This window comes from Oryctolagus cuniculus, chromosome 5, assembly GCF_051225735.1.
Source record: "Oryctolagus cuniculus isolate XC-2025 breed Fujian yellow rabbit chromosome 5, ASM5122573v1, whole genome shotgun sequence".
In the NCBI taxonomy this organism is placed as follows: Eukaryota; Metazoa; Chordata; class Mammalia; order Lagomorpha; family Leporidae; genus Oryctolagus; species Oryctolagus cuniculus.
Genome location: NC_142871.1, coordinates 88,663,996 through 89,154,329, shown reverse-complemented (window position 1 = coordinate 89,154,329; position 490,334 = coordinate 88,663,996). Strand labels below are relative to the sequence as shown.

Below are 490,334 nucleotides of genomic sequence, written 5' to 3'. Positions count from 1 at the left end.
GAGAGAAAGTTCTTCCTTCCGTTGATTCACTCCCCAAATGGCTGCCATGGCCAGCGCTGCGCCGATTTCAAGCCAGGAGCCAGGTGCTTCTTCCTGGTCTCCCACGTGGGTGCAGGGGCCCAAGTACTTGGGCCATCCTCCACTGCCTTCCTGGGGCCACAGCAGAGAGCGGGACTGGAAAAGGAGCAACCGGGACTAGAACCGGTGCCCACATGGGATGCCAGCTCCGCAGGTGGAGGATTAACCTAGTGCGCCACAGCGCCAGTCCCCCTATATTTTTAAATTCCATTTCCATGAACTTTTTGGAGTACTTCATATAACTTTTGTAAATAAGAAAGATGAGAATGATCCCATATGTAAATTTCCACTACTTTCTTTTGCAGAAACTCACTCGGAAAAACGGTAGCTTCATTGCTACTGCAAGATCATTTTGGAAAGTTTGATACAGCAAATAAAAGGATCTGGTTTAGTGTGAATACTTACAATGGAGAAGTAATACAATTTAAGGCCACATTAGAATTAAAACAGGAATTTTTTTAAAAAAGAAACACCGCTTTTACAAAAATGAAAACAATGACAACTTGTATACAGAAAATCCTATGTTTAATGTTCTACTTTATCATTTCAAAGCCATAATTACTTCACATGAAATCTATTAATCAGAAGCATTTCTAAATATGTAATACCTAAATCAATGCTAGATACATAAATCCTGTAGTATCCCTAAAGATACTAATTTAAAGTAATTTTTCTGGGGCCAGCTCCATGGCTCATTTGATTAATCTTCTGCCTGCAATGCCGGCATCCCATATGGGTGCGGGGTCCTAGTCCTGGTTGCTCCTCTTCCAGTTCAGCTCTCTGCTGTGGCCCAGGAAGGCAGTGGAGGATGGCCCAAGTGCCTGGGCCCCTGCACCTGCATGGGAGACCAGGAAGAAGCACCTAGCTCCTGGCTTCAGATGGACGTAGCGCTGGCCGTAGCAGCCATTTGGGGAGTGAATGAATGGAAGAAAAACTTTTCTCTCTGTCTCTCTGTCTACAACTCTACCTGTCATATTAAAAAATAATAGTAATTTTTTGGAAATCTATATTTGGGGCTTTTTAAGATTATCGTGTTGCAGTACAAATTCTTATATGATCACAATAATTCATGATCATTGAAATAACAATTCAGTTAAAAAATAAAGGTTACTGCTACTTTCAGTCTCAAATAATTCTGTTTGAAGGGTGAAGATTTAAACTCCTGACATAACCTCTCACCCTTACACCGCGAAGATATTAAATGTATCCCATTCTTAATCATTCATGCTCTTCATAACTGGTGTTTTATTAGTCTAAAAGATTTCTATTCCTTGGGCCCCTGCACCCACGTGGGAAACCTGGAAGAAGCTCCTGGCTTCTGGCTTCGGATCTGGGCAGCTCCAGCCAATGTGGCCAATTAGGGAGTGAACCAGTGCATGGAAGACCTCTCTCTCTCTCTCTCTCTCTCTGCCTGTCCTTCTCTCTCTGTGTAACTCTTTCAAATATATAAATAAATCTTTTTTAAAAACTGCTATATTTCATACATAGTCATGAACTCATAAAACCTTTATTTTATTTTTTGCCATTTGGACTGGATATAATGGCACAATCTTCCTTGGAGTAACTTGTTATTACTGAAAGAACTGTGGACTCAATATTATCTGAAATTTGATATCAATTATTTGTCTCTTAGCCTTGCAAGTCTAACTATTCTAAGCCTCAGGTTACTCATACAAGATATTATAGGATTACTTAAATAATATTTAAATAATTATTTCAAAGCTGTTTTCAATTCCTATTAGACCTTCAAATTCTCCATCAAGATGGAGCTTTGGTAAATTTAAAACACCTGCTATTAAAAAAAAAACCTCTCTGGCCCATTCCAGCCATTGGTTCTGTGGCCGCTTCCGCGGAGAGTCCACTTGAGGGCGCTGTGGCGACAGTTTAGCACCGGGAGGAAAGGAGCGCACCGGGGGCGGAGACCCAAGGCCGTCGACGTCGACGTGAGCGCGACGCGGTGCACGCTGGGAGCTGTCACTAGGCCCTTCGGCCCCGGCCTCCGTGTCGCCGCCTCGGTTGCCAGGAGAGCGGCGCCGGCGGGGAGCGGCCGAGCCCACGGCAGGTAACAGCGTCCCCGCCCCCAGCGCGGTCGCGAGGCTGGCCGCCGGCCCCGTACAGCCTCCGCCGCCGGCTTGCTCCGGAGCCGCGGGGACGCTCCGCGGGGCTGGCTGCTGTGGCGTCGGGGGTGTTGCCGCCCCGGCCCGTCTGGAGCCTCTGTGCCCGCCAGCGGCTCTGCGGTTTCCCCGGAGTTGGGACCTGAGTGGGGACGGGAGGGCCGGGGCCTGGCGGGGGCGCGAGGGCGGCCCAGGCTGGGTCGTCGGAGGCGGGGCCGGGCGGCTGGCGGTGGCGGTGGCGGGTCCCGAGCCTCCCGCGCTGGGGCCGAGCCGGGCACAGGGCTGGGGCAGCGCTCGCACCTGTGTGGCCAGGGCGCGTGGACTGAGCTCTTTGTTGGAAGAATCTGGGCGTCGGGCTCTCATTCATCTGGTGGGTTCTTTTATGATTGAGACACGGTTGCCGGCTGTGGTCAGTGTTCCCATGGACAGGTTAGAGAGGAGTGCCGAAATAAATTAGGCGGAAGTCAGGGTAGCCACAAGGAAGTTGTTAACAATTATCACCTTTGATTCCCAGGCTTTTGAAGTTGTAACATAACAGTAGTTACTTGTCCAGGCTCCTCTTCCTTCTCCCCTACCCTGAAGGAGCAGAAATGGCACACAACTGTAGTTTTTTAAAGCTAGGCAAATCGTATTTTGATTATTCTTATAGTACCTTAGAGTTCCGTGGAGTTTGAGAAATCTAAAGATTGGAAAAGACCTGAGCGATACTATAGTTATAACAATCACAAATTTCCACACTTAAAAAACATGTAAGAAACTGCCTAATAAGCCCTGAACAGTAGAGCCAAAGTCTTTCAGTTTCGATATTTAGGAAGAGATACATTCTTGCATTTTTTTTTGGTAGATATCATATGACCTGTGAACAACATGTTAGCTAAGTGACTCAACTGACAACACAGTGATTTAGTTCAGCTGACAAGGTTGAGCAAATTAAAACCACAGGTAATCCAAATGCTTTATTTCAGTAATTACTTTGAGCCACCACTCTCAACGCACTCATTCCCTGTATCGGTCAACACTAGGAAGTCTGCAGGTGAACTTGATTTTTTTAGGGGGTCCAAGTGGACAAAGAATGTATGATAACTAATTTAATATACAAAGGAGAAAATGTAGCACCATATCCAAACTGTTAGGTTAAATGTAAATGTTGTCAATCAAGCTTTGAACCTGTGTGCCTGGATAGTGAGAGGAGTTCAGTAAAGTGGCAGAAATATCTCTAGTCGGGAAATGAAGAGATTACATTCAAGCCTCCTGCTGCTGCTGACCAGGTGTCAACACTTTAAGCCTCAGTTTTGACCTCTGTTGAAGGGAATTCGAAAATACCAGGGTTTTCCCTGAACATTATACTAAAGTCATTTAAGAGGCTTACCACCCTGAAAGTGTCCCCTGGCAAATAATTTGAGAACACACTGAGTTAAATCAGGCTTACTTTTTGATTTCTTCATAAAAATCAAGCATTAATGGCTATTAATGCTTCAAAATCTTTTACCACTATGCTTCTATGTACTAATTCTTTACATGGGAAGGTTATTATTGCATTTCCTAAACTTAAGAAGCAGGTCAGAGAACCCATTTTTCCATAGCCAACCTGTTAGCATCTCTTAAATAGAATCACTTGGAATACCAATTTGAAAATTGGCTGTACTTTAGTTGAGTCCTCGTTAGGCTGTAAGATCTTTACATGAAGCTTTTTTTTTTTTTTTCTTTTTTGCTGCGTGATTAAGCTTTCTGGAACTCAAAGATCTGGTATAACAGAAGTATATTTTCCTTAGTGAAATATTAAGTATGCACATAGATCTCTGTAAGTCTTAATGGTTTAATGTTTTTATTTATGGCAGAATAGAATCTTCCTTTTTCTGGTTTCTTGATGCTTTTCTTTTGGGTTTGGTTTGATTTTATGATGATTATTGATTTCATTCAAAATGGCATTTTAAAGTTTCAGCCAGTAAAAGACTTGTTGATTAATGGCATTAGTTTTGCTAAGAGGATTTTCCCTTCTTGTCATGAATCCTTGAAACTATGAAATGTAACAGGAGCCCCCTGAAATGTACTGAATATTTAGGAACTACAGAACTGTAAGAACTTGGATCTTCAAAGAGAGCTCAAAGTTAAAACATAAATTCTGAGACATTATTTCTAAATTGTTTACAAATAGGATTAAATTGTTGAATGCAATCTTAAATTCCTTTGCTAAATTCTTGTAGGCTTCACTAGCATACAACCAATGTGGATATCCTATCTTTGTTACTTTGTTAGGGGTGAGTGCTGTTAATGTATAATTTTATTTCTGGGGAGAGATGGAAACACATCATTTAATTCTAATAAATAAGACTTAATTCAGATAAGTTCTCTCCTTGAAGTAAAACTAGTAAGTGGAATTATTAAGCTTGTATTTTTGTCTAATAGCTTATAATTTTCACTGAGAATTTAAATACTTTTGCTCCCCTAGTCTTTCAATTATGATTTCCCTTTTCTACTTCTTGTATTTAACTCCTCAACCTATTTAAGCCTAAAACCTCTATGAGATTTCTTTAGGTGGGTCAGAGATACGATATCATATTTATTAAGGAAAAATTTACATACAATAATGTGTTTCCATTTTATGGTACATTTCAGTGAATTTTAACAGACTACCACCACAGTGAAGATTTGGGCCGTCCACTGTGCAGGCATGTAATATGCTTCTACTCTCTTAGAATTCTCTCCCTGTCTCTACATATATAAATTATATCTATCATTCAAGTCCTCCCTTATATGCCACCTTGTCTGTGAGTCCTTTATTACCTCATTTTGAATTAATTTCCTTTGACAGTTCTGAGACTATCCTTCTCTGTCCTTCATGATGGCTAAACAAATGGCATGCACATAGAAGGAATTTATATTTACTTATTTATTTGAATTTTATTTATTTAATGGATTAATATAGGGTTTTCCAAACTTGCGTCATTCTTTGATCTTCATCAAGATTTAGGTTGTATCTGCATGCTTCCTGTATACTTATTTTATTACTATTTATGCCAAAAATGTTAGAATCATTCTTAAAGGAAGCTTGAAATAACCATCAATCAAAAACAAGTAGCAGTGCCATAAACTGAAGGTAGACAGGTAGATAAAAATAATGAAAGCAAAACAGTGTTATTAATTCTTAGCTACAAACTGATGCCTGAACCCTGAGATTTGGTTCTCCTTGTTTAAAGGGAGATTAGCCAAAATTCTGTTGGTTTTACTACCTTAACAGCAAACTACGACTTAGTTCTTCATACAGTCAGAGGAATGGAAACTGTCACTTAGCCCTATCCAGAGATCTCATAAAATCATTATCTCTAGTTGATAACCCAAATTTTGGAAGATACTGAATTAATCTGGACTTTAAAATGTCTTAGACTTCTATCTGTACAAGAATTTGGAAATAAAGTCTTCATTATAAATTAGAAAGTATACTAAACTTTTGAAATTGAAAGACAAAAACCTAATTTGTCTCATTATTGAATGAGACAAAAGTGTTTTTTCAAAAATGTTCTTAGTGGTACTTTTATAATTGAAACACTACCTTCTTATTGTTATTAGAATACATTCGGGCCAGAGCCCTGGCTCACTAGGCTAATCCTCCGCCTTGCGGCGCCGGCACACCAGGTTCTAGTCCCAGTCGGAGCGCCGGATTCTGTCCCGGTAGCCTCTCTTCCAGGCCAGCTCTCTGTGGCCCGGGAGTGCAGTGGAGGATGGCCCAAGTCCTTGGGCCCTGCACCCTATGGGAGACCAGGATAAGTACCTGGCGCCTGCCGTGGCAGCCATTGGAGGGTGAACCAACAGCAAAAGGAAGACCTTTCTCTCTGTCTCTCTCTCAAACTATCCACTCTGCCTGTCAAAAAAAAAAAAAAAAAATACATTAAGATAAAGCTTTGAATCCAAAGAAAAAAACCTGAAACACTGAGAGCCTTTTATGTGACAAACCAATGACTACATGTTGATTTGATAGCCGAAAAAAATGTTAAGAGAATGTTTATCTGGCAAAGGTTCCTGTAACAGTAGATGAGATAATAAAATAATCTCATATCTCTTTTACTTCTTTTTCTTATTAGTTGAGTTTAATACAGTTATATTTTCATCCTGCCAAAGACAGTTCCAGCCTCTTTTTCTTCTGAGATAATGACAAAATCTGTTCTCCTGGGAATGAACTTTATATGTACAAGCAGGAAAACTAAATTTCCTGCTTTTGTTTTGTAAAATGCATCTTTGTTTCAAGTTGCTATGATTGTTAACAGACTTTTATCTGCATAATGAGTCTAAAGTTTGCTATTGTGTTGATAAACAAAAAGCTCAGGTACATAATTAGATGTTAACTGTTTTATTATTTAACCTGAGTAATGATAAGTTTATCAATACACACATAATGTGCTATTCAGCTAGAGTTCAGATTGCTTGTTCATCTAAAGTTCTGGGATGGAATTGAAGTAAGAAAGGATCTGTTTTGATTGCCTAGTCTTTTTCATAAGACAGCCTTCACCCATACAGCCAGTTTCTTGTGTCTCTACTGGCAAATAAAGAGCAATACAGAAACAATGCAATGAAACTGTGATCATTTAGAACTGAGAGCAGACACTAATCAGAACAACTAGATCAGCTCAGTAATCTTAGTTCTTCGAATGAAATGGGTAAATAGCCCCACATTTTTTGATTGTTTTGGATTGTGCTAACATTTTATGAAAAAGTACTATAAAATATCAGGTACCTGAAATCCTTAGAATGTTATTTTGAAAGAAACTTCCAGATAGCTAGGATATCTTATATACCACAAATGCTGTCTGAGAGGCTGACATGGAACACACCACACGCTAGGTTAAAAGCAAAGCATTATTGTCAGAAAGGATCCCACAGGCTGCCTCTCCAAATGCAAGAGAGAGCAGCAGCCACAAGTTGAAACTGGAGGTCTAGTTATAGTTTAGTCAATGAGGAAATGCAGGAGGGAGCAGAGCGGGAAAGCTCCCTATGAGTGGAGTTGACATTTGTGGTTGGAGACAATTGTTGGGCCACGTGGGCACCCTCTGGTTGGGGGAAGCTAAGTTTTGGTTTCTCAGAATCGAAATTTACCTTGGCAACATGGCACCTGAGACAGTATGGTGATGGTGTTGCCGATACTGTCCCAGATGACTGACTGTCCTTTTTGCTTGTCTGGAGCCTGATGCAACTAGCCTAGTGGCTTTTCCATACCACACTTAGTCTCATTTTACAATGTATCTGAATTTTAATTTTCAGTGGAGAAAAGTTTTTCTGAGGAAAAGAGTAGGATAATTGTTTTGGTGTGTGGAAAGAAAGATGTATTTTGAATAACTACCATAGTAAGTACAGGTGTTACCACCACTTATTCACCTTTGAGCCTGAATGAGGAATTTCAACAACATAATTAGTTTTATGGCATCTGACATTTTATTGACTATCTTCAAATCATAGTGCTCTACTGTAAGTTACATAAAATCATCAAATCTGAATGTTAGTTTTATGTAACCTGATAAGTATTGTTTACATTTTGTTCTGTAAATTATAGAGACTGAGGTTAAAGAAAAAGGTTATTTGAGAATAAACTTTCAGTCACTGCTTTATGACAAATTATCTTGAAATGTAATTATTTAAAACAATGGCGTGTTTCTGTGAGAAGAGATATGGGAGTTGTTTGGCTATATAGTTCTGGCTTGAATTACTTGTGAGGTTGCAGTCTGAAGTCTGCTAGGCAGCAGTCATCTGAATGGTTGACTTGTGGTTATAGAACCCACTTCCAACATAGGTCATTCACATGACTCACCAGTTGTTTGGGGCTGTTGGAAGGAAGTTTCAGTTCCTCCCTAAATGGGCCTCTCCACCTAGCTGCTTAAGTGTGCTTAGGATGCAGAAGCTGGCATTCCCCAGAATGAGTGATCTAAGCCCAAGTACCTGGGCCATCCTCCACTGCACTCCCTGGCCACAGCAGAGAGCTGGCCTGGAAGAGGGGCTACCGGGACAGAATCCGGCGCCCCGACTGGGACTAGAACCCGGTGTGCCGGCACCACAAGGCAGAGGATTAGCCTACTGAGCCATGGCGCCGACCGAAATGGTCTTCAGTAAGGGTACCAAGACCACGCAATCAGAAAAGGGCAGATTCTTCAATAGGTTTGGAAAACTGGATATCCACATGCAAAATAATGAAATCAGGCCTTACCTTATATTGTGTGTAAAAATTAACTCAAGTGGATTAATAACCAAAATGTTAAACCGAAAACTATAAAATACCTAGAAAAAAAAGCTTCATGACATTGAGTTTGACAGTAATTTCTTGGATATAACAGTCAAAGCACAGGCAATGAAAGCAAATATTTATATACATATATATAAAATACTGTCTCAAACTTTTTTTGCATCAAAGGATGCAGTCAACATAATGAAAAGGCACCATATGAAATGGGAGAAAATACAATATTTGCTAAAAATGTATATTTGCTAAGAATGTATAAAGAACTATACCCCAACAACAGAATAACTCCAAATGAAAAAATGGTCTGAGGCCTTGATGAGCCATTTCTCCAGAGATGATATATGAATGTCCAACAAACTTGAAAGAATGCTCAAGATCGCTAATCATTAGAGAAATGCAAATCAAGGCCATTGTGAGATCCCACTTCATGCCCATTAGGATGCCTACTATCAAACGACAACAAAATAGCAAGTGTTTTCAAGGATCTGGAGAAATGAGAACCCTGTGCACTGTTGGTAGGAATGCTAAAGGGTGTACTCCTTACAAAAAAGTAATGATGGTTCCTCAAAAAAATTAAAATTATCCTATGAGCTAGAGATATCTTGGATATTTGTATCTAAAATAGTAGAAGGCAGGATCTCAAAAAGATAACTGCACACTTAATAGTCATAGCCTATTCATGGTAATTAAGAGATTGAAGCAATCTGTGTATTGATGGAAGAATGGATCAGCATACATAGAATTAAATATTACTCAACCTTAAAAAGAAGGAAACTATGACACATGATACAACATAGTGAATTTTGAGGACATTATTCTAATATTACCAGTAATAACAAAAAAGATGAATGCCATATGATTTCACTTACATGAGATATCTAAAGTAGTCAAATTCAAAGAAATAGAAGGAATGATTGTTGTCAGGAATTGGGAGAAGGGACAATGGGGAATTGTTTAATGGGTAAGAGTTTCAGTTTTACAAAGTGAAAAACTTTTGGAGGTTGGTTGCACGACATTGTGAATAGATTGAATACTACTGAACCATTTACTCAGTGAATCGGATTATAAATTTTATGTTTACAACTAAGAAAATGACTTTAAACTATCGGAAACATGAAGCATAGGTGCATTTTTAAATTTTTAACTGTAATATAACATGTTTCTAGAGACTGAAGAAGGTACCTATTAAAAAATAAAGTCACTGAGTAACAAGGTATCATCATGTAGAGGCATCATATTTTAATTTTTTTTACCTTTTCATTTTTGCTTTTTTTTAGTATAATTTAATAAACATCTTCTATGTGAAAACAAAGAGCGGAGGCCATTTCCAGGAAAGGAATAGCATATGTAAGGGTACTGAAGTGGGCGGGAGGAAGTCTGAATAATGGGTAGTTGCCTAGATTTTGCATAGCTGAGACAGAAATGTAAATGAAAAAATTGAATAGGTCCAGCTCATAAAAAAAAGGGTTTAATCATATAAATAAGAAAATGGATTTCATTTGTAAATAATTGAATGTCACAATTACAGCATAGATAAGAGCGCTTATTATGTGCTAAGTAAACACTGTGCTAAAGTGCTTTTCATGTATTGTATACACTCGTCTGAGCTTCTAGCAAGAAATAATATGCTTAGATTTTATTGTGTCATATTGTTTAGAAAAGGTGATGACAGTGGAAATACAAGTCTACTGCGATAGTCCAGGTATAAAACTTTCAGGAGCCGTAGAGAAAAGACATTCTGAAAGATCCATACATTTGTGTGCTATCTAAATTATTCCCAAAGTAAATCTTCTCAGTTACACAAGACTGATAGTAATGATGTTCTTGACAGTAATGAAGTGAAAAATGCAAATTCAGAGAATAATAATAGTGCTTGACAGATTATATTTCTTATATGGAGCTTTAAAGAAACTTTGGAAAACCAAGGGACTATGAAACAAGTAGAAAGTTGAGGTATATCATGGCTTATCAATGTTTTGGAGAGTGACCATTATTTATAAATGGACTCTGAATAAAGATTGCTCAACAATCAAGCAAAACATTATTGTGGTTATAACTTTATTAGGTACTTCAGAATCTATCAGAAGATCTATTTCTCTCTTGAAGAGTAACACCTCAGCAAGCTTTGTTTGCTCTGTCATGATGGGTGTTAATACTGTTCTGTTTTCATTCCCTCTCATGATTTAAATTTAAGGTAAACATTAAAGAGCTGGAGAAACAGAGGCAGGTCTGCTATAGGTAATAGCCTGTTTTTCAGTGTAAAGTACCTTGATAGTCTTAAAATTCATTCTGGTTTCTTTGTCCATCTACAGAGTTAACCTTGTGCAAGGTGCTTTGAGTTAACTAATGTGCATAGTTTATGTCCAGTGGGAATCTTTTCGTTTTAAATCTCTTTATTAATCAGTTAAATAATAATAAAAATTAATCGGTTAAATAATTAGCACCTTCCTTGAAGTTTGTTTACAAATATTCCACTGAATTTGAAGACACCCGGAAGTACAGACAAATAGCTGGTATACACAATACAGTATTTCAGTGTTCATTTATGGGAAAAACCAGTCTTCGTTTTTAAATTCAATAGTATAGGGGCCTGCACTGTGGCTCAGCAGGTTAACGCCCTGGCCTGAAGCACCTGCATCCCATTTAGTCACCCAGTTCAAGACCCAGCTGCTCCACTTCCTACCCAGCTCTCTGCAATAGCCTGGGAAAGCAATAGAAGATGGCCCAAGTCCTTGGACCCCTGCACCCGCGTGGGAAACCCAGAAGAGGCTCCTGGCTCCTGGATTCAGATCAGCCCAGCTCTGGCAGTTGGGGCCAATTGGGGAGTGTACCAGCAGATGGAAGAACTCTCTCTCTTTCTCTGCCTCTCCTCTCTGTGTAACTGACTTTCAAATAAATAAATAAATCTTTAAGAAGATAAAAAAACACATTGAATAGTATCCTACTTATTTTAAAACTGAGAATGTTAAGATCTAATTTTTTAAAATATTGGCTAAATTTTATGCTTTAAAATGATGTGACTTACTATAACAGATGTAATTTTACTATAAAGATTATTATGGATTTCATTTTATTTCTAGTAATGTATTTTAGAATATTTTTTTAAAACTTCAAGCAAATAATTACAAAGGAACATCAAGATTTCATGGAAAATGAAATTAGGGCCGGTGCCACGGCTCACTAGGCTAATCCTCCGCCTTGCGGCGCCGGCACACCGGGTTCTAGTCCTGGTCCGGGCGCCGGATTCTGTCCCCGTTGCCCCTCTTCCAGGCCAGCTCTCTGATGTGGCCAAGGAGTGCAGTGGAGGATGGCCCGAGTACTTGGGCCCTGCACCCCATGGGAGACCAGGAGAAGCACCTGGCTCCTGGCTTCGGATCAGCGCGGTGCGCCGGCCGCAGCGCGGCGGCCACTGGAGGGTGAACCAACAGCAAAGGAAGACCTTTCTCTGTCTCTCTCTTTCACTGTCCACTCTGCCTGTCAAAAAAAAAAAAAAAAAAAAAAAAAAAAAATCCGCATGGAGGGAAGGCCTACACTTCCAGGAATGGAGAGGCCTACTTCTGGGGAAGAAAGTCCTTGTCAAGGTCCCTGCTGGTGCCTAAAGGTCAACCAATGAGGATCAGACCTTCCTCAACCTTTAACCCCCATGCCCCGAATCTATAAAAGGAGCTCTCCCAATCTCTGACGTGCAACTTCCCCAGCCCCCGCTCTGTTGCTCTGTTGGGACCGGGGAACCTCGCCCAGGAGCGGAACCCCAATAAAAGAATGTGAATTAAAAAAAAGTAAGTAAGTTTATTTTGGTGTAAAAAGTTTTTAAATGTGTGCATACCGGATGTCTTCATGACATTCATGGAAATGCATGTAATGAACAATTATGCATGTAATTCAAAACTTTTTGCAATAAAGTGTTTATCTTCTACTTCCATTTTTCCATGAACATTTTGAAGTAACCTTGATAATTTGTTACTGGCAATTGAAGAATAATACTATCTACAAATAAGCATATTTATTTTGAGAAAGATATTTTCTGAAAGATTATTTTTAACCTAAAAACCTTTTATTTAAGGTATACAAACTTCATGCATTTCAAACATATAATTTTAGGAACATAGTGATACTTCCCACCTTACCCTCCCTGGCGCCCGCACTCCCACCCTTCTTCCTCCTCACTCTTCTATTCCCATTCTTATTGTTTACAAAGATCTATTTTCAGTTAACTTTATACACAGAAAATTAATCCTACACTAAGTAAAAAGTTCAACAAACAGTATGAAAAACAAATCAAAAACTGTCCCTCAACAGTAAAGACAAGGGCTGTTCAAAATCAATGCATCTCAGAATGTTAATTTCATTTCTGTAGATTTCCTTTTAGATACTCTATTATTTACCACAGGTCAGGAATATCATATGGTATTTGTCCTTCTGGGACTGGCTTATTTCACTAAGTATAATGTTTTCCAGTTGCATCTACTTTGTTGCAGACAACAGAATTTTTTTTCCCCCACTGGTGTGTAAAAAAAAAAGTCTGTACATATACCATTATGTCTTTATCCTGTCTTCAATTGACAGGTATCTGGGTTACAGATATCTGGGTTGATTCCATGTTTTAACTGTTGTGAATTTAGCTGCAGTAAACATGGGAGTACAGATAACTCATTCGTATGCTGATTCCATTTCTTTTTGGTAAATTCCCAAGAGTGGAATGGCTAGGTCATATGGTACGTCTATATTCAGAGTTCTGAGGAATCTCCATACTGTCTTCCACAGTGACTGTACCAGTTTACATTCCCACCAACAGTGGATTAGGGTATGTTTATCCCCACATCCTCGCCAGTATTTGTCGATTTCTGTATGAGAGCCATTCTAACTGGGGTGAGGTGAAACTTCATTGTGGTTTTAATTTGCATTTCCCTGAAGGCTAGTGATCCTGAGCATTTTTTCATGTATCTGTTGGCTATTTGGATTTCCTCTTTTGAAAAATGCCTGTTAAGTCTTTAGCCCATTTCTTAATTATGTTGTTTGTTTTGTTGTTGAGTTTCTTAATCTGTTTATTCTGGTTATTAATCCTTTATCAGTTGCATAGTTTACAAATAATTTCTCCCATTCTGTCAATTGTCTGTTCACTTTGCTGAGTGTTTTCTTTTTGCAGTCTCTCAATTTAATGGAATCTTGTTTGTCAGTTTTGACTTTGATTGTACTTCTGGGGTCTTTTCCAAGAAGTCTTTGTCTATACCAATGTCTTGCAGGGTTTCCCCAATGTTCTCTAATAATTTAAATCAGTTCATAGACTTGGGACTTCGATCCATTTTTGAGTGGATTTTTGTGTAAGGTGTAAGATAGATTTCTTGCTTCATGATTCTGTACGCAGAGATCTAGTTTTCCCAGAACTGTTTGTTGAAGAGACTGTCCTTGCTCCAGGGATTGATTTTGGCACCTTTGTCAAAGTTAACTTGGATGTAGACATGTGGGTTGATTTCTGGAGTTTCTATTCTGTTCCATTTGTCTACCCATTTGTTTTTTTTTTTGCTAGTATCAGGCTGTTTTGATTGTAACTGCTCTGTATTGTGTCTTGAAACGTGGATTTTTGATGCCTGTGGCTTTGTTTTTGCTGTATAAGATGGCTTTAAATAATCAGGGTCCCTTTGTTTCCATATGAATTTCAGTATCATTTTTTCTACATCTGAGAAGAATGTCCTTGGTATTTTGATTGGAATTGTATTAAATCTGTAAATTTCTTTTGATAGTATGGACATTTTGATTATATTGATTCTTCCATTCTATGAACAAAGAAGATTTTTTTCATTTTTTCTATCCTCTGTTTAACATTTTTTATTTTAATCATAGAGATTTTTGACTTCCTAAGTTAAATTTATTCCAAGTTACTGAATTTTTTGGACCTATTGTGAATGAGATTAATGTTAGAAATTCTTTCTCAGCCATGGCATTGTCTGTGTATACAAAGGCTATGGATTTTTATGTGTTGATCTTACATCCTGCCATTTTACCAAACTTGTCTATGAATTCCAATAGTACCTTAGTGGAGTCCTTGGATCCTATATGTATAGAATCATGTCATCTGCAAATCAGGATAGTTTGACTTCCTTCTTTCCAATTTATATCCCTTTGATTTCTTTTTCTTGCCTAATGGCTCTGGCTAAAACTTCCAGGACTAAATTGAATAGTAATGATGAGAGTGGGCATCCTTGTCTGGTTCCAGATTTTAGTGGAAGTGCTTCCAACTTTTCCCCATTCAATAGAATGCTGGCTGTGGGTTTTTCATAAATTGCTTTGATTGTGTTGAGGTATTTTCCCTCTATACCCAGTTTGCTTAAGGTTTTTATCATGAAAGGATGTTATATTTGATAAAATAAAATTTTCTCTTCTATTGAGATAACCATGTGTTTTTTTTCTTCAATTTGTTAATGTGATGTATCACATTGATTGATTTGCAAATATTGTACCATCCCTACATACCAGGGATAAATCCCATTTGGTCCACGAGAAAGAGCTTTCTGATATATTGTTAGATAGGTTTTTTTGTTGTTGTTGAAGATTTTTCCATCTGTGTTCTTCAGAGTTATTACTTTGGTTTTCATCTTGATTATTAGTCTGTTTAGGTTTCCTGTGGCTTCATGGCTCAATTTTGTAGGTTGTACGTATCCTGGAATCTATGCATTTTTTTCTAAGAGTCCCAATTTATTGATAAACAACTTTTTGTAGTAATACTTGGTGATTATTTTTATTTCTGTGGTATCTCTTATTATATAACCTTTTTTTAAAGATTTATTTTATTTATTTGAAAGAGTTACAGAGAGAGGTCTTCCATCTGCTAGTTTACTCCCCAGATGGCTGCAGTGGCTGGAACTGTACCGATCTGAAGCCAGGAGCCAGGAGCTTCTTCCAGCCAGGGTCTCCCGAGTGGGTGAGGGAGCCCAAGGATTTGGTTCATCTTCTGCTTTCTCAGGCCATAGCAGAGAGCTGGATCAGAAGAGGAGCAGCCAGGACTAGAACCAGCGCCATATGGGATGCCGGTGCTTCAGGCCAGGGCTTTAACCCACTGTGCCATAGTGCTGACCCCCTTTATATCCTTTTCATCTCTGATTTACTGATTTGGGTCTTCTCCCTGGTTTTTTGTTGTTGCTGTTGTTAGTTGGGCCAATGGTATGTCAATTTTTTTTTAAACCCAGCTCTTTGTTTCCCTGATGTTTTGTATTTTTTTTGGTTTCAGTTTTGTTTATTTCTTTAATTTTAATTATTTCTTTTCTCCTACTAGCTTTGGATTTGGTTTGCCATTGTTTTTCTAGGTCCTTGAGGTGCATTGGTAACAGTTTTATTTAGTGCCTTTCAAATTTCTTGATGTAAGCACCAATTGCTATAAACTTTTCTCTTAACACTGCTTTTGCTGTATCCCATAAGTTTTGATATATTGTATTGTCTTCTTTTGTTTCCAGAAATTTTTTTGATTTTTTTTTTTTTGATTTGTTATATGACTGTTCATTCAGGAGCATGTTGTTCAGTCTCCATGTGTTTGCAAATGTTTTAAAGATTCTTGAGTTGTTAATTTCCTGTTTCATTCCATTGTGGTCAGAGAAGATTCATGGATCTCCATTTTTTTGCTTTAGCTGAGACTTGCTTTATGGTCCAGCATGTGGTGTATCCTAAAGAAAGTTCCACGCAGTGATGAGAATGACTGTTCTGCAACTGTGGGATGAAAAGTTCTGTAGATACCGGTTAGGTCCTTTTGGTCCATCACATCAATTAGTTCTATTATTTCTTTGTTGATTTTCTGTGTAGTTTATCAGTCCATTGATGAAAGTAGGGTGTTAAAGTCCCTCATTACTTTTGTATTGAAGTTGATGTCTCTCTTTAGAATAACTTTTCTTTTAAATAGCCAGGCATCCTGGAATTGGGTGCATATATATATCTTCCTGTTGAATTGACCCCTTTATCATTCCGTAGTACCCTTGTCTCTAACAGTTTTGTGTAAAAGTGTATTTTGTCTTGTATTAGGACGCCTACAGCTGCCCTTTTTTGCTTTTCATTAGTATGGAATATCTTTTTCCATCCTCTCACTTTCAGTCTGCATTTATCTTTGTTGGTGAAGTGTGTTTCTTGTAGGCACCAAATTGATCAGTTTTGTATTTTAATCCATTCAGCCAGTCTGTATCTTTTAACTGGAGAGTTGAGGCCATTTAAATTCAAGGTTACTATTGGTAAGTAACTACTTGGCCCAGCAATTTTTCCATAAATATTTTATAAATATTTTATTTTCCATAAATATTCCTATTGTTTTATTTGAAAGGAAGAGTTACAGGTTGAGGCAGAGAGAGAGGTCTTCCATCTGCTGGTTCACTCCCCAGTTGGCTGCAATGGCTGGAGCTGCACCAATCCGAAGCCAGGAGCCAGGAGCTTCCTCTGGATCTCCAATGTGGGTGCAGGACCCAAAGACTTGGGTCAACTTCCACTGCCTTCCCTAGCCATTGCAGAGAGCTGGATCAGAAGTGGAGGAGCCGGGACTTGAACCAATGCCCATATGGAATGCTGACAGTGCAATCAGTGGTTTTACCCACTAAAAGCATAGCATGTAAACATCCTGTGAGTAGCATATCCTTGGGCATCTTTTGTAAGGTTGGATGAGTGGTGACAAATTATTTCAATTTTTGTTTCTTATTGAAGGCCTTCATTTAGCTTTTCATAAATGAAAGCTTTGCAGGTTACAATATTCTGGATTGACAGTTTTTTGTTTTTTTTTTTCTTAAGACTCGGACTATGTCTTTCCATTCTTTCCTGGCCTGTAGAGTTTCTGATAAGTCTGTTCTAATTGGAGATCCTCTGAAAGTAATGTTTTGTTTCTTGTGCATACTTTAGAATGTTTCTTTGCTTTATTGTTGAAAGTTTCACTACAATATGTCATAGTGAAGAGCTTTTCTGTTCATGTCTATTAGGTGTTCTGTATACTTCCTGTACTTGGACATCCCTTTCTTTCTCCAAATTAAGGAAGTTTTCTGTAGTTATTTCACTAAATAGGCCGTCTGTCTTTTTCAGAGCTTCAGGAACTCCTAAGACCCATATGTTGGGTCGTTTACAGTATCCCATAAATTTCCACCACTGTTTTTAATTTTTCTAATTTTTTTTGGTTTGCCTGAAAAATTTCCAAAGATTTGTCTTGTAGCTCATATGTTCTTTGTTCTGCTTCACAAGTCTGTTCTCAAGGCTTTCCACTGTATTTTTTATTTGACCTAATTCTTTATTTCTTTTTTTTTTTTTTTTTTTTTGACAGGCAGAGTGGAGAGTGAGAGAGAGAGACAGAGAGAAAGGTCTTCCTTTGCCGTTGGTTCACCCTCCAATGGCCGCCGCGGCCGGCGCACCGCACTGATCCGATGGCAGGAGCCAGGAGCCAGGTGCTTTTCCTGGTCTCCCATGGGGTGCAGGGCCCAAGCACCTGGGCCATCCTCCACTGCACTCCCTGGCCACAGCAGAGAGCTGGCCTGGAAGAGGGGCAACCGGGACAGAATCCGGCGCCCCGACCGGGACTAGAACCTGGTGTGCCGGCGCCGCTAGGTGGAGGATTAGCCTAGTGAGCCGCGGCGCCGGCCGACCTAATTCTTTATTTCTAATATTTCATTGGAAGAATTTTCATTCATGTTGGGTATGGATTTCTTTAATTTGTGGATCTGCTCTCATTACTTCTGAGTAATCTTATTAATTTTTTGAATCCCATTTCAGGCGTTTCATCAATCTCTTCATCTTCACATTCTAATATTGAAGTGTGTTGTGTTCTTTTGGGTTGGTCAGGTTGTCTTCCTTAATCTTTTTTCTTGAATCTACATTTATTTTTAGGCATCTGTGTAGGTACTTGTTAGTTTTTTCCTCTGATGGCTTTTTTTTTTTTTTTTAAGATTTTATTTAGTTGAGAGAGTTAAAGACAGAGAGAGAGACAGAGAAAATTCTTCCATCCGCTGGTTCACTCACCAGTTGGCTGCAAGAGCTGCACAGATCTGAAGCCAGGAGCCAGGAGCTTCTTCCCGGTCTCCCATGCAGGTACAGGGGCCCAAGTGTCTGGGCCGTCTTCTACTGCATTCCCAGGCCATAGCAGAGAGCTAGATCAGAAGAAGAGCAGCTGAGACTAGAACCAGTGCCTAAACGGGATGCTGATGCCATAGGCCGAGGATTAACCTGCTGGGTCAGAGCACCGGCCCCCCCTCTGATGGCTTCTATCTTTGAACTATGCCTTTGAGATTTAGTGGAATATCTGCACTTTCACTTATTACCCAGAAGTGTATTTTGGGTGTTGCCACAGAGCTCTGTTCAGTGCTGTATGTTGTGGTATCCAGGGTAACACCCAAGTTGTGCTTGGTAGACCTCTTGTTAGCAATAAGAAGGGTATGGTCACCAATTGGCATAATCACACCCTCACCTCCTGTCTCCCAAGGTGATCTGTACCTGGAAGATAATACTCAGTGTGTTTAATACTCATCCATGCTTCTGCATGAACTGCACAAAGGATCTGTGCAGTTTCAGTGTACGCCCAGATTCCCATAATGATCCACTCTAGTCATTCAGGGAACTCTGAGTGTGTGGAGCTGCACACAGGATTGCCCGGAGACCTGGCTACACCCTATACCCTCTCATGTGGTCACAGAGTTCCCATAGTCTCAGCACACAGGGCTCCCACAGTCATGGGGTGCAGAGGATTCACTCCACCCTGCTTCTAGCCTTTGCCATCAACCAAGAGGCTGAGACATGCTGAGAGGTTGCTGCCTGTGGGTGCTTCACCTAGGAGGTTTGAACCCTGGAAGCTATGATATGTTGAGAGGCTGGGAACACCTCAGAATTGTATGTGGGTGCCCTGCTCCCTGTCAGTCCTCCCAGCCAAACTCAAAATCAATGAGGAAAACAGCTATTTCCCTCTGGTAAAATTGCTGGCTCACAGGTGTGCACAATAGCTGACAGCTGCAGCCTTACTTGTTTCACCATCTTGCCTTCTGCCCGCTGGTTGCTGGGCACATTCGAGAGTCTCTGCAGCTGGTAATGATAGCAGAATGGCTCTTTCTCCCTACCTGTTGTAGAGTGCATACAGCCAAGGTGCTGTAGTTGCCTCTGCTAGCGCCTTTCTCTGCTAGTTGCTGGGTGTGTGCACAAGAACTGCCGAAGTTGCTACCTACTTATGTCCAAAATGGTGCCCACCCTCTTTCAGCTAGTTGCTGGGCACCATTGTAGGGGGAAGATGGGGAAAGAGAAATGTTTCCCTTTTTTCCTCTGGGTGGCAGAGAAAAAACAACATCATCCTCCCTTTTTCCTATATAAAAAATTGTCCTCTTAATGACTTAATCTAGTTAAACTGTCATAACAGATATATGTAAAATGTGTTTTCTCCCATTCTGTTAATCATCTTTTTACTTTCTTGATGGTATCTTTGGTAGCACAGAAGTTTGTTTTGATGACATCTACTTTTGTCTTTTAGTGTTACTTCTAAAAAGATAGCCTAGAGGTCTTGGGAGATTTATTCCTTGTTCTTCTAAGTGTTTTATAGTTCTAGCTCTGAGGTTTATAGTTGTGATCCATTTTTAGCTAAGTATTGTATAGATGTAAGGAAGGGGAGTCTACTTCATTTATTTTTTTTATTATTTGGATATTCAGTTATCCCAAACTATTTGTTGAAAAGACTGATCTTATACTGAATTGTGTAGGTATCCTCTGAGGTATTTCCTTAGACCTTTTAGCAGATTCATGAACCCGGTCCTAGTGTAGTTAGTGAGAAGTAAAGTGGAAAAGCCACATTTTTTTTTAAGTTTTGTTTATTTTAATTTTATATGAAAGGCAGAGACACAAAGATACAGAAAGAAAGATCTTCTATCCTCCCTAAATGCCTGCAACAGGCAGGGCTTAGCAAGGCCAAAACCAGGAGTCCAGAACTCCATCTGGGCCTCCCATGTTGTTGGCAGAGACTCAAGTACTTGAGCCATTGTGCTGCCTCCAGGATGTGCATTAGCAGGAAGCTGGCTGCAAAGTAGAAGAGCTGGGACTTGAACCAGGTACTCCATCTGATTTGAGATGCAGGTGTCCTTACGTGGTGACTTGCCACTGTACCAAATGCCTCTGCCCCACATTGTATTTTAAGTTGAGTGCCTATTAAAATCCCTTTTTACTATTCCCTGTTACTTGTTTATTGCTGTGTACGAATTACCCATGGACTCAGTGACCTAAACCAGAAACTCTAGGGCATGAATTTGAGAGACTGAACTACGATATTCTGTCTTGGGACCCTTAATGAAATTAGTTAAGTCATGCTTTATAAAAAACAAAAGGGGGGAATGTTAATAAAATGATGTAGTCTTATCTGTGGCGCAGTCTACACCCGGACACCATCCTAGGCTCTAGCCCCTGCCGCCATTGTTGGAAGCCGGAAGCCAGGTGACCACCTGGCCCAACCACCAGTGTCAAACACCACCTAATGGGATTCTCTGCTCCTACTTCCCCATCCACCCCCCACCCCCACTCCCACCCCCACCCCCCGCAGCAAAGTGTTAAAAAACCTGTTCCTGAACACCTGGCTCTCTTTCTCTCCATCTCCTGATCTCTCTCTCTCTCTCTCTCTGGATCTCTGGATCTCTGGATCTCTGGATCTTTTTCTTACCCTCTCCTTCTCCTTCTTGTCCTTCTTTGCCCCTTCCCTCAAGTATGTCAGATTTACCCCAATAAATTGTTTCCATTAAAAAAAATGAAATTAGTTAAGGTATTGGTTTAGGCAACAGGCAATATGGCTAGTGATGGAGGATCTGCTTCTAAGGTAGCCCACTCATATGACTGTGACAGAAAGCTTCATTTCCTCAGCACAAGAACCTCTAGAAAGGGCTCCTTAAAGTGTCCCCCAGGTATAGCAGTTTGTTTGCCCCAGAAATCATGGTATAAGAGAGTGAAGAGGAAGCTGAAGTACTTTAATGACCTGCTGGCCATTACACATTGACTCATGTCTAGACATATTTTAAACCACCACATATTCTTGTTAGTTTTATTTTAAACTCTAATTACAAAAAATGAAAAAAAAATCTAATTGCAAGTGGCTGATATTTTATTTTCATATTGGGTGCCCACTTACTACTGAATAAAAGGAAATTATCTTTGAAATAATTTCTCTTCTCTTTCCTTTTTTTAAGTCCCTTGTCATCGGTATTTCTGATCTAACCAGTCTTGCCATATACTAGGTTCAGTAAAAAGGTAGAGGGAGGACTATGTGAATCAAAAATGTTGTATCAACAAATATGACAAATAACATGATTTTTATAACATGATTTCTAAAGTGAAATAAGTATGAGAAAATTGTCTACTCTTTTGTATTTCTAAATTCTCACTACTATTTTTCCAGTTTTTAAGAAGAAACTCACAAGTAGTTATCTTGGAGGCTATCCTTGAATATGTGACCTATATACTAGCTAACCAGAATTTTGACCCTTTCTAATTTAAGAAACATTTTAAAGGTAGCTGTTACATTTGTAGCAAGATCATATGAATCCATTTCAATATTTTACTTTGTAATCTGGTTCTTCCTACAAACTCTTTTGTAGGTAATGATTTTGCAGGATTTTGGAACTGGTCTCTAGTGGGACCCTGTGGGAGGATGAACACAGAAGAGCTGGAGCTATTGAGTGACTCCAAATACAGGAACTATGTAGCTGCAATTGACAAAGCACTAAAGAATTTCGAATACTCTAGTGAATGGGCAGATTTGATATCAGCACTTGGAAAACTTAACAAGGTATGTTTGTCTTATTTAATAAAACAAGAAATATCAGAAATCTGTCTTTATGTTTAATGTGTTTCTCTAAACCTTGGAGTAAAGAGTTTAAGAGTATAATTAAACCATAGATTATTTTTGGTGGTACAATTTGAACTCATGAATTGTATACCTACCTAGTAAGGCATGTTGTGGTTTTAGAAGTTGTAAAGAAAAAAATATATGAAAAATGTAATCCTTAAATATAAAAACAGGATATTAGGAACCAAATATGCTAACTCTCAGACTAGTAAGTTTCTATAATTAAGCATCAGTTACTGTTATGGAGTTCCTGGCATCAAAAAGAAAAACTGCAAGTGGATAGCAGTTAACTGCTGTGTCTTTTCCAAAGAGTATGTAGCAGAAAGAGAACATCGTATTTCCAGGAAAGCTTTTCTAATTCAATGCATTGTACAAAGGCAGCTCTGTATATGAGTATAAGCAGTCATTTAAATGACTTGGAGCTTGGCTTTGAGTGATCGTTGTTTTTTTTAAGCCTTGAATAAAAAGTGTTTTTTATTATTTCCCTATAATTGCAGACTTTACAGGGAGAAGTAGAGACAGAGAGAGGTCTTCCATCCACTCGTTCACTCTCCAAATGGCCACAATGGCTGGAGCCAGGAACTTCTCCCGGGTCTCCCAAGTGGGTGCAGAGGCCCAAGGACTTGGGCCAACCTCTGCTGCTTTCCCAGGCACATTAGCAGAGAGCTGGATCGGAAGTGGAGCAGACAGGACTTGAACCAGTACCCATATTGGAGTGTGGGCACTGCAGGTCAGGGCTTTAATTTGCTGCACCACTGTGTCAGCCCCACAGACTTCTTGACATGGTTGATTTATCCATGGATACTATAGTAGCATCACAAATCAACTCATAGTTTTTGACTTTGACCCTATTTTTATTTTTATTCTTTTGGCTGTAGATGAGATTTTGCTCACTTCACCCATAGTTTTGAAGAGTTTTGTTGTTATCGACTAGAAAGCTTCTCAATATTAGAGACTATATAGGAAAGCATTGCTCTTCCAAAACCTGTTTTAACAAATAGCCAGATGCCTACAGATCCACAGAGGAACAATAAAGCTATTTGAGACACACACACACACACACAAAATCATCAAATAGCTTAGCATTAAACAACAATTATTAGAACAGAAATCTGTCTTAAGATACATACCAAAGACATTCGTTTTTAACGTGATACCACAGATATAACCTTATCTTGAAAACCTTAACTTTTCAATGTGTCAGTGATTTATGTTAAAATTAGATGCACAAACATCTATTTTACATGTTAACTTCAAACATTTATGATATGAGGTTTGAAAATTTTGATTTCTTAACAGCCACAAAAAGTTGTAACCGAAAGTATGAGTTTGCTTAAGGTTAGATTCTTTGTTTTTGAAAACTTCTGAGGGTTTCTTCCTGAAGACTTAACTGAGAGCTACTTTCAAAGACAATTCATTAAATTATGGAAATTTTTCTAATTAATTGCATCATTAGTTTTTATAGATTATCCAATATTCACGAAAGCAGATGTCATTGTATCCAGATAACATAAAATAGAATACTCAAGTTATTAATGAAATGATTTAAAATCATGGTAGAACAATACAAGAATTTCATATATATGTATATATTGAAGATAGTTTAAATATATGTGTTAGTATAAATGTAATGAACTGGGAAATTCTCTGGTGGACTGCTTTTTGTGATTATTTTATAGAGTTCCATTTCAGTTTTTTCTTATCTAAAATAAAGGACTTTTTGTGTATTTCTTTCAAGTTCCAGTACCAGCGTATTATTCTGTATTCATTCTGAGTGTTTGTGGCACTATATTAATCCTTTAAAATTGTCTTCTTTGTTCATATTGAAGGACCATGTTTTGAGATTTTTTTGTTGCCTAAATAACTAATCTACTTTGGGTGGTTTTCAAGATAGGATCTCCTTAAACCTTTGCCTGACTGTTATCTCTAAAGAAGTTGAGTAAATAAGCAAATTTTCTTGTCCAATGGGAAAATTAAGTTTGTAAAAACAAATGGGCAATTACCTTATTTGAATTTTTTTTGTTGATTTTTGAAAAAAATTATTTGAAAGGCAGAAAGACAGAGATCTCCCATCTGGTGATTTGCTCCCCAAATGCCTGCAATAGTAGACAGTAGGCCAGACACAGCCAAGAACTGGGAACTCAATTCAGTTCTCCCATATGGGTGACAAGGTCTTTTCTATCACTTGCTGCCTCAGAGGGTACACATCAGGAAGCTGGAGTCAAGAGCCAGATCAGGGACTCAAACTGATATTTTGGGATATAGGTGTCCCAAGTAGCATCTACTAACCCCTCAACTGAATAAATACCTACCCTAGATGTTCTTATATGAATCAGAATTACTTGCTAAAATATAACATATTAGACCTGGAACATTGGTTTTTTTCTCTCTTCCAACAGAATTATCTATGATAAGGTTAGATTTTCCTTGATTTCAAACAAAGCTAATGATTTTCCAACTGTCATCTTTTTATATTAGATATTAAAGATTGAAAAATTTTTAAAAAGTTCCATTCCTAATAAATTTGTTTTGGAGAATATTATTTTTCATTAAAAATATAATGTCTGTTAACATGTAATGGATTTATTTTTAAATTTTCCTGTTTTAATTTCAAGTATATTTTTAAGCATAGTATATATAAGCAGATATGACAAAAGCAAAAACCTACAATAATTTTTGCTAATGTTATATATGCTAGAAAATGGAAATAAAGGATAATATTTTTGTTTTTCTCAACTTCATTAAAATGCTTTCTTCAAGGTCTTACAAAATAATGCAAAGTACCAGGTAGTACCTAAAAAGCTGACCATAGGCAAACGCCTGGCTCAGTGTCTACATCCAGCATTACCAGGTGGAGTTCATCGGAAGGCACTTGAAACATATGAAATTATCTTCAAAATCATTGGACCTAAGCGACTTGCCAAAGATCTTTTTTTATATAGGTAAGAATAATTGTACTATTTATACATAATTAAATAAAATTTATTGTTAAAGTATTTTATGCTTCCTATACTAAGAATGAAAAATTTGAAATCATTTTAATGTTTCAGATATATTTCTTACATAGTTAATTCACAAAAATTTTTAAACTTTGACTTTTTTGTATTCTTAGCTGTTATTTATGAGAAGTTTCACTTAAAATTGTTGAACCTCGTATATTTTACCCTTTTAAGCTTGAAAACTAGCTCCAAGAAAACAAAATAAGATACCTCGATCTCTTAAAAGATTTAAATATTGTTGACTTTTCTCTAGTTGAACTAGTCTTTAGAATTGGTTGCCATGATAACACATTTTCCTGTTTAGTTACTATTTCTCAATCTCCATTATTTTTTCCTCTTAAGGCTCACTTAATCCTGTGCCTTTCTTTTGTCTTTATGTTTTTCCCTTGAGCAAGCTTATCTACACTAATGATTTATCTTTTTTAAAAATAATTTTACTGTGTACATTTCAGGTGTATAGCTTAATGTTATAAGACAGTAAAATTGTTACTATACTAAAGCAAATTAACATATCCATCACCTCAGATATCCTTTTTTGGTGGCAAGGGCAGCTAAAATCCACTCATTTAATAAAAATCCTAAATGTATGATTATAATATTTTTAATTATAGTCATCATATTTATTTGAGAAACAGTACTCCCATCTGGTGGTTCACTCCCCAAATGCCTATACCCGTTGGGGCTGAGCCAGGGCCGAAACTGGGAATCAACAGCTCAATACAAGTTTCCCGTATGAATGTCAAGAACACAATTACTTGGGCCATCACAGATGCTTCTCAGGGTATATATTAATAGCAAATTGGATTCAGGAGCTAGAGCCAGGAATTGAACCCAGGTACTCTGATGTGAGGCACGAATGTCCTAACAACTAGGCTGAATGTCCATTCTTTAGTGCATCTTTGCTGACTAGACAGTGGATTTGATTTTACATTCACATATGATTTTGGTGCCTAGATTAAGCTAACTTCATAACACAGGTTTGGAATTGTCCCTCTTTTCTGTTCCAGAATTTTCATAGTATTGGTATAATTAAATATTTGTAAGATTTCATCTAAAGCTTACGGGCAGATTTGTAATTACAGATTTATTCCATTAGTATATGTAGAACTGTTATCATTGTTTTTGTCTTCTATCAGTTTTATTAAGTTGCTTTTCTGGAAATTTGCCCATTTTATCTAAATTTTCGTATGTATCAGCCCAAAATTTTTCATAATATATTTTTATCATCTTTGTAACAGGATTCATAGTAATGTTTGTTTTTTCATTGTTAATATTGGTGATTCAAACCACCCTTGACAAGATCAGTGTTATCAGAAGTATATCAATTTTGCCAGTCTTTTAAAATCCAATTTACAGCTTTTTGATGAATTGTATTATGTATGTATTTTCGTTTTAGTTTTGCTCAGATAAGCTTTCTCTGCCCTATTTGAAGCTGTCCTATTTCATTCTCCCTATTCTAGTGCTATACCTTTTTCCCACCCCCATCACTTGCCACCATTGGTGGGGGAGGGGGAGAATGGTAGGAAAACATATGAGGATACTTCATAAAAGTTCAGAGAAAAATTGAATCGAAAAATTATTTTGGAGAGCAGATGTCATGTCTCAGTGGGTTAAGTAGCCCTTTGGAATCCTTCATCCCATATTGAAGTGCTGGTTCAGGTTCTGGGACTTGAACCAGCCTATGCTTTTTTTTTTTTTTTTTTTTTAATTTTTTGACAGGCAGAGTGGACAGTGAGAGAGACAGAGAGAAAGGTCTTCCTTTTGCCATTGGTTCACCCTCCAATGGCCGCCGCAGCAGGCACGCTGCGGCCGGTGCACCGCGCTGATCCGATGGCAGGAGCCAGGAGCCAGGTGCTTTTCCTGGTCTTCCATGGGGTGCAGGGCCCAAGCACCTGGGCCATCCTCCACTGCACTCCCTGGCCACAGCAGAGAGCTGGCCTGGAAGAGGGGCAACCGGGACAGAATCCGGCGCCCCACCCGGGACTAGAACCCGGTGTGCCGGCGCCGCAAGGTGGAGGATTAGCCTAGTGAGCCGCGGCGCCGGCCAGCCTATGCTTCTGATCTAGCTTGCTGCTAATGTGATCCTCAAAGAATGGGACATGATGATGGCTCAAGTGCTTGGGCTCCTGACACTGTCAGAGTCCTGGATGGAGTTCCCGAATCCTAGCTTCAGCCTGGACCAGCCTCAACTGTTGTGAGCATTTGGGAAGTGAACCAGTAGATGGAAGATCTACTGATCTCTGTCGCTGTTACTCTACCTTTCAAGTAGATAAAAAAATATTTAAAAGATTTTTTTGGTGCAGAAAATTTTGAAATCATCTTTTTTTTCTAGCTTTTATTTAATAAATATAAATTTCCAAAGTACAGTTTATGGATTACAATGGCTTCCCCCCCATAACTTCCCTCCCACCTGCAACCCTCCCATCTCCCGCTCCCTCCCCCATTCCATTTGCATCAACATTCATTTTCAGTTTACATTAAAACTAGAGTTTATGGCCAGCATCATGGCTCAATAGGCTAATCCTCCACCTGTGGCGCCGGCACACAGGATTCTAGTCCCGGTTGGGGCACCAGATTCTGTCCCGGTTGCCCCTCTTCCAGGCCAGCTCTCTGCTGTGGCCCAGGAGTGCAGTGGAAGATGGCTCAAGTGCTTGGGCCCTGCACCCCATGGGAGACCAGGATAAGTACCTGGCTCCTGCCTTCAGATCAGCGCGGTGCACCAGCTGCAGTGCGTCAGCCACAGTGGCCATTGGAGGGTGAACCAACGGCAAAGGAAGACCTTTCTCTCTCAATGTCCACTCTGCCTGTCAAAAAAAAACACAAAAACCTAGAGTTTATTTGTATTTATGTTTTTAAATTTTTATTGAATAATGATTCATTTGATCCCAATATTTATGGTATAACCAATACATTTATTTTTAAAGGTCTGTAATTTTATGATAAAATGGCATATCTCTCTTCAAGCTTTTTTTTTTTTTCCAATATTTATTTATTTATTTGAAAGAGGGAGAGAGAGATCTTCCATCTGCTGCTGGTTTATTCCCCAGATGTCCGCAATAGCAGGGGCTGGGCCAAGCTGAAACTGGAAGCCAGGAGATTCAGCCAGGTCTTCTACATGGATTGCAGAGGCCCAAACATTGGGTCATCTTCTGCTGGTTTTCCCAGGCCACTATCAGGGAGCTGGATTGGAAGTAGAGCAGGTGGGACATGAACCAGTACCCATATTGTATGCTGGCATCAATGGCAGTGGTTATACCACAATGTCAGCCTTTAAACTTTTTTTGATTTGCTGCAGTGTACAAAGTTGTTAAGAAAGCTAGTGCAGCTTGAGTACCTTAATATTTAAATGAGTATGAAAAGTAAACTTTGGGTAGTACATATCTGGATCTCAGATTTAGAGCAGTCAGCGTTAAAGTTGCAAAGTGTTATACAGTAACTAAATTTTGAGGGATGTTAAAAGCCACATTGGCAACAGAAAACCAATTAGAGGTTTTGATGAGAAAAACCACCTTAGAACACTGCTAAAGCAATGCCAGTTAGGTTGTGTTCAAGATAGGATGATGGTCTCTTCTAAGTAAATGCCTGGTGAAAGTAGAATTTACTATTTTCAAAACATATCCAGAGAAGTGGCTTGGAGAGAAAACTTAATGACTGAGGGTTATAATAAAAATCACTTTTTCAGCCGAGGATCATGCCTAGATTTATGGCTTTTGGTTAGCCAGATTGGCCATTTTGAAGTGATAATTATGAGTTAAACAACAGGTTTGCAGGCAAGAGGAGATTCCGTTTTGGAACTGTGAAATAGGAAGACATTGTGAAACAACTTAGGGAGCTACTGGGTTTATGGTTATGAAACTCAGGTGAGAATACTGGGTTGGGTTAATTGATGTAGAAATTATCATCAAATAGATAAAATTTTAAGCCAATCTGTATACTTATAAAATCGCAAAGATTTATATACAGATAGAATTACATTTGAATTAATATTTTATAGTTATTTTTCTCTTCCTTCTCTTTTTAATTTTTTTAAATAGTTCTGGATTATTTCCTCTTCTCGCAAATGCTGCCATGTCTGTGAAACCAACATTGCTCAGTTTGTATGAGATATATTACCTGCCTTTGGGGAAAACCCTGAAACCTGGTCTACAAGGATTGCTAACTGGTATTCTTCCTGGCTTAGAAGAAGGATCAGAGTACTATGAGAGGTAAAATGGTATTTGGTGTACTTCTATAATTGAAATTGTGGATTAGTTAGCAAGCATCCTCAGATCAGATATCACAAAAATGAATGATTCTAGACATTTCAGTGTATCACCTGAAGATTTTTTTATCAATAAAATATTATTAGATGTATCTGGTCTGTATATCATGGGTGGTAAGAGCACAGATTTGGGAGGAGAATGTATTGATTCAGATTCTACCTCAGTAGACTCTTGAGATTAGGAACACTTTAATTTTTTCAATTTTTTTCAGTTGAATATAAACAATAACTATTTCAATATTATAAAAATGAAATCAGGTGGTCCAGTGTCTTGCACATATAATGTTATTTTTTTGCCAAAGACTTTTTCTTTAAGGAATACAAACTTTATGCTTTTCATAAACACAACCTTAGGAGTATAGTGACTTTTCCCACTGTACTACCCTCCCACCCCTCTTCCTCCTCCTCCTCTAATTCCCATTCTTAGTTTTTACTAAGATCTATTTTCGGTTAACTTTATACGTATATTGTTAACTCTGCACTAAGTAGAGTTCAACAAATCGTATGGGGGGGAATAACTGTTTCTCGACAGTTGAGACAAGGGCAGTTCAAAGTCATCGCATCTTGAAGTGTTAATTTCACTTCTATAGATTGCCTTTTAGGTACTCAATTAGTTATCACAGATTAGGGAGAACATATGGTATTTGCCCTTTGGGGACTGGCTTATTTCATTAAGTATGATGTTCTCCAGTTTCCTCCATTTTGTTGCAAACAAAAGGATTTCATTTTTTTTTTAACTACTGTGAAGTATTCCATGGGGTATATATCCCATGATTTCTTTATCTAGTCTTCAGTTGACAGACATTTGGGTTGATTCCATATCTTAGTTATTGTGAATTGAGCTACAGTAAACATGGGTGTACAGATAACTCTTTCATATGCTGATTTAATTTTCCCTGGGTAAATTCCCAGGAATAAGATGGCTGGGTCATATGGTAGGTCTATATTCAGATTTCTGAGGAATCTCTGTACTGTCTTACACAGTGGCTGTACCAGTTTACATTCTCACTAAGAGTGGATTGGGGTACCCTTTTCCCCACATCCTCACCAGCATTTATGGTTTGATTTCTGTGTGAAAGCCATTCTAACAGGGGTGAAGTGAAACCTCATTGTGGTTTTAATTTGCATTTCCCTGATGGCTAGTGATCCTGAGCATTTTTTCACATGTCGGACATTTTAACATCCTCTTTTGAAAAATAATATGTCCTTAGCTCATTTCTTAACTGTGTTGTTTGTCTTGCTGTTGTTGAATTTCTTAATATCTTTATATATTCTAGTTATTAATCCTTTATCAATTGCATAGTTCACAAATATTTGCTCCCATTCTGTCACTTGCCTCTTCACTTAGCTGAGTGTTTCTTTGGCAGCTAAGAAGCTTCTCAGCTTGATATAATCATTCCATTTGTCAATTTTGGCTTTGATTGCCTCTGTCTCTGGGTTCTTTTGTAAGAACTCTTTGCCTATGCCAATGTCTTACAGGGTTTCCCCAATTTTCTCTAATTTTATGGTGTTGGGTCATAGATTTTGATCTAATCCATGTTGAGTGGCTTTTTGTGTAAGGTAAGGGTCTTATTTCATAATTCTGCATGCAAAGATCCAGTTTTCCCAGCACCATTTGTTGAAGGGATTGTCCTTGTTCCACGGATTGATTTTAGCTCCTTATCTTTGGATAAGTTCATTGTAGATGTGTGGGTTGATTTCTGGCTTTTCTATTCTGTTCCATTTTTTTGTACCAGTACCAGGCTGTTTTGATTGTAACTGCCCTGTAATATGTCTTGAAATCTGGTATTGTGATGCCTCCAGCTTTGTTTTTGTTGTATAAGATTTCTTTAGCTATTCGATGTCTCCTGTGTTTCCATATGAATTTCAGCATTGTTTTTTCTAGATCTGAGGTGAATGTCATTGGTATTTTTATTGGTATCACATTGAATCTGTAAATTGCTTTTGGTAGTATGGACATTTTAATGATAATGATTCTTCCAATCCATGAACATGGAAGATTTTTGTTGTGTGTGTGTGTGTGTGTGTCTTCTGTTTCTTTCTTTAATGTCTTGTGATTCTATTCATAAAGATATTTGATGTCCTTGGTTAAATTTATTACAAAGTATCTTTTTTTGTAGTTACAGTGAATGGGATTTATTTTAGAAGTTGTTTCTCATCCATGGCATTGTCTGTGTATACAAAGCTACTGATTTTAGTGTGTTGACTTTATATCCTGCCACTTTGCCAAACTCTAGAATGAATTTCAGTAGTCTCTTAGTGAAGTCTTTTGGATCCCCTATATATAGAATCATGTCATGTGCAAATAGGGGTACTTTGACTTCCTCCTTCCAAATTTGATTTCTTTTTCTTGCCTGATGGCTCTGGCTAAAACTTCGAGGTCTAAACTGAATAGTAATGGTGAGAGTGGGCATCCTTGACTGGTTCCAGATCTCCGTGGGAATGCTCCCAACTTTTCCCCATTCAGTTAATTGGATACTGACCCTGGGTTAGTCATGAGTTGCCTTGATCATGTTAAGAAATGTTCCTTCTGTACCCAGTTAGCTTAAAGATTGTTTTTTCAAGTGCTTTCTCTGCATCAATTGAAATATGTGTTCTTCAGTTTGTTAATGTGATGTATCACATTGATGTGGGAATGTTGAACCATCCCTGCACACCAGGGATACATCCCACATAGTCTGGGTGAATGATCTTTCTGATGTGTTGTTGGATTTGATTAGCTAGTATTTTGTTGAGAATTTTTGCATCTATGTTCATCAGGGAAATTGGTCTATAGTTCTCTTACTCTGTTATATCTTTTTCAGATTTAGGAATTAAGGTTTTGCTGGCTTCACAGGAGTATGGGAGGACTCCCTCCCTTTCATTTGTTTTGAATAGTTTGAGAAGAATGGGAATTAGTTCTTTAAATGTCTGGTAGAATTCAGCAGTGAAGCCATCCGACCCTGAGCTTTTCTTTGCTGGGATGGTCTTTATTACTGATTCAGTTTCCATCTTGGTTATTGCTCTGTTTAACTTTTCTGTGTCTTCGTGGCTTAGTTTAGGTAGGATGTATGTGTTCAGGAATCTATCGATTTCTTACAGGTGTCCTGAATTGTTGGCATACATCTTTGTAGTAATTTCCCATGCATCTTTTTATTTCTCTAGTGTCTGTTACATTTCCTTTTTAATCTCTAATTTTTTTGATTTGGGTCTTCTCCCTCTATTTTATTTTTTTGCTTAGTTGAGCCAATGGTGTGTCATTTTTATTTTTTAAAAAAAAACAGCTTTTCATTTCACTGATCTTTTGTTTCTTTGTTTTGTTTATTTCTTTTCAATTTTAATTATCTATTTTCTCCTACTAGTTTTTGGGTTTGGTTTGCTGTTTCTAGGTCCTTGAGGTGCATTGACATCTCATTGATTTGGTGCCTTTCCAATTTCTTCATGTAGGCACCAATTGCTATAAACTTTCCTCTTAACACTGCTTTTGCTATAGCCCACTGTTCATTCAGCAGCATAATGTTCAGTCTCCACGTGTTTAATTTGTTCTAGAGATTCCTGAGTTGGTGATTTCCAGCTTCATTGCATTGTGGTCTGAGAAGATGCATGGAATGATTTCGATTTTTTTTGAATTTGCTGAGACTTACTTTATGGCTTAGCGTGTGGTATATCCTGTAGAAAGTTCCATGCACTGGTGAGAAGAATGTGTATTCTGCATTTGTATGATGAGAAGTTCTGTAGATAATCTATTAAGTCCATTTGGTCCATAGTAACATTTAACTCTGTTGTTTCCTTGCTGTTTTTTTTTTTTTTTTTTGCTTGTTTGTTTGTTTTTTGAACTGGTTTATCTGTCCATTGCATTGAAGCCTATGTCTCCCTTTATATCCCTTAACATTTCTTCCTTTCCTTTCCTTTCCTTTCCTTTCCTTTTCTCTCTTTTCTCTCTTTTCTCTCTTCTCTTTTCTCTTTTCTCTTTCTTTTCTTTCTCTTTTCCCTTTTCCCTTTTCTCTCCTCTCCTCTCCATTCCTCTCCTCTCCTCTCCTCTCCTCTCCTCTCCTCTCCTCTCCATTCCTCTCCTCTCCTCTCCTCTCCTCTCCTCTCCTCTCCTCTCCCCTCCCCTCCCCTCCCCTCCCCTCCCCTCCCCTCCCCTCCCCTCTCCTCTCCTCTCCTCTTCTTTCCTCTTCTTTCCTTTTCTTTCCTTTTCTTTTTGACAGGCAGAGTTAGAGAGAGAGAGAGAGAAAGGTCTTCCTTTTTCTGTTGGTTCACCCCCCAAGTGGCTGCTACGGATGGCACCTTGTGGCCAGCACGCTGTGCAGATCCGAAGCCAGGAGCTTCCTCATGCAGGTGCAGGGCTCAAGCACTTGGGCCATCCTCCACTGCACTCCTGGGCCACAGCAGAGAGCTGGACTGGAAGAGGAGCAACTGGGACAGAATCCGGCACCCCAACCGGGACTAGAACCCGGAGTGCCAGCGCCGCAGGCGGAGGATTAGCCTAGTGAGCCGCAGCGCCAGCCAACATTTCTTTTAAATAGCCAGGTGCCCTCTAATTAGGTGTATATACATTCATAATAGTCACATCTTCGTTTTGAATTGATCCCTTAATTATTACATAGTGTCTTTCTTCATCTCTTTTAACAGTTTTTGTTTTAGTCTATTTTCTCTGATATTAGGATGGCTACACCAGTTCTATTTTATTTCTGTTAGCATAGAATATCTTTTTCCATCCTTTGACTTTCAGATTGTGTTTATCTTTATTGGTGAGATGTTTCTTGTAGGCAGCAACTAGATGGGTTTTGTTTTTTAATCCATTTATCCAGTCTGTGTATGTTGTAAGTGGAGAGTTGAGGCCATTTAGATTCAAGGTTACTATTGGTATGTAACAGCTTGGTCCATCAATTTTTCCATAAATATTCTTATTGTTTACTTGGGATTTCCTTGGTACTTTTACTAGGATATTTTCTGCCTTCACTTTCTAGTGATTACCTTGTTTTTGTGTTTCTGTGTGTAGCACATCCTTGTGCATCTTTTGTAAAACTGGATGAGTACTAACAAATTCTTTCAATTTCTCTTTGTTATTGAATGTCTTTATTTCACCTTCTTTCATAAATGAAAGCTTTGCATGGTTCAGTATTCTGAGTTGACTATTTTTTTTCTCTTGACTTGGAATATATCTTGTCATTCTCTCCTAGCCACTAGGGTTTCCAATAAGAAATCTGCTGTGAGTCTAATTGGAGATTCTCTGAAAGTAATCTGGTGTTTCTCTCATGTACATTTTAGAATCTTTTCTTTATGTTTTATTGTGGAGAGTTTGACTACAGTGTATTGTGAAGATCTTTTCTAGTCATGTGTATTAAGAGTTCTATATGCTTCCTTTACTTGGACATCCCTTTCTTTATACAAATTAGGAAAGTTTCCTCTAGTTATTACACTAAAAAGGTCTCTAATCCATACTTTTTTCACACCTTCAGAAACTCATAAGAGATTTATGTTGGGTTGTTTGATAGTGTCCCTTTAATCTCCAACACTGTTTTTTAGTTTTCCTATTTCTTCTTTTTTTGCCCTGACCATAAAATTCCCAGAGGTTCGTCTTCTATCTCGGCTATTCTTGTTATGGTTTTCCACCATATTTTTTATTTTACCCACTGATTTCTTCATTTCTCTTTTAAATCTCAATTTTGTGGGAAAAATTTTAATTCATCTCATGTATGGATTTAGTTCTTGAATTTGCTTTGTATTATTTCTAAGTAATCCTATGATCAGTTTTTGGAATTCCATTTCTGGCATTTCATTAGTCTCTTCATCTTCACATTCTAGTGTTGAAGTGTTGTATTCTTTTTGGGGTGTCATGTTGTCTTCCTTACCCTTTTTTTCTTGAATTGCTATGTTTATTAGTTATTTGTGGTGAAATTTTTTGTGTTTTTTTCTCCCCCTGTGATGGTTTTTAATCTTTGAACTATACCTCTGTGGCTTAGTAGAGTGTCCACTCATTCAATGAATACCCAGAGGCATGTGCTGGGTGTGGTCAGGGAGCTCTGTTCAGTGCTCCAGTGTGAGGAGAGTGTCTAGGGTGACACCCAACTTGGGCATGGTAAGTCTTTTTTTCTTTAAATCAGAGGGGACATTTATTCAGCACCAATGGCATAGTCTCACATTCACCTTCTTTCTTCAAAAGACTAATGCCTGGGCACTAGTCCCAGCAGATATAGTTTTCATCCAAGCTGCCACAAGAACCACAGAAAGGATCCAGGAGTCCTTGGTATGAACATGGCTCCTGCAGCATTGACACTCACCAGGTTATTAGGGAGCCCCAAGCATATGGAATCCCCCATAGTGACTGCCTAAAGTCCCAGCCACACCTTGCACCTCCCATGCAGCCACTATTTTCATAGTCTTTGCCCCACAAGGCTCCCACATTCATGAGCTCCCAACTCCCTGTCAGTTCTCTCAGCCAAACTCGGGCATCTCCTCTTGGCTCATTGCTGGGCATATGGGCATGAACTGGTGCAGCTGTTGCATATGTCTAAAATGGTGCCTACCCGCTCTTGGCTAGTTACAGGATGCCATTGCCAGATGGTCATGGAGAGAGAAATGTGCCCCCCTTTTTTTCCTCTCTAGGTTGGCAGGTACGCTGTCCTCCACAGCGCTCCAAGCCAGACTCCCATCAGACTCTTCCTTCAACTTTATTGCTAGTGGCTTGGGCTGCTGCAGTCTGGTATCACCTCACTCCAAAGCTGGTGCTGAGGCTCTCAGCTGCTGGGGTCCTGAGTTGTACACATCCACAGTGTCCCTCTAATTTGTAGAAAATCAACAGAAAATGTGTTCTACTCTAGAATTACTAGTAAGTAAAATGTGTACAGTGTTTTATGGCTTAGAATGGTTCAACAATCCAGTGAAGTAGGTAAGTCTGTGGTAGTGCTTCTATTGTTCTTTCCCTTTTGCAGATGAGAAGACTGAAGTGAGGAAAGATTATGTGATTTCCTCCAAAGTATACAGCTAAAAATTGTGGAGCCAGGACTTAAATCCCATCCTCTACCTCTAGGTGTATTCTTCTATTCTGTCATACTTGTGTCTAAGGCAAAGCATATGACAACATGCATGCTCCTGTACATTTTTGGAAGAGAATGATTTATCTTTTTAATGAGACCTTTTTCCCTTCTTATGCCACTTTATTTTATACCTCAGAACAAACACGTTGTTGGAAAAGGTTGCTGCTGCAGTGGACCAATCAGCATTCTATAGTGCCCTTTGGGGTAGTCTTCTCACTAGTCCTGCTGTGCGTCTACCTGGAATTACATATGTTCTCGCCCATTTGAACAGGAAGCTCTCCATGGAAGATCAACTTTATATAATTGGTAGTGATATTGAACTAATGGTAAGTGTAGAATCTTGGTGTATCACTTTACAAATCTTTCTTGGGAATCAACCACTATTTCAGACAGGTACTGAGGGTTGTGCTATAACAAATTTCTATTTTCATCGTTTCTTGAAGATCACATTTTTTCATCAAGGAAAATTATAGGCCAAAATAATCAGTAGTTACTGTTTTTCGAAGCTTAACTGTTTTAATGAAAGGGTATTTATATTGTTATCCTTTTAATGTATAGATAAATTGAAATCAGAAAATTATAGTGTTAATAAAGAGTAGAAATCATCAGATTCTCTTGAATTGGAATTTGGACTCTGCTATGCTATTATGTAATAGACTTTAGTTTTTATTTTACATTGGTCATGTCTTCATTATTACCATCTTACTGACTGACAGAACCATTCTTAATATAGCCACATCCATTATGGACCAAAGTGGGCCTTTTTGGTCATAGCTTTCTTTATGTGAAGGATTTTATACAAAGTGATAATAGCCAGATTCTGTATGGAATTTGTGTGAAAGGATATACTACTAAAGCAGAGAGTAAAAGAGAATATAAAGAAATCACATTGCTCACTTATACTTTTTAATTTCAAAATTAAAAACAGAAGGAAATTTTTATTTTTGTGGAGCACTGCTCTAAAATGATTTTTGAGGGAAAACAAAGAAACCCTCAGGATCATTTTAAAAGTTTTTGAGAAAACATTTTGGTTAACCATTCTAACCCTATACCCATTAATCACACCACATTTCACTCTCACTCCTGTCACTGGCAACTACTAATCTTTAAGATTCTATGGATTTGTGTATTCTGAATAATTTACATAAATCTAATCATACAATGTGTGGTTCTTTGCAAATAGCTTATTTCACTTACCATAATATATAGCATATGAGAATACATTTATTGTTATCAGCAAATACGTAGCATATGAGAATACATTTATTATTATCAGCAAATAATATTCCATAATATAGTTATACACATCACACATTTTATTCTTCCATTCATTACTTGAAGCACACTTGGGTTGCTTATTTTTTGGTCATTATAAATAATGCTATGTTGAACATTTATGTATAAGTTTTTGTATGAACATGTCTTTTCGTTTCTTTTTGATATATACCTAGAAGTAGAATTGCTAGGTCTTGTGGTAACTCTGTGTTTAACTTTTTGAAGAACTGGCAAGCCATTGTCCAAAGTGTGGCTGCATGAGTTGTAATTCCCACCAGCAATATATGAGGGTTTCAGTTGCTCCACAGCATTTTAAATACTTGTTACTGTCTTTTTTTATTATACCTATGCTAGTGAGTATGAAGTACTATCCCTTTGTGGGTTTGATTTGCATTTCTCTAATGACTAATGATGTTAATTAACATCTTCTGGTTGGTTATTGGCTGTTTGTATAAATTCTTTTGATAAATATATGTCAATTCTTTCCCATTTTAAAAATTGCTTTGTCTTTTTTTAATTGTAGGAGTTTTTTGTATATTCTGGATTTTTTAAAAATTATTTATTTGAAAGGCAGAGTGCCAGAGAGAAAGGGAAAGAGAAAGAGACCTTCCATCTGCTGGTTCACTCCCCATATGGCCGCAGTGGTCAGGGATAGGTCAGGCTGAAGCCAAGAGCCCAGAACTCAATCCATATGTCCCACATGGGTGTCAGAGGCCCAAGCAATTGGGCCACCTTTCACTGTTTTGCCACAGTCATTAGCATGAGCTGGATCGAAAGCTGAGCAGCTGAATCAGTGGGTTAACCCTCCACTTGGGGTTCTTGCATCTTCTTCTTATATCAGAGTGCTGGTCCAAGTCCCAGCTGTTCTACTTCCAATCCAGCTTCCTGCTAATGCACCCAAGGAGTCAGGGGATGTTGACTCCTAAGTGAGTTCCTGCTGCCTACTGGAAGACCCTATTGGAGTTGCAGGCTCCTGGGTTTGGCACCAACATTTGGAAAGTAAACCAGTGGATGGAAGATCCCTCTTTGTCATCTGTGTGTATCTCTCTCTCCCTTCTTCCCTCTCTCTCTTTCTCTCTCTCTCTCTGTCACTATGTCTTTAAAGTAGATGAAAACAAATAAAACATTTAATAAATAAAGTTTAACAAGTAGATAATTGATTTGAACAAATGAAATAAAAATAATTCAAATTAGAAAAAATGTTCAGTGTTCTTTATAATACAAATAAAAATTTAAACTACACCAAACCAGTTTTCATGTATCAAATTGGCAAAAAGTTAAAAAATGTATTGTTGAACATGCAGAGAAGCAGAAATTGTTATGTGTAGCTGGTGGGAATATAACATGATAGAACCTTAATAGAAGGCATTAAAGTATTTAAGTTGCAAATGCACATACCCCAAGACCTAGCAATTTTACCTTGAGAGATTTGTCTTTTGTGTAATTTGTACATCACATAAGTATATTGCAACACTCTTGACAATAGTTACAGAAATCATATAAATGGCCTTTATGAACATGGTTAAATAGGGTTCACCCATGAAATAAAACAGTACTTTGGACATTTTTTTAAAAATGAAGCAAACGTCATAATAAGGAAAGATCTTCAAAATATGTTGGTGTTATGTATCCCTGATTCAAAATGTTTGTCACCAAAACTGTTTCAGATTTCAGATTTTGGCATTTTTGTAATATATACAATGAAAAATCCTGGGGATAATACCTAAGTGTAAACACAAAAATCACTTATGCTTCACATACACCTTGTACACACTGTCAATATTTATATAATATTTTAAATACTTTTGATGATGAAACAAAGTTTTATGATGTGAAATTATCTACTTGTAACATCATGTAAGCGCCCAAAAGGTTTTGGATTTTGGGACATTTCATATTCTCAGAGTAGGGATGCTCAACTCTACTTAAATTAGAAAGGTGGAGCTTGAGGTGTATGTGGGTGTATTTTTTTCCTAATAATACTGTTTATGTGAATTAAAATTCTAGTGAACAATGAATTCTCGGTTGCAAAAGATTTAGTTTTTGCTTCTATCTTTAAGAGTCTTTTTCCATAAGTTAAACAAAAATACAAGTGGATACATGGATATGTTTGTTCACATATATTCACAGAAAATATATTGTGGTAATACTGGTTGTCTGCAAAGGGAAATGGGGTGGCTGGAAGACGTTTTACTATATATTGCTTGTACTCATTTTTTAAACCATCATGATATATGAAGGTAATTCAAAAACGTTCATAAAAAATGGAATTAAAAAGTTTATTTTGAGGGGGCTGGTGCTGTGGCATAGTAGGCTAAACCTCTACTTGCAGTTCTGGAATCGTATATGGACACCAGTTCGTGTCCTGACTGCTCCTCTTCCAATCCATCTCTCTGCTATGACGTGAGAAAGCAGTAGAAGATGACCCAAGTGCTTGGGCCCTTGCACCTGCATGGGAGACCCAGAAGCAGCTCCTTGCTTTGGATCGGCTCAGCTCCAGCTGTTGTGGCTATCTGGGGAGTGAATCAGTAGATGGAAGACCTTTATATCTCTCCCTGTCTCTAACTCTACCTCTCAAATAAATAAAATACATTTTTAGAAGTTTATTTTGGTAAAAAAAATTTTTGAAATCCATGTATTTCAGGAATCTTACAGTTCAAGGAAAATATGAAATTTGTCAAACTTTTATACCAGGATAAGCATTATGGCATAGTGGGTAAAAGCAACTACCTGCTACGCTGGCATCCCTTATGGGCGCTGGTTTATGGTTCAGCTGCTCCATTGAGAATCCAGCTTCCTGATGATGCCCTGTGAAAAGCAGCATAAGATAGCCCAAGTGCTTGGTCCCCTGCTACCCACCTAGGAGACCCAGATGAAACTCATAACTTCAGTCTGGCCCAGTCTTGGCCATTGCAGCCACTTGGAGAGTGAACCAGTAGATGGAAGACCTCTCTGTCCCCATCTCTCTAACTCTTGCAAACAAATCTTAAAAAAAATAAAAATAAAAAATAAAAACTTTACACCAAAATAAACATTTTAAAAACATTTGGTTATTTTAATTTTTAAATTTAAAATGTAAATAAGGGGAACAAATTTCATGTTTTTTATATATGCAGTTTTAAGAGTATAATGTTCCCACCCTACTCTTCCCTCCCTCTTGTATCCTACCCACCCTCTGTCCTTTCTTATTTTTCTTTTAATTTGTACAATGCAATGCTTTTTAAAAAAATTTTTTTTTATTTATTTGAAAGGCACAGTTAGAGCAAGAGATATCTTCCATTCTCTGGTTCACTCCACAAATGGCAGTAACAGCGAGGGCTGGGCCAGACTGAAGCCATGAGCTTCTTCCAGGTCTTCCATGTGCATGTCAGGGGCCCAAACACTTGGGCTATGCCATCTTCAACTGCTTTTCCAGGCACTTTACCAGAGAGCTGGGTGGGAAGCAGGGAATCTGGGATTCAAACTGGCACCCATATGGGATATACTACAATGCTGGCCCCTGCAATATATATTTTAAATTTACTTTGTAATCACAAGCTTAACCCCTCCATTAAATAAAGAATTCAAGAGGTAGAAGTAGGAAAACCAGTATTTCTCAACAGTGGACGCAATAGCTATGTGGTAATCAATTCTCAGAATGTCAGTTATGCTCATATATGTTACATTTTTTTGTACTCTGTGTATTAGGTACCACAAATCAGGGAAAACATTTGTGCAATAATTCATTCACTTGAAAAGAAGAGCAACAGGAAGAGGGAGAGAACTTCTATTCTCTGGTTCAGTCAGCAAATGACCGCTAACTGCAAGGTCTGGGCTGGGCCAGGCTAGAGCCAATAACTGCATTCAGGAGTCTCATGTGGGTGGCAGGAACCCAAGCACTTGAACCATCCTTTGTTGCCTTCCCAGGTACATTAGTAGGAAGATAGATTCAAAGCAGAGCAGCCAGAACTTGAACCCACACTCTGATATGGGATGCCTGTGTCTTAAGTGGGGGCTTAATCCACTGCACCACAACACTGGCATCCAAAATAAACTTGTAATTGCAGTTTTCTACAAACTTTTTGAAGTATCCTTATTTTTACCTATTCAAAATAATATAGACATGTAACCATTGATAAGATCCACAGAAGCCTATTTGAGAACTTTGAGAAATTGAAAAATCGTTATATTTTCGTTTCAGAAAAAATTCTCAGCGCAATAGACAACAGGTATTAATTTAAAAACTCTTATTTCAGGTAGAAGCAGTAAGCACCTCAGTTCAGGACTCAAGCGTTCTTGTACAGAGAAGCACACTGGATCTCATACTCTTCTGTTTTCCTTTCCACATGAGTCAGGTAAGACATTAATGCTGGTATTAATACAATATATTCCTGGTGTCTACTTTTTTATTGATATCATTTTTTTTAAGAGTTATTTATTGGATTGAGAAGAAGAGATTGAGGCAGAGATGGAGAGAAGTCTTCCACCCTCTGATTTACTCCCCAAATGGCTGCCAAGGCCAGGGCTGAGCCAGACTGAAACCAGGAGCCAGGAACTTCATCCTGGTCTCCCACATGAGTACAGGGACTCAAGCACTTGGGCCATTTTCGTAGGCACATTAGCAGAGAGCCGGATTGAAAGTAGAGCAGCCTGAACTCAAACCAGTGCTTAACTGGCTATGCCACAGTGCTGCCCCCCTCACACACCTCCCCCATTTTAAAGACATGTGTGTTGGATTATTTCATTTCATAAATCAGCAGTTATATAGAAAACATTCCTTTTTAAGGAATGGAATTTGTGAAAAATTTGAAAAAGATTTCACCGACTTGGCGCCACAGCTCACTAGGCTAATCCTCCACCTTGCGGCGCTGGCACACCAGGTTCTAGTCCTGGTCAGGGCACCGGATTCTGTCCTGGTTGCCCCTCTTCCAGGCCAGCTCTCTGCTGTGGTCCGGGAGTACAGTGGAGGATGGCCCAAGTCCTTGGGCCCTGCACCCCATGGGAGACCAGGAGAAGCGCCTGGCTCCTGCCTTCGGATCAGCGCGGTACGCCGGCCGCAGCGCGCCATCCGCGGTGGCCATTGGAGGGTGAACCAACGGCAAAGGAAGACCTTTCTTTCTGTCTCTCTCTCACTGTCCACTCTGCCTGTAAAAAAAAAAAAAAAAAAAATTTCATCGACTTGATACTGTGTATGGTAATTGAAAGTAAGTTATTTTCAGACTCTCAAACTCTAAACTAAGAAGAAATCTTCATCGCTAATTGTGAAAAAGCCAGGACTCTGTGTCCCAGGCCTTCTTTACAGCCATCATCAATCTGCCCTGATGTTACCTTATCATCCTTGAGTAATTTTGGAAAGCATGCCAGGCACTCAGCAGCACTGGTTGTAGTTTGAGAGCCAAATATTCAATCACGGCAACATTTTTGAGTACTTTTATTATGAATAAGAGCAACTAAGTTGACAAGTCTTGAATGAAGCATTTCATTCCTGGAATTTAATTTTATCAATGTCATTGTTTTAAAAGAAGTGATCAAAATCTTTTATAATCTAAACCTTGGTGAAGAGTGACTCAGTATGTATATTAGGTGTTCAGATTGGTGGAGCTGCATGCTACATCATCCCCTTATTTCTTAAGAATAGTCTGCATCCTAAAATAAAATCAAGAGACATTTGTACTTTATGACTTAGTGAAAATGTATTATTACTTGTATAATAAGAGAATTTTACATTAGAAAATAAATTGGAGCCAGTGCTGTGGCGTAGCAGGTAAAACTGTCACCTGCAGTGCTGGCATCCCATATGAGCACCAGTTCGAGACCCAGCTGCTCCACTTCCTTTCCAGTTCACTGCTATGGCCTGAGAAAGCAATTGAAAATGGCCCATGTTCTTGGGTCCCTGCACATGCATGAGAGACCTGGAGGAACCTCCTGGCTCCAGGCTTCAGAACAGCCCAGCTCTGACCATAGTAGCCATTGGGGGAGTGAACCACCTGATGGAAAACCTCTTTGTCTCTCTGCCTCTGCCTCTCTGTAACTCTGCCTTTCGAATAAACTAAATCTTTAAAAAAGAAAAAGAAAAGTAAATTTATTTCCAAAAAGTCATTAACAGCAAAGAATGTTATTTGTGATTTTCATAGTAACTGGTTTCCTTATTACTTTAGTCAGTTTTTCTTCCTTTATTCTAATTTGGTACTTCATCCAATTTGAGATTAAATTATTAATACTTGAACAATTTTGTACTTGATGTCCTGTACTATCACTAATTGGGACAAACTACCACCGCTTTCTATTTTGAGGCAAGGGTCTTTGTTCTGCCCTCTGGTTTTTCACAAAATAAAACACTACTAGAATACATCAATATGTTTGAACTTAGGAATGCACTAATATAAGGATGGCCAGATAGCTTACAAGGCAAGAGTGATTTTTACTTTTTAAAAAACTTATAAAAGAAAACAATATGCCAAGAAATACATGTGGTCCACAAGCCTAAAATATGTTGTATGTTTCTGTTTATCAGAAGTGTATCAGGGCCAGCATTGTTGTGTAGTGGGTATAGCCGCCTGGAATGCTGGTATCCTAAATGGGTGCCAATTCAGGTCACCACTGCTCCACTTCCAATCCAGCTCCCTGCTAATGTGCCTGGGAAAACAGCAGAAAATGGCCTAAGTTCTCGGGCTCTCAGCACCCACATGGGATACCCAGATGAAGCTCCTGGCTTCAACCTGGCCCAGCCCTGGCCATTGCTGCCATCTGGGAAGTGAACCAGAGAATAGAAGATCTCTCGCTTGCTCGATCTCACTTTAGCGCTCTCGCACACACACACTCTCTCTCTCAACTCTACCTTTCAAAAAAATAAAATCTTTAAAAAAATAAAATAAATGTCTTGGCTTTCCATGCCTGAAATACTCTCATGGGCTTTTCAGCCAGATCCGAATGCCTTTAGGGCTGATTCTGAGGCCAGAGTGCTATTTAGGACATCTGCCATTCTATGAGTCTGCTGAGTATCTCACTTCCCATGTTGGATCACTCTCCCCTTTATTTATTCCATCGGTTAGTGTTAGCAGGTACTAGACTTGTTTATGTGCTCCCTTTGACTCTTAGTCCTTTCATTATGATCAATTGTGAACTGAAATTGATCACTTGGAATAGTGAGATGGCATTGGTACATGCCACCTTGATGGGATTGAATTGGAATCCCCAGGTCTTCAAAGAAGGAGGTACCTTTCTCTGAAGGGAGGAGAGAACCTCCACTTTGACTATGAGCTTGTCTAAACAAGATAAGAATCGGAGAACTCAGAGGGCTTCCATAGCCTTGGAAACTCATGACCGGAGCATAGGGAGACTACTGATGCCATAGCAGGAGTGTCAATTTGTAAAGTCAACAACAGGAGTCACTGTGCACTTACTCCTCATGTAGGATCTCTGTCCTTAATGTGCTGTACATTGAGGCTTAATGCTATAACGAGTACTCAAACAATATATTTCACTTTGTGTTTTTATGGGGGTGCAAACTGTTGAAATCTTTACTTAATGTATACTAAACTGATCCTCTGTAAAAAAAAAAAAAAAAAAAAGAAATTATCAACTCCCAACTTGACTCTCACTGGGATTAAACATGACAATAGGTCTGATCTGATTTCATCATCATTTAAAAAAAATCATCTATTTTTCACTTTATGTTTCTGTGTGGGAGCAAACTGTTGAAATCCTTACTTAATGTATACTAAGCTGATCTTCTGTATATTAAGATAATCGAAAATGAATCTTGATGTGAATGGAAGGGGAGAGGGAGTGGGAAAGGGGAGGGTAGTGGGTGGGAGGGACGGTATGTGGGGGAAGCCATTGTAATCCATAAATCGTACTTTGGAAATTTATATTCATTAAATAAAAGTTAAAAAAAATAAAAAAAATGAAATAAATGTATTGAACTATGTTCTTAAGTTTTCCTATAGCTTTCCTCCATTTCCAGCATTCAACATTAATAGGCCTTCTTCTGATAGATTCTTCAACAAGATCTGAGGAATTATGTAATAGACTTAAATCAAGAAGAACTTGATTTGTAACCTCACTAGATGAAGTTTTTTCCAACATTTTTTCATCTTGTATTTCCTTCAATACTTTATTACTCCATCTTCTCTTTATTCCTTCCAGCCAAGGTTTTCTCAAGCCTTATTTTCTATAATTTGCATTATGAAAAAATACCTACATTGAATTTAATTAACAGTTCCAGTACCCTTCTAATTCTAATTCTCTTCTTCCCATTACTTCACTAGATAAGTAAGGATTTCCTGAGAATAAGGATTATGACATAGCATCTTAGTTCTCTACTTCCTCTCCTTCCAAGTCATGTGTGTAATATACTATCAACAGTTCTAAGTGAACAAAGTCTTCATGCCCTTGTGCCAAAAGCATGATCACTATTACATCATAGGTGAACAATTATTAGATATCTTCTTATTTGATGCAAAGCATATGTAATCTCTAATACTTAAGCCTTTCTAAAATTTTTACATATTTACTTGAAACACAGAGTTAGAGTTGGAGACTGAGAGAAAAATATTCCATCCCCAAATTACTTCTGTGGACAGAACTGCGATAGGCCAAAGCCAGGAGCCAGGAGCTCCATCCAGATCTCCCATATGGGTGGCAGGCACCAAGTATTAGAGCCATCTACTGCCTTCCCAATCACATCAGCAGGGAGCAGGATAGGAAGAGGAGCAGCCGGAACTCGAAATAGAACCTGTATGGGATACAGGACTCGAACTGGTACCCATATGGGATGCAGACACTGCAGGCAACAGCTTAACCTACTGTACCACAATGCTGGCCCCATACCTTTATTGAGATACACAAAAGTAGTTTACATATCAAAAATATGTGGTGGTATCAGTAGTAACCAAGAAGTAACTTCATGCCTTTTTTTTTTTTTAAAGATTTATTTTATCTGAAAGGCAGAGTTACAGAAAGGCAGAGAGAGGGAGAGGGGTCTTCCATCCTCAGGTTCACTCCCCAAATGGCCACAAGGGCCAGAACTGCACCAATCCGAAGCCAGGAGCTTTTTCCAGGTTTCCTAAGCGGGTGCAGGGACCCAAGGGCGTGGGCCATCTTACACTGCTTTCCCAGGCCATAGTAGAGAGCTGAATCGGAAGTGAAGCAGCTGGGACTTGAACCAGCGCCCATATGGAATGCCAGCACTGCAGGTAGCAGCTTTACCCACGTTGCCACAGTGCTGGCCCCGACTTCATGCCCTTTTTTTTTTTTTTTTTTTTTTTTTAAATTTTTTGACAGGCAGAGTGGATAGTGAGAGAGAGAGACAGAGAGAAAGGTCTTCCTTTTGCCATTGGTTCACCCTCCAATGGCCATCGCGGCTGGCGCGTTGCATATCGTGCTGATCCGAAGCCAGGAGCCAGGTTCTTCTCCTGGTCTCCCATGCAGGTGCAGGGCCCAAGGATTTGGGCTGTCCTCCACTGCACTCCTGGGCCACAGCAAAGAGCTGGCCTAGAAGAGGGGCAACTGGGACAGAATCCGGCGCCCCGACCGGGACTAGAATCCTGTGTGCCGACGCCGCAGGCAGAGAATTAGCCTATTGAGCCGCAGCACCCGCCCATGCCTTTTAATGTTTATATTTTTCTATGATGGAGTTGTATATACAACTTTGTATGTACAACATGGTTTGAAATATGTAGACATTGTAGATGGTCAAGGAAATTAGCAAGTTCTTTATCTCAGATAATTATTTTCTGCACTAGAATGTCTTAGCAATTTTCAAAAATACATTGTTATTAACTATAGTTATTGTTATCATGTAATAGATCTTTTGAACTTATTTCTGTAATCTAACTGAAGCTTTGTAACCTTTTACTAACATTTTCCACTTTCTTAAGAATTTTCTTCACCAAATAAGACTGGGAGACATCATTTTTTAAGATTTGGTGACTATAATCTACATATTTGATATTGAATAGGTAGATAAGCACTTCCCAGATATTTTGGTTGCAGAACCCAATTCAATTCCTAAAAACTGCTGAGGATCCTAAAACTATTTCATTTATACTTATCTATATTTAAAATAATTCAGTTATCATTTCAGCTGTGCAACTAGACAGTCATATAACCTTTCTTCTTGTTTCTTCATCTATGAAGTAAATGTAATAATCCCTTTGATTTAAAGAACAAATGAAATAATGATTTATGAAAGTACCATATATACCCTAATAATCTGAATAGTTATAAGGCATTATTTTTTTTTAAAGAGGACAAAAAGTAATATAGTTTTGTATAATTAAGCATAGTCACACTCCTAATTTTGCAGGCCACTCGACCAGATATGATCAGGATCTTGTCAGCAGCCCTTCATGTAGTATTAAGGAGGGATATGTCCTTGAATCGGAGACTTTATGCATGGCTTCTTGGTAGGTATTTGATGTGTGTGGTCGTAATTGGGAAAAAAATGGAGTAAGATTGCCATATGTAACTATCACCAAGTTGTGTGCATGTTCTAAATGAAAAAACTGAAACATTTTTGTGTGAATAGACAATAAAAAATATGAAGAGTAAATTGTGTATTTTATGAAGAAGCTTCAGAAACTATTTGAAGCCATAAGACCATGTTCACTGTGGCAAGACTTTTTCCACATATAAATAGAGGTTGTTAAACCATAAATTAGACAAAGAAGGATAAATTAATAATCAAAATAATGGCAGAACTTGGCAAAACATTGAAATCATCTGGTAACTCAGGACTAGTACTTCTACAAACATGATACTAGTGTTCCACACAGGCAGTAAAGCATGTGTACACTTTGATCTTCGATACCTTTGTGAGTATATTTGGTCTGTCTTCACAAGTCCTTACTGCCTAGAGTAAGAGGATGGAATATGACTTAACTATAATGTTCTGAGTCTTCAGTTATTTCACTGTTAGTAAGAGTGGGGGAAAAAACAGGATAATTCTAGAAGAATACTATACTTATGTATTGAAATGGTTTTCCTTTATTAAACTATCTAAAATGATCTCTCTTGCTGACATTGATTGGGCTACTAATTGGTAAGTGTTTAGTACTGTTTTGAGATATTTGCTGTTTTGGTATTTATTGAACAATGCTTTTGAGAATTGCATTTTAATTCATTTTGCAATTTGTTTCCATGGAGGTTTTGATAACAATGGTGCTATCATAGGACCCAGAAGCACAAGACACAGTAATCCTGAAGAACATGCCACTTACTATTTCACTACCTTTTCAAAAGAATTGTTGGTGCAGGTAATGAATGCTTTCATTATTGGTTATTAATGACCACTAGAATTACTAAAAGTATAAGACAACGTCCTGCCTTAATTGAATTCACGGTTGAAAAGGTGGAGACAAAATTCCCAGACTTCCTAAAATTGACTCCCATAGGCAAACAGCTGTAATAAAATGATAAGTAATCATAAGTTAAACTCCTTTATAAGACATAGATTTTTTTCTTCACTCTTTTCATAACTTTATTAAAATATAGTTGCAGGTTCTCAATTGCAAGTGAGAGCTTTTGCAAGATTGGGTTAGGACCTGAATTATTTTCCATGAAACCTCAGGAAAATTTGCTGCAACAGTAATCTAAATGTGATAAAACTGCTTATGTAATGGAGATGTTAAAATGATCCATAGGTTAACTTCACATTTTTACTTCAATTATATTTACTAAAGATATTTCAAAATGAGAAAAGGTGTATATCTAGAATATTTTTAAGTGAGTGAATTTAGAGGAATATAATTGTGAGTCGCTAATGAGAAAATAATTGCAGTTTGGGGTTCATGACCTTAAATACAAAAATTTTCATTTTAGAACTAACAGTCAACTGATGAATATATTTTTCTAGATTTCATTTGACTCTTCCGCAGAGTTACAGAGAGGGAAAGACAGAGAGGCCTTCCATCCTCTGGTTCACTCCCCAAATGACTGCAAGGGCCAGAGCTGGGCTGATCCGAAGCCAGGAGCCAGGAGCTTCTTCTGGGTCTCCCACATGGGTGCAGGGGTCCAAGCACTTGGGCCATCCTCCACTGCTTTCCCAGGCCATAGCAGAGAGCTGGATCAGAAGAGGAGCAGCTGGGACTCAGTGCCCATATGGGATGCAGACACCGCAGGCGGCTGCTTATCCTACTATACTACAGTGCTGGCCTTTCTTCCATTTTTTTTGAGAGAAAATTTGAACACTGTTTTCTTCTCTCAAAACAGAAATATATTCATAAACTTTTTTTTTGGTCTAGCTATGGAAGAAGACCAACCTTAGTGAAAGGGCTTCAGAAAACAATTGGGGATATAAATGTTTATTATATATAGTTATGTTTAAAAAGTATTTTTTCATAAGAAACAAACCTTTGAATATGTTTACTTAAATGACTAGTGTACTTTTCTATTTTAAAGGCAATGGTGGGAATCTTGCAAGTGAATGGATTTGGAGAAGAGAGCACCCTCATGCAGGATCTAAAACCTTTTCGTATTTTAATCAGTTTACTGGACAAACCTGAGCTAGGTAATATATATTGTTCTAAAGCATGAGGTCACATGTGGGTTTTTTTATTGTTTCATAATAAAAATAAGGAAAATTGCTATATAAGAATATTTCAAAAATTTTGTGGAAAATGGAAGTAAAAAATAAGTTTGTTTTGGTGTAAAAATTTTTGAAATCTCTGCATACCTGAATGCTTTTAAATACAGACTCTCAAAACTATCTTTTTTAAAGTTTACAGAGTTACAAGTGCGCATTCAAGCTGTTTGTTTTCGTCTTTCTACCTTGTAATGTGTAGGTTGTGGAGGTCATTTTAATGATATCTAAACTCTTCTTAATCCTGATTGTTACTGAAATTAAACATCTGTCATATACTACCTTATACTACCTTATAGTTCACAGAATTCCAGGACTTGAGCAAAATAATACTTAGAATCTATCCCTCAATTTTCTTCCCCATGTTTACTTTTCATGTATATTCCCTTTCTTCATTGTATATTTATTAGACTTGTTGGAAAACTAATTATGGTAAATGAGAGAGAAAATAAGAAAAAACATAAATATGAAATGGAATCACAAACTGTAATTCCTTCAAATTATATGTAGGTTTTTAGCAAATACCTAAAATTCTTAAGATTTAAATTAAAATTTTAATATATAAAAATAATAAGTTGTATCATTTCTTTGAGAATTTTCTAAGTAATTAAGGTTATAGATGAAGTTCAAGAATTTTTTAAAAGAAATTTATATCTGTTATTGTAATAAAATATAGCCATATGTGTTTCAATATATATCTATACTACTAGTAAAAATAGCATTTATTGAATACTCATTATATTCTAGAAATTATGCTATCTACCTTATAAATATTTTTCTTAATCCTAGATTAGTCCTGTAGGCTTGGTATTATCATCCTCATTCTGGATGGGGAAACTGAAGCCTAAAGAAGTTAAATAATTTGTCTAAGATAACAGCTGTTAACTGACAAGACAAATTCTCTGATTTTGGATGTTCCATTGTATTAACTTACATATTAAGTAAATATTTTTTCAGTTATTTATTACTTTACGTTTAGCCTCTCAAAATGTGAAGTTTAGTTTAGCTTCTGAAAAAAATACTATTTTTTAAAAAACACCTAATGCATCCTTTAATTAGGCCAATTTTCTGGTAACCATTATTTGCCAATAATTATCATTGCCTTTAATTTGTATATCAATTTTAGGACCTGTAATTCTGGAAGATGTCCTGATTGAAGTGTTTAGAACATTATATTCTCAATGCAAAGCAGAACTGGGTCTTCAGATGGAACCACCCTTCAGCAAGGATCATGCTCAGTTAAGCAGGTGGATTACCAAAAATTAAGCATGATGTACAATGTCCTCATTTATTAATCTTCATAAAGTCAAGACTACTTGTTCACTAAATATAACTTAACTCTTAGTAATAGCTGGGGATCTTTATAAAGTTTGTGTTCTGATGAGTAAGATTGATTTAAAATATCACTGTATCTCGGATGTATAAAGTATTGTAATTAACTGCACTGATCATTCAAACACACATTTTAAACATGGAAGAACCACCACATTCTAATGTTCTTAATATTTAGCAATTTAGAAAGTTTAATTTTTTAGCAGTTAATGTGAAGATATAGGTTCCAGGGACTTTATATACATTTACCTAACATACTTGGATACCTGGGTCAAATCATATAACATTAGCATGTCCTGTCTAGGTAAGTGTTTCAATCATAATGACTACTTATAGTCTTTTGTTGTTTTTTAAGCTTAGGAATAATAATTTGATTGAAATTGGTCAATATAAACTTAGTATTTCTTAATATCTGAAAGAGCTCCAAGAAACAGATGAAGTTCTTTACAATCAAGACTGTCAAAATCAAATATTCAGTTTATGTATGCTGAGAGAACCAAGAATTTGATGCAAATGAAGTCTCACAGTTAAAAAATAGTTTAAAAAGAACTTCCTGTTCCCTTATATTTTTATTCATAAGTTATCCAAGCCTAATTTCTGAACTTGAATATATATTAGAGTTATAAGTCATTTGAAAGTCAGTATATAGAGTTATAAGTCATTTGAAAAAGCAGCTACACATAAAGTAATAGGAAACTAGTAGTAAAGATTATTTATTACAGTCTTCTTGTTAACACATTTTCTACCTAGGAATATGTACTGTCCTAAAATTGCATTCAAATTTAAATTTCAAAACCTAAGTGTTAATAATTTATTTTGTTTTCTTTCTTTAGTAAATTAAGGGAAAATAAGAAAACAGCAGAGCTGATTAAAACTGCAAACCTTCTCTTTAATTCCTTTGAGCCTTTTTATATGTGGGATTACGTTGCACGTTGGTTTGAAGAATGTTGTAGGTATGTCAAACTGTTTCATTCACTTTAATCATATTCAAACATTGCTTTTTAAAATTATTTAATAAATCTTATTTTATGCATTCTGCTGACAATTATTGTTTCCTAGCCATAATCTGTACCTTGTCACTTCAGTATATAATATTATTAATCATAAAATCTTAGATTTGGAAAAGAGTTTAGAGATTATACATTCCCAGCATAGATGAAAAATTTTCCCTCTTCATTCCAAAATAATCCAGGTTTTCTTTATTGTAGAGAAGATGGCAAATTTGTGGCTATTGCCTCTGCATACATCCCCCAAAATATTCCCACTTTGGTTAGCAAAAAAACTCTGTGGTCACTTATATTTTTAAGAACATGAATCCACTTAGATTGTCACTGATGAGTGAGAATGCCTAAACCATGGTCTGAAAACCCAAGGGCACTAGTGAACCCAAGTGGAATTCTCTGGATTCTAGACCAAATCCTCTCAGAACCACATTAACATCTCAAACCTCAGAAGCATGTAGTCAGAAAATAAGCTTGTACAACCTCAGGTTTAAAAGTTTTACAAAAATGTTGTTGCTATACATCAGTTCCTTTAATGATTTAGAAGGTTATTTGTTACTCATGCAGTAGATGTTGAGCGCCCAGGTGAAAACACTATGTATACATATAGTCTGTTTTTGAAGACCTTAGAATGGAAACAAGAAAGGCATGCAGATATATATTTCTGCTATTAAATTTAAAATTACAAATGCCTTATTAGATTAAAATGTCAGAAAGCACAGGAATTACAAGTATTTTCTCACCACATAGTCCGACTCTGAGCGTGTCCACAACCAACCTTTCTGTGTTCATTTCTACATTCACAAACACACATATCCATGACCTGAACTATTCTCAGAACACAAATTAACTTTCTTACTGCCAAGCCTTCTGTTCCTTCTAAAATACTCTTTCCGCTCGTCCTTCTGGTGAGGCCCTGTGCTGAGGTCACCCAGTTTTCAGTAGCCTTTCTTAATTCCCTCAGATGTCCCATAGAATCAACTCCTCTGGCACTGGCACTTTGTTGTATTTTATTTGTCTACATCCTTATACTTCCTGCTTGTCAGGGAAAGTATCATATTTTACTTTGTGTCTTCAGAGTAGGATAATGCATAGTTATATACCATTAATGTGACTTAATATGAGCGATTTGTTGGAGGAATGAGCTCTACTATGTAGATCAGGATAGGTTTCTTCAGGAGGTAACATTCAATCTCAGACCATGAAAGACAGATGGATTCTGAATGTGAAAGAATGAGGTTGGGGGGTGGGCGGGAAGGAAAGTAGTCCAGTAGGATAAACGAAAAGCCTAAGCTTAGGAATGAGATAGCAAACAATCCATTTTAAATAGGAAATCACATATATCATAGGAACAATGGAAACTAAATCTGAAAAACTAGACTTAGCCTAGAACACTTGGAAGTGCAAGAAAGCAATTACAGGCATAGATTATGTCGAGGAATCTTGCTTTCAGAATTTTCCACAAAGTTACACTAGTATCATGGGGAAAGGAAGTGTTACCATAAGAACATCATTGTGTATGATCCAGTTAACTTGGCCAGCATTAGAAAGACAATGATGTTGTCACAGGTACTCATATTATTTGATAGAATACTTGATAAAGTGAATTTTGTCCTTTTAGGAGGACACTGCATGCCAGACTTCAGACTGGGCCTGGAGATAGTAGTGAGTCCTCTGAGTTACAGCTGACCAATTTCTGCTTATTGGTGGATTTTTTGTTGGATATAGTTTCTTTGGTAAGACCACTTTGGTTAAAAAAAAAAATCAAGGAAATATAATGTGGTTCAGATATTTCATGTCAGAGACAAATCTTAGTTTCAACTAAATTTCATCTTTAAATTGATTTTTCCCTTTGGTATAGCTTCATAAAATTTTCCAAGTGTTTTGTCCTTTAAAATATATCTTATATATATAAAATATATATAATTTATATAATTGCATGTTATAAAACCTAACTGTATAATGTATAGTGGTTTAATGATATATTTATATTTAATGATTCGTTCTATTAAATGAAGACTTTTGGAAATCTTTTCCCCTTATGTTTTCTCTCCTCAATCTTTTGCTTTCTCATTTTGAAGCCTACTAGAAGTATGAGGGTGCTGTGTCAGGTATGACATTCAGCCTGTTTTGTTTTTAACTGATTCTTTGCACTTTTTTTATAATTTCAGTAATGTGGCAGATAAAACTGGGGTTGTTTTATAATGTATGCTTTGAAGTACTTAATTCGAGAGTTTGGGAATAGAAATTTTATAAGTCATCAATCATAAAATGACTATACAATGTTAATTAAGAGCATGGCACCTATAAAATGTTACAGATGAGTAAATTACTGCCTTATTTATATAGATTAAAAATAAATGAAATCATATGACTTTTGGGTAATGCATTGTTTAAATTCTTTTCATTTTACTACTTTTGTTTTCAGGAGACATACATTGAAATCCAGACAGAACACTTGCCACAGTTGCTGCTCAGGATGATTTCTGCCCTGACAAGCCATCTCCAGACTTTGCGCTTATCTGAGCTCACAGATTCCCTTAGACTGTGCTCAAAGATACTTAGCAAGGTTCAACCTCCACTGTTATCTGCTGGCAGTGGAGGTGTGGTGCAGTTTCCGAGTGGGCAGAACAACTCAATTAAAGATTGGGAAGACAAAAAGGTAATTTTAGCTATTATTTTTGGCATTTGACCAGTTATATTTGTTGGATACAGAATAATTTGAGTGGGCCAGCGTCGTGGCTCACTTGCTTAATCCTCTGCCTGCGGCACCGGCATCCCATATGGGCATCGGGTTCTAGTCCCAGTTGCTCCCCTTCCAGTCCAGCTCTCTGCTGTGGCCCGGGGGGGCAGTGAAGGATGGCCCAAATGCTTGAGCCCCTGCACCTGCATGGAAGACCAGGAGGAAGCACCTAGATCCTGGCTTCGGATCGGCATAGCTCTGGCTGGAGTGGCCATTTGGGGGGTGAACCAATGGAAGGAAGACCTTTCTCTCTGTCTCTCTCACTGTCTTAACTCTGTCAAATAAAAATTTTTTTAAAAAATCACTAAGAATATTTTCTGAGTAAGACTGCTTATACATGGGCATGGAAATATTAGTGAATCACTCTTAGATCTAAGTGCTGTGGCAGTAGAGCATCATGTAGACTTTTTAAAATTTATTTTTAAGTGTTTATTTTTTTAATTATTTGAAAAGCAGAATGACAGAGAGAGAGATAGAGAGATAGACATCTTCCATCTACAGGTTCACTCCCTGCATGGCTACAATGGCCGGGGGTGGACCCTGCCAAAGCCAAGAACCTGGAATTCCATCTGGATCTCCCACATAAGTGCAGGGACCCAAGGATTTGGGCCATCTTCCTCTGCTTTCCCAGGCACATTAGCAGAGAGCTGGATCAGAAGTGGAGCAGCTAGTACTCAAACCAGCACTGATATGGGATGCTGGCACTGCAGGCAGTGGCTTAACCTGCTATACCACAACACTAGCTTCATCATGTACATTTTTACTATACTCCAGCTTAACTGTCATGTCAGCACTTGCCAATAGACGTATAATGTGAGAGACATGTGATTTTAAATTTTCTAGAAACCACATTAAAGTAAAAAGGAAGCAGTTGACATTAATTTTATACTTTAGCCAGGTATAGCCAATATATTTTCATTTCTGCCTGTAATCTATATAAAATTAAAGCCCTAAAAATATATTACACTACTTTTGTATGTTTTCAAAATCTAGTGTGTATTTTACACTTAAAATATATCTTCGTTCAAATGCTAAATTTTCATCAAAAATAGTTGATCTATGTTTAATCTCATAAAAACATCTATCTTTTTTTATTTCCACACAAGCAGGATATTTAATCAGGATGATCTCATACAGTCTGTCACATCAGATAGTAATACTGACTTTTCTTGGTCCATCTTAATATCATTGTTCTTCATACATGAAATGAAATGACTCACCCTCAATCAATTTAAATATGCCCAAGGGCTATTCTACATTAATTAAAACTTCAATTTCTTATTATCCTTCAAATTTGTTAATTACTTATTTTGGTGTAAAAAATTTTGAAATCCAGGCAGAGATTTTTCATAACTTTTATGAGCTTTCTGAAGAATTGCCACATGCATCAGAATTAATTTATCCTTTAATTCTGTTTATACATAAGCTCTTTGAAATACCCCAGTATTGAATCTCCTTTTCCTGGAAAATTCATTGTATTGTACTGTTTTTCTTTAAATTATGTTCCTAGGATTTTCCTAGAAGTAAAGCTAGGATAGGTATAATGTTTACTGAAGCTTTGTTTTTTATTTGGTTGACATCAATAGGAGAAGGAAGGGCCATAGCATTTTTCAATAGGATATTCAAATATTTGAAGATTTGCTACTTAGGAAACACAGGGGTGGGGTGGAGGAGAGGAGCCTGTGTTGTGGCTCAGCAGGATAAGCTGACACTGTGAAACAGGCATCCCATAATAGAGCATCCCTTTGGGTCAAGCTACCCTGCTTCTAATCCAGCTCCTTGCTGATATGCATGAGAAAGCAGCAGCAGATGGCCTAAGTCCCTGCCACCCACATGGGAGACGTGGATGGAGTTCTAAGCTCCTGGCTTCATCTTGGAGCAGCCCCAGCCATTGTAGCCATTTGGGGAGTGAACCAATGAATAGAAGGTTCTCTGTGTATGTGCCTCTCTTTGCATGTCTCCCTGTCTGAATCACTCTACCTTTTAAATAAATATATCCATCTTTTTAAAAAAAAATGAAATGACATGCAAAGATAGTACCTGGAGGCCCTGGTAAATGGTTACAGGTAAGATAAATGGGAATATCCATATATTATATATAATAGATATTAAATTATTATATAATACTTTTCATGTAATGTTTCATTAACCTTTGAGTATGACTTTTCCCTTCTCTGATTTTCTTGTATTCCCAGGTTGTATATTTTTCCCTATATTTTTATTGAAGTACAATGTATGATCTTCAGTTTAGATTCCTGAAATTTGATCATATTTAAAAGTTGAAGGGGCCAGTGCTGTGGTATAGTGGGCTAGGTCTCCACTTCCAGTGCCAGCAGCACATATGGGTGCCAGTTCATGTACAGGCTATGCCTCTTCTAGTCCAGCTCTCTCCTATGGCCTGGGAAGGTGGTGGAGATTGGTCCTAGGGCTTTGGCTCCTGCAGCTGTGTGGGAGACCCAGAAGAGGTTCCTGGTCCCTAGCTTCAGATCGACCCAGCTCCAGCCATTGTAGCTGTCTAGGGAGTGAACCAGCGATGGAAAACCTCTCTCTTTGCCTCTGTCTCTCTGTGACTCTGCCTTTCAAATAAATAAATAAAATCATATAAAAGTTGAAAAGGTTTTCTGCATTCTGTTTTTTAGTGAAGGAATAATTCTTTACAAGATAAATCTAATTTGTACATTAGTATGTTTTTGTAAAATCAGTGTATTAGATATCTGTACTCTATATCCAAAACATGTCTTCCTATTTCAGTAAGATTTTATTATAAAATAATCTGGAACAGTTACATAGTCCATATAACTAAATATTATAAATATATACAAGATAAACAGTGTATAGCTTGAATTAATCCAATATCCATTTTTATGATCATTATGTAAAGAAAAATTAATACAAAAATAATTTCATAGTAATAAGATAATGCCAATTTCCCATTTGAATAACTCTTCTTTTAAAAAATATACATGAATTTAGATGGTTTGCTAACCTTTGAAAGGAGAAAACTTGACAAGTTCAATTCTTATAGCCACCTTTATTTGAACTTTGATACTGTAATAGAAAGAGTTCTCCTACCATTGTTCCATAGTGATATACTATGTATGCTCATTTCATGTGAGCTTTTCTACTACTAAGCTTATCTACTGGAATCTTGGACAGGGTTTTTTTTTTTTTAACCTCCCTGAGCCTCAATTTTTGGTTTTTGTTCGTTTGTTTGTTTGCCTTTGAAATAGAGAAAACAACCTCTCTTCATTTGCCAACTTAATGCGGGGCTTTAGCCAACCAGTAGTGAACTATCTACTACTACCAGTAGTTTCTTATATGCCCTTCTCAATCCTGTTTCTCATTCAAAGAACACAACAAGCAAGTAGTTGTACATTTAGTTTCAATAAGTATATGAAGGAAAATAGTGTTGAATATGTGGAAAATGAGGTAGCCTGACCTCAGCTGGAGGCCAGTAGAGCCTTTCTTGAAAGAAAGAAGACCCAGAGGAACTTGGAGGGTGGAAGTAAAGTAGTAAGAAGAGAGCACTGCACAGAGAAAGACGAATTGGCAAAGGTTCCTTGGCAGAAAGGAGCCCTATTCCCAATGGAAAATGCAGCTATGAGGTAGGCAGGGGCCAGCTCTTACAGAGCCTTGTTCATTATTCTATGGCTTTTATTCTTTATCTTAGGAGCAATGGGAAGACACTGAAGGGAAAAAGGCAAGTGCCATAATCAGATTTGTGTATTAGAAAAATTACTCTGGCTGCAGTGTGGAGTATGGATCAGAGAAACAAAAATGGATGTGGGGAGACCTGCTATAGTGCAGGTGAGAGGTGGTGGTTACTTGTGCTAACAGGATGGGGGGAGTGAAGAAAGAGAAATGAGTGGATTAGCAGTATATTAAGGAGGACAGATCAAAAAGGCTTAGTACTAGATTAGTAAATGCTAAGCATTATGCAAGTACTTTATATATATATTGTATTTTCATCCTCATAACTATAAAATGTAGGAATTACTGTTATCTCAATTACAGTAGTTCCCCCTTACCCATATTTCCCTTCCCATGATTTCAGTTATTGAGGTCAACTGTGGTCTGAAATATTAAATGGATAAACCCAGAATTAAAGAATTTGTAATATTCAATTGTGCCCCGTTCTGACTAGCAAAGAAATCCATCCTGCCTGGAATGTAAATCATCCCTTTGTCCAGTGTACCAATACTATTTTTGTTATCCACCAGTAGTCAGATACAGATGGACTGTATTGCAGTGCTTGTGTTCAGGTAACTCCTACATAGTATGCTAACAGTACATTACAGAGCCTGTGTTCATCTCACTTGATTTCATCATGCAGGCGTTGTATTACCTTATGTCATCACAAAATGAGTTAAGTACAATAAATTATTTTGAGAGAAAGGCCATATAATATAACTTTTATTACAATGTATCGTAGATATTGTTCTATAATTATTACTGCTAATCTATTGTGCCCAGTTTATAAATTAAACTTTGTCATTAGTATATTAAAAAAATACGTAGTATACATGGGTTTCAGTGATATCTGTAGTTTCAGACCTTTTCTGAGGGGTCTTGGGATATCCCCTGTGGATAAGGGATGAGAAGGAACTGCCAGATACAGGTGAGGAACATGAGATTTAAAGAGTTAAATAAATAGCATCACCTATTTAGTGAGTGGTAGAGACTTAGCTGACTAAGGGCCCACACCCTTAACTATTATACTGAATGTGGGGGAATTGGGGAAGGGAAGGAGAAGTGAAGGTACCAAGAATGACCCCTAAGCATCTGTCTTCCTGACTTTGATGAATTGTGGTGTTATGTACCAAAGCAAGGAATACTGGTTGAGGCCCAGCTTTGGGCAGCCAAGTATTTTGTTCATTTATTAATATGGTCACTTTTTATGATCTTACTAAAATTCAAATTATACCCTGGCACAATCACCCCCAGAAATTCATGATGTGTACAGCCTTGTTTATTTAAAGTAATCCAAGAAATGTTCTTGATGATTGTACTTTTCATGTCCTTATAGGAAGAGAAAGGTTAATACATTCCAGCTATACTATAGGAGTTTTTCTTTATATTATAATTAACTTTCTAGATTATAAACTACTTCTTTTATTCTTTCCATCTAATACAATGTCTGGCACATGAGTAGAATAACTATTCACTGAAAGAAAATAAAATTAATACCAAATATTCTTTACACATTTGAACAAAAATTTCAATTCATATGGTTTTGAACAGATTACCTATTAGATTTTATTTGCAGTTCTAAAAATTTTAATTTTACATATCTCAATCTTTGCAGTTGTAAAAGTGATTTCATGAAGTAGATTATTTTAAATAGTCACTTTCTTGAAAGCAAGAATCCTAAAAACTTGTACATGCATGTATTTTTCCCTCAAGTACCTAAGACTATGCATGCAATAAATAATAAATACTTGGTGAATGAATAGGTACTAATCTATTAGGATCATGTCAATATTTTTTGTTGATTATCATAAACATTTAAATCACTGTAAGAACTTTTTTGACTCAGTAGAATATATAGAATAAGTTGTGATCACTTCTCGACCATTTGGGTAAGATCAAGTATAGATTAAATTATGAATAATTTAAACTTATCTCAAAAGGTCACCATTTCTAATTCCTAAAATACACATTTCTCCACCCAAACTTTTTTTTTTAAATCTCTACCAGGTATCTTCAGTTTCTCTTGAAAATCCTACAGAAGTATTTGAAGATGGCGAAAATCCCCCAAGTAGTCGATCGTCAGAGAGTGGATTTACTGAGTTTATACAATATCAAGCAGACCGAACTGATGACATTGACAGAGAACTTAGTGACGGGCAAGGGGCAGCTCCCATCCCAATTTGTAGCACATCCTCCGAGACAGAAACAGCTTCCACTGTGGGATCTGAAGAAACCGTCATCCATCCCCGTTCCATAGTCACTCAGGGAACAGCAACACGAAGTGGGAAGACAGCCCAAAAGACTGCTATGCAGTGCTGTCTGGAGTATGTCCAACAGTTTTTAACCAGACTTATCAACCTCTACATCATTCAGAATAACTATTTTCCTCAGGCATTAGCTACCGAACGTCAAGGGGATCTCAGTAGAGAGCAGGAAGAGACTTCAAAATGGGACAGGGATTCACAAGGAGATGTAAAAGAGAGAAACATAAGTAAACAAAAAACTGCAAAAGAATACCTCTCCGCTTTCCTTGCTGCCTGTCAGCTCTTCCTAGAGTGCTCAAGTTTTCCAGTGTACATTGCTGAGGGGAACCATACATCAGAGCTGTGTTCTGAAAAGTTAGAGACCGGTAAGGTTATCTCTGCTTTATTTACATTTCAGTATTTTCTGGAGCATTCTGTTACTTATATTCAGCTCTTAAAACTGTGATTTTTTTTTTGGCTAGTTAATTATTGTTAATGTATCATTTTAACATTACTTTTTAAAAGTAAAATACTCTTATAGGCAAATTGGTATGTGGAAAGATTTTGTGATTTTTGTGTCATTCACTTGCAAGTGAGTAGAAGCAAAAAAGGAAATTTGTAGAGAAAACTATTTTAACAGATCCACAGGTCAAAGCCTAAAGGTATTAAATAGAGTTTTGTTTTTTGAAACTTAGAGTCTATGTAAAATGTTTAGTGTGCTGACCTCTGATTGCTGCTGTCTTTTGTTTCAGACTGTGAGCACGTGCAGCCTCCACAGTGGCTCCAGACTCTGATGAATGCTTGTAGCCAAGCAAGTGATTTCAGTGTGCAGAGTGTTGCTGTTTCACTAGTCATGGACCTAGTAGGACTGACTCAGTCTGTGGCCATGGTCACTGGGGAAAACATCAACAGTGTGGAGACTGCGCAACCCTTAAGTCCAAACCAGGGAAGAGTAGCTGTGGTTATTAGACCTCCCCTCACCCAGGGAAATTTGAGGTACATAGCTGAGAAGACTGGATTTTTCAAGGTAAATTCTAAGACATACATACATGACTAAGATCATCACTACATGTATGATATTTGACCTAGCTTACTGAAAAGTTGTTTTAAAGATGGTAACTGGGCTTAGTTAAACACTTCTAATATCATACCATATAAAAATGATGCCACATGTGGTATGTACTGTTTTCTCCATCTTGTCCCCAGATTTTGTGTGTTGCAGGGGGGAATGGAAGATAAGGATAAAGGAGAATATTAGGGTAAATGAAGACAAGTATTAGAGTACTGAAGCCATAGAAAATAATTTTAGATGCAAAAAAGGAATATGCATTTATGCAGCAGAACTTCTTTCCAGATTATAGTGGCACTTTTGCCTTACATAAAGTAAAACTTCAGCTCTTAAAACCCCCCATGAAAAGTTTTTCTGAGTCTCCATCTTATCTGATAGTCATCTGTAATATATCTTTCATCAAAAAAATAGTCTTTAATTTCTACCACAACAGTATAGATGTATAGATTTCTTCCTCAAAGAAAGAATGTCAGGTTTATTTGGATCATATTATAGCTTAAGCAGGTAAATTCTTTATATGTAAAAAAAAAATTTAATCTGATGTCAAGTCATTATGCCCACCCAAATATTTCCTTCTGGTCGATTAGAGTTGGGTTCTACAACATTGTGATGATGAATCCTGAAGATGCTTACATTTTAATTAAAGCTGCCATTGATCAAGTGCTATGTTAACACATGTAGCTCCAAAATGCATATGAAATAGTTGATGAAAGTCCTAAATAGTTTGTATATTTGGACTATAAATTGATTTCATTCTGTAACATACAACCATGAATATGATTTTCTGACAGAGACCAAATATTAGTGTGTAATCTAATAGATAATATTTGTTAAGTGTTTTTGTTTGTAAGTTTGTGACAATCACTTTTATATCTTTTTCTGTAGCATGTAGCTTTAATACTGTGGGACCAGCTGGGAGACGGGACACCTCAGCACCACCAGAAGAGTGTGGAACTATTTTATCAACTACATAACCTGGTCCCTTCTTCTAGCATCTGTGAGGATGTTATAAGTCAGCAGTTAACCCATAAAGATAAGGTAAATTCTTCTCCTCTTAAAATGTGCAACACATACACACACCCTTTAAGACAAAAGGTAATTAAAAGTAACTCTAGGAAAATTATTGTAGCTAGCATTTGAATAAGAGATAACAGAGCCTTGTTCAAAGTGATCTTAATATCTTTAAAATAGATGTTTTCTCCTTATAAAGCAAATTTCTTTCCAAAATTGTCAGTAATGTGAATAAATATATATTCAGTATCAAATGCCAGCTTTATTTCTTGGTTCAGATACCAGTATGGGTAATAGTGATTAAAGTTATCACTAGTCTAGGTTCTTGGGTCATTTAAAAAAGACTCAGTGGCCTCAGTTATAGAACTGATACATGTGAAATGGAATAATGTATAAATTAAATTTATAAGCTATAGGATGCAAAATTGTGAGATATTACATGCATTATGATAACTACTTAATTTTGTATCCTAATGTATTTGAAGTGATACATAAGTCATTTACAATAGATGAATTGAGTGGGCTTGAAAAGAAACTGAAACAATCATTTCAATTGACCTATAAATTTAATTTTATTAAAGCGCTTTTAGAAGTAGATTGCCCTGGTTTTTTATTTTTTATTATGAATTATGAAAATATTAAATTTTTTTATTTGGTTTCTTCCTTTAAGAGTTAAAATTTCAGTATAATTTTAGAGAGCAACCAAATTTTTACAAATACTAGTTAAATGTTTTGCTGAATTTGTTTTGTTTCCATATTGGATACAATTTTAGAAAGATTATTCTTTTTTTTTTTTTTTTGACAGGCAAAGTTAGACAGTGAGAGAGACAGAGAGAAAGGTCTTCCTTCCATTGGTTCACCCCCCAAATGGCCACTCCAGCTGGCGTGCTGCGCCAATCCGAAGCCAGGAGCCAGGTGCTTCCTCCTGGTCTCCCATGTGGGTGCAGGGCCCAAGCACTAGGCCATCCTCCACTGCCTTCCCAGGCCACAGCAGAGAGCTAGACTGGAAGAGGAACAACCGGGACAGAACCAGCGCCCCAACCGGGACTAAACCCAGAGTACCTGCGCTGCAGGCGGATTAGCCTAGTGAGCCGCAGCGCTGGCCAGAAAGATTATTCTTAACATTGTTTACAATTTATCTTTAAAATATGCCCAACCAGTTTGTGGGTAAAATTAGGCTGAGGTATTTTGTGGTATCCCATGTATCTTTGACAAGATGTTTAGATTTTTCTTTAAGAGAATTTTATATGACAGTACATCATACGTTTCTTGATATTAAATATTGCTTACATTTGTACCAAAGTTTACAGATCCTTTTTTTTTTCCCCAAAGAAACCTTTTATTTAAGGAGTACAAATTTCATAAGTACAACTTTAGGAATATAGTGATTCTTCCCACCATACCTGCCCTCCCACAGTCCCACCCTTCCTTCTCCTCCCCCATTCCCAGTCCCATTCTCCATTAAGATTCATTTTCAATTACCTTTATATACAGAAAACCAACTGTATACTAAGTAAAGACTTCAACAATTTACACACACACACCCCCCCACACACACAAACTTTGAGAACAAGTTTTAGTTAATTCTCATATTACAGCTCATTGAGGACAGAGGTCCTACTTGACAAGTAAGTACACAGTGACTCCTGTTGTTAATTTAACAATTAACACTCTCATGTATAGCATCAGTGACTTCCTGAGGCTCTTGACATGAACTGCCTAGGCTATGGAAGCCTTTTGAGTGCACAAACCCTGTCAGTATTTGGACAAAGCCATAAGCAAAGTAGTTCTCTCCTCCCTTCAGAGAAAAGTATATCCTTTTATGGCCATTTCTTTTCACTGAGGTCTCACTCATAAAGATCCTTCATGTAAGACATTTTTTTTTTTTTTTTTTTTTTTTTTTTTTTTTTGCCACAGTGGCTTAGCTTTCCATGCCTGAAATTCTCTCATGGGCTTCTCAGCCAGACCAGAAGGCCTTAACGGCTAACTCTGAGATCAGAGTGCTGTTTAAAGAGATTGTCATTCTATGAGTCAGCTGTGTGGACTGCTTCCCATGTTGGAACATTCTCTCCTTTTTAATTCTATTATTGCCAGATACTTGATCTCATTTATATGATCACTTTAGCATTTAATATGATCATTTTAACACTTAAGATGGCATTTTTACCACCCAGCTTAATGGATTTGGGGTACTATGACAAGTTTTTAAACTGTATCCTAGAAATGAGTCCATAGGAATGTATGTAGAACCATATAGCTTTACAGTTAAAAACTTCCTCTTCCCTTTCTTATTCACACTTTTTTTAATGAGATCAATTTTAATTGACTTTATTAAAATATGATTAACTCTGTTAAGTAACGAGTTCAAAAATTGTATGAATAAGAAAAAAATAAACTTTCTCTACAGTTGAGACAAGGGCTGTTCAAGTCTTAGCTTCTCAAAGTGTCAATTTCACTTCTACAGAATTTCTTTTAGGTACTCTATTAGTTATCACAGATCAGGGAGAACATATGGTATTTGTCCCTTTGAGACTGGCTTATTTCACTAAGTATGATGTTTTCCAGATGTATCCATTTTGTTGCAAATGACTGGATTTCATTTTTTTACCACTGTGTAGTATTCCATACTGTACATATCCATTGTATTTTAATCCAGTCTTCGGCTGATGGACATTTAGGTTGATTCCATATCCTAGATATTCTGAATTGAGCTGTGATAAACATGTGGGTGCAGATAACTCTTATTTGCTGATTTCATTTCCCTTGGGTAAATTCCCAGGAGTGGGATGGCTGAATAATATATTCAGATATATTCAGATTGCTGAAGTATCTCCATAATGTGTTCCATACTAGTTTTACCAGTTTACAGTCCCACCAACAGTGGATTAGGGTACATCCTCAGGAGCATTTGTTGTTTGTTGATTTCTATATAAAAGTCATTCTAACTGGGGTGAGGTGAAACCTCATTGTGTTTTGATTTGCATTTCCCTGATGGCTAGTGATCCTGAACATTTTTTTCATGTGTCTGTTGGCCATTTAGATTTCCTCTTTTGAAAAATGCCAATTTAAGTCCTTTGCTCATTTCTTAACTGCATTTTTGTTTTGTTGTTGTTGAGTTTTTGATCTCTTTGTCGATTCTGGTTATTAATCCTTTATCAGTTGCATAGTTTGCAAATAATTTCTCCCATTCTGTCAGTTGCCTCTTCACTTTCTTGAAAGTTTCTTTGCAGTATAGAAGCTTCTCAATTTGTACCCCACTTGTTAATTTTGGCATCTATTGACAGTGCCTCTGGTGTCTTTTCCAAGAACTCTTTCCCTGTGCCAATGTCTTGCAGGGTTTCCCCAATGTGCTGTAACAATTTGATAGTATCAGGTCATAGATTTAGGTCTTAAATCCATGTTGAATGGATTTTTGTGTAAGGTGTAAGGTAGGGGTCCAGCTTCATACTTATGCATGTGGAAATCCAGTTTTCCTAGCACCATTTGTTGAAGAGACTAACCTTGCTCCAGGGATTGGTTTTAGCTCCTTGGTCAAATGTAAGTTACTTATAGATGCTTTGATTGATTTCTGGCGTTTCCATTCTGTTCCATTGATCTAACCATCTGTTTTTGTACCAGTATTAGGCTGTTTTGATTGTAACTGCCTTGTAGTATGTCTTGAACTCTGGTATTGTGATGCCTAAGCTTTTTGTTGTATAAGATTGCTTTAGCTATTCAAGGTCTCCTATGTTTCCATACAAATTTCAGCATCATTATCTCATTTTTCATCTCTAATTTTATTGATTTGGGTTTTCGCTCTCCTTTTATTGGTTAGTTGGGCCAATGGTGTGTCAATTTTGTTTATTTTTTTTTTTTTAAACAGCTCTTCGTTTTGGTTATCATTTGCATTTTTGGTTTCGATTTTGTTAATTTCTTTAATTTTAATTATTTCTCCTATTTTTGGGTTTGGTTTGCTGTTACTTTTCTAGATCCTTGAGATTATAGCCCATTTATTTTTTGCCTTTCCAATCTCTTGATGTAAGCACCAATTGCTGTAAACTTTCCTCTTAACACTGCTTTTGCTGTATTTCATAAGTTTTTGTTTGTTTGTTTTTTAGATTTATTTATTTACTTGAAAGTCAGAGTTACACAGAGAGAGAAGGAGAAGCAGAGAGAGAGGTCTTCCATCCACTGGTTCACTCCCCAGTTGGCTGCAACGGCCAGAGCTGCACCATTCGAAAGCCAGGAGCCGGAAGCTTCTTCCAGGTCTCCCACGTGGGTGCAGGGGCCCAAGGACTTGGGCCATCTTCCACTACTTTCCCAGGCAACAGCAGAGAGCTGGATCTGAAGTGGAGCAGCTAGGCCTGGAACCAGCGCCCATTTGGGATGCTGACACTGCCGGCACTGGCTTTACCAACTATGCCACAGTGCTGGCCCCTCCCATAAGTTTTGATATGTTCTATTGTTGTCTTCATTTGTTTCCAAAATTTTTTGGTTTCTTTTTTGATTCTTCTATGATCCATTTTTCATTCAGGAGCATGTTGTTCAGTCTCCATGTGTTCGCATATGTTCTAAAAATTCCCGAGTTGGTGATTTCCAGCTTCATTGTATTGTGTTCCGAGAAGATGCATGGTATGATTTAGATTTTTTTTAATTTGCTGAGACTTGCTTTATGGCCTAGCATGTGATCAAACCTAGAGAAAGTTCCATGCACTGGTTGATTTGTCCATTGCTGAAAGTGGGGTGTTGAAATCCCCCATTACTATTGGATTGGAGTCTGTGTTTCCTTTTAGATCCCTTAACATTTCTTTTTAATAGCCAGGTGCCCTGTAATTGGGTGCATTTACATTTATAATAGTTAAATCTTCTTGTTGAATTGATCCCCTAATCATTACATAGTGCCCTTCTTTGCCTCTTTTAACAGTTTTTGTGGTAAAGTCTATTTTGTCTGATATTAGGATGGCTAAACCAGCTCTTTTTTTGGTTTCTATTAACCTGGAATATCTTTTTCCATCCTTTCACTTTCAGTCTCAGTGCATCTTTGTTGGTGAAATATGTTACTTGTTGGGAGCAAATAGATGGATTTTGTTTTTCAATCCATTCAGTCAGTCTGTTTCTTTTAACTGGAGATTTGAGGCCATTTACATTCAAGGTGACTGTTGATAAGTAACAACTTTGCCCTGCAGTTTTTGCATATGTATTTCTATTCGTTTACTTTAGATTTCCTTTGTAGTTTTTCTTAAAGATTTATTTATTTATTTGAAAGTCAGAGTTACACAGAGAGAGGAGAGGCTGAGAGAGAGTGATCTTGCATCTGATGGTTCACTCTCTAATTGGCCACAGTGGTCAGAGCTGTGCCGATCCTAAGCCAGGAGCTGCTTCCAGGTCTCCCTTGCGGGTGCAGGGGCTCAAGGACTTTGGCCATCTTCTTCTGCTTTCTCAGGCCATAGCAGCCAGGTCTCAAACCAGTGCCCATATGGGATGCTGGCACTTCAAGTCAGGGCATTAACCCACTGCGCCACAGTGCGAGCCCCTCCTTTGTACTTTTACTGGGAGATTTTCTTCCTTTACTTTTTTTTTGTAATTATGTATTCAATTTTAATTCGCCCATTTTTAATTAGCCCTTGGTAGAAAACCACCCACGTTCCCTATAACCAGCGGGCACTGCCTTAGCGTCTCGATTATAATTCTCTAAACATGAGCCTGACGTGTGGTGTCATTTCTTTTTTTTATTATTTTTTTATTTAATAAATGTAAATTTACAAGGTACAACTTTTGTATTGCTATGGCTTTTTCCCCTATAACCTCCCTTCCACCCACAGCCATCCCATTTCCCACTCCCTCTCCCATCCCACTCTTCATCAAGATTCATTTTCAACTATCTTTATATACAGAAGATCAACTTAGTATATACTAAGCAAAGATTTCAACAGACTGCACCCACACAACCGCAGAAGATATAGAGTACTGTTCGACTAGTAGTTTTACCGTTAATTCTCATAGTACAACACATTAAGGACAGAGATCCTATGTGGGGAGCAGGTGCACAGTGACTTCCGTTGTTGATTTAACAATTGACACTCTTATTGACGTCAGTAATCACCCAAGGCACTTGCCATGAGCTGTCAAGGCTATGGAAGCCTCTTGAGTTCACAAACCCGATCTTATTTAGACAAAGCCATATCACAGTGGTGGTTCCTTCTTCCCTTCAGAGAAAGGTGCCTCCCTCTTTGATGGCCTATTCTTTCTGCTGGGATCTCATTCACCAAGATCTTTCATTCAGGTCGCTTTTTGCCACAGTGTCTTGGCTTTCGATGCCTGCAAGACTCTCAAGGGCCTTTTAGCCAGATCCGAATGCCCCAAGGGTTGATTCTGAGGCCAGAGTGCTGTTTAGGGCATTTGCCATTGTATGAGTCTGCTGTGTATCCTGCTTCCCCCGCAGGATAATTCTCTCCCTTTTAATTCTATCCTTCATTATTTGCAGACACTGGTCTTATTTGTGAAATCTCTTCGACACTTAACCTATCTTTTTGATCAATTATTTACTTAAACTTATCACTTTAACAAGTGAGATGGCATTGGTACATGCCTCCTTGATGAGATTGAATTGGAATCCCCTGGCACATTTCTAGCTCTACCATTGGAGGTAAGTCCGAGTGAGCATGTGCCGACCTGTATAGCTCCTCCCTCTCTTATTCCCATTCTTATATTTAACAAAGATCACTTTTCCCTTAATTTTAAATGCCTAAGAATAACTGTGTATTAATTACAGAGTTCAACCAGTGGTATTAAGTAGAACAAACAACAAACAAAATACTAAAAGGAATAAAATAGTAAGTTGTTCCTAAATAGTCAAGACAAGGGCTGGTCTAATCATTGTTTCTCATAGTGTCCGTTTCACTTCAACAGGTTTCCTTTTAGGTGCTCGGTTAGTTGTCATTGATCAGGGAGAACATACGATATTTGTCCCTTTTGGACTGGCTTATTTCACTCAGCATGATATTTTCCAGATTTCTCCATTTTGTTGCAAAGGACCGGATTTCATTGTTTTTTACTACTGTATAGTATTCTCTAGAGTACATATCCCATAATTTCTTTATCCAGTCATCTGTTGATGGGCATTTAGGTTGATTCCATGTCTTAGCTGTTGTGAAATTAAGCTGCAGTAAACATTGAGGTGCAGACAGCTCTTTTTTTTTTTTTTTTTTTTTTTTCCAGTTCAATTCCCTTTGGGTAAATTCCAAGGAGTGGGATGGCTGGGTCATGTGGTAGGGCTATCTTCAGGTTTCTGAGGACTCTCCAAACTGTCTTCCATAGTGGTTTTACCAGTTTGCATTGCCACCAACAGTGGATTAGTGCCCTTTTTCCCCACATCCTCGCCAGCATCTGTTGTTGGTAGATTTCTGTATGTAAGCCATTCTAATTGCGGTGAGGTGAAACCTCATTGTGGTTTTGATTTGCATTTCCCTGATGGCTAGAGATCCTGAGCATTTTTTCATGTGTCTGTTGGCCATTTGGATTTCTTCTTTTGAAAAATGTCTCTTAAGGTCCTTGGCCCGTCTTTTTATTGGGTTCTTTGTTTTGTTGCTGTGGAGTTTCTTGATCTTACATAGTAATGACTATGTTTCTGTGTTTCTGTGTGCAGCACATGCTTAAGCATCTTTTTTGGGGCTGGATGAGTGGTGACAAATTCTTTCAATTTCTGTTTGTTATGAAAGGTGTTTATTTCACCTTCATTTATAAAAGAGAGCTTTGCAGGGTATAGTATTCTGGGTTGACAGTTCTTTTCTCTTAAGACTTGGAATATATCTCACAGTTCTCTCCTAGCCTGTAGGGTTTCTGATGAGAAGTTTGTTGTGAGTCTAATTGGAGATCCTCTGAAAGTAATCTGGCATTTATCTTGTGCACATTTTATAATCTTTTATTTATGTTTTAATATGGAGAGTTTGATTACAGTGTGTGTGGTGAAGTTGTTTTCTGGTCCTGTCTATTCAGAGTTCTATGTTCTTCCTGTACTCGGATGTCTCTTTCCTTCTCCAAATTGGAGAAATTTTCTGTTATTATTTCACTAAAAAGGCCTTCAAATCCTTTCTCTCTTTCTATGTCTTCCAGAATTCCCAGAACCCATATGTTGGGTTGTTTGATAGTATCCTGTTGACTACCAACAGTATTTTTTAATTTTCTAATTTCTTCTTATGTTTGGTCTGACTGTAATATTTCCTTTGCTTTGTCTTCTCAGTTGGATATTCTTTCTTCTGCTTTCCACTGCATTTTTTATTTGTTCTATTGAATTCTTCATTTCCAATATTTCCTTTTGATTTATCCTTAAGATCTCAATTTTTGGGGAGAAATTTTCTTTCATTTCCTGTATGGATTTCATTACTTCATGCATTTGCTTCTGATTACTTCTAAATAGTCCTATGATCAATTTTTTGATTTCCATTTCTGGCTTTTCTTCAATCTCATCATCTTCACAATCTATAGTATTGAACTTTCTGTTCTTTCGGGGCCGTCATTCTGTTTTCCTTTTTTTTTTTTCTTTTTTTTAATTGGTGCATTTGTTATTCAGCATTTGTGGAGATACTTGTTGGTTTCTTCCTTGTTTTTTCACTGTGGCAGCTTTTATCTTTTTACTATACCTCTGCAGATTAATGGAGTGTCTGCTTTCAGTGATAACTTAGGGGCATGTGATGGGTGTGGCCATGGAGCTCTGTTCAGTGCTTCTGCATGAAGGGTATATCTGAAATGACACACCCAGGTTTTTTGTGGTAAATCTTTTTTTTTAAACCAGAAGGGATGTTTGTTCTTGTCTGTTGGGGTAGACTCAGCTAGTTCCTCTCCTCAAAGGAGGCCAGTGGCTGGGCGCAAGCCCCAGTGGGTATATTATTCGTCTTCCCTGCCACAAGGACCACACAAAGGATCTGTGCAGTCTTCAGTGTAAGCTCAGATTCCCCAGCAGGTAACCAGGGAGCCCTGAGCACATGGAGCCTCTCACAGTGACTACCCAAAGTCCCAGCCACACCCTGAGTCCTCCCACACAGCCTCAGTGTTTTCACAGTCCTGGCACATAAACTTTGCATAATCACGAGCACCCAGCCCCATCTGTTCTCCCCAACAGACTGGGGAGTCTACACTAGGCTGGTTGCTAGGCAGAGACACAAGTTGGCGCAGCTGTTAAGTATGTCCAAAATGGCACCCGCTCTCATTGGCTAGTTACAGGACACCATTGCAGGGTGATCAGGGAGAGAGAAATGTGGCCCTCCTTTTTTTTTTCTCCTCTAGTTTGGCAGGTACACTATCCCCCACGTGGCTCCAAGTTGGATTCCCTCTAGGCTCTTCCTGCAGCTTTTTCACCAGTGGCTTGGGCTGCTGCAGCCTGATCTCACCTCAGTCTCCAACACTGGTACAGATGCTCTTGGATGCTGGGGTCCTGACTTGTGCGCGCCCACGCCCTCCGCAGACTTCCACTGTGTCCCTATAATTTGCATAGAGTTTCCTCTGCTCTTTTCTCCCTAACTCTTCCCTGAGACTGTACTCTTTCCACTTTTTTTAAACTATCGCCTGTTTTTTTTTGTTTTTGTTTTTGTTTTGTTTTGTTTTGTTTTTTTGTTTTTTTTTTACAGGCAGAGTGGACAGTGAGAGAGAGAGACAGAAAGGTCTTCCTTTGCCGTTGGTTCACCCTCCAATGGCCGCCGCGGCCGGCGCATTGCACTGATCCGAAGGCAGGAGCCAGGTGCTTCTCCTGGTCTCCATGCGGGTGCAGGGCCCAAGCACTTGGGCCATCCTCCACTGCACTCCCGGGCCATCCTCCACTGCACTCCCGGGCCATAGCAGGGAGCTGGCCTGGAAGAGGGGCAACCAGGACAGAATCCGGTTCCCCGACCGGGACTAGAACCTGTGTGCCGGCGCCGCCAGGCGGAGGATTAGCCTGTTGAGCCGTGGCGCCGGCCCTTATCACCTGTTTTTTAAAAATTGAAAATGCTAGTGAGTTTGAATAGGTCATATTCAGAAAGGTGTTGTGTTGAGTAACTGAAGAATTTAGCGGAGAGGGAAGGAGTACATGAGAGAAATGAGAAGTTTATTCCAAGAAAAATGTTAAATTAATACTTTTTTAGAAATTGATCAAATAAAATTTAAAGTCTTACATTTTAATAATTTGTTTTGCATGAGATATAAAAGGGCAAATTATATACATGTTTTTACTTGTAGAACTTTTGATTCAAAGAAATACTTCCATATGCTCAATAAAGATACATATCCATGAAAAAAATTCAGACATGTAGAACAATACTTGTTGATGTGCAAACACAGACTTCATAAGAAAAGCATGTGTATGCCCACAGAAAAATCAGACATAATTCTAGCCTGTGACAAGCAGTTTAGACAGTTGCAGTGTTGTTTCTAAGGGCTTTTTCTTGAAGGATTCCATAGTGTTAAAGGAAGACTATAACATTTTTCATAAGTCATAATATCTACTAAACTTATATATTAATGTTTATTGTATAATACCAAACATTTCTAAGTAACTTTTTTTTGCATTGTCATAGCCATTTTATTTTAATCTCAAAAGTAGTTTAATATTTTCTGTTAGAAATTTAAATGTTTAAATTTTGAGTCTAATAAACAAACTTTGAATGTGACGAAAAATTCATTTGAGATTAATGTATAACTTCTGGGGGAAAATAATTTTGAGACTAAATGTTTATATTAAAGTAGAAGTGGGGTTGGCATGGCAGACCTTGGGACATCTACTTCTCCTACTAGAGTACCTGGTTTCAAGCCCAAACCCACTTCTGATTCCAGCTTCAGTTAATGTGCACCCTGGACAGCAGCCAGTTATGGCTCAAGTAAGTGGGTCCTCCCCACTCAGATGGGAGATCTGGATTGAGTTCTGGGACCTCTGGCTTCAGCCTGGCCCAGCCCTTCCTATTAAAGGCATTTTGGGAGTGAGCCAGCAGATGAAAGATTCTGCTAAGTCTCTTTCTGTGTTGCTGTGACCTTCAAATAAAATGAGATGGGAAAATACTTCCTCGATTCAAGGTATCACAACATATCCATTATTTTATTAGCTTTTCCTTCCACTTTTATACAGTAATCTATGAACCTAATTATCTAAAGTCTAAGTAATAATTATGAGGCAGAGTGAGATGACCCTTTAAGGTTTTTTTTTTAATATTTATTTATTTGAAAGAATTAAACAGAGAGAAGGAGAGGCAGAGAGAAAGAGAGAGAAATAGAGAAAGGAGAAATGTCTATCTATTGGTTCATTCCCCAGTTGGCTGCAACAGCTAGAGCTGTGCGAATCTGAAGCCAGGAGCCAGGAGCTTCTTCCGGGTCTCCCACATGGGTGCAGGGGCCCAAGGACTTGGGCCATCCTCCACTGCTTTCCCAGGCCATACCAGAGAGCTGGATTGGAAGTGGAGCAGCCAGGTCTTGAACCAGTGCTCATATGGATGCCAGGCACTGCAGGCAGGCCCTTTACCCGCTATGCCACAGTGCCAACCCTGACCCATTAGGTTTAATAATTATGTATATATTTAAGTATTTTCTGTTTCTGTTTCCATTAAAAATGTAAAAAACATTTAGTGCAGTGTGTTTTTAATATTGTGGACATTGAATATAATACTCATCTAAGTTATTTTGATTTTACTAAAACCACTTAGTATCTTCAAGAGAGAATAATAACTTATCCTCCCATATTTTCCTCAGAAAATAAGGATGGAAGCACATGCAAAGTTTGCTGTTCTTTGGCATCTAACAAGAGATCTCCATATAAATAAATCTTCATCTTTTGCACGTTCATTTGACAGGTTGGTTACATTTTATGTTCAGATTTTATAGTCAGGTATATTAATCTTAACTCTTTTAATGATCTGTTTAGCTTGTCAAGAATCAGAGATAGCAATTTACAAATATTATGAAGAGAAATTATTTTGAAAAATATGTAAGCGATATTAAAATGTGTGACATTCTCACTTATTACCAGACTTTCCCTTTCTGGTTATGGAGTATCCACCTGGTGCTCCTTTCTTTCATTGGATGACTATTCATCAAGTCCCTACTATGCCAGGCACCATTCTTGCTACCAGAGATACAGCAGTGGCTACAACCTTTATAATTCTGTATTCACATTTGATGAAACAGCATTTAAATAGTAGATTATAAAAGTGTTTCTTGATTAATTTTCAGTCTTCTGTCTGAAATGAATTTATTAAAGTCCATAATTGAAAATACTGACAAAGTCCTTCCTTATAGTCAAAGAACCTGTATCTTTCTAAGAGAGGTTTTGCTTTTTGTTTAGAGTATTTAAGTGGCTCATACCTCACTTATCAGATTTTTAACTGCCAAGGAAATCTATCTATCTAGATTCATATACTGCCATAAGATAGCAGTTTCCCAGTAGATCTTACAGAGGTAGCCATATAGTCTAACTGTTCTTAAAGTTCAACTTTAGATTATATATGTGCTCCATTGTCCATTATTTCAGCTGGTGCTTTTTCAAAAAGCATCACCATTTTTAAGTCATCTGCTGTTGAACCCTGACAGTAAATAAGGTCCTGGACAGGGCATTTCCCAAATAGTTATCTTTAACTTGACAACCACCTTTGTCTGTCCTTCATGCGAGGCAGCAGAGTCTCAAAGAGTTAAGATACTTGGCTTAGGATCAGGCAAGATTGAATCTTGGAGTTTTTTTCATTCCAAAGCATTCCTCCATACCTTTAATAGCCAATGTTTCCATGAATTAAGCACTTAACTTTGACTCATGAAGAGAATGGGAAAAAAGGAGCATGGACCAGCATGGAAGCATAGAAGTGGCATTCACATGTAAAAAGTTGATGATGGTGAATATGTTGTTGAAACAAGACTAATTAAATAAATTTCTTTCTATTCTTTAATATTTATCTTATAAAATTAATATTTGAACTTTCAGAAACACAAGTATGTATTTTTTAAAAGGACAAAAAAATTTATTCCTTTTCTTTTATCTCCTAAGACTAATTGTAACAATGCTGTGATCAAAATTTATCCAAAAATGTTAACTACTTAAAATCATTCAAAATAAGAAACAAAACTTAACATAATGTTAGTTGTGGGAAAAATAGTGATAGTTAAAGTAGGTGTTCTTTATTTAATTATTGATATTTATTTTAGGTCACTGTTCATCATGTTAGATAGCCTTACCAGCCTCGATGGTTCTACTAGCTCTGTGGGACAAGCCTGGTTAAACCAAGTCCTGCAAAGACACGATATTGCCAGAGTTTTGGAACCATTGCTCTTGCTCCTGCTTCATCCAAAAACCCAGAGGGTTTCAGTCCAACGTGTACAAGCAGAACGTTACTGGAATAAGACTCCCTGTTATCCAGGAGAGGAGAATGACAAGCATTTCATGCAAAAATTTGCCTGCAATAATGGTGAATATCATATGAAAATAGAATACCTTTATTTAGAACTAAAATGAGAAGTGAACACAGCAGAGATTGGTGAGAGAATTGCATGAGAGATTTTTTCCATTGACTTATTTCCTCCCCATATCATGCCTTAGCAGTGCCACACAGCTATATCAGTATGTACTTGATCAATGACAGTCTTGGAGCACTTGGATCTCTTTTATCAGTCGACCACAGGTCTGGTAGATAGACATTCTTCAATTGTGATGGAAATATGTTTAGAGCTTATTTTGTAATCCTGGTCCTGCCAAGGCTCTGTAGATAATTGACTATGAATGTATAGTAAGCCTGTAAGCTACATTTTACATTTCATGAGTCATTTTCTTCATCTATAAGGGGATAATATATATCTCTCAGTCTTTGTTATAAATATCAGATGTAGTCATATTTTATGACATGCTTAGTACACAGACTTGTATGTTATAAGTGTTTGATTAATATTCACCGTTCTTACCACAAAGTCCACATTTCACAAACTGTCATGTAATGCTCTTTATACAGTTATAATGGTCACTTAGATTAATTGATGTTACTTTAGGGACAGAGAGTCTCACATTCCTCATTTATAACTCTTGACAAGTAACCCTGTGAGATCAGTGATAAGTAAGGAGCAGGCTGGTGATGCTTGGAAGACTGGCTTTCTCCAAGTTCTATGATAAATGATGAAGCTTCAACTACACTGCTATCCTCCTAGTCCATTCTAGAGAACCTTAGTTTATCTTTTAGGCTTCCTATACACTGCTTACTTTGAATTTTCTGAGAACTTCCTCTACTCTGCTTCTTGCCAGAACATCTTTGTGGTAGTGCTTTACCTGTCGCAGTCTCTTCCTGCCTACTGAATTCTTACCTCCCTTCTTAGATAGTCCTGAGACCTTACCTGGGGTATCATGATGTTTTCCTAGACTTTGAGAACATTTGGTTAATACTGCTTCTATGGTACTAAGCTTTCTAACTTTTTTGTTAACACTTATTTATTTAAAAGGCAGAGTTACAGAGAGGCAGAATCAGAGAGATCGTTCATCTGCTGGTTCACTCTCCAAATGGCTGCAGTGGCTTCCATGTGGATGCAGGCTCTCCCATGCGAGTTCAGGGGCCCAAGGACTTGGGACATCTTCTTCTGCTTTCCCAGGCCATGGCAAAGAGCTGGATCGGAGGGAAAACAGCCAGGACTCAATCTGGTGCCCATATGGGATGCTAGCACTGCAGGCGGTGGCTTTAACATTATGCCACAGCACTGGCCCCCTCAACCTTTTCTAAAAAAAAGCTTTGTCAACATGGTATGTCTCTAAAAAAAGGACAGAGTTGTAGCACTTATACCTATTTTAAACTACTAATAGAGGAGCAATGATGGCTGTTCCTTCTCCCTCTTGTCTCCATGTTGAGGGCCATACATATATTAGATAATTCAAAGCATTTATTGAGTGTTACTAAAATCAAAGACATTATGTATTTGTGCATTTGAATCCATGCAACAGTTCTTCAAGGGGCTGGCATTGTGCTATAACAAGTTAAGCTGCCACCTGTGATGCCAGTATCCCAGATGGATGCCTGTTTGAGTCTCAGCTGCTCCAGTGTTAGTCCAGCTCTCTGCTAACGTGCCTGGGAAAGCAGTAGAAGATGACCCAAGTCCTTGGGCCCCTGCAGCCATATGGGAGACATGGGTGAAACTCCTGGGTTCAGCCTGTTCCAGCCTTAGTCATTGTGGCTATTTGGGGAATAAATCAGTGGATGGATCTCTCTCTCTCCCCCTCTCCCCCCTCCCTCCCTTCTCTCTCTCTCTCTCTGCCTCTCCCTCTCCCTCCCCCTCCCTCCCTCCCTTCTGCCCCCTCCCTATAACTATGCCTGTCAAATATGTAAATAAATAAATCTTTCTAAAAAGAGTACTTCCAAAAGTTTATGGAAAATGAAATCAAAAGACAAGTTTATCTTGGTCAAGAATGTATTGAAAGTCCATGCATATTTTTTGTATAATATGCCCTTCCATATCCTGTATGTATTCCATAATTTTATACCAAAGCACTATCTTTTAATTCCATTTCTTTAAACACGTTGAAGTTCCCTTGTACTAAACTATTTGAAATCTTGAAATTAGCATAACCAAAAGAAAGTATCACACAGGGAGGAAAAATATAATTTTAACTTGAAGTAAAAAGGATGTATATTTTGAGAAAAGAAAGCAAAGTTTCATATTTAATTTATGTTACATGTTGTTTTGTTTAATTAAGTCATAAAGCCTCCTATTGAATTATTAAACTACTAAATTCTGATTTTTAGTCATCATTATTTTCTGACTTAAGAGATCTAAAATAGTGATAAATTATCAGGTACTTTTAATAGGAAAAATATAAATAGAGGTTAATCATTAAAAGTCTTAAATTTAGTCTGTGTTGCTGAATTTCAATTATTTTAATACATTTTGTATTTTTCCTCTTTTACTGTTTTTCTCATGTGCCAGTAAGTCAAGTACAACTCATGACATCAAGGGGAAATGGTGAAAAGCCACTTACCATGGACGAAATAGAGAATTTCAGTCTTACTGTTAATCCATTGAGTGACCGACTTTCCCTCCTAAGTACTAGCAGTGAGACAATTCCAATGGTTGTGTCTGATTTTGATCTTCCTGACCAACAGATAGAAATACTTCAGAGTTCTGACTCTGGATGTTCACAGTCCTCTGCTGGGGACAACTTGAGTTATGAAGCTGATCCTGAAAATGTGAATGCCCAAGAGGATTCTCAGATGCCAAAGGCTGGCTCGCCTGATGATGATGTTCAGCAGGTAGTGTTTGACTTGATATGTAAAGTTGTAAGTGGCCTTGAAGCAGAATCTGCATCAGTTACACCTGAGTTAGAAAGTGAAGCTCTGCCCTCAAAGGACAGTGATGTAGAGCCGGAAGAGGAGGCTATTAAAAATGAAGATCAGTCCACTCAGCAGAGTGAGAGTGCCTTGCTGAGTAATGGAAGTCCTCAGTTTCTGTCCATCTCTGTAGAGGGAGGCCGTGAGTGTGTGGCAAATGGAATCTCCAGGAATAGCTCCTCACCTTGTATATCAGGAAGCACACAGACTCTCCAAGATGCTGCTTTTGCTTCCACAGAGACCAAATCTAGACAGAGGAGTCACAGCAGTATTCAATTCAGCTTCAAAGAAAAAGTGTCAGAAAAAGTCTCAGAGAAAGAAACGATTGTTAAGGAGTCAGGTAAACAACCAGGAGCAAAACCCAAAGTAAAACTTGCCAGAAAGAAAGAAGATGATAAGAAAAAAACTTCAAATGAAAAACTCAAACAAACCAGTATATTCTTTAGTGATGGTCTGGATTTAGAGAACTGGTATAGCTGTGGAGAGGGAGAAATTTCTGAAATTGAAAGTGATATGGGTTCTCCAGGGTCTCGGAAGTCTCCCAATTTCAACATCCATCCTCTCTATCAACATGTGCTCCTATATCTCCAATTGTATGATTCATCCAGAACTCTATATGCTTTATCTGCCATCAAAGCCATCTTGAAAACCAACCCGATTGCTTTTGTAAATGCCATTTCAACCACTAGTGTAAATAACGCATATACTCCTCAGTTGTCACTGCTTCAGAATCTATTGGCCAGACACCGGATTTCTGTTATGGGCAAAGATTTTTATAGTCACATTCCAGTGGACTCAAATCACAGCTTCCGGAGTTCAATGTATATAGAAATTCTTATTTCCCTCTGTTTATATTACATGCGTAGCCATTACCCAACTCATGTGAAGGTTACTGCACAAGATTTAATAGGCAATCGAAACATGCAGATGATGAGCATAGAAATTTTGACTCTTCTCTTTACTGAGCTGGCAAAAGTAATAGAAAGTTCAGCAAAAGGTTTCCCTAGTTTTATCTCTGATATGTTATCAAAGTGCAAAGTTCAAAAAGTGATTCTTCATTGTTTGCTGTCATCTATCTTTAGTGCACAAAAATGGCATAGTGAAAAAATGGCAGGTAAGAATATAGTTGCTGTAGAAGAAGGTTTCTCAGAGGATAGCCTTATCAATTTCTCAGAGGATGAATTTGACAATGGCAGCACACTCCAGTCACAACTTCTTAGAGTGCTTCAGAAGTTGATTGTTCTGGAACACCGGGTAATGACTATTCCTGAAGAAAATGAAACAGGTTTTGATTTTGTGGTATCTGACCTGGAACACATCAATCCCCATCAGCCCATGACTTCTCTTCAGTATTTGCATGCTCAACCCATCACATGTCAAGGAATGTTCCTTTGTGCAGTAATACGAGCTTTGCATCAACACTGTGCATGTAAGATGCACCCACAGTGGATTGGTTTAATCACATCTACTCTGCCTTACATGGGAAAAGTTCTACAGAGAGTGGTTGTTTCTGTAACACTTCAGCTGTGCAGAAATTTGGATAATCTAATTCAGCAGTACAAATATGAAACAGGATTATCTGATAGTAGGTAAGAGTTAACTTTACTTTTGTTATTTTTTCACACCTGACATGTCCAGAAAGTCACAGTTTGAATAAATCAGCAGTTTTCAGTAGATGACAAATATACTAGTTATTTTCACAAAGAAGAAAATTCAGCATGAGGTAAAATATTAAAGGAATCTAGAAAAGAAAAGGGGAGGGCTGCTTAAACAGGTCTTTTTTTTCTCTCAAGGGCTGAAATTAATTTTGATGGTTACCTTGACTGGTCTGGCAAAAGTAATAGAACAGTCAGCAAAGGGTTTTATCTGATAGTTTATCTCAGTGCAAATTAATTTCAGACAAATTTATGATTCTTTCCCATGTAGTTTTATTTTATGTCGTGGTGTTCCATGGTTTGGTGGCAAGTTTTATGTCTCCAGGCCATGTTCAAAATTAGTCTGTGGAAAAATCAGCCAAATGTTTAGTAGACTAGTGTCCTTTTTTGCTTGTATAATCTCAGCTACTACATGTAAAATAATAAGAAAACCTCCTGTATCACTTAATATTGATAAGCCTACCATTCTCCATAAGCTAGGGATTGATTGACTATATCTGCCCATTTTGTATAGAAATCTTTAGCCAAAAAGAGCTCTAGCATATTTAGAATAACTCCCTTATTTTGTGTATTAGAAAAAATAAAAGCCCTTGATATATTTTTTTAAAGATTTATTTTATTTATTTGAAAGAGAGTTAGAGAGAGATGTAGAGACAGAGAGTGGTCTTCCATCCGCTGGTTCACTCTCCAGATGGCCGCAATGACCAGAGCTGCGCTGATCTGAAGCCAGGAGCTTTTTCTGGGTCTCCCATATGGGTGCAGGGGCCCAAGGACTTGGGCCACCTTCTACTGCTTTCCCAGGCCATAGCAGAGAACTGGGTCAGAAGGAGAAGCCAGGACTAGAACCAATGCCCAAATGGGATGCCGATGCTTCAGGCTTTAACCTGCTGCACCACAGCACCTGCCCCAATCTATTCTTTTAGTCATTTTATTAATATTTACTGAGTATACTCCTATGTACATACTGGATGTGTACCATTGATAAAATATGAACCTTGCTTTTACAGAATTTCTATTCAAGTGAGTGCATTTTATTTCAGGCCCCTGTGGATGGCATCAATTATCCCACCAGATTTGATTCTTACTCTTTTGGAAGGGATCACAGCCATTATCCATTACTGTTTGTTGGATCCAACTACCCAGTATCACCAGGTAAGAATGTACAGGTACTTGACTCCTTTATAGAGACTATTATATCTAATAAGTCTCCATTTGTAAGCCTCAGAAAGTAACATTGTGTTTTTCCCTCTATTTCAATAGCTTTTGGTCAGTGTAGATCAAAAACACTTGTTTGAAGCACGCAGTGGAATCCTCTCCATCCTTCACATGATCATGTCCTCTGTGACATTGCTATGGAGCATACTGCATCAGGCTGATGCTTCAGAAAAGATGACTGTTGCTGCATCTGCATCTGTTACCACTATTAATCTTGGAGCCACAAAGGTTGGACAATTCATACTTAATCCGTAGAGTTCAAGAGTCTGTTTGAGGATTTTGCCAAAGATTATTTTCAGAGTATGTGAATACCTCGAGTAGTCTTTTTGGCATTCTACATAGATTGACTTGTTATCAAATGATTTAAATAGTTTTTTTGAGATACAATCATCATTATAAAAGTTGCTCATTTTTAAATATACAGTCCAGGTTTATTTTTAGTAAATTAATAGAGTTATGAACTGTCACAATAGTCCCATTTTCAAACATGTCCCTCATCTCAAAAAGATTTTTCAGGCCGGCGCCGTGGCTCACTTGGTTAATCCTCCGCCTGCGGCACTGGCATCCCATATGGGCGCTGGGTTCTAGTCCTGGATGCTCCTCTTCCAATGCAGCTCTCTGCTGTGGCCCGGGAGGGCAGTGGAGGATGGCCCAAGTGCTTGGGCCCTGCACCCCATTGGAGACCAGGAGAAGCACCTGGCTCCTGGCTTCGGATCGGCGCAGCGTTGGCCGTAGCAGCCATTTGGGGGGTGAACCAACGGAAGGAAGACCTTTCTGTCTGTCTCTCTCTCTCTCACTGTCTAAAACTCTACCTTTCAAATAGAAGAAAAAAAAAAGATTCTTCATGCCTATTTGCCCTCAATCCCTGTTCCTTTCCCTAACCCAAGTCAATTGCTAATCTATTTTCTCTATAAATTTGTTGTTTCTGTATGTCACATAAATGGAATAAAACCATTTTCATTTTTGTGTCTACCTTTATGAGATTTATTCATGGATACTTCAATTTTGTTTTCTTCAGAGGATTTTAATTTGCTATTTTAACATGCAGAGTCCTACTGGAAAAATTTATATTTAATAATTATTAAATTATTAATAATAGATTTTAAAGTTTCACAGTTTTTGAGCTAGTAAACTCTAAGGTAATCAAAGTTACGTAAAGATGTATATACAAAGTGTTCATTACAGCAAAAAGGAGATAACCTAAACAATAAATAAGGGGGCCGGCACTATGGGGTAAAGCCGCCGCTTGCAGTGCCTGCATCCCATTTGGGTGCCAGTTTGCATCCCGGCTGCTCCACTTTTTATCCAGCTCGCTGCTATGGCCTGAGAAATCAGTGGAAGATGGCCCAAATCCTTGGGCCCCTGAACCCACATTGGAGACCTAGAAGAAGCTCCTGGCACATGGTTTCGTATCGGTGCAGCTCTGGCCGTTGTGGCCATCTTGGGAGTGAACCAGTGGATGGAAGACCTCTCTCCATCTTTCTCTCTGCCTCTGCCTCTCTGTAACTCTGCCTTCCAAATAAATAAATCTTTAAAAAAAATACAAATAAAAAATAAATGAAGTAGTTAAACAAATTATCCTTTCAGCATTGTGATATATAGCCAATAATTATTCATGTCTTTGAAGAATTTTTACTACATGGAAAGTTTAAAAATGTGCTTAAAAATTCAATGAAACAGAGATGTTATGTGATTATACAAATACTGTATTTTCAATTATGTAAAATAATTTTTTATCTGCAGAAAAAGAATAAAGAGTTCATATATTAATAGTGACTATCCAAGGATAATAGAATTAATGGTTGATTAAACTTTTTTCTTCCTTGTACTTGTTGGTATTTTTCAAATTTTCTACTTTATATTTTAAACATTATATGAATAGTTGAAAGCATACTTTAAGTCAAGCAGTCAGACTGACAGCCTTCAATAACCTAATCTTATTCGTAGACCTGACTGTGATATCTAATAAGTCTCCATTTGTAAACTCTGGGATTCAAGGGAACACGTGGAATTAGGGGAACCAGTTCTAATTATCATTAGAACTCCATTAGAGATTTGGATTAAATGTACTTTTAATGTGTCATTTCATTTAAATATAATGTATAATAATATACACCTATTTTTTAATGAGTACATCAAATAGTCAATTGGATTTCACGTATTTTGTCACACAGAGTAGATTTGCATTTGGAAGTTTTCATTTTATAGGGTTTCTTTTTCTTTTAGAATTGTAGTTGATATGGTTGCAGCTCCAATACTATATATAGATTTTTCTGTTAAGTAGTGAAATAGAAATATTAAACAAGTATTCCAGAAAAATCTAAAGTGCATCCTAGTTATCAATGTTTTCATATTTTTTAATTTTGTCATTTGCTTTAATTGTTTTAGAACTTGAGACAGCAGATCCTTGAATTATTGGGCCCCATTTCAATGAACCATGGTGTACACTTTATGGCTGCCATTGCATTTGTGTGGAATGAAAGAAGACAGAGCAAAACCACTACTCGGACCAAGGTATGTGTTTAGCCATTTGAGTGTTTTTTCTTCTGATTGGTACATACTCATTTTCAATTCTCTTTGGGTTAGAGTGGGGCTGGGATAGGTGGGGAGTAAAAGAGCAAGTTTGTCTTACTCAAAATGGTAAGACTTGTCAACAGAGCACTAGAAATTTTGATGAGAAAGAAGTCCTACCCAATAGTTCTATATCCAGCTAACTTGCTCAAAGCATTTTCAGCTGTGCAATGCCTTAAAAAAAAGTCACTTATCTTTGGAATATGTAGTTCCACAAAGGAGTAATATACCAAAGAGGAAGAAGTTGGGGGATCCAATAAATTGGGATTCTAACACAGGTGATCTCTGGGATGATAGTGATAAAGGGGAGTCATCAATATGGCATTGAGAAGCCAGTGTAGTGAGGACCAATCCATCTAACACCATTGCCTAAAGTAAAAGAAACAGAAGAGAAGAGGAAAGGGTAAAGATAAATTATATTAAGGATTTGATTATAATATTAGAGGAAATTTATTACTGTTGGAGCACTTAGGGATGAAGTTTTTTGGTTTTTGGGTTTTTCTTCCTAGCTTTCATTTATCTGTTTGAAAGTCAGAGTTACAGAGGGCAAAACAGAGGCAGAGAGATAGATCTTCCAACTGCTGGCTCACACCCCCAGTGGCCACAACAGCCAGGACTGGGCCAGGGCAGAGCCAGGAGCCAGGAACTTCTTACAGGTCTCCTACATGGGTGCAGAGGCCCAAGGACTTGGGATGTTTTATGCTGCTTTCCCAGGCACCCCAGCAGGGTGCTGGATCAGAAGAGGAGCAGCTGGAACTTGAACCAGTGCCCATGTGGGATGTCAGTGCTACAGGCAGCAGCTTTACCCACTATGCCACAGCACCAGCCCCCTTGGGATGAAGTTTTTAAATTTTTTTTTTTATTTGACAGGTAGAGTTATAGACAGAGAGAGAGAGACAGAGAGAAAGGTCTTCCTTCTGTTGGTTCACTCCCCAAATGGCCGCTACAGCTGGCGCTGCACCAATCTGAAGCCAGGAGCCAGGTGCTTCCTCTTGGTCTCCCACGTGGATGCAGGGGCCCAAGCACTTGGGCCATCCTCCACTGCCCTCCCAGGCCACAGCAGAGAGCTGGACTGGAAGAGGAGCAACCAGGACTAGAATCTGGCTCCCATATGGGATGCCAGTGCTGCAGGTGGAGGATTAACCAAGTGAGCCACAGCACCGGCCCCCAGGGATGAAGTTTTAATAAAGAGAAAATGCAACAACAACAACAACCAAAAGTTTATTAACTCTAGGAGGAACACAAAGTTGTATTAGGAAAGAACTGCAGCATCTAACATTGTGTTGAAACAGGTTAAGCTGCTGCTTGCTATGCTGCCTTCCCATGTTGGAGTGCCAGTTAGAGTCCTGCCTACTTTTCTGATCCAGTTCCTTTCTAATAACTCCTGGGAAGGCACCAGAAGGTGGCCCAACTACTTGGGCATTGGTTACCCATGAGGGAGACCTGGTTGGAGTTCCAGATTCCTGGCTTCATCCTGGACCAGCCCCAGCCAGTGAGGCCATTTAGGGAATTAACAGCAAATACTTCCTTCTGTGTCTCTCCCTGTCTCTTTACATCACTCTACCTTTGAAATAAATAAATGAATTTTTAAAAAAGAAATAATAGCACAATATATAGCACAGTCACAAATCATGTGAACTTCAGATGCTACTTTAAATAAAATTACAATACAACCATGACTTCAGGATATGGGGAAAAACTATAAGATGGCTAAGTCTTTTTCTTGTAAAATAGGAAATCAGTAGATATTTTTTTTAAAATTGAAGAATCATGAAACAAGAGAATATTTGCAAATAATAAGAACTAAAAAATGCTGGAATATGGGTGTTTTTGATCAGGAGAGAGGGCAACATACTAATATATTTTCTTGTAAAGTTGATTGTCCTATTTGAGTTTTTGAAATGCTGCATATGTATTATATTGATAAAAATGTAAACTTTGCCTAAAGAACTTATTTTAAGAAGAGGCCTTAAAATAGTATCTTAAGTCTGTGACTTCTCAAAAAAAATTATATGCACACATACATACGTAGATAAAATAATATGTGTTACTCAGGTTATTCCTGCAGCAAATGAGGAACAGCTTTTGCTGGTAGAACTAGTTCGTTCCATCAGTGTCATGCGAGCAGAAACTGTTATCCAGACTGTGAAAGAAGTTTTAAAGCAGCCTCCAGCTATAGTCAAGGACAAGGTAAGAAAAAGCTTTACTTTCCCTTGTTTATAAATCCGTTTCAGATATGATGCTGATAGGTTAAGATCTTTTTTGTTTAGTATTGTAGTGTCCTTTTAACTATAGTGCATATTGTAGCAGTGACTGCCTGCAGCCCTTACATTGCCTTAACAAAAAGAGCTGTCAATATCTACATTGAATTGCTATGCTGCTCATTCCTGTAACTAGGGAAGAATAACAGTTCATTACTCTTATTCCCATAGGTACATCAAAGGCAGTCAGGAACTGTGTGACCAAATAGAAATTTTTCTCATCAGTTAAAGGGAAAACAAAGAAGTCCCAGGCCAAGATCTGCTTACCTTAGTTGTTGCTGTTTTTCAAAACTTTCATATTACTTTTTTTTATCCTGAATCGTTCAGTTCTATAGACCTCTCAGGTTTTGCCACAACCTTGCTTATAGTGAATGTCTTTTTCTTTTTTTTTTTTACCGTATACAATGCTGTGCTTTGAGGGCTACAGAATATGAGCAATATAGTCTCTGCATTCACATTGTTTGTCCTTAATTAGGCCAACATAAAAGTTTACAAATCAAAGAAATTGTGTACCTCTGGTTTCCTGCACGTTGCTTCAACAGTCCCAAGAGGCAATTTTTCTTAGAAAATATTTTCCAACTACAAACTTTACCAGCTATAACAATAGATGTAATCACATCACTTAAAGAATTATTAAATGTGCCTGAAAATATTGAATTCTTTTTTCTTTTCCTTGAATTGCCTAAGTGAAAAGAGTGTTCATGTTGGTGAATAGCCACTACTCTTATTACCTTTTTAATACTTTGGCTGCCTGTTCTAAAAGCCCCCTGGATACATTTGTCACAGGATGTTAAATTTGCACATAAAAGCTCAGTTAACATGGTGTTTTGAGTATCCATTTGTGCCACACATTAGGCTGTACATGAGATCTCAGAAAATAAGTAAAAGCCAAATGCACCCCTGCACCAACTGGTAACCCCTTAGTTAAGTTCTGATTTTTCTTTGTGTAGTAAAAGAAGAACCATTCCTAGGAATAGCAGGTACAAAACATAAATTAGTGTCGGTGGACATCAATATTATTTTATTACTAAATTGCAAGGATATATGTTTTTTTTTGTCTTTTACACTACACTGAGTTCTCTCCTTAACTTAATAGCCACATTTTAAACCACCAATAATTGATCTCAGATTTGAACTAACTATACTAATTTACCAGCTATATTTAGTAAAGTAGACTTATGTATACATTTAATAAAAAAGAACTCAACATGAGCACCAAGCACTTAAGAGGCTTAAAATAAAAGTAACTATTTCCAGAATAAATGGATCATTTAAAAGAGACTGTTGCAGTATCAACTTTGATATGTGGAAGAAAAATTGATAACCTTTGTATTCCTTCCATCTGTTTTCAGTTTTTAGATAGCCTTGTGTGAGTTTTCTCTAGTACATAGAAGAGGGAGATACATGTTTTGTGGTTTTTTTTAATAACTATTATTTCATTTTGGATATTTTTTAATTTCCTTATTAAAAATTGGCAGTAAGATACAGAGTAGTTGCAGCAATGAAAAAACAAAGGAAGCTTTTTTTTCACTATAAAATTGATGTCTTTTGTTTATAGAAACATCTTTCTTTGGAAGTCTGCATGCTTCAGTTTTTCTATGCTTATATTCAAAGGTAAGATTACTACTCTAGATCTCTCTTTACTGCATTAGCAATGAATAAAAGTTAGGAAATACAGGAGGAAAAGTAGCTGAATTCTTTCAAGAAGTCAATATAGACTTTTTTCCTCCATAAAACTGAAATCCTAGAAACAGAGAAACAATATTTATGACTATGTTAATACAAATGATGAGTGTACTAATGACCAAGCCTGACAAATCAGACATTCCTAAAGACCCAACAGTGTAGAAGCTACCTGGGTATTAAAATACTGAGATATAAGCAAATAATTTACTTAAATATAAATGAAAATACCTAATCTTGAAACCACGTTTAATGCCACTGAATCCATTACTATTTTTATATAAGTGAAAACGTAGCACTCCAGTTTGTTTTTTTTGTTTGTTTTAAGAATGACAATATAAAATGATTTTTGGTATTCTGTTTTGCATCTAGCTGACCCCTAGTCTGTTGGAGTTTTTGATAAACTTCTTACTTGAGAACATGAATCCTTAATCCTCCTATAAAGGGATAATTTAATTTTAATCACTATATTTGGCATCCATTTGTGATCTATGCCACATTTACAGAGTTGTTATTTAGTATGAGTATGTGAACCGCTTGTGACTTATAGCACCAGCTGCCTAGGATCGCAGTTTAGATATACAGAAGTGTTAGGATTGAAACAAAGATAATCTTAATTTCATTTCAGAAGAAAGACTGGTGTTCAGGATAGAAGCCCTCTCTGTCACGAGGCAGAGACTTATAGGTGAAAGAAAAAACACTAATATAAGAAGTTATTGGAGAGATAGGGAAGGGAGTAACAGACTATGATGTCAGTAATTCAGCTGGGAATAATTTCACTTTTGAGAATCTGTGTGATAAATGGGCTTTTTATAGGAAGATTTCTAAATTAATAAATTACATTGGGTATTTAAATATGTATAGTTTCCTTCTAATATATTAGTAGAAAATGTAAATCTTTTAGGATTTTCTATCATATCCTATAAACATTTTGAGGATGTTTCAGAGAAAATAACAGAAAAATATGTTAAAGACTGGGAGAATATAAAGAAAATTGAAGTTTTCTGTGGCTTTTATATATACAGACTACATTTATTTTACAGAATTCCAGTGCCAAATTTAGTGGATAGCTGGACATCATTGTTGATACTTCTGAAAGACTCTATACAACTGAGTCTTCCAGCCCCAGGGCAGTTTCTTATACTTGGGTAAGCAATTTCATTTAAAAAATATTATTTTGAATAAAAAGATAGTGCTACATGTTCTAATTGCTGAATTAGAGATGTTTTCAATGACCCTGTGATCTCCATCTTTTCATAGGGTTCTCAAGGTACAGAACTAGCTGTGTAAGGCCTGTGAAAAAGGAAGGGGAAGTAAGGGAAGAGAATAATGTATTTTTTAATATATAAACAAAATGTAAATGTGGTAACCTAAAACTTATAAAAGTAGTTACTTTTTTTTTTTTTAAAGATTTATTTATTTGAAAGTCAGAGTTACACAGAGAGAGGAAAGGCAGAGAGAGAGAGAGAGAGAGAGAGAGAGAAAGAATATTCTATCTGCTGGTTCACTCCCTAGATGGCCACAATGGCCAGCGCTGTGCCTATCCAAAGCCTGGAGCCAGGAGCTTCCTCCAGGTCTCCCACATGGGTGCAGGGGCCCAAGGACTTAGGCTATTCTCCACTGCTTTCCCAGGCCATAGCAGAGAGTTGGATCAGAAGTGGAGCAGCCGGGTCTCAAACTGGTGCCTATATGGGATGCCAGTGCTTCAGGCCAGGGAATTAGCCCACTCTGCCACAGCACTGGCCCTAAAAGTAGTTATTTTTGGGGAGGGGGTTACTGAAGAATCGAAAGGGGAAGGGTAGAGTAGCATGGTTACAGGTGAACTTCTTAGAGGCCAGGTATCTGAGCTAGACCTTGAACATAAGCAGGCTTGGAAAAGTAATTTTCTATGTCTTAGAGTTTCCTGATCTATGTTAATAATTTGTATAATTATTGAATAAATGCAGGTCACCCTTACTTACCTCCAATCACAGTGGTGTCATAGACATCATTTGTCTTTTGCTCACCATTACTCTTGGTTCATAATGAGTCCCTGATAAATACTATCTTGGGCAGAAATGGTAGGAACAGAAAGCCCTTGGGGAGACAGGCAGGGGAAAGATGTATTGTGACAAAGTACATTGTCTTGTTTGATGGTAAAGTAGGGCACAGGCTGTACAACCGTGAGGAATAAGCGTGGGTGAAAAGGGAGCTAGGTGGGGAAGGAACTTAAATATTATTTTGAGGAATGATTGCAGTTTTTGAGGACATGACTCTGGCACATTAGTAGGATAGGTCAGAGGGGACGGAAGCTGAGCTGGGAGTGCTATTTTAAGGGAAAGGTATGAAGAGTTTAAACTAGTGAAATAACAGGATGAAGAAGAAAAAAGGGGCCATCAAAATAGTTAGAAAAAGACACAGCTGAAAATAAGAATGGTAGATATATTATTCGGTGTTCTAGATATATTATTCAGTGTTCTAGAAGAGATGGATGTTTGACACCTTTGTAGCAGTTAAAGAAAATGAAAAACAATATATGAGGCTATGTTTGTTGAACACTTGTAGAGGCACTGGTGATTTAGGAGAGAAGAGTTTGGCAAAATAATAGGCAGAGATGTTAACAGGAAAGGGTTAGAGTGAAAAGGTAAGGATGGATTTTTCTTTGAAGATGTTTGATCATGAAAAAAATTACTAGATAACAGGAGAAAATATGGTTTAGAAGTTGTCATTGTAATGGTAAAGGCAGCTTGAGAATATTGAGTAGTAACAGCAAAGACTCTGAAGTTGAACCCTGCTCTGGTTCAAACCCCAGCCACTTTACTTATTGAATAGATTAGCCTCTGCAATAAGAGAAGTTATAATGATGTCTACCTTATAAATCTATGAAGATTAAGTAAGTTAATGGTTGTTGCATTCTTATAACAGTACTTGCCCATTAGTAAATTATCTAAATGAAGAATGATAGAAGATTCTAGAAAGGAGGAGACTTATTGATGGCAACAAATTCCAGAGACAACTGGGAGGGTGTGGAGCACAGGAAACTGCTAGAAAGGATTCATTGTCTTAAGATTTTAGTACTCAAAGATTGGTCTTTGAACCAGCAGTGTTGGAATCACCTAGGATCTTAAAAAAAAATGTAGAATCTCAGTCTTCACCCTAGATCACCCAGTAAGAATCTTTTATTAAGATTCCCAAGTGACTTGTGTATACACTAAAGTTTTAAAACTTTATTTGAAGATGTAAAGAAAGAGTGTAAACTTTTCTCAACCGTTTCACTTCAGATATTGAAGTGATCTTATTAATATTCAACAACACTCAACATGTTATCTGACTGAATATATATAAAATTGCCTAACTGCAGATAACTTTGACCTTTTAGTCAACTTCTATAGGTCTGACAGTGATTTTGTGTATGTAGCTGTTATTCTGTATACGTAACTTCTGTGATTAGCATTCTTAAGGAACTAACAGTTTTAGTTTGGCAACCAGTGGTCTAGAAAACTTTAAAGCCAAGGAGAGGGAGGGAAGGTGAGGGTTCCTCACTAAGATGGCTTCAATTTGCTGGTAAATGTGGAAATCTAATATTGATCCAAGAAGCAGAGAAGAAGTAGTGAGACAGTTGTGAGAGGGTGAGGAGAGTGGATTGGCATGTAGTAGCTGAGAGATACTCAAGACCCACACTAAACAAAGGGAGCTAGAGATCCTGCCCAACAATTTTAGAAATCATAATGAACCCGGGACCCTGTCTGTTTTGAAATGATCTAAATCAAAAAGCTGAGAGAGTTTTAAACACTGAAGATATAATGAAAAGAATAGGAGACTCAGTGCCTGTAATTCCTAGATCAGACACTCTTGTGGTCATTAATGTGCATGAGTTTCAGTGATGAGACAAATGTAACCACTGGAATCAAACAACATTCTAGAGAAAATTTCTGATTCTTCTGTTTGCAAATTCCATCCCTCGCCCCTATGACCTTGGGCATGCCAATAAACCTCTCCAAGGCAAGAATAACATCTACTGTACCTAATTCTGAGTTGTGAAGTTCCTTGTATATCACCAGATAGAATGCTGACTAATTTTACTTGAAAATTAAAACCATTTATTGTCTTTATATGTATATATTTATAGCTTCTCCCCCACAAGAGTCCTGTTTCATCACCTTCCTTAGTTATGTTTCCTTTCTCCATTCTCAGTTAATTAAGGATCCTATCTCTTTCTTAACGTGTGTATTAAGATTACATATTAAAACAACAAGTTGTACATTTTGAGATATATTGGAAACAAAAATCAGTTTTTAAGTTTCTGATTATTTACTTTTCTTGCCAGCAATTCTATTGATCCTCTAAAATTTTCCAATTACAAAATTAAAATTGATATAAAGGTTCCTCTTCAGTAATAATTATGCATATCATTTATCTTTAAAAAAAAAAAGTCAAAATAATGTTGAGGGGCCCGCGCTGTGGCGCAGTGGGTTAGCACCCTGACCTGAGGCGCTGACATCCCATCTGGGCACCAGTTCTAGTTCTAGTCCCGGCTGCTCCATGTCTGATCCAGCTCTCTGCTATGGTCTGGGAAAGCAGTAGAGGATGGCCCAAGTCCTTGGACCCCTGCACCCACGTGGGAGACCCGGAGGAGGCTTCTGGCTCCTGACTTCAGATCGGCACAGCTCTGGCCGTTGCAGCCAATTGTGGAGTGAACCAGCAGATCCAAGACATCTCTCTCTCTCTCCTTCCCTCCCTCCCTCCCTCTCTCCCTCCCTCCCTCCCTCCCTCTCTCCCTCTCCCTCTCCCTCTCTCTCTCTTTCAAATAAATAAATAAATCTTTAAAAAAAATGTTCAGTAGAATCTTAGCAAATGATGTAAATAGGCTTTTTTTCTTTATGAAATATTTTTAATCCATGTTATATATCTGGCAGCAAATCATTTGTTTAATTTTAAAACTGATTTTTAAACTTATTTGTTGATACATGAAACACATATAGAAAAATGCAGTACAGAGCTCCACAAGTATAAAGAATGTAACGTGAACATGCCCAGTATACAGTGACAAACACAAATTAAGAAATAAAATACCAGTGTCCTCTCTGGACCCTCCCCAATACCATACTTTTATCTTCCCAAAACAGTCCCTCTCTAACCATTGATGGATTTTGCCTTGTTTTTGAACTATGTTGCATATAGTATTTTTGTGTGACTTCATTTGTTCAACATGTTCATGAGATTTATCTCTATAATTTATTTACATAGCTATAATTAATTCATTTTTATTGCTATGTGGTATTTCACATTAGTAACATGCCACAATTTGTTTTCTTCTGCCTCTGGACATTTATCTTCCTTCTAGTTTTTGGCTCTTAGAAATAATGTTGCTATGAACATCTTTGTACATGTCATTTCATGCTTGTTGTGTTGATGGTTTTCAGTTGAATCATAGAATGTGTACCTGTACTTACATATGAAAAATAGAAATTGAGGCCACAAAGCCACTTACTGTGAGAATTTAGATTGTATCATTTTCTTTAGACTAATACCCAATTTCTTTTTTTCCTGTGGTTCTTTTAGGGTTCTGAATGAGTTTATTATGAAAAACCCTACTTTGGAGAATAAAAAAGACCAAAGAGACCTTCAGGTAGAGTAATCCAGATGGAGCGCTATTCCCTGAACTGTGTTTCTCAGAAGTGCCCCAGACTAGAAAATAGAAGGGTCAAATTCAATAATCTGTTTTTTCCAACTTTAAACATTCTGTGAAAATCAGCCATGTCTATAGTAAAATATCTATTGTTAGAAATACAAACTGCAAAAGTTCATATCTAGTATATGTATGTGTGTATGTGTAAACAATTCTTTGTCTCTTTAGGATGTAACTCATAAAATAGTAGATGCAATTGGTGCAATTGCTGGTTCTTCTCTGGAACAGACAACATGGCTGCGACGAAATCTTGAGGTTAAGCCTTCTCCAAAAATAATAGTAGATGGAACCAATTTGGAATCTGATGTTGAAGGTATTGCCCTCAAACATTTTGGTTTATTATCTGAGACATATATTCACTAAGAAGTCATTGCAACAAGTATTGTAAAACTCACCCCTTTCCTCATGTTTATCAAGTAGCTTTTTTCAGTGGAAAGCTGCCTACCTGTATTTTTACTTGACCTGTCTTTTCTCTTATTTAGATATGTTATCACCTGCAATGGAAACCTCAAATATAACTCCCTCTGTATATAGTGTCCATGCATTGACATTACTCTCAGAGGTAAATAATATAGTTTTTTCACATGAACTTTCAATAAACAGTTTTAGAACTAGATATTGTCAAGTGATTCATACAGAGGTTTTTTTTTTTTTTTTTTTTTTTTTTTTTTTTTTTTTGACAGGCAGAGTGGACAGTGAGAGAGAGAGAGAGACAGAGAGAAAGGTCTTCCTTTTGCCGTTGGTTCACCCTCCAATGGCCGCCGCGGCCGGTGCACCGCGCTGATCCGATGGCAGGAGCCAGGTGCTTCTCCTGGTCTCCCATGGGGTGCAGGGCCCAAGTACCTGGGCCATCCTCCACTGCACTCCCTGGCCACAGCAGAGAGCTGGCCTGGAAGAGGGGCAACCGGGACAGAATCCGGCGCCCCTGCTGGGACTAGAACCTGGTGTGCCGGCGCCGCAAGGCGGAGAGTTAGCCTATTGAGCCGCGGCGGCAGCCAGAGGGGTTTTTAATTTATAAAACCATTATGTACTTTTGGAACTCACTATATAAAGTTTTGACCTTTGGATTATTTAGTTTGCTAAACGTTAATGATAATATCTTTAAATATTGCTCTTCCTCCTCTCGCACTATTTTCTACAAGTGTATTTTTAAAAAAGAAAAGTGCTTTTATATCCCACTATGGTGAGAAGAAATGTAGATGGTATAATGATGCCTGATATTATAAAGAAGAAGATTAGAAGATTCTTGAGCTCTTTTTTATACTCTTCTCAGTTAAAAGTGGTATACTTTGTCCATGTTTATATTTTATAACAAACATAAAGGCAGATTGTGGCAAAAACCACTAATGTAAAAATTATTTTAAAAATTATTTAAAGAGATCTAAATTTAGATTTTTCTGATTTTAGGATATTCTAGTTTTTCTTCTAAGCTGAAAATCAGTACCTCTAGATTATGTCAGTTTCAGATCCAAGATTATTCCGTTTCATTTCTTTTATAGGTTTTGGCTCATCTTTTAGATATGGTTTTCTATAGTGATGAAAAGGAGCGAGTTATTCCTTTGCTTGTAAATATTATGCATTATGTTGTTCCCTACCTCCGAAATCACAGGTACAGTTGTTAGTCAAATAGATTTAAGTGAATACATGCCTATTAAAGATAAATGGTATTACCTTATTGTTTTTGGAATCAACCAAAAACAGCAATATTTTTATCTTGCATTATAATGGTTTTAAAAAACCTTACATGGGGGCCAGCGTTGTGGCACAGTTAGTTGAGAATCCACTTAAAATGGTTGCATCTCGTATCAGAGCTCTGGTTCGAGTTCCAACTACTTCACTTTCAATACAGCTTCTTGCTAATGTGCCTGGTAATAGAAGATTGCCCAAGTACCTGGGCCCCTACCACCACATGGGAAACCTGGATGGGGTTCTTGGCTCCTGGCTTCAGGAGGCAAGCTCAGCCCTGGCTGTTGTGGTCATTAATGGGGAGGGGAAATAAACCAGTGGTTGAAAGATCTCTTTCTCTGGCACTACCATTCAAATAAATAAATAAGCAAATATATTTTTCAAAATTGTTATATATTGTTTCTCCTATGGCATTTTGTATTCCATATCTTCATGTCATTGTCTTGAACTTTTACATATAACTTAACATGGTTAAATTTAGAACAGATAAGTTAAGGTGGTTTTTCTTCTTAATAGTGCACATAATGCACCTAGTTATCGAGCCTGTGTCCAGCTGCTCAGCAGTCTCAGTGGGTATCAGTACACACGGAGAGCTTGGAAAAAAGAAGCATTTGACCTCTTTATGGATGCCAGTTTCTTTCAGATGGATGCCACTTGTGTTAATCAGTAAGTCATCCTGTTGGTTTTATTTCACATGATAATGCATCTCATAGTCTGCTGAGGTCAGCTTCTGTCCTACAGAGTAGACCACTGTTCCTTAACAATAACGACTGCAACAAAATCTTAATCACATATCATATCCCTTATCTTTTTCAGTTGGAGAGCAATTATGGACAATCTGATGACACATGATAAGACAACATTTAGAGATTTGATGAGTGAGTATTGTGGAATGATAATCCAAGCAATATCCTGTTGTGATTAATTCTTTTTATTTTTTTAAGATTTATTTTATTTATTTGAGATATAGAGTTACAGATAGTGAGAGGGACAGACAGAAAGGTCCTCCATCCACTGGTTCACTCTCCAAATGGCTGCAATGGCCAGAGCCAAGCCAAATCCGAAGCCAGGAGCCAGGATCCTTGGCCAGGTCTCATGTGGGTGCAGGGGCCCAGGCACCTGGGTAATCCTCTACTACTTTCCCAGGCCATTGCAGAGAGCTGGGTTGGAAGTGGAGCAGCTGGGACTAGAACCAGCAGCCATAAGGGATGCTGGTACTGCAGGTGGAGGATTAACCCATTCACAACAGTGCTGGCTCCCATGATTCATTCTTATTATTTACGTTGCTCTTTTCTGGAAACTACTGAGTTTGCTTTTGTCGAGTTATCCTTAATATCCTATGGATATATAATGTTAAAATTTACAGAGTATAACTTCAGTGATAAATAATAGCTAAAACTATTTGTCCTTTGGGGACAACTAGTGAAAGGAAGGGTCCATGTCTAATTTGACTCTAAATTGTTGTCCAGCACACAGCCTGTAATAAGCACTCAATGAATAATTACTGAATGAATGATAGACTGACAGGTGGTGAGGCAGACTCAGTTGAATCCAAACTATTATACAAGCCATTCTAAATCTGTGGGCCTCTGTTTATCTCCCATCAAGGAAGAAAAGGGGCCAGTCTCTATTGATCAATCTCTATTAGTCCTTTACTCAATTTTGATAGTTTCACTCAATATTTTATCTGAAAAAAAGGTTTTCTTAATTTTTAAAACAGTATGAAAGTTACTAAAATTAAACAAACAGTAAAATTAGGTGAATCTGTAATATTTTCTATAAAATCTTTAGCTATAGTCTTCTGATGTGGAGAAAAGGCAGCATATTTTCTGTCCTCTTAGGGTTATTTTAAGGTTCAAATTTATTCAAATATTTCTTAAAAGATAACATTAAAGCTATTATCATAACTTTAATCAAGCTTTAAAAATTATTTCAGGAAGTTCGAAGTAAAGGGAATAGGCGTGTGTGTGATAGATTTTAAATAATTACTGAAGAGCATATATTTCCTTTGAAACTAAAGCTGCCATGAAAAGGCCTGGGGACAGAATACTCAATGCATAGGAAACAAAAATTACAAAGGTCTTGGGGTTGGAGCAAATGAATTTATCTAACAGCAGAAAAAAATAATGTCACTGCAGCAGAGTGAATTGGAGATAAAGAACAAGATATAAGGAAGGAGAAGTAGGTAGGCCAGGCCACATTGGAAATTATTTTTTAACGTAACATGAAGGATCTAAGCAGATGACGTAAAATATTAAAGGACTTTATATATTGATAGTGATTTTTGCCTTCTAAACCCAGAGTTCTAAAGTTTCCTGCCTCAACATCATAGTTCTTACCATTTGCTCTACTGGCATGTAGATCTGGCATGCTAGATCTGTTTCTCATTACTTCTGCACCAGATAGCAGTCCCAAGTCCTCTAGCCCATGCTTCTCTCACTTCTGGATATTATAGGACATTTAGCCATTTAAAAATGTATTTATTTATTTGAATGCAAGAGGCAGAGACAGATCTCATCTACTCACTGCCTTACTACCCAAATGCCTTTAAGAGCTGAGACTGGGCCAGGCTGAATCCAAGGAGCTGGGAATTCAGTCCAAATCTCCCATGCGGGTGGGAGGGACCCAACCATCTGATCCATAACCTGCAGCCTCCCAGATTGCATATTAGCCAGTGGAATCATAAGTAGAGTCAGGACTGTAATCCAAGCACTCTATATGAGATGCAGGTGTTCCAAGTGGCATCTTAATTGCAGTACCAAATGCCAGCCTCTAACCATTTTTAAAGGCAAACAGCAGAATAATCTTTTATTAAATGACTAGATGACTGTATAACAGTCTCTCACTTGCTTTTCTTTTTCCAGCTCGTGTAGCTGTGGCTCAAAGCAGTTCACTTAACCTCTTTGCAAACCGAGATGTGGAGCTAGAACAGAGAGCCATGCTTCTCAAAAGATTAGCATTTGCTATTTTTAGCAGTGAAGTTGACCAGTACCAGAAATATCTTCCAGATATACAAGGTAAATAGTGAAAACTAGTTTTACTTTCAGTCTTCCAAGTGCAGTTGTTTTTTTTTTTTTTTTCCTGTTTTCCTAATTTTAAGTTGGGATGAAATACACCTAGTATCAGTAGATGAGGAATATTTTATAGTTAGAAATATATCTACTAAAACAACAAAAGTTATCATCTCCAGTATCTAAGAATAATCAACACTGTGTTTGTAGTCTTGATTTTATTGTTTGATTCAAGTTTCCTAGGAATTCATGTTTGAGGATGAGATGTAAGATCAACTTGTTGCAGGCAAGTTGAGGATGAGATATTAGACTGACTTGCTGCAGGCAGGCCTATTAGAGTTTTACATTGTGAAAAAGAAGTTGCATCCCATAAGGAAAGAACCAAATTATTTGCCGTACCAGGAAGTTGTGGCTAGCAGTAACATATAGAGGTCTGTAATTTAGGGATATTGTAGGAGGGCTGTGTAAGGTATCAACTGGGTTTGGTGGCTGTCTATGTCCAGCGGATACTGGTACACTCATCACTCATGCCACCAAACAGTTCCACAGCTAAATTATGTGCTGGCCTCGCCATTGTGCTGTATGGCCTCAAGCCTCAGGAACTGACATGGAACCATTACAGTTGTCTCTATGAGATTTTTCTTTTCTCCCAGAAGAGAAATGGCTCCTTCTTTCTTAACCATTTATACCTAATTTCAGGTATATGCAGGCACTTCAAAAACTTTATGAAATTAAAAGCTGTTTATTTTGATGCAAAAAACTTGAAAATAATGCAGTTTTAGATCCCTCAGATGCATTGATCAATCTACAACAGATTGGAATACCTTTTAAAGTTAAATCACTTTTCGGCCTTTTAGCAAAGATCAAGTGTAAAGTTGATCCTTCACCACAAATAATGTGAAAAGTACTGGACTAGATGGTACAATTTTATGTGTAACTCAAATATTTAGTTATTGAAGATACTGCTTTTCTTTCAGAGAGATTGGTTGAGAGTCTTCGTTTGCCCCAAGTTCCAACTCTTCACTCTCAAGTGTTCCTGTTTTTCAGAGTGTTACTTTTAAGAATGTCTCCACAACATCTTACCTCACTCTGGCCTACCATGATCACAGAACTTGTGAGTTAATTTTAATTCGTTCAGATTATAAATCTAAACCATAAACAAAATGTCATTTGTTTCCATGTGTTTACTGGATAAAAATTAATCTTGGAAGAGATTATTTAAACCAGTTAATGACAATTTTTACAATTCAGAACAATGAAACACATCAAATTTTATCTCCATACAGGTTAATGTTTCATATATGCAATGTAAGTGGCAGCTCCTTGTGAATCATCATTTTATCTCATCTAGTTTAATGAGCAGGCTTTTATAAGCCACATTTTTCACTTTATCATAGACAACAAGCCAGCTCCCATCTGTGGCAGGACCTCTCATGATAGAGATGGTTGAGCTATATTTAAATGGAGTGACATAAGGCATCAACTCACTCTTGAAGTTTAACAGGGGCAGGTATTTAGCCTAGTGGTTAATACTATGGTTAAGACATCAGCTTCCCATATCAGAGTGCCTGGGTACAGTTCCCAGCTCCTGACTCCAGCTTCCTGCTGCAGACCCTGGGAGGCAACAGGTGATGGCTCATGTAATTGAGTTCCTACCACCCACATGGGATACCTGGATTGAGTTGCTTGCTGGCCCTCAGCTTCAGCCTACCTCCACCTATCACTGGCTTTTGCGAAGTGAACCAGCAGATTGGAGAGAGTCATTAGCTCACTCACTTGTGCTCTCTCTCTTTCCCCCTCTCAAATCAATAAATTTTAAAAAGAATTTTTATTTTATTTTATTTATATTTATTTATTATGCTTGCTTCAGAGAGACTTTACTGTAAACAACGAAAACCTTCCCAAGTCCCACTTATGTAATTTTGTTCTCCCTCCCTCCCTAAACCATAGCCAGTCATTTTCACAGGAAGGATTTGGGGAGTTGGGAAAGGGAAACAAGTAAAGAATGAGAAAGGAATTTCTATCTCTGAAAACCCAGTTTTATAGTTTTTTCCATGAATTTAAAATTATTATATATATATAAAAATAAATTTGCTTTAAAATTTCTTTAACTTATTTTTTATTTATTTATTTTAGTAACTGTGACTCTGTTCCTTAAAGACCTAAAACAAAAGCCTGTTTTCATCTCACTGGATTCTGCCAAATGATCAAGGCTCTATGCTGCTAAATTTACTCTTTTATTTTCAGGAACTATGTATAATTTAAAGGATTCTGAATTTTTTTTACATTGATAAAAATATAGCCTAAATATAACATGAAAGAATTAAGTGGCCAGTTTAAATAAATGCTTAATATTTATTTCATGGTCTTCAGGTACAAGTATTTTTACTGATGGAGCAAGAACTCACTGCTGATGAAGATATTTCACGGTAATGTGATTTATTTCAATGCATTCTCGTCAGTTCTTAACAAAAATTATTCAGAAAGTTCCTTAGCACCTAATAGCATATAGATACTATTTATCTGAATCCTTCATATATTTAATACATTATCTAACTCATCATGTTTGGATACAATATTCCTTAAGCATTTAAGACTAGATTAAACTATCTGCATTCATGACCTTTGTGTGCTAGACATAAATTTACTTTAAAGCAGTGCAGTATTTGTACTACATGAGCCATATTGGTTTTGGTAGGTCAGATCTGTCCCTGAAACCTTGTACCATAATGAAACTCATTATGGTAGATACCCCTATTACCAAAGTATCTAGATCTTCCAGAATGGCTCCAACTTAACATGCTATAATTTTATTCTTTTTAGTAGAAATAGTTTAGTAATGTATAATATACATTATACATTAATATAATTTTAAAAGTTTTATACAGATTTAGAAATTGAAATTTTTCTTTAAAACGTGTCATGAATATATTTTATCATTTTTGAGCACTAGATTTATTGAGTCCCCTGTACTAGTAACTGATTTTTATTATTATAGAAAGCTTCCTCCCATGTTTGCGGAAAGAAGTTGGTTAGTAGTAAAGTTTCTTGGATTTACATTTTTTATTTTAATATTTGAGTCTGATTTTTTTATTTGGGAACAAAATTAATTTAGTTATGACCTTGCTTAGCAATTACTGGTACGCTTGTATCAGGATGATTATGAAAAGTATTAGTTGGTACCATTAGATCCGCCAGGAACTCCTTGTGGGAAAATGAGTGCAGCTGCTGACAGTACTCTCTCCTGCCTGCAGGGCTTCCGGCCCCTCTGTGGCTGGCCTGGAGACCACCTACACAGGGGGTAATGGCTTTTCTACTTCCTATAACAGCCAGCGCTGGCTAAACCTCTATCTTTCTGCTTGCAAATTTTTGGATTTGGCTCTGGCATTGCCCTCTGAAAATCTTCCTCAGTTCCAAATGTAAGTAAAAGCAATGATATTAAGTGGATATTTTTGAAAATACATTTTCTTTGGCCACTAACATCTGAGACTATTTAAATATTCTTTGTACAAGTTAAAATAGTCATAATTTTTACTAAAGTAATTTTTGCAAGAAATATGGCAGCACAGTTATTGGAATAAATGGTGTAATTTTTTTTTCTTTTTTAGTTTTTCATTTATTTGAAAGGCAGAGCCACAAATAGAAAGGGAGAGACAGTCACGGAGAGATCTTCCATGCACTGGTTCTCTTTCCAGATGGCTGCAATGGCTGGGGCTGGGCCAGCGCAGAGCCTCCTCCTGGTCTCCTACTGGGATACAGGGGCCCAAGTACTTGAGCCATCCTCCACTGCCTTCCAAGGCCATTAGCAGGGAGCTGGATTGGAAGTGGAGCAGCTAGGATGCCAGCATAGCAGGCAGCAGTGTTACCCAGTATGCAAATGCCAGCCCCAAGAGGCTTATTTTTGTACTGTGGAAAGACTGGAAGTGGGCCATACTTAAAATCAAGGAAGCTGGGTTTTTTTGTCTGTTTTTTTAAGATGACAGTAAGCTGAACGAAAAGGAATGGAGGAAAACTGATTAAATTCTCAAAATGCCTTATTCATAAGTGCTCAAAAATAATTTTTCATGTCTGAATTTTAAAAATTGGCAAAGTGTATGAGTTGTCTTATTAAAATGTATTTAAGGTAGGGGCTGGCACTGTGGCATAGCCAGTAAAGCTGTCGCCTACCACGCCGGCATCCCATATGGGCTCTGGTTCAAGTCCCGGCTGCTCCACTTCCAATCCAGCTCACTGCTATTGTCTGGGAAAGCAATGGAAGATGGCCCAAATCCTTGGGCCCTTGCACCCACATGGTGCATAGGTCACATGGGAGACCTAGAAGAAGCTCCTGGCTCCTGAATTTGGATCAGCCCAGCTCTGGCTATTGCAGCCATCTGGAGAGTGAACCAACTGATGGAAGACTTTCTCTTCTCTCTGTCTTTGCCTTTGCCTCTCTGTAACTCTTCCTTTTAAATAAATAAATCTTTTGTTTAAAAAAATGTGTCTAAGAGAATTTATCCACAGTATCATATGTGTATTTGTGTATTATTATACTATGTTGTATTATTCAGAAATAGAATATTCATGATAAAGAGTAAGATCTCAAAATATTTATTCTCTTTTTTTTAATTTGGATATGCATAAATCTCCAAAAGTTGCTGTTTCACAAGCTTTCTTTCAATTTAATGGTAGGAATCGGAAATTATTTCTACATTATTCAGTGCGATTTTTCTTTCATTTGAAAATCATATTTTTTTAAGATTTATTTATTTATTTCAAAGGAAGAGTTAAAGAGAGGCAGATGCTGAGAGAGAGAAAGAGGTCTTCCATCCGCTGGTTCACTTCCCAGATGGCCACAATGGCTGAAACTGTGCTGATCCAAAGCTAGGAGCTAAGAGCGTCTTCCAGGTCTCCCACATGGGTGCAGGGACTCAAGGACTTGGGCCATCTTCCACTGCTGTCCCAGGCCACAGCAGAGAGCTGGATCTGAAGTAGAGCAGCTAGGACTTGAACTGGTGCCCATATGGGATGCCAGCACTGCAGACGGCAGCCTTACCCACCACACCACAGTGCCAGCCCCAAAAAACATATACTTCTGTTTTTGATAAATTTCAGTGGTTGAGTGTCTGTCAAATTGATGCTACTCCTAGAGGAGTTAAGAAAGGGTATAAGCAGAATTGTAGGGAAGTGACCAAAATTAACCAGAATACTTAAATTTCACAAAAATGATAGAAATGATGCCCTTCAGTGGTCTGCGATGAACATTAAGTAGTGTGTTTAATTGCACAGAACTCTGATTCTACGTGACAAAGACCAAAATTAGTTCATAAATTTTACTAATCAAGATATACTTACTACAAAAGGAAGAGAAACATGCTATAATAAAAATGACAAGTTTTTAAAAACTAATGTTTTTAAAATTAATTTTTTAATTATAGAGTAGGAGAAAAGATGGAGAATTTCATAATCTCTAGTATCTGTCTAGGCATGATCTACATTTCTTTTTTTTTTTTTTAAGCTTTATTTATTTATTTGAAAGATTTACAGAGAGAGATCTTTCATCCACTGGTTCACTCCCCACATGGCCACAACAGCCAGTGCTGGGCCAGGCCAAAGCCAGGAGAGCCTCCATGTGGGTGTTAGGCACCCAGGCACTTGGGCTGTCTTCTACTGCTTTTCCCAGGCCATTAGTAAGGAGCTGGATCAGGAGTGGAGCAGCCAGGACAGGAATTGGCACCCATATGGGATGCTGGTGTCACAGGCAGTAGCTTTACCTACTATGCCTCAATGCTGGTCCCACAAAAAATTATTTTTAAAATCCATGCAGGTTTTTTTTCCATAGTACCCATTTTCCATGACTCCTTGAAGACCCTTGGTAAATGATAAAAGTCTAACATGCTTTAATGCTTAATAGAAAAATGAGACAATAAATAACAAAAATAATAGTTTATAGAAAACAAAAGGCTTTTAAGCAAGGAAAGATGCTGATCTGTATTCACAAGAGAAATTACCATTAAAATGATAAATAATCAGCATGGTAAAGATGTGAAAGCTGCTTTCCATTTTTACTCAACAATAGAAGCATTCTTATGCTTGTTGGAAATGTACATTGATTGATGTTGTCTAGTTCTTCAAAGATGGCATTTACCAAAATGTAAAATATACGTGCATTTTAAGCCCATAATTCTGCTGTTTCCAAGGATTCTTCCTATCAGTTTAGTTTGGTATGTTCACAAAAATATGTGTTATATAAGGGTAACCACTGTGGCACTTTTGTAATATTAAACAGACAGTCTAGGAAACTGGTTAATCAGTATCTTCTAACATTGGAGTTCTATAGCTATTAGAGAATGGGGTTTTATATGATGAGGAATGATAGCCAAGAAATGTAATGAAAGCCAAACAAGCAGCAATCATTTGTTTTCTTTTAAAGCGGGGAGGTTTGGTCATGTGAATCTGTACTCTTATATGCATAAATTCTCTTTGGTATGAAACGAGCAACACTGATGGATCTTAATATGAGAGAGAGAGACTAGCTTTCTTTGGTGTGTCCTTTAATACTATTTACATGTTTTCCATAGTCAGACAACAGTTACTTGTTAAAGACTAAACTAAGGTGCAAGCATTTGGCGCAGCATTTGGATGCCCTTGGGATGCCCACATTCCACGTGGGAGTCTCTAGATGTGGGTCTCAGCTCTACCTCTGATTCCAGCTTCTGCTAAAGTCACTCTAGGAGGCAGGTGATGGCTCCAGTAGCTGGGTCCCTGCCACTCATGTGGGAGACCTGAATGGAGTTTGGGGAGCCTGACTTTGGCCTGGCTCAGAGCCACTTTTTTCAGGCATTTGCAAAGAGAACCAACAGATGGAAGATCTCTCCCTCTCTGCCTTTCAAACAAATAAAAAATATTTTTTAAAAAAAGAAAAACAAATACAAGGGAAGTGTGAAAGAAGTCCTACTTAATTTTTTTCTTTAATTTTCTCAGTTCTTGGCCCCTTTACCATGTACTTAGGGAACATTTGGTCAGATACATTGGGAAATCATCTGAGTGTTAGAGTATGAAGAGAAAACAAAATAAATGCAATTTTCCTCTTAAGTTTTAGATTATTAACCTACATGGAAGAAAATGTTTGAGTACTTTGTGCTCATGAAAAAATTAGTGATGCGCACTTGACAAGTTGATATATAATCTGCCCTTTATAGCCCTCTGAAATTTTACTGAAGAAAGGCTCAGCGGTTAAGAAACACATCAGGCTGACAGGGCTGCAGGTGGCACAGCTGACATTTGAACCTTTATATAGTGAGGTGATGATCATTTTACTATTTTACATGGCCATTTCCTTGTACGTACAGGTACCGATGGGCTTTTATTCCAGAAGCCTCAGATGATTCAGGTTTGGAAGTCAGAAGGCAGGGCATACATCAACGAGAATTTAAGCCTTATGTGGTACGACTAGCAAAACTTCTTCGGAAAAGGGCAAAGGTATTGTATATTTTTTATTCATTTCTGTTTTCCTTTGTGTAAATGTTGCATTAGTGAGGCATTTATTAACTACTTCCTGGAAAATAGGTCATTATGTTGAGATAGTTTTAAAACAAGTCTCTAGTTCCTAGAATTAATGTCTATGAGCCTAATATTACCAGACATTTAAAAAATACATTGTAAAAAGTAAATTTTTTTTTTGACAGACAGAGTGGACAGTGAGAGAGAGACAGAGAGAAAGGTCTTCCTTTGCTGTTGGTTCATCCTCCAATGGCCGCCACGGCTGGCGCGCTGCGGCCGGCGCACCGCACTGATCCGAAGGCAGGAGCCAGGTGCTTCTCCTGGTCTCCCATGGGGTGCAGGGCCCAAGCACTTGGGCCATCCTCCACTGCACTCCCTGGCCACAGCAGAGAGCTGGCCTGGAAGAGGGGCAACCAGGACAGAATCCGGCGCCCCGACCGGGACTAGAACCCGGTGTGCTGGCGCCGCAAGGCGGAAGATTAGCCTATTGAGCCGCGGTGCCGGCCTAAAAAAAGTAGATATTTTAAATGAATATTGGTTACCATACTAATGTTTTAAAGAGAAGAAAAGGGAAGGCTTTTATACATTAATAAATCTACTTTAAAATATTTCCCTCTCAAAAAAAGAATGAAAACTTTGGAACATTGCATGTAAGTACTTAACACTCTAGCCCTAAATAGTTTTCACATCAAAACTAAAGAATTTAATACACCCACAATATTTGTCCTGATGATATAATATGAAACAAGATATGAATTGAGAAAAATGCAAAGGGATTGTCAGATTTATTCCAATAGAACTAATCAGTGGGTAAGTAGAAAATACTTTAAATTTTTAAAAATTGATTTCTTTAAAATGGGTAAACTTCAGTCAAAATAATAAAGGGGCTAGCCATTAACATTGATTCAGCTTACCCATGTGAAGTAAAATCTGTTAAAGTTCGTTTTCACTCAGTGGTTTTCCCTGTTTAAGTTATGGCTTACACTAAGAGAACCTGACCCTATACAGCAGGGGTGGGAACATCTAGCCTGCAGGCCTGTATAAGCCTTGTGCAGTTGTTCAGTCTGGTCCTGCCAAGGCAACCACAGGTGGGATTCAAAATTCAATAAATGTATGGCAGGCTAATTTTTAAGATGATAATTTCATATGGCCCGTGAATGATGTTATAAATATCCAAATGGTCCTTGGCAGAAAAAAGGTTCCCTACCCCTGCTGTACAGCTATGTAACAGAACCTAATTTTCTCATAAAGCTCGCCCTTAATTTTATTTTGTAGTTCCCATTGCTGATGCTGATTATGTCCCATTATAATAGATTTCAAGACCCTCCCCACCAGGTTTTTAAAGCACTGCTCAAAATTAAACTGTCTCTCTTAGAAAGAAGGGACTCAAAAATACAAAGCATTTACTTAGACAAGTGTCTCAAGGAAAAAGTGGGAATTTGCTTTGTATTTAAAGCATACACCATAAATTAAATGTAGGAAGATATAATTGGTAAAATATATCATGTCTCCTACCTTTGTATCTTTCAGTATGCATCAGGCTAAGTGATTAGAGGCTTTTGCACAACAACAGAACAATAATGAAACTGGCATGCTCACCTTGGGGCCTGTATTCCTTTTTGTCTTTTTTTTTTTTTTTTTTTTCATTTAAAAAATTTAAAACCAAATTGTTCAGTTTGGGGATGAGCTGTTTTGTGAGGCCTAGTTTACAGTATATGCTTTGAGTGCTCAAAAATTCCCCCATCTTCTGGAGTTCCCTAATCAGGTAGCAACTCTTAAACTGAATTTCACAAACTATACAATGTGGAATGGAGGTTTTATTTGAGGACTTGAGGACCTTGATTGAGAATCCCAGTTGTTTTAAGGGTGAGATAAAAGGACAGAGATAAGGATGAAAGTTGGGTTCAGAGGTTACGATAGGACTTGAGTACTTCACTTTGATCCTCTAGGGTTTAGAATAATATAAAAAATCCAGAAGCAATATGATTAAATAATTGCCCATGCACATACCATTTATCCCTGCATCTTGTTAGAAACAGGAATTTTAATAAGACCCTTGCTTATCCAAAGGATATATAATGCCAGTCTTTGGCCCAAAACTTGACCCACAGAATCAGAAAGACAAGATTTTTATTTGAAAACTTCTTCCCATCCAAATCACTTTAAACAAGGTCTTCATGGCCAAGCATACTTCTACTGCAACAAAGGCTATGAGTTCTCCTCTTTCCTTCCACAGGACAAGGAGGAGGACTTTAAGACAGTGATTTTGGAGGGATTGGAGATGGCCAAGTATCAGGTGAGGGTGGCTGTTTGATGCTTGTGATATGGCAGAAAAAGCTGCCACATCTGGACCAAGTACTGAGACACAAACCCAGGTCTGGATTTCAACAAGTCCCAGAGGTAAACAGGAAGGAAGTCTTCCTTCAAGTGTAGACTAGGGAAGTCAAAGGAGAGATCATTTATATGAATATATGTCTAAGTTACCATTGAAGAGGAGGTATTCTGATTAAGGACAGTGAAAATACTAAAACAGGTGCCCTCTTCTTGGTCAAGAGCTTAGTAAAAGTCCCTTTCTTAAAAGCATACCTTGATAGGAATATAAGCAGAAGGTTACACCATAGTTCTTAGAATTGGAAATAAAGTATTTAGAGTATAAGCATATTATTCCTTTTGTCAGTATAAATTCATTTCTGCATACCTTTTGATTACTACTAAAGTGTAGTTTGATTTAGGGAACTACAAGTGGAATGATCAGCCAGTATTTGAACAATGGTAGTCAATAATGTAAAAGCCAGTCAGTGTCATAATTAAGAGAAAGGAAGATGATTTTGTGTATCCTGTAACCTAGATCAGAAGTTAAATAATTGCTAAAAAATAGAGAATTGGTTTTTGCTCTTTGGTTTTTTGTTTTTCTGTTTCCAATAAAGAGCAAGGTGATCTTGGGTGATCTTGTTTGCTCCTGGAGTCTTCTTAAGTTATGTTGTTCTTTTTTTTTTTTTTTTTTTTTTTTTTTTAATGTATCTATTTTGCTTGAAAGTCAGTTAGAGAGGCAGAGAGAGAGAATCTTCCATCCACTGGTTTACTCAGAGATGCCTTCAATGGCCGGAGCTATGCCAATCTGAAATCAGGAGCCAGGAGCCTCTTCCATGTCTCCCACGTGGGTGCAGGGGCTTTGGGCCATCCTCCAATGCCTTACCAGGCCATAGCAGAGAGCTGGACTGGAAGTGGAGCAGCTAGGTCTCGAACCAGTGTCCACATGGGATGCCAGCACCACAGGTGGCAGCTTTATGCGCTATGGCCCCCAGCTATATTTTTCTTATGACTTGACTTTAAGCAAACCAACCTTGAGAGAACAAACAAGAAAATAAACTGGACTTTGTTTCTGCCTTCTCCCCTAGGAATTTAGTGATAAAACATTAGGTGGGGCAAGCATTTGGCATAGCAGTAAAGAAGCCACTGTGATGCCTGTATCCCATATGGGTGTTTCTTAGATTTGAGTCCCAGCTGCTTTCAAGTCCAGCTGCCTGCTAATGTGCACTCTTGAGAGGCAGCAGATGATGGCTCAGGTATTTGGGCCTGTACCATTCACATGGGGAACCTAAATTGAGTTCCAGGTTTCTGGCTTTGACTTACATGAGCCCTGGCCATTGCAGCCATTTGGGGAGTGAACCAACATATGAAAGATATCTCTTCCTCTCTTTCAAATAAAAATTTTTAAAAATATATCAGAAAAACAATGAAATTTTCTCAGCAACATCTGATTAGAAGGCAAATTCCCTTTATTAATGAATATGACAGAGGGTAATTCTACTTCCTAGGTCCCACATAATCAGGTCCTTTTTCTATCCAGTTTATCTCTGCTTAGTGGTTCTTATATTCATCTTATATCCAGTCAGACATCTTCAGTTCTTTCATATCTTTACCTGGATAAACTGATACATGTGTCATTTACCTGGCTGCTGCTTTTTTTTTTTTTTTTTTTTTTTTGAGAGGCAGAGCTAGAGACAGTGAGAGAGAGACAGAGAGAAAGGTCTTCCCTCCATTGGTTCACTCCCCAAATGGCCGCCACGGCCAGCGCTGCAGCAATTCGAAGCCGGGAGCCAGCCAGGTGCTTCTTCCTGATCTCCCATGTGGGTGCAGAGACCCAAGCACTTGGGCCATCCTCCACTGCCTTCCCGGGCCACAGCAGAGAGCTGGACTGGAAGAGGAACAACTGGGACTAGAACCTGGTGCCCATATGGGATGCCTGTGCCACAGGCGGAGGATTAACCTAGTGAGCCATGGTGCCGGCCCCTACCTGGCTTCTTAAACTGGTCTCAATACACAAATTATTTGTTTGTACTGAGTTGACAATTTTCACATTCTCATTTGACTTAACTACAATATAGAGATTAAATTTTCCCATTTTATAAGTGTTGAATCTGTAGGCTGCCCAAGGATACCACACAGTAAACAAACAGCAGAGGAAAGACAAAACTCTGATTTTGACTCCAGGCCCAGCTTTCTTCTCTGGTTGTTGAGCACAAACCAGGAGGTGGCAGTGTCTCTCCAGAGGGATCCCTTCCTTTGTACTGCAGTATGGACATTCTGCTCACTTTGGATCCTTATGCCAAGTTTAGGGCATTTGATTAAAAGGGAAGTAACTGCTTTACTAATGGTGAATATGAAAGCTCTTTGTCCCTTCCTAATTTTCTTCTGTTGTCATTTTGTGAACTAATCCTCAGTGTAGACTTCAGAGTCCAGCAATCTGGGAGCTTTTTGAGTATAAGCAAAGCACAATATTAAACTTTTACATATGACTCTCTGTCCAAAATGCCATGTCTGCTGAGCTTGCCTGTGCATTCTGATTGGAAAATGTAACTGCAATGTCAGAGCCCTCCATATAAAATTAGTAAGTGGCACTGAAAGGTCTCAAAAGCAAGGGGTTTTAATCAAATCTAGACTGGAGACAAAGTTATGGTTTGTATTTGTTTCTTAACTCTAATTGCAGATGTTCACATGCTTTTTAATTTTTCTAACATACTACATCTGTCGCTAACATTTCCCTTTTCGTTTTCTGCAGAAAAATCCAGAGGAAGACGCCTCAGGGAGAACACTGGGCTGGGAGCCAGGGCACCTGCTGCTCACCGTCTGCACCGTGCGCAGCATGGAGCAGCTCCTGCCCTTCTTCCATGTGCTCAGCCAAGTCTTCAACAGCAAAGTCACAAGCCGATGTGGAGGACACTCAGGGAGTCCCGTCCTCCACTCGAACACCTTCCCTAATAAGGACATGAAACTGGAGAACCACAAACCATTTTCCAGCAAAGCCAGGCAAAAAATCGAAGAGATGGTAGAAAAGGATTTTCTGGAAGGAGTGATGAAAACTTGAGCATCATGAGTGGTTCTGTTTAGCTGATGTGGAAATGTAATTACTTAAAACACTGCTCTGAGTTGTATAGTTTCTTTTTTGTTTTGTATGTAACAAAACACACTTCAGGTTGTATTTAATTTAAATACTTGTAAATAAGAGCAAATGTCTGAATGTGGCCTGAATCAAGTATAAATAGTACTGGCTCATATTGATTATGGTGCCTAAGAGAGATCTATATATATATATAAATGATTCACTGTTTTATTGTCCTGAGTTATCTTAAATCTACAAAATACACAATGCACATTTTTTTTCTATTGGTTTCAGGCTTGGATTACTATAGATCGGTTGGGAATTTGTTCTTTTAGTTATTAACCATGTTCTGGTATCAGAATGGTATCACTTGTCTGCCAGAGGCTCAGTAAAGGATTATAATTAGTTTTTCTTTCACTACCTTCACTAAGACAGTGAAGTAACTGAAGCCTGGACCATGCAGCCCTCCCAAGTGTAGCATCCCCCACTAGGCACAGAGGAGAGTGGGACCCCTCCCCCCTACTCCGTTGACACCTCTGAATTCTGATGTGAAGCAGACAGGTAAGTCTTCTAATGATTCTGAAAACTTATTTGTATCGAGGGGAGTGCTGCAAAACAACGTTGTGGTTAAGTGATGGCAATGGCAGACACACACAAGGATGTGGCAACAGATTTAATTTTCCAACAGCCAGCATGAATTGTCCCCTGCATCCATTGTCAAGTTAATGACCAAATGACATATTTAAATCCCAGTATTTCACCTTAGTGAAAGTGAAGTTAAGTTTAATTAAGAATAAGGCTTACCTATTCTAAAGGATTATTCTTGTAGTGTTTAAGAAAAACAGGGAGATCTAGAAATAAGCCAGTAAGGTGCATTGTAAACCGTATGATTATACATGTCTTTGTGACAGTTTTATAAAAACTTGTAAAAATCCAGTTTCTCAGGAATATAAAAATTATCTTCAAAAACGTGGTTGGGGTTCTTCTCCAATGCCTCCAGCCAGCTTAAACACTGCCAGGCTCACTTCCTGTGCAAGGCTATCTGCATTTGCCTGCAAATGACATTAAAGGAGATTACATGAGAAAGCAGCATCTACCACACATTACTTGTGGCTCTTGGAAAGGGGAGAGTACTTCCTAATTCTTTTTCACTATTACATTTAAGTAAGAACTTTCTTTCACCTTTCAGTAACCAATTCCAAGGCCCTTAAATAAGGGGAGAACAAGTGAAATTCTTCAAAAAAAAAAAAAAGGTAAGTTTATAGTTATTAGTTTTGGAAATAATGCTTTTTATAAACACTAAGTACATTCAGTTAAACCTGGTCCCTTATACAAGGCAAGAAGGCCACAGGTGGCCTAAGAGTAAGTAAACTTCTATGGCTCCACCACCCTCTCCTTGTCCACAAAGAATAAGCAGCCATTGTATTGGGGTGGTCTAGGCTTCTGCTAAAACCTGCCAGGCCTTAAATGAATTCACTGGGAATTTCCCCTTCTGAGTCCCTAGCTAAGCCACTGTACTTTGCCCTGGCTGTGCAAACACTTCTCACAAGTGCTTCAGGTGACAAACAAGAGGAAGTATGTGAAGAGTACAAATCCTGGCCCTACCAAGAAAAAGAGGCATAGAGCAAGGGTGGTCACTTACAGGAAATGTTTTGAAAACTCAAGCCAAAGACAAATAATTATGAAATTAACTAAAGTCACAAGATTAAGAGAGAGAATCCACTTCACAGTGCATAAGACTATTCCTCTCACAGAAATCTGACTTTGAAGAAGCCTAGAATAAGTGAAAATATCTGGGGACATAAACTGAGTGGTTCTGATTTTGTTCAAGTATGTAACTACTGATGTAAGTTATTTTGTAGTCTTCATATGACCTTAAAAGGCTCTGAACAAATCTGACAAAAACCCACAATTGTAGTGAGGCTCCCAACACTACGGAAACAGTCTGTCTCCCCGAGGTTGTTCGCCTGTGCACAGTTTTTCAGTAGAACTCTGCCAGCTTACTTGTGAGTCTGCTTCTGCATATACTCGGACCACATCTTCAGTGCCAGAGGGCCGGACAAAAGCCCGCGAGAGCTTGTACTTCTTCACCAAGGCATCGATGGCCTCCTGTAGTCCTGGGGGCGTGACTGCTCGTCTTTCAGCATCCGTGGTGCTAATAACTCTTCGGTCTGCAACCTGAGCACAAGCAGTTCATGTTTGTTGCTACATTATATTCCCTTTCAGAAGTTAACCCACCCTGCATCACTTCTACCAAAGGATTATAACAGACCTATATTTCAGCTTAAGCACAACACTGATAGAATGAAACTAAAAGTTTCTAAGTTCCATTTCTCCAGGGGCAAGGTTATTAATTTCAACAACTAGTTTTTCTTCAGTTTATAAAGAATTACCTGTAGCCAAAAAAAAAAAAAAAAATTCCAATGACAGTTACAGTATACTATTTTAGTGGTAACTATGAATGTTTTTAAAAATTCTGAATCAAATAACTTCCAAGTATTCAAAAAAACAGGCCAAGTGGCAACCTATTTTTTTAAGAAGGAGAGAGAGAGATCCTCCATCTGCTGGTTTCACTCCCCAAATTGCTACAGCGGCCAGGTCAAGCGACAAGGCGGGAGCTTCCTCTGGATCTCTCACATGAGCACTTGAACCATCGTCTGCTGTTTTCTCAGGCCCGTTAGCAGGGAACTGGGTTGGAAGTGGAGCAGCTGGAACTCTAACACCCATTTGGGATGCACAGGTGGCAGCTTAATGACATCACAGCACAGGCCCAGTGGCAAACTATTATGAGGGCTGTAACAAGAATCTCCCAACTGTGCCAAAAACTACTCTCAACAACCAGTAGCCATTTCTCTGCACCTGGCTTTAAGTGTCTTTCACAAAATCTGCAGGTAAATGTGTAGAAATTGGTATGGAAATCAATTACCAATTTATCTGAAATGCCTTTAAAATAATTCTCTCTTTAAGCCTACAGATTCTACTTCTCAGCATGTAGCATCAGGAAGTACTCTGAATCCAAAAATACTTTAGGGGAAGTATTTTCAATTGAAATGATAGACTGTCTAATCTGCAGGTATGGAAAATGTATAGAGTGATGGCTGAAATCTATTCTATTGAAACTGGCAGATGGGTTCACTGTTTTGTTCTTTTAAATTCTCCATAATAAAATAAACCATTTTATAGTATTCTCTATGGCCTTATTTTCTGTGTAATGGGTGTGTCCTTGTATATATAGAATGCAAAAATTATATTCTGCAAGAAATACTTTGTAATATTTAGGATAATAGGTTAAGTTAATATTCACAAATGAAGTTACTCTCACACCTTAACCTTGAGTTGTCTGTTTGGAAGATCTGTATATAGTGCATCCCACTGTTGTACAGTCAGGCCCTTCAGCACCAAGATGGCTTCAATCACCAACATGTCAGAAATAGCATCACCTGCTGCCTGCAGGATGGGGAAGCAAAATGAAAGGAACCACTCTTAACACAAGCAAACTTTGCAGGTTAATGTTCTGACTTAGAAAACCAACCACAGTATCCTGTGCTGCTTCCTTCCCCTGTCCCGTGCCAAGCAGAATAAACTGGAAGACCTTCAATGTGTGGATCAGCAGATATGAAAAGTGAGGTGAAGATGTATACAAAGAATATTGAAAGCAGCTCTTAAGGAACTTCTCTTTAATCCTTCTCCTTACATATGAATTGAGGTTAGATTAAGCAAATTCCCACGTAACATTCTATGACTCAGATGTTTCTTTATAACGATCTCTTTTGAGGGAAATATTAGCTTTGGTGTAAGATGCACCTGAAGTTTGATCCATTCTGTCAATTAAAACTGAAATTAGACTAACTCCGCTCCCTGTGTTACAAAATAGCTATGTACAAGACACTTAAACATTATTAGTTCCATCACTTTTCCCTGTCTGGAGTAGTGCTCTTCCACAGTCATAATCTATATTCCAATCCCAACTATCTGACCCACATACAAAGAGTCTTCAAAAATTCATGGGAAATGCTTGTTACAAAAAATGTATCCCTAGATTTTGAATTTTTTGGTATCAAAATAAGCTTATGTTATTTTTATTTTCCATGAATTTTCTGAACTATCCTTATATATGAATGTGGGGTACAGTGAATAATGTAAACATAACCAAGGATGTGGCACCCCATCCATTCTGACCTGGTTAAACAAGTCGATAATGTTTTCAAGCATCTTAGCAGCTTTTTGTTTCTTATTGTCCAGTTCCTTTGCTAGTTGTTTTATCTTCATTTCCACAGCTTTTTTAAACAGGGCCTGCAGTGAAAACATAACACCAGTTACACAAAGCTATCCCAACCCACCTTGAGTATTATCACTCGAGCTCAAACTGATGCTGAGAAGCCAAGAGGGCAAATAATGGCAGCCTTACAATTTATGAAATTAATGAGATCACTGAAGTTACATGTAACTGGGGGAGAAAAAGTTTCTTATGGATTACAAAAGTGGTTGTGAAATTATAACATTACAGAGAAAAGGTCACCTGGACAAAATGTGACTACGCATGAGTTCTTCATGCCTTTCCCTTCAGCTAGCAAAATCAGCTCTGTGTAGCAGGTTACATAAGCCTTTGTATGCCTTCTTATTTTGAAAGATATAATTCATTGCAGCCAACAGTTTTATGAGCTAAGTAACACCAGAAAGGTTTGTCATTTTTGTCACAATATGGTAAAGATTATCAAAGATTTATTGCCCCTTATGACAGGCTTCTCAAGATTCCTGCCATACTTCCCTCATCTTTTTATTACCTTCAAGAGGCCCTAAACCAAGAAGGAGTGGCACACTATGCTCAGCTATCTAATGAAGTACATGTCCATTGATAAAATAAGGTACGGGCCGATTGCCACTTCTGTAAATAGACTTCCAGTGGAACGTGGCCATACCCACTCCCTTCCATTGTACCAGCAGAGCTGAGCAGCTGCAACCGAAGCTTCAGGACCTACAATGCCTAAAATATAACTCACCCTTTAAAAACTCATTTATCAATCCCTGCATTAGGTCATTCACTGTAGTTATACTGTAATTCCATTTTATAGACACTTAGTATTTTTCCCTTGTATTTATGCCCTCCAGAAACCAATTTTGAGTTAATAAGGAAAATGATTTATCCTGGATTTTAATCTTCTGTTGGCTTTCTCAAATTGATTAATTAAATGAGGTGAAGTATAAAAACATTGTTTTAAACATTCTGAACCTTAATCTACTAAAATTACACACTTTAAAAAGATGAATTTTGGAAGCTGGTGCAGTGGATTAAGCCCACCTCTTAACAATGGTGGCATCCAATATGGAGCACCACTTCTCTGCCTATGTGCCTGGGAAATCAGCAGCAGCAGATGGTGCAAGTGCTTGGGCCCCTGCCACCCACCGGGAAACCAGGATGGAGTTCCTGCTTCCTGGCCAGCCCTGGCTATTGCAGGCATGTGGGGAGTGAACCAGGAGAGTGAAGATCTCTGTGTGTATCTCCCCCTCTTTCAAATAAATAAAACTTTATGTGAATTGTCTCAAACAATGTTTAAAATATTGTCTGAGAAAGCCATAAAAAATTTTCTATACTTAACACTAATTATTTTAAACTTATTTCCAGTTGTTTCTTAATTCTCAACTTTCCACCACTTCTCAATTCATAACAGCTACTGACCTTTTCCTATCTATGGCCAGTTGAAGGAAAATATACAGACCATTTTCTTATTAAAGGATTAAAAACTATAGTTTTTAAAATGTATGCAAAAGGCAGAGGCACAGACCACTGCCATATACTGCTTCACTCCCCAAATGCCTGCAATAGGTCTCCCTCATGAGGGGCAGAGACACAGTACTTGAGCTATCAACTTGCTGCTTCCCAGTCTGCACAGGAAAAAGGAGGAATTGGGAGCAAAGCCAAGACTCAAACTCAGGCAGAACAATATGGGATGCAGGCCAAAGTAGCAAGGTCAAGTGCAAGCCACCTGCATTTTTTAAAAAAGCTAAATATTAGGGGCAAGTATTTAGCCTAGCAGTTAAGACATACATCCCTTGTCAGAATGCCTGGATTTCATACTGGAATTTGTTCCTTACTTCAGCTTCCTGTTAATGCATACCCTGTGAGGCAGCAGCATGTGAGATGGCTCAAATAATTGAGTCCCTGCCACACACACAGGAGACCAAGACTGAGTTTCCAACTCCCAGCACTGGCCCCACCAGAGGTCCTTGCAGGCATCTGGCTAGTGAGCCAGTGGATGGAAGCTCACTTACTTTCTCTGTCCCCTAATTAAAATAATTACCATTTAAAAAGCAGCACAACATTCAAAGAAAATAACTGAGAAAGAACCACTTTCACAATACATGAAAATGTGAGTTAACCTAGTACTCATATTTACCACCATACAACCATTTCAACAAAGTAGAATATTATCTTTTACTAGCCAGCTACAGGATTCCCATCATAAAGAAAAGTGTTGGCCAAAGCCAGTAGCAATTGTTCACAAGAACTTACTGTGCCATGCCCATTTGCTTCAAAATAAACTCCAATGTCAAACTCTTGAGCCTTGTGATGCAAGTGTTTTACACCCGTTTTAGTGCAGTAGACAGGTACCTATAACACAAATTTACAAAATATTCGATCTGCAACAGTTTACTCTATGCCGACTGTCCTAGTGATACAAAGGGAACATACTGGAGCTAAGTCTAGTGAGGAAAACAAACATTAAATTACAAAGTGATAAGTATTCCTCAAGGGGAGAGAAGGCACCCTGGAAGCACACAGCCAAGGGAAAAGCCAGATAAGAAAGAGGAGGGTCTCTTACGAAAGATGACAGGTGGGCGCGTGACATGATCTAACTGCTCTGACAAGCTGAGTTCACGCCTCATGTGGAGACTGGCTTAGAGCTGCAGTCTGCAGACTTTTCCATAAAGCACCAGAAAGTAAATATTTTGGACCTTTTAGGTCTTATGTTCTCTGTCGCTTTTACTCAACTGAGTCACTGCAGTGAGAGCCCCGCAGACCATAGATAAACATATGCATGAATCTGATACAGTGTATATTTATAAACAATGACAGGCTGGATTTGAACCTCAGGACATTTTCTTGGCAACTCCTGGCTCAAGGTTAGGGAAGGAGATCAGTCTGGTGGTTTCTAAGACTAATCCCAGTAAGAAATTCCAGTGGCTGAACCAGCAGCAGTGGCAGGGAAGTCATGGATTTCTGAGAGAGATTCAAGAAAGATGAAGGAAAGACTGACTAGAAGAAAAACGAGAGAGAGAGAGACTGGCATGTGACTTTAAGAGACCTCAGGAATGACGAGGGTTATAAATATTTAACCCAAAAGAAGAGTGGGTTGAAAAGAAACAGCTTCTGATATATTCAGTTTCTTAAAGAGTATCCTTCATATAACAGATCTTTAAGGCAGAAACAAAGAATTAGGTTACTAAAACAGTAACCCAGGTAGTGGGAATCCCTGTGAAAAGCAGGCCACCGGGCCCACATGGTACCCCTCCAATAAGTTGACTGTAATCATATATTTACATTCAGTCACAAGCAGCCTCCAAACAGGTTTTGTTTTTCCCGCCCATCATTTGTTTCAAAATGCAGGAAATTCAGGGACTGCGTGGTGGCAGATAAAGCTGCCACCTGCAGTGCTGGCATCCCATATGGGCGCCGGTTCGAGTCCCCTACACTCTACTTCCAATCCAGCTCCTTGCTAATGCACCTGGGAAAGCAGCAGAGGATGGCCCAAGTCCTTAGGCCCCTGCACCCACATGGGAGATCCAGAAGAAAAAAGCTCCTGGCTTTCAGTCAGCCCACTCCAGCCATTGTAGCCATTTGGGGAAGTGAACCAGCAGATGAAGACCTCTCTCTGTCTGTATATGTGTATGTGTGTATGTGTGTGTCTCTACCTCTCTCTGTAACTCAAATTAATAAAATAAATCTTTAATAAAAAAAGTAGGAAATTCTTATTAAAATTCAGATTTCCAATTCTCTGGAAGACTCTGACTAAAGCTGACGTGATTAGCCCAGACAACCTTCCCAGTCCTAAGCTACCTGGGTACTCACTCACTCTGCTCCCATTTCTTGCAATAATCTGACTCTGCAAAGCCTGCTGCATAGAGAGTGGAAGACTATTCTAGTAAAATGCAGGACTTTGAAACAGGATACATAGAAGCTGGAGAAATATTACACCAGCTAGTAAGAAAAAGGACAAGGGCTTTCAAGGTTGTCTGCGAACCCAAACTCAGAGCAGGCAGATTGGTAGGGGGTGGTCATCTAGTATATGTTGAGATAATTAAAAACAAAATCTCCTACCAACACAGCAAACCTCTCCATGAAAGAAGAGTAAGAAATCAGTTCTGAAACTGAGTAAGGATTAAGCCCGACTGTAATGTGCATCATGGGCAATCTGCTAGGAACACTGTGAAGACAAATCTCACCCCTTAATATACCCACACAGATACACACCATTGCACAGATGTTCTCAAGTTCAAAGATAACTGGTGACAAGGAGTCTCTCCTTGACCACACTCTAGTCATGCTCATCTGGGCTGTCTAGATGCCATCCTTGGACATGGCCTCCGGAGCCCAGTGCTGGCAAGAAGCCTCTCAAATCAGTATAGCCAGAGTCCCTCACCCTGACAGATGATCACCCTTCAAATCTTCTCAAAGTCCTCACCCTCCACCATCTTCTAGGTAACATCTGGTCACACTGGCGGTCTTCAGGAACCGCGCTTGGTCAGTTTAGTAAGACTGTCCCCTTCACCCTTGCTGTTTTTCCTCAGTAATTTTTCATCTTCTGACCACCAAGTTCAGTTGACACACTGCAGCATGTACACATTTATAAGGATATCACCTAGATTTTGCTTGCAGAACTGGCTTACAATTATTAAACCATCATAAAAGGAAAATGGTCCAGTACCTTCATAACTTCTTCAAGATAACGTGTTGAACTTCCATTTGCATACGCGGTCTGTACAACACCAATATTCAAATTTTCTCCAATCTAGCCAAAAAACAATGACACTTAGTTTGCCACCAAAAGTGCAGTCCACAAAAGCAAGCATAATGAGAATTCTTCAGGACAAAATCATGAGCCAGCTCAGCTGTGCCTTAATTTAATGCCAAAGCTGACTTAGTGAATTTTACATGTATACTGGAAAAACGCTTTCAGAGCTCTGTTTAAAGCTATTCTAGGAGAAATCCTCTTTAAAGAAGACTGTGATCGCCTGATCTTTAGTTACATAATAAAAGTACGGAATTCTTACAGTAAATCATTTCCAGATCATTGTGACTTCCCATGACACCCTGTGCTTCAAGCTGGCCTGGGAGAGATTCCCAAGAGAGCAAACACATCTCTCTTAACATTTCTAAGCTCACCATATGCATAATGAGTAAGTCTCTCAAATATTTTCTCTTGAATTTGGGGCTTCAGAGAGTGACAGAGAAATTTTCATTAAGGTGCCGGTTATGGAGAAACCAACACTTCATAGAGCTTCAAACCCTACAGCTTAGCCAGGGTAAGGAGAGGATCAACAGGTTCTAAAACCAAAGCCCCAGTGTCAACAAAATGAGTAAGGGGCCAGCATTTTGGCGTAGCAGGTAAAGCCACCACCTGCGAGGCCAGAATCCCATATGGGCCCCAGTCTGTGCCCTGGCTGCTTTTCCTAACAATACAGCTCCCTGTTGAGGGCCTGGGAAAGCAGCAGATGTGTTTGGGGCCCAAGTATTTGGGGCCCTGCAACCCACATGGGAGATTCGGATGGAGCTTCATGGCTCCTGGCTTTGCCTGGCCCAGCTCTGACCACTGCAGCCATCTGGGGAGTGGCCAGTGGATAGAAGATGTCTCTCTCTCTCTCCCTCTTTCTAACTCTTTGAAATATTTTTTTTTAAAATGACTAGAATGACTATACCTCTTTTAGTATTTTCTGCCATAAATTAAGGGACTTCCCATAAATCGTGACTTGGTGACTTGGAGACATTCAAATGACTGTCTGATATGGAATTATTTCACTATTAAAAAGTCTTATCGCATAGGATAGCCAATCCCCCATCATCATACCTCCAACAGGAGCTCTTTAAGAAAAGTGCTAATTAACGTGGCTATCTTATCGCCATCTATGAGATGGAAGTGACCTTCTGCGCCAAGGTAGTAATAAACAATTCTGTCTGCGTCTCCATCAAAGGAACAGCATCTCTCATCGGGCTTCATTTCCATTCCTAGCACAGAGGATAATTGAGAAACACATTTCAGTCTAAGAAATGGGAATAAATTCCAAAATTTTTAGATTTCTCTCTTCCATTAGCAACTAGAGAAAATATTTTCACTAAATCATGAGCAGAATCGGCCTTATTTGACAAACATACTATTGGAAATGTGAGTGGTTGGGGAAATGGTGCATGCGATGCAGAGAAGGTGAAAGATAACTCTACCTTGTGATTCTCAAACTGAGGTCATCACACCAGCACCATCAACAAAGCCTGGTAACGTGACAGAAATGCAACTTTCCATCCTACCCCAGGCCCAGGAATCTGGACCCCAGGAATCCCTGCATGCACAAAGGATTCTGGATTCGGATGCATGCTGGGATTTGAGAACCACTGCTTACCCCACTGGCTTCCCTCCAGCCCAGGAGAAGTGGAGGGTCTTATGGGCAGACAGAGCAGCCCCTGCTTTGCATAGCACTGGCAAGAGGATAGATTCCTAGATGTGTATGAGCAGCAGAGCCAGGAGGACTAGCTGTGAGCCTCTTACTCCCATCACCACCTCACAGTGTGAAGGACACTGGCTCCAGAGTCCCAGGCCATTGGGCAGTGCTGGTGGGACATACCGTGTGGAGGTTTCTGATGGCTTTTCACAAAGTCAGCCCCGCACAGATGGTTGAGCTTCCCTTTGGTCCCGTCATTGAACAGCTGAACCGACAGCCCCTGCGCGAGGTAGTGCTGCATTTCTTTTAGCTTCAGGGCCCCAATGCCATTTGCACAGTCGACCTTCAGTGATCTGTAATCCTCTCCGCTGCAGGAAGCCTCCAAGCAAAAAGACATGTGGAAGGAAAATGTTATATTCATAAGCAGGAGTGAAAGGCAAAGCCTATGTGCGGGACAGATAAACATCTTCAGTGTCTCAGTTAACTTAGCTATTTGAACCCAGGGGTGGGGAGGTACATGTACACATATTCAGATGAAAGCTGTAAAATATGGAATAAAAATGAAAAACACCTTAGACCCGGGCACAGTTGCACTAAGTAACATACAAATGGAGCTTTATTGGTAGCAGTTATCCTCAATTAAGCAGGTCCCTTAAAAACAGTACCATGGGGCAGGCATTTGGCACAGTTAAGTGGTCAGGACACAGTGCCTGGGTCTGAGTCCCAGCTCTGCCTCCCCTTCTGGATTCCTGCTTCTTGAGACAGCAGAAGACGACTCAAACAGTTGCGTCCTGTCACACACATGGGAGATCCAGATTGAGTTCTGGGCTCCTGGCTTCCAGCTGGCCCAGCCCCGCCTTTTGTGGGCATTTGGAGAATAAAACAGGATGCAAGATCTCTGTCTTTCAAATTTTTTAAAACAAAAGTTGTTTACAAAGTGATATTACAGCCTACATGACAGCCACTCAAATTTGGAGGAAATATATAAATGAATGAGCAGTAACACCTATCATCTTTGGGTTTTCTTTTTAACTGTCAGTCTCTTCTCCCACCCAACCTTAGCCCAAAATATAAGTGTGTCTTACAATAGCATATGCTCATTATATATTTATCAACTAAATGTTATCTCTCAAATCTATTCCAGTTTAACAACCCAGTGTACCTAGGAGAGAATCTGAGGTGCTAAGCAAACAGCAGCCACATAAACTTAGACCAAATTCATCTGAACGAATATTTAGAATGACTCTAAGCAAGGCCACCACCTTTTCTCCCACAATAACCTCTGCATGTCCTATGGGCTTTGCCAAGTAAATGCCAACATACAGTTACCAGGATACCCACAGCAGAGCCTTGTGGAACCCTAGAGAGTAGACAGAAATAGGCCATGTCTTGGGGAGAGGAAGGAGGAGGAATGACAAACTGTCGAACACAAGTTATTTTATTCATTTAAACACTGTGTTCCAGAGATTTTTCACCTGTTTGGTAAGCTGCACAAAAGCCGTGGAGAGTTTCTGGTAATAGCCTTCTATGGTTGCCTTTCCATACTGGCCATCAGTATTTCGACAGTACACCATGTAGTGCAGCTGCGGTGTTGTTAACAAGCCATAATCTGTCATGAAAATATCAAAAACAATTCATGTTTCTAAATTTTAAAAAAAAGCTAACAAATATTCACACTGTAGGAATTTCAAGGTGACAAATCCTATTCTAAAAAGACGTATCTTGGTGAAAGAGATAGGGATAGAGATATAAGAGAAAGAGAGAGATAGGGATAGAGATATAGAGATATGAGAGAGAGAGATAGGGATAGAGATATAGAGATAGAAATATAAGAGACAGAGAGAGAGAGAGAAATATAGGTAGGTAGAGATAGAAAGAAAGAACCAGTCAGTGCTGGGCCACAGTCTACCCAGGAAAAAGAACTCCGTCCAGATCTCCTGCATGAGTGGTAGGGACTCATATACCTGAGTCTTCACCTGCTGCTTCCTGAGTGCATTAGCAGGGAACTGGATCAGAAACAGAGTATCTGGGGTGGGAACCAACACTCCAAGATGTGATGTGGGCATCCCATGCAGAGCATTAACCCACTGAAGCACAATGCCCACCCCAGTTTTTGTATTTATCAAGCTTTTATCACTTCTGATGCTATAATTCTTACATTGATCTGCATTTGTATCTGGAATCATTTTACTTGAGTCCAAAGAACTTCTTTATTATTACTTTAAGTTCACACCTGCTGTAGATGAGTTATCAACACTTTCATTCACTTGTATGCAACATACAGGTGAGTATTCTTTTGAAGGGTATTCTGGTAATACAACAGTCAAAGTAGAATGCTTTGTAAATTTATTTTTTCATTAAGAACTTAAAGTATGTTCTATATTTTTCTAGCCCTCACTATTTATGAAGAGAAGTCAGCCATTTGTTTTAGTGGCAAAACAGCCATTCATATGTAATGAATTCACCTTATATCCCAACTCATTTTATATTTCTTCCCTTACATTTGATTTTTAGTAGGTAGCCTTTGTTATATGTTAAGTGTGATTCTCAATGTGTTTATTCTACTTCACTAAAGTTCAGTAAAATTAGATGGACTGTTAATATCTTTCATTAATTTTTAAAAATGATCAAATAGTCTATCTTCAAATAAAAAAAAAAAAAGACGTATCTCGGAAAACACTCACTTTCAAACTATCCAGATACACAAACATCTACTGAAATCATTATGACATGTCACATACTCAAGTCTAAAAGAATTATGACACTATTAGTAGTAAACAGCCATTTAGAGGAGACAGGGAGTAACACAAATTAAAGCAATATACAGAAAAGGAGCAACTGAGCTCCATTTCCAGTAACATCGCACACCACGTAATTCAGATGAGTCATCCTGAAAACCACTGAACACGCTAGACGTAAGAAAAACATTTCAACTGCAACACTGACCAGTAACAGCAGCAATAATCAGGCCAAAATCTACGCGAAGGCAGGAACTCCAAGATCTGAGTTAATGGAAGCCAATTTTGCTCTGAGGGCAATTCTTGTATGCCAGGAATTGAGCCATGGTTTCAGTGCACAAAGGTCCCTGCTGACCTAACATGGGGAAGTGAGGAGAGAACCAGGCCCTCTTGACAACGAAACTCAACAGACTATGCATTCCTTGCGAGGCTGTCAGAGTCACTCCCCACTGCCAAGACAGTTGCCTTGGTCTCAGCAGAGAGGGAAAGCCATCCCTGGAGAGCTGTCACCAAAAGCACAGCCCCTCCTCCGGACTCCCAGCCCAACGCATGTCCCCACGGGAGTCCTGAAGCACACTGTCATGACAGAATTTAAATGGGACCTAGCCAGGTAGTGCCCCAGGTACCTGGCACTAAGCTTCACCAGACGAACATGACTCCAGCAGAAGATACCTCAAAAATGTCCCACAAATAATTTTCCAAGAAAAGCAAACAGCTCACAGTCAACTGTACCTAAGGGCACAAGAAAAGCACCGTAAGCAAGAAGGAAGAGAGATGGCAGAGATGCACCAGTATCCAACACTTCAGTAGTCAGTGACTAAAGTGGTCAACGGACTTGCAGTGCAAACACCAGAGGCTGGACTAGAAGCAGAAGGGAGTCAGTAAGCTTCTGAGCCCTGCAGTTAAACGAGAGATGGTATTTTATGAAGGCAACCTTGGCTCTGCTACAGGGATGAGATGGGAGGAGGTACACAGCTCAAAAAAGGTAAGATATCAGACTAGTTAAATGGAGGTGTTCAGAGAGAGGAGCCTTCTGGGGCCAGCACTTTAATTTTTATTTTAGAAGATTTTTATTTTTAAAAAACAAGTATCTGGGCCAGTGCTATGGTGCAGTAGTTAAGGCCTCAGCCTACTGTGCTGGCATCCCATATGGGCACCGGTTGTGTCCCAGCTGCTCCACTTCCGATCCAGCTCTCTGCCATGGCCTGGGAAAGCACTGGAGTATGGTGTAAGTCCTTGGGCCCCTGCACCCACATGGGAGACCCAGAAGAAGCTCCTGGCTCCTGGCTTCAGCCTGGCCAAGCCCCAGTCTTTGCAGCCATTTGTGGAGTGAACCAGCAGATGGAAGATATCTTTCTTTCCTTCCCTCTCTATAACTCTGCTTTTCAAATAAAATAAATAAATCTTAAAAAAAAAAAAGAGAGGGAGAGTGAGGAACCTTTCTTGAAAACACATGCTAAAAGAACAAACAAAAGGGTTTTGTGACCATTATTAGCACTACCAAATAAATATTTGCTAGGTGACTATTACATGTACTCAGTAAAAAGCACCATTAATTCACCCAATTAATCAACAACCCTGGAAGTCATTCTACACAGCTGTGCTCTCACCGTGCACCTCAAAATCCTCTGCTTGCAACACTCATTTCAAACGTCTCCACTTCTCTCTTACATCACTTCGGCAAGACGACCGCACATCCCAGAGTAGCCGGCTGGTCTTCCTACCTCTGACCACCCTCCTTTCCCTTCTTAACACAACAGCAGAGTGACTTTCACTGAAAATGTGATATTATGCTCTTGAATACGATCCAAAGCCTTGCCCTGCTCTATGATGCTGGGTAGATTTAGCCCCTCCTTACGTCTTTAACCTTACTCTCTACTACCTCCCCATCCTCCCTGCCTTCATTCCCTGAAATACATACACTAAGCTGAAGAAAGATGGGAAAACCTTTAAAAAAGAAAAAAAAAACTCAGAGGGCCTGCACTGTGGTACAGTAGGCCAAGCCTCCGCCTGTGGTGCCGGCCTCCCCTGTGGGCACTGGTTTGTGTTCCAACTGCTCTTCTTCCAATCCAGTTCTTTGCTAATGGCCTGGGAAAACAGAAGATGGACCAAGTGTTTGGGACCTTGTACTTGCATGGGAGACCCAGAAGAAGCCCCTGGCTTTGGATCATCCCAGCTCTAGACCTTGCAGCCATTTGGGGAGTGAACTAGCAGATGGAAGACCTTTTTCTCCCCTCCCCCCTCTGTTATTACCTCTCAAATAAAAAAATCTTTAAAAAAAAAAAAAAAAAACTCATAGGACAGGGTGACATTTGGTTTAGCAATTAAGATGCCCCTCGAGACACTTGTATCCAGAGTATCTGGCTCCAGTCCTGGCTCCACCCTCAATTCTAGCTAATGTACAGCTGAGGCAACAGGGATGGCTTATATAGTTGGGCTCCTGTCGCCAATGTGGGAGAGCTGGTTTGCATTCCCAGCTCCCAACTTTAACCTGGCCCAGTACCAGCCATTCTGAGCATTTGGGGAGTGAACCAGTGCACAGGACATCTCTGTCTCCTAAATAAATGAATAAAGACACAAACAAAACACTTGCAGAACTTTTTTTTTTTTTTTTTTTTTTTTGGTAAATCACTCTCATTTTCCTAGACTAAAACACTAGAAGAGTGATGGTCCTAGAGATACAAAGAGATGCTGAAAACATCAACCATGCTGGGGACAGTAGAAAGAACACAGTTTGGGGCAGGTCAAATCCAATATGGGGCAGGCCACCTAATTCAAGAGCCCACGCAGAACAGTGCTTTACAAACTGCAGGTCACAGCAATTTAGGAACTCAGAGAGACACAGGCAGCAGTTCCATCTTTTTTTAAATGAACCAGGTGAATGCACATCACACAGTAAAGGTTGAGTGTCGTTGCTGAAACTACTGTTTCAGTTATGCACACCGATGCATCATGGTACCATGGGTTGTGATACACACAGAAACAGACGACGGGAAGGTGACACAGAGCATGCAGTCAAAAATCTTTAATCAACTAATGCATGAATGGAGGTAGCCAGAGCAAGAGAGGTGGTCATTCAGAAATCCATGAGAATGAAAGGAGAGGAGGAGGAAGGCAGGCCCGTGTCGAGTGACAGAAGACAAGCAGAGCAGACCAGCAAGGAACAGAAGCCAAGCAAGTAGAGGCAGAGAGAGACCGTTTTAACAGTGTGGAAGCCACAGGGACTGAAACAAAAGCTTTACAACCTAAATCCTTGGGAGTTACTTTTACTTCACAGCCCACCCTGAAGGCTCTAACAAGCTGTGGTCTCTTCTCCCTGGAAAAATGCTTGTAACTCTGCACACAGTAATAAGGGGTCCCAGGGCTGCTGCAGCTTAAACACTTCCTAGGGGTAGGCAAGAATCTTGCCTTTCTATTATCCATCAGATCTGGCTACTAGACTGCAGATGAGCGGGGGAGGAGACTTTTCGCTGGAGAGGCAGAGACACATTCACCTGCATCCGGCTAAGGAGTAAGTAGGCGGTAACACAGTGGAGCAGGTAGGCAGAGCCAGCAGAAGGCGCCAGGTTAACTGAGAGGGGAGGGAACACGGCAGGAGCTAGAGAGGAGGTTTCAAGGGTCAATAGGGAATTTTTTGTTGTTTAATTTTTACTTAAAGTATTTGAAAGGCAGAGAGAGACAGAGACACAGAGATTTGCCATCTACTGGTTCACTCCCCAAATGCCCACAACAGCTAGGACAAGACAAGGCTGAAGCCAGGAGAAACTCAGTCTGGGTCTCTCATGTGGGTGACAGGGACCTAACTATTCTTGTGCCGTTACTGCTGCCTCCCAGGGTGCATAATTACAGAAAGTTGGAATCAGGAGTGCAGCCAGCACTTGAACACAGGCCCTCTGGTAGGGCTGCAGCTGTCCCAAGTGGCATCTTGACAACTGTGCCAAACACCCAACCAGAGGATTTCTTTTTTGATGAGAAAGATCTGACAGGAGGAAAACATTCATCTCAAAGCACAGAGGGGTCACTGCCTTCAAAACAGGCACAAGCTTCCATTTTGCTCCACTTAACTCTCATTTGATAAAACAGCAAGAACCACTGTCCAAACTCAAAGCCGTAAATTGCCTGCAGACTGAAGACACTCTGTATCACTATCTGATAGGTAACAGGGATTTCACAAGCGATCGGCTGTTAGGGCATACCTCACATTGACAAGAGCTGCCCCAAACGGACACCTTCAGGTAACTTCAAAGGTTTGTATATAAGGTTCTTAGAAAGTGAAGGCAGCATGTTAGTTCAACATTTATCATCTCCTATAATAGGCTCATGGATAAAGAAACATATATAACTGTCCAGAAAAAAATCTGGAAGATTTTAAAATTGGCACTTTTTATATCCAGGGGAAATTTTTTTAAAACTTTTTTTGCTCATCTATATTTTCACGCTTTACATGTACATTCCTTTTGTAGTTTTTCTTTTGGAAAGATTAATTTACAGTTCAGAGTAACCACATACCATGGAAATGACCTCCTAGGACAGTCACACCATCGATTACAGATTGTGAAAGTTTCTCGCTGCTGGGCCTAGGAAAGAAAAGACAGAAAATAACAAATCCCATCCTGAAGCCAGCAGAATATTGCTGGTTCCGAAGGTAAATGCAGAAACCAATTTCTAAATAACTTAATTATACTGGAACTGAAAGCTATCTACCCTGAAATGGTAATACAGGCAATTTCACACATTTTTCCAGCGACCTTTCACAACCTACTTCTTGGAAAAATTTTGGATCTTAAATGAACTTAAGAAGTAGATATAAAGGACACTCTGACCACCCAACTCAAAGACTTTCTCAAGTTTGACTATAGCAACATAAATGTGGTCTAAGAACACGTACAATAAATACTGGCTGCACATGACACACATAACACAGTACAGTACTGGATATTAAACCACCAAGTATACAGAATCCATTTTTCATTTTATAAAGTCAGATCAAATTCTATTAAAAAACAGATTATATAACTGCCTAGTAGAAAAAGATATATAATTTCAATTAGTAAATACTAAGAGCCAAATACATAAGAGACAACTTTATTGTCAGATAATAATTTACTTTGGAACAGTCATTTGGCAATCAGCAGTATTTAGAAGATGCTCTGGTAACACAATAAGGGATTTTTTAAAATTCCAAGCCATTAGGAGACTGAGGATAAATTTCCCTTTCAAAGAATCTTTGGATAAAATCAGATCTTGGGGGCTGTGTTAGGGCACAGTGTTGCAGCACAGCTGTTAAGTTAAGCTGTCTACTAGGCTGACGCCAGCATCCCATATCAGAGTGCTGGTTTGAGTCCCAGTTGCTCCACTTCTGATCCAGCTCCTGGCTAATGCACCTGGGAAAGCAGCAAGTGGAAGATGGCCCAAGCACTTGGGTCCCTGCCACCCACTTGGGTGACCTGGATGGAGTTCCAGGCCTGGCTTCAGCCTAGTCCAGCCCTGTCCATTGTGGCCATTTGGGGAGTTAAATAAAGGATGGAAAATATCTGTCTATCTCCTTCTCCCACCCCAGGCATCCAGAGAGTGAACCAGCAGATGGTAGATCTCTTTCTCTCTCCCTGTTTCTCCCGCTAACTCTGCTTTCAAAAACAAATTTTAAAAATCAAACAAACAAACAAAAAACAGATCCTGCACAAAAGAGAATGCTACCATTAACAAAGCACACCTTTAATCTAATGTTTTACAAAAAGATACCTTTTGTAAAGGAAGGAAGGACTGCTCACTGTGACAGCAAAGGAGAGAATGATACCCATGGCTGTTTTCCAGAGAACTCCAGCAGGGGAAAATCATACACCTGAACCAATAACACAAGCTATAAAGTAAATCTCTAAAAATAGTAAGTTCAAATCATGTGTTCTGACTTGCAGGGAAAAAAGCTAAAGCTACAGGAAGAAGAAGGTGGGGAGAAAGGCCCGGCGGTGAGGGCGCCACTCGGGGCAGCTCCGCTTTATTGAATTCCCTCCGTCTGTCCCGGGGAATCAGACTCCTGCCATCAGTTCCACTGAACTCCCAAAGCTGCCTTCCGCGGGGACTCTCACGCTTACCTGGTGTCTCTGCCGATGACTACGAAGGCCTCTTGCTGCAGATTCACGGCTTCTTTCTCGCTGATGTCCACAAGCACCCTCGTCACATCCTGCTCCTCAGCGTTGGCCAGACAGGTCGCGTGTTCCTCCCAGGCAGGTGCCAACATTTCACCCAGAGGATCAACCAATTTGACACCATTGTCTTCCTTAGAAGAAAAACAAACAATGAGCAAGCTCACGCACATGACGGAGAGCGGAGGAAGCAGAACTCATTCCGGCTTTTCCCCCAGCCAAAGAGAGCCAAAGCCGGGCCACTCCGACTCCTGCCGCTAGCATTAACACGAGGCCCAGGGCTGGGGGTTGTGGATGTGAAGGGTCTTTAGAAGTCTATGGAAAATGTGCATCATAAAAATATCTACTCATGGATTTCTAACATTTTTGCATCAAAATAAACATCTTCTAATTCCACTTTTCTATAAACTTTTGGAAGTCCCCTTAAACACTGTCTTGTGAAACTCTCATGACACACATATCACGCCTGTGATTGAGAGGTTAGGTAATTTATGATCACACAGCTGGTAAGCGTCGGTGGTGCTGTTCCAACATCTAGTCCGCCTGACTTCTAAGGCCAACCAGCACTGGGCTCCCTTAGCTGCTGAACAGGCTGCCCCTGCGTACTCACTAGCAATCAACTGGCATAGATGGAGGGCACACAGAGACCCTCTTCTCTACGACTCTGGCCTCCAGGAGCCTACTGGCCAGCATGTCAACTGGATGGCAGCCCAGACACTGAAAACATCCTCAACTCTGTTCTGCTCAAGTTCCTGGAAAGAAATAAAGTGTAGGTCAGAGTGAATGTCAACAGCGGGAAACAGGGCAGCACTGTTTTGACAAGAGCTTCTGAACTAGCAGTAACTGAGGTTCTTCAGAGACGCCATCAGTCAGCTGCAGTAACTGGCACCTTCAGACATCTACGCATCTGGAGGATGAACAATGTCTTCCACTGCTGGGGAGAGGAGGTTCAAACGCCTCACTGACCTACAGGGCTTTCACCTGTTGCTGGTTTAGCTACAAAGGTAAATACGTCGCACCTTACCAATCAATTAGAAGCACAGTATTTCAGCCATATAGTTCAGGAGCTACAGGCTTACAGAATAAAATAAGTTGTATCAATGGTTAGCCAAGACCTAAAACCACCTGAGTATTCATCGGTGTCCATGGACAGATGATTGGCCAAAGAAAATGTGGTATATGTTTATACAACAGAATTATTGTTCAGCCTTGGAAAGGAAGGCAATTCTGTCATTTACAAAAACCTGGATGAACCTGAAGAGTGTTAAGCTAAGTGAAATAAGCCAGGCACAACAAGAAAATACTGCATGATCACATTTCTATGTGGAACCTAAAAAGTGAAACTCACAGGAAGTAGAAGAGTGGTTTCCAGGGCCTAGAAGTGGGGGGAGCTGTTGGAAACAGTGCAAAGTGCTTATGTTCTGCAGGCCTCATGCACACCCTGGTGCTGCCTACTGCCTATAGTTGTTGTTTTTTTGTTTTTTGTTTTTTTTTGACAAGCAGAGTGGACAGAGAGAGAGAGAGACAGAGAGAAAGGTCTTCCTTCCGCTGGTTCAACCCCCAAATGGCCGTTACAGCCGGCGCGCTGTGCAGGTCCGAAGCCAGGAGCCAGGTGATTCCTCCTGGTCTCCCATGGGGTGCAGGGCCCAAACACTTGGGCCATCCTCCACTGCCTTCCCAGGCCACGGCAGAGAGCTGGACCGGAAGAGGAGCAACTGGGACAGAATCCGGCGCCCCGACCGGGACTAGAACTCAGGGTGCCAGGGCCGCAGGCGGAGAATTAGCCAAGTGAGCCACGGCACCCGCCGCTGCCTATAGTTAGTACTAATGCATACTTCAAATTTGTTAGCAGATCTTAAAGTATTATCACACACACACACACAAGGATATTTATGACAAATGATATGTGTGTGGTCATCATTTAACAATGTAACATGTATCAACACATGATGCTGTACAACATGAATATATACAATTTTTATTATCACTTAAAGCCCCATAAAACTGAAAAAATAAAAAGGAATACTTTGATTAAAAACTTAATTATCAAGAGGAACAGAACCACCACTCCTTATCGATATTCTGCTGAAAACGCACTCTTGGATTCCTGGGCCTGCTTGATTGGCTGCTCATTCAGAATAGGGACTGATTACTGAGCTACAGAAAACCTGTCCAAAAAGGTAAAAAATCTGTCTTCGTCTCCTCTTCCCCCACCCACTCCCAGTCTCTTCAATCACTACCAAATTAATAGAGGTCAACATCTCTAAATTGTTGACCTTGTCTCAATTCAAATAACAAGGAAAGACATGTTCCAATGTTTCCAATATGGACATCCTCCAAAAAATGACATTCATTTCTCAATCTCTCCACACCCTCTAAGGAGTCATAGCCTAAACGACCACTCCCTTAAGTAGAGGCGGTTTCAAATCCAAAGACACATTCCTAGAATTAGAACTTGACCTCTGGGACAAACTGCCCAGACACTAGGGTTTAGTCTTGCAAACAAGCTTGCTTCATCTGAACTTTTTTTTTTTTTTTTTTTGACAGGCAGAGTGGACAGTGAGAGAGAGAGACAGAGAGACAGGTCTTCCTTTTGCCGTTGGTTCACCCTCCAATGGCCGCCGCGGCTGGCGCGCTGTGGCCGGCGCACCGCGCTGATCCGAAGGCAGGAGCCAGGTACTTATCCTGGTCTCCCATGGGGTGCAGGGCCCAAGGACTTGGGCCATCCTCCACTGCACTCCCAGGCCACAGCAGAGAGCTGGCCTGGAAGAGGGGCAACCGGGACAGAATCCGGTGCCCCGACCGGGACTAGAACCCGGTGTGCCGGCGCCGCAAGGCGGAGGATTAGCCTAGTGCATCTGAACATTTAAAAGCATTACCTCAGGATTGTGCGATGCTGTCACCATGACTCCAATGGTGGACTGTGTCTGCTTTGACCTCAGCACAGCCAATAATCCCATGCGAAACATCACGTGATCGAGATGTTCGGCCTTCGTTCGAAACCCAGCAGTCCCATACTGCAGAGTGAGTCCGGCGGGCTTGGCATGCAACGCCGAGTGTTGTGTGACAGCAGCTAAATCCATGTCTACAAAATCCAGAAAAACTTTTCAGGCAGAATCAGTCTTGGAAGGACCACTTGCTAGGCCTGCCTCATTCTGAATCTGCCCAAAGAAGTGTTGTAAAGAAGTTGCACTAAATCGCGAGTCAGCCTTACCTAGAAGATCCTACCCAACTTGTCCACTCCAGAACAGATCTAGGGCAGGAATCGGGCTGTCCCCTAAGGTCAGAGCCTCAAGTGGGCGGGGGCTGCGCGTCCCGACACGTCTGGGCAATCTGTAAGCTTCTGTTGTTCTTCCTCCAAAGGAAGAGCAGGGAACAAGGGTTTCCTCTCCAGGTGCCTCCTAATACAAGATCTAATACAAGGGCTTTCAAAAGCTTCGTGGAAAATGCATATTCTGAAAATTCCATCTATGAATTTGAAAAACATGTTCAAACCAAAATAAAGTATCCCTTTAATTCTACTTCCCACAAACCTTTTTAATTATTACCCTCACACAATCTGTATGCCGGAATTCTTTTTTTTTTTTTAAGAATCAAGACATTCTTGCAAATTAAGCTCCGAAACCAGAAACATCTTCCAAGTAAAACCACCTTCTACCTTTGATTTTAAAAACCAAACACGGTTTTTTAATACTTCCTTCTCTGGGGTCTTCCAATGAACTGGAACTTCCCAACCGCATATCCCTGCAACACTATGCACAATTCATTCCCAACTGCCCAGCGATGAGCCGTCTCACAGCTAGCTCCTAGCCTCGCCATCTCATCTGCTTATTGGTCTTTATTGCGTCAATGAACAAAAGCGACAAAAAATGGTCAAAAATCTCAGCTTTTGTCCTGTTGGAAAAAGTGGACATTCTGCAATGCTATTTCCGTGTAGACCCAAGTACTCACATCTCTTTCGCAAGCTTGGATACGTTTTTGTAAAAACTGACCAGTCAGGAATGCGTCGTGATTGTGCATAAGGGCGTACACGAATCCTGTTAAATTCAGTCTTTTTAAAAATGCCAAGGTGACACGTTTCCATCCTTTAATGCATTTTAGGCTCTAAAACTACTTTCAATGAGTATGTGGATACTCGCATTACTAGTCAAAACAGCGTCCACTCCAAAAAACTGAGTATCCCTCTTCTCTCCATCCAATCTTCAAACAGCTCCAGCTCCGCTCTCCTCCCTAACTGCGGCTCGACTCCCCGCTCCCAACCGCGAGGTCTCCCCGCAGGGCAGTGGGCGAAAACCCCAGCACCAGACCCTCGGGCCGGCTGAGCAGCCCGCTCCCCCGGCGCGGCGGGCAGGCGCGTCGGCGGGGCCGCGCTGTCCATACCCTTGCCTGCCGCTAGCTTGCAGCTGGGCCCAGGACACGGCCCGCCGGCCAGCACGAACCCCCGCCGCCTGCAACGCCCGCTCTCGCCGCGCAGCCCCGGGACCCGGCTTACTTCCGCCAGCACACGCCGCTCCCCTGCACCGGGCGCACTGGCACCCTCCCGGGAACCGCCGCTGCCACACGCCAGGGCTCCGAGTCCGCAGACGTGGCCCTGCGTGGCTTCCGGCCCGTCGCCACGCCCCCCGGCCAATCACGGCGGGCGAGGGCCCGCTGGCCCCGCCCCGGCCTCCTCGGCGGTCACGCGCAGCTCGCGCCTGCAGAACTGCGGTTGCGGTTCTGAGCGGGCTCTGGGGCTGTTTCCATTGAATGACCAGGAAGGGTGAGGCCCCGCGATGGCCCGGGGGTTGGGGCCGAGGGTCCAGAGCCAGGCGGCCGCGGATAGGCAGCCTCCCATCTCCAAGTCGGGGCGCGGGGAGAGGCAGGTCCTTTGGTGTCGGGAAGCCGGGGTACCCGGTGGTCCTGGATGGGGTCGGGGGCGGGGGAACCCGGCCTCGATCTGGGAGGTCTGACAAGGTGGCCTCCACCGCAGTGGGCGCCATCCCTTTCTCGATCGGTGATGTCATCTCCCAAACTGTTGAATTCGGGGAGCCTCCTGGGGCCATTACTGCCTCTGCTTGTGCTCCCTTTCCAGCGAGCTCGCTCTAAATGTCATTCATTTATTTACTCCTAAGCCCCCCGCCCTTGCCCGGGCCCCTGGGTGCCTAGGCGGGGTGAATCCCACTCGTCCGGAATTCCCAGGATGCTGTCCCAGGCTACTGTGGCTCAAGGGAGAGGAAGAAAGGACCTCCCTAAAAGGCGTTGGGGGCGGCGGTACCCTCGCGACTCTGGCTCTGTGAGGCCCAGAGCCCCTCCCCGCGCGCTGAGGCCCTACTCCGCACCCAGCTGCTCCGCCCAAGCCTGAGACCCGCTTCCAGACCTGGGCCCCTGCCCTGCCCGGAATTCAGGCTGCGGGGCGTCCACAGGTGTGGTTCTCCAACCACCTGCAGCCAGCGCGACTATCCAAACACCTGTTGCAAGCTCAGATTCCCAGCTTTAGATCGGGAGGTGGGTGGAGGGAAACGGGACTGGGAACCTGGATTGTATTGGAGCCTTTTAGGGAATGCTGTGCATACTAGATGTGGGAAGAGGCGATAAAGCAGGGGGGTGCAAATGTCCTGGTTGGGTCCCCCAGCTGGCAGAGCGAACCGCTCCTGCGGAACTGCTTGTCCATAAAGGGACCTGCGGGAAATTTTGCTGGACAGCAGCTGACATTGGCAAACTCAGTGTCTCTGCCTTTCCAGGCTTCCGGGCAGGTGGATTTTGAGACAACATGTCGGCTTCGGTGAAAGAAAGCCTTCAGCTTCAGCTACTGGAAATGGAAATGCTGCTTTCCATGTTTCCTAACCAAGGAGAAGTAAAGCTTGAAGATGTAAATGCCTTGACGAATATAAAGAGATATTTGGAAGGCACCAGGGAAGCGCTACCACCAAAAATCGAATTTGTGATTACGCTCCAGATTGAGGAGCCCAAGGTGGGTGCCCAGTTTTTTTTTTTTAACTTTTATTTAATGAATATAAATTTCCAAAGTACAGCTTATGGATTACAATGCCCCCCCCCATAACTTCCCTCCCACCCGCAACCCTCCCCTTTCCCTCTCCCCCTCCCCTTCCATTCACATCAAGATTCATTTTCATTTCTCTTATATACAGGAGATCAGTTTAGTATAAAGTAGATTTCAACAGTTTGCACCCACGTAGAAACACAAAGTGAAAAATACTGTTTGAGTACTAGTTATAGCATTAAATCACAATGTACAGCACACTAAGGACAGAGATCCTACATGAAGAGTAAGTGCACAGTGACTCCTGTTGTTGACTTAACAAATTGACACTCTTGTTTATGGCATCAGTAATCACCCCAGGCTCTTGTCATGAGCTGCCAAGGCTATGGAAGCCCCGAGTTTACCGACTGATCATATTTAGACAATGCCATGGTCAAAGTGGAAGTTCTCTCCTCCCTTCAGAGAAAGGTACCTCCTTCTTTGATGGCCTGTTCTTTCCACTGGGATCTCACTCGCAGAGATCTTTCATTTAGGTCATTTTTTTCTTTTTTCTTTTTTTTTTTTTTTTTTTTTTCCAGAGTGTCTTGGCTTTCCATGCCTGAAATACTCTCATGGGTGCCCAGTTTTTTAACCAGAACACCTGGAACATGAGTTTCCTGTCCAGCAAATAAGATGGAACCTTCCAGATGCTTATTCCCTTTTCTTGACTGAAAGCAGAATGTATACAATATGAAAGGCTTCATCTACTGCCTTCTGCAGATATCCTGGGTTTTATATAAACACACACACCTTTTGCACAAATATGCCTCGCATTTTTATAGGACATGTCTTGCAGTCTTAAACAATCAGTTATTCTGTTCACTCACAGTTGCTTACCAGTCTGCCTCACGTTATGGAGTACCTTTTACACGTATCACACAAATCTAAACACTAGCTGTAGAAAAGCTGGCATTTAAGGAGTGAATGAACTTTTTGTTTTGTTTTTGTTTTTGATGGCACCATACACAGAAAACAAATATAGATACAGAATCTAAATGTTATAAATTAATTTACCTGCTTCTCATCCTTTTATCTGCAACAACACTAGCATGGCCTAGGTAACACGTGGCTTTGGCATTTGAGAACACAGTGTTAGCTCTCCTCCTCAGTCCCCAGCTGCCTTTCCCTCAGAGAATTCCTGCTTCCCCAGGCTGTATTCTGTCCTGCTGGTTACACACAGCGAGGAAACCCTGAACTTTCCATAGTAACGCTTCTCACAGCTGAACTTAAATATGCTGTGTGTAGTTACTTGTTCAATGTGTGTCTTCTTCACTAGTCTCTGGATTTGGTGAGGACACAAATAGTGTCTGGCATCTTCATTTTTTAAGCCCAGTACAGGGCACCCAGCACATGTAGTTAGTTGTTCAATAAATACTTGACAAAATGCATCAATGGAAGGAATGATGTATGTACAGTACTTGGTACGTGATTGGCACAACAATCACAGTAGCTTTCATTTATCAAAATCATGCAGCTGCCATTGATAAATTAGCGTGTGTGATTTTACACTCTTTATCTGATTTTCATTTTAAGGTGAAAATTGATTTGCAAGTCACCATGCCTCACAGCTACCCCTACGTAGCACTGCAGCTGTTTGGACGGTCACCTGAGCTTGACAGACAGCAGCAGCTGCTTCTCAACAAAGATCTCACTTCCTACATCGGGACTTTTGACCCAGGTGAGCTGTGTGTGTGCGCAGCAGTCCAGTGGCTACAAGACAACAGTGTGTCCTACTTCCTGAGCAGAAAGCTCGTGTATGAACCATCTACCCAGGCAAAGCCCATCAAGAACACGTTCATCCGCATGTGGATCTACAGCCACCATATATACCAGCAGGACCTAAGGAAAAAGATTTTGGAAGTGGGGAAAAGGTTGGATGTGACGGGATTTTGCATGACAGGAAAGCCCGGTATAATCTGCGTGGAGGGTTTCAAAGAGCACTGCGAGGAGTTCTGGCACACAATCAGGTACCCCAACTGGAAGCACATTTCCTGTAAGCATGCAGAAAGCACCGAGACCGAAGGAGATGGCGAGGACCTGCGTCTTTTCCATTCTTTTGAAGAATTACTCCTTGAGGCCCACGGTGACTACGGATTAAGGAATGACTATCACATGAATCTGGGCCAGTTCTTAGAATTTCTCAAGAAACACAAAAGTGAGCATGTTTTTCAGATACTATTTGGCATTGAGAGCAAAAGCTCAGAGTCCTAGGAAGTCATTAAGAGGCCGGTATTTGTAAGTTCACTCAGTATTGATGTTAACAAGACCAAAGTACAAAGGCCAAGGCTGTGTAGCATCCTTGGTGGAAGACCTAGCTCCAGGATTTTTACCTGGTAATGAGTTTCAACTGGTCATGAAATGAAAGGGCCTTTTAACTTTATAACTGTAAAGTTGTGATGTTATCTTCTTGTATTAAGTCACTTGAAACAATTTCATTGTAAGTTAATAAAACATTTAACCAGTGGAGTTGATTTAAGACGAGTCCAAAACCCAGTTAACATCAAACAGCAGACTGCAGTTGTATATTCATAAATATTAATAACATTCCTCCTTTTCATGATGCCAGTACACGGGTGACATGCCAACTTGTCTTTCGTTATTTTAGATGAGTTCTAAATCAAGGATAAAATGCGACAAAGGGAGAGCACATGTTTACTACATTTCTTGACGTTAAACCTCTGATTTGAGTGTTTTCTTTGAGTTACACTAGATCCAGACAGCAAGGGCAGAGGAATCATAGCAATGAAGCCACAAGAGGAATGAAGATGATGCACAATGCTACGTGTTCTTTTTCTGGCTGCTTCTATCAGTTGATTAATGATACTAGCAATATTCTTTGCCCAGTTCTTATCCACAAAATAAATATGGCTTCTTGTCTACAGAGTGTTGAGAGGGGACCAGTGTGGATGACTGCACTGTCACCTTATTAGTGGGGGAACAAAAAAGTACGTTTCGGTGTTAAGTCAGTGCTATCTATTCTGAAAATTCGGAACTCTGCTAGCTGTTTTCAAAAGTTTAATGATAACTCATCAAGTAGCTCCTGTGGCGCCTTCTCACTGCCGGGTCCCCAGCCCTCCCCAAGAATGTCCGGGTGTCTCAGATGCCTCCGCAGCCTTCCCTGTTGCCATGGTCCCTCCTCAGCAACTGCCACCCTCTCCTGGGGAACATTCCACCCTCCTGCTGGGCGCCAGGCAACTCACTCGTGTCCTGGACCCCTCAGAATGCCGGAACTGGATGACAGGATTTGGTAACATGGAGGGGAGAGTTTTGGTCCCCATTTCTCCACACATTCTGTTGGATGGCGTGTTGTGTGTGCTGAGTGTGCAGAACTTCTAAGAACAGTCCTCCCCCTTTTCTGTCTGTGTGTCTAGGATGCAGACCGTTGTCCTTCTGTTAGGAGATATAACAGAGCAAGGGGTTGGAACTAAGCAGACTCTTTTGTGCCTGTGAAAGCCTTGGAACTGGGTTCATTTTTTAATTTAATATTTATTTTACAGTTGCAGAGAGAGGGAGGCAGAGATCTTCAAATCCGCTGGTTTAGTTCCCAGATGGCTGCAATGGCCAGGGCTGAGGCAAGCAGAAGCCAGGATCCAGGAACCAGGACCTTCATCCAGGTCTCCCACATGGGTGCAGGGGCCCAGGCACTTGGGCCATCTTCCACTGCTTTTCCCAGGCCAGTAGCAGGGAGCTGGATCAGAAGTGGAGGAACCAGGATCCAAACCAGCACCCATATGGGATGCAGGCATTGCAGGCAGCAGTTTTACCTGCTACACAACGCCAGCCCCTCTGCCCGCTTTCTTAGCTCAGAATGGCTTTCCTCTGAGGGCATTATTGGACCTTCAAGTTTGTTGTGTGGGCCTTTCCTGCCAGACCACCTGCCCATTCGTGTTGTAACCCTGCCTTGGCTGTGACTCGAAGTCGCACTTCACTTACATATGGAGGGAGAAAGGACGGCTCACCTTGCCAAGGACTCCTTTCTCAGTGCTTACCGGGGCTGAGTGTGGGAGTCATCCCTCCACACCGCCTCCCCCTGCTCTGAATAGGATAGTTAGCATTCACAAGGTGCGGGCCTCAAAGAGATACAACCTTTTTTTCCTTTGAAATGAGTAAGTACCTACCTCACAGGAAGTTCTAATAATTAACTAGCAAAAGTTGCTACAGAAGGATACATAAACAAGCTTAAAGAGCTAAAATATGGAACAATTTGATTCTTTATATAGCTCACTAATCAAAGCGAACAAATTCTAGCTTTTGAATTCTTTACTGTTTCTGGAACTGTTTGTGATAGTAATTTGTCAGAATGTACTTTTACATGCCCCGTATGAGCACTCAATGGAAACTTCTATTAGAAGCGCTCACAATAGACATTATGGGAGAAGCGTAAGTTTTATAGAAGAAATATACTCTAAATATAATAATTCAAAACTTTGCATGTATACTAGACTGCTGGTCTTCTGGCTGTGTTTATCCAGCCTGATAGGAGCATTCACATCAGTGTCTCTCTCTGTCACACACACACACACACACCCCACTTTGGGGAACTGCCCCTTCCCTCTATGGTTTGGGAGAAGGTGAATGAAACCAAGTTGCCCTCAGGCAGCTTCTGGAGAGATGGCTGTGCACTCTTGCTGTTGACGTGCCTCATGGCTCCACACTTCCGGCCTACCGAATGCACAGTAGCACAGCACCTCCTTGGAACTATACAACATTGTCCCCTTTTTTTCTTGGAAGTCAGAATCAGCATCTGTTAAGAATCAAGACTCAGTAATTTAAAACATTTTAAATATTTTTTAATTTTATTTGAAAGAAGAGTTAGAGAGAGGAGAGACAGAGGGATCTTTCATCTGCTGGTTCACTCCTAAACTGGCCAAAATGGCCAGGGCTGGGCCAGGCAAAAGCCTGGAGCCCTGAACCCCTTCCACATTCCCCACATGGGTGGAAGGGGCCCAAGCACTAGGCCATCTTAGCACTTCTTTCCCAAGTGCATTGGCAGGGAGCTAGATCAGAAGTGCAGCAGCCAGGACTCCAACCAGCACTCTTTGAGAATGTTCTCCTTATTTTTTATGTTACAGCTAAGAGCTGAAGGCAGTTGGATAGTGAAGTGAGGAGTGGGCCACACGACACAGGGACCCCTAAAACATCCATGTGTTAATTGAAAATATCCTGCCTATGAACTTGGGTTTTCTTATGTGGCTGTTTACAAACCATCCAACCCTGATCTGAACTTCAGAAGCTTTCAGGGTACTGTTGGAGGTCTCAGTGGAACACTTTTAAGTGGGACAGCTTTTGATTTGCTTTTATCTCAAAGGCCCAGGAGTATGTCAAAAGAATGATTTTTTGCTGAAGAAGGCATGGTTTGCTGAAAATGTAAAACATTTAAAAATTTCTTCTTTATACAGAATCCTGATTTTCAACAGGAACTCTGAGCCTAATGGGTCTCCTACAGTGTCTTCAGGGTAGAGCTAATTTCACTGCAGCCTGGACCAGCGGGGGACATCTCTCTTTTTCTCAGTCCAGTGAAAGGCAGAAGTGTTTGAATCAACCCATTAAGTGGGTCTGAGCAGCACATACAGAATTTAAAGAAGCCCACCAAACAGCGGGGGTCTTCCTTAGTCATTTTAAGGAACAAAGTAGCAAGTCTGTGCTTCACAATGAGGGGCACCCTAACACGGAACACACACTGGTCCTCCACAAAACTTGGCTGAGGTGACAAGTTCTTGTGCTTTCATGGGAATTCCCTTTCAACCTCTGACATCCCAGGCATCCGGGGATCTACTTGTGCTCCAAGTCCTCTCGGTGTATCATCATCAATATGCTGGACCAGCATGATGCCCTAGACAATGGTAAGCTGACCAATGCTGGTAGTAAGAAGGATGTTCTAGAAGCAGATACTTAGCCGTTAAGATGCCCATGTCCCACACTGCAGTAACCTGGGTTCAGATCCTTGCTTTGAACTCTTTTTGTCTACTAATAAAACCACAACCAGCTTTTGTAGGCTGTTTGTATGGGATTTTTTTTTTATCATTTTACTTTTATCCTTTTTGTTTCCTTTAATTTAAAGTTCCTACCTCTTTAAAATGGCATATAGTTGATTTTTTTTTAATTTAATCTGATAAACTTTGCCTTTAAATTGGAGTGTTTAGTTCACATTTAATACAATTACCAGTGGGGCCAGTGCTGTGGCCTACCAGGTAAAGCCACCACCTGCAGTGCCAGCATCCCATATGGGCACTGATTCGAGTCCCGACTGCTCCACTTCTGATCCAGCTCTTTGCTGTAGCCTGGGAAAGCAGTAGGATATGGCCCAACTCCTTGGGCTCTTGCGCCCATGTGGGAGAACTGGAAGAAGCTCCCGGCTCTTGGCTTTGGATCGCGCAGCTCCAACTGTTGCGGCCAATTGGGGAGTGAACCAGTGGATGGAAGACCTCTCTCTCTCTCTCTGCCTCTCCTTCTCTTTCTATGTAACTCTTTCAAATAAATAAAATAAAAAAAAAATCATTGTGCTTTAAACAATCTATTTGCTTTAAAAAATTATATATATATATATAAAATTACCAGTAAAGATGGGTATTTTGCTATTTTGCATTAATCAAGTGGAAATCATTCAATTTTATTTCCTTTCTCAGCTTTTTAACATTTTTCAGCTTTTTATTCCATTTTATAACCTCTTCTCAGTGGCTATTCTAGAGGTTATAAAACACTTAGTTAACTTATTAAAATTTTTTAAAGATGTTATCTCTTTGAGAGGTAGAGTTACAGACGGTGAGAGGGAGAGACAATGAGAAAGGTTTTTCCATTCACTAGTTCACTCTGCAAGACTACAACAGCTGGACTGGGCCAATCCAAAGCCAGCCTCTTCCAGGTCCCTCACATGGGCGCAGTGGCCCAGGCACCTGGGCCATCTTCTACTGCTTTCCCAGGCCATAAGCAGGGAGCTAGATCAGAAGAGGAGCAGCTGGGACTAGATCCGGCGCCCACATCAGATGCTGGCCAGAGGCGGAGGCTTAGCCCTCTATGCCACAGCGCTGGCCCCCTATTAGGATATTTCTTGAGGGATACTGTAGGCCTACAGTAATTGCTCATGAAGACTGTGCATGAAAGTGGTACATTGCCTGTTGTAATATTCCCTGACTTAATTATATACTGCTTCAAGAATAATGGGTAAGCCACACAACTTAATCATTCATTTTACTCTTTGTCCGACTCCTACTTTTACTTCTACATACTTGATAAACATTACCCACATTATTATTTACATCAAAAGGTCAATATGAAACAACTCCTATAACTTATCATTAATATCAACATATATACTGCATAATAGTATTCAATATTTGCCATACATTAACCATTTTTAGCTCTTTTTATTTCTTCCTACAGATCCACACTTCCCTCTGGGATCATGCTCCCTCATTTTGAAGAATTTCCTTTATGTCTCTAGCAATGTTAGGTCTAGAGGCAATAAATGATCTCAATTTTGGTTTGTCTGAAACACCTTATTTTGCCTTCATTTTCAAAGGGTGTTTTCTTGATACATAGAATTCTTAGTTATCATTTATTCTTTCAGCACCTTAAGAGTATCTTTCTATTATCTCTTATTTTTTCTGCTAAGTTTGTTGTCAATCTTATTGTTATACCTCGGAAGGTATTTTTTTTACTGCTTTTAAGATTTTCTGCTTATTTTTGGTTTTCAGAATTTTAAGATATTCTTAGATGTGGTTTTATTTGTACAAGTATTGATCAGTTGGGGATTGCCAGTTCTGTTTACAAACTGGTAATTTTTTAGTAATTTCAGAAAACTCTTGGTTATTTTCTCTTCAGATAGTGATTGCACTCCACTACTCTCTTCTCCCCTTCCAGCCCTCCACTGGCACAAATGTTAGACCATGTCATAGCAGGCAGCTTTTATTTCTTGCTCATTTTTTCCTGCGTGCTTCAAAATCTGAGTAATTTTTAATGAGCTACCCTTAAGGGCATCAATTTTTTTTTCTGGCTGCTGCTAAGCCTATCCACTGATTCTTAATTTCACATATTTTGTTATTCAGATCTAAAAATATACATTTAATTCTTTAGGTATTTCATTTTCTATTAAAACCTATCTTTCCTTCCATTTTATTTTTTCTCCTCTAATCCCATAAGCATTACTGTAACAGTTTTAAATCCTTGTGTGATAATGCATCTGGATGATTTGTCAATTTGCTTCTATCAATTATTTTTTCCTCCTGATTAGGGTGACAGCTTTCTGCTTCTAATTTTTTTCTGTTTTGAATGTAGACTGAATATTGTATTTAAAAGACCTCTAGTGACTGAGTAGATATATTTTTTCTGAGAGTGCACTAGGGTGAGAGGCTGAGAACTTGAATCATGAGTTAAGCTGGATCTGGGCCAGACTGCACTTTAGTTAGTCCGTTTAGTTATAAGAGCAAGTCCTATCTGGTATGTATTACAGGAATAGACCTTGATTTTTCCACATATATTTTAGAGTAAGTTTACTCATTTCCTTGTAAATTTCAACCAAAACTTGGACTTGTGGTAGAGAAAATGCTGTGCTCATCAAGTGTGGTTCATGTTGTAGTCCTGAGGCCAGAGAAAGACAATATCTCTGTTTCTCTTGTTATACCACTGGGGCTACGTGATGAGTCTTAGGCAGGAGATAGTGGGTAAAAATGGCTGACCCAAAAAACCTTCTGAATAATCTCCCACGCTTGCTTGTCCTTTTGGTGACTCTGGAGGCCACACGATACAGAGGGACGTATTATAAAATGGAAGGGCCTTCTCTCCCAGGTGACTGCAGTAGGCAACAATGTAAGCAAACACTGTGCTTTTATGGGGCGAGTCTGACATTGTGGGGTTTAGCAGCAGTTAGCCTAGCCTGACCTGGACAGAACTGCATTGAGTTTATAGATTATTTGGAGAGAGAAATACAACTTTATATTAACACATTCCAATCAAGAGCATACGCTCTCCATGTATCCATATCTTTCTTAAAGATTTATTTGAAAGGCAGAGTGACACAGAGAGAGGAGCCGGGCTGAAGTCAGGAGTCTGCAACACCATCCGGTCTCCCATGTGGGTGGTAGGGACCATTTTCCTCTGCTTTCCCAAGTGCATTAGCAAGGAGCTGCATCAGAAGTGGAGAATTTGAACCAGCATTTCAATATAGGATAACCCACGTTGCAAGTGGTGGCTTAATTCACTGCTCCACGATGCCAACCCCTTTTCACATCTTTTATATTTTTTTTAGTGGAATTCAAAATTTTTCCTCACAGAATATCATATCATTTATTCTTGTTGTAAATTATAACTCCTTTTTGCCTTTAACATCTAGTTGATCATTGCAGATAGAAAAATTCTACTGCTTTATTTTTTATTTTTTTATTTTTTTTGACAGGCAGAGTTAGACGGTGAGAGAGAGAGACAAAGAGAAAGGTCTTCCTTCCATTGGTTCAACCCCCAAATGGCTGCTACAGCCGGCGCACTGTGCGGATCCGAAGCCAGGAGCCAGGTGCTTCCTCCTGGTCTCCCAGGGGGTGCAGGGCCCAAGCACCTGGGCCATCCTCCACTGCACTCCTGGGCCACAACAGAGAGCTGGACTGGAAGAGGAGCAACCGGGACCAGAACCCGGTGCCCATATAGGATGCCGGCGCCGCAGGCAGAGGATTAACCAAGTGAGCCACGGTGCCGGCCCCAAAATTCTACGGCTTTTTAAAGATGATTTTGCATATGGAAAACCTGGACTCTCTTTAATAGTTTTTACTATTGCTGGATGTGTATGCAGATATTATCTGAAAAAATTATATTATTATCTCTTCCTTACTAACACACTATTTTCTTTATCATAGCTTTATCTGATTTCCTGTTATTGTAGACAGTAATCAACATTGTGTTTTTAATACATCATTGGATTTGTTTAATATTTTTGCATGTATGCTTATTAAATGAAACAGGTTTAACATTTTCTTGCTTTCAGTTCTCCATATGTAATGTCCTTTCCTGCCTGGGATACCTGAATACATTCTTATTCTCTACCTAAAACACTTGACTCTACACTTGATCTTAGCCAAAAGGCCGAGAAGTGGTAACACTTGACTCTCCCAACACACACACACACACACACACACACACGCATGCACTCAGGCACCATTTGGCTAGCTCCTGCTTATTCTTTATCTTTCTGGTTACTGCTTCCTTTTCCTGACCCCTCCCCTTCTGTCTAACTCATGTATTCATGTGCTCCAACAGATTTTTACATTTCCTCTGCTAATAACAACATATAAAAAATTGTTAAATGCATTGATTTTCTTAGTCAGTGTTCCCCTTCCTAATTTGCATAGCTGACTGAAGAGAGCCTGTGGGGCGGGGGGGCAGCATTGTGGCATAGTGGGTTAAGTGGCTGCTTGAAACACTAGAATTCCATATCTGAGTGCCAGCCTGAGTCCTGGTCACTCTGTTATACACCTGAGAGGTGGGGGAAGATGGCTTAAGTACTTGAGTCTCTGCGACCCATGTGGGAGACCACAATGGAGTTCTAGGCTCCCAGCTTCTGCCTGGCCCAGATCTGGCTGTTGCAGCAATTTGGAGAGTAAACCAGAAAATAAAAGATCTCTTTGTCTCTCCTTTCTCTGTTGCTCTGCCTTTCTAATAAGTAAATACATCTTAATAAAACAGAGAGAGCAAGCGCACAAGCCTGGGACAAATCAATTTTTATCTGCTTTGTTGAGGCATTGTTTACCAAAACAATTTTGAGAAAATATTTCCCATAGACTTAAGTAAGTTTCACTTCTCGTATGGAAATGCTATATTCGGCTGTTGTATATAACTGTCTCTTCTAGATCAGCACAGTATGGCAGTCATTAGCCAGCTAGTGAGCCCTCATGGCTAGTCTGAACTGAATTAACATTTTTTAAGATTTATTTATTTATTTGAAAGGCAGAGTCATACAGAGGCAGAGAGAGAGAGAGAGAGAGAGAGAGAGAGAGAGAGAGAGAGAGAGAGAGAAATTGATCCTTTATCTGATGTTCCCTTCCCAAATGGCTTCCACAGCTAGGGCTCAGACAAAGCCAAAGCCAAGAACCAGGAGCTTCTTCCAGGTCTCTCGCATGGGTGCAGGGGCCCAAGCACTTGGGCCACCTTTCGCTGCTTTCCCCAGGCACATTATCAGGGAGCTGGATTAGAAGTAAAGCAGTTAGGTCTTGAACAACACCTATATGGGATGCTGCCACTGCAGGCTGTGGCTTTACCCACCATGCCACGACAGCCCCTGAATTAAAATTTCAGAATAAAATATTTACTAGATTTTTGAAGTCTCAGAATGAACCCATACTGTAAAATAGCTCAATAATGTTTATATTGATTATATACTGAAATGATAACATTTGGATATACTATTTAAAAAAAATATATTATTAACATCAGTACCACCTGTTTATTTTATGATGCTAAAAGAAAATTTTTAAAAATTGAGATTACATTAAATAAGGCAATGTGTGTAGAATGCTTAACATCTAATAACTATCCTGTGTTTGTTCCATTGTCTTTCTCTGAGGACAATGAAGTAGCTCACTCCTAATAGGACCTAGTTTTTATGATTACATATATATTAAATGGAGTTCATACTGAAATTAGCAGCTATCAGAATATTTTAAGAATTCGTAATACCTTGTCATATGACCCCCAATACCAAGCAAAATTTTTATTTTAAAAATGTAACAAGGTTTTAAGAAAAAATGACAATTATTTTATAATTTTACTTATTCAATGTTTCTATGCTTTAATAAATCTTTTGCATAGGAGAATACACGTAGTTAGAGCTTTAAGACAACATGGAAACAAAAGAAACAGGTAAGCATTCAGAGTCTTTTCCAAATAACTATCTTGAGGAAACCCTTAGCTAAATGTTACTTTTAGAAATACCCAAACCACACCTAAAACAGTTTGTGTGACATTCAACTCTCAGTAAAATTATAGTTCAGTTTATATTGAACTTCTTCTTACATTTTCTACAGCATTACTTCAAAAACAGAAAATTCTATAAATAAATAGCCAATGTTATTGCACCTGAGCTTCAGCTTTAAAATTCTTTCCATTTTATCAATCATGTTCTAAGTAAATAGTCTCGGTAACTAAAATATTATACTATCTGATATAATGATAATTTCTGATACCAGGGATGTAGTTACAAAACTTTCTCCAAACTTACAGGACAGGGAGGTTACTATAACATAGCAAGCTCTGCTAACTGAGCTAATCCAGGAGACACGAGGGATCCAGTTTGTCTGGGAGTCATGGTCTTGCTCCTGACTCCTGAGATCCTTGCCTTTGCAGGTCAGCTCCGCAGGCAGCCCTTCCTCAAGGATCTTCTTAACTAGCCTCCTTTCAGTCCTCATGGCTCAGACTGTGCTGAACTGAAGGTGCTGACTTCTAGACGAGGCCCACAGCTCACAAAGGCCCTGCAGCAGCAGTGCGGTAGCTGCAGGATACGGCATTTGGTCGGCAGGAAGCAAAGGTGCTGTTAGAGGGATTTCTGACCCACGGTGAAGGTGATCAGAGCTTTACTCTGAGAGATGTTCAATGACAAAAGAAAATTCAAAACTAAGACTGCACAGGGCATTGTAAACAGCAGTGATCTCTCTTAGAAATATTAGAATTCAGTTGCACAAAAAGAACAAATATAATCTGGGACTGAAATAAAAATACCTGAGAAGTTATCTTTCTCCAGGTAGCAAAGTAGTGTTGTTTCTGTTTAGCAAAAGTTCATTTATGTCTAAGTTCATGTCTGTCTTCGTTAAAAAAACAAAATTTAACAAAATGCTCAACAAAAGTATTATGAGTTTTAATGTTGATCATATCAGTGTATTACTAATTTTGGTCTTCCCATTAATTCCCTATATAAAAATGATGAGTTTCTCAGTAGTAGGTACAATAACTATTAAACAGAATTTGGCCAGAATAATTAAAATAGAAACCATAAGTAACTGGAAGGTAAATGAAGCAAAATTGCCTACTATAACATTTATTCTAATTTATATTAATATCCCTCCATAAGTTTTGAGACTGTTAAAGTAAAATTATTTTGCTCTAAACATATTATGAATCATCAGAAAAGATTCAAACCTTTAAAAACTATGAAAGACTTCAAGATCTCATTAATGGAGTTAGAAACGCCGGCTATTATGCTACTGTTCAACTTTGGTCTGTATTTTCTGGGCCTGTTCAGGCCAAGAATAACAATCAGGTAGAATCTGGTCATAATCCGTGCTATACATCTGGGAGCGGACAAACGCTTCTTTGTTTTGTGGTTCAGGATAAACTGTGGCTGTCTTTTCCTGGTATGCATCTTTCACAATCTAGCAATGAGAAAAGAATATTAATTACTTTAATGAATAGAGGTGATGGTGAGCACATATCTGAAGCTTTCTTCTGTTTCAAAAAATTAATTTATATCATATATTTCTACCAACATACAGTATATTATCATAAAAACACACTTAAAGAATATATAAAATGAAAAATCTATTACCAATCTCCCAATGTGGGGGGAGGGACTGCTAGTAACTAAGGAAAGTCTGACTAGTGGAGATTTCTCAGAGAAGCTGGTAGAAGTCTTGACGTGGCATGACTGGTAATTAACTTGAACTACATACTTGAATAGTCCTGTTAAGCTTGAACTCTGATACCTTGAATTTTCAAGAATTTCTGTTCTGACGGTAGATAAAAATCTCTTTGTTTCTGCACGGTCCTCTGGTCCTACTCACCTAATCACAGTCATGGTCAGTGCTCCTTGCTAGAGTCACAGAATCGTGTTACTCACACCATTCTGTTCCACTCTGACTCCTCGATGCTGGCTTTCTCCTTGCATGGCTGTCTTTCATAGAACCGTGCATGAGTTTTCTGTCATGACATACTTTCCCATACTTAGGTCCACGTGACTACACATAGTATGCGTATACTTGTCTTAAAATCTTCCTCCTGTAGTTCCCCAAAGATAATTCCAAACTTTTCCCCATCTTCAAATTTCCATTTGACTCTCCTTATTCTATTGAGAGAATTCCAACTTCTCAGAGAAAATGATCTCAATTGCTATCTCCTCTCTATCTTCATACATGCTCCCTTTCTCTACTTTTCTGTTTTAGAGAAAAGTGGATTTCCCTTTTCTTCAAAATTAATCACTTCATATGTGTTGTTTAATTCACATATGTCATTCTAAAAAATTATCACTGAGGAGCTAATTGTATGAAAACTTGTTTGGATAAGTCTCATTTGAAGAGTATTAGAATTACTGTTTCTTCTCATTGTGAAATTATACACTTATGGAAAATTAAAGACTGTACTGTGCAATGAAGAGCAGGAAACAGAATGTATAAACACAATTATTATAACGATGTTAGAAAAGAAAGCAATCATTTTTTAAAATACAAGAAACAAACACACAAAAATAATAGCAATACTTATTGCAGAATAGTGGTTATTTTTCTTTTCTCTACTTTTCAAAGTGCCAATACTTTGGTATTATTACTTTTAAAACAGCTTTTCTGAGGTATAATTTGTCAGAAAATTCAAGCATTTTTAAACAATTTATTTATTTGAAAGGTGAGAGAGAGACAGACAGGCAGACAGAGAGATCTTCCATCTGCTGGTTCACTCCCCATATGGCCTCATGGCTGGGGCTGGGCCAGGCTGAAGCCAGGATCCAAGAGTTTTTTCTGCATCTCCCACATGGGGTGCAGAGGCCCAAGTACTTGGGCCATGTTCCACTGCTTTCCTAGGCATATTAGTACGAAGCTGGATCAGAAATGGAGCAGCTGGGACTCAAACCAGTGCCCATATGGGATGCTGGCATTACAGGCAGAGGCTTAACCAACTATCTCACAGCACCAGCCCCAAAATTCAAGCGTTTCAATGGACAAATTATTTTTGTGACTTGGCAGATTTGTGTAACCATGACCACATCCAGTACGCTCCCAGGCACTGCAGTGAGATCCCCTCTCCCAATGAAGCCTCCACTCTCCTTCTTGGCAGTGCAAACTTGCTGGAAGAGCGGCTTACGTTTTGCTGCTGCTGCTGTTTTGCTTTCCTAAGCACCATGAGCACCTCTTGTACTACTGCAATTGCTATTAGAAAAGTTTCTGATAACTTCCCACGTACCCAATAAAAGTCTTCATCCATTTTTCTTTTCAGGATTTGGTTCTGTTTCTACGTCCACCCTGAAATCATCTCTTCTGTCATTTCTCACATGACGCTCAGTGTTGAGTCTCCTTTTAAAATCCTGACCACTTCTTTTCCTGTCTGGTTTCTTTCCTCTGCTTCTAGATAGAATTAACTACAGCCTAGCCTAGGTTTTCTTTCCCTCCTATACTTGCTCTCAGGGCAACCCCAACCATTTCTAGACCTTCATTTGTTACTACATGGAGATGATTCCCAAATCTTTGCTCCAACTTTTCTTTAAGCTTCAGCTGTCTCCAAGTATTTGTTAGAATCGCACATCTGAATGTGCCATTGATACCTCAAATTTGTAGACCCCTCATAGCGGCTTCCTCTCTCAAGTCGGTTCATGGTTATGACTTCCTGATTTCTGTCTTTGCACTCAATATTCTTCTATTACTCTAGGTGTATTATATGAATCTTTGTATTTCACTGCTGTCCCCTATTTTCTTAGTTTCTCCTCTATTCATATACTAACTCCTCTTCATTCAAGTCATCAAAATGAGCTTAAAATTATAATGTGGATTCAGTATATTAATAGTTAGAACTAGTTAAAAACTAGTAGATATGTATTAGTAGAAAATGTGAGCATACTCTCTCATAAATAACTAAGCAGGTTATTACCTAAATGCCTAAAATGCCTTCAGCCAACAAGATAATTATATGTGAATCTTAAATGGTGTTGTTAAGTTTGTAATAGCTTAAACTAGTGATTTTCAACCATGAGCAATCTGGCCTACAATGGAACACTTGACAATTATCTGGAAACATTTCCTCTTGTTAAAAATGTGCAGATTCTACTGACATCTAGTGGACAGAGGCCAGCAATGCTGTTAGACATTCTGAAATACTCAGCACAGCATTCATAAGAGTCATCAAGGGGGCACTGGATTCTGTCCCGGTTGCCCCCCTTCCAGGCCAGCTCCCTGCTGTGTCCAGGGAGTGCAGTGGAGGATGGCCCAAGTGCTTGGGCCCTGCACCCACATAGGAGACCAGGATAAGTACCTGGCTCCTGCTATCGGATCAGCGTGGTGCACCGGCTGCAGTCTGCAATATGCTAGCCGCGGTGGCCATTGAAGGGTGAACCAACGGCAAAGAAAGACCTTTCTCTCTGTCTCTCTCTCTCACTGCCCACTCTGCCTGTCAAAAAATAAAAAAAAAAAATAAATAAAAAAAAATTAAAAAAAGAGTCATCAAGCCCAAATACCCAGAGTAATGAGGTTGGAAATCCCCAGCTTAAAACACACAACTTCTGTTATAGACTGAATGTGCCCCTTCTCCAATTCATGTGTTGAAGCCCCAACCACTAGTGCTAAGAAGATGACTGTGATTAGAGCTAGGGCCCTTGAAGAGGTAACCAAGTTAAAACTGGGCTACTGGGGTAGGCCCTAATCCAATTTGACTTTATCCTTATAAGAAGGGGAAAATGGACACAGAGAAGACCACGAGAGGACAAAGCACAGCGATGGCCATCCGCCTGCCAGAAAGAGGGCTCCGAAGAAACCAGAACTGCTGAAATCTTGATCTTGCACTTCTAGTGCCCAGCTCTGAGAAAATAAATTTCTATTGTTTAAGCAGTGGTATTTGGTTTTGAAATTCTTAGAAAATACAACTGAATTACAAAAAAAAATATCCATTTCTCTCTCAGTTTAGTTATAGAAAATGTCCCTGCCTTTAGGTTCTTCTTGGCTAACTCCTGCAACAGCTCACTGGCCACCTCAACAGCTTTCAAGCTCTCTGCCCTCATTGTTTTGCCCTCTGCCCAGTATTACTGTTCTGATCTTAGTCTTTTACTATGCCACATCATAGAAACATGGAGATGGCACATGACGTGATCCTGAACGTCGCCCTACCATTTCTGCAATATTTTGGCAATTATCACAAGGGTGATAGGGAAAAGAAAAAAAAAAAAAAACAAAAAAGAGGTGCAGTGAGAGGAGCCTGGCTGAAAAGAAACCCTATTGAATTATTTAAAGTATAGAAGAAAAAGAACAATGGGAACATAAACGCCAATTCTTCAACTCCTTTGTAAGGATCAAGCATAGTTTATAAGCTCTACTGAGCCAATGGACCTCCTTTCCCTGACTTCTGACATAATCACCTGATACAGAGACACATTTCAAAGAAACAGATTTTTAATATTTAAACATGCATATTTACCAACAGATGGAAGGAAAAGTAATCAAGAGTGGTTTTACCTTTTCTGCAATTTTCAGAGAAACATCTCTAATGGTATTCAGAGGAGGATAAAGTCGGCCCTCTTCCAAGTGTTTATCTGATACTTGCTGAGATATTACCTTAAAAATAATAGAAAAGAAAAAAGAAGTTTACACTTCACTGTACACCATGTAGTAGTTATGTGGATATTAAATGAATGGTCTCATATAAAGGCCATGCACGGAAACCAATCACATTAGTATGATCCCATAACTTGACCTCCCCTCTATCAATGGAAAAACTGAGAGAGGCCGGTGATTGTTGGGATCACACAGTTAGTGAAAAAGATGGGAACAGAATCCAGGTTTCCTCTCAGTCAAGTCACTTTTCTACTGTGTCACGAGATACTGCAAACTTTCCAACTGATGCACTAGGCGAGCAGGGAGAAGAGGAAGGAAGGAAGGAAGGAAGCGAAGGAGGGAGGGAGGGAGGGAAGAAGGGAGGGAAGAGGTGGGGAGGAAGGGAAGAAGGAAGGAAGGAAGATAGATGATAGAAGTAATGGGGAAAGCACAGGAGGGCAGTTATAGGAGGTAGAGCAGGAGGCTGAGAGAGCTATCTCAGAGCCATATCACAAGTAGGATATCAATCTTACAGAGACTGGCCTCAGTTTTGTTGTCCCCAACCCATTACCCCGTTCTAAATCAGAGTTATTTATTGAACTCTCCTAAGCGAAGACACAGATGTGGCAGCAATTTGAAGTCCCCCCTGCCCCTCCCCTTGGCTCCAAGACTCTGATTAAGTCTCTAGGGGGCTGGATCTAAATTAGCTCAAAGCTCGGGCTTTGTTTAATAGAAATAAATTGGATGTGGAGAGGAAGAAAGAAGCCTTCCTCATTTGCAGCAGTTTGAACAGTAAAACTTGTTTGTTGGGGCTGGCGCTGTGGCATAGTAGGTTAAGCATCCATCTGCAGTGCCAGCATCCCATATGGGCACCGGTTTGAGTCCTGGCTGCTCCACTTCCTATCCAGCTCTCTGCTGATGGCCTGAGAAAGCAGTAGAAGATGGCCTAAGTGCTTGGGTCCCTGAACCCGTATGGGAAACCTGGAAGAAACTCCTGGATCCTGACTTTGGATTGGCTCAGCTCTGGCCATTGTGGCCATTTGTGGAGTGAACAAGCGGATGGAAGACCTCTCTCTGTCTCTCCCTCTGTCTGTAACTCTGCCTCTCAGGAAGTAAATAAATCTTTTTTTTTTTAATTTGTTAATATCCCTTAATATATTTTACATTTTTTAAATCATGAAATTATTTTCAAAATGTTGTTTTGTTGCCCACCACCAAAAACATAAGACTCTGAACATATAACACTACAGGAAAGTCCAAAAAGCACTTCCTGTTCTTGAAAGATTTATAATTTCATGAGGTAATAGGGTATAGGAATAAAATGAGAATAGTGAAAGAGAAGACAGACTAGGTTAACGGTAAAATATGAGTGTTAAGAAATCTAGAGGAGCCAGTGCCGTAGCTCAATAGGCTAATCCTCTGCCTGCAGTGCCAGCACACCGGGTTCTAGTCCTGGTTGGGTCGCTGGATTCTGTCCTGGTTGCCCCTCTTCCAGGCCAGCTCTCTGCTGTGGCCCGGGAGTGCAGTGGAGGATGGCCCAAGTGCTTGGGCCCTGCACCTGCATGGGAGACCAGGAGAAACACCTGGCTCCTGCCATCGGATCAGCGCGGTGTGCCGGCCACAGCGCGCCAGCCGCAGTGGCCATTAGGGGATGAACCAACGGAAGGAAGACCTTTCTCTCTCTCTCTCTCTCTCACTGTCCACTCTGCCTGTCAAAAAAAAAGAAAGAAAGAAAGAAAGAAAGAAAGAAAGAAAGAAAGAAAAAGAAATCTAGATGAAGACTGGTTACAGAGGCTTCAAAGTGCAGAGGGGCTTGAGTCTAGAATCAAAAGGAAAGAGGAGGTTAGGCAAACAGGAACAGGGTGGGAATTCCAGCCAGAAGACCAGAGTCAGACCAAGAGCAGTGGAGCAGCACTCAGTGGATGTTTCTTGATGTGGGGGAGCAGAGGATCTGTGTAGAGAAGCAAGGGTTGGGGCACTGTCGATGCCAAACAAGGAGTCTGGGTTAAATCTTGTGGGTGCCTGAGGACTTGTGACGTGGGACACTTAGGAAGAAATGGAATAGTGGGAGGAAGAAGGAGTTAAAGTTATTAGAATAACTCTTATTTAATTGATAGTAGCTTACATATTTACATAAAATATTATAATATGTGGTTATAATGATGAATTATTAATCATAATTGTATAAAATGTATTATTTGCCTATTAGTTTCTTGCCTTTGTAACAGGATATTGAATAACATTTTTCCTTTACCCAAGAATGGGTGCCTATGGCCCCAAACATTAGGACAAAGATACAGTAAGTATTCTAATATATAAGGATGTCCCTAAATAAGTGTGGCCTCCATCTCCCTCAGACCCTAAGTGGTGACAGAATCAGCCCTGCCACCCATACAACCATAGCTGCCCCGTCCCATAAGGCTGAGATGAGGAGATTCAAGGACTGCTGATGACAGTGCAACATGGCTTAGTGGCTTTTTTTCTCCTCTTCTTGCTGCATGCCACCTCTCATTGAAGGCTTGAGGGGTCCTCGTGGAGATGTTGCATTTTTTTCACCCCTCACTCTCAGTAGTTAGAGGAGAAGTGAAAGGAAGGGAGAGTAAATACATGGGGGTAGCCGTAGAGAGTCTGCATTTCCATCAGTAGATCTGGTGTGGAACGCTTCCCAAGGTCAAGTGGCTGCTGAAAAAGAAGCCATTATATCCTGGGAGATTTGGAGAAGGGTAAAGTGCCAGGGTTGGAGACAGATGCCTAAGTTAGGGTCCTCTGAACACATATGTGTTCCAGGAGAGAGGCAGATATAGACCACAGAGGGCATGATGGCCTCAAATAGTGGAGCATTAATAATGTAGAAGTTTTCCATTTTCCATATCCTTCCTTCTCATCTGCAACACATTTGAAGAAATAAGCCTTGATGAGAAGAGGAACAGCATTTTTCAGAATCTAACCACACACAATTCCCCAAACTTCTCATGGTGCTAATGTGGAAGAAAAAGTAAAGGATATGGGTCTTCCCCACTTGCCAAGGTCTCTTGCACTACAGAGAGGAGATGATATTTGAGTTGGGTATAAAATCTTGACCAGAGCAACTGGTTCCTTGTTCACTGACATAATCCTAGCACCTGGAATACTACATAACATATAGTAGGTACTTAATTAACAACTGTTAAAAGAAAAAGTGAATTGAAAAGTATGGGATTTTACTAAGATGCCATCAAGAAAAATAAAAGGGAAATCTGAAGGGAAATTTTATAAAACAACAATTGAAGCAAAATAAAACTATTTTATGTTAATTTGATATTGAATTGAGATTGCTTTAAAAAACCCAGTTATTTCCTGTCCTGCAAAAGATTTATGGCAGATTTAAACCCATTGGAATTTCTCAGATGTTCAGGCAAAAATATTTATGGTATCCAGCACTGTTATTTAATTGAATAGAAAAGAAAACTGAGTAAAAAATATAGTATGGTGGTTGAAAGCTCAAACACTGGTGTGAGGTAGACCTGTGTTTGAATGTTGACTTCACTAATTATTACCTGAATTTGCACAAATTATAAGTAACCTTCCTAAGTCTCACTTTTCTCATCAGAAAGGTAAGACTAATAACAGTTCCTAGCTCACAGAACTAAAAAAAATAAGTTCCAGCAAAGAATTTACCACAGTGTCTGTCAAAGTTGAGTGTTCCATGAACCTTAGCCATTGCATTTAAAACAAACAAATAGGCAGCATGGCAAAATAGAAGCAAAATAGCTTTCTGGATCAAATCTAACTTGACAGTGCATTAGCTTATTAGATACTGGATTAGGAAGCAAGTTTCATAACCAATCACCCATGTGTATTGCATCTGCTACCACTAGTTCCTTGATGGTTTTAGCATCATTGTGCTTTCCCTAGAATGCTACAAAAATGTCATTTTAAAGAGACTGTCACAATCAGAAGATGTCTGAATTATAAAGTATAGTTTGAGTTTTTGCTCTTCATTTGTGTCTTTCATACAGAGAGAAAGTCAACAAATTGTGTAAGAGTCAAGTAGCAAACAGGCAACCAACAGGAGCCTCGTTAAAATTTAAGGGGTGGCCGGCGCCGCGGCTCACTAGGCTAATCCTCCGCCTAGCGGCGCCGGCACACCGGGTTCTAGTCCCGGTCGGGGCGCCGGATTCTGTCCCGGTTGCCCCTCTTCCAGGTCAGCCCTCTGCTGTGGCCAGGGAGTGCAGTGGAGGATGGCCCAGGTGCTTGGGCCCTGCACCCCATGGGAGACCAGGAAAAGCACCTGGCTCCTGGCTCCTGCCATCGGATCAGCGCGGTGCGCCGGCCGCAGCGCGCCGACCGCGGCGGCCATTGGAGGGTGAACCAACGGCAAAGGAAGACCTTTCTCTCTGTCTCTCTCTCACTGTCCACTCTGCCTGTCCAAAAAAAAAAAAAAAAAAAAAAAAATTTAAGGGGTGATTCTGGGAGGAAAAGGAGAGAGAACATATGAATCCTAGTCTCACTCTCACCTATAGACTCATTCATTAAAAACTATTGGCTACCTTTGATGTAGTATGGATATCTCTAATTACATTCCACTGATTTCAAATAATCTCTCCCCATTTCATTCTTTTTTTTTTTTTTTTTCCTGACAGGCAGAGTGGACAGTGAGAGAGAGAGACAGAGAGAAAGGTCTTCCTTTGCCGTTGGTTCACCCTCCAATGGCCGCTGTGGCCGGCACACCGCGCTGATCCGATGGCAGGAGCCAGGTGCTTATCCTGGTCTCCCATGGGGTGCAGGGCCCAAGCACTTGGGCCATCCTCCACTGCACTCCCTGGCCACAGCAGAGAGCTGGCCTGGAAGAGGGGCAACCGGGACAGAATCTGGCGCCCCGACTGGGACTAGAACCCACTGTGCCGGCGCCGCAAGGCGGAGGATTAGCCTAGTGAGCCGTGGCGCCGGCCCCATTTCATTCTGACAATGTTATGGCAACTAGACTTTGAGTTATCCAATGACTTAAGTGAATCAAAGCTTCTTCCAGATTCTGCTGTCCGTGGTGAGGACCTTTGATGTCCTCTGGGCAAAAGTATGTCTTCCAGGTATGAACAGAATGCAAAGACTCTGTTCCCAGGCTCTGGTATAGAACATACAGGCTCTAGTATAGAACATACATAAAGATGACCTAGGGGAGCACTTTGTACTCACATTATAGGTCATGAAGACTGTCCATAGTGCCAAAGGCCAAAACCCTCTGTCCTGTAAAAATGTCCAAAAGTAGTCTTTGGGATTGGTACCAACCCATAAGTATTTTACTTCCATAAGAAAGCCAAGCACTATTTTTTAAAAAATACAAACCTAACTACTATTAAATTTTGAGTTGCCAAACAAAAATCTCACCTAGATCTCCTACATGGTATCTTTTTAAACTGTAAAATACAATCAAAGTAAGAAGAACTTTCTCCTTTTTGGGGCCCTCCAAGAGTGAGTGTCTGTGGTATTGTCTAGTTCTATTTAATTCGACTCAACAAATATTCACTAAGCTTCTGCTTTGTGCCTGACTAGGTGCTACTACTGGAGGTTTTTTTTTTTTTTTAAGATATATATGGAAAATTCCCTGTCTTTAAAGAAGAAAATCAAAAATTTAATCATAGAGACAAACACACCATCTTTTAAAGTATGAAGCACTCAAGAGCATAATACGCCGGCGCCGCGGCTCACTAGGCTAATCCTCCGCCTAACGGCGCCGGCACACCGGGTTCTAGTCCCGGTTGGGGCGCCGGAGTCTGTCCCGGTTGCCCCTCTTCCAGGCCAGCTCTCTGCTGTGGCCAGGGAGTGCAGTGGAGGATGGCCCAAGTGCTTGGGCCCTGCACCCCATGGGAGACCAGGAAAAGCACCTGGCTCCTGGCTCCTGCCATCGGATCAGCGCTGTGCGCCAGCTGCAGCGCGCCGGCTGCGGCGGCCATTGGAGGGTGAACCAACGGCAAAGGAAGACCTTTCTCTCTGTCTCTCTCTCTCACTGTCCACTCTGCCTGTCAAAAAAAAAAAAAAAAAAAAAAAAGCATAATACAACCAGGAATAAAAGTGTGTGTTGTAATGTTTAACACAGAGAGGTGTGATTAAGGAGAAGGATCAGGATGAGCCATCCTTGTTACAGAAAATTCAAGGTGAGAAGAGCCCTAAGTAGTATACTGAAGGACAGGCTGTTATGTGGGGGTAATTCTCAGGGCTTTCCAGGCAGGACAGCAGATAAAACAGGCACCCAGGCATATGTATGTACAGGGTGTCTGAATGCAATCAGAGGAGGGGGAATGGAGAGAATGCCAGATTGCTAAATGTTGGTGCCTAGTTGAAAAGGGGTGTAATGAATAGAAACATGCCTGTTGAGCACAAGGGAAGGTAAGTGTGGGTTTGAACATGGCAGGGCATTTCTGGGGAATTATCCAGCAGGTAACTGGAAATACGTAAAAGATGAGAATAGAGATACATAGATTTGACCATTATTAGAATGAAGATAAAAATGAATACATGGATGAGGCATTTGAAAGTATAAGAAAGTGGAGACAAAAAAAGTGAATACTACCAAAAAAAGATCTTACTTAAAAGGGAAAAGAAAGGAGACAAAGAAAACAATGCATGTGACAAAATTGAGGTGATATGAAAAACAGAAATATGTTGAAGCCTAAGAGAAAACCAGTTGAAAAACCAAAAGATGTATCCAGAGGGATCACTAGCAATGACATGAATAATACTGCTGATATTACCACATTTTCCCCAATGTTTTAGTCATGTTTATTTTCATGGATAGATAGTAAACGGACACTGCTTTTCATGAAATTTGTCACCAGAGGGTGCTAGAGTTATTTAGGAAAGTAAATAACTGGCTCCTGAGAATAAAAGATCACTTTCTTCTCTCCTGATGTGCCTATTCTAAAAGACAATGATTATACTTTGCTTCATGTAAAAACAACTCTAAAATGCTCTGTTAGTAAGCAGACATCTACCTGTGCTTAGCAAGCTTTGTTCTATTAAAGAAAACAGGAGACACCAGCTGTCATGATTTTAATCCAGCAAAGAAAAAGACAAGAGTAGGACATGACAGCTTACAGAATCTGTTTTCAGAGTCGTGCCAGGTGCTAATCCCTGAGCCTAGGCTTCTTCAGTCACATCAGTGACATAGGAATCTAGGTCTGTGCTCTTGGAGTTTCATCTTCACAATGGAAAAAACTGTGTTTGCAGGGTACGAATAACTGAATATCAATTTAGTTTAATGTGGCTCAATTCAACCATAATGTTGTTGTTGTCTTGAAAGATTCTACTTATTTATTTGAGAGGTAGAGTTACAGAGAGAGGGAGAGACAGAAAGAAAGGTCTTCCATCTGCTAGTTCACTCCCCAGATAGCCACAAAGGCCAGAGCTGGGTCAATCCGAAGCCAGGAGGCAGGAGCTTCTTCCAGGTCTCCCACATGAGTGCAGGGGCCCAAGCATTTGGGCCATCCTCTACTATTTTCCCAGGTCATAGCAGAGAGCTGGATCAGAAGAGGAGCAGCTGGGACAAGAACAGGCACCTATATGGGATGCTGGTGCCACAGACAGAGGCTTAGCCTACTACACCACAGTGTCAGATCTCAATCTTAATGTTTTAGTGATTTAGTATTAATAAAATAAATTTCACTCAAGTTTCTCATTGGTGAATTGCATCCTGTTCAAATATGAAAATATGTATTAACCAGGTGAAAATTTTTTTACAAATATATGCCCAGTACTGCATCATTCTACTGAAGCTTGGCAGAGAGGGCAAGGAAAACTGATGGGTACCAGAACCTGGGCCATTATCTAGGAAACTGTGATTGACCTGCTAGCTTATAAGTAGGGTAAACTCTCAGATCTTTCGTAGTTGTCGACAGTATGACATTACCTAGTGGGCCTGCTCTGTGAAATTCTGAGAATCTTTCCTAAAGGCCCAGACTAGAGCTCACTTCTGTCCTTTTAATAATTTTTTAAACACCTACTTCCTTATTTTATTTTCATTTCTGCTTAAATGCTAGTATGGTTTCCATTTTCTACATTGAAACCTCAATGACATAATACTTCCACTACACACAACTTTCATTTTAAAACTTCAAAATAATGTTATTTAGGAAGGTTCTCCACGGAGAAATATTTATCTATCATCGTTTGGAAACAATACCTTAATGGTCTCATAACTGTCACAGAATCTGATTGGAAATATAAAGATGAATAAGGGCTCATTTTAAGAAATCAAAACAATCTTAAAAGACTATTGAGAAAGATTCTTTCACTAGTGAGTCAGTAGGAACCTGCTACCCACCTCTCACTCTCCACTGGGAATGAATTTCTCTTTTTCAATCTCCTTCTCAAGAGTGAGCTGAGATGCTAGAGAAATAAAATACTATACAGAGCATATTTTATATCCATGGCCAACTTAAGCAGATTACAGTACCTCAGCAGTAGTGAGAAAGATTTTGTCTGTGATGTGCCTCAATCCACAGGCCACTACACCAAGAGCAACACCAGGGAAAACATAGGAATTGTTGCCTTGGCCAGGATACAGGGTCTGTCCATTTGGAAGAGTGACTGGATCAAAAGGACTGCCACTGGCAAAAATTGCACGCCCCTGCAACAGACACACACAATTAATTTGAAAAACAAGCAGGATGTTTTAAAAACAAACGTATCAAAACAGGACTATACCATAGCCAAAATTATGAGTACAAGCATTTAGCAAGAATCCTACATTTTCATTAACTCCTTAGTTAATCTGGGCCTCCTTCTGTGGTGTTCTTTCTCACTCTTACTCCTAGAAGTAGGTGAGGTGCAGGATGCCCTAAGACCATCATTCCATTTTCTATAGTGGTCCAACTCATACACCTGTCAAACATTTCTACTAGAAAGGCAACGAACTGTAGACTTTTAAGGATCAAATATGACGCATTAACATTACACTATTGGGAAATAATTACATTTTACATTAGAATTTCGGGACCAACATATTTCCAAAATAATAACTGAAACACACTTTATTTATTTATTTATTTATTTATTTATTTATTTATTTATTTTTGACAGGCAGAGTGGACAGTGAGAGAGAGAGACAGAGAGAAAGGTCTTCCTTTGCCGTTGGTTCACCCTCCAATGGCCACCGCGGCCGGTGTGCCGTGCTGATCCGATGGCAGGAGCCAGGTGCTTATCCTGGTCTCCCATGGGGTGCAGGGCCCAAGCACTTGGGCCATCCTCCACTGCACTCCCTGGCCACAGCAGAAAGCTGGCCTGGAAGAGGAGCCCTGACCGGGACTAGAACCCGGTGTGCTGGCGCTGCAAGGCAGAGGATTAGCCTAGTGATCCACGGCGCCAGCCTGAAACACACTATATATATTTCTATATTGTCAAGAGTTATATAGAAAACATATTTATTAGCATAAGTGGATTTAGTAGGTAAAGAGGAAGATTACATTATCAATAATTATTAACAACTGTTTTCATTTTTCCTTATATTACTATTTTATCACAATTGTCTTGAACAACTGTATTCATCACATGCTTCCGGAAGGCATTAATTTAGGGCCTGCCAGGTGCTGTATGCCATCCTGTTGATTAAAGGAAGAGCATTTGTTGGTTTTGTGAGGATGAGTGTTGAGAGATTCATGATTCAAAGTAGGAAGAAGAAACCTCAGCAAGTAAAACATTACATTCAAAGAAATTCATTCAGTCAAAGAAAGAGTAAGGCACCAATTCCAAAGCTTAAATGATGACAAAATGGGTTATAATTTGCACATTCTTAGATAAGGAGTCTAGTGCCTAAATGATATTGATAATATTAACTTATTGATTTTTAAAAAATGTATAATATACTTTTTGGCTTTTAAAATTTATATAATTTAAAATAAACTTCTTATAATGATATAAAAAGATGAAATAGATAAAGAAATCCGAATTCTCATCTAGGTCTCTATAAGTCAGTTACATTCAGAATTACAGAATTAGATTTGGGTTTGGCTAAGTCTGATTACTTGAGTTCTATTTAGCATATAAAACATTTCATTCTAAACTTTCTAATGCAAGTAAATCATTGTATCATACATTTATATACCTTTAAAATTACATTTGAGAAAGTGGCCTCTAACATAACTTTCCTTCCCCCTCTTCACTCCTGTTCTTCCTATCTCTATAATCACCATATTTATGGTGATTATACTTCATGTGAATAATAGTAGTTAGATAAACATTATATATAAGATTGATAATATGGAGAATTAAATCTCTCCATACAAATTTTGGATTACATTTTCCATAGTTTAGTAATCTTTTTGTGTGTTGTATTTTAACCTTTCCTAACTATCTTTCACCTGTGTCTGTAGTAGTAGAAACTCAAATCCAGCAAGTAGAAATTGACTTTTCTGTTTTCCTTAATCCTTTGGCCAAATCAACATCTAAATTTACAGAATCAAAATGACTTCCAATGTTTTATGTATAGTTATGAAGAACATTAGGCAAGATATCAGATTTTAAAACACAGCTATATAAATCTGGCCAATTTTGTTTATGCATATTACAGATGAGACTCTAAACCCTTGAGGCTTATTGATATATACTAAGACAAAGTAGTTTAACATTATGTGCCTGCTATGTGCAAGGCACCATGCTAAAAGTTTGTTATTGCTCAAAGGGTATTTTTTTTCACTTAAGGATTTTTTAAAAAATATTTATTTATTTGTTTGAAAATCAAAGTTACCATGAGAGATGGAGAGAGAAAGAGAGAGAGAGAGACAGACAGACAGACAGACACTTTCCATCCACTGGTTCACTCCCCAGATGTCTGCAATGACCACTCTGGGCCAGGCCAAAGCCAGGAGGCAGGAGCTTCTTCCAGGTCTGTCATGTAGGTGTAGTGGTAGGACCCAAGCACCTGGACTGTCCTCCTAGGCTTTTCCCAGGCCATTAGCTGGGAGCTGGATCAGAAGTGAAGCAGCTGGGACTTGAACTGGCACCCCTGTGTGATGCTAATGGTATATGCAGCAGCTTTACCTGCTGTACCGCAATGCCAGCCCCCATTTAAGGCTTAAGAACAACTGAAGAATATGAGGCAAACTATTCTCCAATGTCCGGATGAGACAAAAATTAAAATCGGTGATCGCACTGATGCTATCCCAACTAAGAGAGAGAAACAATGGAGTGAGCCCTGGCCAAAAAATTATTAATTCTCATAATGAACATTTAATGATATACTTTTTTTTTTGACAGGCAGAGTTAGACAGTGAGAGAGAGAGAGACAGAGAGAAAGGTCTTCCTTCTGTTGGTTCACCCCCAAGTGGCTGCTACGGCTGGCACACTGCGCCAATCCAAAGCCAGGAGCCAGGTACTTATCCTGGTCTCCCATGCGGGTGCAGGGTCCAAGCACCTGGGTCATCCTCCACTGCCTTCCCGGGCCATAGCAGAGAGCTGGACTGGAAGAGGAGCAACTGGGACAGAATCTGGCGCCCCGACCAGGACCAGAACCCAGGGTGCCGGCGCCACAGGTGGAGGATTAGCCTAGTGAGCCATGGCGCCAGCCAATGATATACTTTTAAAGAACCAGAGGTGGAGCAGGCAGTTAGCCTAGTAGTTAAGATGCCCATATCCCACACCAGAGTATTGAGTTTGATACCTGGCTCCAGCTCTTTCCTCCAATTTCCTGTCAATGCAGACCTTGGGAGATAGCAGTGATGGCTAGAATAACTGGCTTCCTGCTATCCAAGTGGGAGACCAGGGTTGTGTTCCTGACTCCAGTATCCCAGCTTGCTTATATTCTCTCTCTCTCTCTCTCTTTACCCTGCCTTCATCTCTCTAAAAAGAAAATTAAAAAATTTTAAGAATAAGAAAGAAGTACAGCCATCAAGTTCTGATTTGTGCAGAACAATACAACTTTGGGTTGTGTTTACCCTCTCTAGGTTACTTTGGATTTATTTCTAAAGTAAAAATTTTAGATAGAGATGACTTAACCTCTATTTTGCTGCAATGATATTTTCAAGTCTTTGGTGGTAAAAAAAAAAGACTCATGTTAACATATTAGTCAAATATATATTCGTACAAATAGCGTAAAATAAAATACTTTTTTTGAAACAGTAAAACATTGAAGCACTGAGGATTCCTATTCCAACTGGGCTGGATGTCAAAAGAGCTGCCCAAATGCTCCACCCATGGCATCAAAATCCAAACCCAGGATTTAGGAAAGCAAAAATTAGAGTGTGGTTTTATACTGTATGCTTCAATATTTGAGAATAGCTAGTTAAAAGTTATTTAAATAACCACCTAGAACCAAACTTTTTCCTTGTTAGTTAACAGGTATGTTAACTTCTAACTCACTTGAGGAAAAGTATCATGGAAAATATCATTATTTTACTTAAAAAGAGGATTGATAGAGGTGCCAGTGCTGTAGCGCAGCAGGTTAAGCTGCTGTCTGTAGTGCAAGTATTCCACATGGGCGCCAATTCTTGTCCCCTCTGCTCCACCTCTGATCCAGCTCTCTGCTAGCATGCTAGGGAAAACAGTGGAGGATGGCCCAAGTCCTTGGGTCCTGGCCCATGTGGGAGATGCAGAAGGAAGCTCCTGGCTCCTGGCTTTGTCCCGGCCTGGCATCAGCAGATGCGGCCACTTGGGGAGTGAACCAGTGGATGGAAGATATCTCTGTCTCTCTCCTCTCTGTAAGTCTTTCAAATAAACAAATAAATAAATCTTAAAAAAAAGAAGAATAGGCTTGACACCACAATAATCCAGAAAAGGAAATAGTTCTTATGCTTCTAACTTGTTTATTTTTCTTTTAATCTTTGATGTATAATTTTTAAAGGTGAAGTGTTAAGCACCTTGGATATCCAATGTCTCTCTATAATGAATAAATATTAGATTATTAAAATATGTTACACTTTTTTTAGCTTTACCTTAGTTATTTTATAGCACTGCTCTGCAGAACACTCTGCTTTGCTGGTTGGATTACTCAAAGCAAAAATAATAGGCCGTTCATTGAAGGCAGCCATATCCTGGAGAATCTGCTCTGTGAATGCACCACCAACTGCAGCAACTCCTATGAAGAAATGAGAGACCAGTGACCAGGGCTAGCGTTAGTTAATTCATTAAAACAGCCTGTAGCCTACAAACAATGAGATATGTCAGGGAGTTTTCCAACACACCGTAAAACAAAATATAAAATACTTCTGTTAAAGTGCTAAAAAGAGATGTTTGGTAATGGCAACAATCTTTTTTTTTTTTTTTTTTTGACAGGCAGAGTGGACAGTGAGAGAGAGAGACAGAGAGAAAAGTCTTCCTTTGCCGTTGGTTCACCCTCCAATGGCTGCCGCTGCAGCCGGCGCACCGCGCTGATCCGATGGCAGGAGCCAGGATCCAGGTGCTTTTCCTGGTCTCCCATGGGGTGCAGGGCCCAAGCACCTGGGCCATCCTCCACTGCACTCCCTGGCCATAGCAGAGAGCTGGCCTGGAAGAGGGGCAACCGGGACAGAATCCGGCTCCCTGACCGGGACTAGAACCCGGTGTGCCGGCGCCGCAAGGTGGAGGATTAGCCTAGTGAGCCACGGCGCCGGCTCAACAATCTTTACAGTCACAAATCTACAAGTATCTATAAAAATTATACATGATATCTGGCTCATCATCGGTTGAATTAGTGGCCAATAACTTGGAATTTTGACTATAGACTTTTGCGTTAGGAAATTAAAATATGTCCAATATATTCATGTATATGTATACATATATACATTCTCTCTATAAGCAATTCTATGAGTATATTTATCTGTCAGACTATAAAGTAATTCTGTTTTATAAACTGAAGACAACTCATTCAAATATGAATTTGATGTATCACTTATTGAGAGAAGCTTAACAGAATAAAGCAGTTAGTGAAATGGGGAAAAACAGTAAGATTATTGAAAGAATACATGTTGTGAAACCATTCTAAAAGTTTGGTAAAGGTCCCAATACTGAGTAGTTATTTTTATTATGGTTTGGATTACTCTCAACACTGTCATTTGTTTAAAAGAAGTATCCAGAAATGGAGTATGATACAAAGTAAAGACTGTCATTATATAGACACAAAATAAAGGATGGCATTTCATAACTTTCTCTGAGTCTTTTAAAAATCACATAAAATGTGGCCATTTTAAACATCTTACTGTGTACATACAATGTGCAAATTACTGGGTTAAGTGCTATAAGGAATACAAAGATTGGTGAGATGTGATCCCTGTCTTCCAGATGGTCTAGTTCAATGTTCCACACCTCAGTATTCCTGACATTCGGGACCTGGTAGTTGCTGGTGCAGGGACTGTCCCTTGCACACAGCAGGATATTTAGCACCACGACTAGCTTCTACACACTAGATGTCAGTAGCCCCTTTCTCCATTCCAATCCCCCACTCTCTGGCAGTTAGGACAGACATTGCCAAATATTGCTTGGAGGGCAAAATCTCCCATTTGAGAACCACTCTCTGTCCAGGGTTATCAAATGTGGAAATGTGCTTAACATGCCAGGTGTTAAAAGGCCCACAGAGTAATCACTGGGGCCACATACACCTCGGCTAAGATTACCAACAAGAGCAAGATGGCAGCATTGTTGTGTGGCTGAATGTGTAATTCTGCTTGTGAATTCCAGGGGTTAGTGTTTCAAAAAAGCTAAATTATGCCTCAAAAATCAATAGCAAGAAAATAAATTAGGTCGAAATGTGGATTAGGGATACAGGAAAAGGAGGAGAAAAAGTTTACCTATGAGTGCAGTTGGTTTTATTTCTTTAACAATGGCTTCTAAGTTCTTCATTTCTTCATGTTCTTGGGCAAACTGCTCTTTTTCTGGTGTTAAGGAAGCACGTCCCTAAGTAAAGCAAATAAGAACTTAAAAATCTGCCGTATGTGCATGGGGGCGAATGAAATCTCAGAATATTATGTATATTACCAGCATCTACCCTTAACATTTGTGTGTAATATGTCAAAGCAATTCTAAAGTTCCTTTTTCAGTTGTCAGTAATTCAGTCATTCTTTCAAAAACTGTTTATGTGTCAGACAGTGTTCCAGACAACTGAGACATAACAGCAAACAAAACAAGATATTTCCTTCATTTAATTACTTGGTAATGTGAAATATCATCTGAATAGCAATACTGTTTACACTATCTATGTTAGCACAGTTTCAGAATCTAGACTTAACATTTGCTACTGCACTACCGATATATGTGCCATTGATGAGGAATGGAATTTGAAGCCATATTTAATACATTAAATTCCTTAGATTTTCTGAATACTTGGTTTTGTTTTTAGTGTATGATGATGGATGTGCCGTGTGTCGTATACGAAACATCTAATCACAATAACCTAACTACCAATTTTGAAGATTTGACTACATAATAAATCACTACCTAATTTTATATGATACTTTATGACTTATTAAGTTGTTTCCATATATTTCATTTGACTTCCTCAACAAATTTTGAAATAAGGCAAGTATAATTAGCGTCGTTTAACATATGAGGAGACCAAGTTTGAGACATATTAAGCAACTTGCTCCAGGCAAGGGGTTATACTGGAACATAAAGTCTGTGCAGGATAGTGCACAATCAACCTAGAGAAAAACATTTGCAAACCGTGTCTCAGACTGGTTACACAATGTTAGTCCTGAAGCCAGTACAATTCTGTTGTGTTAAAAAATTATGATTTTTATCTCTGTTTTTAAAGAACAAGACATAGAATTATAGGAAATTTGAAACATCAACTTCTTTCTGCTTGTTTCTTTATCTATAAAAAGTCTAATAGAGGCCAGTGCCGCGACTCACTAGGCTAATCCTCCGCCTTGCGGCACCAGCACACCGGGTTCTAGTCCCGGTCAGGGCGCTGGATTCTGTCCCGGTTGCCCCTCTTCCAGGCCAGCTCTCTGCTGTGGCCAAGGGAGTGGTGGAGGATGGCCCAAGTGCTTGGGCCCTGCACCCCATGGGAGACCAGGAGAAGCACCTGGCTCCTGCCATCGGATCAGCGCGGTGCGTCGGCTGCAGTGCGCTGGCCGCGGCGGCCATTGGAGGGTGAACCAACGGCAAAGGAAGACCTTTCTTTCTGTCTCTCTCACTGTCCACTCTGCCTGTCAAAAAAAAAAAAAAAAAGTCTAATAGAAATTTCTACCTTATCAGGTTGTGGATTAAGAAAAGTAGCACATATGATGCACTCAGGACTGTGCCCAGTTTACAAAAAGAGCCTAATGCAAGTTATTGTTTCTTTTAGCCCGCTGTAAAGTATTATTTCTGTACTACTGTTTTCCATTATGAGCCTGACAGTGCACTTATGGCTTCTTAGAAACAGACTCATCATTAATTATTTTGGGGCTCTAAAGGGTTATACTTTTACCCTCTCTTCCTTTAAATCAAAATATACTACATCTGAGGCACTGTGAAAAAGAATCTTATTTAATTTACTCAGAATCAAATTTTAAGCTTAATGTTTGATATTCAATTCAGTAGATGATACTCTAGACCCTAACAGTATTAAACTGAATATTGTAAGTTCAAGTTGTTGTTCACCTGCTTATTAAATAAAATTCGGGGCCAGCACCGTGGTGCAGTGGGTTAAGCCACCGCCTGTGGCACCAGCATTCCATATGGGTGCCAGTTTGGGTCCCAGCTGCTCCACTTCCTATCTAGCTCCCCGCTTATGGCCTGGGAAAGCAGCGGAGGATGGCCCAAGTGCTTGGGTCCCTGCACCCACATGGGAGACCTGGATGAAGCTCCTGGCTCCTGGCTTCAGCCTGTCTCAGCTCTGGCTGTTGTAGCCATTTGGTCTCTCTTTCTCTTCCTCTCTGTGTCCCTTTCTCTGTGGAACTGTCTTTCAAATAAATAAAAAATCTTAAAAATAACGCAAAAGAATCATATAATTCAATTTCTACTTTAAACAGAGAGCAGGAAATTTCTCAAAAAAGCTTGTTTTAGCATAGCCTTTTAGAATTATCAAATATTTGATATAAACCTGGATTTTGCAAGTGAACACTAAAAAACTAAGTTATTCCTTTTGTATTTACAAAACAAGATTTTTTAAACTTGCCTTTTAATGATTTACATAAATCTCTAACAATATTGAAATATTAACAATTCTCATGGAATGTGAAGGTACCTTGTACTTGGTGTTCCCTTTCTTACATCTGAGCTTCACAGCTAAGACATTTTTCCCATCTCAGAGATTAAGCATTATTCTAGCATGTAATAAGTGGCTAAGCCTAATGATAATTTATTACTCACAAATAAGAAAACAGTGGTATCAGAGGGTATCAAAGAATTCCCCTCAAATATTTTGAGAATTACCAAACTTTAATTTGGAAGAAGTGGTAGATTTAATTGGCCCCAACTCCTTGTCGTGCCCTTCCTGTTGCCAAGTTGTTTTTCTGTTTGTTTGTTTTTGGCCATGCAGAGGTGGGTACATGACCTAACAGTTAAGCTGTGGGTTGGGGTGCCCGTACCCCATTTTTGATTTCTCAGGTTTTCAGTCCTGGCTCAGCTCCACTCCCAGTTCCAGCTTCTGACAGTGCAACTGGAGAGGCACTAGGTCACAGCTCAAGTAGCTGGGTCCCTGCCACCAATGTGAGACATCTGGATTTAGTTCCAGGTTCCTGGCTTTGGCCTGGCATGGCTCTGGCCATTGTGGGTATCTGGGGAGTGAATCAACAGATAGGAACTCACTTTGTCCCTCTGTCTCTGTATCTCTCTGCCTCTCAAATAAATAAAATTTTGAAAATAAAAATTTCAAAAGTTCTTTGCCACGTAACTCTGTAGATTCTTCCAAACAAAGGGAAAGTATGAAGATATTCCTTGACTTATGATGGGATTATAGACTATAAACTCATCATAAATTATAACTATTAGAAGTCAAAAATACATTTAATGCACCTAACCTACCAAACATCATAGCTTAGCCTAACCTACCTTAAATATGCTCAGAGCCATCTAACACAAAGGCTATTTTATAAGAAAATGCTGAATATCTCATGTAATTTATTGTGACACATGAAAACAATTATATATTGAATACTGTACTGAAAGTAAAAAACAGTGTTATCAGATCACTTCTACACAGTAAAGATGAAAAATCATAAACCAAACCACCATGAGTCAGGGACTGCCTGTACTTTCCTCCCCCTTGTCTTTGGACTTGAACTTTTATCAATAAAATATGGAATGAAACAAGACTGTCAGTTTCAAGTTTACAACTTAAAGGGAACTCCTATTTCTGTTTGTTCTCTTGTGCCTCTGCCATTGCTTCAGAAGGGCTGGACTTGACAACACTGCTAGTGTGGGGAGGATGAGAAAGCTGTGACGCACAGGGGACCCAAAATGCTGCTTAGACTGGTCTCATCTGGACAAAGGATGAGTGAGAAATAAATAACTATTACTGTATCTCACTGAGATTTTGTTGTTGGTTATACAATGGTAACTGACTGAAACAGAGAATGATTTTAATTTTATTATATTTCTCACTAATTCTTTTTTTTTAATTCAGTGTTGTTCTTATCTGTTACTTTGGAAGTTTGAGCTTCCTTCTCTTGAAATGATTTAATGAAAAGAATGCTTTTGTAATCTACTTGTTATTTCAATGCCTTATTCCTGCCTTCATTACATGGCAAAAGTAATCTTGCATTATTAGAAACAAAAAACAAAGCAATTCTGGTCAACGGGATAACAATTTTCAGTAACTTCACAGTTACAGTTTTAACTATCTAAACAGTTTTAACTACCTAAAATACTTACAAACTATTTCTGAAAGTACTACAAGCTAAAATGCATGACTATTTTGATAAGTGAAATTTCCAGGAGAGGTGGCAAATAAAGTTGTGGCTTGGGGAGGCACATACTGGGAACAATAACTTTCAGTTTCAAGTGTTTCAAACAAGACATGATACAGTTTGGGGTTGTTACTCTTTCTCAGAAATGCAACTACTCAATTGCATGTATAAAAGCAAGCTAGACTAATGTCTATCTAGAACCCTGTGTGGCAAATATCATAGAACTCCAAATTGTTCCCAGCATAATTTTAGGGAAACAGGCTAAACTATAGACTTCTTACAGCTAGAATTTCTGCATTACACATAAACTCATCTAATGTACCCACACTGGATGCTGAAAGAGACCTGGGTATCAAGAAGTGGTGCGGGGCAGGGTGCTATGGTGTAGTAAGTTATGCCTCCACCTCCACCTGCAACACTGGCATCCCAATGGGCACTGGTTCATGTCCCAGCTCCTCTTCTGATCCAGTTCCCTGCTAATAGCCTGGGAAAGCAGTAGAAGATGGCCCAAATGCTTGGGCCCCTGCACTAAGTGGGAGACCTGGAAGAAGCTCCTAGCTCCTAGCTCCTAGCTTTGGATTGGCTAAGCTCCAGCCATTGCCGCCATTTGGGGAATCAACCAGCAGCTGGAAGACCATTCTGTCTGTCTCTCCCTCTCTTTGTCTGTATCTCTACCTTGTAGAGATGCTGCATAAGTGCCTCTCAGAGGGGCACATCTCCCTGATGTTAGAGGAATGGCCAAAGTTTCTGCTCACACCATAAGAGGCAGGGGATGGGCACACCTGCCCCAAAGGAATGTGGCAGCCGGGACAGCAGGGGGCTAACAGATGTTAATTGGTACCTGGAATATTTTGGGGAATTTGTAAATTTGCACAAGCATCCAAATAGGCCTGTCACTGAAGATTTACAACACAGCTCTATTCCCTATGTTAAACCACCAGACCAAATTCCTTTTCCCAAATCCTTAAGTTGATGTATAACCTTGCCTACGTGCCTGCTGGCTTGTAGACTTGCTGGTACCCTCTAAATAAAAGTGGGAGTGCATAGCTATCCAGTGTTGTGCTCTTAGAATGGACGCTCCTGTGTCCTGTCTCCTCATTTGAAAAAACCTACACTAGCTCTCAAAGAAAAGGTGGTGGCAGTGTGGCTAAGTCTGTGATGGTAGTGTTTTTGGATTTCCTCCAGTAGATGTGGCAGTCATAGATCTAATGTATCAACAGGTAAGTGCTAAGTAATGGTGGTGGCAGCAACCATAACAGAGTACTTTCCTATTTGTGACTGAAACACTGATTTTTGAGTCAGCAGCAAAAGCAATGGCAATCGCAACTTCCTTCCTAATGTAGATTTCATTGTGAGAACTGTTCCTGATAGCTCAGTCTGAAGCAGGCTACCTCAAAAGTTCAGAGATTTGTTTCTCATATTTTAACTGATAACGTCTCTAATGTTTGCAAGCTTCTCTAACAGAGAACAAATATTTCAGGATAATTATTCACTTATTCCAAACTAGCTATACTAATCTTAACAAAATGTCAGGTAATAATCTTGATGACTGCAGAAAAATATGCTTGTCTCAGAAAAACTGAGTGAGAGGCAAGCATTGTGGTGTAGCAGGTAAAACCACCACCTGCGATGACAGAATCTCATGTGTGTGCCAATTTGAGTTACAGCTGCTCCACTTCTGATCCAGCTCCCTACTGATGGTATGGGAAAAGCAGCTGAAGATGGCCGAAGTGCTTGGGCCCCTGCCACCCATGTGGGAGACCTGGATGGGGCTCTTGGCTTCTGGTTTCAGCCTGGCCCAATGCTGGCCATTGTAGCCATCTGGGGAGGGAACTAGTGGATGGAAGATCTCTTTCTCTTTCTCTGTCTCTCCCTCTCTCTCTACAACTGCCTTTGAAATAAATAAAATAAATCTTAAAAAAAAAAAAAACTGAATGAACCTCAGGGTTTGCTTATTGGTATTTTTGTTTCTCATCTAAAAAATTTATATACGAACACTCAATACATTTTTTCATGTCCAAATATTGAAACTCTTTCATATGGTACAGAGTTGTTCTATCCATCAAGGTTCACTTCTTTTTAAAAAAATCAATTTATTTGTGTTTATATGTACTTTCATTCTCTCATTTTTTTAAAAAAATTGTTTATTTGAAAGGCCGAGTAAAATGAGAGAGAGGAGGGGAGAGAGAGAGAGAAAACAAGAGGTCTTCCATCTGCTGGTTCACTCCCCAAATGGCTACAATGGTCAGAACTGGGCTGATCTGAAGCCAAGAGCTTCTTTTGGAGCTCCCACATGAATGCAGGGGCCCAAGGACTTGGGCCATCTTCTACCGCTTTCCCAGGCCACAGCAGAGAGCTGGAATGGAAGTGGAACAGCTGGGACATGAACCAGCATCCTTATGGGATGCCAGCACTGTAGGCGGCGGCTTTACCTGCTATGCCACAGCACTGGCCCCCTCATTCTCACATTTTAAACAATAATTATTCCTAGGGCAGGCATTATGGCACAGTGTGTTAAGCTACTGCTTTGGGCACCTGTGTTCCATATTGGAGTGCCTAGGATCAAGTCCCTCCTCAGCTTTACAATCCAGTTTCTTGTTAACATGCGCCCTGGAAGACAGCAGAGATGGCTCAAATATTCAGGCTCCAGAGATTCGGGTGGAGTTCCTGGCTCCTGGCTTCATTCTGGCCCAGCGCCAGATGTTGCTCAGTAATTCCGTGGATGGAAGATCATTCTTTCTCTCTCTCTCTCTAATTATTGTTATTGTTATTCTTATTCTAATCCTTCTCCTTCTCCCTCTCCTTATTCTTGCTCTTACTACCTTTCTGTTGCTCTGCCTTTCAAATTAATAAAAATAAATTAATTAACTTTAAAATAGTAATATTTCCCAGTTTTAGCCACCCACAATGGCTGCCCAGGTAGAGACTGTATTTCTTAGCCTGTCTGCATCTTGGGTTGTGTTAAGACTTCCTTCTGGCCAACAGGATAGAATGGAAGTGGCATGTGCAGCTTTTGGACTGGGTCTCTAGAAAGGAATGAGGTACATGATGCCAGTCCATTACCTGCTGCCCTTTGCTCACTGGGAGATGGTGATAACTGAAAGCCTCTCTGCACTGATCGATGGCGGGCAAACCCTACATCTCTGATCCGCCCACATTCGACACTGTTAGAGACAAAGAAACCAATTTCATCTTCTTTAAGACCCTATATTTTAGGTTCTTCTTGAACAGTAATTTTAAATAATACCTAGCCTATATTCATTTAGATATTTGGTAATAACATAGATAGATGTAGGAGGAAACTTTTCCTTGTCCAGACCTTAGCTTCCAGTAAAGCTAGTGGCCAAACTACTAAAAGCAAGAAAGTACCCATACAATTTTTATGTATGTGCAGTAATGTAAATTCTACCATGTTTTCATATTTAAGCAATTATTTTTTATTCCCAGTGAAATTATTGCTTATTGGAATTTAATACAATTTTTGTTCAACTTTGCTCCACTGCCCTTAAATAATCTTTTCTATGTTTGTAGACAGATATTCAATGATAACATCTTTCCCTTTCCCTTTCCCAGTTGAGTTATCTAATGTTTTTAATCTGCTCTCATGGGTCCATCTTTCTTCCTTATTATCAACAGGGTGCCTCCACTGTGAACTCTCATGTGCTATTGTCACCCATAAAATACCACAGAACTAAAAACCAGACTCCATTAAAGAAATAGCTAAAACTAAATATGGTCAATGGTCTTCCTTTCAATGTTTTATTAATGTATTCTAGTATCATGGTTTTTTATTTTGTAATTATAGTAAAGTGTTAAAATAGATCTTTACTTTGCTTACTTTGGAATAGAAAGCAGAAAAACCACTAGCAAAATCATTAGGGAAAAGAATCTGTCAGATTTTTCAGAACTATAAACAGAATAGGAAATAGGAAAAATATCTGTAACAGGAAAATATGCCACTGATTTATTTTAAACAATGGTTCAGCTCACCAAAGTATAAGATGCCTCACAATGCATTGTAAAGCAGCATGGCTCATTGCAAAGGCCTACTGAAAGTAGCTGAGTGGGTGTTCCCAGTGAGAAAACCACAGGCTTTAAACCATTCGACTGCTGAAAAAACATGACAATGAAAATATATCCAGACTGCTTCTGGTATATAATTTAAAATAAATTTACATATGATCTCCATAAATAGAAATGGATTACTTTTCATTAGATTAGAAACCAAGATGTAGCCACTCACAATAAAACTGACATCAACAGTAAAAAATCCAGAGACGATTTTGTTAGTAGCTGAAATAACCAAATTCAAACTGGTGCAAATATGCTGCTCAAAGTGGCATGTGAATAAGAGAAGAGTGCTTCTATCAAACGAGGACCTACACAAAGCAAGGTCAAAAAACGAGGACCTATGTAAAGCAATATGAATTTAAAAGATGTTGACTGATCTGAAAATGAGAGACACAATCTCCATTCTTAACACAGTGATTCAAAATATTCCTCAGTGTAATGTCTCAGAATATCCCAAAAAGCAAATTTTTTAAATTGTAAATGTATTTCTAGTGTTGTCTTCATCGCTGTTAATAGTAGTCAATATATCCATAGCTATGATAACTTTTGTTGGCTAAGGACATGAATAATTAGTAGCAGAATGTATTCTAATAGCTAACAACAAATAAATTTGTTGGTTCTGAAAATTTTTCATGAAGAAAGGCACCACAATTAAACACTAAAAATACAATCTATAAAATGTTGGGAATAGAATATGAACTAAGACTCAGAATAATGAAGTCCCTAGGCTCTTCCACTCGCTGCATGACTGTGGGCAAATCCTTTGACATTCCATTGATCTTGGTTTCTCTATCTACAGAATAATTTCCATCATGGCAGTGCTGGTGAGAATGAACCAGATTTGGGCTTTCCTAAGCTAACCAAGCACCACATTTATCTGAAGAAAAATAGCTTCCCAAGCCCTACTTTCAGGGCCAAATCAATTCTAATTCAGTATGTATACTTTCAAAAGCTTCTCAAGTGACCAGAAATCCTTACCCAATTTTGAGAATCACTGTACTAAATGATCTGTCATATCATTATCAGAGCCATTTTAAAACATGTGATATATTCTCATAAAGGTATAAAATAATGACTTCTATAGAAGGAAAGCTACAGAATAATATAAATTGGCAACCGAAGACTTCCAGTAGTTTTTTGGCTGACAATCAGATATAATGAAATATATTTAAAGTAGGTTAAACTGAAGTAAATTGTCTAAAATGAGGAGCAAATTATAAAGAAAACAGATAAATATGAAAAGGAAAGATGTATGCTTTATCACATACACCTTACTTCATTAATCACAGTGTCATCAGCTTGTGGTCACTGAAGCCAGAAGATGACCTGTCTAGTGAGGGAATTTGATGACGTGATTTAAAGAAACAGTTAGAATGTGAATGCCACCTCTTTCATGTTGAGGCATCTGCCTTTACCTTTGGGCCTCTGTTGTTTAGCCTAATAGCTCACTTCTCTCCTGTTTCTTTCTTTCTTAATAAAAATCAAAATCTAATTTGGAATATACATTCTTTTAGCCAGTAACTTAAGTTGGTTATGGACAAAGATTTCTTTCCCCTCCATTCTTTCTTTTCAGAATTCCTTGCTGACACGCTTTCTGTCTTCTTTTGGCGAAGTTCAGGCATGTGAACACCCCTTCCTCAGTATTTTTTAAAGACTCTCTAAACAGACTATGTGTAGCTGGCAATTTCTTTGTGATATCATTTCTTTAACCTCCTCTTGCCCTTTATTGCATACTGATTTTTAGTACAAGGTAGAAGATTTAATCAGATTGAAATCATTATCGATTTTTGTGGGGAACAGTGTAGTATTTCATTATGTGTATATAATGTATAATGCTCTAACTGGGTAACTGACATTTCCATTTCCTTAAACATCTAAAAAATTTTTAATTAATGAGAAATAATGGCATGTCTCTGGGGTACAGTGTGTCACCCATGAACCAATATGCGATTTATAGAGCTCAAACCAGGGCCATCAACATCTCTATCTCTCCACTACCAGCTCATGTTCCAGAGCTTTCAAACTCCTCTCTTCTAGACATTCAAAAATCCATACTGTAGATCTCTGTGAACTACAGTCGTCCCCTGTGCTGCGGAACACCAGAACTTACTCCTTCTTCTGACTGTATTTTGGTGCCCATTTCCCCCTTTTCTCCCTGCCAAGCCAGTATCTAGTAGTCACTATTCTATATTCAGATTAACCTTTTTAAAAAAACTTTCACAGATAAGAGAGAACATGCAGTATTTATCTTTCTGGCTGACTTAAGTTAACATTGCTATCATCAAAAGGATACCAACAAATGTACTAAGGATATGGAAGGAAAAGAACTCTTACACACTGTTGGTGGAATGTGAATTAGTACAGACATTAGGAAGAACAGCACAGAGATTACTTAAAAGACTACAAATACAGAGAGGCATCAAAAATCACACTTTCGGTAAATATCCAAAGAAAATGAAATCAGTATCTCAAGAAGACACCTGCACTCTGTTTACTGCTTCACTATTCACAATGGCTAAGATATGGAATCACTCTACATGCCCAGAAATGGATGAACGGGTCAAGTAAATATGGTATACATATGCAGTGGAATATTATTCAGCCATAAAGAGAATGACTTCCTATCTTTTGCAGCAAAATGGAAGAAATACTACCATTTTCAAAGCACATATGTTGCGGTATAAGTAAGGAGGTGGCTAGGTGGCAAAGACTGTCAAGATTTTGTGTTATCATTCCACAAACACAGACAGGTATATATAAATAATAGATTGCTACTGATAAATGTGTATTCTTCCTCTGCACAGGCATTGGAAGATCTCTTCTACAAGTGCCTACCTTGAATTCACACCTGCCTGGCCAGTGGGCCTGATTTTACCAGCCTGATTTTTCTGTCATGTCATTAGTTATTTATCAAGAATGAGTCCTATCCCTCTTTGGATCTGCAGACAGGGCCTCCTCAGCTCACTGTCAGTAGCATTTCATTGCAATACTTGTAATATAGATATATGTGCTTGCTAGAAGAGTCCAAAATTGTTTTGATGAGTTCCAGGATAGATTAACAGAAGAAAAAAAGGCTGTAATAAAAATGCAACAAGGAGTACAGAATGGTTGTAATTCAAGATAGCAGTAGTAAACCTTATCAACTTTTTTTTTTTTTTTTTTTTTACAGGCAGAGTGGACAGTGAGAGAGACAGACAGAAAGAAAGGTCTTCCTTTTGCTGTTGGTTCACCCTCCAATGGCTGCCACGGCCGGCGCGCTGCAGCCGGCGCACGGCGCTGATCCGATGGCAGGAGCCAGGTACTTCTCCTGGTCTCCCATGGGGTGCAGGGCCCAAGCACTTGGGCCATCCTCCACCTCACTCCCGGGCCACAGCAGAGAGCTGGCCTGGAAGAGGGGCAACCGGGACAGAATCCGGCGCCCCGACCGGGACTAGAACCCGGTGTGCCGGCGCCACAAGGCGGAGGATTAGCCTAGTGAGCCGCGGCGCCGGCAACCTTATCAACATTTAATTTTGTATGTTAAAAATCTTTGCTCCTGGGACTGGGGTTGTGGCATAGCAGGTTAAGCTGCTGCTTGCAGTGCCAGCATCCCATATGGGCACTGGTTTGAGTCCTGGCTACTCCACTTCTGATCCAGCTGATATTTGACTTCTATTATTTTTAGTACCTGTATACAAATTGATAATACTTTTAATGAAATAGAAAAGAGGGAGAAAATAATCAAGCAAATGCTTTTCAACAGACTACAAAATCTCTTAGGAGTTACTATTTTAAAAACACACAAAAAATCAGAGTTTATGAAACGTATTCACCATCATTCAAGGTGGTGAAATTCTGTCTGAAATTCTAATAAAACAAAGGAATGGAAAATTTATCTATACAGTGTGGGGTTTCAAACCCTAGACTTACAGATTATACTCTCATGAAGGAAATAACTCTTTTTTTCAAAATTGCCTTTATAACATATACTGTAACTTTATTCACCATTTCTACCTAAATACTTAACTATAAATTTAAAAATATACAATGAAAAAAATTAAAAAAAAAAAAACATAAAACCAAAATCAAACCAAAATTTAATCAGCTTATGTTTGATTCTAGGTAAAGTCTTCCCATTATGATTTCTGTTAATAGCTACTTGGATTTTTAGTGTTTCATCTTAGCATTATTTTGGTTTATTAGAGGCAAAATGTATGCATTTAAAGAATAGAATAAGTCCAGTTTCTTCTGTTTTGTGGCTTTTTGTCCTTCCAAAAAATGTTCAGACCATCATTGTAGAATGCAAACATTAATCATGCTGGCAATGTTCCTTTTTTGTTATCTCTTACATTTTTTATTCTCCCACCCTTTAACTTTTATTTTGGAAGTCTCTTATTTTTAAAAAACAAGTATCAGGGCCAGCGCTGTGACACAGCGGATTAAGGCCCTGGCCTGCAGCACTGGCATCCCATATGGGTGCTGGTTCGAGTCGCAGCTGCTCCACCTCCTATCCAGCTCCCTGATAATGCGCCTGGGAAAGCAGCAGAGGATGACCCAAGCCCTTAGACCCCTCCTGTCGCTCCCCCTCTCCGTGGAGGAACGACACAGGACCCTGCGCTGTTCTTTCGTCTGCTCGGCCCTCCCCGGGTTTGCTGCTGGTTCTTCCCGGGTTGGCTACTATCCCTTCCACCTCCGTGGAAGGGCGGTTCCCCCTGGTCGCTTTCCCCACTTCCGCAGGGGAGCGGCACCCCGCCGGCCGGTTCTCTCGGGGGCTGCACGGGTTCCCTTAGATGTTCCCCATAGATGTTCCTGGTGCATGCCGTCTCTCTCCTCCTTTATAGTCCTCCTCTGCCAATCCCAACTCGGCTGCCCACACGCCGAGTACGCTGCTCTCCAATCAGGAGCAAGTCCTACAGTTAATTGGTTGAACTGGAGGCAGCTGTGCGGAAGCTGTTTACTTCTCTCCCAGCGCCATATTGTGGGAGAGCAGATGCATAGAATAAGTCTTAATTCCAGTAACAGTCTAGTCCGGTTTGCTCCCCACACCCTCCCTGCATCCACGTAGGAGACTCGGAAGAAGCTCCTTGCTCCTGGCTTCGTATGGGCTCAGCTCTGGCTGTTGCAGCCATTTAGGGGGTGAACCAGTGGATGGGAGACTCTCTCTTTCTATGTTTCAACCTCTCTCTGTAACTCTTTCAAATAAATAAAATAATCTTTTTTAAAAAGGTATCAACTTATTTATATTAATACTAGTTGGCCAAAGTAATATATCAATTGTTTATTGCTATAAAATAATAAAGTATTAAGATATTTGAGTAGTATCAGTGATGAGGTAATTGATTCCAATCAACCTGATATTGATGAATTATTTAAAATACTGGCATTCTATAGCACAAACTCTCCCCAGTGCACCTTATGTTATAAATAATAAATGCTATGGCTGTGATGTTGGATATGAAAACAGAAAACATGCCAGAATTATAATTATCTAGTCTGATGAAGATATACTTCCAAAGATGAGTTGACCTCAATGTTGACTTTTTAATTTTTGGTTTTATGTCTTTAAAACATGAAGGGGGACTGACTTTGAGGCACAGTGGGTTAGGCTGCTGCTTATGACACTGGCATCCCATTGGAATATCGGTTCTAGTCCTGGCTACTCTGTTTCTGATCCAACTCTCTGCTAACGCACCTAGGGAAGCAGCAGCAGATAGTCCAAGTATTTTGGCTCCTGCCGCCCACAATGAAGCCCCAGATGGAGCTCCAGGCTCCAGGCTTCAACCTGGCCCAGCCTTGGCCACGTGGGGAGTGAACCAGCAGATGGAAGATCTCTTTCTCTCTGTCATTCTTTCACATAAATAAAATAAATCTTTCAAAAGTAAAATAGTGGCCCTTCACCAAAAAAACAACTTTGTTCAAAATTTTATATATTATAAATAATTATATTACAAGTTAATAAAATCAATAGAATTATTATTATTGGCTCTCAGGAGATGCTGAAAAAGTACTAAGGATGAGAGAAATAAAATATAAGAGAATCATATACATTTGAAAGCAATGTTATACTAGTTTACTAGTTATTCTAAGATTCATTAGCTCTATAACAAAAATCAATCTAAGAATTTCGGTTGTTTAAAACCATGAGAGGGGCTGGTGTTGTGGTGTAGCAGGTAAAGCCACAGCCTGAGAAGCTTGCATCCCCTATGGGTTCTGGTTCATGTCCTGGCTGCTCTACTCCCCATTCAGCTCCCTGCTAAAGGCTTGGGAAAAGAGTAGTGCAAGATGGCCTAACTTCCTGGGCCCCTGCCATTTGTGTGGGAGACCCATAAGAAATTCCTGGCTCCTGGCTTCAGTCTGGTCCAGCCCTGGCTGTTGTGGACACGTGTGGAATGAACCAGCAAATGAAAGATCGATCTCTCCCTTTCTATCTCTCTCTCTCTGTCTCTCTCTCTCTCTCTGCCTTTCCCTCACTATCTGACTCTTTCTGAATAATAAATAAATATATTTTTTTTTGACAGAGAGAGTGGACAGTGAGAGAGAGAGAGACAGACAGAAAGAAAGCTCTTCCTTTGCTGTTGGTTCACCCTCCAATGGCTGCCGCGGCCGACACACTGCAGCTGGCACACCACGCTGATCCGAAGCCAGGAGCCAGGTGCTTATCCTGGTCTCCCATGGGGTACAGGGCCCAAGCACTTGGGCCATCCTCCACTGCACTCCCTTGGCCACAGCAGAGAGCTGGCCTGGAAGAGGGGTAACTGGGACACAATCCGGTGCCCCGACCAGGACTAGAACCTGGTGTGCCGATGCTGCTAGGCGGAGGATTAGCCTGTTGAGCCGCGGCACCGGCCCTGAATAATAAATAAATATTTTTAAAAATGTATAAAAACATACGAGAAAAAGTGATTAATTGAAAGTCGATGAGTCTCTTTTATATTAAATAGTACAAAGCTATTATATATATAACAACCTTCCAAAATCTAACTCTACCTTGGAAAGCAGAATATATGCACTGCTTTATTTTGGCAAGTAAAAGACTCATGAAGTAAGAGTGACTGATTAGGTTTAGCCAACAATTTCAGCTATTCCAAGTATTGCAATCCACGGAATTTAGAGTCTTGGCTTAGTATATCTATGTTAAAATTATTTGAGGTGCTAAAATCTGTATATTTTATATAGGTTCAACATAAAAATGTCATTACAAACCATAAAACAAAACAATAGTCATAAATTTCCCCTTTAGATTCCTGAATGTTTTACAACCCTGCGGTCTACACAATTTATATAGCTTCTTCCTTAGCTCCAACAATTTACATGCTGATGATCCCCAAACCTCTATCTCCCCAAACCAAGACCCTTATCCTGAGTGTCAGTCCTGTATCTCCAACTACTGAGGGGCCAGCTCTACTGAGGGATCCAAAGCCATTTTTTTAATTAATTAATTAATTAATTTTTTGACAGGCAGAGTGGACAGTGAGAGAGAGAGACAGAGAGAAAGGGCCTCCTTTGCCGTTGGTTCACCCTCCAGCCGCCGCGGCTGGTGCACTGCGCTGATCCGATGGCAGGAGCCAGGTGCTTCTCCTGGTCTCCCATGGGGTGCAGGGCCCAAGCACTTGGGCCATCCTCCACTGCACTCCCTGGCCACAGCAGAGAGTTGGTTTGGAAGAGGGGCAACTGGGACAGAATCCGGTGCCCCGACCAGGACTAGAACCCGGTGTGCCGGCGCCGCAAGGCGGAGGATTAGCCTAGTGAGCTGCGGTGCTGGCCCCAAAGCCATTTTAAACTTGCTATGTACTGATGGATCTTATTATCTTTCCCTTAAACTGGTCTGTTCTTCTAAAAATTGACATATATAATAATTGCTTGTATTTATAGGGTATAATAACTTGACACATGTATATAGCATGCAGTGATCAAATCAGGGTAGTCAGCCATTTCTACCTCTTTTTTTTTTTTTTCCAGTATTCTAGCATTTTATTGAATCAGGCAAGGAATCTCCACATTGTTGTACATACAAGTTTATATACAGTTATAAGGGCATGTCACTTGTCACAAAGATACAGCTGAACAGTTGGTTGGCAAGTCTAGAATTCTGAGAACATTCAAAGAGTAAACACAGTAAAAAGTCATGCAAGTTCTAGAACAGTGAATCATGATGGAGCTCACTCAATTTATCCTTTATCTTCAAAATGCATATGGTATCTTTAACCAGAAAAAAATGAATCTGACAACCAGTAGGTTGTCTCTGGTTGACATTTATCTCCCTAAGGACTATCGAGCCTCTCTGTCACTGGCCTGTCTGACTGGAAATAACCCTAAGCACACAGGTTTTCTGGAAAGATTTACTGCTGTAAAATGCATGCCCCTTATTCATATTACCCCTTAAAGTCAAGGAGCTTTGCTTAAAGCATTTATCTGTATGATACCTAAACCAGGAATCCCAGCTATGACCTTCTCATGTATTTACACTGAATATGGGCCCACAACAAACCACGTGAAGATTAAAGAGAGTGTGAGTAGAGAAACAATTCAGTGAGCCTGTCATTACCTAGGTCTATTGTAGCTTAGCTAAGTGACACTAAGTTTAAGAATCTTAAGAAACCTTATGGACATTTTCTTCGGTGGTAGTTTTGAACTTTTAGGTTTAAAATGATAACTGGACTTCACACAGCCTCATACTGATTTGTCCAGATCTACATCTAATATATACTCCACATCCTAATGAGTAGGTAGACAAGATCAAAGGCCGTTTTATAAGCTTTACTTTCCCATAACCTTTACTTCCCCTCCGCCACTCCTCCTGTGGAAGCTCCCCAATGTAAGCCAAAAGGTCAATTCTGGATTTAAACTTGTCTGAACTCGGATTATAAGAGTTAACATGCAAATACAGGGACAAAGTTAAATTCATTTGTCAACAGCAAACATTATAGATGTATGCTACAAACCTGCTAAACAGAAGACCCGGAGAAAACAAAGATGACAACACCCACATTAAATAAAAAAAAAAAAAAATCTTGAAGGTAGTTTTATTTTATAGCAACTGAATTTATCCATCAAATGCTTCATGACCACAAAATGTTTCTGAAACTAAAACTAAAAGAGGATTTCAGGGAGTTGGGAATACATGTTAGATACTAACGACCTTCAAGCTCTGAAGATGTCATTACATGAAGAAAACAATGGGAAACCCTGTTCCTGGAAATCACGTACAGGTAACATATGGAGATCACTGTCTCCGATACAGACACTGTGGTAGGCAAAAACTACCTTGCTCTTTATACATTATGGAAGACACTGCCCCCCATAATGTGAGTTAGGTTTCTGACAAAGGTACTGGAAATTTTGCAAAACTGGAATTTAAGCTATATCCTGGATAAATGTAGCCATAAAATTCTGCATGAGCAGTACCCACAGCCTTTAGGTGACATTTATTTAGAACATGGTTTAGAATGTAGTTCATTATATTCAGGAGAACTATCATTTTTATCTGGTCAGCTAAATACAAGTCTAACTTGATTAGCTATCCCTAATTAAATTTAATTTTTTCTTTAGCTTTTTAATTTTTTGGGGGGGGATTGCAGCTGTTTTCTAAAACCCACTATAGTGTTGATCATGAAGGCAAAACTTCCAGTATCTGTTGGGTTTTATTAGCAGATGCTACTTTTATTAAAAAAAAAAATCGACAGTATAACTGTCATAATTATGGAAGGCACTGCTTCCGATAATTATCTTCTATAAAAAACATCATTTATAGTGAACTCTGTCACTGATAAATAAACAATAAATATCTCAATGCCAAAATGATAGAAAGCTTTCCCAAAATATTAACACTTTGGCCAAAATTTGGCAGTGTGTTCCTTAAGGTCTGACAAACTGAATCTGAACACCTAAAACTGGTTCTCTTTCAAAATACTTTGGAAAAAACAAAACCAACAAAGAACTAAACAAAGACTTGTGGGAAAGGGGACAGAGGAAAAGAAAACCCACTAAGTCTTTGGCTTCTGGTCTCCTCTTCTTATAAATATTGAGGTTAACACATTAAGGCCTCACTCCTGCAATAAACAGTTGAACCTCATTTCATCCATTTCTACCTCCTTAAACATGTATCATTTCTTTATGCTGGGAAGTTTTCAATCCTCTTTTCCAGTTCTTCATAAAACATATAATGTTGCAAACTGTAATCATCCTACTATGTTAGGGATTAGGAAGGGAACTGTAGAAGGAGGCGATATAGTTGGAAGGTACCAAAGCACAGTTACATAGCAAGATAAGTTCAAGTAGTATGTTCTTTATTCTTTTTTTTTTTTTTTTTTAAATTAATGACTGTAGCACTTACCTGGATACCCAAGGAGACCAGCTAGACTTCTTTCTCTACTATTCTCTGTTCTTCCTTCCATATTTAACCAACTACTAAGTATACCAATCTTGTTTCCCAAATATCTAGCCAATCAAGCTTCTTTTACACAACTCCAGGGTTCGGCTCCAGCTAATTTTTATCTGGACGACTGTAACAGTTTTACAACTCAATTCCTTTTCCCAGTGTCCCTCATTTCATCTACCACAATGCCATGAGAAGGACAAAGAGACAAAGCCCCTGTGTAAGCTTAACTGCTCATCTTCAGGATTCAGAATATTTTGTCACATGTCCTCTACTTCCTTTCAAATCTAACCCTTAAATCTGTCTTATAAAAAATATTTTCTTTTGTACATGTTACTTGCTCTGCCTGGAAATTTGATAATTAATTATTATATTAATATTTATTATCAGGTATGTACTAGACACTGTATAGGATTTTTTAAAATTTTTTTATTTAGTAAATATAAATTTCCTAAGTACAGTTTATGGATTATGATAGCTCCCCTCCCCCATAATTTCCCTCCCACTCGCACCCCTCCCATCTCCTGCTCCCTCTCCCATTTCATTCACATCAAGATTAATTTTCAATTATCTTTATCTGTATAGGATTTTTTTTTTTTTTAATATAAGGAGATGGAAGGCAATCCTTAGTTTCAATCAAGATCTCTGAAGGAACAACCCACCATACCTTGTTTCAGTTTGGGATACAGGGGTTTATGATACCTATGGAGTCTTCAAATGAACTTCTTAACTCTTCCTTATCAACTTTGCTTAAGAGAAAACTTGTCTTGGGGTCTTCCTCAATATTCCCATTCTCCTGTTTAATACAGTTAGGACCTTCACCTCCTGCATACCCTGGCACTTTGAGTATATTTCTACAATAACACTTTTACATAGTACTGTAACACATGGCTTGAGTTTTTCCCACTATGCTATGAACTTCCTGAGATCAAAGGCTTTATTTTGTCCTCAGAGTTTAGAACATTGCCTGACTCACAGGTTTAATTTAGTAAATGTTCTTATTTCATGTCTACAACCTATCTCATGTCACCACAGTTTATAAATTTTTATAGTTTGCTAATTCTTCAAAGTAAAAATTTTTAAGCCAAGAAATTATAAAAAATTTTCTATCAAAATATGAAAATCTCTGTCTTTATATATATTTATTATAAATTTAAGACAAAAAATCTCTGAATAATAATTTTTAAAAAACTAATATTTTCTTGCTTTATAGGAACATAAATAGAATTAGAATTTGGAACATACAAAACAGCACTAAAAGCAATTAAAGTAATGTGTAATATGTACTGATATATGTCCTCTATACCTTTTAAATACAACTATGTTTTTAAATAAAATTATAATATAACACTTTAGAGATTTTTATTCATATTATTAATCCTGTAGTGTGTCATTTATTGTTCTTTGAAAACAATTTTAAGCCTAAATACTGTACTCATATGACTAGTCCACAATTTATTTTTATTTTTTATTTTTTATTTTTTGACAGGCAGAGTGGACAGTGAGAGAGAGAGACAGAGAGAAAGGTCTTCCTTTACCGTTGGTTCACCCTCCAATGGCCGCCGTGGCTGGCGCGCTGCGGCCGGCGCACCGCGCTGATCCGATGGCAGGAGCCAGGAGCCAGGTGCTTTTCCTGGTCTCCCATGGGGTGCAGGGCCCAAGTACCTGGGCCATCCTCCACTGCACTCCCTGGCCACAGCAGAGAGCTGGCCTGGAAGAGGGGCAACCAGGACAGAATCTGGTGCCCCAACCAGGACTAGAACCCGGTGTGCCGGCGCCTCTAGGCGGAGGATTAGCCTAGTGAGCCGCGGCGCCGGCCAAGTCCACAATTTATTTAATAATTATTCTTTATTTAGGTAACATATCACTGTTATATTTATTGTGTGAGAAACTCTCAATATTATAAATAATACTGTCATAGCATCATCTACAGGAAAGATACTTAGAATGGAAACTATTGTCTCAGAAGCATAAACTTTTAATTGCCCTACATACACATAAAACATCTTTTCAGAGCATTTGTACACATTCACATTTATTTCTACATTAAATTCTAGAAGACATTGGTTATCACTGGTTACTCCTTAAAATTCATCTTCACACAGGAAGGGGATTTGTATGCCTTTTTTCTAGCAGTTTGAAGAAGAGTTTTTGATATGCACATGTGGCATATAACTTTTTGGTGACATGGTCACATTTCTATTCTAATTTAGTTCTCACAAAACCCCTAAGAACTGGGCACTATTATCTCCACCAAAGCTAGGCAAACAGAGGTTCAAGTATGTTAACATTCAAACAAGTCCTTATTTCAGGAATTTCCTTTCAAACTCCCAAGACTTTGTTTTTAGCAGGTAAAAAAAAAAAATAGCTATCTCCGTTTTCTTCCTTCTTTTCTAGAAAGTGTACAATCTGACAGATAGCTCTTAATAAAAGGTGCCATACTTGGGAGTTTCATCTGTATCAGTATCAAACTGCCTCAGCTGAAAGCTAAAGTAATTCAAGAGCACTAGCAGTTCATGACTGTATGGAGCCTACCCCCATCACACAGATACAATGTATTCCTGAGTCAGTTGAATCAATATTACTGTATGACATGAATATTCCTATGAAATGGCCATTCTTAACACATTTGTAAAGGGGGGGTTGAAATAGAAGTAGTATTTGAAATGGTCATCAGAATGGCGTACTCATTTCTCTTCCGTTTAAAACTGAGAGATTCTTACCTTAACTATTAATCCTTTTGAGTCAACAAGCCATATCTTTTTGATGGCCTTCTCTTTTGGTAAGCCTTCTTTTTCCATGGCCATCACAATCAGATGTGCAATCCCTAAGGCAGCCTGAGAAAAAGGTCATGAAGACAAAAATGTTAAAAGTATTCAATTCCACACAGTATCTTATCAAGGGTTATATTTTCTTCATTTTGTCCTTGTTCTCAAGGAATTATAAAACGGCTGTCTGTTAAGCTAAAGAAATATCTTCATTCATTTATACTGGGGCCAAATATTTGTCACATTTGGGTTAAGACAAATGACAATCATTTACTCTTCTAACTACAACACAACCACTAATATATGATTTGCTATTTAGCCACAGATAAATCAGTGATAATCTTGATTGTCAGCATCTTTAATTCTACTAATACAATCGAGATTTGCTCCAAAAGGAAAATACTGAACTTAAAATAATGAACTAGTCAACCTTGCTCTTTAGACTGTATTTTATTGTTAAGTTCAAGCTCCTCTAATTGCATTTGAAGAATTAAGCCTGGTCATTTGGACGGGAACTTGACCAATTAGGCAACAGAATGAAACTGACAAAAATAAAATCTGCATTCCCGAGTATTTACTTATTCTCTTGATTTGGATAAAGAAAAGTGCTGTGAAATTTCTTGCAAGATTAAAGGAATCAGCTCCCTTGGTATTTGGCAAACTTTGTTACAATCTGAAATTTCTATTATCTTTTCAGGGATAAACTAAGCGCCAGATTGAGTCATTCAACCATGAACACTTCTGCCCTGCTGAGTACCAAGAACTGGCCCATGCCATTCATCAAAAACCCTTTGGAAATTCAAAGAGATTTACTAAAATTAAATATAGCATGTAATAATCCATGAAATAAAGAACTCAAACATTAATGAGCTGTTGGTTAACCTTGATTTTCATTTCAATTTGAAAGTAAGTCTGTAATTTACAATCTAAGTAGTTTCATGTATTTAAATCCTGGCATTTAAGTTCTAGTTCATGCTTTTTGCTTTATTTTGAAAAAAAAAAAAAAAAAAAGAAAATGAAAACACAATATATATACAATAGTATAATATGTTGTTTTGGTTAATATTCATATTATTTTATAAATTTTAAAGTTTCTTAAAATATATATCCATGAATCATTTTTCTATTTGTTAACTTCTACAGAGATTTTGGAAATGTTCCTATCAGAAGCTCAAATGCAACTAACATTTAAATTTCTATTTTAGGGGCGAATTATTTTTACTGTGGTCTGCTTTTCTTCTTTAGAATGACTAAATTATAGAAAGTAATAACAGAAAACAATATAATTTGGTCTTGCTACAGTCTCCTTCCACAGTTTAAAATATTTTGGTTCTTTTGCATGTGAACAATTATAATGTACCATAAACTCAATTCATCTAATTTATCTAATTCAAACTATTTTTTTCCCTAAAAGGATGTACACAGGGTCTTTAAAAAGTTCATGGAAATGGATGTTAAGAAAAAAACAACACATGAGTGTCAATACAGAAAATAAATTTATCTTTTAATTCTGTTTTCCATTTACTTTTTTGAAGTATCCTCAAACACAGTGATATATGTACACATTGAGTCTAAATTAAGAAAGCTTTTGTATGTGACACTAGAGGATACCAAAAGTCAGATACACAAGTTAAATACCTACAGACTTCCATATATAATCATACATTATGAACGTTTTTTCTGCACAGTATCTTAAATATACACTAAAAAGGATGATGCCAGCTTTGGTAATCTTATAAATGTAAAACTGTAAAAATATCTTGTACCTCTATGCTAAAGTCTCCTCACGAAAAGTTAAAATGCCTGAACACCTAGTTTTGGAATCTTCAATAATGCCTATAGTTGTAATATACAAGATATGTGAAAGGATACCTTAAAACTTGATTTAGTAAATAATTAAACTAATGATATATTCATTGGTTTAGGGGAATAAAAGCATTATATAAAGCAAGTACCTCTCCAGCTCCTTGGAATAGCACTGTTTGATCAGACAGTTTGTTCTTGGTTATTCGAAGAGCTGCAAGGAGACCTGCAACTGCAACAGATGCTGTTCCTGAAACAAGTAATAAATATCCTTGAGCAATCCTCAAACAGATTCTGCCAAATTCTAAGCCTTAACTCATCTCTGGAAACCATTACATAAAAGGTTCACAGACAAAAAAAACCCCAAGGTTGTCTGTTCCATGCTTACTTATGAGGTGAAATTTTCAGGCCACTGATATCAATATTTTAAGATAGCGGCTGGGGTCGGCGCTGTGATGTAGCAGGTTAAAGCCCTGGCCTGAAGTGCCAGCATCTGATATGGGCACCAGTTCTAGTCCCAGCTGCTCCTCTTCCGATCCAGCTCTCTGCCATGGCCTCAGAAAGCAGGCCACATGGGAGATCTGGAAGAAGCTCCTGGCTCCTGGCTTTGGATCTGCTCAGCTCTGGCCATTGCGGCCACTTGGGGAGTGAACCAGTGGATGGAAGACCTCTCTCTCTGTCTCTCCCTCTCACTGTCTGTAACTCCACCTCTCAAATAAAAAAAAAGAGAGCAGCTTATTACTATTCTTGAAATTTTCCCCAAAAGAATAGACCATAACTTATTTTGGTGATACAATTGGTGACATCGAAGTCTGGATTCTTATATGGATTCCAGCTTGACTCAATTACTTGCCAAAAGAATTGAGAGAGAATTCTCATTTGTATTTTCACTATATGGTATAGATGAATAACAACTGATATTTAATTCTTCCACCTCATTACTCTTAGTGTTTTGAAATCTCTTATTGATTCCTTTCATACAAAGGAAGCACATGGTAACTGTTTGCAGCTAATGGTATTGATGGTAATAGTGTTGTGGATACATTTGTAATTTAATGTTTTTAACTTTTCAAAGTAAAAATTTTAATTTTTCAAAGTTAACAAATAAAATCTAATTGCATGGCATTCTTTAATTGTCTTTGTATATGTTAATCATTGGTGGATCCCAAATACACTAGACAAAATTAAAGCAAAATGTTTAGGATAAAAACTGTGTTTTCTGTATCACACCTCACAGGCATAGAGACTCTACCAGTTCTAATTATATTACCTCACCATGTACGCTTTCACAGATCACAAAGCAGTTCTCTTGCTTTGAACATAATTATACAGCTAAGCTCTCTATGGGTTATGCCTGAACTAAAACAGTGCAGCTCGTTGCAGTGCTCTCTGGCTGTATCTACATTTTACTACTCTAAAGTCACATTCTACCTATGTTTCCTAGATCACTCAACTGGGTGGTAAAGTCTAGTTAAAATTTAAATACCCTTATTTGGTTAAACCACACATTGGGATAGATGTAATGAATGACACAATGAAGAAGTGTTATATATGCCAAAGACCAATATATCTTTCATTAAAGAATGACCTCTATTAGTGAAATAACTTTTTAGACCTGATTAGAATTACTATATATTACTAGTAAGGGAGATGGATGTGCAATCAAACAATTGTAAAACTTACATGCCAACAAATAGATCAGAGAGGTAAGAACTAGAAGTAGCAAGAGGAGGGTGAATTTACCTAGGCAGGGACCAAGGCATATAGAGTACCTATCATCTGAGCACCTGTGCTGAGGGATTCGTGTGAGATATCCAGGACCTCAGATGAGAGGATTTACTGAGCAGGAAAAGTACATGCAGAGACATGGAGACAAGGATGACTTCCTATTTAAAATTGGAGGTTGAATACACAATTAGTATTCCTTCCACAAAATTCTGTTAAAACAACAGAAAACAGCTTTAAAAATGAAACTAGAAGAGGGTAGCAGCAAAATTTTAGGAGCTAGAAGGCTTATAAACGGGCAAATGGAAACTGACTTAATAGACTTGAATAATCTAAATTGCTGGCTAGCAGTGGGGGTTGATAAGAAGTGACCAGATAAATCAAAACTCAAAAAGTCCATCTGTAAGAGGTACTATGCACTTCTAGAAGTGGGGATGAAAGATCTAAAACCACAAAGTTGGTCAAAAGTCTGTTAAGCAGCTAGAATTCAAATCTGCTTCTTTCTCCTGCAAATGGATTAGGTGACCTGTGGGGAGCAACTCAGACTAGACTAAGTTACTGGAATTAAGACTTATTCTATGCATCTGCTCTCCCACAATATGGCGCTGGGAGAGGAGGAAACAGCTTCTACACAGCTGCCTCCAGTTCAACCAATAAACAGCAGGACCTGCTCCTGATTGGAGGAGAGCAGCGTACTCGGCGTGTGGGTAGCAGAGTTGGGATTGGTGGAAGAGGACTATAAAGGAGGAGAGAGACACTATGCACCAGGAACATCTAAGGGGAACATCTATCTGAAGGAACACCTGTGCAGCCCCCGAGAGAGCCGGCCGGCGGTGTGCCGCTCCCCCGCGGAAGTGGGGAAAGTGGCAGGGGGAACCGCCCTTCCACGGAGATGGAAGGGACGGTAGCCAACCCGGGAAGAACCAGCAGCAAACCCGGGGAGGGCCGAGCAGACAAAAGAACAGCGCAGGGTCCTGTGTCATTCCTCCACGAAGACGGGGAGCGACAGTGACCCTCCAGCATACTGGAAGTTTCAACAAATCAAGCTAGAGACATACATGAAGAGAGGTTCTGGACTGTAAGACACTGGGCACAATTAGCAGACAGGAAGCCATAATGAAAATAAGAATAAATGAAAATTTACATACTTAACATGGAGATTCCAATCTGTTCCTACTCAGCTCAAAAAATACTGGCAGAAAGCTAGTATCAGGAGAGAGACTGGAAAAAGCTTTTCTTGGAATCTGAGAAGTGTAACAAAAAAGATCCAAAGAGACTGACAGGGAGGTTCTCTAAGAAAATGGCTTAAAGGTCTAAATTTCTATCCAAAGTCTTTGATATTTAAGATAATTTTAGATCACTAGTACAATAAATTTTAAGTATATTTTTGTTAATCTAATACTTTTTGTAAAATACTATTTTTAAAAAACACATATGTCCAAAAAAGAAGGAAAAATGTTCCCTCAAGGGTCCAGTGTAAAAACATTTATTTACATAGTATGGCTGTAATGGTTAGAGAATTATTTTCATTGGCACAGGAATGCAATTTCTGTGCCCACAGTGGGGAAAGTATTACATCTGTGGTAAAAATATCACAAATATTACATAATGGTAAAAATATAATATTAAAAAGGTAAAAAAGAAATACATGGAGGAAATGTGTCTTTAGGACACAATTTTGGTAGAGAGAAACACACAATATGGCTTGGTCATATCTAGTCAGAACCTTAATAACTTGCCAAAGGTTTTCTCTAGGTAGAGATTACACATTTTTCTCAAACATATCTTTTTTGTTTTCTAAGGCAGTAATACTCTAAAATTCCTGGGTAAAAATTAGCAGACTATTTATGTGCAGATCACATCTTGGCCCAGATTAGTTGGGGTAATAAGCTAACTATTTAATGCCTGTATAGTGGGGACCTGTTTGGAGGAATATTCTGCTGTGGATTCCCAGGGCTTTTTTCACATTCACTGCTCTTTTTTTTTCTTTTTAAGGTTTATTTACTTATTTGAAAGTCAGAGTTATACAGAGAGAGGGAGAGGCAGAGAGGCAAAGAGGCAGAGAAAGAGAGAGAGAGAGAGAGAGAGAGAGAGAGAGAAAGAGAGAAAGAGAGGTCTTTCATCTGCTGGTTCACTCCCCAGTTAGCCGCAACAGCCAGAGCTACACTGATCCGAAGCCAGGAGCCAGGAGCTCCTTCTGGGTCTCCCATGGGGGTACAGGGCCATCTCTACTGCTTTTCCTGGCCATAGCAGAGAGCAGGATGGGAAGTGGAGCACCCGGGACTCAAACTGGCACCCATATGGGATGCCAGCACTGCAAGCCGCAGCTTTACCCACTACACCACAGCGCCGGCCCCACATTCACTGCTCTTGAACTTGGTTTAGCTCTCGTCAGATTTCCTGTGTTCTAGTTTTTAATTCTGATGGACCCTGGGCACTGATCACTGAGTTTCTAACCTTGGTTGATGGAAATTATGACTCTAATTGCTATTTTCTTTGTTTGATGACTGTATTTAGTATTCGTTTTCTTAAACTGAACTGATTTCCAATAATTCTGCAGAATGTTTCAAATGCATTACTACTGGTCCTTTATACAACAATATGTTTATTTGAGAGGCAGAGAGATAGAGAGAGCTCTCACACTTGCTGGTTCATTTTCCCAAATGCCTGCAGTGACCAGGATTGGGAACACTCAAGACAGGAACCAGGAACTCAAATGCATGCCCCCTACATTGGGCATTGGAACCAAACTACTTGAACCATCACTGATGCTCTTCTGTGTCTGCATTAGCATCTTTCACTTAAAAAAATGTATTTTATTTATTTGAAATTCACAGTTAGAGAGAGAGAGGCGCGGGGGGCGAGGGGAGACAGAGAGAGAGGTCTTCCATCCGCTGGTTCACTCTCCAAACGGCCACAATGGCAGGGGCTAAGTCAGGCCGAAGACGTGAGCCAGGAACTTCTGGGTCTCCCACATAGGTGCAGGGGCCTAAGCACTTGGGCTATCCTCCCTCTTTCCCAGATGCATTAGCAGGGAGCAGGATTGGAAGTGCATCAGTTGGGACTCTAACCGGCACCCAAGTGGGATGCCCTCATCACAGATGGTGGCTTTACCTCCTACACAACACCACCAACCCCTGGTCTTTCACACTTTTATATGGACATTTCTCTAAGACACACAAAACTGAAAGATATATGGTATTAGAGAAAGGAAGATATACTGTTGTTCAACAGCTTACTGGAGACTATTTGTAGACTACTGCAAAATGAATTGGTAAGAGATTTAAAGACACTGGTCTGCAAAGTCTGTGTTTGTACCATCAAAAGTACTCTTGTCATACACAATAACTTCAAGTTAGGTTTGCAACACATTAAAATTACCTAGAAATTTCCATATTATACCATTTTTGAAAACTTTCAAATATCCATTTCTTATGAATAAATACTCAAAAGAATTTTAATATAAAAAGAGAAGAAAGCAAAGCTTAAATAACATAAGAAATCCTGTAATGAAAATGTGCAATAATCATGAATTTACTAAGGTCACAACATAATTTTCATCACTAAGGCTTTGTGAAAAGGGAAAATTGTGGGGAGCAACCAAGACTAGACTAAATTACTGGAACTGCTAGGACTAATTCTATGCATCTGACCTCCCATCAAACGGTGCTGAGAGAGAGTAAACAACTTCTACACAGCTGCCTCACCAATTTGACTAATAAGCTGCAGGAGCTGATCCTGCTCCTGATTGGAGGAGAGCAGCATGCTCAGTGTGTGGGTAGCAGAGTTGGGATTGGTGGAAGAGGACTATAAAGGAGGAGAGAGACAGCATGCACCAGGAACATCTGAGGAACATCTGAGCAACTCCTGAGAGAGCCGGCCGGCGGTGTGCCGCTCCACCATGGAAGTGGGAAAAGCAGCAGGGGTGCCGCCCCTCCGCAGAGGCGGGGGGGGGGGGGAGGGAGGCGCAGGGTCTGGTGTCGTTCCTCCACGAGTAGGGGAGCGACAAAAAATCCCATCAGTTAGTATACCTCAAAAGATATACAGAGATGAAAAACTTTTCAGCACATTAAATTTACTTAGCTATGTCATACTGAAGAACTTAATTAATCAGAGTGAATTTTAAAATTTATATTTCTAAAGTACATTCCAGCTCATAGGGTATTTTCACAAATAATTATTTTGTTCTCAATATAAATCCATGGAGATTCAAGGCCATGAGACTGAAAAGGACATGGGGTGTGGATGGGTTCCTGGGCACTAGCCCAGTCTGACTCCAGAAGCTCAGAGCAGTCAGAGTGCTGGTAATGAACCTCATGGAGGGGTTAATGATCTCATTATTCAGCACATCAGTGCTCTGTGCAATTTGTGGGCCTGAGTGTTTGGATGCACAGGCACTATGAGATCACTCTGGGCAGTGAATCGGCTGGTTCACCTTGGCACAGAAAAGGACTGAGGCTGTGAACACAGCAGCTAGAGTTAACCTCCCCTCTCCATACTCACTATGGTCAAAGGAGATCCACCATGCCAAACTTGGGTGTCACTCTGGACTCTTTATGCACAAATTGTGGCCAGAGCTCCTTGACCCCACTAAGAACATACTTCTGGATCATGGGTATAAACCACAGGCATTCCCCAAGCCACAGATGCATATTTCCAACAGCAAAGCCTTTAGAGGATATAGCAACAAGTGATCCCTCAGATGTGTAAAAACCAACACAGAATTGTAAGAAACATGAACAAGGGAGGCAATATGAGTCCCAAAAAGGAAGACAACAATACATTAATATTGGAATGTGAAGATGGGGAAATTGATTAAATGCTTGAAAAGGAATGCAAAAGAATGATTCTAAGATTACTAAAGGGGTCATTGCTGTAGTGTAGTAGGTTAAGCCTCTGCCTGCAGTGCTGGCATCCCAATTGGGCAGTAGTTTGTGTCCCAATTGCTCCTCTTCAGATCCAGCTCTCTGCTAATGGCCTGGGAAAACAGTGTAAGATGGCCCAAGTGGTTGGACCCCTGCAACCACATGGGAGACCCAGAAGAAGCTCCTGGATCCTGGCTTCAGATCGGCCCAGTTCCAGCCATTGCAGTCTTTTGGGGAGTGAACCAGCAGATGGAAGATCTCTCTCTCCATATCTCCCTTTCTCTGTCTGTAATTCTGCCTTCCAAATAAATAAATAAATCTTTAAAAAAAGATTTCTGAGAAAACACAAAGAAGCAGTTACATGAAATCAGGAAATCTATACATGACCTAGACAAGAAGTTCTGCAAAGAGATAAAGATATTGAGGAAAAATCAAAACAAAATGTTAGAAGTCAAGAGTTCAATATGACAAATAAAAAATACACTGGAAAGTTTTAACATAAGACTTAGTGGCAGAAGAAAGAAAATCCAAGCCAGAAGACAAATCTTTTGAAATATCTGTGAGATGAAAAAAAAAGAAAAAGTAAAAAATTATAAAATCTAAAACAGTTTTTGATCTATGGGATGCCATCAAAAGACCAAACATAATGTCTTAGGAGTTCCAGAAGGTATGGAAAAAAAGACTGATTTAGAAAATTTATTCAGTGAAATAGTAGCAGAAAATTCCCCTAAATTAGAGAAAGATACGAACATCCAAATGTAAAAAGGGAACAGAACCCCAAATAGACATGATCAGAAAAGATATTCACTATGACACACTGAAGTGAAACCACTGTCAAAAGTAAAACACAAAGAAAATACCTTAAAACTGTGCAAAAGAGAAATGCCAGATTACCTTCAAAGGATTTCCAATTAGATTGACAGCAGATTTGTCAATAGAAACCCTACAAGTCAAGAGGAAATGGAGTGATATGCTTCAATTCCGTTAAAAGAAAATAAAAATCAACCCAGCGAATTTCTCATTCACAAATGAAAGTGAAATAAATACCTTTCAGGACAAGCAAAAATGGAAAGAATTTGACATCAACTGGCCAGTCTTTTTTTTTTTTTTTTTTTTTTTGACAGGCAGAGTGGACAGTGAGAGAGAGAGACAGAGAGAACAACTGGCCAGTCTTATAAATGATTTTAAAGGATGAAATACACACAGAAACAGAGAAAGACCGTGAGCATCAAGAAGAATGTGAAGGCAGAAAACCTCCTAGTGAAAGAACATAGGAGATGCAAACAAACAATAGGAATATTTATGGAAAAGTGGCAGGACCAAGTCATTACTTATTAATAACCTTGAATGAAAATTGACTAAGTTTTCCAATTAAAAGATACACAGACTGGCTGAATGGATTAAAAAAATCTATTTATTACATACAAGAAAAAGGGGCAACAGTAGCAATACTCATACCAGAAATAATAGACTTAAAAAAAACTGTTAAAAGAGACAAAGAAGGTCATTATGTAGTGATTAAGAATCAATTCAAGCCGGAGCCACGGCTCACTAGGCTAATCCTCTGCCTGCGGCGCCGGCACACCGGGTTCTAGTCCCAGTTGGGGCGCCAGATTATGTCCCGGTTGCTCCTCTTCCAGTACAGCTCTCTGCTGTGGCCTGGGAGTGCAGTGGAGGATGGCCCAGGTCCTTGGGCCCCTGCACCTGCATGGGAGACCAGGAGGAAGCACCTGGCTCCTGGCTTTGGATTGGTGCAGCACGCCGGCCACAACACACTGGCCATAGCGGCCACTTGGGGGGTGAACCAATGGAAAAAGGAAGACCTTTCTCTCTGTCTCTCTCTCTCTCACTGTCTAACTCTGCCTGTCAAAAATAAATAAATAAATTAGGCCGGTGCCGCGGCTCACTAGGCTAATCCTCTGCCTAGTGGCGCCGGCACACTGGGTTCTAGTCCCGGTCGGGGCGCCGGATTCTGTCCCGGTTGCCCCTCTTCCAGGCCAGCTCTCTGCTGTGGCCAGGGAGTGCAGTGGAGGATGGCCCAGGTGCTTGGGCCCTGCACCCCATGGGAGACCAGGAAAAGCACCTGGCTCCTGGCTCCTGCCATCGGATCAGCACGGTGCGCTGGCCGCAGCGCGCCAGCCGCGGCGGCCATTGGAGGGTGAACCAACGGAAAAAGGAAGACCTTTCTCTCTGTCTCTCTCTCTCACTGTCCACTCTGCCTGTCAAAAAATAAAAATAAATAAATTAATTAATTAATTAATTAAAAAAATCAATTCAAAAGGGAGATGTGACTATAGTAAATATATATGCACCCAATGTAGGGCACACAGTTTTATAAAACAAATGTTAATTTATCTAAAGGGAGACATATGTTCTAATACAATAATGAGTGACTTTAACACCCCACTTTCATCAATCAGATCAAAAATCAACAAATAAGCGAGAGAGGTAATTTATACTATTCACCAAATGGATTTAATTGATAACTAAAGAACATTTCATTCCACAGCTGCAGAATACACATTCTTTTCACTAATACGTTGGAAATTCCCTAGGACAGACCATATGCTAGGCCATAAAACAAGAAAGAACAAATTTTAAAAAATTAAAATCATACCATGCATCTTTTTAGACCACAATGAAAAGAAGCTAGAAATTAACAACATAAGAAAATCTAGAAAATATACAGAAATATGGAGACTGGACAACATGTTCCTGATTGAATACCAGGTCATGGAAGAATTTGTTAGGTTCCATTTTGAGCACCAGTGCCAGCTGCGGAAGCCCTTGTGGGCATGCACAGAAACCGGCTGAGACAAGACTTTCATCTTCTCAGCAGTACTGGCGGCAGCAGCTCTGGTGCAACTAGCAGGGAGAAGGCAAGTCTGGTCAGTGGCTCTTTTGTGTGTGTGAGACCCACAGATTGTAGCAGAGGGAAAATCCGCATTCCCCACTGACTCTGAGTTTGGCTGGGAGGATTGACAGGGGGCTGGGTACCCACATGGATTGTGAAGTACCCCCAGCTTCCCAACACACCACAGGCTTTGGGACTCTGGGGCTCTAGCTGCCTACGTGGAACACCCACAGACAGCTGGCTTTGGGAACACCTGCCTGGCTGTGTATATGAAAACGCTTGCAGGAAAGAGCTGACACTCCACACCAAGTGACTGTATGAGCCTTGTGTGCTGAGACTTTGGGGACTCTGTGGCTGCATGAGAGGGTGCAGGCTATAGCTGGGTCTCTGGGAGATCACTATGTGCAGCTCCACATGCTTCGAACTCCATGGTTGCCTAGGGTAGGTCATTGCAGCGAGATTCGTGCTCAGAGTGAGGACTGAGTAGATTAGTTGTGAAGTTCATAAGGAAGAGCTGATGAGTGTTGCATCCACGGGGGGCTAACTCCTAGGCACTGGCCACCTTGGAGGAGAGGAGGTGAGGGTATGATCACACCAACAGAGTTGACCATGCTCCCACTTCTATTGATGAGAGATGTACCACAACCAACTTAGGTATCACCCTGGATACTCACCCCACCCGAGCACTGACCAGAGTTCCGTGGCTACACCCAGCACACACCACTCAGTATTCACTGAAAGTGCTGACATTCCACTGAACCTCAGAGGCACAGTTCAAAGAAAAAGATCCATCAGAGGAAAGAATCAACAAGTATCTCCATAAATGCCTAAAAGTAAATGTAGAAATTCCAGAAAGAATAGGGGAGGTAACATGACTGCCACAAAGGAGCACAATAAGATTTCAATATTAGAATGTAAACTTATGGGGCCGGCGCCATGGCTCACTTGGCTAATCCTCTGTCTGCAGCACTGGCATCCCATATGGGTGCCGGGTTCTAGTCCTGGCTGCTCCTCTTCCAGTCCAGCTCTCTGCTGTGGCCCGGAAGGGCAATGGAGGATGGCCCAAGTGCTTAGGCTCCTGCACCTGCATGGGAGACCAGGAAGAAGCACCTGGCTCCTGGCTTCAGATCAGCGCAGCACTGGCCGTAGCAGCCATTTGGGGAATGAACCAGCAGAAGGAAGACCTTTCTGTCTTTCTCTCTCACTGTCTGTAACTCTACCTGTCAAAAAAATAATGTAAACTTATGAAGAGATTGATGAAATGCCAGAGATGCAATTCAAGAGATTAATGATAGGATTAATCAAAAGCAATCAGAAGCAAAACCATGAATTAAAGAAATCCATACATGACATGAATGAAAATTTTTCCCATTGAGGTTTTAAAGAGAAATCAAAATAAAATATTAGAAATGAAGAATTCAATAGATCAAATAAAAAAAAATGTGGTGGAAAGCCTTAACAACAGACTTGATGAGGCACAATAAAGAATATCTGAGCTAGAAGACAAATCTTTGGATTTTTTCCATCAGACCCCCCCCCCCCCAAAAAAAAAGAAGAAGAAGAAGAAGAAATTAGAGAAATTAAAAACAGCACTGAAGATTTCTGGGATACTATCATATGATCTAATGTATGGGTCTTAGTAGTTCCTCAAGGTGTGGAAAGAGAGAATATACTAGAAGGCCTATTCAGTGAAATAATTACAGAAAACTTCCCCCATTTGAAGACAGGAAGAGACGTCCAAGTACAGTAAGCACATAGAACTCCTAAAAGACAGAACCAGAAAAAAAACTTCACCAACACACATTTCAGTCAAACTTTCAACAGTAAAGCATAAAGAAAAGATTCTAAAACATGCATGAGAGAAATGTCAGATGACTTTCAGAGGATCTCCAATTAGACTCACAGCTGACTTCTCATCAGAAACTCTACAGAGTAGGAGAGAACAGATATAGTCCAAGTCTTGAGAGAAAAAAACTGTCAACTCAGAATACTATAACCTGCAAAACTCTCATTATGAGTGAAAGTGAAATAAATACCTTCCATAATAAACAGAAATTAAAACAATTTGTCACCACTAGTCCAGCCTTATGAAATTGCTCAAGGATGTGCTACACACAGAAACATGGTCATCGCTATAAAAGAAGGTGAAGGTAGCAAATCTCCCAGTAAAGTACAAAGGAAATCCAAACTAAAAAATAGGAATATTTATGGAGAGATGGCAGTGCAAAGTCGTTACTTATTAACAGTCACCTTGAATGTAAAGGACCTTAACTCTCTGGTTAAAAGATACACACTGGCTGAACAGATGAAAAAATAAGAACAATCTATTTGCAGCCTACAAGAAACACATCTCACCAAGAAAGATATTTGCAGACTGAAAGTGAAAGGATGGAAAAAGATATTCCACACTAACAGAAACCAAAAAAGAGGTGGTATAGCCATCTAATATAAGACAAAATAGACTTTAACACAAAAACTGTTAGAAGAGCAATGAACGACACTATGTAATGATTAAGGGATCAATACAACAGGAAGATGTCACTATGATAAATGTAAATGCACCCAATTACTGGGCTATTGGCTATTTAAAACAAATGTTAGTAGATACAAAGGAAGATATAGGCTCTAATGCAATAGAAACAAGGGACATCAACATTGTACTTTCATCAGTGGATAATCAAGTAGACAGAAAGTCAACAAAGAAAGAACAGAGCTAATCAACACTGTGAGAGAAAACGGACCTAACTGATATCTGTAGAACGTGTAATCCCACAGTTGCAGAATGCACATTTTTTTCATCAGTACATGGAACTTTCTCTAGGACAGAACATATGCTAGGCCATAAAGCAAGTCTCAGCAAACTCAAAAAAACTGAAATCACACCATGCATTTTCTCTGACCACAATGGAATGAAACTGGAAATCAGTAACTCAAGAACCTCTAGACATATGCAGATACATGGAGACTGACAACGTGCTCCTGGATGAACTGTGGGACATAGCAGAAATCAAAAGAGAAATAAAAAAATTTCTGGAAATAAATGAAGATGACAATACAACATATCAAAACTTATATGATACAGAAATAGCAGCATTAAGAGGGTAGTTTATAGGGGCTGGCTCTGGGGCATAGCTGGTAAAGTCGCAGCCTGCAGAGCCAGCATCCCATATGGGCACTGGTTTGAGCCCTAGCTGCTACACTTCCAATCCAGCTCTCTGCTATGGCCTGGGAAAGCAACGGAAGATGGCTCAAGTCCTTGGGCCCCTGCACCTGTGTAGGAAGACCCAGAAGAAGCTCCTGGCTCCTGGCTCCTTGCTTTGGATTGGCGCAGCTCCGGCTGCTGTGGCCAATTGGGGAGTGAACCAGCGGATGGAGGATCTCTCTCTCTCTCTCTCTCTTTCTCTGCCTCTCCTCCTCTCTCTGTGTAATTCTGCCTTCCAAATAAATAAATAAATCTTTTTTAAAAAGAGGATAGTTTATAGCTATCAGTGCCTACATCAAGAAATTAGAAAGATAGCAAATAAATGAGCAATCAATGCATCTCAAGGACCTGGAAGAACAATAAGAAACCAATCCTCAAATCAGTAGGAAGTAATAAATAATTAAAATTAGAGAAGAAATAAACAAAATTTAAGGTAGCATGATTTTTAAATGACCAAAAACACAGTAATTACATGTAATATACTTTAGGGATTTCATTTTTCATTCATCTTTATGGAGATTTAGAATTCATTCCTTGTGCTTAAAGGAGATGTTTAATTGAGAAATAAACATTAAAGTACAAAAAAAAAAACAAAAAAATACAAAAGATCAGTGAAATGAAGAGCTGTTTTTTTTTGAAAAAAACAAAAAAAACAAAAAAAAAAAAACAAAAAACTGATACATCGTTGACCCAATTAACAAGAAAAAGAGGGAGAAGACCCAGAACAATAAAATCAGAGATGAAAAAGGAATGTAATAACAGATACCATGAAAATTAAAAAGAATCATCAGGAGCTACTACGAAGAGCTATATGACAATAACTGTGAACCTAGAAGAAATGGATAGATTCCTGGACCTATAAATCTACCAAAAATGAGTCAGGAAGACATAGAAAACCTAAACAGACCAATAACCCAGACACAGACTGAATCAGCAATAAAGAAAAACACAGAACCAGATGGCTTCCCTGCAGAATTCTACCAGACATTTAAAGAAGAACTAATTCCAATGCTTCTCAAGCTATTCAAAACAACTGAAAGCGAGGGAATGCTCCTAAACTGCTTCAATGAAGACAGCATTACCTTAATTCCTAGACCAGAAATAAATACAACAAAAAATGGTAACTATAAACCAATATCCAAGATGAATATAGATGCGAAAATCCTCAACAAAATATTAGCTAATTGCATCCAGCAACACATCAGAAAGATCATTCATCTGGACCAAGTGGGATTTAGCCGTGGCATATAGGGATGGTTCAACATTAACAACTCAATGAATGTGATACATTACATTAACAAACTGAAGAACATAAACCATTTGATTATCTCAATAGATGAAGAAATAGCACTTGATAAAATACAATATTGTTTAATGATGAAAACCTTAAGCAAATTGGGTATGGAAGGACATACCTCAACACAATTGAGGCAATTTATGATAAACCCACAGCCAATATCTTATTGAATGGGGAAAAGTTGGAAGCATTCCAGAACCAGACAAGGATTCCCACTCTCACCATTGCTATCCAATACAGTTCTGTAAGTTTTAGCTAGAGTTGTTAGGCAAGAAAAAAATCAAAGGAATACAAATTGGGAAGGAGGAAGTCAAACTATCCCTATTTGCAGATGACATAATTCTATACATAGGGGACCCAAGAAACTCCACTAAGAGACTACTGGAACTCAAAAAAGAGTTTGGTAAAAAGTGGGAGGATACAAAATTAACAGAAAAATCAATAGCCTTTGTATACAGAGACAATGCCATATCTAAGAAATTCTAAGGTCAATCCCATTCATAAATGGCTACAAAAAATTAAATACCTTGGAGTAAATTTAACCAAGATGTCAAAGAACTCTATAATGAAAATTGTAAGACATTAAAGAAAGAAACAGAAGAAGACAAAAAAAAAAAATGGAAAAATCTTCCACGTTCTTGGATTGGAAGAATCAATATCATAAAATGTCCATAATACGAAAAGTAATTACAGATCAATGTGATCCCAATCAAAATACCAATGACATTCTTCGTAGATGCAGAAAAAGTGATGTTAAAATTCATATGGAGGCTGGCACCGTGGCTCAATAGGCTAATCCTCCATCTGCGGCGCCGGCACACTGGGTTCTAGTCGCGGTCGGGGCACCGGATTCTGTCCCGGTTACTTCTCTTCCAGTCCAGCTCTCTGCTGTGGCCCGGGAAGGCAGTGGAGGATGGCTGAAGGTAATGTGAATGATCTCTCCAAAATATGACTGGCCAATATAACTCCTTAGTCCAACTCTCTCCCATTCCTTCAAATTTGTTCCTGTAGACCAACATTTGGCCAACTCCTTTTGTAAAGGGCCACAAAGTAAATATTTTAGGGCTTGTGAGACATGTGGTGTCTGTTTCAGACTTAACTCTGTTGTGGTGCCATGGAAGTGGTCATAAATATTACATAAACAAATGGGCATGGCTGTGTTATGGTAAGACTTTATAACAGTGGGCTGGAATATGGCTGACAAGTGGTAGTTTGCCAGTGTTTTCTTCTGTCATATTTCACTCATTTATCCCATTAATATTAAGTAACTTGTCTGGGCTAAGCACCATGTTAATCACAAGGGATACAGTGCGGAGAAAGACACCTATGTTCCTTGTCCTCACAAAGCTTAACATTTAGTATGGGAGAGAAATCTTTTTTTTTTTTTTTTTTTTTTTTAGAAAACTTGCATTAATATATAAAACTGCCACTGTGGTCAGAACTACAGGGCAAATGTAAAGAGTGCTACCAAACCAATGAGGCAGAACTGACCAGTGGCAGAGACCTTTGTCATTTAATTAAACTTGTTTCTAACTAACATGATTAAAGTTGTGGTAGAGGCTTTCCAAGGTCAGAAGAAGAAAAAGGGAGGCATTTGTCTTGGGAATGAAACATGGTTGTTATCTGCCTGCCTACGAATGCTTCAACTGTAGTCCCTATCTGCTTGTTTGTAACCATTCAGGTTCTGCTTGTTGGTACAGAGCAATGATGGTAACCCTTGCCAGACAGCAAAGAGCTCAGTATGTGTGTGGAAAAATCATAGGTAACTACCTTCACAAGTGCAGTACTGTATCAATCCTGTGGCCGCCATGTAACACTCAAATAGTCAATCAAATGTATGCATGTAACCACAGAAGGGGAGACAAAGAGGCTAAATCCATATATGAGAAAAAAAAAAAAAAACCTTCTTTGTTCAGGACTCAGTCTTTCAGATAAGAAATTCCTTCTGGGCCTTATGCCGGCATTATAAAAGACTACTTCTGTTCCTTGGTGTCTTGTCCTGCTATAGGCCGAGACACAGGAGAAGGATTTCCTGAAGAATTTTGTTATTGAGAAAACATTTGAAGGGAGGGAAGATTATTCTAGGGAGAGGAATCAACATTTGAATAGACCTCATAACAGGAAAAACGCCTGGCTCATTTCAGGACCCAAGCAAGGCTAGAATGACAAAACTTAAGGAAGCTGGAGACAGAGGGAAGGGTAAGACAGTGCATTTTGGGCCACATTCAGGATTTTCAGGACTTAAAGAGAAAAAAATAGGCAGCTCAGATAAAAGCAGACATCCAGGAATCAATAACGGAAAACAAATAGTAAAATGTGGCACATTATATCTACAGACAGCTCTTACTGGGTAAAGCTTAGAAACAATGTATTTCAACCAAGAAGGTTGAAATATGTGTATGTATGTATGTGTGTGTGTGTGCAATTTTTTATTTTTATTTATTTTTTATTTAAGGTATACAAACTTTATGCTTTTCATAAATCCTAATTTAGGAACATAGTGACTCTTCCTACCCTACCCTCCATCCCACACTTCTTCCTCCTCCCTCTTCAATTCCCATTTTTATTTTATACTAAGATCTATTTTTAATTAACTTAATGTGTTTAAATTTTTAAACAACCAAATATTTTTCATTTTTTGTTTAACCATAATCACTAGGGGTTTTGTCATATTTCTGGAAGCTTATTCTAAGGTTCACAGGTAATATGACACATCTAGAGTCAGAAAGTTTTTATTTTAAATATAGGAATTAAATAAGAAATAATGGGTGAGATCATAAAGCTTAATTCTTGGCATTTAATAGGCAGTTAGAATGTATTTACTGAATCTGGATCATAATAAAATAAAGTAATTTCAGACATATTGTTCTTGATCCATACACAGTGAGTATTTTATTACCTTGAATATCATCATTGAATGTGCAATACTGGTTTCGATACTTGTTCAGGAGACGAAATGCATTCACATTGGCAAAATCTTCAAACTGAATAAGGCAATTCATACCATATCTATGGAACAAAACATTGATAGTAATAGAAGAAGTTAATGAAATAATATTTAGAGATAAACTTTTAAAATTATCCCACAGAAAAGACAAAACACTATTTTATTTTAAAGTTCCCATCTTATGGCTTAGTATAAGTATGTGATGTATAAGTATGTGATTCATTCAGCAAATATTTATTGCATGTTTACTATAGAAAAGTCACACAAATTTGACATGTGGAATAATGGAAGTGACAAAGCATGGTCCCTATCCTAAGGAATTCAAAATTTAGTAGAAATAAAAATCCTTTTGAGATAAATATAAAATACATAAAAATAACATAAAAGTGTCATAAATCAGGAATTATAGCTGTTCACAGTAACAAATGAATTAAGTTTTAGTGGACAGTTACAATTTTCTTTTTTTTTTTTTTTTGACAGGCAGAGTGGACAGTGAGAGAGAGAGAGACAGAGAGAAAGGTCTTCCTTTTTCCGTTGGTTCACCCTCCAATGGCCGCCGCGGCCGGTGCGCTACAGCTGGTGCACCGCGCTGATCCGAAGCCAGGAGCCAGGTGCTTCTCCTGGTCTCCCATGGGGTGCAGGGCCCAAGCACTTGGGCCATCCTCCACTGCACTCCTTGGCCACAGCAGAGAGCTGGCCTTGAAGAGGGGCAACTGGAACAGAATCCGGCGCCCCGACCGGGACTAGAACCCTGTGTGCTGGCGCCGCAAGGCGGAGGATTAGCCTAGTGAGCCGTGGCACCGGCCCAGTTATAATTTTCAAAAGTAGATATGTAGAGTTTTATAAGCTTAGGGAAAGCAGAAACAAAATAACTGAGGTGAAAAGTGGAAAAGAAAAATGTGCTTAAAACATGGTAAACAGCCCTATTTGGCTACAATGGTGTGATATATGTAAGGGCACTGTGGAATTAAGTTCAGATCTTCATTCTGTTATTTTTAATTATTCCTATATGTTCTAGTTTCACCTCCATGTGTCAACGACAGCTAATCCATCAATAGATGAATGAACAAAGAAAATGCGGCATATATATACACAATGAATATTATTCAGCTATACAAAAAATAAAATCATATCATTTGCAACATAATGTTTAGAACTGGAGTACATAGTGCTGCATGAAAAACAAATACCACATGCTCTCCCTTAAATGTGGGAGCTAAAATTAAAAATTAAAAAAATAAAAAAAACAGTTATTTGAACAGTGGCCATCTCTCTATACTTAACCTGTCTCCTTGGCTCCCCACAGTCTGCATGTCTCTCTCAAAGCACTGAGACAGCACCCAAAGTCGCGCTATTGAATCTTAGCCAGGATCTCAGCCATATCCTGCAGTAACTGCTTTCATCACTTACTGGTCCACAATGTGATCCTCTCAGCTGTCTTAGTCCAATAGGATGGTATAACAAAATACCACGGATTGGGTAATTTATAAGCAATCGACATTGCTCACAGTTCTGGAAGCTGGACCACGACAATCAAGGTGGCAGTAGATTCTATGTCTGGTGAGGGCCCTTATCTCATAGTGAGGCTTTCTTGCTGGGTTCTCTCCCACATGGTAGAAGAGACACACATGATCTCTTCCGGCTCATTAATAAGGATACTAACCCCATTCCTGAGGGCTCTCATGACTTCATAATTTCTTCAAAAGTGCCACTACATTATAAGATCACATTGGTGTTTAAACTTCAACATGAATTTGAGGGTGGTAAACACAACAAATATTCTGATCATAACAGTTGTTTTAACAAATTTCTTTTATTCTCCTTGTCCCCAAGCACTCAATTCCTTACCAGTCACTACCACACTGAAATCTATGCTACAGAGAACACTCAATCTTTTCATCTATACTGAGATATTTTTGCACATTTGTTTCTCTTTCCTTTGTCTACTTGCAAAAAGTACTCTTGCATCCTTCTTTCTAACATATGGACCTCACAGTACAACTTTCCACTTCTACAGTAGCAGTTTCAATTACTCCTTCTTCACTATTTCCTTCCTGTCTCCAAGGATTCTTAGGACTCCCTGATTTTAAAATCACTTCTCTTGACTACGACAAAACCAAACCTATGGTTATGTATTAATCTTCCACCCAATGCCAAATCTTGCAGAAAAGCTGGTGCTAAATTTCATCTTCATTTCTGACTTCTTGTCAACATTATGCCTATAATTCAAGGACAGTCTCAAAACCAACACGCCATGTTATTACAGTGCAGATAAGATCTCTCCATCTGTCTAGTCTGATCCAACAAAAATCTGTTAAGTCTGTTTCCATTTTACCATTATATTATTATAAACTTGTCACTGATGAGCTATCTTTTAAAATCACCATAAAATTCACAGGCAAAAACTGGTACTAAATTTTATTGGTATGTTTTGGTGATTACTAGTGAAAGTTGGCATATTTTTCTATATCTTTGTCATTTGTAATTCTTTTTGGAAGATTATGTTTGTTAGTTAACTTTTCTATTGTGTTAGTCCTTGGCTTTATTATTTCATAGGAGGTCTTTATATATTAATAGTGCCTTCTATTATACGTATTGCAAATAGTTTTCCTAATTTAGTAAATGGTGCCATTAATCATTTAGTCAATGTTCCTCTTTGTTTTGATCAAGGAATATTAAGTTATTATACAGTCATATGTTTCAATCTATTTATAATTTCTGATTTTGATGATATGCTTATAATAGCCTTATCCACATATATTAATTTAACTATTAAAATTTTCTTCTATGGTATTACAAAGTTATAAAATAGTTAACTTCTAAATTTGGCATAATTTTATTGCTACATCATAGATTTTAAAGAAAGATAGATTAAAATTTCTGTTTGCCATATAATTAACCCAGCTACACCAGCATCATTTAACAGTTCATATTTCCTCTCATCACTTCTAATCCTATACTATATTCTATTCTATAGTAGGATCTGTTTCTGTGCTTTTCTGTTACTTTACTACTGTTAATGACAACTTTTTTACTTTATAAGATTCAAGACACACAAATATACACACATGCACATTCACTTGTTCTTCACAACCATTCTACAAAGTGGGCACAGAGGCACATCATGTTTCTATTGCTCAGTAATCGTTGTCTAGTAGTAAGGATGCATCCACTAATTTCCCTATGCAGGAAAATATGCCTGTATTTTCTCATGATAGTTTTCTCATAACTTTAATATTTAATATTATTAGTCATCCCCTATTCTTCTTTTAAGTATTTGCTTAGCTGTTACAGTGGGTTTTTCTGAATATTTATTTATTTGAAAGGTAGAGTGACAGAGAGAAAAGGAGACACAGAGTCAGAGACAGATCTTTCATTTACTGGTTTACTCTCCAAATGGCTGCAACAGCTGGAGTTGGAACAGGCTAACACCAGGAGTCCAAAACTCCACAGAGGTCTCTCATGTGCATGGCATGGACCGTCTTCTGTTGTTATCCCAGACACACTGGTAGGGAGACAGACTGGAAGTGCAGCAGCCAGGGCCTGAATGAGCAGTACTCCACTATGGGATTCTGGTGTTACGAGCAGCAGCTTAACCCACTGCAGCACAATGCCAGACCCTGTTATACAGTGCCTTAAGACCACAGACTCCATAGTCAGACCTAGAGATCAAATCTTGTCCTCACATACCGTGTATCTTTAACTCCTTTGTTTCTATTTTCCCATTGGAAAAAATGAGAATAATAAAAGGATATTATCATAAGGCTGTTATAAAGATTAAATGAAGTAACAGATGTTAAGTGCAATGAATAGCACATAAGTACTCTATAATCACTATATTTTTAAAATCTTATGGTACTAATAGAAGCCAATAGACAGTAATGAATAAAATCCACAAAAGCCTAAGAGATAATAACTGTCATCATAAATAATATATCTAGCAAAGCTACCTCCAAGAATAAGGTTAAGGGGGATCCAAGATGGCTGAACAGCGTATAGCCGCAATAATTTAATCTGCTCTGAGATATGAAAAGAACAAAGGAAGGACTACGTTTCCAGGGGTCTGACTGAAGAAGTGAAAAAACAACAAACAACTCCACGGTACAAGAAGAGAGAAGACAACTACATCACTGCAGGCAGCTATGGTGTGGGCCACCATCTTACCATGTCAAGGTAGAAAGAAATCGCCACACACCACTCACCGGTTTTGCTGAGAGTGAAATCCAGTCACCCACTGACATTCATTTCATCCTGGAGAGCTGACTGGAATCTGTGCAACTGCTGGGCTTGGAGCAGGGAAGCCATCTTGCTTCCTTTGCCTCCCTCATTCCCACAAGACCGCACTCGGCAGCACGAAGTCACACAGTGCATCTCTGTTCTCCTACCAGCATCATAGTCTGAGTCAGGGCAATGTGTGGGGCAAAGAACAGATCCCCTGCCTCCTGTTACTGTGGGAGTTTTAGGGCATTAGCCTCAGAGCCACACTCATACACCCTACATGAGGAATGGGGATTCACCTTAGCATCTGGGGGCTATCCTAGAAGGAGCCCATAAAAACATCTGCTCCCACCCTGGGAGAGCTGGATAATGAAACCACTATGCCCTGCAACACCAGAACTGTAACAATTTGTACTAAATTTCTCTGTGCCACTGGAATCTACCCAGTAGACTTTCAGAAGAACTTACCTGCATTTCACCTCTCTGGATTCCACAATAAAATCTCTGGTATACCTTGTAGTCACCATGTAGGACTGGAACAGGGTTCAGTTCATATCCCCTAATCCTAGGACTAGAGCTGTTGGTATTATAAGCCACTGTACCAGTTGGACTTTCCTAGCCGGACCTGAGGAAGGGTCCATCCATAACACACGGTCCTAGAGCCACAGAAATTGGCTCCATGAGCCCTGGAATCACTCAGGCTTGCCAGTAAGACAAGGGAGCAGAGCAGCCATCTTTGCCTCCCTTGGCACCAAGTACAATTCCCTGGCTATCATAATTGCCAGGGAGACTGGCACTGAACTCTCTTTGGACCAAAGACACACACCCAAGGGAACCCTTATCCAAATCAAGCCACATGTTTGTCCCTATGAACTGCAGCAGACTAGTCCAGTGTATCACTTATAGACACAGATGACATTGATTAAGACAAAAGAAATCACTCAGAGGCTACATTCACCTAGAACCAAAGCCAAAGCAACAAGCCAAGTGATACCCTGCATTACAGCTAAACCATAAACTCTTTCACAATAAAACCTACTCCATAAACAAGATGGGATGCTTACACCAGAGGGAAGAGAAGTCAACAAAGGGACACAGGAGACATGAAGAAGCAAGGAAGCATGACACCTCCAAAAAAATACAATACACCTCCAGAATTAGATCCTGAACTGGAGAAAAACTATGAAATGACAGATATAGAATTCAAAATAATGACTGTAAGGAAACTCAATGAGATGCAAGAGGACACAGATAGATTAAAGAAACAAGGAAATCAGTGAATGACATGAATGATAACATTAATAAGCAGACAGAATTCATTAGGGAATAACAGAAATTTTGGAGATGAATTCTTCAATCAGAGACATGGATGCAACTGGAGGACATTATCTTGAGTGAAATAAGCTATACTAAAAAAAAAAACCCACATGTTCTCCCTTATATGTGGGAGCTAAACTTTAAAAATCAAAAATAAGAAAGAAAAATATTTATTAGTATGTCTGCAAATATAGTTTTGTAAAACTTTGTTTTATATTGTTGTCAAAACCAATGTTTAAGAATGCTATACTACTATAGTTTTAATGTTGTGTGATTACTTTAAAATATACTGTATATGGGTGAAATGGTCATATTTTCATTCAATTATTGCTTATAGATATTGTCTATATTTCCACTAAATTAGGGTCTTTTTACTTTTTACTTGTTAAACTTCTTATGTGGTAAAGTAGTTAAGCCTTTTTACTATAAATGTAAATTTAAAAAAATATGTTATCTTAAAAACTAAAACAAAAGGAAATGAGGGTTGGAAGCAGAGAGGGGGATAGATTATGTTTTTAGAATTGTATCTGCAAATCACATTGAATCTGTTAAAAACTAATTAAAATTAAACAATTTTAAAATAATAAAGTTAAAAACAATGACAACTTTAGATAAATAAAAACCAAAAGATTTTTACTAAAGGAATTTTTAGAAGATATCTTTCAGGAAAAAAGAAATTAATTCCAGTAAAAAAGATCTGAGATATGAAAAATTGCTACAATGTAAATAAATACAAACCATTTTTATCAACATAGGGCAGTAATGACACCTAGGTTACTTCTAGAACAGAGTGAGGAGGCTGGCAAGTTTGTTTCCTGAACAGTAAGGATGTTGCAGGACAAAAATCTCTAAAACACCCATCTTAGTTCTCTGGAAATCTACCGAAGACTCAAAGAAGATAGCTTCTAAATGGAAATAGGGGTTAATTACTGAAAGGAACATAACGTTTTTCTAGTCTTTATATGTGTATGATGCCATTTTTCATCTTCCCAAGAAACTCATTAGCTATCTTTATTAAACAAACATTATAAAACTGCTATTAATAACTTGTAAAGATAATTCTATGGTTATAAACTATTAGTTATTTTATAACTTTAGCAGAAAAGCAAACTTGGTGGTAACAACTAAATATCCCAAACATAAATATCAATTGGTAATCACGTAGTGACTGCAAAGGCTCCTGCCCATCGCTCTGGTTTCTAAGCAGGCCTTTAGAAAGCAGATGACATGTCACTGGAGGGTGCCCTCCAAAGGTTTCCTCCTGATGTGTCATACACTGGTGGTCTAGCGGTGTCAGACAATCTGTCATTATGTTCAGAAGGAGCAGAATTTTGTGGTCTCTTTACGTGAGGAAGAATCAGAGCCCTCTCAGTTCTATTCCCGGACCTACCACTTACTTGGTTCTGTGGTTTGAGGCTTGTTATAATTTCTCTGTGGTTAAAATGAAGTCCCCACAATGTGGTTTGCCTTCAATGTTTAGGACACAATATGGCCAGGCTATAAATTTATAATGTTTCCTAAGTGAAATCTGGGAATAGACAGGTAGTAAATAGTAAAATGGTATACAGGATACCTTCTCATTTACAGAAGTTTACTTTAAGAGTTATACTAGGAGGATATTGCATATCAATTTTAATTTCAGGACTTTTGTATACCTAGTAGTTAACTCTGATTTACTCCTAGAGATTTAGAAAGAGGCACTCTAAATTCATTCTGTGATACAAGCATGTTGCATCATATAATACAAGAGAGTCATATAAGGGATATTTTGCTCCAGTTTGAACCAGCCTTGTCACTATGAAATTATAAGTAGTAGAACACTCAGAAGTTAGCCAATTCAAATCTACGTGACTATGAAAAGAACCTACTATTTTATGATCAAAATATCACATAAAGTAGTGGGTGTAAATGGTTTTACGAGGTAACAGAAATACCACCCATAAAATTAACATTTAAAACTCCAGAGATTTTGTACTTGTGGCACTGCTAAATCTAACAAAAACCTCATTACTTGGACTAATCAGTATATCTAGCACTTAATAACTTCCTGGCACTATATCCCATTCTTTATATGGTTTACCTCATTTAATTCTCTCATTAACCCAGTGAGAAAGATACTGTTATCTATTTTACAGATGAAGAACCACAGCTGAGTTCAGAAAGCTATTGAGTAGTAAGGTCTGGACTGAAGTTAAGGGTAATGGTTTTACCTACTACGTATAATGGCTCCCACAAAGCACCAGTACAGAGATAAGTCAGTGAAATGGACAGTATATTTATAACCAAACAGATTGCATTGATAAAGTAAGGGAGTTGTAATTTTATTATAAAGCTGAGAAGACAGCATTTGTATATTCAATATACCACACACTTTTATTATAGAAAGTATATAGAAAGACAGTAGTAGAGAGATTAGTCTTTCTTTGATTAAATCAAACTGTCACAAATTCACTATAACCAGGCTAACAAAGCTTGCTTTGATTTTTCCTGATACAATGAAATGTTTCTTAAGGACAAATTATATAAATGACACTCCGAAGCATTCAAAATCCAGAGTATGATAATTCTGAAGAGTACTTTAGAGATAATTCATTCAATAATACTCATTTTTGACATAGTACTGAGGTTCAATGAACTGACTGGCAAATAAGAAGCATGGACCTTCCCCTTGAAATTCTTATTGGAAAGACAAAGGGTGTAAGCAAAAATGTTAAAGGAAGTTCAGCTTAAAGGCAAAATCAGTGCCACACGAAGAAATCTCTGAAAGAGTCAGGGAAGAAGACAACACAATGGGTGAGGTTTAAGTTGGAACCTTGATTGGATTAAAATAAGACGAGGGGTTGGTCTCAAAATTTGTACAAAGGGACACTGAATCCCAAAAGACCAATATTGGTCCCTGAATCTCTGATTATTAATAACCTTGAATACTCGTATAAATAATTTGAAGTTGACTTCAGTTCTCTCTGGCCAGGAGTCATTTAAACTCAACTCGTTCTTTTAGGAAAAAATTAAGAACAGAGATGTGGTCACCTCTTTGTTAATTCATGGCAATATGGCCCCAGTTTCTACTACTTTACATCTGTATTATTTCATATCATGTAGACATTCCTTGAATTTATTTTACCATTCCTTCTATTATATTTGTTGATGGTTCTTGATTGTTCTCAGTGACAGTGGGCATTAAAAGATTAAACCATAATCTTCCATTCTTTTCCAGTGTACTCTCTCTCCCTCATCAGGTTTATCTATATTTAAGGACTCAACAATGATATTTTCCACAAATGAGTTCTAAATTTATATTTCTGTTACTGATCTTTCAAAGACACTCCAACTTTAGTCCTTGCCAAAATAATAGCAAGGACTTTGATAAATGTTATTTAATGTTTCTTCAAAAAGTGTCTGGAGGGGCAGGTGTTGTGGAGCTGTGGGTTAAGCTGCTGCATGGGATGCCCATATTGGAGTGCCTGGGATCGAGTCCCACCTGTTTCCAAACCACCTTATTGTTAATGTGCATGGAAGGCAGTAGAAGATAATTCAAGTATGCTATCTCTGCCACTCACATAGGAGATCTAAGTTGAGTTACAGGTTCCTGGCTTTTGCCTGGCCCACCTCTGGCTATTGCAGTCATTTGGGGAGTTAACCAGAAGATAAAAGAGCTCTCCCTATTTGGCTCTCTGTTTCTGAAATAAATAAATAATTTTTTAAACATTTTAAATGCTTTAATGTGTGTTTATGAATATTATTTTCTTTCTAAGATTTTATTTATTTATTTATTTGGCAGGTAGAGCCACAGACAGTGAGAGAGAGAGAGAGAAAGGTCTTCCCTCTGTTGGTTCACCCCCAGAATGGCCGTTGCGGCCAGCACTGAGCCGATCTGAAGCCAGGAGCCAGGCACCTCCTCCTGGTCTCCCATGCGGGTGCAGGGCCCAAGCACTTGGGCCATCTTCCACTGCCCTCCCGGGCCACAGCAGAGAGCTGGACTGGAAGAGGAGCAACCGGGACTAGAACCCGGTGCCCATATGGGATGCCGCAGGCAGAGGATTAGCCAAGTAAGCCATGGTGCCAGGCCCATTATTTTCTTTTATAATAAGTTATAAAAGTTTAGGATAATATTTTTGTTAATTGTCAACTATTTCAGTATTTAATTTTGTGAAAGCATCTATAGTAAAAACTATCACAACTGCTTTATACCATGGACAATGAATCACAATCAAAATGGAATAATTTTGTATGGATATTACCTGTTTTTCAAAAAAAATGAGCAAAACCTAAGAGCTGTGAGTTCCCTAAAATTTAACAAATTATGAAGCTATATTTACAACTAAAATTGCAATTTAACATATTTTACAAAAAGCATTAAAAATTCCTCTTTGATCCCAAAACAGGTAAAATCTTTTTTATGATTTTAATTTTCTATATAATTATAAAACTCCTAGAAATTTTGAACTTTATTCCTTTGTAAGTTATACTATACAGGAGGCCAATATTGTGGCATAGTGGGTAAAGCCGCCACTTGCTGCACAGGCATCCCATATGGGCACCGGTTTGAGACCTGGCTGCTCTACTTTCAACCCAACCCCCTGCTAATGCTCCTGGGAAAGCAGTGGATAATGACCTATATCCCTGGGCCCCTGCACCCACAAAGGAGACTCACAAGGAGCTCTTGGTTCCTGGCTTTGTCCCAGCCCAGCCCTGAGAGTTGCAGCCATTTGGGAAGGGAACCAGCAGATAGATCTCTAACTCTGCCTTTCAAATAAATAAAATTAGTCTCTAAAAAATTAAAGATTTATTATGTAAATTTCTCTATTTTCTTTCTTTCTTTCTTTCTTTCTTTCTTTCTTTTTTCTTTTTTTTTTTTTTTTACAGGCAGAGTGGACAGTGAGAGAGAGAGACACAGAGAAAGGTCTTCCTTCCATTGGTTCACCCTCCAATGGCCACTGTGGCCGGCGCGCTGTGGCCGGCGCACCATGCTTATCCTAAGTCAGGAGCCAGGTACCTCTCCTGGTCTCCCATGCAGGTGCAGGGCCCAAGCACTTGGGCCATCTTCCACTGCACTCCTGGGCCACAGCAGAGAGCTGGACAGGAAGAGGAGCGACAGGGACAGAATCCGGCACCCTGACCGGGACTAGAACCCCTTGTGCCGGCACTGCAAGGTGGAGGATTAGCCTATTGAGCTGTGGCACTGGCCTCTATTTTGTTTCTAAGATTCACTTATTTATTTGAAAGGCAGAGTTACACAGAGAGATCTTCTAATTGCTGGTCCACTCTCCAAATGGCTGCGATGGCCAGGGATGGGACAGGCTGAAGCCAGAAGCCTGAAACTCCATCTGGCTCTAAAATATGTATTATGGGGCTCAAGCACTTGGGCTATCTTCTCTTGCTTTCCCACACACATTAGCAGGGAGCTGGATTGCAAGTGGAGCATCTGGGACTCAATCCACTGTCCATATGGGATGCTGGCTTTGCAGGCAGCAGCGTAACATGCTATGCCACAATACTGACCTCAAACTTCTCTATTTCTATCAATACTATTCAAAGGAGTCAGAAAAGGAATGGCAAAAAGGTAGAGGGAAGAAAGGGGTCCCTCTGTTAATGTTAAACATTTTGTTAACCCAGATGGGAAACCAGCCTGAGCTAGAAAGCAAGTGTAATAATGAAAGAGGCAAAAAATTCTGTTGATTACTAGGGAGAAAAGCAGGCTCTCCTGCCAAGGTCATGCAGTAGAATCGGTGGCTGGAGTTGTCTGTGCTCAGTCTCGAGAGTATGGCTCCCCTCAGACATGTCTCAAGATAGAACTTTCTCTCTGTCCTGTAAAAGTCACAACCAAATGGAAGGAACAGGACATGAGAAGGCAGGACAATCTCACCACATAAGAAACGTTTTTCTTCAAACTTTCCAGTGGATATAAAACCCCAAATCACTTCCTTTCAATGGTTTTTTCCTGCTTTCCCTCTGCTCTTTTCAATAAGTCTTTTGCTAAAAATTGCCTTCTTGGTTGGTTTTTCTGTCTTATACTTCATCCTGGGGTTCAAATCAGCTGCAACACAATGACCAATGTCAAAACAATGTAATATAATCTTTTTTTTCCCGCTTTCTATTCTTACATCTTAGCAGCCTTTTCTTGACACATATTTCATATTGCTATTCTTTCTAGTCTAAGGGCTTCAATTAAAGTTGAGGTTCTTTGGACTACAATCTTCACTAGTACCATAATTTCCTGAATAATTATACTTCCTAGTTTTATTTTCTTATCCACTTACTCAGCTTATACATTAAAAAATGTAGTCATGATTTTGAAAGTAGATCCTTTGTAATAAGATCTCATCTAACATTATCACCTTATTCTTGTTTCTTTTTCCCCCACATTTATTCATTTTCAAATAATGTACCGAGCATCTCCCATGTGGGTCCAAAAGTTTTCTTGGTACTGTTGACATGTTACTGCTCTCTCAGAGATTATAGTTTCAAGTTAAGAGGAGGGGGAAGAATTCTGATGCAGAGGGAACATGTTCAAGGGCATGGAGTTAAATAAATCCGTAGTACATTCCAGGATGGTCAATAGGATTAAAGTACTTTGCTTAAAAGAAAAAAAAAGTCAAGAATTAAGTTAGAGAGGTAAACAGTGACAGATTTATACAGGAACTTCAATCTGTGTTAAGGGCTTATACCTGATTCTAGAAGTAGGAAGTTAAGTAGGAATGTGACATAATTGATTTGCATTTTATACTAACTCTGGGTGATCAGGGTGAAAAATAAGCGCTTTAGAGGCTGGCAAAAGTATTTGCAGGAAGCTTATGCAGGAGACAGCTGCAAAACTCCAGTCCTGTAACTGGAAATTAGAATGGGGAAAGAGAGAAGTAGATGGATTTGAGAAACATTTAGAAGACAGAATTGACAACATTAGGTGAAGAGAAGGAAATGGTGAGGAAGAAATAAAGCAAGGATAAATTACAACTTTTTGGTTTGGGCAGGTTATTATATAATAGGATACAGAAAAAGATCAGAACCTTCAGGAAGAGAAGCAGGTTTGGTGAGGAAGATCATCAATTCAGCTTTGAATATGTAGCTTTTGCTACTTTAAAAGATACACAAAGAAAGAAAGCTGTCACTAGAGTGACTGCAGAGCTGGAGCAGCAGCGGGGAAACATAACACTCATCAAAGTCATGGATATGTATCTGAAGTGGTATGATCCCAAAGGCCATTACAAAGAACTCAGGAACAAGGAAGATCATTATACAAGAATCATCCATATGGATGAGCAAGACTTTGAAAATGGGGACAAGAATTAGGGGAGAGTAGCCAAGAAATTGGGAAAATATGGAGACATGAAAAACCTAACGTACAAGCATCACAGAACTATGTGTGTGGAGGTTCCTAAGCATGGAGAATTCATAGTCTGAAAGGGTCAGAGTAGGGGGGAAGACACTGATTTCATCTCCCAACCCGTGGACTCCACGTAGAGTAATAAACATGACTATTTAAAATGTGGTAGGTACAGTGGAAGACTTTAAACGAGAGCCCTATTTTTCGTAAAGTGAGGAAATAACAGCAACATCCAGTGAGGAACTGAGAACTGAAGGGAGCCTATTGTTAAAGAATGTGGTCCATTGTGTTAGGCCACTGCATCCCATATGAGTACTGGTTTGAGTCCCAGCTGATCAACTTCCTACCCAGCTCTCTGTTAATGCACTTGGGAAAGCAGCAGAGGATAGCCCAAGTGCTTGGGTCTCTGCCACCCATTCTGGACACCTAGATGGAGTTGCAGGCTCATGGCATCTGCAGGTACTTGGAGAGTGAACCAGCTAGTGGGAGATCTCCTCCCCAACCTACCTTTCAAATAAATAAATAAGTTTTTTTTTAAAGAATGGGTTTCTAAAGGCATTGTGAAAACATATGAGAGTGAGGAGAATGTCGGCAGTTTGGTGAGGGGAAGGGGAAGCATGAAACACAAAATACAAAACAGGAAATATGTGCAAGACAATATGGAAATGGACAAATATATGGGAGTACAGGAAAATAGACATTATTATTCTTCTTACATTTTAACAGGCAACCAAGCATATCAATTAGGTGAACCAAGATTTTCTAATTGGGTCTAAAGGCCATCCGATGGACTGCAAAGGAGGGAGAGGGAAGCATCCTGGGAAGTGGAGGGCAGCACGGTCAGCTCAAATCCTCAGAGCAGTTTTGGTTTTAAAGAACTTATGTGTTTCACCATGCCATTATATTTTGACCTTCTATTTCCAGTCTGTACCATTCCTCACGCCTAGAATGCCTTCATATAAGGGATGTAGAAATTTAGAAAATGCTGTTATAAGCTTGATATACAAACTTGCCATAGAGAATTGAAGGTCTCTTCAAACGCATGTTCTCATAAATACTTTACAACCAACTTCAATCGTGTCATTTACTTCTGTAGTTTGAATCACTCTCTGTCTTCTTCTCCATTCAGTTTAGATCAAGCTATTTATTTCTAAAACCCAGCAACTTCCAAAAAACAGTAGGGATCAAATTCTCAGCAGCAAAGAGAACTGTGTATTGTTTTGCTGCAGAATATCAGTCATAAAATTTTAGAGTTAGAAAGGCTCTCAGAAACAATTTAGTAACAAGTAATGCCCAGGAAGGTTAAACACCCCCCAAAGTTATAGGAACAGATACGATAGCGAGCATTTCCTCTAAAAGAAAAACTGGAAAAGCCAAGCACAAAGTCCACTTACGATATGACACACTTTTTTAATGCAGGAAAATATTCTATTACTTCATACTACAAAACTATGGAATATTGTGATACATTTATCAGAATTCATATGTTTAAATGAATATAAATACTATCCTCAGAGTGTTCACTTTCAGACTACAAATTTGTCCTGTGATGTCACAACTGCTCAACTACTTTCCTCAGATATGTACATCCATTTAGACGGTTGTCACTGGAGCACAGGGGTAAAGGCAGTATGAAACCAAATAAAATACTCACTCACTATAAATAGTACCAGTTATTAATTAACATATTCGAAATATTATTCCTTTAACAATGTGTTTTTACCTTTTTTCTTACAGTAAATTGTGTATGCAGATATCATAAAAGGATACTAACTAATATTTGAGAGTCATTCTTGGGAGGCTTGGTTTAAATGCCTTTTCTATTACAAAGAGAAGGTTCACTTGGATTTCAGTCTATAAATCTTGAAACTATTAGTTTACTTTAGGGAAAGTATTAAGAATTAGTTAACAGCATAAAAACTCTTTTAAAAAATTTATTTATTTATTTATTTGAGAGGCAGAGTCATACAGAGATAGAAATGGAGAGAAAAAGGGAGAGACCTCCCATACTGCTGGTTCACCACCGAGATGGCCACAACAGACAGGGCTGGGCAAGGCCAAAGCCAGGAGCTAGGAGCTTCTTCCAGGTCTCCCACATGGGTAGTAGGGGTCCAAGCACTTGGGCCATCTTCCACTGTTTTTTCCAGACCCTTAGCAGGGAGCTGGACTGGAAATGGAGCAGCCAGGACTTGAACAGGCACCCATATTGGATGCTGGCCTCAGAGGTGTCAGCTTTACCCCACTATGCCACAACACCAGGCAGAATAAAAATTTCTGAAGACAATACCTAATTCAAAATAAAAAGTCTTCTTTTGTAAATTGGTTTCCTCCTCCAATAAATCATTTCTCAGATATACCTACACATCTTCCTTTTTCATCAATAATTTTCTAGTCCAAAATTAATCTGTCTATAAACACCAGGATTTAAGCCCAGTAACTAATATATTCTACTTACACACTTATATCCTCAGACACCAGGGTTTAGAAGAGCATTAAGTCTTCAAGAATAATCTGGTCAAACAGATTTATTGTAATAAGATTCTACTCCTTATCTTTAGTTTTTAAACTAGGAGCTTGGCCAAATGTGAACTTCTAGAATACATATACATTTGTAAAAATATGTCTCTGTTAACTTTTTGAAATATATTTTCAGTCCCATTCCAAAATTCTGTCATTCTCATAGCAAGAAAATAACCTCTGTGTTGTTCCAAACACCCATATGAAATATAGACCTGGGGGTCTGGGCCTGGAGACCTCTGTTACGCATTTGTCCAAACACATCTCTTATCCCATTCTTTAATCCCTCAAGTCAAAAGTAAAAAAGAAAGAGAGTAAGCGAGCCAGAAAGCATGCATCAAAAAGTATTGTTGGAACAAGGGGTGGGAAGAGAAAAAAGACCTTTCCTATCTGATAAGTAAAATGAATGCCATTACCATACTTCAGGCCCCATATTTCTTGGTAACTGACCTCAGAATCCCTTCTCTCCCTAAAAACTCTTGAAAATAAGGATAGTTTTGATGTTTATGCAGAACAAATCCCATTTGACTGTTAAATTTTTCTCCAACCAAAATGAGCCCCGTGTCTTTCAGTGATTAGAAACACCTTAAGAAGTGATGTTTCTCGGGCCTATGTGCTACTGTGTATTATTTTGGATTTTGTGAAAACAGCCATTCTGACCAAGTAGTTTTGGAAAAATTCAGCTAACAGAACAGAACGCGAATATACTACCGTAGACTGATAATCTCTGAAAAGGAAATGTAAAATATTTGAAATTTCTCATTTAACTATAAATACCTTTTCACAGCCCCAAAGAGTTAGGAAGAATACTGAAAAGATTGCAACTCTTAAAATAGGGTAAGTAAAGCACTAAGTTGTCCAAAAGTTTACCATAAAGATTATGAAATCTGGAAGAGTCAATTGTTGTTATTTGCTAGTAAATAAAATAAGGACAGTATTTATTGGAGGAAAAAAAACTTTAAAAGTCCAAACAAGGAATTATGTATCATCAAAGCCAAAACATTTAGCTAACTTCAAATGAAGAGAAGCTGTACCTAGGTGGGAAAATAGCAAGAAATCTATCAGTATTCCGTGGCAAAATGTCAAGAAAGGATCTCTTACTTTCTGGTAACACAAAATAAAAAGATGGTCAGAATGCAGACCCAGCTTAACACAACTGCCGACACCTTGGTGGTGACCACCATCTTGCCCTTTAGGTGACCTTGACAGTCATTCCAAATCCTCTGATCCCACAGTCATTAAGATAAGCTGACACCTGCAGTGTCTCTTATCTGACCCTTGGAATATATTTGTTGAGAAATTCCACCCAGGGGCACTCTGGTTAGCCACAAGCTATCTTTTTCTATAAAACCCTTTTTCCTGCTTCATGGTGTGAGAATTCACTGTCTAGCAGCCCAAGACTACATTTCCGTCCACAAATCCTTAATAAATTATGTAAATACCTCATAGAAAGCTAAACAGATCTTTTCTCTGACCTTGGTGCTTCCCCAGAAGAGATAGTGGTTTGACTCTTGGGATTCTTAGCGTGAGAAGTTGATTGTCACTGTCAGTTGCATAATCGTCTTTATCTCTTCATGCATGTGCCTACTGCTACTCTGGACTTCACTTACAAGCAGGACAAATAGCCTGGTGATACATAACCCCTGCCAGGTGCAGGGCCCATCACAGAAGAGAGCATTTGGAATGTACCATAGTTGATATTTTGACTTACAATCCAGATATCTCTGAATCTTTATTCTCTTTTATTGCCAATGGTGAATGAGGCTGTAAGAGCTGCTGATGAGGTGTAGAATGTAGTGATGCAGCTTGACATGACTGTGCCATCTTGGTCGTTAACTGTCATCTTGTTCTTCAGGTGACCCTGACAGTCACCCAAAGTTTATAGTTAAGATAAACTGTCATTTGTATCTGACGACTGGGATCTCTCTTATCTGATGCCTGGAATGTGTCGCTCCCCGTCTTCATGGAGGAACGACACAGGACCCTGCGCTGTTCTTTTGTCTGCTCGGCCCTTCCCGGGTTTGCTGCTGGTTCTTCCCGGGTTGGCTACCGTCCCTTCCACCTCCGTGGAAGGGCGGTTCCCCCTGCCACATTCCCCACTTCTGCGGGGGAGCGGCACACCGCCGGCCGGCTCTCTCGGGGGCTGCACAGGTGTTCCTCAGGTGTTCCCCCTAGATGTTCCTGGTGCATATTGTCTCTCTCCTCCTTTATAGTCCTCTTCCACCAATCCCAACTCTGCTACCCACACGCCGAGTACGCTGCTCTCCTCCAATCAGGAGCAGGTCCTGCTGTTTATTGGTTGAACTGGAGGCAGCTGTGTAGAAGCTGTTTCCTCCTCTCCCAGCGCCATATTGTGGGAGAGCAGATGCATAGAATAAGTCTTAATTCCAGTAACTCAGTCCAGTCCGGGTTGCTCCCCACAGAATGTTAATATTTCTTGAGAAAGTCCAGGTGCACTTGTTAGTCACAGGCCATCTTTTTCTAGAAAACCCCTTTTCTCCTGCCTGAGGGCATGGAGATCCTCTGCCTTTTGGCTGCCCTACTGTCCCTAAGTCCCCAGTAAGATACACTCTGTGTAGTCCTGGATTTGTCCATTTCTTTCTACAGTCTGACAGCACATTCTTCTGCTTTTCTAAGCTTGTTTTTATTTACAGTATTTTTCCAAAATAAGAAATGGGTTCATGATTTTGGAATATCCCTACCTAGGATAATATTGAAGTATTTCAAAGCTAGACTTCTACATAGTAAGTAACTTCACAAAGCTCTCCAAATTTAAAATGGATAAAAATTTAAAGACAAACTCAATTGACAACTTGTAGACATATGAAAATGAATGAATGAGGTTCTCTTTCTCTGGAGCAGCTCTATCAGATAAGTGAAAAGAAGTACATGTTAGTTTAATGGAAAAAAATCACATGGAGGCTGCAATTGTTTTTTTGAAAGTTGGCAATGTTTAAATCATAAGCATATGTGAAATAAAGAAGTTCTGATTCACTTTCTCATATGAACTGTATTAGTCACTTTGTTTTCCCACAAACTGATAACAATAACATTTTGTGGATTCTGTGGTATCCAGAAAGAAGGGTAAGGTTTACATTTGCAAAGTCCAGTTAAGAAGAAATTTGGCAATAAAAGAGAATAAAGATTCAGAGAAATCTGGATTGTAAGTCAAAATATCAACTATGGTACATTCCAAATTCTCTACATACCAAACACGGTAAACGAATATGGAATAGATAGGAGGTTGTAACTTTAAAGAAAACTTCTCAATTTTTCATTCAGAATACTAGACAGTAAGGACAACATTTAAAAATGTGGACACGGAGTTATGACTATGAAGTATCCTTGATAGGACTACAAAATAAATGAATAAACAAATCCATAAAAATTTACTTTGAAACAACAGTCATTTAAAGTCTAAACATTGGCATGAAATCCCAACAAAGGAACTTCAATATTGCTATGTGTTGAATTTTAAAAGGCATCATTTTCAAGAATTATAGAAGATTACTTATTTGTAACACTAACTGTATCTAAGCACAATATTATGGGCCTTAAAACTGAAGTATAAAGCCGGCGCCGTGGCTCAATAGGCTAATCCTCCACCTTGCGGCGCCGGCACACCGGGTTCTAGTCCCGGTTGGGGCGCCGGATTCTGTCCCGGTTGCCCCTCTTCCAGGCCAGCTCTCTGCTATGGCCAGGGAGTGCAGTGGAGGATGGCCCAGGTGCTTGGGCCCTGCACCCCATGGGAGACCAGGAAAAGCACCTGGCTCCTGGCTCCTGCCAGGATCAGCGCGGTGCGCCGGCTGCAGCGGCGGCCATTGGAGGGTGAACCAACGGCAAAGGAAGACCTTTCTCTCTCTCTCTCTCTCACTGTCCACTCTGCCTGTCAAAAAAAAAAAAAAAAAAAAAAAAAAAAAAAAAAAAAAAAAAAACTGAAGTATATACATGATAGATTTTTAAAAACCATTTGAAAAGTAGTAGTTTTTTTTCTTCATACTATTTCTTGAACTCTTACTTAGTGTAGGGTTAATTTATAATCATTAACTAAAATGAAAGTAGATCTTTGTAAACATTAAGAATGGGAATGGGAGGGGGAGGAGGAAGAAAGTTTGGAGTAGGGCAAGAGGGAGGGTAGGGTGGGAAATAACACTATGTTCCTAAATCTGTATATATGAAATACATGAAACTTGTATAACTTAAATTTTAAAAAAAAATGAAATAGAAGAAAATGAAACAAAGGATATTAGGATTATAGTTGGAGGGATTTACATATCACACTTTCCAAGTCTTCGGTTTTATGCAGTAGGGGAAGTTGTGCTTTAAACCTTTTAGCATTTATTGAAAAGGCAATGCATTCAGCTGCTGACCCTCTAAGGACTATACCCAAACAACTAAAGTCAATATAAAGCTTCCCTCTGATATTAAGAACACAGATATCATGTTCACAGAATTATTCTCTCTATATATATTTTATTTTTTTTGACAGGCAGCATTAGTGAGAGAGAGAGAAAGCTCTTCCTTCCATTGGTTCACCCCCCAAATGGCCGCTACGGCTGGCGTGCTGCGGCCGGCACGCTGCACCGATCCGAAGCCAGGAGCCAGGTGCTTCCTCCTGGTCTCCCATGTGGGTGCAGGGCCCAAAGACATGGGCCATTCTCCACTGCCCTCCCGGGCCACAGCAGAGAGCTGGACTGGAAGAGGAGAAACCAGGACAGAATCCAGCGCCCCAACCGGGACTAGAACCCGGGGTGCCAGTGCCACAGGCAGATTAGCCTAGTGAGCTGCAGCTCCGGCCTCTATATAGATTTAGCATGTGTATGTGCAGCTAATTTTTTTAAAGATGTATTTATTTGAAAGACAAAGTTAAAGAGAGAGAGGGACAGACAGAGAGAGAGATCTTCCATCTGCTGGTTTACTCTCCAGATGGCCACTACAGCCAGAGCTGGGCCAATCCAAAGCCAAGAGCCAGGAGCTTCTTCCAAGTCTACCACATGAGTGCAGGGCCCCAAACACTTGGGCCATCTTCCACTGCTTTCCCAGGTGCATTTGGATCAGAAATGGAGTAGCCAGGACTGAAACTGACTCTCATATGGGATGCTGGTACCACAAGTGGTGTCTTTACCCACTAAGCCACAGTGCCAGCTAATTTTTATGTTTATAGAAATCAATTTGATTGATATATACTTTTATGGAGTTAACCTTTGCATATAAACTAATTCTATAAAGGCAACAAACAGCATCTCAGAATAAAGGCAAAGGATGAGATACGAAGCTGCAACTTTCATTTCTAAAATGAGTTTCAGGAGTAGTTATTTAGCCTAGTGGTTAGATGCTGGTGAAGATTCCCAATTCCCATATTAAAGTCTGTAAGTTCAATATCTGGCTCCAGTTCCTGATTCTAGTTTCCTGCTAATGCAGGCCCCAAGAGACTGCAGTGATGGCTCAAATAATTGAGTTTCTGCCAGCCATGTGGGAGAACCTGATTGAGTTCTTGGTTCTTGGCTTCTGCCTGGCCCAGTCTCAGCCATTGCAGGCGCTTATGGAGTGAGTTAGTACTTGGGAGCTCTCATTTCTCTATCTCTTTGTCTCTCTCTCTCTCTGCCTCTCAAATATATATGAAGATTAACATTCTCTATTTTAATAATAAGAGTTTCAAATTATCCCTTTTAAGAAGGGATAAGATGAGAGAATCTTTTGTAAGACCACAATTGAATATAAATGGCTAAATATATCGTGTAGGAATGTTTTTTTTTTCTTGCTTGGATTCACAGTAATCTTGGTTTAAAAACTGCTTCCTAAGTTCTCCACTGTTATCAATTTTTAAATAAGATTTAAAACATTATAAAACAAGTATCTTAACTCAAAACTTACCATTTCAACAAAAACTCTAAAATTTGTTTTATTCCATGAACAAAAATGATATTCCATAATTAAAAAGAAGTTTTCCTTCTGTGATAAGGTATTTTTTATCTAAAAAAGATATACTAATAGATCAATTTAATCATGTTATAGCACCAAATAAGATAACAATCACTACCATTTTTGAAAGATTTTATATCAACTGATAATAACCTATTTCATGTTATGTGTTAGAAATTAGTTATATGATACTATGTTAAAGTTATATGATATTATCTCTGTTACTTTAGTTACGCTTTAATCTGCGAAGTCTTTCTATGTACCCTAATGACTTTTCAGTTACTTTGTGAAGTGACTGTTAACCCCTTCATGTCAAGTTTACTACTTTCATAAAGAGAAAAGGAAGAGTTTCTAATGGAAACTTTTTTAGATCTTCATCTTGCCTAATCCACTGCTGTCTTTGACCACATTAATCCCCTCTTTCCTGAAACTCTTAACTTTCAGCCTTACTGCCATTGTTGCAGAATCTGGCTCCTCTCCTTGGCTGTGCTAATGCTCAAGTACCAGTATCTCTCAACGCTGTGCCAACATGAAATACAGAGAAGGAGAATGTAAAAGTGCTTCATGTTTACTACTTGATTTTTAAAAATTTCCATGATGATTTCTCTTACCACACTCATAAGTATTCAGGTCTGTGGTTAAATTAAAAAGAAAAATAAATGGATGGTGCAATTTTATTGACAATAATAGACAAAGAGAAAATACTTGATCTGCTACCTCCAAGGATGTACATGACCAGGAAACTGGAATTGGAAGCACAACTGAGATTTCAATCTAAGCACTTTGATAATGGAAAGTGGGTGTCCCAAACAAGCATATTAACTGCTGTGCCAAATGCTCACCCCCAGGATCAACTAGTAATTCTACATAGCAGGAAGCACACCTGAAACCAATGTTCACATGTCCTCTACACGTATGTTAGCTCTGGGTAATGGGTGGTCACAGGCCAAGGAAGATCAGAGGATCAGTTGGGCTTACAGCAGAATAGTTGAACACCATGGAGTTTAAGGTAACACAACATGAAGAAAGGATTCAGAATGTGTTAAGGCAAGGTCAAAGTTAAAATTATCAAACTAAAACTTAGACCAAAAATTGAGATTTAGCTAATCTTTGGTGCAGCAGTTACAATGTCACTTGAGACACCTGTATTCCATCTCAGAGCCCCTGGATTCAAGTCCTGATTCTACTTCTGAGCCAGCTCCCTGTTCCTGTGCACCCTGGGAAGCAGCAGGTGATGGCTCAGGTACTTGGGTCCAGGCAACCCACGTGGGAGACCTAGAATGAGTTTCATGTTCCTGGCTTCTCTCTGGCCCTACACCCACTGTAGTGCACATTTGGGGAGTAGGTCAATAGATAGAAGATCGATCTCTTTTCCTCTGCCCCCTTTTTCTGTCATTATGCATTTTAAAAACATTAAAATGTAGAGTTCAACTTAGTGTGCCACAGAGCTTCCTTAGCTTCCTCATCCTCCTGTCATCTGCATGCTCGACTTCTGAATTTGGACACAAGGCTTCTGGTTCTGACATATAAAGAGCTTGGAAATCATAACTCTCAAATTCACAAGGAAAATGCTGGAAAACTCTAAATTAACAACTCTTTTTAATTCACAATGATCTTTCATGATGGTTCTTCCCCTAAATTCGAAGGACAGAGAATCACAGCTTATTGGGAATAGAAGACCAGGAGGTAGAAACCTGACAATTTGGCAGCAATGCTTTTGTTAATTTGGTAGCAATGCTTTAAAGTGCAATAGATGAACTGCTGAGGACTCAGTGCAGATGAATGTGAGGTTAAAAACCACCAAGGAACCCAGTCTTAGCGGGGACTCAAATACCGCATAAATTCTATGTCCAGGAGCCTTATGAGGTTCTCACTGTGACGGTCTGAGATCTTGTTCCTCTAGTAAGAGTAGACAGCAGAGAAGCAACCATTTTTAAAAATGGCAGAGCATCCTGTTCTTAAAAATGCTTTCCTTCAAGGGAAACTGCTTTACCAGAGCATAACTTACTGGCATTTTACCAAAGCCTAGCCAACTTGGGGAAGGGAGATATCCAACTACAACCCCCGCTCCAGCCTCTGCCTTAGGGAAGAAAAATACCCAACTTGTGCTCACCAAAAGACAGACCTAATTATAGGGCTATTGTACACAACCTCTTCCTTCATTATCACCACCTCAACAAGGGTGTAGTAAACATAGAGGAGATTACAACCAAAAGAACTATAAGCCTAAAACTCTATATAATGGGCCGGCGCCGCGGCTCACTAGGCTAATCCTCTGCCTAGCAGCGCCGGCACACCGGGTTCTAGTCCCGGTTGGGGCGCCGGATTCTGTCCCGGTTGCCCCTCTTCCAGGCCAGCTCTCTGCTGTGGCCACGGAGTGCAGTGGAGGATGGCCCAGGTGCTTGGGCCCTGCACCCCATGGGAGACCAGGAAAAGCACCTGGCTCCTGGCTCCTGCCATCGGATCAGTGCGGTGCGTCGGCCGCGGCGGTCATTGGAGGGTGAACCAAAGGCAAAGGAAGACCTTTCTCTCTGTCTGTCTCTCTCACTGTCCACTCTGCCTGTCAAAAAAAAAAAAAAAAACTCTATATAATGATTCTGTAGGAAAATCCAAGACAAGAGTTGAGACAAAAACAAGGACACTAAGAACATTTTAGCCTCTCATACCACAGCTTCAGCCAAGAGTAAACATAGCATAACTCCTAAATAACGAAAACTCACACTAAAGGTCTATCTATCTCAGTTTCTTTTATCCCATACATCATGTCAGCCTCAAGAAAATGAGAAGGCATGTTAAAAGGCAAGAAATTCAGTCTAAAAATTACAAAATAACAGAATTAAATTCAGATATGGAAAAAATTTTGGAATAAAAGATTGGGAATTTAACATAACCATGATCAGTATGTTAGGGGTTCCAATGGAAAAACTAGGCAACAAGCAGAAACATAAAGGTGACGTAAGCAGAGAGATGGAAACTCATACTAAAAAGAAATACATAAAATCAAAGTCATGGGAACAGAAACAAAGATCGCCTTTGAAGGGCTCATCAGTAGGTCAGACACAGACGAGCAGAAAAATAGTGAGCTTGAAGAAATGTCAATGAAAATGTCCAAAATTGAAATGCAAAAAGAAAGAAAAGGAACAGAATAGTCAAGAACTGTGGGATAATTACAACAGGTCTAATGGGAATATTAGAACCAGAAGGAACAGAGCAAATATTTGAAGTTATAATGGCTATCAATTTTATAAAATTAGTGAAAGAAACCAAACCACAAACCCCAGAAGCACAGAGAATGCTAACAAAGAAAGGGAAGAATATGAGAAGTAGTAAGTAAAATCAGACTGTTTTCCTTTAATTAATCTAATATATAATAGTTCATTCAAAATAATAATAGCCACAATGTATTTAGTGATTATAGCCAAGCATAAGTGAAATGAATGACAGTGACGTCACAAGAAATGGCAGGGAGGAATTCATAATACTCTTAAAAGGTACCTGTGCTACCTTTGAAGCAGTAAATTATCACCTGATATTAACTATAAACACATATTGCAAACCCTGTGACAATCATTAAACTTTTTTTTAAAGATTTATTTATTTATTTGAAAGTCAGAGTCACACAGAGAGAAGGAAAAGGAGAGAGAGAGAGAAAGATAGAGAAAACAAGAGGTCTTCCATCTGCTGGTTCACTCCCCAATTGGCTGTAACAGCTGGAGCCGTGCCGATCTGAAGCCAGGAGCCAGGAGATTCTTTTAGGTCGCCCGCATGATTGCAGGGGCCCAAGGACTTGGGCCATCTTCTACTGCTTTCCCAGGCCATAGCAGAGAGCTGGATAGGAAGTGGAGCAGCTGGGACTTGAACTGGCGCCCATATGGGATGCCAGCGCTTCAGGCCAGGGCGTTAACCCGCCGCACCACAGCGCCAGCTCCTAAACTTCTTTTTAAAAAGTTATAACTGAAAAGCTAAGACAAGAGAGGAAACAAATGTAGGGCTAGTATTTGTTTCTTCTTATTCAAACTACCTATTGACCTTCACATGTCTTGGCCTCCCTTCCTTTCAGTAATCTAATAGCCTTTTCATTTAGAGCTACTTACATGTCACATTTGGACTCCACCAACTGCCCTTTTTGGTGCCTTTATTTGGTCAAGATAGTGACTAACAAATAAAAGGGCCACTTTCCAAGAGTAAAAGAACTGATCCAACAACCATGGCTACACAGGTGGAAGTGTGTATAGTCTTATCATGAACATACCAAGGTACTCAAAAAAGTTCATGGAAAATGGTATTAAAGAATAAGTTTATATCAGAGCAAAAAAAAAAAAGAGTTATTTATCCATAAGGGGATCTTCAAAATGTTCATGGAAAAGGCACATTATGAAAATCACACATATGGATTTCAATTTTTTGCACCAATTAAACTTAGCTTTTATTAAACTTCTGAAGTACTTTTATATAATTAGGTATGAATAGATTATATTCATGAAACTTTTGAAGTACTTTTGTAAAATTAGGTATGACTAGATTATATCACAACTGTGTAGAAAAACACTTGGTAAGTGGCAAACATTCAGTGTTTGTGGGATGAATAAATGAATTAATGTTAAAGGAAGAATATTAATACCTCTGAGCAGGATTAAAATTTTTGAAAACAGCATTTGATAACCTTAAGACCCATCTAACCAATAAAATTAACTCTCCTAGATTGTATTGCATCTCTTAAAATACAATTTTACAGACGTATTTAAGAGCATGCCAGGAAAATACCTTTTACATCTGGCACATTTGAAAGTATTGAGACCAGGTATCTAAGTGTTTAAATATAAAACACTCGCTTGTGAAAAATATTTCAAAAGCTTTCCAGATATGTTTGTAGATTTAGGCAGCATTATACTATGATTAAGGTCAATTTCATGGAAATTTAATAGATTTTTCAAAATATCAAAGGATGACAGCGAACCAAAATGAAGAAAACAAGCAATTCTCCACCTCATTTTAGTTTTATGTGGCTTGGCACTTAAGAAAATAGTGGGGCCAGTGTTCTGGAGCAGTGGCTTAAGCCACCACTTGCAACACCAGTATCCCATATTGAAGTGTGGATTTCAGTCCTGGCTGCTCCACTTCTGACCCAACTTTCTGCTAATGTGCCTGGGAAGGCAGCAGATGATGTCCCAAGTACTAGAGTAGCGGGGGCTACACATACATAAGACCCGGTCGGAGTTCCTGGTTCCTAGCTACAGCCACCTCGCCCAGCCTTGACTGCTGCAGTCATTTGGAGAGTGAATCAGTGGATGCAAGATTTCTCCCTTTCTCTTTGTTTCTCTCTCTCTCCTCTTCTCTCTCTCTCTTAAATACATACATACAAATATATAAATCTTTTTTTTTTAAAGAAAAAGAACCATTAATTCTAAGCTATTCTTTTCATAAAAAACAGAAGAGATAATTGAGATATGCATTCTCTGACAATTCAATCCCTCACATTATTCACTAGATATCATTTCTTGTACCTCTCACAGTACTCTAAATTCATTTCCATTATAGGGCTGAATGAAAATGTCTATTTATTTGTCTTTGTCCCTAACTAGACTGAGTTCCTTAAGAATATATAGCAAAGTGAATTCCTAACACATAAAGCTATGTAATTGTTTGTTGAATGAATAAATAATTTTAGGCACCCTGAATATTTTCTTTCACAAAATCTAAAGGAATCATTGACCCAATGGAGGATAGCAGTAGAAGACTGGGCTGATTTCTCTCAATATGCATTAGTTAACAATGCTTTGGTGTTTGCTTCCCTTTTACCCTCACTATCATTTATTTGTTTTCCAGTATATCAATGTACCTTATCCAGAGGCAAAGTTTAACTTACACAAGTATAAAGATTATCAGTACGGCTGAATTAAACATTCACTTTAATTGCTGTTTGGCTACCATACAGCATTTATATAAGGGTACTTCAGAAAGTCTGTGCAAAATGGAATTAAAAGATAAGTTTATTCCAGTGCAAAAAATTTTGAAATCTATTCATGTCTTTAAAAAATTCATAGAAATACATATTATGAAAACTAAATGCAGTGATTTCAAAAATTTTTGCACAAAAATAAATGTAGCTTTTAATTCCATTTTCCAAAAACTTTTTGAAGTACCCTCATATTGCCAGAATAAGTCAAACCATCACTTAAAGATGGCTATCTTTCAAACAAAGAGTACTCAAGCATTAAGGTTTTTTGCTACTCTAGGCAGGCATTTTGCCATTTAAAATTCCAGATAATCAATGATTTTCTTCCTCATTATATAATGATTGTAACTGAACATCAACATTTAATGCTAACTAATGCATATTAGACACATGAGGTGATTTTAAAGAAAAAATATGAATTCTATTCTTTTTGACCTTTTACAAAAATAACAAATTATTATAGATGACATACAAATACCAAACTAAATTAAGATTAAATTTAGGAAAAAAGGCAAAAGACTTCCCGTGGTTTTACTGAATGAAATCTTCCTGCAAAAACATGATTATAATTTCAGAAGATATTCATCATGTGTTTATAATTTAGTGTGCATAATTTTGGCATACATTGCTTATTTTGCTTTTTAACATTAGGATTAAAATACATTGAATAAGAAAATAATATATAACAAACACAACAAACTTAATCATCATATTTCACAGTTATTGAGAACTTATTGTTCAAAGTCAAATGGATTCTGGCTGTCATTAGATTTTTTTTTAAAAGGTTTATTTACTTATTGAAAGGCATAGTTACAGAGAGGGAGAGAGGCAGAGGCAGCAAGAGAGAAATCTTTGTTCTTCTGATTCACTACTCAAATGGCTGCAACTGCTGGGGCTGGGCCAGACAAAAGCCAGGAGCTTCACCCTCCTACGTGGGTGCAGGGACCCAACCCTTGGGCCATCTTCCACTGCTTTCCCAGGCCATAAGAGGGGGCTGGACTGGAAATGGAGCAGCTGGGACCGGAATGGGTGCCCATATGGCATGCCCTCACTGTAGGCGGTGGCTTAATCCATTATGCCACAGTGAAGGCCTCTACCATTAGATTTTTTTTAAAGATTTATTTATTTATTTGAGAGGCAGAGTTACAGAGAGAAGGAGAGACAGAGAGAGAGGTCTTCCAAGAATTGGTTCAGTCCCCAAATGGCCACAACATACAGAGCTGGGCTGATCTGAAACCAGAAGCCAGGAGCTTCTTCTGAGTCTTCGTTGTGGGTGCAGGGGCCCAAGTACTTGGTCCATCTTCCATTGCTTTTCCAGGCCATTAGCAGGGAGCTGGATTGGAAGTGGAGCAACCACGACTTGAACTGGTACCCATATGGGATGGTGCTGCAGACAGAGACTTAACCTTCTATGCCACAGTGCCAGCCCCTATCGTTAGATCTTAATGAGATTCATTTTCAGAGCAAAGATAAACTGAATGTTACTCAATAAGCACAAGTTCCTTTTTTTTTTTAAAGATTTTATTTATTTATTTGACAGGTAGAATTACAGACAGTGAGAGAGAGACAAAGGTCTTCCTTCTGTTGATTTACTCCCCAAATGGCCGCAATGGCCAGAGCTGCGCTGATCCAAAGGCAGGAGCCAGGTGCTTCTTCCTGGTCTCCCACACTGGTCCATGGGCCCAAGCACTTGGGCAATCTTCTACTGCTCCCAGGCTACAGCAGAGAGCTGGACTGGAAGAGGAGCAACTGGGACTAGAACCGGCACCCATATAGGATGACGGTGCGACAGGTGGAGGATTAACCTAGTGAGCCACGGCGCCAGCCCAGTAAGCACAAGTTTTTACGAAGTGCTTACCTGAATGGATAAATGATATTTTACTAATCTTTCAAAATCTTTTTTATTGAATGTTATCTTATAAAAACTTTACTCTCTTTTTTTATTGTGTTCAAAAATTCACAACACTAAAAGAAAAAAAGAACAGGTATTTGGTGTAGTAGTGAAGACACGATTAGGGATGCCAGCATCCCTTATTGGGATGCCTAGGTTTGAATCCAGGCTCTGCCTCAGATTCCTGGTTCCTGCTGATAAGTGCCCTGGGAGGCAGCAGGGATGTTTTGAGTACTTGGGTTCCTGCTTGGCTCCTGGCTTTGCTGTGGGCAAGCCCTAGCTGTTGCAGGCATTTGGGGAAGTGAACTAGCAGAGACAGGATTTTCTCTCTCACATTCTCTCTCTTACTGTCTCTCTTACCCTCCTTGCCTCCTTCCATCTCTCTGCCTTTGAAATAAATACAAATTTGAAAAAATAAATGTACCACTGTGATTTTAAGTTCAGCAGTGTTACATATATTCACATTAGTGTGCAAATGAGAACTTTTTTATCTTTCAACAATGAAACTGTACATAGAATAAACACTAATTATCCTTCCTCTCTCCCCTAGCATTTTGCAACCATCTTTCTTTATGTTTATACTTGCAATTTCTATAATTTTTGGCTACTTTAGATATTTGAAATAGGTATACCAACACACTAACAATTTCCTATACAAAAAAATTTATTTAGTTATGTTTTACTTAAATTGAAGATTCAGTGAATACCTCATACTTTAATCTAGGCATTTTTTTTTACATAAAGTGAACAGAAATGAACTTTGCCTCATAAATCAACTACATGTATGTGTGAGACAGGGCAACGGAGTAAAATGGGACAGGAGGTAGAAGATAACATATACCTACTTCTGGGTTAGCTGTTTCACTAAACTTGTCCTGGTGCTAGTATATATCCTCAATCTCTCTTTCCTATTTCCAAATAAAACCTCCACTATATAAATTGTTCAAAGTTATTCATCACAAACACCACTAAATTGAACTACCTTCATTTCAATTCTTTCCTTGCATTTAATTGTGATATCTTTTTTATTTACTCTGTGTGCACACTTGAAATTTACATTAGTCATAATGTATAATTACTGGGATGAGACATGACTTTAAGGTAATCCAGAGTTAAATGGATACAACTAAAATGAGGATAAAATTATTCACTGTTTCTATCCTTAACTATTTGTAACCAGAAAAACTATATAAATGCTTACAGATTAAATTATATATGAAGAGTTTAAAATGTTTATGAAAAATGTATGTTATAAAAATGGAGGGGCTGGTGCCATGGTGCAGCTGGTAAAACTGCTGACTGCAGTGCCAGCCTCCCACATGGGTGCTGGTTCAAGTCCCGGCTGCTCCACTTCCAATCCAGCTCTCTGCTATGGTCTGGGAGAGCAGCAGATGGCCCAAGTCCTTGGGCCCCTGCACCAGCGTGGGAGACCCAGAGGTAGCTACTGGCTCCTGGCTTTGGATCAGCTCAACTCCAGCCATTGTGGCTATCTGGGGAGTAAACCAGTGGATGGAAAACCTCTCTCTCTCTCTCTCTCTCTCTCTCTCTCTGCTTCTGCCTCTCTCTAGCTCTGCCTTTCAAATAAATAAATAAACCTCTTAAAAAATTATGCATGGATTTCAAATAAATTTTTTCATCAAAACAAACTTGTATTTTAATTCCATTTTTCACAAACCTTTTGAAGTACCCTGGTATTAATTATAGGGCATATATAAGCTAAACTTTGTTTCTATATGAGAAATTATTTTACCCCTGAAAGATACATACAATGCTCGTCCAAAACACTGAATAAATATATAATCACTCTTTCTATATTTTTTATTTTTGAAAGATTATTAAGTTCTACACTGTAAGCCACAGGGAACAGAAACATTATGTCTTTCAGAATTCAAGATTACTTTCAACTAATTACCCAACATATAGTCCCTTAACACTGCTCACACAGTCTTCAGGCACACAATGTCTTGACATTCGAGAACTGTAAGATTTTACCTCATTTTTACCTTATTTTTTTTTACCTTATTTTACCTTATTCATATAATATATATTACAAAAATGATGGTGTTATAAAGTGAGAAAAGAATCACACCATGACCTCTAGTGGTTCAAAGACAACACAAAGTCATATAAATAAATGTAACTATAATGCAGTGTGGTGCACGCTATTAAGGTACAGCCCCACCAAAGAACCACATGGAAAGTTTTCTTAACCCAGAAAAGGATAATCTAGGTATTTAAATCAATTCATGAAAGATAAATAAGAATTAAATTAGCAGAATCCTGGAGTGGGGGACAAGAAGAAACAGTACATAAAAAAAAAAAAAAGTGTGACAACATGTGCTAGCAATTAAAGCTCTACCTTTATAAATGTCGTAAAGCATACACAAGGGGTGGAGAGGCAAGACAGGAGGGCAAAGCACACAGCCGGACCAGAAAAGGATTTAAATGTGGATGGAAACAGTTAAGAAAGGGGGAAAAATATGTTTTTTCAAGACCTATTAATATCATACTAAAGCTAATTATAAATTACTGACATGGTGATAAATGACATAAAATGGCCAAGTTGACTTATGGTTCTGGAAGCTGGGTTATGGTTATGGTAAGAGTTTGAGGACATAAGAGAGGAACTTTCTGGATGGATTTAGTAATGAACCTATCTTGAGATAAATGCACAGAACAACAATGGGAGTCATAGGAAGTTAAGAAGAATAAACTATTTCCATCTTTGTTTTGGGCTATAATCATGATACTGATACAGATGTTTCAAAAAGAGAGATGGTCAAGAACCAGTCTAGTTGCTAGCAATAAATGATTTACATTAACTTATAACTTTATTTTTAACCTTGGGTGAAAAAATCAATACTTTTTGTACCTATGTATTAGGTTTTATCAAGTATGTAATTTTTATTATGAACTCGCTTTGAAGCTGATACATGCAGGCAACTAAAACTAAGTCTTTATAAATGGTGTAAAGGATACACAGCGAGTGGAGAGTGGCATGACAGGAAAGCAAATTGCATGGGCCACATCAGAAAGGGATTTATATGTGGGTGAAAACACTAACTATTAACATAAGACTTTGAGGCTCCAATGCCTGCATCCTGTTCAAACCATAACAGCATGTTTTATCAATTAACATGGAGCATAGGAAATGGAAAGCAAAGCAAAGCAAAACTTGTGAAATTTTTTTCTCTCTTGAATCAATTATCTCCCCAACTGTTTTTTGAGTTCCTCTGAAATAAGCTTTGGACAGAAGGGAAATGTAAAGGTTATGTAGAACAAAGTAATCTAAAATATTAAATGAGAAGCTTATTCTTCTGAGTCAAATATAATTATATGATGTGATGATCATTTTTAACTGACTCACAAGCATTATTGCATCATTGAGACACTAAATTTGATGACACAGACCAGCTCTAAATGTTGAAACAAAATATAACTTCTTTAGCACTTTCAGGGAATACTAAAGCTGAACTCTTTAGGGAAGTTTAATTCTTTAGTTTTTTTTTTTAAGATAAGCTTAATTCTAATACTTCTTATAATTTATAGCAGAAAACTTCACAACCTTTAGGAATCTGCCAATGTGCTATTAGCTCACAAAATGTTAAGAAAAACAAGAGTAACAACTTCCAGGTGATTCTTAGGTGCAAGCACTGTGGTACTTTTATGTAAGTATTATTATTTTATTTTTGGGCAACTCCAACTATTAAATGTCCTATCTAATATGAAACCAAATTTACAGTCCACAACATTTAACCAAATTATTGATCCTATATATTATTCATGACAAATACAAACTATTCACTATTTATAGCACTTAATAAAAGTAGTTTTGTTTTTGTATGTCTATTAGGCAGCTCTTCATTACTTTAACTAAAATATTTGAGAGGAGTTATGGAAAAGGGAAGGTTTATTTCTGACTTCAGTTTCACAACCCAACATTGGACAGCTCCATTAGTCTGGTGACTGGAGGCCACCTATTGTGGCGAGTGTGCAGAGGAACCACCACATGGAGAGCAAGGAAGCAGAGTAGAGGAAGCACATTTTGCTTATATAACCAACTCTCTCATGAGAACTACTTTCCCTGGGCAAGCCCCAGTAACCTAAATATTTCTCACTAGGCCCACCTCCCAGACAGCAAAATCAGATCATGTCTCCAACCTAAACATATCAATCATTAACATTAACCCATTAACCACTAACATAAGACAATGGAGTTTAAACATCTACATAAGTCTGGGGGCAAATTCTATTCAAACAATTACAGCATATTTTGCGTCATTATCATAACAATCATATAAAGTAGATATCATTATTATTTTCACTCAATTTACAGTAATTTACTAATCCTTAAGGAAGAAGAGTAATTTTCCTAAGGTTGCAAATGTGACTCCAAAGCCCATGTTTTACTTATCGTGTTTCCCTGAGACAAGGGCTTAGTAGGCTGGCAAAATCAGTTTGCTAAGATTCTATATCAATTCATTGAAGGAAGAAGTGACATCTACAAGGCCTCTGAAGAAATGTACTGCAAATTTATCCCAGGTGAGACGCAACTCCTACCCGTGTTCAGTATGATAAGCTTGCTGTCCAGTTTATTCTCAGATATCCCTAGCTAACTACATCAGTTAACAGTAGGTTTAGCAGTTACTTATTTTGTTTTCTATTCACAAATGTGGCAGCTTTTACCATGTATACTGCAGTGGTATTCCTTTAATGAGTATGTAAGGGAAAAAAATGGGTCACCATCTGTGAATACCACAAAGAAAAATACTTAGGAATTAATCACTACATCATGGTTAAATCAAAAACATCATGCTGTGTTAATTCTGGCTTAGATGATGCTTTGAAACAAAAATAACAGTCAAATGATGGAAAATGAGTTGGCCAAAATGTGATCATCTTGGCAATTATGATTTATTATTTTGCTCTCATGTCTTCATTATGGTAAGTTTTACACAAATTTTGTTACCACATTAAATAATATACCAGCTAAAATATTTACTGCAAACTTGCATTAAATGTGGTTAATTACTTTAGTTAAATGGTAACTTTAGAACTAACATACAGCTCTCTTTAAGGAATAAGGTGTCTCAAGACTCTCAGAATCATCACTCACCATGCCCTAATATTTTCCTGTCCACATGAAAAGGATGCTAGAAACTGGGCAAAAAATATGGTATGTTTAAAATTTAATTTTTAAATAATGATGAAAGATTTTTGCCAGGCCATTCATATTCTCTTGTATGACCCTCCTTTGTGTAGCCCAATTCAGTTCAACAAATCTATCATGTATCTACTTGGTGCCAGGCACAGATACAGAAATATGTTCATAAAGATTAATAAAGTAGATGCCTGTCCTGGGAGAGCATATATTCTATTGGAGGAGACAGACAATAAGCAGTAAATGAAATAAATGGATAACATATATAAAATTCTTTGAACGTAATATTATTTTTTAAAGGAAAAGAATAAGCAGAGCAAATCAAAGGTATTAGGAGAGCCAGGGGTGTGGGGACGACAGAGCAGGTTTCAGTATTATATGTGGTACATAGGCTGAGTCTCAGAAGAAAGTAATATCTGAGTAAATATATGAAAAGCTTAAGGCATTGATCAAGCTAATATTTTTAAAAGACTGATTTATTTATTTTAAAGTCAGAGTTACACACATACAGAGAGAGAGAGAGAGAGGTCTTCCATCAGCTGGTTCATTCCCCAATTGGCCGCAATGGCCAGAGCTGTGCCAATCCAAAGCTAGGAGCCAGGAGCTTCCTCCAGGTCTTCCCATGCAGGTGCAGGGACCCAAGGACTTGGGCCATCTTGCATTTCTTTCCCAGGCCATAGCAGAGAGCTGGATTGGAAGTGGGGCAGCCGGGACTTGAACCCACGCCCACATGGGACATCGGCACTGCAGGTCGCAGCCTTACCTGCTACACCACAGTGCCGGCCCCTCAAGCACATTTCTAGAGGAAGAATATTTCAGATGAAGGGAAGAGGAAGACAAATATTCTGCCTTGGGAACATGCCTTGAAAGTTCAGTGACAGCAAAGGCAATGTGGAGAATGCGGCTACAGCAGGGAGGTTAGGAAAGGGCCAGGTCAGGTCTTGACATCAGTTACAAGGACATTAGTTTTTACTAACTGAAATTTATTATCAATAATAAGGGAAGTTCCAGATATGACATTAGTTGTAAATTAGACCTTCAATTTCCTATAGATCCTTAATTTCCTATGTTATCCCCAATGTACGAACTTGCTTCCTAAATTATCCCTTTCTTTAACCTACAATCATGACACTTCACATGACTCATTTAAATATTGTTATACTATTTCTCCATCAAACCAGCCACACAGAAGTCTTTGGGGCCACAGCTGTGGCTTAGTAGGCTAAACCTCTGCCTGCAGTGCCAGCATCCCATATGGGCACATGTTCATTACCCGGCTGCTCCTCTTCCGATCCAGCTGTCTGCTAATGGCCTTGGACAGAAGTGGGGAATGGCCCAAATGCTTGCATCCTTGCACCCATGTCAGAGACCCGGAGGAAACTCCTGACTCCTGGCTTCAGATTGGCTTCCAGCCACTGAGGCTATCTGGGGAGTGAACCAGCGAGATGGAAGACCTTTCTCTCTGTCTTACCTTCTCTCTGTATGTAACTCCACCTCTCAAATAGATAAATAGAATTTTAAATAAAAAATAAAAGTTATGGGACAGACATTTGGCCTAATGATTGATATGCCCAGGCCATATCGGAGTACCTGGAATCAAGTCCTGTTCCACTCCCAATTCTACATTCCTACTGATGCAGACCCTGGGAAGTATGAGTGATAGCTCAAGCTGTTCGGACCCTTTCACACACATAGGAGATCCAGAGCAAGTTCCTGGCTCCTGGCTTCAGCCTGGTCCAGACCCAGCCATTGAGGTCATTTGGGGAATGAACCAATAAATCAGGGTTCTTTCTGTTTCTCTGCCGCTCAAATAAATACATTTCACAATAAAATAAAACTAGACTATTTTCTTATGTTCAGACCTGCCTTGCCTTTGTTTATGAATGATGTTAGTTAAGGAGGGCAAGAATTAATTCTAATGTACAAGACTTGTACAAATTTGTGTGGAACAAAACATACAAAAATGAAAACTGTAAATTGAATAGTAATTGAATTTTAGTGTGATAGAGAGGGAAAGTTTGTGCCATAATTTCTTCCTTCATTGACGTTGGATTTAAATCAGTTGAAATATATTTCTGTGCCACAATTTAAGCTCTAATACAAATTTTCTTGATTAAAAAAAAAGCTGGGCTATGATATGATACAAATTTTAACATTAAAATGTTGAAGTAGGGGCAGGCACCGTGGCACAGCAAGTAAGCTGTTGTTTTGGGACACCTGCATTACATATGAAAGTGCTTGGGTTGGAGTCCCACAAATGCTTCCACTCCAGCTTCCTGCTAATGCACACCATGGTAAACAGCAGATGATGGCTCAAGCATTTAGGTCACTGCCACACACGTGGGAGAATCAAACAGAATTTCAGACTCCTGACTATAGCTTGGCACAGCCTGGATGTTGTGGGTGTTTAGGGAGTGAACTAGCGGATGGAAGACCTCGCTTTTACTCTCTCTCTCTCCTATCCTGCATTTTAAATAAATGAAAATGAATAAATAAAAATTTTAAAAATACTGAACTATATATTTCCATTACTTACGTTTTGGAATCTAATGCATACCATGGATTTCTAATTCTTCCATGACATATCTTTTTAATTCATTTGAAAAGATGGAAATATATAAATAGAAATAACTGTCATTTCAGAAAAAGTATGGCTGCAGTTAAATTTTGAGTTTAACACCTTTTTGGGTGGCAAATGGAAAAAAAATTTTGTCATAAACTGGATTTGAGTCATGTTCCTTATTTAACATGGTTGCTGATTTTTCTCATATTGAAAATTATTCTTTCCATTTGATTATTGTTCCAGGTGGCTTATATATTGTTCCAAGTGGCCCACGGGGAAGACTAGCAGGTGGCATTTCAAAGGGTCATGTGTTTTCATTAAGTTTCTCATGAAAATCAAAGTAAATTATGTTGATCAAAGTGACAAGTGGAGTACAATAGGCCTCACAGATTTACAGGTAAAATCAGATTAATTAGACATACATCCTATTCTCTGGGTATTCCAAGATGGCTGAATAAGGAAAAGACATGCTGTTTTTGATCAGGGAAGACAGTAAAAGAAGTGCAGAGGAAGTGCATTCCGAGGGAGAGTTGGAGAGAAGTTTGCATTGGAAGTTCCACAGAAAGAAGAGGGACACTGTGGAACAGCATGTAAGTTGCAGACACACAGCAGTGAAGGGGGACACCACACACAAATCCCAAAGTCAGGGGCTGGAAGAGACTCCAGTATCTAAGAATGAGCTGAGAACAGAATGCAGCAGCTCATGCCACTGAGGGAGAACCTTGCAGAACACACCAACTTTGAGTCAACCTAGTGCCCTAACAGTGCGTAGGGTAACCACCAAATCCAGTGAAGGGAACGCACATTTCTTTCTCCTAATCCCTGCACAAAGGTGCCCAGAAACCAGCTGGGGGAAGGTGCCATTCTGACACCAGTAGAGACTACAGAGGCTTTCATGCACAGTGACCAGGGGATTTCACCAGAGGGAAAAGATCTGAATTTCCCACTAACTTTGAATTTGGCTGGATGGGTTAACAGGTGGCTGGGCACCCACTAAGACTGTAAGGTGCCCCCATCCTCTCACATATCACAGGTTCCAGACTCAAATTGCCAAAGCAGAGCACCTACAGGCAGCTGCCTTTGGGAATACCCCTGTTCTCTCTGTTATCAGGACAGGCTCATGGAGCTGAATGGACCCTCTGCATCCTATGATGGTGGGAGCCTTGCGCATGTGAGTGTGTGAATTCTACGACTGCACAATAGGGCAGAGGGTGTGACTGGGTCTCTGAGCAATCATTGTTTCTGGTGTCAGGGGCTCAGAGCTCCCTGACAGACTTGGGTAGTTAACTGGAGAGGGTTCCTTGCTCACACTGAGGACCACACAGATCCTTTGTGTGGTTCATGTGCCAGCATGGATGGAGTTTGTACCTTTTGTGGGCTAACACTGGTTGTTGACCACCTTGAAGACATGAGGTGAGGTTGTGATTATGCAATTAGGTGTGATCATATCCTCTCTCCTGCTGACAACTGAGGAGATATATCATGAACAACTTGAGTATCACTCTGGGTTTTTGTCCCATAATTGAGCAATTACTAGAGCTCCGTGGCTCCATCCAGCACATGCCTCTTGGTATTCCCTGAAGGAGCAGACCATCCACTAAGCCACAGAGACACAGTTCAAAGATAGAACCCACCAGAGGAGAAAACCAACAAGTATTTACACAAATGCCTAAAAATAAATACAGAAATACAAGAAACAAGAAAAATGAAAACAACATGACTCCCCCAAAGGAACACATGCACTTCAATATTAGAATGTGAAGACAAAGAGATTGATGAAATGTCTGAAAAAGAATTCAAAAGAATGATCATAGGATTACTCAGAAGCAATGAGTAAGTTAAAGAAATCCATACTTGACATGGATGAAAAATTCTCTCATGAGATAGAGCTTTTGAAGAGAAAACAAACTGAAATATTAGAATGAATTCAATATGTCAAATAAAAATACAGTGGAAACCTTAGCAACATACTTGATGAGGCAGAAGAAAGAATACCCAAGTGAGAAGACAAATATTTGGAAAGGACCCAAAAAGGAAGAAATTTAAAAATTAAAAACAGTGTTAGAGATTTATGGAATACTATCAAATGACCCAACATAAGGGTCTTAACAGTTCCTGAAGGTATGGAAAACAGAATGGATTAAAAGGCTTATTCAGTGAAATAATCACAGAAAATTTCCCTAACTTGGAGAAAAAAAATGACATTCAAGTATAGGAAGCACATAGAAAACTCCTAACAGATAATACCAGAATAGATCCTCACCATGACAAACTGTAGTCAAACTTTCAACATTAAAACATAAAGAAGATTCTAAAATATGCATTAGAGAAACACCAGATTACCTCAGAGCCTATTAGACTCACAGAAACCCTATAGGCTAGGAGAGAATGGAGAGTCATAGTCCACATCTTAAAAAAAAAAAAAAGTCAACCGAGAAAACTGTACCCTGCAAAGCTCTCATTTATGAATAAAGGTAAAATAAAGACTTTCCATAACAAACAAAAATTGAAAGAATTTTTCACCACTCGTCCAGCCTTACAAATGATGCTTAAGGATGTGATACACGTAGAAACAGAGGATGAGAGTCATCATTATGAAAGAATGTGAAGATGGAAAATCTACCAGTAAAAGTACAAAGGAAATCCAAAGCAAACAATAGGAATATGTATGAAAAAATGGCAGGGCAAGATCTTTACTTATCAATAACAACCTTGAATGTAAATGGCCTAAATTCTCCAACTAAAACATACAAACAGGCTGAAAGGATTAAAAAACAAGACCAATATATTTGCTACCCACAAGAAATATACTTCACCAACAAAGATGCATGCAGACTGAAAGTGAAAGGATGGAAAAAGATATTCCATACTAATGGAAAGCAAAAATGAGCAGGTGTAGCCATCCTAATATCAGACATAATAGACTTTAACACAAAAACTATTAAAAGAGACAAGGGCATTAAGGGATCAATCTAACAGGAAGATGTGACTATAATAAATATATATGCACACAATGCCAAGGCGCCCAGCTATTTAAAACAAATGCTAATGGATCTAAAGGGATACATAGACTCTAATACTATAGTAATGGTGGACATCAACTCCCCACTTTCATCAATGGACGGATCAACCAGACCAAAAATCAACAAAGAAGCAAAAGAGTTAATCTACACCATGAACTGAATGGACCTAACTAATATCTACAGAACATTTCATTCCCACATTCTTTTCATCAGTGCATGGAACTTTCTCAAGGATAGGCCATATGCTAGGCCATAAAGCAAGTCTCAGCAAATTCAAAAAAACTGAAATCATACCATGTATCTTTTCTGACCACAATGGAATGAAGCTGGAAATTAACAACTTATGGGTCTCTAGAAAATATGCAAACACATGGAGACTGTACAACGTGGTCTTGAATGAAGAGTGAGTCATAAAAGAAATCAAAAAGGAAATAAAAAAATTCATGGAAACGAATGAAGATGATAACACAGCATATCAAAACTTAGGGCATACAACAAAACTAGTACTAAGAGGGAGGTTTATTGAAATTATTGCCTACATCAAGAAATTGGAAAGGTATCAAATAAATAAGCTAGCAATGCATCTCAAGGAACTAGAATAGCAATAAACCAAACCCAAAAGTAGTAGGAGGAAAGAAATAATTAAAATTAGGGAATAAACAAAATTGAAACAAAAACCCAAAAGATCAGTGAAATGAACTTTTTTAAAAAAATAAACAAAATTGATACACCATTGGCCCAACTAAAAGAAATATGGGGAAAAGACCCTAATAAATAAAATTAGAGATGAAAAGGAGATGTAACAACGATACCACAGAAATAAAAAGAATCATCAGGACTAACTACAAACAACTATAAGCCAACAAATTGGAAAATATAGAAAAAAAGGATAGATTTGTGGACATATACAATCAATCAAATTGAGTCATGAAGACATAGAAAACCTAAATAGACCAATAACCAAGACAGAGATTGAATAAGTAATAAAGACCCTCTCAACAACAAAAAGTCCAGGACCAGACTTAACTGCTGAATTCTATCAAACTTTTAAAGAAGAACTAATTCCAATTCTCTCAAATTATTCAAAACTATTAAAAGGGAGGGAATCTTCCCAAAGTCCTTCCATGAGGCCAGCATCACCTTAATTCCAAAACCAGAAAAAACTACAACAAAGAAAGAGAACTACAGACCACTATCCCTGATGATCATAGATGCAAAAATCCTCAAGAAAATGCTAGCTAACAGAATTCCACAACACATCAGAAAGATAATTCGCCAGGACCAAGGGAGTTTTATACCTAGTATTCAGGGATAGTTCAACATTCACAAATCAGTAAATATGATATATCATATCAACAAAGAATAAAAAGCATAAGATTACCTCAACAGATGCAAAAAAAAGAATTTGATAAAGTACAACATTCTTTCATGATAGATACCATAAGTACATTTTTATAGAAGAAACATTTCTCAACACAATCATGGCAATTTATGATAAACTCACAGCCATCATCATATTGAATAGGGGAAAGGAGGAAGCATTTCCCCTAAGATTCAGAACCAGACAAGGATGTCCACTTTCACCATTGCTATTCAGTATAGTTATGGAAGGTTTAGGAGAGCCATTAGGTAAGAAAAGGAAATCAAGGGGTACAAATGGGAAAGGAGGAAGTCAAATTATCTCTGTTTGCAGATGACAGGATTCTATATACAGGAGAACCAAAAGACTCCACTAACATATTACTGGAACTCATAAAGAGTTTGGTAAATTTGCATGATATAAAATTAATACATAAAAATAAATAGTCTTTCTAGACACAGACAATGTCTGACTGAGAAAGAACTTCATTCCAATTCAAAATAGTTACAAAAACATTTAAATACCCTGGAATAAAGTTAACCAAGGACATGAAAGATCTCTACAATGAAAATTATAAAAACATTAGGGAAATAAATAGAAAATACACGAAAATGGTAAAATCTTCCATGTTTATGAATTGTAAAAATATCATCAAAAATCCATACTACTGAAAGCAAATTACAGATTCAATGTGATCCCAATCAAAATACTAATGACATTCTCTGCAGATATAGAAAAAATGATGCTAAAATTCATATGGAAACACAAGAGACCCTGAATAGCTAAAGTAATCCTATGCAACAAAAACAAAGCCAGACGCATCACAATACCAAATTTCAAGACATTCTACAGGGCAATTATAATCAAAACAGCCTTGTAATGGCACAGCCTGATTTGTGGTAATTAATTGAGTACACAAAATGTAGGCCAATGCAACAAAATAGAAACCCCAAAAATCAAACCACTCATCTACAACCTATTAATTTTTTTTATAAAGGAGCTAAAATCAATCCCTAAAGTAAGCACAATCTTTCCAACAGATGATGCTGGGAATTTTGGATCTCTGTCTGCAAGAGTATGAAACAAGACTCCTACCTTACACTTTACACAAACATCCACTCAAAATGCATCAAGGATCTAAATGTATGATCTGATACCACCAAATTACAGAGGAGAATATTGGGGAAACTGTAAGACATTGGCATAGACAAAGAGTTCTTGGAAAAGACCCTAGAAGCACATGCAATCAAAGCCAAAATAGACAAGTGGGATTACATCAAGCTAAAATGCTTCTGCACAGCAAAGGAAACATTTAACAAAGCAAAGAGGCAATCAACAGAATGGGAGAAATTAATTGTGAACCATACAACTGATAAAGGATTAATAGCCAGAATCTATAAATGTTCAAGAAACTCAACAACAACAAAACAAACAATTCAGTTAAAAAATGGGCAAAGGACTTGCTTGAACAAGCATTTTTTAAAAGAGAAAATTTGGGCCCGTGCCATGGCTCACTTGGCTAATCCTCTGCCTGCAGCACTGGCACCCCGGGTACTGGTCCCGGTTGCTCCTCTTCCAGTCCAGCTCTCTTCTGTAGCCTGGGAGGGCAATGGAGGATGGCCCAAGTGCTTGGGTCCCTACACCCACATGGGAGACTGGGAGGGTGTACCTGGCTCCTGGCTTTGGATTGGCGCAGCGCCCGCCCTAGCAGCTATTAGGGGAGTGAACCAATGGAAGGAAGACCTTTCTCTCTGTCTCTCTCTAACTGTCTATAATTCTCTCTCTATCTCTCTCTCTCACTGTCTAACACTGCCTGGCAAAAAAAGAGAAAATCTGAATGGCCAACAGACACATGAAAATGTGCTCAAGATCACCAGCCATCGGGGAAATGTAAATCAATGAGGTTTCACCTCACTCCAGTTAGAATGGCTGTCATACAGAAATCAACAAACAGTAAATGCTGGTGAGCATGAGGGGAGAAAAGTTTCCTTAAATCCATTGTTGGAAGGAATGTAAACTAGTATAGCCACGTGGAAGACAGTATGGAGTTTCCTCAAAAAGCTGAAAATAGATCTACCGTAAGACCCGGCCATCCCACACTTGGAAATTTACCAAAGGAAATGACATCAGCATATGAAAGGGTTATCTGTACCCCCATGTTTATTATAGCTCAATTCACAATAGCTAACTATGGATTCAATCCAGATGCCCATCAACTGATGACTGGATAAAGAAAACGTGGTATATATACACTATGGAATATTATTCAGCTATAATAAAAGAATGAAATCGTGTTTTTCACACACAGGAAAAAGGATACTACTGGAAACCATTATACTTAGTGGAATAAGCTAATCCCAAAAGACAAATACCATTTTTTCCTTCTGATCAGTGGTAACTAATTACAGAAAATATAATGTATATTAGCAAAATTGACATTTTGAAAACTGATTATTGTTTACAGCCCTTGTCTCTACTGTTATGGAAAAGTGTTGGGTTTTTTTCTTACTTTTTGTTGAATTCTTTACTTACTGGAGGGTTAATCTTATGATTATAAAATAAACTGAAATATTCCATTTTAAAAATTAAAAGAAGGAAAAATAAAGGAAAGAGGAGGGAGTGTGGAAGCATGGATGGGAATTATCAAGATGCTCCTGAATCTGTTATGTTAACACATGAACGTTATCCACCATAAAAAACACAAAAATTTGGACATAAACACATTCTATCATTCTATTCATCTACAAAAAGGATCAGGTATAAAAGGCAGGTGGAAGAAGGCAGCATGAAAAGTTAGCTGTGAAGTAACCTGCAGCAGAAATGGCAGAAAGAAGGATAAGATAGCAGTAGAATGAGCCCCCACACAAGAATTTAGTGCAGTGTTGACGAGAAACTAATTGCAACCCTGTGCATGGGTTAGGAGCACAAAAACTTACAAATCTGATATGCTTTGTTAGAAAAAGTTTTAAAAATCTGGCCTGTTAATTCAGGAACAATGTATCTTATTCCTTTGAAATCTGAAATGGACCTTCAAGAACATGCACCAATCTAACAGCTTGTCTGAAAACCCTGGCCTGTTTCAGGCACACAGCCAAGGCTTTAGTTCAATACTGACTCAGTGAAGAAATCATAATTTTAGGAAAACACCAACATGACACCTTCAGCAGACTGCATGTGGTATGGCTTCAGACTAAGATGATTTATCTTGAATGTCATGTAGCATACCACAGTAAAATGTGTGATCATAGCCAGGTTGGGAGAAGTTGTCTAAACATAATAATCATCTTTGTGGTCATTCCTAGTGCTTACTAGTAACTTTTAATTTTAATAATTTAAAGTAAAAAAATTAAATATAGTCCTTGCTGAGCAATTTTTATTTCTTTCATGAAAAAATTTCAACAGCACCTCTTTAAGGCTTATTTGGGGAAAAACATTTTCTCCCTCATTTAGTTAATAAGTGAATTTTTGAATACAGAATTTTAGGCAGCAGAGCTGAGGCTGCCACTACTTTTCAAATGAATTTTAGGAGCAATTTGTTGATACTCTAAGAAGTATAACTACAAAAACAAAATCAAATATTTAAGAAGCTCATACATGTGGTAATTTTAACAAATCCTTAATATACCCTTCATTTTACTTTTAAATGTTTACTTATTTTTCTTTATTTGAAAAAGTGACAGAAAGACAAAGATGGCTAGAGAGAAGAGAATAGAGAGAAGAGAAAGAGATAGACTGCCCATCTACTGGTTACTTCGCAAATGCCCACAACAGGCAGCCTGAAATCAGGAACCAGGAACTCCATCCAGGTCTCCCATGTGGGTTTCAGGGACCCAAGTACCTAAGCCATCATTTGCTGCTTCCCAGGGTACACATAAATAAGAAGCTGAATCAGAAGCCAAGGCAGGACTCGGACCCACACACTCCAGTATGGGACATCAGCATCCCTAGGAGCAATTAACCACAATGACACAATGCCTGCCCCCATACCTTTCATTTTAAGATATATAAACAAAACAAGTCAAATTCAGTCATTCATCTACAATTATTTCTTTTTTTTTTTTTTTTTTTTTTTTTTTTTTTTTTTTTGACAGGCAGAGTGGACAGTGAGAGAGAGAGACAGAGAGAGAAAGGTCTTCCTTTGCCGTTGGTTCACCCTCCAATGGCCGCCGCTGCAGCCGGCGCACCGCGCTGATCCTGGCAGGAGCCAGGAGCCAGGTGCTTTTCCTGGTCTCCCATGGGGTGCAGGGCCCAAGCACCTGGGCCATCCTCCACTGCACTCCCTGGCCATAGCAGAGAGCTGGCCTGGAAGAGGGGCAACCGGGACAGAATCCGGCGCCCCAACCGGGACTAGAACCCGGTGTGCCGGCGCCGCAAGGTGGAGGATTAGCCTATTGAGCCACGGCGCCGGCTTACAATTATTTCTTGAGTACTTATAGCATACTAGGTGAAGCTTTAAAAATGGGGAATATGGAGAAGGAAAGAGAAAATTGTCTACTCTCATGGAACTTATACATGGATATAAGCAGAACACAAATAATTAAATATAAACATGTCTGATACTGATAAATGCAGGGAAGGAGGGAAATGAGTTGGGGGTAAAACTTTAAACAGATTGGACAACGAGGGCCTCACTGAGAAGAAAACATTTTAGGAAAAGGTAAAGGAGAGAAGAGATCTAACCATGTTGACAACTGGGTGGAGTCAAGGATGGTGAGGACTCCAAGTAGACAAAATTCAAAGTCTTAACTTGGCTTGAGTTAGAAAAATAGCTAGCAGGCCAAAATAAAGTAGGACAGGGTAAAATCTAGAAAGAGATAATGTGATAAAGGTGACAAGAAGCCAGATGGCCCATGGCCTTGTTCACTGTTGCAAGAACTTGTTTTCATTCTGCATGAAAGAGTAGGCAAGCCTTTGATGGGTTTTGAGCAGAGAAATTACTTATTTTGGTTTTATGTTGTGAACAAACTAATGTGCTACGAAGGAGCAAGCAGTAAAAGCAGTTAGAGATTATTGCCATAATGCAAGTTCAAATAAGGGAAGAATTAATTAAGGTAACAAGAAATGGTTAGATCCTGGATATACTGCAAAGAAAGCTAACAGGTTTTATGTGGTAATTCTTATATTTTCAGCCTCAGAAACAGGAAGACAACAGGGTTGCCAAAGAAATACAAAGGAGCAATCAGTGCAGTAGGAGCAAAGCAAGGAGTGTTTTGTTCTGAAAGAAAATTCTGTCACAAGGACTGACACTGTGGCACAGCAGGTTAAACCGCTATAATGTCAGCATCCCAAATGGGCGCCAGTTCAAGTCTCAGCTCTTCCACTTCCAATCCAGCTCCTTGCTACTGTGCCTGGGAGATCACTGCAAGACGCCCCCAGTGCTTGAGCCCCTGCCACCCCCATGGGAGACATGGATGAAGTTCCTGGCTCCTGGCTTCAGCTTGGCCCAGTCCCTGCAGCTGTAGCCATTTGGAGAATGAACCAGCAAACTGAAGATCTCTCTCTCTCTTTCTCTGTATCTTCCTCTTTTTCACTCTTTCAAATAAATCTTTAAAAATAAATGAAAAAATTTTGTCACAAAAATGCTCAGTGAACAATTTGGGCATGAAATATTTTTCTTTACCTAGATTTCTCTAATTATTTTCTTAACCTATATTCTCATATGTGGAATTACTAGGAATAATTGGTAAAACTATTGAACAGGCAAGGATTAGGGAAATAGATTTCTGTTACTCCACTGGAGATATGAATTAATGGCTAACTAATCACTACCCTGTGAATTCAGTCATTGTGGTAGGCCACTCAGATCCACCACTGCTGTCCCAGAGATTACGTTAGCCGCATGAGTCGCTTCACCCTAGAGTGTGACCTGAGTGCTTTCTCAGGGTGATCAATACCCACTGACTAATTGATATTGAAATATAAAAGCATGGTCATCTTTGCCCAATTGATGATAATTATGAAGTGCCACTGAAGCTTGGAATTCCCCACAGAGTCAATGGAAGATGTCACTGGACTTGAAATGCAGTTAAACTTCTTCCCTCTCCCCATTCCTCCTTCGATGTCTCTTTTCCAGATGTGTTAATCCTAAAGGTACCTCAAACAAAACTTTAAACATTACATTTCATTTTAGAATATGCCTCCCAGGTACCCTAATATGTGACAGTTGGTGCCAGAAGTGGTCTGAGAAAGCACGGGCTACAATGGGGTTTTACATCGCACTTACTCAAAGCCAGGCTGTCATTGAAGACCACAAACTGTTGGCAGGTGGATCACAAAGAACTCCTGGCACAAAGTGGCGGTCCAACTGTCAAAATTCTCACCAGAAATGAGTTGAGATGGTATATCAGTGGGAGGGAACATGTTAGCTGGAATGGTATTTCAGACTTACAGGAGAAACAATAACTATAAAAATGGTGGGAAAAGATCACAGAAAGTTGAGGCCGGAAATTGCCAATATGAAAACCAAAAGTCTTGTCAGATACAAAGATGCTTTCAGATTCAAGATGGCTGAGCAGGGGAAAGCCACACTGGGTTAAGCTACTCTAGGATATGAAAAGAACAAAGAAAGGACTATGCTTCCAGGAGTTTGACTGATGGAAATTTTCAGTGAAGCTAAAAAAAAAACAACAACAACAAAATAAATACTCCATGGGACAAGAGAACACAGAGACACTACTGTAGCCAGCCATGCAGCACAGCCAGCTACTAGCTGTAAGCCACCATCTTACCACATCAAGTGAGGAAGAAATTGCCCTGTGCTCCGCTGAGTTTTAGCTGAAAGGGAATTAGACAGTTATCAGCGAACCTTCACATCAGCCTGGAGAGCTGACTGGGGTCTGAGCAACTGGCGGGCTTGCAGCAGGGGAGCCGTCTTGCTTCCTACCCCTTTCCCACTCCCACAGAGCCCCATACTTGGCCGTGCCAAGTCACGCAGTACACCTGTTCTCCTACCAGCGTCATACTCAGTCAGGGCAATGTGTTAGGCAGAGGACAGATCCCCTCCATCCTGCAACTGTGGGAGTTTCAGGGCATTAGCCCCAGAGCTACACTAATGCACACCCTACATGAGCAAGGGGGAGTCACCTTAGCTTCTGGGGGCTTTCTCAGAATCAGCCTCATGAAAAAAATCTGCTCCCACGCTGGGAAAGCTGGGTAATGAACTCACAACACCTCCAACACCAGGGCTGTAACAATTCATCCTAAATTTCCCTGTGATACTGGAATTTACCTGGTAGACATTCAGAAGAACCTACTTGCATTTCACCTCTCTGGACTTCAGAGTAAAATCCCTGGTATACCTTGTGGTCATGCTGTAGGACTGATCGGAGTTCAGTTCAAATCCCCTAAATCTAGGACTATGCTGTTGATATTACCAGCCACCTCTCCAGTTGGACCCTCCTAGCAGGAACTGAGGAAGGGTCCATCTGTAATGCACAGTTCTAGAGCTACAGCTATTGGTGTAAAAAGCCTGGAATCACTTAGGCTTGCCAGTAAAACAAGGGAGCGGCCACCCTTGTCCCCCTCAGCACTAAGAACAAGGCTCTGGCTATCACATTTGCCAGGGAGACTGGCACTGAACTCTCTGTGGACCAAAGTTGCACACCTGAGAAAGCCCTTATTCAACTCAAAGCCACACTTCTATCACTACAAACTGCAGCAGACTAATCCACAGTGTCACTTATAGACTCAGCTGACATGGATTAAGACAAAACAAATCACTCAGAGACTATACTCCTGACTCACTTAGAACCAAAGCCACAGCAACAAGCCGAGTGATACCCTGCAATCCAGCTAAACAATAAACTCTTTTGCAATCAAATCTAGTCCATAAAGAAGAAGGGACGTGTATACCAAATGGGAATAGGTCAACATAGGGACAAGAAGACATGAAGAAGCAAGGTAGCATGATGTCTTCAAAACAACGCAATATTCCTCCAGAATTAGATCATGAACTGAAGGAATTCTACAAAATGATATAGAATTCAAAATAATGATTATAAGGAAACTCAATGAGATGCAAAAGAATACATATAGATTAAAGAAATGAGTAAATCAATGAGTTACATGAAGGAAAATATTAATAAGAAGATAGAGCTTATTAAGAACCAAATAGAAATTTTGGAGATGAAATTTTCAATAAGAGAAATAAATAATATAATTGAGAGCTATAACAGCAGAATAGACCAAGTGGAGGAACAAACTTCTGACCTAAAGGACAAGAATTTTGAAATAATCCAAACAGACAAAAATAAAGAGAAAAGAATTAAAAAGAATAAAGAAAGTCTATATGAAATAAGACATACCATTAAATGACCAAATATTCATATTATAGGCATTCCTGGAGGAGAAGTAAAGGAAAATGGCATTGAGAACCTGCTACATAAAAATAATTTTTGATCGTTTCTCAAAACCAGGTCTCAAAATAGACAGACATCAATATACAAGAAGCTCAAAGAACCCCAAGCAGACTCAACCAAAAAAGTTCTTCTCCAAGGCATATTGTCATCAAATTGTCAAAAGGAGAAAATCCTAAAGACAGTAAGAGAAAAGTGTCAAGTTTTGTACAAAGGAAAACCAATTAGATTAACACCAGACTTCTCAGTGGAAACCATACAGGCCAGTAGAGAATAGGATGATATATTCAAGGACTTACAAGAAAAAAACTTCCAACTAAGAATGATATATCCAGTGAAACTATCTTTTAAAAGTAAAGGTAAAATAAAGCATTTTTCATATAAGCAAAAACTGCTAATATTCACCACACCCAGACCAGCCTTACAAGAAATTCTGAAGGGCATCCTGCATTAGAAGTAAATATCATGAAAACACAGGATATCACCAAATTCACTAACAGAACAGGCAGAATCATTATCCAATCAACAAAATGACAGGTCTTAATTCTTATCTATCAATACCAACCTTGAATGTAAATGGATTAAATTCACCAACCAAAAGACTTAGGCTGGCTGAATGGATTAAAAAAAAAAAAAAAAACATGACCCCACTGTATGCTGCATATGATGGACTCACTTTACAAATATACACACAGATTGAAAGTGAAGGGTTGGAAAAAGATATTCCAGGCAAACAGAAAGCAAAAGAGAGCAGGCATAGCTATCCTGGTATCAGATAAAATGGAGATAAGGAAGGACATTAAAAAGAGATAAAGGGCAGTAAAAAGAGATAAAGAAGGGCATTATATTTTGATAAAAAGGTTCAATTCATCAAGAAAACACAGCAATGATAAATATGTATGCACCCAAGACCACACAGATATATACAGCAAATACTATTAGATCTAAAGGGATAGACTCCAATACAATATTGGGTGATTTCAATACCTCGCTGTCATCAATGGACAGGTCATTAGGCAGAAACTCAATAAAGATACATCAGAATTGAAACATACTATCAAAAAACTGACCTAACAGGACACCGCTATAGAACACACGTTCTTCCCATCAGCACATAGAACATTTTTTAGGATATACCACATGCTAGGCCACAAATCAAGTCTCAGCAAATTTAAAAAGACTGACATTGTATCATGTATCTTCTCAGATCATAAAGGTATAAAACTAGAAATCAACAAGAAGAACAATAGAACACTCATAAACACTTGGAAATTAAATAACATGCTATAGCAAGTTAATGGGTCATTGAGGAAATTAAAAAGGAAATAAAAAGCTTTTTGAAATAAATGAAATGCAACATATTAAAACCCAAGGAATAAAGCAAAAGCAGTATTAAGATGGAATTTTACAGTATTAAGTGTTTTCATTAAAAAAAAGTCTCAAATTAAAGATCTAATGATGCATATTGAAGACAGAAAAACAAGAACAAACCAAATCCCAAATCAGCAAGAGGCAAGAAATAAAAAGGATCAGAGCAGAAAAAATTGAAATTGAAACTAAAAAAAATACAAAATATCAGCAAAATTAAAAAAGTTGTTTTTTGAGAAGATAAACAAAATAGATAAACCTCTAGCCAGACTAACAAAGAAAAAAAGACTCAAACAAAGAAAATTAGATGAAAAAGGAGACATTAAAAATGAATAAAAAGGATCATAAGAAACTACTATGTAGAACTATATGCTAAAAAACTGGAAAATCTCAAATGAATGGATAAATTCCTTGATTCATATAACATACCAAGATAACTCAAGAAGACAGAGACAACATAAACAGATCCATAACAAGAAATGAAATCGAAGCAGTAATCAAAAGGCTTCCACCAAGGAAAAGTCCAGGACCTGATGGCTTTACTTCTAAATTCTACAAAACATTCAAACAGGAAGTAACTCCATTACTCTTCAAACTATTCCAAAATATTAACAGAATGGAACTCTGCCAAACTCTTTTCATGAGGCCAATGTTACTTTGATAACAAAAACAAAGACATGACATGAATAGAAAACTACAGACCTATATCTTTAATGAACATACATGCAAGATTTTCAACAAAATACTAGCAAATTGAATCCAAAACCACAACAAAAAGATCATATGTCACGATCAAGTGGGATTTATCCCAGAAATACAAGCATGGCCAACATTTGCAAATCAATAAACATCATAAATCACATAAATATGTTGAAGAACAAAAACCATATGGTCATCTCAATAGTTGCAGAGAAGGCATTTGATAAGATCCAATACCCCTTCATGAAAAAATCCTCCACAAATTGTATAGAAGGAACATTTCTCAAAATTATAAGAATGTTCCTATAAAAAAAAAAACAATTCCTCAAAAAATAAAGGCTATATAAGCAAACCAACAGCAAATATCATACTGAATGGGGAAAAGCTGAAAGCATTTCCCCTCAGATCTGGAACAATATAGTGCTGAGAGTTTTAGTGAGAGCAATTAGGGAGGAGAAAGAAATAAAGGGCATTAAAATTGGAAAAGAAGTCAAGTTATCCTTGCTTGCAGATGACATGATGTTATACATGGAAAAACCTAAATACACTTCCAAAAAGCTGTTAGAATTGATAACCCAATTCGGTAAAGTTGCAGGTTACAAAATAAACACAAAAAACAGCAGCTTTTTGTATACTAATGATGAACTCACTGAAAGGAAATCAAGAAAGAAATCCTATTCACAATAGCCACAAAAAATTAAAATATTTAGGAATAAATTTAACCCAAAAAGTGAAATATCTGTACAATGAAAATAATCAAACATTGATTTAAGAAATCATCAAGGACACAAAAAATTAGAAAGATATTTCTTGCTTATGGATAAGAAGAATCAGTACCATGAAAACGTCTATATTACCAAAAACATTCTACAGATTCAATGCAACCCCCACCAAAATGCTAGTGACATTCTTTACAAAATTTTTTCTAGTAATAATAAAATTCATATGTAATCACAAAATACCCAGGATACCCAAAGTGATCCGAACAGGAAAAATCAAGCAGCAGGCATCAAAATACCTGACTTCAAAGCATACTAAAAGCTATGTTAATTAAAACAGCATGGTACGGTCATAAAAACTGACACATAGATCAATTGAATAGAACACACAGCCCAGAAATTAATCCACATACATACAGCCAACTGATGTTTGACAAAGTGCTTAGACCACACAGTGGAGTAAGGATAGTCTCTTTGTTTATATGTAGAAGAATGAAATTATATTTGCACCTCTCAACATATACAAAAATCCACTCAAGATGGATGAATGACCTAAATTTAAGACTGGAGACTGAAGCTGCTGGAGAAAAACATAGGGGAAACACTCTAAAACATTGGTGTTGGGAATGACTCCTTGGACAAGACCTCTAAAGTACAAGAAACAAAAGCAAAACTAAATAAATAGCAGTATATCAAACTCAGAAGCTTCTGCACAGCAAAAAAAAAAAAAAATTAACACAGTGAAGAAACAGCCAACTGAAAGGGAAAAATATTTGTAAACAATCTATCTGACAAAGGATTAATATTCCAAATACATCAGCAAACTGAAAAATTCAACAACAATAAATAAGGAATCCAGCTGAGAAATGGGCAAAGGACTTTAATAGACAGTTCTCAAAAGAATAAATACAAATGGCCAAAAAATATATGAAATGCTATTCAACATCACTAGCCATCAGGGTAACACAAACCAAAACCACAAAGAAGTATCACCTCAGCACCATATGAATGGTTCAAATCCAAAACACAGAGAGTAACAAATGCTGGTGAGGATATGGATAATTGGTGGGAATGTAAATTAGTCAGCCACTGTGGAAAACAGTGTGGAGATTTCTTAAAAAAAAAAAAAAACTGGAATATACTTGCCATCTGATCAGAAATCCCACTCTTGGGTATATATCCAAAATACTTGAATACAATGTATCAAAGAGGTACCTGTACCACCGTGTTCATAGCACTGTTCACAATAGCCAAAAATTGGAACCAACCTAGGTGTCCATCATCAAATGAATGCATAAAGAAAATGTCACAGAGAAACACAATGGAATATAATTTAGCTATAAAAAGAGTGAAATTCTACCATTCATAGCAAAATGGATACAACTGGAGGATATAATATTGAGTGAAATAAGTCAGACAGAAAGACAAATACCACGTGTTCTTTTTATGTGGGAGCTAAAATTTGAAAAACAAACAAAAAAGAAATGTCTGTGTTTATCGGTATTGCTGCAAATACAGTTTTATACGTTTGCTTTATATCTTTATGAAACCAATGGCTAAAAATATTATACTAATATAACTTTAATGATCTATGATTACTTTTAAATTTATTTAAATAGTGAAATGGTCACTTTTCCATTCATTTATTGTTTTATAGTCACTGTCTATATTCCCACTAAACTAGTGCCCTTTTGGTTTTTACTTATTGAACTTCTTATTTGATGATGTATTAAGCATTTTTACTATAATGGAAATTTAAAATATGTTATGTCAAAAACTAAAGAAAGGGAGAAGGAAGGAGGGCAGAATGGAGAGAGGGGAGGGACAGGGTGAGAGAAGAAGGGAATATCATTATGTTCTTAGAATTGTATATACAAAGCACATTGAATCTGTTAAAATTAATTTAAAAATAAAATAAAATTAAAACACAAACAAAAACCCACAAAGATGCTTTCAAGCAGATTCTATAGTTTCTGGGCAGAGAAAGCTTCAGGAAAAGGGCTTACTATCACAGCAGTCAAGCTTCAATATGTTTAGGGCAGATCTGCTAAGTGAGGTTCCTGATTGGGAAAGAAGGATCCTGGCTCAGAGATGGGATGTCTGATTGGATGTCTTCCAATATACTTTTTTGCATTCAGTTTATTTGACAGGCAGGCAGCCACACACACACACACACACACACACACACACAGATATATATATAGAGAGAGACAGAGAGAGACACAGAGAGCGCTTTGATCTACTGATTTACTTCTCAAACTCCCACAACAGCCAGGACTGTGTCAGGCCAAATTCAGGAACCAATAATTCTATCCAGGTCTCCCAAGTGGGTGACAGGGACCAACACTTTAAACTATCACCTGCAGGCCCCAGAGTACGCATTAGCAGAAAGCTGGATCAGGAGCAGAGATGGAACTTGAACCAATGTATTCTGATAAGGGATATGGATATCCAAAGGGCAACTTAAACATTGGACAAAACACCTGCCCCTCTCCCAAAATCCTGAATGCCCAAATTCCTACGAACTTTCTGATGCCACAAAAGTGCTCTTCCCCTTTTTCCCTTTGGGAGTAGAAGAACACAGATACTTCTCCCCTACAGGACCACAGTGACCCTCTAAGCCCGATGTAGTCCTTCCTCCCCTCTTAGGCCTACAACCAATGTTACATTACAACAAAATCTAAACAGGATATCCTAGAACTGGTAAAAGAAAAGGACGGCCGGTGCCGCAGTTCACTAGGCTAATCCTCCGCCTAGCGGTGCCGGCACACCGGGTTCTAGTCCCGGTCAGGGCACCGGATTCTGTCCCGGTTGCCCCTCTTCCAGGCCAGCTCTCTGCTGTGGCCCGGGAGTGCAGTGGAGGATGGCCCAAATACTTGGGCCCTGCACCCCATAGGAGACCAGGATAAGTATCTAGCTCCTGCCATTGACAGCGCAGCGCGCCAGCCGCAGTGGCCATTGGAGGGTGAACCAACGGCAAAGGAATACCTTTCTCTCTGTCTCTCTCTCTCACTGTCCACGCTGCCTGTCAAAAATAAAAAAAAATAAAAATAAAAATAAAGAAGAAAAGGACTATATGCTACATGAACTGTAAGGTCTACACAGTTTTATATTTTGCCAAAAGAGCACATTTGGGGCTAATTTTCAGAATATTTGTCAAATGGTCTGAAACCTAAGATTAGATAAGAGAAAGTTTATCTATTTAGAGGCATTCACTTAAGACACATGATTTAATAACTGGCAAGAATCCCAGATGGTTCAGTCTCACTTCTAGGTGTTTCTTAGAAACATGAACAAACAAATGGCTCATACTTAATATGGCTGAAATGCTGGAGAAGATTGCAGGAGAGGAGATTACAAGGCTCAGAGAAGTGGGCTTTCTAGAATATACACACTATCGGATGATTACATTGCACAGGAAGGAGAAGAAAACACTTCATTTACCAAAGCTGTAAGAAACATAGTAGCAAGAAGACAACAAAGGTGTTCAGTGGCTCTCCTCTGCAGGCCAGGGATGACAGCAGAAAAGGCTGACATAACTCGGTTCGCTGATGGCAAGGAGGATGACAACCCAAGTTGAGGATGTTTAACCATAAGAACCGGGTGGATAAAAATATCCTAGGAGTGGCAAGGCCTGCCTCTCTCTCTCTCTCTCTCTCCCTCCCTCCCTCCCTCCCTCCCTCCCTCTCTCTCTCCACACACACACACACAGACACACACACACACACACACACACGAATCATCAAAGATGAATGGCCATAAAATTAATGGCAGTTATCACAATGAAGTCACTCTCGCTCATTTTCCAAACCTGAGTTCGTTTTTAGGCCTGAAGTTCACAGACTGAAGAAGAGGCCTAATTTCCAGAAGGGATGTTCTTACTACACTACTACAACTACTACACAGGGTAATAATCCCCCAAGGGGGGATTATTAATCCCCCAAGGGGGGGGATTAATCCCCCAAGGGGGGATTAATAGTCCCCCAAGGACTGCAACCTTTCACTTAGGAAACTGTGCACAGCAGAAAAAACATCCAAAAGTTTTTAGGACTACTAGGCAGAAATGACATGGGACTCAGGTTGGATGTATGAACAAGCTGGCTCCCTCAATTCCCCCGGTCAGAGTAGAGGTATATGGAGGCCAGTAACAAATGGAGTCCCAGCCAAAACTGATCTCATAATGGATCCACTGCAGCATAGACCCACCAGGCGGTGACTGCTCAAGTCTCAACTGTATAATCAACACAGACATACCAAGTCCTTAGCCTATATTGTAAGAGGTATCATTGCTGAAGGAACCCAGAGGAAGAATTTAAAGCTGCTCCACCTCAACCCTGCTAAGGTAGTAAATAAAAACAACATAGGAGCAAGTGTTTAGTCTAGTGGTTGCAAACTCATATCCCATATTGGAAGACCCAGGTTTGATACTAGCTCTAGCTCCCCACTGTGGGGAGCAATCCGGACTAGACTGAGTTACTGGAATTAAGACTTATTCTATGCATCTGCTCTCCCACAATATGGCGCTGGGAGAGAAGTAAACAGCTTCCGCACAGCTGCCTCCAGTTCAACCAATAAACTGTAGGACTTGCTACTGATTGGAGGAGAGCAGCGTACTCGGCGTGTGGGCAGCCGAGTTAGGATTGGCGGAGGAGGACTATAAAGGAGGAGAGAGACGGCATGCACAAGGAACATCTATGGGGAACATCTAAGGGAACCCGTGCAGCCCCCGAGAAAGCCGGCCGGCGGTGTGCCGCTCCCCTGCGGAAGTGGGGAATGCGGCCAGGGGGAACTGCCCTTCCACGGAGGTGGAAGGGATAGTAGCCAACCCGGGAAGAACCAGCAGCAAACCCGGGGAGGGCCGAGCAGACGAAAGAACAGCGCAGGGTCCTGTGTTGTTCCTCCACGAAGAGGGGGAGCGACATAATGGTGCCGTGACTCGGATAGGAAAAATGACTTGGATAGGAAACCTAGGACGGATATGAAACTTAGGAGGGAAGAAACGGGAAGAAGTGGAAATTACCGGAGAGAGAGACTAGCAAACAGCCTAGGGAAAAGCCGGACGAAAAAGGTGCCGGAGGAAGCTATTGAAAGCCTAGGCATAGATTCGGATACGGACTACGGGGGAAGCTGGGAGAAATCTCTAAGGGCGAAAGCGAAAGTGAAAGCTAGAACAAACAGACTCGGATGCGGACTGTGGGGAGAGGCCAGGAGAAATGAGGGAGGAGTATTGTTGGAGGAAAGCTTGGGGAAACATACCGGGTAGAGAAAAATGTTAGGGAAATTGAAGCCGCAGGGGGCAGGCCGAGGTGGACACGAAAGCCACTTTGGGATTCTCAAGTTAGCCCGGGAATAGGGGGCGAAAAGTTGAAACCAGAAGCTGAAACGTGAGCCTGGTTGGGATCCGTCTGATTAGCCCGGGGAGCAAAGGACGGGAAGCCAAACTGTGGGGCGGAGATGTAAGCTGGGTTGAATTCGCCAGGCTAGCCTGGGGAACTTAGATTGAATGCTAATGGCGGAGACGCAAGCTACGCTGTGTGACTCCCGGAAGCCGCAGCGTGCAGAGAGAGCACGGGGCGTGAATAGATAGGGAACGGGGCTGGCGCGAGGCCGTGGTGCAGACGCGAAGGGCGTGGAGACCGCGGAGCGCGCGAAGCCAAGCCGCGCAAAGCCGGGAAGCTGCGCAGATGAGAGAGGCGCGGGCTGAAGCGGCTCAGAGCTGGCGAGGCGCCGAGAAGCAGCCTCGGGGCGGAGCCCGCCGGCGGGGCGAGGCGCCGGGAAGCTGCAGGGATAAGAGAAATAGAAGTTTAGAAGTAAAGTGAGAGAAATAGGAATGCTGGAAGATAGAAGTGGAATGGGAGAAATAGGAATGCCCGGAGATAGAGAAATAGAGAAGTAAGGCCTCCCCACAGCATGGCAATGAGAAGGCTTGGATTCGGTCTGCCTGATTAAGTGAGGCGATGAGCACCTGCGGGCGGCTAGCAGCTTATGCGCCGCAGGTCACCGAAGACAGGCACGAATTAACATCAGTAAGGCCTCCCCACAATACAGCAATTAGGAGGCTTGGATTCGGTCTGCCTGATTAAGGCGGTAAGCACCAGCAAGCAGCTCGACCAGAGTATGAGCTGCAGGTCACCGAAGATAGGCACGAACCAACACTAATAAGTCTCCCCCACAATACGGCAATGAGAAGGCTTGGATTCGGTTTGCCTGATTGTTAGGGCTTGTAAGCCCCTGCGGGCAGAGCAGAGCATGCGCTGCAGGGCACCGAATACAGGCACGCATCAGCGCCTAAAAACCTCCTCACAACATGGCGAAGAGAGGACCCGGATTCGGTTTGCCTGATTGATAGGACGTGTAAGAACCTGTGGCAACTCTAGCAAGTAGAGCAGAGTGTGTGCTGCGGGACACCGAAGACAGGCGCATATCAACGCCAAAAAATAAAAAGAAAGGGGGATCTGTGGGGAGCAATCCGGACTAGACTGAGTTACTGGAATTAAGACTTATTCTATGCATCTGCTCTCCCACAATATGGCGCTGGGAGAGAAGTAAACAGCTTCCGCACAGCTGCCTCCAGTTCAACCAATAAACTGTAGGACTTGCTACTGATTGGAGGAGAGCAGCGTACTCGGCGTGTGGGCAGCCGAGTTAGGATTGGCGGAGGAGGACTATAAAGGAGGAGAGAGACGGCATGCACAAGGAACATCTATGGGGAACATCTAAGGGAACCCGTGCAGCCCCCGAGAAAGCCGGCCGGCGGTGTGCCGCTCCCCTGCGGAAGTGGGGAATGCGGCCAGGGGGAACTGCCCTTCCACGGAGGTGGAAGGGATAGTAGCCAACCCGGGAAGAACCAGCAGCAAACCCGGGGAGGGCCGAGCAGACGAAAGAACAGCGCAGGGTCCTGTGTCGTTCCTCCACGAAGAGGGGGAGCGACACCCACTTCCCCACTCCAGCTTCCCATGAATGCTGACTCTAGGAGGCAGCAGGTGATGGCTCAAGTAACTGTGTTCATAGCGCCCATGAAAGAGATGGGTTGCATTTCTGGCTCCTTGCTCAAGCCCTAACCCCACCCTGGCCACCATGGGAATCTGAAGAATAAACCAGCATATGGAAACTCTCTGTGCCTCTCTGTCCCTCTACGTCTCAAATCAATTAAAACATAATAAAACATATTATTGGGGGAAGTTGGAGTGCCTGAAATTAGTGTCCCCTTAAGGAGCAGCTAGGAGTGGTCCCAATCAACTTATTCGAGGCAATGTGTGAAGCCGTGTTGCAGTACAGCCTCAACCTTTGTATGTTGCAGTCCTGTTTCTGCTCCTCCTTTCCAAGTGAGGTTGATCTTGAGGACACTTCTTACTAAACTTCATTTCAGAATCTGATGTCCAAGTAACCCAAATTGTACCAATCATTTCTTTTCTTGAATTCAAGTTACGTTTTCTTTTTAAATAATCCTGAGGTCATCTTCAGGACTACTGCCCAATTTAATCAGGTAATGTTAGGTTTAACTTCTAGAAAACTTTCCCAAAATTATGTTAAGACAGGAGTTGGTTTTCAAATGTGATTGACATTTTTCTTTGGGAAGAGCCAGAAGTACAACTGCTGATTTATAGGTACTCTACATTGGTTAGGATGCCTGCATCACACACTGGAGTACTGGTTTGGATCCACCACTCTGGCTCCTAATTTCAGCTTGCTACTAATGCAGACCCTGGCAGGTAGTGGGTTCCTGCCCCCATGTGGGACACCTGGAATGAGATCTGGACTCCTGGCTTCAGCTCTCCAGCCACTGTAGGAACTGGGGGAGTGAACCAGCAGGTAGAAATTCTGACTTCTTTCTACTCCTGCACCTCTCAAAACAATAAATAAAACTTTTAAAAATAAAATTGTTGAATCCTGTCAATCCTAGTTATCTTATTAAAGATCTTAGCCAGCACCCTGGCTCAATAGGCTAATCCTCCACCTTGCAGCGCCGGCACACTGGGTTCTAGTCCCGGTTGGGGTGCCGGATTCTGTCCCAGTTGCCCCTCTTCCAGGCCAGCTCTCTGCTATGGCCTGGGAGTGCAGTGGAGGATGGTCCAAGTACTTGGGCCCTGCATCCCATGGGAGACCAGGAAAACCTCCTGGCTCCTGCCTTCGGATCAGCGCGGTGAGCAGGCCGCAGCGCGCCGGCCACGGCAGCCATTGGAGGGTGAACCAATGGCAAAAGAAAGACCTTTCTCTCTCTCTCTCTCTCTCTCTCTCTCTGTCCACTCTGCCTGTCCAAAAAAAAAAAAAAAAAAACTTAAGTAATTCGTCAATACAATGTTTTTAAAAACACATTTTTTTTCTGATTCAAGACTGACACATATTCAAAATTAGCTCATATCTAATTTTTTTCCCGGAAAGACTTCTTCTATCTTTATTTCACCATCACTGAAGTATGTTGAGATTGTCTTGTTTAGACAGACTTTATTTTCACAACTAGTGAAACAAATTATGTTGGAAAATGCATTTCCCTTTCTTTATACAGACTCATAGTACTGTCTATAAAATCTCTTGATTAATGTTGCTATTTACAAAGTTACAGATAATATCAAAACCTTAGGGGCCAGTGCTGTGGCACAGCAGGTAAAGCTACCGCCTTCAATGCCAGCATCCTATATGGGCACCAGTTTGAGTCCCGGATGCTCCACTTCCGATCCAGCTCTCTGTTCTTGCCTGGGAAAGCAGTACAAGATGGACCAAGTCCTCTGGCCCCTGCACCTGCAAGGGAGACCTGGAAGAAGCTCCTGGCTCCTGGCTTCGGATTGGCACAGCTCTAGCCATTGCGGCCATTTGGGAAGTGAACTAGCAGATAGAAAACCCCTCCCACCCACCCCCCCGCCCGCCTCTCCCTCTCTCTCTGTGTAACTCTGACTTTCAAATAAATAAATAAATCTTTTAAAAAAACTTACCTAAGAGTCTTACAGGGCAAAGCATTTAAAATTAAATATGTCAAAATGACTAGAAATTAACTTATCAAGCAATCTTGCACTTAAATGGAAGTTTCTCAACTATTTGAAAGAATAAATATGATTGAGGACGGAGCTGTGGCATAGTAGGTTAAGCCTCTGCCTGCAGCACCAGCATCCAATTTGGGCACCAGTACCAGTCCCGGCTGCTCCACTTCCAATCCAGCTCCCTGCTGATGGCCTGGGAAAGCACTAGAAGATGCCCACATGCTTGGGCCCCTGTACCCACATGGGAGACCCTGAAGAAGCCCCTGGCTCCTGGCTTTGGATCTGCCCAGCTCTGGCTATTGTGCCCATTTGGGGAGTGAGCCAGTAGATGAAGACCTCTCTCTCTATTACTGTATCTCAAATAAATAAGTAAATCTTTATAACAAAAAGAATTGTAGTTTAATCAAATAAATAAAATAATACATCAAGCATATGTTTTTATAAAGTAGCCCATACTAATTGGCATATATACTCTGTGCTAGAATTGTAGGTAATAAGAAATTTGATATATTCTAAATACTTTGTAGGCTGATAAAAGTACTTTTGGCTCTTGAAGACAACTTCTTAACAGTATAAGAAACCAGAAGGACATCTCTGGTTACAGTTGATTCTCATGATTAGTTTCTATGAAAAACCAAGGCAACCAATATGTTTTTAAATAGTACATGGTTTCTGTGGCTCCATAGTAACAAAGGGATGACTATCAGTGTAAAAAAAAATCCCAAATTCTTTCAGAACACATTACTAAATTTGCTGGAAATGTCTTTTATGAGGAGAAAAATGGAAAATTTTACAGTGGCACAATCCAATGCTAAATAGAATATATGAAAATATCAACTGCATTTTGATAAATCATTGTAGATTTAATCAAGGATTCATAGACGATGATTGGATATCCTGTGTCTTTTACTATGTATCCTTCTGGATTGTACCAACTCATGCTCATTTACCACCTGTTCTCTGATTCTCCTATCCAAAAACGGTCAGAAACTGACCACAAAGGTGACAGAACATCAGATGTTATCACCAGCAAGAAACAAGGTACAGACGGCAGATAAATGTAAACAGGCTTGGTCGGGCCACGAGTCAGCAGTCGCTGGATCATTTCACACAATCATGCATTTCAATAGCATAACTTCTAAGACTGTTTTAAGAGAGAAGGATCTTCAGGGATAGATACAGATATAACTTTTTTGGGACAGATGCATGACACTACCATTTGATTGCTAAAAGCTATGAGACAGATAGAAAAGCTACATAAATACATATAACACACATTCTTTTTGATTCATACATTATATACAGTATATGTTCTTTTTTAATTTAAATAACTTCTAATTGTTAAGCCGTACTGCATTGGACTTGGATCTTTTTATAGTTAGTTATATTAGGTTATCTTAGATTTTTGAAATTCAACTCAAATGTAAAAAGATATACATACTTAGAAGAAACTGCCTCCATGAATTCATCCAAAAAGTCATCATATTCAGTCCCTCTCACTCTTCTCTGCCGCAGTCCAATATATAATGGATCTTTAAGTAACTCCTATTAAAAAAGTTATGACAAAATTAGAAACACTAGAAGCAAGTGATTTATGTATAGAAATAGAAGCAAAACCTTGTCATACTAATTTAAAATTAACCTAAAGAATTATTAACATTGTACAGAATGTATCTATAGCATTTATACATCAAATAAGGAAAATAAATTCTAAATCTCATAAAAATTCTGGATTATTCTAGGGAAAAGCACAAAAATTCAAATCTCTCAGTGCAGCCTAGTTAGAAAAGTGCAATTCAGATATCAATGTTTATCACACAGAGATAATACTGAGTTTTGAAGTATTATATGATTGTAGGGAATGGAAATATAGCAATTCCTTTCTTAGATTTATTTTCCATTTCCAAAAGCAAAGTCTTCAAACAATATTTTGATTATACCTTTAATGTGATAATTGATGAAATAAAAAATAGATCAAGTCTACGATTAATTTATTAACTTTCTAAACTTTCCACAATTTGTCTTGTAAACTAGTATGTATAATAGAAAACACTGCTCTGTTCAATTTTTAATCTGTACCCTATGTAATATGTTTATTAAATTAGTTTTTAAATTGAGGTATAATTTCTTTTTTTAGTTAATTAATTTTTTTTGACAGGCAGAGTTAGACAGTGAGAGAGAGAGACAGAGAGGAGAAAGGTCTTCCTTCCGTTGGTTCACCCCTCAAATGGCCGCTACGGCCAGCGCACTGCACCGATCTGAAGCCAGGGTCCAAGGACTTGGGCCATCCTGAAGTATAATTTCATACAATAAAATGCATCCATTTCCAACAAAAGCCCTCAGTAAACAAGGAGCAGAAAGGGACTTCCTCAGCTCAGTAAAGGACATCTGTGAAAAACTCACAGCTAGTAGCATATTTAACAGTAAATGATTAAACACTTCACAAGAAAAAAAGGCCAGTATATCGACCTTACTATTCTTATTCAGCAGTAACTAGAGACCCTAGTCAATATAATAAGGCAAGTAAAAGATGGTAATACAGATTGGAAAAAGGAAGCAAAACTGCTTTTATTTGTATATACATCAGGATGTACGAAGAAAATACTAAGGAAGCTGGTGTTGTGGCACAGCAGGTTAAGCTGCCACCTGCAACAATGGCATCCCTATCAGAGCACTTATTTGAGTCCTTGATGCTCCACTTCTCACCCAGCTCCCTGCTAATGTGCCTGAGAAGGCAGCAGAAGATGGCCCAAGTATTTGTGCCCTTGCACCCTTGTGGGAGAACCAGATGGAATTCCTTGCCCCTGGTTTTGACCTGGTCCAGCTATTGAGACCATTTGGGGTGTGAACCACAAGATGGAAAATCTCTCTCTCTCCCTCTCCCCTTCTCTTTCTGTCACTCTTCTTTTAAAATAAATAAAATTAATCTTTCTTTTTAAAAAAGGAATTTTCTAAAAACCCACTAGAAAAAAACATGTGATTTTAACACAGTTGCAGGATATAGGGTTAATATACACAAGTCAGTTGTATCCTTTATACTATATTTACAATAGACAGTAGAAAATAAAATGAAATATACAACACATTTATAACATTCTAAAACATAAAATTAACAGAAACATACTTAACAAAATATGTGTAAGACCTGCACACTAGAAACTATAAAATACCACTGAAAGAAATCTTTAAAAAATTTTAAGCTGGCTTTGTAGACTATGGGAAAAAAAGTCAATCTAAGTCTCATATAGTGAAATACTTGACCAAACTCTCTTCTTCAGTTACCAGGAATAGAGAAAATCTATAATGAATTTGTGAATCTGGCTAAGGAGATTTCCAGACAGAACGTTGAACTGGCTTCTTCTTTCTTTTTTTTTTAAGATAATTTATTTGAAAGGCTAAGTGACAGCAGAGAAGAAGAGACAGAAGGTGGGTAGGGAGGGAAAGTGGGAAAGGGAGAGGGAGAGAGAATTGGAGGGAGAGGGAGAGGGAGAGAGAGAAAGAACACTTCCAGCCACTGGTTCACTCCCCAAATGGCTACAATAGTCAGGACTGGGTCAACCTGAAGTCATGAGCCTAAAACTTCATCTGGGTCTCCCAAGTAGGTGGGGAGGACCCACGTTTGTGGGCCATCATCCATGGCTTCCCAGGTGCATTAGCGGGAAGCTAGATCAGAAAAAGCCAGGATTCAAATGGGCACTCAGAAATCAAATGCAGGCATGTCAAACAACAGCTTAACCTGCTGCACCACAAAATGGGCCCCTGAACTGACTTCTTACGGCTGTGTAAGTTGTAACACAGAGAGGAGTTAAAGATGGAAATGTTCAGTTTGTATGAAAAATTATAAGGGAAGATGGACAACACAGGGCTTGCAGGCAGAGTATTTCCAGAGTAAAATAAAGACAGCAGTCAGAGATCAAATTAAGTATGTGGTTGTAATAACTTTTTGAAAACTGCTGAATGGTTTAAAGTGGAGCCTTAACCACTGATCTCTGCCAGGAAAAAAAGAACTCGCTCCACAAAACTCTCACATACCGACCAATGTAGGAAGACGATCTGTTCTGAAAAGAATTGGGAATGGGACCATTCTCTAATGGAGTAGATACAATATGATAAATAGAAGACCTAAAAAAAGGTTTTTAAGGTGCCATATTAACTTGGATTAGTCAAGACACAGAAATTTCAAAATGAGAACACTTCTGTGGTTCTCAGTTTTCCACAGGCAAGTAAGCAGGCTGAAAAAGTTATTCAACTGCTAACTCAAACCACTTCTTACTGAATGAGACAGATTTCAGAAGACAGAGCCAAGAGCCCAGAGGGCAGAACAAATGCCCAAGGGAACAATGAACTATTCTGATGAAACAGATTTAGGTCATATCCAAAGAACTCACTATCCTCCAAGCAGGTGGCCTGGAATTATGTGTCCAGTGAGGATTCAGAATTGCTATGGACCAATTTGAGCCATGTAGTTTCTATTCCTCCAGTTTTGATTGGGAATACTGATTGTGGTTATTCTGCAACTGCCTCATCATTGCATGTCTAGTGTGTAGGAACCCATATGAAGAGCCTTCCCAAGGAACAAAAACCCAAGAAGCCTAATTTGCACCTAGACTTGATTTAAATGATAAGTTCTTAAACTCTGAAACTGCTGCTATTATTGGAATGAAACCTTTGGAATCCCAGTATGGATATCAGCATATTTTGCAAGAATGTAAACAATTCATGTAGAATGAGAATCTATATGGAGAAAGTTCAGTTGTCCAGGTATCTTTGCCCTCTTAGCCACTGCAGTCCAAATCATCAACACAAGAATGATAAAAATTAATAACGGTAATTAAGTCATCACAAATGTTAATAAAACAGTAATTGTCTTAAGCCACTGAATTTGAAGGTGGTTTCTTATAGCTAAATGACATGTTTTTACAGGTTACTAATTCTGTTTGAATTATCTTAACTGGGGTTTAATTAAAGCCGACAAAAATAGCCAAGTTCACATCTGTTGTTCTAGTGTAATTATTAATAGTATCCTCTTATATTGTGAAATTGCCTTGGTTTGTCCAAAACATCTTATTTTTAATGTACGTCATAATAACGAGTTAGGATTTTCTGGCTACTTGAAAGTTAACACTTTAAATCACATAAATATATTTCAGATGAACTACAAAATCGGAAAGCAAGTGCTATTGTAAAGTCCAGCCGTTCCTTAAGGCACACAAACTTTAAACAATCTACTGGCAGGCTTCCAAGCAGCAGAGGCCGAAGTGCCAATGTGTTACTAACAGCTGCCAACATTAAAGTTTCTTCATGTCTGGAATATATTTGGTCTTCTAAAATGTGAATTAGAAAAAGAGCACATTGGAGAAAAAAAAAAAGGTTACATTTGCCCTTTCTCTTTTCTCACCTTTTTCATATTAATAATTAAAGTAATACCACAAAGAAATTAATACAACATAGTCAATTATAATGATGCATGAAGAAGATAGAGCTTTGAATTTAAAAAGAAAGTTATAATTAAATTTTTTCTAATAATAATAATATCACTGTCAAAATTACTGCTTTTAAATTTTTTGTAATGTTATATAATAAAATTAAGATACAATTTAAAAAATGGGTGCTGTCTTGGAGATTTGGCTGATATAAAATTAACAAGTACAAAAAGCAATTTAACAAGATCATTCAACTTTGACAACTGCTTCATAGACCAAGAACCCTGGCACAGAAGTAGTAATTTTTTTTAAGCACTTCAACAGTTAGCAGTTTTATTTTTTATTCTTGTGGCATATGCCAACTATTTTCTTTTTTTTAACTTTTATTTAATAAATATAAATTTCCAAAGTACAACTTTTGGATTACAGTGGCTTTTCACCCCCATAACCTCCCTCCCACCTGCAACCATCCCATCTCCCACTCCCTCTCCCACCCCATTCTTCATTAAGATTCATTTTCAATTATCCTTATATACAGAGGATCAATTTAGTATATACTAAGTAAAGATTTCAACAGTTTGCACCCACACAGAAACACAAAGTGTAAAGTACTATTTGAGTTATTAGTTATACTGTTAATTCACATAGTACAACACATTAAGGACAGAGATCCTACATGGGGAGTAAGTGCACAGTGACTCCTGTTGTTGATTTAACAAATTGACACTCTTGTTTATGGCATCAGTAATCACCCTCGGCTCTTGTCATGAGTTGCCAAGGCTATGGAAGCCTTTTGAGTTCACCAACTCCAATCTTAGTTAGACAAGGCCACAGTCAAAGTGGAAGTTCTCTCCTCCCTTCAGAGAAAGGTACCTCAGAAGTAGTAATATTAATCATGCTCCATAGTCCTAAATGTAGGACACACAAAAATTTAAATTGAGCAATTAATAAACTCTTTATGGTAACTCTGAAACATATAGTATATTTTTAGAGTTCTACTTTTTTCTGAGAAAAGTAAAAGGTGAATGATTAGATAGCATTTGAAAATATTTTAAAATTCACCATGATGATGGTATAAACTTTACTGAAAGTTACTAAATGTTTAACTGAACAAAAAATACATATATAACTGATCTGTAACTTAAGCAATGTATTCACAAAACTCTTTTCTATAATCAGGTTGCCACTTTATTTCAAGGAATGGAGTATATTTCAAATTATCAATCTTCTAAAAGAGCTGTCTTATAGATAGGACACTGGGACAATGTATACTGTATAATAACATGCAGTATGTATAGTACACTGCATTGCTGCCGACAAACTCTAATGTGTTGTTACTGTGGTTATTTGTTGACAAACTCTGACCTGTGTGCTTGGAAGTAAGGCTCCACAAATGCTTGAACTGGTAAAGAATCCACAATCACACTCTGTTTTTATCATCAACACTCACTGGTTATGACTTGTTAGTATACCTCTGAAATATTGAATTCCAAGCTATAGGCACCATGAGGGAAAACAGATCTAAATAACTGTCCTTTACCCCTAAGGGTAAGCTATAAATGTGCCATGGGACTCCAAATCCCATTACGTTGGCAGGTACCAATGCCATCTTACTAGTTAAAGTGATCAGTTTAGTTTCATAACTGATCATGAAGATAGGATTAAGTGTCAAAGGGACCACATAAATAAGACCAGTGTCTGCTAATAATAACTGATAGAATTAAAATGGACAGAACGATCCAACAAGGGAAGCAGGATACACAGCAGACTCATAGAATGGCAAATACCCTAAACAGCACTCTGGCCTCAGAATCAGCCCTTAAGGCATTTGGATCTGGCTAAAAAGCCCATGAGAGCATTTCAGGCGTGGAAAGCCAAGACACTGTGGCAAAAAATGACCTAAATGAAAGATCTCTGTGAGTGAGATCCCAGAGGAAAGAATGGGCCATCAAAGAAGGAGGTACCCTTCTCTGAAGGGAGGAGAGAACTTCCACTTTGATTATGGCCTTGTCTAAATAATGTCGGAGTTCGTGAACTCAAGAGGCTTCCATAGCCTTGGCAGTTCATGACAAGAGCCTTGGGTGATTACTGACGTCATAAATAAGAGTGTCAACTGTTAAATCAACAATGGGAGTCACTGTGCACTTGCTCCCCATGAGGGACCTCTGTCCTTAATGCATTGTACTATGAGAATTAACGATAAAACTAGTTCACACAGTACTTTATACTTTGTGTTTCTGTGTGGGGGCAAACTGTTGAAATCTTTACTCAGTATAGAGCTGATCCTCTGTATATAAAGATAAAATTAAAAATGAATCTTAATGAAAAATGGGATGGGAGGAGCTGTGATGGTCTGGGGGGTAGGAGAGTGGGTATGGGGAGAAGAACTGCTATAATCCAAAAGTTGTACTTACAAAATTTATATTTATTAAATAAAAGCTTCTGACTGTTAAAAAATTTACTTACAGTATTCAGAAAGTTTTAATTGTTGCTATTTCTCATTTTTCATTAGCTTCAAATAAAAGACATAAAAACATTCTATTAACAAATAAGACATCATTTTTGTTGTTTTGCTTGCTTATGTCATCAACAAGATTAAGTAAATTAACCATCAAATTCAGCCAAGAATCTAAAGCAGTACTTCTGAATTTTCAGCATGCCTATGAGCCAAGATGATCATTTAAAAGTGCCTAAAATTTAAATGTAAAATTTCATTGTGGGGCTGGCACTGTGGTGCAGCGGGTTAACATCCTGGCCTGAGGTGCAGGCAACCCATGTGGGCACCGGTTCGAGACCTGGCTGTTCCACTTCTGGTCTGGCTCTCTGCTATGGCCTGGGAAAGCAGCAGAGGATGGCCCAAATACTTGGGCCCCTGCACCCACGTGGTGCAAGAATCTCCTGGCTCCTGGCTTCAGATCCGTGTAGTTCTGGCCGTTGCGGCCAATTGGGGAGTGAACCATCGAATGGAAGACCTCTCTCTATATATGCCTCTCCTCTCTCTGTGTAACTCTGACTTTCAAATAAATAACTAAATCTTTAAAAAAATTTCATTGTGATTCAGCATGTATTGAGTGAGGTGCAGAATTTTTCATGCCCTTGGTAATTCAGAAGTAGCTGGCCTATGGAACATATTGAAAATAATTCACCTCAAATTCATAGTAAATTAAAATAAAATGATTATCCTATTTCCCACCAGGTTCATGTTTCATTTGAATATTTTTAAAATCTTGGTTCTATATAGTGAATGTTTGTGTAATATATCATAAATTTCAACAAGTTCCTCGTAATGCATATAAAATCAAACTGAAAAAAAAAAAGAATCTATTTTCTTTCCTAAGATGTTGATGTAGTATCTTAGAGAATAAATAAATTCTTAATAAAACTCATTATCACCTTCTAATTTAGCGGGGGTATGGTAAAGCAAGACCAACTAAACACAAAGACAGCATCCCAAACTAAAAGCCTGGGATTTGAGATAAATCCCACTTCCCCCTGGGTTAACTCTAATGCTTGGTACACATTCCAGCGCAAAAATACTGTCTTGATGTGGTAAGCCATACAAAATGATAAAAACAAAAGAAATAAGTTAAAGAGGGTAAAAGGAGAGATGATGATATTGTAGTTGGGACCACATGGTAGGCAGCAAAACAGCCCTTCCCCACTTGAGAGATGTATACAACTTATTCACTGACAACTGCGTATCACAAATACTTCATGTGCTGAAACAGACTATTTATATGTGGCTAAGAGTGAGTCCTTAAGAGTGAAAAACCTTTACTGGCTAAAGTCAGAGAAAAAGATGTAAGACAGAAACAGTGCCAGAAGTGCTATATTGCTGGCTTCCAAAATGGATAAAGAGGTGCATCAGTGGGGGAAGACAGGCAGCCTAGAAGCTAATAAAGGCAAGGAAACGAAGATAGCCCACTGACAGCTTTCATGATTCTAGTTTTTTGACACTTTTGTCATACCTCTGATTAACAGAACTATAAGGAAATAACTTATTTTGCCTTACATCACTAAGTTTGTAACAATTTGTTATGGCACCAAGAGAATATTAATATAAGCCACATTCTGGTGAAAACACTAGAGACTACTAGTGCTGGAAGACAAGGTTTTTGGTTCATTTAGATTTTCTCCAACATAGTTAGCTTTTATTTAATTAAGTTATTTATTTTCATTTTCTTTTTTTTATTTTTATTTTTTTGACAGGCAGAGTGGACAGTGAGAGAGAGACAGAGAGAAAGGTCTTCCTTTTCCATTGGTTCACCCCACAATGGCCGCTGGGGCCGGCGCACTGCGCTGATCTGAAACCAGGAGCCAGGTGCTTCTCCTGGTCTCCCATGCAGATGCAGGGCCCAAGGACCTGGGCCATCATCCACTGTACTCCCAGGCCACAGCAGAGAGCTGGCCTGGAAGAGGAGCAACCGGGACAGAATCTGGCACCAGAGAAAGAAACAGAGAGATCTTCTTTCTGCTATTTCATTCCCTAGCTGCCTGCTATAGATGGGCCTGGGCCAGGCCAAAGCCAGGAGCTCAGAACTCAACCCAGGTCTTGTACTAGGATGGCAGGTTTCCAAGTATTGGAGGCATTATCCTGCTGCTTCCCGGGCTGTGCATTAGCAGGAAGCTGGATCAGAAGCACAGGAGCCGAAACTCTAACCAAGTATTCCGATAAAGGATATACCATCCCAAAATCTAACTTAACCACTATGCCAAATATCCAGCCCTACCTTAAATAGGTAGTTTAAGTCAAAGATGAAAAATAATCTCTGGAACACAAAAGGGTAACCTTCAAAATGGGAAAAGTGGTTCTTCAACTTGGTAACTTTAAGTTCCAATAAGGATTTTAGATCTGGATACAATATACACATCAATTAGAGATCAAATCAGACATAAAACTAGAAACAAGAAAGCTGAGACCTGGAGTAATGGTTTAATAAACAAAGAATAATAACTACAAGAGACAATATTCTGCTCCTCATACTTGATCCCAGGCACCCCGATATGGGATGTAGTCATTGCAAGTCGTGACTTAATACACTGAGTCACAATGTGTATTCCCAACCTATATTTTTTAAAAGAACAATTAAAGTAACTCACTCTCCTTTTATAACAGAACTTTGATCACTTACTATTATTTTTATTTTTTATTTTTATTTATTACTATTAGACATTTTGTTATTGAATTGTAATAGTTTTAAAGATTTATTTATTTGAAAGGCAGAGTGACAGAGAGAAACGGAGACAGAGACACAATAAAATTTTTAAAATAGAAAAACAATTTATAAATAGTTCACAGTAACATAAAATTAAGAGACAAACAGTAAAACTGGCAAGGAAATTGCTTATTAGCTGTCCTTTAAATACTTTGACAAAAGCATTTACTATACATTGAAGCTAGATACACGTTTGTATACTCTTCTAGATTTAGGGCATCTTGCTAGTAAAATCTTGTTTGTTATGACATCACCTAGTCCTTGCTTAGGCATTGGCAAAGAGAAGTTCTTTAATATTGGCCTCAATTGAATCTACATAATCAAATTTCAAGAGTTTGAGAAAGCTCTCTTAAACTAAAAATATATTCTCCAGTGACTTGTCAATGAGCTAAATTTCACCTTTCACTTAAGTATTTATCTAATTTCTCCAATAGTTCACTGGCAGTAAGGAAAATCTCTATAAATAACATATCATAATAATATATTCATTTAGAATTTCAGACTATTTTCTAATTTAACAGCTTGAAGTTTTTTGAAATATAGTATGCATTAGGCATATTTTCATAGGAAGAGGGAAAAATAGCTTGATTCATAGCTGGGCAAAGCAAGACATTTTATGACAGAGAGGTGGACATGAATTCCACAGGCTGAGGGAGTAGGTAGGATATTGACTAGAAATGGAACAACATAAAAGCATTGGATCCCAAACAAGGAAAAGAACAAACACTAAGCAGAGATAACTTGAATTTCAAGATCTGTTCTCATGAAATCAATTGTTTCATAGAAGATTCAGAACCATCTACCATTGCAAGAGTCCATGTTATAGTTTCACTGGTGCACAACTTTTTCTATGTCCACATAATACTGACAATCTCTCAATAAAATGCCTAGGTTTAAAACTAAATTTAGAGCGGACCAGGTTCAATGGAGAATCCATGGGTCTGAGGCACTGTGGATAGCAGAGGTCGGGGTGCTTGGTGAACTGCTTCTGAAGCTCTATGTGGGGGAAAAAATAAATGAACAAATAGGGAGGTGGTATACCTCTCTCCTCTCCCTGCACCTTGCAGGGACCAGCAATCACTGGAAGAAGACATTCTTTCCCCCCTTTTTCTCTATTTGTGGACACAAGCAGGTGGCAGCTGCCCCTGCCTCCTGTGCCTGAGCCCAGCAATAGCAGAGGTTGCTTCACCCCCACCCTGACCCAAACAGCCAGGAACACAATAATTCAGAAGAATACTTTCCCCCACCACACAAGCAGCACAGCGAGGGGAAGTCCGGCCTATTGAAAGCTCATGCCCAACCACCACCATGGAGAAGTGCGCTGGGCCCCAGTAGGCGGGGGCTCTACACCCATGCTTGTGACCCACAGACTTATAGCAGCTAACAACAGAGAGAACCGTGCTCACAGAAAAGTTGTCACAGATTAAAGGAGCAGTTCATTCAGCAGTCCAACTAGTGTTGAAAACACCAGGAATTAAAACCAGGGCATCCCGCAGCGGTGAGAAGGGTGGGTCACACCAACAGAGGTGAATACCCTTCTACATACAGATATTCAGAGGAGAGCTACAAAGCCCCACAGGGGCCTTACCTTGGATACTTGCTCTGACCTGGAATACTGAACACAGCAACCAGGCCACACCCACCACACTTCTCCTGGTGCTTACTGAAAGTATAAACATCTCACTAAGCCACATAAATGCCAAAAAAACAAAGGAAGAAACTTAAATAATAATAAGGAAGATACCAAGAACTCCCAAAAGAAACTCTACAACACTTCAAAGAGGGTGAAGATGAAGATATGCCAGAAACTGAATTCAGAAAATTAATCATCAGATAACTTAGAAGCAATCAAAAGTAAATTCACAAACTAAATGAAAATTTTTCCCATGAAATTGAAATATTAAAGAGAAATCAGAGGGGCCTGTACTGTGGCACATTAGGTTAATCCTCTGCCTGAGGTGCCAGCATCCCATATGGGCACCAGGTTCTAGTCCCGGTTGCTCCTCTTCCAATCCAGCTCTCTGCTGTGGCCTGGGAGGGTGGTAAAGGATGGCCCAAGTCTTTGGGCCTCTGCACCCACTTGAGAGACCAGGAGGAAACTCCTGGCTCCTGGTTTCAGATCAGTGTAACTCTGGCCACTGGGGCCATTTGGAGAGTAAACCAACGGAGGGAGGGCCTTTCTCTCTCCTTCACACTGTCTGTAAACTCTACCTATCAAATAAAAAATTAAAAAAAAAAAACAGAAATCACCATTTCTCATAGTGTTCATTTCACTTTAACAGGTTTCCTTTTTGGTGCTCAGTTAGTTGTCACCTATCAGGGAGAACAAGTGGTATTTGTCCCTTTGGGATTGGCTTATTTCACTCAGCATAATGTTTTCCAAATTTCTGACAGGGATCACTTTTCAGTTAAAATTTAAACACCTAAGAATAATTGTGTGATAATTACAGAGTTCAACCAATGGTACTAGAACCAAAAAAAAAATATTTAAATGGATAAAGTATTACATTGTACATCAACCGTCAGGACAAGAGCTGATCAAGTCACTGTTTCTCATAGTGTCCATTTCACTTCAAAAAGTTTCCCCTTTGGTGCTCAGTTAGTTGTCGCCAATCAGGGAGAACATATGATATTTGTCCCTTTGGGACTGGCTTAATTCACTCAGCATGATGTTTTCCAAATTCCTCCATCTTGTTGCAAGTGACTGGGTTTCGTTGTTTTTGACATATGTTATCCCTCTTAGTATTTTTTTTGTTTGTTCTACTTAATACTTTTGGTTGAATACTGTAATCAATACACAATTCTTCTTAAGTGCTGAAACTTAACTGAAAAGTGATCGCTGTTAAATATAAGAGTGGGAATAAGAGAGGGAAGAGATGTGCAATTTGGGACATGCTCAAGCTGACTTACCTCAAACGGTAGAGTTAGAAACATACCAGGGGATTTGAATTCAATCCCATCAAGGTGGCATGTACCAATGCCATCTCACTAGTCCCAGTGATCAATTTCTGTTCACAATTGATCGTAATGATATGACTAAGAACCAAAGGGATCACATAAACAAGAATAGAGTCTGCAAATACTAGTTGATAGAATAAAAAAGGGAAAGAACGATCCAACATGGGAAGTGAGATACACAGCAGACCCATAGAATGGCAGATGTCCTAAACAGCACTCTGGCCTCAGAATCAGCCCTTAAGGCATGCGGATCCGGCTGAAAAGCCCATGAGAGTATTTCAGGCATGGAAAGCCAAGACACTCTGGCAAAAAAAAAAAAAAAAAAAAAAAAAAAAAAAAAAAACAAACAAACACCTAAATGAAAGATCTCCGCAAGTGAGATCCCAGTGGAAAGAACAGGTCATCAAAGAAGGAGGTACCTTTCTCTGAAGGGAGGAGAGAACTTCCACTTTGACCATGGTCTTGCCTAAATATGATCAGAGTCAGTGAACTCAGGGGGCTTCCATAGCCTTGGCAGCTCATGACAAGAGCCTAGGGTGACTGCTGATGCCATAAACAAGAGTGTCAATTTGTTAAGTCAACAATAGGAGTCACTGTGCACTTACTCCTCATGTAGGATCTTTGTCCTTAGTGTGCTGTACATTGAGATTTAATGCTATAACTAGTACTCAAACAGTATTTTTCACTTTATGTTTCTGTGTGGGAGCAAACTGTTGAAATCTTTACTTAATGTATGCTAAACTGATCTTCTGTATATAAAGAGAATCAAAAATGAATCACGATGTGAATGGAAGGGGAGAGGGAGTGGGAAAGGGGAGGGTTGCAGGTGGGAGGGACGTTATGGGGGGGAAGCCATTGTAATCCATAAGCTGTACTTTGGAAATTTATATTCATTAAATAAAAGTTAAAAAAAAAAAACAGAAATCAGAATGAAATGCTAGAAATGAAGAACTCTATAGATCAAATTAAAAACACAGTGGAAAATATTAATAATAGAGTATGTGAAACAGAAGAAAGAATATCAGAACTAGAAAACAAATGTCTGGAACTTATACAGTCAGACCAAAAAAAAATAAAATAAAAAGAAACTAGAAAACTAAAAAACACTGTTGGAGTTCTATAAGATACTATCAATCAACCCAACATATGGGTGCTAGGAGTTCCTGACGGTGTGGAAAGAGACAAAGGATTTGAAGGCATTTTTAATGAAATAATAACAGAAAACTTCCCCAATTTGGGAAAAGACAGGGACATCCAAGTACATGAAACACACAGAACTACCATTAGACATGACCAAAAAAAGACCTTCACCATGACACATTGTAGTAAAACTCTCTACAATAAAACATAAAGAAAAGATTCTAAAATGTGCATGAGAAATGCCTGATCACATTCAGAGGGACCCCAATTAGACTCACAGCAGACTTCTCATCAGAAACCCTACAGGCTGGGAGAGAATGGTGAGATATATTCCAAGTCCTTAGAGAAAAAAATTGTCAACCCAGAATACTGTATCAGGAAAAGCTCTCATTTATGAATGAAGATGAAATAAAGATCTTCCATAGCAAACAAAAATTGAAAGAATTTTTAACTACTTGTATAGCCCTACAAGATGCTCAGAGATGTGCTACACACAGAAAAACAGAAAATGGAACATCACTACAAAAGAAGGTGAAGGCAGAAAACAGCCCAGTAAAAGTACAATGAAATCTCAAAGTAAAAAATAGAACTAACAGAAATACAGCAGGGCCTAGTTGTTACTTAACAATAGTTACCCTGAATGTAAGTGGTCTCAACTCACCAGTTAAAAGACACAGACTGGCTGAATGGATTAAAAAAGAAAACCCATCTATTTGCTCCCTACAAGAAACACATCTTACCAACAAAGATACATGCAGACTGAAAGCAAAAGGATGGAAAAAGATAATCCATGCTACCAGAAACAAAAAAAGAGATGGTATAGCCATTCTAATAGCACACAAACTATACTTTAGCACAAAAACTATTATTAAGAGAGACAAAGAAGGGCACTGCATAATGATTAAGAGATCAATTCAAAAGGAAGATGTGACTATTATAAACATATATGTACCTAATTACAGGGCACCTGGCTATACAAAAGGGAGAGAAATACAATAGTAATGAGGGATTTCAATACTCCACTTTCAGCAATGGACAGATCAACCACACAGAAAATCAGCAAGGAAACAGAAGTGTTAATCAACACTAGAGACCAAATGGACCTAGCAGATATCTACAGAGCTTTCCACCCTACAGCCAAAGAATACACATTCTTCTCACCAGCGCATGGACCTTTGTCTAGGATTGACCGACCACATGCAGGGTCATAAAGCAAGTTTCAGCAAATTCAAAATATCGAGATCATACCATGCATATTCTCTGACCACAGTGGAATGAAGCTGATAATCAACAACTCAGGAATCCCCAGATCATATACAAACACATGGAGACTGAACAACATGCTCCTGAATGAACAGTGGGTGAAAAAGAACAATCAGCAGAGTGAAGAGGTAACCAAGAGAATAGGAGAAAATACTTGCAAATTACACAACTGATAAAGGTGTAATAACCAGAATATATAAAGAGATCAAGAAACTCAACAACAACAAAACAAACAATCCAGTTACGAAATGGGCAAAGGACTTGAACAGACATTTTTCAAAAGAAGAAATCCAAATGGCCAGCAGACACATGAAAAACTGTTCAGGGTCACTAGCTGTCAGGGAAATGCAAATCAAAACCACAATGAGGTTTCACCTCACCCCAGATAGTATGGCTCTCATACAGAAATCAACAAACAACAAATGCTGGTGAGGATGTGGGGAAAAAGGTACCCTTACCCATTGTTGGTTGGAATGTAAGCTGGTAAAGCCACTATGGAACAGTATGGAGATACTTCAGAAACTTGAATATATACCTACCGTATGACCCAGCCATCCAACTCCAGGGAATCTACCCAAGGGAAATGAAATCAGCATATGAAAGAGCTTTCGGTACCTAAATGTTTATTGCAGCTCAATTCACAATAGCAAAGACATGGAATCAACCCAAATGTCCATCAACTGAAGACATGTAATAATGGTATAAATACTTATCAAAGCATTAATATATACAAAGCATTAAAAGACACTAAGGAAGCTGATAGAAGGTAAATCATATCATAAAGAGCAGCTTAGAGAACAGAAAGAATAATTTTAAGAATTGTGAGGTAGATCTGAGGAGAGAGGGAAGGAAAGCCAAACAAAAAAGAGTGAATTCGATAAAATTCCTGCAATAAGCTCAAATTGAAAGAATTAATGCTAGATTTAAGGTATGGAGCCATCAAAAGGATTTAAATTGTTTACCTCATTTTCTGTGCCCACATCCAGAATGACAGGCAGACATTCTTGAGGATTCACCCCTCCACAAGCTGTATACAGAGCCAATTTACCCACAGGGATGCCCATGCCATTACAACCCAGGTCTCCCAAGCCAAGAATACGCTCTCCGTCAGTCACCACAATAGCCTAGAAGAAAAAGAAAAGAGAAAGACCCATTAATAGATTTTGCAAATTCTCAGAAACAATTTGCCTCTATTTCTGAAGTTGATACACATATCAAATATTAAGCTGTTAAAAACTTAACTTGTATATACATGCAAAAAATTTTATGATCATTACTGTGGAAGAATGGAGAGAAGAAACAAATTTGATTTTTATACACATTCGAAACATGTAAAAATAAATATATACTTAATGAGGCTATTTTTCAAAAGAAATGAAAATGTATAGAGAGATTCAAACAACCCAAACAATTTAACTTCCATAAAGAGGTACAAGTGAAAAAAGTAAAGAAAAATGAGCTCAAACCTGGAACCCAAGATAAACTTAGGGCACCTTTGAGACTAGTCAAATCCACTTTGAGTACAATTACAAGGGTGCTCCTCACTAAATTTGACTGGACTAAGGCTATAATTCTGCCTCAAAATGCTCTCTGTTAGTTGATGCATCCTAGCACCAACCTCCTATTTTCCACAATAATTTTGACACATTGTCTTTAACTCCTATAATCACTTGGCATATTTTTCTTTTTTTAAAATTTTATTTATTTATTGGATTATTTTTTTTACCATCTTTAAAACATGCCCATACAGTATGCTACTTCTTGCCTGATAATCTTCCACTAGACTTAAGGAATTTTGTTTAGTTATTTCTAATCGCTATGGATATTTGTGAAGGATACGTTTTAATCATATGAAGATTCTATTCCATGTAATGTAATATCATAATTGGAACCTTAAACCATTTCAGTTATTTGACCCTGGATAAAGCAATGAATTTAAGCTCCTGTTTTTTATTTGTAAATTTAGAATAATCAATGTCCTTCTAAGCATAGCTATATAAAACTAGGAATCAGCTCTGTTTTGCTCACCACTGTACACCAGAACCTAGCACAGTATTTGGCACATAGTAAACAATCAATTAATATTAGTCAATTGAATAAATCTATAACACCATAAAACAAAATAATTACATATAAAGAACTTATCACTGTACCTGGAACATTACAAATTCTTTTAAAATGTATAGTTAGGGGCCAGCACTGGAGCATAGAAGGTAAAGCCACTGCCTGTAGAGCCAGCATCCTGTATGGGTGCCAGTTTGAGTCCTGGCTGCTCCACTTTCGATCCAGCTCTCTGTTATGGCCTGAGAAAGCAGTAGAAGATGGCCCAAGTCCTTGGGTCCCTGTACCCACACGGGAGACCCAGAAGAAGCCCCTGGCTTCTGGCTTCAGACCAACACAGCTCTGGGTGTTGCAGCCATTTGGGAAGTAAACCAGAGGATGGAAGACCTCTTTCTCTCTGCCTCTGCTTCTCTGGAACTCTGCCTTTCAAATAAATATATAAATCTTTAAAAGAAGTTATTATTGCTACTATTATTACTATCAGAACTAATGTACAGAACCAACATTTAAAAAAAAATTTTTATTTCATTATTTTCATACTATTTGAAAGGCAAAGAGACAGAAAACGAGACATATCTTCCATCTCCTGGTTCATTCCCCAGATATTCACAACAGCTGGGGCTGAACCAGGCTGAAGCCAGGATTCCAGAACTCAATCTGGGTTTTCCATGTGGATCCCAGGTGTCCAAGCACTTGAGCCATCACTTGCTACCTCCCAAGATGCATTAGAAGGAAGCTGGCTCAGCAGCAGAAAGGGACTCAAACTCAAGTACTCAGATATGGATGCAGGTATCTCAAAGTGGTATCTTAACCAATATACCAAACATCTTCCCCTACAGCCAACATTTTAGAAAGAAAGATGAATCTAGAGTATATTCAGTCCACCATTCTTACTTCATAGATAAGGAAAGTGAATATCACAGAAAATAATTTCCCTAAAGTCATTACTGGTTAGTATTAAAAAACCAGAACCTGGATATGTTAATTCCTAGTACAATGACAATATTACACCATACATTTAAAATTTATACTTTTCCTTTAATTTCCTTTTAACCTATGCTATGCAGCTCTTGAAAATTCACTTAAAAGTACCCACAATTGAGAGGTAAGTGAAAATTATTTGTGTATATTCCACATAGCTCATCTTTGGAATATTTTCCATGTCTAATTTCAATGGTTCAGTATGCTATGCTATTTGAAGAGGAAACCTTATACTACTGTATTAACTTAGCTCCAATTTAAGACAGAAAAATAAACAAATACTACAGATGACTGTCGCTCCCCCTCTTCATGGAGGAACGACACTAAACCCTGCCTAGGCTTCATATCTGAGTCACGGCACCATTATGTCGCTCCCCGTCTTCGTGGAGGAACGACACAGGACCCTGCGCTGTTCTTTTGTCTGCTCGGCCCTTCCCGGGTTTGCTGCTGGTTCTTCCCGGGTTGGCTACCGACCCTTCCACCTCTGTGGAAGGGCGGTTCCCCCTGCCACATTCCCCACTTCCGCGGGGGAGCGGTACACCACCGGCCGGCTCTCTCGGGGGCTGCACAGGTGTTCCTTCAGATAGATGTTCCCCTTAGATGTTCCTGGTGCATGTTGTCTCTCTCCTCCTTTATAGTCCTCTTCCACCAATCCCAACTCTGCTACCCACACGCCGAGTACGCTGCTCTCCTCCAATCAGGAGCAGGTCCTGCAGCTTATTGGTTGAACTGGAGGCAGCTGGGTAGAAGCTGTTTCCTCCTCTCCCAGCGCCATATTGTGGGAGAGCAGATGCATAGAATAAGTCTTAATTCCAGTAACTTAGTCTAGTCCGAGTTGCTCCCAGTTGCTCCCCACAGATGACTATAATGTTGTTTCTTAAATTGAAGTCAAGTTTTCAAATGTACATTTAATAAACATGGTTTTATTTGCTGCTTTACTATGAATAGAATTACTTATATACATCATTCATATCTATACTTTTGTGAATGTGCTCCCTACACAGGGAAAGTCCAAATGGCCTGGCTATACTTAAATATTTTTATGATATATTTTATAAGAAAAATAACATTGTCATGAAGTTAGATGATATCTGAACAATTTATATGATGCTTTCCAGATTTCACTGAAGGTAATTAAAACCAAAGAGTTGATTGTTGTAAGTTTCATAAGTTTCAAGCTTCTATAAAAAGATGTTTAAAATAGTACATAATTTCATTTATTTTGAAAGCATATATATTAAGTAAATACATGCCTGAATTAATTTCATTTCTTCTCACAATATTTAAAAATATTGAAAGGGAGGAAAACTCCTTCTATGAAACCAGTGTCACCTTATTCCAAAACCAGAAAAAGATACAACAAAGAAGGAGAACTATAGACCACTATGTCCTATGAACACTGATGCAAAAATCCTCAACAAAATACTAGAATAGAATAGAATCCAACAACACATCAGAAAGATCCTCACCACACAAAGTGGGATTCATCCCTAGTATTCAGGGACAGTTTAACATACAGAAATCAATCAATGAGATACATTACATCAACAAACTGATGAATAAAAATCATATGATTATCTCAACAGATGCAGAGAAAGCATTTGATAAAATACAGCATCTTTTCATGATGAAAACGTTAAACAAATTAGTTATAGAAGGAATATCCATCAACACAATCAAGGCAATTTATGACAAACTCACAGCCAGCATCTTATTGAATGGAGAAATTTGGAAGCTTTTCTACTAAGATCCAGAAGCAGACAAGGATGCCTACTCTTCACCATTGCTATTCAATGTAGCCCTAGAAGCTTGAGCCAGTGCCTCTAGGCAAGAAAAAAAAAATCAAAGGATATAAATTGGAAAGGAGGAAGTTAAATTACTCCTGTTTGCAGATGACAAGATTCCATACATAGGGGAACCAAAAGAATCCACTAAGAGACTATTGGAACTCATAAAGGAGTTTGGCAAAGTGGTAGGATATAAAAGTAACATACAAAAATCAATATAGCCGATGCCACAGCTCACTTGGCTAATCCTCCGCCTGTGGCGCCGGCATCCAGGGTTCTAGTCCCGGTTGGGGTGCCAGATCCTGTCCCGGTTGCTCCTCTTCCAGTCCAGCTCTCTGCTGTGGCCCAGGAAGGCAGTGGAGGATGGCCCAAGTGCTTGGGCCCTGCACCCACATGGGAGACCAGGAGGAAGAACCTGGCTCCTGGCTTCAGATCGGTGCAGCGTGCAGGCTGTAGCGGCCATTTGGGGGTGAACCAATGGCAAAGGAAGGCCTTTCTCTCTGTCTCTCTCTCTGTCTACTCTGCCTGTCAAAAATTTTTTTAAAAATCAATAGAATTGTATGCAAACTCTATTCTCATGTGATGGCTGAAAAAGAACTTGTAAGATAAGTCCCATTCACAATAGCTACAAAAAATTTAAATATCTTAGAATAAATTTAACGAAGTAAGTGAAATTTATCTACAATGAAAATTACAAAACACTAAAGAAAGAAACAGAAGACACAAAAATGTAAAAATCACCAATGTTTGTGGATTGAAATAATATCATCAAAATGTTCATATTACTTAAAGCAATTTATAGATCGAATGCAATCTCAATCAAAAAAAACATAATTCTAAAATATAGAAAAAATGATGCTAAAATTCATATGTAAACATAAGAGACCCCAAATACCTAAAGCTATCTTAAACAACAAAAACAAAGCTGGAGGCATCACAATATTGGCTTTCAAGACATACTGTACGGCAGTTATAATCAAAACATCCTGGTACTGGCATAAAAACAGAGGTGTAGAACAACTGAACAGAAGAAAACTCCAGAAATCAATCTATGCATCTACAACCAACTAATCTTTGACAAAGGAGCTAAAATCAACCCCTGGAGAAAGGCAGTCACTTCAACAAGTGGTGCTGGGAAAACTGGATCTCTGCATGCAGAAGTATGAAACAAGACCCCTTCTACCTTACACCTGACACAAAAATCCATTCAAAATGGTTCAAGCATCTAAATCTATAATCTGATACTATCAAATTACTAGAGGAGAACATTGGGGAAACTCTGCAAGACATTGGCATAGACAAGGACTTCTTGGAAAACACCCCAGAAGCACAGGCCATCAAAGCCAAAATCGACAAACAGGATTTTATCAAGCTAAGAGGCTTCTGCACTACAAAGGAAACACTTAGCAAAGTGAAGAGGGAACCAACGGAATGGGAGAAAGTATTTGTAGAGTGTGCAACTGATAAAGGATTAATATCCAGAATCCATAAAGAGCTCAAGAAACTCAACAACTACAAATTAACAATACAGTTAAGAAATGGGCAAAGGACTTGAACAGCCATTTTTCAAAAGAGGAAATTCAAAGGCCACAGACACATGAAAAAATGCTTGGATTACTAGCCATCAAAGAAATGTAAATCAAAACCACAAAGAGGTTTCACCTCACCCCAGTTAAATTGGCTCTCATAGAGACGACAAAAACACAGTAAATGCAGGTAAGGAAGTGGGGAAAAAGGTTCCCTAATCTACTGTTGGTTGGAAAGTAAAATGGTATAGCCATTGTGGAAGACAACATGGTGATACCTCAGGAAGCTGAAAACAGATATAACATAACGCAGCCATTCCACTCCTGGAAAATTACCCAAACAAAATGAAATCAGCATATGAAAGAGTTACCTGTACCACCATGCTTACTGCAGCTCAATTCACAATAGCTAAAGTATGGAATCAACCCAGATGTCCATGAAATGATGACTGGATATAGAAATTGTGATTATATAGAGTATAGAATACTACTCAGCCTTAAAAAATGAAATCCTGTCTTTTGCATCAAAACAGATGTAACTGGAAACCATTATACCTAGTGAAAAAAGCCAATCCCCAAAAGACAAATACCATATGTTTCCCCTGATATGCGGTAACAAAGTAGCAAAAATGTAATGCATAGGAGTGAAATTGACATTTTGAAATCCTCTGATTGTTTATAGCCCTTGTCTCTACTATTGAACAGTGTGCTTTGTTTTTGTTTGTTGAACTCTTTACTCAGTGCAGGGTTAATCTTATAAAGTAAACTGAAAGTAGATCATTGTAAAAATTAACAAAGGGAATAAGAGGTGAAGGAGGAGGAAAGGTGTGAGCTTGGTCCAAAAGGAGGGAAGGGTGGGAAATCTCTCTATGTTCCTAAATTGGTATATTTGAGTTATATGAAATCTGTTTACCAAAATAAAAATAATTTTTTTAAAAAGTTAGGGGCATATAAAAATACATTTTTTTTTTTGCTGTTGCTTTCACAAGAAGATTTTTTTTTAACTTTTATTTAATGAATATAAATTTCCAAAGTACGGCTTATGGATTACAATGGCTTCCCCCCCATATCGTCTCTCCCACCCGCATCCCTATTGGGATAAAGCCCACTTGGTCTGGCTGAATGATCTTTCTGATGTGTTGTTGAATTCTATTTGCTAGTATTTTGCTGAGGATTTTTGCATCAGTGTTCATCAGTCTATAGTTCTGTATTTGTTGTATCTTTTTCTGGTTTTGGAATTAAGGTGATGTTGGGTTCATAGGAGTTTGGGGGAATTCCCTCCCTTCCAATTGTTTTCAATAGTTTGAGAAGATTTGGGATTAGTTCTTCTTTAAAAGTTTGGTAAAATTCAGCAGTGAAGCTTTCTGGTCCTGGGATTTTCTTTGTTAGGAGAAAATCATTACTGATTCAATCACTGACTTGCCTATTGGTCTGTTTAGGTTTTTAGTATCTTCATGACTCAATTTTGGTAGGTTATGTGTGTACAGAAATCTCTCCATTTATTCTAGATTTTCCTATTTGTTGGCATATAGCTGTTTGTAGCAATTCCTGATGATTCTTTCTATTTCTGTGGTATCTATTGCAACATCTCCCATTTTCACCTCTGATTTTATTGATTTGTTTCCTCTCCACAATCCCCTTTTTTTGGGAAGTTGGGGGAATGGTATAGCAATTTTATTTATTTTTTCAAAACCAGCCCTTCATTTCACTGATCTTTTGTTTGTTTCAACTTGGCTTTGTTTTATCAAATTAATTATTTCCTTCCTCCTACTAATTTTGGGTTTATTTGTCCTTATTTTTCTTTTTTTTTTTTATTTGACAGAGTTAGACAGTGAAAGAGGGAGAGAGAGAGAGAGAGGGAGAGAGAGAGAGAGAGAGAAAGGTCTTCCTTCCATTGGTTCACTTCCCAAATGGCTGCTACAGCTGGAGCTATGCTGATCCAAAGCCAGGAGCCAGGTGATTCCTCCTGGTCTCCCATGCAGGTGCAGGGGCCCAAGCACTTGGGCCATCCTTCACTGCCCTCCCGGGCCACAGCAGAGAGCTGGACTGGAAGAGGAGCAACCGGGTCTAGAACCCGGCGCCCATAGGGAATGCCGGCGCCGCAGGTGGAGGATTAACCAAGTGAGCCATGGCGCCGGCCTCCTGTCCTTGTTTTTGTAGTTCCTTGAATGCATTGTTAGATCATCTATTTGATGACTTTCCAATTTCTTGATGTAGGCACCAATTGCTATAAACTTTCCTTTTAACACCACTTTTGCTGTATCTCTTAAGTTTTTATATATTGTGTTGCCATCTTCATTCATTTCCAGATATGTTTTATTTCCTCTATGAACCACTGTTCATTCAGGAGCATGTTGTTCAGTCTCCATGTGCTTGCATATTTTCTATGGTTTCTTAAGTTGCTCCACTGTGGTCAGAATAGATACATGGTATGACTTCAATTTCTTTGAATTTGTTGAGACTTGCTTTATGTCCTAGCATATGGTCTATCCTTGAGAAAATTCCATACACTGATGAAAACAATGTTTTCTGCAGCTGTGGGAGGAAATGTTCTATAGATATCAATTAGGTTCATTTGGTCCACAGTGTCGATTATCTCTATTGTTTCTTGGTTGATTTTTCATCTAGTTGATTTGTCCTTAGAGGGAAGTGGGGTGTTTAAGTTCCCCTTTATTATTGTATTGGACCCCATGTCTCCCTGTAGATCTAATTACACTTGTTTTCAAAAGGCAGGTGCCCTAACACTGGGCGCATACACAATTTCTACAGTCACATTTTCCTGTTGAAATGATGACTTAATCATTACATAATGTCCTTCCTTGCCTCTTTTAACAGCTTTTCTCTGAATGTCTATATTGTCTGCTATTAGATGGCTACTCCTGATCATTTTTGCTTTCAATTAGCATGGAATATATTTTTCCACCCTTTCACTTCCAATCTGGTGTGTATCTTTGTTGGTGAGGCATGTTTCTTGCAGGCAGCATACAGATGTGTCCTATTTTTTAATTCATTCAACCAGTTAGTATCATATAATTGGGTAATTTAGGCCACTTACATTCAAGGGGATTATTGATAAGTAATAACTTGGTTCTGCTATTTTTCCATAAATATTCCTATTTTTTATTTTGGATTTTCTTTGTACCTTTACTAGGAAATTTTCTGCCTTTACATTCTTTCACTTGATGATTATCTTTGTTTCTGTGTGTAGTACATTCTTAATTATCATTTATAAGGCTGGACAAATGGTGACAAATTCAATTTCTGCTTATTTTGGAAGATCTTTATTTCACCTTCACTTATAAATGAGAGCTTTGCTGTGTACATTATTCTTGCTTGAAATTTTTTTTTCTTTTAGGACTTGGACTATGTCTCTATATTCTCTCCTAGTATGTAGGGTTTCCAATGAGAAATCAGCTGTCAGTCTTACTGAAGATCCTTTGAAAGTAATCTGGAATTTCTCTCATGCACACTGTAAAATCTTTTCTTTATGTTTTATTTTTGAAAATGTGACTATAATGTGTCATGGCAAAGATCTTTTCTGATCATATCTATTACGAGTTCTATGTGCTTCCTATACTTGAATGTCCATATATTTCTACAAATTAGGGTTTTCTGCTATTATTTCACTGAACAGGTCTTCTAATCCACTCTTTCTTTCCATACTTTGGAACTCCCTAAACATGTATGTTTGGTCATTTGATAGTATACCATATATATAAAATATTGTTTTCATTTTTTACTAGTTTTTTCTCTTTTTTGTCTGACAGATATTTCCAAATATTTGTCTCTACTTGAATATTATTTCTTCTGCCTTATTGAGTCTGTTTTTAAAGTTTTTTTTTAAGAGAAAGGTGGGAAGACAGAATTAGATCATCTATCTGCTTGTTCACTCTCCCAATGACTTCAATGTCCAGGGTTGAGCCATGCTGAAGCCAGGGGCCCAAAGCCTTTTCTGGGTGTCCCATGTGGGTGCAGGGGCCCAAGCACTTGGGCCATCCTCTGCTGCTTTCCCAGGGGTTTCAGAAGGGAACTGGATTGGAAGTGAGCAGCCAGGTCTTGAACCAGGACCCATATGGGATGCTAGCATCTCAGCTGGAGGCTTAACCTACCTATGCCACAACCTTGGCCCCTAAAGCTTTCTACTATAGTTTTTATTTGAGATATTGAATTTTTATTTCTAATATTTCAGTTTGCTTTCTCTTCAATTTCTCTATCTCCCAGCAACATTTTTCATCCATGTTATGTATAGATTTTTTTAACTCATGAATTTGGTTCTCCTTGTTTTTGAGTAATCTTATAATAATTCTTTTGAAATCCTTTTTCAGGCATTTCATCAATCATTTGTCTTTACCCAAACAACAGGCAACAAAAGCAAAGGTAAACAAATATGACTCTATCAAACTCAAAAGCTTTTGCACAGCAAAGGAAACAATTAGTAGAGTGAAGATACCATTGACAGAATGGGAAAAATATTTGTAAACCACCTATCTGACAAAGGATTCATATCCTAAATATATCAGCAACTTGAAAAACTCAACAACAACAACAAAAAACAAACAACTAATCAGTTCAGAAATGGGCAAAGGACTTTAATAATTGTCAAAAGAGGAAATCAAATGGCTAACATATATATGAAAAAATGCTTAACATCACTAGCCATCAGGGAAATGCAAATCACAACCACAGTATCACCTTACACTTGTCAGAGTGCCTAAAATTCAAAATGCAGGGAGTAACAACTGCTGGCAACAATGTAGCAAAGGAGAATGCTCACACACTGATAGTAGAAATGTAGTTTACTACAGCCACTGTGGAAAACAGTGTTCAGATTTCTTAAAAAACTAGAAATAGGGGGCCGGCACTGTGGCACAGTGGGTTAACGCCCTGGCCTGAAGTGCCAGTATCCCATATGGGCGCCGCTTCAAGAACCGGCTGCTCCACTTCCAATCCAGCTCTCTGCTGGCTGTTGCAGCCAATTGGAGAGTGAACCATCAGATGGAAGACCTCTCTCCCTCTCTCTCTCATTCTCTCTCTCTCTGCCTCTCCTCTCTCGGTGTAACTCTGACTTTCAAATAAATAAATAAATCTTTAAAAAAAGAAACCTAGAAATAAACTTGCAGTATAATCCAGCAATCCCACTATGGGGTATATACTGAAAAGACTGAACACAATGAATCAAAGAGATACCTGCAACACAATGTTTAAAGCAGCACTGTTCACAACAGCCAAATTTGGAATCAACCAAGGTGTCCATCATCAGATGAATGAATAAATAACAAAAACATATATTCACACACTACCTGTGTGTATGTATACAATAGAATATTATTCAGCTATAAAAAAGAATAAAATTCTACCATCTGCAGCAAAATGAATACAACTGGAGGACATCATTGTGAGTTAAATAACCTGGACCCAGAAAGACAAATACTGCATGCTCTCCCTTACATAAGTGAGCTAAATTTTAAAAAACAAACAGAAAAGAAAAACATATGTGTGTATCAATACTGCTGCAAATACAGTTTTTAAAAACTTTGTTTTATACCTTTGTAAAACCAATGGTTAAGAATGTTACACTACAATATTTTTACTGCTCTGTGATTATTTTATTTACTGTATATGGGTGAAATAGTCATTTTTCCATTCAATTATTGTTTAAAGTCATTTTCCACATTCCCACTAAACTAGGGTCTTTTTGCTTTTTATCGGTTGAACTTTTTATTAGGTGAGGTATTAAGCCTTTTTATTGTAATGGTAATTTAAAATATGTTTTCTCAACCAATAAAATATCATTTTTTTGTTTTTTACTTGTTAAACTTCCTTTTTTAAAAAGTTATTTATTTGAAAGGTGGAGTTACAGTGAGAGAGAAAGAAAATAAGAGAGAGAGAGAAATAATCTTCCAGCTGCTGATGCATTCCCCAAATGGCCACAAAGGCCAGAGGTAGGTTGATCTGAAGCCAGGAACCAGGAGATTCTTCCAGGTCTCCCGTGTGTGCAGGGAATCAAGTGCTTGAGCTATCATCCACTGCTTTTCCAGGTTTATCTGCAGGTAGTGGATCAGCAGCAGAGCAGCCAGGACTCAAACTGGTGCCCACATGGGATGCGGGAGTCATAGGCAGTGGCTTTACTTGCTATGCCACAGAACTGGCCCTACTTGTTAAACTTCTTTTTAGTTGAAGTTTTAAGCCTCTTTTATTGTAATACAAATATAAATTTTATCTTAAAAAAAAGAAAGGGAGAAGCATAAATGTAGGAGGGAGATAGCAAGGGTGGGATGGAGGAAAGGAATATCATTAAAACTAATTAAAATTAATAACAAAAAAAGGGGCCGGCGCCGTGGCTCACTTGGTTAATCCTCCGCCTGTGGTGCCAGCATCCCATGTGGGTGCGGGGTTCTAGTTCCGGTTGCCCCTCTTCCAGGCCAGCTCTCTGCTGTGGCCAGGGAGTGCAGTGGAGGATGGCCCAAGTGCTTGGGCCCCTGCACCTGCATGGGAGACCAGGAAGAAGCACCTGGTTCCTGGCTTCGCACTGGCGCAGCGTGCTGGGCATAGTGGCCATTTGGGGGGGGGTGAACCAATGGAAGGAAGACCTTTCTCTCTGTCTCTCTCTGTCTATAACTCTACCTGTCAAATAAAAAAAAAGAAGTCTGTTCATCTTCACATTCTAATATTGAAGTGTGTAGTTCCTTTTGTCTTACTTATTTGAATTTCTTGTATTTCTATATTATTTTTAGGCATTTGTAGAAATACTTGTTGGTTTTCTCCACTGAAGGCTTTTTTTTACTAGACAGGCAGAGTTAGTGAGAAAGAGAGACAGAGAGAAAGGTCTTCCTTCCATTGGTTCACTCCCCAAATGGCCTCCACTACCGGCACACTGCGCCAATCCGAAGCTAGGAGCCAGGTGCTTCCTCCAGGTCTCCCACGCAGGTGCAGAGCCCAAGCACTTGGGCCATCCTCCACTGCTCTTCTAGGCCACAGCAGAGAGCTGGACTGGAAGAGGAGCAACTGGGACTAGAACCCCGGCACCTATATGGGATGCCAGCGCCGCAGGTGGAGGATTAACCAAGTGAGCCACGGCGCCGGCCCCCACTGAAGGCTTTTATGTCTGAAATGTGCCTTGGTGGCTTAGTGGAGAGCCTACTCCTTCCGTGGATATGAAGAAGCATATTCTGGATGGGACCAGGGAGCTGCAGACAGTGCTTGAGGGTGGGGCAAGAGTTCAGGGTGACACCCAATTTGGACATGGTAGATCTTTATTGTCAGCCAAGAGGAGGGTATGATTATTTTGCCTGATGTGAACACAGCATCAGCCCCCTTCTACCAAGGTGAACAAACCATCTGGGGTGAGCCCACATTGCCTAGGCACCTTACCCATGCAGGTGCATAACCCACACAAAGGATCTGTGAGCTCCTCAGTGTGAGCACTGAACTCTGATCCTCTGAAGCCAGACACAGAGGTTGCCCCAAGACCCAGCCACACCCCATCGCATACCATATAGCAGTCACAAAATTCCAAAGTCACAAGGCACAGGTTTCCCACAATCACAGGGAGCAGGAGATTCCCCTCTCAGCCCTACAAGCCTCCCATCCACAGAAAGAGTCATTGTGCTCCCAGAGTCAGCTACCTAATCAATAGAGATTGGTTGGTGCTCCACTGTGAGAAGTCAAGTCCAGGCACCTTAAAAGAATGAGGGGAGGGGAGCACTTCATGGGTCTAAGTGGGCACCCTGCTCCCCACTAGTCCTACAGGCCAGACTCAAAGTCAGTGGGGACCACGAATTTATCCCTCCAATAAAAACTCCCAGTCATGCTTAGGTCACAGCAGCCTCTATTTGCCTTCCTTAGATGGTGTTTCCTCCTTGCTGGTTGCCGGGTGCCTTGCTCCAAGAAGATGGAGGCCCCTCCAGTCACCAGTTGCAGGAGTGGCTGGTGGCAGTGCCCTGCTTGCTACTGCTTGATTGTGCTGTCCCCACTGCTCCAAAGTATCTCTCTTCTTGTAGAATTTTCTACTACAAACTTCTCTCTGTCCCTGGGAATGTAATCCCTCCCCTTTTCTTCTGTTATCTTCCTGTGGTCAGAATCAGCGTGTCTTCCCTATTCATCCATCTTGGACCTCTGACCAGAAACTTCCTATATGAAACAGGGCTGTTCTGAACACACAGACACCCTCCATGTGTCCTGTCTTCACTTTTTCTTCTCCTTTCCCAGGGCCTATACTTCTCTTGTAGCCAACCTAAAAGCTGAATTCTTGCTTTTCCTGCTCTCTAGTAGCCATTCTACATGAATCGTCCTCAAATATTATTTACATAAAATCACTTCCTTGCTTAATTTGAAACTCTATTTTTTATTTTTAATATAATCCTTTATTAGGAATAGCATTAACCATTGTCCTAAGCTTTTCATCCCCATTATCAAAAATTATTTGGACTGGTGTCATTGCTCAATTTTCCTCATAGCTTATGTCTTTCTTTCTTGAACTTACTTTTGTTTTGGTAACTTCAACCTTGAGTAATTCTCCATACAGAAGAATATCTGAAAGCAAATTTTTTCTATTCTTGATTTATAATTTTGTTGAGTAGAGAATTCCTCCATTTTCTTTGAAAATTTATTGCTAATCTAGGTAATCTTACCCCTACTTGGGAAATTCACTTTATCATGAAGTTCCAAGTTTTCAATAGGATGTGTCAATGTGTCAGTGGCTGGTTCATTTATTTATTTTTACTAATTCTGCTTGGTATTCAATGGGCCCTTCTGGAAATGAAGGCTAATATTTTAAGTTTTTAGATTTATAAATTTTTTACTGATTATTTTACATTTTCCAAACTTAGATCTAGCTTTCATAAATCTTATTTTATTCTCTTTTACTTTCCAAAATCTGGAAGACCTCTCAACTCATTCCTTTTCTGACTTGGAATTCAGTTGAGTCCATTCTGTTATCCTGCAACTAATTGGCTTTGCTTGTTGGTTTGTTCTCCTGACTCTCATCCTCACTCCGTACTTCAGCCAGAACGGGGAGAGAAAGGTCAAGCACTTTTGGTCAAGAGAAAGGTCAAGCCATTTGGATTTGCATCCTCAGTTTATGTTTTCTCTTTTATTTGAAGATGCTTTCTTTAGGATTCATACCCATAAGGGCTTGGCTAGAGATTGGTATGATAGAGTGTGACTATAGATTATCCTCCTCTCTGAAGTGCAGGATTCTTGGATCAAGCCTGCATATCTCCCACCTCTTCTACTAGCTGGCCTTCTGTATCTGTGGGTTCCATGCATTCCCTCTTAACCAATTCTAAGTAAAAACAGAGGACTCCCTCAGAGAATGGACCCATGGTTTAAAGAGAGACACTCTGTCAAGTTTAAATCACTCTTTTTGAACTGTAAGGCATTTTAAAATAATCTGATCACCTCTTCTTTAATTTGACTACATCACAATACTAGCACTCAGCTTTGGTCAGGCCAAGCAGTTTCTTTATTGGCTAAGAACACACCATTTTCTTCCTGAACGTGATACCTACAGTCATATGTTCCATTCTTAGGAAAGTATCTTCTTCTCTAATGATCAAAGGTTATATTTAAGTTCCAACTTTACTGGAAAAGTTTTCTCCACTTTTCCAGTCTTCTGTGAATGATATTCTTTGTTGAATGATTATGACACAATACCACATAGTTTATATATTATCTACTAATTGATTGTCTTTGTAGTATATGTATTTTCAGTATTCCATTATACCTCAGTATGCTTCAGTATTCTATTATAATCAAGAGCTTCCATTTATTAAGTTCCTACTATGTCCCAGATGCTCTGTTAAGCTTTTTAAATAAATGTGGACATGGTTAGGGTCAAGAACATCATTGACAGCCCAATACTGAGAGTCCAAAGGATAAATACATGGAATTAATCAAGTCACATATGCACAAATTAGCTAGTTGAAGGAACAAGAATAAAAATGACTGCTAATTGACTAGCTGATATTATAGGGATGTTGATTAAAACTCTTTACTCCAGAACTTTTTCTTTTATCAACTGGTAGATTCTTAAAATCTTCTCTACAATTCTGGCCAAAATATAAATACCCTCCTTAGATGCTGACACACTGCTTTATTGAACTAGCACATTTCTTAGGTTAGGTCCTACGAAGCATCTAGAACACTCTAGTTATGGAAGAAAAGTACAGGGCAACTATAAGTAGGGAAAGTGAAAAAACTGGGAAGACTAGAAATAAAAAAAAAAAACATTTTATTTTAGAAATTTCCCTCACATGAGCCTTAGAGAGGCAAATTAATCAATTCTAGCCATAAATGTTCAAATAGACAAGATAATTAAAAGAATCACATTTCAGAAGTAATAACTGAAGTGCTTCTGGACTACCAAAAGACAATGATTTATCCTATCTTAGTTTCAAAAGACATCTTAGAGTGGCTATGCACACAACAAAGAAAACAGAAAGCCAAGTACATCTCACCTCCCTCGGACACAGAAGACAGCACAGCACTGTGCTTAAGAGCAGGGCTCTAGGCTGGCGCCACGGGTCACTAGGCTAATCCTCCACCTGCGGCGCCGGCACCCTGGGTTCTAATCCCAGTTTGGGTGCCGGATTCTATCCCCGTTGCTCCTCTTCCAGTGCAGCTCTCTGCTGTGGCCCAGGAAAGCAGTAGAGGACGGCCCAAGTGCTTGGGCCTTGCACCTACATGGGAGACCAGGAGAAAGCACCTGGCTCCTGGCTTCAGATCAGTGCAGTGCGCCAGATGCAACGCGCAGGCCATAGCGGCCACCTGGGGGGTGAACCAACGGAAAAAGGAAGACTTTTCTCTCTGTCTCTCTCTTTCTCTCACTGTCTAACTCTGCCTGTCAAAAAGAAGAAAAAGAGAAAAAGAAAGAGAAAGAGAGAGAGAGAAAGAGAGAAAGAAAGAAGAGGAGGGCTCTGGGGTCTACATGCAATTCCCACCAGCCATGCACTACTATATAATCCATCTGTGTCTTTCTTTCCTTACAAATTTAGCATGGTAATCCTAGGAGTTAAGCCATGTAAAGTGTCTCACAGAAAGCTACCAGATGTCAGGTACTATAATTACTTCTATTTTTATTAGCTCACACAGAGAAAATTAAATGCATTCCATAAAGTCATAATGATAAAATAAGTAACTTAATAGATTCGTTTGTCTACTTGGATTTCACTTACAGGATAATTAAACTTAGCAGATATAATAATGGAGTTTGCTTAGAAAAATTCCAGTGATACTGGATGTTATACATACATATATATGTGTGTATATATATATATATAATCATTTATAACAAATAAAGTAATACTAAGAAATTAGATAAAAATAAGGGGTAAACAGTATCAAGATGGCATCAGAATAAAATTAGTCCATGGTGCAGAATTCAAAGGGATATAAATTAAGTGATATTCACTTGAAAAGCTATTGAACACAACAACTGTCCATATGTTTTAAGTGGCTTTAGAGAACAAATTTACCATAATGAAGAAATCTGACAACTTACTTTGATGACATCTTCTGGCCATGCATTAAGAATTGAAGCAATATGACCTCGGTCATGGATACTGATAAAAAGACCTCTGACAGGAAAAAAAAAAGATTATTTTTAATTTCCTGCATACCTGACAAACTATCATGAACATTTAAAATGTTTTTTAAAATGTATTGAATATATCTCCATTTTTATCAAACCAGTGAAAATTGCTTCCATAAATAAGTGGTAGGAATCAAATTACTTGAAACAACATATGGACATCCACCGTACAAGGGTGCTTCAAAAAGATAAGTATATTCTGGCACAAAGACCTTTTGAAATTCATACACATATTTTCCATGAATTTTTTAAACTTTTCTTATAAAGATAGCTTTATTATTTTATTAAATATTTTAATTCAAGAAATATTTACTATCTTATACACAGAGAACTTAAATGGCATTCTCAATTCAATTCATAGATGCATTTATAATCTTTCATTAAATAATATACATAAAAGCACTTTGAAAACAACATGCAACATACATAAACAGGCATTTCTGACACTGTTACAGAGTCCAGGAAAGAATATGCATTAGAGATTATGTTCTAAGTGCCTTATGTTGAGCAATTCCTTCACACAGAACTTGATTCTTTGATTTGCAGCCTTAGTTCATGCTTGTAATTCTTTTTTAGTGTCAGACTCTCAACTGAAATCTTTAACATTATCTGCCGTACTCCCCCACTACCTAGTTTAACAAGTAACTAAAAATTATGGGGCTAGTATTATGGTACAGTGAATTAAGACATTGCTTGAGATACCAGCAACCCATATCTGAGTGCTGGTTCAAGTCCTGGCTGCTCTGCTTCTGATCCAGCTTCTGCTAATGCAGCTGGGAAGGCCGCAGGTGACAACCCAAATGCTTGGGTTCCTATCACCATGCAGGAAACCAAGATGGGGTTCCTAGCTCAAGGCTTCATCCTGGCCAGCATGAACCACTGCAGCCATTTGGAGGGTGAACCAGCAGACTGTAGGATCTATTTCTGTCTCTCACTATCAATTGGCTTTCAAATGAATGAATAAATATTTAATTAATTAATTAATTTTGACAGGCAGAGTGGACAGTGAGAGAGAGAGACAGATAGAAAGGTCTTCCTTTGCTGTTGGTTCACCCTCCAATGGCCGCCGCGGCCGGCGCGCTGCGCTGATCCGATGGCAGGAGCCAGGTGCTTTTCCTGGTCTCCCATGGGGTGCAGGGCCCAAGCACTTGGGCCATCCTTCACTGCACTCCCTGGCCACAGCAGAGAGCTGGCCTGGAAGAGGGGCAAGCGGGACAGAATCCGGCGCCCCGACCAGGACACCAGCGCCGCAAGGTGGAGGATTAGCCTAGCGAGCTGTGGTGCCGGCCTAAATTTTTTTTAATTTAAAATATTTGGGTGGATTCCAGATGGCCACACAGAGAAGTCCAGTGTTTGCCTCCTCCTCCACCAGGATACCACAAAGCAGCTACATCCACAGGAAGAGCACCAGAGGTAGTAGGAGAGAAGCAGGAACACAGTGGGACAAGCAAAACAGGTCGAGCAACTTAGAGGAGAAAGAGGAACAAGACCCCAGGGCCAGGGGATTTCCTGTCATCAGGGAGAGGGTGTAAAGGAGACTGCAGGCAGAGCTCACCTGCCCAGAGCTCACCTGTGCAGACCTCCCACTTGGCCCACCCTCTCCAGACAGGAATTCTGCTGTCATAGACCAGCAGCTTAGTGAGGAGTGTTCCTTCAAAAACTTGGGTTTCTGGGACGTTGGAGGGGAAACCTACAAGGTTCCCTCTCTCACCCCTCAGGGATTGCAGCAAGTAGGTGCCATGTGAGAGGAGGAACCACCCATAAGCAGGTTTTTTGTTGTTGTTGTTTTTGTTTTTTTTTTTTTTTTTTTTTTTTTTGACAGGCAGAGTTAGAAGTGAGAGAGAGAGACAGAGAGAAAGGTCTTCCTTCCGTTTGTTCACTCCCCAAATGGCCGCAACGGCCAGCGTGCTGAGCCGATCCAAAGCCAGGAGCCAGGTGCCTCCTTCTGGTCTCCCATGCGGGTGCAGAGCCGGCGCCGCGGCTCACTAGGCTAATCCTCCGCCTAGCGGCACCAGCACACCGGGTTCTAGTCCCGGTCGGGGCGCCGGATTCTGTCCTGGTTGCCCCTCTTCCAGGCCAGCTCTCTGCTGTGGCCAGGGAGTGCAGTGGAGGATGGCCCAAGTGCTTGGGCCCTGCACCCCATGGGAGACCAGGAGAAGCACCTAGCTCCTGGCTCCTGCCATCAGATCAGCGCGGTGCGTCGGCCGCAGCGCACCGGCCGCGGCAGCCATTGGAGGGTGAACCAATGGCAAAAGGAAGACCTTTCTCTCTGTCTCTCTCTCTCACTGTCCACTCTGCCTGTCAAAAAAAAAAAAAAAAAAGAGCCCAAGCACTTGGGACAAACTCCACTGCCTTCCCGGGCCACAGCAGAGAGCTAGACTGGAAGAGGAGCAACCGAGACAGAATCCAGTGCCCCGACCGGGACTAGAACCTGGGGTGCCGGCGCCGCAGGCGGAGGATTAGCCTAGTGAGCTGCGCTGCTGGCTCATAAGCAGTTCTTGCCTATCATCTTTCCAGGGTTCCTGGAGACATTTCTGCATTCTAGCATGGCAGTGTGAGCCCCATGGATCCACCTGGGACCAACAGGGCAGCAGCAGCCCCAGAACCCAGGCCCACTCAGCACTCTGTGCAGTGACAGATGATGGGAGCGAGGCAGCTGGGGCACCCCCAGTACTCTGGAAATAAGGAGGCCTGCCCAGGTGGAACTAAGTGTCCTCTTTTCTACTGCCCCCCCCCCCCAACAACTTCAAAAATCACAGGTTTCTGCTGGGTTCCCATGCAGAGACTCAGAGCTCCCCGTACACTGAGGACAGATCTCACAGTAAGGTCCAGGGACACATTACAGAGTGAGTTGCTGCTCTGGTCAGCGTGCACAACTGGGTGGGGTAAAGTGGGCTGGCACTATAGGTTCACTCTAAGCTTTGAACAGCTAGTTCACCCTGGCTAGAGAAAAGCTGGGACTTCAAACATCACATCTCCCCACTGACTGTAGCCAGAAGTGCTCCACCAAGCCCAATCTTGGGTGTCACTCTGAACTTTTGCCCCAAATACAAATGGTGGCCTCAGCTCCCTGGCCCCAACAAGCACATACCCCTGGAGCTCAAGTGTAAGCCTTCAGTGCTCCACCAAGCCCCAGAAACATATCTCCAGAAATACAGCCTTCAACCAAAAAATATTTTAAAAAACTACCGTCCAGAAGTGATAGAAACAACAGATACAACATTTATCATGGAAACACAAAAAACATGAACAGTGAAGGCAATATGATTCCCCAAAAGGAACACAATAATTTTTTTTTATTTTTATTTTTTTTATTTTTTGACAGGCAGAGTGGACAGTGAGAGAGAGAGAGACAGAGAGAAAGGTCTTTCTTTTGCCGTTGGTTCACCCTCCAATGGCTGCCGCGGCCGGCGCACCGCGCTGATCCGATGGCAGGAGCCAGGTACTTATCCTGGTCTCCCATGGGGTGCAGGGCCCAAGGACTTGGGTCATCCTCCACTGCCTTCCCAGGCCACAGCAGAGAGCTGGCCTGGAAGAGGGGCAACCGGGACAGAATCTGGCGCCCCGACCGGGACTAGAACCCGGTGTGCCGGCGCCGCAAGGCAGAGGATTAGCCTAGTGAGCCGCAGCGCCGGCCCACAATAATATGTTAATATTGAGCTGTGAAGACAAGGAGATTGACAAAATAGCAGAAAAATTTTCAGAAGAATTATTGTAAGGTTACTAAAAAATACAGAAATACAGTTAGTTGAAATAAGGAAATCAGTATATGACATAGATGATCGATTTAGCAAAGAGACAGAGATACTGAAAAGAACCAAATATCAGAAATGAAGTATTTAATAAATCAAATTAAAAACACAGTTGAAAGCATTAACAACAAACTTGATGAAACAGAAGAAAGAATATCTAATCTAGAAGATTGGCCTTTGAAATACCTCAAGACAAAAAAAAAAGAATAAAAAATTAGAAAGGATGGAAACACTGTTCAGGATCCACAGTATACCATCAAATGATCAAATGTAAGTGTGAGGAGTTCCTAAAGAAATGGAAAAAAAAAGAATGGCTTAGAAAACCTATTCAATGAAATAACAGCAGAAAATTTCTCCAATTTGGAGAAAGACATGGACATCCAAATTCAGAGAGCACTCAGAACCCCCAATAGACATGATCAGAAAAGATTTTCACCATGACACATTATAGCCAAACTTTCAAAAGTAAAATAGAGAATATCCTATAATTTGCAAGAGAGAACACCAGGTTACATATTAAAGGAACTCCCATTAGATTGAGAACTGATTTCCCAGTAGAAACCCTATGATTAAGGAGAGAATGGATAGATACAGTCTAAGTTCTAAAAGGACTACCAGCATGGCAGTGTAGAGGGTTAGGCTGCCACATGTGACGCTGGCATCACATATGGGAAACTGGTTTGTGTTTTGGCTGCTCCACTTCTGATCCAGTTCCCTGCTAATGCACCTGGGAAAGCAGTGGAAGATGGTCCAACCGCATAGGCTCCTTCACTCATGTGGGAGACCCAGATGGAATTCTAGGCTCCTGGCTTCAGTCTGGCCCAGCCCTGACCATGGCAGCCATTTGGAGAATGAACCCACAGAAGGAAGATGTCTCTGTCTCTTTCTCTCTATATAACTCTGCTTTTCAAATGAATAAATAAATATTTTTTTAAAAAGAACAAAACCATCAACCCAGAATACTTAATCCAGCAAAGCTCTCATTCATATATGAAAGTGAAATACAGATCTTCCAAGACAAGCGAAAATTGAAAGAATTTGTCACCACCCAGCCAGTCTTACAAATGAAACTTAATGACTTACTATATACAGAAACAGAGAAAGACAATCAGAATCATGAAAGTATATGAAGACAGTAAATTTCTTAGTGAAAGAACTAAAGAGATTGAAAACTGCCAAGACAAGGATTGTTCAAGGTCATTGCTTCTCAAAGTGTCAATTTCACTTCTGCCAAATGCCTTTTAGGTGCTCTATTAGTTATCATAGGTCAGGGAGAACATATGGCATCTATCCCTTTGGGACTGGCTTATTTCACGAAGTATAATGTTTTCCAGTTTCATCCATTTTGTTGCAAATTTCCAGATTTTTTTTACTGTTGTGTAGTATTCCATGGTGTACATATCCCATAATTTCTTCATCCAGTCTTCAGTTGATGGGCATTTGGATTAATTCCATATCTTAGCTATTGTGAATTGAGCTACAATAAACATGTGGGTACAGATAACACTTTCATATGCTGATTCCATTTCCCTTGGTTAAATTCCCAGGTATGAGATGGCTAGACCATATGGTAGGTCTATATTCAGATTTCTGAGGTATCTTTATATTGCCTTCCATAGTGGCTTTACCAGTTTACATTCTTACCAGTGTATTAGGGTACCTTTCCCCCTACATCCTCACCAGTATTTGTTTGTTGATTTCTGTATAAAAGCCACTCTAATGGGGGTGAGGTGAAACATTGTAGTTTTGATTTGCATTTCCCTGATGGCTAGTGATCCTGAGCATTTTTTCCTATGTCTTCTGGCCATTTCCTCTTTTTCATGTGTCTGTTGGATTTCTTATTTTGAAAAATGTCTTTTTAAGTCCTTTGCCCATTTCTCCACTGGGTTGTTTTGTTGTTGTGGAGATTCTTGATCTCTTTATATATTCTGGTTATTAATCCTTTATCAGTTGTATAGTTTGCAAATAATTTCTCCCATTCTGTCAGTTGCCTCTTCACTTTGCTGAGCATTTCTTTTGCAGTGCAGAAGCTTCTCAATTTGATGTAATCCCATTTGTCAATTTGGGCTTTGACTGCCAGTGCCTCTGGGGTCTTTTCCAAGAACTCTGCCTGTGTCAATGTCTTTCAGGGTTTCCCAACATTCTCTAATAATTTGATGGTATCAGGTCATAGATTTAGCATTTTGATTCATTTTGTGTGGATTTTTCTGTAAGGTGTAAGCTAGGAATCTTGCTTTATACTTTGTATATGGAAATCCAGTTTTCCCAACACCATTTGTTAAAGAGATTATCTCTGCTCCAGGGACTGATTTTAGCTCCTTTGTTAAAAATAAGTTGGTTGTAGATGCATGGATTGATTTCTGCAGTTTCTCTTCTGTTCAGTTGGTCTACACATCTTTTTTTTTTTTATGCCAGCACCAGGCTTTGATTGTAATTGTCCTATACTACGTCTTGAAAGCTGCTATTGTGATGCATCCAGCTTTGTTTTTGTTGTTTAAGATTGCTTTAGCTATTTGGGGTCTCCTGTGTTTCCATACGAATTTAAGCATTATTTTTTCTACATTTGAGAATTATGTTGTTGGCATTTTGATTGAGATCAAGGTTATCTCCTCATTTGTGCTCAGGATCTTATCCCATCTTAGCTTTTCCAAGGCTTCACTCGGCAACTGTCCATCTCTAAGATCCACCATGCTTTTCCTACTGAATCAGCCTTGATTAGCATAAAAACCTCCCTTACTATTATTCATATTTTTAAAAAATTGGATTTTACCCCCTATTCTCCTATCCTCGGCAGTAAAATTCCTCAAAAGACTTACATATTCCCATTGATTCTTTACTTCCCATTCTCTCTTCAACCCATTGGTAAGGTTTTCTCCATCATCTCTCCACAGAAAGCTCCTGTGAAGCCACTGATGATTCACATCCAAATATAAGCAAAAGTCAGACCTCAAGTCTCCACTTGATTTTTCAACTATTTGATGTTGTTGACTTTGCCCCTTCTGGAAACACTTTATTTCCTAGGCCCTATACTATATGTTGCTTGAGTTTCCTCCTAACCACTACCTTGACCTTCTCAGCTTCATTTTGCTACCTCTTCCTCCTCTACTAGCCCTAGTACAGTTCTACTATTCCAGACATCTATACTCAAAATCAGTCTCGTGGTTTGAAATACACGTGTTCACAGTAACAACTCTCAAGCCTCTGTTCTTCAACCTGGATCCCTCCCTTGATTTCTATACTGTAGACCTAACTACCTGGTTACTCCTTGTCATCCAGGCTTCAACTCAAACCTGAGTTCCTCAGGCCTTCTCTGATAACAGTAGTTAAAGTACCTCCAAACACTACATTTTCTATTGTCTTCATAATATTCACAAGTATTGGAGATTGTTTTAGTTATTTGTTCATATATTTAATGTTTGTCTCTTTCCTGACTCTATTGCCTAGCATACAAATACATATAAGTGATAAGCTTCTTAAGTACAGAAACACTCTTATTTTGCTGAAAGTTAAAACTCCAATGCCTGCAAGTGGACAGGCATATGAGATATATCCCACACTTGTATGTGCTGACTTCAGTGCTAAAAAAAATTAAGGATTTTATATGACAAAAAATTTTAAAAACAGTGAAAATCTTAAATGAATACAGGTTTACATCATAATAAGTAAATAAAACTTGGGATAGTTAAGTGCTACAGAGAGATTAATAATGATTTTCTGATTCAAGAATATTAATTTACTGAGTTGATACCAAATTATATCCTTTATTGGTTTTCTTGCCCTTTCATATAAATTTCTTTTGTTTTTCCAAAATTATTATAAGTTCTTTATGTTATATATTTCATTTGAATCCCTATCATAGCCAACTTGACCCTATGCAATCAGCAGGATCTAAATAACTAATTATAAAATTAAAGTAGTTTCGGACTTTTAAAAGGAGTGATTGATGGCTTATCTAAGATGATCTTGGCAATGTAATATTAAATAATATTTCTTGGTAACTATTGTTAGTTAGGCAAGGTTTTTCCATTGGTAACATTGGTCTCAGGAATTAGCACAGGAGTAGCAGTTTGGTACAGCAGTTAAGTCTCTGCGTGAACAACCACAACCCATATCAGAGTGTCTCATTCAATCCTGGATACTCTGTTTCCAAGCTAGCTCCCTATTAATGAGCATCTTCTGAGGCAGTAGATGATAGTTCAAGTATTTGGGTCTTTGTCGCCCACGTGGAAAAACTGATTTGAGTTCTGGCTTCCCGATTTCTTCCTGGCTCAGCTCTGGCTGTCTCAATCTCCTTTTCACTATTTTTGTCTCTACCTCTATGACTTTCAAATAAAATGAAAATAAATAAATAAATATTAAATGAGGAAAAATGAATGATATTAATATATTACATAATTATATTAATATAAATGAAATATCAAAGTTTATTATACATAGATCGGAGGCTCTGCTTCAGTGGAAGAGTCATTTGATCACTTGTAATCTCTTGCACTGAGTAGAGATTCATTCATGGAAAAGATACTTAGACACAGCTTAACAAAAGATAGAACTTTAAATATTTCACCAAAATAAGCACTCTCAAAGAGCTGTGTGTAATACTTCCCAGAATGTCTCTATGATTAGAAATCTAATTGAAAATCTAAAAATATTTTGGCACAGAAATGATGCTTTCTGGTACAGAGTTGGTATAAAACATTAATTATACTCACAATAAAGTTCTTTATTAATGACTTTTTAAATGAGTAGAATTATATAAACATAATTTCATTGTCCCTCTTCTTGTTGATCAATTTATTTAAAATATTTAATTTTTATTCAAAGTGTGTTAAACATGTCAGTTAAAAGCACTCATACTTTTGTATCTATTCCATGCTAGAACTGAGAACATTTTGACATGTGGATTGCTTTCATATATATAATGCAAACCTTTCTCATAACCTCTAACATTTTATATATATTCTACTTTGAAAACAGATTTGGAATATGAGATAATATTCTTCATTCTTCATATTATCTGTTATCTCAGATAAAACCATTAATAAAGTTTGGTTCATATAAAAATAGAATTTATTTTAGAATGTCTTAACCTTCTATTGTAATTAGACTTATATTCTCTTTTGGAAATGAGTCTAAAATGTTGTTCTTGGCCCAGTGAAGGAAGAAACTACTTTGTAATTTTCTTTAATAATTCTCTCTTCCATTGCAAAATTGACTTTGCTGAATTTATTCTTGAATTTATTTTTAAAATAAGCAAGTTATACCTCAGATGGTTTTTTACAGAATGTGAGTATGCATTAATGAGACCTGGAAGTCAATCCAAAGTTGATTTACATCAACAGGTCTGGGTTGATGAGAAAACAAGTACTAAACAAAGCTATGTTCAAGTATAAATAGGTCTAAAGATCAGGAAATACCAAGAATTAAGATGCAGATTTATGAGTCATAGACCTAGAGTTAAAAAGAATAGAAGAAATCGCTAAGGGAGCAAGACGAGAAGACCAAGGGGAAAGTATTACAAATTACTTCCACATTAAAAAAATGGGATGATTAAGAAGCATCCTCAGAAGTCATCTAACAGGTAAAGATAATGAATGTTTCTGAAGCCAAGGACATTAAAAGAGGAAAATGTTAAGGCATGGATGATTATGATCATATCTTACAGTATAATCTTTTAAAGTACATTAATCCTTTAAAGTATATTACAAAGGCCGGCGCCGCGGCTCACTAGGCTAATCCTCCGCCTAGCGGCACCAGCACACTGGGTTCTAGTCCCGGTCGGGGCGCTGGATTCTGTCCCGGTTGCCCCTCTTCCAGGCCAGCCCTCTGCTGTGGCCAGGGAGTGCAGTGGAGGATGGCCCAGGTGCTTGGGCCCTGCACCCCATGGGAGACCAGGAAAAGCACCTGGCTCCTGGCTCCTGCCATCGGATCAGCGCGGCGCACCGGCCGTGGCGGCCATTGGAGGGTGAACCAACGGCAAAGGAAGATCTTTCTCTCTGTCTCTCTCTCTCACTGTCCACTCTGCCTGTCAAAAAAAAAAAAAAGTATATTACAAGGATTTATTTCTCCCTGAACTAGTTGACTTAACTAGCAACATGTCGCCCTACCACTACCAAATAGTTTAGTCATTTCCTAAAAACAAAAACATTCTCCTATGTGACCAAACTAGAAAGTTAATATTGACTTAATACTACCATCTAATCATTAGACATCATTCACTTTTCATGAATCGTCCCATTAATGTCCTCCATAATAAAAGAGAATAGTTCAAAATCCTATGTAGCATTCAGATGTCGTATCTCTTTATTCCCCCTTAATCTGGAACACTTCTTCAATATTTCCTTGATTTTTATGAGCTTACTATTTTTTAATTACAAGTCAGCATTTTTATAAATGTCCCTAAATTTGAACCTGTATAGTGTTTCCTCATGATTGGATTCAGATTATACACTTTTGTAAGAATATCATGTAAGTCATGTTGTTTTCTCACTGTTTATTATCCCTGATCCATCTCTCATTATTACTGATGTTCATTTTGACCACTTGACTAACCTGCTGTTTTCCAGACTTCTTCCCTGTAAGCCACTCATTCTTCCTTTTGTAACTTACCTCTATTTTATAGAATTCTTGAAATTCTAGAAATATATTGTTTCTTCATCTAACTTTCAATTTATTCATTTATTTATTTGCATCAGTATGGACTCATAGTTTTTTTGTTTCTTTCAGTCAGTCTTTAATCTGTTTCAAATACAATTTATTTGATGCCCAAACAGTCCCAGGTGTGGACACTGAAGAGCCCCTTCAAACTCCTATGGCCTTTTGTCGCATCCCCATTTTCTTTCAGAACTTCCTTATACCTTGGTACAAGTTCCAAGTTCATTTTTTCCTTACTCTGCTGTAGTCCTGGAGTCAACAAGTTCTCTAAGGAGATCTGATTCCTTTTGGTGGAGAATGTTATTTAGATCTGAGTGCCTGGTGTGCCTACTGTTACCATGGTTTTACTGCTTCCAGGTCAACCCAATGGACACAGCTAGAGAATATATGTCAGATACACACTTGATCCATATCTGTGTGCATGTGTGCATACACATACACCTATCTATTTCTATATCTACCTTATATTGAAAACCAAAAATTCACAACAATACCTCTAGCAAGCTTCATTCTTGTTCTCTTCAGTTTCCACACTTTCCTATAGTGAGAAATCTAGTCTCCTTTATGCTTAACATGTTTACTTATTTGGTCACTCCTCATGTATGAAACCACTCTCCTTTCCCCAAGTGGACATCCACTCATCTCATTTGGACTCTAATACATGAAGTAGGCAGTCCTCCTACACGAAAGTACTCCGCATTTCACTAGGTCTCTGACACCCGGCACTGGACCACCCTATCACATGGATCCTTCCCTCACTTCATTTTTCTCTCACATCCAGAGCCCAGAAGTCCTCCTATGTGGGTGTTTTTAACCTTGCACTGGCTTTACATTTCATGCTGGATCCCCAACCTTTTCAATCTGAGAATGAAGAAAAACAATGCAGAGAGGGGCACAATCTGACTATGGCTGCTACCTCTGAGGAACATGGAAACAATGGTGCTGCATGTATGAAATGAAGCCATCATTATCCACGCTGTTGCTAGAATGCCAACCTAGAACATATATGCACACATTAAATATTTTATCCCAGATGCCTGCATCCCATATTAGAGTACCTGGGCTATATTCCCAACTCAAGTTCCTGACTCCAGCTTCCTGTCAATGCAGACTCTGGAGGCAGCAGTGATGACCCAAGTGATTGGGTTCCTGACAAACACATATGTGAGACAGGTTATGAGTTGGCTCCCAGTTTTGGCCTGACCATTTGAGGACATCTGGGGTGACAATCAGTGGAAAGGAGTGTTTTCTATCTCTCTTTCTCTCTCTCTCACTCACTTGCTTTGTCTGTCTCTCTGCCTCTCAATTTTTTAAAAAATGTATTTATTTGAGAGGCAAAGTTACACACACACAGAGAGAGAGAGAGAGAGAGAGAGAGAGACATCTTCCATCGGCTGGTTCACTCCCCAAATGGTCATAATAGCCGGGGCTTGCCTAGCCAAAGCCAAGAGCACAGAGCTTCACCTGGGTCTCCCACATTGGTGCAGGGTCTAAGCACTTGGGCCATCTTCTGCTGCTTTCCCAGGCTCATTATCAGAGATATGGATTGGAAGTAGAGCAGCCAGTACTTGAACTGGGATACGGGATGCTGACACTGCAGGTGGAAGCTTACCTTCTACGTCACAGTGCTGGTTCCTCTAGGAACTATCTGAAGTATTCTAGTACTTCTACTATTACTACAATTTGGCCTCATTAATGTCTATCTTTTGATACCTGCTTTAATTTTTCCTCAAAATTATCAATGTATCCTACTGATCTTCCTTTTTATTCAACTAGAATCCATTCTGTCAACAATCCTTAACTCCTTTGGTCCTCACAACTCAACATGATTTCCTTAAATACCTACTAATGGCTGTTCTTAAATTCTCCATGAGAGCTACTTTCTATTTCCCCATTCCTCACTCCCACTCATCTGCACTCTCATTAGATAAACACCTTGAGGATTAATGCAAAGAAAAAAATCAGGACTTTCAGCTTCTAGCTATTCACCTATTCAATTCCTTACATCCGTGCCCATTCTTTGCCTTTTTACAGCATTAGTGAATAGAGTGTCAATAGCTCTATTCTTTAGTCTACCCAGATACTGCCACTCTCTGCTATTCCTCAGCCTTCTTCAGGCTCCCTTGCTCCTGCTTACCACTTAAATCAAGGGTGGGGAACCTTTTATTCTGCCAAGAGCCATTTGGATATTTATAACATCATCTGTAGGCCACACAAAACCATGAACTTAAAAATTGGCCTGCTACAGATTTATTGAATTTCAAGTCCCACCTGCAGTTGCCTTGCCAGGCCCAGATTAAACGATTTCACAGGCCGGATGTTGCCCACCCCTGCAAATGTTGGCATTCTTCAGGCTTAAATGTTTAACACATCTCTTTTATTTTAATAAACAATAAAGGTCTAGAGACTCCTTGATCTGTTCGCACTCTTAAACTCATTTTCAAAGTCTACTCTGTCTCAGCTTCTGATACATCTGCCCATTTGGTTTTTATATCTCATTTTTTGGTTCCACCCTTGCTTTTGGCATCTGATCAACTAATTCAGCCTGACAAAGAACCCGTTTCCAAGTCCGGGTGATCTTCTAAGGATTCATTTCGGCATCCCTCCAAAACCTCCAGTTTCTCTTTACTGCTAGGATAACTCCTAATTCATTATCAGAGGCAGTTCAAGTGTTATTTCCTCTTGGAAATATTTTCTGAGCAACATTTTCAAAATGAGTTTGGAATATCTCTGTAATTACATGGAATCTTGCCACTTTTCTCTACTGTAACATTATCATTCTGTCATACATTATTTCACTTTCTTATATGCCTATCCTACTAGATTACAAACTCTTAAAGTAGGGAATTTTGTTTTTCTTACAGGAAGAAAAGGAGAAAAGAAGGTAGAAAGAGAGAAAAATAGGTCAGATTTGATTGGAACACTAGCCAGCCCAATAAAGGGTAAAGCACTATGGCAAAAATTCAAGGATGGAGAACATTCAGGAGCTATATGATCAATGGGTACACTTTTGGGGGCCTTCTGAAAATGACAACATCCAAAAAGAATCTATTAAAACTGGAGAGTGAGAAAGTTCCCAGAAGAATCCAAGAACCATAGCCAATGCCAGGTTCCAGTACTTGGAGCATAAGGGAGTCAAGAGACCAACAACTTGAGGTCTTAGTGGTAACCCTGGGACATAGTGAACTGACTGACAGCTGCAGAAGCTTCCAGATCTTCCAGATCTGAGAAAGAACCACAAATTACAAGATTACAAAACCTTTGGAAAAAGGGTAACTGAGGTAGTTTAAGTGCTTTAGGCTTCAGTCTGGTTTAATTTAGAAAAAAAAAATGTGACACCAGTCTATGGGGAGGAACCTAGTAGAAGAAGCAGGGGACAAAAGAAGGTAGCATTCCTGCCACTGAAAATAAATTTTATTACAGAAGTAAAATATTCTTAAAAAATTGAGACCAGAAGAAAAATGTAGATTTCTCATTTCTCTGGTTATCTGCCACAAAGGTAAGTTTCCTTTATTATCATATAACTTCCCAATATAAACTAGCATGACCAATCTTTTTCCTTCTGTAACTATAGGATTTTTCTCTGCATGATAATTCTATGAATTTGCTTTGCTTTAAAGCAGATATCATGGAGCCAACACTATGGTGTAGCAGGTAAAAGTCATCGCTTGTGGCACCAGCATCCCCTGTGAGTGCTGGTTTGTGTCGCACTGCTCCAACTCCGATACAGCTCCCTGCTAAAGATCTGAGAAAAACCAGTGGAAGATGGCCCAAGTGCTTGGGCCCCTGTCACCCACATGGGGGACCTGGATGAAGCTACTGGCTCCAGGTTCAGCTTGGCTCAGACCTGCTTATTGCAGCCACAAGAAATTGAATTCTGTCAATAAGAAGAATGAACTAGAAAGGAATTTTCCTGCAAGACTCAGATAACTCAGTTCAGCTGACACCTTGATTTTGGCATTGAAATACCTGGACAGACATTCCAATCACACTACACTGGACTTCAGGACCACAGTAGTATGAGTAAAAAATGAATTTGTGAAGCTGCTCAATTTGTGCTAATTTGTTACACAGCAACAGATAACTAATAAAAATAGCGTATATATAAAAAGTGAAATTCAGATACTCCATCATTTATCATATATTCATATTTATCTTACTATAGGCATGAAAAACTGAACACTCAACTGCTGGTTCACGTCCCAGATATCTGCAATGGAGAGGCTCTAGAGAGGATCAAGGTGGAAGCCAGGAGCCAGGAATTGCATCCATGTCTCCCACGTGGGTGGCTGGGATACAACTACATGAGCTATCACCTATTGCCACCAAGGGTCTGCATTAGCAAGAAGCTGGAGTTAGGAGCCAAAGGCAGATATTGAACTCAGGCACTCAGATGTGAAATGTAGATGTCTTATCACTAGGCCAAATAGCCTCACTTCACAAATTTTTGATGTACTATCCCACATAGTGTGGTAATATCTCAGAAATATTATGTGAGAAAACAAGAATATATAGACAGATAAATGAACCATACATTTAAAAATCTCCCTTTTACGTCTTAATTTAATAATAACAATATTAGTATAATTTAATCTTATCTAATCTTACATCTTAAATATTTTATTTTATTTCAGACCACTGGTAAGAAATAATTTCCTTGAAGAGGAAGTAAGGGTAACTGAAGTGAAGCTGGAGGGAAAGGAGAACTTCAATGTTATCACTAACATTTTATTTTTAAACATTGCTATATTTATTTGAAAGGCAGAATGACAGAGAGAAAGAGGGATAAATGGAGAGAAAGAGAGAGAGAGAACTCCCATCCACTGGTTCACATCCCCAAATGACCGCAACAGCCAGGGTTGGGCCAGGCCAAAGCCAGGAACCAGCAATCCCATTTGGGTCTTAAGCATAGATGGCAAGAACTAAAGTACTTAAGACATCATCTACCAGTGCATCAACAGGGAGCTGAATCATAAGTAAAGTAGCCAGGATTCAAATGACACTCCATAATGGGATGCCAGCACCCTAAGAGGCAGCTTTAACCACTGTGCTACAATGCCTGCCGCATCAACATTTTATTAAATCAAATGTCAACAAACGTCAATTATAGATGATGGATACATAGGTATTTCTACTTAATCTTTACACTTTCATGTATTTTGACTTTTTCCAGAAATTGATTTCATTTCATAAATATTAGAGTTTTTTTCATATTTTTATCTAAGATAAAAGTAAAAGTAAATACATTTCTCTGTAACCAGAAGGAAAATGAGTGATTTTTGTCAAGCCTGGATAGCAACTTAGTGGCAGAATGCCCTACTGTAGCATACTTCTGGACTTGATTCTCCCTCCCTGGCAAGGGACAAACTTTCAGAACTGGAGTGCAAGAACTGTATTTTAATAACTTATACCAACACAGTAATATACTCAGTTCCGGTTCACCAAGAATTTCCATGTGCTTTGCATTGAGAATGAACATTTAACTATTTATTAAGAGTCCTAAATGATATAATGAATGAAAATACAGTAAAATTATACAAGTTGATCTTGATCTTGAAATTTAGGACATTGATTTATATATGTAACTATTTACTAAGTGGACCCTTACACTTTTTAGCTGCATTACAGAAGAGCACTAGATAGGACAGGAGTTTTAGTCACAGTAATGAAATCTTTGAACAATGAGTTAACTTCTCCAGCCTTAGTAATTTATAGTTAAATAAAGAAGAGGTTTGTCTAGAATAATCATTAAACTGACTCAATCTTCTCTGAGTCTATGATATTGTTTTTTCCAACCCTGAGACTGCAATAGAAAGGATTTTCTCACTTCATTTTCATCATCCTTTGTAATATATGCCAGCTAACAAAAAACTGTAAGAGAGTTAAATGGAGAACTCCTGCTAGAGAGTTTTAACAAAAACTGATATTTTTTTTCTCCTGTGATTTTTTTCCCATTTTTCCTTGTAGCTTGAGGCCTACAGTAAAGCACCAGGTCATGTAGGCCATTATAAGAAGAAACAGGATGAATGATGAGCAGGAAGCTGAAGACTAACCTGTCTGCTGGGAGACCAGAGAGGATGTGTCATTCATTTCTATTTCTGATACAAACTTACTATAGCACTTAAACCGAACACTCAAGTGAATTGAGATGTTTGTCTCATCATTTAAAAAATAGCCTTTACTTACAGAGTGTTGGCTGATTTTGTTATTTTAAGCAATTCTCTGGTTTTCCCAATAACCCAATGATCTTATTTCCTCCTTTACAAAAATGAAAAATCTGCCAAAATAAATTAAAAATATTTTGTTTACTAATTTGGACACAACATTTTCCATTTTTAAATGACTAGTAGAAAAGTGATCACTCTATTTTCTAAGATTGAAATTATGACTAATATAAATGTTATGTTATGTATTTTAGTCATATTCAGTGATAACGTTTAAGAAGGACTAATTTTGCATTGCTCAATCAGTACATACTGGCATTTCGCCATATAATGATCACCATAATATTGAACAAAAGCATATTTTTTAATAAATGATTTTTTCTCTTATGTAGGCCATGCCAGCTAATCTGAATTGGTGTTTCCCATTATCTAGATGGCAATAATTTTTTATATAGATAATATTTTAGTCATTTTATAACAGGTAGATTTCCTCTATTATTTAGGCAATATATGTATTTTGACATTATATTTAATTAACTACAGCTTTTAGGAACGTGACAAACACCTCCAATGTTGAATGCCTGTTCAACGAAAAGCAAATTCAAGTTTTAATATACTGAGAAAGAATATTCTCATTCATTTCAAAAGCTATCAGGAAACATCAAGAATGCCTATTACAATTACAAATGAAAGGTGTAGAAAACCATGTCTTTTACAATATGCGAGAAAGAACTGTGTCCTTTATTCAGGTTATAACTCGGCAGTCAATTGTGTCAAAGTCCTATATACTTTTAATAAAATCAACTTTAGTGCAAGACTTAAACTAATCACATAAAATTTGCAAAAGATCTTAAAAGAACAGTTAAGATGATTCAAAGGGAAGATTAAAAGGATATAGCAGAGAAGACAATGGGAAAAAGATAAGTCTTTTAAATAGGACTATTACAAACAATGTAAGAATGATCATTTTTTTCAACTTTTTTAATTTTTTAATTAATTTTTTTTTGACAGGCAGAGTGGACAGTGAGAGAGAGACAGAGAGAAAGGTCTTCCTTTTGCCATTGGTTCACCCTCCAATGGCCACCACGGCCGGCGCACTGCGGCAGGCACACCGCACTGATCCGAAGCCGGGAGCCAGGTGCTTCTTCTGGTTTCCCATGCGGGTGCAGGGCCCAAGGACTTGGGCCATCCTCCACTGCACTCCTGGGCCACAGCAGAGAGCTGGCCTGGAAGAGGGGCAACCAGGACAGAATCCAGGGCCCTGACTGGGACTAGAACCCAGTGTGCTGACGCCGCAAGGTGGAGGATTAGCCTATTGAGCCGCAGCGCCAGCCAGAATGATTATACTTAAATATCAATAAAGACTAGTAACTGAGGCAACACACAAGTGATTCAGACTTATATTTATAAAGGCTATTAAACATTAAAATGGATAAATTTAGGAAGATGGTGTTCATATATTTCTGTGACACTGGAAGTTAAGGACATAAATTAGCTGATATATCTGTGTCTTTCTCAATCTGTATTGTCATTATTCCAAGATACTACACGGTGAGAGGAAAAGACACAACAAATTCTATAATTAAATTTGGCGAGTTAAACAAAAGAGTAAACATTATCCCTTCAATGATATTTGCTTCTTCCAAGCTCCCTTTCAGAGGGTAGCAGCAAAGACACCAGAAGTATCTGCTAGGATAGATTAAAATTGTTGAATATGACATTTTAGTGAACAAAAAAATACCAGAGTTATGAAGCAGTTGAGGAGAGAAAAACATGGGAAAATGGCCACAGAATGGTAGACTCCTACATTAAAAAAAAAACAAATACATGAGTACCAAATACTTGCCAAGAATCCATCCTACTCATCAGGCTTAAGTTAGCAAATTCTATCAGAATAGAATAATTACTTAGCCTCACATTTAGTCGGGTATCTCAGGCTTTCTTCCAAACATTACAAATAATAATCATGTAGTAAAGATAAAAAGTATTTTGCACTTTTAAGTGAAAATATATACATCCTACCAAACATTTATTGGCCATGCAAAGTAAAAAAATCCTTCAGTTACTTGATGTCTGTGGAATGAGAGTCATATCTAGGGCCAATATAAACTGAGTATGCAATGGGGTCCAAGAGCGGAAATTACAGAGACACTCAATTATGGAAGTGCATGGGACTAATGCCACTACTTTTATGCAGGAAGTCAGTCACTAAAGACAAGAAACTGCAATTTAAAAAAAAATGGAAGAGAGAGTAGAATCCAATTATTTCCAAACATACAACACTTTACTCAGGCCATTAAGATTTACCTCAACATTTACATAAATTTTACTCACACTGTACCATGATCACAAGTCCAAAGTCTTTAAGGAATTCCTATCATTAATGTAACAAATTGTATCAATCATGTATCATTTCTCAGATAAAAATGTATTCTTGAATGGCAACAGCTTCTTAACTGAAGCTTTGTTTTCAGGTTTGTTTCAAACTGTGGTATAAAGTAAATCCCAGTCTTAACTTCGGGACTTTATCCAAAAATCTTTCCTCTGCTGATATGTACTTGGAAGTCTGTATTCTTTCATACTAGTTCACCTAAACCCAAAACTAAACAATCAAACCATTCAACCAATTAGTCTCATTTCCTTTTCTACCATCTTAGAAAACTGACAAAAGACCCTCCCCCACAGAGTCTAAAAATTATATGAACAAGTCTATATTAACTAAACAGGAAAACTGCTGGTTATAGGCAAGATACTGCTAGGTAGTAATTCTTTTTCCTTCTCACAGAAAAGAAAATTCATCAATAGAAAAATATAAGCCATATGAAAGACTTGGTATAATGCCAAATAAAGTTTGACTGAATTCTTTTGATGTAAAGCCATTTGTCCACAGAATTTTTCAGGGGAGGTTGCTATTGCTATGTATCAAGAAAATGATCCTTCCATAAACCAACTAATGACGTTTCCCCCTCAAATTTAGCTAATCCCTACAAAAGTTAAAATTTGTCTTTAGTCTATCAGAAGTTTGCTTTAAATATAGCAGAGTGAATGGATGAGAAATATACTTTCAAAAAGCATAGCTGTACTATTTTCATACTAGTAAGACATCTTTGTTATCTTACCAATAAGACTTCTCAAGGTACCTTCTTTGGGGTCTTGTGTCTGAATTTCAATTATATCTGTATTAGGAAACCCTCCTAAAATTCCATAGAACCCTGTATTATCCTATCACTATGTTTTATCACTATTATCATCGCTTGTTTGTCTCATTTATTAAATCATTTTTATTATTTTATTGCAATGACTTAATACAGTGTTTGGCATGTAGTAGCTAAGGAATATTAAAGAAGACTAGTAATTCTTTGACATTTCTCCCACAGATAAGTGGAGTCCAGGTCTTATTCTTGTTTCTGGATGGCATCTGAACTGCTTTGCCCAATAGGATATGGTAGAAGTAACACTCTGCCAGTTTCCAGTTAATTCTTAAGAAACTAACAGTTTCCACTTCCTGTCTCCTAGAACACTTATTCATGGAGTCCCAAGACTCTCCCAGGTAGATTGGAGAGACTTCCCAGGAACTACAAAAGCATGAATTGTTTTAAGGGAATAAATTTCAAAAAATTTTTGCATCAAAATAAACCTATTTTTTCATTGAATTTTCCACAAAACTTGTGAAATACAAAGGGAACTGTAGCACTAGAATGAGAGATATTTTGGTTCTGAATAAAAACAATATTGAGTGGATCAGTGTGAGGAAACTTCACTCTTGAGGTAAGGGTACTCATCAAAGTAGGGAAGAACCATACATTGAAAATGGCTTTTCCCCTCATAATTTAATGAAATGCATAAATTTCTGGCTTTGTCACAGTTAGAAAATGTCCCCACAGTTAGAAAAATGTTTACACAATAAAGGGTTACTGCTACTAATTTTTAAGTATAAATCAAATATTTTCTATCATCACCAAATTTCTAGATATACTAAAACCCAGAGACAAAAATTTCACCTCGGAGGCTGGCGCTGTGGTGCAGCGGGTTAATGCCCTGGCCTAAAGTGCCTGCATCCCATATGGGCACCGGTTCAGGACCCGGCTGCTCCACTTCCCATCCAGATCTCTGCTGTGTCCTGGAAAAGCAGTGGAGGATGGCCCTGCACCCACATGGGAGACCCGAAAGAAGCTCCTGGATCCTGGCTTCGGATCAGCACAGCTCTGGCCATTGTGGCCAATTGGGGAATGAACCAACGGATGGAAGGCATCTCTCTCTCTCTCTCTCTGCCTCTCTTCTCTCTGCGTAACTCTGACTTGCAAATAAATAAATAAATCTTTTTAAAAATTTCATCTTATTTCACTCAAAGCTGCATAATTCAACTAGATAATGAATAAAGTTTTATCAAATTATTAAATATTACTGCTATAATTAATTCTATTATTTTATCAACTATCTCACATTTTCTATTTTTTTGTTCAAAAGATAAAATTACTTATTGACCACAAAACCTGTTAGTTTTAGCAATATTTTTTAGATATTTATTTAGCTATTAGAGAGGCAGAGTTACAGAGAGAGGGGGAGACAGAGAGAGAAAGATCTTCCATCCTCTGGTTCACCCCCCAAATGGCCACAATGGCTGGAGCTGGGTGAATCCAAAGCCAGGAGCAAGTGCCAAGAGCTTCTTCCAGGTCTCCTATGTGGATGCAGGGGCCCAGGCAGCAAAAGATGGCCCAAGGACTTGGATCTCTGCCACACAAATGTCAGAACCAGTTGGAGTTCCGGAATCCTGGCTTTGGCCTGGCCGAGTCCCAGCTTTGCAGCCATTTTGGGAGTAAACCACCAGATGAAATTTCTCTCTCTCTCTCTCTCTCTCTCTCTCTCCCTCCCTCCTCTCTCTGTAACTCTGCCTTTCAAATAAATACAATAAATCTTTTTATAAAGAGGAGAGTACAATTGTGGTCACTATGGGTTAGGAAGGGAGAAGGAAGGAGGAGGTGAAAAGTTAGATAATAGGTCATAAGATGTAGTTAGATAGGAAGAACTAGTTGTAGAGTTCTTTAGAACAGTAGGATGACTATAGTCTACAACATTTTGCTATATATTTCAAAATGACAGAAGGCTCTGAAACTTCTGAACACTTAAAAATTCTAAGGCTTGAGGAAAAGGAAATTCTAACCACCCGGATTTGATTATTATATATTTCATACATGGATTGAATTATCCTATCATACCATAAAATATTACCTAAATATTATGTATCTTTCAAAAGAAAAACAATAAAGCAATGCAGGTTTTCTATAAGTTAACAAAGATTTGAGGCAATAACCAATATGAGCCATGGATTTAGTAAAACCATGAAATTCAAAACATAGAAACTTGAAGGGAACCATAGATTTCCACAAAACAGACAAGTGATTCTGTTTTTTCTGAGCTGCAGGAAACCATCCCACCCTGGAGGAACAAAAAGATATGAGACTATGACAAGGTGGGAAAATGTGCATTTTAAGGACATGGGACCTCTAGTTAGCCTGGGAAGAACTCAATGACTGTCTAAAATGTGAGAGGCAATGCTCACTCATTAAAGAAAACGTAGTGCAGGGAGGGGGAGACAGGAAGAGGAGGATCTACAGAAAAGTAAATTGAGCACAAATACAGTAGAAAACTGCGTTCATTTCACAGTTAAAAGAGAAAATAAGACCTTTTAAAAAAATTCTGAGAGGAACTGATTAAATGGAGCTTTCTATAAAGGATATTAAAATGTCAGACATTGTTTCTAATAGCAGTTTTAACAAAATACATAAAAGTGCCTTCTAAATTTGGCAGCTCTTTTTCATACATACTGACAAAAACAGAACATAATGTTGTTATGAATTCCATGAAAATAAGGTGGAATGAATCAAAAATAATCTTTTCTGGAAAGAGTTTGCTCTCCTGTGAAAGCATCAAACTAAAAGGTATATATCCTTCACTCAGATATTAATACAAATGGGGGGGATGAGTGAGGCTAAAGCTTTGTTTTTAATCAATTCAAGGTGGTATTTAACAGATACTGCAACAAGAAATCCTTCATATAACTCTTAAACTGACTGAACTAGCTAAATACATAAATGAGGCTTTCAGCAACATATTCATCTATTTTTTCCAACTACAAGGAATTCTTCCCACCATAGTCACCGGTGTTTTTTTCTGGGTATGAACTGAAGAATATTGTCATCTGGGAATGCCTGAGGTTTAATGGTATTTTTTTTTAGCATGTAATTCATTCCAACCAAAGGAGTAGTTCAATATACTCTGGCATCGTTCACGCTAATGAGTTACCTACTTTAATGTATACTGCTCAAACTACTTATTTATGAAAGGAATAAAACAAATTTTATTAGTATAACTTCTTACATTATTTAATAAGCTCTGCTTTATATTTTAAATAAGAAATAATGAAGAGTAACAAATAAAACAAACTGTATTCCCATGTCCATGACCAAGACTTTACCAGTCACATGTTAAGAATGTCTTATAACTATAAGACAATAAGCTAAATTTGGTACAAACATAATCTTTGCAAAAGAAGTCCACAACATCACATCACTTATCTTAACTGGAAAAATTAGCTCATCTACTCATGTGAAAAAAAGGGAACTTTCCAATATCAAATAGATTTTTTTTCTGGATGAAGTCTGCCTTGAGAAACTTTATAGAGTTTAAATTATTACGTAAACTTAACACTTTCCAGCTGTCTTCAGAAATACTTCTATTTCCTTGGTGGTATCAAATATGATACACTGGTTATGAAATAGAATAACATATTAGCTTCCTTTGTGTTCTATGAATCTTATAAAAAATATATTTTCAGTAATTGTTCTGAGTCTTGCTTTCCTATTATCTCAGGAATATCTTCACTAATGATATATAAAATATATAACTTGCATTTCCAGTTTTTAAAAATATTCTAATCCTCAAAATGTCATTTTAGTCAATGATTTATATGGCACTTATCCTTTTCTATTCTTCTATTGTTCCAAGTTCCTTTCGTAACATCAAAATTAATTATGTTCCAACTATAATAAATAAAATATTATCAAGTGAAAAAGAGTTAAAAAATAAATTTCTGCTTATTGTGTTAAGAATTTGGTATTTGAGAATCATAGTCACAACTGAACTTCAGATAAATCAGTTGTAAATTCTTCCATACACCTATGAAAGGAAAGTTTAAGAGATATCATCTTATATAAACATAATAAGACTATTCACCTTTTAGATGAGGAAACTTAATATCAAGGAATTCATGTTACAGATCCTAGATCACACAGTTATTAAGAAGCAACAGAGGAACTCAAACCTAGCATCTTTAAGTCTAAAACACACGGTAGACTGGCAATGTTCATTCATGCTGTATAGCCCAATTACTTATTCAGCAAAGACTGTGTTAATTCTACCAGCTCAGGCATAGAGGTGAAGGATATACATGTGCCGTCTCCAAGGGGACAAAAAAGAGAGTCAACAATAAGATAGAAAAATCAGGTACTGGATGTCAGAATGGTACAGATGGTCAGTGTGCTCCCTGGGGGGTGGAAGGGAGCACTTACTTGGCTGGGGAGCCAGGTGGGAGGAGTAGAAAAAAGGTAACAGTGAGGACAGAGAGGTAGGCAAAGGGATCAGATTTCAAAATCCTTAAATGTCATGCTAAGGAGTTTGGATTTTATCAGGGCAAAAATAAGAAGCCCACCAATGATTTTAGAAAGGAGAATAACATTAGGCAGACTTTTTTGAAAGCCCACTCTTTTGACAGTTTTTAAGGACGAATAGTCAGAAGTCCAGGAAAGAAATGAGGACTTTATCTAAAAGAGGAACAATGGGGGTTGAATGGATGAGAGAGATTAAATACATAATTAAGAGGTAAAACTGACATGGCTCAAAAAGGGAAAAGAAAGGGGGAAAAACTTGAATATCTCTGAGGTTTTTGGTTTTGGGTGACTGAATTGATGCCACTGCAACGGGCAATGTTAGAAGACCTATAGGACATGGATGTTAGGCTGAGAAGGAGGTGGGTGGAGGTGGCTGTGAGCCATCCATAGGAGCTATTCAACAGGAAGAAATAGGAGTAAATAGCTTAGAAAAAGAAACTGGGCTAGAGAAAACGACTTGGAAGTTCTTGGGTTACAAGTGAGTAAGAATAAACAAAATAAAATAAAACCTTAGAAAGTACTGACATTTTAGTGGGTGCAATGGATCACTGTACTTAGTTGTGCAGATTGAAAAGAAAGATACTATATGAGAAATGTATTAGATTTAATTCATGGAAATAAAACATTGAGCCAGCGAATTCATAGGGGACATTGACAGGAATATGTAAGATAAGGAGGATAAGCCTACGGAGTGTTTACATTCTTGTAACCATAAATGAGACGAGCCAAAAACATTAACTGGAATTAAACTCTGAGGAATAAAAGACTCAGTTGAGAATGAACTGTGTAGGCAGAGTTAATAGAGCTCCACTCTGCCTCCCCTCCCCGCCCCGCCACACACACAAAATAGGTACACCAAAATGAAATCAGTACCTTTTAGTAGCAGGATAAAATATGGGTTGTTGACTCTTCCTTGGCAAGAAAAAAGGGTTAGTTCAGGATGAATTTGTGCAATGAACAAAGGAAAAGATCATGAGGAGTTACAAATGAAATGAACTGTACTAAGCCTGCAAGACATTTTTATGGACAACAGTTAGCTTCAGCCAATGTGTTCTGAGTTAGCATAAATATACTGGGTGTTATGAATCCATAACCACTCACCTACTTAAAGCCATCACATAAGGGCTACAAGACTGTAGAGTTATTCCTATGTGAACTGGTTACTGCTATTGGCAACTGTTAGCTGATAGCATTCCTTGATTTCCTTGTTTCATATCCTAAAACAATCTACTCTACTCAAAGAGATTAGGATGGATGGAAATGGAACCAACATTATGTGTCTTCTCACTAATCTATACTCTCTTCTTGTTTGTCATTTCCAATCTTTTCTCTGTGTGGCAGAGTAATCTTTTAAAACTTCATTAGATGTTATCATTACCTTGCTTCAAATAGTCTAATGGCTTCTCAATTGGATTAAGAATTATGACGAGGGGTTGGAGCTGTGGCATGGAAGTTTAAGCCTCTGCCTGCAGTGCCACCATCTCATATGGGTACCAGTCCAAGTCCTAGCTGCTCCACTTCCTATCCAGCTCCCTGCTAATGTGCCTGAGAAAGCAGCGGAAAATGGCCCAAGTCCTTGGGACCCTGCACCCTAGCAGAAGGTGCAGAAGCAGCTCCTGGCTCCTGGCTCCAGCTGACCCAGCCCTGGCCATTGCGGCCATTTGGGGAAGTGAACCAGTGGATGAAAGATCTCTCTCTCTCTCTCTCTCTCTCTCTCTCTCTCTCTCTCATTTTCTCTCTGTATATCTTCCTTTCAAACAAATAAATAAATCTTTTTTTAAAAAAAAGAACAATGATTAAACTCTACCACAACCCACTAGGCTCTGTGTGCCTACCTCAAATCCCCTCTCATGCTCCTCACTCACAGGACTTCTGAACATGCTATGGTTTCCCTTGGTCTCAAAAGCTATCTCTTTTTCTGGTTTTTACAAACTGATTCCTCATCCTTCAAGCCTCAGCTTAAATAGTAACTCCTCACAGATATAACACTAACTAGATGATAAAAGGAAATTCTTTTGTTATTGTTTATCAATATCGTTTGTGTATTTTCTTCATAACAAACTGTTTTCATTTATTTATCTGTCGATTTAAAAATTGTATGAATGCCCAAAGGCAGGAAGTACATCTTTTATTTATATTTATGGCTTAGGAAAGCATCTGTCTTGCAGTAGATACTCAATACACTTCTGGTGCAGGTGCAGAATACAAGGAGAGAAGAAATAATGAACAAGAATCAACCAAAAGATTTTAAGCAAGTAGCAATGTTGAGAAGAAAATAAAAAAAGAATGTTCTGGAAGAACTAAGTACACCATAGCATTTGACAATTTCAAAAACTAGGTATAAACATTAAATTCCTATCAATCTAATAAGTCTTGGAAACTTTTTTCTTATGATTTTGAAAGTCAGAATTAGAGAGAGAGAGGGAGAGGCAGACGACAGAGAGAAAGAGAGATCTTCCATCTGCTGGTTCACTCCCCAGATGCTGCAAAGGCCAGTGCTGGGCCAAGCTGAAGCCAGGAGCCAGGAGATTCATCTAGGTCTCCCACATGGGTGGCAGAGGTCCAAATACCCGGGCCACCTTCTACTGCTTTTCCCAGTCCATTAGCAGGGAACTGGTTTGGAAGCAGAGCATCAGAGATATGAGCCAGAGAAGCCGCCACCTGCAGTGCCAGCATGCCATCTGGGTGGTGCACCGGTTTGAGTCCCAGCTGCTCCATTTCTGATCCAGCTCTCTGCTATAGCCTGGGAAAGCAGTAGAAGATGGCCCAAGTCCTTGGGCCCCTACACCCACATGGGAGACATGGAAGAAGCTCCTGGCTCCTGGCTTCAGATCAGCACAGCTCTGGCCATTGCAGCCATCTGGGGAGTGAGACAGCAGATGGAAGACCTCCCTCTCCCTCCCTTCATCCCTCTCTCTCTTTCTCTCTCTCTCTCTCTCTCTCTCTCTCTGCAACTCTGCCTTTCAAATAAAATAAATACATCTTAAAAAGGGGGGGGACTATGAATCAGAGCCTATATGGGATGCCAGTTTCACAGGCGGCAGCTTTACCTGATACGCCACAATGCCAGCCCCAGTGTTAGAAATTTTTAAAAGTGAAATAATAGTAGAATAATATTCCAGTGAAATATCTATAGAGTGTGGCTTCTCTAAACAACTCAAACCCAAGGTAGGAAACATAATCAACCTAAAATAAGAAAACTTAGCACTGTGTGGGAGGATGGGATGGCTAATGTAATGTGACCTTAGCTAGGCACAGGATGTAGATATGTGGTCAAACATTATTCTAGATATTCTTTGCCAGTATTTTTTAGATGGTGTTAACATTTAAAAAGGTAGACTTTATAAAGCAGGTTGCCCGCCACAATATTAGTTGAAGGCCTTACCAGAACACATGAAGTAACTTACCAGAAAACGCTGACTTACCCTGAAGAAGAGGGAATCCTGCCAGCAGACGGCCTTCAGACCAGACTGCAGCACAGTGTTTCCCTGAGATTCTAGTCTGCAGCCTACACTGCAGACTCTGGCCAGCCTCGCCAGTCACACGGGCCAAGTCCTTAAAATAACTCTCACCCTCTCTTCCGCTGTGTGTGCATATTCACACACATGTGCATACACATAATACACACACACACACACACACACACGCAGAGTTCTGTTTCTCTGAAGAACTCTAACAGTGAGGATTTGGAGTTCAAGTCTCAAATTTGGCCCTTACCATATTCCTTGATTGTTTCCTATTGTAAAAAACTAAATTACTGAACATTACTGACTTTATCTCCACATATTATAACTCAACTACTATATCCAAATAAATGTGAATTCAAAATGTAGACAAAATTATTTTATGTAAGTTCTTCTTCAATAATTTTAAAACTATGATAAGCAGTCAATCAAGTATAAATAAGTAGACTGTTCTAATAAAATGCAAAGCACTTTTTTGTGGTAGAAAATACTGGAAAGAATCCTAAAGTAATACTGACCTCATCAGACAGATGGCATTCATTTGGCACGTTGTCAATAAAACTTAACCTCTTAGAATAGGGAAATAATATATTCTCAGCTTTTAAAATGAATTACCTCATTTCATGTGAAAATGTTTTACTTCACAGGCAGCATTATTTTTGTAAAATATGTAAAATATGATACTCTACAAATTATTATAAATGCCATTCATTCAGCCACCAGATAATCAAATTATGACCACAGTTTATATTGTTATGTGGGAAATTTTTTTGCTTAGAAAGAAATAAAATTCTGGGGCTGGCACCATGGTGCAGCAGGTTAACACCCTGGCCTGAAGCACCGGTATCCCATATGGGCGCTGGTTCGAAAGCCGGCTGCTCTACTTCCAATCCAGCTCTCTGCTATGGCTTGGGAAAGCAGTGGAAGATGACCCAAGTTCTTGGGCCCCTGTACCCACATGGGAGACCAGGAAGAAGCTCCTGGCTCCTGGCTTTGGATCGGTGCAGCTCCGGCCGTTGTGGCCATTTGGAGAGAAAACCATCAGATGGAAGACCTCTCTCTCTGCCTCTCCTCTCTCTATGTAACTCTGACTTTCAAATAAATAAATAAATCTTTACAAAAAAAGAAATAAAATTCAGTAAATTTCATGATTTATTTTCAGTATATAATTAAATAATTTGAAGTTTTATAACTATTTTATAAATTTTACTGTAGTGATTATAACATATTATTGTAAAAACATAGTTTAAGCTTAAATTGACAACTGCAATTATGCAGTTCTTCTAAACAATTGAAATTCATACTACAAAATTATCTGGCTACAAAATATCCAACACTTTAAAGGATACATAAAATAATTATCTAGTGATAATAAAAATAGGTTATTTTGTCAAGCGAACTGATGAAAACAAACCTTTGAATTTTCTGAAACATACCTGGGAAGCATATGGGAAGTCTGGAAAGGAAAATAAAAGCCAACACTGGGAACGGTGCTGTGACACAGCTGATAAAGCCGCCACCTGCAGTGCCGGCATTCCATATGGGCGCTGGTTCAAGTCCCAGCTGCTCCACTTCCGACCCAGCTCTCTGTTATGACCTGGGAAAGCAGTGGAAGATGGCCCAGGTCCTTGGGTCCCTTCACCCGCATGGGAAGACCCACAGGAAACTCCTGGCTTCTGGCTTTGGATTGGTGTAGCTCTGGCCATTGAAGCCAATTGGGAAGTGAACCAGTGGATGGAAGACCGCCCCCCGCTTCTCTCTCTCTCTGACTTTCAAATAAATAAATGAATCTTTAAAAAAAAAAAAAAAGGCAACACTAACTTTGATCTTTCTCCACAATTAGTGATTTGGGTAGCAGCGTCAATAGGGAAAGACAGATACACTGCTTCAGAGAAAAGTCCTCTTAATTTCTCTTCTAGCTAAACTACAAATAAGTTAGGGAAAACATTTTAAAATAAATGAGAGTTTTAAATCATATAGAGGAAAAACAGTTTGGAGGTGCTGGTGCTGTGGCATAGTGGGTAAAGTTGCCACCTACAGTGCTGGCATCCCAGATGGGCACCAGTTCAAGATGTGGCTGCTCTACTTCCAATGCAGCTCTCTGCTATGGCCTGGGAAAGTAGTAGAGGATGGACCAAGTGCTTGGGCCCCTGCACCCAGGCGGGAGACCTGGAAGAAGCTCCTGGCTCCTGGCTTTGGATTGGCCCAGCCATGGCCATTGCAGCCAACTGGGGAGTGAACCAGAGGATGGAGGATCTCTCTCTCTCTCTCTCTCTCTCTCTCTGCCTCTGCCTCTGTCTTTCTTTAACTCTGCCTCTCAAATAAATAAATAAATAAATATTTTTTTAAAAAACAAATTGGAAAAGCATAAAATAAATTAAAAATTAGATCACAGGGATAACATTAAACCTTTAAATCATTCAAATTAGAGAAACATTTATTTATTTATTTATTTATTTTACTTTTAAAGAGGCACAGAGACAGAGCCAGCTCTCATCTGCTGTTTCCCTTCCCAAATGCCTACAATAGCCACGACTGAGCCAGTCAGGAAGAATTCAGGAGCTGGGAACTCAATCAGGTCTCCCACCTGTATGGCAGGGACTCAACCACATGAGCCATCACCACTTCCTCCCAGAGCATGCATTACCAGGAAGCTGGAATCAGAAGTGGAGCTGGGACTCAAACTCAGATAATTCTTGCAAGCGATGTAGGCATCCCAAATGATGTCAAAACTGCTATACCGGCTGGCGCCGCAGCTCACTAGGCTAATCCTCCACCTGCGACACTGGCACCCAGGGTTCTAGTCCAGGCTGGGGCGGCGGATTCTGTCCCCGTTGCTCTTCTTCCAGTCCAGTGCTCTGCTGCAGCCCAGGAGGACAGTGGAGGATGGCCCAGGTCCTTGGGCCCTGCATCCGCATAGGAGACCGGGAGTGGGCTCCTGGCTCCTGGCTTTGGATCGATGCAGTGCACTGACCGCAACCTGGCGGCCATAGCGGCCACTTGGGAAGTGAACCAACAGAAAAAAGAAAGACCTTTCTCTCTCTCTCTCTCTCTCACTGTCTAACTGCCTGTCAAAACAAAAAACAAAAAACAAAAAACCTGCTACACCAAAAACGTATCTCCAAATTAGAGAAATATCAAAACCAAATATAGGCCGGCGCCGCGGCTCACTAGGCTAATCCTCCGCCTAGCGGCGCCGGCACACCGGGTTCTAGTCCCGGTCGGGGCGCCGGATTCTGTCCCGGTTGCCCCTCTTCCAGGCCAGCCCTCTGCTGTGGCCAGGGAGTGCAGTGGAGGATGGCCCAGGTGCTTGGGCCCTGCACCCCATGGGAGACCAGGAAAAAGCACCTGGCTCCTGGCTCCTGCCATCGGATCAGCGCGGTGCACCGGCTGCAGCGCGCCAGCCGCAGCGGCCATTGGAGGGTGAACCAACGGCAAAGGAAGACCTTTCTCTCTGTCTCTCTCTCTCACTGTCCACTCTGCCTGTCAAAAAAAAAAAAAAAAAAAAAAACACCAAATATAGCCAGCTATGTAACTGACATGTGTGTGTATGTTTGTTTAAGGAATCTAGTAAGAATTTTGATGAGATGAGTCAAATCACTTTAAATTTGTTTAAAATCCTTATCTGAAAAATCTATTAATATCATTGTTAAGATTTATTGATTGACTTAAAAGCCAGATTTACTGAGAGAGACTGAGAGACAGAGATCTCCCATTTGCTGATTTACTCCCTGAACAGCTGCAGCAGCTAGGGCTGGACCAGGCTGAAGCCAGGAGCCAAGAATTCCATCTGGGTCTCCTACATGGGTGACAGGAGCCCAAGCACTTTGACCATCGTCTGTTACTTTCCCAGGAGCATTAGCAAACAGCTGGATCAGAAGTGGAGTAGCCAGGACTTGAATCAATGCTTATACGGGATGATGGTGTCACAGGCAGCAGTTTAATCTGCTGAGCCATGATGCAGGTGCCTATTTTTAATAAATCTTAAAATTGAGATAGAAGTTGTAACTAAAAGACTTTCATTTTTTAAAGATGTATTTATTTGAAAGAGTTACAGACAGAGAGGTTCAAAATCCACTGGTTGACTCCCCAAATGGCCCTGAAAGACTTTCTGAACTAGAAAGCAGAGTATTTTAAATAGTGTATGTTAGCTGTACTTTAAAAGATACTCCAAGTCCCTGGAACTATTCATCTATAAACTATTTTTCTAAATATTCACAGAATTTTCTAGTTAAAAGTGACCTTAGAATTCAAGTGTTTAACCCAATACAAGAATCTCATTTAGAACATGCATGACCAATGACTACCCAAATCACTTGAGTATTTCCAATAATGGAGAGTAAGAAGTCTTCCAATTCCAATGTTAAATTATCAGAAATACTTTAAATGTTAAATCTATATTTCTGTAATAACTTCTCCCCAGTAATTTAAGTTCTACATTCTGAGGCTACATTATGCAAATGTATACTTTTCTTCCACATGGAAATCTTTCAAATAATTGAAGACTTAATTGTCAGGTTATTTGTTTTAGGCTAAACATCTCTTTCTCCTCAATCATTTCATATGGCAAGTTTGCAATAACTATCATTGCTATAGTTATCTTCTTTGGTTATATCTTAATTTGTAAAAAGCCCTTCAAAAACACAGTATTCAAAAATAAACACAATATTCCAGATGTGATCTGGGTATGTGATACAAGGTGATCTAAGAACCATAATTTCTCTTAAAATTTTTTAAAAATATATTCAACAGCCACAGGGAAAGAGAGAGAGTGAGAGAGTGCTAACATGCTCCCTCATTCTCTGACTCACTCCCCAAACACCTGCAATGGCCAGGACTGGGGTGAGCCTAAGCCAGGAGCCAGGAATTCAATACATCCAAGTCTCCCACATGGGTGACAGGGACTCAAGTACTTAAGCCACCACCTGCTGCCTCACAGCGTCTGCACTGGAAGAGAGCTGCAACTGGGAGCCAGAGGCAGAAACTGAATCCAGGCACTCTGCTAGGGACACAGGCATCTTAACCAGTATTTTAATTGCTAGGTCAAACAACCTCCTCTAAAATTTTTTATTTTTAGTAATGAACAGTAAGATTTACAACCTCCTTAAAAATACATACTCTCCTTGAAGATGGGAAAATAATGCTCAAATTTGGACATTTTCATAAATAAAACAAGATAAAACTTGGCAATTGTTCTTAATTCTCCATATGCTATGAGTAAACCTAAATCAAAACACCTGTGAGTACCACACAGCCCGTAGCAAAGTTATTTTTGGATCCTAAACTTAAGTTTCCATTCAAGTTTTCCATATTTAAAGTCTTAGATGAACACAAAGACTCCATGAACTGTTACTTTATATTTTTAACAGCTTCTTACAGTAAAAGATAAGTTTCAATGGCTTGCAAAAAAGATTTATGCACCGATGCATAAATTTAGAAAACTCTTGGATCTTGAGGTAAAGAACTGATGTTCAAATGTCTACATTTTTTCCATTCTCCAAATTTTCCCCAATTACAGCAATACTTAGGAAAGAAGATAGTTTGGCATTTTAAACCATTTCTGGGCACATGCTGAATTCCTACTACATAAGATATAAAATATTCCACCTGACTCCTAGGAGCACAATCCATATATATATCATCATAAATACAATATTTAATTTGATCAGGAAAAAAATTAATTTGAATTAGTAACTCAAGAAATCATCACTATCTATATCTCCATAATAAATGAAAATCAGACTTTTGCAAATAATAATTTCTTTCTAAAAAATCAACTGAGATAACAGTAAAGATTTGAGTCCAGATATTCCACATAATTTATTTCCTACTTTTCTTTGTTTTGTTTTGACAGGCAAAGTTCGACAGTGAGAGAGACAAAGAGACAAGTCTTCCTTGCATGGATTCATCCCCCAAATGGCCGCCCTGGCCGGTGCACTGCGCCGATCCGAATCCAGGAGCCAGGTACCTCCTCCTGGTCTTCCATGCGGTGCAGGGCACAGGCACTCGGGCCATCCTCCACTGCACTCCTGGGCCACAGCAGAGAGCCGGACTGGAAGAGGAGCAACCGGAACAGAACCGGCACCCCAACCAGGACTAGAACCCGGAGTGCTGGCGCTGTAGGTGGAGAATTAGCCTAGTGAGCCACAGCACCGGCCTGTTTCCTACTTTCAAAAAAATTCCACAATAGTTCTTTTTCTGAAACCTTAAAATAGAGTTGGTGCAAGTATAAAGCCCATTTCAAATGAAATGAAATAAATTAACCAAAAACATTATAGAATAAATATAAACCAAAACCAATGGTTTATTATTTTAGGCAAAAGGTGAAAATTGCATTAATATCTAACAATAAAATTATCACTTTTCTGGAAGCATTAAAAAGTTACTCAAGCACCTGATATTTAAGAGAGTTTCTAAGTCCAGCATTGTAGTGCAGCAGGTTAAGCTACCTCTTGTGACACTGGCATCCCACACTGGATTGCTGAGTTGACTCCTAGCTGTTCCATTTCTAACCCAGTTTCCTGTAATTTTCCTGGGAAGGCAATGGAGGATGGCCCATGTACTTGCTACCCTGCCCACTCATGCAGGAGTTCCAGAGAGCTGCCTCCTGGTTTCTGCCTAGCCCAGCCCTAGCTGTGGCGGCCATTTGGGGAGTAGACTAACAGAAGATTCATTCTCTCTCTCTCTCTCTCTCTCTCTCTCTCTCTCTCTCTCCTGCTTTCAAATAAATAAGTATATTTTCCTTTAAAAATAGAGAGTTTTAGAAATTAATATAACAGTAAAAAATAAAATTTACAAACTAAATCAGAGCTATTAATCAAAAATATTCTCTGGTTCTCAAATGCATCCTAAATATTTCTGAAGATCCTAAAATGGCTTAATTAAAGAAGGCCAAATTCAATTTGGAATAGTTCTGCCTCATCAGGACAGTTCTGGTATCTGGGACTACCTAAAGGGTGTGTCACATGCAGAAACTCCCATCCTGCCCATTTGAAATAGGCCAGCTCTACCTATCTCTGAGATCATCTAGGAGAGAACAGATGACCATATGACCATAAACCCCTGGATTAACCTCTAGACACTGGGTCACTAGCCGGTAACATCATAATGGCCCACTAGGGGCCAGCGCTGTGGAGCAGTAGGCTAAGCCACCACCTGTACAGCCAACATCCCATATGGGATCTAGTTGTCCTGGCTGCTCCTCTTCTGATCCACCTCTCTGCTTATGGCCTGGGAAAGCAGTGATGGTCCAAGGGCTTGGCCCCTTCACAAATGTGGGGCTCCTGGCTTCAGATTAGCCCAGCTCTGGCTGTTGCAGCCATTTGGGGAATGAATCTGTGGATAGAAGACCTTTCTGTCTCTCCATCTCTATCTGTAACTCTGCCTTTCAAAATAAATAAAATCTTTAAAAAAACAATAATTATGGCCCACTAAAACACAATTAAACTATTTGAAAGGACCTGCAACAGACTGTGTGCCCTGTCCAAATTCTTACATTGGAAGCCTAATTCCCACTGTAATTGTATTATGAGGTAGGGCTTTTGGGAAGTGATTAGGTTGTGAGGGGGTAAGGGCCACAAGGGCCCCCAGAGAGTTCTGCTTTCTGCCATGTGCAGGTACAAGAAGTGAGAAGTCTGCATTCAGAGTGGAGCCCAACCACGCTGACACCTTGATCTCAGACTTCTCCATCTCCAGAACTGTGAGTATTTTCCTTGTTGATCAGGCGCCCAGGTTATGGTACTTTGTTTAAGGCAATCCAAATTAACTAAGACAATGCCACAACCTTAGTTCAGGGGTGAAAAATTTAACTTGCAGTTATTAAAACTGGCTGGGAAACCATGTTTCTTTTCCATAAGCAACTTAAGCTCACTTTCTCTATAAACAATTGCTGAGTTACTGAAGTATTTATAACTTAATGAAGTAAAATTTTCATCATATACCTGTAGAGCACACCATTAAAACAGATTTTGCAGAAAACCAGATAGATTTAAAACTACAGAAAATTTATAAAATAACAACCATGTGAAAGTTTCCATTCTTTTTTATTTTTTTTTCCTGACAGGCAGAGTGGACAGTGAGAGAGAAAGACAGAGAGAAAGGTCTTCCTTTGCCGTTGGTTCACCCTCCAATGGCCGCCGCGGCCAGCATGCTGCGGCCGGCGCATCTCGCTGATCCGAAGGCAGGAGCCAGGAGCCAGGTGCTTCTCCTGGTCTCCCATGGGGTGCAGGGCCCAAGCACTTGGGCCATCCTCCACTGCCTTCCCGGGCCACAGCAGAGAGCTGGTCTGGAAGAGGGGCTACCAGGAAAGAATCCGGCGCCCCGACCAGGACTAGAACCCGGAGTGCCGGCGCTGCTAGGTGGAGGATTAGCCTACTGAGCCGCGGCACCAGCCGAAAGTTTCCATTCTATTAACTATTCATGCAGTATCTATAACCTGTACTATATAGTGAGGATATTTCTTTGGTTAAAGGAATATTTGCTTTGAAAAGATCCCTTTTTATACTTATTCTCTTTTAGCTTGTTTTTACAAACAGAATACTCAGAAAAACTGACACTTTGACTATACAGTATTTGCATACATCTGCAGAAACTACACTTTTTCATATGAGTAAACAATATTTAGATTGTTATATGTGTATACTCTACATCTCCATTTCTAAAGTTTAGTTCTCACAATTTGAATAATGAATACTTCAAACTCTTTATGGAAGTCTACAGAAAATAAATGTGCAGCACTAAATCCAGAAAAAATCATTCTAAAATTTTGATTTTGTTCATCTTAGTATTTCCTTATACATATTTCTCTAAGAATTTTATAGTGAAAAAGAGAGAGAGAGAGAACATCTTATTGACTGGTTCTCTAACAATTAGCTTTGCTGATAATCCTTTTCAAAATCAAAACAGCTACTATCCATGCGATATATATATATAGTGTGAGTTGAACTATTAGCTACTGTAAATACATTATCTACTAAGTTCTGAGTCCATACATTTAATTAACTACTTGAGTATTATACTTGGAAGTCCTAAAGATATTTAAAACTCACTATTTCCAAAATAAACCCTCTATGCCTCTTACAAGCAGATTTCATATTTCTGAAATTTGGTGAACAGTATCATCTTTCATTTGGTCAAGAAACCTGAGACTTATCATAATACCAGGAATAATAACCACCACTTTGGAATAGCTAACTTGTGCCAAGAATTATGTGAGGTATATTATCTATATTAAATCTAATCTCTACCCTTCAACAGCAATATAGATATTATTCTGAGAAACTTTATAGTATGGATTCCATTTTAGTTAATTCAGTCTTTCTCCAATTAATTTGAACACTGAACATTTTTTTCATCCTAAGCTTTGATGTACCCAAAGTACTAGTATAGACATACTTTGGGAAATGCCTGTTTTTGTTTTAAACTATTACAAACAAATTGTTCTATTAGTTCATCTCTGTTGCAAAAACCAAACCTGTGGTGCACTGTAAAAAGGCTAGTAGCAGAAAGGAGCATGGATTTAAAATGCTGCTGTTTATATTTAATCAAACTCCTATTTCCTCAGAGCTTCATTTTTTTTTTTTCCTGATCAAGGCTCGTTTATTGAACAAATCCAGTAGTATTTAAACATGACCAGTTGTCTACAAGAAGGAGCACAAAAGATTTACATATCAAAAAGGCTTTTAAGGTTACAAAGAGTTCCCATAAGGTCCTTAATTATTGATTACAAAGGTACAATAAAACACTTAGGTGATAAATGCAGGTTACAGGTGTGACTGATTATCTGTATCATCTCTTGTGAAAGGTTTAGGTTCTTCCTTCATTTTTTTTTAAAGATTTATTTCTATGAAAGGCAGAGTTAGAGAGAGAGAGAGACATCTTCCATCTGCTGGTTCACTTTCCAAGTGGTTGCACTGGCCAGGCCCGGGCCAGGCCAAAGCCAGGATCCAGGAAATTCATCTGGGTCTCTCATGTGCGTGCAGAGGCCCAAGTCCTTTGGCCATTTTCCACTGTTTCCCAGTAGCACTAGAAGGGAGCTGGATCAGAAGTAGAGTAGCCAGGATTCAAACCAGCAACAATATGGGATGCTGGGTTTAATGTGGTAGCTTAACCCACTATGCCATAACACCTGCCCCCAGATTCATTCTTTGTAATGGGCCTAATTTCTTTCAGATCCATTTCTTTTTTCTTTTCTTTCTTTCTTTTTTTTTTCCAGGCAGAGTTAGACAGTGAGAGACAGAGAGAGAGTTATAGACAGTGAGAGAAAGACAGAGAGAAAGGTCTTCCTTCCGTTGGTTCACTCCCCTAATGGCTGCTATGGCCGGCACACTGCACCAATCCGAAGCCAGGAGCTGGGTACTTCCTCCTGGTCTCCTATGCTGGTGCAGAGACCCAAGCACTTGGGCCATCCTCCACTGCCCTCCCAGGCCACAGCAGAGAGCTGGACTGGAAAAGGAGCAACCGGGACTAGAACCCAGGGTGCCGGCGCTGCAGGTGGAGGATTAGCCAAGTGAGCCACGGCACCAGCCAGATCCATTTCTTAAAGAGTATTTTCCTGCTATAATAACATGACTTAAAAATAGAAACAGAATATATAAATATTTGGGGACTGGTGTGGCATAGCAGATAAAGCCACTGAGACACCGGCATCCACTAGCAGCAAGGGGTTTGTGTCCCAGCTGCTCCACTTCTGATCCAGCTTCCTGTTAATGGCCTGGGAAAAGCAGCAGAAGATGGCCCACGTGTCTGGGCCCCTACGTCCCATGTGGGATACTCAGATGAAGCTCCTGGCTTCTGGCTTTTGCCTGGCTTGGTACTAGCTGTTGCAGTCATCTGTGGAGTGACCCAGTGAATGGAATCAATCAGTCCATCATTCTCTCTCTCTCTACCACTCTCACTCTCACTCTCGATCTCGCTCTGCCTCTGTCTATCTCTGTATAACTCTGACTTTCAAATAAATGAATAAATCTTTAAAAAATAAATAAATAGGGGCCACCTCTGTGGCATAGTGGGTAAAACCACTGCCTGTGGCATCAGCATCTCATATAGATATCAGTTCAAGTCCTGGCTGCTCCACTTCCGATCTAGCTATCCACCAATGCATCTGGGAAGGCAGTAGAGAGTGGCCCAAGTCCGTGGGCCACTACACCCACAAGGGTGACCGAGAAGAAACTTCTGGTGCCTAGATTTAGACAGGCCCAGCTCCAGCTGTTATGGCCATTTGGGGAATGAACAAGCAGATGAAGATTTCTCAAAGATCTCTCCCTGTCTCTGTAACTGAATTTTAAATAAATAAATATTCACAAATAAATATTTTTAAAAAGAAATATCAATACATAATATTTTCCATGTGAGTAGATGGGTAGAGTAATATTATGATTTTCTTTTATGAAAACTTCATTTATTTAATTTGATAGCTATTTGAGAGGCAGGGAAATAGAGACAGAGAGAGAACATTCCCATCTACTGGCTCATTCCTCAAATGCCCACAATGGTCATAGCTAGGCCGAATCAAAGCTGGGAGCCAGGAACTCAATGTGAGTCTCCCATGTAGGCAGCAGGCACTCAGCTACTTGAGCCATCACTAGCTGCCTCCCAGGGTACACAATATCAGAAAGCTGGAACTAGGAAGAAAGCCAAAACTTGAATCCAGCCCCGGCACTCAAATATAGGACATGGGCATCCCAAGCAGTGTTTTAACTGCTAGGCCAAACATCCACCCCTTAAGTTGCTATTTCTATAAGGTAGCAAATAAAATATACTAATAAAAGACTAACCAGGCACTAAACCTAAACAGTATGAAAAACACAACAAAATATGCTCCCCTCTTTCTAGAAGCTTACAACCTAATTGTAGCTAAATGAATAGTCCAATACCAAAAAGAGATCATGAATACTTTCAACACCAGGAATACTAACAGCACAAACAGGATTGTCAAATAAATGGTATACTATATATCTAATAAGAATTCAAAAGATAGATGGTTCTTCCAAAATGCAGCATAATTTATGTAAATCTGCTTTAGTTGTCCTTTACATGCAACTATACTGTGAATTTGTATGAAACTAAAATTTTTTTTTCACAAAATAAAAGAAATTTAAGTAACACTTCAACAAAATAGAGTTGTCTTGAGTTTCCAGAAATCACACTGCTGTATAGAAATTAACCACAATTGCATGTATTGTCATAAAGAGGCTATACTACCAAATACTGGAAATTCCACAAGAATGAAAATGTGATGAGCACATGGGAACAAGAATCTAAACAAGCTCAACAGCATTCTTATAAAGTAATTATCCATGACTTCTTGAAAAGCCCACACAATGTATCTATGCCAAAAAGAATAGAAATTCCATACAAAACTAATAAATGGATATTCCAGCATCACATTTTAGAAAAAGAACACTAGAAGTAGAGTTATGCATGTAGGAGTCTATTTTTGGATACCTAGCCAGATTTTACTGCCAATTTCATAAAATAAATAAATAAGCAACAAGCCATAGAAAAATACCTTAACATTAAGGTACATTTTAAAAAGATAATCAACTATCTTAAACTCCATATATGAAGTTAATCCTTAACTTTTAATGTTTCCGAGTGCTACTGTCAAAACTATACAAAGTAAATGTATCAAGAGGTATAATCACTTAATCAGTTTCTGTTTTAGAAAACTTGTGTTATGGTGGGACAGATTTAATAGACATCTGCCAATTTTGAATCAAAAATAAAAATACCGTATATGCTGGTTCCTGAAAGATCTATTAGTAATGGGCACGCACATTCACAATTTCCATTCTGATTAAATATGATGCCTAAATTTATGCCATACAACACAATTTTAAACAAGTTTCTTTTCTTATAGGAAAAGTTATGGGAGTTATTCTACTAAAAAACTTCAAAATCATCAAAAGTTCAACAAAATATACACATTCAGAAGCACTATCAGAGTAGGGAGAGGAAGCATGTGGCCTGCCAATTAAGAGGCCATCCCATATCATGTTCCATATCAAAATACTGGATTCAATTCCCAGCTCCAGTCCCTGATTCCAGCTTCCTGCCAATGCAGATTCTGGGAGGTGGCAGGTGATGCTTCAAGTAATTGGGTTCCTGCCACTCACGTGGGAGACCTAGGTTGACCCAGCTCCTGGCCGCAGTCTGGCCCATCCATGACCATTGCATGCATCTGCGGAGTGAATCAGTAGACAGGAACATCTCTCTCTCTCTCTGTACTTCTCTGCCTCTATCTAATTTAAAAAAAGAGAGAGAGCAAAAGAGCAATATGACAGAAAACTATATGAAGTGATTTTTGGAAACCTGTGTTAGTAATTCATTCTTGTATTCAAATTTCAGATATTATGGAAAACTTGAAATAATACAATTAGGGGCAGGTATTTGGCTCAGTGGTTAAGTTGCTGCTTAGGATGTCTGCACTCCATATCACAGAGCCTGGCCCCTCTCTTTTGATTCTGTTTCTTGTTAATGTATACCCTGCAAGCCACAGGTGATTACTCAAATACGTGGGTCACTGCCACCCATGTGGAAAACCCAGAAGGAGTTCTAAGATCCTGCTTTCAGGCTGGCCCAGCCCTGCTGGTCATTTAGGGAGTAAACCAGCAGATGGAAGATCTCTGTCTCTGTCACTCTCACTCTCTCTTTGCCTTTCAAGTGTAATGAAAATAAATAAATTTAGAAAAATTGAATTAAAAGATGTTTATAGGAAAGTAATATAATTAATGTTTCCACCAAATTCAACATTTGTGAGCAAGCAATTCACCACAAATACTATCCTGATCTTTGCTATTTCTTCTTCTTCTCTCTAGCAACCTATCTAGCTAACTATCTTTCTGTTCATTATTTTTTTATTACAGAGAAATTTCCATAGTCATAAATATTAATACTGCTACAGAAAAAAATTGATCCTAAGTTTGATAAATAAATACTATATAATAGTCTCATAAATTCAACTTGGGAATTACTACCAAATGATTTCAGATAAGATCAGGTTTTGCACAATTGAGATTTTTTATATGTTTTGGTTTTCAAAGTTTATTTTTTAAAAGATTTATTTATTTATTTATTTATTTATTTATTTGAAAGTCAGAGTTACAGAGAGAGGAAAGGCAGAGAGAGAGAGAGAGAGAGAGTTAGTTAGTTAGTTCTTCCATCCACTGGTTCACTCCCCCAATTGGCGGCAATGGCCAGAGCTGCGCCGATCTGAAGCCAGGAGCCAGGAGCTTCCTTCAGGTCTCCCACGTGGGTTCAGGGGCCCAAGGACCTGGGCCATCTTCTACTGCTTTCTCAGGCCACAGCAGAGAGCTGGATAGGAAGTGGAGCAGCTGGAACTCGAACCAGCACCCATATGGGATGCCAGTGCTTCAGGCCAGGATGTTAACCCGCTGTGCCACAGCGCCAGCCTAGTTTTCAAAGTTTTAAAATGAAAAAAACATGGATAATAGGTGGTGGGATGTTGGGAGGAAACTGAAGCCCAGAAAGGTTAAATATTGTATACTGCACTAAGACAAGTGGTAAAAACAGTCAGTGAAAATAGGCAATCTATGCCAGGGTCCACTTTCAATCACTACTCCAGAAGGACTTCAGGTCAACAGGAAATCTTTGTGCCTTTCTTTACTTTTATCCAAAATTTGAACATTTACCCCTAAAGTTCTTTACTATCTTTCTTATCTAAGCCATCATGATTTCTCATTGGGTTTATGGCAATGACCTCCTATTCAGGCTTTCAGATTCTTCTTTTGCTTGTTTAGTCTATTTACACAGCAATCAGTGTTGTACTTAGAAATATTATATAATGTTATTCCACTACTCAAAACCATTTAGGTCTTTCCATTTAACCAGCAGTAAAAATCAACATCCTTTAAAATAGACTACAAGGCTGGCCACTGTGGCCATCTAGGGTAGAACCAGCGAATCGAAGATATTTCTCTCTCTCTCTCTCTCTCCCCTTCCCCATCTCTCTCACTCTGTTTTTCAAATAAATAAATAAACCTTTAAAAATTAAAAATATATATACTACAAGACACTCCCTCATTTTTTTTTTACCTTTGTGACCTCATCTCCTATTATCTCCTTCTCATTCCACACCACTGTATACCCATCTGGTACATGTCGTCATGTGCATCTACATGATTATCTCTCCTCCCTCCCTCACTCCTCCAATATCATCTTCCAATGATGTCCATACTAACCACACTAAAACTACAACTATCTCCCACAAAACAACTAACACTCCTATTTCCCCTGCACCTTTCCTGATCTATTCTACTGTCTTCACAAACACCCTAGACAATTTTTATTCTCATGTCTGTCTCTGCTGCTTTTAAAATATATGCATATGAATGTTATCTCAAGCCCTTAGAAAGTCATCTAGTACATAGTAAGTGCTCAAAAAACAATTGTGGTTACTGAGATTTCAATGTCTACTTCAATGCAAATACTTTATTGAGCTAAGCTCTTCTACTTATACTTACTCATAGTTCTCAGTAACTCACAGAAACATTAGAATTTCAATAAATGTGCTTGAATTATAAAAGCTGATATATATACTTACATTTACTAAGATTCTTCCTTTAGATAGAAACATTTTAAAGGCAAATAGATGTTTATGAACATTACTCATAGAATATAGTAAGGTAATGAATGGTTTATATAGTATGATCCTTTTATCTATAAGGAAAATAGTATGCATTTGTATGGATCAGGATTTGTTGGTATGATGACACAGGATATTGTACCCCAAAATTAATTCATCTTAACAATACATTTAAGAGAAGAAACCTGTTCTTCTTCTATGAAAAAAATCAGTCACTGATAATATAGCCATTATATAAATGTAACACAGATATATACTATTAATGTAATTTACCAGACCATCTACAGATATTTATTTTATTCTTTTTATATAAAAAGATGATGTGGCCAACACTTTTTTTTATACAAATGTTAGGTAATGTAGCACAAGTGGAGCAAATAATACCACTATGTCAATGCAGCTAAGTGAAACCTTATATTCAATATAATTTTCAGATACTACCTCTAAAATACTCTTCAGTTATGGTACTTTCAATAGTTTTATATTTGTGGTATAAAGTTACCACTTGAACATTTTTATCTTTAAATTCAGAGTTGTGAGCAGCACAGACACACCCAACTTGAGCTTTGTTGTTGCTACTATTAAAATATTAGTATTTATATATTTTAATTGCTTCTTGTTTCAAAAAATATTTAACTTAATACTCATATAATGAAGAAATCACTGCAGAAGATTTAGAAAACTTGTATTCTATATTCTATGCATCTTAAAAGGGAGCTGTAATTTCACTCATGCAAAATCATCAAAAGAGCTACATTAAAATAATTAAATGCCAACTTAAATTTAGAAAATAATATACTATTTTCAGAAAAATATTAAAACTTTATTTTTTATATAAGTAATAATTAACATCTCAGAAACTAACTTAATCATGATCCTTAATTTCTTTATAGGAAACTAAATTGGTTTAGAATTACTTTTCCATAATCTTCAAATGAAAAAGAAAATACTATGTTTTAATGTTATCTATATCTAATATTCTTTTAAATAAAATTTGAATTTGATTTTTCCAAAGTTGAATTTCATTCAGCAATTCTTTTGAAATTAAAGAGAAGCAAGTACTTCAAAACTCATTTCATAAGACCAACATTTCCCTGATATCAAAACAAGAGAAGGATGCTATAAAAAAGGGGAAATTAAAGGTCAGTATCTGGGGCCGGTGCTATGGCTTTGCGGGTAAAGCTGCCACCTACAGTGCCGGTATCCCATATGGTCGCCAGTTCAAGGCCCAGCTGCTCCACTTCCGAGCCAGCTCTCTGCTATGACCTTGGAAAGCAGTAGAAGCTGGCCCAAGTCCTTGGGCCCCTGCACCCATGTGAGAGAACTGGGAGAAGCTCCTAGCTTCAGATCGGCGCAGCTCCAGTAGTTGCGGTCAACTGGGAAATAAACCAGCAGACGGAAGATCAATCTCTCTCTCTCTCTCTCCTTCTCTCTCTGTGTACCTCTGAATTTCATATAAATAAATCTTTAAAAAAAGGTTAAAATCCCTGATGAACATAGATGAAAAAACCCCTCTACAAAATACTAACAAACTGAATTCAGGCCATAGTAAAAGGATCATTCACCACAAGTTGGATTTATCCCCTGAATGCAAAAATGATTCAACATACATAAATCAGTAAATGTGAAATACTACATTAACAGAATAAAGAACAAAAACCACACAATCATTTGAACAGATGAAAAAAAAGCAGGACACAAGATTAAACATCCTTTCATGATAAAAAAAAAAAAAAAAACTCTCAACAAATTAGGTATAGAAGGAATGTATCTCAACACAATAAAGGAAATACATGACAAGTCCACAGCTAACACTATACAGAATGGTAAAAGCAGGACAAGAATGTTAATTCTCAACACTTCTATTCAACGTAGGAGGAATTCAAACTGTCGCTGAAGAGAGCATCATCTTATAACCTAAAAAACTCCGCCAAAAATCTGGTAGAATTAATGAATTCAGGAAAGTTGCAGAATATATACACATAGAAAGAACACTAAAACAGCAGAAACATTTCACCAACACACAAAATCAGTAATATATCTGTAAACAAAAAACTATCCAAAATGCACATCAAGAAAAAAAAAAAAACAGAATAAAGAACCCAGAAATAACTTCGTGCATTTATAGTGAGTTGATTTTTGATAAAGGTATCAAGAACACAATGAGGGAAAGGACAGACTCTTCATTAGAGAAACGGTATACCCACATGGAGAAGAACAAAACTAGCCACTACTCCCCTACCTGTCTCTTAGCATGTACAAAAATAAACTCAGTTGAAAAAGACCTGAAATTGCTAAGCTACTGCAAGAAAACACAGGAGAACTCCATGACATCGGCCTAGGCAACAATTTTTTGATATGACCAAAAGGCATAAAACCAAAAAGACACAAGACCCAAAAGGCAACAAAAGCAAAAATTGACAAGTGGGATTACATCAAACTAAACAGATTCTGCATAGCAAAGGAAATAATAGAATGAAGAGACAGCCTAGTGAATGGGAGAAAATATTTGTGAATCATACATCTGATCAGAAGTTAATCTAAAATAAATAAGGAGCTCGGACAACCCAACAGCGATAAAGTATTCAGATTTAAAAACAGGCAAAGGATCTGAATAGACATCACCTTAAAGAAAACACAGAAACGACCAACAGGTATATTTAAACATTGCTCAACACCACCAACTATCAGGTAAATGCATATTAAAATAGAAAAATAAATATCATCTTATACTTGTTAGAATGGCTATTATAAAAAAAACAGAAAAAAGATAAGTATTAGTGAAGATGTGTACAAAGGGGAACCCTTGTACGCTGTTGGTGGAAATATAAATTATTATAGCCATTATGGAGCTGTGATAATTTTTAGGTTCCTAAAAACAATTTTAAATAGAACTATCACATGATCTAGTATTCCCACTACTGTTTGTGTATGCAAAGGAAATTAAATCAGTAAATTAAAGATATATTGGCTCGTGCATGTTCATTGAAGTATTATACGTAATAACTAGGCCATAGACTCAACCTAAATGTCTATCAACAGATGAGTAGAAACAAAATGAGGTATACACCCATATATAAAATGGATTACTATTGAGACTCAAAAGTGAAGAAAAGTTCATCATTTGCAACAACACAGATGATAATATGTTAAATGAAATACGCCAGGTACAGGGAAAAAAGTCACATTATCTCATCTATATGTGAAACCTAAAAATAGTCCAACTCATAGAAGCAGAGTGTAGAATAGTGGTTACTAAGGTCTGAGGGCATGATGCAGTTGTTGGTCAAAGAATACAAATTTTCAGTTCTACAGGAGTAATGAGTTTAAAAGATCTATTGTACAATGGTGACTATGGTTAATGGTATGCATTATATACTTAAAATTGCTATGATAGATTTTAGTGTTCTCACCAGAAATAAATAAGTATATGAGATAATGCATATGTGAATTAGCTTAACACAGTTATTTAACAATGTATACATGTTTCAAAACATCACATGTACCAAAAACACAAAACACTTTTTTATTTGTCCATTTAAATAATAAGTAAATTTAGGTTACTACAAAAACTCTGCAAAAAAGACATATCAAGTTGTATTTAAAATAAAAATTTACATACCTTGGCTTCCGAAATGCTAAACTATATTGTTGGCAAGCCAGACCCACGGTAGGAGTATAAACAATAGGCATGAATTTCTCAATGTCAGACATGAGTACTCTATAAAAAAGCTTTTCGTTTCTATCTTGAAGATCCATTAAGAGAAGGTACCTGGGAAAATTGGACATAATTAGATCTATATTCAACAAAGTCATAAAATAGCTCCTTAGAAATCTAATTAAACATTTTTCACAAGCATAGATTTTATGGTCATTAAAAAATATCTGATCAAATAAAGACTTTAGAAATATTCTTAAATACTCGAAACAAATGAAGAACTTTAAATTTGATTATATAATTCAGATATTAAAATCACTGCTGAAATAACATGGTATTATATAATAACTTAAAGAGACCTTATCCCTATTTTTTAAATGACAGATTAAAATACATACATAGACACAGTTTAAACACCAATGTAATTAAGTAAATATAAAGACTTTATCTTAAAAAAAGACTTTATCTTTTAACATGCAGCACTAAACAAAGAATATGACAAACAAGGAATAAATAAGGGAAGTAGTACTCACCCTAACAGTAAGGGAGGTAGGAAAGTTCAAATGACTTTATTACTATTTCTGTCACATGGTCTTTCTCTTTCTAAAGGCATTTGTGACCCAGAGTTAACCTTCTATACATAAATCTTTTTATGTCACCTGTAACCATCAATGGTTTCCAGAACAAAACTAAAACTGCTTGGTATGACTTATAAAAACTTGTTAAACTCAATCTTACTAACTTTTTGGATTGATTTCCATCCTATAAAACAGTTGAAAATGCACCAAATTGTAATCAGGAGACACAAGGATTCAAATGCTTGGACAATTAAGCAGACATAATTCAGAAATGAACATTTGGAAGGAATTTGTTAATAATTTTTTTTTTTTTTTTTGGACAGGCAGAGTGGACAGTGAGAGAGAGTGACAGAGAGAAAGGTCTTCCTTTGCCATTGGTTCACCCTCCAGTGGCCGCCGCGGCCGGCACACTGCGACCCGCGCACCACGCTGAGCCGAAGGCAGGAGCCAGGTGCTTCTCCTGGTCTCCCATGCGGGTGCAGGGCCCAAGCACTTGGGCCATCCTCCACTGCACTCCCTGGCCACAGCAGAGAGCTGGCCTGGAAGAGGGGCAACCGGGACAGAATCCGGCGCCCCGACCGGGACTAGAACCCGGAGTGCCGGCGCTGCTAGGCGGAGGATTAGCCTAGTGAGCTGCGGCGCCGGCCGGAATTTGTTAATAATTTTAACTTTAGGGGTTGGCATTGTGGCAGAGGGGGTTAAGCCACCTCCTATGACAATGGCATTCCATATGGATGCTGGTTCATGTTCCAGATGCTCCACTTTTGATCCAGCTCCCTGCTAATGTGCCTGGAAAAATCGCAAAAGCTGGATGCCCAAGTGCTTGGGCTCCTGACCCATGTGGGAGATTCAGATGAAGTATCAGGCTCCTGGTTTCACCTTGGCCCAGCCCTGGCCTTTGCAGCCATTTGGAGAGTCAATCAGTGGATGGAATTTCTCTCCCCCACCCCCCTTACCTCCCCTTTTCTCTGTAACTCCACCTTTCAAATAAATAAATAAAAAGCTTAATCTTAAACATGCTAAATTGATTAAGCACCATAGAAGTTATCACTACTAAGTTAACGGTCAGTTCTCAGATAAGGTAAGGTAAGGTAACCCTACTTAGCAGAACATTTGACACAGGTGATATTCCCTAGAACTCAGTACACTTTGTTTCTTTGATTTCTATGCTGTGATATTCTCTTAGTTTTTCTACTATCTCACTAATCATTCTTTTTCTGTTTTGTTGTCATTTTTCCTTCCTCTGAAAGGGTTCTAGTACTCACCTGCAATACATTAGGAAATTATGTTGGCTTTATCTTCGAAACCTAACCACTTTCCTTGCAACTACCTGGGACCCAAATCACCATCATGTCTTGCCTGGAATTATTATAATAGTCTTCTAAAAGTTTTCCCAGCCTAGATTCTGATTTTAACAGCACAGCTAGTCTTTCTGAAATACAGCTTAGATTGTGATGATCTCCTGCTCAAAACATCAAAAGGCTCCCCTTTCCACTCAGTGTAACAGAAGTCCTTTAACAGTCTACAATAAGCTGTACCCCACTACTTCAATAACTACTTTCCTACATTCTTCTCCTAGCTCATTCTGTTCTAGAAATAAGTCTCCAAGCTGATCCTGAACACACATGCTTTAAGACACTGTTCCTCAGATTTCTTCATGGTTAACTGCTTCACAACCTTTGACAATTTGCTCAAAATTCAACTTCTCAGTGAATGCTAGCCTTATCACCTCATTTAACAACACATATGTGTATACTTACTGCAAGCATTTTGAGTCTCTCTTTGCCATACTCTATCTTTTCTTGTTTTTTTTTTCCATAGCACTTGTCAATTACTAGCATATTATATAATAAACTTATCTCTTTTTTGCTTAAAATTTTTAAATAACTTCTATAATATAAATTCCATGAGGGTAGATATAATTGCCTATACTCTCCATACATAAAAGAGACCTGACACTGAGTTGATCTTCAATATGTATTTTAGAAATAGCCTGTAGCAAAAATATGATAGCTGCCTGGCTCCTAGGAGGAAGATGATTAAATGTTCTAGGAAAATAAAAAAATATAAAGTGAGGACTTAAGAGGCCAAAGGGAAAACTTGAGGAATGAGTAAAAGAAAAGTTTGTACAGGGGTTTAAAATGCAAATTTATACACGTTAGAAAAACTGAGGCAGACTTTTCACACTGGACAAACTGAGTCAGCTACCACTTTGGATCAAACCTATTCAACAGGTTCATGATCAAAGTGGCCATGGTAGCAGGGAAGTTTACACAAGGATAAGAAGGCCAGTAACATGTGCTTTTCACCAAAGCCAATCTGGCCACAACCATTGTTGAGGGCAGGCACCCTGATGTGGCACCATTCTCCACAGCAGTCAGTCAGCTACCTCACAGCAGGCTGATTACACTAAAAAGCTTCTATCATGGTAGGGGCAGAATTTTGTTTTTACTAAAAGGCACACTTTGAATCCAGATAAGCTTTCCTTGCATGAAATGCTTCTGTCAAGGATACTAGACATGAATATAAAAAATGCCTTATCCACCATCATGGCTGTATTATTCTATTCTTTGCTGCTATAATGAAATATGTGAAGCAGGTTAACTTTACAAAGAAAAGAGGTTTATTTAGCTTATAGTCCTAGGGGTTAAAAAGCATCATGCATGCATCAGTTTAGCTCTGGTAAAAGAAAGCCCTCTTGGCTGTGTCATATCATAATGGAAGCACATGCAAGAACAAGCAATTGCATTCCTAAAAAGGAAACCAGAACATTGGGTGTATTCAGACCCAGGTTTTCATAATAACTCTCTTGAGAGAAGTACCAAGGGGATTACACAGGAACTATAATCCCTTCAGAGCAGTTCCCTCAGTTGATCTAAGGATCTCCCATTAGGCTCTCACCTTTTAAAGATTCCACATCACTTTACAAAATTGCCACCCAGGAGACAAACCTCCAACACACAGACCCTGGGGGTCAATTCACATACAAACCCTGGCAATAGTATACCACACAGCATTACTTCTAATCAAGAAACTCACATCATAGAAAATGAAGTGTGGCAATGAACACAAGCTTTTGGAATTCACTATTTTTTTTTTTTGGATTCTATTTATTTATCTGAAAGGCAGAGGCAGAGAGAGGCAGAGGCAGAGAGAGAGAGTGTCGCTCCCCCTCTTCGCGGAGGAACGACACAAGACCCTGCGCTGTTCTTTCGTCTGCTCGGCCCTTCCCGGGTTTGCTGCTGATTCTTCCCGGGTTGGCTGCCGATCCCTCCACCTCCGTGGAGGGGCGGCTCCCCCTGCCACTTTCCCCACTTCCACAGGGGAGTGGCACACCGCCGGCCGGCTCTCTCGGGGGCTGCTCAGATGTTATCCGGATGTTCCTGGTGCATGTTGTCTCTCTCCTCCTTTATAGTCCTCTTCACCAATCCCAACTCTGCTACCCACACGCCGAGTACACTGCTCTCCTCCAATTAGGAGCAGGATCAGCTCCTGCAGGTTATTGGTCGAACTGGAGGCAGCTGTGTAGAAGTTGTTTACTCCTCTCCCAGCACCATATTGTGGGAGAGCAGATGCATAGAATAAGTCTTAATTCCAGTAACTTAGTCTAGTCCGAGTTGCTCCCCACAAGAGAGAAAGAGAGACAGAGAGAGAGAGAGAGGTCTTTCATCCACTGGTTCACTCCCCAGATGGCCACAACAGCCAGAGCCACAGGGATCTGAAGCCAGAAGCTGGGAGCCAGCAGTTTCTTCCAGGTCTCCCACGCTGGTGCAGGGCTGCCGGTACTGCAGGCTGTGGCTTTAATTGCTATGCCACAGTGACAGCCCCCTGGAATTCCCTGTTTCTACAATGCTGTGCACCAGAATTTGAAGCACCCGGTTTAACAAAATAGTAAAATGTCTTTAAAGACTCACAGTACTGGCAAGGTGGCTAAACAGAGTTCTTCAAGAGGCTGTATATGTTTCCATCAGCATATAAATTATATGGTGCTGTTTCTGCCATGGTCAGTGTTCACATTCACAACTTAGAAATCAAGAGTTGTAGGAGGGTGTAGCACAACTAATAACCCTAGTAACCCACTAGTGAAATCTGCTTTCTGTCCCCATGACCAAATGCTATATTAGCCTAAAGATTTTAGTTGCAAAGACAAAAATGTTTATACCAAGAGTCATACTAATGAACCTATTAGACAGGAAGTTAAGGCTGCCACCCCACCACTTTAGAAACCATACACCTCTGAATCACAGGCAGAAATGAGTTATTGTGAGAGCGGCAAGATGGCAGAATAGAAAGGGAGCACACTGATAGTCCAGGAAGAGACAGTTTAATAAAAGTGGAGATACTGCAGGTTCAAGGAAGAGTAGGGGAAGAAACAGCAGAGGAAACTCTTCCGGAACTAGTGATTCACAGCAGACCTGCATGGAGAGCATGGGAGCCCACAGTTTGGGACACCAGCGGCAGAATCAATGCACCAGCGCGCAGGAACATGAGGTGAGCTGAATCTTAATAGCTTGAGATACCAGCAGGGAAGTGGAAAGAGGAGACTAGAGGGAACGAGGCCTGACACCCCATAGGGAAAATTTCACCAGGCTAACTAGAAGAGAGGGGGGGAAAAAAAGTGACCCATACGACACGAGTTTCTGTCTCTCCGCTCACCTCTCAAAGGCGAGCAAGACAAAGAGCAGGAGCCATCTTGGACATACGTCATAAGCGGGGCAACCTCAGGGCTGCACCCACCCTTAGCCAAGCAGAAAAACCTGACTCTGGGTTGGGGGGGGATAATAGGAGATTAGGACCTCGTGAATGTGTGGTGCTAATGAACTGAGACTGTGAAAAGAGACGGTGGGGGAGAGAACTCACGGAATTCACATGAGTACTCTCCAGAAATGCTACAATTCAGTAACCTTGTCAACCCAGTGGGAGACTGCAGGAGAATTTGTGACCACACTGAGGGCAGCACAGATTCCCTGTGTGGTCCTTGGGAAAAAGCTTCTGATCTCTGGCTCCTGTGGGTATATCATTCGCCTGCTAACGACCTCCAATTCTGCTCAGCTGTGCGGAATGAATTCCCTTCTGAGTCAAAAAAAGAAAGAAAGAGATAGAGAGAGATTTACCATGCCTAACCTCGGAGTGTCAACTTTGGCACACCCTTAACCCTGAGGAACCAAATAGAGCTCTCAGGCCACACCCATCTCAAGCCTCTAAGGCTCCATCAAAAGCAGACAGTCCACTTAATACAGTCATAGTTTAACAAGAAAAAAAAACACCACAGCGAGGGAAGAAGAATCCAAAGAATACTTCCACAATGCCAAGCAACAAATGCAGAAATGGAGGAAACAAGAACAAGGAAGACATTATGACACCCCCAAATGAACAAGACACCCCAAGCCAAGATTATGAAGATGATGAGATGGAAGAAATATAAGATACCGATTTCAAAAAATTTATGATAAGAACAATTAGAAGTTTTCAAAAACAAATGCTTGAGCTGCGGAAATCCTTACTGGACAGCATAGAAAATCTCCTTCAAGAAAATGAAACCTTAAGGAGGAATCAAAATGAAACGCAGAAACTAGTAGAACAGGAAAGTGTGATAGTGAAGAGAAATCAAAATGAAATGAAGAGCTCAATAGATCAAATGACAAACACATTAGAGAGCCTTAAAAACAGAATACCGGACTTAGAAGACAGAGCACAGGAAAGTATACAGTCAAACCAAAGAAAATAAGAGGAAATTAGAAATTTAAAAAATATTGTTCGGAATCTACAGGATACTATTAAAAAAACCAACATTCGGGTTCTAGGAGTTCCTGAAGGCATGGAGAGAGAGAAAGGATTACAAGGCCTTTTTAGTGAGATACTTGCAGAGAACTTCCCGGGTTTGGAGAAGGACAGAGACATCTTAGTACAGGAAGCTCATAGAACCCCTAGTAAACATGACCAAAAGAGACCTTCACCACGACACATTGTAATTAAACTCACCACAGTGAAACATAAAGAAAAGATTCTAAAATGTGCAAGAGAGAAACGTCAGATATACTCAGAGGATCTCCAATTAGACTCACAGCAGACTTCTCATCAACATAAACTTTAACACAAAAACTGTTAGGAGACACAAAGAGGGGCACTATATAATGATTAAGGGATCAATTCAACAGGAAGATATAACGATTATCAATGTATATGCACCTAATTACAGGGCACTGGTTTATTTAAAAGATTTGTTAAGAGACTTAAAGGGAGACTTAGACTCCAATACAATAGTACTGGGGGACTTCAATACTCCACTCTCAGAAATAGATCAACAGGACAGAAGGTCAACAAGTGTGGGGAGCAACTGGGACTAGACTGTTACTCGAATTAAGACTTATTCTATGCATCTGCTCTCCCACAATATGGCGCTGGGAGAGGAGTAAACAGCTTCTACACAGCTGCCTCCAGTTCAACCAATAAACAGCAGGACCTGCTCCTGATTGGAGGAGAGCAGCATACTCGGCGTGTGGGTAGCAGAGTTGGGATTGGTGGAAGAGGACTATAAAGGAGGAGAGAGACAACATGCACCAGGAACATCTAAGGGGAACATCTATCTGAAGGAGCACCTGAGCAGCTCCCGAGAGAGCCAGCCGGCGGTGTGCGGCTCCCCCGCAGAAGTGGGGAAAGTGGCAGGGGGAACCGCCCTTCCACGGAGGTGGAAGGGACGGTAGCCAACCCGGGAAGAACCAGCAGAAAACCCGGGGAGGGCCGAGCAGACAAAAGAACAGCGCAGGGTCCTGTGTCGTTCCTCCACGAAGAGGGGGAGCGACAAACAAGGAGACAGTAGATTTAAATTACACTATAGCCCAAATGGATCTAACAGATATCTACAGAACTTCTCATCCTACACATAAAGCATTTACATTCTTCTCAGCAGTACATGGAACCTTCTCTAGGATTGACCACATACTAGGCCATAAAGCAAGTCTCAGCAAATTCAAAAGAATTGGAATCATACCATGCAGCTTCTCAGACCATAAAGGAATGAAGTTGGAAATTAGCAACTCAGGAAAACCAAGAGCATATGCAAACACATGGAGATTGCTCCTGAATGAACAATGGGTCATAGAAGAAATCAAAAGAGAAATCAAAAATGTTCTGGAAGTAAATGAGGATAACGGCACAACATACCAAAACTTATGGGACGCAGCAAAAGCAGTGTTAAGAGGAAAGTTTATAGCAATAGGTGCCTACATCAAGAAATTGAAAGGCACCAAATATATTTCAATTCATCTCAAGGATCTAGAAAATCTGCAGCAAACCAGACCCAAATCTAGTAGAAGAAGAGAAATAATTAAAATCAGAGAAGAAATCAACAGGATTGAATCAAAAAAAAAAAAAAACATTACAAAAAATCAGCCAAACAAGGAGCTGGTTTTTTGAAAAAATAAACAAAATTGACACCCCATTGGCCCAACTAACTAAAAAAAGAAAAGACCCAAATCAATAAAATCAGAGATGAAAAAGGAAACATAACAACAGACACCACAGAAATAAAAAGAATCATCAGAAATTACTACAAGGACTTGTATGCCAGCAAACAGGTAAATCTATCAAAAATAGATAGATTCCTAGACACATGCAACCTACCTAAACTGAACCAGGAAGACATAGAAAACCTAAACAGACCCATAACTGAGACAGAAATTAAAACAGTAATAAAGGCCCTCCCAACAAAGAAAGGCCCAGGACCAGATGGATTCACTGCTGAATTCTACCAGACATTTAAAGAAGAACTAACTCCAATTCTTCTCAAACTATTCAGAACTATCGAAAAAGATGGAATCCTCCCAAATTCTTTCTATGAAGCCAGCATCACCTTAATTCCTAAGCCGGAAAAAGATGCAGCATTGAAAGAGAATTACAGACCAATATCCCTGATGAACATATTTGCAAAAATCCTCAATAAAATTCTGGGCAATAGAATGAAATAACACATCAGAAAGATCATCCACCCAGACCAAGTGGGATTTATCCCTGGTATGCAGGGATGGTTCAATGTGCGCAAAACAATCAATGTGATACACCACATTAACAAACTGCAGAAGAAAAACCATATGATTATCTCAGTAGATGCCGAGAAAGCATTTGATAAAATACAACACCCTTCATGATGAAAACTCTAAGCAAACTGGGTATGGAAGGAACATTCCTCAATACAATCCAAGCAATTTATGGAAAACCACGGCCAACATCCTATTGAATGGGGAAAAGTTGGAAGCATTTCCACTGAGATCTGGTACCAGACAGGGATGCCCACTCTCACCACTGCTATTCAATATAGTTCTGGAAGTTTTAGCCAGAGCCATTAGGCAAAAACAAGAAATTAAGGGGAAACAAATTGAGAAGGAAGAAGTCAAACTATCCCTCTTTGCAGATGATATGATTCTTTATTTAGGGGATCCAAAGAACTCTACTAAGAGACTATTGGAACTCATAGAAGAGTTTGGCAAAGTAGCAGGGTATAAAATCAATGCACAAAAATCAACAGCCTTTGTATACACAGGCAATGCCACGGCTGAGGAAGAACTTCTAAGATCAATCCCATTCACAATAGCTACAAAAACAATCAAATACCTTGGAATAAACTTAACCAAGGACATTAAAGATCTCTATGATGAAAATTACAAAACCTTAACGAAAGAAATAGAAGAGAATACCAAAAAATGGAAAAATCTTCCATGCTCATGGATTGGAAGAATCAACATCATCAAAATGTCTATTCTCCCAAAAGCAATTTATACATTCAATGTAATATCAATCAATATACTGAAGACATTCTTCTCAGATATGGAAAAAATGATGCTGAAATTCATATGGACACACAGGAGACCTCGAATAGCTAAAGCAATCTTGTACAACAAAAGCAAAGCAGGAGGCATCACAATACCAGATTTCAGGGCATACTACAGGGCAGTTATTATCAAAACAGCATGGTACTGGTATAGAAACAGATGGATAGACCAATGGAACAGAATAGAAACACCAGAAATCAATCAACATCTACAGCCAACTTATATTTGATCAAGAATCCAAACCCAATCCCTGGAGCAAGGACAGTCTATTCAATAAATGGTGCTGGGAAAATTGGATTTCCATGTGCAGAATCATGAAGCAAGACCCCTACCTTTCACCTTACACAAAAATTCACTCAACATGGATTAAAGACTTAAATTTACAAACTGACACCATCATATCATTAGAGAACATTGGAGAAACCCTGCAAGATATTGGCACCGGCAAAGACTTCTTGGAAAAGACCCCAGAAGCACAGGCAGTCAAAGCCAAAATTAACATTTGGGATTGCATTAAATTGAGGTTTCTGTACTGCGAAAGAAACAGTCAGGAAAGTGAAGAGGCAACCGACAGAATGGGAAAAAATATTTGCAAACTCTGCAACCGATAAAGGATTAATAAACAGAATCTACAAAGAAATCAAGAAACTCCACAAAAACAAAACCAACAACCCACTTAAGAGATGGGCCAAGGACCTCAATAGACATTTTTCAAAAGAGGAAATCCAAATGGCCAACAGACACATGAAAAAATGTTCAAGATCACTAGCAATCAGGGAAATGCAAATCAAAACCACAATGAGGTTTCACCTCACCCCGGTTAGAATGGCTCACATGCAGAAATCTACCAACAACAGATGCTGGAGAGGATGTGGGGAAAAAGGGACACTAACCCACTGTTGGAGGGAATGCAAACTAGTGAAGCCACTATGAAAGTCAGTCTGGAGATTCCTCAGAAACCTGAATATAACCCTACCATTCAACCCAGCCATCCCACTCCTTGGAATTTACCCAAAGGAAATGAAACTGGCAAACAAAAAAGCTGTCTGTACATTAATGTTTATTGCAGCTCAATTCACAATAGCTAAGACCTGGAACCAACCCAAATGCCCATCAAGAGTAGACTGGATAAAGAAATTATGGGACATGTACTCTATGGAATACTATACAGCAGTCAGAAACAATGAAATCCGGTCATTTGCAACAAAATGGAGGAATCTGGAAAACATTATTTTTTTTTTTTAACTTTTATTTAATGAATATAAATTTCCAAAGTACGATTTATGGGTTACAATGGCTTCACCCCATACCGTCCCTCCCACCCACAGCCCTCCCTTTTCCCACTCCCTCTCCCCTTCCATTCACATCAAGATTCATTTTCGATTATCTTAATATACAGAAGATCAGCTTAGTATACATTAAGTAAGGATTTCAACAGTTTGCTCCCACACAGAAACATAAAGTGAGGAATAATAGATGATTTTTTTAAAATGATGATGAAACAGATCAGACCTATTGTCATGTTTAATCCCAGTGAGAGTCAAGTTGGGAGTTGATAATTTTTTTTTTTTTTACAGAGGATCAGTTTAGTATGCATTAAGTAAAGATTTCAACAGTTTGCACCCCCATAGAAACACAAAGTGAAATATATTGTTTGAGTACTCGTTATAGCATTAAATCTCAATGCACAGCACATTAAGGACAGAGATCCTACATGAGGAGTAAGTGCACAGTGACTCCTGTTGTTGACTTTACCAATTGACACTCCTGTCTATGGCATCAGTAATCTCCCTATGCTCCAGTCATGAGTTCCCAAGGCTATGGAAGCCCTCTGAGTTCTCCGATTCTTATCTTGTTTAGACAAGGTCATAGTCAAAGTGGAGGTTCTCTCCTCCCTTCAGAGAAAGGTACCTCCTTCTTTGAAGATCTGTTCTTTCCACTGAGATCTCACTCACAGAGATCTTTTGCCAGAGTGTCTTGGCTTTGAATCTGGAAAACATTATTCTGAGTGAATTAAGCAAGTCCCAAAGGGACAAATCATATGTTCTCCCTGATTGGCGACAACTAACTGAGCACCAAAGGGGAAACCTGTTGAAGTGAAATGGACACTATGAGAAACAGTGACTTGATCAGCCCTTGTCCTGACTGTTGATGTACAATGTAATACTTTATCCATTTTTTTTGTTCTAGTACTATTGGTTCAACTCTGTAATTAACACACAATTATTCTTAGGTGTTTAAATTTTAACGGAAAAGTGATCCCTGTTAAATATAAGAGTGGGGATAAGAGAGGGTGGGAGATGTACAATTTAGGACATGCTCAATCGAACTTGCCCCAAATGGTGGAGTTAGAAACGTGCCTGGGGATTCCAGTACAATCCCATCAAGGTGGCATGTACCAATGCCATCTCACTAGTCCAAGTGATCAATTTCAGTTCACAATTGATCACACTGATAGGTCTAAGAGTCAAAGGGATCACACAAACAAGACTAGTGTCTGCTAATACTGATAGAATCAAAAAGGGAGAGAACGATCCAACATGGGAAGCGGGATACACAGCAGACTCGTGGAATGGCAGATGTCCTAAACAGCACTCTGGCCTCAGAATCAGCCCTTAAGGCATTCTGATATGGCTGAAGAGCCCATGAGAATATTTTAGGCATGGAAACCCAAGACACTCTGGAAAAAAAAAAAAGAAGAACTAAATGAAAGATCTCTGTGAGTGAGATCCCTGTAGAAAAAATGGGGCCATCAAAGAAGGAGGTACCTTTCTCTGAAGGGAGGAGAGAACTTCCACTTTGACTATGACCCTGTTGAATAAGATCGAAGTTGGTGAACTCAAAAGGCTTCCATATCCTTGGCAACTCACGACTAAAGCTTAGGGAGATTATTGACGCCATAAACAAGAGTGTCAAATTGTTAAGTCAACAACGGGAATCACTGCGTACTTACTTCTCATGTGGATCTGTCCTTCATGTGTTGTCCAATGTGAAGTAATGCTATAAGTAGTACTGAAACAGTATTTTACACTTTGTCTTTCTGTATGGGTGCAAACTGATGAAATCTTTACTTAATATATACTAAATCGATCTTCTGTATATAAAGAGAATTGAAAATGAATCTTGATGTGAATGGAATGGGAGAGGGAGTGGGAGATGGGAGGGGTGCGAGTGGGAGGGAAATTAAAGGGGCGGGAAAGCCATTGTAATCCATAAACTGTACTTTGGAAATTTATATTTGCTAAATAAAAGTTAAAAAAAGAAATAAATCATCAAAGAAAAAAAAATAAATGAGTTATTGTGCTGTCCGGAAGGGATTGACTAGGACCAGCGAGGGCAATGTGCAGTACTACATGCAACAGAAGTGAGGAAGACTATTTCTGGGATACCAGAGACCCCTCGGGGTGTCTATTCCTTTTACCATGCCTTGTGAATAAAGCTAATGGAAATTTTAACCCAATTGGGGCAGAATTACTAATGGATCAGATTATTTAGAATAAAAAATTTGATCACCTCCACCAGGTAAAGAACCACAACCAGCTGAGGTGCTTGCTGAAAACAAAGAGAATATGGAATGGGTTGTGGAAAAATGGAGTTATAAAAACAGCCTTAACCACATAACCAATAACAGAAATAAAATTGTTAATTATCAGGTGTATTTCTTCCTTTTTTTCTTGTGTGTGTGTGTGTGTTTGTGCACATGTACACATGCACAAATGTCATGATTGTCTTCCCTCTCATCAATGTATCAGATAATATAAAAGTACCAACTTTTTATCATAGTATTTTAGTATTACCGAGTTTACATGATAGTGCTTAAGTTAAAGGATATCCAGGAAAAGAGACAACATCATCCAAGGATTTTACATCCTCTTCTGTAAATAGGGTTAGTACATCTGGGTTATATGCAGGACAGTTATATCACATTAAGTGGACTTTTGACTGTGTTACTGTTCTTATTCTGAGATTACAGGTATTTTAAAGAGTTATTTAAGGGGGACATCACAGTCCATTAGGGTTAATATAACAAAATATCATATCCTAGGTAGCTTATAGTGAATAGAATTTATTTCTTACAGTTCTGGAAGTTAGTCTAAAAACAAGGTACTAGCAGATTCAGTGTCTGATAAGGACTCCTTTCTCATAGACATTCAGTGTCCTCACATAGCCGAGGCAGCTCTGTGAGATTCCTTTTATAAGGGTAATAATCTCATTCATGATCTAATCACCCTATAAAGTTCCTCATTTCTTACTTTCAACATATGAATCTGGGTGGGTACACACAAACATTCCTACTATAGAAGGTACCATGTTGACAATATTTAAATTTGTGATGGCCAATTTTTTTTCTGTTAACTTGTTGGGATAATGTCTTGGTCACCTTGGTTATAATAACAAAATACCATAAACTTGGTACCTTATTAACAGCAGAAATTTCTCACAGTTCTGAAGGCTGAGGCCAGCATGAGTGAGGGCCCTCTTCTAGCCCAAGGCTGACTTCTCATTAGACAGACGTGACAGAAAATGGAGACAGTTCCGTGGGCTCCTCTTAGAAGAACAGTGATCTGATTCATGAGAGCTTCATGCTCACAACCTAATCACCTACCAAGGCCCCAATCCCTAATATTATCACATTAGAGATCAGATTTCAATTGTGGGAGAATCTGTAACAGGATGTTACAATATTTGATCAGATAACATTCTGGACTTTTATTCAAAGGTGGTTTTGATGAGATGGACATTTCAACTGGTAGAGTGAGCAAATTAGGTTATCCTCCATGATATGAGTGGGCCTCATCCAATCAGGTGAAGGCTTTAATACAACAAAGATTGATTTCCCTTCCAGCAAAAAGGAATCCTGCCAGTACACTGCCCTTAAACATAAAATGCAACTCTTCCTTGTATCTCCAACTTGCCAGCCTACCTGAAGATGTTAGATGCGTAAAGCACAGACACATAAACACACACAGACACAATCACTGTTGGTTTTTTCCTTTAGAGTACTCTGATTAATACCAATACTTAATAAGTACTGGGTTAGCTAGCTCTTTTAACTCCCGTAATATTTTCAAATCACTATTATTTCCAAACCCACAGATTTTTAAAGCTGAGATATACAGAGGTTTAGCAGCTTAATAAAAAGGGACAGACACAAAAGCAGATACAAAGCCCATGGCAGTGGTCAAAGCAATTTGTTCCTGGACCCACTGCTGGTGGGATAGACAGAACTCCAACATAGAGTTACCTAATTCCAAAGGTAGGGGAAAGTGTCATTTTAATTTTTGTACAAACTCAAAAGCTGAATTCTAAAGCTTGAAGGCTGAAAAAGTGTGCTATCTCCTACAATGTGCTTAAAGTCTGACCAAACATAATTTCCGTCTGTTTTGATCTTTTAGTATGTCATTTCCTGATAATTTACCCTTACAAAAATAATTTTGTAAGAGAAAAATAGTCTCTGAGGATACAATTTAGAAAATAGAATTTTAATTCATTCAAATGTTCCTAAAAGGGATAACTTAAAAAAAAAAAAAAAAACTCATTGTATTTATAGGCAAACTTTCTTCTAATTAGATTACCTTTTCCAAAGCATTAAATATTTTTAACTTTTTCATAAAAATTAACAAACTAGACAATTGCATAAGAAAAATACAAAAATCACTCTTAGGAATATGTTACCTGTCAAAGTCAGAGTTCAGACGCTCAAAATTCTTAACTACTCTAAGGACCTGGATCTCCTGATTGATGAAGCTAGGTGGCAACAATCCATGAATATTCAACTGCTGTCTTTCTTGCAGGGTAAAAGCCAAGTCCTATGGAGAAAAGGAAAACACAATAATTTGAGGGAAACAAAAAGACATGAAGCATATACACACATTTGTATTAGTATACAAATATACATACACACAAATATAACAAGGATACAGAGTTAAAAACCAGAAGATCTTGGGGCTGGTATTGTGGCATACCAGGCCCCAGCCTGCAACACCGGCATTCTATATGGGCACCAGTTTGAATCCTTGCTGCTCTACTTCCAATCCAACTCCCTACTAATGGTATGAGAAAAACAGTGGAAGACAAACCAAATTAAAATAGAAGATGCTCCAGATGAAGCTCCTTGCTCCTGGCTTTGGCTTTACCCAGCACTGGCTATTGTGGCCATCTGAAGAGTAATCAACAGATGGAAGATCACTCCCTCTCTCCCTCTCTCTCTAACTCTTCCAAATAAATCAATAATATCTTTAAAAAAAAAAAAGAATATCTTGAGTAACTCTAAACATGGCCATGTGGCTGTGTAGGTCATGTAAGCTCTCCATATCTCATTTTCCTTTTCTATAAAATTTAGAATATCATAATATATTCAGAGCTGTGTCACTCAGGTATTGTCAAAACAAAACTAGAGAACAGATGGTAGGAAACTAGTTTAAGAAACACAAATGAAAGAGGATATAATTATTTTAGTGTCAATAAATATAAAAATAAATAGAATTTTGAGAGACTTTAAAATCATGAATGTTAAGTAAGGTCACCAGTGACTTCCTGTGCTTCCATCTCTAAAACAGTTCAGGAAATGCCTTACGTGATTCTGAGGTAGCAGCTCCAACAGTCCCCTCCTGAGTCATCTCCTACTATCCTCATGCATTCCTACCTACATAAAACTTCTTACTATTGCCTGGACACATCAGATCCTTTTATTCTTCCACAATACCATGGTCAAGAAAGAATCGTCTTCCTTTTCTGTTCTTCAAGCCTTACCTCCAATGTTCCTTCCTGTCCAAAGCTTTTTCAGACTCACCTAGTGTGTCATTTTGGCCCTATTATTAGTCTTATGGACACTGATTTTGTTAAACAGTAATAAATTACTATAGAGCTCAATAACGGTAAAAAAAATGAAAACAGAAATTATGGATTCATGAACAAAACCATCAGGGTTCTGAGAGATCTGCTGGGATATAATCTAGAAGTAACATCAGAGAACCCTTATTGTCATCAATGGAAGAAAAGGACCGAGTAGATTGAGATAGAGTCCTCCTGGTAAGCACTCCCATTGGAAATACTGAAGCCCAAGAGGACCAGACTGTGACTACGGTTCGTTTTTATGGTCCAAATGTTTGTGCCCTCCCTCCAAATGGTACACGGAAATCCCCAAAGGTGATGGCATTAGAGGGTCAGGCCCCAGCACCAGCAGGACTCCCCTGTCTGGTAACAAACTTGGGAAGGAATTTTTCTTTTTCTTTCTGTTTTTTTATTTATTTGACAAGTAGAGTTACAGACTGTAACTTTGACTGATTCTGACTGAGGAGGTATGAACATGTTTGCTAACGAGGTCAATGAACAACTTTTTCATCTAATTTTTTATAGGGACAGGCCCATTAATTCATGCCACTGGTGTAAAGGCTTATTTTTTTTTTTTTATTTGACAGATAGAGTTACAGACAGTGAGATAGAGACAGAGAGAAAGGTCTTCCCTCTGTTGGTTCACTCTCCTAATATGGCAATCCGAAGCCAGGAGTCGGGTGCCTCCTCCCGGTCTCCCATGCAAGTGCAGGGACCCAAGCACTTGGGCCATCCTCAACTGCACTCCTGGGCCACAGCAGAGAGCTGGACTGGAAGAGGAGCAACCGGGACAGAATCCAGCGCCCCAACAGGGACTAGAACCCAGAGTGTGGGCACCACAGGCAGAGGATTAGCCAAGTGAGCCACAGCACCAGGCATGGGCTTATGTTTAAATAGCCTTCTATGTCAGAAAAACAGACAGAAAAGAGACAAATACTTTTGGTCACTGACTGAAACCCTAGTGCATATCTGTGAGGGGACTGCAAGAGACAGCTGGGACCAAGGGCCTCAGAACTTGCAGTGCAAGAGGTGGTACACAAACTTGAATTCTCACAAGGACTGCAAGTGCTATCAGTACAGCTGGTCTCTAGTTACAAGATGTTTTCTCCATTAGCAGCTATTCTCATGGCTGCACAAGTTGCCATTGTTACATGCTCAACTAGGAGATCCTCTGAAATTCCAGTATGTTCTATATGAGTGGACAGCAGCAGGATGACCCTTTTCCAAGAGGATGATTTAGTGTGTCCAACTACGTCTGGCCCAGTCACCCTCTCCTAGATATCTCAAAACCAGTACACTCTGTCAGTGTTTTACTTAGGAGGTGCAGTTGGCACTAGAAGACACTTGAAGTCTTGCCTGAAGACTTTGCCTGCCATTTACTTTTTCATTTATGGTCTCTTTCCCCCCACAAAAATACAAGCTCCATGAAGTTAGGGAATTTTATCTGTATTTTTTATGGCTTTCTTCTTAGTACTTAGAACAGAGTCCAACACAATTAGAACTCAATGTTATCTCACACAGAAAATAGAATATGTTAAATATTCAGTTTTAGAGATGCATTAAAATTTTTTAAAAGCTGTTACTCCACTGCTCAGGAAATTGACTTGCACATTCACTCTGATAAAATTACTTTTAAAATTTAAAGCTGCTAGAAAGGGATATATATGCAAAAAAATCTACAAAACAGAAAATATACTCACATGTTTAAGATGTAACTGGGAAGACATAGCATTTAAAATAATGTGTCAGCAGGCACAGTGGCACAAGTTAAACAACCCTTTTAACTCTCCTCTCCCCCCCTTCCTCCTCCTCCTTTTCTTCCTCTCTCTTTCTCCTCCCCTCTCTGCACCTTTACATTAAATAAATGAATAAGATCACATGATATAACTCTTTGGAATTCAACAAAATTATACACAATAATACATTTAAAAAAAAGAAACTCAAAAGATTTTTCTCTGACTAGACAAGTGAAGGGAGAAAGGTTAATATTAATGTTTCAAATACATATAATACTATATAATACTCATGAAGCAGGTTTCTGAATACCCTGCCTTGACAATCTACCTGCAAAAACAATTAAAATATCAACATTCTGAGAATAAGTCTTGCAAACACGTCAAAAATACTAACATATGCTTCTTCATTCACTTAATGTCACTTAGCAAACATGTATTACTATAATTAGCCAGTCTTTTTTATATAAATTTTCCAGTGTCTGGGTCTGAAATTAATTCATGGAATCTAACAGGTCCTCCAATCTTATGCCATGTAAGTTATGATGCCATCTGGAAATCTTTCAATGTTCTTTGATGTTTGGTAGCTACAATTCCCATCTACCGTTAGCCCAAACTTTCAAGACATATTAAAACGCTTAATTCAACCCTTTAAACACACACACACACACACACACACACAATCCATAGGGCTTAAAAATCTGGGAAACTACAAGAAGCTACAGCCCTAAGATTGGGGAAATAAATGGTCCTATGATTCTTTCACATTTTACAAGGTCACTTCAAAAAATTCACGGAAAGGGGTTGGAGATTGTGGCACAGTGAGTAAAGTCACTGCCTGGGATGCCAGCATCCCAGATGGGTGCTGATTCATGTTCCCACTGCTCCACTTCTGATCCAGCTCCCTGCTACTGACCTGGGAAAAGCAGTGGAAGATGATCTAAGCACCTGGGCAACTGTCACTCATGTGGGAGACCCATACAAAGCTCCTGGCTTCAGCCTGGACCAGCCCTGGCCATCGTGGCCATCTGGGGAGTGAACCAGCATATGGACGATCTCTCTCGCTCTCTCTGTCTCTCTTTGTAACTCTTTCAGATAAACAAATAAATTTTTAAACGGAGATCCATGAGGGCCAGCACTGTGGCGCAGCAGGCTAAGCTGCCATCTGCAGTGCTGGCATCCCATATGGGTGCCAGTTCTAGTGCCAGCTGCTCCACTTTCAATTCAGCTTCCTTTGGATATGCCTGGGAAGGCAGCAGAGGGTGGCTCCAGTGCTTGGGCCCCTGCACCAACATGGGAGACCCTGGCTCCTGGCTTCGGCCAGGCCCAGCTCTGGCTTTTGCGACGACCATTTGGAGAGTAATTCATTGTATGGAAGATCTCTCTGTTTCTCTCTGTGTGTTTCTCTCTCTCTCTCTCTCTGTAATTCTGACTTTCAAAACAATAAATAAATCTTTTTTTAAGAAAAGATTCATGAGCCTAGGGAGATTACTGACGCCATAAACAAGAGTGTCAAATTGTTAAGTCAACAACAGGAGTCACTGTGTATTTACTCCTCATGTGGAATCTGTCCTTAATGTGTTGTCAATGGGAAGTAATGCTATAACTAGTACTGAAACAGTATTTTACACTTTGTGTTTCTGTGTGGGTGCAAACTGTTGAAATCTTTACTTAATATATACTGAATCAATCTTCTGTATATAAAGAGAATTGAAAATGAATCTTGATGTGAATGGAATGGGAGAGGGAGTGGGAGATGGGAGGGGTGCGAGTGGGAGGGAAGCTATGCGGGGGAGAAAGCCATTGTAACCCATAAACTGTACTTTGGAAATTTATATTTACTAAATAAAAGTTAAAAAAAAAAGAAAAGTTTCATAGAGAAATGGAACTAGAAGATAAGTTTAGAGATGGGCAATTGGTCTGGCGGCTAAGCTATGACCATCCCTTACCAGAATGCACTGGTTCAAGTACCAGCTGTGCTTTCAATTCCCATTCCTTCTAATGAGGACCCTGGATGGCAGGAGATAACAGTTCAAGTGATTGCGCCCCTGCCACCCATGTGGGAGAACTGGATTGGGTGCATTCCAGGTTTGCAGGCATTTGGGGAAGCAAAGCAGCAGCAGGGAAGCTCTTTGTCTCTCAAAAAATTTTCTAAAAAACGTGTTTATTTTGCTGTAAAAATCCCTGAAATATATGCATAACTTTCATAATAAGCATTTCTGTAAACTTTTTGAACCCATGTATGCATGGATTTCAAAAATTCTGCACCAAAATAAACACCCTTAATTCAATTTTCAATGAACTTTTTTGACACATTCTCATATTATTACATCTTACGAGTTTAAAATACTTAAGTTTAAAATAAGTATAAATATAAAGTATAAATATAAAATAAACTTAAGTATTAAAATCTCTGAAAATGTAAAAACATATAATGGTTTCAGTTATACCACAGCTGTTCTTTTTCATATTAACAGCATTTTCATAGTGATACATTTTATAGAAATTTATAAATAGGTCAATAATATCTGAAACTTGACAGTGAAACATTTCAAAGAACTTTTCAAAGAATGTTTCAAAGATTTACTACCTCAGCTTAATCCTGCAGGGCCTATCCAACAAAGGATAATGAATGCAAAGTATAAATGCATATTCTCACTTTCACTTGATTTCTACCAAGTCTTTCATGCAGTTGAAAAGATTAACTATCCATACATATATTAGGTTTCCAGACCACCTGTAATTCTAATTCCCTGAAAGCCAACCCAGGTTTTTCTTCTTTTCTTTTACTTTCCATACTACTCCTGTAAAAAGCCTTTGTACCAGATCCCTCAATAGCAGAGTGGTAAGATGTTTCACTGCCGAGGGCACAAACAGGACAAAGATTCTTCTGGACTCTACTCATTAATCTATGGCTATCTATTTTGAGAAAATTGAGACTATGAAACACCAATGAAAATAAAACTCCTAGCACAAGGGGCTTACATTAGAACTTTGTACAGAACTGCAAAAGAAAATCTGCCCTGAATAATTTATCAGAAATTATTACCAAAAACCAGATCAAGTATATTCTGTATTCTGCACTAACCACCTTTAATGTTCCCAAATGATTTTCAGGAGTTTAACTTTTTTTTTCCCTGAAGAGAAACTAAAGTAAATCAAGTTGAGCTGCAAAAAGAAAACTCATCTAGATTACAAAAATCTTGAAGGCAGATAATCTGTGTTATGGATTATAATTCATTATGGTAACAGAATTTACTAATGTAAATGTCTGAAGTAACAGTCAAATTAGGGAGAAAAATATGTATTTTGTATCCCTTGTGCCTAGAATATCTAAAACATCGTAGGCAATCAACAAAAATGCATTGAATTAATTAATAATTTGTTATAACTATACATAGTTGTATGTTTTGAAGAAGAAAAGGAAAAAACTGAAAGGAAGGCTTTAAAAAGCAAACAAGTAAAAAGAAATAATCACACACACAAAAAAACCGAATGACCCAATGTCCTTTAAGTAGTGAATGGATAAAATGACTAAGGTAAATTCACACACTGGAGTGCCAGCAATGTGTCATAGTGGGTAAAGCTGCTGCCTGCGACACTGGCATCCCATATAGGTGCTGGTTCATGTTCCAGCTGCTCCACTTCTGATCTAAGTCTCTGCTAATGGCCTGGAAAAGCAGCAGAAGATGGCCCAAGTACTTTTGCTCCTACAATGTTTGGAATGAGCAAGGGAACATAGCGAAAGAAACAAGAACCATTTTTTAAAAGGGAGAATTTGGGTAAGGTTATCCTTGTCACTTGAGAATTTGTAGGAAGTGAGCACTTTGCTAGGAACATGTGACCGACAGCACGGACCCAAGTAGAACAGAACAGACCTGGGTCCATCAAAAACAGGAGCAAAGGGAAAACAAAAAAGGAGAAGGGTTTTTACAGATGAGTTCCTTCAAACCAGGAGCCAATCAAGTTCTGTCATACAACGAACAGCTCCTTCCAGTCTGACCACGTCTGCAAGCAGGCAGAAAGAACGAGAAAGTCCTAGCTCATTTTATGAGTGCCAGGCCCAGACGAGGTCAGGAAGATAAAGGTGAAACCGCGAGTGTAGTGGACGCCGTGAACAAATAGGAATCTGAATATGAGTGTGGTATCTGAATACAGTACCAGATTGGGTTTGTTTCAGGATTGCCAGGGTGATTCAAATTCAAACTCTCTTAGTGTAATTCATAGTCTCACCATAATAGCTGTAGAAAAATCATTTGATAAAATCTAGTACCCATTATGAGTTTTTCTTAAAGAACATTAACTACCTCCTTTTTTTTATTATTTTAAAGAGAGAGACAGATCACTGAGGGCACTGGTTACTGCCCCCATGCCCACAGTAGCCAGGCTTGACCCAGGGTAATGCTGGGACCTGGGAACTCAATCCAGCACTCCTGTGTGGGTGGTGGAAACCCAGCTACGGGAGGCACCACCTGCCTCCCAGGGTGCACATAAGCAGGAAGCTGGGATCAGGAACCCAGGGCAGGCATAAGACCCAGGCACTCTGATATATGATACAGGCCTCCCAGAGTCTTAACCACGCCACCAAATGCTTGACCCTGCTATTATATATATACATATACACACACACACACACACACACACATATATACACACACACATATATACACATACACACACACACACAGAGAAAACCCTGTAAACCGGGAAGTTAAAGGAATCCCCTAATTAATGAAACATAAAGTAAAATAAATCTTTAAAATAAATAAATAAACATAAATGAAGTTGGGGCCGACATTGTGACATAATGAGCTAAGCCATCATTTTCAATGTCATCATCCCTTATGGGTGCCAGTTCTTGTTTTGGCTGTTCCACTTCCAATCCAAGCTCCCTGTTAATGTGCTGGAAAGCAGCAGAAGGTGGCCCATGTACTTGAGCCTATGCTACCCACATGACAGACCCACATGAAGCTCCTGACTCTTGGCTTTGGCCTGGTCCAGCCCTGACCATTGCAGCTATTTGGAGAGCAAATCAGTGGATGGAAGACCTCTCTCTCTCTCTCTCTCTCTGTAGCTTTACCTGTCAAGGAAATAAATATATTTTTGGAAAAATGAAGTCACTAGATTTGCAAGCATTAACCAACTACTGACTTCTACAAGAATTCTTCACATCCTGGCATTGTCAGAAAGTCTTTAAAAATCAGTTATAAGAGACCCAAGTCAATACTTTTTGTCAAGAACCAATTTTCCTCCGTCAGATGCTCTCAGTCTAAGGGTCAAGGACCTAATCACAGACCCTCAAGAAAATTATGGACAATTAAAACAGTCCTTGAATTTGGTCCTCTTTCTCTTTTTTATTTTTCAAAGAAAAGTGCTCTGAAAATCAGCAGCTTACTTTTTTTTTTTTTAAGATTTATTTATGGGGCCTGTACTGTGGCATAACAGATAAGGCTGCCGCCTGCAGTGCCAGCATCCCATGTGGGCACCAGTTCAAGTCCCAGCAGCTCCACTTCCGATCCAGCTCTCCTACTATGGTCTGAGAAAGTGGTGGAGGATGGCCCAGATCCTTGGGCCCCTGCACCCACGTGGAGACCTAGAGGAAGCTCCTGTCTTCAGATCAGATCAGCCCAGCTCTGGCCATCTGGGGAGTGAACTAGTGGATGGAAGACTGCTTTGTCTCTCTCCCACCCCCCCACTCTGTAACTCTACCTCTCAAATAAATAAATAAATGTTTACAAAAAAATTTATTTTAAAGAGGGGAAGGCAGAGGCAGAGAGACAGAGAGGTCTTCCATCTGCTGGTTTATTTCCCAAATGGCCTCAACAGCCAGAGTTGGGCCAGGCCAAAGCCAGGAGCCAGAAGCTTCATCCAAGTCTCTCACATGGGTACAGGGCCCAACAATTTGGACCATCTTCCACTGCTTTCCCAGACACATTAACAGGGAGCTGATCAGAAGTAGAGCAACTGGGGTCGGCGCTGTGGATCACTAGGCTAATCCTCCGCCTGCGGCACCAGCACCCCGGGTTCTAGTCCTGGTTGGGGCGCTGGTTCTGTCCTGGTTGCTCCTCTTCCAGGCCAGCTCTCTGCTGTGGCCCAGAAAGGCAGTGGAGATGGCCCAAGTGCTTGGGCCCTACACCTGCTTGGGAGACCAGGAGGAAGCACCTGGCTCCTGGCTTCAGATCAGCACAGTGCGCCGGCCATAGTGGCCATTTTGGGGATGATCCAACAGAAGGAAGACCTTTCTCTCTCTCTCTCTCTCTCTCTCTCTCTCTGTCTAACTCTGCCTGTCAAAAAAAAAAAAAAAAAAAGAAGTAGAGCAACTGGGACTTGAACTGGCACCCATATGGGATGCAGGCACTGCAGGTGGTGGTTTTTATCTGCTATGCCAGAGTGCCAGCTCTTTCTCACCAACTCTGTGAAACTCAGTTTTTCCTCCCATTAAGGCAAGAAGCATGAGAAATGTTAGTAAGTAGTTCTTGTATCTTTGTAATAGTAAAAACAAAAAATATTTTATGTCATTGCATTTGGGGCATATATCTTGAAATACCATTTAAATTCATCATTACATCTATACTGATTAATTTTAAGTACCCCATAAGGTTTTTTTAAATAATATTAAGAGGCATGTAGTTTTGATAGCCTTCTTATTAAAATTTTTCTTTAAATGCCCATGCTTAATTTTTTATAAATGTCTTTAATAAAGAAAAATGTATCTAATAATATCACATTTATTTTTAACATTTTATTATCTATGTTCTGTTGTAATTGGTTTCCTTTGTAACATTATATGTACTATTTATTTAAAATAATTTAAGGAGTCCAGAAACTTCACCAAATTTCCAAAGGTCCCTCTGGCACAAAGCATGTTAAATATCATCTCCAAGAACTCTGCTTCAGTTTCACAAGGAACATATACCTCAGGATGATATTCCCAGAAACGCCACAAGATGGCTTTCTTGCTTTAGAACCATATCAGGGTTTTCAGAAATGTTTATTCTCCTTTTACAAGTGGTATATGGGAGGCTGTGAAGTTCACTGTATTGGTCAGAATTTTCCAGAGAAACAGAACCACATATTTGTATAGAGATTATATGAGAAATGTAATAATTAAACCACATGATAATGGAGGCTGACAAGTCCCAAGATCCTCTATTAGCAAGTTGGAGACCTAGGAGAGTCAATGGTGTAGTTCAATCTAAGAGCCAGTGGGTGTAAAACCCAAGAAGAGTTCATCTTTCAGTTCAAGTTCAAAAAAGGGTTAAAAAATGTCCCAGATCAAAGGCAGTCAGGCTTATTCTTATTCAACCCTTTTTTTTCTTTTTTCTATTTTTTCTATTCAGGTCTCCAACTGATTAGATGAGGCCCACCCACATTAGGAAGGCACATCATCTTTATTCAATCCAAATGCAGGAACACCTTTATAGACACTTCCAGAACAATGTTTGAACAAATGGCTGGGCACTTCACAACTAACCGAGCACCTAAAAGGAAAACTGTTGAAGTGAAATGGACACTATGAGAAACAGTGACATGATCAGCCCTTGCCCTGACTGTTGAGGAACAATTTAATACTTTATCCCTTTTAGTATTCTTTTTGTTCTACTTAATACTATTGGTTGAACTCTTTAATTAACACACAATTATTCTTAGGTGTTTAAATTTAACTGAAAAGTGATCCCTGTTAAATATAAGAGTGGGAATAAGAGAGGGAGGAGATGTACAGTTCGGCACATGCTCAATCGGACTTGCCCCAAATGGTAGAGTTAGAAACGTGCCAGGGGATTCCAATTCAATCCCATCAAGGTGGCATGTACCAATAACATCTCACTAGTCAAAAGGATCAGTTTCAGTTCATAATTGATCATAATGACAGGATTAAGAGTCCAAGGGATCACATAAACAAGACTAGTGTCTGCTAATACTAACTGATAAAATTAAAAAGGAGAGAACGATCCAACATGGGAAGTGGGATACACAGCAGACTCATAGAATGGCAGATGTCCTAAACAGCACTCTGCCTCAGAATCAGCCCTTAAGGCATGTGGTCCAGCTGAAAAGCCCATGAGAGTATTTCAGGCATGGAAAGCCAAGACATTCTGGGGAAAAAAAAAAAAAAAAAAAAAACTAATGAAAGATCTCTGTGAGTGAGATCTCAGCAGAAAGAATGGGCCATCAAAGAAGGAGGTAGCTTTCTCTGAAGGGAGGAGACAACTTCCACTTTGACTATGACCTTGTCTAAATAAGATTTGAGTTGGCAAACTCAAGAGGCTTCCATAGCCTTAGCAACTCATGACAAGAGCCTCGGGTGATTACTGATGCCATAAATAAGAGTGTCAATTGTTGTTAAATCAACAACAGGAGTCACTGTGCACTTTCTCCCCATGTAGGATCTCTCTCTGTCCTTAATGTGTTGTACTATGTGATTTAATGGTATGACTAGTACTTAAACAATACTTTATACTTTGTCTTTCTGTATGGGTGCAAACTGTTGAAATCTTTACTTAGTATATACTAAATTGATCATCTGTATATAAAGAAAATTAAAAATGAATTTTGATGTGAATGGGATGGAAGAGGGCATGGGAGATGGGATGGTTGCAGGTGGGAGGGAGGTTATGGGGGGGGAAAAGCCGCTATAATCCAAAAGTTGTACTTTAAAAATTTATATTTATTAAATAAAAAAAGAAAAATTTTAAAAGAAATTACCCAATTTAAACAATAGAGTAAATTAAAAGCCCAACATTTATATTATCAGATTCTCAGAAGCAGAAAAGAAAGAAAAAAATATTTGGGGTGGATGTTGTGGCGCAGTGGGTTAAGTCTTTGCCTGTGGTGCCAGCATTACATATGGGCGCCAGTTCTAATACCACTGCTCCTCTTCCAATCCAGCTCTCTGCTATGGCCTGGCAAAGCAGCAGAAGATGGCCCAAGTCTTTGGGCCCCTGAACTCATGTGGAAGACCCAAAAGAAGCTCCTGGCTCCTGGCTTCAGATCAGCATAGCTCTGGCTGTTGCAGCCATTTGGGGAGTGAACCAGAGGATGGAAAACTTTTCTGTCTCTCCCTCTCACTGTCTGTAACTCTACCTCTCAAATAAATAAATAAATCTTTAAAAAATATTTGGAAGAATAAGGGCTGAAAACTTATTACAGATGACAAATATAACTTACAAACTCAAGAATCTCAGCAAACCCCAAGAAGATAAACTTAAAAACCCCTGAAAACTAAGAACAAAGAAAATGCCATTAAAATACCCAATGATGTAATACACATATATAATTACTTGAATGAATGCACATTACTCATTCCATCTCAAGGCACATTTCCTCTCATGGGAACATGAGAGGCCAGGAGGAAGATGAATGGCATGTTTAAAGTGCTGAAGGAAAGAATAGTCCACCCAGAATTCTATACCCAGTGAAAATGTCCTTCTGAAATGAAGGTGAAATAAAGACATTCTCAAAGGAAGAAAAACTAAGACAATTGGCCTGCAGCAAATCTGCTCCATAAGAAGTGCTAAAGCAAATCCTTTAGATGGAAAGGAAATGATACTGAGGCAAATTTGGAATATCATAAATGAAAGAAGAATGACAGAAATGCTAAGTATTTGCTAACTATAATAGATTACCCTTTCTAAAATGTGTATGTTGAAAGTTATAAACATTGAATTATTACATCAAAAATTTTAAATACATATAACAGAGATAAGTAAAGGGACCTAAATTATGATAGAGTCTCTCCATTTCAATTAAAGTGTTAAGATGGTTAATTTTAAGCAGACTGTGAACAGTTAGGTATTATAATCACCAAAAAAAATTATAATCACCAAAGCAAGTGCTAGAAAATGACTACACAAATATCATCAAAATGCAATAAATAAGCCTAAATGGAATAATAAAAACATTCAAATAATATAAAACCAAGTGGGAGAGGAAAAGTAAAGTAATGAAAAACAGAGAGAACAGAGGCCTAATAAAACAGTAGACAGAAATCCAAACATAATAATTACAGTAAGTGTAAACAGTCTTAACACATACTGAAAGACAGACATTATCAGAAGTTTGCAATGGTGAAAAGCAAAACTGAGTAGATCTATACTGCTTCTTACCTACATGTTTCTGTCAAGGTACAGGAAATGTCAACTATAACCCCTGACTCTGCACGTCAGCATTCCCAGCTCTTATTTTTTCCCTTGATATCACTGGGTTCTTCTAAATCAGTAATGAATGTCTCCATGTTATTTATTAAGCTTTATTTCAGAAAGGTTGATTCTAATTTTTTCTTCATTTTCCTGATTGAGCAACTATGATTTTGGAAAATATAAATTTCTTGAGAAATTCACGGAATTCCTGTATGAAAATAGCTTTTTGTCCCTTTAATGTGTCCTGTACTAGGGACATATGTTACAGTTCTCTATTAGTGTGTCTATTACTTCTCCTTGTACATTATATAGTATTTTTAAGTTTTTAAATTTATTTTTAATTGACAAGTAAAAAATGTATATATTGATAATGTACAATACTTTGTTCTGAAATATGCATACACAATGGACTTGCCAAATCAAGCTAATTAACATATGCATTACTTTACATACTTACCATTTTTTGTGATGAAAACAGTTAAAATCCTTTGTAATGTCTATGTTATTTGGTACATATTCATAATTTTATAACTTTATTCAGAATTTTATCTTTCAGCATTACAAAGAGTTCTTTGTTTTCTTCAATGCTTTCTCATGTGAAGTATGCATTAGGTTTATAACCCTGATTTCTTGCTGTTTGCATCTTCCCACATTTTTATTTTTAACCATTCTGTAACATGTTGTTCCACGTTTCTTATAAATAGTGCAGTTTGCTTGTGTTTTGTGAGATAATTTGAAATAATTTTAATAGATGAGTTATTTTTATCTATATGTAATAATATGACAAACACAAAGGTACTTCAGTAAGCTCAAGGAAATGGAATTAAAGCATAAGTTTATTTGGATGCAAAACAAATTTGAAATCCATGCATGTTTCCTTAGTACGCATTTCATGAGCTTTTGGAAGACCTCTCATAGATATGATTTTAAAATATTTTTGCACCAAAATAAGCATCGCTTAATTCCATTTTTCTACAAACTTTTTAAAGTATCCTCATATACTAGATAATAATTCAGTCTTATTACTACTTTATATGTGCATTTGTGATATATAACAATGGAATATAAGATCTTAAATCACTAAAAGTTTTAAAGACACAAAAAAGGATGCTCATGAACCAAGTTTCTATTTCATTTTGATTCTAAGCACATAAGTAAATACTTATGATTTGCTGACTAACAAAGCTACCACTCTTAGTAAGAACATTAACATTATCACAGTTTCATGGTAATGGATTCAAAACATAACTCAATTTGACATGCAGATAGAAAAACAAGAGTCTGGGCCAGTACAATCAAGGTGAACTAGAAACCCCTATGTAACACTAAGACACAGAAAAGAAAGTTACTCTAATAATCTTCCTAGGAATGTGAAAGCACAACAGACAGAATTTTTTTAAACTATTGATTATTAGTGAATCCCAAGTGTGGGGAGCAACCCGGACTAGACTAAGTTACTGGAATTAAGACTTATTCTATGCATCTGCTCTCCCACAATATGGCGCTGGGAGAGGAGAAAACAGCTTCTACGCAGCTGCCTCTTGCCAACTTGAGTGATGACCTCCAGGAGCTGATCCTGCTCCTGATTGGAGGAGAGCAGCGTACTCGGCGTGTGGGCAGCCGAGTTGGGATTGGCATAAGAGGACTATAAAGGAGGAGAGAGACAACATGCACCAGGAACATCTAAAGGGAACATCTATCTGAAGGAACACCTGTGCAGCCCCCGAGAGAGCCGGCCGGCGGTGTGCCGCTCCCCCGCAGAAGTGGGGAATGTGGCAGGGGGAACCGCCCTTCCACGGAGGTGGAAGGGACGGCAGCCAACCCGGGAAGAACCAGCAGAAAACCCGGGGAGGGCCGAGCAGACGAAAGAACAACGCAGGGTCCTGTGTCGTTCCTCCACGAAGACGGGGAGCGACATAATGGTGCCGTGACTCGGATATGAAGCCTAGGCAGGGTTTAGTGTCGTTCCTCCACGAAGACGGGGAGCGACACCCAAGCAACATTTTAAGATTGACATAGAACAGATACTACCAGAGTGCACTAAAGACAGCATGTGAACGTATTGTTTTATGAGTGTATTTTGCTAAGGCTGCTATAACACAGCACCACAAAAGGCTGGAAGTCCAAGATCAAGGTGTCAGCAGGTTGGTTTGATTCTGAGGCTTCTCTCCTTGACTTGCAGATGGCCATCTTCTTCCTTGGTCTTCACAGTTCTTTCCTCTGTGCCCATGTCCTAACACTCTTGTAAGAACAGTCATATTGGAACAGGGCCCATTCTAAAGACCTCATTTTAAATTAATCATCATGTAAATAACTTACCGCCAAAACAGTTACATTTTGAAGTACTAGGAGTTAGGACTTTAACATAGGAATAACATATCTAGCCCACAGCAATACACGTCTACATATATATATGTAAATATATACTGTATCATAATAAAAAAAACTTCGAAAATACCAAGGAGCCTGAATAGATGACTTAAGCACATTTGAATATAGTCAAAGTTTAAGTAACCTCCCCCTAACATTGTAATAAAGTTTTAGAATTCCTTTGGCCTCCAGATTTCCAGACATATTCATAGTATGAGCATAAACACTGGTATGGAAATGCAAGTACTTGTGCTAATGTTCTTCATCAACAATTACCTGAATACTAAAAAAAATCACAGTATTTTAGGTTTAGGATCTGGATATTAGTACGGAAGCTCTAATAGTTAGAGCACATATTTTAGAGAAGATTATTATAATAATAATTAACTTCCCAAATTACCAAATTAAACTACAGAACCTTAAAAGCATGTTATTTTACTTCTTTTCTTTAAACTAAAAGGCCTCAAGTGTCTGAAAACAGTTTAGTTGATGACTGATTGAGATATATCTCCAGAGTGTGAGAGAAAATATTGAGGTTCTAAATTCTCTAAATATGGAGCAGGCAATTCGCCAAGCATAGCAGTTAAGATGCCCATGTCCCACATCACACACAGTCCCTGGGTTCAATTCCTGGATCTGCCTCCTGACTCTAGCTTCCTGCTATTGCAGACCCATGAAGCAGCAGTGATGGCTCCAGGAAGCTGATTCCTGCTACCCATGTGGAAACCTGGCCCTTGACATTGGCCCCAGCCCAGCTCTAGTCATTGGAGGTATTTGGGAAATGAATTACCAGATGGGAGTTCTTTTCTTTGTCTCTTGGTATCTCAAATAAACTTTTAAAAACAAAAAAATTCTCTAAATTTATTAAGATAATAATAATCCTTTGTTTTAAAATATACCATATTACATACATTAAGCTATAATTCAGAAATCTGCACCTATCACAGTTCTTTTACATTTAACAAATATTTATTAACAATCCACTAAATGCCAGTAAGTCATCTGAAGCCAGTCAAGAACTACATCAAAAATCCTACATCTGCTATTTGCAGGAATTGAAACCTGGGTTCATTTCTAGGCTCAATTTTATAATGCTCATTCTATTACATCATCTTTCCCACACATGACCAAAAGTTAGGGAAAAACCAGAATACAGACATGAAAAATCTCAAACCTATCCCTCTCTTCAACATGGCCTATATTCCACATATAACCAGTCTCAAGAATCCAAATGAAACCCATCTTTCTTGTATTACAGCATGCATTTTGTTTTTGTGATGGTCTATCCTACCACAGTTGTTCCAACTGCAGCAATGAGACAGCAGGTCTGGAGGCATAAGGCAGCACATCTCCATTACAATGGCTTTCAAATCAGCAGGATTCCATGCTAAATAATACAACAGTTTCTCACATTGCTGAGGCAACTCCAGAGACTGGTGGGTGAAATTTCTGAATGATTCATTCTGTGATAGCTTACACTGAAGAAAAAGAGGAGGTATTAGGTACTTTTCCTGCACAGTCATGAGGCTTGTTTCTCTTTTCCCTACAATACACCCAACCAGGTCTTGAACTTGCTAGAAAGCAGTTACAAAAGCCCTTCCCAGAAGTTCATTTTTTTAATTTAAAAGTTAATAATGTTGAGCAAAATTAACTTTGACAAAATACTATCACTGAGTTAAACTGGATCAAATTGCCTAAAACATTGAGAGGTGATGTCTTTTGGAATTTATTTATAGGTCATGTTATTATTTAAAGCTATGGAGGGGCCAGTGCTGTGGCGTTGCGGGAAAAGCCACCGCCTGCAGAGTTGGCGTCCTATATGGGCATCGATTTGAGTCCCGGCTGCTCTCTGCTATGGCCTGGGAAAGCAGTAGAAGATGGCCCAAGTCCTTGGGCCCCTGCACCCACGTGGGAGACCTGGAGGAAGCTCCTGGCTCCTGGCATCAGCACAGCTCCAGCCGTTGCAGCCAATTGGGGAGTGAACCAACAGATGAAAGACCTCTCTCTCTCTCTCTTTCTCTCTCTCTCTGCCTCTCCTTTTCTGTGTAACTCTGACTTTCAAACAAAGACATAAATCTTTAAAAATAAATAAATAAGATATGGAAACCATATAAGCACAAGTTAATCATGAAGGAATTGTCAATTAGTGTTTTTTACCATTACATCAAGAAACAGTTATTTAATAAATTGGGAAATAAGAATAATCATGATTTTATTGTTTGTAGAATTTAATTTTGAATTGTTATTGTCACATGAAAACTTTTATTTGCCAATTATGAGTTATTATCTGTCACATGAAAATTCCTGATAATTCATCTAAATTAGAAAGTATCTTTGAAAATGATAAGCACTGATTATCAAATTAGATACATACACACACACACAGATATAAATAAGACAGGCAAAGATAAATCTCAAAAATAGCGTAGATTGTTCACACAAAAACACTGAATCTTGGGGCCAGTGCTGTGGTATATGGATGAGTAAAGCTACTGCCTGCAGTGCTGGCACGCCATATGCACGCCAGTTCTAGTCCCAGCTGGTTGACTTCCAATCCAGCTCTCTGCTGTGACCTGGGAAAGCAGTAAAGGATGGCCCAAAGACCCCTGAATCAGCGTGGGAGACCTGGAAGAAGCTCCTGGCTCCTGGCTTTGGATCTTCCCAGTTCCAGCCATTGTAGCCATTTGGAGAGTGAACCAGCAAATGGAAGACCTTTCTCTCTCTGCTGCTGCTGCCTCTCTGTAACTCTGCCTTTCAAATAAATAAATAAATCTTTTTTTAAAAAATTGAATCTCCTAAATGTGAGGTAGACATAATTCCCCAATTGCCATGATTAAATCTGCTGTGGGATGATGTACATTTGAATGTAAGCAAAAAGTAATGCTTAGAATCAAACAAATTATTATCAATGTTTCTCTTAGGTTTGTTTTTTAGTTTTTAATTTAGGTTACATCTACTGCTAATCTTACCATGACTAAAGAGCCCTACTCTAAGGTCATCCAGCAAGCACTGTAATTAAAATTCCATTAGACTGTCGAGCTTACACCAAATTCCAATTTTTTCACCTATATTCCTTATACAATGTAATGGCATAAGGAGTCAACTGAGTCTTAGACTTCAGTAATTTACTTTCATGAAACTACATTAAAAAAGATAAATGTCTTAGGGTAATGTAAACTACCACTTTAAAATCTACCTGCTTTAAGAGCTGTACATGTTTTGAAGACAAAAAGAAATAAAAGCATGGCTTATACACTCATTAAATAAACATTTATTTAATGTGCACAAAATAATGTACTTCATATGTACAAAATATATACCACATATTGTGATTCCTCCCCCATAAGAATCAAAATCAAGGAGTAAGAAAATACACATTTTAGGCTTGGAAAAGTAACCCCACATCTCTCCAGAGGCAGGCTGGAGTGCCAGGCCCGGCTGTCGGCACATGTCAGCTTGCTGCCCACAGGCCTCCACGCGTAAGGGGGCCCGAACTCCTCTGTGCTGCCGCCTCCTCTCAGCCCGCAGGGGTCTTGTGAGGAGCCTGGGCGCTGCTCAGGACCGAATGCATGACCTCCTATGCTCTGCTCACGCAGGGATCATAGGACAGCCCATGCGCCCCTCTGGGCCTAACTCAGCCACAAGCTTATGCCGTGAGCACCCACACTTTTGCTTAGCTCACGAGTGAACCAGACCAGCAGCCTGGGGGAGAGGGCCCCACCCACAAACCCTCCCCCTTGAAAAAAAAAAAGGAAAATATACATTTTAGTAAATACAAAATGATATGGTACAAAAACATAAAAACAGAGGGATTAAGTAATAATAGGACTAAGATCATTAGAAAAGGCTTCCCTAGAGAGATCATTATTAAATCAACTAACGACGTTTTAATTGCAGGAACAGCACACAGAAAGGAAAGAATTAAGTAAGAGACTCAGCAAATATATTTTAAAAGGAAGTCTAAATCTGGTAACGTGTAAGATAAATTTGCAGAAGATAGTAAACCTACCTGGCAGACATAATAGGAAAGAATATACTATGAATACTTGGATAACAGAGAGGTAATGTGAAGAAAATGCTTATCAATGACGACATCTCTTTCATACTTACAGACAGGACAGTCTATCACAATGTGTAGAAAACCAGAAAAACATTATTGTTACAATTATCCAAAGGTAATGGTGCAGAAGGTCTCTTAGTATGACTGAAGAAGATGTAACACAGCCACACAGGCTGGGCTATCCTTGGAAATTAAGATCTATTTGTGTCTCTCTGGCGCCAAGTTATCTCTCTCTCACACACACACGCATGCACACACATCACACACATAAAATCAAAGCCTAAGCAAACTTGAAGGCCTAGAGGTCTTGTGTGTATGGCATATTAGCAGATCCCACAGCTAGGGTTTCGGTGGTACACATCAGGAAACTGTTGTTTCCATGAGGTGCCTCACAAATGTCAGTACTGATAAGGAGGAGGAAAGTTCACTCTGATGACTGTCCCAATCAGAACTAGATTTTGAATCCAGTTTGATATAAGGCTGATAACAAAGTTCAATTATAAATTAAAAAATGTGTTCTTAACATACTAATGCTGCACCTTTCTACCTGTGTTAGAAGATCTTTGTGACTCTATTGTTCTGAAGTAGATATTTATCTTCACAGGTAAACGGTAGTCAAAAGTATTTTAATATCATATAGCCTTGATATAAACACAGTATAGGAATAATTACCCTTGCTTAGAAAATACCTGTTCCACCTACTACCTCTTTACAGCCACTCTTGCTCTTGACTTGTGGAAAATCAAACAGGTTATACAAGCTATGTGGTCCTTCTTGTCACCCCATAATTTGGTTATAAATTACAGCATGCAGATAACACATGAAAGTCACAAACTGACTTTACCATATCATATTTTACCTTTGCTCTACTGAAAATAGACTTCAACCTACAGAAGAATAAAGAGGATGAAAAAAAAATCAAACTGGCAATTAAATTTATTTTGAAGAAAAAAATAAGTAGGAACTCTTTAAAATTTCATGCTATGTGACCACAAGTACTAAATAATCATAGTTCTGAAAAAGCTGCCTATTACCACATAAATAAAGCAGGAATTCACACTAGGTGTTAAGTTATGAAAGAAATCACAAGTCTTTAAGCCATTAAAAATCACCTCCAACATGACTAGTGAGAAAAAAAAAAAGAAACCCTGAGGACAGTTCTTAATGAAAAAGGGTGTCTACTAACAAGACAACCAACATAACTAAACAGAACTGTGTGCTGACTGATGGTGTTTTCAGTGTACTGAATAAATACAAGTGTGTCAAAAGGCACAAAAGGAACAATCCAGAGACCAACCTGGCTGTAAAATAAGTGTGACTGCTTAACCTAGAGAAGCACAATGATCAAGTCTGATGGATTGTTCCCTTTGGGAACGATCTCCAATGTCTGCATTATTTTACCAGTGAAGAAAAATTAAATACAACTGCGATCTGAAGGAAAAAAAAGAGTCTCTGAACAGGACACCCATTGAATTCACCTTTATTAAAGGACAGGCCTCCAAAAAATTAACTTTCAGAGGACCAATTTTTTAAAAGATTTTTAAAAAAAGAAGTGGCTTTACCCCAGGACCGTGTCTAAGACACCGCTTCTCCACCAGGCCGTGCCAAGTGTGCAGGCAGTAGCCACGCACCGCGCATTCCCAGACTCTGACCTGTGTCGCTCCAGAAACCGAGAGGCGCTGGACCGCGCACGGTCGCTGCGATCCAGGCCAGACCAGCAGGGCCACTTCTCTGCTGCACAGCAGCCTCCCGATTGCCACACTGAGTGGAACCAGTAAGTGGGTGGCACGCTGAGGCTGGCCTGACAGCCTGCCTGCCACCTTCACAAAAACACTCCGTTCACGCGCGTCCTGATACTCCTCGCCTTGCCTGCCTGCGCTCTTGTGTTTGGATGAAAGCAGCCCCAAAGTATCATGGACAAGTTACATCTTTCTTGTTCCCCAAACGGGATGCCAAGGGGCACAGGTACGGGCACCGCCCCACCATCACGCTCGAGGGCACAGTCCCCCCTCTCCGTGCTGTCCCCACCAGGGATCTAGCTGCCCCCAGGCTCCCCCGGCAGCGTCCTCGGGTGGGCGGGCGGAGGGGCGAGGCCATGTTGCGAGGCCCCGGGTGAGGGGCCTGACCCTGCAGGAGAGGGGCGGCTAGGTTACCGGGGCGCACCCGGGATTTACCTTGTTGAGGTGGGGGTTCCGCGTCAGCAGGTAGCCGCGCTGGTGGGTGTGGCGGCGGCGAGGGGCTTTGGGCTCCATGGCTGGGTGCGGGTACGGCGGCGGGGGTCGGTCCGGAGCGCTGGGCGGCACGCGCGGTGCAGGCGGCGGATGCTGCTGAGGCGCCGGCGCTGAGTGCGGCAGCGGCGGTGGTGGCGGCGGCCGCGCGGGGAAAGGCCCCGCGCTCGGGGGCGGGTGTGGGTGGCGAGAGGGGGTGGACGCGGCGGGAGGAGTCCGCGCGAAGCCGGTGTCCCCAGCAGGGCAGCCTGCGAGAAGCGCTGAGTCATGGCAGATCAGCCGAGGCGGCGTGTGAGGAGGAGGAGGAAGAACGAGGCCCTGGCCAAAACGCCGGTGCCTTGAGAGAGGCGGGCGGCGGGGCCCGACCGCACGAGCCGGCGCCAACGGCTGCCCTCGGCTCCCGGGGCCCCTGCCCGCCTCAGCCTGTCTCTGTGTGTGGCATCCCTAGTGCCGTCCACAGAATGCTCTCATTACCCGAGACCCAGATGTGGGGGGTCAGGTCAGGTTACCCTGGACGGGTGCCCCAGGACCATGGAGAGAGGGTGCGAAACAGGGTCAGGCAGAGAGGGCTGCTGCTCTGACTCCGAGGGTGGCTCTGCGATGGGAGAACTCATGAGGTGCAGGAGCCACTCCACTGCCAGGAGACTCCGTCTCTCGCTTCTTAGTCTCCATCCACCGACCTCGGCGCGCTGTCCTGGATGCCAGCCATGCCCGGGGGCTGAGGCGGGCAGGAGGGAACCAACCTTGACCCAAAAAGCCTCTGTGGAACTGGGTAAAAGGCCAGAGAGGAGAACTGAGGCTACGACGCCCCGACGGTGTCTGTAATTATCCATGGGCTTTTAATCTGAATGCCATTGCAGTAAGACACAAGGTGTTAGGGTGTCAAGGCCCAATGAACAGACCTATTCATCTTGCACTTTTTCTGGGAGTTGTAGAAGCCAGGGTGTTCAGGAACCGCTGCTGTCCCTGAATAATGATGGGTAACCCAATCTTCCATGGCTTCAGTTACTTCTTTGGCTCAGAACAAATGATCTTCCAGTGCTGAAATCTTACTCTTGTATTATTGATATTTATACTTGCAGGCTCCAGGACTGGAGGAGTTGTGAGATCAAAGGCAACCCGAAGGAGTGTCTGAGAGCAGACAATAGCAGCAGACACTGGAGCTTGCTGTGCCCCAATTTCCTCTTCAGTTGAGTAGGATGGTTAGTTTCGGCCCTGTGCCTCTCTCTATATTGATATTAGAGAGGGCAGGTTGGAGAGTGTCGACTGTATAAATCCTTGACTGACACACATTCAGCCCTGGTGTTTCCTTCATTTCTAGTGATGTTACTTTATCAAAATACCTTGTCACAGCATATGCTGTGTTGCTCTAAGAGAACTTAACTTCAGAGACTTCCTGGGCCCAGTCTTTAAATTATCTAGAATCAGAATCAGTTGTTTTCAGAAAATGTTTTATTGGCATCACAAAGGTCTTCAAAAGCATTACTTATATTTAAATATTTAAACACCTTTCATTGTGAATTTTATAATCTGTAAGTGTTTAACTCTACTACATCTGAGAGGAAGGTATACTTTAAAAAACTCACTCTCATGAATTAATTGAGAAATATTACAATTAGAGTGTTTTAATGTGAGATAAAAAACAGTTTTAACATGGTGCCAAATTTAAGATAAGGAAAAACAAAAATTTTAGTACAAGACATTTTTATAATGAAACTCACTGTATATAAATTCAAATATGCTACCTGTCTATTCCTATTTCAGGGATTTATTATCTACAGCTAAGAAAGCTGATATAAATATGGAGATTAAACCAAAAGAGAGCATACAGTCCCTTTCCCACAAGCCAGCATTACAAAGGGATTTCAGTACTCTGCCAGTGAAGGTAAAGTTCACAGCCTTCATCTATATGTTTACTTTTCTCATGAAAAGAGTTCCTCATCTTGAATTACAAGATAGGCCTTGCTGAAGGAGCCACACTGTACCTTCTTTTTTTTTTTTTTTTTTAATTTTTTGACAGGCAGAGTGGACAGTGAGAGAGAGAGACAGAGAGAAAGGTCTTCCTTTGCCGTTGGTTCACCCTCCAATGGCCGCCGCGGCCGGCGCGCTGCGGCCGGCGCACCGCGCTGATCCGATGGCAGGAGCCAGGAGCCAGGTGCTTTTCCTGGTCTCCCATGGGGTGCAGGGCCCAAGCACCTGGGCCATCCTCCACTGCACTCCCTGGCCACAGCAGAGGGCTGGCCTGGAAGAGGGGCAACCGGGACAGAATCCGGCGCCCCGACCGGGACTAGAACCCGGTGTGCCGGCGCCGCAAGGCGGAGGATTAGCCTAGTGAGCCGCGGCGCCGGCCTGTACCTTCTATAGTTCCAAGGATCCTAAGAATGAACAGTTTTTATACTGTGTGTTAGCTAGAATACCAAAATTTTCAGACCTTTCTCATCTTATGTAAGGTTTGGTTTTATTCCCCCAAACATGTAAAGACCCATAGCTGGGGGTTGGGGGGGGGGGGACTCTTGCTTTAATTTGCTTTATAAGAACCACTTGCCCACAATTGGTAAAATTAAGAAACCTGTAGGTTTATCTTAAGCAGGTGAAAGTACTGTCAGTCAAAATAAGATTTTTTTTCCTGCCCAAGTTAAAAATTAGTTTATTTCACAATAGGGTTTTTTTTTTAAGAGGCAGGTTTTGTTTTTTGTTTTGTTTTGTTTTGTTTTGAAGATTTGTTTATTTATTTGAAAGGAAGCATTACAGAGAGGCAGAGGCAGAGAGAGAGAAGTCTTCCATTTGCTTCCCAAATGGCCCCAACAGCTGGAGCCAGGAGCTTCTTCCAGGTCTCCCACGTGGGTGCAGGGCCCCAAAGACTTGGGCCATCTTCCACTGCTTTCCCAGGCCATAACAGAGAGCTGGATCGGAAGTGGAGCAGCCGAGACTTGAACTGGCGCCTATATGGGATGACAGCACTGCAGGCAGCGACTTTTACCCACCCTGCCACAGCACCAGCCCCCACAATAGAGTTTTACAGCATAAATTAAAATGTGACCTTGGTAAACTCACTGCTCTAATGTCATTAAGAGTGTAAGTAGAGAAAATTCAGAAAATATCTAATCACCAATACAGCAATTCAAATGTTTTAGTTTCATAAGAAAAAAAATAATAGGAAACAAAAGATGTAGCTATATGACAGTTTTTAATGTTAAACAGATGATCCTGTATTTCCTTGCACATAAAACAAATTACTATGTCTTTGAAATCTGTTTTTTACATTGCTGCACATCTCAGTTTGGACACCAAATTTTTATTAGAATCACTTGGATGTACCTGGATTTTATAAACTTTACAGTTGCTGGAGTAGATTCATACACTCACATTGCCAATCTACTTTAAAGTTTGCTAATAACTAAATTGAGTATTAATTTTTATTTAGATTACACCAGATAAAAGTAAAAAATTGAGTGCCTCAACTTACATGGCCGTATTTCAAGTGTCTAATAATTACATTTGGCCAGTGGCTGCCCAATTGGAAAGCATAACCTAATGTAAAGTATATGAATCCTTAATTAAATATTTTTGTGAGTGAAGATCTAACATAGTATTATCTATAATATGCACACAGGAATTGTTAAATTACTTGCAGAGTAACTCAAGTTATGCTATTTCCATTAAATATGAATGCTTCAAAAATGTTTATGGAAAATGGCATTAAAAGATAAGTTTATATTGGTGAAAGATAATTTTGAAATCTATATATTGGTTTTCATAATATACATTTCCATGAACTTTTGGAAGACTCCTTGTATATAGATTCCAAAATTTTTGCTTCAAAGTAAACACCTTTAATTCCATTTTCCCCACAAACTTGTGAAGCACCCTTGCATAACTATAGCTACAGAACCATGAAGCATCTTGAGTTTCTTTACATAGCATTGATTCCTTGCTTGTCAGATAATCAAACTTGTTTTCATTCCTCAAACTATTAAAAGTTCATGCTTATAGGCCAGTGCTGTGGCATAGTGAGTAAAGCCACCGCCTGCAGTGCTGGCATACCATATGGGCATGGGTTCAACTCCCAGCTGCTCCACTTCTGATCCAGCTCTCTGCTATGGCCTGGGAAAGCAGTGGAAGATGGCCCAAGTCCTTGGGCCCCTGCATGCACATGAGAGACCCGGAAGAATCTCCTGGCTCCTGGCTTCTGGCTTAGGATCAGTGCGACGCAGCTCAGCTCCAGCCGTTACAGCCAACTGGGGAGTGAACCAGCAGTTGGAAGACCTCTCCCTCTCTACCTTGCCTTCTCTCTTTGTGTAACTCTGACTTTCAAATAAATAATCTTTTAAAAAAAGAAGTTCATGCTTATAGCAGATTTGTCCCCACTGGGGATGTTATCAGAAATACTACACCAACTTTGAAGGGGAACTCACTCATTTAGCCAAGTGATGGCTGGTGCATAATCAAGGAGACATTGAAAGTAGTAATTTAGAATAAGGCATCTAAAGTCAGATGTCCTGGTCTCCTCTTCCAGGTTTGCCACCCCCAATTTGTGTGCCCTTGTCAAATGACTAACCTCTGTCTGTCTCCTCAGATCATTGTTCCTTAGCATTATTATCTATTAGAGTTTATGAATATTTACCAAAGGAAAACAAGATAAGCAGGGACATTGTTCTATATATTTAAACTTTTTTAGAAGAAAGCACTATCCAATATTAGAAGAATCTAAATGTTCTAAATATAAATTCTTCTTATAATTTGAGCAATCAGAGGTTTTGGCATTAGAAAATATAATTCTTCTGTTTTTGACTCTAACAAAATAAATAATTCCTGAAATTAGTTGTTTTTGTTTAATGTTTTTAAATTGGGGAGTTTTTTTTAATTTTTTGTTTTGATTTTTCCCAGATACCACCACAGTGTAGCTTCTATAATAAATCATTTATCTACACAGATCAGGGGTCAGTTATCTATGTACTATGCACTAAACATTGCCACTCTCACTGCCTATTGTACTGTAGACTAGACATCCCAACATCTTTTCTAGGTTGAAGAGTGGTAAAGCTAATAAGATTTTCCAAGAAGCAAGGAAATTATATCACCCCAAAATTTGGAAACATTTTTAGGTAAGAAACATATTATCTCAAATTATGGCAGTATAAAAGTCACAATCATTCCATTGTGTCTCATGGTTTCTGTGCATTCAGAATTGGGGGAGAGGTTGACTGGTTAGTTCTGATCCAGAGTTTCTCATGTGGTTGTAGAAACAGTGCCTGGAACTGGGGGGAGGTAGCTAGTTACAATAGCTGGGACTATCCAGTCAACCCCCACCCCATGCCACATCTCTCTGTCTCTCTTCTTGTGATCTTAAGCTCTCCCTGTATGTGGGCTCTCACTGTGGGCTAGTCTGAGATTCTCAAGGCAGTCAAACTGCTTACATTGAGTCCAAAGACTTCCTTAGCAAGTTTTCCAAGAAATAGGTAGAAAGCGCTTTTCCTCTGGGTGGCCCAGATGCGGAAGTCCCATATTGTCACTTTCTCATGTTTTCTCTTTTCAAATTATTTATTTGAAAGGGAGGGAGGGAGAAAGAGAGAGAGAGAGAGAGATTAGTTGACAGAGGGAGAGAGATCTACCCTCTGTGGATTTACTCCTCACATGCCTGAAACAGGCTGGGCCAGGCCGGGCCAGGCCAAACCCAGGAGCCCAGAACTAAATCCAAATCTCTCATGGCCTTTAGGGGCCATTTGGGGAGTGAGCCAGCACATGAAAATCACTCTCTCTCTTTTTCTGTGACTCTGCCTTTCAAATAAATAAATAAATCTCTAAAAAGAAAAAAATAGCAATTTCTAAAAAAATGTATGCTAGTACACAGCCAAAATAGTAAATGAACCATAACGCACCATTCTACAATACCTTAACTATCTGAAATGGCTAAGAGATGATTAAATTAGGCTAATTTCATAGAATGTTAACAAAGTAAAATAAAAAAAATTTGTATATTCAGAACAACAGCCATTTGAACTGGTTGGAACCATGCAGTTATTAAGCTCTTGTAAGAACACTGTTTTAAAACTAATGCTAGACACTGAACACTAGATACAGAAATTTTTAAGATTTATAAAAAAAGTACTCCAAAGCTATTGATTCTTTGTTTCATTTTGCAGTTCTCTAATGTTTGAAGTTCATACAGTGTATATATTACTTTTGGGATGAACATCTGGCCTAGCATAAAGCCACCAGTTGGCATCCCTGAGTCCCATATCACTTTGAGTCCCAGCTCTGCTTCCCATTCCAGCTTCCTACTAATGTGTATCCTGGGACCTTGCTCATGTAGACCCTGCTAATGGAGAACCCAGATGAAGCTCAAATGCTTGGGTCCCTGCCACCCATGTGGAAGTTCCCTATTCCTGGCTTCAGCTCAGGCAAGCCCCTATTTTTTTTTTTTTGGCATTTGGAGAATAAACCAGCAGATAGGAGCTCTCTCTGTGTCACTGTTTCTCATAAATAAATAAATATTAATTTTATATACAGAGAAAAACACTTAAAAATTTGGGGGGAGTGGCATTGTGATGTAGCAGGTAAAGCCACTGCCTACAGTGCTGGCATCCCATATGGGCACTGGTTTAGGTCCCAGCTGCTTCATTTCCATTCTAGCTCCCTGCTAGTTGCCTGGGGAAAGCAGTGGAATATGGCCCAAGTCTTTGGGCCCTTACCACTCCTGTGGGAGACCTGGATGGATCTCCTGGCTCCTGGCTTCAGCCTGGCCCAGTGCTGGCAATTGCTGCCATCTAGGGAGTGAACCAGCAGATGGAAGATCTGCCTCTTCCCCCCTCCCCGACCTTTTCCCTCTCCCTCTGTCCCTACCTCCTTTTTGCTGACTTTCAAAATAAATAAATAAATCTTTTTTTTTTTAATGATAAAAATTTGAAGGTACAGGTATTTGACTTAGCGGTTAGGCTATCACTTGTGCTGCCCCATTCCATATGCGAATACCTGGATTGAAGGCCTGGCTCTGTTCCTACTTCCAGTTTCCTGCTCATGTACATGTGGGAGGCAGCAGGAAATAGTTCAAAAGTGGGGTTTTTGCAACCTACATGGGATACATGGATTGAAGTCTCTTCTCCTGACTTCAGTTCTAGCTGGGGTGTTGTTGAATGCATTTTGGAAATGAACCAGTTGATGGGAGCTCTGTCTCTTTCTGTTTCTCTGCTTCTAAAATAAAAATAACTAATTTTAATTGGATTCTATCCAAGGAGAATGAGATAATCAAAGGTATACATACAAGCACTTCAAAAAAAAAGTTTATGAAATGATGAAAGATAAGTCTAGGGGGCTGGCGCTGTGGGGTAGTAGACCAAACCTCTATCTATGGCACCGACATCCCATATGGGCATCTGTCATGTCCTGGGTGCTCCTCTTCATATCCAGCTCTCTGCTTGTGGCCTGGGAAAGCAGTGGAGGATGGCTCAAATGCTTGGGCCCCTGCACCCACATGGGGGACCCGGAAGACTTGTCTCTCTATCTATAGCTCTATCTCTCAAAGAAATAAATAAAATCTTTTAAAAAGAGAGAAAGAAGTCTATTTTGGTATAAAAATTTTTTAAATTCACACATACTTTTTTAATAATATTTTCCATGAACTCTTTGAAGATCCCCATATGCAGGAATTTCAAAAATCTTGCCCCAAAACTTATTTTTTAATCCTATTTTCTATGAACTTTGTAAAGTACCCTCATACTATAAAATTTTAGCAGTCACAATTCCTTTCTTTTGTTCCAAAAGTAATTTACAATGGTGATTTGGCATCTATTTCATTGCCTCCTGCAGTATGGATACCTTAAAACCTCTGACTACTTGCCAGCAGGCACTGAAGCCAACTACATCATGCAACTCTGAGATGGGGAGGGTAAGTTTCAAAATACCTTCCTCTGCCAAGCACCTGTGCAGATCCACCCTGCTCTCCTTGCTCTGAAAAAGCCAGACTAAAAACAAACACAAAAACGATCTAAGGATAACAAAGTGTTTTTAAAAATAACTTGATTGAATTTACCATTAAACCCACACTCAGAAAAAGATTATCATGTGGCTTTGTTAACTATCTTATTTTTTAAATACAACATGATGATTAATACTAATTCTCCAAATGAAAATATAAAACAGCTTTTTACTTCATATCAATCTACATATTTTGAATAGTTTTATGTTACATTTAGAGGAAATGTGCATTAAGTATGATTTATTTTCAGATAAAAAATAATGAGTCAAAGAACTAATTTTTCCATGGAACAAGTAACTAAAAATTGCTTTAAAATTGATATTCATTTATAATACTGGATTAAATTATTTGCCTTCTTATTTCAAGCATGCTATAAAAATTAATCAAAAACTCACATACACAAAAGAGCCTTATTAAGTTGCTCTATTTAATTTGAATAGTCTTAAGAGAGAATAGTCTTTGTTTTTGAAGTGAACTCACAATACATAAACTTTGCAATCTCAGAGCCCCTGGGCTGTATCTGGTGGTTAGCACCCAGTGACCTGCCAGAAATACAACTAAGACAGCATTAAGCAGCAGCAATCAATCTGTAATGTCACCAGAAACTTGGCATTTCAAATCCAGTTCTAAGCTGAAGCTCCTAATGTAATGGCAGAGCTCCAGACCTTCTGGTTTGTGGGAGAGGGAGAATATGTGCATGAAAGGTTGTACTCAGGAGAGTTATACAAGAGATTCATTCATAATAGATGAGGAGACCTGGTAGAAAGCACGTAGGCCAGGGTGGACATGGGGAGTGTTAACATAAATTTTGCCATAGCAAAAACATCAGGGCCAAACTATTATCCTGAAGGTATGATCCAGGTTCTGAAGTAAAACTAGGGCCTCTGGGGAGGAGAAAAAAACATCATACAGAGTTGGTAGAAAAGAAATTAAGTTTACTCTGGGGTTTAGACAATAAATAGGCTTTTTTTTTTCCCCACACAAATCCACTTAAGCATTCAAGATTTCCAAAGTAGAGTGGAATTTATATTGACATGGGAAACTTTATATGCAATTGCTTATTTCCAGGCTTTCCATATTTAAATTTGGAGATACAGATTCTATACTAAAACCATCTGCCAAAACCTGGGAACAAGTAGGTGGTTGCTTGCCCTGAGCTTCCCCTGCTCTTGTCTTCCCACCCCTGCTGTTTATCATCTGAGGCTGATGGAGCAGAACAAAAGGATCCTCAGTACACTTTCCCCTCCCTTCACTGTAGAGTTGCTCTGTCATGCAGTTCTGTGGAGAGAGAGGGCTGAAACCATTAGGCTCCACCATGGCCTTAGTATCTGGGGAATAAGGACAAGACAAGCAGTAAGTTTTATTCAGCAAACCATAACTGTGCAGAGATAATGGATAACCCCATATACACTCTCTCTGCATTCCTTAACTTTCCTTTCGTCATACTAAGGCACTGTTGATGCAATGGAAAAAAACAAGGAACAGGAAATGAAAACACTATGCTGAGCAGAAAAGGGTGGGAGCTTCCACAACACAAAAAAAGTTCCAGCAGAGCTATAAAAGTCATGTTAACAAAAGTAACATAGTTATCAAAATGCTTCCAAGGTCTTGAAATTAAGTTCAGTTTGCTAGAGAATAAATGCTTGAAAGTTTTACCAGTTACATCCCAGAGACTTTGCTTCATACTTTTGATTTGTTTGCACTATCTACAGGAAACTAATATTTAACTATAGAAAATATATTATGTTGCTGAATACAAATATTAAATCATCTGGACACCATTATATATAGTTTTTCTGGCAATTCTTCTAATAAAATCTCTTGAAGAGACACTATTTATATCTTTGATTTTAACCATATTGTCCTCCAAGATATATATTTTCTTCATAAGTAGACCTGCACAACTGAAAAAGTAAAAGCACATAAAAAATTCAGATGAATTTAGAAACTTATAGCAGTTTCTAAACAATTAAAGAACAGTAGAAAGGGGGGAGTAAACAGTATTTTAATTCTCCTACCTAAAGATCCCACTTTTTCATACAGCCTACTCCCATTCCCCACACCTCAGTGAAAATTAAGTATCATAATTTTCCCAAAATTAGTTGCTTTTAACTCTGTAGCAAACACTTAGGGAATTGCCCCAGTGATACAATTTATGTGAATTTAAATCCCTGTTGTCTCTTACTTCTACATATGATAGTTTTTCTAGTCTACACAATTCTTATAGAAGGAAGAACACTTAACAAACCCCATCAAAAATTGAAATCTCCCTAAAAGAAATTCCTTTTAGAAATATATAAACAAATATCCTACCACATGTCAATTATTTCAAAACCATTTGTATTAGCCTGTTTGTCTCTATATATAACAAAATGCTTGAAGTGGGGCACATATAAAGAAAAGTTTATTTAGCTTATAGTTTTAGAGACTAGCCTTAAATGTGGTTGCCTTATCTATTCAGCCTCCAGCGACTCTATGTGTGGTTGTGTCACACATAAAGGAAATGGAAAGGGAATCTGCCACATGCAGAAGTGGCCAAGTATGTGGGGTGGCCTCACTTTGTAACAACCCACTCTTGTGGACTATCTTGCTTTGGTAAACCAGCACTAATCCCTTCTAAGGGCAGCACTGCCAGTGTCCTAATGATCTTATATTAGGCCCCAGCTCTTAAAGAGTCTACCAGCCCAACACTACCATACTGAGTACCAAGCCTCTAGCACATGACCCTTTAGGGGATAATCCAAATCCTAACCATAGAACCATTAATAATTATAGCAGATACAGGGCAGGCATTTGGTCCAATGGTTAGGATCCTGCTTGGGACACCCGTTTCCTATATTTGAGCCCAGGCTTTGCTTTGATTCCAGCTTTTTGCTAACCATAGGAGGCAGTAGTTGATGGATTAAGCACTAGAGACTTGTCATCCTTGTGGGAGACCCAGACTGACTTCTTGGCTCCTGGTTTTGGCCTGGCACAGTCCCAGCTGTTATGGCTATTTGGGAGCCCAGGGACTTGAACCATCATCTAGTGCCTGCTAGGATGCATTGGCAGGAAGTTTGAGGGGAAGCAGTGAAATGGAGACTCAAACTGGCACTCTGATAGGCTATGCAGGTATCCCAAGTGGTAGCTTAACTGACTATACCATAATGCTGGCCCCGTTTTCATGACATTTAAGTTTCAACATCAATTTTCTTAGCAACAAATATGGTAGTCCTTTTTTTTAAAAAAAAACCTTTCAAATTATGTTTTTATTTATGTGAAAGACAGAGAGCTTTCATCTGTGGTTCACTCTTAAAATGCCCCCAACAGCTGGGGCTGGGCTGGGCTGAAGCTGAGACCCAGGAACTCAATCCAAGACTCCAGTGTGGATGATAGGGACTCAGTTATTTGACCCATCACCACTGCTTCCTAGAGTATACATTTACGGGAAGGTGGAGCCAGGAGATGGAGCCTGGAATAGAACCCAGATACTCCAATGTAAGATGTGGGTATTTTAACTGCTAGTAGTTAACTGCTAGTTCTTGATGTATTAGTTGTCTACTAATGTGTAAGGAATTCAAACCTTGGTGGCTTAAAATAATTTTTTTTATTTCCACAATTTTTGTAGGTCAGAGTCCAGAGAGGCCTTGACTAGGTAGCCTACCTAGCTCTGGGTCTCTCTGAAAGCCACTGTCAAGGTGACAGCCAGGTCTGCCTTCATCTGAAGGCTTTACTAGTGGGGGTTCAGATTTCAGGCTCACTCACTGTGAGCTCACTTTTGCCATATTCTGTTGCTTAGAAGAATGTTTAATCTTTCAAGGGGAGGAGCTGGTACAAAACATGTAAATACCAGGAAACAGAGATCTCTGCCAGCCAATTTAGAGAATGCTGACCACATCATAGCTCCAGAACTTTTGCAGACCATCACAGATATCATTTCCAAATGTTGATGGGTTTTATTTTGATAAAACATGATCTGTTTCATATTCTGAAAATAATTTTTGGAAATACTTTCTTAAATACATTTAAAAATAAGTGCAAAGTTAATGATATATGTGAACTCTCCTAGAACAATTTTTTTGGCTAAACAAAATTAAAGAAAATAATAATGAGGAAAAATCAAATGTATTTTATCAAAAGACATTTCAGTTTTGTACTGGATAATATTATAGGATTAGCTTCTTCAGCAAACGTATAATTCAATAGCTCTCATTTTACAAATAAATTAAGACAAAAACACCTAAAGATGGACATTGAAATTATTTCAAAAAATCATCAAACTCTAAGGAAAAAAAGTATAGTGAATTCTTTCCAATTATTCCCCTTTCTCTACTGGGTCAAGTATTCTCCAGATATTTTTGTAAATTTACTGATGTCATAACTTTATGTATATAATGTGGGTTTTTTCTTTAGAGTTAATAGCTTTCATGAGATTCACAAGAGATCATGAACCATTGCTCTGGGCAAAAAGAATTTAGGAACTAAATTCTCATATAGAGTCTCAAGAATTTGCTTCATGTAGCCAAACAAAACGGTAGAGGAAAATATATTGAATTTTCCTTTAAATTGCCCATTTCATCAATGTAACTAGTGTTAGACTCCACATTCATTTATCAAATATTTATAGAGTTTACTACTAGGGGCCAGCCACAGTTGTAGGCAATGGAAATGCAAGGTCTACCCTCAAGGAGCTTACATTCCTGGGGAGAGAGCCTGTGAGATGATAGACATGGTAATGTCTGCAATATCGAGTTTGGTAAGTATGGAGAAAATAAGCAGCCTATACCTGAATTATTTGAAGTGTACATCAGTTTATCTTAAATCAGCCCTTTTGATCTTGCATAAAACCTTTTAAATAAGTACATTCAGTTCAATAAAGTAAATACTTATTAAGCACCTAGTGTGGGCTAGACACTGTGCTAGATGCCGGGGAGGGGCAGAAGTTGAGCTTGCTGAGAATTTTATTGGCTTATAGTGTATCCCTTTAGGAATCCCTCTGCACTGGGTTAAAGATTTCCCCCTCTATGATCACACAGTAAGATGGGCATATCTTTATTGTGCTTTGTTCCAGATTGCATCTGTCTCTTTCCTGTTTGATTGTGAACTCTTTGAGAACAAGACTTACATTTCTACATTTCAATCAATTCGAATCCTTAGTGCTTGGCACATACTGAGAGTTCAATAAATGTTTGTTGACCTGCACTTGAGGACTGACTGTGGAGGGATTGTGCATACCCCTGGATACTTTCTAACTTCCCCCTTAAGCAATAAGACACAAATTGGCTAACATCCTTGCCTCTTAGATTTCAATCAGAATCAATGAATGTCACTGACATGAGATCAGCTACAAGGTATGTCTTTACCAAGTCCCTGTCCATTCTTCCAAAACTAGTCAGTTTCTTATCAACCATCCATCTCAGATCTCTCCCCCCTCCTTCCTGACCTGAGCCTATGCAACAGCTCCACCCACCCCAGTGCACCTTGGCTCTGGCTTGAATCAGCAACAGAGACTGGGAAACGTTATGAAGGTAGTGACCTGGTTTTTGCCTGCTTTGCTGCAAAGTTTTAGAAAAAAAAGACACTTAGTAACTTTTGAGCTAATTTTTACAAAAAGAATCAGATTCCACTGTCAGTTCTCCAGGGAACAAAAAGGATAGATAACAATTCAAATTGATCTGAACTTCTCAAGGTCATTGGGTTCTATGTGTATATTGTATTAAGATAATTATATCATGTAACCATTTTTTTTCTGAATAAGGAATAATTCTCTGCCTACACCCAGAAAAATGTTTTTTGTTCTAAATTTCTCTCAAAGGCAAATGTTTTCCCACACTCAGAAATGCATTCTTAGTCCTCTGACCAAGTTTTATGCCAATATTCCATGTTTTAATTCCATTTTTTCATGAAGACACTGTAATAGAACTCTTTTTGTAATTAATTGTCTCAAATAGCCATTCATTATTTCTATGAATTCTTGGAAAAATTACTTTTAGGCTAAGAAGTAGAAAGAAAAATTCTACCAATCTCATTTTTTAAAATATAGTAAAATGAGAACATAGAATGAAAGGTCTTTATGATTATGCAGCATTATGTTACTGTCATAACCTTAATACAGTTATTAATGTTATTATTGCCCATGTAGAGGTAGATTTAAATTAGCAGTCCTAATAATAAATTGACAGGCCCTGAATTGGCCTGGAAAAGTCTCTAAATACAAGGCTCTACCATAGTTTTTACTCATTAAGACTTAGCAACTTTTTGATGAAAATGTAGAAGGTATACTTTTTAAAAGGCATGTGATAGTATTTCTCATAACTTTTCTTCTCAATTATAAAAATAGTTCATGCTTAATACAGGTAGTTTAAAAAACGTAGGTGGGATCATTCATTCACAGTAGTGTGGCTTATATTTCTCATGAGAAAATTAATAATTTAACAGTGTTCTGAAGTATTTTTATATTTGTTGGAATGCCCGTTTCTTAGGCATAGTAACATTTAAGGGGTCTTTAATATATTCACAGAAAATGTATATTATGAAAAAACTAGGCATGGATTTCATTTTTTTTGTAATAAAATAAATTTGTACTAAGTTGTTTTGTTGGTTTTTTTGACAGGCAGAGTGGACAGTGAGAGACAGGGAGAAAGGTCTTCCTTTTCCATTGGTTCACCCTCCAATGGCTGTTGCGGCTGGCGCGCTGCGGCCGGCACACCGCGCTGATCCAAAGCCAGGAGCCAGGAGGTTCTCCTGGTCTCCCATGCAGGTGCAGGGCCCAAGGACCTGGGTCATCCTCCACTGCACTCTTGGGCCACAGCAGAGAGCTGACCTGGAAGAGGTGCAACCAGGACAGAATCCGGCGCCCCGACCGGGACTAGAACCCGAGGTGCCGGTGCCACAGGTGGAAGATTAGCCTATCGAGCCACGGTGCCGGCCATTTGCACTAAGTTTTATAATATGTCTGAAGAGGATCTAGTTTGAGTCACTAAGAAGGATATGACATCGATTTGAAAAGAGTAGCATAATTTCTACTAAAATTGAAGCAAGAGCAAATACCAAATTTGGGGTGAAACTTAGGTAAAAAAAAATCATATCATTGATGTGTTAGAAAAATTTATTGCACAATTATTCCAAAGAAATCAGCAGTTTCAAGCTGATTACTCATGTTTAGAAGGAACAGGATGACACTATATGTGAAGCCAGCAGCAGAAGACCATCTACATCAATTTGCCAGGAAAAATTTCAACTTCTTCTTGACCTAATTGAATAGGACTAACAATTCACAGCGGAAACAATAACCAACACTACTGACATCTCAATTTACACAATTCTGGTTGAAAAGTGAAAGAAGAGTGAACATTCTGCTCAATGGATATCAAAACTGTTATGCCCAGATCGGCTGCAGACAAAAATAGAGCTTGCCATTGAAATTTTAAACAAGAACAATCAACATTGTAAAGAATTGTAACAGAAGATGAAATATGGCTTTACCAGAACAATCCTGAAAATAATGTACAATTAAACAATGGCTACCCAGAAGTAGAAGTGGTACTGTTAAAAACAACAACATAGCAACAGCTTTTGGGATGCTCCAGAGATTTTGTTTGTTGAGTTTCTGGAGGGCCAGAGAATGATAATATCTACTTATTATTAGAGTGTTTTGAGATAGTTCACCAAAGTTTTAGCAGAAAAACACTGAGGAAACTTGAACCAGAGAATGCTTCCCCACCATGACAATGCTCCTTCTCCTTCCACTCATCAAACAAGGGCTATTTTGTGAGTGTTTCAATAGGAAACCATTAGAATAGGAAACCATACGTCCTTCTGATTTCTTGTTTCTTAATCTTCAAAATATCTTTAAAGGGCATCATTTTTCTTCAGTTAATAATGTCAGAAAAACTTCACTGATGAGGTTAAATATCCTGGACTCAGCTTTTTTTAAAAAAATTATTACTTTCACTTGTTTATTTGAAAGGCAGAGCAAAGAGAGGAAGAGACAAAGAGAAAGAAGTCTTCTCAACACTGGTTCTCTCCCTCATGTGACTGCAAAAGCCAGGTCTGAGCTGGGCTGAAGCCAGGAAACAGGACCTCCATCTGGGTCTCCCTTGTAGGTGACAGCTATTTTCTGTACTCAGTCATCTTCCACTGCCTTACAAGGCACATTAGCAGGAAGCTGGATCAGAAGCAGTGTAGCTGGGACTTGAACCACATTCTGCTGGCATCACAAGCAGTGGCTTAATCCCTGACACAATGACTCTCAGTTTTTTAGGGATGGATTAAATGGCTGATACAATCACTTACATAAGTGTCTTGACCTTGATGATGATTTATTGAGAAATAAAGTTCATATTTAACTCCACTTTCCATGAACTTTCTGAAGGCTCCTCATGTTAGGTAAATTTATGAATGACATGGATATTGAAGGAATAGCTAATATGGTGCAGAATTAAGATTTGTAAACCTCTCACAGACTGGAAGAATTAGGTTGAAGATAACAAGACAAACTATAATAAATGTAAATGCAAAGCCCTGGGACAGAAACAATCGTGCATGCATAGGAATAAAGAAATGTGTCCCAACAGGAGTTCCTATGGAAAAGACTGGGTACATTTAGCTTATGATGACTTATTCAATATTGAGCTGAGGTCTACAACTGGGCTATCAAGAAAAGATAATGTAAGTTTACATTCCATTAGTGAAGTGCCAAATCTAGATGAATCAGAGACTCTGAATGGAAGAGAGACTCATTATATTCCACATGGTTCAAGCTACATCTCAAGTACTGTTTTCAATCTAAGGATAAATTTAATACAGTGTTGAAAAAATTGGAGTTTTTTCAGTTAATTTTTTGTATAAGAAATAGAGGAACTGGCATTGTGGCACAGAGGGTTAAGCCACCACATGCAATGCTATCATCCCATATGGGAATGCAGTTGAGTCCCAGCTGCTCTGCCTCTGATCCAGCTTTTTGCAGACCCTTCTAGAAAAGCAGAAGATGGTACAAAAACTTGGACCCCTGACACCCGTGTGTGAGATCTGGGTGGAGTTATAGGCTCCTAGCTTTGGCCTGGACCAGCTCTGTCATTATGGCCATTTGGGGAGTAAACCAATGGACGAGAGATCCCTGTATCTCCCCCCTCTGTCACTTTGCCTTTCAAACAAATAAATAATACTAAAAAGAAAAGGAAAGAAAGAGTTAGAGGAACTAATGATATTCATCTTGGGGAAGAAAAAAACTAAAGGAGATGTTAGCTATCTTCAACATTGAAAAAGATTTTAGGGGCCTGCTCTAGACAGCATAACTAGGATTAGTGGGATGCTATGATTTGAACATTTCCCACAGATTTCATATGTTGGAATGTTGACCCTGAGGCAGCAGTGTCAAGAAGTGGGAACTATGCGGGGTGGCTGGGTCATGGAAGCTCTACCCTCATGAATGGATTAGTCCATCCATGGATTAATGAATTCCCTGTGGGATTGGTTTTGTTATAAAAATGAGCTCTCTTTGGCACATTTGTTCTGTCTCACCATGCAGCAAGAAGTTTCTCACCAGATGCTGAGAGAAAGCTGGCATCTTGGACTTTCCACTCTCCAGAACTGAAGAAATAATTAATTTTTGTATAAATTACCCAGTCTCATGTATTTTGGTATAGCAGCAGCAAACAGGCTAACACAGGGTAGAATAATTTTTCTTCAGACTTCAGTATGACATTGTCTCTGCAACACCTAGTTATCCAGTAACTAATACATGACTTGTTTTATAAGTTTATATAACTGGAATAATCTAGTCACTGAATTTGTTCCTATAAATTGCATTCATTAATCTGTTGTCTATAAGTCATCTTCTCACTAGATTATAACTACCCTGACAGTAATTTCCCTTCAGTGTTGTTTATTGTGATATAAAGAACCTTGAATAACCCTTTCATAAATATTTATTGAGGCTGGCGTCGTGTCTCACTAGGCTAATCCTCCGCATGCGGCGCCAGCACCCTTGGTTCTAGTCCCGGTTGGGGTGCCAGATTCTGTCCTGGTTGCTCCTCTTCTAGTCCAGCTCTCTGCTGTGGCTCAGGAAGGCAGTGGAGGATGGTCCAAGTGCTTGGGCTCTGCACCTGCATGGGAGACCAGGAGGAAGCACCTGGCTCCTGGCTTCGGATTGGCGCAGCGTGCCAGCAGTGGCGGCCATTTGGGGAGTGAACCAACGGAAGGAAGACCTTCTCTCTCTCTCTCTTTCTCTCTCTAACTTTGCCTGTCAAAAAATAAATTAAAAAAATATTTATTGAATTAATTAATTTATAGGAAGGCACATTGGGTCTTGTCAGGAAAAGAATTTTATTTCTGTGGGGACAAGTGCATAGGAGACTATCAGTCACTGAGCATATTTTGCATTAACTAGTTTTATCTTCATTCATATTTGTCATCAGTTATTTTTGAGCACTTCCAAGCCAGAGATAGCCATGGAAAACAGGGCTCAAAGAAGATAAATATCTTTGCTCTAGCCCATACATCTAGAACTGGCGTTGTAGTTCATCTTGTTGATTTCCAAAGCCAGTGGGCTTTCTATTATACCATAAATGGAAAGGAGTTTCATGAAGATGAATTTTCCCATCCTAAGTGAATTTTAAGCCAAGACTAGATGATTATCCATCAGGGTGCTAAATTGTGCAAAATAATAGATTCTTGAATTGAGTGGGTTGTTGGACTACATTCAACTCTAAGATTCTGTTATCCCATGACAGAAGCAGCCCATTCATGATAGGAACAGATTCTGAAACAGAATTTCTTTATTTTGGAAATAACAAAGAAGAAAGAAAACATTTTCTGAAAGTGTTACTTGGAATCCAGGAATATAAATTTATAAAATCATTGAGAAATTATCCCTTAATCCTAGTTGGATCATGTAGAAAGTAAACTCAGACATGCATTATGTTTCAAATGCAATAGTTCCTAAGGTCCATAAATAAAAACTAAAACCAAAACTTTGAAAGTATAAATTGGAAAACTTTCAATGAAGAAAGTAAATTGTACAATGATCTCATAATTGTTCAAGGTGAGTGTCTAAGCAAAACTTACATAATGAACTCTGAAATAGTGTCAGCCAATGAAAGTAGCAGACACTGGCAATGTCCCAGGAGTCATTCTTGGAAAGAATTAGTCTGCCTATTACAATATTAATGTTTAAAGGATTAGCTGATATAAATCACTTGACAATGAAAACAAGTTGTATTTGAGCTACTTATTATTTCATATCTTAAATATAATTAGAATCATTTTTTAAGATAAAATACTGAAGTTTCTTTTTTAAAAGGGATCAATGTAAAACAATTCATTAATCAGAAATGTTACTTCAGGTGTTTGAAATTCATGACACTTGGGATTGTGGATAGAAAATATTTAGCAAAGATATTACAGAAAATTGAGCCGGCGCCGTGGCTCAATAGGCTAATCCTCCACCTTGCGGCGCCGGCACACCGGGTTCTAGTCCCGGTTGGGGCGCCGGATTCTGTCCCGGTTGCCCCTCTTCCAGGCCAGCTCTCTGCTATGGCCAGGGAGTGCAGTGGAGGATGGCCCAGGTGCTTGGGCCCTGCACCCCATGGGAGACCAGGAAAAGCACCTGGCTCCTGGCTCCTGCCAGGATCAGCGCGGTGCGCCGGCTGCAGCGGCGGCCATTGGAGGGTGAACCAGCGGCAAAAGGAAGACCTTTCTCTCTGTCTCTCTCTCTCACTGTCCACTCTGCCTGTCAAAAAAAAAAAAAAAAAAAAAAGATATTACAGAAAATTCCCATTTTACAATGGTTCAACATGATTTTTTTTTTTTTTTTGCTTCACCATGGTGTGAAAATGATGTAGACTCAGCAGAAATTATACTTCAAATTTTCAGTGATGATCTTTGCCTGAGCTAGAGATACATGGTGTGATATGCTGTTTTGATGCTGGGCAGCTGTAGTGAGCTGTAGCTCTTGAGTCAACCACATGACCATGAGAGTAAACAATTGACATGCTGCAGTGTACTGGGTTGCTAAGCTATGATGGTCAATAGGTTGGCGTCTTAAGTGTATTTTCAACTTACAATGGGTTGACTGGGATGCAATTTTGTTGAAATTCAAGGAGTATCTCTATCTTTTGATATAGAGGTGAAACAATAAACCCGGCTTCTAGAACACCATTAAGAGACTAATACTGTGAAATAGTTTTTCTGAAATTTTAAGCATGTCCAAACTCTCCAATTTTTGATTTCATTTTTAAATGCATATAAATAAGGATACTCCTATTAATATTCTTAAAAGTCTATGCTATGGAGGGCTGGTGCTGTGGCGTAGTGGGCTAAAGCCTCCACCTACAATGGATGCCAGTTCGAGTCTCAGTTGCTCCTCTTCCAATCCAGCTCTCTGCTATGGCCTGGGAAAGCAGTGGGAGATGGCCCAAGTGCTTGGGCTCCTGCACCCACATGGCAGACCCGGAAGAAGCTCCTGGCTCCTGGCTCCTGGCTCCTGGCTCCTGGCTCCTGGCTTCGGATCAGCCCAGCTCTGGCCATTTGCAGCCATTTGGGGAGTGAACCAATGGACGGAAGACCTTTCTCTCTGTCTCTCCCTCTCACTTTCTGTAACTCTACCTCTCAAATAAATAAATATTTAAGAAAAAAAAGTCTATGCTGAGTTCAGTAACTATTCATGTGAAATTAATATGCTTCAGATCAGCCCAGCTCCAGTGTTGTAGCCATTTGAGGAGCAAACCATGAGATGGAAGGAGGGAAGTCCCTCCCTCTCTCTATCTGTAACTCTACCTCTCAAATAAATAAAATCTTTTTTAAAGCTTTTATTTATTTATTTATTTATTTGTCAAAGTTATAGACAGTGAGTGAGAGAGAGAGAAACAGAGAGAAGGTCTTCCTTCCGTTGGTTCACTCCCCAAATGGCCGCCACTGCTGGCACGCTGCGCCAATCCGAAGCCAGGAGCCAGGTGCTTCCTCCTGGTCTCCCATGCAGGTGCAGGGGCCCAAGCAGTTGGGCCATCCTCCACTGCCCTCCTGGGCCACAGCAGAGAGCTGGACTGGAAGAGGAGCAGCCAGGACTAGAACCTGGTGCCCATATGAGATGCCGGCACCACAGGTGGAGGATTAGCCAAGTGAGTCATGGCGCCGGCTCCAAATCATTTTTTTTTTTAAATGTTCTCTTTGTGTGTCCATTCATACTTAGAAATTGCCTGGTAAATGTTGATTTTCTTATTTCTTATGTTATGTTTTTGGCAAAAGAAAACAGATTTGTCTTATTTCACATTATGGACATGATCCTTAATACTATAAGCTGAAGTGCATGTGTTTAGCCAAGTGGTTAATATGCTCACATCTCATATTAGAGAACCTGGGTTCCATACTTGACTGTGGCTCTTGATTTCAGCTTCCTGCCCTTGCGTCTGGGAGGCAGTAGTGGGTGCTCATGTAATTGAGTTCCTGCAACTCACATGGGAAACCTGGATTGAGTTCTCAGCTCCTGGCTTTGTTGTTTGCTGTAGGCATTGGGAAATTGATTCAGAAGATGGAAGTATTCAGTATCTCTCTCTCTATGTGTCTTTGAAATCAAATAAATTAATTTAAAAATTCTTTAGAGAACAAAGTATAAGTTGAAATTTTATCAAATTTCTTAAATGGATTATTGTAATTTGCTTCAGTGACCTCAGTTAGCAAATGATAATCTTATTAGGGCCAGCGCTGTGGCTTAGTGGGTAAAGCTGCCACCTGCAGTGCCAGCAACCCATATGGGTGCTGGTTCTAGTCTTGGCTGCTCCACTTCTGATCCAGCTCTTTGCTATGGCCTGGGAAAGCAATAGAAGATTTAGCCCAAGTTCTTGGGCCCCTACACTCATGTGGGAGATATGAACGAAGCTCCTGGCTACAGATCAGCACAACTCTGTCCATTGTAACCAATTAGGGAGTGAACTAGTGGATGGAAGACCTCTCTTTCTCTCTTTGCCTCTGCCTCTCTGTAACTCTGCCTTTCAAGTAAATAAATATTTTTTAAAAGATAATCTTATTTTAAATTGTCCAAACCTGAACAATTTTAACTCCAGTTTGCTTAGCTATTGAGTTATGGATTGTATCTACCTGGTTTAAGATTCAGAATAAAAGGTCAGAATATAACATCTCTCTATTATGACCAATTGTGAAATAAACTATTAAAATTGCATATTCATCATTGTCAACCTGGTGAGGTCCAAGACCAGGAATTCCATTATTCTGCTTTCTAGTCAAATTTACCACCTCAATCTCCTGAATCAAAAAGAGAAGTTAAAATTTATTTAAAATCATTCTTTCGTATAAATATCCTAATAAATTTTATCTTGGGGCAACTTATCACCATTCAGTTCCCAAGAGAAAACTGAGATGAAACTAGTGAAAATAAGTGAAAGTACATGATAGCAATCAACAGTAGAAAAAAAAAAAAAGCCAAATCACACACAAGAGAGAACAGAGTACAAGCAAGAAACCATCTTTTTTTCCACAGCTTACAGACATGGAATTCCTGATGACTGGAACACCAGCAACATCATCAACATACATCAACTATAACAGCAACTTAATTTCAAATGAAGGCTAACTGTAGTAGGCCCAGATTTCCTTATTCTGCTGGAGCACATTTGCCAAAAGTATTCTCTTTTCTCCATTATATACAACTTTTCCTTTCCCTCTCTGTGTACCCCACATTCTTAAATATGTAACCCACTGCTGAAAGAGATAATTTCTTTTAAAATAGGTAATTCATTGTGACAAAGTGGGATAAACCACTACCTGTGATGCTGGCATCTCATTTGGGTGCAGGTTCAAGTCCTGATTGCTCCACTTCTGATCCAGCTTCCTGTTGATACATCTAGTAAAGCAGTGGAAGATGGCCCAAGTGCTTGGGCCCCTGCCACCCACTTGGGAGACCTAGATAGAGCTTTAAGTTCCTGGCTTTGGCCTGGCCCAGCCCCAGGCATTGCCACCGTTTCGGGAGTGAACCAGTATATAGAAGACAGAAGATCTCTCTCTCTCTCTCTCTCTCTCTCTCTCTCTTTCTTTCTCTAACTCTGCCTTTTAAATAAATAAATCTTTAAAAATTTTTTTACAAAAGAACAGCTAATTTGTAAAATCAGACCTTTATGTCAAAGGCATCTTTAGAAGATATTCTGATTTAGTCTTTTTTTTTTTTATTTTTTTTTTTATTTTTGACAGGCAGAGTGGACAGTGAGAGAGAGAGACAGAGAGAAAGGTCTTCCTTTTGCCGTTGGTTCACCCTCCAATGGCCACCGCTGCAGCCAGCGCACCGCGCTGATCCGATGGCAGGAGCCAGGTGCTTTTCCTGGTCTCCCATGGGGTGCAGGGCCCAAGCACCTGGGCCATCCTCCACTGCACTCCCTGGCCACAGCAGAGAGCTGGCCTGGAAGAGGGGCAACCGGGACAGAATCCGGCGCCCTGACCGGGACTAGAACCCGGTGTGCCGGCGCCGCAAGGTGGAGGATTAGCCTATTGAGCCACGGCGCCGGCCCTTTTTTTTTTTTTTTTTTTTGACAGGCAGAGTGAACAGTGAGAGAGAGAGAGACAGAGAGAAAGGATTTTGCCGTTGGTTCACCCTCCAATGGCCGCCGCTGCAGCCGGCGCACCGCGCTGATCCGATGGCAGGAGCCAGGAGCCAGGTGCTTTTCCTGGTCTCCCATGGGGTGCAGGGCCCAAGCACCTGGGCCATCCTCCACTGCACTCCCTGGCCACAGCAGAGAGCTGGCCTGGAAGAGGGGCAACCGGGACAGAATCCGGCGCCCCAACCGGGACTAGAACCCGGTGTGCCAGCGCCGCAAAGTGGAGGATTAGCCTATTGAGCCACGGCGCCGGCTTTCTGATTTAGTCTTTATAAAGATTTTGTTTGTTTAAACCCTTCCAAAGGTGAAGAATGTATCAATAAGATAACACACTAATAGATTATTACTAAATGTCTTGAGAGTAGAGGGCAGTGTTGTGGTGTAGCAGGTTAAGCCACTGCCCGTGCTTCTGGCATCCCATAGGAGTGCTGGTTTGTGTCCCGGCTGCTCCATTTCTGATCCAGCTCCATGGAAATGGCTTGAAAAAAGCAGCAGAAGATGTCCCAAGTGTTTGGGACCCTACCACCCACATGAGAGACCTTGATGAAGCTCCTGACTCCTGACTTTGGCCTGGCTCAGCCATGGCCATTATAGCCAATTGTGGAGTGAACCAGTGGGTCAAATATCTGTCCCTCTTTCTGTAACTCTGACTTTAAAGTAAATAAATAAATAAACAGTCAAATCTTTAAAAAAAATCATGAGAGTGACCACATGCTCAAAATTTATGATCTTAAAGTCTGACAATTTTATGTGAGTCAATATAAAGATGATTATTTCCAAGACCAAGTGACTTCCTGTAGATCACAAAACAACCGAAACATCCGTGCCTTGTGACAATAATAAGCATCACATTTCTCCTCCTCTAGCACCCATACCAAGGACCTATAATTTGTCATCTTCTAGATTTTGAGGACTCTGCCACAATTCATCAGGTGTCTCTTAAAGAAGTCTGAAAAAAAATTAGTATTGTAGGTTGCTTATTTTATACTAGGCATTTTGGTAGTCACTCTCATTAGATTCTCTTGTATGATCCTCACCACTACCTTCCAAAATGGGTACAGTATCCACAGGCTCCAGTGATAATTTCTCTTTGAAGGAGGACCCAGGTCACAGACACCACATTTCGTATCAATAGTTTTTCCGCAAACAAAATGATAGTGAGGTAGATTTGGAAGCTACTTTATCCATATAGCAGCCACCAACCACATGTGGCTATTTAAATTCCAGTCAAGAAAAAAATAAGAATGCAGTTCTATTGCACAACTGCCACATTTCAAGTGTTCTATAGCCATATGTAGCTGGTGGCTATTGTATTACAAAACATTTTCATATATTATAGAATGTTCTATTGGGCAGTGCTAATTGGAAGCTTGCAACAGTTAGAATAGATGGCATTTTCCTTACAGAAAATAAAAATGTAGTTTGATGTACAACTAGATAAAGCAAAAATTAACTCCACCTTAATTGAGTTATCACGGGACCAGTGACCAAAATGGCTTTAACATTCCCCTCAGCTGGACTAAACTTCAGCCTTCTTCCTCACTCAACTCCTGATCTCTCTTTTATTAGAGACTTTTCTTAAGAAAACTTGAATTTTTCCTCTACTCCATTAACTTGCATGAGTATTTGTCTTTTAAGATTTATTTTATTTATTTGCAAGCAGAGTTACAGAGAGGCAGAGGTGGAGGGAGGTCTTCCATCTACTGGTTCACTCCCCAAATGGCTACAACAGCTGGAGCTGAGCCAATCAGAAGCCAGGAGCCAGGAACTTCTTCTGGGTTTCCCACATGGATGCAGGGCCCCAGGACTTAGACCATCTTCTGCTGCTTTTCCAGGAGCAATAGCAGGGAGCTGGATCAGAAGTGGAGTAGACGGGACTCGAACTGGCGCCCATATGGGATGCTGGCACTGTAGGAGACAGCTTTACCCACTATGCCACAGCTCTGACCCCTAGTATATGACTTTTTAAGACTTATATATTTATTTGAAAGTTAGAGTGACAGAGAGAAGAGAGAAAGAGAGAGAGAGAGAAGGAGACAGAAACAGAGAGAGCTATAAAGAGATCTTCTGTCACCTAGTTCACTCCCTAGATGGCCACAACAGCCAGACCTGAGCTACACCAAAGCCAGAAGCCTAGAACTCCATACAGGTCTCCCATATGGGTGGCAGGAACCCAAGCATTTGGGCCATTATCTGTAGCCTTCCCAGGAAGGACCATTAGCAGGAAACTGTATGGGAAGCTAAGAGTAGTTGGGACCAGAACCGGCATTCTGATATGGGATGCAGGCATTGCAAACAACAGCTTAACTTTGTCTGCCAGAACACCCGTAATGAGTATCTAAGTTTTTTAAAAACCTCTCATCAGTGTTACAAGCTGGTAATGTCTTCCTCACCAGGCTGGGAGGCATCTCCTTGAAAGGTAATCATCAGACCGGCGCCATGGCTCACTAGGCTAATCCTCTGCCTGCGGTGCCTGCACCCTGGGTTCTAGTCTCTGTTGGGGCGCCAGATTCTGTCCCAGTTGCTCCTTTTCCAGTCCAGCTCTCTGCTGTGGCCCAGGAAGGCAGTGGAGGATGGCCCAGGTCCTTGGGCCCTGCACCTGCATGGGAGACCAGGAGGAAGCACCTGGCTCCTGGCTTTGGATCAGCGCAGCGTGCTGGCCATAGCAGCCATTTTGGGGGTGAACCAACGGAAAAAGGAAGACCTTTCTCTCTGTCTCTCTCTCTCACTGTCCAACTCTGCCTGTCAAAAAAAGAAAAAAGAAAGAAAGGTAATCATCAAATGAATAGGTACCTCAGTTCCTTGGGGGGCGAATGACCTAACTTGAGTGAGCAGCACCTTAATTCAAATTACAAAACTACCTCCTGATATGAGAAATGAATTTTCCCTTTGAGAGAGCAACTAGAAAACTTAGAAGGTCTATAACTTCCACCAGATTCCTCCAGTACTTTTCCACCAGCTTTTCCCAGTCCTTACAAACTCCCATGCCAAGTCCTTCAGTGGAGTTGAGTTCAGAGTTGGTTCTGGCTGCTCTCTCCTTCCTCACTAGCCTTCAATAAGGTCTTCCTAGTTAACTTTGGTGAAATTTCTGTTTTTATAACAGTTTTTAGAAAATGAAAATACTAATTAGTATAAATTTTCATTTATCCTGAAAAAAGTTTTGATGTATTCTCAAGATATAAATAAAGAGGAATAGTCCGTCAAGGTAGTTGTATAGTAACATCAGGGATGTGAAATGGTTTAATGCAAAGGAAAATCCAATTCCAGGATTAAAGGGTATAGAGTTGCAATTACATTTTAGCTATACCTGACACCATTTTAGCTCCACCCAGGCCTATTACCCCATTTAACTGCTTCACCATGAAAACAAGAGAGAAAAGGAATACCAGCTTTTTGGTCTAGGAACACTTTCTTTTGGAACATGATTTCCCTCTTGTTGAACATAGAAGACCCCAGTTAGGTTCACTAGTGGGTGGGCCCTTCTAAGCAATCTATTTGCACCGTGCACTCAGACCTAGGGAAGTCACATCCAGTCCAAATCTGCACTCCCACATCTTCTAAAATTTATATTCTCTGCAGGTCTCTGAGAATTAATCCTTATATCTTTCAGTTTCTCAGAAGTTTTTCAAAGTTGAATCACCGTGAATAGAGTGTACTGTAAATTCCACAGCCTGTAGAGACAGCTCTTCAGGGTGATTTTCTTTCAGTTTTTGTGGGAACCTGGGGGATTTACTTCCATAATCACCTGAGCACCAAAGAGGGTCAAAATGTTGGCTCCCTTTCAGTTCTTGTTCCTGTTTTCTTTAAAAAAAAAAAAAAAAAAACAGATTTGAAGAGAGATGAGTCTTTGAAGGGGGATGAAAGGAGAGAATCGCAGATTTTCCTTAGAACTAAAAATACCTGGTACTATATAGATATATTTATAAATTTTGGAAGCTTATAATATTCAGAAAGCTTGTGTGTTAATTCTTTTAATTTTCCAAACAATCCTATGGTATAGGTGTTAATGAGTGCCTGTGCCAACGCCCCACCTTTTTTTTTTTTTTTTTTTTTACAAAAACAAAGCAAAACATAAAATTAGGAAGCTTTGAGACGCTAAGTGACCATCAGTATTACAGAGGAGTGGCAGTCTCTACTGTCCCCACTCCACTGCCATTCTCTGTAACCTATGGCAGTTTTGCTGGCACTCCTACAACTGGACCATAGCTACTCCCAGAAAGATCTCCTGTGATCTCTTTGTGGAAACCTTTCAGTTCTTACTGACACAGAGTATCGTCAGCACTTGTCCGTGTGGGCCACACCTTCTCTTGGTTTCTGGGACACTACACTCATTTGTTTTTTCTCTTGCTTAACTTTTAAGGACTTGACTTCCTCTACTTCAGAGCTTCCTAACAGGCAGGAAGAAGGAGACGTTGATTACTTTATCCAGGAGGTGCTTGCACATATGGAATCTTAGCTGATGCTGTCATTAGAAGCATTTTTATCTTGTACCCTATAGGGTTATCCAAGAGTGGATCTGAAAGTGTGCCTCTGTCTTTCCTGGCATTATAAGAAGCTCACTGCTCTGTTGAGTAGCTCTGTGAGAACCCAACTTTAGTAGCCTAGGATACCAACCTTAGTAATCCAAAGAGAAGAATGCATAGGCGGTGTGGAGGATTGGGTGGGGGGAGCCAGCCATGGGTCTCTTCCCACTGGGACTGTAACCAGAGGACCAATTCAGTTTTCATGTATCTTAGTTCTAACTGCATGTTTAGTAGCGTCAAAGGTAGCTGAAGTATGATTGTCCTAAAAAACATGTTTGTTTATCAATCAATTAAATTTGATTGGATTCAATATCCATTATAATCTACATAAGAAATTTCCTATTAATTTACTGAAGAAAAAACAAACAAGGGGCGATAGATTTTTAAAATACAATTTTCAACCACTTAACTTTTTGAATGGTTATAGCAAATTCTCACTTTTTAAAAATTTTCTACTTAGGAAAGAACTTCCACTTTGAATATGGCCTTGTCTAAATAAGATCGGAGTTGGTGAACTCAAAAGGCTTCCATAGCCTTGGCAGCTCATGACAAGAGCCTTGGGTGATTACTGACGTCATAAATGAGTGTCAATTGTGAAATCAACAACAGGAGTCACTGTGCACTTACTCCCCATGTAGGATCTCTGTCCTTAATGTGTTGTACTATGTGAATTAACAGTAAAACTACTACTAAAACAGTACTCTATACTTTGTATGTCTGTGTGGGTGCAAACTGTTGAAATCTTTACCTAGTAAATACTAAATAGATCTTCTGTATATAAAGATAATTGAAAATGAATCTTGATGGAGAATGAGCTGGGAGAGGGAGTGGGAGATTGGATGGTTGTGGGTGGGAGGGAGGTTATGGGTGGAAAAAGCTGCTATAATCCAAAATGTTGTACTTTGGAAATTTATATTTATTAAATAAAATTTTTAAAAAAAGCAAAAAAAAAAATTCCCTACTTGGGTGAACAATGGTATTGATGGTAATGATTAAGAATTTGAATTTGTGTGAATATTCTCAGCAATGGTAAAGATCATGTATAATTAGAAAGTATATCAATTTCAAACATAAAATCAGACATTAAGGTAAGGTCAGCTTAAATATTAAATAAATTGGGTAAATACAAAACAATCCTACTACTTTTTATCTTTTTCTTATTATGGCATATAAGTAAAGTACTATGGATTGAATTGTGTCCTTCCCAAAAATGATGTGCTGGAGTCTTAGTTCTCAGTAAATCGGAATAAGACCTATTTGGAAATAGAATTATTATTTATGTAATTAGTTTAGATGAAGTCATATTAGAGTAGGATACCTAATTCAGAATGATGTGCGCTCTTATTAAAAGATGGCCACATGATGACAAAAAGACACAGAAGAACACTACGAAGGCAAATATGGAAGAGCTACTGCAGGCACCGAGGAACTCCATGGACTGTCGGCAAACCACCAAACCCAGAACAAGGCAGGAAAGCTACCCCTGCAACTTTCAGAGAGAACATCACTCTGCTGTCACCTTGATTTGGGCCTCTTAGGCTCCAGAAGTGTGAGACAAGACATTTCAACTGTTTGAGGCCACCCAGTTTGTGGTACATTGTTACAGAAGTCCTAAGAAACTGCTACAGAAAGTAATGGAAATTTCACCAAACTCCACCTCTAAATCTCTTAAAATTAATATAAATTAATATATAACATGAATGCCATAGAAGTATTATTTTCTATGTGTTCAGTGTTGTGCATAAAGCTGGAAAGCCCAGTTCTCCATTTCTGGGAAACACTGGTATGTCCTAGGAGGATCCCTCCTTTGTCCTATTCCTTTCTCATAGTCAATCCATTCTATCTGGGCAAATCTTATCTACTTACTTTGCATCTGAATGTGAGTTACTTCAAACTCATATCTTCAAGCCCAGATATCTCTCCTGAGCCCAGATCCTTTTTTTTTTTTTTTTTTTTGCCTTAAATATTTATTTATTTTATTTGAAAGTCAAGGCTACAGAGAAAGAAGGATAGACAAAGAAATCTTTCATCTGCTGGTTTACTCCCCAGATGGCCATAGTGGCCAGGGCTGAACCAGGCCAAAAGCCAGGAGTCAGGAGCTTCATTTGGATCTTCTACTTGGGTCATAGGGACTAAGTACTTGGACCATCCTCCACTGCTTTTCCCAGGCCATTAGCAGAGAGCTGATTAGAAATGGAACAGCCAGAACTGGAACCAGACCCATATAGGATGCTGGCACTGCCGGCAGTAGCTTTACTTGCTACACCTCAATACCATTCCCAGAAGCCTTAATTCTATATTTAACTGCCTATTGGACTTGGAGGTCCCATAACCATTAAAACTAAAAAATCCAATTGTGATAACAAAAGGAATTCATAGTGGCTTGGATTTAGATTTTTAAATAAACATTTTTATTGAAATACAGTACATGTGTCAAGAAACGCACACAAGTATACAGACACATTTTTTAAAAAAGATTTAATTCGAAAGGCATAGTAATAGAGAGGCAAAGATAGAGGTAGAGAGAAAGAGAGAGAGAGAGAGATAGAGAAAGAGAAAGAGAGAGAGAGAGAGAGAGAGAGAGATATCTTCCATTGCTGGTTCGCTCCCCAAATGGCCGCATTGGCCAGAGCTAGGTCGATCAGAATCCAGGAGTCTAGAGCTTCTTCCAGTTTTCCCACATTGGTGAAGGGCCCAGGGACCTGGGCCATCCTTTACTGTTTTCCCAGGTACATTAGCAAGGATCTGGATGGGAAGTAGAGCAGCCGGGACTTGAACTGGTACCCATATTGGATGCTGGCACTGCAGGCTGTGCTACAACATAGAGCCAGCCCTGATAGATCAATTGTTTGTCATCTGATCACACTCATAACCAATATCCAATAAAAAACAAAGCATTACTAGTACTCCAGGAATCCTCACTATTCCCCCCAACCATTTCTTTTTTTTTAATGTGTGAAATAAGAGTATATTGTTGGGATCCATGCTGTGGCATAGTGGGTAAAGCTGCCACCAGGGATGCCAGCATCCCATATAGGTGCTGGTTCATGTCCTGGTTGCTCCACTTCCAATCAAGCTCCCTGCTGATGGCCTGGAAAATCAGTTGAAGATGACCCAAGTGCTTGGGCCCCTGCCACCTATGAGGGAAACCTGAATGAAACTTCTGGCTTTGGCCTGGCCCAGTGCTGGCCATTGCAGCCATCTAGGAAGTGAACAAGCAGATAGAAGATCTTCCTTTCCCTCTCCCTCTGTAACTATGACTTTCAAAATAAATAAATAATTCTTAAAAAAGTGTACATTTTCATTTATGAGGTGTGATTCAGTGAAACACTATTTATAACTATATAACAAATGGTATGACACCCACATAATTTTATACACTCTTTATATTTGTTTATATACATATATATATATATACATATATATCTGTGCATAACTATGTATGTACATATATATATATATTTCTTTATCCAGTCATCAATTGGTAGATATTTAGGTTAGATTGCATATCTTAGCTATTGTGAATTGAGCTGCTATTAACATGAAAGTGCAGGTAACTTTCATATGCTTATTTCATTTCCTTTGGATCTACTATCAGAAGTAGGATAGCTAGGTCATGTGGTAGACCTATTTTTAGTTTTCTGAATCATTTCCATGCTGTCTTTCATGCTATTATACCAGTTTGCCTTCCCATCAACCATGTATTAGGATACTGTTTCTCCACATCCTTGCCAGCATTTGACATTTTTTGATTTTTAGATGATAGCCATTCTAACTGGGGTGAAGTGATAGTCATTTTGGTTTTGAATTTAAATTACTGAGAGAGGCTTTCAGACATAGGTGTCTGTGCATTGCTTCAGGACATAGTTCTATCATTTTCTTCTCTTTTTAGAGCTCTATCCTGAGGGTCTCTACTAAGTCCTTCTCCCATCAAAGTGGACAGTGTGAAGATTCATTCGTGTGAAATATCATCCTCTTCAGGATCACACACTACTGGCTAGGTATAACAACCAATCTATGGAAATTCTTCCACACTAAAAAAACAGCTAATTGTGCTACACGTAACTGGCTAGCTCAGTATATCAAAGAGAAATTATTCACCAGCTAACTTGTTAAAAACGACAAGTTTTGTTTGAGTTGCATAGCAGGAGGAAAAAACAAGTATAGAATGAAATTCAGTTTCACAGAAACAAAAATGGTAGGTTTTTAGACGTTCAGGGCACTATCTGTGTCTGTTAACTGGTACTTATCAAGGATAGGCTCCTATCCTCCCACGGAGGCTAGGTCACTGGACCCTGGACTTCTTGATGATAACATTTCAAAGGGATGGCTCCCAGGTCTACATTCCTGGAATGCAGACGATAAATCTCAAAGCCAGAAAAGATTTACAATTACAAGTTTTCTAAAGTAAACACTCTAAGAAAAGAGAGGTCAGGGGCCTATAGTCAGGTTTGTCCGGAACAAACAGAAAATTCTTTTGGCAGCATTGAACTTTCTCAAGCAAGCATTTTAAGGGGTCTGGGGTTGTCAGCCAAGGAATACAGCCTTGAACTGATAGGAGCTGTGCTAGTGTCTTCAAATCTCTTAGTGTAGGGGTTGGGTGGGTAGGAGAAATTATGCTTTCAATTGCAAGGATTCTTAGAGGCCAAGGTTGGGGTTAGTCAAGAAGAGAGCTCACAGGAGATTCACTAAAGTTTGGTCAGTGAGGGAGGCTTTGTCAACGACTACATGAGTCAACATTAAATTTCTCTATCACAGCAGTATTCTCAAAGAACAAAATGAAAGTTGTTAAATCTTTATTATATTTTGTTTTTAAAATTAAATCATTTGAGAGAGAGAGGCTGGTGCCGCGGCTCACTAGGCTAATCCTCCGCCTGCAGCGCTGGCACACCGGGTTCTAGTCCCGGTCGGGGCGCTGGAATCTGTCCCAGTTGCCCTTCTTCCAGGGCAGCTCTCTGCTGTGGCCAGGGAGTGCAGTGGAGGATGGCCCACGTACTTGGGCCCTGCACCCCATGGGAGACCAGGAGAAGCACCTGGCTCCTGGCTTCAGATCAGCGCAGTGCGCCAGCCGCAGCGTGCCGGCGGTGGTGGCCATTGGAGGGTGAACCAACGGCAAAGGAAGACATTTCTCTCTCTCTGTCTCTGTCTCTCTCTCTTACTGTCCACTCTGCCTGTCCAAAAAAAAAAAAAAAAAAAAAAAAAAGAGAGAGAGAGAGAGAGAGAAGGGGAGGGGGAGAGAAATACAGAAAGGGAAAAAAAGAAAGATAAAAAGCTCCCATCTGCTGGTTCACTAACCAAATGCCCACAAAAGTAAGAGATTGAGAATTCAATTCATTGAGCAGTAACTATTTTCTCCCAGGGTCAGTAATAACAGAAAACTTACTCAGGAGCCAGAGATAGGAATTGAACCCAGGTACTCCAGTTTGGGACATGGGTGTCTTAATTGCTAGGTTAAATCCTCACCTCTTCACTATATCTGATACACTTAACAGTTCATACTAATGTCATTTATGAAAGAAGTGGTGGACTAGATGAACTTGAGATATCCACTATTACCAATGTCTAAAAGGCAGAAATTTATCTCAGATTAACAGACTATGAATCTGAGAAGAGAATTTATTAGAAAGGACAATGATGTATTTGAGTTGTATCTTTCATCACAAGTAAGCAATAGATTCTACCCCTCCTAGGCACCTTCCCCTGACATGCTTTGTTCTCAAAAGAAAAACCAAATCATCAGATATTCACTGAGTATCTACTATCTCCTAGGCACTGTACTAAGAACAAGATGTCTGCCTTTAGTGGGCTCATTTTCTAACTATGGGAGACAGACAAGAAATGAGTGAAAAAATAAGACCATCTCAGATAGGCCATTTTATAGGAAATCATTGTAAAATCATTCAAACAGAGTGATGTGATAGAGAGTGATGGAGTGGAAGGGATCTGCTTTAGATGTGAAGGTCAGGAAATTTCTCTGAGCAGGCATTTGAGTTGAGGCTGAATGGTCCTGTGGTCATGCAAAGATCTGAGGGAAGAGCAATCCAGGCAGAAGGAACATGTGCAAATGCCTTGATGTGGAAATAATTTTGGTGAGTTTACAGAACAGAAAGGAGTAGGTGAAGCATAGTAAATGAACAGGCGTGGTCTGAGATGTGACTGGAGAAGGACAGCCAGGTCACACGGGGACTTGTAGGCAGTGGTGAGGAGTTTGGATTTTATTCTGCATGCAGTAGAAGCACTTGGAGGATTTTAAGCCAGGAAATTAGAACATCAGATTACAGTTTCTAAGTTCATGTTGGTTATTTGTGAGAAAAGTGTAGTATGGGGCAAGAGTACAAATAGGAAAGTAGTTTTGAAGGTAACTGAAAATTCTAGAGAAAATGTACTGATAGCTTGTATGAAGGTGATAGCAATAAAGACAGAGCGATATAGACAGATTCAGGTTGCATTTGAAAGGAGAACTGATGGCCGGCACCGCGGGGCGCCAGTTCTGTCCAGGTTGCTCCTCTTCCAGTCCAGTTCTCTGCTGTGGCCCGGGAGTGCAATGGAGGATGGCCCAAGTAATTGGGCCCTGCACCCACCCGCATGGGAGACCAGGATTAAGCACCTGGCTCCTGGCTTCGGATCAGTGCAGTGCACCAGCCATAGTGGCCATTTTGGGGGTGAACCAATGAAAGGCAGACCTTTCTCTCTGTCTCTCTCTCTAACTCTGCCTGTCAAAAAAAAAGGGGGGGAGGTTGGAACTGACTCGTGAATGGAGTATAGAGTATATGTAGGGAAGGGAGGAATCAAGGGAGGAGGCACCTCCATAAATGGCTTGGGAAAAATCTGGCAAAATAGACAAAGTCAAGTCTAAAATATATTAATCAGGCACTTTATAAATAAGATTTGAGCTCAATACACACATTTGAGAGTCATCAACAAATAGACATTATTTAAATACATCATAGCTAGGATTTGAGGAACACAAAGCAAACATTTTATACAAGTGCATAGAGGAGGCAGAAACAGTTGGCTATATTATTTATACACTTAATGTTATTTGTTATGCATTACACATATGTATTTTATATGCTATATGTTAAATATGCCTTTAGGCACACTTAGAAATATGATGAGGGAAGAGAAAGAAATAAAGGTTGCTATTATGCTTTATAGTGTAGTAATACTCAAAAGTACATATTGATTTTCAAGTCAACATGCTCCACATGCTAACAAACAGTATAGTCACTGTGTAGTGTAAGTGTAGAGAGCACCAGAATCAGTCATTATCTCCTGATGCATTTCTGCCTTATTACACAACATTGTGAATGCAGTGACTCTTAGCTGTCACTCTCTACTGGATAAAGGAAGGTGGGGCACAAGAGCTCCAAACTGAATCACTCCCATCTGAGGCCATGACATACTATCACTTAAGATTGCTGCATAACTCTAGCAAATATTTATTGGCACATTCCCAAACAGTTAGGCTGGGTCTGTAGCAACCAGTTCACAGTCTGCCAGTGGCTTGCTTATGCCTAATCATTTCTCAAGTACTAAGATACATTCTCCTTTTAGAGATTGTGTATTTATCCCGCAGCAGGTCAAATACCTCTAGAATTCTCTCCTTACAGATGTTCATTTGGCAAGGTTTCTTTTTTCCCCCACTGGCTTTGTATTCAGCCATGGTATAGCCACACCCCCAGTTTCTATTACAATCTTGGTGTCATTGCGTTTTCATAATTATTGCTGTACACCCAAAGTTTAAGAAGCATTTTGTGAAATGACAAGAAAAAATTATGCTCCTAACTCTTGGGGTGGTTGGATTAAATGATTATTTTCTTCAAGATTTAATTTTGTATTTATTTGAAACAAACACTACACATTACTGTAAAATGGAAACTAACTCATTCAAGTGATCTTTCAGTCTTGCCTAAGTGCTTCTGGTGATCAAGAATTCTCAACTGTGATACATCATTAGGTAGCACAGTATTTTAAAGCTGATGTATTCCTAGTAATATATTCAGCAGTGGTTGGTGCATAAAACTAAAAATACTAACTCACTAGCTTTGGATCAAGTAGTTATAGATTCAGACCCATTTTCTGTTTCATTAAAGTTGTGATATTAGAGACAGTAATCTCACAAGCTTCATTTTCACCATCTATAAAATGTGGCTAAAATATCTCATAAGGCTTTTGTATGCATTAAACCTAAAGTGCTTAGAACAAAGTTTGGCAATACTGAACATCAATAAGTGCTGGTGAGGTCCACATTATCGCCACATGTAATTAGCTCTCCCTTACACATCTCATACCATGACTCTTGCCTAACTGCTCCTTGAGAAGTGTATTCTAAAGCTTCCATTCCTTCAAAAGATGGGGGACTTTGGGGCCAGCATTTTGGCATAGCAGATTAAGCTGCCCCACCTGCAGCACCACCATCTTGTATGGGTGCCCATTCAAGTTCTGGCTGCCTCACTTCTGATCCAGCTCCCTGGTAATACACCTGGGAATGCAGCAGAGGATGGCCCAAGTGCTTTGGCTCCTGTCCCCCCTCCCTGTGCTCTGACCCTCGCTGTGTGGGAGACCCAGAGGAAGCTCTCACCTCTTGTCTTTGGCCTGGCCCAGCCCCAGCCATTGTTGCCATTTGGGGAGTGAACTAGTAGAGGGGAGACCTCTCTCTCTATATATATCTCTCTCTCTAACTCTACCTTTCAAAAAACAAACAAAATAAATATTTAAAAAGGGGGAGGGTGCTTTAAACAAAACAAGTTTTTAAATTTTTAAACTCTTAAGGAAGAATTTCATGCATGCAAAAATATGCTCATCCAAGAAGGAGATGAGAAGTGGAATCCAACTTTTGCCACTTCAGCCAAGCCCTGTGCTCTGCAGTTGGGCTGGAGGAAAGGGAACCTTTTTCCTCCCACAAAAGCACCAGGCCATGGTGAAGGAAACTGCATTGACTCAGGCTTAATCTGATTCACAGGAAAATGGGTGGAGGCTGTAGGCAGACCAGTTTGTATTGGAACACTGCATCAAGCTCCATTCTCTTGGTCTGCAGAGTCAACAGGTTCCAGGGAGTATTCCCAAGCCACTGTGCCCTGAGAAATAAGAAGTGGGGACAGCAGAGGAGTAAATCATTAAACAAAGGTCTGAGGCAGTTCCAAAGTCTTCAAGCAAGCCAACAGGCTCAGGGTGCAATCAGATATCTTCCATGAGAAAGGATGGTCCAGATACAATCCTCCAAGTGTGAGAACCTTGAGGGGTCTTTAGGGTGAGACCCAAGGGTGTGCTGAGAGGTGTAGAAACCTCAGCAAATGACAATGTACAAGGCTGATATCTCTGCATATTGGCTAGCCTTGATCCCCAGGAGTATATCAGCATATAATATAAATGAAAACACTTAAGGTGGCAAAGATTCTCATCAACATTGCTCTCTGATGTATAACTATTCAGTGCAGGCACTGAATAAATATTTGTTGAAAGAGCGAAAGAATGAAGGAAAGAATAAAATAAAAAAAGATTAAATTCTCCCTTTCCATTGTTGCCAAGGTGTATTAGTGATCTATTGCTATGTAATGATTTTATTATAAACTTCACCACTTAAAAACACACATTTCTTAATCTCATAAATTCTATGAGTAAGGCATCTCATCAAGGCTTAGTTGAACACCTCTGTTTATGGCAATCAAAGTGCTCACTGGGACTGTGATCACATTTGAGAACCAACTGGGGAAGGATCCACTTCTGAGTTCATTCATGTTGTTGGTAGGCTTTGCTTATTTACTGGAGACTGGAAGTCACCCTCAGCCCATTGGGGCCACCCACAGTTCCTCGCTATGTAGGATTCCTCAACATGGCTGCTTGCTTCCCTGAACCCAGAAAAACAGGAAGAGAACAGCACTACAATCTCATATAACATAATCACAGACATTGAGTCAAATATACAACCAGGTACACCTTATCATATTATCATATCCTGCTGATCAATAGCAAGTCAGAAGTTCAACCCCACTCTCAATGGGAAGCAATCACAGAAGGCGTGACTATCAGGAGGCAGGGATCATGGGGGCCACCTTAAGAGGCTTCACACATGTTACAATTGTTGTTTTCAGAAGCAGATATCAGAGAAAGTAGAAGAGGCAAATATTCAACTGACCTAATTCACCCTGACATGATTTTTCCTACAATTAGGGACTTGAGATAAAAATCTTATAGATTTACAAAAAGTAAAAATGTATTTCACAGATCCTGGAAAATAATAATATATTATTAAAAATTTATAATATGTATGTAATATATATTAGTTAAAATAATAATGTAACTCCTGATTAGCTATAGGAACTGTTATGTTTTTTAATTTTTTATCTAATATTTATAGGGAGAGAGGGAAGGAGGAAAGGGGGGAGAGAGAGAGACAGACAGACAGAGAAGAATCTGGTTCATTCTCCAAACGCCTGTACCAGCCAGGGCTGGGTCAGGCCAAAGCCAGGAGTCCAGAATTCAATGCAGGTCTCTGAAAGGGGTGACAGGCACCCAAGTACTTGAGCAATCACCTGCTGCCTCCCAGGGTGCCTCCAAGAAGCTGGAATCAGAAGCAGAGCCAGGACTGAAACATAGGCAGTCTGATATAGGATGTGGGTGACCCAAGTGGTGTATTAACCACTGTGTCAAACGTCTAACCCAGGAACTGTTATTTTTATATTAGCAAAAATATTTCTCTACTGTAAGTTCTCTACAATGGTCAGCTTTCTAATCCCCAGTGCCAAAGATATATAACTTATTTTCTATCTCATAACACTTCAAGTGTTTTAACATAGAAATACTGTCAATTTTTTATTATGCATTTTATTACATAATTTTAATATGTATTTTTGTTACACAAATGCATAATCATTTATTACACAAAATGATCCTATTTTCACTACAGTTTCTGCTCTGTTCATACTGCAGTAGATTTGTCTCTCTTAAAGACATTAATTTTGAATTTTACATAAAAATTTTATATAGAATTCTCTAAGCCCTGCCAAAAGTAGATTAATCTCTCTTGGTAGTAAAATGGTAAAAAACTTTTAAAACAATGAGTATAGCTTCCTAAAGAAAACAACATCCTGCAGCAACTACTGACAGTGTAGTAGGAACTCTAACTTAAAACATTTAAATGAATTTCTCAATTTCTCCTCCCTTTATTCTGAGCTTTATCATCTCTTTTTGACTATTCATAAATGCTAACATTTATCTTTATTTACTAGAATAACATACTGACTATTGTCAGTGAAGAAAATCATCACTGATACCATCCACTTATAAAATTAATTTAGGGGCCAGCACTGTGGTGCAGCAGGTTAAAGCCCCAGCCTGTAGTGCCCCCAACCCATATGAGCACTGGTTCAAGTCCCAGCTGCTTCTCTTCCCATCCAGCTTTCTGTTATGACCTAGGAAAGCAGTGGAAGATGGCCCAAGTGTTTGGGCCCCTGCACCTGCATGGGAGACCCAGAAGAAGCTCCTGGCTTTAGATCAGCTCAGCTCTGATGGTTGTGGTGATTTGGGGAGTGAACCAATGGAATGGAAGATCTCTCTCTGGCACTACCTCTCTCTATAACTCTGTATTTCAAATAAATAAAATAAATATTTTTAAAAATAAATTTAAAAGTATATAATTTAAATGAATTACATGCTATCTTATGTCTTTGCAGAGGTTACAGAATGGCCTTAAAATATTCTGAACAAATGCCCAATGGCATAAAAATCTGCAAAATCCAATAGGAAAATCAACCTGTTGAACAGAAAGCAATGTTGTAAGGATTTTGTAATTCCCACTTTCCTGCTGCCTTATACCAGCAATGGCTTTTGGTTTCTGGCAGATGTCAAATGTGATTGCATGTTAGATAACATAATTCTGGTATTAATGGCATGATTTAGAGCACTGGCAACTAACAGCAGAGTTACCATCCTTTCAGATTTTCCACTGTGCTTGGGTTGCTTGCAAGCTGATATGGTCATCCTGCTCTCATTACTGATAGAAATACAACTGCACAAAACTCACTAGGGTCCTGCACCAGTGGTTCCAGGGAGAATCCTGCAGATATGTAAAAGTCTCTGAGCTCCAGGGATACTTTGTCACAGCCCTTGAATCTTGATAGCCTAATGGACAGTGCTAGGGAAGAAATCAAATTGTAGAGTTCATTTCTGCTCCTACAGCAAGTTTTTGGGCAACCAAAAAAGGAACATATAACATATGTGCTTATTTCTGCAAAATTTTGTGGTTTAAAACTTCCCAATTTAGTAACTTATAAAAGTTTTATAAAGGTTTAGTGTTTTCTACTTGTTGTTCTTATTATCCATCCACTTTATCCAGCTCTATCTGTTTCTGTTGACATTCCCCTATCACCTCCAAAGTGGTCTTTGTTCCTTTATTTATTTTAAATTGTAGTAAAATGTACAGAACATAAAATGTATCACCTTAATAATTTTTAAGTCTACAGACATTTTTAAGCCGACACATTGATCTTGGATTTCCAGCCTCCAAACTGTGAGAAATACATTTCTGTTCCTTAATTCACCCAGTCTGTGGTATTTTATTTCTAGCAAAGGTATCAGTAGCCATCCTCATTAGTGGAGTGTAGATCTTATCATGGTTTTGACTTCCATTTCCCTATTAGTGATGCCAACTATCTTTTCATGTGCTTTTTAGACATTTGTGTATTTTCTTTGAAGGAATTTCTGTTCAAATACTTTGCCTAGTTTTTAACTTTTTTTTTTTTTTTTGACAGGCAGAGTGGACAGTGAGAGAGAGAGACAGAGAGAGAAAGAGAGAAAGGTCTTCCTTTGCCGTTGGTTCACCCTCCAATGGCCGCCATGGCCGGCGCGCTGCAGCCGGCGCACCGCGTTGATCTAATGGCAGGAGCCAGGTACTTATCCTGGTCTCCCATGGGGTGCAGGGCCCAAGGACTTGGGCCATCCTCCACTGCCTACCTGGGCCACAGCAGAGAGCTGGCCTGGAAGAGGGGCAACCGGGACAGAATCCGGCGCCCCAACCTGGACTAGAACCCGGTGTGCCAGCGCCGCAAGGCAGAGGATTAGCCTAGTGAGCCGTGGCGCTGGCCAACTTTTTTTCTATTATTCTATTATTGGTCTTATACAGTTAAAGAAATTCTTTATATATTCTGGATGCCAATCCTTTATGAGATATATAAGCAGGAAAATATATCTAATACATGAAAATATTTTGTCCTGTTCTGTGTGTTGTCTTTTCATTCTGTGGATTGTATCCTTTGATGCATAGAAGTTTAGATTTTGATACAGTGCAATTGATCCATTTTTATGTTTTATGCTTATGCATTTTGTGTTATATCCAAGAAATCACTGCCAAATTCAATGTCATGAAGTTTTCTCTCTATTTTCTTCTGAGAGTTTTATAATTTTAGCTCGTGTTTTGGTCCCTGATTCATCTGGAGGTAATTTTCACATATGGTTTAAGGTAAAGGTCCACTGTCTTTCTTTTACATTTAGGTATTCTGCTTTCCAAAGTTGTTTTTATGATCAGTCTTTCTATATTCAAAGGTGAGTAGGGAAACCCAATACTTGGAAAATGGTTTAAACAGAGAATGTAATTCCCTAAAGAATCAAGTGTCCAGACTCCCTACTTAGATTCTAACTGTGACAAAGCAGGGTTAAAGTATGACTTTCAGAAAATAAAGCTCCCATACAGAGGCCTATCCTAGGCATGCTAAGTGCACTTCAAGTTGATGTCTCTATTTCCCAGGACTCCCAGAGTTGTCTTAAATATTTTCCATTATGTTAAGGAATATTGCTTCCTATGCGTGACTAAAAAATTCAATGAACCCCACCCCTTGGTATAGAACTTCCTCACATGCTTTTTTATTTTAAAGATTTATTTATTTGAAAGAGTTACAGAGAAAGAGAGACACAGAGAAGTCTTCCATTTGCTTGTTCACTTCCCAGATGTCCAGAATGGCCAGGGCTGAATCAGGCTGGAGCTAGGAGACAGGAGCCTGTTCTAGGTCTCTCACATGGGTGGCAGGGGTCCAAGTAGTTGGGTCCTTTTGTTGCTTTTCCTAGGCCATTAGCAGGGAGCTGGATCAGAAGTGGAGCAGCCAGGAAACAAACCCATGCCATGTGGGATGCCAGTGTTACAGGCAGTGGCTTTACGCACTCTGCCACAATGTCGGCTCCTCCTTACGGGTTTTGACTGGCTCTGATGCAGCAGGGAGGTCCACCTGTGGCCCCACCCAATAAGGCGTGAGAGCTGGTGGAGAAGCACTTCTCCCTTTCATCCTATAGTAGTCTTTTCTGATGCAGTACAAAGGCTTCTCAGATGATTTAGGAAGAATAGCCAACATGATGATATTTCCTTTCTCTTCACTCTCTGACTCCTTGTGGTTCTGCTCTCCTGATCTGTGGAATCCCATTCTCAAATAAATCTACAATCACACAAAACCTTTGTCCCAGGCTCTGCTTTTAGGGAAATCTAAGCTAACACAGGCATCATGGGAGTTACAGGACATCCTGCACCTGATAAAGTGCCTACTCACCAACATGCATACTCTCCCAACTTTGCAGAAAAGGAAGGGAGGAAACCAGAAATGATAATGGAGAACAAGGAGGTGATTTTCTGTTAGTAATGAATTTCTTTACATCCCACTGTTCCATCACCACAGAGATGGACCCAACTCAACATCTTCCCACCAGCTACTTCCAAGTGGCAGGAATGCATATAAGCAACATTGACAATCATGTCTGCAAGGACTCAGTTCTCAGGTGTGCCGTTTGTTCCATGCTGGGTGTTCTCTGCTTCCTACTTCAATCAGGAAGCTGATCCTTGCAAACCTTCCTGCTGAAGCAGATGGGTGGCAGTTCCTTGGTAATTTAAACAAATGAGCTGAGTGACACATAGCTTTGCTTAGTGGTAGGAAGAGGAGGGAATTAAGAATGTGGGGCTCAGGGTTGTGGGGGGAGCCCTGAGCTGGGAGTCAGGAAACACAGCCCCAGTCAGTTCTGTCACCAAGACCAGGAATAGCTCATAAGCTCTCCCAGACCCCACCTGCCCCTTGCCAGCTTCCCTCACAAGCAGGCATTTTGATTTTCAACTGGGCTTTTGGGAGCTGCAGCTGGATGGGGCCTGAAGACATGAGACAGCAAGAGAGGGTCTTGTATAAAATTGGGATCTAATAGACTACAGATTGAACAAAAAAACAAAGACAGAGTCTGTCATGCAGGAAAGTTTGTAAACTGAGGCAGGGTCCCCAAGGGAAAGTCAGGGCAGATCTGCCAAGAAGACTATACATACAGCAGGAACTCCTATTTCATGTCCACAGCCACAAATCTAGGGGAGAGATGAGCTGGGAAGGAAACCAAATCCATCCTGACATCTCACTTGGGTCTCTGGTCTTGAATTGCTCACAATGGGATCCGTGAATTAAGAATATAGATCTCTTCTCTTTTTCTCTCTCTCTCACTGTCTAACTCTGCCTGTCAAAAAAAAAAAAAAAAAAAAAAGAATATAGATCTGACCTATGAATTGGTTAGAAACGCAGAATCTCAGTGGCCTCGAAGACCACTGAGCTGGGGGCTGCATTTTTAACAAGAACTCTGCCTGATTCTCCCGCCCATTAAAGTTTGGGGACTGTTTACAGTGAGGCAGGGGTTAGCTTAGGTTTCCTGGTTGTATATGAACAATTTGGCCCAGAGGTTTTCAACAAGGAATGGGAAGTACAACTCCCTCGGGCCTGTCGGGAAGAGAGAGAAAGTGTGTCTGTGAGTGTGAGCGGGTGTGAGTGTGTGTGTTGGGGAGTGGACAGGGAGGAGTTTTGGTTGTAAAATGACTGTGGAAGTTATTGATATTTAGTGCGCTGGTGCCAGGATTGCTAAACATCCTACAAAGTGTAGGGTAGCTACACAAAAAATTATCCCCCACATGCCAATGGGGTTGTTGGTGAGAAACATATTGGCTGTCTCTTCATTTGCAAAATAAGCATTTGGGCTAGATGAATTTCAGTGTTCCTCCCAGCTCTGAGATGTTTTTGTTGTAGCATTGTCTTCATACGGATTTGAAAGTTCTTAGTGTTGTCTGCTCCTCCCTCTAATTATAGCTGCTGTAAGCCCAGGTCATTTTCATTCAGACAATCCAATGGAACCAGTCACAGAGATTAACCCTAATGAGCATAGATTCATTTCATTCCCTTGTTAAATGTGACATGCTCATTCTGGTTAAAATGCAAAGAGGTGTTTTAGTCAATTACATACATTTATCATTTTGATGCCAATAAACACAAAGTTGTCTAGAAATATACTTACAATCAGCAAAGTCTTTTACTAGTTAGCAATCTTTGCTCTGTCAGACTTAGCTGAAGTGGCTCTCCCCTGCATTCTCTCTCTCTCTCTTTTTTTTTTTTTAAGATTTATTTGAAAGTCAGAGTTACACAGAGAGAGAAGGAGAGGCAAAGAGAGAGAGAGAGAAAGAGAAAGAGGAAGAGAGAGAGGTTTTTCATCTGCAGGTTCACTCCCCAGTTGGTCCAACAGCTGCGATCAGAAGCCAGGAGCTTCTTCCAGGTCTCCCATGCAGTGCAGGGGCCCAAGGAATTGGGCCATCTTCTACTGCTTTCCCAGACCATAGCAGAGAGCTGGATCAGAAGTGGAGCAGTCAGGACTTGAACAGTTGTCCATATGGGATGCCAGCACTGCAGGCAGCTGCTTTACCATTATGCCACAGCGCTGTCCCCTCCCCACCATTCTCACAATCTCTCTCCTGTTCAGATCTAGCTGAAGATCTTGCTGGGGCAGTGTGGGGATAGGGACATTAGAGAACAGGCAAATCTCCAGCAGCTGTTTAGCATTGCCTCTAAAGGGACGGCATATGACAGCCAACACGTCTGGAGTTATATACAGGGCCTCGTGAGCACGACTATACTGAGGACTTTCTAATGTATGCACTCCGTGGGATACATTGGGTAAGCTGGGATCGGGAACCACTGGAGAGTGTGAGTAAACTGTCAGGCTCATCTTACATGTGGTATCCCTATTTGAAAATGAAAACATGAGTTGATGGCTATTCACTACTTTGTAGTGCTGTCAGGACAAAGGAAAGCATCTAGTCAAACTGTAAACTTCTTGGATGAACAGTGAGTCCTTCGGTAGAGTGCTGCTCGAATTTACCATTGTGCTATGGTTGACATACCCTGTAGGTGCACACATTAGGAAATTAAGTCACAGGAAAGATCCTTTAAACCACTATAGCTAGGGGGAACAGCAATATCCTAAAAAGGTTATTTTTCCAGGATTATTTGTTCTGGGATTCTGTACAGTAATGTCTGTCAGAAAACTAGCCATTCATCTTTTAGCTTCAAAAATTAATAGTGTAGATGGAAAGAACAGGCTTTTGATGGTTCACGTTCGCACATACTGCCTCCGTGTATGCATATCACCGTCCAGTTACTGACCGGAGGGTAGACACTGCTGAGGACTGAAGTTCTGTCTGAGGCTTAGACTCGGAGTTAATCCACAGTGTACTAATTAGGGCCCTAATATAGTCCTGGTCAGCTGTTTAAAATAAAAACATGCCTTAGCAATCTGTTTTAATGTATGATTACAAATGTACAATATTTATCAGATTTTATTATTTTTCTTGATCTCCTGATTTTGAGGATTCTGTGACCACATTTTTGCACAAGTGCTATTCATAATGCATTTGATGTGATATCCAGTTTCAGTCTCTTTAAAGTAGAATGATAACTAAAAATATTTAGCCAGCAATTTTGGTGCAGGATCTTACACTGTTACTTATTGTATTCTAATCTGCTATAGTTGTCTTTAAACTATTTTGACAACAACTTTCAAACTCTACTAAATCTTTCCAGAAGGTTCAGTTTAGTGTTAAGAGAAATAACTCTTTTCACGTCCCTATTTATTAGTTTGCTTTAAATTAATTTGCATGGGGCTGCCACTGTGGTGCAGTGGGTAAAGCCGCCGCCTGCAGTGCTGTCATTCCATACGGGTGCCTGTTCGAGACCTGGCTGCTCCACTTCCAATCCAACTCTCTGCTATGGCCTGGAAAAGAAGTAGAAGATGGCCCAAGTCCTTGGGCCCCTGCACCCACGTGAGAGACCTGGAAGAAGCTCCTGGTTCCTGGCCTTGGAATGGCACAGCTCTGGCCATTGCGGCCAATTTGGGAGTGAACCAGCAGATGGAAGACATCTCTCTCTCTCTCTCTCTCTCTCTCTCTCTTTCTGTGTGTGTGTGTGTGTGTGTGTGTGTGTGTGAGACTCTGACTTCTACATAAATAAATCTTTAAAACAACAAATTAATTAATTTACACAATGACAAATTAACTTGTCATGAGCAAGTTTAATAATCAGCACAACTGGCTATTGATACGATTATGATGCAACATCTGGGAACATTAGAATGGGGCCTACTAGTTACAGTTTCTTAGACCTGAGCATTTTGCCAATGCATAGGGATATGCCTTTTATAAAGACAGTGAAGAGCACCAATTAACCTGGAAAATCAGTTAGATGCAGGTGTTTATTTATTTATTTTCATTCCATTTGAAAGAGAGAAAGAGAGAGTGAGAGAGAGCGAGAGCGATCTTTTATTCACTGGTTTATGCCCCCAAATGCCTGCAACAGCCAGAGCTGGGCCAGACCAAAACCACAAGACCAGAACACAATTCAGGTTCTGGGGACCCAAGTACTTGAGCCATCATCACTGCCCCCCAGGATGTACATTAGCAGGAAGCTGGAAGCAAAAGTAGAGAACCAGGCACTCTGATGTGGTATGTGGGGTCCCAAGTGATGTCTTATTTTCTGGACCAAATGTCTGCTCCTAGCTGCAGACACTTAAACAGCTATGTATGGAGTGATATACCTTTCAAATTTCACGTTGAACTTCCAACTCCCAGTGTGGCTGCATTTAGAGTAAAGAAGTAAGTAAAGTTACATGAGGCCGTAAAGGTGGGTCCTTGATCCTATAGCATTAGTGTCTTTATAAGAAGAGGCAAGAAAGTGTCTCTGCCGCATAAGAACACAGCCAGAAGGAGCCATCTGTAAGCCAAGGAGAGAGCCTTTGCCAGAAACCAACCCTGCCAGAAACTGACCCTGCCAGATTTTATCTGGGACTTCTAGCCTCCAGAACTGTGCTAAAATGAATTCTGGCTGTTTAAAACGTAAAATCTATGTTATTTTGTTACGGCAGCCCAAACAGACTAAGGTACTAGCTTTTTACTTATATATTTGGTCCCAAGGAACACTAAACTATCAGTTCAGTTGCATCAATGCAAACTCATTACCTACCATTTCTGGAAAACTGATTAATGTTCAGAGACTAAGCTAAAGGGTGCAGATAAAGAACAGATTTTAATTTTACCTCAGGCAAATATTGAAATGTACTTACAGGTCTAGTTCTGCTCATGAATTCTTGAATACAACTACTTAAATCAGCTTTTGGGCTTATTAGTAAAAAATAAACACAGATAACTCTTTACAGGTTAGATAGCTTTCTTCTCATTATATCTGTTATTAAAAATTCACATGACTTTTTTATAATAATGCTTTGAAATATGAATTAGAATATAAATTAGAACAAAATATGAATTAAAAGAAAAATGAACTAGAAATATGAATCAGAAGAAAAATAAAAATACCCACTACTTTTAGATACAAGAAAAAGAGATCCAGGATTGGAAAGAAAGTAATAAAATTGCCATTATTTTTAATTCATGTGCTTTTCTATAGTAAAATATCTAAAGGAATTAATAGATAATAATTACACAAATCAATTGCCTTCCTCAAAACTTGGAACAAATATTTAAAAAATATAGCTTTGAACATATCATTTACAATAGCAATATAATATATCAGGTATCTAGAAATGAATCTTTACGAACTGTGTAAGGCTTTTATTAAAAAAAATTGAAAGACATTAAAAAACAAGTGCTCATGGATATAAAGTCTCAACAACATAAAGACTTCATCCTCTTCCTCAGTCCCAAATCCAGCAGACTTTTTTGATAGTGAGTTTACATATAACTGCATCGGAATGGACAAAGGGCCAGAAATTGCCATAATAATTTTGAAAAAGGATGAAAGAATCGTTATTTGAGATATCACGTATCCTAAAGCTATTGTAATTAGATAAGACAGAGTAAAATTAGCCAAATGGTAGAACAAGTGGACGGAGGAGAGACTTAGGCCAGATCCATCCATACATGGACACTTGTTACGTGACAGAGGAGATTCCACAAATCACTGGGTATATATACTGAGAATAAAACATTCACTCTCTATTTCATATTATTCCCCAATCAAATTTCAGCTAACATATAAATATGAACAGAAAGACTTAACAACTTTTAGAAGAAAATATGTCTATAGCTTTGGGTTAGGAAAGGGTGACTTTAAGCAAGATTTATAATTAGAAACCAGAAAGAATAAATTAGACTAAACAAATTTAAAACCTCTTCTATAAACCAAAAAAAAAAAAAAAAAAAAAAAAAAAACAAAAAACAAAAACCTTACATGAAGACATACTCCCAACTGAAGAAATTTATTTACTTAATGAAGGATTAGTATTTAGAACATATAAAACTAAACCTACAGATCAATTAAAAAATAAAAAAAAAAAGGCCTACATTGTGGTGTAGCAGTTAAAGCCACTGCCTGCAATGCTGGCATCCCACATGGGTGCCCCTTTTGAGTCCCAGCTGCTCCACTTGCAATCCAACTCCCTACCAATGCACCTGGGAAAGCAATAGAAGATGGCCCAAGTACTTGGGCCTCTGCATCCCTGTGGGAGACCCAGATGAAGCTCCTGCCTCCTGATTTTGGCCTGGCCCAGCCCTGGCTGTTGCAGCCATTTAGAAAGTGACTCAGAATATGGAAGATCTATTTTTCTCTGTCTCTCCCTGTCTCTCTGTAACTATTTCAATAAATAAATATTTTAAAGAAAAGTTTAACATTACCAAATATTGGAAAGGACATGGAAAAATAGGAAATTTCATATACAATTAGAAAGAATGTTATTCAAGAGATCCACTTTGGACAGCTAATTAAAGTATCTAGTGAATTTGAAAGATATACCCCCTGTAACTTAGAAATTTTATTCCTAAGCATATACTCTGGGAAATTCTCCCATATGTGTCTGGAGTCAGATATAGGAATGTTCTCTGCAACATTGTTTGACATAGCGAAGAATTAGAAATAAACTTAATGTCCATTAGTAGAGGAAAATAGTGATGTTAAATAGTGATATAATCACAAAACAGAATATTGTATAGTACAAAATGGGCTAACTAACTAGTGGTGAATCTCCCAAAACAGTTGTAACAGCAACTGACTTCATTTTTGGTGTTTGACCATTGACAGTTTTTGTCCACTTTGAAAAGAAGGCAGGTGCACATCACAACCCTTGGAATAATACAGAAGCACAAATCTTACAAAACTGCCAGCCTCTGCAGAAGAACTCTTCCCAGGTCTACTCCAATCCATTCTCTTGGCTTTGCTCTTGCTTCATTCCTGTCTGAACTTGACCCCTTCTCCTTGAAGAATCCATTACAGTATGAGTAATGAACTTTATTTTTGATGCCTTTGTGTCATTCCTCCTAACAGCCTTATAATTTCCTGGGTGAGGGACTGCCCAATATTAAGGCAGGGATTCTAGGCACCCAAATAAAAGAATATTATTCTTAGAAACAAGTGAAATAAGAGACACATAGCTAACATGTAGGGAGTTATAGACATCATGGTACAACATATGTGAAGTTCAAAAACAAGCAAAATAATGCTGTATATTATTTATGGACATATACACTTTGGAGAAAGACAAAGCATGTGGAATAGACATCAAATTTAAGACAGTGATTACCTCTGGTACAGAAACAAGGGTATCAATATTAGGGCAGAGTATGCAGAGGTTTCTCTTTTTCAAAGATTTATTTGAAAGAGTTACAGAGAGAGGGAGAGAGCAAGGGAATAAAAGAGAGAGTAAAAGAGGGAAAGGGGAAGTGAGGGAGAGTGAGACAAAGCTTCTATTGGTTCACTCCTCAAATGTCCACAATGGGTGGGACTAGGTCAGGCTTAAGCCTGGAGCCCAGAACTCCAGCTGGGTTTCCTAGGTGGGTGGTAAGGGTCCAGGCATTTGGGCCATCCTCCATTGCTTTCCCAGGTGCATTAGCATGGAGTTGGATCAGCAGTGGAACAGGCAGGACTCCAACTGGCACAGCAATATGGGATGCCAGCATTGCAAGCTGGGTTAGCTTACGGTGCCACAATGCCAGCCCCTCACAGTGTTTTCATATGTGTCAGGAATACTTTATTTCTTAACCTAGATAATGGGTACAAGGTGGTATATTAAAAAGGGAAAAAAATTCACAAACCTGAATGTACCTGGTAGGAGGACATTATTTGAAAAATGTACCAATAAAATAAGCCTGGTGAGAATGAATGTGAGATTTGCAAGCAAGTTGCTTTTCTCTGAAAAGACTGACTTAATAATTTGTAGACTATAGACTTGGGCTGAATAAGAAGAAGGTAAAGATATATGAAAATGGAGCACGTATTGGTTTTCTTTTGCTACATAATCAATGATACAAAGTTAGCAGTATAAAGCAATACCCATTGCTTGGCTCACAGTTTTGGGGGCGAGAAGTCCAGACACAGTAAGACTGGGTTCTCTGCTCAGGATCTTAATGCTGAAACCAAAGCATTGGTCAGACTGAGCTCTCATTGGGAGGTTCCAGAGAAGAATATTTTTCCAAGTTCATTTTGGTTATTGGCAACATTCATATCCTTGCAGTCAGAGGACAGAGGTTCCCTTTTCCCTGCTGGCTGTCATTCAGGAGTGACTCTGAATCACTGGAGACCATGTACCTTTCACGTTGCATGCCCCCCCCCTCTATCTTTGAGGCTGCCAATCAGGAGTTCCTTCTTTGTTGAATCCCTGACATGTTTAGAATTTCTGTTATTTCCTTGGTCTCTTACCTCTAGAAGATGAGTATATTGCTATTAGAAATAGGTTTCCAATCAATGCTATTGTAAATGATAGGTAAATATAAGTCTAGTATAAATAGAAAGTTAAGTATAATGAAGCAGAAATATAAACAAGCATTTGTAAAAAGCAGAATATACATAAGGTAGAAGGAAATAGAGACATTAGATTTGGAGAGACTGTATTTTGGGTCCTCTGCACATATAAACCATGTTTCATTCTTCTTCATGTCTCTACAGTGGCTAACTTTACCTTTTAGTACATGTTAAGGGGGTTAATAAGTAGTTGTTGATTGTTTAATGAGTAATAATGAAGGCTTGGCATCTAAGACTCTCCTTGGTATCATCCAGCTTTCCATAATTATCAATGTCTACTCTCCTAATTATACTTTATACACAACAAGACAGAATGGCTTCCTCTTCCTCCAAATCTATCACTACAGGTCCATGTGTTTTCCTCTAATAATATCTTCCACTTCATCAGTAGCTATCAAGTCTTTACCCATTCTTTAGGGATTAACTTAAATGTCCCCTCCTTCATGAAGCATTCTTTGACCTGTCCCAACTCCAGTTGGAAATGATCTTTTTTTACCCAAGCTCCCTTAGTACTTTGTTCAAACATATGGTGTGTGTTACTTTCTACCTTGCACTTTGGTTACTTGTCTTCATATTATCGTTCCTCCAACTTTACTGGGTCTTAATTAAACAGTATCTTGGACTTTTTCAATTCAGATTACCTCTAGTGCTTGGTAGAATGCCAGCACTTTAAGTACTGCATAATTGTGAATTGGCCGGCGCTGCGGCTTACTAGGCTAATCCTCCACCTTGCGGCGCCGGCACACCGGGTTCTAGTCCTGGTCGGGGCGCCGGATCCTGTCCCGGTTGCTCCTCTTCCAGGCCAGCTCTCTGCTGTGGCCTGGGAAGGCAGTGGAGGATGGCCAAGTGCTTGGGCCCTGCACCCCATGGGAGACCAGGAGAAGCACCTGGCTCCTGCCATTGGATCAGCGTGGTGTGCCGGCCGCAGTGCGCCGGCTGCGGCAGCCATTGGAGGGTGAACCAATGGCAAAGGAAGACCTTTCTCTCTGTCTCTCTCTCTCACTGTCCACTCTGCCTGTCAAAAATAAAAATAAATAATTGTGAATTAACCTATCAAGTGATTATATCTTTTTGTCTTTATCACAGTACAAAAAGCAAGATAAAAGAAATGAATAGCAATGCTAAGGTTAAGTCAAGGAAGACCTTAGTTATATTAAAAAGATCTTCATCATAATTACATTTCACAGATTTATTTCCCAAATTTGTCTCGCCATAGTACCAAGCAAACCCAAGCATAAGCATAATCTCCACACATGCATAAACCCGCATCATACCTGTGCGCCACAGCAAGGATCACAACAGTCACCAAGGGAAGTCAGTTCCTCCAGGCAGTCTGCCCCAACCTCTCTTAAAACATCTGTTCCCTTGGGGTTGGCACTGTGACATAGTGGGTAAGGCTGTTGTCTGCAGTGCCAGCATCCCATATGGGCGCCTGTTCGAGTCCCAGCTGCTCCACTTGCAATTCAGCTCCCTGCTGGTGTGCCTGGGAAAGCAGTAGGGATGCCCCAAGTGCTTGAGACCCTGCACCCACGTGGGAGATCCATATCAAGCTCCTGGCTCCTGGTTTTGGCCTGGCCCAGCCTATGAACCAGTGGATGAAAGATATCTCCCCTCTGCCATTCTAACTTTCAAATAAATAAATAGATAAATCCCCAAAAAAATATATCCCCCTGCAGCTTTCTAAAGTTCACATTACCAGAAAAAAAAGCATTTTCCTTAAAAATGCAGGCAAAATGAAATGTTGACTTGAAACAGATACAGTTAGCAATAGCTGACATGACATCTTCCTATTGTGAGCTTTTTGAGTTTAACTGTTGTCAGATTTTACATAAATCAATACTGAATTAAGTGCAGACGTTATCCATATCTGCTCCATGAGAGATTTTTATGAACATACTATTTTTTTCTTCAAACATTTTAGCTCAATTTTGATGTGTAAGTTAGAGTTGGATGGAACCATTCATTCTGATAGGCTAATATGTTATCGAATCATTACTTCAGTGCATTTGGAAATTAATCAAATTATATAAAAAATCATGAGGTATACTCTTGTATTCACTGCTTATTTATTTAGGGGTTAAAGGCAACGACCTCATCACCTCAAGCAAGCTCCGGTTGGCAGGAGGGCTTGTCCATCTCAGAGAAGCGCACCTACTTGTGGAGTGGATCTGGACAACACTGACTTCTTTCCCACCTTCGGCCCCTTCATCTGATAGACTAAAAGCAAATGGAGAAACAACTAATTATGCCATTTTGAGAAATTCCAGCAGAATGCCATTTTTCTAATAAAAATGAGCCAGATTTGTCATCAGCATTATTTCTCAAATATGCTGTATTTTCTGATAGTTAGGGGGAAGTCTTCTGTAAAATGAAACAAAATTAACTTAAAATATGACAGATAGATGGATAATAATTATGTCAAAAGTACACAGATTATGGGACTGGTGCTGTGGCGCACCGGATTAAAGCTCCAGCCTGAAGTACTAGTAGCCCATATGGGCGCCGGTTTGAGGCCTGGCTGCTCCAGTTCCAATCCAACTCTCTGCTATGGCCTGCAAAAGCAGTGGAAGATGGACCAAGTCCTTGGGTCCCTGTACCCGTGTGGGAGACCTGGAAGAAGCTCCTGGCTCCTGACTTTGGATCGGCGCAGCTCTGGCTGTTGCAGCCATTTGAGGATTGAACCAGCAGAGGGAAGACCTTTCTCTCTGTCTCTACCTCTTTCTGTAACTCTGTCTTTCAAACAAATAAAAGTAAATCTTTTTTAAAAAAAAGTACACACAGATTGACAAGAATAAAACTGGTACTTATCTATGATAAGAATATTGTTTGAAAATTTATAACATATTTGTTTGAGAAGATTTGAGTTTATTGAAAAATTGCAGAGAAATTTTACCTCCCCCGGTTTCACCTGTCATTAGCATCTTGCATTGGTATGGTACATTTATTAAAACCAATGAACCAATACAGATACATTATTATTTACTAAAATCCACAGTTTCCATTAGGGTTCACTCTTTGTGTTGTACAGTTCAATGTGTTTTGACAAGTTAGAAGACCATGTATCTACCATTATAGCAACAAACAGAATGGTCTCATTACCCCAAAAATACCTTGGACTCAATCTATTCATCCTTTTCTCCATCGTCTGATCCTCTGGACCCCTGACGACTATTGATCTTCTGATTGTCCCTATGGTTTTGCATTTCCCAAAATATCGTATAGTTGGATCATCCCATGCATTTGGGCTTTTGTAATAAGGTACCACAGACTGAGTGGTTAAGTAAAAGTATTTTTTCTCACATTTCTAGAGGCTATAAGTCCTAGATCAAGGTAGCATCAAGATTGGTTCCCAGGGAGGCCTCTTTTTGGTTTGTAGATGGCCCCTATTCAGCAGTGTACAATACACACCTACACAAAAAACAGAGAGTGCTCTGGTGTCTCTTTGTATTACTATAAGAATGGTGGTCCTATTGGATTAAGACCCATCCTTAAGCCCTAATTTATCTTAATTACCTTCCTAAAGGTCCTATCCCCAAATTCACTCACACTGTAGGTTAGGGATTCAAAATATACATTTTGAGAGGATATAATTCAACCCATAACATTTTACCCACTGTCCCCCTAAAATTCATGTCCTTCTCACATGCACAATACATTCACCCAATCCCATAGCCCTCAGAAATATTCACATATTCCAGCATCATTTCCAGATCCAAAGACAATCCTAAATGTGAGCCATCCTAAGATACAATTCCTCTTTAGCTCTTAACCTGTGAAACCAATCAAGCTTTGAAAACACAATGATGAGACAGGTAAAGGATAGACATAGCCCCTCTACAAAGGAGAAATCAAAAAGGCTAAAGGGGTGATGTGTCCTGAGCAGGTACAAAGTCTTGCAAGAAAAGTAAATTCCATGAGATCGTGGGGGTCCAGAAGAAGCCTCCTTGCTCTCCTGGGTGCACTGGGGTGGCAGCATCTTCCCCAGCCTGACCTAGAGGACCTGTTCTTCTGGCTGTTGGTGAAGGTCTCACCCACGTGGCCTTTTCTGTGGTGCTGACACTGAGACCCTGGGCAGAGCAGCCTAGCTTGCTGAACCTGAGAAGGGGACCCCACCTCTGCAGCTGAGAAGGAAACCATTTCATCTCTTTGGCTGGTGGTGGGAGTGGCAGCAATGATGGTCCCTGAATGCCTTCAGGGTCATTATTCCCTTTCTTACAGTAATAAAGCATTTTCAAAGCCAAATACTTCTTTTGTCCTATACCAGAAATCCAAAGGCCTGGCTTTATTTCATCCTGTCTCTGTTCTGTGTCTGTTCTGAACAGGCAGTTTCTCAGTTGGTGTAATTCCATCCCTCTTCCTGGCTCCTGTTAAAATGGCTGATTAACTCCATGGGTCACTCCTTATGGAGTGATTTTCCAGCCACACCTTTGTTGTTCTTTCCAGAACAGGGATTTAAAAAAAAATAGGTAGGTTGAGAATTTACCAAATCTTCAAGTTGTAATTCTTTCTGCTTAAGAGTTCTTTCCATTAACTTTTCCCCTCTCACATTTTATGATAAGGAGTAAGGAGAAGCCAGGTTGCATCTACAATACTTTAATATCACCTCTGCTAAATACCCAGTTATAGGCTCACAAGTTGTAACTTGCACAAAACACTAGAACACAATTAAATCAGGTTCTTGCCACTTTATAACAGGTTCTAGTCACCTGTTCCTTACTTCTGTTTATCTCACCAGAAGCACCATTAACTTTATATTTCTACTGAAAGTGCATTTGAGGCAATCTAAGCTTTTTCTAACATGGACCCCCCCGAACTCTTGCAGCCTGTACCTTCCACACAATTACAAAGTCACTACCCATTTTCAGATGTTGACTACAGTGACATCTCACCTCTCAGCACTAAAACCTGTGTTAGCCAGCTTGGGCCGCCAAAGCGAAGGACTACAGAGTATGCGGTGTAAACACAGAATTACTTTCTCACCATTTTGTTGCCTGGAGTACAAGATCAAGGTGCTATCAGGTTGATTTCTGCTGAGCCCCTTCTTCCTGGCTCATTGATGACCATTTCCTTGCTGGGTCCTCACCTGGTCTCTTCTCTGTGCAGGTACAGGGGTACGCGTGGGGAAGTAGATAGAGACGAAGGTAGAGACTGATTGCTCATGTCGCTTTCTGTTCTTGTAAGGACCCCAGTACTACAGGGCTCTGCCCTGATGATCTCATTTGACTTCAATTACTTCTCTGAGAGTCTACTTCCAAACACAGTCACATGGTGGATTACGGCTTAAATATATGGATTTTTGAGGGGGAACACCATTCAGCCCACAACTTTTTACATGAAGCCTTTTCAAATTGATTTCTTTCCCAAATCAAGGTGTAAGTAAGATTTCTCCATGTCTTTTGTGGCTCATTAGTTCATTTATTCTGTCACTGAATAATATGCCATTGTGCAACTATAGCAGTTTATTTATCTACACACCAATTCAAGTGCATCTTGATGGCTTCAAATTTTTCCCAATTATGAATAAAGCTACTAATAGCATCCATGTGCAGCTTTTTGTGTGGACATACACTGTAGACTTAGTTGGGTAAATATTTAGGAATCAAATTGCCCTGTTACATGGAACCTCTTTCATTTCTTTTTTTTTAAGATTTATTTATTTATTTGAAAGTCAGTTACACACACACACACACACACACACAGAGCGAGAGCGAGAGCGAGAGCGAGAGAGAGAGAGAGAGAGAGAGAGGTGTCCTCCAACCATTGGTTCACTCCCTAGTTGGCTACAAAGACCAGAGCTTCGCTGATCCGAAGCCAGGAGCTAGGAGCTTCCTCCGGATCTCCCATGTGAGTGCAGGGGCCCAAGGCCTTGGGCCATCTTATACTGCTTTCTCAGGCCATAGCAGAGAACTGGATCAGAAGTGGAGCAGCCAGGTCTTGAACTGGTGCCTGTATGGGATGCTGGTACTGTAGGTGGCAGCTTTACCCGCTACACCACAGAGCCAGATCCTCTTTATAAGAAATTGAAAACTCATCAATTTGCACCTCCATCAGTAGTGAATGGAAATACCTGTTTCTCCAAATTCCTGGCAGCATTTGGTGTTATTATTTTGGATTTCATTTAATCTTTTAAAACCTGTCTAAAGAAGACTTAAAATTTTTATTTGAAAGGTAAGGAGAGAAAGAGACAGAATGACAGAGTGAGTTTTTCCATTCACTGGCTCATTCCCCAAAGATTTGTTATAGCCAGTGCTGGTCTAGGCTGAAGTTAGGAGACCTGAAATTAATTCAGGAACCCAAGCACTTTAGCCAACACTATTGTCTTTCAGGGTGTGCATTAGTAGGAAACCAGAACTGAAGGCTGAGATGAGACTTGAACCCAACCAGTTCTACATGGGATGTGGGTGTCCTATGTGGTATCTTACTCATTATGCCATTAGCCCACCTTGTTTTGAATTTTAGCCACTCTGATGGGTGTGTAGTGATGTTGTTTTAATTTCAAACTTCCTAATGATGTATGATGTGGTGCATCTTTTTTATACTTATTTACCATTTCTATACATTCTTTGGTAAGAGATCTGTTCACATATTTTGCCTATGTTTTAGCTACTTTCTTATTAAGGGTTAAGATTTCTTTGTATATTTTGGATAGCAGTCTTTTATCTGATATCTGTTTAGCAAGTATATTCCCCAAGTTTGTTGTTTTTCTTCATTCCCTTAACAATGTCTTCACAGAGCAGAGTCCTAAATTTTAATGGAGTTAAACTTACCAAGTGTTTTCTTTCATGGAACATTCTTTTGACGTTATATCAAAACCCATCACCAAATCCAAATCACTAAGATTTCATTTTTTTCTAGAAGTATTATAATTTTGCATTTCATATTTAGGTCTATAATCCATTTTGAGTTAATCTTTATGTATGGTGAAAGTTCTGTGTCTCAAAAAAAGAATTGTTTTGCATGTGGACTTATAGGTTGCTTTTGTTTCTTGGTTAACTATATTTGTGTGGGCTTATACTGGGTTCTGTATTCTGTTCCTTTGGCCCTCTTTTCTGTTTTTTAAAAAGCTTTACTTATTTTACACAAAAGACAAAGCAACAGAGAGAGAAGAGGAGACAGAAAGAAGAAAGAGATCTACCATTTTTTGGTTCACCCCTCAAATGGCTACTATGGTCTGGGCTGGGCCAGGTCAAAGCCAGGAGCCAGGGACTCCATCCAGGTCTCCTACACGGGTAGCAGAGATCCAGATACTTGGGCCATGTTCTGCCACTTTCCCAGGTGCATTAGCAGGGAGCTGCCTACGAAGCAGAGTGGTCGGAACTCAAACTGGCATTCCAATACAGAATAAACTGCTGTGCTACAGTGCTGGCTTCCAACTTTTCTATTCTTTCACCCTTACCACACTATTTTGAATATTGTACTTTATAGTAAATATTAAAGTGCGTTAGTTCATTTTTCTTTGTTCTTCTTTAATATTTTTATATTAGCTATTCTGAGTCTTTTGCCTTTCCAGATAAACAATTCGTTTGTAACTGCTCCACAATAATTTCCTGGGATCTCCACTGGGAATATGTTCAATCTATATACCATGTTGGGAAGAACTGACATCATAATAATATTAAGTCTTCCTATCCATTAACATGTGGTATCTCTCCATTTATGTATTTAGTATTCAATTTCTTTAACAAGCATTTTGTAATTGTCCTCACATATATCTTGAACAGATTAGGTTTATAGCTAAATATTTCACTTATTTTACAGTGCTAATATAATTTTTACATTAAATTCTAATTGTTTATTGCTGGCATGACGGGAAACTAACTTTTGTATATTGACCTTGTATTTTACTGCTTGTTACTACTTATTAGTTCCAAAAGTATTTTATTGATTCTTTGATCTTTTCTACCATCTTTTCCATGCCATTTTTTTTAAAGATCCATTTATTCGTTTGAGAGTCAGAATTACACAGAGAGAGAAGGAGAGCAAGAGAGCCAGAGAGAGAGGTCTTCAATCTGCTAGACCATTTCCCAGTTGGCTGCAACAGCCGGAGCTGCGCCAATCCAAAGCCAGGAGTCAGGAGCTTCCTCTGGGCCTCATGTTTGGCCTCAGGGGCCCAAGTATCTGGGCCATTCTCCACTGCCTTCCCAGGCCACAGCAGTGAGCCAGATCAGAGGTGGAGCAGCCGGGACCTGAACTGGTGTCCATATGGAATGCCGGCACTCCAGGTGGCAGCTTTACCCTCTGTGCCACAGTGCCGGCCCTTCTGTGCCATTTGTAAACAAAGCCTGTTTAATTTCTTGCTTCCTAATCCATGTATCTTCATTTCCTTTTTCTTGCCTTATTGCAAGTCCATAGGTAGAACCTCCATATAAATTGAATAGGGAAGAAGGGTAAGAGAAGTCTCTGTTTTATTACCACTATTAGGAAGGAAGAATCTAGTTTTTATTAGGTATAATCTTAGCTACTTGTTTCTTTGTAGCTTTCTTTTTTAAGAGAGTTCCTCTCTATTCTTGGTTTGATAAAAGTCTATTTTTACCGTGACAAAAAGATTTTGTGAAAAAAAGATTTTGTCAAATGCTTTTTGTGAATCTCCTCACATGACCATGATTTTTTCTTCTTCAGTCTGCTGGTGTGATGCAATACATTAATTGATTTTTGGATGTTGGGGATAAAAGCATCTGTGGTAAATCCCCTCTGAGTTTTAAAAAGCTCCTTATAATTCTCTGAAAATATGTTTCTGTTTTAAAATTTACTTTCTGGTTTTTAGCCTATTCAAGATTCCATCCAATGTAGCTGTTTTGTGCTAATGCCAAAAATACTCCTTCTATGAACCTTGTTGCTTGTTTTTGTTTCTTGACTTAAAAACATCTAGTTAGACACATAATTTAATTTCCCTCCTAGTGTTCTAATTTGTATGGGTGCACTAGCTGTAATGGAGAGGCTTGGAGGCATTGCACTTCAGTCAAGTAAAAAAAGCCTCTGTCAGCTACTTACCATTTTTTTGTTCATCTCCATTTAGATTTGGCAAATGAATCCTCTGATCTTGAAGTTCCATAAACAAAGATACAGGTTAATGCATTTGGATTCCTCTTTAATTGCAGCTCTGAAAAACATTTTTAAGAGAAAAGAAGATTAAATTTCCCTGAATATTTGTTTTCTTAAAAAATCTAAGTTCAGAATCAAACATTTATGTCCAAAAATATTAAAATGAAATGTTTATTGCTGTAATTTTTTTTCAGAACCAATTATTTTCAACATTATTTAGAGAAACGGCTTGGCATTCGAAATGAATAAGCCCAATTATCCACTATGTTCAAGTTATCGTGGTAGACACCTTGGGAAATGTAACAATGAAATAAGTCAGGCCCTTGCTCTCTGAGGGCATAATTCCCAACATTTCAGACCTCATTTATGGAGCTGTTAAGAGCAACACCAGCAGAGAAAAGACAGAGAATAGCAGAGCTGACTTTGTAGAAGAGATACTTGGGAGCTTGGTTGCAAAGCAGCTTCAGAAGAAATGCTTTTATAAAATTCTTTATTGAAAAAGCCCAGTAGAATATATAAATAGAGTTTTATTTAAGGGAATTGGCTCATGCAATTGTGGAGGTTGGCAAGTCTAAGACCTGCGGTAGACCAGTAGGCTGGAGACTCAGGGCAGCCTTGCAGTTGGAAAGCAAACAGTCTGCTGGCAGAATTCCTTCTTCCTCCAAAGTGGTCAGTCTTTTTCTATTAAGGCCTTCAACTAATTGCATGAGAACTTCCCACATCATGGAAGCAATTTGCTTTACCCCAAGTCTGTTTATTTAAATATTATCTCATCAAAAAAACATAACTTCACATAAGGGTGGGTGTTTGGTCTACTGGTTAATACGCTTGCGTTCCATATTGGAGAATTTGGCTCCAGCTCCTGACTCCAGATTTCTGATAATGTAGACCCTGGGAGGCCTTGGTGATAGCTGAAGTAATTTGTTTCCTGTTACTCATTTGGGAGACTTGGATTGAGATTCTACCTCCTGGCTTTGACCCTAGCCCAGTTCTAGGCCTTGCAGGCATTTGGGGAGTAAACAACTGAGTGGGAGCTCACTCTCCCTCTGTCTCTCTGCCTACTAAAAAACAAACAAATAAATACTTTCATATAAGCATCTACAATAATGTTTGACCAAATAGTACCATGACCTAGTCAAGTTGACACATAAAATTAACCCTCACAGCAACATAAGCATGTTCTGTGGTCTACAGAAAAATATAATGCACAGGGCAGCCTCCTACAACAAAGCATTATCCAGTCCAACCTGTCAATGCCTGAGGGATCATAAACATTTGGTAAATGTTGGTTTCTGTGTGTATATTAGTCATAGTAAACCAAACTGAATTTCTTCCCTGTATGGGACCACATCTGAAGGTTTATTTCTGAAATGTTGAAAATTCTCTGCTGTTTGAAAATTAAAGTGTAATTCAAAGGCAAAAAAAAAAAAAAAAAAAAAAAAAAAAGGACATGTCTGGAAATTCTTACACAAGATGTGAAAAAAACTTCAAATTTAAGAAGCACTACTCAAAGTCTAACTCTGTTGTTCTCAGCCAAGGAAAACTCCAGTTTTAGTATATTGTGCTGTATGTGCCAACTTGGGTGGGAAACTTTCAGATAACAGAGACTCACATTTATAAATGCATTTATACATTTTCCCAGTCTGTGAAGTGTATTAGAGAACTCAGCACCAAACTGTCAAGTTGTATCCAATCATACATAGAATCTCTTTGGCCCAAAATAGAACTAAATTATCATCAGCAAGTTCAGTAAGCATGTAGGAGAGCTTTATCAGAAATGTAGTAGTACCTCTGGTTTCTCCAGGAGCACAGGCATTAGCCAACTAGGCAAACACAACGTCTCTTTAGTTCCTTCAAACCTACTTGACTGTATTTGTGTCAAAAGTTCAAATCATTTCTACTGTGTTTGGTGGTAGTGGTGGGGGGAGGTGCGGTGCTGGGAGTGAGCGGTGGCTGTGTAAAAGCCTGAGCAGGTTACCTGGTGCTTAGCAACGCTCTCACACTTAACCCCATGTTTGTTTAATCTTCTTCTTTCCATTGGTGCAAAACTCACAAACTAAACAAACCAAAGGAACCTGCAGAAAACTTACAGCAAGGGGCTTTTATTTGTTAAACTAAATGCGGTCAGGAGGTCTGAAAATCTGCTTTGAATTGGATGGTAAATTTTCAGTGAAGAAGGCCAATGAGCTAAAAACAGGCTGGGGAAGAAAGTCTGTGGGGCCTGATGCCTGCTCGCTGGGCAGCAGTCCAGCCTCCTTCCCCAGCCTCCAGTGATGAGAGTTCAGAGTGAGAGGAGGGGCCATCATCGCTGGAACCACAGAGTCTCAGTGGACACTGGAGAGGCTGCAAAGGCCATGGCCGACATCATCATTGATGCTTCTGCTGAGCGTGGACAGAGTGATTTTGACGATCCCCGCAACAGTAGCTGCCATTTTTTGAGAGCCTAGTTGGGACCAGGTACATTATGGATAGTCTTTTGTTTGATTCTAACAATTTTTCAAAGTAGAGAAATTAGAAAAATTAGAAAATCAGAAAATTAAATCCAATTAGAAAAGTCAGGCTAGGGTGGGCATTTGGTGCGGTGGTTAGAGAGTGCTTGGGGTAACCACATTCCATATCCAAGTGCCTGGCTTGATGGGCCAGCTCAGCCTCTGGTTCTAGCTTCCTGCTAATGTGCACCGTGGGAGGCAGCAGGAGCTGGCTCAAGTAATTGGGTCTCCTCCACAAACATGCAAGACCCATATTGAATTCTGCGACCCTGGCTTTGGTCTGGCCCAGCCCCAGCTGTTGCAGGCATTTGAGGGGTGAGTCAGTGGATGGAGGAGCTCTCTTGGTTTGTCTCTATCTGCATTTCAAATAAATGAAAATCATAGAAAAAAAATCATGCTGAAAGAGAGATTAAGTAAATTGAATGAGCTAGTATATAGCTGAAGAGGGATTTAGAACTATTGTGAGAGGAATGTTGAAATGACTGAAAACATACACCTTGATTTATATTTGCCAATAAAGTTATTATGAATTTTTAAAATTAATAAACCTTATTTTAAAGCAGTTTTAGGTTCTTATATGGTGGGGTTTTATAGCAATTCTATAAATAATCTAAAACAGCATAGGAAAATTAAAATGTTGGCATCTTTCAACTCCAAATAGCAATGTCATACTTTTTATGGTTAGAAACACATGCAATTTGAAAATAGTCATATACATTCATGAAAACTTCAGAGTTTCCTTCGATGGTGTTTTTGCTTTACCCTTAATTTCTTCTCTTCCACTTATCCTCACATTTAAAAATATTTTCCTTTATTCACATGATCATAATCTAACACATACATTTATGTTGACATATTCATATATGTGTGTAAGCCTTTTGGTTGCTGCTTTTCTATTAATGGGGTCTCCATTTACATGTTCCTCAGTACGTGACACTTAACTGTACTTCAGAGAAATCTCTCCAACACAGTTGGTTTGGATCTGATTTATTCCTGATAATGGTAGCAGAATATCCCAGGAAATGGACATATCACAGTGTATTTGACCATTTTCCTTAGTTGGGTATTCACGATTCACTTGGTTTCTACTTTTCTGCTACTACACAAATTGATTGGTTGCAATCAATCAATATCCTTGTGCAGGGCCTACATTTATTTCGAGCCCCCAAATCCTCCCTTTCATTCATTCCTTATGTTTAGGTGCCAGCTCATTCAGTTTCATTCCTGACATGTCTCTGGAATGTGTCCTGCCCTTCTCCTACTCCAAAGGTAATGTCTAGCTTGAACGCTCACAATGTCTACCTTAAACTACTGCAGTAGCCTGTTTATACTTCCACTTCAGATTTAACTTTTCTTTCACTTCATCCTCTCTCACAACAATTTATTATTACCTTTTTTATTTAAAAATTATTTGAGGGGTCGGTATTGTGGCATAGTGGGTTGAATCACTGCCTGCGATGCTGGCATCCCATATGGTTACCAGTTCGAATCCTGTTCCTCCATTTCCAATCCAGCTCCCTGCTAGTGTGCCTGGGAAAGCAGCAGAGGATGGCCCAAGTGCTTGGGCCCCTGCACCCACGTGGGAGACCCGGATGAAGCTCCTGGCTTCAGACTTTGACCTGCCCAGCCCCCAGTCCTTGTGGCATATGAAGAGTGAACCAGCAGATGGAAGTGCCCTCTCTCTCTCTCTCTTTGTGTGTGTGTGTATGTGTGTGTGTGTCTCCTCCTCTCTCTCCAGTAACTCTGGCTTCCAAATAAAATAAATAAATATTTAAAAAAATATTTATTTGAAGACAGAACATGGGGGAGGTGAAGAGGGAGGGAGGGGGAGATGGAGAAAGAGAGAGTGGCAGGGGAGGGGGAAGGAGGGAGAGAAAGAAAGCATGTGCCTACAACAGCTGGTTCCGGGTCAGGCCAAAGCCAGGATCCAGGAACTCCATCCAGTTGTCTCACATGGGTGGCAGGGGCCCAGGCACTTGGGCCATCTTCTGCTGCCTTCTCAGGTGCATTAGCAGGAAGCTGGCTGGGAAGTAGAGTATCCAGGACTCTAACTGGCACTATAATATGGCATGCTGGTGTGTAAGCAGCAGCTTAATTTCCTGTGTCACGATGGCAGTCCCAAAGGACTGTCTGATAGCAGAATTAGCATTACATTTTCTGGTAGCTTACTAGCATGCAAATGGTGAAATTGGCTTAGAGCAAGAGAAGCAATGACGCACTGGGATAACAAATGGAAACTAGTGCTTGGACTGAATATGCAGCTGACAGTAGGAAGTGGTGACAATAACCAAGGTTTTGTAACATCGAAGTTGCTACCTTCTATGTAGCTTCCACTGATTATTGCCACGAAGAAAGGTGGACTAGCTTTGCCTGGCCTTTTAACCTTTCACATGTGCCTCCAAAATCCTTGGAAATCAGGATTTTTATGGAAGCTTCCAATTTACCAAAACATTTGCCCTCTGAAATGTCTGGCCTACAGGATCAAAGGTGACCCACCCTGCTTGTAATTCTCATCTCTCACTCATCATCTCTCCTTGTCTCCTTCATTATAACCACATAAAACACTATGTAATTCCCAGAAATGACCCAACTCTTTCAAGACTGCTTCTTCAGATGCTATCTTCTGTTCCTTGTTGGTCATTTCCTGTTTGTTCATCCTCTAGGAGGTTACTTAAATGTTATGACAGCTCTTTGTCTTAACTGATGCTTTGTCTCTAGATCTAGTGAAGGGAGAGCATTACCAAGAGACGAGGATAACGTGAGAGGGTCCCAGGTCTATTCCCTCCCTGGCAAGACATTTAGCAGAAAAAAAAAAAAAAATCAGGTTCTTAACAGACTTAGGAGTGGAGTGCGATCTCCGTCATATGTCCTTACTGTACTCTGCTCCAGGGGCCTATTTTCTGTATCTGTGAAGTTAGAAATCTAGCTCTATTTATTGAGTAAAGCTAAAGTCATTTACATATATTCTCACCTATACCCTCCATAGCCAATCTCCAGGCCAATTTTACCAAGTTTTCAAATGAGGGAACAGGGGTTTTATGAAGTTAAATGGCTTGCCCAAAGTCCCATGGCTAGTAAGTAGCAGTGCTGAGCTTTGAATCTTGACCTTCTAACCCCAGATAAATTTCTACAGAGTGTGTTGTGATCCAAGATTGGCCCAGCACCTATCAGGGGCCTTGCAAGAAGGAGAAGGAGTAGGCTTTATTCTTCTGACTGGATATAAGGTTGGAGATGTGGTCTGCCCAGGATTGTTTTGGCCCTGATAAAGATGTTTATGGACAGGCTCATGTCCTATAGTTATCACATTTCATGAACAACAAAACCACATAATAATAAAAAATAGAACAAAAGGCTACCATGAATCCCCAAACTTGAAGTATAATGATTCTGTTCCATTAACCCTAATTTACACTCCTAGGAAGTCAGCTTTATAGGAATCTCTACCCTTCAGCAATGCCCCATGAAATCTTGCCTCTGGCAGACTTTCTTTATGCTTGGAGCCCAATGTTTTAGTCCTGGCTGTGTTCTCTGTAGTTCATGTCCTTGTCAAGATTTTCATTCACACTTACTTATGATAGTTCTAGGTTAAGTCCCAGTGATTTTGTGAGAAATCCAGTTTCTTCAGATAATCCTTGTCCTAAGTACAGATGAGAGTAGTGGAGAATCTCTTGACTCTGGTCATTACAGAACCTTTCATTTTCTTTCTGTTTTTTTTTTTTTTTCCTTAAGATTTACTTATTTGAAAGGCAGAGAGAGAAAGAGAGAAAGAGAGAAAGAGAGAAAGAGAGAAAGAGAGAGAGAGAGAGAGAGAGAGAGAGAGAGAGAGAGAGATCTCCTATCTCCTAGTTCATTCCCCAAACGGCCAACAGCCAGGTCTGGGCCAGGCTGAAGCCAGGAGCCAGGAGCTCCATCCTGGTCTCCCATGTGAGTAGAATGAGCCCAGCCATTTTCTTCTGCCTTCCCAGGTGTACCTAGGAAGCTGGATCAGAAGTGCAGCAGCTGGGAGTTGAATCAGCACTCTGATAAGCGATGCTGGTGTCACAACACTGGCCCTTGGCCCTTTCATTTTCTCAGTCAATATACGAAACGTGTGATTTCCAGGCACTGGACTTGATGTTGGAGATATGAAAGATCTGCTGCCTTTGAGCTCTCAGAGTCATGTCTGGGAGGCAGACATGGAAATAAGAAGTTACAAAATACTTTGACAAGTGTTTAGGCCCAGCACAGGCACAAAGGAGAGACATCAATGCTTCTTCTCAGGGGCCAGATCCAAATGGAGGAGGGGCTGCACCATGGTGGCACTGAGGGCCCCAACATTCAGATTTTTTTTTTGGAAATACACCATCGCTCTCATGGATCACAAATAAAGGTAAAGTTAACGGCTCTGCAGGTTTGTGGAGGGCCAGCAAGTATTCCTCAAATTATCTGATCATAGGTGGCTTCAATAGAAATAAATATAACCTGAAACAAACATCTCTTTTTCTTATTAAAGCTACTTAATTTTTCCCAGTCTGCCTTAACAAAGGGGCCTGTGGTTTTAAATATGCAGAATCATACTACCTAGTGAAAAAGGGTCATGACAAAGCCTTGGGAAGTTAACAGGGAAGATTCCAGCCACAGCAATCATACTCCTTCTATAAGGCTGAGTCATCACTTCAAACTAGACCATGGGTCATGAAGCATCTCCCCCTCCTGTCTTTCCATAGCTAAAATTTTCCAAGTACGTTTCCATTACAAATAAGAATTAGCCTTGGAAAGGAAGTATTCTATTTTGGTCTGAGTCTCTTTGGAACTGAGGTCTACGAAAAAAAAAAAATAAAGCTGAGTGGTATAGCCTTAATCACAGCCAGGCCTGACAGTGGCCACCACTTCTCTTCCACTGAGGCCACAATGTCCCTAAAGACTGAAATGTGAGAAGAGATGCTTCCAGGGCTTCTTGGACCTCTTTCTGGAGAGGTATGCAATGGCTCTCCTAAGCTGAGGACCACACAAAGGCTGGGTAGTTAAGAATTATGTTGGAGCATGAACAGAGGCCATGGGTTGTATTGAGAATTTGATAAAACTTCTGTCATGATAGCCATAGTATATGAAGACAAAGTCTAAGAGTGTTGGGGGGCCGGCGCCGCCGCTCACTAGGCTAATCCTCCGCCTTGCGGCGCCGGCACACCGGGTTCTAGTCCCGGTTGGGGCGCCGGATTCTGTCCTGGTTGCCCCTCTTCCAGGCCAGCTCTCTGCTGTGGCCCGGGAGTGCAGTGGAGGATGGCCCAGGTGCTTGGGCCCTGCACCCCATGGGAGACCAGGAAAAGCACCTGGCTCCTGGCTCCTGCCATCGGATCAGCGCGGTGCGCCGGCCGCAGCGCGCTGACCGTGGCGGCCATTGGAGGGTGAACCAACGGCAATGGAAGGCCTTTCTCTCTGTCTCTCTCTCTCACTGTCCACTCTGCCTGTCAAAAATTAAAAAAGAAAAAAAAAATGAGTGTTGGGGAAAGAAGGCTACAATTTTTTTTTTAAATTTACTTAACTGATAACATTTCCTACAATGCATTACTTCCTCAAATGTTAGGAGTCACATACAATGTGTTCATTCCCACGTGGAAAGCTGTTTGGGAGGCACTGGAACATTGTAGGACCATCATAACAAGACCAGAATGAATGGGGGAACCTCATGGGTTGGGAAGAAGCTCCCTTGGGCTGGGCTAGGCCAGGAGAAGGAATTCTGGTTAGAAGAAGCTGTAAGTATCAAGCATCAGGCCCAGAGACGAGAGAGAGAAAGAGTGAGCAAGTGTGCACACGAGAGAGAAAAGAAAATCAAGTTGATGCTGAGACAGTCTGGAAGAGATTCAGACACAAAGGGCAAGAGGGCTTGGGGTACAAGACTCAGCAAGGGCCAGGACAAAGTAAGAGCTTTTGAAGTCCCTTTGTGATGGTGGTGGTGGGGTACCAACTGAATTAAAGAAATCGTTAAATCCTCCTGGATTTATACAGCATTAGAATCCGGTAAATGTGTGAGAGCCTCAGGCCATCTAGGAAAGGTCCAGCTCAGCCTGCTCAGTTTGCAGATGAGGCTGCTGAGACCTGGAACTCACAGCCGTTTCGTGCCAGACAAGCTTCCCATTCTGAGTTCTGGGCTTTCTCTATGATTTCCCCACATTCCAGCTGATTAGTAAAACTTCATCCCACACATAATCAGCACTTCCCAGATGCCCAGTCTTGTGGTGGATGGTGGTAATCCAAAACTATAAATATGAATGAATATGACAGTCTAGTGGGCGAGACATAGAGCTTTGACCTTAATTCTGTTCCACCAGGTGAAAACTTCCAGTAAAATCTAACAGTGCATTTCACAACATTCATGGAAAATGGAATTGCAAGCTTGTTTTGATGCAAAAAAAATTGTTTATTTAAAGATTTTTTTATTTGAAAGTCAGAGTGACAGAAGGAGAGAGAAAGATCCCCGTCTCCCCCCACCCGGTTCACTCCCCAAATGGTTGCAACAGCTGTGTCTGGGTCAGGCCTAAGCCAGGAGCCAGGGACTCCAACCAGGTTTCCCGCATAGGTGCTAGGGGCCCAAGTACTTGAACCCTCATCCACTGCCTTGCCAGGATGCACATTAGCCTGAAGCTGCATGGAAAGTGGAGTAGCCTGGACTTGAACCGGCACTCTGTTGTCATCTGTCAGCATCTCAAATGTGGGCTTAACCTACTGTACCACAATGCCACAGAAATCCATAATAAGTAAATAATAAAATCCATAATATGAGGGAAGGGGATTCAAAAAGATCTAGAAAAATGTGTTATGCAAAATCTGCATGGCTTCCAATTTTTTTGCACCGAAATAAGCTTCTCTTAATTCTGATGTTCCAGAACTTTTAAAAGTTTCCTTCTATATGAAAATGCTGAGAAAGTAGGAAACAAAATTGGGCATATGTTGTGACCTCATGCTGTTAAAAAAAAAAAGTACATAGAAACCCCAGACATGCAATGACTCACTATTGAGCCAAGCCTTATGGGACTTGCTAAGTAAGACTTGTATTGTGTATACTTGTGCCCTTATTTGTGCTAGAATTCCGCTGGAACGAGGTGAGAACGGACCTTAAAGGATACTCTCCCAAAGCAGAAAAAGCCAAAGGAAATCCTGTCTGAACTGAGGGATAGTGAAGTGCTCCCCCTGCAGGCGGCACACAAGGCTCCCGGCGCTGTCGCCCCCGGCAGTCCCGGTCCTCCCTTTGGTCCCCGCGCCTCAGGGCGGCCCTCGCACTTGGCACTGGCACTGTCCGGCAGGACACTGCGAAGTCCCAAAGTCTCTGGTGGGAGAGTGGCTTGGGAGAGACGCCCTCTGTTCAACATCAAGGCGGGTTGGGGTGGGAGTGGAGGAGACCCAGCAAACATCTGCGTATCCCACCCAACAGACACAATCGGATCTTTTGGATCCTGTTTAAGGGGCTCACACGGTTGCAAGGACAGAGAAGTCTGGTGAACCCACCCGCTCCTGCTGAATTAATTGCGTGTGGGGCAGGGTGCTGGAGTGAGAGGTTGCGGGGTCCGCCCTGCACCTCCAAGCAAATCGCCCCTCCGCCCGCCCCTCCCTCTGCCTCCTCCTTCTCCCCTCTTCGCCCCCTCGCCGCAGCGTCCGCCCCGCGTCACCGCCCGCCCCCTCCCATCACCAGCAGCCGCAGCTCCTCTTCCCAGCCCCTGCGCTCAGTCGGCTCTGCGAGCTCCGTGGTGTCGGCTGTCCGCGGGGCTCGTGGCAGCAGCGTCCCAGCACCTGGAGCTCCGGGAGCCAGTCGGGCGGTGCCCCGGGAACCACAAGCCTCGCAGGTAAGGATGGAGCCCCTGGAAGCGTCCCTGTGAAACACGGGACCCAGCCAGGAGCGCTTCTCTGAAGGGCTCTAAAGAAAGAGGGATGAAACTTGGCACTTGGAGACCTCAAGGAAACTAAGGCCCCCTCCCACAGGCAGTTCTGCGCGCTTTCCTGTGAACACCAACCGTGTTTGCATTGGAATATACACGGAATTCTTTCTACTGAAGCAGTGCCACGGGGGACCCGCTTTCTTTTTATGATTATTAGCAGATGGCATTGCGAAAGGTGTCAAACCCATTCCTGGAAAGTCGACCGTGGGCTAGCTGAAGGCCTCTTTGGCAGGGTTTGCTGTGAAAGCCAGCCTCACCCTGGCCTCCCTCTTGCTTTTAGCCACTTGGCCCCACGGGTACGCAAAAGAATTGTGGAAAATAAGGAGATGAAAATAAGCCTTGCTTGCTTTGAAATACGCCAGGGGAAAACAAAAAGTGGGAAGGGGGGGGAAGAGGCAAAATATTGATTGCGAAGCTAGGTGATGGGCACATAAGGTGGCTACTTCTATTTTTGTGTACTCTTGAACTTTTCTATAATAAAAAGTTTTTGGAAAGTTGAGGAATCTTCCTGCCTGATTGTTCCGCTGTACTTGGATTTGAACAGAAGGTGCGTATCATTACCCCTGCTCCCCCCCCCCAACCCTCTGACTTCTGAAATTGACTCTCATTTTATCCCTTTTGTCTCTACAGACGATTATAAAGGTCATTTTTCTTGGAGAATTATAGCTGGAATCTGTTTTATCATTTAAAAGAGAGAATGCTGAAATCCTAGCCAAATAAGACAGTTAGTCTTGAATGTGGTGGCCAAATGTATGGAATTTCTCATTAGGAAGTATTAGAGGAATTCTTTAGTGTGCGAAGGGGGGAAGGTAGATACCCTCCCTGCTTTTCTGCCAGACAGCTGGGAAACCTGAATGCTTTTAAAAGTCATCTTCATGGTTTTGAACTTGAGATTGTTGAGCAATGCTCGGCACGTAGTATATGCTCATTCTTTTCATTCTAGGTGAAATTAAACAATTGCTGGTGCAAGTTAGTTTTCCATCCTAAGTTATTCATCTTCCTTGAACCAATGCTCAAATACCTGCCAGGAAGATCCATTTTAACAGTAGGATCAGACTCTGGATTTCAGAGGAGCTGCCTCACCTGCAGCACTGGGTTAACTTTGCAGATGAGAAATCTGAGATGGAGATGTTAGGAGACAGCCAAGTCAAATTGCTGATACACAAATTACTATTCTATAATTTTAAAATAAAAAGTTTTAAAAAGCTTCATACAGGTAAAACTGATACATAATTGCCTGGAAAACACGGGCCATAAGATCCTCAAGTCTGAAAACAGCAAAGCTAACAGATTTGCAGAAATTCTTTGCTTTTGCAAAGTCAGGAGCCACGTGCCGCGCACTTCACCTATCAGTGTATGGAAGCACCAGCAGGGTCTCCTGGGCCTCCCTCAGTGCCATTCACCCCAAATTTGATTTACACACAGCACATCACCGCATAAATTGAGATGCACATACCCTGGAAAATAGCTAAAAAAACAAAAAGGCTTTATTTTTTATTGTGATGAGAAGCAGAAGTTGTGGCTTACTGTAAAATAATCAACTGTGTAACTCAATCATTTTCCTTTCCCTTGAGGATTGCCAAACTTTTAAAGCAGACCGTACTTCGTCTCCATTCCTGAGACTGAACTTGAAAACAGTGCTATGGTAATGATATTTTGAAGAGAAATTGGCAAATTGTCAATTAACTTTTTTTGGCCATTTATTCCCAGCTGAGAATCAGCAGAGAGCTTATCCTTCAGTAATGAAATATAAGGTATTTGATAAACATATGTGAAATATTTGGCAGGTCCAAGATTTTCTTTAGTGTTGAAAAGAATTGCAGCACATTGGCTGGCTATTTCCCAGTGCTGCAGGTCATGCTGGAAGTGTGCTGGCACTGCAACTGTTTTTGGAAAACCAACTGCCAAAAAATTGTCTGGCTGTAGACAGCATGATCAGCTTCAGTTCATCAGAATGGGCTCTGTGGCATGTAGGTGGGTTTTCTAAATGTGATAAATTCCATATGTGACAACCATTTACTATAGTATTAGCCAGATCTACTTTTCCCCCTGCTGAATTCCACATGCTTTAAAAATTTCACAGCTCAGTCAATGTCAACGTAAACAGTTTAAATACCTGACTTCGATTTGCACATCACCAGGCCAGCTTCGCCATCTAGTGGTGATCACAGGGATAGCAAGCAAGGTCCTACCCTCAGGGGAATAGGCCTTAACTCCTTAAGGAGCTTAGAGGAGGAAATCACTTGCGTTTTCTCACTTGTGGTTTACTCCAGGATGTACAGATGAAAAAGATCCCAGAAACTCATAGTGCACCCCAACAGATAAGAGGGGCTAGCAGAGATTTTCCAATAAAAGGGGGCCTTCAAATGATGCACAACACTCAGTATGCATTTGTTGAGTAAACACATTCACCTATGCTGTTTGACCCTTGTCTTCTCTAGTGGTAGGCTCCACACCACCATCAAGTTTCAGCCCGATCTTCTCAGTTCTAAAACTTGGGAGCTTTACAGTTTTCCTTAAAGTGAAAACTCCCCATTTAGGTCTTAAGTCCCTTGGGCCAAACATTCTTTTGTAGTTTGTGTCCCACCCTACTACCTCTTTCTCTCTGAACATGCAGGGTGGGCAGTTTTACAAACTGCATTCTTGCCTTTGTCACTGTACCCTGTTACTATTGCTGCCGTAACAGTTACCAAAAGGTAGACGTTTACAACAACAGGAACCTGCTGCCTTACGCAGCTGCAGGTCAGAAATCTAAAGCGGGGTGGCAAGACCGTCTTCTCTGGGAGCTCCAGGAGAGAACGGGGTTCCTCACCTCAGAGTGGGTTCTAGAGGCTGCTCCTGTTCCTCGGGTCGGGACCCTGCGTGGTTTCGACCCTGCTTCCATCTCCACACCTTCTTCCCCCTCAGGGGTTGGCCCCTGTGCGTCTCCTTCTTGTAAGACCCCTGTGATCACACTCAACTCACCTGGATAATCCAGGCAGGGCCTCGCCTCAGTCACACCTGCAAAGTCTCTGTTACCAAGGAAACAGCCTATTCACAGGTGCTGGGGATGAGGGTGTGGAAGCCGTGATTTGGCAAAGCACCATGGGATTCACAGCAGTTAAGCAGCTGCTTAAATTTTATCTCCCACTGTTAGATATGAATTCATTCCTGCCATTTTTGACGAAGTAGTGTGCTCTGGGCATCTGTGTGTGTGTGTGTGTGTGTGTGTGTGTGTAACTTCTCTTACAAAATACTCCAACATATCCATACCCTTTGAGAAATGTGGAAAGTAATGTGTGGAGAGACTAGGTAACCTTGACAGGGTCACAGTGCTAGTAACTCACACGTGTTAAGTTGATTTGGTTTCAGAGCCCACTGCCTCCACAGCTACTGGAATCCCCAGACCTTACTCTCCATCTTTGCTTTGTCACAGACACTGTTATTTTCTCATCCCTTTGATGCCATACATTTTTTAAAAGATTTATTTATTAATTTGAAAGTCAGTTACACAGAGAGAGGAGAGGCAGGGAGAGAGTGAGGTCTTCCATTTGTTGATTCACTCCCCAGTTGGCTGCAATGGCTGGAGCTGAGCTGATCCAAAGCCAGGAGCCAGGAGCTTCTTCCAGGTCTCCTGTATGGGTGCAGGGGCCCAAGGACTTGGGCCATCTCCCACTGCTTTCCCAGGCCATTGCAGAGAGTGGGATCAGAAGTGGAGCAGCTGGGACTCAAACTAGTACCCACATGGGATGCCAGCACTGCAGACATTGGCTTTACCCGCTACATCACAGCACCAGCCCCCAAGTTTTAAAAAGTGGTTGTGCTGGGCCTCTGGCCTGGTGGTTAAGACACTGGTTAGGAGTCCCATGTTCCACGTTGGAGTTCCTGGGTTTGATCACTGGTTCCGTCTCCTGATTCCAGCATCCTGCTAATGTGGACCATGGGAGGCAGCAGTGATACCTCAAGTAGTTGGGTTCCTGCCACCCATGTGGGAGACCTAGATTGAGTTTCTGATTCTTGATGTTGGCCTTTGATTGTTGCAGGCATTTAAGGTACCAGAGGATGGATGCTTGCTCTGTTTGTCTCTTTGCCTCTCAAAAAAAGAAAAATTTTAAAACACAATAAAAAAAGTGCCTATGTAGTTTTTGTGTCCTAACATATGCATTAAGGTAGAATTTGGTGTTGGTCCTAGAGGGTCATTGGCCTTTGTAGTCCCTTACTCACATCAGCCCCCAGAAAATGTCTGATGGGGTAATGCAGAATGGCATCCATGGTGGCATACGATATGCATGAATATGGACGACTAGCTCACTATACGTCACACAGGACCAACCAGGTCAATAAAAAGGTGTGGGTAACTGTGACTTTGTCACCTGTGGAAGGGATGCAATTCAGTGTAGATTCTCTGATGATAAAATCAGCATTTTCATTTTCATTCATATATAGGACAATAATTAATTTGGAATAACCTTTCATTAATCTTATTGCTTTACCTATGCTAGACTATAAATGTCTTAGGGTAAAGGTGTGGAAAAAAAGAAAGAGAGAAATTGGCCCTAGAATATAATTATGTTGTATTATAATAAAATTCTATACACTCTACACAAACTCACTAAAAAAATTAGGCTTTTCTTTTGCTGTGGATTGCTCCATTAGAGTAATTATTTTGATACTGACTTGGCCCCCTTTTAGGCTAAGGACTTGATGCAATTCCAGAATTCCTAATGTAGATCCAGGCTATAAATAAGGGACATGGAATGTAATTTAAGTGTTTTGTGGCGGGGTAATGTTTAATCACACTTAAGTTTAATAGTGATGAGAAAGATATATTACAAAGCCACAGATATTCATGGGAGTGAGTAATTAGGAAAGCATTCATTTGGGAGGTCTCTAAAGTGAAGCTGTCCTTGAGCAAACAAAACAGAACAAGGGAATCTGAGAGTTAGAAACTACCCTGAAATAAAATATTAACTGTAGTACTGACTTTTTAGAAAGCAACACATTCTCTAACTTTGGCTTATACATCATCTGTTTCAAAGTGATATTAATTCAACTATTGAAGTAGAATAATTATTACAAAGTAACATTTGTAGTGACTATATACTATGTTCTGGGCTCAATGATAGTTCTTCTACATATATAAGAAGTCCATGGTAATCAATGTATATTATGAAAAAAATCATGCATGAATTTCATAAAGTTTTTCATGAAAATAAATATATCTTGGTCAGGGAAGAAGGAGAGTGAGTAAGCTCTCCCATTCACTAGTTCTTTGCTCAAATGCTGAACTAGGGAACTGGGAACTCAATCCAGGTCTCCCACATGGGTGACAGGGACCCAAGCACTTGAGCCATTATTTTGTGGCTCCCAGGGTCTACATTAGCAGGAAGCTAGAATTTGGAGCGAGAGCTGGGACTTAAACCTAGATACTCACATACTTGAACTTCTGGGCCAAATGCCTACCTCAAACTTAACTTTTCCATAAACTTTTTGCAGTACCCTTATATCATCTCAGTAAGTCTATCATGGTATAAGATTACTGTTATCCCCACTTTGCAGACAGGGAAAGTGCATGCTGGAGAGTTCATGAACTGCTCAAATTCATATGTCTTGGAAGTGGTAAAGATGGAAGTTGAACCCAAGTCTTCTCTATCCTTGGTCTATACTTTTAACCACTACACTGATAGATACACACGTGTTTTCAACAGCATCCTCACATTTCGAAAGGGTAATAGTAAGTCATCTCTTGCAGTTGTATGGTCATTTCCACTACAAGGCAAGGAACAAACGTGGCATTATATCTGTTCCACCAGTAAGAGTTTATTTACATAGAAAGATGCCTTGCTTCCCCCTAATTCTCTTTTACTCTTTGTCTCATGATCCAACCCGTAATCAACTTCATGTACACTGACTCATTGTGGATAGCATTAACTGCAACTTCACTTCATTAACCAAAATTAGCCTCTGAAGCCCCAAATCCAACCACCTGGGAAGTGCCAGCAAAGGCACTTATAACAGAAGCCAGGAGAACGGAAAAGGGTAAGGGAAGACATGGGCACTGCCAGCTGAGACTGTCTCGTTAGATCAATGAGCTGGTGCCACGAACTGTGGATTGCTCCATCAGTAAGAGCTATTATTTACATTACATTGACATTTCACCACAAGGCATACTTAGATTTCGCAAAGAAAGTGTACTCAAGCATTTGTCCAATTTTAAATTACAGGCCAAATTAGACAGGCCAACTAAATCCATGCCCTCTTATTACTGTGATTCTGAGGTCATGGTACAAGGCTCTGCCCTTCCCATGCCACGGATAGATGTGGGCACAGCTTTTACTCCTTTGGTGCCCTGAGCCGAACTCCCAACATGGAGTTGGGGACATTTCATATAAGCCTACTGAATTTGATTTTTTTTTCAGACATTTTAAATCACTTGTATAAAAGTTATGTTTGCTATTTATTAAATGATGAGCCATTCGATATTAACAGTTACCAAGAGAGTAAAAGAGCAGAGTCAGAATAAATCTATTTTGTGTGCAAAGATGAGGCAGATGTCATTTGAAACCTGGTTAAGCAATCATCCCTGGAAAGACCGCCTGCTGGGATGACTCAAGCAGCTGCAGCAGGGCCTTGGCTGTTGCGGTGGTGTGCAAACTTTGCTGAGTATCAAAGTCATCTGGAAGGCTGGGACACCTCCTCCCCAGGCTTCAGCACACTTGCTAAGAGTGGGTCTGGGGTTAAGTTCCGGGGCGAGGCTGAGATTACTGGTCTTGGGACTGTGATCGGAGAACCACTGGTTCGTGTATCTTCTAGGTCAGTAACTGCGATTTGGGCTCTGCACCACCATTCTTAACTGCTGCCAAGATGTGGAGTTGAGCATATACCCAGTGAGAAAACTCGCCCGTAACGGTTGTTGCTTTCTACCAAGCATGGTTTACGTTTTATTTATTTACTTATTTGAGACACACACACATACACAGAGGTGCCATCCACCTCTAATCCACACCCCTAATGCCCTTCCTGAAGCCAGGAAGTAGTATCCAAGTCTTCCACATAGGTGGCAGGAACCCAGTGACTTGAACCTTCACTGCTTTGTCTCCCAGGGGAGCCAGGTATTGAACCCAGGTATCGGATATGAGATGAAGGCATCTTAGCCACTGGGCTAAATGCTCCCCACCCCAAGCATGATTTAAAATTGACTGATGGTGTTGAAAATTTCAAAAGTGGGCCGGCGCCGCGGCTCAACAGGCTAATCCTCCGCCTTGCGGCGCCGGCACACCAGGTTCTAGTCCCGGTCGGGGCGCCGGATTCTGTCCCGGTTGCCCCTCTTCCAGGCCAGCTCTCTGCTGTGGCCAGGGAGTGCAGTGGAGGATGGCCCAAGTCCTTGGGCCCTGCACCCCATGGGAGACCAGGAGAAGTACCTGGCTCCTGCCATCAGATCAGCGTGGTGCGCCAGCCGCGGCAGCCATTGGAGGGTGAACCAACGGCAAAAGGAAGACCTTTCTCTCTGTCTCTCTCACTGTCCACTCTGCCTGTCCAAAAAAAAAAAAAAAAAAAAAAAGGAGGAAAATTTCAAAAGTATTGACTGAGGCCTCTAAGATAGTAGATTTAAGGTCAGTCTGACATATTGAAATTATCCTTAAATACAATTGAACGTATGGGCCTTTCTTTAAAAAGTCCAGCAGCAGGATTACAGCACAGGGCATATGTTTTGTTTGGTAAAGAGCAGGGGACATGGGGCCGGAGCTGTGGCTTAGCAGGTAAAGCTGCCGGCTGCAGTGCTGACATCGCAGATGGGTGCCGTTTTGAGCCCTGGCTGCTCCACTTCTGATCTAGCTCTCTGCTATGGCCTAGGAAAGCAGTGGAAGATGGCCCAAGTCCTTGGGGCTCTTCACCCACGTGGGAGAACTGGAGGAAGCTCCTAGCTTCAGATGGGTGCAGCTCTGGCCATTGCGGCCATCTGGGAAGTGAACCATCTGTGTGTGTGTGTGTGTGTGTGTGTGTGTATCATCTCTGTTGGTCTGTTGATAAACTAGGAGCCATCAATACATCTCTGATTTTAGCTTTTTTTTTAAAGGTAAAGACATACTTCTTCATTTTGGGGTCTACCTTGTTAAGCAAGGACTCAGTAGTATGGCAGAATAGGCCCTGAGCCCTCTCATCTCCGGAGATGCCTGTGTTCAACTCTGCATCAGATGACTTTGTCTTTCTTGCCAGGGCACCCATCTTATGGGCGTACCCTGGCTCTGGGCCTTTGCAAAGTAGCTTGCTTTTCCATGCAAACAGAGTTGATCAGAAAGTGTCCAGAGTGAAAGTATGGTAGGAATAACTTAACTGAATTGCCTATGCACTACACTATGTACAAATCATTCACTAAGCATCTATAGCGTAGCTACTGTTAAAAAAACCATGTTGAGCATAGCTCTCTTTTTTTTTTCTCTTTTATTTAATGAATATAAATTTCCAAAGTACGACTCATGTGTTACAATGGCTTCCCCCACCATACCGTCCCTCCCACCCACAACCCTCCCCTTTCCCACTCCCTCTCCCCTTCCATTCACATCAAGATTCATTTTCGATTATCTTAATATACAGAAGATCAGCTTAGTATACATTAAGTAAGGATTTCAACAGTTTGCTCCCACACAGAAACATAAAGTGAAAAATAATAGATGATTTTTTTTAAATGATGATGAAATCAGATCAGACCTATTGTCATGTTTAATCCCAGTGAGAGTCAAGTTGGGAATTGATAATTTCTTTCTTTTTTTTTTTTTTTTTTTTTTTTTTTACAGAAGATCAGTTTAGTGTACATTAAGTAAAGATTTCAGTCGTTTGCACCCCCATAGAAACACAAAGTGAAATATACTGTTTGAGTACTCGTTATAGCATTAAGCCTCAGTGTACAGCACGTTAAGGACAGAGATCCTACATGAGGAGTAAGTGCACAGTGACTCCTGTTGTTGACTTTACCAATTGACACTCCTGTTTATGGCATCAGTAATCTCCCTATGCACCAGTTATGAGTTTCCAAGGCTATGGAAGCCCCTTGAGTTCTCCGACTCTTATCTTGTTTAGACACGGTCATAGTCAAAGTGGAGGTTCTCTCCTCCCTTCAGAGAAAGGCACCTCCCTCTTTGAAGACCTGTTCTTTCCACTGGGATCTCACTCACAGAGATCTTTTTGCCAGAGTGTCTTGGCTTTCCATGCCTGAAATACTCTCATGGGCTTTTCAGCCAGATCCAAGTGCCTTTAGGGCTGATTCTGAGGCCAGAGTGCTATTTAGGACATCCGCCATTCTATGAGTCTGCTGAGTATCTCACTTCCCATGTTGGATCACTCTCCCCTTTATTTATTCTATCGGTTGGTGTTAGCAGATACTAGACTTGTTTATGTGCTCCCTTTGACTCTTAGTCCTTTCATTATGATCAATAGCGACCCAGAGTTTCAAATTTGCTGCTCCAGAGAATGTAACCACTACCCCCCAAGCAACAGCTGATAAGCGCCAGCTCTGCTAAACACATGTATTTGCATGCCAGTGGGCCCAGAGAAGAGGGAGAGGGCAAGAAAATATAAACAGAAGTGTGACACTTTCTTTTAAATACTGGCAACTCCAAGAAACTAAATAACACAAACTAATGGTCTTAAACGGTGAGACCCATGATGAAAAAGGAATTTACCTCATTGTTATCATGTTTTTCCAAAAGGCAAATCCAGAACCATCATCTGTGCTTTGTAAATTCTTACAGCTAATTTAACATACAATAAAACCCACGATAAAGCCCTGTTGAGTGTTGCTTTACCGGATGGTGGTTCCATACACAATTTTTTAAAAAAATGCTTGGTATGTTTCTCTTACTTTAGCATAGAATGGTCTGTGCTGTATATTTTCTTTTTATGACCAGGGGTTCTGTAAAAATCAAACAGGTCAATGGCAGATGAACCCATTTATTTGTTTCTAAAACCTCCACTGCTTTCAGAACATTATCCAGTGCTTTGCATTGTGTCTTCATTTCGGCAAGGTCTGCACATCCCATCTTCGGGAAATTGACTGTGTTCCAATGAATGCTTTTTGAACTCTGAGCTACATACTTACATTCTAAAGATGAGGAATTTATGATTCTGTTTTTAAGGAGCCAACCACGGAAAAGACCACAGTACATATGTTCTTATTTCTTTTCTTTTTCAAGATTTATTTATTTACTTTAAGTCAGAGTTACAGAGGGAGAGGGAGAGGGGGAGAAACAGCGAGAGAGAGAGAGAGAGAAAGAGAGAGAGAGAGAGAGAGACAGCTAGATCTTTTATCTGCTGGTTCACTCCCCAGATGAATGCAAGGGCCAGCGCTGGGCCAGGCCGAAACCAGGAGCCAAGAGCTTCATTTGAGTCTCCTACTTGGGTGCAGGGGCCCAGACACTTGGGCCACCTTCTGCTGCTTTTCCTAGGCCATTAGCAGGAGCTGGATCAGAAGTGGAACAGGCGGGACATGACCTGGCACCATAGGGGATGCCGCACCTTTACCTGCTATGCAAGCAGCCACTTTACCTGCTACGCCACAATGGAGGCCCCTCCTATCTTTATTTCTAAATCATCTGGAAATTAGGTTGTTGGAAGGCTTAGGGAGGGAGGAAGAGTGTGATTTGGGCCACAAAGGGCCTTCTCCTGGTTTTTTTTTTTTTTTTTTTTTTTTAATTTTTTGACAGGCAGAGTGGACAGTGAGAGAGACAGACAGAGAGAAAGGTCTTCCTTTTGCCGTTGGTTCACCCCCCAATGGCCGCTGCGGCCGGCACCCCGCGCTGATCTGATGGCAGGAGCCAGGTACTTCTCCTGGTCTCCCATGGGGTGCAGGGCCCAAGGACTTGGGCCATCCTCCACTGCACTCCCTGGCCACAGCAGAGAGCTGGCCTGGAAGAGGGGCAACCGGGACAGAATCCGGCACCCTGACCAGGACTAGAACCCGGTGTGCCGGCGCCGCAAGGCGGAGGATTAGCCTAGTGAGCCGCGGCGCTGGCCCTGTTTTTTTTAAACACTGAATTGCATGGGCAGAGAATGATTGGAGATGGTGGGTAGGGCTGGGCATAGGTGGGTTAGGGCTGGTGGAGGGAAAGTTGGGTGAAAAACTATGGATTGGTTCTGAAATTCTCTGTGAGCCACGTGCGGAGTGTTTAATACCAGTACTAAGTCAGGTTAAAGAACTGCTGTTTGTTATGAAGGCACATTCAGAAGCCGATGGCCTAAGTGAAATGCTATATATAGCCCATTTGAAAAGGAAACATAACACTTCTCTTTCTTTTTTTCTATTTTTAAGGGAAAAAATCAAAGAACAAAATGGAAAATATGCTCTTTTGGTTGATATTTTTCACCCCCGGGTGGACCCTCATTGCTGGATCTGCAGTGGAACAGGATTTTATGTGGCACTTGAGGAAAATACCGCAGCTTGTCAGGGAAAGGACTTTCCGTCTCAGCAGCCCTGCGTTTGAGGCAGATGCTAAGATGATGGTAAGTGCAGTGTGTGGCATCGAATGCCAGAAAGAACTGCCAGCTCCCAGCCTGTCTGAGTTGGAGGAGTCTCTTTCATATGAGACCGTGTTTGAGAATGGCACCCGAACCTTAACCAGGGTGAAAGTCCAAGGTGAGCTCCTGGAACCCACGGACAATGTCAGCGCCACAGGAGCTTCAGTGCGGAAGAAGAGACAGGTGTACGGCACAGACAGTAGGTTCAGCATCTTGGACAAAAGGTTCTTAACCAATTTCCCCTTCAGCACGGCCGTGAAGCTCTCCACGGGCTGTAGTGGCATCCTTGTTTCCCCTAAGCACGTCCTAACTGCTGCCCACTGCGTCCACGATGGGAGGGAGTATATCAAAGGAAGTAAAAAGTTAAGAGTAGGTTTGCTGAAGATGAGAAATAAACGCAGGAACAAGAAACGCAGGGATTCTAAGAGGAGCCGAAGAGAAGCTAATGGCGGTGAGCAACGAGAAAGCACCAAAGAGAATCTGCAGGAGAGAGCCCAGGGAAGCAGGAGAAGGAAGGGATCTGGCCGGGGTCAGAGAGTGGCTGACGGGCGACCCTCCTTCCAGTGGACCCGTGTCAAGAATACCCACATTCCAAAAGGCTGGGCAAGAGGCCAGAGTGGGGACGTGACCCTGGACTTTGACTATGCTCTTCTGGAGCTGAAGCGGGCTCACAAGAAGAAATACATGGAACTAGGAATCAGTCCAGCCATCAAGAAGCTGCCTGGGGGAATGATCCACTTCTCCGGGTTTGATAATGACAGGGCTGATCAGCTGGTCTACCGGTTCTGCAGCGTGGCTGACGAATCCAACGATCTCCTCTATCAGTACTGCGATGCTGAGTCAGGCTCCACGGGCTCTGGGGTCTATCTGCGTCTGAAAGAGCCAGACAAAAAGAATTGGAAGCGCAAGATCATCGCCGTCTATTCAGGCCACCAGTGGGTGGATGTTCACGGTGTTCAGAAAGACTACAATGTCGCTGTACGCATCACCCCCCTCAAGTATGCCCAGATCTGCCTCTGGATTCATGGAAATGATGCCAACTGTGCTTACGGCTAAGAGACGCCTGTCACAAGGTCGTGTGTCATCCAAATTGCAGAGAGAACCAGTTCTTACTTCATAGGCTATGCCTGGACTTGAACCCTATCAATAGCATTTCAGCCTTTTTTTTTACACTTGATCTTAGCCAAAATGCCGAGAAGCAATTCAGCATTTTTTTTTTTTTTACAAATTTACCATTTCAAAATTAGTTTTTCCTGTGTTTTTAAAAAAATGTTTAGCTACAGACATTGAAACTAGATGGGCCCTTCATTGCCAAGTGTATACTCTTTCCATGGTCATAGCTGTCATTGGTGGGAAATCTTTGTTTCTTTATGCCTTTTAGAAAATTAGACACTCTTTAAGACTTCATGCTGATACTATAAGTAATAAGTGATTTGTCATTGGACTTATTCTCAGGGTCCTGCTCTAAGAAGAATCTAATAGGATGTTGGCTGGGTGTTAAATGTGAAACTGCAACTACACAGGTGGACAGTGGACGCAGGAAGAATTGGATGGAGACGAGGATTTACAACACACTCTGTGCTGTTCTTAGATGGAGCCATTCAGCACAGGCCCTCAGTGTTTCTATTGTATTTTCTGTTGGGTCTGAGAAATTCAGCTTTTTTAGGAATTACAAATCAAAAGAAACAGTAAACTTTACAAACAAAACGATCAGCTGTTTTACTGCTTTGAAAAATAGGAACTGTCGTGTGTATTTAGAAATGGGAGAAATGCTTTGTTCTGTGAAAGTCTAGTTTAGCAGCAGTGAAGCTGAGATAGTTAAAATCTCAGGTTTTTTGTTTAATACTCAAAATACAGACTTTGCATATATGCATAGGGAACATGGTCTACAACTTATGAATGGTCACGGATTAGAGGCCACATCATTTGATGCTATCCATTCTATGCTGTATGTGGTGCTACATTTTTAGGATGAGGAATTCTGTAAGCCTTTTCAAGAGCGTTTCTCCCCTTACCAGAGTTCAGCATTCTGTTTTTTTTCTTTTTCTTTTTTGGACAGGCAGAGTTAGACAGTGAGAGAGAGAGAGAGAGAAAGGTCTTCCTTCCGTTGGTTCACCCCCCAAATGGCCGCTATGGCTGGTGCACTGCGCTGATCTGATGGCAGGAGCCAGGTACTTATCCTGGTCTCCCATGCGGGTGCAGGGCCCAAGCACCTGGGCCATCCCCAACTGCCTTCCCAGGCCACAGCAGAGAGCTGGCCTGGAAGAGGAGCAACCAGGACAGAACCCGGCGCCCCAACCGGGACTAGAACCCGGGGTGCTAGTGCCGCATGCGGAGGATTAGCCTAGTGAGCTGTGGTGCCAGCCAGAATTCAGCATTCTTAATAAGACCATAGCCAGACTATTTTGGTGACTGATGGGTAAATTTTAGATATGTCCTTTCCAAAACGTGAATATAATTCATAAAGGAAGGTGGTGATTATTTTCATTAGGGGTCAAGGCTACACACTCACCATGGCTGTCACATGGCCAAAGCAGAGTCCTGAGGCCTCTCTGGGGCAAAACACAAGGCAGGCACCTGATATGTAATTTTTGAAGAAACAGATATTTGCTGAGTGGCTGCATAGAGGGAGTTCGTTCACAGCACTCGTGTGAAGGATGTTAGTGATCCAGGGTCAAGTGCATCCTAAAATTCAGGCGTGGCAGGCCTGGTTTTTCATCCGCTCTTCCTTGTAGTTTCTCGGGTTGCATTCCCTTTTCATGTCACACTCCTGTAACTGTTTTCACCAGGGTTCAAACTTACTTTCCTTATCACTTTTTAATAATGAGGAGTTACACTCTTGACTGATATGCACATGGATATTTGATTACATCATAAGTGGTGCTGTAAATGGTGTCCTGAATAGCTGAAATTTTATACAAGTGCACACTCTTTTATAATGTGAATCTATTAAAAATTGTTCAATAAAAAATTTAAAAATAAGCCAATCAAAACTCTTACAATATCTGTATATATGTTTTGTGTATAAGGTTTCAGCAAGTATTAAATTAATTGTCCTTTACTTTACAAAAGTATTTAATTCTAAGCACATTTCAATGAGTAGCATTTTGTCATTGTTTCTAGTAGAGGAAGACTACTGACTCACAAGTTTTTTTTTTTTTATATTTATTTATTTGAAAGTCAGTCACAGAGAGCGAGTGAGGTATCTCCATCTGCAGGTTCATTCTCTAGTTGGCCACAATCGCCAGGGCTGAGCTAGGCCAAAGCCAGGAGCCAGGAACTTCACGCAGGTCTCTCATATGGATAGTAGGAGCCCAAACACTTCCACCATCCTTCAATGCCTTTCCCAGGCCATGAACAGGGAGCTGGATCAGAAATGGACCAGCTGGGACGTGAATCACTGCTCCTATGGGATGCCGGTGTTGTAGGCAGTGGCTTTACCAACTATGCCACAACACCAGCGCCTTGACTCAAAAGTTTTAACCAAATATTTTCTGGGGAAACTCTTCTGTGATCGCAGCAACTAAAAATGTTTCAATGTCAATTTTACGTACTTACACATAAGTACAAACATTCTCCACCTGAGATTCTTTGAACCTGTTACTGGATTTTAAGAAAGTTCAACATAACTTGGCATGCTTAGTATAGCACTTTTGTGTTTAAGGTTAAACTCTGAATATATATAATTAACTTAAAAATCATTGTCCAATACAGTTTTCAAAAATATAAAATTTAGGTAATTTGATTTGCAGTTTTATTTTCTTCTTTAATTCTTTCATGCTGTCCTCTTTTCTGAGTATATCCTGAATCTTATATGACCTACTTGGGATCACTAAAGCATACTATATTAACCACAAAGTTTTGTCTCACATACTTTTTCTATTATGCTTATGAGATTTGAGATATGAAACTTAAATTCACTTCTCTAAACAAACACCACACTCGTTCAATATGATGTCTACCGTGTGCAAAAGACTACACCAATTTATTGCTTTGAAAATCTCATCAGTGATTGAATTCAAATAACTTCATTAAACAACTGAAATGGAAAACTCAGTTTTTTTCTTTACATACTCTGTTTATGTTTTTTATATCAAATGTTATTTTTTATATCAAATGGGTATACGTAGGCAGAGCAACTTCACATTTTTTTCCATTTTGATATGCCTCTTAGTTAAATCCAATTTTTAATTTTGAAAAAGATTTCAATGTATATATGACTATCTTGGTCTGTTTGCACTGCTTTAAAACATACCTTAAAACAGGAACTCATAATAAACAGTAGAAATCTACTGCTCATAGTTCTGGAGGCTGGGAAATCCAGGTTCAGCACACCAGCAATTTGGGGCCAGGTCTGAACCTACTAATGGCGCCTTCTTTGTCTTCTTGTGTTGGAAGGGGTGCACAAGCTCCCCCAGCCTCCTTGTAACAAGGCACAGATCCCACTCATGACGATGACGGCCTCGTAACATACATACCTGCTAAAGACCCCTTGTGGGGATGGCAAACATTCAAATCATGGCAATAACCAACATCACTGTTAGAGACTCATTTTACCCTTCTTATAGTAGATCAAAGAATTCTTTGGGATTCTTATTTCATAGAAACAATCTCAGGATTACAAGAAACCATAAAAGATCATCTGGTTTAAGTCTGTATTTTAAGTTTCAATCTTTGTCCAGTAATAAGAAAATGAGTTATTCACCATTTACATATGTTTAGTTATTAAAAATAATTCAGGAACATAACATTGTTTTAGCTTAAATTATTCAGTTTGCTACATACTGTAAACATGACTCTTTTATCTTTCATTTTGATCCAATGTTGAGCATTTAAATTACTCATGTCTTTGACCCTATTCTAAGAAACCAGGTATTTCATCAAAATGAACTGTGATTACTAATTAATACTATTGGGTTAAGGCAACTGAATCAAGCACCAAACATTACAAAGATATGACCTACAGCAATAAATAACCTAAAATACCATTATGATTCTTTAGTGTGGTTTCAAATAACAAATATATTTTGTCTACTGATTTTAAAAAATACCTGGCAGGCATAAAAATACTTTCATGAAAACATCTTTCACTGAAAATGATTAGAAAAATAAGCTTCAGCTATTTAACAGGAGAACATTCTCAATAAATTGATTTTTCCAGCTGAGTCACTGCATAGATGAGAATACTTTGGAATTTTTTGACAGAACTGAACACAGATGAGTTTGGAAAATTCCTTGAGGCTTTTGTTCAGCCTAATTACCACTCTTTTCCCTTACTTTTCTATATATTTTACATTTATCTTCGTCAGTGATTTATAATACACCACACATTTCACTCATCTAGAACTTACTGTTTTCATCATTCCAAGTATCCAAGGTATAACAAAAAATACTAACCCCAAATATTTGTCTTCTGAATAATCAGAGTATATGGAACAATATCAGTTTTACTCTGGAAATGCTATTAACTAGTTTATCTGATTTCCAAATTAATTAGAAGACAGCTGTTGAGGCAAGTCTGTGACAGCCCCAAGAAGTGACAGACTAACAGGAGGCTGCATTATTAAGCTATTTTTGAAAACTAAAAATTAGCCGGCGCCGTGGCTCAATAGGCTAATCCTCCACCTTGCGGCGCCGGCACACCGGGTTCTAGTCCCGGTTGGGGCACCGGATTCTGTCCCGGTCGCCCCTCTTCCAGGCCAGCTCTCTGCTATGGCCAGGGAGTGCAGTGGAGGATGGCCCAGGTGCTTGGGCCCTGCACCCCATGGGAGACCAGGAAAAGCACCTGGCTCCTGGCTCCTGCCAGGATCAGCGCGGTGCGCCGGCTGCAGCGGCGGCCATTGGAGGGTGAACCAACGGCAAAAAGGAAGACCTTTCTCTCTGTCTCTCTCTCTCACTGTCCACTCTGCCTGTCAAAAAAAAAAAAAAAAAAAAAAAAAAAAAAAAAAAAAAAAAAGAAAACTAAAAATTATACAAGAAATATGAAATCAGAGCATTTTAGAGTTACTGAGCTGTGCACCATACTTGCCTGGGAAGGCATACAAGAATACGTTTATAATGATGACTGAATAATCTATACAAAAATAAGTTATAATCAGTATGAGTTTTGTAAGGCATTATAGAAAAACTCTTCAAAAAGCTTCGCATTTTTTAAAGTCATGTATAAAGGATGAGCAATATCAGTGGTTCACAGAATTTACTTGGTTTTGCAGTAAAATGAAATTCTAACCTCAAAAGTCAAGGCAAAAATCCTCCTCAAATATTTTGGTAAACCCTCATAATTCTTAACATTTCAAATATCTGAGTATTTTGGAGGTTAATGTGTGTTATTCAAAGGTCAAAAGTTGTCCTACAGCTGTGCCCATTTATGCACACATCCAATGCTGTGACTCTTGGAGCGACTCTGGTGTGACAGAACAAAGTCAGGATGCAGAATCACATGCCTGTCACTGTCTTACCACAGTGAAGCACCTTGCATTATAATTAGTATTATGAGATTGTAGGAATTACCTAACATAACAGTTGCATAATAATCTAGTTGCACCCCATCATATCTCATTTTTGGGAAAGACAGACTGGGATTTCCCAAGTTAAGTGCAGAGATCAGCAATCGTGTATCCCTGAAGAACCCGTGAGTGTGCTTGAGTGTGCGCTGGTATCTGTTGAGGGGACAGGGGGATGTCGCAATCTCCACCTCGGAAACTAGACATCTCCCCCCATCACCATGTTACTCCTATCTTTCAGCTACTGGGGTTTTGGTACAGCCAACAATGCAATACTCCACTAAGGGGCTTGCCTCCTCTCAGCTGGATAAGCAATCCAGGGACCTCTGAGCTACTGTAATCTAACACCAGGTGCACTTGAGGCTTCTGGAAGGTAAGGAAGAGAAGCCTCGTTCTGTTCTGGTCTGCTTTCCTTCACCAGGCCTCCCTCCTAGTAACTGACAGGAATCAAGGGTTTGCAATTTTATTCAGAATTTAAACTAACCCAGATTCTAGATCACAAAACAGCTTATATCTCAGGGTACAGAAGAAAAGATTATCCCGATATACAGGGGATTTTTTCCCCCTTAAAACTACTTTATGGGGCTGGCACTGTGGCGTGGCAGGTAAGGCCGCTGCCTGCAGTGCCGACATCTCCTATGGGTACCGGTTTGAGTCCTGGCTACTCCACTTCCGATCCCGCTCTCTGCAATGGGCTGGGAAAGCAGTGAAAGATGGCCCAAGACCTTGGGCCCCTGCACCCACGTGGGAGACTCAGAAGAAGCTCCTGGCTCCTGGCTTCAGATTGGCACAGCTCAGGCTGTTGTAGCCAACTGGGGAATGAACCAGTGGATGGAAGACACACGCCCTGCCAACTCTGTAACTCTGACTTTCAAATAAATAAATAAATCTTTAAAAAAAACTATCTTAAAGGAATCAGTTGTTAGAAAACTTTGCAACTAATAATCTTTTTTTATTCTTTTTCTTATTTTTTTATTTAGTAAATATAAATTTCCAAAGTACAGTTTATGGATTACAATGGCTCCCCCCCCCAATAATTTCCCTCCCACTCACACCCCTCCCATCTCCCGCTACCTCTCCCATTCCATTCACATCAAGATTCATTTTCAATTATCTTTATATACAGAAGATCGATTTAGTATGTATTAAGTAAAGATTTCATCAGTTTGCACCCACACAGAAACACAAAGTGTAAAATACTGTTTCAGTACTAGTTATAGCATTACTTCACATTAGACAACACATTAAGGACAGATCCCACATGAGAAGTAAGTACACAGTGACTCCTGTTGTTGACTTAACAATTTGACACTCTTGTGTATGGCGTCAGTAATCTCCCTAGGCTCTAGTCATGAGTTGCCAAGGCTATGGAAGCCTTTTGAGTTCGCTGACTTCGATCTTATTCCGATAGGGTCATAGTCAAAGTGGAAGTTCTCTCCTCCCTTCAGAGAAAGGTACCTCCTTCTTTGGTGGCCCTGTTCTTTCCACTGGGATCTCACTTGCAGAGATCTTTCATTTAGGTCGTCTTCTTTTTTTTTTTTTTTTTTTTTTTTTTTTTTTTTTCCAGAGTGTCTTGGCTTTCCATGCCTAAAATACTCTCATGGGCTCTTCGGCCAGATCCGAATGCCTTAAGGGCTGATTCTGAGGCAGAGTGCTATTTAGGACATCTGCCATTCTATGAGTCTCCTGTGTATCCTGCTTCTGATGATGGATCGTTCTCTCCCTTTTTTATTCTATCAGTTAGTATTTGCAGACACTAGTCTTGTTAATGTGATCCCTTTGACTCTTAGACCTATCAGTGTGATCAATTGTGAACTGAAATTGATCATTTGGACTAGTGAGATGGCATTGATACATGCCACCTTGATGGGACTGTATTGGAATCCCCAGGCACGTTTCTAACTCTACCATTTGGGGCAAGTCCGATTGAGCATATCTCAAATTGTACATCTCCTCCCTCTCTTATTCCCACTCTTATATTTAACAGGGATCACTTTCAGTTAAAATTTAAACACCTAAGAATAATTGTGTGTTAATCACAGAGTTCAACCAATAGTACTAACAAAGCAAAAAAAAAAAAATACTAAAAGGGATAAAGTATTACATCAACAATCAGGACAAGAGCTGATCAAGTCACTGTTTCTCATAGTGTCCGTTTCACTCCAACAGGTTTCCCCTTTGGTGCTCAGTTAGTTGTTGCCGATCAGGGAGAACATATATTTGTCCCTTTGGGATTGGCTTAATTCACTCAGCATAATGTTTTCCAGATTCCTCCATCTTGTTGCAAATGACTGGATTTCATTGTTTTTGACTGCTGTATAGTATTCCATAGAGTACATGGTCCATAATTTCTTTATCCAGTCTACTGTTGATGGGCATTTAGGTTGATTCCAGGTCTTAGCTATCATGAATTGAGGTGCAATAAACATGAATGTGCAGATAGCTCTTGTATTTGCCAATTTCATTTCCTTTGGGTAAATTCCAAGGAGTGGTATGGCTGGGTTGAATGTTAGGGTTATATTCAGGTTTCTGAGGAATCTCCAGACTGACTTCCATAGTGGATTAACCAGTTTGCATTCCCACCAACAGTGGGTTAGTGTCCCTTTTTCCCCACATCCTCGCCAGCATCTGTTGTTGGTAGATTTCTGAATGTGAGCCATTCTAACCCGGGTGAGGTGAAACCTCATTGTGGTTTTGATTTGCATTTCCCTGATTGCTAGTGACCTTGAACATTTTTTCATGTGCCTGTTGGCCATTTGGATTTCCTCTTTTGAAAAATGTCTATTGAGGTCCTTGGCCCATCTCTTCAGTGGGTTGTTTGTTTTGATGTTGTGGAGTTTCTTGATTTCTTTGTAGATTCTGGTTATCAACCCTTTATCTGTTGCATAGTTTGCAAATATGTTTTCCCATTCTGTTGGTTGTCTCTTCACTCTCCTGACTGTTTCTTTTGCAGTACAGAAACTTCTCAATTTGATGCAATCCCAAATGTTAATTTTGGCTTTGACTGCCTGTGCCTCTGGGGTCTTTTCCAAGAAGTCTCTGCCAGTACTTATATCTTGCAGGGTTTCTCCAATGTTCTCTAATGATATGATGGTGTCAGGTCATAGATTTATATCTTTAATTCATGTTGAGTGAATTTTTGTGTAAGGTGAAAGGTAGGGGTCTTGCTTCATGATTCTGCACATGATAATCCAATTTTCCCAGCACCGTTTATTGAATAGACTGTCCTTACTCCAGGGATTGGTTTTAGATCCTTGCTCAAATATAAGTTGGCTGTAGATGCTTGGATTGATTTCTGGTGTTTCTATTCTGTTACATTGGTCTATCCATCTGTTTCTGTACCAGTACCATGCTGTTTTGATTACAACTGCCCTGTAGTATGTCCTGAAATCTGGTATTGTGATGCCTCCTGCTTTGTTTTTGTTGTACAAGATTGCTTTAGCTATTCGAGGTCTCCTGTGTCTCCATATGAATTTCAGCATCATTTTTTTCCAGATCTGAGAAGAATGTCTTTTGTATTTTGATTGGTATTGCATTGAATCTGTAAATTGCTTTTGGGAGAATGAACATTTTGATGATATTGATTCTTCCAATCCATGAGCATGGAAGATTTTTCCATTTTTTGGTATCCAGAATTTCTTTCTTTAAGGTTTTGTAATTTTCATCGTAGAGATCCTTAACATCCTTGGTTAAGTTTATTCCAAGGTATTTGATTGTTTTTGTAGCTATTGTGAACAGGATTGATCTTAGAAGTTCTTCCTCAGCCGTGGCATTGCCTGTGTATGTATCATCTGCCTCTTTGCAGATGATATGATTCTTTATTTAGGGGATCCAAAGAACTCTACTAAGAGACTACTGGAACTCATAGAAGAGTTTGGCAAAGTAGCAGGATATAAAATCAATGCACAAAAATCAACAGCCTTTGTATACACAGGCAACTAATAATCTTAAAAGACAAATTTTTAATAAACTTTTTGTAATATTTATAACACCTGTAATACCTACAAAAGTGCTATTTTTATTTCTTTAAAAAATCAGGATGGGCTTAGTGTCAAGATTTTACCTCAGAAAAAAGTACCACTTTATCAAGCAATTGCCTAAAATTAAAAGCATGTGATTCTGAGGAAGAACGGCATTTTCTATTCTGCCACTGCACTTGGAATATTTGCTTTGTGGCCTGGAAAAACAAGTGACACTATTGTACCCACCATATGGGCAGTTGGCTCTTCATGGAGACCAGCATATGACTGATGTGGCTCTAGGAACGGATGTCCTGGGCAGCCATCAGCCCGCATGCATAGCAACATCTCCTTCCTACACTTACGCCCAAATTAAAGTTCATTTTTGTTGGAAACTAGAATATCATAATGCCATCCAAACCACCTTTTCATGAATAGTAACTAAATGCCTCAATTCTTAGTCCACATGAAACAAAATACTTTTTGTGGCCTTTCTATTCTGAGGTATTTCAAAACTGTATCTGTTGTTAGAATCATGTATAACACTCAAATAGAGCTGCACACTGTACTTAGGATATTTCAGTCTTGCCCTTTACACAGCCTGGTTGTTCCCAAATTTGGCTGCTCAAAGGAATGACCTAGGGATTTGTTTGGAGAAAAGCAGATTCTAAAGCCCCACTAAGTTCTATCCTGGAATCCCTCATAGTGGACCCAAGGACATGTATTTGATAAAGCTCTCCATGCTCTGCCAGATGATCATCAGGCTTGAGAGCAGCTGTCCTGGCCAGCCTTTCCTAAAGGAATTATTTCCTCCACAGCATTACTTCTGAGTTCAGTGCTGTTTTTCTCTCTCTTCTAGATTAGTTTTTTTTCCTGCATTTATATATATATTTTTTTCTTGTATAAAATACCTTAAATACTTTGGCAAGGAGGATGGAGTTATATACTACTAAACATATAGATGGTATTATTTTCAGTATTTTTATAAAATGAAAATATATTTTAGCAACAGCACTGCCATGACAGTTTCCCTATTGTAAGAAATGAGTCAAAGTTACAAAACTACTGAACATATACACTCATTCTATAACATCCAATTAAAAAGGTAATATTGTTTATTTCCTGGAAATTGGATACTATATTCGCTTATTATTCATAATCCACCCTATGATATAGGATAATTCAATTCAATACGGTTCAACAAACTTTTAGAGTTCAATCTTAAGTTTTAGGATACAGAGTTAAGTTCTAGATTCTGCCTTCCTACAGTGAATTCACAAGCCAGTAAGGAAGTCAAGGGTGTGCGTGTGTGTGTGTTAGAAAAAGTGAAGTAAGTAGAGGATGTTGAAAAAACACCTGGAAAGCAGCAACTGGGTCAGGCATGATGAAAAGAAAGGTTTCCTAGAAGTGACACCAGGTTGGGTTTTGAAGGATAAATTCTGCCTGCTAGCTTGTCAATAGGGAGCAGGAGGAGAGTAGAGGGCACCCACGGGGAAAGAAGTACCTTATATAAAGGTGTGGATGGGTGACACTGCATGTCACATGTGTGTTTAGGAAACAGTATTTTGAGATTGCTGTTACAGGAGGTTAGCATCTCTTAGTGAAGAGGAATGACAAGAAAAGAGGCTTCCAAGCTAGACCTGTACCAGTTCATAGAAGGCCTTGGATGGCAACTAGAGTCCTTGAACTTTAACCTTTAGAGGACAAGGGATTCATGCAAGTTGTTAAAGTAGGGAAACCTGAACAAACAGGAATTTTGAGACGGAAACCTTCAGGTAGTACTATCTGAGTTGGATTGGGGTGTGTATGGATAAGGTTAGGCTAAAGGCAAAGGGTACAATAAAGAGACTGCTGTATTAGCCCCCTGGGCCTGCAGCCTCTGAACAGCCACTGTTAAGGCCCCTTGGTTTTGGAGGCTGAGGTCCAAAGGTGCCTCCTCTGTCACTCTCACACGCTGGGCCAGGCACCGCCTCCAGGTGCACACAGGGAGCTCCGGTCCTGCCCTCCGAGGCGGCCCTGGGGGCTGACACAGGACTGGTCAGCTGTGCATCCACAGCCTTTAGCAAGAGATGAACCGTGGCCCCTGAGATTGAAGTGGGCGTCACGAGGCCCCTTCCCCTTGTTTCCTTCCAGGAGGGGCCCGGAGAGCAGAGGAAGGGAGCATCTTCAGAAAGTCCTCTGTGCCTCAGGGGTGTGTATATCTGAGCAGGGCGTGCACTTTGTGGCTTCTTCCATTCGAGGCTGCCTGACTGGGCAAGAGGGAGATTCTAACCCAGACACAAAGTTAGTTTCAAATACTAGTTAATGAGTCTATTTTTCGGGCTGGCGCCACGGCTCACTAGGCTAATCCTCTGTCTCTGGCGCTGGCACCCCAGGTTCTAGTCCTGCTTGGGGTGCCAGATTCTGTCTCAGTTGCTCCTCTTCCAGGCCAGCTCTCTGCTGTGGCCAGGGAGTGCAGTGGAGGATGGCCCAAGTGCTTGGGCCCTGCACCCCATGGGAGACCAGGAGAAGCACCTGGCTCGCTCCTGGCTTCAGATCGGCACTGGCCGTAGCAGCCATTAGGGGAGTGAACCAATGGAAGGAAGACCTTTCTCTTTGTCTCTCTCTCTCACTTCTAACTCTGCCTGTCAAAAAAAAGAGTCTATTTTTCTTCCTTTTTTTTTTGTGTGTGTGTGTGTGTGTGTGAGAAGCTGGTAATCTAGGACCTATGTGTGAACAACTTTCTGTGACTGTTTCTTTTGTACTTGGTTGACTTGGGTTGGTATGAGACCGTCTATTTAAGTTCCTCGAACACTCTGCATGCCCAATGTGTGTGAATGACTGAGGCTCTGTAACTTAAGGGACATTTGTGTTTGTGTGAGTAGAGGTATTTGATGGGGTCAGAGAAGCCAACAAAAAAAGAGGGAGAGAGAGAGACTGCTTGTATTAGGGAAGTGACAGTGAGAGTGGCAGGAGAGGGTAACTGGTGAGATACTCAGAGAGCAGAGCGTTGAGTGGACTTAGTCGTTGACTAGAGAGGAGTTGAAGGTGTCAGGTCACCCAAACTTCTGGCTTGGAAAACTGGGAAGACAGTAGGACCTCCAACCAAGACAGGGAAACTAGGCTCGAGGACAATGATAATGAGCTCATTTTAGAGATGTATGCTAAAAAAGTTATAGGAAATGTATCAGTGAAGTTAACAATACCTATATTTGAAGAAAGCAATGGAAAGAAACTTATCTACAAACATTATATGCTTCTAAAATGAATGAATCGATTAATTAACATATAACATGTTGGTCATTTATCTATATTTTTCTTGAACCCAACCAAACAGTAATCATATTTTTGTACTAATCAAGACAGTCCTTCAAAGTTATCTTTGAAGCCATATATGTATGTTTTTTGAGAGAATAAAAATATTTTCTAAAAATATGGTCCAAGTTTACATCTGAAATATTACATACTGGTCACAACACCCTCCATTGTTTTTTAATAGACCACTAAAATCTATGTGACCAAAATAGCAGTTGACTTAAAAAATAACTCCAGCTTTCTTACACACATATTTATAAAGCTTTTCACAGTGTAATATTTATCTCCCTGCTTAAGTTTCACAAATATATTTATACATTATAAAGTTAGTTGATTTACCCCAAAGATGTTCCTTACTTTGAAAGGGAGAGAAGCAGCACAGGATATTGAGTACTTGGAAAAGAACTGAATATTAAATGATGTATTTAACAGCAGAGAACACTACCACAAAGAACTGACTGCCTCCCCTTCTCCTTATTGGAAGAGGATCCTTGCAGGCTCTGCCCCTCTGTGGGGTGGCTGCCTGCAGGCCTGGGTGCTGTTCCAGGCTGTGGTCTTCTATTGCCCTAGGCTTTTGCTCAAAATGAGCTCCCTCCTCCAGTCCTACGAGCTGTACCCTGTCTTACACTGTTACCTTCACTCTGATATTTTTATCTTCAAAAACATCTTGCATCTGGTCTAATGCATCACTAAATATTTCTTCTCATTAAAAAAATCACTGTTAATAAACAAGCATACTTGTTAAACTTTTTGATCTCCAAATAGAAACACTTTCAATTGTTTCATTGGCTAAAAGCATCCACTAGCATCACTCATTTAAGTTCTTAAAAAAAAATGTCTTTACGGGTGCTGGTGCTGTGGCATAGTGGGTTAATGCCCTGGCCTGAAGTGCTGGCATCCCATATGGGCACTGGTTCTAGTCCTGGCTGCCCCTCTTTCAATCCAGCTCTCTGCTATGGTCTGGGAAAGCAGCGGAGGATGGCCCAAGTGCTTGGGCCCCGGCATCCGCATGGGAGACCTGGAAGAAGCTCCTGGCTCCTGCTTTGGATCGGCGCAGCTCTGGTCGTTGCAGCCAATTGGGGAGTGAACCATTGGATGGAAGGCCTCTCCTCTCTCTGTGTAACTCTGACTTTCAAATAAATAAATAAATCTTTAAAAAAAATGTCTTTAGGAGTGAACATTTAGCCTGGCAGTTAGGACAGTGGTTAGAACACTTAGTCCCATACTGGAGTACCTCGCTTCAATACTTGCCTCTGGATCCTGATGACAGATTCCTGCTAATGCAGAACAGTGGGAAGGCAGTAATGGTGGCTTGGTTGGGCTCCTGTTAACATACAGAAGACCTGGATTGTGTTCCCAGCTCTTGGCTTTGGCCTTGGCACAGCCCTGGCCATTGTGGGCATTTGGGGAAGCAGCCACTGAATAGGAGCTCTCTTTTGATCTCTCTGCCTGTAAAAAAGTTTGAGAATTATATCAAAGAGGGAGCCTCCATGACATGGAGCTTAACCTTTGTGGTGGGTGCTGTCTGTGCCCTGCCCAGATACCATTTGCCAACCGATGTGCCCACTTCCCAACTCTGTGTTAAATATGAGCTGTATTCACACATGGATCAGGCATGTAGGTTTACTACATTTCACAACCAATTTAGTCCTTCTGGTTTCTGTGTGCTTTATTAAGTATTCCTATCACTGAATACTTCTGTCTTTTCTATCCATTAGCATTCTTGTAATCATAGCCAAAAAAAGAACAAAATCTACAGCAAAAAAAAAAACATAATAATTTTAAAAAGTAGTAACAGTAACATTTATTAAGTACTACTTTGTGCCAAGCATTTTCTATGCATTCTCATTTAATAGTATTTACATAGGTGGAATTTCCCCCCCATTCTTCTGATGGGAAAACTCAAGTTTAGAGCAGTTCAATAACATGCCTGAGGGAACAGTGGGCGGTTTTGCTGGGACTCCCCACTTTGCAGTCTGATGGAGAACTTACATTCCAGCACAAGCTGTGGCACCACTTAAGAAGTCATGGGGGAGTAGTGGAGGTGGGTACTTGCAGAATCATACAACAAATGGGTGTTTGTGGTCAGGTTACTAACTCATGCCCAAAGCCAGTTAACTCACAAATTGAACAATTCTTTAGGTGCATAGCTGTGGTTCTCAGAATATGGTTATTGGACTCTTGAGGATCCTCGGGACCCTGTTGGAGGTGTATGAGGTCAAAACCATTTTTACGATAATATGTAAGGACAAAAGTTATTTTCACAGTAACACAAAGGCATTTGTTTCCTTACTAGTGTGCTCCCTATGGAATTTTCCAACAACTACTTGACATGGGCTATCATAACAGATTGCATGCAGACGCAGATTTGGGAATGTAGCTATATTCTACTAAGTCTGAGATTAAAGAGATTTGCAAAATAACAAAGCAATATCATTCTCCTAAGTTAGTTTTTTGGAAATTGCAATTTTTCATAAAATATTTTTGTTAGTGTATAAGGTTGAATGTTTCTATTTTAAATGAATTAGACCTTAAAACATTTTTTAGTTTTAATTTCTGACACAGTAAATATTGATGGATATAACTCACACCAGCCAAAGCTTTTGGGGTCCTCGATAACTTTAAAAAATGTAAAAGGGTCCTGGGACCAAAGCGATTGTGAATGTCTGCCAATAGCAACAGAAGTCCTTTGTGCTGCGGCACTGAACATGCAGGTGAGAGCGGGAATGAGCTCTTAACTGAGCACTGCAGTGCCGAGTCTGGCTAAGGGTTACTACGCTGTTGCTAAATCTTGACACTGCTCCCTCACGGGACTCCACCCACAGAAGGCTGAATAGTGTATACAGAAAAGACCCCGGCCGCCAGGCACACTTGGACAGACAGAGATTTCCATAACGCTCATGGGGATTAACATCAAACTCCCACGGCACATGTCTCTCTATATGTGACTTTTCAGCTCGGACAGACACTCATTTTAATTCTCAACAAGTGTTTCTACACAACAAACTATGTCATTGCTCTGCAACACCATGTCTTTTTTTCACCAAAAAAACCTTTAGCAAAAATTGGTAAAGGTTTATTTAAGGGACAGAAAGGGGCCTCTGTGGACGGAGTATACTTTTCTCTGTCCACGTTCACTCCTTTCCTCCTGTACTGAACCTCCAGCCTCCTCCCCTGAATCTTCAGTCTTAATTCTTTTTAAGAATTTCAGTAAATAACATAAAATTCAGAGGACAAAAGAGGTAGCTTAATACTGAGAGAGCCACCATGATTGAAATCTTCGATTCAAGATGGGTTTTTTAGTGTGAGGTTGATTAGAACAAGCTGACAGCAAGCTATTAAAACTGTAATGAAACAGACCTACCACGTGATCCACAACTTCATTTCTGGGTATGTAGTCACAGGATGTGAAATCAGCATATTGGAGAGAGATCTGCACTTTCATGTTCATGGCTGCATTATTCACGATAGCCAAGATGTGGAATCGACCTAGGTGTCATCAATGGAAGAATGGATAAAGAAAATATGGTGCATACACACAATGAAATACTACACTTGTGGTCATATGAATGAGCCTCAAGGACAATACGCTAGGTGAAATGAGCAAGGCACATAAAGGAAAACATGACCCATCTCATTCATATGTGGATCCTAGAATGCCAAACTCACAGACGTGGAGAACAGAATGGTGGTCAACAGGGGAGATGTTGTTTAAAGCATACAGAATTTCAGTTAGATGGGAAAAGTACATTTTTGAGACTCATTGCACAGAATGACAAGCATAGCTAATCAATAATGTAAATTTCAAAAATTGCTATGAATGAATTTTCTGTTTTAACTAATTATAGAACTAGAGAAATTGTATTGTCATGTACAATGTGATGTTTTGAATACATCATTTAAATCAGGCTAATGAACATATCTATTGCCTCATATAGCTATCATACTAGAGTACATTTTCAAGTGTTCTCATGACAAAAAAACAAGTATGTGAAGTGATGGATGTTGTGTTAATCAGCTGAATTTAATTATTCTACATTGTGTATATATTTGTATCATAGCATCACATAGATACAATTATACTTTGGCAATTAAAAGTTAAAACCCTAATAACATTTGACATGAAACACACTATATATGACTAATTTAGGAATGAGAAATTAGGTACTAGCCTCATTGTATCCAGGTAAGTGAAGAGCCCTCTAAGAACTAATGTACTTATGTTCATATCCCAGACACTTACCTGGAACCAACTGCAGTGCCGGGTGAGGAGGTTTTGGCCGGGGACAGCACTTCCTGCATCTGAGACTCACCATGGGCCTGAGTAGGCGATTCCTTCACAGCTGCATAGAGACTGATAAAGATGTGCTCTGAGACAGGAGGAGGAGCAAGATTGGGCTACGCTGGAAGGGTTGGGTAATTTCAGGTAGCAGGCCCTGTGTGGGCCAATGAAGTGATCCGTTCGAGTGGCCATGTGTAGACCAGAATGCGTGTGTGTGTGTGTGTGTGTGTGTGTGTGTGAAGGTGAGGGTGGGTATGCAGAAAGTGGAGGTGAGGCAGATGTGAAGCCAGGAAGTGAGGCCAGTACACAAACCCCACGTGAGCTCCAGAGGCAAAACTGGGCCTGTCCTGAAAATAATCTGGAAAAGCTTGGTTTTTGGTGCCCTAAGGACCTCATCTAAACAACTCCCTTCCAAGGGTACCAAGAATCTCCCCATAGCAACGTCCCCAATGTCTGATTTAAAAATGTTCTCATAGGGGCTGGTGCTGTAGTGCAGCAGGTTAAGCTGCTGCCTGTAGTGCTGGCAGCCCATATGGGTGTCAGTTTGAGTCCTGGCTGCTCCACTACCAATCCAGCAGAAGATGGCCCAAGTCCCTGGGTCCCTGCCAGACACATGGGAGACCCACAAGAAGCTCCTGGCTTCAGTCTGGCCCAGTGCCGGTCATTGTGACCATTTGGGGAGAGAACCAGCGGATTGAATATTCTCTCTCTCCCCCTCCTTCCCTCCCTCTCTCTGTAACTCTGCCTTTCAAATAAATAAACCTGTAAAAAATGTTCTTGTAGCATCATCTATTAAGAATCTATAGCACGTAGGATATTTAATAAAGAAAAATCCTTATAAAATGCAATGAAATAGTGAACTTAAAATTTTTCATAATCTAAAACACATTTTCATTATGACATGTCCAAGTAAAATATAATCAAAATGTAATGGATAGAAATACTACTTAATCAGGTGCCAGGTTCTAAAAGTTTAGTTCTCAAGACATAAATTCTAGGTAACTAGGAAAATGACAGTTTTAAAACAGAAATAGAATATGCTTCATTTCAGAAACACTTCTTTTTGAGATTGGATTACTTTTTGAGATGTAATAATCTAGTTGTAGGTATAAAGTCAACAAATCTTATTAAAAGAGGCTAGTCTAGATT

General features: G+C 39.6%; 5 protein-coding genes, 1 long non-coding RNA gene and 1 other non-coding gene across 22 annotated transcripts; 4 read left to right on the top strand and 3 right to left on the bottom strand.

Annotated features, from left to right (window-relative positions):
• Positions 1 to 2,003: 2,003 nt before the first annotated feature.
• On the top strand, positions 2,004 to 112,616 carry DOP1A (DOP1 leucine zipper like protein A). 13 transcript variants are annotated; one of them, XR_016233898.1, is made up of 39 exons: positions 2,004 to 2,140; positions 21,978 to 22,168; positions 24,989 to 25,170; positions 29,262 to 29,432; positions 36,647 to 36,836; positions 42,021 to 42,119; positions 48,074 to 48,173; positions 48,913 to 49,022; positions 50,167 to 50,275; positions 51,474 to 51,594; positions 52,513 to 52,632; positions 54,302 to 54,416; positions 54,762 to 54,791; positions 55,109 to 55,342; positions 61,121 to 61,742; positions 62,109 to 62,383; positions 63,311 to 63,463; positions 75,125 to 75,225; positions 76,568 to 76,827; positions 79,319 to 81,308; positions 82,415 to 82,526; positions 82,635 to 82,817; positions 84,978 to 85,103; positions 87,216 to 87,350; positions 88,980 to 89,035; positions 90,148 to 90,252; positions 94,646 to 94,712; positions 94,941 to 95,085; positions 95,255 to 95,334; positions 96,272 to 96,381; positions 96,975 to 97,124; positions 97,275 to 97,336; positions 99,323 to 99,475; positions 100,447 to 100,583; positions 101,843 to 101,898; positions 102,724 to 102,770; positions 106,801 to 106,930; positions 109,188 to 109,247; positions 112,014 to 112,616. XR_016233898.1 is itself a non-coding variant. In XM_070073829.2 (39 exons), the coding sequence occupies exons 2-39, from the start codon at positions 22,031 to 22,033 to the stop codon at positions 112,317 to 112,319; spliced, it is 7,431 nt and encodes a 2,476-aa protein (XP_069929930.2). In that variant the 5' UTR covers positions 2,004 to 2,140; positions 21,978 to 22,030; the 3' UTR covers positions 112,320 to 112,616. The 13 variants fall into 13 exon arrangements, 11 of the variants coding, with proteins under 11 accessions (XP_069929930.2, XP_089189089.1, XP_069929932.2 ...); XM_070073829.2 differs by having other exon boundaries at positions 48,940 to 49,022; positions 102,724 to 102,888; XM_089332963.1 differs by having other exon boundaries at positions 102,724 to 102,888.
• Positions 39,761 to 39,886, bottom strand: LOC127493365 (small nucleolar RNA SNORA40). The gene has a single exon (XR_007923419.1). It is a non-coding gene; the product is annotated as a small nucleolar RNA SNORA40 (small nucleolar RNA).
• A 376-nt stretch (positions 112,617 to 112,992) lies between the features above and the next one.
• Positions 112,993 to 136,438, bottom strand: PGM3 (phosphoglucomutase 3). 3 transcript variants are annotated; one of them, XM_017345252.4, is made up of 14 exons: positions 136,358 to 136,438; positions 135,080 to 135,333; positions 134,745 to 134,950; positions 131,815 to 131,999; positions 130,232 to 130,299; positions 124,460 to 124,593; positions 123,168 to 123,363; positions 122,399 to 122,556; positions 121,259 to 121,342; positions 118,846 to 118,944; positions 116,514 to 116,627; positions 115,659 to 115,781; positions 114,339 to 114,512; positions 112,993 to 113,386 (listed from the first exon to the last, which is right to left on the bottom strand). In XM_017345252.4, exons 3-14 carry the CDS (start codon positions 134,946 to 134,948, stop codon positions 113,297 to 113,299), a joined length of 1,629 nt encoding a protein of 542 aa, XP_017200741.3. In that variant the 5' UTR covers positions 134,949 to 134,950; positions 135,080 to 135,333; positions 136,358 to 136,438; the 3' UTR covers positions 112,993 to 113,296. The 3 variants fall into 3 exon arrangements, with proteins under 3 accessions (XP_017200741.3, XP_069929938.2, XP_002714499.3); XM_070073837.2 differs by lacking the exon at positions 135,080 to 135,333 and having other exon boundaries at positions 134,745 to 135,026; XM_002714453.6 differs by lacking the exon at positions 135,080 to 135,333.
• A 50-nt stretch (positions 136,439 to 136,488) lies between these two features.
• On the top strand, positions 136,489 to 140,350 carry RWDD2A (RWD domain containing 2A). Of its 2 annotated transcripts, none has more exons than XM_008263156.5 (3): positions 136,489 to 136,624; positions 137,586 to 137,815; positions 139,418 to 140,350. In XM_008263156.5, exons 2-3 carry the CDS (start codon positions 137,615 to 137,617, stop codon positions 140,093 to 140,095), a joined length of 879 nt encoding a protein of 292 aa, XP_008261378.3. In that variant the 5' UTR covers positions 136,489 to 136,624; positions 137,586 to 137,614; the 3' UTR covers positions 140,096 to 140,350. The 2 variants fall into 2 exon arrangements, with proteins under 2 accessions (XP_008261378.3, XP_017200742.3); XM_017345253.4 differs by having other exon boundaries at positions 136,541 to 137,349.
• A 9,270-nt stretch (positions 140,351 to 149,620) lies between these two features.
• ME1 (malic enzyme 1) lies at positions 149,621 to 389,531 on the bottom strand. Its single transcript, XM_002714552.6, has 14 exons — positions 389,009 to 389,531; positions 367,375 to 367,508; positions 352,257 to 352,406; positions 305,243 to 305,318; positions 288,350 to 288,511; positions 272,829 to 272,932; positions 209,973 to 210,082; positions 193,283 to 193,380; positions 191,283 to 191,396; positions 170,091 to 170,196; positions 168,261 to 168,403; positions 163,790 to 163,963; positions 155,284 to 155,382; positions 149,621 to 151,230 (listed from the first exon to the last, which is right to left on the bottom strand). Exons 1-14 carry the CDS (start codon positions 389,084 to 389,086, stop codon positions 151,060 to 151,062), a joined length of 1,719 nt encoding a protein of 572 aa, XP_002714598.2. The 5' UTR covers positions 389,087 to 389,531; the 3' UTR covers positions 149,621 to 151,059.
• Positions 388,469 to 390,354, top strand: LOC149126575 (uncharacterized). The gene is made up of 2 exons (XR_016233901.1): positions 388,469 to 388,799; positions 390,145 to 390,354. It is a non-coding gene; the product is annotated as an uncharacterized LOC149126575 (long non-coding RNA).
• A 68,640-nt stretch (positions 390,355 to 458,994) lies between these two features.
• PRSS35 (serine protease 35) lies at positions 458,995 to 474,134 on the top strand. Its single transcript, XM_002714553.6, has 2 exons — positions 458,995 to 459,564; positions 470,942 to 474,134. Exon 2 carries the CDS (start codon positions 470,962 to 470,964, stop codon positions 472,201 to 472,203), a length of 1,242 nt encoding a protein of 413 aa, XP_002714599.3. The 5' UTR covers positions 458,995 to 459,564; positions 470,942 to 470,961; the 3' UTR covers positions 472,204 to 474,134.
• The last annotated feature ends 16,200 nt before the right edge of the window (positions 474,135 to 490,334 follow it).

Coding starts and splice junctions, on each gene's coding strand:
- ME1 (XM_002714552.6), bottom strand. CDS start 389,086: ATGGAGCCCAAAGCCCCTCGCCGCCGCCACACCCACCAGCGCGGCTAC. Junction 210,083..272,828: donor ATGGAGGCAGTTTCTTCTAA/GTATGTATATCT, acceptor TTTGTTCCATAG/ATATGGTATGAATTGCCTTA. Junction 163,964..168,260: donor AGTGCTATAAAATAACTAAG/GTAAAGCTAAAA, acceptor TGTCTGTTGCAG/GGGCGTGCAATTTTTGCCAG.
- PGM3 (XM_017345252.4), bottom strand. CDS start 134,948: ATGGATTTAGCTGCTGTCACACAACACTCGGCGTTGCATGCCAAGCCC. Junction 130,300..131,814: donor GTCATCGGCAGAGACACCAG/GTAAGCGTGAGA, acceptor TTTCTTTCCTAG/GCCCAGCAGCGAGAAACTTT. Junction 118,945..121,258: donor ATCTTGAAGAAGTTATGAAG/GTACTGGACCAT, acceptor TTTGTGTTATAG/GTACCTGTCTACTGCACTAA.
- RWDD2A (XM_008263156.5), top strand. CDS start 137,615: ATGTCGGCTTCGGTGAAAGAAAGCCTTCAGCTTCAGCTACTGGAAATG. Junction 137,816..139,417: donor TCCAGATTGAGGAGCCCAAG/GTGGGTGCCCAG, acceptor TTTCATTTTAAG/GTGAAAATTGATTTGCAAGT.
- PRSS35 (XM_002714553.6), top strand. CDS start 470,962: ATGGAAAATATGCTCTTTTGGTTGATATTTTTCACCCCCGGGTGGACC.
- DOP1A (XM_089332963.1), top strand. CDS start 22,031: ATGAACACAGAAGAGCTGGAGCTATTGAGTGACTCCAAATACAGGAAC. Junction 76,828..79,318: donor AAAATTTGCCTGCAATAATG/GTGAATATCATA, acceptor CTCATGTGCCAG/TAAGTCAAGTACAACTCATG. Junction 82,527..82,634: donor CAACTACCCAGTATCACCAG/GTAAGAATGTAC, acceptor CTATTTCAATAG/CTTTTGGTCAGTGTAGATCA.